Source organism: Periophthalmus magnuspinnatus, chromosome 19 (assembly GCF_009829125.3).
Source record: "Periophthalmus magnuspinnatus isolate fPerMag1 chromosome 19, fPerMag1.2.pri, whole genome shotgun sequence".
NCBI classification, from domain to species: domain Eukaryota; kingdom Metazoa; phylum Chordata; class Actinopteri; order Gobiiformes; family Gobiidae; genus Periophthalmus; species Periophthalmus magnuspinnatus.
Genome location: NC_047144.1, coordinates 12,954,198 through 13,530,913, shown reverse-complemented (window position 1 = coordinate 13,530,913; position 576,716 = coordinate 12,954,198). Strand labels below are relative to the sequence as shown.

At 38.7% G+C, this 576,716-nt stretch overlaps 13 protein-coding genes and 1 non-coding gene across 18 annotated transcripts; 5 read left to right on the top strand and 9 right to left on the bottom strand.

Annotated features, from left to right (window-relative positions):
* The first annotated feature begins 10,400 nt into the window (after nucleotides 1-10,400).
* On the top strand, nucleotides 10,401-70,912 carry LOC117387712 (heparan sulfate glucosamine 3-O-sulfotransferase 3A1-like). Its single transcript, XM_055229361.1, has 2 exons — nucleotides 10,401-10,937; nucleotides 70,268-70,912. Exons 1-2 carry the CDS (start codon nucleotides 10,456-10,458, stop codon nucleotides 70,887-70,889), a joined length of 1,104 nt encoding a protein of 367 aa, XP_055085336.1. The 5' UTR covers nucleotides 10,401-10,455; the 3' UTR covers nucleotides 70,890-70,912.
* Nucleotides 70,913-176,767: 105,855 nt separating this feature from the next.
* fbxw10 (F-box and WD repeat domain containing 10) lies at nucleotides 176,768-183,869 on the bottom strand. The gene is made up of 12 exons (XM_055229840.1): nucleotides 183,374-183,869; nucleotides 182,986-183,129; nucleotides 182,320-182,447; nucleotides 182,166-182,225; nucleotides 181,976-182,058; nucleotides 180,772-180,975; nucleotides 180,537-180,658; nucleotides 180,316-180,470; nucleotides 179,375-179,517; nucleotides 178,595-178,753; nucleotides 178,262-178,506; nucleotides 176,768-177,348 (listed from the first exon to the last, which is right to left on the bottom strand). Exons 1-12 carry the CDS (start codon nucleotides 183,867-183,869, stop codon nucleotides 176,768-176,770), a joined length of 2,520 nt encoding a protein of 839 aa, XP_055085815.1.
* Nucleotides 183,870-184,105: 236 nt separating this feature from the next.
* On the bottom strand, nucleotides 184,106-184,176 carry trnag-ccc (transfer RNA glycine (anticodon CCC)). Its single transcript has one exon. It is a non-coding gene; the product is annotated as a tRNA-Gly (tRNA).
* A 224-nt stretch (nucleotides 184,177-184,400) lies between these two features.
* On the top strand, nucleotides 184,401-189,803 carry LOC117387546 (histone-lysine N-methyltransferase PRDM9-like). The gene is made up of 7 exons (XM_055229426.1): nucleotides 184,401-184,507; nucleotides 184,825-184,942; nucleotides 185,048-185,128; nucleotides 185,204-185,481; nucleotides 186,429-186,496; nucleotides 186,568-186,758; nucleotides 186,854-189,803. Exons 2-7 carry the CDS (start codon nucleotides 184,834-184,836, stop codon nucleotides 188,947-188,949), a joined length of 2,823 nt encoding a protein of 940 aa, XP_055085401.1. The 5' UTR covers nucleotides 184,401-184,507; nucleotides 184,825-184,833; the 3' UTR covers nucleotides 188,950-189,803.
* On the bottom strand, nucleotides 189,799-247,847 carry ppp1r9bb (protein phosphatase 1, regulatory subunit 9Bb). The gene is made up of 11 exons (XM_033984907.2): nucleotides 247,784-247,847; nucleotides 246,110-247,536; nucleotides 223,842-223,974; nucleotides 220,453-220,573; nucleotides 219,837-219,941; nucleotides 216,624-216,756; nucleotides 214,618-214,770; nucleotides 214,466-214,519; nucleotides 192,921-193,150; nucleotides 192,757-192,853; nucleotides 189,799-191,152 (listed from the first exon to the last, which is right to left on the bottom strand). Exons 2-11 carry the CDS (start codon nucleotides 247,403-247,405, stop codon nucleotides 191,102-191,104), a joined length of 2,373 nt encoding a protein of 790 aa, XP_033840798.1. The 5' UTR covers nucleotides 247,406-247,536; nucleotides 247,784-247,847; the 3' UTR covers nucleotides 189,799-191,101.
* Nucleotides 247,848-251,513: 3,666 nt separating this feature from the next.
* On the top strand, nucleotides 251,514-257,844 carry sgca (sarcoglycan, alpha). Its single transcript, XM_033984929.2, has 10 exons — nucleotides 251,514-251,640; nucleotides 252,021-252,149; nucleotides 252,707-252,858; nucleotides 253,087-253,153; nucleotides 253,687-253,885; nucleotides 254,372-254,549; nucleotides 255,219-255,427; nucleotides 255,509-255,535; nucleotides 255,783-255,956; nucleotides 256,037-257,844. The coding sequence occupies exons 1-10, from the start codon at nucleotides 251,604-251,606 to the stop codon at nucleotides 256,065-256,067; spliced, it is 1,203 nt and encodes a 400-aa protein (XP_033840820.1). The 5' UTR covers nucleotides 251,514-251,603; the 3' UTR covers nucleotides 256,068-257,844.
* A 150-nt stretch (nucleotides 257,845-257,994) lies between these two features.
* col1a1b (collagen, type I, alpha 1b) lies at nucleotides 257,995-274,375 on the bottom strand. 2 transcript variants are annotated; one of them, XM_033985405.2, is made up of 50 exons: nucleotides 274,147-274,374; nucleotides 272,764-272,952; nucleotides 272,323-272,342; nucleotides 272,181-272,216; nucleotides 271,520-271,612; nucleotides 271,080-271,148; nucleotides 270,925-270,969; nucleotides 270,797-270,850; nucleotides 270,638-270,691; nucleotides 270,460-270,513; nucleotides 270,236-270,289; nucleotides 270,102-270,155; nucleotides 269,976-270,020; nucleotides 269,416-269,469; nucleotides 269,293-269,337; nucleotides 268,931-268,984; nucleotides 267,862-267,960; nucleotides 267,714-267,758; nucleotides 266,931-267,029; nucleotides 266,791-266,844; nucleotides 266,100-266,207; nucleotides 265,346-265,399; nucleotides 265,171-265,269; nucleotides 264,869-264,922; nucleotides 264,695-264,793; nucleotides 264,542-264,595; nucleotides 264,410-264,463; nucleotides 264,228-264,335; nucleotides 264,100-264,144; nucleotides 263,911-264,009; nucleotides 263,688-263,795; nucleotides 263,474-263,581; nucleotides 263,340-263,393; nucleotides 263,201-263,254; nucleotides 262,993-263,100; nucleotides 262,826-262,879; nucleotides 262,689-262,742; nucleotides 262,447-262,608; nucleotides 262,264-262,371; nucleotides 262,039-262,146; nucleotides 261,861-261,914; nucleotides 261,665-261,772; nucleotides 261,528-261,581; nucleotides 261,324-261,431; nucleotides 261,193-261,246; nucleotides 260,942-261,049; nucleotides 260,516-260,798; nucleotides 260,160-260,347; nucleotides 259,440-259,682; nucleotides 257,995-258,526 (listed from the first exon to the last, which is right to left on the bottom strand). In XM_033985405.2, the coding sequence occupies exons 1-50, from the start codon at nucleotides 274,226-274,228 to the stop codon at nucleotides 258,380-258,382; spliced, it is 4,338 nt and encodes a 1,445-aa protein (XP_033841296.1). In that variant the 5' UTR covers nucleotides 274,229-274,374; the 3' UTR covers nucleotides 257,995-258,379. The 2 variants fall into 2 exon arrangements, with proteins under 2 accessions (XP_033841296.1, XP_055085399.1); XM_055229424.1 differs by lacking the exons at nucleotides 261,324-261,431; nucleotides 261,528-261,581; nucleotides 261,665-261,772; ... (2 more) ...; nucleotides 262,264-262,371; nucleotides 262,447-262,608 and having other exon boundaries at nucleotides 261,193-261,243; nucleotides 262,713-262,742; nucleotides 274,147-274,375.
* Nucleotides 274,376-304,932: 30,557 nt separating this feature from the next.
* On the bottom strand, nucleotides 304,933-314,342 carry si:ch1073-13h15.3 (inactive all-trans-retinol 13,14-reductase). Its single transcript, XM_033985210.2, has 11 exons — nucleotides 314,169-314,342; nucleotides 312,563-312,745; nucleotides 311,167-311,408; nucleotides 310,229-310,424; nucleotides 309,539-309,736; nucleotides 309,341-309,460; nucleotides 307,872-308,010; nucleotides 306,859-306,968; nucleotides 306,570-306,736; nucleotides 305,786-305,945; nucleotides 304,933-305,146 (listed from the first exon to the last, which is right to left on the bottom strand). Exons 1-11 carry the CDS (start codon nucleotides 314,323-314,325, stop codon nucleotides 304,977-304,979), a joined length of 1,842 nt encoding a protein of 613 aa, XP_033841101.1. The 5' UTR covers nucleotides 314,326-314,342; the 3' UTR covers nucleotides 304,933-304,976.
* Nucleotides 314,343-318,272: 3,930 nt separating this feature from the next.
* On the bottom strand, nucleotides 318,273-319,173 carry gngt2b (guanine nucleotide binding protein (G protein), gamma transducing activity polypeptide 2b). The gene is made up of 3 exons (XM_033985212.2): nucleotides 319,090-319,173; nucleotides 318,890-318,978; nucleotides 318,273-318,494 (listed from the first exon to the last, which is right to left on the bottom strand). The coding sequence occupies exons 2-3, from the start codon at nucleotides 318,971-318,973 to the stop codon at nucleotides 318,366-318,368; spliced, it is 213 nt and encodes a 70-aa protein (XP_033841103.1). The 5' UTR covers nucleotides 318,974-318,978; nucleotides 319,090-319,173; the 3' UTR covers nucleotides 318,273-318,365.
* Nucleotides 319,174-323,504: 4,331 nt separating this feature from the next.
* On the top strand, nucleotides 323,505-326,905 carry tmem101 (transmembrane protein 101). Its single transcript, XM_033985211.2, has 4 exons — nucleotides 323,505-323,668; nucleotides 324,757-324,937; nucleotides 325,387-325,533; nucleotides 325,925-326,905. Exons 1-4 carry the CDS (start codon nucleotides 323,538-323,540, stop codon nucleotides 326,231-326,233), a joined length of 768 nt encoding a protein of 255 aa, XP_033841102.1. The 5' UTR covers nucleotides 323,505-323,537; the 3' UTR covers nucleotides 326,234-326,905.
* Nucleotides 326,906-328,336: 1,431 nt separating this feature from the next.
* LOC117387710 (slit homolog 2 protein) lies at nucleotides 328,337-332,583 on the bottom strand. Its single transcript, XM_033985250.2, has 2 exons — nucleotides 332,015-332,583; nucleotides 328,337-329,107 (listed from the first exon to the last, which is right to left on the bottom strand). The coding sequence occupies exons 1-2, from the start codon at nucleotides 332,375-332,377 to the stop codon at nucleotides 328,337-328,339; spliced, it is 1,134 nt and encodes a 377-aa protein (XP_033841141.2). The 5' UTR covers nucleotides 332,378-332,583.
* Nucleotides 332,584-333,191: 608 nt separating this feature from the next.
* lsm12b (LSM12 homolog b) lies at nucleotides 333,192-339,013 on the bottom strand. Its single transcript, XM_033984748.2, has 5 exons — nucleotides 338,834-339,013; nucleotides 337,059-337,192; nucleotides 336,052-336,161; nucleotides 334,901-335,027; nucleotides 333,192-333,793 (listed from the first exon to the last, which is right to left on the bottom strand). The coding sequence occupies exons 1-5, from the start codon at nucleotides 338,958-338,960 to the stop codon at nucleotides 333,701-333,703; spliced, it is 591 nt and encodes a 196-aa protein (XP_033840639.1). The 5' UTR covers nucleotides 338,961-339,013; the 3' UTR covers nucleotides 333,192-333,700.
* Nucleotides 339,014-339,925: 912 nt separating this feature from the next.
* Nucleotides 339,926-343,585, top strand: g6pc3 (glucose-6-phosphatase catalytic subunit 3). Its single transcript, XM_033984202.2, has 6 exons — nucleotides 339,926-340,248; nucleotides 340,960-341,054; nucleotides 341,139-341,229; nucleotides 341,746-341,864; nucleotides 342,204-342,345; nucleotides 342,739-343,585. Exons 1-6 carry the CDS (start codon nucleotides 340,031-340,033, stop codon nucleotides 343,079-343,081), a joined length of 1,008 nt encoding a protein of 335 aa, XP_033840093.1. The 5' UTR covers nucleotides 339,926-340,030; the 3' UTR covers nucleotides 343,082-343,585.
* A 16-nt stretch (nucleotides 343,586-343,601) lies between these two features.
* tanc2b (tetratricopeptide repeat, ankyrin repeat and coiled-coil containing 2b) lies at nucleotides 343,602-564,776 on the bottom strand. Of its 4 annotated transcripts, none has more exons than XM_033984198.2 (30): nucleotides 564,697-564,776; nucleotides 549,287-549,398; nucleotides 518,332-518,436; nucleotides 474,320-474,382; nucleotides 467,991-468,176; nucleotides 431,022-431,135; nucleotides 419,351-419,499; nucleotides 408,351-408,534; nucleotides 405,463-405,711; nucleotides 392,393-392,524; nucleotides 377,266-377,547; nucleotides 375,627-375,751; nucleotides 371,985-372,216; nucleotides 370,858-371,027; nucleotides 369,297-369,575; nucleotides 366,411-366,578; nucleotides 365,290-365,450; nucleotides 363,472-363,580; nucleotides 362,442-362,564; nucleotides 361,207-361,443; nucleotides 359,112-359,327; nucleotides 357,787-357,880; nucleotides 356,061-356,194; nucleotides 355,142-355,265; nucleotides 354,394-354,569; nucleotides 353,179-353,311; nucleotides 348,990-349,081; nucleotides 347,994-348,140; nucleotides 347,816-347,916; nucleotides 343,602-347,733 (listed from the first exon to the last, which is right to left on the bottom strand). In XM_033984198.2, exons 3-30 carry the CDS (start codon nucleotides 518,396-518,398, stop codon nucleotides 345,735-345,737), a joined length of 6,246 nt encoding a protein of 2,081 aa, XP_033840089.1. In that variant the 5' UTR covers nucleotides 518,399-518,436; nucleotides 549,287-549,398; nucleotides 564,697-564,776; the 3' UTR covers nucleotides 343,602-345,734. The 4 variants fall into 4 exon arrangements, with proteins under 4 accessions (XP_033840089.1, XP_033840090.1, XP_055085395.1 ...); XM_033984199.2 differs by lacking the exon at nucleotides 431,022-431,135 and adding an exon at nucleotides 378,975-379,013; XM_055229420.1 differs by lacking the exon at nucleotides 431,022-431,135.
* Nucleotides 564,777-576,716: the final 11,940 nt, after the last annotated feature.

Sequence of the window (576,716 nt, the reverse complement as noted above, 5' to 3'; positions counted from 1 at the left end):
AGCACTATTGCTTTACCGTTGCAAAACAGGACCAGTGCCTTAGCCGTGGTCAGTACAGTGTTAGTGTTACGTCTGGCCTGTGTGAGTCCATTCCACTGTCCCAAGTTCCACTGTTCCATGTTTCTTTAGTCACATTCAGGCTGGAGCAACACCTCATGGTTAAGGTCCCTCCACCACACCTGAGTGCCAGACTGTTGTTTCACAGTTTGATAAAGTTTAATTCAAGATCATCTGTCTCTGATTTTTTCCATGTGCTAATTTTTGCATTTATATTAAAGTAATCTGACCAGAACTGAAGAAGCGGCTTGGATGAGCAGCAAAATGTCTTCACTGCTACAACTTTTTGTCCAGATTGAATGAATGAATGAATGAATTTTATTTTGGTTGTTTGCATTTTCTTAATTAATTAGAACCAAAAAAGGATTGGGCTTGGTGTTTATGTAAGTCCATCCTGACAAACACATAACTCCACAATACAGTAACATAACACTATTTTTTTTTAACTTACATCCATCTTAAACACAGATGTCTTGGCTCATATAACCTACAGCAATGTATATGTATGAATGAATTAATGTTTTAAAGTTTTGTTTTTTTAATTTAGACAGAGTTTTAATTATCTTAAATGTATCGTTGAGATGATTCCAAAGTCTTATTTCTAAAACAGACACATTTTTGCCTCACATTAGTTCTTATTTTACTAGATTGAAACCGAACAAACCTCTTCAGTTATAGCGACTACTTCTTAATTTAAAGAATTGTGTGAATATCCTTGTTCACAACACAAAACAGAATTGTCAGAAGTTTTAACTTGACTATGTCTGTAAATTTTAATACATTCTATTCTATGTATAGTTCATTAGTCGGATCACAGAATCCTGCTTTATTAATTATTCTTATTGCCCTTTTCTATAGTTTAATTAAAGGATCTACATATGTTTTACAGACATTTCCCCAAATTTCTGAGCAATAAGATAAATAGGGAAGCACAAGTGATTAATATGATACATGCAGGTTTAGATTTAGATTTGTTTTTCTTTTATTATTATCTTACCTGGACGACTGAGGGATTACACAGACATATACTCACCTGATTTTGTAATAAAACTGCCTTTTTAGATCCATTCTTGTCCTAAGTTGAACAGTCAGCAGTGGCCAAAACAGTGAATATAGTTGTAGCTTCGTTAGATCATTTCACTATTTCAATACCCTCTTTGTTACTTGCATAATTTTCTCAAAACCTGTCAAAACTTTTAGCAGAGTACAAGTAGCCCATTTATTTGGACAAAAGCACCTTGCGTCACCCCTGGATTTACTTTCACTTGAACCATTCCAACTATACCATATTCAGTGACTACTATTTCTTTTGGAGCGCGTCGTCTTTCTCTCACTTGTCCATCACTTTCAACCCCTGCGTTAACTTACACCTCTGGCGCTTTGAGGTTAGCCAAGATTTTCTCACAGACAATAGTTCGGTTGTCAAAATCACTGTTATGCAATATGAGTCAAATGAAAAGGAAAGAGATATAGATTTTCTATACGGGTTTGATCACCATGATATTATCACAGAAGTTGGTTTTGGTTGCGTGCCTCTAAACCGCAGCATCCTATATTTGGACTTGTAGCTTGTATCATTTCCATATGTTCAGATTCTGTATGTGTGAGTTATTGGACAGGGAACATGGTCACTTGCCAAAATAAAGCTTCAGTGCATGTTTCATACAGGCTGCAGCTGAAAGACAAACGCAAAACCAGTAAGGAAACAGAGAAAGACAGGTTTAATAACATACTACGGGACATTCCAGGCAAGCCAATAACATTTCCATGGAGACAACAGGTGCATGCAATACAGTTCTTCTTAAATGGATGAACAAAATTGACAGCAAGACTATTTCTCATGATTTTTGTGAGTTCACGCTTGAGAATTCGTCTTGTTCAGCTGAAGTGTTTGATACGTCCTGAAACTGACCAATCAGAGGGCAGCATGGTGACGCCAACAGACGTACTTCGGCCTATTTGAGTAAAAAAACTGACTATTTTGATTTAGAAAAATGTGTAGCTGGAAGCGCTTGTGGATAGGTTAAGACGTTTGTGCTTTTCTCTCAGCTGGATTTAAGTAAAGTTGGATTTTTCAGCTTGTTCCGCTGTTGTGGCGATTCGACCAATCAACGTGAAGTATTTGTTTAAACGCTCTGATCATTGGTTCTGAACGTTTCAGTGAGAGCTATCCCAGTTTGATGAGGTGGTTATATAATATATCTGGACTGGGCCAAGGCAAATTTTGCTTAAGTACGTAGGAAAAATATTGGGTACATGCCTTTTAATGCAGAAACCCTTGTCAGTTTTTAGTTTTTTTTCAATTTTACTTTCATTTTTAAGCATGGGGCACATGTTTGTTTCCTGAAAGGCCTGATGAAAAGACATGACCAACAGATCAACGATTAAGTCCTACAGAAAACTGATCTTAGAACCCCAGTAATTCCCCAAATCTCTGTGTGGATTGTAGTTTTCCTGCAGTGGCTCAGACTGGAACAGATTCTGATCTACAGGAAATGGGACATCACACTTTCACATATTGCTTTTTAATGAACCCAGAGCTCCTTCTGTGGGACGCATCACGAGGGGGGTGGTCTTTTGGACATTAATATAAAGCCCAAATCACTTAGCAACATCTACAGCAGGGGGGTTAAGACGGACATATCCCGAGCTGGAGGGGTCAAAGGTCAAAATGAGGTATGTATGACCCAAGGTGAGGTCTGGTCATGTTATTTTGTCAAAAACACTCTCTTCCTCCATGTGTCTATCAGGGAAAGAATGGGATTAACAGTGACAACCCATGTATTTTTACCTTAAAATGGCATGCTAATACTGACAACAACTAAAAAGCATTTTGTCTCGCAAGTTACTTAAATCAAAGTATTCCGTTATTGCAAAAACTACTGCTACTGCTGAAAATGCTTAGGAAAATACAACTATGGGACAAAAGGATTAGTGGAAATTATTAAAAAGAAGAAAAAAACATTGCAAATTATCCTCAAATTATTTTTAGCCATCGCTCTTTGATAGTATAAGTCTAAAATTTAACTAAGTCGTGTATTTATTTTTTAATTTTTTACTTGTACTGATATATTATAAGCAGCTCTTAAGCTCAACCTCTAATTAGAATGCATTTTATTGTTCGGTCATCAGGGAGTGTGGCTTAGCATGCTAGTTGTTATTAGCTTTACCGTGACAGCAAACATCTCTAACTGTTGTGGAAAGTGCTTATAAACTCATCATGGTGAATAATTAGGATGCTCTCAATGCATAACGTGAGTGAGGAATAACTTTGGACCATTTTGAGCCATTTAAAATAAACTCTGTTCTGTTTTTCACGTTTTTAAGACAGTAAAAATCGGCGTGCATAGTCAGAAACACTTGTTGAGGTTTACTTTGGTGTCGTTTTGCCCTTTTTGTGTTCATATATCACATTTCAAACCATTTATTTGTGTTTGAAATGTGCACCAGACCAATCACGTTTTCCCCTTATAACGACCGTACCCTCTACATAAAAAAAAAAAAAAACTTCCTCTTTGGCCCATGGCGTAAATCCGTCCTCTGCGTCCGAATACACAGGGAAGTCGTCACTAATTAAATTCATCACTGCTGCGCTCTATTCAAAGGCTCATGTGTTTACATTTCCAGTCTATTTACAGGGAAAGCCACATCAAATGGGCATTAATCTGATTAGGACCAGGATTTATTTGGGTTTCCGTGGCAATAGGGAGCTTTCCCGACGAGCGTACGACGAGCCAGAGGAGCCCGAGATGAGGGAATGACCAACAGCTGTAGAAGACTGGAGAGAGGAGGGACGTTTTTTACTACCGAAAATAAAACACGACACGAGTTCTGTAAAAAAATATCATGCTATTGCGAGATAGGGCTTCCAGCTACACCCTGCTATTGGTTTGGATGAAAATATAGCGCTGTTTCCATAGCGATTGACAATTCAAAACAGCACTTGAATGATGAAAAGTACTCAAAATGGCGCCCGTGAACAGGAAGATGATGGAAAATTCATGGGTTTCAGGTTTCTGTTTTTAATTTAATAAAATTTAAAAATAAATAATTAAATTAATGAATGAATAAGTAAATAAATAAGTGAATAAATGAAAATAAAAATAATAATACAAATACAAATAAAAACAATTAAATAAATAAATAAATAAAGGCTATATATGTTTATTATAGATGTAAATCATAAATCAGCAATAACAACTCACTGAAACTATGGAACACAATGGCGCCAAAAAACTTAATTATCTGATTTAACATAATAATAACAAACAGTGTCATTACCAGTGGAAAAAAGGGCAAAATCACTGGGACCTGGTGATGTAAGTGATTGCACTAATGGAGCTGTTCTGATCCACATTTGGGACATTCCACGACCATGTTTAATGTTTTAGAGTCACGTACACAACTTCAGAAAATGCTTTTAGAGTGTAATTGTGCTTTCAGACATTTTACACAAAGCACAGGCCCCAGAGAAGCAGGTTTATAAAGACTTTCCTTTGAGTTATTTCAAATTACACCACTGACGCAGCATTTTTGGAGTTTTTAATTCAGTTTCAATTTGAGGGTGCATCATGTTTTTGAATGGACTTCACTTTTCACTTAAGTTTTTCTGGACTGATCTGTGCCATTTTGTTGTAACCATAGACTGTATATATAGATGGGAATAGGAAATGCTCATGGGTGCTCAGATACTCACGGTCAGAATTACAAATAAGGAACTCGGACCCTGTAACTGTTCGATGAGCTTCATTTGACTGGAGCCGAACGCTGTGGGTGATGTCACACTCACTTAGACCACCTCTTTATATGTAAAGAGCAGGATTGGAAGCGCCAACCTTCAGATCGGTGGACAACTGCTCTACCAACTGAGCTACTGCCACCCCACCAAATAAATGCTTTTATACATGTGTGAATCCTGCATTATAGATATGTAGTTCATTTCCAATACACACTGACGCAACATTTTTGGAGAGTTTTCATGTTCTTTGTGTCTGACTCAGGACTAACTATTGTTCTGGTACTACTTGGATGGGAAAAAAAAAACCATAATAAAACACTTACATATACGAACCATGCATTTCAAATCAAGTATGAGGATGGACTCATGCTAAAACAGTATTTCAGTGTGAACCGGGCCAAGTCCTGGTCTCAGCCCCGCACATAATCGTCAGACAGGTTTATAGACTGGGCTTTGGGATTTGTCAGTTTGAAGGAGACATCTTTACTGTCAACATTATACTACTCCCAAAAGCAGATGTAAATATAAATACTGCATTTTTGTTGCCTGGGATCCAGAATACACACTTCTTCAATACTTTACGAAAATGTGAGTCTGGTCATCGGTGAATCTGCCCATTTTCAGATGGGCGTGATTGACAGGTGGATCAGCCAATCAGGGACAAAAATGGTCCGGTTGTATCGTGAAAAATAAAAGAAAAAAATATCACAGCAGCTGAAAATTAATGTGGATTTCTGCAGAATTAAAGAGCGAAACAAATGTGATTTTATTTGTAAATCACAGGTGACCAATGGGCTCCTTTGTTTTCATGTGTCACTGAAAAGAACGAATCTGATTGGGTGATCACGTGTGGCCGGGTTTGAGACGCTTCGGAGGACGTGGGGACCAGACTCGTATCAATCTGTATAAAAAATGCAGAGAGATATCATTCTGGATTTGACAGGCAAGCATTTTTCTACACCATAGTTAAAATATTTATTAAGATGATTTCATATTATTAAATGAGCATAAATAGTGTGGGGTAAAACAGCCAAAAAATCCATATAAATACATAAAAACGATCCCTCTTTCTGCACCTTTCCTTCACATGTGGAGAAAGTATTTATTGTAGTACTCAAACTTCTACTACTTTCAAAAACTACAATGTGTCTGGGGGAGTGTCCGAAACAGATGCTGCTTGTAAAGGGAGATTTACACATGGAAATTGTACGGTTTTATAATTTATGGGCTGTCCTGTGTCTGAACTGCAAATTTCCACAAACCATCATTCTTGGCTCCCGAGGTTCGTCTATTAAAACGAGTCTAATTGAAATGCAGTGCTCACTAAGGAACAATTGGAAATGGCCTTTTGGTTCCTGCTAAATCCCACAACAGAAAATATTTCACTTTCACTGTTTGACTTACTTTATATGTCAGTCCTGTAACAACTGCCCATTGTTCTGTTTAGACGTAGAGTAATTGCAGTACAAACAGTATTTATATATTATGTATTATGTTTATTTTCATTCAACTGGTAATATATTTGTCCATTGATTAATTTAAGCAGTTTAGAAAATATATCTCAAATGAAACGTCCGGGTTTAGTGTTTGAACAATTTTGTAATGCTGCGCAAATGATTATATTTAAATAATTGCCTTGAAATTGGGAAAGCGCTGTATAAAAATGTGACTATGTTGTGGAAAAATTACAATTCTAGATGAAAAGTAATCATTTGTGAACACCGGTGAGTTCTGAAATACAAAAAAAAGGTTTATTGTTTGTTATAGCAGATACTGAGCTCTGAGTATTTATACCAGAATGACAAAGCTACATACATTTCAAAGTAGTGACAATGAACTTTTACACAGGGTCTGGCACGCTGACACAGATCAAATGCACTTAAAGACGTACGACAAGAATATTTTCATCACAACACGAATAAACTTAAATTTCCATCACGCAGACACTAGGGGGCGAGGTTGGTTAAGTGTCTTGCCCAAGGACACTACAACAGCATTCATCTGTGAGAACTGAAATCGCACCGCCAACCTGTGGGTCAGTGGATCCGACCAATTTACCAACAATGCTGATGTCGAGAGCGGGATTCGAACATCCAACCTTGAGACCAGTGGTAAACGCTCCCTACTGTCATTAGCGTTGAAATATTTGTACCAAAAGTTAGGTTACAGCAATGAAAATACATTATTAGTGCCTTGGAGTCCCACAGGAGGAGCTGGAGGAAGTGTCTGGGGTGTGGGAAGTCTGGAAGTCCCTGTTTAAACTGCTGTCTCCCCTGCTTCATTTTAATTCCTATCCATCTCACATCAACAGGTACTGAATACTGTATACTGAATTGAATATTTAAACGGTTTCTATACACGCAATATTTTAAGAGCCTAGCGAGTCACTCTTATATGAAAAAGACCCCAGTTTGGTCCACTTTCGCCCCACATATCTGAGCGTACGTGAAGTCATCCGATCCTGTGTTGGTATGCGCGAGCGGGGGTCCTCCCTGTATAGTTTTGGGGGCGGGGCCTGTCTCCTGTCTGCGATTGAGACAAAGACGAAGGGTGTGATTGGTTAAATGCGGGACACTCCTCACATTGTCCCAACAACATGGAGGACATCTGGCACCGCTGATACAAAACTGTGTAGCCTGGAACATCCTCTTTATAGTGCAGCGGACTGTGAGCCATTGAACCACTCGCTTCATATTCTCATGCTAATCCCACAAAGGCTGCAGCAGATGTGGGGCATGTGGGCTCGGCTTGTTCACTTGTAAAGAAATACTAAAGGCTGAGGTTATTATTTTACTTTCTCTTGTTGGTCTGTGTCATAAAAAATGGGTTCAGGACAAGGGGCAGCGTCTTTGGTGGTCGAAGGCTGAGTCGGAGCGGAGATTAATGAATAGTAAGGTTTCAAATTATGGTTTGCAGTTTTGCCATGATACTGGTAAAGTGGATAAAAATGGAGAGTGCAACAGGAAGTCAAAGGGGATCCAGCAATGAGACAGCGCTATAAACTGTATATATAAATGGACGTAGCTAACCTGCTAACCGCCGTGATCCGATTGGGAAGTGATCATGGGAAAGATTGATTGAAAGATTGAAAGATTGTCAATTCTCTCTGTGTAACTGCTGCTGTCAGATTCGTCATTTTGATCTTAAAATGTTCGTATTAACCCGCTCTACACGATCCTTGTATTTTTTATTTTCCTATTGTGTCCGTAATTCAAGATATGAACATTCCTTCCCTGAGGTCACTCCCGCTAGTGTTAGCAACAGGTTTGATTGACAGCGTTGCTAAGCCTCGCTCCGGATTGGCTCTTTGGTTGCTATGACACTCATGGTCAGATTACCAAATATGGAATTGGCTCCAAATTCGCCGCTATAACCACGAGCCTCGACGAGTTTTACTTGACTGGAGTCTCCTACTACTTTTTACCTATAAGTAGTCAAGAGTCGAAAGAATACACATAAATCTGAGCAATTTGAGCGAGAAAGTTGTATTGGTAATTTTAAAATGCTAGATTGAACACTAAAGTACAATGTCAGGAGTTTGAATAGAAGTAGAGAGTAGTAGTAGTAGTAGTAGTAGTAGTAGTATAAATCTATCTTGTGTAGTCAAAACACCAAAAACGTAACATTTATAGCCACATAACAATAACTTCCTTCATAGGCCTGTCACAGTGAATATATAGTCAAATGGAACAATCATTTTTGACTTTTTCTTAGTACTAGTCAGGAACTTTTTGTTATTTTTCTTGTTCTATGATTAGATTTGAGCTTAAGAGGGTTGAATAAATAACTCCTATGACTCATTATAGACGCAAACTAGTCTGTAACTGTTCACTTATGCCAAACTGTGCAATGAACACAATGAATAAATGAGCTTTAATGTTCTCCTTCTGTTGTACTTGGAATATTGTGCGTACTTGATTACTTCATTTGGGCTTAAAGATTTGAATTGAACGGTTGACTCAATTTAAAATAGTAAAATAACCTGCAGCGGAGCCTGGTTGAGTTCACGCAGGTTTAACGAGCATAAGGTTGTGCCAACTAATTATTCCTTTTTTACAAAACAACAGAAAAAATATTTGAAGTCCACAAGTGTCTTATTCTACATTCATTTAAAGAACTTGCATTATTTGTTTAACAGTGTTTCATTTTTCCATTTATTTATTATTGCAGTTTGTGTTTCTTAACCATATTTTACATTTTAAACAGTTTTGGGGATAATTCTACTTTAGGATTTTTGTGACAGTGACATAAATTAGCTTCAATATTATCGTTTATCGTCTATATGTTCTTATATATATATCGTACTTCAAAATTTGTTATCGTGACAAGCCTATTCCTTTGTCCTCGTAATTTTCGCCCTCACTTTGTTAAAGACAAGTAAAAGATTAGGTCATAAACTTCAACAAAAGATCAAATTATACATTAGCATAGGAATAATATTTCATTTCAAACGCTAAAAGTATTTTCCGTTGCTCCTGCATTAATTCTTGCCTCAACATGAACACGTCTCATAAAAAGGTCTTTGAGTGGAGTAAACCCAAGTCACCCAGGGCTGGAGAGCTACGGGCTGTTTTTGCTGAAACACAGCCTCAGTATATATTCCATAACAATTTGTCATGCAGCGTCAACAGAATCAGAGCAAAACTGGTGTCATTATGAAGAGCCGTGGCTGAATGGGATCTAAATAAGCGAACATATATTCAATTACAGGATGTGTTTAAGACTGAATTTTATGTCAGAGCAAATTTGAGAAGGAATCAAAGATCGTTGATGGCACAGCTACACACCAAGATCCTTCCGCTGGACTTAGAAACTTGGAGGTTTTCTCAAGACCCTGAAGAAGAAAGACTTTGTGGTTTATGGGAGTTGGAAGAAGTTGAAAGTGAAGCTCAATTTTTGGTGTATTGTCCATTTTATGATGAATTTAGACATCCTTTATTTGGTGAACCGTTATGTTGTGGTATTTTGTTTCATTCTAATGTCTAGAAGTTGGCATAATTTCTCTGTAAAGCCTGGAAGAAGCAGCAAATAAGTTTGTTTAAATGAGTCTATTGGTATTTTATTGTATTTTGTTAATGGTGTCTTATAAGCCCATTAAGGGGTTCTGCATTTTTTTTAATGGAAGACACAATAATAAAAAAATATATATATGTAAAAATTAAAATGCCAAAGTAATATATGACAAATTATTATAAAAACACAACAACTAATACGTCAAATATAGTTTTTCAAGGCCCAAGTTTAGCCTCTTCAGCTCGTGTTCCTGTCACTGTTGGTCCCTCCCACCTGACACTCCATTGGCTGCATTTTCCCAGCGTCCAAATCCCGCGCTCTGATTGGTCCATATAGCTGTCCATCATCCAACCTGCCGTGTCTGACAAGTTTACAACTCCAAACACGTGTAGAAGGTGCGTCTGCGCTGCTCTGGCATCCTTAAAACAAACGGGACGTGACAGCTTCGTTTTGGAACAGAAATACGCATTACGCATTTCCCAATAAGACCTTTTCGTTTGTTGGACGTAGATTGTTGGCGTTTTTTGCGTAGATTTGTTCATTTTAGCAACTTTATCATCATGTTCCACTGTGGATAAAGACTGGAGTTTTCTTCACGGGTTTATATAATGTGTTTTGGCTAGTATGGATGTGACCAGCGGGACTCTATGGCGACGCTGGACACCCCGACCCGAGGCATCTCCAGACGGGCTTCGGTCTTGCTTTTCTCCCTCCTCTCCTCCCTTCTCCTTCTTCACTGCCTTACGGACCGCGTCAGCACCATCACCCCGTTACCAGCCTCCCTGTCCCGGGCGCGCGCGGAACTTTCCTCGGAGTACAACGCGCAGAGGACGAAACGACTGGAACCAACTCATTCAGAGACAGGACGAGTTGAAAATGGTCTTGCGTTTTCAAATTCACCTGCAAAGGATTTTGTTTCACCCCGGAAAGTGTCACCCAGGTTCGCAGGTAAACTCAGCCCGCTCGGAGAAGGGAGCAAGAAGCTGCCTCAAGCGCTCATCATCGGGGTGAAGAAAGGAGGTACCCGGGCTTTGCTGGAGTTTCTGCGGGTGCATCCGGACATCAGAGCCGTGGGGTCGGAGCCGCACTTTTTTGATCGTAACTATAACAACGGGTTGGAGTGGTACAGGTGAGAGTCGTTGAACGGATTTGGCACTTTACGCACCATTACGCACCATTACGCACAGACTTTTCAGTGTTGTATTGGCTTAATTTTGTTTTTTGGATAGAGACGTGCGCATCTGATGAAAGTTGCGACTGCGTGCTGTGTCCAACGACAAAAAAAAATGTAGAAAGGAATGATCAAATCCGCAGTGCAGTTCTTTGGAGCTGCCATATTTTAAATTATTTCAATAGCACCTTCAGACATTTTTGTTCTTAATCTTGTATTAGGACACTATACATGTATCTGTTATTCCATATTAACTATATTATATTCATATTTTCTAGAAGATAGTGTTGTGTTGAATGCAGGTAGAGCTAAGTGAGTGAGTGAAAGTGTAATTTGAGCTCGGTGCTGAAGTGGGTAAGAATTTGTCCCAGGTGGATACTGTGATAGAAAATGGAGCCTAGTCTAATAGCAAAGTTGTAGTAATATAAGTCCTTGATTTAATGATACACTATGTAACTTTTCTGAGAAGGCGTGCTCCACCTGTATAAGACTTCATGTATACACCAACATCTCCAGTGAGATGTTGTTACTTTGCCTGGAATGTTCCACTGTATAGCATTATATGTATCTTATCTCCATGAGCAGGTGATGCTACCTGGACTGTCACAATAAAAAAATAAATAAACTGAAGTGTGATATATTGCTGTAAGTATAAAAGTAAATATAGACGATAAACGATAATTTTGAAACCAAACCATAAAGAATAATTATCCCTCAAAATATTCGAAACGCACAAAATTGTAAAAAAAAAAAAGAAAGAAAAAAAGAGCTGCAATTAATAAATAAATAACAAAATGCAGCGCTTAAGTCCTTGCTTTGTCTATAATGAGTCATATAAGTTCATAATTCAACCTTCCACAGCTCAAATCTCATCGTATTACGGAAAATTAACCAAATATGTCCTACTAGTACAAAGAAAAAGTCCCACGATAAATATTGACCCCCAAAAATTATTATTCCATCTGTTATGTGTCAAGTTCAGATCAGTGCTCAAGGTTAAAATGCATATTACAAAAAAAAAAGAAAAACATCTGTATTGTATGAATGAATATGATAGATTTGCAAGTTTAATACCATACTGTGGAACATTCCAGGCAAAGCAATAACATCTCCATGGAGACAAGCAGCTGTGAGAACCCCACCGGAGGAAGTAGAAGAAGCAAAATTGTCCAGTTCTAGCAATGAAAAATACCATAATGTTTTCTGTGTAAGTACGTTTTTTGCTGTAACAATCCCTTTTATTTATGCATGTGTGTTTTTCCTCATCGCCATTCGTCACCGCACTGCTCCTTTAACTGTCCTTGCCGTGATTGATAATGTTTGTCCTACTTTTATTTAGCCAGACACTTAATCACACACGAAGATAACTCTCAAATCTTGTTTCAACATCTGAGTTTTCATAGTGGGAGCTAATTACCATCGTTTTGGAGAAGGTCTGTTGATTTATGACTCTGCACCAGAACTGCTTTTGTTAGACCATATCTGACGCTCGTTTTAGGGTCGAGTGAAGCTGAAGTTGTTTTTGGTTGTAAGTAAAAATGAGGATTATGAAGAGATCGGATGGGGAAAAAGAAAGTACAGGGTGTCCATAAAGTCTCTTTACAAAGGTTACAATTGATAAAATATCTTAATGAAACTTGTTCTATTGTACTCAGTGGTTTCTAAAGTGTTTTACCTCATTTAATCCACTTCTATAAGAGCACCATTAGTTGGATTAAGCACATTAAGACAGGACTGGATTTTTTTTGCCATGTTCACTGTAGCAGAGCCCCATCGATGGTTGCAATCTCATCTTTTATCTTTTTCTTTAGTTCAGTAATGTCCCGTATCTTTGCTTCATACATAATATCTTTAACACAGCCCCATAGAAAGAAATCCAGAGGTGTGATCTAAATCATGATACACATTGTGGTTTCTCTTGAGGTGGAGCCATTTCTTAGGGGTTCATTCAAAAAGATGCCTCTTTAATCAACAGGATGGAAGAAAAACAAAACTGCAAAGTGATTAACAACTTTTACAACCACTGAGGACAACAGAAAAATCTAATTAATATAGTCTATCAACTGCCTTTATAATAACATTTTAAAATTGTAAATATTTCAGGTAGATTATAAATAATGACTTGATTGGTAAAGTTAATTTCGCTTGGTTAATATTGCCGGATATACAGCTTTGGTTTAGGCCAGCAAAGGCTAGAAGCTAAAGCCGCCATTTTGGAAAATAAATGAGTGAGCTCCAATGTGCCTCAAACCATTTCTTTGTAGCGTTGCAATTAAAGAGAGAGAAAAGTTTCCAGTTCAAACAATGGAAGTATCTGTAGTCTGTGGATTTCATATTGAAGCAGTCAACCAAAATGTATAACTTACAGAAATACTCATTATAATGTGCAGAACGACAGACACTTTGCAGCTCGTCTCGTATTTAGTTATGAAAGAATAAAAACACACTCAGATTTGATAAAGTTTGCAATTTTTTAAGCTAAAAATTCATTTGTTTCTCGATAACATCCTATCTGCTGAATCAATATATCTGCCGAATCGTGAACTCTTTTGATAGCAGTTTCCAAGTGACATATTTTGCATGTTTAATCATTACTAGTGATGGGACTTTCGGCTCTTTTACGGGATCCGAATCTTTTGGATCTGTTCATTTCAAAGAGCCGTTTAAAAGACTGGCACTTTTTATATTTATTTATAAGACAGAAGTGTGAGAAATGTGAGAACTCATTTGAACAACTCATTTTACTTAAGTACATTTTACAGTAGGTACTTTTTACTTTTACTTCACTACATTTTAGAGCAGTAGCTGTACTTTCTACTCCACTACATTTTTGAAAAGGACTGAAAAGTAAAAGTACTTTTCATATGACTTGAGGGGTTATTTTTACCATGTTCGTGGAAACATCCTGACTGAAGTTTTCGAGTTCAAGCGTCAGCGTTGAGCAAATAAAAATATACAAAATTAAGAACAATTAGGACATTGATTCATATTGTTACAGTTGACCAAAATATATATGTATACTTTTTAATCAATATCACTACATTTAACAAATTAACACTTTAACAAATGAACACTTGTGTCAAATACAGTACTTTTACTTTTTACTCTTAAAGGACATTTTTAAACGGGTACGTAAGTACTAAAGATTTTTTACTGTGATACTTTTACTTTTACTTGAGTAACCTTTTACCTCTGTATATGTACTTTTACTTAAGTAACAAAGTTGAGTACTTCACCCACTGATCCAACAAACTAATCGCAGAGATGGCCAAGCCTCAGATGTGTTTAAAATGGTTCAAAATGAGAGTGAGAGAGTGTTTACCCTTTTAGATTATGCATCATCTAAATATAACGTTGCACCACAATAATAATCATTTAAAAACTAACTGTTTTGATACCAGATATAGTTTTTTTTTGTGTGCATATAGCTCTCACTCGCGTCGCCTGCTCTGCTTCTGTGATGATTTTTGTTTCGGTTCAGCGTTAATCAGTATAAAAATGCAGACAAATTAGAAAGAAAAAGATTCAGCTCTTTTAAAAAATGAGATCCGGATCCAACGTTAAAGAGCCGACTCGTTCACGATTGTCACACTTTATACGACCAAATCCCCAATATAAAATGATGAACCATTACATTTAAAATCTCATCATACCTCAGAAAATATTCAAATTTATTCACATTTAAGCTGTTTAGTCAATCAAGTTTTGCACAAAACATAGATTTAAAAAAGTAACAAGTAATACCACAAGTGCTAGTTTTTCATGTGTACTTTTTACTTGTACTGAAGTAGAATTTTGGCAGTAGTTGTACTTATAATAGTACATTTTTGGCCATGTAACAGGATTTTTGCCAGTGAAAAATAGAAGTTATTTCAAAGTAACGTCTGAGTTTCCTCACGTAGTTCCAAAGTTCTGCTCTTTCTCCTATCTCAAAGTATCTCAAAGTACCGTTTGAGTTCGTTCACTCAGTTCCAAAGTTCTCTATCTCTGCCTCTCTCCTTATTTAAACTAAACCCTAAATGTGTTTGTGATCCTCCATAAACACCGGTCCCGTCTGTGGATGTCTTGATGTGCCTAAAGATGCTGCATTTCTTCGCTCAGGTCTCCTCATGATGGATTTGGTGAGTCAGACTAAGTGCTGGGCCCGTCCCGAGTGGGAATAATGACTGCGCCTCTCTCCGATCCTCTGGGTAATGGGCCATTGCCGACAGTCCCGCTCTCTTATGAAGAAGGATTGGGACTGTAATGAAAGGTTACCTGAGTGTTAGCAAAGATATAATTCAACTTTTGATTGAGCTAAAGTTTCGCCGGAGAACCACACGGGTAATTTAAAGGAGTGATTGAGAATAGTTTTTGCTGTAATGCGGTTATTTGGATGTACTTTCTGACAGGACTTAACCAGACATAAACAAATTGTAAAATTGATGGAACCCAGGAGCCCAGGACCGAACTAAATCTAAGCAATGTGTAACCAGGTCGAAACTGAAATAAGTTTATAAGGAAAGTTTATCCAGAACCAAAGCAATTCTAAACCCTGTATAAACCGATGCAAAACCAGAACCACCAGTGTTTTGTTGTGTAATTGTCAACCATTTGTATGTTATTCAGGCTTACGCTATTAAAGTGCCCATATTACGTTGTTTTTTGATCTGTTATAATGTTGTTTCCTCGTCACAAACACACCTCGAGTTGTGTTTGATGAGGTAACAGCACTAGAACATGACTTAAAGCTCATAAGAGTCAATTTTGTGTAATATAGGACCTTTAAGTCAAAGGTTAAGTCAGGTTCTGTATAGTTTAGCAGAAACGTACAGCTGTGTCTCTCCTTGCGCGAGCTCCTTGGCAAAATGGCAGTGTCTGTGTGGAGTTTGCATGTTCTCACCGTGTCTGGGTGGGTGGCCTCTAGGTGGGTGCTCCAGTTTATACTACCTCCGAAAACATGGAGGTCATCGTTCTTACTTACACTTCATAAAACATCGCAGACAAGGTTAACTCACGTGACTTGTGTGGCCATGTAAAACCCCACTACTATTTATAATTGAAGTAGTTACAAAGTAGATGGTAATAAAAGGTAGAAATAAAAATAATGATAAATCGTAATTCTTGCAAGGTAGTTATGGCAAAAAAGAGTTTCAATTTTCTCTGGCCCAAATGTACGTACTTGCAGAGTTCAGGCCGCACACACACTCTGAGGTTAATTAATAGTGTTCTCTTTTTCTCTCGAGACAAAATGTTTAACTCCCAGGTTGATGTGGAGGGCAAATAGACTCAGCGCAAACGTGAGGGTAGAAGTTACGTGAATGTGGACCTCAAAACCACAAGACGGAGATAAACCAAAATGAGCAAAATGAGAAAGATAATGTGGCCGATATGGAGATTGACAGTAGATACGACGCTACTGCCTGTGAATACGTAAAGCCCTGGATTACTCTGCCAATACAACTGAGCTACAACTTTTAATTTAAGGTGACTCCAGTTCTTTAAAGACATCAGCTTTTTTTTTTTTTTTAGCTTTTTACCATATTACAACCTTGTTCCCTCATCTAAAACATGCCTGAAGAGGTTTTATATGTCATCCATGCATGTTTGAGTAATTTAGTGATCTCTCCCGGGCCATATTCGAACTCTCCTGATTCTGTCTAAGGCTCCGCCCCCACAACACTAATGCTCTCAAGATATCGACTTATCGTTCAATATATTATAAATGGAACAGTGATTTTTAAGGTCAGTATTTATCGTGGGGAGTTTTTCTTTGTAGTAGCACGACGTTTTTGTTGTTTGTTTGTTTTTCTGCAATATGATACGATTTGAGCTGTAGAGAGTTGAACACAAACTACTTAAGTGTTGCGTTCTGATATTCATTTATACGACTCAACAATATTTAACACTTTTGTACATTTACAATACTTTTTTTCATAAATGAATCTGCTTTAGAGTTTGTTTTCAATATTATCGTTTATCATCTATATTGATTTCCGCAATATATCGCGCTTCGAAACTTGTTATCGTGACAGGCCAAGCTCCCACACGACAATTTTCCATAAAAATATCAAAGCATAATGCAAACCCATACACTACAACTTCACAAACCTGATACGATGTGCAGTAGTTTCATTAGACTGATTGTAATGGGATAGCGCTCTGAAGGGGGGTGACTTAGCGTGGAGAGCAAGACGAGGGTGGACTCAGAGCGGTAAAAATGAAAGCGAAATTTGTTAAACAGATTGATAGGTTGTTTTTGGCAGATATAGCATTTTCAAAACAATAAAAGGTAACATGGTGTGCGTTTGTGTGCGTTTGGGTGTGTTTGTGTGTGTTTGTGTGTGTTTGTGTGTGTTATGTGTTAGCAGTTAATATCCCGTAGAAGTAAAACACTCCGTCTTTAAGTACAGGGGCTTTGGTTGTGTTGTCCCGCTTCAGTCTTTCCAATTTCAACCAAATCCCTCGCAATTATGTCCGTATTTTACAAACACGTTATATACAGTTCCTTCTTAAGGCGTAGATCTTGAGTTGCTCCACCTCTGCCCTACTTGTGTGAACTTCTCTCTCTTCCCCATCACCTATTCATCTTTTGTGGAGGCTTTATATCCACGAGGGTCCCATCCATCCACACCAGCTGCCAAGATTCCCTGGAATTTGGACAGTGCTTCCAAAAAAACTTTAGTGCCGGTTTCCCTCTCCATTTAAAAACACAAGAGCCCGTTGAATAGAGTAGAGGAATAAATAAGTGTTAAAACAGCATGGCCCCTCGCTGCAGGAGCGCACCTCTTCAGGACAGGACAACACGGGCTTGTTGTTTGGTTGGAGACGAGAGAGAGAAACAGAGACGGGGGTGTTGTGGAGCGAACTTGTTAGGTAGATGGTCTCAGAGAGGTGTTTTTGTGTCTTAAAGGAGCGCTTGTTAAAACAGGAAGTCTAATTTGATCGTGAAAACTAAGAACTTTTCTAATGGTTTGGGGAAGCGAAATTTTAAGAGGAAACAGTTGTATTAATTTTACTTTGTGGAGGGATGCACCGGTCCAATAGTGGTATACTGTACTGACAAATTTGCTGGATATCGGATTTCAGATATCGGTTGAGACGATATCCTGGTTGGAAGTAAGACAGTTTACTGGCTGATGCTGAAACGAGTTGTTTAGAATACAGAGCAACCCATGGCCGATAAGCTCTGTCAATGTTTTGGGGCTGATATGTTGGGCCGATTTATATTATTTTCCCCAAATTATGTCATTTAAATTTACTACAAAACCTCTTTTTTTATCACAACCCTATAAGAGAGCTGTGAGGTCATGTTTTGTGCAGCTAACTCTTAATATGAAGTGTCGTGTGTATTTTCTAGGCTTCAAATCAACCAAAACAAAATATCAGCGTATGGAGATGTAAGCCCGATAGCCGATACGCTTAAAAAGTTCAATATATCGGTCTACCTCTACTATTTACTGGTCGTAGTTGGCCCAGAAAGTCGCAAAATGTTTGATCTTTTATTAACACAAAGCTGTTCCGTACTCACTTGAACGATAGATAACAGTTGCGTAACACATTTGGATTAGTTTTGTCATATTTTATTTTAGTTTTAAGGGAAAGAAATGCTGTTTTCAGTCTGCGCTGGTATCGGTTCATATCGGGTATCGTGCATCCCTAGTATCCTTGCACTGATTCTTCTAGGTTTGAGTTATTGGGGCAAAAATATATATATAAATCATTATGTAAATTTAAGTGAATGCCAAAACATTGTCTTAATGTCTATAGGACTGTCCTGGTTAAAAAAGTAAAATAAAATATGAAGAAAAAAAAATAATAATAATTTTTTTAAAATGTAATTAATTGGAAATAAGAAAATATAAATCTCTGTTTTTTTTAAATTGTTGAACAGGCTACAGTGTGTGTGTGTGCGTGTGTGTGTGTGTGTGTGTGTGCGTGTGTGTGTATGGCCTGAGTAACTGACCTTTCCCCCCATTGGAACATTCTTGAACACGTTTAGAGTTCTCACTGTTTTGTGTCGTTACAGCTTCAGCTTCAGCTTTTCCCACAATTAAACTTGTCTGGTTTGTTTTGGGAATTTCCATCAAGAACCACAGAGTCCACTTCACACCCAGAGCTGAGAGCTGCTGTCACAATGCGGCATTTCTCTGAGCGCAGCGCAGCTTATAAGTATGTGTTATGATCTTATTCTGGTCTAGAGTGAAAAACGATATATATTTAAATTAAAATTACAGCAGTGAAGAGTTTCAGACAGTATATGAGTGTTTCTCATTAACAGAGGAGACTGTCGTGGCCGCGCATAACCCAAACTGTGTAACTGGTATTAACAATCAGTGCTTTTTTATTAGTATAGATATATTTACTAAGTGCTTTACAGAATAAGAAAGGCATTAAAATCACAATACAAACAAATCAAAACATAAATAATCATCATAAAATTAAGATTAAAAGAGAAAAGTGCAGAAAAAAAAAACATTTCAGTCATATTCACAGTTAAACAGAACCGTTTGAAGCCTGGATTTAAACATTGTCAAAGTAGAGGCCTGTCTCACATCTTCAGAAAGATTGGTCCAGGTTTTAGCTGCAGAAAACTGAAAAGCAGATTCCCCATGTTTAGTCCTGGTTTAGTCCTGGTTTAGTCCTGGTTTAGTCCTGGTTTAGTCCTGGTTTAGTCCTGGTTTAGTCCTGGTTTAGTCCTGGTTTAATCCTGGTTTAGTCCTGGTTTAGTCCTGGTTTAGTCCTGGTTTAGTCCTGACTCTGGGCACCAACCAGGACTAAAACAGAACTGAACCAGAACTACATCAGGAAAAATCAGGAGGTCAGAGTGTGAGATGTTTCATATGGCTCTAACATGTCAGAAATGTAGGGATTACCTATGCCACCAAAATCTCTAGTCTAAAACTGTGAAATAATGGGAAATAAAACTATGGGAAACACTGGAATATAGATTCTTCTGTGTCTCTCTTGCTAAAAAGCTCAGTTATTTATGAAAATGCAATTAGGACAATTGTGTTCTTAAAAGTCTTGTTCAAGTTTATAAAATTTAAACGAAAAGCCTTAATATATATGTACTGATCCCACCTGTACTGTGTTTAAATCCTGTGTGAATCGAGCCAAATTAATGGTATTTCATAACATTTTTCATAACATAATACAATTTAATAGCTGTTACTCTTTAAAATGTACCTAATTCTTCTCCTTTGTTCCAGCGCGTAAACCAAACCTAATTCACTTGCTGCTTGAGGCTATATCGTTGCTGCAGTAGTTTGTCCCCTATTGTTAAACAGGAAAGCGGTCCTCAGCCCACATCCCCATTCACCAGTGTAACCTTTCACTCCCGATTTTTGCCTGTAATTGAATAATCGCTCTGAACCTTTTGTTGGTGAAACGGAGCTCGGCGTGAACACAGAGGTCAGGCCTAAACTGTGTTAAGTACAGAGCCGTATTATGTTTAAACGTGTCTATTGTTACCGCGGGACAAGCTTTCACCTGTTTAGACCGAAATACTGTTTAAAGTCTATGGTTTAAAGTTCCATTACATCCTCGTACAGGTTAATACGCTTCATAAAACATTAGAGACCAGTTTAACGAAGAGGAGATGTGTGGACCAAACTTAAAGGCCCTATATCGAGCACTTCCTGTATGACATCACAAGGTGGAACACAGTGTTTGAGAGACGAACTCAGCCTAAATAAGCAGGATTTGTGCGTTAAACAGAAGAAAACGCAACTCCAGGTATGTTTGCGATGAGGAAACAACATTATAACATAGGTCGAATATAAAATAGTGCAATATGGGCCTTTTAAGACAAAAAAATTGACAAATAAAAAGTCAAAATGTTAGCTTATCATTACTGTAAATAGTAAGTGAAACATGTGGATTTAGAGCTTATACTAAATATACCCAAGACTCATATACAGTAGTTGGATGAAGTGTTGATGTTTGGAAAATTCTGTTATATGAAAATCGTAGCGTACTTTGGTTTGGAAAATAATAACATAATGTGACGTCAATGGGAGAGGTCATATTTAATAGTGCAAATCTGGACCTTTAGAATGAGGGATTTATTAAACTAACCAATAAATTAATAGTATACTGTAGTGTTCTGGTGTAAGGAAACACGCCAAAGTTCTTCTGGTTGTTTATTTTCTGAACACAAAGGCTACTGTAGGCTGTCATCCATGCAAAAAAACAAGAGCAAAACAACTCAACTCACTAAAGCCAGTCTCCAAAACAGACCAGTAACCACAGACTGTATAAAGAAGCTAATGCTAGATCTCAGGGAAGGAAGGCGCCTGATTTTTCTGTTGTTAATGTTCATATCTTGATTTATGGACACAATAGCGAAATAAAAACACCAGGATCATGTAGAGCGGGTTAATACGAGCATTTTAAGGCCAAAATGACGAGCCTGACAGCAGCAGTTATGAGAGAGACGTGTAGGTTTTTCAATAGAAAGTGAATTGGAGCCAGAGTGATCACTTTGTATTTGGCACGCGGCGGCTAGCAGGTTAGCTATGTCCATCTATATATGCAGTCTATGTGAATAACTGACAAATACAACCTTCACGTCAACTCATCGCCATGGCAATCAAGTGGCACGTACAAAAGCCGTTATGTAAACAGTTACAAGAACAACAACTCTGTCAACTCTGAGATACACACTAAATATAAGATCATTACGATACATTCATCACACACACACACACACACTTTTTATGGTGAGGATGTAACGATATGACATTTTTGAATCAACTTTTTACAATGACCATGATTATTAAAAAAAAAAACAAAAAACTTAACTTTTTTAATTTTTTCACTAGATTTTCATATAACATTATGTGATCAGCTCTGCAAAATAAAACTGTGTAAAATAGCTGGTTTATTGACGCATGGTATAATTTTGTATATGACTTTGGAACAGGTATAAAATTTAGAAATGTATTTTAATTCTTGAACTGTAATATGAGGATCTGGCTGTAGTACCAGTTGAAGTACTTGTAGTAGTATTTTTGACCCACATGTCCATACTTGGCCGTGCGCTGATGGCAGGTGTATTAGCGGTGTCATCGGTGAGTGTGTTTATGGGGCGGTGTGTAAACCTCACAGACGTACGGCCTTGGCTCTTAACCTTGGGACAAACGTGGACACCAAACATGATTGACATGATCCAGTGTTTTAAATAGAGCCATAGCCCACCTGCTGCTGCGGACTGTGCCCCGCAGAACACACAAGGTGCAACTTTACTACAAGCAAAGTAAACCAGATTGTCTGTTTCAAGTAGTGGGTATGATATCGAAAAACTGATAGGCCGAATTTGAATATTGAGCATGTTATTAAAATACTAAAATGCAGTGGTGGAACATAACAAAGTAAAAGTACTGTTACTTACTGTACTTAATTAAAAATTTAGGTATCTCTACTTTACTTAAGTTAGCTTTAAAGTGGATACGTTGTACATTTACTACATTTGAGAGCAGTATCTGTACTTTCTACTCCACTAGAGTTTTGAACAGGACTGAAAAGTAAAAGTATTTTTTATTATTGTATGAGATCCGCTGAAAAGGCTGAGGGTTTATATTAACACGTTCATAATTTGAGCAAATAAAAATATACCAAAAAAAAAAGAAAAAATAATACTTGTGTCTGTTGCACAAAATTCATCTTAAATATATGTAAAAATCCAATCCAATCCACTTTATTTATATAGCACATTTCATAAACAAATTGTTTCCAAAGTGCTGCACAGAGACAAAGTGACATAAAATAAAAAGGAACAACAATCAAAAATAAATAGGTGCTCATTTAATTTGACTAATAACTAACTGTACATAAAATCAATAAAACACATTAAAAAAAACAAAAAAACAAAAAAAAACACAGAGGACCACACAACTCACGCGGTGTTAAAAGCCAGAGAATAAAAGTGGGTAAAAATCACTCTGAAGCTTTATAAGACCTCAAAATCTGCATGAAATACTTACACTTTTTATAATTTAAGTACAAAAATCTACTGAAGTAAATGTATTTAAGTACTAGTTTAAAAATTGGTATTTGAATATTTTTTCTTAAGTAGATTTTTTCATGTGATACTTTTACTTGAGTAATTTTTTTTTTTTTGCTCTGGTATTTGTACTTTTACTTAACTAGCAAAATTGTCCTTGTTCCACTTGGTCCACCACTCATAAAATTACCTCTGAAAGAAAGAGAAACATTTTGTGTAATCTGTGAAACAAAACACTTGTTTCAAGGGTTAACGTTACTGCAAATGGACTAAACTACATATTACACAAAATGTTTTACATAATTGTTTTGAAAATCCTAACTTTTTTTAATAGTAATAAAAAAATAAAATAAAAAAAAAAATACAAGAAAGTAAATTTTTAGACTTACCAAACCAAGCGCTAATCTAAACTTTTGGGGTGACAGTGACTCATCTGGCGGTTCGTCTCCTCTGAAAACACTGAAGTTGATTTGTTTCAACGCTCCCGATATTGTCCCCGTCACATTCATGATGAGGATTAAACAAGTGTAACCAAGGTCAAATATAAACCTCACCTCCATGTAAAGTAATAGTTTGTGTACGGCAGGTGGACCGGCGTGGCTCGGGGGTCAAAGGTCAGGACCAGAGGGCACATACACCGTGATGGGCTCAGACCTCCGGGACGCGAAAGTGATTATCGCCAACCCCCCACCTACAGCTCTGCGTGCCCCCGGACCCCCCGAGCCCCCACCCCGAGAGCCAAGACACAAGGGAAAAGGGGCTCATGTCTGTCCGCAGCTGCCCAAAGGCATCCTGGGAATCTAACCCGCGATGGGAGGGTGAGGACAGGCAGCAGGTGCAGAGAGCTCCCCAGACGCAGCACCTGGAGAGGAGGGGGGAGAGGGAGGGCACCTGACGCAACTAACACTATTCTATGAAACAATGGTGTGTGTAGGTATTTAAATGTGATACAGGTCAAATAAACATAAACATACACAGGACAATGGGTGAAACGCTGAGTGAACGTGGCCAATATTGTAGAATAACAGTGGTGGTTTTAGGGGTGGGTGATACACTTTCTTTATATTTGCTCAGATTTTCTTAGAGCCAGATCGCACAATTTCGATTTTTATCACGATTTACAGTATGTTTTCTTAGGATCTTTTATATAGTATAAGAGATAACTAAAAGCAGGTGCGTCAACAGAAATTTTGGGGCTCGGGGCAAGAAACCTCATATGGGGCCCCCCTCTAAAATAAATTAACTGTCGATTCCTCTGACTAAAAAGGCTGACCAGTAGGAAAATTGGGTGGTGGGAAAGTGTTTTTGAGCGTACACACACACACACAAAAAAAAAAAAAAAAAAAAAAAAATAGAGAGAATCAAGATCTGGGAATTTGACCCAAATCACAGATTGTCCCAGGAATCAGATCATGATTTGATTCGTATCATCTGAGTCTTGGTGGTTTGATAATGATTCCAGCCAGGGCATATTATTGTTGCACTGAAACATTTCACCACATATATTATAAAACACTATAAGACACCAAAAATACTATGTTCCACCTTGTGATGTCATTTGGCAATACAGCTCCACTGTGTTTTTAAACTCCATTCACTTTCACTAGAATCATTTGATAATTTCAGCTCTGGAATTGCCTATTTTAACTAAACAAAAGGCAGAAGGCAGCTGTTAACATGAAAACTACCACTACATGACATCACAAGGTGGAATTGAGCATTTTAAGATAAGATCTGCCTTTATTAGTCCCACAGTGGGGAAATTCCAGTATTGCACCGCACAGTTAAAGAACAGAAGGAAAATGGTACATGCAATAAAACAAGATAATAGATAAATAGCTTAAAATAAAAAAAAATAAAAAAAATAGACTTTAAAAAATAGACTAAAAATAGACTCTTTTTGAGCATGTGTGAATGGAACAAAACACAACTCCAGGTATGTTTTGAGGAGGTAACAACATTATAACACGGCTTAAAGTTCACAAGAATCTATTTTGCGTAATATAGGACCTTTAAACTTCTATGTCCAGACACCAGCAGGTAATACAATGAACCAGAGTAACATGTCATATCTGTGGAGAGGCTACCCCCGCACAGTAAGAATTCATATTTGTCCTGGCATCTTTGAGTAAAACCATCTGTAATTGAATAATGCAAGCTGGATTGTAAATAAATAAGACTACCATGGACACGAGTAGATGACGGACGCCCATCCTTAAAAGCGACATAATGCGCCGTTAACTGCACATTTTTATTTCTGTTTGTATTTGTCTCCTATTTCTTGATGAATTCTCCAAATGGTACAACCCACCCAGCTTCAGTGAACGCAACTCAACCATTTGAACTATGCGCTACAGTCCTTAGCGCCCACAGACCGCCTCACTCACCCCACACACTGCACTAAAACAGGGCTTTTCCATTTCAACATTGTTTCTCTTGTTTCTGGATTGGGTTGTTTGTTCACTTTTGTAACTATGTGTACTCTGCCCCTCAGTCACTTTAACCCCTCCAGGTCTTAAGTCCATTTGTCCAGAGCAGCTGTTGTGTTTTTACGAGGCATTATCCTTACATTATAAAGCATTTATTCTGGGATTCAGATTTCAAACAGGGCAGTGAGGTCACCTTTTATTGACTCTGGGCAAAAAACATAACACTGTTAAATCCGCTATAATCCCCTTTTGTCATTTTTTCCATTTTGACTGCTCAAATTCGGAAAAAGAAAATGTAATAGAATTTACTGACAAGCACCGTGATTGTGTTTGTATTTTGCTTAAAAAGTAGGATTCTGTTCAGAGCGCACATTGTAAACAACTCCTGGACCATTAAAGAGGAACTGTTGTGCGTTTGTCCGCTCTATAGTTATAATCTATCATCATTATATCATCATTTGCACATTTTAAATCGCAATATTCATCTAAAATGTCCGCCGAGTCTGCGATAGAAAACTGTAGCGCCCAACGGGAGCTGACGTCTCCGTAAATATCATCACAACTATTACGATAATTACAATATCGACTTATGGTGCAATATATCAAAGCTGGAACAATATATCTTAGAGCACAATATATAGTGAGTACTTTCTTTGCAATAGTGAGATGATTTTTTTCAATTTTTTCCATTATGTAATACAGTAAAATTTGCAGTTCAGGCTTTTTTAATGATACTGTCAATTTAAAAATGGGTTCAGTGGGATTATTCTGCTTTGTGTCAGTGGTATAAAGTAGTTTCAATATTATCGTTTATTGTAGTATTTCTCTGTGCTCCAACATGTGTTATTGTGACAGGCCTAATCACAACAAAGAGCTGTTTTATTGGTACCAAAATGACTGTGCAATGCTGACAAATCCTATATATATCACCGATTAAGAAGATAAAATTGGAGAGTAGTGGGCGTGTGCAAGTCGTGGTGAAAACGGGGGTTGATCTGCAATATGGCGTCTTGAAAATAAGTGATTAAAGTTTGCTCAGACATGCACAAATCAGTCCAAACACAATTTTGGGTGAGTAAATGTCGAGCAGAAACAACTATAACATGGTTAAAAGATCTGAAAAGTCGATTTTGCAGAATAGATCTGCTTCAACATTTGAGAAAGAGACTGAAAAATGAACTAAAACAAGAATTCTGTGCTTGGTTGTAAAGGTCTAAACTACAGGTACCGCAGCTCAAATCGCAATTTCGATTTGATTCACAGGTTTTGACAATGCGCATTTGAGAATTTTGACCCTCTATAGACAGATATTTCATTTTAATTTAACCTGGTTTAGTGGTTTGTAAGCCACTCCAGTGAATGCCAGGGATATTTATTTAGCCGGGACAAACTGGAGCAGAGCAGCGTAATGTTTTCTAAAATCACATTGGCGTTACCTTCAGGCCCTTTACAAGCCTCATGACCCAACAGCGAACAGAAAAATACATGTTTGCAATTTTCCTCTTGAGATGTGTATTCTCTGACATTTCGTTGTTTCTTTCGGCGGTTCAAGGTTGATGGAGGCTAAGTGTTATTCTTGCACAAAGAAAACAAGGACTCTACCACATCATGAAAGCAGACTGAACCTTTCACTAGTCCACTATGTTATAATGCTGTTCTTTTCTTTCTTTTCTTTTTGAACAGAGAGCCGCGCTTGTGTTTTGTTTCATTCACACATGTTTGAAGCAAGTTTTTTTAAGATCTACAGTTCTATGTTAAGATTTAGGGTCTGCCACCTGCTAATAATAGTAATAATAATAATAATGCCTTAGTCTTATATAGCGCTTTTCCAGACGCTCAAAAACACTTTACAATTTTGTGCTTTATTCACTCATTCTGTGCCAACTTGTAGCCACAGTTGCCTTGGGACAGACTGACAAAAACAAGGATAAAAGTCTGCGCTATCACCACTACGACCACCACTAACACTCACGCAAACACCGCTTTCATCGTAGGTAATGTGACACAACAGTTGTTTTTGCCGCGGTGATATTCCCAGTGGTCACGCATCCCAGGACCAGGCTTTGAGAAGGAGGTACGTGTTATTGCGTTGTTTTGCCATGAATATTTCACATTAAACTTACATCTCCTTAGGTAAGACAAGCAGGGGACACCACAAGGCGAAGTTACAGGACAGAGCTGTGGAGAAACAGTTTAGTTACAGTAAGAATGTGTTTTTCCAGTGTGTTTTCCATTAAAAACATCTACATTTGACTACATGCACGATAGATATGTTAAATGTCACGCTATGGAACATTCAGCCAGAGCAATAACTAAAATATCCCCATAGAGACAAGTAGGTAGTGGATGTCTCTCTGAAATTTTGCATAGTCCACCCTTATATCAAGCCAAGCATAAATAGTAAAAGCACATTTTTACATAGTGCTTTTCCACTTTCAAGACACTTAAAGCGATCAATTTAATACCAGATCAAATGACTGTATACCGCACCAAAACTGAGACAAAAAAGGTCTTTTCGCCGTTTTGCTTCACAAAAGTGGAATACACTCCAAGGAAAAGCAAAACTGGATACTTTGGTGACACATTCGCAATTTAATAATCTTGTAACAAAGTTTTATCCACCTGCAGGGCGCCCATGAAAAAGAGAGCCCAAGTGCTTTCATTGGGTTCTCCTGTATAAATAACGATAAATAAAAACGAACCACTCGCCCATTCACACACGCATGGAATACACCAGTGTACGTAGGCATTAGGGGGCGAGGTGGGTTAAGTGTCTTGCCCAAGGACACAACAACAGTGGGAGTCATCTGTGGGAGCTAGAATCGCAACGCCAACCAGTGGGTCAGTGGATCTTCCCGCTCAACCAGTGATGTTTATGTCAAGATTTGGGATTTGAACTGCCAGCCTTTTTATTATTATTTTTTATTTTTTTTTGTCTATTGCTGATACCTATGTACTTTTACTTCTTGTACTATTCTTGTGTGTGCATATACCAACATTTTAAATTGTAGCCACCAGAATTCTTCTTAAAATATGTGTACCCAAACCTTCGTGTCTGGACCAATGAGGAGGAGGGGGCTTGGTAAATGATCCATGTATAGTTCACATTTGTTACAGCCCTCGGAGGTGCAGACTGGCAAGAGTATAAGCCTGTGTCTCCGTGGTGATGGATCTCTCTTTCCCATCTCTACGGCAACTGCTTTATCACTGCACTGGGAACGCTTGGATTTTCCACACTGGGAGAACCAGACTGAAACAGAGGAGGTGGATGGGCGCACTGGGAGACATTGGGCAGTTTTACCTTGCAATGGTTGTTTAGTTTTCGTTCACATATTGCTTTTGTTCTAAAGTATTCGGGGACTTCAGAAATGCTAGCGTTTTGGTGCTACACAAAGGAACTGTTGTTGTAGTTTGACCATGTTTTTTGTTATGAGCAGTAAGTTCAAGTTTTGTTACCTCACTGGGCCAGTTACCATGGACTGTTTAAAGACGTGGACTAAGGAAGTGAGACGTCACCCATAGCGTTCGGCTCCGGTCAAATGAAGCTTATCGAGGAGTGCAGGATCATGTAGAGCAGGTTGATACGAACATTTTAAGACCAAAACGACGAGCCTGACAGGAGCAGCTAGCAGAGAGGGGCGACAGTTTTTCAATAGAAAGTAAATTGGAGCCGATGGAAGCTTTCAATGGAGAATTTGGGAAAAGTTTCAGCGCTAAAATATTACATAAAATAGGTTGGTTTGTGTCAAATGTTCAATGTTTATGTGCAACAACAAGTCAGTAATGCACCGATTCTCTGGGAACCTTTAAAACAGCTCTGTAGTCCCTATAGACCTTATTTACTGTCAAGATAGGCAGCTCCATGCAGAATAATACAACCCAAATGATGATGGTGGCGCCCGCGGCAACTCCCGGAATAAGGTGGATAGAGACTTACTAGACAGTGGTACTCAGTTCGATTTATGGACAGTTTGGATATACTACTTCTGTTTTGCTGTAAGTATTAAGTCATATACTGGTACAGAAACCACATCTCTCCCACAGTACTTTCCCTGTTGTGCGTCTCTCTCTCTCACCTCATGGACTTTGCCCCCTTGCCTCTGTGTGGTCTGCAGCTGTCCGGGTGGTGGTGGTGACAGCACAGCTCCACTGGCCCATTCTCCCGTCCTGCCTGCGCCGGGCATGGTTCCTGCGCCAGGGGCCTTGGCAGCTCGTGCCCAGCAGACAGCACCTCGGGCCCAAGCTCTGCCACCAGCCAACCTCTGCCTCACAGTCATACAGATGCAAACACCAACGTCCAAATGTGTGGTGTAGCTGGAGACAAATGTAGGGCAAGCATTTTTTTGGCATGATGTTGTTTACAATATTTGCACCGAACGCCATGACAGTAATTCTCGTAAAAAGTTTGACTGCTACAAAATGATCCGTTTCTTTTATAGGTTGGTTTCTTCTTCTGAGAATTTCATATTTAGACTTGCCGTTAAATATGTTAGAGTTGAAAAAATGTCAGATGCCCTCCCTGACAACACTCTAAACATATAGGACTGGCACAACAAAGTCCCATTGTCGCTAGATAAAGGTGATATAAAGGTGCACTATGGAACTTTTCTGCTCTTCTTGTCTCATTGTCACCATGGAGATGTTATTGCTTTGTCTGAAATGTTCCACAGTATACCTTTGCAATGATCTATTTAGCCTTTTTTTCCAGCCTTTAGCCTTTTTTTGCTGCTCAAAAATGTCTCATGGATTGTTACTGAACAGAATCGCCTGTCCACAGATCTGATCTGTAACTTGGCTTGGTGTTGTAACCTGCTTGTCTCCACAATGCTACACTGTGGAATATTTTAGACAAGCCAATAACATCTCCATGGACACAAGCAGGTAGCAGACCCCCCACGAGTAAAGCTACATACCTTTATCTAGTGTTAATGAGACTTTATTGTCAGTCCTAGCTAAGTGTTTTTTTAGGAAGGGCATCTGGCATTATTTCAAACCCAAATCATTAAACTGCAAGTCACAAGGCAGATAATTTGCACACTAGCTACATACTATTTTAGCCTGTTAGCATTCACCAACTTCCCCAACAACAAAGCTTGATTAAGGAGAGGAATGCGTGTGAACATTAGTTTGCCAAAGCGGGACAGGGCCGTTGATAGATGAGGCACAGCGCACATCTTTTTAGCCCGAGATGGAGGAGGGGATACCGGGCGGCCATGATGGATCTGCCCCACACAGGAGGGAAGGGAAGGAAGCCACCCAGTAATTCAATTAAAGCTAACCTGAACACTGGTAATTGTACAGTAACCGGGTCTGACTGTGTTAGGCTGAGTGGAGCATGTCTGAGTAATGAGACGACGAAGGACTAGTGTGCACTTTCCAATTATGGATATGGATTTGCATGTTAATGGGATAATAAGTAATGAACATGATGAAATGTCATTGGCAATACTGATGTCTTCGTTTAAAATGAATTGTTATAAATCCTTCGTGAGGTATAGGAAAAGTGTTTTTACAACATCGTCGATATGGTCCAGCTTAAAGAATACCTATTGTGCTTGTGTCTGCTGTATAATCTATGACAGCTGTGGATCATTATGTTCATTACATTTTAAATTGCAATATTCATCTAAAGAACTTAATACAAGAAACACGGCCGCTGACATCTGCGTTAGAAGACTGAGGTGCCCATTGCGAGCTGATGTCGCCGTGAACGTCATTGCCCCCTATGGATAACTGTAGATCAAGCTAGCGAATAGCAGATTTTTTTTTTTTCATTTGGACCAAAATTACTACAAGACACTGTGAAATCCTACTCGTATCAACAATTAAGAAAATAAAATTAGAAAACAGTAAGTACAGAGCAGTGGGTGTGTACTGGTGAAAGTGAAAACGAGGACTGATCTGCAAAATGGCGTCTTGAGAATAAGCATTTAAAGATTGGTCAAACATACGCGAATCACTCCAGAAACAATTTCAAGAGGGTAAACGAGAAGGTGAAGCAACTATAACATGGTTAAAATCTCTGCTTTAAAAATCTACACAGCTAGATTCATTGAATATAAGAAGAACTGTATTACGATTTGTTCCCCAAAGTTCAGCTGACTGTCCTTGCTCGCTTGTAGAGATCACACAAATAAAAGATTCTAATAATGTAGACCATGGCTACAATGTTATAATCATAGACTATATATATAAATGGACATAGCTAACCTGCTAGCTGCTGCGTTCCTAATAGAAAGTGATCATGGGCTGCGCTTCTGGCTCCATCGACATTAGAAAGTCGTTGACCCTCTGTCTGTAACTGCTGCTGTCAGACTCATGATTTTGCTCTTAAAATGTTCATATTAACCCGTTCTACATGATCCTGGTATTTTTATTTCACTATTGCGTCCGTAACTCAAGATATGAACATTAATAAGAGATAAATCAGCTGCTTTCTTTCCCTGAAGTCACTCCTGCTAAAGTTAACAACAGGTTTGATTGACAGTGTTTCTAAGCGCCCGACCCTTACTAAACCATCAGTGTCCAGATTGGCTCGTGGGTTGCTATGATACTTGCAGTCGGACTTCCAAATATGAAACTCAGCTCCAAATTGGCCTTGATGAGCTTCATTTGACTGGAGCTGAACGCTATACTCACTTAGTCCACTTCTTTATACAGTCTATGGTTATGAATGATTTACAGTACCTTTCAGTATCTTTACATTATTCATTTAACTTCAACGTTTTTATCCAAATCGTATCACATGCCCTTTTGACTTCAAACCTTCAAATCGCCGTGCTGTCCAATAACAGACAATACCCACTGTTACTGTTCATATGAATTACAATTGGCGGAGCGGCCGAACGAGTCCTTGGAGGGCAGGAAAAATGGATTTTACTGTAAACTTGATGCATTCTCTGTTCTGGAGGTGTCCACTTTCCGAAGGACGAATAAAAACGGGCTGTAAAAAGTCTGGTCTCGCGGGTCGACACCTCCGCGCTACCGCCGTTATCCTTGAGCAGACAATGGGATCAATATGTCAGGGTGTGTTCAAAGTATTTCTGACAAAACCAAAGAGAGTGTTAAATGGCTCCATGGGACAATAGATACAACAATGCTCAGAGGACAATGTGGATGTATTGTTGTTAATGAGTTGTATGAAGAGGTGGTGGGTTATAGGCAAATTATAGTTTTGTTCTTAGTCGAATTAGAAAACGGTATAAGAAGTGTTGACTCACATTATAAGACTGTGCCAAAGAACCATAGTGCATTATCCCTGAACATCTGGACGCTCAGTTGTTTACTTAAAATAATGTTTCATGCAGTATATTGGTTATAAAAGCTTAAAAAATAACTTTGGTTTTGGAATATATGGAACATGCTAAAATGATTAGGATTTTTTTTTAAAGTCAGATTACCATGGTTATGGAATATTACAAATCATAATCCATATTGCTTGTGACTTAAAGCAGCATATGCAAAATCTGTAAAATTATTAAACTAACTAAAAAAACAACAACTTTATTTTAATAGATTATTTTTCCAGACCAAGGTTGAGTTTGCTTTCAGCGCCATCTGCAGTCTGTGTCCATGCGACTATAATTCGAGACGAGGGGGCCTTTTTACTCTCACACACCCAAGATACTGTCGAACTGCAAATGGCGCTGTCGTCCTGCCTCCGCTGGAAGACAGCACTAAAACCTTTTTTAAATCACCTGACCGGACACGTCACAGCGACATCACATGACCACTCTGAGGAGGAGTGCTACTGAGCCAAACTGTCAGGTATGAAAACAAAATATATTATTACTGTGTGTGTGCTTGCCTCAGACTTGTAACCTGGCCTGCTGGCACTGTCTGCTTATCTCCATAGAGTTTGATAAGTTTAAAGCCATGCTGTGGAACATCTTGAAGGGGACAAGCAACTTTCCAGTACGTTCCACAGTATGGTATTAGTCAAGTCAAATTAATTAACAACCACAGCTGCCCAAAGTGCTGCACAAATGCAATACAGAGTGCAATTTTATAAAACAAAACATACAAAAACACAATCAAACAATACAATACAAATGTGTTAAAAGCCAGTGTATACAAATGAGTTTTCAACAGAGATTTAAAAATACTTCAAGATTAGACTGTTCCTGAGTCTGGGATCAGCTACAGCAAAAGCCCAGTCTCCTTTAGGACCTTGGAACATCCAACATGGACAGAAATAAACTCAGAGAGACAAGGAGGGGCCAACCCATGGAGACGACATTAAACATATCCATCTCCATAGAGATAAGCGAGTGATACCACCAGGCCAGGGTACAACTCAGATCTGTGGACAGGTGAGCAAACACAGTCAAGTGTTCCTCCTTCCTTGGTATCAAAATTGAGTTTGGCATTTTAGTTTTATAGAACCTTAATCTTTACTTGGCATGAAACCACAAAATTTAAAAAAACAGACTAATACAGTTATTGTTTTGGTTAGTTTTTACAAACTGGTCAGTGACTGTTTATAATAACTATACCTAATTACCCTTAGCATGAAGAAAGACTTAATCCATGATAAATACTTAATTAATACCATGATTTCTAACCTAAACGCTTAGTTAAGTCGTAGGGCGATAGTAGCTCAGTTGGTGTTTGTCCACTGATCCAAAGGTTGGCGGTGCCATTCTAGCTCCCACAGATGAATGGTGTTGTTGTGTCCTTGGACAAGACACTTCTCACCCATCTCACGCCCAGTGTCTGCGTTCACTGGTGTATGAATGTGTGTGTGTGTGAATAGATGAGTTCCTTGAAGGTGCTATAAAAATATGACCATTCACCATTAAGCTTGAATTATTCCTAATAAAGTATGGATAATTATGCATACCTATTATACAGCTGGACCAACACATAATCACCATTGTCTTACAGCTTGTAAAATACCTCGTAAAATGCACAAAGCCAAGCCCAACACAACACAAGTGCTGTTCCAATATTATCGATGGGGTCGTTTCAAAGCTGACATCACAGAGACAGTCTTCCTTAACCAGATCCTCAGCCGTCGTCTGCCTCTTCCTCAAACACATTAAATATTAAAAGTCCCAATTAGAAGAGCTGCATTATTCACCAGGAAGCTGTGATCACATCCATTACCCTGATACAGAGCCTCATTGTACCTGTCCCATGTGGCAGACTGAGTGTCCACTGCATTGGATACTACATATAGGCCCTGACCACCAAATGTAACTCAAGAATATTGTGGTTTGCTCAGATTCACTGTTGATATCCTGATCTTTTGTTCTTACTTTGGCCTTGCATTCATCAGCGTCTGTATCACGTACCAACACAAAATGCATTCATCATTGTGACCCATTTGAAAGTTTATGAATAGATTCCATTCACTCAGTCAGCTTCTTCCTATTAGGGCAGAGCGTTCTCCGGTGACTGTAGGACAGTTTCGATAATAGGTATTTATTTACAGTTAAAGCAGACCTATTCTGCAAAATTGACTTTTCATGTTATAGTTGTTTCTTTCTCATTTACCAAGTTCTTTGAAAGTTGTTTTTTGGAGTGATTTGTGCAGGTTTGAGCAATCTTTAATCGCTTATTTTCAAGACGCCATGTTGCAGACCAATCCAGTTTTCACCTCCCCTGACACACGCCCACTGCTCTGTACTTACTATGTTCTTCAGTTTTATTTACTTTTATCTGTGAGATGGATTCAGCTGCATCGTGTAGTCATTTTGGTATGAATAAAAAAAAATAATAACCTGCAGCTATCCATATCCATATCCAACAGCTACACGTGATAATATTTAAGGCGACGTCAGCTCCCATTGGGCACCGCAGTTTTCAAATTTTCTTTTATTAATTCATTTTGATGAATATTACGTTTCAAAATGTGCAAATTATAACATAATGATCCACGGGTGTCATAGATTACAGCACAGGCACAGTGGGTCTTCTTTAATATCTGGGGACAATGTCTTGCTCCTAGAGGTTAGAAGACAGATACACTCTGACATCTCAGCACAATACTACCGTTAAAGAAACTGTATATGAAATAAAATAAAGAAAAAAACACTGAACTGAATTGAGTTGGTGTGTCCAAACTGGTAGTGTTAGAACAAAGTGTGGTTGACAGTACAATCCAACACCTATAATATTAGAACAATCCATTATAAAACACCACACCAAAGGCTAAATTTTTCTTATTTTTAATCACAACTTGAGAACACACCTGGGTTAGCTGCACAATTATGAAACCTAAAACTGATTACGCCCTTTACCTCTTCACAGGAAGTCAGACCCTCTCCGTCCTCCCCCTCGCTCTCATAGCCCACATATAGACTCCTGGCTCTTATTGCTTGTCAGTGGGATTTATGAAACCTCGAATCTCCCCCACACAACAACTTCCTGTTTTCCTGTGTTCCCCGGACGGACACGGGCGGACAGCATTTGAAAACTCATGATTCATTTTCATTGCTTATCGGCCTAAATGACGTCCCTCGGGGGCCCCTGTCAACTGTGATTTCATTTAACAAACAATTTAGTGCAATTTGATTAACAGCCATGACGGATCAGGCCCTGGACATATTGTTTATATTTAGCCTTTGTTAGCATTGAGGTGAATGCTTGTTATGTTAGCGCAGTAAACAGTATAGAGGCAAACAAGGTGATTACATGAACTGGCTCAAATGGTTTGTTACAGTACACAATGGAGGTTACATCACTTTGGGTATAAAAAAGTCAAATGAAAAATGAAACTATGTGCTAGTATTAAAATACTACACACACAACTGCTATACTGCTGCTACTACTACTATTATTTAGCCCAGTGTAACCAAATGAGAAAATTAGTACTACTACTACCACTACTGCTATAACTACTAGTACTACTGCTACTAGTACTACTGTTACTATTGCTGCTACTATTGCTTCATATTGCAGTAATCACAATATTGAGTATTGATTCAGTTCACACACACGTACGCGCACATACACACACACACACCCACACACACTTCCATACCAAATTATTCACATACACAAACACTGAGTTTCAGATATGCAAATCCTCTTTCTTTCATACACATTCACTAATGAATTATGCAAATTTGCTTTGATATAAGCCATTTCTTTATCACCTGTGTAAACTTTTGAAAAGTTGTGCACGTTATAATCTCATTTGGCAAACTATTCCACTGACTCGTAGCAACAATCGAGAAAGCCGATTTAGCGAAAGAGGTCCTACGTTTTGGAATGTTGCACTCTCCTCTAGAGGGCGCCCTACTGACTCGAGGTGTTTTTTCTGAGCTCAGTGAGACAAACCTTCTTAGGGGAGGACTAGCAATACCATGAATAATTTTAAAAAGTAGACAGATTGCAGTAATCATCTAATTAGTCTACTACTACTACTACTACTACTACTACTACTACTACAACTACTATGGCCACAACAACAACTACTACTACTACAGCAAAATTTAGCAATTCTTTCCTAAATAAGTTCTACCACCACTACTGTACTAGCGACAATAGCATATACACCTGTTACTATACTTTTTACAACAACTACTACTACTACTACTACTACTACTACTGTTACTACTACTACTACTACTGTTACTACTATTACTATCACTACTACTACTATCACTATTGCTGCTGCTACTATTGCTTCATATTGCAGTAATCACCTAATTAGTATACTACTACAACTACTACTACTACTACTACGGCTTCAAGAACAACAACTACTAATACTACTAAATTTTGTAATGCTTTCCTAATTAAGGTCTACCACCACTACTGTATTAGCAATGGTAGCGTATACACCTGTTACTATACATTTCACTAGTACAACCAGGGGCCCCAGGGTCTTAGGGGCCCAGAATTGGACTCTCTTATTATTAATTCATATTAGAGGGGGGTCCATGAGAAACGTCTTGCACCTTGTCTCCTAAATTTCTGTCGACGGGCCTGACTACAACTTTTCATTTTACTACTACTGAACTATTGTGACTCCCCCAGCCTCTTTCACGATTAAAAGAACAGAGACCGGCAAATAAGAACAAAATATAATGAACTACTTACAACTGAAATGACTGTGTAATTTAAAATGTATTCACACCTTACTGAACTAGTTGAGTTTCAGTGTAGACTCACCGCTCTCATTAAAGCCATTGAGATGCAGTGGTATTGATCCAGTTGTTTGGGATTCAGGAAAAAGCATTGATTTATGACCCTTTGGAGACAACACTGTGTAATTAGGCTCATATTGTCCAGGGTTCAGCAGAATCACATCAGCTCTCATCGATGTCTTTCTGATAGTGATGTGAGAGTTAATGTGGAGGCTTAAATGCAACTCTATATAGGCCAAGTGTAACCAACGTAGAAGAAAATGCTTTGTGTATTTGGCATTTCTTCAGTTAAGTCGTGTTATTTTCTACACAGACATAGACTGTACATATAAATGGACATAGCTAACCTGCTAGCCGCCGCTGAGTGAGTAGTGAGCATGGGCGTATTTGCGGCTCTATTGTTTCTGGCTCCAATTCACTGAAAAACTATCACCCCTCTTTCTATAACTGCTGCTATCACGCTTGTCATGTTGGTCTTAAAATGTTCGTATTAACCCGCTTTATTTTTCTATAGTGTCCGTAAATCAAGATATGAACATTATCCGACTTGTTTCCACAAGGTTGCTCCCACTAGCATTAGCATCAGGTTTGATTGACAGCCTTGCTAAGCACATGTCCCTTGCTTAACCTGCCGTGCAGGTGGGAAGGGTGCGTTACCTTCAAAAGCCTCGCTCCGGATTGGCTCTTTGGTTGCTATGATACTCACGGTTGGAATTCTGCTCCAAATTCCACTCTATAACTGCATTGATGAGCTTCATGTGCCTGGAGATGAACGCTGTGGGTGACGTCATATTCCTCTTGTTTATGGTTTACGATACAGACAGGTAATGGCAAGATTAATTGCATTATACTTTTTATTCTCTTGAAGTAAGAAAAAAGCACTTGAATATTTAGGTTGGTTTATCTTGTTAAAAAGATTCACAATTTGGAGATTTTTGGAAAACTTTATTTAAGCGTTCTAAACTTATTTTGTAGAACATTTCTGTAAACACTTTTTATAAGCAGTGTAGGGTTCTAAGAAGTATTGAAAATGAGGTACTTATAAATACTGAAACTAGTATTGAAAGTAGATACTCATTTCAGCACATACCCATAATAAAGAAGTCACATTCAAAGGACAGAAATGAACCTTTCCTGAATAGCTTTAGAATGATCTTGAGCTGTATCAGAACAAGTATAAGACACATAGAGTAGTATATGCTCATGGACCACTATGGAACCTACTGGACGACTGAGGGATTACACAGATATAAGGCCACATGGGAATATAAAAGAAAGTACTGCCATTTAATGTTGAACATCACATTATATTGTCTAAATAGAAAGTGTTTTTTTCTTGTCATCGTGGTATTGGAATTAATATTGAGTACTGAGTCTTTTCCTTAGTATCGAAATCAAGTTTGACAACATTTTGCTACTCGTTTTAACTTTTTGTATCACCTTGGCATTTATTTATTGTTTAGTTAAATAGGGACAGATACAACCAACACAGATGCAAGGCTTACTCAAGACCGATGCTTTCTATATGTACAGTATTATACAAATATCTACCACTGACTGATGTTACAACTACCTCTACTACAATACACATACATTTCATTCATTGCATCATATTATTCTCAATACTCTCTGGCTCCTCTCTTTCAACTTCATGTTTTTACTGCTGTGTTACTATTTGGTTCTTGAAATCGTGTCTTACTTCTTAACAGACTCCGCGTTGGTTAGGCTCAGGTCCAGAAGCAGGGATTTCCCCCCTCGACCAGAAAAGTGGTGCCAAAGAGCGCCTCGCCTTCTCCACGCTCAGCTCTCAAATGCATTATAACATAAGCCCACTTTTGGAGGAGCTCTTTGAGGCACAGAAAGATTTGAAACAGACTTTTGAGTGTGGAAATGCGTAGGAAAAATGACTATAAAGTTCACCGTGCTGCATGTTATCAATTGCTCTGTCTGCTAGCTTTACCTGGAATGTTCCACAGTAAGGCTTTATCTAACTCCATTGAGTCAACCAAGTGATTAGCGTGAAGGCCGAGTTTCACCAGATCTGTTGAGAGGTGAACCCGTCAACACGAAAATACATGCTTTTCCATGTATTTTGATCATTAAAAGCATCTGTAATTGAATAAATGCAAGCGAGATAAGTTTAAAGCCATACTACAGAACATTCCAAGCAAAGCAATAAGATGAGAGAAACGTTTCACCTTTAAAATTATAAAAAAAAACATGTGTCTGGATTAAAATAAAAAATGCAGTGGGTTACTTAAAGGCTTTACTCTATAGGCTGTTTATATAAATGGACATAGCTAACCTGCTAGCCGCCGCGTTGCGAATAGGAAGTGAGCATGTGCACGCTTTTGGCTCCATTGACTCATAGTTACTGTCAGGCTCGTCATTTTGGTCATAAAATGTTCGTATTAATCCGCTCTACATGATCCTGATGTTTTTATTTTGCTGTTGTGTCCATAAATCAAGATATGAACATTAATGACAAACGAATCCAGTGCCTTCTGTTCCCAAGGTCGCTCCCGCTGGCGTTAGCAACAGGCTTGATTGACAGCGTTGCTAAGCGCCCACTCCCGATAAACCAGCAGTGTGGGCGGGAAGGGATGCTACTTCAACAGCGTCGCTCCGGATTGGCTCTTTGGTTGCTATGATACTTGCGGTCAGAATCCAAAAGGGAATTCAGCTCCAAATTAGCCGCTATAACTGCTAGCCTCGATGCGTTTTATTTGAATGGAGCTGAACGCTATGGGTGACGTCACACTCACTTAGTCCACTTCTTTATACGGTCTATGCCTCACACAGTCCAGTAGAACACTAAGATGAATGACAACTGCAATTTTAATTAAAAATATTATAGATTGTCCATGTCATTTTTGGAACATGTAGAATCTAAAAAAACACACATTATAACGGAATAAAAAACAGATTATAAACAGACTACAGAATATCATTACTGATTGTATCATGAACCCTGTCTAGCATAGTCTATTTACTCTCCTTTGGTGCCATTTCCACATAACACTGCATTATGGGCCCTAATGTAAATGCAAATGTGACTGAGTGTGCTCCATAATGGGCTCGGTTCAGCTGTCGTGGAAATGAATGGCATTAATAAAGGTGTGGTTTTGCTTTGCTACTTTTCCTCATAAACGTGTTGCTGTGATCCTTTGTCTTAACTCTATGATTTTTTTTATTTCCTTATAATTATATAAAGCCCCCTGTGTCTCATCCACGTCTGTCGTTCAGGGTCTGGTGGACTCGGACTCAATTTCAAAACCTTATGACTTCAGACATTGTGTTGTTCAGACATTATATTATTCGAATGTGAGATCTTTGTAATGTGCGTTCTTTGTGCTCACTTAAAGCAACATTACACTATTTTCAAACCGTGAGAGTAGGAAGTTGGTATTTAAAGATAGATTATACAAATATCTCAAAATAAGTCCACTGTGTACTGTCTGCACCTGATTATAAAGTGTTTTATTGTCAGAGAATCAGCCCCTTTCAGCCTTGGAACTAATGTCAGCCTTGGAACTAATGCCAATCTCTACTAACTACTTCATGACCTCACAAGGTGGAACAGAGCATTTTGAGCTTTGGAGATGTAGACGGACTAATAACAAAGTGTTACTCAAACGTGCAAATGAAACAAAACACAACTCCAGATATGTTTTTGAGGATTTAACTACATTATAACATGCCTTAAAGCTCACAAGAGTCAATTTTGCATAATATAAGACCTAAGTTACTAACCTGACTACTAATATTTCTAGTATTACTTTTTATTTCTATTACTCAAATGGTTACTGCTGCTGAATTACATATTTTTACTTTCAGAATTTATACCGTTTACAAGTAATACTATGCACACCCATTATTATTACTACCATAACTACCATACTACTAGTAGTACTGCTATTACCATTGCGATTCGTACTGCCACTACTACTTCATATGCAATACACTTACTGCACACGTCTAATATCCAGCCATTATCTCTCAGTAGAGTACTCCCTCAATGTTAATGTGTTTTGGGCTTTTTTTTGTCGATTATATCAGCTTGAAATATTGAAAAATAACCCTGTAACTGATTGCATGAATCATCAGGCGAGCACCCCTCCCCCTTTCAACACCTCATTTACCCATAAGACTCTCCCATGCAGTCACCTAAAGAGCTGTCAGGACGGTTTCTTTACAGCGACTTATAGCATTCTTTTAGCGTTTTGTTTTGTGTTTTTTTTAGCCTTTTTTTTCAGTTTAAAGGCCTTGTACATGACTTTTGAGCTAAATGTGTGTTGATAGGTCATAATATGTCCACCGTGTGCTGTTTGCATGTAGCTATAAAGTGTTTTGCGTGTTGTCAGATAACCAGGAAATGCAGGAAATGCCAGTTGTTGTTAGGATTACAGTGAAAGTTGCGAAATGCACTTATAAACTCATCACTGTGAATAATTAGGACCACTGCAAACTGTTTAAAATGACCTAGTTCTGCTTTTTCAAAATTTTGGTACACCCCTTTTAACTGATTTTGTAGTGGTTTGGGTTGCTTATTTTGGCCTTTTTTTTCTAAAGGCTTGGTTGCGGGTCATTCTCAATCTGGAAACCCTGATCAGCTACACTCACTGCCTCCATAGACATTATGTTACATTATAGGGCCCTGTCTCTGCAATCACACAAGATTCGAAAGGAATTAGAGCATGTGTTATCAGGACTGATTCTGGCAAACAGCTGTGTGGGACAAGACGAGGTAATGCAGTACATAAATACAGCCAGACGTGATCGTAAAAACACAGCAGAATCCCGTCACTCACACAGATAAGTGTTAATCTAAAAGCCCACATGCATAAGAAGTGGTTTTCAGTCGCACAGCTCAGATATGTATCGTAGAACAGGTTTAAGGCTGTTCGGAAGGTAGTGCAAATATATGATAGATTAGGAGATTAAAATGCATTCGTTTTTCCTCTTTTGTGGGGTATGTAATTTTTACTTATCTATTCAGGAAGTGCTCATCTAAAATACAAAGATTGCTAAAAACTATTTTGATGTTGCTTGGGATCCAGAGATGTGGGTCTGGATCTTTGTTTTCAAATGGGCGTGATTGACAGGTGGATTAGCCAATCAGAGACAGGGACATACAGGGCTAAAAAACATGTCAGATTTCTGTAGAATCAGTGGGCAGGGCATTAAACTGTGTTAATCTGAGGAGAGATAAAATTGATTTTATTTGTAAGTCATAGGGGACCAATGAGCTCCTTCGTTTCACACGTGTCTCTGAAAAAAAAATAGATCTGATTGCACAGTTCTGTTTGGTTCTGGCTCAAAATGCAACGTAGGATGGAGGGGACCAGAGTGATATTAATCTATATAAAAATACAGACAGAGGTCATTCATTGAAATGTTACTGTAGCTAATTTTATTCTGTGTTGAAAAGTACACAATCCATTCTTATTCACATATTGAGTCATTTTCTTAAAGGTCGTATATTACGCAAAATTGACTCGTGAGCTTTAAGCCATGCTAAAATGTTGCTAGTTCCTCAAAAACATGCCTGGAGTTGTGTTTTGTTTCATTCACACATTTGTAAACCTTTATTATTAGCTTGTCTAGATCTACAAAGCTCAAAACGATCCGTTCCACTTTGTGATGTCATCTAAAGTATAAGTGCAATACTCTGATTTTTTGAACACTTTAGAGTATCAAAGCGAGTTGTTTTAAACAGGAATCAGCTCATGCAAGATGCACTCACGACTTTTAGCTTGTGGTGTGTGGTCTCTTCGCTGCCATGTCTCACTGCATTCTGAGGTCATGAGGCAGTAGTTTTCAAGTTAACAGCGACCTTTTAGCTTTTGTTCAGTAGAGATCGGCAATTTCAGGGCTGAAATGATCTAAAATGATTCTAGTGAAGGTGCAGTGGAGCACTTCCTGTATTACCACATGACATCACAAGGTGGAACAGTGTTTTTAGTCTGAGAGAAGAACTCAGCCTAAATATGCAGGGTTTGGGTGTTAAATATGTGTGAATGAAACAAAACACAACTCTAGGTCTGTTTGTGATGAGGAAACAACATTATAACATAGATGAGAAAACAGTGTATTATGGGCCCTTTAATATTAAAATGTGAAGGAGTTTGAATGTACTACTGAAGAATAATTAAAGAGAAAATTAACACAGTCCAACGTGTGAAAATTTAATTCTTCCACATTGGATTGGGCATGGTGGTCTCGCCTATAACACACCGACAGGTTGACATGGAAATAAAAGGTGAAAAATTGTGTGGAATGTGCCTGCACCCAAAACAACAGGGAATGGCTGGAGCAGATCCCGCGGTTGCCCGGGGCAGAGCTGTGACCCAGAACACAGCGGACCCCCAGAGAGAGAGAGAGTGAGGGAAACAGAGACCCCGAGGCCCCAAAATGGCTGCCGTCAATTCTCCACACTCTAGCTTCCTCCCCGAACTGTTGAGCAGTGACCCCATCTGGGAAACTGGATGCAGGAAAATCAGGTGTAATAGAGAAGTGTGCGGTGTGAGGAGCCACTGACAACCTGCTAATGTTTTGACCTGTCAGCTCCCTGTGAGTAAAGACAGATGCGTTTTGGAATAGAAAATAGAAATATTACAGTATAGGGTGTTATTGCAGTGGAGAGAGTGGATTTGCTTCAGGTAGGCGCGATTTAGGATCCTCATTTGCAATTTTTTTTTGTGTGTGTCCGAGCGACTCTGAGCTGCTCTGTCATATCATAAATTCGTAACCACAAAACATCACCACGGCAACAGCCAATAAAATAGAGTGTCAGGGGCAGATGGATTAATCAAAACAGAAGCGCAAAATACAAACTCAGGAAGTGGCAAAAATAATGTAAAGACGATTATTACTCAGCCCCCGTAAAGTTGTTAATCTGCAGCATTCTCATCCATATTATCCATCCGAACAAAACAGTACTATTATCCAGTTTGAAGTGTTTAAAAAGTAAAAAGGTGAAAGTAGCTCCTCATATGTGTCTGTTTACATCCGCACAGTGAGGATCTGAGTGTAACGACAGTGACTCTACTTCCTGAGTCATTTATGTCCAGCCTTCTGTGCATTAAAAAGCATTTGTATGAACTACTGCACCAATAGAAGTGCAATACTCTGATCTTTTTTACACTTTAGAGTCTCAAAGCAAGTTGTTTTACTGTAGACAGGAAGCAGCTTATGTGAGGCGTGCTCAGTTTTTAGCTTGCGGTGTGTGGTCCCTTCACTTTCATAATCTCGCTACAACATTTTAAGTTTTACCCGATTCTCTTTGTGGTCTTGCTCTTTGTCACACATTTAAAAATCTGAAAACTCCTGTAGAGTGTGGCAGGCTTTAGGTATAGTCTATGAAAGGTTCAAGTTCAAATAATTACATTAAAGCCATAGCAAAGAACTTTTTAGCCTGTTTTTGCTTATGTTAATAGCACTGAAAACATGGGGAAAAGTCCTTACCAGACTCTTATTTGTCTTGTGTCTATGGAAATGTTGTTGTTATAATCTTCCACAGTATGGGATAAAATGTAAGAAAAAATGTATATATATGAAAATAAAACTGACTTTGACAAAAAACGCTAAAATAGTTTCAGTCGCAGAGCAGACGAGGTTCATCTGTCTGGCCCCATTTAGCTCAGTGTATGAAAACCTGTCCCGGCGACACATCACCTGTTCATTATGCACTGCTCTGCTGCCTCCACAAAACATCACCCCGGACGTTTATTTATTTCATGGATAATGCAAGGAACGCAAAATGGAAATCACGCATTCGACCGTATCTTTAACCTGCCGGCTCCCCCTGACTGCAGTCCCCTGTTACCGTTTTAATGATTCTCTCTGAGTTCTTCTAGCCGTACTCATTATGGGCACATTTGCTCTAGAATGTCAAATACAACTAATCCATTTTATTAAAGGTGTACTGCGTCTTCTCCACAGAAATGCTATTGTAGAGAATGTTCCACAGTATGGCAACCAGGCCAAGTTACAGGTCAGATCTGTGGAGAAGAGACCCTGCTCACAGCGAGAATGCGTTTTATTATTAAGCGTATACTGTGTAACTGCCAGCTGCTCTTCTCCACGGAAACGTTATTATAGAGAATGTTCCACAGTATGGCATTAAACCTCTTATCTCTATAGACACAAGTAGGTGACGCAACCAGGCCAAGTTACAGGTCATATCTGTGGAGAGGAGACCCTGCTTAAAGTGAGAATGCATGTTTTGCAAGGTATTTTTTAGCAATTGGACACCTGTAATTGATAAAATACAAGATAGATGAGTGAAAAATTCCAGGAAAATATAAGTAATATCTCCAAAAGAAACCACCTACCATAAAAGTTCCATAGTGAACATTTAATATTTAACATTGTGTAAATTAATAAATTACTACTACTATATTTTTGGAGTAAAATATTCAACCTTATATTTCTTTTTACTACAGTTACTACTACTGTATTTTACAAACTATAAGTCGCATTTTTTTTATAGTTTGGGCAGGGGTGCAACTTATACTCAGGTGCGATTTATATGTGAAATATATGTTTTTTTCTTCTTTATTATGCATTTTTTGGCTAGTGCGACTTATACTCTGGTACGACTTATACTCAGATGTGACTTATATGCGAAATATATGTTTTTTTTTCTTCATTATTATGAATTTTTTAGCTGGTGCAACTTGTACTCCGGAAAATACGGTACTACTATTGCATAGTAGTACCTACTATACTGCAACACTTCTACTGCTACTACTATTACTACTACTAGAACTACTGCCAAAATGTATCCCTGACAGACTGAGGGCCACATGGCAGCCATTCTGTGCCTATGGTTTCTTTGACAACCATCCATCGATTAATCTACACACTATCACACTAAAACAATTCATGCAGGGAAAATCCAAAGTGTTGCCCAATGGCACAGTATCAGTATATAGTACAGTGTTGGCATGGGAATCAAACCACTAACCTTACAGCTCAGTGGTTTGCCCTAACTTCTACCAGAGCTATCGTTTCACATTCCGTAACAGGGCAGTCCAGGAATATAACATAGCTGAGATAGCACTAGCATATTGGTAATGAGTTTATGTCAGAAGGAAAGATAAGCGCTAACATAGCACGCATGCTAATCTTTGACTGGCTGTGGCTCGGTTTGGCACATATTATAAAAGGGAAGCGATGAGATGGTGCCAGTGGATTTGTATGGGATCCTGGGACTGTTGGAGCAGATGGAATGTTTTTGGGGGGGAGGATAGAGGGATGGGAGAGATGGAGAGTGAGAAATGTAGGTATGGACAGCGGAGATGGGAGTGAGGGAAGACAGAGGAGGTGTGAGGACAGAGACGAACAACATGGCGGCTACGTAATCACACACTACACTCAGATATTCTCCTTATAGTTACACTGTCCATGTGTCTGTGTTATTACGTTGCATTAGAATATACTGCCATATTTTGAATTAATCTTAAAAATGTGAAAAACAGAACTGGTTCATTTTAAACGGTTCAGAGCATCCTAATTACTCACTGTGATGAGTTTATAAGCACTTTTCACAACTTGCAGAGTCAAGAGAGAAGTTTTGCTGTGACGGTAAAGCTAACAACAATTTGCATGCTAACTCTGCACTTCCTGATTATTGGATGAAAAACAGATTTATTTTGACAAAAAACTGATTTATTTTGAGGAAGAACTAATTTATTTTGACCTCAAATCAGGTACAGGCTTCAGGATTAGCTGACAGTTTTGAGCAATAGATTGTATCTCCATGAAGAATGTTCCGGAGTATGGTTTAATTTTCTGTTTCCATGGAATCGTGCTGGTGATGTGCCAACTCCAGAAAGTTACATATGTTGGTTTTAACTGGTAACAATACGTATATATCCATTGGTGCCATATGTTACCAAAACTGTGCTACAAAAGACGTATTGTGCTTATGTGTGCTCTATATCTATAATCTACAACACCCATGGATCATTGTGTTATAATTTGCATGTTTTAAATCACAATATTCATCTAGAACAACTTAATAAAAGACATACATCCATTTACTTCCACGTTAGAAAACTGCAGTGCCCAGTGGGAGCTGATGTCACCGTAAACGTCATCACAACAAAGAGTCGGCGCGTCTGATAAGATAGCTGCACATCACACTAGTGAGGAGTTTTTTTCTTCATTTGTACCAAAATGACTACACAATGCTGTTGAATCTTACGCACATCGTCGATTAAGAAAATAAAATTGAAGAAAGGAAAGTAAGGAAAAAAGGGAAGAAAGGACAAGGAAAAAATAAACAAAAGAGACTGGAGACACAACCCCAAAACTGAATGTCAAAACTAGTTTTAACTTAACTATAACTGTAACTATATTCACTCATTCATTCATTTTACATGCTTGATAATAAAACATTAGCTCATTGTAAGCCCCCAGTCCACTCCCTCAACCCACCCCCCCAAGCTCTGATCATTCTTTTATTTCTCTTTCTTGTCCTATGCTTTGTACCAGGTTTATCATTTTCTGGTCTGTTTCTTTGTCTCCTGTGCAAGTTTCTATCTCTTGTCAAGTCTTGTTATGTTTTGTAGTGTACAACCTTTTTTCCCTAAATAAATAAAAAAATAAAATAAAACAAAATAAAATGGAAGAACTAAATAAGTACAGAGCAGTGGGTTTATGCCGGTGGAGGTGAAAACGGGTTAAATGACAAAATGGCATCTTGAAAATAAGTGATTAAAGATGCATGAATCACTCCAAAAAACAAAAAACAAAAAAAAAAAACATCCATAGACCCTGTTTACCTCTAATGACCAAGTACACCACTAAAACTAGATGTAACTGACAGTGTTGGGCAGTAGCTGAATACATGTACCTAAAATACAAATTCTGAATACTAATTTTGAGTAACTGTATTCCATTACTGTTATGTTTTCATTTGCTAGATTTATTTCCTAAATTATAAGGCACTTCATCTGAAATTTTGGTTTTGAACTGCACAATATAAGTAAAAAAACAAAAACAACGAAACACAGCTCTTTCAGTGTGTGTCAAATTATATGTCACGTTCTTTACTCTATAATGGTCATGGTCACATTTTTATATAGCGCTTTTCCATTTTCAAGGCACTCAAAACGCTTTAGATCAAGGAACCGCACACATATTCATACACCAGGGTACGCACACACTAGGGGAGAGATGGGTTAAGTGTCTTGCCCAAGGACACAGCAACAGTATTTATCTGTGGGAGCTGGAATCGCACCTCCAACCTGTGGGTCGGTGGATGCAGAAAACAGTACTCTGAATGGCCCATGTAACTAAATGCATTACAAAATACATGTTAATTTGGTTACTAAATACATTTTCAAAGTATTCTCCCCATCTCTGGTAACTGATATGACTTCCGCGTGTAGGACCCCACCTCAGTGTACCCCTATAACATCCCAGGACAAAGTAAAACTACGCTCTGAAGTCATTATAACACAACCTGCCAACTTTAACTTTCTTTGCCCAGTATATTACATGACTAATTTTGGCTTCAGTTACGCATTTGAACGATACGTCTTTTAGGAGTTGGTCTATTTCGGTCGATCCCGGGTGATTTTGCAGTCAGAGCTGGAAGAAGAAAGGCTATCAGACTGGCACCAAAGCTTTCAGATTGTCATATTTTTGCATTAGGTTTGGAGAGGGCTGTATTGTTACCTTGACTGATTCAATTACCATAACAGTGGATATGAAGAGTGCTTTTAAACATCAAGACTTTAAATACTTTTAGTTCTTTTCTTCTTGCAGTGTCAGTGTTTGTGTGAAGCTAAAACTATGTGACACAGACTCATTTGTAACTAGAGCAGCACTGCAGGTATTTCAGCTGTTATGTAAAGTATATGTTTGTGTTTAATAGACTGACCATTGATCAGACACAACAGGGTTTGTGTAGTTATATTCACGGGAAGACAAAGAAATAAAGTAAAATTAATAACTTTAGTATTTTTCTACCACTGCACTAGTACTACTACCTGATACTACCACTACTACCATGTTTAGGGTTTTAGTAAACTTGTCCCCAGTAAGTTAAACTGCTATAAACTACTATCTACTACTACCACAACTATTATTACAACTACCGGTACTACCACTACAACCATTATTACGACTATCGCCACTACTACTGCTATTACCACTACTACACCTACTATTACTACAACTACTACCACAACTAGAACTATTACTACACCTACTCCCACTACAGCTACTCCCACAACTACTACTATCACTACTACTACAGCTACTTTTACTACCACTACTACCACTACTATAAGTACCACTACTACTGCTACTACCACTATTACCACTACATCAATTGCTACCACTATTACTATGACTACTACCACTATTACCACTACTATTATTACAACTACCGGTACTACCACTGGTATTACTACAACTACTGCATTACAACCACTATTACTACTACAACTATCACTACTACCACTATTATTACGACTACCGCCACTACTACTCCTATTACTACTACTACAACCCCTACTATTACCACTACTACAACTATTACTATTACCACATCTACTCCCACTACAGCTACTCCCACAACTACCACTAGCACTACTACTATTACTACTACTACAGCTACTTTTATTACCACTAGTACCACTATTATTAAAACTACTACCACTACTACTGCTACTACAACTACTACTGCCCTTACCATTACTACAACTGCTCTCACTACTATAAGTGCCACTAGCAAGAGACAAACCTTTAGACTTAAACTTCGTTTTTTGTTATGAATCAGACCTGGACGACTAAGGGTTTACACGGATATAAGTACCACTACTACTACTACTACTGCTTCTACCACTGCTAATACCACAACTACTACTACCACTACTACTTATGCTGCTGTTACACCTTTTAGACTTTTTTTTAGCTGTAAAACATCACGATCACAGCACTAAACCAATATGACATCCTTCTAATTTCCATTTGAACTTCTTTCCTTAAATGTGTCACACTTGATGCGTTTAGCTGAACAGATCATTATAAATACAATAGCATCGTTCATCTGGCTCCTGTCGTGTTTGTTTTTGCCCTTTGTTAATGTAAATGGTACACAGAGCTGTATTCTCCCTGTGGAAATCTGACGACATTAATCCATTGAGTGTTCAGACTCCTCCATCGCCTGAGCTCAGGAGACAGACGCTCCATCAGCTCTGTGTCTGATATAATGGAGAACAGATGCTGGCAAAAACTAAAGATACTCACATTAGAATTACTGACTGTACCAACGCCAGGACGTGAAACAAGAAGCTATTAATCACCTGGTTCACGGTGGTGGAGAGGTGCATTCTGGGATAGGTTAATATAGACGTGAGCTGTGTATTGTCATGGAAAGTTAGGAAAGCATAAACATAGATATAAAACTGACTTGAGTGTTTGCCCACTGGCCCACAGGTTGGCGGTGCGATTCCAGCTCCCACAGATGAATACTGTCGTCGTGTCCTTGGGCAAGACACTTAACCCACCTCGCCCCCAGTGTGTGCGTACACTGGTGTATGAATGTGTGTGTGAATGGGTATATGGGCTATATAAAAACATGACCATATACTTCCTAATTTTGTGGGTTTTTTTCTCAATACGGAATTATAATTTTCAGCTGCATATGAAGTTACTGTCTGTGCTATGCTGTTGTTGTGTCCATGGGCAAGACACTTAACCCACCTCGCCCCCAGTGTCTGAATGGGTGAGTGGTTCCTTGATGCTTGCGCTTTGAGTGTCTTGAAGGTGGAAAAGCGCTATATAAAAATGTGACTATTTACCATTTAATACAATTTTCTAAACAAGGTCATAATTAGGGATGCTGATCCAGGAGGTTTTGCTGGATCGGGTATGGGTCCCATGATATCAGTTCAGTTGATATCCTGGTTGGGCCTTTTACTTGATGTATTAAGTCTATTTACTGGCTGATGTTGGCCTAGAACGTCTCATAATATTCGAACTGTTCTTCATGCAAAGTAGTTCAGTAGTTTTTTGCAATTTAAATAACTGTTACATCCCACAACTGGATCCATTTTATAATAATTTAAGTGTGTTTTTTTTGGGGGGGAATGGCAATTTTCTGTCCCCACACCACACTGGTATTGGTTAATATTGGGTATTGGCAGATACTTAAAGATCGCATATTACACAAAATTTACTCTTGTGAGGTTTAAGCCATGTTACTTTATCAAAAAAGTTGTGTTTTGTTTCATTCACACATGTTTGAGTAACCGTTTATATCTCCAAAGCTCAAAATGCTCTGTTCCACCTTGTGATGTCATGAGTTAATAGCTACTTTTTACCTTAAGTTCTGAGTAATTCCAGTGCTGAAATGATCCAACTAATCTTGTGAAGGTGTTCGGAGTTTAAAAACACGATGGAGCACTTCCTGTTTTACCACATGACATCACGAGGTGGAACAGAGTGTTTTCTGTTTGAGAGAAGAACTCACTCGTCCTCCTGATAATCTATTGTATCTAAGAAGTAACAGTATAAACAGTAACATAATTTCAGTTTTTAGCAAATACTGTTGTTGTGCCCATGAGCAAAACTTCTACATTGCAGTCGTTTTATGTATTCATCTGGGAAATGATTCAACCACGTAAAGAAACAGTTCCAAAAATACTCGATGAAAGTGTTTATAAAGGAAGATTATAGTTAAAAGCTCGAGAAAGTCCGACGAGCCTTAAATTTGAGTTCTTAAACCACACGCACTAAGCACCACACCCCAAATCACTTAAGTGCACCAATAAAGTCTGCTTTTATGGAGTAGGACAGGGACGAGGGTTCACCCCAATAAAAGGAAAAAAAAGTCCGATGGGATGCGTGTTTGCGGTGAAATGAGTACGAGAGTGGCGTTTAGCTTTAGCCTCTGTTTCTTCCGCTCTGCAGACTCAGAAGGAGGATTGTCTTTGTGCCAGCGCATCACTTTGGTCCTGTGTTCATACAGCGTGGAGCTTTACTTATCACGCTGTACCCTCTATGTGGAAATACAACGGGCTTTTGTGTACTCTCTCACTGCAATATTTGGGTTACTTCTTCAATAGATGAGCTGCAGACGCCACCCAACTAGGTCAAAGTGTTAGAAGTCCTGTTGAAATTGGTATACAGCTGAAATCAATATACATTATAATCAAACTGGACATGAGTTGCCACTGCTTAAACCTGCATTACTTTTTCTCAGTATTGGACAGACCATACCTCATGTGAATCCTCAAAACCTATGAGCTGCATAGGCTGCACTAGCACTGATTAATGATTGGTTGCAGGTTCTGTTGTTTAAGTAGTGACCATTCAGATGTTTCTGATTGGATAATCTAATGCTCTTATTACTTGAACCATTACTTTTATGTCTATTCATTCGTTCATATTTTAGTTTTGTTTTTATGTATTACAATACCTATTTGTCATGTGAAAGGGACACCTCTCTCTGCTACTAATGCTACTACTACGTCTACTACTACTTTAAACAGCAAATCTATAAACATATTTCTACTATTACTACTACTACTCCTACTACTACTGCTACTACAACAACCAATACTACCAATACTACTACCACCACAACTTCAAACATACTACTACTATCAAGTCTATTAATTTATATCTTATTTATTACAATGCCCACTTTTCATTTGTAAGGAACACATCTTTCTGACTGGCCCTACTACTACTACTACTACTACGTCCATTGTACTGTTTCAAATATTGCTACTAACATCTAACACCTAATCCGTCTGCCTTCAGGACGGAGGTACAGGGCGATCAGGTGCAGGAGAGCACGGTTTGGTAGATAACAGATGGAAATTAGTATTTTTTGCTATAATCTGGCATATTTACGGTGTGTTTACAGATGTTCATTAATATGGCTGTCCCTATCAAATAAATAAATAAATAAATAATAAATAAATAGCCTGATCCCAGCAGTCATTACTTTCTTAAACAACAGGCCCCGCTTAGGCATAATGTCTGTTTTGTAATGTGTTTATGTGACTGTGATGTTTGGTGTTTATCTGTGTATATGTCAAACGAGCTCTGTGTATGTGGAAAAGAATCTCCCCTCGGAGACAATAAAGTAAAGTCTAAAGTCTAAAGTCTAAATGACTACACACAGTTATTTTTCATTACAGACTATAAGCCGTACCCTTCTCTCCTCTACATATTCATCCAAATACAAACAAAAAATACACTACTACTACTATTAGTACCACCACTACTTAAAACATTACATCTATAACCACATTACTACTACTACTACTACCAATACTGCTATCTACTACCACCACAACTTCAAATATCAATAGATACTACCACTAACAAGTCATTTATATCTTATTTTTGGTTTTATATTTTACAATGCACACTTTTCATTTGTAAGGAACACACTTTCTGAGTGGCCCTGCTACTACTACTACTACATCCATTGTACTATTTAAAATACTGTGTCTAACCATCTGCAATGACTACAAACAGTCACTTTTCATTCCAGACTATAAGCCGTCTCCTTCTCTCTACATATTAAACACCATAAGCTCTCTGCCCTGTGAACTTCTATAGATTCTTGGCCCTTGTTCCAGCAGATATCTCTTCAGTGTCGGGCTGTGGCATATTTCTGAAAACACTTTATATTGAATGTTTTTGCAGATTTAAATCCACTGCAGTAATGGGCCAAAAGACAAAAACCTCCATCTTTTGTTCTGGATAATTACAACGGAGCAGTCCTCACAAAGCCCTCCATTTGGCTCACAGTTCATTCAGCGTTTCATTTTCTCTCTCGTGCATTTGACACAGGCTTTTCCGTCTGATTCAAATGGAGTTTAATGTGGGATTTAGACCCATTCAGATTTCTGTGCACTGCGCTTCTCTCTCCTCAGTAACAGACGTTCTCCGCGTTGGCATCAGGAGAGCTTATGAAGAAGTGGCTTAGGTTTGCAGAGTACATGAATAACAACTACTACTATCAAAGTACGGCTGCTGTACTATGCTTCTACCGCTACTTTAAACAGCAAATAAAAAAAACAAACAAAAAAACCAAAACACATTACTACTTCTATGACGGGGCAAAGGGGTCTGTTGTCCCATGCCCCAGGGTTTTAGGGGCCCAGGATTGGATCTTCATCCGATTAATTTATATTAGAGGGGGGCCCATGTGAGGCTTCTTGCCCCACTCCCCCAAATTTCTGTCACCGGGTCTGCTACTACTGCTCCTACTACTACTACTACTACTTCTACCATACTAAACACACTGCTACTACAGCTACTTTAAACAGCAAATTTTAAAAAACACAATACTACTATTACTATTACAATTTTAAACATCAAGTCTATAAAAAAAACACTGCTACTACCACTACTTTAAACAGTAAATCTGGTCTCCTAGTAGTACTTGATTGTCAGACCAGTTCAGGTTAGGTTTAGGAACAGGGTTATGGTTAAGGGTCAACAGTCTCACTCTGGATTGGCTCTTTGGTTGCTATGATACTTGTGGGAATTCTAAATATGGAACTCAGCTTCAAATTCACTGCTATAACTGCTTTAGCCTCGATGAGCTTCATTTGACTGGAGCTGAACGCTATGGAGGACGTCACACTCACTTAGTCCACTTCTTTACACAGTCTATGGTCAGAGCCCTTCTTTAGATACTCTACCAGTCAAAAGTTTTGTACACACTCTCTCATTTTTCTTTATTTTAATACTTCCTACATTTTTGATACACACGGAGAACATCAAATATATGAAGCAAGATATATGGAATTGTAAAGAAAAAAAAGTTTAATAATTTATTAACAAAGCAAAGGGTGACTACTTTGAGGATTTTAATATAAAGAAAAAAGAAAAAAAAAGGTAGAGTTATATGCAGTGTTGGGAGTAACGGCGTTACTAACTATAACAGCGTTACTAACTGCATTACTTTTTCAGTAACGGAGTAATGTAACTAATTACATTTCCTAGCGTCCTAACGCTGTTACCGTTACTGACAATAAAATGTAGCGCGTTACTTTTAATTGAGTTCACTCTGCTCTTCATCAGAGTCTCTCAGCCGAGGAGCTGCAACACTGTTGTGTTTATTTGGTGAAAGAGGAGGCTGGGGTGTGATACAAAGCTTGTTTGAGATGAGGCGGGCGCAGATACGACGCCGTCAATTGGTGCGCGGTGAATGCCGGTTAGTTTTGTATCCAAGATGCCACCGACTTGCTCTGACGTAACCTGTGCGCCGGTAACGGGAAGTATTTGAGCGAGGCGAGTGCAGCAGCTCTCCACCGACTGCGGCCGCCTGCATGGACTACAAACGCGTAATGCATGATGGGAAATGATGTCCTGTCCACAGGTGCGTTCACAGCAGATTAGGTCCGAGTTGTGTTTTGATCAGAAACGTGACTGTGTTCTCTCCAAAGAGGAACAGGCTCAGATCAGAGGTGATTAATATTTGAATACTGGACAGAGAATTACAGTGTGTGGCCAGAGAAGGTTAAAGGTTTTGTATTATTTTACATGATTTACATTTGAATGCCTTAGTTTTGCAAAACATGGTAATGAATCTTTTCAGTATTATACTGAAAGCACTTTATTGTTACTGTTTATTTTAATGAAGAAAATACTTGAAGTTCAGTTGTCTGAAATTGTGTGACATGTTGATTTATTTGCACTTCAAATGAAATGTTTTATATTTTTTTAATTTTTGATACATTCTATAATTTACTTGGAAACATATGCAATATAATTGCAATCTGTTAAAGTGAAATAAATGTTAAAGGTTCACATCTGTTGTGTTTTTATTGTTTTAACATAAGTAACGTGGAGTAAAGTAACGCGGAGTAGTATGTCTTTCTTATTCTGTAAAACACTTTGAATTACTTTGTGTGCCAACTATGCTATACAAATAAACTCGCCTTGCCTTATTTAACTTTTTTTTCTTTGCTACATACTGTAATTCCATATATCTTACATCATACAAACTTTTGATTGGTCGTGTTTTGAACTTGTCTATTTCCAAATAACATCGTGCCCATGTGTCACTCCAAACACTCTCCTACTCTTCTCCGTTACTCTTCTGCCACAGTTAAAAATACTCAATAATTCACAAGCCGCTCGCTGTAAAGATAAAACGTATTTCTCCCCCCCTTACGCAACAAACCTGCTACTAATACTACACTACTCTGCGTTCAAAAACACTGCTGACATATTTATAAGAACATACATTGCTAAGCTAACTCTATCAATATTTTAGCCGTGTAAAGTATTCACTGTTACGGAAAGTACTTTTACTGGGACTCCTAGCAACGAGATTTATTTTTACAAGATTAGATAAAAATACAGCCTGGCGACGTTTTGTGATAAAATATATTATCATAACGACTTCATTCATAATGTTTTTTTTCTGCCGGTAACAAACGACACGCTGCTGATTATTTTGCTTTTGCCAGATCTTATTTATGAGTGTGTAATGTTTTAGTGAACATGGAAACGCTGAGGTTTTCCGAGGGTGGCCAAGCGGAGCGCGGAGATGGATGGCGGTGGCTGCGTGCCAAAATGACTCTGAGTTTTGAAACGCTGCGCTAACAACAAGGCCGTGGTTACACTGGCGTAGTACTGAATAATGAACTAAATCTGAAGTAGTGTTGTCACAGATTATTAACTAAACATCGGGAAAAAGGAGAAACGTAATACAGCAACAAATATCAGCAGAAAACTTCAAAGTTCCATGTTTTTGGGTCAGTTTATCTGGAGTTGGGACTGCAGGGGTAGCAGGTTACGGGACTCCCAGACTTCCCTCAACCCAGACACTTCCTCCAGCTCCTCCGGTGGGACCCCAAGGTGTTCCCAGGCTCCCAGGTTCCCAGACATAGTCCCTTTTTGGAACACCTTTCCAACAGATGCCTGAGCCACCACTGCTGCCTCCTCTCAACACAGAGGAACAGCGACTCTATTCCGAGCTCCTGATACGTGACTGGGCTCCTCACTCTATTGCTAAGGGAGCACCAAGCCTCTCTGCAGAAGAAACCAATTTTGACCGCTTGCATCCACGATCTTGTCTTTTCATCACAAGAAATATTGTTGTAATGACTGACAGGAGGGATATTTACAGATTTCCAAAGTGCAATATGACGGTAGATCAATCAGTGATTTGAGAGCGGGGTGTTTGCCGTGGTCCAGGGGTAGAACGGGAGTAGCAGAGTCTGAGATGAGATGAACAGTACCGGTAGAGAAGAGCAGGGTCGGAGATTGAAGAGCTGAGCGGGTCCAGGGAGCGGGATGTGGCGAGGACTAAAAGTATCCAATTCAAAAGGAGTCAAAAAGTGAAAAAAACATGAACTGAGCCAAGCAAAGCGTACCACAAAGATACACGGACGATCCTCTTATCCTCCCCAGGTGCAGCTGTTTGCGGATTAGCTCCAGGTGTGCACGGGAGGAGCCCAAATCTCCGCCCCAGCTCCAGGCTCAGACACAGAAGGGAGGAGAGAAGGTGCAAAAAATAAAAAATAAAAATGGCAGGGCTGACAGGGATCATGATATAAATGTAATATTTTATTCTATTGAAGAGAGTTTTACACATTTGTAGAGTAGGTTCCATGGATGTATACTAGTCTACGTGTCTTATACTTGTTCTCATACAGCTCAAGATCATTCTAAAGACATTCAGGAAACGTTCATTTCTGCCCTAGGATAAATTAGTCTCAGATTTTCGATGCTATTGACAGCCAGATACGGAACTTGAGGTTATGCAGTTTAAAATAGCCATCATCAGAAGTTGTTCCCATGCAGTTTACGTCTCTTTTCGCACCCCGATCACATCCTTCTGGTTTAATTTAGACCAGGCAGAGCACTAATCATCAATCACTCAATTAACTTCCTGTTTTGACTTTGTTATTGCGTTATCTCCTCTGCACTCTATCTTTCTTTCCTCTTTGTGTTCTTCTTTATCAAACTGTGACGTTCCCCATAGGACAAACTGCTCCCTGTGTCCCACGTTGTTATGAATAGATGCCTTTTCTTATCTCATCATTGTTCCAACTTCCAACTCTCACAAATACACCCCTGCACTTGTGTTGTGACTCGCAAAATCAGTTCATTTAAAGTTTTGGAATCTTTAACTTTTGATTTTGTAAGTTTATTAATTATTGTGTCCAACCAGAGAAACACTTTTTAACTGGTTGAAAACGTATTTGAATGGGCTGATCTGAACCGTTTTCTACTAAAATATTCCACTTATCTTAACTGGCATGGTGGCATAGTGGTTAGTCTTAATGCCCCTGAACGAAAAGGTTGTGGGTTTGACTCCTGAACTTGTAGATTAAATTTAAGTTGCATAAAACTGTTGGGTTTTATGGGGCCTCTACCAGATTTTTGCACCATGTATTAGAGCAAAATTGGCTCCAGTACAGATGTATAACTACCACTTCATGACATCACAGGTTGGAACAGAGCATTTTGAGCTTTAGAGATGCAGACAGACTAATAATAAAGGGTTACTCAAACAAAACTCCAGGTCTGTTTTTGAGCAGATAACAACATTATAACATGGCTTAAAGCTCATAAGGGTCAGATTTGCATATTATAGGACCTTTAAATTGAAATAGTTTTGTTGTATAAATCCTGTACAGCAACTTTGACCATTTTATAAAGAGTGATATAGAATGGAAATCTATACATTCTTCTGATTTTGCGATTGAAACCTGCATTCTTACATTTTGTCCATATAAAATTATTTCTCTGTTGCCCGTGGAGCTTTGTGGCAGGTTAACAGCTGTGTTTCTGCACTCGGTTGACAGAGCAATAACCTCCGAGCTCTCTCCATTTCTCTAAATCACTCCCCTCCTCTCTTTCACCACCCCTTCTCTCACTCGCTCTTCTTCTCCTTCGCTCCCTTGCTCTTTCCCTCTCTACTGCTGTTCCTCTCTCTCTTTCCTGCTCTCCCCTCCTCTATCCCTCTCTCTTACTGTTTATCTTCCCCTGTTTCTATTCTTCCCCTCTCTTCTCTACTTCTCTGCTTCCCCCCCTCGACCTCCGCCGGTGTCCATTGACCTGTAAACCCTTAGAACCGCCTTCTCCCGCTCCCTTTCTCTCTGTCCTTCCCTCCCTCTCTCTGTCTCTCTCCCTCCTACTCTCTTTCCCCTCTCCCTCTCACTCGTTCCCTCTCTATCAATCCCTCACCATCTCTCTTTCCCTACCTCTTCCATCTTTCTCCCTATCTCTCTCTATCCTCCGCTGCTGTCCATTGACCTGTAAAACCTCAGAGCCGCCTTCTCCTCCTCTCTCTTTTTCTGTCTCTCTCTCTCTCTTTTCCCCCTCCCTCTTTCCCTCTCTCCCCATCTCTCGCACTCCCTCTCCCCCTCACTCCCTCTCTCTTTCCCTCCTCCCTCCCACAACCTCTCTCAACCTCAACCTCTCTTTCCCCTCTTCCTCCTCTCTCTCTGTCTCCCTCCCTCTCTTTCCCCCTTTCTCCACCTCTCACTCGCTCCCTCTCTATCTATCTCCCTCTCTCTTTCCCCCTCTCCCTCCATCCCTCCCTCTCCCCCTCTCTCTCTCTGACCTCCGCTGCCGTCCTTTGACCTGTAAAACCTCGGAGCTGCCTTCTCCTCCTCCCTCTCTCTCTTTTTCTGTCTCTCTCACTCTCTCCCCCTCCCTCTTTCCCCCCTCCTCGCTCTCTCTCCCTCTCTCATTCCCCGTCTCCCTCTTCCCTCCTGCTCTCTCTCCCTCTCCCTCTATCTCCCTCTCTTTCCCTCCCTCCCTCTTCCCCCTCTCTCTGTCTCCCTTCCTCTTTCCTTCCCCCCCTCAGTCTTCCCTCGCTCTCTCTCTCTCCCTCTTTCTCCATCCCTCTTCCCTCCCTCCCTCCCCCCTCTCCCTCTCTTTCTCTCCCTCTTCCTTCCTTCCCTCCCTCCTCCCTCCTCCCTCTCCCTCTCTTTCTCTCCCTCTTCCTTCCCTCCCTCCTCCCTCCCCCTCTCTATCACTCCCTCTCTCTCTATCCACCTCTCACCCTCTCTCTCTTTCCCTCTTCCCTCACTCACCTTCATATTGGGACAAACTCTCTTTCCCCCTCCCTCTTCCCCCTCTCTCTCTCTGTCTCCCTCCCTCTTCCCTCACCCTCTCTCTCCCTCTTTTTCCTTCCCTCCTCCCTCTCTCTTTCCCCCTCTCCCTCTCTCACTCTCTCTCCCTCTCTCTTCCTCCATCCCTCTTCCCTCCCTCTCCCTCTCTCTCCCTCTCTCTCCCTCCCTCTCTCTTTCTCCATCCCTCTTCCCTCCCTCTCTTTCTCTCCCTCTTCCTTCCTTCCCTCCCTCCTCCCTCCCCCTCTCTCTCCCTCCCTCTCTCTTCCTCCATCCCTCTTCCCTCCCTCTCCCTCTCTCTTTCCCCCTCCCTATTTCTCCCTCTCCCTATCTCTCTATCTCTCTCTCTCCCTCCCTCTCTCTTCCTCCATCCCTCTTCCCTCCCTCTCTCTCTCTCTCCCTCCCTCTCTCTTTCTCCATCCCTCTTCCCTCCCTCCCCCCTCTCTCCCTCTCCCTCCCTCTCCCTGACCTCCTCTGTCGTCTGTGGACCTGTAAACCCTCTCCTCCGCCTCTCCTCCGCTCTCTCTCTCTCCAGCGTCCCACAGCAGAAATATTGAGCCAATTACAGGATTATGATGTGCAGGTAGAGCGGGGCCTGTGGGGGTGTGTTTATGTGGGGCTGGACTCTCCGCTGCAGGACGCCACATGAATCAAAGAACCGCACCGGGAGAAGAGGACAAGCCCCCGCTCCCTCCTGTCTGTGTGGGGCTTTACACTGCTCCCAGGACACAGGAGTCTGGCATTCACAGTTTAGCACTACTCTGTAACTTTTTGACCAATATGTCCCAATATGTCCCAATATGTGCTATGGGCCGTCACCGTATTATGTAACGTCAGAAAAATGTTAAAGCGGGAGTATTATGCAATTTTTTTTTTTTTTTTTTTTTTTTTTTAAGCTTTCTACCATGTTATAACGTTGCATTAAAAAAAAAAAAAAAAGCATGCCTGAAGAGGTTTTAGTTTGAGTAATTTAGTGATCTCTGTGGGGTGTGAGTCTCATTTTATTTCGTTATTTTGTCCGTAAAATCGATATATGAGAAATAATAATAGACAATTCAGGCACTTTCTTTCCCGGAGGTTGCTCCCACTAGCCTTAGCAACAGATTTGATCCCTGCTAAACCAGTGATGTGGGCAGAAATGAGCGTTACCTTCAACAGCCTGGCTCCTGATTGGCTCTTTAGTTGCTATGATACGCACGATGAGCTTCATTTGACTGGAGCTGAACGCTGTGACGTCACACTCACTTCTTTATACACTCTATGCTGCACAGAGACTCACATCCAGTCACTTGTCACAATGCTAACATTTCAAACTCATTGTTGATACTAAGGAAAAGGATTGAGTTAGATACAAAATTTGATACTGATTATAATAAAATGTAAAATGACAAAATGATCAACACAAAATATGATTACAGCGGTCCCTTGTTTATCACGGGGATTGCGTTCTAAAAAATAACCTGCAATAATCAAAATCCGTGAAATAGAAAGCTTTATTTTTACAATTATTCTAGATGTTTTGCAGCTGTAAAACCCCTCACCACACACTTTATACACATTTCTCTCTTGTTTAAACACTCTCAAAGTTCAAACCTTTGTAGATTTAAAAAAATAAGTACAGTATTATAGAAAGAAACCAAAGATCAAGACCTGTTTTCAGGCTCAAACATTTGTGTGAGAAATAAAAATATAAATGTTTTCCTGTACTGTAAATAAAAATGATAGCTGTAACAAATTTAATTTTATTGGTCAAACTATGAGGTTGAACACATAAGAAATTATTAATAGTGACTCACGAGTATTTCACATTTCCTCTGACCATGACTCTTCATCCTGGCGCGTATCAGCTGTAGTGTCGTTTTCCTCTAAAGGACTTGGTGCATGTGTCTTTTTCCAAGTGCAAACATACAGCACTTCAGAGTCACACTGCGATCGAACATTTATGTAAATATGGCTGAAAGGTGAGGCCGCGAAAGGTGAACCTCGTTACAGTGAGGGACAATTGTATTACCAGTTGCTCTTATTCTACTTCTGATAGAAATTAAGACCTAAAACTATTCCGAAAAAACATTTTTTTTTTTTTTTTTTTTTTGTAATGTTTATTATACATGTACAAATCTTTTTTTTTCTATACATTTTTTACAACCCTACTCTCAAGACTTGTTTTTAATGATATTGCTGCTTTAGATTTCAATAATTGTAGTTTCTTTAAAACTACCCTGTGGTCTTATAGTTCTGACGTAGCGCAGTCTCTTATTCCGGAAAGGTCACATTTTTATTACAAGTTTTAGTATCAATTAGAATCTGGGTATCGTTTTTATTTCTGCTTTACAACCCTCCGAGGAGAACATGCAAACCTCATTCAAAGACCCACACGGCCTCATATTTTGAAGCTTTTTGGTGTAAAGCCCAACTTAAAAATCAAACCAGCCTACTGTGCCTATGTCATCGTAACTTAAGCTCTTCCCCTGTGTCCTCGTCGTGTTTGGCACTGGCCCCTCGCAGCGCTACGGCCCGGGCAGCAGACGTGAGTCACACTGGACAGGGGAGATTGTAAAGCGGCGGTCGGTGAAGCGTCAGACCCCTCGCTCTGAAGTGGTGACTTTACACGTGTTTGTACAAAGAACACATTGAGCGGTATGGAGCTGTGGACATTGGAGCGGAGTTTGAAATGTGAAGAACAGCTTGAGTCATACCTGGCAACTTGTTTTGAGCTGTTAAAGTGCATTTGACAGGTTTTCGTGTTTTTAATGATTACGTGCCTTGGTGGGGTAGTAGCTGTGTTCAATATTTATCATCGTTTTACATCAGTTAAGTGAAAAAAGTGGAGAAGAAAAGTACAAAAATATGATATCTCTCCATATTTGTTGGGTCTCCATGTCCTCCATTGTGTCTCAAGCCCAAATCACCAACCTCAAGAGTCCCCTTCGGTTAGCGTTAGCAACAGGTTTGATTGACAGCGTTGCTATGTACACGCTAAACCAGCCATGTCAGCAGAAAAAGGGCTGCTAAGCTCTGCAGATATTTCTGAGCTGATACGTGAGGCCGATTTTGATCATTTCTTTAAATTCTATCATTTAATTTTTACTACAAACTCACCCACAGCCCTTTTTTCCCCATAAATCCTTAAGAGAGCGGTGTTGTCAGATTCACTGTTTTAGCTTTATGTGTATTCTTTAGGCTGCAAGTATCAGGTAGGCTAAAAAGTGCCAATATCGGCTTGATATATCGGTCAATCTCTAACCTCTACCTTTGTAATCAACACCAAAAACTTCTTCCAAAATACATGGACAGTTTACGCAGAAGGAAGACATTTCTCTGGCAGAGTAAAGCTGTTTTAGCCCTTGTTAGCATTATGGTAAAATGGTAAATGGTCATGTTTTTATATACGCAGACACTGGGGGCGAGGTGGGTTAAGTGTGGGAGCTGGATTTGCACCGCCAGCCTGTGGTTCAGGGGATCTGAAAAAACAACGTTTATGACGAGAGCAGGATTTGAACCTCCAACCTTCAGATCAGAGGACAAACGCTCTATGAAATGAGCTACTGTTGCCGTGCTACTATGGTTGCTAGGTGACAGTTATGGGACGTAAAATGATCAACTTTAACAAAATTTTAAGTTTTTTAGTAAAATCTTAAATAGAATTATGTTGACTATATGTAAAATGAGTAGTTCAAGTTGTCATACGCACTTTATGTTCAACTTAAAGACATTGGCAAATCTTTACATCATGTTCTGTCAGGTCCACAAGTGCATGTAGTTTTGAATAGTTTATTTGCATTCAGAGGCTTCTAAAGCAGAAGTTGGTGTATTTTAGCTCTTGCCCGGGGAGTGGATCTTTCGGCCTGTGTTTCGTGCTCCTCTGGGTTTTGGGAGTCTTATTTTAATGGAGCAAAGAAGACATCAAAGCGCGGAGTGGAACCGCCGTAAATTTGAAGTTTTTTGGAGAGTTGTCATGTGTTACATCACCTCCTCTGCCAGTAAAGTTTCATTAGAAGCTCAGCGTGGCCCGACTGCAGAATGGAAAGAAATAATGCTTTGTATTCCCCCTACAGTGAAACCGAACCAGCAGGTGAAATCTGTTTTCAAAATTTTTCAGTTTTTTGTTCTATTCACTTTATTTGTGGCTTTGTTAAAGGCACTGTATGACACAAAATGGATTCTTGTGAGTGTTCAGTCATGTTATAATGTTGTTACCTTATCAAAAACATACCTGAAGTTGTGTTTTGTTTCATTCACACGTTTGAGTAACACTTTATTATTAGTCTGTCTACATCTCCAAAGCTCAAAATGCTCCATTCCACCTTGTGATGTCATGTATTGGTAGTTTAACAGCTAGATTTTACATTTAGTTCAGTGGACATTGGCAATTCCAGGGCTGAAATGACCCAAATGATTCTAGTGAAGGTGTATGGAGTTTAAAAACACAGTGGAGTACTTCCTGTATCACCATATGACATCACAAGGTGGAACAGAGTGTTTTCTGTTTAAGAAAAGAACTCAGCGTAAATATGCAGGTTTTGTGTGTTAAACATGCGAATGAAACAAAACACAGACATCAGAAAATAGTGTAATAGTGGCATTATTTACTACCAAACATATGCAATTTGTAGTTATTACTGTCACAGTGCAGACATTTAAACTTGATTCCATTACAAAAGAAAAGACTTGATTCTCCAATACAGTTCCCACAATAAAAGCGCATTTTTTTTGACAGTGAAACCTAATTTTCTTGTGGTTTCTTACATAACACAAAAACTCTTCAGGAAAGTTCCAAATTTGCCCAATAAATGAGATTTAGTTTCTAGTTGCAATACCAGATTAAATAGCGATTAGTATCTGGCTATTTCATTTTTTGACAAAGTTAAATTATTATTATTATTATTATTATTATTATTATTATTATTATTATTATTATTATTATTATTGTTTGTTTATTTATTTATTTATTTGTATTTATTTTTTTATTTTTTTTATTTTAGGAAAGGTTTAATAGTAAAGACCTATATTGATTTTTTAAAAGCTATCATTACCACTTAAGTGAATTCACTAAATAATTCATAAACTACACAGTGTTATATATGTGGAGAAATCAAAAACATCTTGAGCTTAAACCTTGCCTAGGTTTGTCAACATTCAAAAGATATAGTGTTTCAACTTATTAATCACTATGGCGACGGTCTTAATTTTTATCATTCTGAAACTCATGGATAAGACACATGCCTCAAATTGACTTCACTCTAACCACTTTAACGGACCTGGTAACATGTTTGCAGGTTCATATAAAATTGACATCAGCCTGAATATCTGAGCAGTGCTTTGACTTTTAAACATGGCCAACTAGCCGTGTTAGTGCACATCCCTCATACCTCACTGACCCCCCCCCCCCCCCCCCAGAGAGGTGTTCCCGCCCCCTCTTTACTGCTGCGGCTGCATCCTCCACTAAACAAGGCCCACACGCACGATCAAATATGGATGATGGCATCTTCAGTGCAGCCTCATGTGTTTTTTATGACCAGGTGATGTTGGTTTTGCATCATTTGTTGTTGCGGCTTCTTCAAGATGGTTTCCCAAATCTGCGTGTTACCACCAGAAATCCACACTACTGTTATGACATACGGCCTTGGTCTACACAAAAGTACTTACCACTAGAGATGGGACAGTAATGAAATTTTATATGTCGATTATAATGGGTAAAATAATTGTGATTAACGATTATATCACGGTAATTATTAAGGTTGATGATATGTTTTAAATGTAATGGCCATGAATAATTTTAATTTAACATGTCATGTTTAAACAACTGTTATAGTATTGCACTTTGTTATCAGTGAAAAAAACTACAATTTAGCAGAAAATATTATGGATGAGCAGGGCTGTTGACTGAAATTTTGGGGCCTGGGGCAATAAGACTCACATGGGCCCCCCTCTAATACAAATTAATAAGAAGAGGGTCCCATTTAGGGCCCCAAATTTCCTGGGGCCCGGGACAACGGTCCTCTTTTTGTTTATTGTCACCTACTTGTTTATTGTCCTACTACTTCTTGGGATTGGGATTACGATTTTATTTGCAATAGAAAGAGAACGAGATGTTGAAAAACTTTTGGAAAATAAATGAGTTTTGCTTTTTGACATGTATCATCATTATGTAATTTTTTGTAATATCTACTAGCAAACATCTGATTTGTCTTTCATTTAGTAAAGTCTGATCCTAAAGTAAAAATATAAAATTACCAAATTAAATGAACAATATCAAAAATAATCTGTGCATCGTCATTTTTGCAACACAACTTCTTAATTAACAAAACAACACAATACTATTCCACATTTACTTTCCAATTTACTCTCTCATCAGTGTAAATTGCAAAACCAAACCAATGAACAAAGTGAGTTGTTGTGTCGTTTGTGTGTCGTTTGTGTGTCGTGCTGTCTGTTAGCGTCTTTAGCTAGGTCGATGGGGCAGAGCTAACGCAGGAGGAGAGATCCCTTGTTCACATTCACGTTTAAACCGCAGCAGAAGAGGCTGTGTCAGATTCAGGGTGAGGTGGGGGTCAGTGGAGTCTAAACACAACTTCACCTTTGTACATTTATCCACCGTTTCCTCGTCGCCCTGACCTCTCGCTCAGCATGTCCCGGGACGGCGGCTCTCGGGGGGAGGGGGGAACAGACGCGATACTTCCTGACACTGGCCTGGAGCTATCGACTGGTGGCTTTTAGATCCGTTTCACTTGCTACACTGAGCTAAACCGCATTCTAACCTTTGCGATGCTATTGTTACAAAAGTGTTCAAGCAAAAAAGGCAATGGCTGAAGATTTTAGATTTTTCTTTAACAAAATACCAATATTTTTTTTACAAGCTTCTGGATGGAAGTAAATTTTTCATTCATTCATTTTTCCCATTGACTTTTGTATGGGGTCTAAACAGGTTTCTGGTGAATACAGGATGAGTAAAAGAATACACTATACTTTTATTTGAAACTTTATTCAAACTTTAGCCACATTTGAGTGTTTTTTGACTGAAAATAACCACATTAGTAGATTAGTTGGCATATAACTGGCTCGGTACATGGTGTTTAAGGTTTTGTTATTTTAAATGGACGTAAATAATTATGTATTTTGAACAGGACACCCATGAAAAAGACAGCCTATGTGCTCTCATTGGGTATATATCTGTGTAAATAAAGATAAAAAATAAAATAAAAATTTAATAAACAAATAAAATAAAATAAAAATAAACAATTTTTTAAACCAACAAATTCAAATAAATCCCCAAATCATTTACAGTAATAATTAATGAAATAATTTAATCCTAAAATACTGTTAGTGAAACATGGATACACATGTGCCATAAATTAAACTGTAAAATGCAAATTCTATAAATATTTTCTAAAAGTTTACAATGGTTTATAATGGAGTCCATTAATCAAATATGTAAGTTTAAAAAATACATCTGTTCCATCGTGGTCTGATCCACGCTGACAGCTGCCGTCCCTCTCCACAGGCCACTCAATTGTGTGTCTGTTAAACCGAGCGTGATGTTTACAGGACTGAACGCACTGCAGCGCTAACAGCAGGAGGAGCTGGGCCTTTAGAAAGACAAACTGATGTTGCTAAAACACAAATCTATACTTTATGTTAACCTTATTTGTCTCTGTGGAGAATGTTCCGAAGTGTGGTTCAGAAAGTTACATTATATTGCTTTAATATTGTGTGTTAAATGGCATTCCTTTGTGTTTAGGTTATTCTGTACATGTCATTGAATCTTATTATGAAAAGCCATATAATTATTTGTTAATGAAAATTGAATATGTGATTTTTAATATGAGGAAATTCTGTTCATCTCCGTCCAATAAGCTAAAAATACTTAACTTTTGCCTTCTTTTATACATCACCAATTTTTTTTTAAAGACAATACTGTAGGAGATGTATTTATCTTGACGCTGCTGGTGACGTGTCATATATCAGCTATTGTTACTTCCTGTGGGCGTGGTCAGCTTGACAAACTTGGCTGGTCGCTCAAACTGACCGCACTTCCTGTCGCCAGGCGGTCTCTGGAGGGGTGTGTCCCAGGTGTGTGAAAGGAGGAACACTCCATCATCTCGGTTGATGGTGTTCGTGCCCTGTTTCCTGATTTCAGTCGTTCACCGTTTGAACTTGTGTTTTTCTGTTCCGTTCCATCATGCGCCCGGTCCGTCAGGTTGCTACTATAACTTTTCTTCGTGTTATTTAATTACCTACTCTCTGCATGTTAAAACATACTTCTAAAATATCAAAAGTTATTCCTTGGTTGAGGTCGGTAATCACCTTTTAGTTTTACATTTTTAACTTTTTTTCCTTTCATTTTCAGCCCCACATCACTTTGTCAGCGGCACTACTCTCTCTGAAGCAGAAGCAGAGTATGAATTATTGAATTGTGCATTCTGTACTTTGGTGAATTTGAAAGCGGTTTTCTGCAGAGTCTCTAAATGGCAGAGGGAGCAGTGTTAATGATTCATGGGATACTTTTACTGAGGTCGCTGTCCTGAAGTGAGTGCAAAGGGGTGACACTGGCCGAAAATATGCACTTGTTTATCGTCATGTTACTAGAGAGATTTGGAAGAATTTTGTTATTAAAATTTTTGCTTTTTCCTAATATGGAGTTTACAATTATAATAAAATCTACCACACATCTACATCTACCAAACAAGGAGCCATAGAGAAATTGTCCACAAAATTCAATTAAAAATACTTAAATACACGTCTATTCATTTTAATAATTCATGTTTTTGACTGATCAAGATTGGACTCTGGCTCCTCGTTTCCTTCCGTATCTGTCTTCCTCTGAATGGGAGTCCTTCACTGGGTCAAAAAGTGTGGGAAAAAACAGCATCCAGTAAAGCGCTCTTCAAGAATTAAAAGATTAAAATGTTACTCTTTGCACACAGTATAAGATCATAATTTTCACTGAACGCACCACTCGGGTACAGTCTATAAATATTTCATTAGAGCGCTCCGTTCATACACGTGTGGAGTGGGACATTTTTCTTTTGTGTCGTCTTTTGACAGAAGAATACCGTCTTTCAATTGGACCCTGGGGACTGTAGATTTCGTAAACCCAGGGGCGGTATTATGAAGCTATGCAGACAACAGCTGTTTAGAATGATGTAGATTTGAAACAGTACAAAGTCACAGCTCTCTGCAGTTAATGTCACTTTAAGAAACTGAGAATGAGACTGAAAAATAAATAACTATATGATCTTATACTTGCTGCATTTCAGACGGGAGATTTCTAGTTTATTGCAGTCAAATACCTTGTACATGTGGTTGGTTATAAAACTTTCAAATCAGGCTAGAAATCTAGGGGTAATAATGGACTCAGACTTGAACTTTAACAGCCGCATTAAATCAATAACATCTGCAGCTTTTTACCATCTAAAAAACATTGGAAAAATCAAAGGTAAACTGTAAAAAACAGACTTATCCATGCCTTTGTCTCCAGTATTTTACCGACTACTGTAATGGTCTGACTGGCCTCTCCAAATGGGCGTTAAGACAGCTGTAGTACATCCAGAACGCTAAAGAAAACAGAGGTGTGGGGCATAAAAATCGGAAAAAATGTAATCATAATCTGTAACTTATTTAACTGCACTTGATTAAAAAATGTTATCACAAAAAAACAAAAACAACATATTGCTGTTTCTTTTTTTTCCAGAGAGCTGATGCCCAAGACTCTAGAGGGCCAGATCACCATGGAGAAGACCCCCAGCTACTTCGTCACCAGAGAAGCTCCCGCCCGGATCTCCGCCATGTCCCGGGACACCAAACTCATCGTGGTGGTTCGGGACCCGGTGACCAGAGCCATCTCGGACTACACGCAGACTCTGTCCAAAAAGCCCGACATCCCGTCTTTCGAGAGCCTCACCTTCAAAAACAGGACTACGGGCCTGATCGATACCTCGTGGAGCGCCGTGCAGATAGGGATTTACGCCAAGCACCTGGACAACTGGCTGCAGCACTTCCCCATGGAGCAGCTGCTGTTCGTGAGCGGGGAGAGGCTGATCAGCGACCCGGCCGGAGAGCTGGGCCGCGTGCAGGACTTTCTGGGACTCAAACGCATCATAACAGACAAACACTTTTACTTTAACCAGACCAAGGGCTTCCCGTGTCTGAAGAAGGCCGAGGGCAGCAGCAAACCCCACTGCCTGGGCAAGACCAAAGGGCGCACCCACCCGAACATAGACCCCGAGGTGGTGCAGAGGCTACGGGACTTCTACAGACCCTTCAACCTCAAGTTCTATCAGATGACCGGACAGAACTTTGGGTGGGAATTGTGAATGTTGTGGTGGGTTTCAGCTTCCTGTTCTATGCAACATTATGAGGACTGTTTCGGAAGATATAATGTATTGTTTTAAATTGTAAATCGCTATGGCAACAGTCCTAATTTCACATCGTTATGAGCTCCATGGATATGACAGGACTATTATATGCAGTGTTGAATTGGGAAACAGGTTATTTAAGGTGCACCAAGCTACGCCGCATTTAAATTTCTGTTTATTTCTGTCAGTAAAATGGTTTAACACTTTGTCTCGAATTCAAGTTTAATTTGTGTGTTTTAAACCTGATCTTGGACTTTATGTTATGCAGTACTTGGAAGTGAAATCCTCCGTCAGTGGTAATTATTATATCAAGAAATGCAATTGGCTTTGTGCACAGCAGCGTCCGACATCCTCACTACTGTTAGCGTCACTACTTTCTGTCCAATTGTATCTCTGTGAGGTTTTTGAGACACAAAGAGCTAGCTAGCATGCTGCTGTGCTTTTATTATAGACATGTCAAACTAATGTTGCCTCAGATTCTATTATGTGCATAAGAGGTGTGGATTTTATATTGTATTTCTAGATAACATATGTTAACATAAAATAAATGTATTTTTGAAAAGTATTTCTGTGGGACAAAATATATGTGAATCATTTTACTATAACCCCCATGACATCTCTTGGTGTATGTATGTGGAGTCTTTTCACAACTTTTAATTAACTTCAGTATTGAAATTATCCATATCCAGCATCCATATGACCACTATGTTTGGCCCTGTCTCACCGGTTGAACAATCCTCTTCTAATTAAACACAAAAATAAAAAAATGGACAAGTGTAGAAAAATTTTGATAAGTTAATAGTTAATATAGATGAAAAGAATAGTGTAAACATTCAGATTCAGTCACTAATAAAAATGATCAGGGTCAATGATTGTGTATTCACCTTTTGGATATTTTAATAGAAAGTGCAATGTGTAGCATAACATAGACTTTATAGCCTATATAAATGGACATAGCTAACCCGCTAGCCGCCGTGTTCCAAATGGGAAGTGATCATGGGCGCAATTCTGGCTCCATCAACTCTGGCTCCAATTCACTTTACATTGGAAAACTGTGGCCCCTCTCTCTGTAACTGCTACTGTCAAACTCGTCATTTTGGTCTTAAAATGTTCGTATTAGCCCGCTCTGCACGATCCTGGTATTTTTTATTTTGCTATTGTGTCCTTAACTCAAGATATGAACATTAATAACAAACAAATCGGACGCCTTCTTTCCCCGAGGTCGCTCCCTCTAGCGTTAGCAACAGGTTTGATTGACAGTGCTGCTAAGCGGTGCAGGCAGGAAGTGATATTACCTTCAACAGCCTCGCTCCGGATTGGCCCTTTGGTTGCTATGATACGCGCAGTCAGAATTCCTAATACACAACTCGGCTCCAGATTCGACCGTATAACTGCTAGTCTCGATGAGCTTCATGTGACTGGAGCTGAACACTATAGGTGACGTCGCACTCACTTAGTCCACTTCTTTATACAGTCTGTGGAAGCTGAGGAAAAAATGTCTCTTGATCCCCAGCTGGGACCATGACATCATCACATTTTACAATCTGCAAACCTCCAATTACAATATTTATCCCCAACATGAACCTAATGAAGTTACAGGCAAAGACAGCATCCAGTGTTATTCAAACAGCAGTAACTCGGGTGGAGCAGGGAGTAAAATAATACCCCGTGATTTCCTGGTGTTGTCGCCTGTGAAGTGAATACACTGAAGTCATCGGCCGTGTTTAGCTCGAGGCGATACAAGTGTGGAGGCTGTTTAACCCAAAACAAAGAATGAGCTGTGTTCCTAATTATCTCTTTTATGTTACCTCGGTACCACTTATAAAGGCGTACTATGTCATTTTACTGAGGGGTCTGCCACCTGCTTGTCTCTATGGAGATGGCATTGCTCTTCCTACCAATGTTCCATGTGTATTTTTCTTTTAATTTTGTAGTTGCAGACAAGATTTTTTATGCTAATTTTCAACAAAACATCCCGGGAGTTTTCTAAGCAGTGATAAAATTTAACGATAAAGTTTTGATCTTTACACATTGCATCTGACTTGATTCCAATCTCTATCCGGAGTTTTTGTCTCACTTTGTAACTGTTCTGGTGAGCGTCTGGTCTGCCACCTGTTTATCTGTTTGTCTCCATGGAGATGTCAGTGCTTAGATTGAATGTTCCATAGTAGTGCATTAAACCTGTGTGTAGTTAATAGTGTTTTTACTGGGCAAAAATACCTTGAAAAACATGCATTCTTAAATAGATACTGTGGCTAAGCAATAAAATCTCCATGGAGACGAGTAATTAGCAGACCCTCAACCTGAAAAGTTACATAGTGCATCTTTAAATATCAATCCCATACAGTTTTAAGTTTCACATATAGTAATAAATACAATATAAGACATGTGCTTTGCAAAAACAGACTGCATTATTAGATTTGCAACCATGTTTTCCAGATATGAATACCACAGATCAATAGTTACTTCCAGTCACTCACACTCCAATGTATAAGGCTTCATTAAAGGTCCTATATTACACAAAATTGACTCTTCTGAGCTTTCAGCCCTGTATTAATGCTGTTACCTCATCAAAAACAGACCTGGAGCTGTGTTTTGTTTCATTCACACGTTTGCGTAACCCTTTATTATTAGTCTGTTCACATCTCCAAAGCTCAAAATGCTCCGTTCCACCTTGTGATGTCATGAAGCGGTAGTTTTCAAGTTAGCGTCTATGTTTTACCCTTAGTTCTGTAGAGTTTGGCAATTCCAGGGCTGAAATCATCCAAATGATTCTAGTGAAGGTGTATGGAGTTTAAAAAGACAGTGGAGCACTTCCTGTATCACCACATGACATCACAAGGTGGTAAATATGCAGGACTTGTGTGTGAAACAAAACACAACTCCAGGTCTGTTTGTGATGAGGAAACAACATTATAACATAGATCAGAAAATAGTGAAATATGGGCACTTTTTTTTTTTTTTTTTTACAGAATCCAACCGTTTCCCCCAAATACAATAAAAATCCTCTGTACCAGCTCATTTTTGGAATAATGGCTACTCCACTCAGGTATGTCATCTTGAATATTCTGTCTGTTTTGACAAATGCAGTCTTCAGTCCCTTGTTTCCGTTCTTTATTTTTCTTGGCTGTGGGAGTGTTCTATCTTTCCTGTCGTCTGCTGACTGATCTGAAAAATGACACTGACAGGAGAGGAACAGACGAAACAAAGAATAGAGGAGGAAGGTAAAAGTGGGTGGAATAGCTCAGATTTCTGACCATTTATCGTTCCCCATAGGATTGTACTTTGCATTTGACCCATCCATCAATGACAGTAATGGAAGATGTGGGTTACCATACTGTGCAGAATTTATAGGGACATATCTTCGCATCTTGAACTATCTTTTTGGGAATACCTATGAGGAGTAACCTGGTTTGTATGTTTTTAGACACATGGAAAAATGTAAATGGGACAATAGCTCGTTTGGTAGGGCGTTTCAACTGACCCGAAGGTTGGTGGTTCAAATCTCGCTCTCGACATAAATCTTGACAGTATTCATCTGGGAGCTAGAATCGCAATGCCATGTCCTTGAGCAAGACACTTAACGGGTGAGTGGTGTAAAATGCCCTTATAAGCCTCAAGAATCAAACCCGGCACCTTGTTGCTGTGATGAGAGCGACTAACCACTATGCCACTAAATAGAGCACACAATCAATGATAACTTAAGCACAACTTCAAACTCTCCTTACATAGTTTTCTCTTTAAAGTTTATTATTTTACTTCCTGGTTGGACACGAGCAGCAGATATGACATACGTAGAGGAACTTCGCTAACTGTTACCTAGCAACCATTATGTTAACAAGGGCCAAACCCTGTCTAAAACTGTCTGAGACTATTAAACATAAATGACAACAGGTTTAGTTTGTTTAATTAATGCTTAAACTGTCAGAAATATGTGGAACAATGCAGATTTTTCTGATAGTTCAAACATGAATTAAACATATGGAGACGTAGGCTGTGTCTGAATGTCTCCCCTCAACCCTAACCCCCCATTCACAACACAGATATGCAATTTTTAGTGAACTATATCATGCACTCATTCGGACTCTGGCGTCTGGGTGGAAAAAAAATCCCGTTAAACTCTAATAAAACTGGATTTCTTTCATAAATAATGATTAGATTCACCTGGCACATAGTAATTTATGATAACAAGAACATGCTTTTGTTAAGCTGGAGCTCACGTAAACGGACTGGATTCATCAGATTTTGTCTGAGATGTAGAAATTCAACAGCTCAAGCTAGGGGAAGCGGCTAATGCTAGAAACTTTTTACACAGAAACAGTTTATTTAAGAGTGTTTTAATCATAATCAAGAGTTAACAGTGCGAGAAAAACATCGCTTGTATCTGCTTTCATTCAGTCGTGTTGTGTCCAGTTAAAGACCTGTCGCCGCGCTGTTGTTTTTCCATCTCCTGCAATGCATTGTGGTTTATATTGATCTAGTGACCAGCGCTGGACACTACTTTTCATGGTGCATTGCGGAAAATCTTGAGTGCACTACTTTTTCACCATCTGGACGTTCGGACACTTCTGTTTTTGAGCTCACCACTAGTTCCTGTATTTTTTCTTCTCAACTTTTGTCTATAAAACAGTACGATTAATATTCCCCACAGGTACTAACCCACCAAACCAAGTCAGAATTAGAAAAACATGAAAACCTGTCACATGCACTTTAACTTCTCCTGTTATCTTAGCGTGGCTACTTTACATGCATTTTTTATGATCTCAAGGGAACAAAAGCCTTAGCCACATCTGCTGACGAACAGTGTGCCCTTATGAGCCTATATAATGTATCTATATGTCCCAGACCGGGGGATAAGGTGAAGTGTGTCCATTGAAAAACAGCTGTGGATTCAGAGGATCGGGAGGGGAAGGTCGGGGTGAGAGCTGTGGAGAGACAAGCATTTATGGAAGCCCGCATATGTCTTTGATCAGCTGTCATCACCACTCACTCTCCTAAAGACGCTACACAAGTCTGCATACACGCAAATATAAAAGTTACTCATCGGATTTGACCTCTAACTCCATTATTGCTTTATATCGTCGAGTGACAGGTCTATTGATGAGTGCAGAAGTTAGATATAATATGTCAGAGATCTGGTTTTATTGGATTTCATACGCAGCAAACTTAAAAGTCCATGTACAGTAACTGAAAAAAAGGGTTTTGCTCTAATACAGAGTCGGTAAAAACATTTTTATAAAGTGCTTTTCCACCTTCAAAGCACTCAAAGCACTGGGGCGAGGTGGATTAAGTGTCTTGCCCAAGGACACAACAACACCATTCATCTAATCGCTCAACCAGTGATGTTTAGGTCGAGAGCGGGATTCGAACCGACAACCTCCGGATCAGTGGACGACGCTATTGAGAAAGCAGCTGTTAGGGTCAAAATGAGACCGCCGTGTGCTGTCTGTATCTAATTATGAGCTAAAGGATTTTTATCATTCACGGACCAGGTAAGTAATTATTGTAAGTGTGCTGTTAGCATGCTAGTTGTTGTTAGCAGTGGCCTAAAGAATGAACTAGGTTTGGTTTCAATTTTTTAAGAGAGTAAAAAATAAAGAGAGTAAAAATTCAATAAACCAAGTTGGCTCAAACTGGTTAAACATTTATTAAGTTATGTCAAAATTCAGACTAATTTTTAAAGCTTTTCCTTACTTTCTAAAATTGGTTTCTGCTGCAAAACAAAATGCGTTGAAAGATTGTAGTTTAGAGTACAAAAGTTGGTCTTTTACCATTAAAAATACATTTTGAAGTAAAAAAAAAACTAAAAAAAACCTTTCTAACGTATTTAAAATTGGCATAAAAATGTTGGTTGATTTGATTGTTAACATAGGAAAACGCGCAAGGACTCTAGTAAAATAAAATATAATTACGAGTCAAAGTACCACCACAGCTACTATTGTGCAAATCAAACCTGTTGCTAACGCTAACGGGAGCGACCTCGGGGAAAGAAGGCGCCTGATTTGTACGTTATCTTGATTTATGGACACAAAAGCGAAATAAAAATGCCAAGTTCGTGTAGTGTGGGTTAATACGAACATTTTAAGACCAAAACAACGAGTCTGACAGCAGCAGTTACAGAGAGAGGGGCAACGTTTTTTCAATAGAAAGTGAATTGGAGCCAAAGTAGCTGAAGCCGGAAGCGCGCCCATGCTCACGTCCCATTCAGAACACGGCGGCTAGCAGGTTAGCTTATGTCCATTTATATATACAGCCTGTGGTGCCTAGTAAGTCCCAGAGCGTATTTTAAAGTGTTACCCAAGGACCTTTATCAAGTTTCAAAAACATACTTGACATACACTGAACGTTTTTCTTCCAACCGAACACATTAGAATCACCTGTCCCTCACCTGGGCCCAATTAGCCCAAACGTCCACCAAACAGAGAGAGAAAAACCACGCTCTTATCAGGCAACCCCCACCCACACGCTACACTGAAGGCGGGTGGGCCAAAGCATAACAAGCCGCAGCGCTCCACAAACACAGGGTAAAGTGGTGCGTGTGAAGTGGGCGTCTGAAGTATCACACGGGCCCATGTCAAATGATGAAAGGATCAGGGCGAACGCTTTGAAGCCGGAGGAGAAGAGGGAGGAAGCACAAATGTTTAGGGATCTTTTCTTAAAAACAGATTTAAAGAGATTTACTGAACTTTTTAAATGGAGATATAGACAGTTGGAATGCATTGTGATTTCCGATAAAACTAAAAAAAACCTGCACATGTGTTGTAAAGAAATAGACCTATATTTTTTGGACAATACAAAATACAGCATATTTTATGACGCCCGTGGATCATTAAGTTATAATTTGCACATTTTAAATCATAATATTCATCTAAAACGACTTGATAATAGAAACAAGTTCGCTGACTTCCATGTTAGAAAACCGCGGTGCCCAATGGGAGCTGACGTCGCCGTAAACATCATCAAAACAAAGAGCCGTGTAGCCGTCGGCCCCTCCTGTGGATAGCGGCATATCACATTAGTGAACAGCAGATTTTTTTCTTTTAGAACAAAATTACATCATCGATTAAGAAAATTAAATTGTAGAATGAAGAAAGTATTTCACAGTGGGTTTATATCTGTGTCGGTGAAAACGGACATGCACGAATCACTCCATTTTTTCCCCAGATTTTTTTTGAGGTGGTGGAACGTAACAATGTAAAAGTATTAAAGTACTAGGCTTAAGTACAAATTTTAGGTATCTGTACTTTAGTAATAAATTCTACACTGCGCACTTTTTACTTTTACTTCACTACATTTGAGAGCAGGTATCTGTACTTTCTACTCCACTATTTTTGAACAGGACTGAAAAGTAAAAGTATTTTTTATTATTTTTTATTATAGTTTGAGACCTGCTGAAAAGGCAGAGGGTTTATTTTTAACATGTTCATAATTTGAGCAAAAATATATAAATAAACGCAGCTGTAATAAATGATTGACAAAATTCAGCACAAATCTTTATCAAAATCACTATATTTGAAGCTTTATTATAGAACTCAAAATACTTTTACTTTTTACTCTTTAAGTACATTTTTAAGCAGGTACTTTAATTCTTTTACTTAAGTAGATTTTTTAATGTGATACTTTTACTTGAGTATTTCTTTGCTCTAGTTTTACTTCAGTAACAAAATTGAGTACTTCATCCACCATTGCTTTTGAATTGTTAATCACTATGGCAACGATCCTACTTTCTCATCATTCAGTATTACATGTATATTTATACATTTATCAAGCAATTATTCTCTCCACACACTTCCTTAATTTCTTTCTTTACCTTGTAAATTGGTCTAGTGAAGCGCTTTAACTTAAGTATCCAGTTTAAAAGTATATATAAATGTGGTTTGCGCCTCGTCTCGCTGACACAGTCGTTTACGTGCGTGCTCCTTTGGTGGGACTATCGTTTGGGACCCCGCCTTTGTTTTCCCTGGGTCTCACTGGAGAACAGTCCTTAATCCTGGGACTCCGGTCTGAGCGCAGGTCTGGGGCCGGCACGCTCCCTTCACCGCAAGAACCAAAAACAACCACGGGACCTCCGAGACCACTAAGACCACCGAGGTCCAGTATCAGCTTCATCTGAAACTCAAGCAGCATCTGAAGGAGAGGGGAAGAACTCATGTAATCTGTAATCTAATCTGCACGGCTCTGTAGAGACTGATTAGGACGACAGTTTGGATTTTATTTTTCAAAACTTTCTGGGGGAAAAAATCTGATCCAAAAGCAGGTAATTAAATTTGTGTGTCTTGGGGTTGTCTTGCTGAAATATCTAAATTTCTACATTAAAATGTTATGAGTTTGGAGTGCAAATATGGAGTCGAGTGCAGTTTTTGTCCTTTTTTTGTGGGTAAATAATGGATTGCTACACATTTTAATGTTTCTTCAGGAGGTTGCTTAAAGTTACACTATGGAACTTTTCTTGCATCAGGTTGTCTCCATGGCATTTTCTTGTTTGGCCAGGAATGCTCCACAGACTGCCATTAAATGTGTCTATTTCTATCGAGACAAGCAGTCCACAATAATATATAAATGCCTTTGAAATGTAATTTTTAGCAATAAAAACGTGTAATTGCACGAAATATGGCTAATGCTGTACTGTGTAACATTCAAGTAAATGCAATCCCTTATGTACTTTACGCACGACAGTAGCTCAGTAGAGTGTTTGTCCTCTGATCCGAAGGTTGTCGGTTCAAATCCCGCTCTTGACGCAAACATCGTTGGTTGAGCTGTCCAATCCACTGACCCACAGGTTGCCGGTGTGATTCCAGCTCCCACAGATGAATACTGTCGTTGTGTCCTTAGGCAAGACACTTAACCCACCTCGCCCCAGTGTCTGCGTACACTGGTGTATGAATGTGTGCGTGGATGGATGAACGGTTGCACTTTGATTGCCTACAAAGTGGAAAAGTGCTATATAAAAACATGACCATATACTTCCTCATTTTAGTTTTTTTCTCAACACTGAATTATAATTTTGAACAATATATGGAGTTACGGTCAGTGGTTTTCTGTAAGGTTTATTTTTCTATGTAAATTGGTCCATTGATTTTCCAGCCTGTGACGGGACAGAAGGACGGCGGCCTCTTACACAAACGTTTGCTCTGAAATACTTGGTTTTAAGTTTAAAGACATACTTTGCTAATGTGCTTGTTTATTTGTCAGAACATCCAAGTATTTCCCCTCTCCTTCGTGCAACTACAAGAAAAACCCTCTAAAACCATCTTTGAACTGTCACTGCTGCTGCGTGCACGCCTTATGAGTCTGAAATGAGTAAATTAAGATGGTCTGAGAGGAGCCGGCCTGTTTCCAATGGCGTGCGTTTTTGGATGGGAACTTTTCACGCATCTTCTTTCCAGTTCAGAGCAAACCTTTTTAGAGCGGCGGCCTCTCCAAGTCTCGTAATCGACCCTGACAGACACTTGAAGATGTTCATGCTTAAGTCAGATTTTCCTTTCGGGGGATGAGGAGCAGGCGACAGGAGTCTAAACAGAGCTGCTAAATGGCATCCAGGGAAAATGGCTGCAGTTTTGCTACTGGGTTTGAGAGCTCAGGCGCACACAGACTGGAAAGAAGTTCAAATTAGTAAAAGAAATAATGAACTTATCTATTACATTACCAGTTTCTATTATACTATGTTGTAGTGATTTAAAAGTACTTTAAACACATTTTACAAAACAGTTCATGAGGAATCAGAGCTTGTTGGTGTAGCTTTAAAAATAATAGAAATAAAATTAAAATAGGCCTAGGTAATACTTTTTTTTTTTTTTTTTTTTTTTCTGGTTCTCAATTTAATAATTCAGAACAGCTGAATGAATGAACTCGTTTTGGGTTGCCAGATTCTACAAAATGTAGGACCAAATGTTAGAGCAATTTACTCAAATTTACTCAAATTTTGCAGTGGATACCTTTTACTTTACTACATTTGAGAGCAGGTATCTGTACTTTCTACTCCACTACATTTTTGAACTGGACAAAAAGTTAAATATTTTTTATTATATCCTAATTTGAGCAAACAAAAATATAAAAATAAAAATAGCCAGGAAAACACACTCAATTAAATTATTTATTAGCACGAATCTGTATCAAAATCACTACATTTGAATCTTCATTAGACCTCAGAATTTGTGTGAAATACTTGTACTTTATACTCTTTAAGTACATTTTTAGATTAGATTTTCCAAAGTTTTTTTTTCACTCTGGTATCTGTACTTTTACTCAAGTTACAGAATTGCGTACTTCTTCCACAACTGCCTACTACTGTTTACTGTCACCATGGATACGCTATAGTCTTTAATTTACCATACTGTACATATACACTCACGTACTAATTCACTATTTCACAGTTGTTGCTTTAAGTACCCAACACCAGCGATACCAAGCCATCGTAAATACTGGAGCTTTTGTGCTAAAGCTGGCATAGTCAATTGCTTCAGCTAAAGTATCTCAATCAAAATACATAAAATAAAAATACCTGTTCAGGTTCAAAATCCACAAACTGAAATAAATTGACTTATGGACACAGGGTTGAACAGAAATATTAGCTTGCGAGACCTGATACGAAACCCTTAATAAATAAATCATAACTCGCTTATTTCCATTCACTGCCATTTCTGTTTGCCTTATGAATAAATGACTACCCCCCCTGTTTACCGCCAACTCATTACCAACAGCGCCCCCTCGAGGTCAAAGAGGACATCTCATCGAGAGCCATCGCTTACACAGGCCGAGTTTAGGCCGACATTACGACTCTTGGACAAAAAAAACCTGTTTGAAAAGTCAACTATGATACCACCAAACCCATAGAGTTGATGTTAGCTGCACAGTAAAATACACAGGAGGAGAGAGAGTACACAATGTGGCAAAAGTACACGTTTAATTATTAACTTGGTCAGAGTGCCGTGGTGCAAAGGAGAGGGACGGCGTGCAAACACAAGAAGAAAAAAAAAAAAAATCAAAAGCAATTATTTATAACGCAGAACTCAAGCTGAGGACGAAGGAGCAGAACATGCAGCTGGGTGTACGGTTATAAGAAGTATTACTATGTGTAGGTTTCAATATAACATGAAATAATTGTAGTAATTGTACTGTAGTGGTGTAGGCAGTGTAGTAGTTTCTGTGGTTGTAGTAGTAGCCGTAGGAGGAGGAGCTGTAAACTGCTTGTAACACGGGTAGGTGGAAGATAAGATAAGATAAAACAAGAGAGCCTATGTTTGTCCTGCAGGGAAATGAGGAAATTTCAATGTTGCAATGCAAAGTCCAACAGAAAAATAATTTAAATATGCACTAAAAAAATCTAAATGAATTTAAGTAATAATCAAATAAAAAAAATTAAATAAAATATGTCATAAAATATACTTAATTTTAATCATTAAACTAGAATATTTATTTATACTTTTAATAAAATGAAGATGGGTAAAAGACAAGACGTAACAGGTAAAAAACATATTCAAATATTTGATGTACCATTCCCTTCTGTCTTCCTCTTATGCCGGGCTGGGTCGCAGGGAGCAGAAGTCAAAGCAGGGACTCCCAGACTTCCCTCAGCCTAGACACTTCTTCCATGATCCTTCTGATTTTTGGGTTTTAAGCAGAAGGTGTCAGAAAAGTTACCACAGGGATAACTGGCTTGCGGCGGCCAAGCGTTCATAGCGACGTCGCTTTTTGATCTTTCGATGTCGGCTCTTCCTGTCATTTTGAAGCAGAATTCACCAAGCGTTGGATTGTTCACACACTAATAGGGAACGTGAGCTGGGTTTAGACCGTCGTGAGACAGGTTAGTTTTACCCTACTGATGATGTGTTGTTACAACAGTAATCCTGCTCAGTACGAGAGGAACCGCAGGTTCAGACATTTGGTGCATGTGCTTGTCTGAGGAGCAAATGGGGTGACACTTCCATCTGTGGGATTATGATTGAACGCTAAGTCAGAATCCCCCCTAAACGTGATGATACCGTAGCGCTGTGGATCTTCGAGTGGTCAAGGATAGCCGGGGGTTTCGGTGAGCAGAGCCGTTCTTGACAGGGCTGGGGCGCGGCCAACACGGGTCGCCCCTCTCCTATCTCGCACCTCATGTTTGTGGAGAACTGGTGCTAAATCTGGTGGGACCCCAAGGCGTTCCCAGGCCAGCCGAGAGACATAGTCCCTCCAGTGTGTCCTGGGTCTTCCCCGGGTCTGCCTTCTCCCTTCCGTCCTATCTCGTTGTCTTGTTCACGAGGGAGGGAAGGTTGGAGAGTGAGATTGACTTGTAGTTGATGTAAATATGATAATAACTTTGGTGATGTATTCTTACAAAATTTAAACTAAGGATGAATTCTGACATACTGCAAGTGTTGAGGTACTTTGTCATTGTGAAGTTAACATACAAACTATAATAATAATAATAATAATAATAATACTTTTTATTTATAGGGCACCTTTCTGGGCACTCAAGGTCACCTTACAATACAATATAACATACAATTTACAGACAGTTAAAATCAACATTTATGAACATACAGTTAAAAGCATTCAGATAAAAACATTGAAAAGGACAGAGCAGTTGTAAACTATAGGATGTATTCCCTGGGCCTGGTTTGAGTCCAGTTTAATTCTGATGTAGACTTGATTTGTGCAAGTTCTAGTCCTGGTTTAGTCTCAAATTTGACGCTCTCTTCTTGGTCCTGGTAAAATGGCCAATTCTTATTCAGTCACATGATCACTCAGGCACTTTTCAACCTGTTTTTGGAGCGGGGTCTGCCCTCTCCAACATGTCTGCCTCCAGTGACATATGACACTGTGTATGTTTACATTTGGTCAGTTTGTCAAAATGGCCGACCTCAGAGGTGTGTGCTCTCTCAGTTTGGTTAAGGTTTGCACTGCACTGACAAATGAGCGTATCACAGGGGTCATTCATAGTGTGAAGTATACCCCTCCTCCCCTACCCTCTTTCACACATATGACAAGTACTCTCTCTTGTACTCTGTGTAATTAAGACGCGGAGTAATTGCTGGAAACCAGGGATCATTTACAAGTACTGCCATACTTTCTGTTTGATATACTGCAAAATGTGTATAGTGGGCTTTTAAATGCACTCAAATACAGCGGTGGATGAAATACTATATGAATAATTTTGTTACTTAAGTAAAAGTGCAGGTACAGACGTAAACAGCTACTCAAGTAAAAGTAAAAGTAACACGTGAAAAAATTGACTTAAGTAAAAGCATTTAAGTACACGTGTAAAAATGTACTTTAAGAGTAAAAGGTAAAAGTGTCTCCCACAAGTGTTGTACATTTGTTAAAGTGTTAAATGTAGTGTAGTATTTATTTTTGTTTGCTAAAATCTGAATGGTATGGTAAAAATAACTCCTCAAATCATATGAAAAGTACTCAAAAATGTAGTGGAGTAGAAAGTACAGATACCCACTCTCAAATGTAGTTAAGTAAAAGTAAAAAGTATCAATTTTCAAATTTTCTTAAGTAAAGTACAGATACCTAAAATGCATACTTTAGTACGGTACTTTACTCCTTTTACTTCATTACGTTCCACCACTGCTTTTAAAACACATCATAAACATGGACTTTTTCAGGAATGGGGCTTTTTTGTGTATTTTAGTGCTTCATGGTCACATAGTTGTAAAATCATGAATGTAAAGTATGAGGAAATAAAAAGAGATCATTAAAATGTACTGAGGGAGCGTGTACTGCAGTAGTCGTAGTAGAAGCTGTACACACAATAGTAAAACGTATACTTCCTTGTGGTTGAGTGCTTCCCCAAACCGCCGCAGTGAGCAGTCTGTTCTGGATCATGGTGGAGCACATAGATTTAATAAACACAGGCACATACATTTTTCATTCTTTCTCAAATGGAAAAGTATATGTCCAGTTTAAATTACAGTGTTTACTATGAAATTCTCCAGCTACATTTCTTATACAAAGGCGCCTCATGGATAGCACAAACAAAAGAATTTTATGAACCTATTTCCTTATTATTTCATTATGGCTGACTATAAATAATGTGTGGTTTATAGATGCAAACAAGTGTAATTAGTGTAAATATACAGAGTGACTTAAAAATATGAGGTCATTTTCAGACCTCCACACTGCTCTGTATCAGGCACAATATGCAGATTATTCTCAATGGGTATTTCAATTGTTAGTATTTTATTGTATTGTATTGTATTTTTTATTTTTATTTTTGTATTTGTATTTTATTGTATTTATTTATTTAATTATTTATTTATTGCTAATAATATTTATATTTGATGATCAGGGTAACTTCTATCTATAATGTTATATTTCCAGCATCTAAAATTAAAATGCACATGGTCCCTGGAAAGTTTTTATTTATTTATTTATTTATTTATTTTTGTTAATAATGTGAATCATCTTAAAAAAAAAAAAAAAAAAAAAAAAAAAAAAGTACTTTACAAAATTCTGTATTTGAATCACATTTTCCACTAGAAAATAATCCAGACATTTGTAAAAAAAAAAACGGCTAAACAAAGTTGCTATAGAAATGCAAATATTTTTGGAATATTTTATATTTTTATTTCCACTTTGCTTAAAGGGCCCATATTACACTATTTTCTGATCCATGTTCTAATGTTGTTTGCTCATCACAAACACACCTGGAGTTGTGTTTTGTTTCATTCACACATGTTTAACACACAAACCCTCCATATTTAGGCTGAGTTCTTCTCTCAAACTGAAAACACCTTGTTCCACCTTGTGATGTCATGTGGCAATACAGGAAGTGCTCCACTGTGTTTTTAACCTCCTCACACTTTCACTAGAATCATTTTGATAATTTCAGCCCTGGAATTGCCAATCTCTACTGAACTAAAGCTAAAAGGAGCTGTTAACTACCACTACATGACATCACAAGGTAGAACAGAGCATTTTCAGCTTTGGAGATGTAGACAGACTAATAATAAAGGATTACTCATGTGTGAATGAAACAAAACAACTCTGGGTGTGTTTTTGATGAGGTAACAGCATTATAACTTGGCTTAAAGCTCGCAGCAATACTCAAACTTGCAGTAGTAGTCACATGTCTCTGGTTGTGTTTGGTCATTATGCGCAGGTAAGTGATCCAGGTGTAGGCTACAGGACGGGGGAGGAGGGAACGGGGCGAGGGGGTATCCCATTACAGGCGGCAGGTGGTGAGTGTCCCGACCCATAATGACCATAACCCCTCACCCCATCATCACCCTGCCCACTGCCCTGCTCTGGCTGTGCTCTGGTCTCATTCAGGTCACCCAATACCCCGTATACATGTACAATAGACCGCCTTTAATTATCATGGACGGATAAAATATTGGAGAGGAGGATTGTGGGCATTCAGCCGTGTACTCTTTGTAAAAGTGATAATGGGTTGTTGCTGTCGAAGCGTGTTCAGGACACAAAGGCCGGAGGGGAGTGTGAGACTGTTAGCCCTGATTAGCAAAGAGTTGTGTGTAGAGTAATGTTCACAATATGGTAGATGATGATGATAGTAAAAAGAGCTACAATAGAGATGAGTTTTGGATGAGGCAGTATGTGAAATTACAAGAGATATGGATTTAAACAAGAAAAAAATTATATATATATATATACAGCACATTTAAAACAACTTGAGCTGACCAAAGTGCTTCACAAAAAATATATGTACAGATAACATGATAGATATGAAAAGAACAATAAAACACCAAGATATCCTATCTAGTTAGTATTAAATGCCATAGAGAAGAGGTAGGTTTTCAGTCTAGTCTTAAGCTACATTAAAGACTGAGAGGATCTGACACATCCCTGAAACAGTCCTGCAGAGCTTTCATGGAGATGTGGCTGTTATTGGTGTCACTGGCAGATATATTTGAATGTCATCTGCAAAAAAAATGAAATGCGACATTGCGCTTTCTAAAAACATTAACAAGGGGAAGCATGTGCATAGTAAAAATGGCTGGCCCTAATGTTGAACCCTGGGGTACACCGTATTATAAGGGACACTCAGAGGAGAAGTACTGTTCTCAGTTCACAGAAAAACTCTCGTTTGACAGATGGGATTCAAACCAACAGAGTGCTGCACCCTTAATGATCATTAAACATAGGCACATAAATGGCATGTCTGTTTATTTGCTGATATATATATATATATACAATATGATGTAATTCAATCAGTTGGTTTCATAGGCTGTGAGCTTTATTTATGTCAAATGTAGTACAGTAGCCAATTGTTGTTGTTGTTTTGTTTGTTTCAGTAAACCTAATACTTTTGTCCATTTCTTATAACAGCGGTGTATTGAAAAACCCTTTGAGAGCATTAGAACTTTCTTTTCCATGTCGGCTAATGTGATTGGTCTTTCTGTTTAGCTTTCTCTTATTAAGATGACATGTTCTGACCTTGTAATAAGCAGGAGTGGATGTAATGCAGTAAGAGATGTAAAGTACTGTACTGTAAACATTTTAGATATCTGTACTTTAGTTAAGTCAGTTTTAAAGTGGATACTTTTTACTTTTACTTCACTACATTTGAGAGCAGGTACCTGTACTTTCTACTCCACTACATTTTTGAACAGGACTGAAAAGTAAAAGTATTTTTTATTATTGTCTGACACCGGCTGAAAAGACTGAGGATTTATTTTTAACACGTTGGTAATTTAAAGTAAAATATGCCCCAAAAAAGTTGAAGCAAAATACTTTTACTTAACTCTTTAAGTACATTTTTAAACAGGTATATATATATATATATATATATTTTTTTTTTTTTGCCCTGGTATCTGTACTTTTACTTAAATATCAAAACTGAGTACTTGGTATTGTTTGGTATGTAATTATAATGAGGTCACATTAAGTTTTCTGCCTTATAAATCCCTCTACGGTTTTAGCCCATAGAGCTCCACTACACTGAAATTAAACCAGCAAAATTAAAGTCCTGTATCTATCTGTTTTCCCCCTCATGTATTTCGGCAAAATGTGTTCACTGTGTGCTGTCTGCATCTAATTATAAAGCATTTTATTGTAAGATAATCAGGGAGTGTGTGAGTTGTTGTAACAGTGACACCAGAACTCGGCTCTGGTCTCTGAAAGTTGTGAAAAGTGCTTATAAACTCATCACGGTGAATAATTAGGATGCTCTGAATGCATAAGGTAAGTGAGGAATAACTTTGGACCACTGCAAACCGTTGAAAATGAACTAGTCGTTTATGACATAGTTAAAGTAAAATTAGGTACAGCTCTTTAAAACTAGCTTGTTTTGTTATGGACTTTACAACCATGGCCTCTCCAGCTCACCAAGGGAATTGAGTTAGCAACCAAAAAAATGCGCGTTCCTTCTCGTGCCCCCCTGACCAGGCGTGACAGACAGAGAGAGTTTTTCTTTGAAGGATAAACGGACCAAAGGCGAACCAGGACTGGGTCTGGAGCAGTGTTATGGAAGTACTGATCCTCCTCAAAAATGTGCCTACAAACCCCAGGAGCATTTAACCTTTCGCTGCTTTGAATAACAGCAGCGAGAAAGAGGCGAGAAGGAGGAGAGTTTTTTATCAACGCTGCACCGGTGTTATGAAAAAGCTTGGATGTGTCTGTGGATTACCTTACAAGTGTTTTTGTAAAGGTTTTGTGAGGTTATATTATTAAAAAAAAAATACTGAAACTAGAGATTTGATTTGTTCTGTTGTCCTCAGTGGTTATAAATGTTTGCATTGCACATTGCAGTTTTGTTTTTCTTCCATCCTGTTGATTAAAGAGGCATCTTTTTGAATGAACCCCTAAGAAATGGCTCCTCCTCAAAAGAAGTCACAATGTGTATCATGATTTAGATCACACCTCTGGATTTATTTCTATGGGGCTGTGTTAAAGATATTATGTATGAAGCAAAGATACGGGACACTACTGAACTAAAGCAAAAGATAAAAGATGAGATTGCAACCATCGATGGGGCTCTGCTACAGTGAACATGGCAAAAAAAATCCAGTCCCGTCTTAATGTGCTTAATCCAACTAATGGTGCTCTTATAGAAGTGGATTAAATGAGGTAAAACACTTTGGAAACCACTGAGTACAACAGAACAAGTGTGTTTAATATATCTTATCAATCGCCTTTGTAATAATTGTTGTTGTTTTTTTTTTTTATTATAAAGAGACTTTATGGACACCCTGTATAGTAACAAATAAGATAAGATTTCTTTTGCGTTTTTATAAGATCCTGAAAATGTATTATACTTCAGAGAATAATAGAACATAGCTAAGTTTAAAATTCTTGATCAATATGATTAATCGAGAACTGGATACATAATTTTAGAAAAAAAGTTACGCTTAATTCAAGGTAATAAACAGGAATGTGCTCTGAAAATGAAGCTTGTATAATTTTATAGCACAATAACACAAATGGTACGGTGTCCACTGATCCGAAAGTTGGCAGTTCAAATCCCGCTCTCGACATAAACGTCATTGGTCGAGCGGTCAAATGCACTGACCCACAGGTTGCCAATGCGATTCCAGCTCCCACAGATGAACGCTGTCGTTGTGTCCTTGGGCAAGACACTTAACCACCTCACCCCCAGTGTCTGCGTACACTGGTGTGTGAATGTGTGTGTGAGGGGTGAGCAGTTCCTTGATGTAAAGTGCTTTGAGTGGTTTGAAGGTGGAAATGTGACTATTTACCATTTTACCATTTACCAAATTGGGATCTGTGTTATGTTATGCATCAGTGACAAACATCAGAGACAAAGACAACCTCCAAACATGTTTATTTGATAAGATTACTCACGCTTCATTCTCCTCTTATTGTCAAAGGACGCTTTAGCAGATTAAAAACAAAAACAAGCAAGAACTGATTGCATTTTTATAGTTTGCCATATGTAAAATCCTTCTTCAGTGTTGAGTGTACAAAACTGTCAACCCATGGTGTAGATTTTTTTCTTCTTTTGCCCTAAATGAGTTTTCAAATGGCTGTAGCTTTTTGGACCATCCTTCCCTCAGTGTCACATAACATACTACAAAAAACAAAAACAAAAAAAAACCCAAGACATCTTAACTACATGTTTTATAGTGAGGGCAATTTGAGTACTTAAATGATCATGTTAAGGTTTGGACTGGATGACTGCTACTTAATGACATCAGCAAGTGGAACAGAGCATTTTGGGCTTTTGAGAAGGACTTGAAATACATGGGAATATTCAAATGTGTGAACCAAATACAAGATTCTCCAGCATAACATTGGCCCTTTGAATGTGACTCTGCATTATAGACTGATTATTCTAACTATACTTGCTTCCCTGCAGTGATATCGTCTTGTGTGGTTAGCCGTGGCTCCCTCCGCCTCAGCCATACCGTGTTGGCTCTGATCCCCGTCCCGAGCTCCTCAAACAGGCTTAAAGTCGGCCTAAGTCCCCCTGAGTCTCTGTGTGCTTAGTGCGCTCTGTGAAAGGTATCCATGTGAAACCCAAGCACTTCTGATCAAAGCCACTCTCCAAACTGTATATTTAAAGTGCGTATGACAAGTTAGACCATTCATTTCACTCAAACCGTACCGTCGTTTTGTATCGTATACCTAGACGTAACTGTTAGCTATAGCAACCATAATGTTAGCAAGGGCCCAAACCTGTCGAAATTACACAATAGTTACAATTTGACTAATTAAAAATACATTATAACACTTTTATTTTGTTAAATGAAGGTTATTGTTGCTACTTTTTGCATAAAATCTTTGGTGTTGGCTTTTTAACATTTGGTAATTCATTTTAAAACTTAAATAATGACCATATATCGATCTAGATATCGTTTCCCAGCTTGGGCGCACCCCATACTGTGATGTAGTGTAGGGCTCCATCTACTGGTTTCAGATGGAATTACTATGGGGAAAACAATTAAACTAGCTGATAATGTAAACATCAGCTAGTGAACGAACATATAATGAACGTGATTTGTGTGTTGAAATGTTCTGAATGAGTCTGGTGATGTTTACTGTACTTAAAACCGTTCTGGATTTCTGCCTCTGACACAACAATCTTGGAAAAATTCAAACCCTATTGGCTGAGGTTCAAAGGTAAAGGATGTTTTACAGAGGATTAGTGAAACCAGAATTCATTTTGCTTAATATATCCTTTAACTTAAGCTGTAATAAAAAATTAACACAGGTACGATCCCACCAAATCAAATAATAAATAGAAAAACTTAAAAACCTCTCATATGCACTTTAACTTTTGTTTTCTCCCATCCGTGTAAGGTTTTTTTCGGGGGGTATTTTCGAGACAAAAAATGGTTTGTCAGGGAGGAGTAGATTAAAACATCAAATCCACACTTTCAATCAAAATGGAGGTAATGGTGCATTTAAAAGTGTCTGTAAATTTAACCGTCTTTCTCAAGTGCCAGACACAATTTAACTGGAGTACTGCGTAAATGAGACATCAGCGGGAGGTCTTGTACTTTTTACAAAAAAGAGAAACCAGTCACAAGATAATGGGCAAAATAGTAACATAACGTTTATTACAAGCTAAAATTTATGAAATAGTTTTCTACATTTTATTTGACAAATTGTTAACAGAAAAAAGATCATTATTATAAGAGTTTAATTACATTTATAAATGTCACCCAATATTGGTAGATAAATTAACATGGGCATGGGTACGTAGATGAGATCTGGGTAAAAATGTACCAAAGTAATATATTTGTATACTTATTAAAATACTCAAGATATTTTGCCTCCAATTTAAGAGGTTTTTCACTTCAAACTTCAACTTCAGCTCTTCAAAATTAGTCCAGTTTACCTTTTTTAAGCCTTTTTTCTGTTGACCCCTCCTGGATGATTTAGAAATTACACCAACATCCTTGATCTATTTTTTTTTCCAGGTCCATCCCAGAGATTTGTGGCCTGCAACATTGTACGATTAATCCAATGTAACTATTCCACTTTCCTACTTCCCACTGGATTCCCAGACTTCTAGCCGAGAACCTAAACATGCCATCATAAAATAAAATGTACTGCAAAGCTCATAAGCAACATCTATAAAAACATGAATTCGCCTTCTATCCGCACTGTTTGAACTATTTGACCCAAAGTGAAGAAGAATTCAAGATGGTGGTCTCTCTGGAAATACCTGCGTGCATCTGGTCGACAGGTGGACCACGGACCGGACCATAAGTGCAAATCCAGCGCACAGGAAGAGTCCGAGCTGCTCTGTTTCCTTTGGGGATTAAGGCTCGCATGGTTCAACTGTTGTAGGCAACTTTAGAGAGTCTGGTTGAGGTTTAGGAACAACAGATGTTTTTGATGAATGAACCCCTTGTAGCTGATAAAAAATATAGATAAATAGGATACATAAATGAGGGAATGTCTGAAGTTTACCGTCCCACAAACTGAAATTGACTCAAAGTAAAGGGGGTCTAGGGAACTTTTCTGGTGGAAGTTTGACCACATGTTTGTCAGCGAAAAAAATCTTGAAAATGATGCATATTTTTACGATGAACGGTTATTGCTTCTTCAAAAATCTTACCTGCAACTTGGCCTAGTGGTGTCACCTGTTCCATGTCTTCGAGAAGCTTGATAAGTTTAATGCCATACTGTGGAACATTCGTGGCAAAGCAATACATCTTCATGGAGATTAGCAGGTGAATTGACTCAAGTTATAATTGTTCACTTACACTTGAACTTATCACAACTTAAACTAGGGGAAGTAAAAATGACCAAATTTTTAAAAAATCATGTTTTTTAAGTGTCCACCATTTTCAGTTTCGCCCTGAACAGCCCGATCCAACACACTCTGCATAACATTTGAAAGCATTTCTGGGCTTATGGCTCTTATTTGATCCTTGATGTTATGTTTTAAGTCGTTTATTGTCTGAGGTTTATTCACAAACACCTTTTCTTTAAGATCACCCCACAGGAAGAAATCGGGACTAGTCAGGTCTGTGGAGATCACATACTGCCCCCTAACTTTGAAAACGACTTATTATTCCTTTAATGGCGTTTACGCTCGGGGCTTCTCTGGTGTTAAAATGTCGAATGTAACACCACTGGGTTTGTGAATTTGACCCATGTGGCTCAAAGTACCACTGTACAATGAGGGTTTGTTCCTCGGTGCTGTATTTGCTCATATTAATGTCAGAAGGGTTGTTCTAAATACTGTGAAAAAATAAAAGAAACATTTTTAGAAACAAAAGAGTTATGATTTTTTTCCAACTGTCAGTGACTTGTGGGCATTTAGTAGATTTTTTTTTAATTTTTTTGTCTTTTCTTCTTTAACTTTTTTCACAAAATTTGCTAAGTTTAAAACTCTAATACAACAGTTGTTCAACAAAAGTTCAACATTTGGGAACTTCAAAGTCGCGGGCGGTCGTAGTCGCAGCACGGTGTGTTTGTGTTTGCATAAACTTGACCTTTGACCTCTCCCCACCAGCTCTTGACCTCTCTCAATGACCCGTCCAGGAACTAATTTGTCAACGATGACCTTTTCGGGTGTGCGTCAGTGGTCTGGACTTCATTGGCTCGAGTATCCCTAGTCCAGCAACCTTTAACTCACGATCAATAGTGGGACAAAAACAAGAGGCAGAGTCTGGTGTTATGCCGTCAATATTAATGAGGTCCACTTATCATTTTGGGCCCAAAGTTAATGTGCTGTTTAAGATAAAGTTGGTACCGTACGTCGCCCCTCGCACACTCAAAGTTTAGCTAAGTTTGAAAGTGAACGCAGGTTGAGTGCACCAAAAACAACTGAATCTGCAAAATACGATGAGTAATTACACTTTGCTTCTTTATACTTCGAAACTTTAAGGTTAATAGGATTTTTAGAGTATAGGTTCCATAACAGTAATGCACTAATGTACTAACTTTGCTTTATGTTTTGTGGCATTTTGTCAAGTTTTGTTTCTGTTGCAATTTTAGTTTCACATGGACTTGTTCTATAGTATGGCATTATATTGGACTTATTCGATTACGGGCGTTTCTATTGCCAAAACATATTTTACCCAGTGGTGTCACCTGTTTTATGTTATACTGTGGAATATTCCTGGGAAAGTAATCTAACCTTATCCATCTGCCCTATCTATGTCACACTGTCACATGGGGACGTGGAAGGAGGTGACGCTGGACTTGATTAGGAGCATGGAATTTGGAATATCGAGTCATAGATCTTAGGTTTTTATCAGATTTTTAAAAGAAATTATTATGTGTTGCATTGATAATGTGCCCTATGATTCAAGTAGAACAGAAATAACTTTGGGAGGGTGGAATTTGGTTGGGATTCCTATGGAGAAACCCGTGCTTTGAGGGTTGTTGTCTCTTGGTTGTGCCGTGCTTTTATTCACACCCAACATTGTGTCTGTTTTTGGACGTGACCTTGTAACTAAAAGCTCCAGCAGAGAGCGCATACTTTTCAAAACCATGTCTGTCATATTGCTTTGTTACAGTCACACGTGCCAAGACGTAACAGAGGGAGAGATGTATACACTACCTGGCCAAAAAAAAAGTTGTCACCAAAAAAACGGTCACACACTCTAATATTTTGTTGGACATATTCACTGTGGCATTGTTTCGATTTCGCTTCTGCAATGTCACAAGATTTATTTCCATCCAGTGTTGTATTAATTTTTGAAGATGTTGCATTGATGATGGTCGAGTCTGACGCTGCACAAAGCTTCTCCAGCACATCCCAAAGATTCTCAATGGGGTTAAGGTCTGGACTCTGTGGTGGACAATCCATGTGTGAAAATGATGTCTCATGCTCCTGAACCACTCTTTGACAATTTGAGCCCGATGAATACTGGCATTGTCATCTTGGAATATGCCCGTGCCATCAGGGAAGAAAAAATCCATTGATGGAATAACCTGGTCATTCAGTATATTCAGGTGTCAGCTGACCTCATTCTTTGACCACAGTCTGTTGCTGATCCTAGACCTGACCAACTGCAGGAGGCTCGTTCCTATTTGCTTAGTTAAATCCAGGTGGCGACTTTTTTTTTGGCCAGGCAGTGTATATACAAACCCTAGTAGGTCCTATCTTGGATTTGTAAAGAATAGACTCTGTCCAGACCTCACTTAAACCTGTTGGCTGAGTCGCAAAACACTCATACTTCAAAATTCAACAGATTTTTCTTCAGGCTAGTTTTATAATAGCAGTTGACTCACAGGGCTGCACGAATTATTTCTCTGATCAAACTGATAAACAGTCAAACAATGGAACAAAACGAAACATCACTTGCGAGTCCAGTTTGTAAGTTTGCTTTGTTTTATTTGATGGAATATTTGACCAGTGACTCATCACTCCTGAAAACTTCCCAACTAAAATTTTAATCTAAATTCCGTTACCATTTTTCATGCCTCACCAAAGCGTTTGCGCACACTACCCGGGCCAAAAAACACGACTGACGCATAACTCAGACGGCTCTACAGAACCCAGCGCCTGCAGTCAGTTTGGCACCTCCTCAAAGCCTTCGCAGCAGATGGAGGTCGCCGTATTACCGCTGATGGCACTCCGATCCTCCGAGGTCCCGTCCCTCTTTGCGTGTTCAAGCCCCCAAAACAAAAGCGGCATTTTAACATAACTGTCAACAGCGACGGAGCGTGCGGTGCGAGAATGCGATAAGACCGAAACAAGCGAGGGGCTACAAAGAGGAGAGGAGGTAGAGAGACAAAGTGGCATGTGCTTTTTTGGAGAGTTGTGATCATGAGGTGTGGCGGAGCAGAGGGTGCGCTGGGGATGAGGATAACATTATTAAGCTGTTGTTTGGGTTTAAACAATGTTATGCGTGCGGAGGAAGAGGCAATGGTGCGGACTGAAATGAAGTTTAGTGAAGGATGTGACCTTTACCTGGAGAGAGACGGAGAGGAGGTGAGGTCGGGTGGGACGCCAGACCTGTCACGATAACACACTTTGAAGTTTGATATATATTTTAAGTCAATATAGATGATAAACGACAGTAATAGAACTCATTTATGCCACTGAGAGCAGATTTAAACCACGAAAACTATTCAAAATCTACAATATCGTTTAAAAATCATGAGCTGCAATAAATAAACAGCAGAATGAAACACTTTAGTTCTCAGTTTGCGTCTGTAATGAGTCATAGAACTTATTAATTCAACTTTTTACGGGTCAAATCTTATTATATTGCCAAGTAGTGCAAAGAAAATGTACACAGCATAAATACTGACCCCAAAAAATATATTGGTATAGCTGTAGATTTACCCAGTTTGCACAATAAAGATAAACCAATTTAAAGTTCTCTTATAAAAAGCAACAAAATTATGTAAAAAAGATATATAACTGTACCATCTGTAATCATGATGAGTGTACTGAAACTTCATTCCTGACATATTGGATTTGTGTTTACTGCAGTGAAATGAGAACAATGTGTAAATCGCATCAAAATATATACGATTTGCTTGTTTTAAAGGTGCAGTATGCAGCTTTCTGGAGGTGGCATGTCAGCTGTACAATTCCATGGAAATAGAAACATCCTCCATGAAGATAGATACGTTTTATGCCATGCTGTGGAATATTGGAATTAGTGATTATTTTTGTCAGACTGAGTGTTTGTTTACCTGCTTTACGTGTTTTTTACCGCCTGTATCTTCCTCAAAAGTGTCACATGATGCTGTAATGATGGAGTAGTGACTTGTAGGCGGCTTTACTTGGTTTTGCCAGACAGTAGGAGAAGCTTACGCCCCCTACTGTCCATGTTCCAGTCCATGATTGTCGTATTGTCTGACAAAACTAAGTAAAGTAGCCGACGAGACACATCACTGGAAGCTGAGGAAGATACAGAAGTAGCTGAAACATATAAAGCAGGTAAACAAATGTGCCATCTAACAAAAAGAAGTTTAAAAAGACAAAATGAACCTTTACCATAGTGTGGAATATTAGAGTCAAAGAAACAACATTTGCATGGAAAGAGTCAGGAGGAGGCCACGTTCAAGGCCAAATAAGAGTCAGAGTTGTGGAGAGCATTTTTCAGCAAACACAACTGCATGAATGAATAAACATGTTTTTATTTTAGTCTGTTTTATGGCTAAAGAGTGACATACTGTGGCTTAAAGACAAGTTAACCCCGCAGCCCAAAGCATAATAATCTATACTAATCCTTCATTTGATAACAGCGTACCTCACATTTAACTTATATTTGAAGTATACGTAGATAGTAATACTAGGAGAAACTGTTTTTAAGTTTAATTTAGACAAGCACTTATTTATGTAATTAAGAACCTAACAGTATACATAAGTTGTTGAAAAGAATGTATGGATGAAGAGACCCAAAAAAGTTCCTTAATGGGCCGCAATCTCTACTAAACTGAAGGTAAAATATAGCTGTTAACTTGAAAACTAGTGCGTCATGACATCACAAGTTGGAACAGAGCATTTTGAGCTTTGGCGATGCAGACAGACTAATAACGCAGGATTACTGAAACATGTGTGAATGAAACAGAACACAACTACGGGTATGTTTTTGAGGAGTTAACAGCATTATAACATGGCGCAAAGTTCACAAGAGTCCATTATGTGTAATATAGGACCTTTAAAGTTCCACTGAGTAATGTTTCAAAGCAGTACAAACGCCAGTGAAGTCATCCAGAGAGCATATGGACACACGGGTCACGTAAAGAGAACGAGATCATTAAAACACTTTTGAGGTGTATTTCTGACCACGCAGCAGAGCGACCAGGCCGAAAGGAGGGCGCTGGCACCTTCCCGCAATCCATTTGTCCATGGCACGCGCGCTAATAGTCCGTTAGCTCCAGCCAAAGAACATAAGGGAGGGATTTAATCAAAATTCGCATGCATTACTTTCATCAAATTTAAGCTAATGTTTGGGAAGGGTGTGGACAGTTTACAGTGGTGGAGTGAGAAATATTGTGATGTGCCAATGTAAGTCAGGGCTATTGATTAGGTCTTGTTTAGGTAATCTTCAAGTCTGGTTCAGTCCTGGTGTAGATCTTAGGAAATATGGGGTTTATGGGGTTCTTCCACAGCTCTTTTGTTTACTTTGTACCTCTATGGACATTTCGCGCGTCTGTCAGCTAACACGTTTTGCCAATCGTTCCCGAGCTCTATCGTTTGGTTTCAGATTCTAGGATACATAGCATCTACATCACGCTGGGGTGTTCTGTCCAATGAAATAGAAATGTGGCCTTATAATGTCATCGGTTCTGCCTGTATGTCTATGGTAAAATGTTGCAGCAGTTGCCATGGTGACGCAATGCATACATTAGCAAACACCGCCAAAAAAACTCAAGAAAAACTACAAAATGGATTTAAACAACACATTTTCGGGAACCTGTGATCAATATAAGCGTCCCTGGTCAAGTTTAGATGTTTGATTTTCAACAGATAAATTGTTGGCTAATGCTAGCTAGCTTGTGAATGTTATTTGAGAGCGACTTGTTTAACAGCACAAATCATCTCTCCTGTTGTAGTTCCAGCTAAGCCAGTTCTTTCTGGTCTTATTGTGTTAAAATAAAGCTGAGATTAAAGTGTAACTTGAGTAACAACTTCAGACAGAGCAGTGCCTACAGTTAGCATCACACCCAATGTTGATGGCATCCGCTGCAAAGTATCATCAGAAACATGTCATATTTGGCTTCTTCTTCAATAAAAAGTCATTTTGCCATGAAGTGACACTTTTACAATAAACTCTTTGGTGGAAAACAATGAAATCTACTCATTTATAAAAAAATAAAAATAAAAAAAAGTTGGGTGCCCAGCTAAAAAATTGAAGAGTGAGTAAGAGAGCTTTTTTGATTTGTAGCTCCTGCTCTGCCAAAGTGCAATGCTGATCTAAGAGTGTTGAGGGTGGGCCTGCTTTTCTTTGGGGGAAACGACTTACGGCTGTGTGGTATCATATCCTCACATGCTATGGAGGTCTGAACACGGAGCCTGGATTAACGGTGTCAATGCCCCACAGTGTCTGATCCTGGCTGGGGTTAAACGCCAGGAAACCAGCCCCTTAGAGCACCACCACTTAATACTGCTTTGGTCTTAGCTGTTCAAAAACCTCCCCTTAGCCCGTTATAGTGGTGCATAACTTTGGAGGTCACATCAAGTGTTTTAATTAGAACACTAACTCAATCACAGTGAGACAATTAGGTTCTGCACTGGAGGTAGCAGCAATTAAGCTACGCTCAGGGCTGGAAAACCTGATTATTTTGTTTATTTCAAGAGTAATCTGAAGGTGGAAGTTCAAATATTATTTATTTAAAGAGGCATGTGCAAAATTAACTTGTATGAACTTCTAGTCATGTTATAACAGTGTTTCCTCATCATTAGTGTACTCATAGTTGTGTTTTGATCATGCTATTTGAGTGCTAAGAAAATCTGTCTTCACCTACCCCCTTTCCTTGCTTACTTCCCTAAGTAAAAAAAATTGTCTCATTACTATTTTCACCATTGTTAGATCTATTTTGCCGTTTACAATGAACAGCATGAAAAATTATCTATGTATTTATAACCATATAAGTATAATAACATTTGGAAGGTGAACCCAAAATGGTGTTGTATTGTTTAAAATGGAGAAAATAATTTTCTCTTTCGCATTACTTCATCAGATACTTTGCAGATATTTATTTTTCATTGTTGCTTTTTTCGCCAATTTATTTTTTAAATTCAGGTCATGGCTCTGCTACACACTACAAGCCCAAAGACGATATAAGGAGATACAAGGATGGCATTTTTTGTTTGCTATGTGGATAATTTAAGTTAAACTTTTTCAGCTTTTTCAGACCTTCCACTCAGCGAGTTCAAAATGTTCATGACATAAATAAAATTGTATTTTCTCTGTAGCATTTAATGAATTTCATAAGCAACACACTATAGTTGTTTATACAAAGTATAAAGGTAAAAAAAAACAAAAAACAACATATACAGTGTTATCTTCATTTTAGATGTCAAAAAGTATTTACCGCTCCTAGTCTTTTCTTTTGCATAGAAACTCTTTGGGGGTTAAAGGTTGCTGACCCCTGGTCTAGCTCCTCCCACCATGTGACATTAAAAACGAGCAATAGCTGCTAGAGCGGCGCTAGCACAGGCTCAGAGCGGGGCTAGGCTCTTACAAAGCTAACTTTTAAGTTCTTTGAGGATTTAACATTTTAAAAATTTCATGTTGGGAAAATAGAGAAGAATCCCTACAATTTGACTTTTGTGAAAATTGTGGATGCCCTGTTAGTCAAACATGGGCAGTCTGAATTCCCCAAAAATATATTGTGCTCTATGGGAGAATTATTTATTTTTGTTGTGATGGGGGTAGGCCTGAATCAGCTCTGTAACTCAGCGCACTTGTTTCTTTTAAGTTGTTTTAGATCAGTATTGAGATTTAATATCTCCAAATTAATACATAATGATCCACAGGTGTCATAGATAAACTATAGAACAGACAAAACACATGTCTTCTTTAAGCTATGGTTAGACAAAAAAAAAATTAGCAGGTGGGGCTGGACACTTGTGCCTTGGACAGACACACCCAGCTTAAACTGTAGACGTCATACACCCAAAGGTTATTTCCATTTTACAGGTCTTTTCCTCATGCAGCAGACAATAACGTTTTTAATGGTTTGCTAATTAATTGGCCATCAAACTGAACCACTACCACATCTGTGACAGCTTATCTCACTGAATCATGGTAGCTTCCTGGATTCAAAGCTCCGTCCAAATAAACAGGGGATTGTGGGTAATTTAGAGACGGGTGATTAAAGGTGAGTGGAGAGTTAGGCCCGGGGCAAAGTGGAACAAACGAGGATTTAGGACCCAGGAGTACACGGATCTAGTGGGAAAAAATGTTAATATGTGTGGCACTAGACATTTAACTTCGTCTTAACGTCTTATGTTATTCTCCAGAATGTTTCACAGTATGGCATTAAACTTATGTCCATAACATAGACTGTATATATAAATGGGCATAGCTGAAGAATTTAATTGTCACTCTTCTCTCTGTAACTGTTGCAGTGAACCTCGTCATTTTGGTCTTAAAATGTTCGTATTTACCCGCTCTACATGATCCTGGAGTTTTTATTTTGATATTTGTCCAAGAATCAATATAGGAACAGTAAAAACAGACAAATCATCCGCCTTCTTTTCCCCGTAAGTGGCTCCTGCTAGCGTTAGGAACAGGTTTGATTGACAGCGTTGCTAAGCACTCGCTCCCTGTATGGGCGGGAAGGGGCAGATTGGCTCTTTGGTTGGTATGATACTCACGATCGGAATTCCAAATGTGGAACTCAGATCGAAATTCATCCCTATAACTGCTAGCCTCGAGTCGAACGCTATGGGTGACGTCACACTCACTTAGTCCACTTCTTTACGCGTCTGTGATCCAAAGAGGAGAAAAAAGCAGTTGGTACAGGTAGTTAAAGTTCAGATCTGTGGAGAGACGAGCCCACGCATAGCAAGAACACATGTTTTTCACAGTCTTTTTTTGAACAAATACACCTGTGCTGGATAGACAAGCAGGGAGCAGAACTCACCACCTAAAAAGTTGCGCATTGCAGCTTTAAATTGACATCCATTTATCTATTTTCTTCCACTTTTCTGTGGCCAGACTGCAGGAGGCAACAGTCTAAGCAGGGACTCTCAGACTTCCCTTACCCCAGACACTTCCTTCAGTTTCTCCAGTGGGATCCCAAGGTGTTCCCAGGTCCCTCCAGCGTGTCCTGAGTCTTCCCTGGGGCCTTCTCTCGGTGGGACGTACCCGGAACACGAATAGAAATAATATCAGTTATATTCTACAGTTTGTTCAAAAAGCTCCTTAGTGCAACAAACTCACTAACAAAAAGATTGCTTTGGTATAGAAAGGCTTCATGTAATATATCTACAGCGCTGAACTTTCACATGAAGTCTGCAATGAACTGTTAAATGTTGAGGCACATTGTCACATAGTTTAGAATGAAAACTAAACAGACCATTATTATGTGTGTCATAACTTAAGAAATTAAAAAACACTCTCTGACAGTAATATTATGGGTCAGTTGTGTGAAGTTTTGGTTGGTTTCAGTTTGACATCATTTGTTTAATTGAAAAGGAAATTGCGCTCTACTTTTGATGAAGCGACACCTAATTTCAACTCGCACATAATAAAACATCATTGTAGTTCGACTTTTTAAGCCCAAACACATTACACATTATATGGATATTTCAAAGGGATTTCTTTTGTATTTTTTATGTTGGTGTTTTGTCATTATGTTAAAATGAATCTGGGTGTTATGGTTCAGTGGTCTGAGCCATTACAACACTGGAATATCTGTCCACCCATAATAGGGCAGTAGATTTGTGAAACTGCACATCTTTTTCCAGTTTGAATTACATATTTGGGTCATATTCAGTGGTGGATGAAGTGCTCAATTTTGTTCAGTAAAAGTACAGATACAGGGGTAAAAAGTTACTCAAGTAAAAGTATCATATGAAAAAGTCTACTTAAGTGTTTAAAGGTCCTATATTACACAAAACTGGCACTTGTTACTTTAAGCCGTGTTATAATGTTGTCACCTCATCAAAAACAGACCTGGAGTTGTGTTTTGTTTCATTCACACATGTTTGAGTAACACTTTATTATTAGTCTGTCTACATCTCCAGACCTCTGCTCCGTTCCACCTTGTGATGTCATAAAGTGGTAGTTTTCAAGTTAGAGATTGGTAATTCTAGGACTAAAATTATCTAAATGATTCTAGTGAATGTGTATTTTGGTTTTGTTTATATTTTGGTTAGCAATACGAATCAATTTCTTAATTTTTCTCATGAACTTTGTGCATTTATTTTTGTTTCGTTAAAGCTGAAACTTGAACTCAAAAACCTTAGTCAGGATATTACCGCAGATATGATAAAAAATAACCCCTCAAATCATGTGAAAAGTACTTTTTACTTTTCAGTGTCACGTCATCCATAGTATTCAGCTCCAGTCAAATGAAGCTCGTCGAGGCTAGTGGTTATAGGATACTGCGAGTATCATAGCAACCAAAGAGCCAATCCGGAGCGAGGGTGTTGAAGGTAACGCTACTTCACACAGCGCTGGTTTAGCAGAGAGTGGACGCTTAGCAACTAATTTTGTACCAGTTTTGTGTAATACATTTTTAAACAGACACTTAAATACTTAAGTTAATTATTTCATATGATACTTTTACTTGAGTAACTTTTTACCCCTGTATCTGTACTTTTACTGAACAAAATTGAGCACTTCATCCACCACTGAATATGACCCAAATATGTAATTCAAACTGGAAAAAGATGTGCAGTTTCACAAATCTACTGCCCTATTATGGGTGGACAGATATTCCAGTGTTGTAATGGCTCAGACCACTGAACCATAACACCCAGATTCATTTTAACATAATGACAAAACACCAACATAAAAAATATTTTTAAAAATCCCTTTGAAATATCCATATAATGTGTAATGTGTTTGGGCTTAAAAAGTCGAAGTACAATGATGTTTTATTATGTGCGAGTTGAAATTAGGTGTCGCTTCATCAAAAGTAGAGCGCAATTTCCTTTCCAATTAAATATTTAGAGTGAGTTAATACAAACATTTTAAGACCAAAATTATGAACCTGACAGCAGCAGTTACAGAGAGAGGGGCGACAGTTTTTCAATAGAAAGTGAACTGGAGCCAGAGTCAACGGAGCCGGAAGCCCCTGCTCACTTTCTGTTTGGAACGCTCAGCTAGCATGTTAGCTATGTCCATTTATATATACAGTGTATGTTTGGGAGGTACATTAGGGAGATTACTTATTTGTTATGTTAAAAGCACAGTTTCATCATGTACTTCACGAGCTTTTAATCTTGAAAATTGCAAGGGAGTTTTGGTAGAGGAGTGGAAGAAAGAGGTTCAGTACATCACAGGACGACAAATCCCCACGATATTTGTAAGTTCACAAAATCAGGAGAATCCATTTTGCTGTGAAGGTAAGAATGTTGTAACGTAAAACCAATTTAAAATGTGCCGTAAATATAAATATACTGCGCCTAAAGTGACTGTAACTCATTTTTCTCCATGTAGTTTTGCCCCAGTACGGATTGCAAAAGCAGCTCTTCAAAATAAGACCATCGCGTACTGTCTGCATCTGCAATAGTGTTTTTATTGTCCGCAAACCAGGAAGTGCGCTGTTACGTGAAAGTTGGCACGCTAATTATTGCTATACTGTAACTGTAACACTCCATTTTGGTCTCTGAATGTTGTGTAAAAGCATTTACAACTCAGGTAGCACAGCACGTTAATGATTAGGACACTAGGGACCTCTTCAGAAAGTGAGGAATACCTTTGGAACATTGCGAATCGGTGAAAATTATGTATTTTTAAGGCAGACCTGTGCTTGGGTCTGATATACAGTTATAATCTATGACATCCCTGGATTGTTGTGTCATATGTTATAATTTGGACATTTTAAATCACAATATTCATCTAAAACAACTTAATAAAACAACAAGTCCACTGATGTCCGTGTTAAATGTCCAATCGGAGCTGAGCAGTAAGTACAGAGCAGTGGACGATAAAAACGGGGGTTGATCAGTAAAATGGCATCTTGTAAATAACCGATTAAAGATTGCTCAAACATGCACAAATCACTCCAAAAACAACTTCAAGAGTGTAAAGGAGAAGAGGAAAGAACTATAACACGGCTTAAACTTTGCAAAGTAAATTTTTCTGAATAGGTTAGCTTTAAAACCGTAAAACTCAGGTACAGCGCCTTTGAAGAACTCCACAGAAACGGGAGCTTTAAATATATGTCCTCACTTCCTTTGCACAGTAGTATTCGCCTTTTAATGAAATTGTTCTGTTCAGTTAATGTTTTAAGGCTTTTACATAGTAGATTCCTTGTTAACACTTGGTTAATGGCGTAAACATGTTCACTGAGCTCATGATGTAGAGTTTTTGAGGTTAAAAGCCACTCCGTATGGAAACAACAGATCTAGTGACAAACATTCTTGTAACATTTCCCTTGTAAATCCAGCCCTCCGCTTCCCGCAGCGAGGGGTTAACGGCCGCGAGCTCGGGCTAGACTTGTTTTTCATCTGACTTCAGGAATTCCAATAAAACCCAAGCCATTTTCAGAGCGTGTGTGTGTGTGTAGAAAGTATATATATCCTACATTTGGAGAGAGGAGGACCCACTGAGATATCTTTTTCACTAACAGATGGGAACTTGCTGGTCCATTAGGCCTGGGAGCACGCTTCGGCAGCTTCAGTCACAGGAATGCTGTGAACTCTATTGATTCTCTGCGGAAAATGAAAATTACAATCCAGGCATCTAATTTTACAATTCTTAGGAGCTTAGCAGGATTTATGTGAGGTTTTTTTTTGCGTTTCCTCGATACGTTGTGCCAGAGGATGATAGATGGGCTATGCAAATGCCACCTGTGCTTCCATAAACAAAATGAACGCTGATTGTCGCCACATTTAGAGGACATCTTGAAGTACTTTGGTGGAACTTGATTCTACCTTTGCATGTTGTCAAAGATAAGTTTTTATAGTACCCGGATTCTGTTGCTTTCACTGCTGAGCTTTTAAATGGTAACTGGTCACATTTTTATATAACATTTTTCTAACTTTTCCGCTTTACATCAAGGAACCGCTCACCCATTCACACACACATTCATACACCAATGTACACAGACACTGGGGGCGCGGTGGGTTAAGTGTCTTGCTCAAGGACACAACGACAGCATTTATCTGTGGGAGCTGGAATCCGCTCAACCAGTCATTTTTACATCGAGAGCGGGACTCGAACCGCCAACCTTGAGATCAGTGGAGAAACACTCTATGAACTTTACCGTTTCACTGTTCCCTTGTTTTTAATGCATTTAATTTGTTGAATGGACAGTGCATATTAATTTAGCGCCTGGCAACCTCGCTGTTAGCACCACTACTTCCTGTCCAATTGTATCTCTATGGAGGTTTTTGCAGCTAAAATGAATACACATTTAAAGATCGGGCAGTGGACAGGGAGTTGCACTTCTGCATTTAGAAAGAGATGTTTGTGTCTTAATGCTAACGCTAATGAATCCTTGAGAGACCTCCCTCCAAGCAGGCAAAGAATTGAAAAAAAAAAAAAAAAGCCTAAACCAAATGCCCTTACAGGTGCAACCATTTCCATCCATTTGAGGGTTCATTAGAGTTCACTAATGAGCATTATTTATTAGCATCGTAAAAACAACCCGCTAGGAACTGTCAGTTTGAATTTCAACTAAATTGTGCTATCTAATTTACCTTTAGGGAAATATTCACCGTTTTTCAAAATAAAAGTCTTGAAAATAACTAGATCTAGACCTTCAAAATAAGGTATTAACCATATCAGAAAGTCAAGCACACTCTGTCCTGGAAAAAAAGAGTTAATATCTGTTGATAAATTACCAGGGAGCACACAAACATTGCATTACATCTTACACTTTTGGAACCAACCCTGTGGCCTGAGCTCCCCTGTGTCACTAGCTACAGGCCGGTGTAATGGAAGCTAATGGACCATAAACTCCAGTCTGTCAGCTTTGGAGGAGCAACAAGAGGCCCTGCTCTTGTAAACACGATTCTGCAGTGGCGCCACAGAGATACACGCGAAGAACCAGGTTTATACAATGCTTCCTCAACATTACTAAACACTGAAGATTAAACACAACTCCAGGTCTGTTTGATGAGGAAACGTTATAACATAGATCAGAAAATAGCGTAATATGAGCCGTTTAAACTCGCAGAGCTAAAGTTATGCAAATAAGGGATTAGTGCAAAGTGTGGTGCAGGTGTAAGACTCAAACTCGTGAAACCGGGAAAGTGTGCCGTCTGTCAGAGAACAAAAAGAGGATAAGACCACAGTGAGACGAGTTTAACACTTTTAACACCCATTGCTGCAATTTTCCAGTAACTTACCACAAAAATGCGTCTCTGTGGTTAGTTACTGCAGTTTGCAATGCATTATGGGGAATATTTACTTTATATTAATGACTGAGACGGTTTAATACTCAAGAACGCAAGTGTGTACTGCCCCTGTACTTGACCCATTGCTATTGTCACTGCGGAACATTGACAAGTGCAGCGCAAACCTGGCAACCCATCAATAATACATACAATACATGAACCTGGAACCTTCTTGATGTGAAGTATGAATACCAGCCACCAAAAAAAAAAAAAAACTGTTGAAGGTTTTTAGTCGGATGCGTTTCTACATTCAGTTTCCAAGCCTGTGAACAACCCGGGAAAGACTTGCAATCAGATTTGGCATTAGCAGCTCACTTGAAATAACTAGAAAAATACTTGGAAAGACAGAACATTCTCACGACACAATTTCCAACATTCTCACAACAAAGTAAATTCAGAAGTTGGAAATCCCCTGGTTCATTTGTTTTCTGGTCCATGCATAGTTTAATTATAGTTTCAGACGTATAAAAACTACAGAAATGTTTGAACCAGGGAGTTAGCTGTTCGCGACTGCAGCTGGACACTGGCTCGTTCTGCAGTGAATCCTATCGGCAGCTGTGGCTTCTGCTCTGTGACAGATAATGGGTTTGTCTCTGCTCCAGGAACGAGCCGACAGAGAAAGAGAAAGAGAAAGAGAAAAACAATGAGAGAGAATGTGTATGCGAGAGAAAGAGAGAGGGAATGTATGACCAAGGCAGAGAGAGAGAAAGAAAGTGAGAGATAAGGGAGAAAGTGAGAGGGACAGAGAGAGAAAGTGTGAGAGAGATAAAGAGAGAGAAAGAGAAGGAGTGAGATAGGGAAAGTATGAGCAAAGGAGAGGGAGGGAGAGAGGGAAAGAAAGCGAGAGAAAAAAAGAAAAAGTGAGAGAGAAATAGAGTGAAAGTGCGAGAGAGAGAACGGGAGAGAAAGAGTATGTGAGAGAGAAAGAGAGAAAGCGTGATAGAGAGAAAGGGAGAGAACGCGTATGTGTGAGAGAGAGAGGGAGTGAGGTAGGGAAAGTATAAGTAAAGGAGAGAGGGAAAGAAAGTGAAAGACAAAAGAGAAAGTAAGAGGGAGAAATAGAGCAAAAGTGAGAGAGAGAGAGAAAGAGAAAGTATATGTGAGAGAGAGAAAGAGAGGGAGTGAGATAGGGAAAGTATGAGTGAAGGAGAGAGAGGGAAAGTGAGAGATAAAAGAGAAAGTGAGAGGGAGAGGTAGAGAGCGAGAAAGCGGGAAAGAAACAGAAAAAGAGAGAGAGAAAGAGAAACAGAGCGAAAGTGTATGTGTGAGAGAGAAAGAGGCAGTGAGATTGGGAAAGGATGAGTGAAGGAGAGGGAGGGAGGTAGGGAGGGAGAAAGTGAGAGATAAAAGAGGAAGTGAGACATAGTGAGAGAGAGAGAGAGAGAGAGAGAGGACAGTGAGAGAGAGAGAGGACAGTGAGAGAGTGAGTAAGAGGGAGGGAAATGGGGAGAGAAAAGAGAGTTAGAGAGTGACAGTGATAAAGAGAAAGAGAGCGGATGAGAGGGAAAGAAATAGAGAGAATGGAGAGATGGATAGTGTAGCGGTAGTATGTGAGAGCGTGATAGAGAGACTGCGTGAGAGAGTTAGCCAGCCAGACAGAGAGATGGGAGAGTGAGAGAGAGATGAGAGGAGAGAGTGGCTTTGGGGAGGAGGGGCGGATGAGAAGATTGAAGAGCGGGTGCAGAGATTTTGGCTTTGGGCGTTGGGCGATGTCATAGAGTTGTGATTCATGTGCAGACGGGAGCGGGCCAGTTCTTCATGCTTTATTTTGTGGCAGCGAGGGTCCAAGTGGCTTTACCAGCGCAGACAGAGAGAGCACAATCTGGAGCTCAAGGTTAAAAAGGCTGTAAATACACCACAGCAGATTTGACTCAAAACTCACTTGTATTAACGCCACATGAAGCTAAAATTTCCAAAAGTCCTTAAAAGCATTTAGCAAATATCTGTATTTCTATATTACACTAGTCCTGAGATTATACATGAAAGCTTCACGGTTGAGGAATGGATAGGATTTCTTCTTTACTCTTCAATATTTCACAGATCTTAAGCGAACAGTTTGGCTTTAGTTTTGAGAAGACTGGTGTTGCATTGTCACATCTCAGAAAATGTAGTTAGCCTATTGTTAAACCGATGATTTTAAGATCCTAGCATTTTATTTTCATTTTAGCACGTAGTATCTTAAAATCATCGGTTGGTTTGGCATTGATTAAAATATTTTCTGACAGTATAATATAAAGAAATGTATTTACTAGTAGTTCTCCAGTAACTTGTTGAGTTGTTGTACGGCTTTTTCCATTACTTTTTAATATTGTTTTGGCTAATCTAGGCTGTTTACACTGATGTTTGCACATTTGGTAACATAATGTCATTGATATTCTGTCTCAAACTATGTTGTTTTGTGATTTCACGAAATCTCTATTGTAATCTGTAAAAAAAATTTCACTACTACTCCCACGAGAAACATTAGTTTGAATTTGAAATATAGACTATATATAAAAAGACATAGCTAAACTGCTAGCCGCCGCTTTCCAAACAGGAAGTGAGCATGGGCACGCTTCCAGCTCCGTCAACTCTGGCTCCAATTCACTTTACATTGAAAAACTGACACCTGTCTCTCTGTAACTGCTGCTGCCAGACTCGTCATTTTGGTCTTAAAATGTATTGTATTAAACTGCTCTACATGCTCCTGGTATTTTGATTTCACGATTGTGTCCGTACATCAACATTTGAACATAAATAACAGACAATTCAGGTGCCTTCTTTCTCCGAGGTCGCTCCCACAACAGGTTTGACTGACAGCGTTTCTAACCTTCTGTTCCCTGCTACAGGGGGGGAAGGGACATTACGTTCAACAGCCTTGCTCCTGATTGGCTCTTTGGTTGCTATGATACTCGCGGTCAGAATTTAAAATATGAAACTCAGCTGCAAATTCCTTCCCGCTAGCCTCGACGAGCTTCATTTGTCTGGAGCTGAACGCTGACGTCGCACTCACTTAGTCCACTTCTTTATACAGTCTATGATTTGAACACATTTCTACTTTTCAACTGCAGTGAATCATAACTGCCATTTTAGTTTGTTTTTTTTACATTTGAAAACACTTGTGTCAGTATATTTCGTTTTGGCGGGACCTGTATCGTTGCAATTTTTGCCCTTTATGAAATTGCAACGATCAATCAAAACCTTGACAAATATTCCATGTCTCAACATCCCGTTTCAACACTTGCCTGTCTGTCTGTTCGCAGTGTTAGTGAAGGGAGTGGTGTTCTGCCACCTACTCCACTCATTCCTATACATCATCAATGCTATTGCCATTTAATAACCTGTTATTAATTTGTCATCGCAGCCATTTTGTGAATACAGCGAGTACTTCAGAGGCTCGTGTTAGTCATGTTCTACCACTCTGACGCAGCTTGTGCTTTGACTGCGCAGAGGTGGAAGAAGTACTCAAAGTTTGTACTCAAGTAAAAATATTGTAGTTGCAAAAGTAGAGTATTTTTTCTACTTTTCTTCTACCGCCACTTGAAGACGTAGGTACAGCAACTATGCTCACCAATCAACATCATGAAAAATATTAGTAATACAAATTTGTAGTAAGAATCAAGTTACTTCCAGTGGTGATGTGGCGATTTTACAACATACCTGTGGCATTTCTTCTAACTTCTCAGGGTGGAGCTGCTACTCCCAAAAGCGGAGGTTAGACTTGATCAGTGTCCAAAGAAGTCGCTCACTCGCTGGCGTCGACTTCTGGATTTCTCGTACTACCATGTGGAAGTGTTTTGGTTTGAAAATGGGAACACAAAATGGTGGCAAATGGCATCTTTACAAAGGACATAACTCTTCATTGTGTCACAGTGAAGCGAACGGGAAGACACTGGATTATGATGAATGTAGTCAGGAGCTATCCAGACAATGTGCGTTCAGTTTTGTTTGAGAGATTCACAGCGGCCACATGTGAAATTACACTCGCTGCCAAATTAATTACATTTCCTGCTGGCACGGCACAGTCCTCGTGTTATTGTTGGAAAAAGTATCAAATGTGAATAATGTGTCATAGCTGGTTTGGAGGTTTAAACAGACGCTTTGCAAACTACTGGTGAAGTAGCTAAACGAGACAGCGTTTTTTTCTGCTTATAGCTGATGTCTCCTTGTGTTGTGTATTCCTCTTTGTCCAGGGGTCAAAAGCACATATATAGGATTTGACCTTTTATAATTGTCTTGGCCTATACCAGAACTAGTAGGACTGCATGGTAACAGCCAGTGGTGGTAGAAGTACTCAATTTTGTTGCTTAAGTAAAAGTAAAGATACTGGAGCAATAAAATACTGAAGGAAAAGTATTACATGAAAAACTTCAATAAACGTATTTAAGTAACCATTTAAAATGTACTTAAAGAGGAAAAAGTAAAACTATTTTGCGCATTTTTTGAAGTCTTATAAGGTTTAAAATGTATTGATTCTGAAAAAGATTTGAAGTTTGTTTAACAGAGACAATTGTTTTTTGTTTTTTTCTAGCTATTTTTATTTGTATATTTTTGTTTGCTCAAATTATAAATGTGCTAAAAATAAACCCTTCTGCCTTTTTAGCAGGTCTCAAATAGTAATGAAAAATACTTTTACTTTTCAGTCCAGTTAAAAAAAAATGTAGTGGAGTAAAAAGTACAGACACCTGCTCTCAAGTGTAGTGAAGTAAAAGTAAAAAGCATCTATTTTAAAATGTACTTAAGTAAAGTACAGATATCTAAAATGTGTGTTTAAGTAAAGTACTTTAATACTTTTACTTAATTACGTTCCACCACTGGTAATAGCCTGTTAAAGCAACTAGCAGTCTATTTATTATCATTGTATTGAAGTTTGTACTGTTTATCAATCCTTTTTCTTTAGTATTGAAATCAAGTTTAAAATTTTAATAATTCGACACTATAAGCAGCCATGTTGACTTAATGAAGACCTATTGTGCTTGTGTCTGTGCTAGAGTTATAATGTATGACACCTGTGGATCAATACATTATAACTTGCACATTTTAAATCACAATATTCATCTAAAATGACTTAATAAAAGAAACAAACTATAACGTGGTTAAAAGCTATAAAAAATCTATTTTGAACTTTAAGCTGTCTATGCACTGTTCTGGTTGGTTCATCCACCTGTCAATCACATCCATCTGACCTTTGGAACAAAAGACACAAAGACTACACATCTTTTATAGTTTAGAGAAAGCTTATAGTCTTGGGTGGCAAAGCAACAAGCTAGTAGTTTCTATGTTGGAGAAAATCCAGTCTCCCGTCAGAAAGGTTCTTGTTGGCCTGGGAATAGAACCTGGAACCTTCTTGCTGTGAGGCAGGACTGCTATACTGTATAACCAACCAAATTGTGTGCTGGTGTAAGAATACACTGCATTATGTGTTATTGTTTATAAGTCTGCAAATTAGACTTAGGAGGAAGCTTGAGGAAACTAAAATGGCCTCCAATAAGGCAGGTGGCCATAATATTACCCTCCTTTCAAAGGTTATCTATACTTCCACATAGATTTCCTTGATTACATGCTCCAGTGTTCTTTCTATATGATTTCCTGCAGACAGTTAGACAATCCGTTGTTAAAATACCCACCCATTCCTCAAGAGTTATCATCAAATCTATCCAGGCCGTCTCGGGGCCAATAATCTGTCTCCTAAGGGTGCAAAGATACCCATCATTTGGCCCTCAGCTGTCCCTGCCAGACCTGCTTTTACCTCATACTCTGCTCCTTTGGCCACAACACTTTGATTACATCGCAGCTGAAGCCTCTAATGGGCTCTTCCAAGACCAAACACAAGGTCAACCAGGGTGTCCCTGTAGGGAGAGGGAGAGACTCTTTTACACCTCTGTGTTGGGTGATCTGGTTATGTCTAAGGGTTTGTTCAAACATGTATACCACACTGAACCTCGACTAGACCATGGACTAGAACTGGACCAGTGTAACTCCAAAAGTGAAGTGAAGTGCTTTCCACAGGTTTTCATGTAGACTGTAGTGACACAAGCAATCCTTATTTGAATCATTTAATTTAAAGGGCTAGTATGTGATTTTAACTTCAGTTTGAAATAAATGGCTTTATATCATGCACTGGGTGGTAAATACAGTTGTCCCTCACTATAACACGCATTCACCTTTCGCAGACTTTCTGTTTCGCAGTTTTTTTGGGTGCAATTTTACATGCTTTTTTACGCCGTATAAACGTGCATTGTGTTCTGCGTCCTGATTGGCTGAGGGACTTTAGACCATTGTCCATCAGTCTCCTCTGTGCCGTGTCTCCTGTACAGGACAGGATGTGTTCAGCCAGAATTACATAAATGTTGGATCACAGTGTGACTCTGAAGTGCTGCATGTTGTTGTATGCAAGTTTTCTCCCCGACAAAACCCACAATGTCAATGAAACGTTCTGCACCGACGAAGGTTTGAACTTTGAAAGTGTTAATAATAATGTATAAAGTGCATGGTGAGGGGTTTTACAGCTGCAAAACATATAGAATAATTGTTAGAAATAAATCTGACTACTTCACAGATTTAGAACATAACCCCCATAAAAAACAAGGGAACACTGTACAGCTAATTGAAGAAAAAAAATCTGTAACCCATGGATTTTTAAAAGTATATTAATGTGTATTAAACTACACTCACAGCAATATCAAAGTGGCAGAAAAGCAAAGTGGGCGGGGTTACAGTTCACATTGAAACGTTTTCCTCACTCATGGTTTAAAGATCAGGTACAGGCTCTTTCAAACTATATTTGGACTAAACATGTCACTTATTGCATCTAATTATCAAAAACGACAAGTAAAATTTATACCAATTCATTGGGGCAAAATTTCACTAAAGGAGGCAACTATTACAGGTATGGGGCCAGTAATGATTTTGAATGAAATATCCAAGCACGAAATCGACAAATACTAAATTCTACCTAATTCGTTTTAGTCAGAGGTTGGGTCTACAAATTTCCCAATCTTTTGTACAAAATTCCCTTCAACTGACAACAGAAACTATTTGCGATTTAATAACCAACATGTTTTAGCCTTGATACGTTCATTGCATTGATAGTTAACAAAATAGTAAATAACTATACATATTTGGTGTGTACTGCCAGAGAAGACTGAAGTTTGTGACAGTTTTGGTTCCATGTGGATAAGACCGGAAATGACAGAAATATCAACCATAAACCAGCAGGGTTCCCACAATTTGCTTAAAGTAGTTTTCTAGGACTTTTCCAGGACATTTTTTAGGTGAACGGGGGTGTAGGTGTCCTCCCCCAAGAAATTTTGTAGAAGTTAGGTGTAATTTCCTGCATTTTGATTGTTTTTTAAAGATTTTTTAACAGTCTCCATTAGTTTTACATCCAATAATCCAGTAAAGCAAAGGCTGGAGAAATTTTTAAGTACAGAATATATATTTTCCGTGCTTTTTTCCTCATTTTCCAGGGTTTCCAGGTTTTCCAAGATGCGTGGGAACCTTGACCAGGACAAAATACCCTCTGTACATTTCTGAACTCAGCAGTTTAGGATGTAGTACTATGTGAACAAAAATATCACCTTGAATCAGAGTACCCATAGAGACTTTTCAGAATAATATAATAATCCCTACTAATATTATCACCATAAATTATGTATTTTACCTGTACGGTGTCCAGAGTGGTTCACTTTTACTACAGTGTAATATAACGGATGAAAGGCAGCACTGAAAGAGTAACAGCTTCAGTGTGATGACTTTGGAGCCCATCCAGATTACACCACCGCACTCAACTTCTTCCAGTGATTCACAGCAAATAATATAAAATGAGTATGGGAATCTCCACCACTTAACACATTTTATTTTTGTTTCCGTGAGATTTTGCGTCTTAATGAGGAATAAAATACAACTTTTAGAAGATTCTGGCCATATTAATATTTTAACAACTATCTTAGCCAATACCACTACCTTAAGTGGTTTGTACGTTATTCATTTCCCAGCATTTGAAAATATATTTGCTACTACTCATCATTTTACCATATCCAACTGTGGCTATATTTGTCTAGTCTCACTCCGTTATGTCGGACGGCTTCAAATTTTTAATCTACTTAATGAACAGACTGGCCAGCTACCAGTTTTTCTTGTTGCAGTATCTATATCAGCTATCACACAGTTGAGAAGTTCCCAGTGATCTATGAAACTACTACTTCTACTTCTACTACTACTACTACTACTACTGCATTAGGACTACTTGTTACGATTTAAAACAAATGGGGAGCAGTAACTCACTTGGTAGCGTGTTCTTGACATAAAAAAGGTTGGCGGTGCCCGCACAGATGAACACTGTTGTTGTGTCCTTGGGCAAGACACTTGACCCAACTCGCCCCCGTCGTCTTCAGTTTTCAATCTTCAGTACAGCCCACTACTAATCACTCGTTTGAACATTCACACAGGCAAAGCAGGTGAAGTGTCTTGCCTGAGGACGCAACGACAACCCTGAAATTGAACCTCGAACCTTCTTTCTTCTCGTCTTTAAAAATTCTGACTATGTTTTTTCCGATCGCTTTTTAATTTCATTTCCATTTGCCTAATGAACAAACTGGCCCGGCACCAGTCTGTATGTATTATGCATGTCGCCTGCAGTCGTGGTATCTAGTATCTGTCCACAGTCCAGAGGTTCTCAGTGGAGTGTGCAGCTGTAGACAAGATGGTTGCTGGTTAAATGCCTTGTTGTCTGACGCACTAACACTCCCCATGACTGCTGTCTCTGCCACTTTCCACTAGTGTCAGTTTATTTCTTGGGTCTGGGCCCAGTGAGCGGCTGCAATGTCTCTCTGTGGTACCAGACATCAGCTAAGCTCCAATTTGGGTGTGAGCTTGCGATGTTTACACTGTTAGCCATTAAAGGTGCTATATTACACAAAATTGATTCTTGTGAGATTGAAGCCATGTTATAATGTTGTTGCCTCATCATAGTGTTGTATTTCATTCACACATGTTTGAGAAACCCTGTATTATTAGTCTGTCTACATCTCCAAAGCTCACAATGCTCTGTTTCCATGTGTGATGTCTCGTAGTAGTAGTTTTCAAGTTAACAGCAACATTTTACTTTTTGCTCAGTAGAGATTGGCAATTCCAGGTCTGAAATCATCCAAATGATTCCAGTGAAGGTGTATGAAGTTTAAAAACACCAGTGGAGCACTTCCTGTATTACCACATGACATCACAAGGTCGAACAGAGTGTTTTCTATTTGAGAGAAGAACTCAGCGTAAATGTGCAGGATTTGTCTTAAACGTGTGTGAATGAAAAAAAAACAAAAAAACAACACAGCTCCAGATCTGTTTGTGATGAGGAAAACAACATTATAACATAGATCAGAAAATAGTGTAATATGGGCCCTTTAAAGTCTAAATAAGAGACCATGTCTAGTAGTACTACCATAGGAATAAGAGTACTGTTGCCATGACAGTCTACTACTACTGCTATTATGACTACAACCTGTAACTGGTCACATTTTTATACAGCAATTTTCCATCTTTAAGGCACGTATTTATTCAAGTTCAGTTCAAAATTAAACTCAAATTTTTGTGAGATACTTAGTGTGTAAATGTATTGGTGTAATTGTATGTTTTGGATTGACTGCCATAGGGATATACTGTAGGCAAAGCAGGTTTATTTGTATAGCACAGTTGGTACACAAAGTAATTCAAAGTGTTGTACAGAATAAGAAAGACATTAAAGTCACAATACAACACAACAAATAATCATAAATAATCATTGTGAAATTAACATTAAAAGAGAAAAGTGTAGAATAAAAACCTTTCAGTCATATGCACAGATAAACAGAACCATTTGGAGCCTGGATTTAAACATTGTCAAAGTAGAGGCCTGTCTCACATTTTCAGGAAGACTTTTCAAGGTTTTAGCTGCAGAAAACTGAAACACTGATTACTGATGTTTAGTCCTGGTTCAGTCCTGGTTTAGTCCTGGTTCAAAAATTCAACTGAAGTCTCAATAATCTGAAAAGCACAAGTTCGTTTTAAACTGTTTGCAGTGGCCCATTTCATAATGTATTCCTCGCATCCTCCTAACTATTCATCGAGTTTATAAGCACTTTCACAACTTTCAGAGATGGAGTTTTGTCGTCACCGTAATGCTAACAACAATTAGCATGCTAACAGCGCAGTAGCATTACTTCCTGGTTCGCAGAAGTAATGCTACTGCGAGCTGCTCTTATAATATATCCATACTGGGGCGAGACAAATCTTACTTAAGTACATGAAAATAATCGTGCGCAGCCGGTTTAAGTTTGACACAATGTACAAATCCCCACAGCCGATGATTTGCTTTATTTTAATCGTCAGGTCTTGTGTTTTGGCTCAGAGTTTCTTCTTCAAACTGTTCTGTGGTCTGGGGTTGGAGATGAGATAACCCAAAACCTCTGTCATATCCCACAACAGCAGTAATCAGCACTATTCCAGTAAATGGGGTGTTCTCATCCAATTATGTAATGGGTTTATAGTTTCAAGGATGCTTTCTGGAACAGCGGGAAATTATGGCCCTAAATACTTGTATTCACTTCTTACTATTTTACTTACAAGCACAATGAGATTTTTTGGGGTTAGTTTTGTAGAACATTGTGATCTGGTCAGTTAAATATAGACACACAAGAATGACAAGATATTACTACATTTACTTTTACTTAGAACTGGTCAAATTGAAACCGTAATCAAAATCAGATTACGCAGCGTTATGAAAGTTTCTAAAAATGCACCCAATATAATTAGGTTTGTGTTGTCCTAATATGGTCGTGCATGGGATCAATTCAAAACCATATTTAGTTTGCGTGTTCTCTCTGTATTTCTATTGGATTCCTTGTCTGAAAAAAACAAAAAAACAAACATAATTGCGGCAATAACACTGCACTATAAAAGATGCTTTAGTGTGTTTGTCGGTTCAAAGGTGGAAAAGCGCTATATAAAAATGTGACCAGTTACAGGTTGTAGTCATAATAGCAGTAGTAGTCATGGCAACAGCAGCACTAGTAGTACTTCGTAGTATTCGTACTAGTAGACGTGGTCTCTTATTTAGACTTGACCGTTTTCTGATCTGTTATGTTGTTTCCTCATCACAAACAGACCTGGAGTTGTGTTTTGTTTCATTCACACATGTTTAACACACAAACCCCGCATATTTAAGCTGCGTTCTAGTATTTGCAACGGTTCTACTACAAGTATTTGGCAGCGTATATTCGGATTATAACAACAACAGGAAGTTACATTACCCTGGAGTTTTCACTAATAAGAACACGATAAACGTTTGACGCCGCACCTGTTTGTAGAATGGAAAGTAAATAAAAAGCCTCCAGTGTTTTGCCTTCAATAGTATCTGTTAACGTTAGCACAGTTAGCTAGCTCACCTTTCAGTGGAGCAGTGCAGGTCGGGGCTGTGAGGCTGAGGGAGCAGATGTTGCATAGGCTCGTTCACGCAGACATCCTTGATCCTGGATGATTGGCCATAATTATAGGCTGAAAGCTGATAGTGGGGAATAGGCAGTCCATTGAGATGTCAGTCCTCCCTGTGTTTATGAGAGCATTCATACACTGTCACGGTCACAAACTAAACAGCTCTGTGGAGGAGAGGAGGAGGAGGAGGAGGAGGAAGAGGAGGTGGTAGAGAAGGGGGTGGATATCAGACAAGGAGGGAGATGAGGAGAAGGAACAGGAGAAGTGGAGGAGATGGAAAGGAGAGGAGGAGAAGGAAGAGGAGATGAAGAAAGAGCGAAAGGAGGAGGAGAAGAGGGGGAGAGAAGGAAGAGGAGGGCCGGGGGGTGGAAAGGAAAGAAGGAGGAGATGAGGAGAGGGAACAGGAGAGGTGGAAGAGATGGAAAGGAGAGGAGGAGAAGGAAGAGGAGAGGAGGAGGAAAGAAGAGGAGCAGAGGAGAAGGAAGAGAAGAGGAGGTGGAAAGGAGGAGAGGTGAGGAAGGGGGAGGAGGGGGAAAGGAGGAAAGGAGGAGGCAAAGAGGAGGAGAGAAGGAAGAGGAGGTGGACGAGAAGGGGGAGATGAGGAGCAGGAAGAGGAGAAGTGGAGGCGATGGAAAGGAGAGGAGAGAGGGAAGAGGAGAGGAGGAGGAAAGGAGGAGGTGAGAAGATGGGAGAAGAGGGGAAAGGAGGAAGAGGAGAAAGAGGAAAAAAGGAAGGGAAGGAGGAAAGGAGGAGGCAAAGAGGAGAAGAGGAGGTGGAAGAGAAGGGGGTGGATATCAGAGAAGGAGGGGATGAGGAGCAGAAAGAGGAGAAGTGGAGGAGATGGAAAGGAGAGGAGAGGAGGAGGAGATGTGAAGATGGGAGAAGAGGGGAAAGGAGGAAGAGGAGAAGGAGGAAAGAAGGAGGGGAAGGAGGAAAGGAGGAGAAGGCAAAGAGGAGGAGAGAAACAAGAGGAGAGGAGGAGGTGGAAGAGAAGGGGGTGGAAAGGAGAGAAGGAGGAGATGAGGAGAAGGAACAGGAGAGGTGGGGAGATGGAAAGGAGAGGAGGAGACGGAAGAGGAGAGGAGGAAAGGAGAGGAAGAGGAGGTAGAAAGAAAATGAGAAGAGAAGGAAAAAGAGAAGAGGTGGAAAGGAGGAGAGGAGAAGAAGGGTGAAGAGGAGGAGGAGGAGAGAGGGAGGAGGAGGAGGGGGTGGAAAGGAGAGGAGGAGAAGAGAAGCAGAGAGGGAAGAGGAGAGAAGGACAAGGTAGAAAGGAGGGGAGGCGAAGAGAAGGAAGAAGAGAGGAGACAGAAAAGGAAAAGGGGAGGAGGAAAGGAAGAGAGGAATGAGAGGAGTAGAATAGGAGGTTTTAGTGAGAACACCTGGAGAAGTGAAACTGTACCAGCGCTGGGGGTGTATTCAGGACAAAGGTAAAACCAGGCTGTCAACTTCATTGTGTAAATATAATGGGCCGAGTCAGTGTGTCCATGGCGACAGAGTACACACTATCTGAAGCCAATATCACGGAAATATTGACCTGGATCTTACTCCCATATTCCGTTCAGATTAAAATGTACAGGCTGGAATTACTTTTAAAAAACCTTTACATTTATCAGACTGAAATATGCGGAATAAAATATGTGCTTTTTATGAATCAGAGTTTGGATAGACTCAGACAGAGGATCAGTGGTTCAATCCCAGCCCTGACTTTGCAGTTTACATTTCTGTTGTGTCCTGGAGCAAGGCACTTCACCCTCCTTGACTTTGGTATGTGGTGAACGATACACTACACAACTCTTCTGACAAAAATCATGTCACGTTGTTGTTGTTCACCTGGAATATGGCATCTATAGGTGTGTTTACGCTTCAAAATACCTTACGAAACATGCATTCTAACTGTTTGCGGGTTCACTCCTGCACAGATCTGACCATTATTATATATTATATTTTTGCCTGACAAATCCAGACTGATATTTCTCTTTCAGTCTGGTCCTCCACATTTTAAAAGCCGTTCTGGGGACTGGGGATATAAACACTGTGATACCTGTGTCAGATTATTGAATTGTTAATCTGTATGTGTTGTATCCCTATTCAAATAAATAATAAAAACAAAAGAAAAACGTCCTCAAGCCTGGTTAAACGTGATCGTCCAATCAGATCCGATTTTTCCGTGACATGTGAAATGAAGGCGTGCATTGGTCACCTATGATCTACAAATAAAATCACATTTCTCTCCCCTCAGATTAATAAAGTTTAGTGCTTTACTCATAGATTCTGTAGGAATCCGCCATGTTTTTTAGCCCTGTGTGATATTTTTTAAATTTTTTTTCCAATACAGATGGACTATGTGTGTTCCCAATTGTCTAACCCACCTGTCAATCATGTCCATCTAAAAACAGAGAGATTCACCAGTGCCCAGACTCACATCTTCATAAAGTATTGAATTGAAGTGCATATTCTGGATCCCAGGCAAACACTGTGTGGTCATTTTAAACTTCGTGTTACATCGGTCATGAATGTCTTGTGCTTCTTTTCTCACTTTTCTCAACTTTAAACAAACAAATCTGACCAACTGCTTGTGTAACAGTGACAGATGCAGATGGAGACAGGGAGTGACCGTGAAGTCCAGCTGGAGCGTGGTCACATGTCGGGCTGATGGAGGCGGAGGAGGCTCCTAATTGTCTAGTGCAGCATGTAATGACAAGTTTAGTCCACATCAATCTTTCATTATTAAGAGCCATTTCAGTGGTGAGGCAGCAGCAGCAAACAGATGCATCCCGGGACATTACACCGGAGACACGGGTCTGTTTGTTAGAACGGGATGGGAGCAAATGAACAGGGAATAACCAGGGAATAACCAGGAATTGTGTCTGCTTCACTCAGGTCAAATATGATGCCGTTTCAGGACTGGGTTTCACAACGGTCTATAACACAGTGATCTAATGTTTAACACAGAAGGGGAGGAGCTTGAATAAAGAGTGTTCAAATGCAAATGTTTGTTGTAATATGGTGAGTTCTAGGGTCTAGTCAATGACAAAATGATCAGATTCGACATTCATGAATTTACCTTTTAGATGTTTCAGGTACTATGAGGTCACAGTCCCAAGAGCCAGAGTTTTCTTTTGGTTACATTGAACTTTGCCATGAAATATCCAAATGGTATTTTTGCACCTGCTGATCAGTGACTAGACCCAAGAACTCACTTTGTCACTGTGTCACAACAAAAATCTGCATTTTAACAATATTCATTTTATCTGTCCCCCGTCTGTATTAAATATTATTGGTCTATAGAAACCCAGCAACTGAACAAGGTTAAACAAGCCCATTTGGGAGTGTGGCATCATCACATTATAGAATCTGAACATGACCAGTTGTAAAGCAAATTGCAATGATATTCAGTTTATTTTAATCTAAGAATCACTGTGTCTATATACAAATCTAGTCATATATAAGTCATTAATGAGCCTTAATAAAGAGGAAAATACTGTACTATGTGTTCATTATGAAGTAAGCCCTTGTTCATGCCTTATTAAGTGTATTTTTCTAGTGTTACCAAATACTATACTAAATAACATGTATTCATTAAAAATGTAGTCCATGTTAACAATTTTTATTTTATTTTTTTTAAGTAAGAGCAAAGTTATGTGATCAAAACAGCGGTGAAGCATAAGTAAAAGTAAAGTACTTAAGAAAAAAAATTTAGGCATCTGTACTTTACTTAGGTACATTTTAAATTGGATACTTTTTACTTTTACTCCACTCCACATTTGAGACCTGAAAATCTGAGCGAAACACTTTTTACTCTTTAAGTACATTTTTAAACGGGTACTTTAATACTCAGGTGACTTGACTTGAGTGAACCTCTTCCAGTTTGTTGTGTTTCAGCCGTGACCCTTTGTGCCGCTTCAGCTTGTCAATACTGCCCCCTATCTGCCACAACAAAACTGCCTCCTGAGATCACGTAAATACAACTTGTACAGCTCAGTGACTAATGAGAGAAGGAAGAGCTCATGTCTTTAGCGAACATTTTAATTACATTTGTACGGGATGTGCCTCTGCCCGTTAGTTACATTAGTTACATATTTAGAGAAACTGAAGCCAGGGTGAGAATCTGTCTTCACTGATTGGCTGTTTTGGAAAGTTTTATTTAAGCATTATACCGGTACATTCATTAATTCATTTATTTATTTGTTTATTTTTATTTATGTATTTATTTATTATTTACTTATTTTTTATTATTTGTTTTATTCATTCATTTTTTATTTTTTTTTCATTTATTCCTTCATTTATTTATTTATTTATTCTTTCATTTCTTCATTTATTGTTACAAAATGGCAGTGAACGTTGCATATGAGCAAGTTTTTGTTTTTTTTGTTTTTGTTTTTTTGAGTCAAGCAATCAAAAATATGTCTTCAATAAACGTTTAAATGCACCCTTCTACACAGACCTGCCTCTCCGTCATCTCTCTAAATACTCAGAGTGTGATTATGATTAACACTGTATCGACGTTAAACTAAAATCAGCTCTCAGCCTCTCGCGGTCCTTCACTCCCGCTGATCCTCTTTGGGAGAGTTAAGCTCCGGTCTCTGCAGCCCTCCTCTGAAGTCCTGAGCAGATTAACCACTTTGAACTCACACAACTTTATTTAAACTTTTCAAATGACACACAAGTTTGGCTACAAGACGCGAGGGGCTTAGGAAAGTCATTACGCAACATCGAACAGAAAGGATTTGACAAAAGGGTGGAGTAGCGGTGGAGATAATTCGTCTTCAATTATGAATCAGTTGCTCATCAAAAACAGATGTTAGAGCCAAAACGATGTGTGAGGATGGCTGTTTTGGTAAGATTAATGGGTCGACCTTGATCACACAGTGGGATAACTTAATTTTTTATGTTAATTAATTGAAATAAAACACTAAATCCCACATGAAAGGAATGAACTGAGGTACGTCACCCACAGTGTTTGGCTCCAGTCGAATGAAGCTCATCGAGGCTAACAGTTATAGGGGTGAATTTGGAGCGTTTTGGAGAAGCTGTTGAAGGTAACGCCCCTTTTTTATCTGCATCGCTGGACAAAAACCTGTTGTGGACGCTAGCAGGAGCAATGTTAGGGAAAGAAGGCGCCTGATTGGTCTGTTATTAATTTTCATATCTGGATTTACTGACACAATAGTGAAATAAAAATACAAGGATATAGAGCGGGCAGTTACAGAGAAGATCCGGAAGTGCGCCCATGATCACTTCCTATTCGGAACGCGGCGGCTAGCAGGTTAGCTATGTCCATTTATATTTACAATTTACGGTACACAACAAGAAAACGAAAGCACAATATTAATTAAAGACAACAGAACGTTGAGCAAATAAGAGATGCTTTATAGTAAAATAAGCAAAAAAAGAAAGTTCCAAGACAAAACAGAAATCATCCAAACTTGTTGACTATCCCTGGGTTTCAGATTGATGGAAAATTAGGAACGTTGCCATAGCGATAAACTAAATATTATCTTTTGATTGGGAAAAGGTCCTCAGAATGTTTCACATAACAGGAAACTGAAACCCATGAATACACACAGTTACTTGAATTGAGATTGGTAGATTAAAGATGTACTATGTAACTTTTATGCAGAAGAATCTGACAATTAGGTGATCGCACTAGGCCAAAAGTTGACTGGTCACAGCAAGCATGGCCGTACTGTGGAACATTTCAGGCAAAGTAAGAACATCTCCATGGGGACAAGCAAGTGACGGACCCCCAACCGCAAAAGTTACATAGCGCACCTTTAGCTGCTGCTGTTCATCGCTCTCGTCTCGTCCTACATGCCTCCTTTATCCCAGCGCTTTGATGGAAGTCATTGTTGCCCTTAAGACTCTTGAGTGTTTGAGCAGCGTGTGTTTTTGCAGCTGTCTCTGGCGAGCTCGGCATAAGGGGCGACGGAGAGGTGACGAGACACATCCCCACGGATTATAGGATGTAGAAGAAGACATCCCGGTGCTGCACGGGACAGGGTTTAAGAAGTGTTTACTGATAATGAGGAAACTGTGAGGTCTATGTGGGACAGGAGAGGGAGGGAGGAAGAGGGGGGAAAGAGAGGGAAAGCGGGAGGAACAGAGGGAGGAAAGCAAACATAACCTCATCCTCCAGGCCTTTGAACTCTACAGACACCTGCTCACTACTGAAACAACATGTGTGATCTTTTATAGTTCGGATGAGCACCTCTTGAAGATTTGCCAAGATAAAGTAATGTGACATGTTTGGACTTTTTCCACTGCTGTTTTTGGACTCCTAAAGTTCCTACATACATGATCTAGATGCCACTTTGCCTTACAAACCATAGACTGTATATATAAATGGACATAGCTAACGTTCTAGCCACAGGAAGTGAGCATGGACGCGCTTCCGGCTCTAACACTGGCTACAATTTTCAAACGCAGAAATCAGCAAACTTTTTTAACTGTTTTAGTTGTGTATTGCGATTTAAAATGTGTAAATTAGAACAATGATCCATGTTTGCCGTAGATTATAGTCACCACATAGCAGGCTCAAGCACAATATGTCTTTAAAGTGAGTGGGGTTGACTCTCCACAGATCTGACCTGTAAATTGATAGCTCCAAACGAATAACATCTTCACGGAGACGAGCAGGTGGAGGACACTGGCAGTCAAAGTAAGCAAGAAAATCTGTTTGGATTTGCTCTATACAAGTTCGTTTTATATAATGCTGTTTTTCAAAAGTCTAGACATCTCAACCTGCTCCTTTTAAAATGTTTCTCTTGCTCCACAGGCTTCCTCAGGACAGCAGCCTCGTCACTGCAGGTGGAGGGTCCGCTGTGTAATGGGGCCTTTGTCATCCTCTGGTCCCATCTGCCTTACTTCTCTGACCCCTGCTACTCCTCCTTTGCCACCATCACCAACACTACAACAACACTATTCAAACACAATAGCCTGTCCGCGTGTAATGAACTCTAGGGGGCGACGCACTGATTTAAAGCACCATTATTGTCAAAGTGCAAAGAAAGTGCAGGAATGATGGTTAAGATGCTGTAAGGCTCTAATGCACAGATGGTGTTTTGACGTAACGGTCTCTTGGTAAATCCGCCATACAGGGTCACAAGTCAGTATATACACCAGTAATGTCAGATGGTTAAATAAATACACTTAAAAATCTATATCAACAAAAAAATAATAATATAGTAGTTAGCCAAAGTGCTATTTTTAAGAGACAAAGGTAAAAATGTGAACTGATTAATCTATATTCTATTCTAATTCTATATCCCACTGCTCTACACTCACTTTGTTCTCCAACTTTTATTGTGTTAATCGAAGGAACATGTAGGATTCGGGATCAGCACATATAGCTAATTTTGCACAAAAAAAATTAAAAATAACTTGATCTGCTAGCATGGTCCAACAGACTGATATTTTGTTGTGAAGACATTTGCGGTGACGTCAGATCCCGTTGTGCTTTGTAATTTTCCAGCACGGAAGTCAACGGACTCATTTTATATCACTACTGCGATTTAAAATGTCCAAAATACAACATAATGAGCCACAGGTGTCACAGATTAAAATTATAACTATATAGCAGACCAAACGCTATGGGTGACGTCACGCTCCCTTAGTCCACTTCTTTATTCAGTTTACATTACTGAGGCATCTTTCAATCATTGATGTTTCACCACTGTTGACCTATTACAAGAAAACTAATACCTAGAACAAGGGTGTCAAACTGATTTTCACTGAGGACAACATCAGCAAAATGGTTGCCCTCAAGGGATTGGATGTAACTGTAAGGCAGTATAAATGTAATCAAAAGTTATTTCAAATCAATTTAATTACTTTTTGCCTTGTTAATTAACCATTTCTGTATTTATTACTAATTAAGTTTACAAAAATTACATATGCATTTGCACAGATGTTAAAAATATGTCTGTATAACTGAGTCTTTCCTGACAAACTGATATTTGTCTGTATGTGGCTGGGGCACACATGTGAGCTAGAATATTCTACAGAGGCATTTTAAATCAATATTGCAATTTAAAATGTCAAAAAGATAAAATAATGATTCACAAGCGTCACATTATAACTGCATGGCAGACACAAGCACAATAAGGCTTCTTTAAAAATATCTCTTCAATTGACTTGATCAGACTGTACAAATATAGATATTCTGTTCACACGTTTCTATACGAGTTGAAATTTGGGGTGATTATGCGGAGATATGAGTCCAGTTTTTGCATGTGATACGCTTGGACGTTTCATACTGTTGGACAAAAACCTACGAGATCAGCACTGACATTTTCATAATCTTTTGTACACATGCACATTTAAGTGAAAAACAATTTCCCTAAAATCTGCTCTGAGTTACCTGCAAAAGCAAACGCGCTGTAATAATGTGCATCAGTGAAGTAGAAAATGAAAACATGTTTGTGATATTAATACATTATGTTGTTTCGTTTAAAATGCCACTCACAAAAGGACAAAAGTTTAGTTACAAAAGCACTACATGTTGTTCAAGTTGCTCTTTTTGTGAGTTTGAAAAGCCAGCACCCAGCGTGACTTCTCCGCCACTTTTTCCACCAGTGTCCTGTTGATCTTTTCATCTCCTCAGGCAGCCATTTTGGGCAGGTCGGAGGTGAAGGGCACAACAGTGGCAATGCATGCTGGGATACACAGACCCCGCGGTTATGGGATGTGTTGCTATGATACACAAGCAGCTGCTCAGTTAATGAACTCACGGAACATTAGCCACGGTTGGACCCCTGATGGAATTTATACAGCACCTGCATCTTTAACATCTGAATTAAAATAGAGGAATTTGGTCAAAGAAAAGTGTTGATAGATAATGACTAAACAACTTTAGTTTGGTTACGCTTTCCTTTGCCCATTGACCTGAAGGTTGGCAGTTCAAATCCTGCTCTCAACATAAACATCTTCGGTAGAGTGGTCAGATCTACTTTCTTTCTTTCTTTCTTTACTCTTTAATGAATTTGTACATGATTCCTGGCGAATAATCTTAGAAAAGAAAAGATGACTTGTGCCAGATTGAGCTACTGCTACTTTCCATCTGCAGGTGAACACACATTAAAATACACACTTCATTACATTTCCATTATAACACAATCAGTCCATAGTTAACATTAGCAGTTAAGTACAATAAAATGTCCCTATGTCCAATACGCACTGATCCACAGGTTGGCAGTGTGATTCCAGGTCAGACAGATGAGTGCTGCTGTTGTGTCCTTGGGCAAGACACTTAACCCGCCTAGCCTCCAGTGCCTGCGTACTTCGGTGTATGAATGTGTGAGTGGTTTGTTGATGTAAAGTGCTTCGAGTGCCTTGAAGGTGGAAAAGCGCTATATACTGTAAATATGTGACTATTTATCGTACTAGTTATTTAACGTTGAAATGGTAACACCAAACTAAAATAAAGGTAGCTTTTAAATGGGTTTGTAGACTCAGCCAACCAGCACTTCTGAAAGAAAGAAGAGGTAAGTCACAAAGTCCATGAACAATGAAATACAGAGGAGAGGTTTTATGTGGCTCTTCCCAACAAAGAGTGTGAGTATGAAACAAGAAAACTGAGAAAGAACATTTATGGCTGTTCAGATCAAAGGCACTGTACCTAGTTTTTACTTGAAAAACATAACTAGTTCATTTTAAATAATTTTCAGTAGTCCAAAGTTATTCCTCACTTAATGTAGGCATTCCAAGCATCCTAATCCACTGCAATGAGTTTTGTAGTGATGTGACATTCGTGAAAGACTCTGCTCTTTTGAACGGTTCCTTAACGTGAACGGCTGGAACCGGATCTCAGTTTTGAAAAAAGCCAAATCTTTTTCTTTAAAATTTTTATGTATTTCTATCCTGAACCAACACAAGAAGCACATGAGCAGAGCAGGAAACACGACAAAGATGTGTGCACTAAAAAACATATTTGGCATCATGACATTATTATTATTCGTAGTATTTGTATTATTTTAATGCAATGGTTATTCAGATTATTCATAATTTCTAAGCATGAACACACTGCCGCTTTCAGTTTGAATCATTTTTTAACAAAAGCCTTGGTCGTTCCTCTCTGTGATTAGTTTGTAGATAAAATGAGTTCTCACATTGGCTTCTGTCATATAAATAAATAGTAAAACAGTCTTTTGAGCAGCTGTTTGAAAGGAACGGATCCAAAACATTCGGATTCCATTGAAGAGCCAAAAGTCCCATTACTACAGTTTTATAAGGATGTTGTTTCAGAAGGATTTAATGAGTACGGTACAGGCAAAGTGAACAATGAAGCCTCGGACTCTACAGAAAAGATAGGATGAGATGTTTGTGTGAAGCAGAGTGTTATCTTCCTAACCTCCAACCTCCCATACAACAGCAGGGCTACAGGAACTCACAATTCTGTCCTTGAGCCTGAACAACAATATATTCTATTTTCTTTTTCCAGACCAAGGTTTAGTTTGTTTTCATACCTGACAGTTTGGACTGCTCACTAACGCTCTTCCTCAGAGTTGTCACGTGATGTTGGTGGGATGTGTCCGGTCAGGTGACTTAAACAGGTTTTGGCATCGTCTTCCTACCGGTGGAGCCAGGATGCAGCGCCATCTGCAGTCCGACTTCTTCAGGACATTATCCCGAGTGTGTGACAGTAAAAAGGCCCCTCGTCCCGGTTTTAAGTCCCTTGAGCATGTTTCCGTATTTCAATAGCCTCCTTAATCCAACGACGATGTTTGTTGTCCTCTGTCCTAATGATGTTTGCTCCGTCCCTGTCCATGATGTGGTTGTAACTTGATGTACTAATGTGTGTGTATTTTACTGGTACATGTTAATAATAGCATAAGAAACAAGTTTAAAGTACTGCGCATTTCTAGATGTAGGTAGTTTAGTGCTTTTCACAACTTTCAGAGAGTAAAACTAACAACAACTAGCATACTAACCTCACATTTCTTGCTTGGACAATAAAATGCCTCATAATTAGATCCAGACAGTATGCAGCAGACTTATTTTAACTTCAAGAGCTGCTTATACGATCTTGGGCAATACAGATTTTGCTCAAATACATGGGAAAAACTCAGGTGCCATCCACAAATCCTGTTGGCTCCCTGTTCTTTGCTGTTCTATTGTCTGATATGTTTCAATACTTTTTGCTAACTTATGACAGAAACCTGATTTAGCTCAACCAAGTCAGCAAATAATTATCTTGTCTTTGCACAACTGTTTGATTATCAAAAGCAAACCATCATGAACTTAACACCATATATTCCACTTGCCATTTTATTTTCAAATTGTATTTAAATTGCTTGGCTAAATCTTCTTGTGCGTTCTTGGAGAAATTAAACAAATATTCCCGAGAAAATAGACGTAAATCATCTTCAACTTCTTTCTCCCCTCAGTTTGATAGACAGGTGCCGTGTAGATTTCCAAACAAAAACAGTGAAGGCTTACACGGGCTGATCCCTTCACTTTTCCCTCAACCCTCAGTGACAAAAAACGTCTGGACCAAACATGTCTAACTTGGGCCTGGTTTTTCCCCAAAATGGCTGAAATAACTGCTGGGATTGATGGGATAGGTGTAACATTACAAACATGTGGTCTGCAATAGGCTACATGTCAAAACTGATTGGTCCATAAATATGAAAGTTTATGTTTAAATCTTGATTAGCCTGTCTAATTATAATGTTTAGCTTGCCCCGTGTTTAATTACATTGTTTTGCTTCTTGCTGATTAAATTTGTCGTTCTACTCAGAATGCTGCTAACCTGCCAACATTTCACGGTTTGCTCCGACGCCGCTGTCTCGCTGCACAGAAGCTTGCTGTAATCCTACGGCAGGAGATTGAAACTTTATACAGAACTATTGGACAAGTGTAGAGCTTGAGAAACACAAGTCCGTGCATATTCCAATGGCAATATTTAGGTAGAGGGAGGCAAACTGTGAAAATCTTGTGGAAAAGTAGTCAAGTGATTGAAATAGTAGTAGCAGTGGTAGTAGTAGTAAGTATAGTGTAGTATAGTGTCTATATACCATACAGCTCAAAATGCTTGTCTCATCCGATCAGGGTTGCCAGGTTTCAACAACCCAACCCGCACAAGAGAGTCTGAAAAACAGACCAAAACTCGCGGACCGTATGGCGCGGCTGGATGTTCCACTGCATTTATAAAAGTAGTGCTTCTCTGGTAATCCAGACCTGTCACTGAAATCCAGGTGTTTCAATAGAATTATTCTAAAATCAATACACTTTAAGTGGAAAATACCTCTGGCCAAACCTGTCAACAATATTTTTCAGTCGCGGCAGCTCTTAAAAAGCCACCCAGATCTGCAGGAAAACCGAGGACCTGGCAACTCGGCATCTGTACCGGTCTGCACATTGTAATACATAAAAGTACATTTGTGTTTATAAAGTAAATAATTTTACAATTTTAAAGTTGAAATTTCATCCACTGCAATGCTTTAGACATTGTTTTACCCTATGACAAAGTACTTCTTTCTTCAGTGAGCGCACAGATGCAGGCGTTGTGCCCTCTGCTGGCATACAAAACAAGTTATTCTTAGAAGAATACATGCAGAATAGTCTATTAGTTTTACTTCTGGAAATGCCAGAAAAAAATGTACATTTGTATGTAAAGTACTGGACTCTCAAATGTGCAGCTAGAATGCATTTTTTTTTGTCCAGTGAGTTGTTATTCCTTTGCCTGGAAAGCAGCAATAAACGTATCTATTGGGAATTTATTTAATTACAATATTTTACTCAATTACTCAATTACTCAAAAATAGATAAGTTTAACATTATGGGCAAAGCAATAATCTCTATGGATAAGGTTGTCAAAACTATCAAAAATCTGAAACTAATCGATACAAAAACCTATATCGAAAATAGATACTTAATTGAGCAAGTCTCGATGCTGCCAAAAATCACATTAACAAGACATAATTTGTGCTTTCCTAAACATTTTTAGTGCCATTTTGAGATATAGCAGAACAAATATAAGATTTCATAGTAACATAAAAAGTACTATTATTTTGTGCATGAAAACTACATCCTATTACCAAAATGAGAATGTATCTCCACTGTGGTATCATAATCGGTATCAAGTATTGAGTCAGTTCCTTAGCATCAAAATCAACTTTGAAATGTAAGTATTGTGAACACTATGGCACAAACAAACAGAATAAAGAATTTTATAAGAAGTGCTGTATTTTGACCCAACATTGTGTAAGACATATAGGACCTCTGCTGGTATGATGAGGCTGTGTTGATGGTATGGGGCGCATGCTTAAGTCTCCAGCCCCACAAGTGGCATCATTGTCATCACCTTGTTCTGATGTCATTTCATCTCTCGGCGCCACCGCTGTAGCCGATCTCACATTACAGGAGGCCCAGTGATTATTATTTTCCTGGGAACTCGAGGGCGCAGTGCAGAGACTAGGGAGATATTTATATGAATGTGTATAATGTTGTGGTCTCAGGACTGCGGGACGTTTAACGCCTGTCTCCAAATAGCTTCACAGGCTTTCAGCTCCACACGGTCGTTAATATGAGAAGGTTTATGTGTTTCTTATTGCGCCATACCAGCTGGGACCGCAGGCCGATGAGAGGGGTGCTGCAGTGCTACGTTTGAAAATTGCCGATTCAAAACATCATCCAGAGATGATCAGATGGGCTCTATAAGGGTTTAATAGTAGGAGCAAATTGTTTCTGCATATTCCATTATCATTAAGTTTGACTTATTTGCATAGACTGTATATATAAATGGACATAGCTAATCCGCCGCCACGTTCCAAATAGCGTTGGCGTGCTTCTGGCTCACCCATGCTCTATTGAAAAACTGTTGCTCTTCTTTGTAACTGCTCATTTTGGCCTTAAAATGTTTGTATTAACCTGCTCTACCTAGTCTTTTTATTTCGCTATTTTGCCTGTAAATCAAGACATGAACAATAACAGTCAAATCAGATCAAATTACTTTCTGACAGTGGTTCCATTAAAGCCTCAATATGTAAAAACGAGACTTAAATAAAAGCATGCTGTTATTTTTATTTTGGTTGAATTTATTGCACTGTGAAACATGTGTCCTTACTATAAACGAGCTTGCATCTTCACAAACCTGACTTGGAGGCAAGTCTCCTCCTGCTAGTTTCCATGGAAATGTTCCTTTCATATAATCTATTGTAATATGTCCATGGAGAATGCTCCGAAGTATGGTTTTAACTTTCTATTTCCATGGAATCATGCCACCTCTAGACAGTTACAGACTGTGCCTTAAAATTAAACACACTTTTATAATGAAAAATACTCGATGTGTTTCAACTTGTTTTTCTGTCGCAATACAAATACATTAGCTACATTTAATTCCCAGCATTCTTTGCTTTTCCCCAAAGAACGGAAATCCGAGTAGGTTCGTGGCTTTAGCTGACAGTACTGGACTGTCCATCACACCATCATGTTGTGGAGGAAGATAAGAAGCATTAAAGTCGTGTAAACATCTTGAACACTCAGCCCCCTAATCGGTCCTCAAGACGGGCCAAGACAAGTCATCTCTGGGGGGGTTCTAAATGTCCTCTAAGATCTGTCCTGCACCTGCTATGTCTTTTATGGGATGGCAAAGGAACCACTTCAATGAGTAGTGTCGAGTTGCTCTTCAGAAGAGTGCTACACATACACTGGGGCCAATCAAAGAGTGGCCTAGATTTAACCCTATCCCGCATCTCTCCAGAGTCCTCCATGAATGAAAGACCAGTGGAGGACTAGGATCTTGTTGCAGAGCTGATCTAGCCTCTGAACTGTGTGGATGGATGGATGGGTATCTCAACTCGTACCAAGACAGCTCCAGGGACAGTTCCAACGCAAGTGGGACACAGTTCAATTTCAATATTTATGTCTATGTTGTAGTTTAGGCAGTTGTTTATCCTGTGGGCTAGTTACAAAATGAGGTTCTAACTATTGGTTTAATTGGCAGAAGTAAACAAACTGATCAGTGTGTCAGTTTCTCTTAAACCAGGCATACCCAAAGTCCGGCCCAGGGGCCAATTGCAGCCCGTGTACAAATTTTCACTGGCCTCTGGAACAAAAATAATTATGTGTGGCCCGCAGCACTGTTGACCAACATAAAATACACATTTACAAGCAATATTATATTTCACCGAGGATGGCAGCAGATCCGGGCCGTGCTCCGAGGTCGCGCTCTTGCTGACTTTTAACGGCAATTGGATAAAGACAGGTTTAGAGAAAAGTTCAAACATTTGCTAAGAAAATGCTGAGTTTGTTTGGTTTTCGGTTATGAACTTTAACAAAAGCCGTGCGAGGACAAGACTGACTCACCTGCGTGATGTTTTGCGCATCCAAACCACCGTCTTTGAGCAGACCTCAGTTTCAGTCCAGTCCAATCTCAGGGAATTAACTTTATTGAGATAATCAAAACCACAGATTAAATGTTCACTTTTTCATATTTATAATTTGTGTATAATTCATTTTGTTTTTGAAAGGTGAAAGCCAGTTGCAATAAAAAGTAAAAAAATAATTAAATAGTTCATGTGCATTTAATATTAATGGTTCCAAGAATGATCAGGGTGAATGTTCAGCCCCCGCAGCTTTTCACCTCACCAAATCTGGCCCTCATTGCAAAAAGTTTGGACACCCCTGTCTTAAACGATATACCTTTAAAGAGTTTTGAACCAATGTATGCAACGGTAAACCATCTTTTAGAAATCAGTCGGTTGGTTTAAAATGTATTTTCAATGGGCTGAGTTAGCATTAGCTTCTATACATCACAAACTATGACAAACTAGGGCTGTTTGGGCGACTGACAACTACTTGATCAGATGTTATTAAATAGCACCGTTTTATTCATTTGGAACTAAAAGTTGCATAAAAGCTAATAACCATATTAATTGTGGCTGGGCACTTTTTATTTGATCAAACACCACAAATCCTGCTGAAATGAGTGAATTATAGAAAACTGAGCTGGAAGTTACGTTATTGACTCTCATATACAAAGATAAATAACACCCATTTGTTATGGGCTATTATTGTTATGCTGTCTTCAAACTACAAAATGTATGATTTGGCTGGTACACTACATTAAAATGAATGGAATGTTAATACTGACTTTGCAGTGACATCATGCTGGTTGTGCTCTACATGTATCTCTATGGTGGAATGTTCATCAGTTGCCATCGTGACACAATGCACATCTTTGCAAACCCTGTCGAAAAAGATTTCAATTTTGAGTCTGAAGACGCAATGAAAAACACAAAATGGATTTAAACAACACATTTTCAGGAGCCTGTTATTAATAAAGCGTTCATGGTCTTAGGTGTTTGATTTTCAACAAAAAGGTGAGAGTGACCAACTGAAGAATACTAATTAGCTTTTGACTGTAATTTTATGTGTGAGAGAGTTGTTTAACTGTTTAACCCATGGAATATTAATAACATCAGCTGCGAAGTATCAATAAGTACCAGGCTGTGTTCAACTGTTCTAAACATGTCACTCCTGGAAGGGACTATCAGCTTATGTAGGGCCATGACAAAAGAAATATATATTTTTGTTGCTTAACTGTCACTGATCGTTTTTCAAAATAAATCCTCTGCAAACTCATCATTTTACATAGATCCGCACGTCGCCTTCTTACAATGTGTGCACAATAAAATAAATGTGTATTGTTCCTTTGATTTCATGCAAGTTTAATCTAAAACAGAAGATTTGGAGTATTCATTCTACCATTGAAATTTAGTCATAATAAACAGAATAGAACTAATTGTTTTGTAAATGTTTTCAATCACATTTTGTCATATCTGTACAGCCATGGTGTGCTGACCAAGCCACACCTGAACCGCAACTGTGTTTTTGTAGCCGCTCCCGATGCCAAACTACACAAATATTTATTTTCTCACATTCCTCTAATTTGGCTCCAGATCTTGTCTTGGCAGCACATGGTCTGAGGAGAGTTAGCTCAAACTGCTTGCAAACTTCCATTTCAATTATGCATATGCCACAATCGCTTTAATAAATTAGCTAAACTGCTGTGTTTAATGGTGTGATTTGCTAAATGCATAGATCGTCCTTCCTTGTGCTGAGTCTTTGCTTGTCCGGGAAGGCGAGATGTAATTCATATCTCATTTACAGCCTGTCTCATAAGATCAAGATGGCTCACGATTTATGCAGGGACATTATTCTTATTAGGCTTGTAAAAGAAGGCATTAGTCCACACCAAGCCTAAGTAAAATTCACTTTACCTAACAAGGGCCAGGCGGAGGTTAGCGATGAGTTGCTCTTAATCAGAACTCCACAAGGTGATGGCCCGATGCCCACTGCTGCAATGATAAATATGAGTAATGGGTGAAGAAGTGTAGACAGAGGTGAAGTCAGCAAAAGGTGAACTTTAAGACTAGGCAAGGTTTGTTTGGTACTTTTAGGCATCTATGGAAACAACACGAAGAAAGACACTTTGTTTAGATAAACATCAGCTGTTAAGGGCCATGTAATTGATTTTTCAATTAACTTTACTGTCACAGCAAAACTCCGCTCTGGTCTCTGAGAGCTGTGAAAAGCACTTATAAACTCATCGTGGTAAATAACTAGGATGCTCAGAATCCATAAAGCAAGTGATGAATAACTTTAAACCACTGCAAACCATTTAAAATGGACTGAACTTTCATAACTGTGTAAATAAAGGCTTAGGGATTCTTGGGTTTGCTGCTTTAAAGTTGTGAATAAATGAATAAATGCAAGATAGATAGAGGTTAATCCCATATAGTGGAACATTCGAGGCAAAAGTCAGTGTAATTTCTTCAGGGGGGTCGAAGGTACCTTGTTCATTTCTACAGAAACAACATTTCCAAGCAGACAACAGACTCCAATATAAGAAAAGTTAGATAATTAAAATGCTAAAAGCACTGAACTAGTTCATTGTAAACAGTTTGCAGTGGCCTATTAATCCTGACTTACCTTACGCATTCTGAGCATCCTAATTATTCACTGTGATGAGTTTATAAGCACTTTTTTACTGTCATAGTAAAGCTAACAACAACTAGAATACTAATGCACACTTCCTGATTATTGGATAATTAAACACTAAATAATTAGATGCAGAAGACATATTTTGACATCTGTCTGTATCTGTAGTTGGAAAAAAAAATAAAATCAGTTTTTATTCCCAAAGGCACACTTAGTTTGGTGGTGTCCCCTGCTTGGAGACTGCTAAGTTTCATGTCATTCTGTGGAATATTCCAGGCAAAACAAGAGCATGTTCAAGGCCAATAAGCCCAAAAGGCCCATTTAAACTAACAATACTAGATTTTGCCTGTGCATCGTACCACTGCACAAAGCACAGATGTTGTCTTTGATGTCATTAGCCCATAGCCGTAACTCTATCCATTGTTTTATCCCAGACTCAGTGATGCGAGAGCAAAATAAAGTCAACACAACATGGAGGACCTTACTGCCTCCAGTGAGCGCCACACGAGGATCCGGATTTTGCACGGGAGCTTTTGGAAATCCATCTGTCCCAGGGTGTGTCAAATCGCACACAGAGGAGCCGCCGGGAGCACCACAGAGCTCCGTCTTGGGCCCCTTTGATTTGTGCTTCATGCAGACATAGTTCTCACATGACCAGATAACTGCACTGGTCTCAAGGCAGCTGGGATAGGACAGAACAGGGGACAGGTGGAGGAGGCTGGTAGGAGTTTGTCTGAGGGGTGTGAAACAGTCAGGACATGGGGTTAACAAGTGATCGTGTTGGCAGGATGAGGAAAACACGGAAGGTCAAAACCTCTGAGATCATGGAGAGGACTTTGGTTCATGCTCAGATTAAAGTAAGAGCTGTCTGGAATGGCCACACGGAGACTACGACTTTACCATATACATGCAAAGTGGATAATCCCCACCGTGTCCTCTTTACATGTGTGGAATAAACCATTAATCTTCCAGTTTGTGTATAAATTCTTTTTACAACTCAGACTTCTGTAAACTTGCTATGTATCAACTAGGAATATGTAGGTAGATAAAACCAGTAATACCAAACTCACTCACATGGCCCAGATAAAAAAAAAAAAGAAAAACACAACAAAAAACAAAACATCATGACCACAATCACCTATAATTTTATTTCAAATCTGTTTCTGAAACTTTATAAATCGCTAAGTTATTGACATATTTAGCCGAATCTTGCATTTTAAATGTTCTTTTTGGACAACCGTGTTATGGACATTAGTTAGTATGTAGCTGGTTAGCCTTTGCAATTCCTTTGAACTCAATGGTAATAAACTCTTAATATTTCAAGTTTTCGAAAAGGCTATGGGCAAAATTTATGGAAAATTTACTTTTGGAACCGGAGCAGGCAGTCACTGTTGAGCTCCATTGTGGAGGCTATAGCTGGTTTTACTGTTGACTCATCTATGATTTGTACGTGAGCCGTATATTTACGAGATTGAGTGTTACACATTTTCTCCAACACCCCTTTCACCCTCTCTCTCCCTCGCTCTCTCCCCCTATTTCTTTTGCTGTCTCTCTCATGTGATAGGGTTTAATAATAAATGTTCCAGGATGAAGCATTGCGTCTTGCTGCTGGAAAACACCATTTGTTTAGTGACAGATCAATGAAGAGATCCAGGGCATGGACTGTTGGAGATGATGGACGAACTAGCTCCAAGAAACTCATAAGAAACACACCATCACTGTGGGTTTACATTTATGTCACAAGCAAACAATTTAGGAACTGGAGCTAAGACCAGCAAGTAAGATGTGCCTGCAGAATAGAACAGAAAAACTAATAATGGTGAAGAAGGTAACTGCGCAATAGAAGGTTTGAGAAATGTATTAATGTTGTTTCCTCATCAAATTCAAACACAAAGATAATTGAAGTCATATTTTGTTTCATTCACTCTGTTTTGAGGAATCTTGAATATGTATGTCTGCTTCTCAAGATTTCATTCATTTATTTATTCATTTATTTCTAAAGGTAGCCCCTTAAGTGTGAAGTGGCTGGGATGAGAATCAACTCTTCCAAATCCGAGGCCATGGTTCTCAACCGGAAAAAGGTGGCTTGTCCTTTTCAGGAGGGCAGGGAGTCTCTGCCTCAAGTGGAGGAGTTCAAATATCTCAGGGTCTTGTTCACAAGTGAAGGAAGGATGGAGCGTGAGATTGACAGGCGGATCGGCGCTGCGTCTGCAGTGATGCGGTCATTGTGTCGGTCTGTTGTGGTGAAGAAGGAGCTGAGCTGAAAGCCAAAGCTCTTGATTTACCGGTCAGTCTACGTTCCTACCCTCACCTATGGTCATGAGCTCTGGGTAATGACCGAAAGGACAAGATTGCGGACACAAGCTGCCGAAATTGGTGTTTGGGTGCTCCCTTAGAGATAGGGTGAGAAGCTATGTCACAAGGGGGAGCTCGGAGTAGAGCCACTGCTCCTACATTGCGAGAGGAGCAGCTGAGGTGGCTCGGGCATCTGCTCAGGATGCCTCCTAGACGCCTCCCTAGGGAGGTGTTCTGGGCATGTCCCACCGGGAGGAGGCCCCAGGGAAGACCCAGGGCACGCTAGAGGGACTATGTCTCTCAGCTGGCCTGGGAACACCTTGGGGTCCTCCCAAAGGAGCTGGAGGATGTGTCTAGGGCACATGTGTCAAACTCAAGACTCGTGGGCCAAATGCGGCCCGCCACGTCATTTTATGTGGCCTGCGACAAAGTAAATTAAATGGTATGACTGTTTTAAAATGTCAGTTTATCATTAAATACACAGTTAAACAGCCATTTTTTTCATATCTATGCAAATCCATATGCAATATTTGTAAATTGAATAAGTAATAAATATAGAAACTGTTAATTAACAAGATTCAAAAGTAGTTGCATTTATTTTACATTACATTTGGTTACATTTAGTGACATTTATCTTACTGTTAGTTACATTGAGAGCGACCATTTTGTTGATGTGGCCCTTTGTGCAAATAAGTTTGACACGCCTGGTCGAGGGAGAGGGAGGTCTGGGAGTCCCTGTCCCAGTGACCAGGCCCTGGATAAGCGGAAGGATGGAAGGATAGATGGATGGATAGCCCCCTGAAATTATCCATCTTTTTTTCAAAGGGTCCCAAAATCCTAAGTAATTTAACTTGGTTCCAGTGTACAATGTAAGTGGTGATCTAGAAAGTGGGTCCCCATGTTTTTAAAGTCCATTCGTCTTCAACTCCTTTGACTTTGAGAATCTAGAAAAGCACTGTGTAAGACTGATGCATTATTATTAGTAGTAGTAGTAGTACTCGTAGTAGTACTCGTAGTAGTAGTAGTAGTCGTCACTTGGGCACCCACTTGGGCACCCACTAAATTCTATTAAATATGTGTATAGTAACTGAGAATTTATCTGACCTGAGATGACACTTGTTTTGGTCTATAAAAAAGATAATTTTGTTTTCTTGCTTTTACGATGAAATTAAATGTTTTACGTTTTGTAATTAGGCCGTATCCATTCAATTCAAGAGAGACAATAAACCAGGATGAGAGGGCATACATCCTGTCTCACACTCGGGATACAGTATGTACACAAAACAGCAGGGGGCATAAACGATTCCTGCTGTTTGACAAAACTAATTACATTTTGCCTTTTTACGACTTTCCCCTGGTGGACCCACACTCCAGACAACCACAAACTCAAACTGCTAATGTGGCAAAAAGTCAGGTCATAACATGCCATGAAATGGCCTGGTGTCTTCCTGGTTTATCGGAAAACAGTAGCAGGTTGGAGAGAAGTCAGTGTGTATCCTCATATTAAAACTAGACCACAGCAGACAGAAAGAGGGAGGAGAGGGAGGGCTCTGAGCTGCACTGCATGCGTCAGCCATACTGTGTAATTAAAAAGGCCTCCTACACCTCGTATGTAATTAACAGCTGAAGAGGTGTGTAGTAAGATGACCTCCTGCATGGTCAGCTGGACCCTGGAAGAGGACTGGTGTTGGGTGTTCTAATACCAGTATAGAGCTGCTTAACTTCAGTATCTGTAGTAAAGTAGATCTCATTCTGGCCAAGAAATTCCCATGTTATTCCAAGAACCTTTTGGTGCTTTTTCTGGCTTGCGACATCTGGGTTATCCTGCCCTCCACCATCTTAAAGAAGACCTATTGTGTTTGTTTCTGCTATATAGCTATAATCTATTACACCTCTGGCCCATTATGTTACAATTTGCACATTTTAAATCACAATATTCATCTAGAACGACTTAATAAAAGCAACAAGTCAGCTGGCTTCTACATTAGAAAACTCCAGTGCCCAACGTAATGTTGGTGTAAACATCATCACAACAAAGAGTTGGTCCCTCCGATGGATAGCTGTAGGTCATGCTAGCAAGCAGCGGATTTTTGTTCTCATTTGTACCAAAATGGCTATGCAGTGCCGCTGAATCCTATGCATATCACAGATTTTGAAAATATTGGAAAAATTTTAGAAAAATGTAAGTACAGAGCAGTGGGTGCATGGCAGGGGAGGTGAAAATGGGGATTGATCGACAACATGGCGTCTTGAAAATAAACCTTAAAGGTTGTGCAAACGTGCATAAATCTCTCCAAATATAACTTCGGGTGAGTAAATGTTGAGGGGAAACAGTTATAACATGGTTAAAATCTCTAAAAAGTTGATTTTGTAGAATAGGTCTGATTTAAACTAGCTAATTCCTGAATTCCCAAGGTCTGGCTCACAAAAACTGTTCAAAATATTTAGAAATCATTTTGATGTAGTTGAGATTTTGTTTCGGGTTCATACCAAATCTAGGCCCAATTTTGAAAAGGTGTTTGTGTAATTGTGATTGCATCCTAATGGTGGTTAGTATCTTGAAATTATAAGACACTCATTATACAAAAAAGACCTGTTGTTAAATCCATTTGATATATATTTGCATTAGACCCAACTGTAGCAGGTTCTTCTTACCCTTTATCTCAAGTCTATCCAGTCCGCTTAATGAGAGCATTTGTTTCTATTTATTTCTATGTGATGAGTGTGAACAACTGTTTTTAATCATGGCCCCTTCAGACAGGCCCAGACATGGGACTTAGAGACATACTCTGAGTGGTTTAAAGTGGTGCAGAAGATTTGATATCGCCTAATGCTCTTTGCACTGGCGACAGGTCAGCTCAGCAGTGAGAATGGTGCCATGGACTTAAAGAGAGTGTGAGCAGGATTTTTTGTTCCAATTAATCAATACTTTCTGCGTCCTCAGATATAAGGTGATGTTCAAATCAAATATCTCTTTTATTGATTACAAGTAAAAGCAAAATGAGCCTCACACAAGCATTTGGGTTGCCAGTTTGAATGCTGAAATGCAGTTGGTTTAAACCTAAAATGACTCTCTGAACTGAATCCTCATTACCTAAACCCCAGCACCTGCAGCCAGTGAGTGAGTGAATTCTGGAAATTCTGAGCTTTTACATGAGGTATGGCCTGTCCGTTTACTGAGAATGAGAAAAACGTGTCCCATATGAACGGTCAACCCATCAACCCATCAGTTGTGATTGTACCTTTTTTTTAAACTATATGCATGCACAGGCTACATATCCTATTGTGAGTTTAAACCTATTAATCCTGCACGTATCATCGATTAAGAAAATAAAATTGGAGAACGAAGGAAGTCAAGAGCAGTGGGTATGTGCCGGTGACGGTGAAAACGGGGATTGATCGGCGATATGGTGTCTTGAACATAAGCGATTGATTGCTCAAACATGCACCAATTACTCCAAATGCAACTTCAGGTGAGTAAATGGTGGAGGGAGACAACTATACAACTACAATGTGGTTAAAAGGTAAATACGTCGGCTTTAAAATTGCAATCACAAAAATTATTGTATTAGAAACTTGCCATGTTACTCACCCTGCAAGTATTTGTTGTTGTTCAGAAACTACATCCTTCCTCTACATTTACTCTCAAAATACAGTTAGATTATATTCTCACCCTGGTTGTAAAGATCTTGAGGAATGAAAAAAGAAGTGATGAGAGGTGAGACAGATGAGGCGTCGCTATAACATATTTGTGTCAATGTCCGACTTGCTCTGAAATCTATGGGAGCACTTAGACCTGGGACATGAGGCAGCATCCATCACCTGCCCTCTCCATCTGTGTTATGGCCGCACGGGACAGTGGAATTTCAATGGGGCTCCCGCACTATACATCACTGGGACGTCCCGCTGTGGAGCAAAGAGCTGACAGCTTTCACATTTTGGAGATACACCCATCCAGCCCCATCTATTCCGACGTGTCAGTGAAGATCGCAGTGAGGGTAGGAGGCTTAGGTTGGTGAAGAAAGGTTAATAGGTTTGTGCATGAGAAATACATGGTCATATATTAACAGTATTTTTGATCCGCAAAAAAAAACAACTTCAAAAAATACAATAGAAAACAATTCTTGACAAAAACTATGCACAAATAAAAAAAAATTGGCAAGCCACGTTGTAATGCTGTTACCTCATCAAAAACATACCCAGAGATGTGTTTTTTTCATTCACACATGTTTGAGTAGCTTATTATTACTCTGTCAATCTCCAAAGCTCAAAATGCTCTGTTCCACCTTGTGATGTCATGTAGTGCTAGTTTTCAAGTCAACAATTCAATTCATTTTACTTTTTTAACGCCCAAAATCATAACAACAGTTGTCTTGAAGGGCGTTCATGTTTTGGTTGATGGGGGAAACCGGAGTACCCAGAGGAAACCCATCCAGACACGGGGAGAAACATGCAAAACTCCACACAGAAAGGCCTGGGCGACCCGGGGATCGAACCAAACCTTCTTGCTGTGAGGCATGAGTGTTGCCGTGTTCTGTGCTGCCTACACACAAAAACAAACAGGAAAATCAAACAACAGGAAAAATCAGCAACAGCTACCTTTTACCTTTAGTTCAATAGAGATTTGCAATTCCAGGGCTGAAATCATCAAAATGATTCTAGTGAAGGTGCATGGACTTTAAAAACACAGTGGAGCACTTCCTGTATTGTCACATGACATCACAGGGTGGAACAGAGTGTTTTCTGTTTGAGAGAAGAAGTCAGTCTAAATATGGAGGGTTTGTGTGTTAAACATGTGTGAATGAAACAAAACACAACTCCAGGTCTGTTTGTGATGAGGAAACAACATAATAACAGATCAGATCATAGCGTGATATGGGCCCTTTAAGTAAATATCTATACAATACAAAAAGTGGGTGCAGATATTGCAGTAGGAATTGTTCTACCCCTTAGAAATGAGCTGAAACAATATTCATAGATTAATAATGTCTTCTTTGGACTATATCTATATAATAAAAAAGTTATTTCACAAAGAATCTCAAAACATTCCCAAATCCTAGCAAACATCTTCAAAAAAAACTGTACTTTTTCACCTCAAAATACAGACTGCTTGTGTCCCCATGCATGTCCCCATGTCCAGACTGACACAGCGTGGCACTAGACTAGACCGGACCTCCTGCCGCGCTGTGGTTAGCCCCATGTAACCACCTCGTTCATGTTCAAAACCACAAAAGAGGAAGCAGGAAGCCCTCACTGAGCCAGGACGTCTTTGTACAGGACAGAGGAACAGCGGGGAGGAGCCCAGAGACATGTTCCACTACCTCCCCTCCTCAGGAAGCTCCCACGTCCCTCTGTCCGGGTGTTTTAATCAGTCTGCACCAGTCCAAAGCGCTGAGTGTGTGACTATGGTGCCCTGCTAATTGACGGAGCTACTGTATTTGCTTTTATTCATTGTCTCAACACTTTAAGGATGCAGTATGTAACTTTTCTGATGAAGGATCTGTCACATAATGGTGCTGTGACCATATAACGAAGTGGACTAAGGGAGTGTGACGTCACCCGTAGTGTTCAGCTCCAGATAAATGAAGCTCAGACATGTCTTGTAGGCTGCTTCCATGGGCTTACCAGACAGTAGAGAGAAGCATTCACCCCCTATCTTCATTTTAGCAGATTTCACAAGCGCAATTAAGAGTATTGTTCTAATATCATGGAGTGATTTTGATAATAAGTGGATAACTGTATGCATGAAAGAGCAGTCGTGAAATCTCAGAGCTGAATAACAAGTATTAATTCTCACAGACAGGAGGCAGGTTGGTCCTTATCGTACCTATAAAACAAGTCTAGACTCATCTCAGGTTTGAATCTCAGACAAAACAAAGTCATAAAGATGTTAATGCGCAAATTACACGTGCACCTGTCCTGTCCACTGGGCTTATGGGCAGCAGAAGGCTAACACAGCAGCGGGATGGAAACAAGGTATTTACTATGAAATGCAGTTTTAGCACAATACTTATTTTTTTAAATGTGTGCAAAAAGAAAATAACTAGTTTTAAACAGTTTGCAGTGGTCCAAAGTTATTCTTCACTTACCTAACCCATTTTGAGCATACTAATTATTCCCACATTGAGTTTAGCACTTTTCACAACTCTCAGAAACAGTAAAGTCACATTCAAACTAACAACTAGCATGCTAACACCCACTTCCTGATTAGATGCAAGCAGTGCACCGTGGACATAATTTGATCTCAATATATCAGTACTGGGGCCAAACAAAGTAGTAACATATCCATAGAGCAAGCAGATTACAAGAATGAAAAGTTACATAGTGCACCTTTAAATACAAACAATAAAAGGAAGAATTCAAATCATTCAGAAAAGATGGATTGTCTTTGAACAATCCATCCATCTTTGAACAGGAATGAGGGGCTTAGACATAATTTATCTCCTATTTATAACTCAAACTTAAATCAAAACAAGGAAAACGATAGTGCTAGCCGGTATGCTAATAGATGTGAGCGATTATGCAAAATATGGCTCAACATCCAGATGACTTCCTGTGAAAATGGTTATAGTTTATTCCAAATGATCGATTGTTTCAACTGGTCTGTCACCACACATTTTACCCAATCGTTTAAGTTTCATTCAAACATGTTCCTTCCCTGTCACCAAGGCAACGCTTTAACAAAACATTTGTCATTTTGGTCACCTCTAGAGACAATTGTGGTTGGCACCGGCTCATAGCTCCCTGCATCTGTTTGTGGAAAAAACAGAGGATAGAAGAAAGGGAGAGACAGAAAGAGAGTGATTGGAGATTGAGAAGGATAAGAGAGATGGGGAAAGAGAGAGAAGGAGAGTGAGACAGAGAGGGGTATAAAGAGAGGGACAGAAAGAGAGAGAAAAAGAGAGAGACCGAGGGGGGTATAAAGAGAGGGACAGAAAGAGAGAGAAGGAGAGAGACCGAGGGGGGTATAAAGAGAGGGACAGAAAGAGAGAGAGAAGAAGAGAGAGACTGAGGAGGGCATAAAGAGAGGGACAAAAAGAGAGAGAGAAGAAGAGAGAGACTGAGGAGGGTATAAAGAGAGGGACAGAGAGAGAGAGAAGAAGAGAGAGACCGAGAGAGGTATAAAGAGAGGGACAGAAGAAAGTAAAGAGAGACTGAGGGAGGCATAAAGCAAGGGAAAGGTTTGAAAGGGTGAGAAGGAGAGTAGGAGAGGTGGAAAGAGAGAGCGCAAAGGCGAGAAAGAGAGAGAAAGAGGAAGAGGAGGAGATAAGGGGGAAGAATGAGTGAGGAGGAAAGAGATGCGGATGGAGAAATACAAAAAGAGTGAAAACAACACTAAGAAAAATAAAAGGAAAAAATGAGAGAGCAGGAAAGAGAGAAAGAGAGAGAGATGGGAGAGAGAGAGAGCGAAGCATTAAGAGAGGGAAAGAGAGAGAAGTGGGAAAGAGCAAGGAGAGAGATAGAGAGGCCAAGGGGGGGCAAAGAGAGAGGAGAAAGAGAGTAAGAGGTGGAATGAAAGAGAACAAAGGAGCAAAAGAGAAGAGGAAATTAGTGGAGAGAGTGAGCGAGGAGGAAAGAGGTGGGGGATGGAGAAATAGATAAAGCGAGAGAGTGAAAAAAAGACTAAGAAAATAGAAGGAAAAAAAGGAGAGAAGGGGGGAAGAAGAGAGAGATTCTGCAAAAGAGGGAGATGTAAAGCGAGAAATAGATAGAGAAGGAAGGAGAGAGAGAAAGAGAGTGAAAAACCACCTGCGTATCATTCTCAGAGGAGCTGCCAAGCCGAAGCCGACAGATGTGAGAGTGGACGTGCGGCAGACAACTCCATCACTCTCCCCCTCGCTCGTCTCTCTCACCTCCCTCTCTCTTCTCCCTCTGAATAAATCTGTGTCTATCTCTTCTGCTGCTGCTGCTGCTGTCCTTGGGATGTCATTAGTTTGAGTCTGACACAGAGAGCATTGAGAAGGACGTTTAGAGATGACGAAGTACAAGGACAAAACACAACATGGCTATTGGTGTTGTTAAATCCACCATTTGGTTGTTGGGATTCGTATCGGTTTGCAAGTTGGAAGTCCAAAATCTGTATAAACTTGAGCTTAAATGATCTGGCTGGGTAAACAGAGATTACTCCAGTTTAGTCACATTTGGGAAATTGTTTAAAAAGTTATTTTACTTCTACAATAACAATAGTTTCTTACCCTGTAGTCTTATAGTTGTTCGGATATAAAGACCATTTTAAAACTATTCTGGAACGTTTTGTCCTATTCATGAGATTTTTTTACATTCATCAATTTTTGGCAACCCCTGGAGGAACATTCTCTGCTAATTGTGTGCCATTTCACGTTGGGAGGGTGAAATGTGAGTTATTATTTTGTCAATGAGATGAAACAGTTAAACAAAAAGAACAGAAATAGTGAAGTTTATCAAATTAGAGTACAAAAGGTGCATTAAAGGTCCTATATTACACAAAACTGACTCCTTTGAGCTTTACGCCATGTTATAATACCGTTACCTCCTCAAAAACATGCCTGTATCTTTGTTATGTTTGTAATGAGGAAACAACATTATCGCATAGATCTGAAAATAGCCTAATATGGGCCCTTTAAACATGAGTATGTGAGTTACCGTGAGCCCAGTTCATATGGCTCAGGTTGCGGTCATTTGAAAGTCCTGCCCCTTGGTCTCCTCTCTGCTGGAGCATGAAAATAAAAACAACACTTTGACAGTTTTGACAAGAATGTGGGACTAATCAGGGCCAAAACCAACAGCTCTGAGCTTTATATTCTAAATGTAGATGTATGAGCATATGTAGCACACTTCAGCTAATGAGGATTTACGGACTGTGTTTTACAATAAAAGTTCAGTCTGAAGAATGACATTGTTTGATAGCAGCTGAACTGAGAAAGCATGTGACGCCAACTCAATTTTAGGTATTTTTATTGCATAGGAAACATATATTTTGTATTTTTTGCAATGGTATATCAGTTGGTAGTTTGTCCACTGATTCCAAGGGTGGCGGCTCGAATCCCACTCTCTCGATGCACCTTTAGCTTGGTCTAGCCTGGATATAGCTTGGAGTTTAGTCTCAGTGGTTTTTTCCATTTTTGATATGCTGTTTACAAGTAGGAACTCGCCCTAAAAATCTACATTGTTTACTCAGAACAAGTCTAGTAGATGTGTAGTCTCTTGCTTCATGAATAATACACTGGAGTCCATCTTAGCATGCTATTTGTAAGCCTAAGAAAGAGGTTTGTCTTTAGTCATCAAATGGTAAAAAGTGAAGTTGCACAAGTGCGAGGCAGTGATGTCGAAGTTGGGAGACTCTTAATTGAAGGCAAACTGCTCTCAGGAGAAGCTCTTTGTGCCAGATCCACTTGGCAGTAAAGAGGAGCCGTTAGAGCCTGTTTAACGGGCTCCATTCCATTACTGAGAGTCGTAAATGTCCAGAGAAAAACACACATCATCTCAAAGTGGGGCGAGGGATAGTCCAGTCTCATCTTGTGTCTGTGTGTGGTTTAATGGGGAATTTCTGCACTTTCTCTGCAAGTAAAGCCATGTTACAAGATGTTATTTAGCGGACATTTACACACGTTTGACAAGTGAATGTTTGGGGACATTACTAAGGAAATGCCACAGTGGCACAGGTCACCCCATGGTGCCATCCCAGAAGGAGGAGGCTAGAGTTTATATTGGGAGTAAGTAACCATTTTTGTGAAAAAAAAACAAAAAAAAAATCCATCACTAATCATAATTCTTTAGATATTTAGTCACAAAAATTATGAAATTGAGGTGTGAAATGTGCAAAATTCTTGCACTGGTGCCACCCTTGAGCCGCGCCAGTGAAAAAAGGACAAGGGACTGGACAGGCCCCTGAAGAGCAACTGTTTCAGTGGTGTGTCGAAATATCTGGTCACATTTTGGGACGCTTCAGCATTGGAACAGTGTCAAGTATGAAGACTGAGTTATCAATGGTGGTGAATTCAATAAAGAATAATGAACTATAAATTGTAATATCTGTGTAAACCCTCAGTCGTCCAGGTCTGATCCATAGCAAAAGACGAAGTTAAAATCTGTCAACTGGACAAATCGTTGTAAGAGTGAGGACATTTCGTTGCTCATCCAAGCCGCTTCTTCAGTTCTGGTCAGATTACTGGTGGACACTGCCTTATCAGTGATACATGTAGAATTCAGAACTGATGCTGAATTCTACATGTATCACTAATTTTAAAAATATATATATATATATATTTATGTATAAAATTGGAGAACAAAGAAAGCAAAGACCAGTGGATGTGTATAGTGGCAATACAAACGGGTTGATCAGAGCAATAACATCTTGAATACAGGAATTTTACTCAAACACACATCATTCTAAATACAACCTCAAGAGATGAGGAAACAACTATAATATAGTCAAAAGCTTCAAAAAGTCTAATCTGCATAATAGGTTGGCTTTACCATGTGTAATCTACATCTAAGGACTAAATATAATCCTAAACTATCAAAACGATTTAGTTGCATATTTATATTTTTAATTGAAGTCATTGTAAAAAATCTTGTACAGTCAAAGCACATTTTAGTCCCCCAAAGACCACCTCCTGCCCAATGCCCATTCATCAGTTTGTATATATCAATAATTTCCCATAATTACTGCGTGTTTGGTCTGGGCTCTGAGCTGCAGCCTGGCCTCTGGATCCTGGGGTAATATTTCTCCTCTTGGGGGGAGGAGGTGAGAAATGCCGACTTTGTGAGTTATGCCTTTTGCCGATGGCGTAACAAGAACAAGATTAATATTGGTTCACAAACACCACAGCTCTTTTTAGATTAATTTCACATTTATAATTTAGTAATTGCTGCGCTTGGACATTTGGAAACACAGCTGATGAGATTCACACTTTTGCTTGAGGTCTTGCTCCACGTCGGAGTCTGGAATGGGACTTGAATTCTATATATAACATAGGACTAGTTAAGTGGTTGGGAAGTTTCAGAATATGGTGGTATCAGATGGTGTTCTTGGTTTGTCTATCTTGTATTTTCAAAATAAACACCCAAAGGCAAAATTCATCATTTCAATATTCACAACTTTTCTGGTGGAGGCCACGCCAATTACTTGTCTCCATGGAGATTGTATTTCTTTGCTTTGAATGCTGAATGCTTCATAGTATAGCATTAATGATGTCCGTGAAGACAAGCAGGAGATGCCACCAGCCAATTTACAGCTCAGATCTGTGGAGAGATGACCTCAGTGTAAATGTAATTTTTTTTAAATGAGCAGCGAAACTTCTTCACTCCTACAACGATTTGTCCAGTTGACAGATTTAACTTTGCTGTTTGCTATGGATCAGACCTGGACGACTGAGGGTTTACACATACAGTTTTTAAAGCCATTTGTGAGCAAAAAAAAACAAACACCCATAATTGATCAAATGCATGCTAGACAACAGTATGTTTAATATCATACTGTGGAACATTCCAGGAAAAATACTAACATCTCCAGGGAGGCCGACTCTCCATGGAAAAGTTAAGCAGTACATCTTTAAGTGATTATTTACAGTCCATTTTATTGCTTTAATGATATCAAAACTATTTAGAATCCATTTTAAATTTAAACTTACCAAGTTATCATATTTAATGAAGTTATATTCACTTTTAGTATTGCGCATGTTTGATATATTTTGTGTTTATGTAACAATATAAATCTGAAATATGTTCAAAAGGCTATGCAGTGCCCTGTCTTAAATTTGCTTCATTTTCAGCCCCCAAAAACTGTAAATAAATAATATGGCCCATGTGCCCAAATCCAATTTCAATAATAAAGACATCTGGCCTTTCCAAATCGTGCTAATTCATAATACCATGAACAGCCGTCTTACAAAACCCCACCCCATTATAGTCCCAGTGATATATTCAAACCTGTATCCGATCCGTCACTCCGCGGGCACTGTCCCGTTGGAGACAGGGGCGGAGGCTGTGATTGGTGGGTGCTGCTCTCATTTGTCTGGGACGCCCTATGCTGCTGGTCATGAGCACGCCCATCCATCTACCTGTCACATCAGAGCTCAAAGTGACACTGAAGGAACACAGCTCTCTGCCAGGGATGTGTCAGTGTTACTGTATGTATGCTGCAAAAACACTAGGTTACATCACATTCATTTAAATTTCTTACTTTGTCCTTGTTAAGTTCTTTGTTTTTTTAGTTTGTAGTGTTGTAAGAAGGGGCATGAGACTGGACCCATTATAGCACGACCCGAAGAAGCTATCAACACACTGTGGTATTGTTCATTCAACCTGGCCATACTTCTGCTGTAGGGAGTATTATACCTCTGATGACGTAGGCTGCTATGGCGACAGTAGCTCAGTTGGTAGAGTGTTTGTCCACTGATCTGAAGGTTACTGATTCAAATTCCGCTCTCAATGTAAACATCATTGGTTGAGCGGTCAGATCCACTGACCCATAGGTTGGCAATTCTAGCTCCACAGATAAATGCAGCTGTGTCCTTGGGCTAGACACTTAACCCTCCTCACCCCAGTGTCTGCATACACTAGTGTATGAGGTGTGTGAATGGATGACTTGATGTTTGCTTTGAATACCTTGAAGGTGGAAAAGAGCTATATAAAAATGTGACTATTTACCAAGATAACAAGGGCTAAGCTGGGTGTGTTTGTGGGGCTAGCACAGTATATAAACATAATTTTTGTATCTTTTGTATCTTCTGTAATGTTGAAGGATTTGTTCATTGTGAGGACAAGGCATGTTATAGAACAAATACAATGCCGTAAACACACTGGATTGTAGCTACATTGGGCTACATTCAAGTCTTACAAACACACTCTCATTCATACTCCAGTGTACTTCAACACAGGAGGCAGGGTGGCTGAAGAGTCTTGCCCATAGACTGTATATATAAATGGACATCGCTAACTTGCAGCGTTCCAATAAAAAGTGCACATGTACGCGCTTTCGGCTTCATCGACTCCAGTTCACTTTACATTGGAAAACTGTCGCTGCTCTCTCTGTGACTGCTGCTGTCAGGCTCGTCATTTTGGTTTTAAAACGTTCACATTAACTCTATATTATGTTGGTGTTTTTATTTGCTATTGTGTCCATAAATCAAGAAAGGAACATTAATAACAGACAAATCAGATGCATTCTTTCTCCAAGGTCGCACCAACTAGTGTCAGCAACAGGTTTGATTGACAGCGTTGCAAAGTGCCGGTACCCTGCTAAACCAGCAGTGTGGGCAGGAAGGGGTGTTACCTTCAATAGCTTCACTACGGATTGGCTCTATGATACTTGAGGTAGGAAGTCCAAATTCAGCTCTACAACTGCTAGCCTCGATGAGCCTCATTGGCTGGAGCCAAGCGCTATGGGTGACGTCGCACTCCTTCAGTCCACTTCTTTATACAGTCTATGGTCTTGCCCAAGGACAGAAGAATGGTATGCTCTAGTCCAAGTGGAGGGAGAACCACAAACCATCACTCTACTTAATCAGCTGGGGACATCTGGAATCCTCATCCCAGTACTAACCAGGCTAAACCGTGCTTCCGAGAACTGACAAGATTGAGCATTCTCAAGGTGGTAGGTGGTAGGTGTGAACAAGACAGACTTTGTTTAAGGACCAATACTCAATAACTATATATAAGGCCTGCCAACCTATTGCCAATTATCACGTTCCATATTTAAATACTAGCGTATGTTCCAGGGAGGTCCAAAAGTCTTGACTCATACATCTATTTAATTATCTATTCAAACTCTCTTGCTGTCATTGTAGACAAACAAACAATGTCATTAAGTTTAGCAGACTATGATGAAGTGACAAGACAACAATTAAAGCCTTGACAAACAACGTTCAGAGCAAATAGCCATGGGATAAAAGGTTCACTAGATGTCTTCATTTGAGTGTAGACATTTACTGACAATAAAAATATGTTGCCAGGAATCCAGAACACAAATTTCTTCAAAACTTTACAACATGTGAGTCTAATCACTGCTGAATCTGAGTTCGAGTTCAGATGGGTTTGACTGACCAGTGGTTTGGCCAATCAGGGACATGCATGGTTCGCCGGATCAACACAAGTATGCCTGCTTATGAGGAAAAAAGGATGGAAAAAAATATTGCAGGGGACTGAACAACATCACAGATTTCTGCAGAATCAACAAGCGAAAAACTAAACTAAAACTGTTAATCTGAGGTGAGGGAAATTTCATTTTGTTTGTAAATGATAGATGGCCAATGAGCTTCTTCGTTTCACATGCGTCACTGGAAAAACCAAACAGGTTGCACGAACATGTTTGGTTCTGGCTCGAGACACGATGGAGGGAGAGGGGACCAGACTGATATCCCTCTATAAAAAAATACAGTGAGATATCATTCTGTATTTGGCAGGCAAACAAACACTCATTGAAATCAGTTGCTAACTTAATGTTGTTTCACCATCTCCTATTTATAACTCCATCCTCAGAAAAAATCAAAACAAGGAAAACAATAGTGATAGGCATCCATTAGGGGCCTGAAGGATGATGCAGAATATGACTCAGGCACAATTCACACAATTCTTAGTGTAGTTCAATAAGCTAACAAACAAACTGTATAACAAATAGGTCTGTTAGTTTCAGTGTAGTTAGCTCCTCCCTTCAGACAGATATAAGGCAGCGTCCACCAACTGAAGAAGCAGCTTGGATGAGCACGTATTCACTCTAAAACTTTCTTTTACTGTTATTTCATTAGCATACTTAGTATAAATATAATGTACTATGAGACCATTCTATAGCTGAACCACTGACCTCCTTACACCTTTCTTTGAGTTTCTGCCCGAAGCAATTTCCATTTTAATGACCAGCAACATTAATCAGTGTGATGCATAACTATACAGTATACACCCAATTTAAGAAAAATGCAGACTAGGACAAAGTAAAGCTAAACACCTTACTCTTCTAAAAAGGAAAACCCATGTATTATGCAATCCATTTTTCATCTTTTTTTACAATGTCGTTTAGGAGCTTTCCAAACACTAAAGCAGATTTTGGGAATAGACTCAACGCTATGGCCATCTGTTCATGTCTCTAGCCTGAATGTCAGAACTGTTGGAAAAATTCACCCAAAACTCATAGCTGGAGTTAAAGCAATTCCAGTTGGACAAAAGCATCCATTGAGTTGGATTGAAGTGACAGTCTAACATAAGGATCATAAACTCCAAATGAAAAATATATGGCTGTTTCGTCTATAACAGCTTGGCCAAAACAGTCAAATGAAACACTCAAAACTGCTCAAATAACATAATAGTCTATAGCCAGGCCAAGTTGGGAACCAGGCATGTTAAAATGGTGAGTAAATTTAAACGTCCTCTGTTAAACAAAATGGACTCTTACAAGCTTTTACTCACGTTATAACATTGTTTCCTCCTCAAAAACATACCTGGAGTTGTGTTTTGTTTCATTCATACATGTCTAAGTAACCCTTTATTATTAGTCTGTACATCTCCAAAGCTCAAAATGCTCTGTTCCACCTTGTGATGTCACAAAGTGGTAGTTTTCAAGTTAACAACTACATTTTGATTGATACAAATGATTCTAGTGAAGGTGTATGGCGTTTAAAAACACAGTGGAGCACTTCCTGTATTACTACATAATGACATCACAAGGTAGAACAGAGTGTTTTCTGTTTGAGAGAAGAACTCAGCCTAAATATGCAGGATTTGCTTCTTAAACATGTGTGAATGAGACAAAACACAACTCCAGGTCTGTTTGTGATGAGGAAACAACATTATAACATAGATTAAAAAATATGGGCTCTTTAAATTGAAATACAAAGTCTAAGATACGGTTGAGTCAATTCAATCTTATTTTTCCCCAAGGAGAAATAATAATAAATGTCTGAAACAAAAGTCTCAACAAATAACTGAGCAAAACATATACATATCCATGATGAGTTTCAGAATGATGAAAAAGTAGGACCATTGCTAGGGCGATTAACATTTTAACTCGTCACATTTTTATACAGTGTTTTTCCAGTGTTTTTTTTACCTTCAAGGCACTCAAAGGTCTTTACATAAAGGAACCGCTCACCTATTCACACACGCATAGTGTGTCTTGCCCAAGGACACAACAACAGCATCCTTCTCTGGGAGCTGGAATCGCACCGACAACCTGTGGATCAGTGGATCTCACCGCGCAACCAATGATGTTTATGTCGAGAGCGGGATTCGAACCACCAACCTTCAGATCAATGGGTCTGTCAATAATAATATAAAACAAAATATTATGTCTTTTGAAAGTAAAAAAGGCCTCAAAATGTTGCATATAACAGGAAGCTGAAACCCATGATTAAATGAAGTACATTTTGACCCAGAACTAGTATAATTATTTTTCAGTCTCAATGTACGAAAACAAAATCTACTCAATCTACTAAAAAAAAAGTACTTTGTAGCTACTCAACTTGAATACTCCATCAGCTTTATCGCATGTACTTCAAATATTCATGGACTGTCTCTCTCCACTCTCTCGGTGACTTGTGCCTAACTATTCCGAGGACACAGAGATTTGGAAAGAGCAGTTTGGAGTCCGCTCAGTCGGTCTGGATCTCTGCCACTGTGTGAGGAGTCTCAAACACTTTACACAGCAGAACACCACTTAGGCAAAATGTCATTCACACTTTTAATCGCCTCTTAAACTAAACTATCTTCCGCAAGCATTTTGTCAGTCTATCTCCTACTCTCTCCATTACTGGCTAGCGCTCCCGCCTCGCAGCAAGAAGGTTCTAGGTTCTATTCCCGTGTTGTTTTTTTTTCATGTGTCTGGGTTTGCTTCGAGTTTATTCATCAAACCAAAAAACGCACAATAAGTAAAATCCTCCAGATAAGGTAGTCCTGAACAAGCCTTGCTCAAGATTGGGAGATGGGTCCAGGCAACTGAAGTATACTTAAAATACTAAATACTAAATACTACGTTAAAATATTTATTAAAATGTAACCTTACAAATCAATCAAATCAAATACAACTGCAAAACCAGAAATAAAAATTTAAAAAAGTAAAATTATCCTATTCACATTTCCAACTTCAAGGCACTTAAAGATCTTTACATCAAGGAACCACTACCCCATTCACACACACATTCATACACCAATGTACACAGACACTGGGGGGCGGGGTGAGTTAAGTGTCTTGCCCAAGGACACAACAACAGTATTCATCTGTAGGAGCTGGAATAGCACCGCTAACCTCTGGATCAGTGGGTCTGACCTCCCAACCAGTGACGTTTATGTGAAGACGTTATTATGCTTCAGGCTTGCTCCAGAAATGAAAAGCTGTTCATAGTCAAATTTCTGTTTTGTTTCCATTGACTAAAAGTTCATAAATCTGTTTGCAATTTGATTTATGAAGCTTAAAAATCCATAACAGTGAACAGCCATGAAAACCATACAAACAAACCAACCCTGAGTGAATTACTTTTAAATGACTTCTCCATTAATCTCCGTAGCGTTCCCGTCCCATTGGCTTGAGCCTGTTGTCATCGCCCGCCCTGTGTGGACTATAGCGGGATGGGGAGGGCGGAGAGGGAAGGGAGGGTGGGGGTCTAATGTCGCCCCTCTGTGGAGCTGCTGAGGGCCTGGAATGATAAGTGGTGGGACAGAACTCTGCGGGGGAACCAAAGAAATCCCGGTCTATGGGCTGGGGGTCATATTTCAGAGCGACACAGGGTAGCTTGGTTTTGGTGATGAGTGGTACATGGAGTGGATATAATGGTAGTTTTTGGGGCGCACAGGTGGTAGGTTCCGTGTAAGAGCAGTCTGTCAGCACATAAAGGCTGTAGTGAGGGTAAACTAGGTGAAAGATAGATGAGTTTGAACCAGTGAGATTGTGAGTAACATGTTGAACAGGTTTGTTGTGTCTTATCAGAGCACTTTTTACTTTTACTTCACTATATGTGAGAGCAGCTATCTGTACATTATACTCCACTACATTTTTGAACTGGACTGAAAAGTAAAAGATTTTCTTTATTATTGTTGAAGACCTGCTGAAAAGCCTGAGGGTTTATTTTTAACACGTTTGCAGTTTGAGCAAACTAGAATGTATAAAACAGCTCTGTGGAAAAAATGTATTCAATTGTTTCTTCTGAGCAAAATTCAACACACATCAATCACTACATTTGAAGTTTTATTAGACCTCAAAATCTGTGTGAAATACTTTCAAATACTTTTTTACTCTTTAAGGGCATCTGTAAACAGGTACTTTAATACTTTTTTTTCATGTGATACTTTTGAGTATTTTGTTTGCTCTGGTATCTGTACTTTTACTTAAATAACAAAATTGAGTACTTCTTCCACCACTGCATAAATCACATATTTTGTTTTTTGTTTTTTTTTGCTTTTTATGTTAAAGGTGCACTATGTAACTTTTCTGGTGGGGGTGCTGATGTTATTACTTTGCCTGGAATATTCCACATTAAAACATCTTAAAATCTCTTCATGAGTTTCAGTTTCCTGTTAATTGGCTCCATTTTCTTTTGACTTAATAATTGGAACTTGTGCTATTTTTTTATCAAGTGAGATGTTTTTGATGGAAAAAAAATAGGGCATTCATATATGCAAGAAAATTTGTCTAATCAGATTTTGAATTTTAAAGGCCGCCGAATTTCACACTATGATTTTTTTTAACTCTGAAAAAATATGTTTGAATTATTTTCATTGTGAATTTCAAATGCTGAAGTTTTAAATATACATTTTCAGTGTGTTTAAAATTCTGACCTGTAACTTCACCTGGTGGCATCACCTGCTTGTCGTCATGGAGATAGCCATATTGTTGAACATTCTTGGCAAAGCAACAACTTGTCCATAGAGACGAGCAGGTGGTAGACCCTCCAATGAAAAAACACTTTAACATATTTGCCTTATCTTAAGTTAAAGGGACATAGTGGTTGCTTAAAGGTCTAAGCTCTTGTGAGCTTTAAGTCATGTTATATTATTACCTCCTCAAAAACAGACCTGGAGTTGTGTTTTGTTTCATTCACACATATTTGAGTAACTCTTTATTATTAGTCTTTTTACATCTCCAAAGCTCAAAATGCTCAGTTCCACTTCATGATGTCATGAAGTGGTAGTTTTCAAGTGAACATTTACCTTTTACATTTCGTTCAGTAGAGACTGGCGATTCCATAGATGAGAAAATAGTGTAATATGGGCTGTCGTGTAGTTGGAAGCACTAAAAAGCCTGTCTCCGTCCCCAAACTTTTAATTTTTGTAATAATACGATACAGAACCAAAGCAGGTCATTTCCAACCATTTCCTTCCTCTCTTGGATTAACTTAACAAACTTCCGACCAAAATGATCCTTCTTAAAATGCTCAATAGTTCTAACTGCCACCTTAAATTTCCATTAAACAAACTAAATTACATGCACAATAGGAAGCAGACACACCCAGACAAGAACTGGCCCATTTTCAAACCCCACTCTTTCTGTTTTTGGTTGTATTTGTTGAACTTAACTCTGTATATACCTGGTTTTATTTCTCATCTCCTGTGTAAGTATAACACAATGGAGCCAGTACGATCCGGTTTACATGGAAGGTATGGGGCGGACGCATTCCTCACAAGTAGAGTATGTAGGATGTTGATGTGATGGTTGAAGTTTTGGTTTATTTTAAGATGGGTCCGGGCCAACTTTGAGCACTGCAAAGATCACTGTACAAAAAGATGTATTAGTGTAGCATGTTCTAGCATTACATGAGTTCACATAGAGGGCTTTAACCTTACCCAACACGCTTCAGGGATAAAAATCTATATAGAGAAGCCAAAGCTGTACTCAAGTGAAATTATATTAAAGGGCCCATATTACGCTGTTTTCTGATCTATGTTATAATGTTGTTTTCTCATCAAAAACATACCTGGAGTTGCACAAACTAATAATAAAGGGTTACTCAAACGTGTGAATGAAACAAAACACAACTCTGGGTATGTTTTCAATGAGATAACAGCATTTTAACATGACTTAAAGCTCACAAAAGTAAACTGTGTAATATGGGACCTTTAAGGATAGAAAGTATTTGGAAAAGGTAATAAATACTATAACTATTACGTATTAGCATGTCATTTGTAGAACTTTTTTGGCAACAAATGACCAACACTTTTGCTCAAATACAAGTCAAAATCATGATATTGTAAGAAGTAGAATTTCATCAAAATGTAACTTAATTAAATGTAAATGTAACTCGATATAACTAATTACTTCCCTCCTCTGATTTAGGTTCATATCATTTGAGTAAGTGATTTTCCTTCTCTGAAAACAGTTTGCTGTAGGTCAGTGGTTTCAACTGGTGCCATCCAAAACCTTATAAACACACTGAGAATGACAGAAGAGGCGCTAACGTTTGTGCTAGCATGAAAAAATCTCAAGTAAAAACATTTGCAAAGTGTTTTCTTTCAGCATTTGAATACATCATACTGTGTAATGGCCTTAATAAGAGGTTAGAAGAAGGAAAATGAGATAATATGAGATAGTAGTTGTTATAGGAAGAAAGAAAGAATTATAACTGACTGGTTTGATAAAAGACACATCATATCCATTAGCTTATCAGTGGTTCAGATATATGTATCAGGAACATAGACTGTATAAAGAAGTGAACTAATGCAGTGCTACGTCATCCATAGCGTTCGGGTTCAGTCAACTGAAGCTCAACGAGGCTAAAATAGTTATAGGGGCCAATTTGGAGCCAAGTTCCATATTTGGAAATCTGACCACGAGTATCATAGCAACGAAAGAGCCAGTCCGGAGCGAAGCTTAGCAACGCTGTCAATCAAAACTGCTGCTAACGCCAGCGGGGAAAGAAGAATGTTCATATATTGATTTACAGACACAATAGCAAAATAAAAATACCGTGATTTGGGATACAGGGAAAGGACAAGCCTGACGCAGCAGTTACAGAGAGAGGGACAAGTTTTTCAATAGAAAGTGAATTGGAGCGAGAATCAATGGAGCAAGAAGCGCACCCATGCTCACATCCTATTTGGAACACTGCGGCTAACAGGTTAGCTATGTCCATTTACATATACAGTCTATGATCAGGAATTACATAATAAACTTCATACTCTCTGATAACTGTCTTTAGCAAAAAAATTTAAAATAAGCTTAGGCCATATGGTTATTACTACAAATTAACTTCAAAATAATTTATCAGTTTTTGCTGACTGTTGGGGAGTTCTCTACATTCACAACAGTAACTCAGCTGTGTTTGTCCACTGCTCTGAGGGCTGGTGGCTCAAATCCTGCTCTTGACATAAACATCATTGGTTAAGCGGTCAGATTCACTGATCCACAGGTTGACGGTGAGATTCCAGCTCCCGCAAATGAATGCTATTGTTGTGCCTTTGATCAAGATACTTTACCCACCTCACCCCCAGTGTCTGTGTACACTGGTGTATGAATGTGTGAGTGAATGGCTGAGTGGTTCCTTGATTTAAAGCGCTTTGACTGCCTATATAAAAATGTGACCTGTTACCATTTACATGATCTGACTAAAGTAATTCAAATATACTTCATTACAGTAGACAATACAAACTACACATTTTTACTTTCACTACAATACTGTCACACTCAAAAGACTATTTACGTACCTATTTTATCAAATTACTTACTGACCTATTATTTCTGGACAAGATCATTACAATTCTAAAAGCAAACCAACCTACAACTATGAAAACACTTTTGCATTACATCTTTTCAACTGATTTATTTCCCTGTTTCTGAGATACTCTGAACAGCTTTTTACATCACTTTTTTGACCAATGACACACTCAGAGTTACGTTCCCACTCTGCCCGTTCACATCTTTCAGATATGGAGGACCAGAATCATGAAACTGTGGCCTGAGGGTGAAACAATCACCAAACCCAAGCGTAAAATTAACTCTATAAAACAACTCTATCTATGTGGCCACAAAGAGCAGTGATAAAAGCAGAAGCAAACCCAATGTGGTCTTTGAGGAAAGACACAAACATAAACAACAGCATATAAGAGAGGAAATAGTATGCATACAAAATATATATCAAAATGAAGTTGCAGTTAAAGTAATAGTAACAGGACCAGGTATACAGGTAGTACTAGGGTTTTTGAAAATGATTGGATACCCACATATTAATCCTTGCTAAAGCTAATAATAAAAAAGTGAGTGCATAAAGCAGTGGACAAAGGGACTGTGACGTCACCCATAGTGTTCGGTCCCAATCAAATGACGCTCATCGAGGTTAGCAGTTATGAGGCAAATTTGGAGTCAAATTTCATATTAGGAATTCCTACCACGAGTATCATAGCAACCAAAGAGCCAATCTGGAGCGAGGCTGTTGAAGGTAACGTCCCTTCCCACTCGCACCGCGGGTTTGGCAGGGGGCGGGCACTTAGCAACGCTGTCAATCAAACCTGTTGTTAACGCTAGAAGGAGCGACCTCGGGGAAAGAAGGCAGCGGATTTGTCTGTTATTAATGTTCATATCTTGATTTACTAAGACAATACGCGCTTTTTTACAGTGTATGAACACGCATTGTGCTCTGCATCACGACCGGCCAAGAGACTGCAGACCACCGTCAATCGATCTCCTCTGTGCCCGTCTCCCGCACTGCACAGAATGCGTTCAGCTTGCCAAATTTGTATAAATGTTCGATCGACACTACAGTGGAGCGGCGTCAAGACGAAGAGGCACGGTCAGAGGAACTGTGAAACACGAGTGAGTCACTATTACTTAAACAGGAGAATGTGAGAAAATGTTATGCTTGACTATCAAACGTTGTAGTTTTGTGATAAAAGAAGTGCTATCAATCATGACAGTAAATGTAGTGGTAAAATGCAAATTGAAAAAAAATATATATATTTGAATTTGAAATATTCTGACCTTTTTCTTTGACATTTTGAGCCTTGCAGGTATATCTTCCATGTGGTAACACTGAAACCTTTCGCATATTTCAAAATTAAGTTGTTTTCTTCACCAAACTTAAACACTAAACCTGAGACAAACGTCGGTGCCAAAATCCTGTGTCACATTCTTCATGCCACTTTGAGGAGCCAGAGGTTTTTCTGTGTTTGAGGTAACATGGCCCCAGCTTACTCATGTGGATATCTTCATCATCTCCTCTTCACAGTCTCCAGATGTGGCTTTGTGCCGGATCCAGCCATGCACTCTCACGCCTGGGACACACACCACAGCTCTGCCCCTAAAGAACCACACACTTATGCTTCTACTGTTTATACATTTGGTGCCAGCTGGATTCATTATTGTAGACCGCTAGTGTATTTTAATTAGCCATGGAGAGGAGTTCCGAGCTTTTCAAAACACAAGTCTCCTCCATGTCCCGTTCTTGCACTTTGAGGCTGGTTTAATTTATAGCCTTATTGACCTTATTCAGCCCTGCCCACTTTTTCCATAAATGCAACTAAACTGCGCTTTCTTTGGGGTGACACTTCCGGTTATGTGGAAATCCCCTCTTTGGATGGAGACTTTGGGAAAAGTTTTGACACTAAACTATTACATACAGTAGGTTGCTTTGTGTCAAATCTTCAATGTTTATGTGCAACAACAAGTCAACACTGCACTGATTCTCTGGGAAGCTTTAAAATAGCTCTGTAGTCCTACAGAACTTATTTTCTGTCAAGATCAGCAGCTACAAACAAAATAATACAACCCAAATGACGATGGCGGCGCCCATGGCAACTTCCGGAATAAGGTGAATATAGAGTGTGAGTATATGGCTGCAGTATATAAAACAAATCAGTTTTGGTGATATGGGTTTGTTTATCTGTTTTAAATGCTAATGCTAGGTTAGGTTTAGTTAGTTAGAATTTTAATTACATTTTTGTCTAATTAGTCTTTTTTAAATTAACGGAACCAAAATTGACACACAAGTAAAAGTTCATCTGGCCTATTTTAAATGATTAAAATTGTTTTGCCTCCACAATAATTAAATGGTAAATGGGCGTGTTTTTATATAGCGCAGAACACTCATCAAGGTACCACTCATCCATTCACACATACATTCATACATCAGTGTACACAGATACTAGGTGTCTTGTCCAAGGACACAATGACAGCATTCATCTGTGGAAGCTGAAATCGCACCACAAATAAATACATTTTAATAGTATTTTGGTCTATTATGTTAAATGAACGTATTTATTTTAAGTAAATTAAAAACAAATAGTTGCTTTGGATTAACATAAAGTAATTAAAGCTGGTAACATAACATAACAGATTATATAATACTGACAAAAACAACAGAATCCTTCCATCATTTTTTCATATGCATCTGAAAAATGTACAGTAATATTAATACAACACTGCAAAGATAGCTTGAATTAACTCCACTTGATTCATGACGTCGAGTCTGAGGACCACGTTAAGGAATTTGTTTGATTCAAAACACATGTCCCTGTTTACAGACTTTGGAGAAACATCTTTGGCCACATCCAGACAGTCAGTACAGAGCTGCAGACACTGGGATGAAGTACATGGAGTGACATTTCCATGTTTCATCTGGTTCAGAGTGTCCTGTCAGTGTAGTGTTGTGGCTGGGTGTTTGTGTGGAGTTAAAACATTCTCTCTTAAACTGTGATCAGGCCAGAGATTGGAACTGATATTTACCTCTCTGTGAAGTCCTTTTTTTTATTAAATATATAAGACGAAATTGATGAGACCGAAGTCAATGTAGGACAATTACTATTAGTACTACTACTATAACTGCTACTACTACTAATAAGAATAATAATAATAATTCATTTATCATCAAATCTCAAAGTGCTATAGTAAAAGAAAAACAAAAAGGTTTCAGTTTTTTCTGCTGTTTCTGGGTTTGTAGTCAATAAAGTTACATTTCCCTTTTTCTTGTGGATATCATTCATAATTGTATAAAAATACCATATAACATGGATTTTCTTACAACAAGACAAAAAGGTATATAAAAGGTTTAAGCCGCAATATTTAATTCAAACTCTCCTCATTTGAACCCGAACCAGGAAGTCCATTTTAAGGTCCTGTTTTCACCCCGATGGGAGTCTTGGCTCATATACTTCACAGCTCAGTGGGTATCTCCCCCTGTTGATACAAGTGCTGCAAAACAAAACACGCTACGCTAGCTTCATGCCGTTAGTGTTTATCGTTGACTTATTTTATGTGGCGTTTTCAGATGGAGACTGGGGTTAAACTGACCCACATTAGCAGCAGATGTTTGGGGTTCATGGCATTTTTTTTAACCGATTGTGAAGGCGACAAGTCTGCCACCAGCGGGGTATGGCTGAAGCAGGAAGCACTCTCGAACAAGTATAAATATAATATGATGATAAGAGATTGGAGACAAAAGATTTAAAATAATGATAGTAACTGTATTAAGCTGACCTTTACATTGGCAGTGCATTGCATCAAGGGCATGTACAGTATATCGTATCAAATCAAATACGGCTGCTTACGTGGACAAAAAGAGAGGAAAATCATGCAAGGACTGAAAAACATTGTGGATTTAAGTAAAATCTGTTAGCAATGCCCAAATATCTCTTCGCATAGTCCAATGAGGTTCAACTGGTCTTCTCATAATTTAATTTGAATAGATTCTTTTTTTTTTTTTTAGACAAAAGTTTAGTTTGTTTTCATACCATCTACAGTTTTCTTCAAGTCAGCATTGCAAGAGTGTGAGAAGGACACAGCAAAGGCATTCACATTGGCAGCTAAATGCAAAGCAGAACAGGAGCAACTCAAATCAGCCATTTCTGACCACTGTAAAAGAGACAACCACATTTTGGACAGGGACAGAGGAGAACAAACATCATCATTAGATTTAGGAGGCAATCAAATACGGAAACATGACCATGGTACTTAAAACGAGACGAGATGCCTTTTCACTCTTACACACCTGGGATGCTGTTCTGAAGAAGTCTGACTGCAGATGGCACTGTTGTCCTGCCTCCACCAGTAGGAAGACCTATTTAAATCAGCTGACCCTAACCTTTAGGGGGCCCTAAGCTGAATTTGCCCTCAAGGGCCCTTGCCACTTCAGTGCTGCATATTCATATTCGACAACATTAAGACATCATCACAGCCACCTATAAAGAGACTGAAAATTCTAGAGGCTCACAACAGCAATGACCACAAGTATAACAGTATAAAAACATGTAAGGAACTGGGTCTGCCAGAGAAACTTTAAAATTCTGGACATTATTTTCTTGGTTTCTGGTGCATGTTAATGTGTTATAGTTGACTAAAATGGGTCATAAAATGCAGCCTTGGATAAAATAGCCAAATTATGTATTTAAGCAAGAGTACACTTCAAAATCATATCTCTCAAGAAGTATAAAGTAGTGATCCAAGTCAAGAGTTGCATAAGAGAAACAGCCTGGACAGAACACCAGATTTATAATCATCAGATCATTTGGACTGAACATAAGAGAGGATTTTAGGATCACATTATTGTATGTTTATTGTCAGGCTTTGTACGTAAATGCACGTAAATGCACATATTAATGAGTAGGATGCACAGATACTGATGCAGATACGTTGCTAAGTGCTGCATTGTAACTTATTATAATTGACAGAAACATTTAGCGACTGAGCAGAGCAAGTTCAGCGCTTTTAAAAGAGTACAGTATGTCCATATGCGTAAAAGTGTGGCCCTGGTAAAAGTAACACAACAGTCACTGATATGCTAACAGTGGTGCGTTAGCAGTTAGCTCGTTAGCAGTTAGCGCGTTAGCAGTTAGCACGGAGCGCAGTCTGCAAAGAAGGGGTAAATATTAAAGCCATGTGCTTATCTAATTAATTACCACAATTAACACAAAAGGACAAGCCACAACCAAAAACAGCCAGTGTAATAAACAGACTCACCTGCTGAGGTGTGTCCTCTGTCTCTCTGAGGTGTGTCCTGTCTGCAGAATTATACATGTCCAGCTTCACTGTTTTATCTGCAGGTCCACTGATGTAGAAATGGTGACATATTTCCAGTCTTCTCTGAAAAGTACCTCTTTCCCCAAAATGACCTTCCTCTGGGGCTTTTCATACATTGTCCGGAACTTGATATAAACGTAACTTCACAAACTTTTAGTCTTTTAGTTTGTAAAACTCTCATTCAAATGTCCCTCTGCTGCCTCAGTGCTCTCAGAGTGCTCCTCCAGTGGAGGGGTCCTTCACACCGTGTAGCTGTCCACACCACTGCCTGATTAAGAACATGTAGGCAGCACATATCTAGATACAGGAAATAAAACACATCTAATCGTTTAAGAAAGATATTTAGACTAGTATAAACACCCGAGTGACATTTATTTTTCAGAAAAAATACTTTCCAATTATTTTCAATATAAAGGTAAGGGCTCTTGGGGGCCCTCTGGTGGCTTGGGGGCCCTAAGCAGTGGCTTAGGCGGCTTATAGGCTGGGCCGGCCCTGAGCTGACCGGACACCTCACAGCACCATCACATGACCACTCTGAGGAAGACAGTCCAAACTGTCAGGTATGAAAACTAAACTAATGAAACTAAACTTTCATTGAAAAAAACAAAAAAAATGTATTAAAATGGCTCTTAGCACAGTGTAAGAGAAGTTGTACTATTTTTGTTCTAAATTATAGCTCACCAATGAGCTGCAACACAACAAACCTGAGTTTGAAGGAGAGGTTGCCCAGACTGATCTTCTATATAAAATAAACAAAGAGGACCAGTCTGGATCATATTCAGACACGTTTTTCACTATATCAAATTCTTCATTTTTTACTGCTGACTTGCTCTGGCTCTAGTATTTTAGAACTATATATTTTTACTGTTTGGGGAAAGCAATATTTAGAAACTGTTATTTTAGTAGAGAACCATAGTAAGTCACTTTGTCAAGGAAATCCTAAAACCTGGCACATTTTAATTTCATCTGCCCAATAGGCTGATGTGTTTGTGTCTGTATGAATTCAAACCCTTCATTTTAGACTTACCTGACTCTGAAAAGCTCCTATTTCTGCTCCTATATTCTGTGTGATGGGTCTGTCTCGCCCTGTCGCTCAAATCACAAGTCCTCTCTCTCCATCACTCCTTCCCTCTCTCTCTTTCTCTCTCTCCCTCTCTTCACAGCTGTTAAAACATGAACCATCTTATCCCTATAATTGTTTCAGCGTGTAGTCTGTTATTTCAATGTGCCACAAAACTATATCGGTATAAAAGAAGCATTTTGAAACTACTGACATTTTTGTATGGACCATTTTTACAATATTTTTCTATACATTATTCAGTTGCATTTCAAAGTTCAAACCTTCATATATTATATCCCTCTTCCTTGATGATCACTTTAAATGTGTTTTTCACGTGCCTCTGCTCCAGCGGTATCTGCAGAGGCGCCTCTCCGTTCAGGGAAACGTTTAAGTCCAAAGCATTTCTGAAATTTGCCGATGCAGAAAGTTTCATCGACACTGTGGGTTTTGTCGGGGAGAAAACGTGCAAACATACAGCAGGACGCATCAGGACGCACAACACAATGCACGTTCATACACTAAACAAAGCATGCAAAATTGTACAAAAAAATCTACGAAACAGCAAGACCGCGAAAGGTGAACTGTGATCTAGCGAAAGACCGCTGTATATAAATGGACATAGCCAATCTGCTAGCCGCTGTGTTCCAAATAGGAAGTGATCATGGGCGCACTTCCGGCTCCATCGACTCTGGCTCCAATTCACTTTACATTGGAAAGCTGTTGCCGCTCTCTCTGTAACTGCTGCTGTCAGACTCGTCATTTTGGTCCTAAAATGTTCGTATTAACCCGCTCTACATGATCCTGGTATTTTAATTTCACTATTGTGTCCATACGTCAAGATATGAGGCTCCAAATTCAACCTTATAACTGCTAGCCTCGATGAGTTTCATTTGACTGGAGCTGTACGCTGTGGGTGACGTACAGTCTATGGTCCAAAGTAAGTAGGTCTATTATAAAAAGCAATAATTTTATGAGGTAACGATTAATTTTGACAGGAGAATTACATTTGCAATATATCTGCATGATTCCAGTTTAAAAAATCCCAATGGAAAAGTACCACTATTGCGTTATAATAGTGCGCGTGTGGGTGGTAATCTAATCTGAACTACTTAAACATGCTTTTGCTGCTTCTGCTAATGACTAAACAAGTACCAGTAATTCCACAGTGAAGGTCCTGGCTGTTTTCACAAATGTGTCTGCCAGACTTTTGGGTTTGGCTGTGAATCCACTCACACTGGAGCTGTATTTAAGCTGTCCCTATAGACTCTTAACAATCACTGCATCCCTCAAAGAATGGACAGAAACTTAATCAAAGTGTGAAGGCAGATGTCAAAATGATTGAAACGTGGGACTGTCTTTGTTCAAGTGGTAACAAAATGTACTTTTACCTTTATTATACCAGTAGTGGAAGCTGCTTAAGTAGAGTTTTTACGTGTCTGTAACTACTAAATACTTCCATAAATATTATAGTGAATACTTTTTACTTTTACTTTCCTACATTTGAGAGCAGTATCTGTACTTTCTACTTTACTATTTTTTTTTTTAACTGGGCTGAAAAGTAAAAAGTACTTAATATGAAAATAAACAAAAACAATAAACAAAAATCATAAGACAAAAATAATAAACAGATTTGTATTGCTACTGTTGTCCAAAATGTGTATTATTTTTAGTATCTGTACATTTAACACTAGCAGCACTTGAAAATATGAAATACTTTTACTTTTTAAGCCATGTTAGAATGTTGTTGCCTCATCAAAAACATGTCTGAAATTCTATTTTGTTTTATTCACACATGTTTGAGTAACACTTTATTATTAGTCTGTCTACATCTCTAAAGCTCAAAAAGCCCTGTACCACCTTATGATGTAATGTAGTGGCGGTTTTCAAGTTAACAGCAAATTTTTACCTTTAGTTCAGTAGAGATTCAATGGCAATTCCAGGACTGAAATTATCCAAATGATTCTAGTGAAAGTGTATGGACTCAAGCACTTCCTGTATTACCACATGACATCACAAGGTGGAACAGAGTGTTTGCAGGGTTTGTGTGTTAAACATGTATGAGTGAAACAAAACACAACTCCAGGCGTGTTTTTGATGAGGAAACAACATTGTACCATAGATTAGACAACAGTGCACTATGGGCTCTTTAAGGTTTCTTGTTGCAGATCAAATCTCTCTGTACCATTCTTTCGTTTTCATTCTTTGTCGACCTGTTTTATAATTATTTTTCTTTTGGCCACAGCTCAGGAAGCAGGCTCGTATGTCTTTTGTCCTAACTTTCCTCTTTCATGAATCGCCACCTTGTCTCCACGTGTCAACCCCTCCAACCCAGACGCTCTGACCCCCAAACAGGGAAGTTTTATGCGGGCAACCTTTGACCCCTACGTCTCTGCATTTATGCCTGTGAAAATAGTGAAATTATGACACTTAGCTCTGTCGCCTGAAATGCGTCTGGGTTTGGGAGTAGAAGACACTGGGGGCATTGAGAACGGGGTGAGATCTTGACACCTCTCAATCTAGTTTAATGGAGGCCAGTTGTAACGCACTGACAGGCCGTGAAAATAAGGAATGAGATTTGTGATTGGTTAAGAAGGGCAAGAGTGATGGTTGAAAGGCGAGAAGGAGGAGACAGAAGTAGCAAGAAATGGTATACTTTTACTTTGAATAAACCAGCATCTGAGATTTCGATAGCAAAAAGTCAAATTTGTAATGTTTTGTTTGCCTTTTTCACAACTTTTGAGTTAATTTGTTTTAGTCAAAATATTTCTGATTGAGTTAGTAGCATAGACTGTATAACAAAGTGGACTGTGACTGTGATGTCATCCATCGGCTCCGGTCAAATGAAACTCAGTGGGGCTAGCAGTTATATGGGCGAATTTGGAGCCATATCTGGAATTTTACCGCAAGTATCATGGCAACCAAAGAGCCAACCTGGAGTGAAGCTGTGGAAAGTACCACCCGCACCGCTGGTTTAGCACGGGGTGGACACCTAGCAATACTGTCAATCAAACCTGTTGCTAATGCTAGCTGGAGCAACCTTGGGGAAAGAAGACTCCTGATTTGTCTCTTATCAATGTTCATATTTTGAGTTATAGACACAATAGTGAAATAAAAATAGCAGGATCACATAGAGTGGGTTAATACAAACATTTTAAGACCAAAATGAATTTATAGAGGTCTACAGTTTTCTAATGTAAAGTGAATTGGAGCCAGAGTCGATGGACCGAAAAGCGCACCAATGCTCGCCTCCTATTTGGAGCAGGTTAGCTCTGTCCATTTATATATACAGTCTATGGTTAATACACTTTCTTTTTTCAAGCTAAATATTCTGCCAAAGGAGTCAGAAAATAACTAGAGCCATTGCGTTAGAGTCAATTTGGAAATAAAACCAAATTAAACTTTTTAAATTATATTACGATAAGTTTAAAGTTGGACTAAACATATGCTCCGTCCACAAACATGTTTCAAATAGAGCTGCTAAACTGGGCTGTGGAGGAACAGTGTGATTGGTCTAACATATATCCACATTTCAAACTCCGCCCCTGCAGCCAGGTGTTTGTAATCAGAAACACTTGGTTGTAGTCAGAGCAGTCCTGTGTGATGTCACCAAGTACCAATGGAGGCAGCACATACTTAACGTTTTTCACCAGAAAGCTGCAAATTTATTGCCTGGCATCCAGGATACACACTTCTTCAATACTTTACAAAGATGTGAGTCACTGGTGCATCTCTTTTTAAATGGGCGTGATTGACAGGTGGATCAGCCAATCAGGGATAGGAATTCCTTTCACATGTGTCACTGCAAAAAAACAAATCTGGTTGGATGGTCACGTTTGACCAGGCTAGAGGTGCAACGGAGGACATGGGGACCAGACTGATATCAATCTGTATGAAAAACAAAGAGATATCATTATTATTTACCCAGTTTGTACTAAAATGATCAAAGGTTTCAAGGAACAGTAAATGATGCTACTAAAATACCATAATGGCCTAAGAAATTTCTAAGGGAAAAAGTGGATTTAGTGTTTAGTTCCACTTTCAAAAGAATCCTCCTAAAACATAAATCTACACAAGCTCTGTACAATAGCCCATAAGTCACTGTATGCAGCACTTGTGTTACAGAGTGTGGATAAAAGAGGCTTGTATCTGGAAGACCACTCAGCTTAAAAAACACATTGTCGTTTTGTTGTTGCTTCTAAAATAGAAAAACTGATTTTTCTTTTTTCTTCAAAGTTATGTTGAAGTTTTAAAACTATTATCGAATTGGTACATTTTAAGTAAGTAGTTATAACGCTCTCTTTTTTCTCTCCCTCCCTCTCTCACAGTGTAAACTATCTACCAGTGATTCAACTAATACTATTTCTACCCTGACTTTAAAAATACAAGTACTGCTACCTTCTAAATTGTCACATTTATACTGTTGAGGGGTGAAAGAAGTACTCCATTTGTTATTTAAGTAAAAGTACAGATACCAGAGCAAAAAATACTCAAGTAAAAGTATCACATGAAAAAATCGACTTAAGTAAACGTATTAAAGTACCTGTTTAAAAATGTACTTAAAGAGTAAAAAGTAAAAGTATTTCATGCACATTTTAAGGTCTTATAAATCTTCAAATGTAGTGATTTTGATAAAGACTTTGTTCAACAGAAACAATTAAATTGTTGTTTCCAAGCTGTTTTTATTTGTATATTTTTATTTGCTCAAACTATGAACTTGGTGAAAAAAAAACCCAATAATAAAAAATACTTTTACTTTTCAGTTCAGTTAAAAAAAGTAGTGAAGTAAAAAGTACAGATATCCTCTCTAAAATGTAAGTAAAAGGAAAAGTATCCCCTTAAGTAAAGTACGAATACCTAAGATTTATACGTAAGTACATCATTTTACTGCTTTTACTTTGCTATGTCCTATCTCTGATACTGTTCCACCTCCAAACATGTCCCTCACTTAACTGCCATTTTAACCTTGACTCCAAACATGCTTTTTTCTCAGTCAAAGTTCGCCCCCTATTGGCCTAGTCTTGCATTGCACTGGCCAGAATGACATTTCAGTGACTTTGCCCACAATGTGCCATACCCTCCAGCCTTAAGGCACCAGTAAGTGTAATAGTGTTTTTGTATGGGCCTTTTGTATTGAGCCGGGTTTAGACAGACGCAAAATAATCACTTTCTAATTATTCAAATAGATTCCAGATGCTGCTTTGTAATAACAGATGGTTTCATGGTATAATGAGTCAATGTATAAAAGTAGGAGAATAAGGGATTAGCTTAATGAAATAAACACAAACAAATCAGGAGTTGGAAAAGCGTGGAACTTTTGAGGCTACCTACACAAAGGCTCTTTATGTCAAATAAGAACATGGGGCCAGAATCAGTATCGGCATAAATGCATTACAATAGACAACAATATGGTTACTCAGATAGTCTAAGATGTCATAGTGTGTGTGTATTTATATATATATCGAAAGAAAAAATTACTAGTGATTACTTCGACCAGTACTGGTACATTTACTCTTATTATACATATTTTATTACCACTTATTCTTTACCATTGGTGAAAGAAATATGTAGTTGCGTTACTTATGTAAAAGTACAGATACCGAAGCAAAAAAAAAGAAAAGTAAAAGTATGACATGAAAAAATCTTAAGTAAAAGTGTTAAAGTATCTTTTTAAAAATGTACTTAAAGAGTAAATAGTAAATGTATTTTGCGTAGAGTTTGAAGTGTAATAAAGTTTCAAATGTAGTGATTTTGATACAGAGACAATTTAATAAAAAAATGATAATTCTAGATGTTTTTTATTTGTCAAACTATGAATGTGCTAAAAAGAAACTCTCAGACTTCTCAGCAGATCTCAAACAATAATAACAAATATTTTACTTTATATATATAATATACTTTTATATATAAATATACTTTTCAATCCAGTCCAAAATGTAGTGGAGTAGAAAGTACAGACACCTGCTCTCAAATGTAGTGAAGTATTTATTATTAGTATTATATTATTTAATTAGAAGTATTCAAATTCACTTTAGTACAGTACATTACTTCTTTCACTTTGTTACGTTTCACCACTGTTCATTCCTTACTCATTCCACTACACTTCACAACAAACTGAACTATCAGCATGACCATATTTTGAGTTAAAGTTGTAGTATGAAACTTTTCTGCTTGTTTCCATTTTGCTTTGACATTTTCCACAGTATAAACGTACCCGTATTTGAATAAACGCAAGTTATATCTGTTTTTGTCGCTAACAGCATATATTCTTACAGTACACAGGGTCACCTCTCCACAGATCTGACCTGTAACTTAGCCTGGTCACGTCACGAGATTGTCCCCATGACGATCTCGACCAACATTTGAACAGCACATTACAGCTATACTTAACATTCTTATCTGCTGCTTTCTTGTCCAAAAGTATACCTCATTTATCCAGTCACCATTATTTCTTGGCCCAATCAGGAGTGCGGGGCCAATCAGTGATCTCAAATGTTTTCTTATCAATTTGGCTGCTCCTACATATGTGCAACGCAATCCCATATCTCCATAATTGTGTTCTGGTTAATTGCTTTTTTGTGTTGTGGTTGGACCTCATAAGATCTTTATCTCCAAATGAGGTCAGAAAAGGCACACGGGGAGAGTTTGGTTTCAGACGTGGGACAGTTATAAAGGGGTGAGTTTAAAGATGTTGTATAGGATTAAAACCAAGTTTAGTCTGTATTTTGGCTCTGTTTAGACCTCAGTCCCGATTTTGATCTGGTTAAAGCTTTATTTTATTACAAGACTTTAGTTTTAAAAGTTATTCAAAGTACTTCATACAAACCTAACTGCTACTTAAGATCTCGTTCAGTCCTTTTTTAGAAGATTTTTTTTTTTTTCAATCTTGTTCTAGGTTGCATTCACACTTGGTCCTAGTTTTGCCCAGTTTAGATTAGTTTGGTCCTGGTTTTAGCACAGTTTAGATTAGTTTGGTCCTGGTTTTAGCCCAGTTTAGATTAGTTACTAGTTTTGCTCCTGTTTTTAGCCCAGCTTAGATTAGTTACTAGGTTTGGTCCTAGTTTTAGCCCAGTTTAGATTAGTTTGGCCTTGGTTTTAGCCCAGTTTAAATTAGTTACTAGCTTTGGTCCTGGTTTTAGCCCAGTTTAGATTAGTTTCGTCCTGGTTTTAGCCCAGTTTAGATTAGTTTCGTCCTGGTTTTAGCACAGTTTAGATTAGTTTGGTCCTGGTTTTAGCCCAGTTTAGATTAGTTACTAGGTTTGGTCCTGGTTTTAGCCCAGTTTAGATTAGTTACTAGGTTTGGTCCTAGTTTTAGCCCAGTTTAGATTAGTTTGGCCTTGGTTTTAGCCCAGTTTAAATTAGTTACTAGCTTTGGTCCTGGTTTTAGCCCAGTTTAGATTAGTTTCGTCCTGGTTTTAGCCCAGTTTAAATTAGTTTGGTCCTGGTTTTAGCCCAGTTTATATTAGTTACTAGCTTTGGTCCTGGTTTTAGCCCAGTTTAGATTAGTTTGGTCCAGGTTTTAGCCCAGTTTAGATTAGTTTGGTCCTGGTTTTAGCCCAGTTTATCTTAGTTACTAGCTTTGGTCCTGGTTTTAGCCCAGTTTAGATTAGTTTGGTCCTGGTTTTAGCCCAGTTTAGATTAGCTTGGTCCTGGTTTTAGCCCAGTTTAGATTAGCTTGGTCCTGGTTTTAGCCCAGTTTAGATAGTTACAAGGTTTGGTCCTGGTCTAGTCCTGGTTTAGAGCCGGGTTTAGTCCCATTTTAGTCCCAGTTTTTATATAGTTATAGTTACTCTGATACAATCCTACCCTGCTGTACTTCTGACCACAGGGGGCAACATTGTAACTTCATATCAAACTTGTATTTAAGAAGGACCTTGGATTAAAAAAAATCTTTTGAAGAGTGGTTCGTTAACAGGACAAAAGCCTCCTGTGACCTTCGACCCCTGCTTCTCGTGCATCCCCATCCCTGCGGGCGCAATTTGCATTATTTGTCAGATAAATTTTTCACTTTTTGTCATGCGTTGTCAGGAGCAGTGTAGAACGCTGTCTCCTCTCGGATATTCTTTCTAAAGCAGGTCACTGGAGGGCATCCTTGGTGATTTTCAGTGATATAGGATTTGCATGTCACTCAGACGGAGACTGACTTGCCCGGGAGCTGTGTCCAGATATGGCACCATTAGCAGGTTTAACAGGAGGCCCATCAGACGCAGTGGGCCCGATGAATATGCAAATCACCACATTTAGGACACAAATGGAATTGTGATAAGTGCTTTTCTGAGCAAAGGCAAAATGTCCATCAGGTCCCTGTTTAGATTGCATGTAGAGCAGTTTAAAAATGATTGATAGATGCTAGATTATATGGATTAAGAATGAAATATAATCCCATTTTGAATTATCGCAGTTAGCAAATCGAAAAAGATTGCAGCATTCCTACATTCCCCGTCAATATATTTAAATTCTGATCAGTATAATATGTTTTGAAATACATGTGATTCTCGTTTAGCAGTCTCCTCTGTTAAAGATTCACTATGTAACTTTTTTAGTGAAGGGTCCAATACCTGGTTGTCATTTTAATTGCTTGTGTTTTATTGCTAAAAAAAACCTCGAAAAATATGCTTTTTTACTGGGAGCCTCTTCACAGATCTCATGTGTAACGTAGCATCTCCATGGAGACAAAGAGGTGGCAGATTCTCTATCAGAAAACACGCGTAATGCCTCTTTAATGCTTCAGGATATATATAAATGTGCTATGTGAACGGAATCTTGATTGCCTGAGCGAAAATATGACTTAGGCACAGTTTACACTTAAACCTAGCCATTAAACAGATGTGTTAGTTTCAGCGTCAAGAGGATTTGAACTGCCAACTTTCAAAGGACAAACGTTCTACCAACTGAGGTATTACACAGCCAAACACAAACTGAATGACTTGCCAGAATAGTTTTAATTTCATTCACCCCCAACGATTCTTCTTCTTTACTTATAATTAGGATGGGAGATAACGCAAGGATCCACGCTATGTCATGTAGTACCAGCATTTTGCGTTTGCTGAGATATGTAACCTACTGCTTCTACGTTTTTCTTTACTGGGGTTGGTCGAAAACCTCTTGCCTTCTGTCTCCTACCATTACTAAGACCCGCACAAGAGAGCATAAGGTCGAAGAAAAGGGTCCCCAAGTCAGCTCTCACTTTTTGGGCTTAGATTTTACGCCTGTTCCCCCCCCATGGCTCTGAGCTCCGGGATAAGGGGACCCATACCTGCCCGAACAATAGACCGGCTCATAAAGCAAACTTAAGTCTATAGTGGTACAATAGGGACTGCTTTGTATTTTTAAGAATAGCAAGAAAAGACGTCGCAAAGCAAAGTCCAGGCACCAGACAAAATCAAATTAGCGGCATAGCGCCCTCAAAAGCTCGTCTCTGAAAGTCGGACGTCTTACTCTGTCAGCGTGTCCTTTGTTATTCAGGAGAGGATAGGCAAAAGCGTTGGGTTTGATCTTCAACCTCGCCTGGTCTAATGATTGCCCGTAGGCACAAGGGCAGCGGGGCAGGTGGTGGGGTCGGAGGTCTGCGCGGACGGGACAGACTTGAATCAATCTCAAAGGTTCATTCATTTTGTTTGAACTCTAAAATGCCAAAGAAAGGTCATTTTATACTAATGCTGCTAAAATTTCAGACTTGTTTTTGATACTAAACAAAGAAAAAAATATACATGATACTGAATTGAGTATAACAAAAACACTCCTTTTTTAATAGGTGGAATTTTCAGCACAAAATAATAGTAGTTTCTTTAAAGCAGAATGCAAAATCGACTTTTCAGAGCTTTTAACCATCTTATAATTGTTTCCCCTCACCATTTACTCACCAAAAGTTGTATTTAGGCATGTTTGAACGTACACAAACAGAAGCTCTAATTTCACATCAGCTATAATTCATGTTATTTACAACGGTAACCTGGCAACCTAGGACTAAATAATACACATGTGCTGTTTGTATTTTTCTTGATTACTTGCATCAATGTTGGAAACCACAGCACATTTCCATACAATCGTGTCTGCTTATTTTTGGATGTGGTGGTTTTGGTGTTTGGATTCCTCTGGTGATTGTTCATGGGATTTATAACTATAGACCCACAAACTTTCATTCACTTGGCATTCGTGGAAAATAGTGAATCAATGCTGTGGAACAACGCAAGATTCTAGGTAGCAGCAAAATTATACAATAGTGACCTCTTGTGGACTTTTAGTCAAACAACACTCACTTTAGATGGTAAAAAAAAGGACCAAAGGTTATTTGAGTGAAGATGTTTCGTTGCTTCGTTCTTCACAAAAACTTACTTCTTAGCTTTGAGATCCTTTTGACTTTTGGTGTGTTCTTCTAACTGTGTCAACGTCAGTAGTTTAAACTCCTGATCGTTGAAAGCGTCTACACTTTTTACATCTTTGGAGGATTTCAAAAAACTTTCCAAATCCGAAACCCATTTTGCCTTCAGATTTTTGGGCTGCTCCTTGCTCTCGATATTTTTCGCACTTGTGTTGACCAATCTTTGAGCCTTTACACTTTGGGATTGTGATTTCTCCGCTAAAGGGGGGTGGGGTCTGATGATACATCCTGGGGCAGTCGACACGTCCCTTTGTGGTCCATATTTTGAACGCAAAGTGCCAGTTTTGGAGATGGGTGTGCTGGTTGTTTTGGTTGGTGAGTCATTTGAGAGTATGGCGGAGTTCCAGTCGTCTCTTAGCTTAGCGTTGTGCTCCATATTAAGCCCCACTTCGTCCATAAGTTCAGCCTTTTGCGTTGCGTTTACCTTAAGAAGAATGTAGTCTCTGGTTGGGGGGTGGTGGGGACCTCTCTTCTGGATTCGAACAGATGCCGCATTCTCACTCTGAGACATTTTGACTGAAGCAATTTGTTCTAGAAAGAAAGCATAGAAAGATGGTTTTATTTTAATTAGCGTACAATTGTTACATTGTGTATACAGCATGAATCTTGTATCCCATTGAAATACAGTAAAGAAATGAGATGTGACATTCAAGCAACCTTTTCCTTCTGTACTGCATTATGGAAATATAATATACAGGCAGACTTCAACCTCTACTTTGAAACCTTTAGATCCACTCTTTCACTCAGCCCTTCGTTTCATAAGAGGTGATGATTTTCCCATTACTTTTCACTTTATGAAAAAGTAGTAGAAGAGAACAACACTGTATAAAATGTATTTATAAGGGACTACTTCATAAACTGTCTGAATATCTTACTTGTTTCTTGAACTTTGATGCAGAAACTTTGAATTAAAGATGTCATGATTGTCTAAGTCTAAGTCTAAGAACTGAAATGGGAAAAAAAAATGTAATATATTTCAAGGACATGCAAAACTGGATGGATTGGTGCCACTAATGCACTTTAACACTTTAATAATCTGGTGATAAACATTTATAATCACATCTGCTCCTGTTTTTAATGTTTTAAGTGGATCTATGTGCTTCTCATTTATTTGTCATAATGGAATCAGATTAATAGCGAGGATTTCATGAGCGGTTTTAGAGTCTCAAGCTACTCTCTTTTTGCAGCTTAATTACGATTTGGATTTTAGACACTGGAATGTTAACCAAAACAGTGCGCTATGCATGCAACACTTTTTTATACTGGTGTTTAGCATCTTAATATAGAGCTACATTAATACCATATATTCAATTAAAATATGTTGAGAGTGGGATTCGAACCACCAACCTTCAGATCAGTGGACAAACTACCAACTGAGCTACTGTTGCCTCCATTTTCTACCTTCAGCCCCACTCACAGCTTTCAGAGCACACCCAGGCATTACCTTGAGTTGACCATTTGGCTGAGGAGCTGGTCAGGTTTGGCAGAGACTTTCTTCTGTTGTGAGTTTTCCCATCAGGTGAAGACACTTTATTCACAGGGGCAGAGGCACGTGGCTCAGGTGTATCCGAAATCAAAACTTTTTCATTCTGGATGTGCTTTTTATCCTCGTCTGCCGCGTCTGCATAATCCCAGAAGACCTCTCCGAAATAGTAGCGCTTAACATGTGCAGTACTGTTCACGACAAAGCTTCAAGACAAAAAGATGGAGAAGACACATAAACGGATGCATTACCAATTCATGTGTTGTATGAATTTTATTTTATTTTTTATTTTACCTGTGCTCGTGAAAATAAATGGACAGGATGAGGTTGGACTTGGCCCCAGCGACAATCACCCTGAGACAGGCTCCAGTCAGAAAGTTAAATATTCTAATCTTTCCATCCGCACAGCCAGTGACCACACGCAGGTACGTGAGAGTAACGGATCTGACCTCTCTGAAAAGCAGACACGGCAGTAGTTTAAAGCCACACTGCGTAACATTTCCACCACCAAACAAAGTTACAGAAGTTACTGTGGAGAAGCAAGCTTGATGCATGTATTTAAAATGTTGTTTTTTTTTGTTTTTGTTCTTTCTTTTTTTTTTTTTTACAATAAAAAGCCCTGTAATGAATGTAAGTTTATTAAATGTCTGAAATGTTACACTGTGGGGCTTTAAAGTGGCTGTAAGCATTTTTTTCTGTGTAGATGAGCAAAATTTATTTTATCCCAGTATAAATATAATGTGTAAAAAAAATGAGACTGCTGTGTGCTGTCTGCTTTTAGGTATAAAGCCTTTTTATCGTCAGAGAATCAGGAAGTGCACTGTTAGCATGCTAGTTGTTGTTAGCATTACCGTGGCAGAAAAACTCCAATCTGACCTCTGAAAGTTGTGAAAAGCACTTATAAAGTCATCGTGGTGAGTTATTAGGATTATGGGAATGATTTAGGTAAGTGAGGAATAACTTTGGACCACTGCAAGATATTTAAAATGAACTTGTTCTGTTTTACACATTTTGAAGAGAGTAAAAATCAGGTACAGTGCCTCTAACGTGCAGTGCTGTAAATGTAATGCTCACTTTGGATGGGTGAATGTTTTGATACAGTCTTTGGCTTCACAGTGAGTGCTCCAGGCCATGACCGCTCCTTCAACGTCTCCGGTCAGAAGATGCCATTCATCGAAGAAAAGACAGCGCACAGAGCTTTGGTGGCCGTCAATCGCCTACAATGTACAGAAAATATTAATCAGACGCTCCGTTACTTAAGGTGGACTTATTAATAGAAACTATGGCGCCCCCAACAGTCTCCCACATGGTCTAAAATCACAGTTTTGCTTCTTGTTTCATTCAAAGTAACAAAATTATTTACATTAAAAGTGCATTATGTAACTTTTGGTTATTAAATTATTATAATTTATACTAAAGTAAATTTTACAGTGGATACATTTTACTTTTACTTCAATACATTTTAGAGAAGTTATCTGTACTTTCTACTTCACTACATTCTTGAACAGGACTGAAAAGTAAAAGTATTGTTGTAACATTTGAGCCCTGCTGAAAAGTCTGAGGGTTCATTTTTAACAAGTTCATAATTTGAGCAAAGAAAAATATACAAACAAGCTAAAAAATTACTAATTCTAATTTTTCTGTTGAACAAAATTCAGCTCAAATCTTATCAAAAGCACTACATTTGAAGCTTTATAAGACCTAAAAATATGTGTGAAATACTTTTACTTTTTACTCTTGAAGTACATTTTTAAATTAGTACTTTAATACTTTTACTTAAGTAGATTTTTTTCATGAGATACTTTTACTATCTCTACTTTTACTTAAGTAACAAAAGTGAGTACTTCTTCCACCACTGGGGATCTGCCGCGTGCCTGTGTTGCTCATGGAGATGTTATTACGTTGCCTGGAATGTTTCACAGTATGACATTAACATATCTATCTTACATCCAGTTATAGTACAGATGCTTCGATATTGTATTTACTTACTTTTAGATTAAAGACTATTAAATTACCTTGAGCACTGCTGCCTTCTCCAAGTCCCATATTTTGACCTTTCCTTTGTCGCAGCTGCTGTAGACCCTGGTTTGATGGATCTTCACACACTGGACAGAGCTGGGGTGCTTAAAGTTGAACTCCTCACAAACTTTCCCTTTCTGCAGATCCCAAACTGTAAGAAAATATGTTTGGTTACACATCTGTTCTTATTATTAATTTGCTACATGTAAATCCTTACCTTTCACAGTGTTGTCCTTGGCCCCTGAGACGAGTCTATCCCCCCACACATCCAGACTGTTCACTGCCCCCATGTGGCCAGACAGAGTCATTACACACGTTTTGCTTTTGAGATTCCAACATCTGCAAGAATGTGATATTTTTACTTTTACTTGAGTAACTTTTTACCTTTGTATCTGTAAATTTATTTGAGTACTTCATCCACCACTGGTACCTACTTTATAAATATTTCTTACCTGATTATTCCATCAGAACTTCCAGTGATGACCAGGTCCTTGTCCTCGCACAGCCGCACAGCCCTGACCTGAACCACGTTTCCCTTGAGCACAGAGACGACTTTAGCCTCCACAGACACATAAAGGATCTGCACCGTGCCGTCCTTGGAGCCCACCGCCATCATTGTGCTTCCCCTGTAGTCTATGACACGGTGAGGGTCATGTCTGGACAAAACAAAAATCACCAACATAAACACACCCAACATTTCATCAATTTGATCTAAGTACATCTTATTTTGACATTGTCGATAGATTATGGAATTAGGATTCAGTTCACAGTTCAAATCTTGAGCTGAATAAATGGATAACAATCATATGCATTTCAGAAAAAGTTTGAAAAGGTCGAAAATAACTACATGTTAGCAGGTTTAAATAACAAAATCTCATATACACTGAATTTACTTCTCTACAGAGGGCAGTATATTATCCATCCATGACTTTCAGAATGATGACAAATTTGGACTGTTGCCACGCCGATTATCAAGATAAAATATTATATCTATTGAATGGGGAAAAGTACTCAAAATATTGCCTTTAACAGAAATCTAAACCTCAAAATAGCAGCTTTTAAGATTTACTAATTGCAACCATTCAATGTGCAAACTGAATCTTACAATCGTTGTTCTGTCCAGCTATGCTCCTCCATCGAGTTTTGCTCCCCCTCTGTATTTCTTTCTTATGCAAATGATACATCCCTTCTTGAGAAGCGCTATTTTGAGTTAATATTTCAATTTCAAATAAAATGGACAACTAACGAACAACATTTTAGCTTAAGACTCATGATTATTAAAAATAGACCTATTTTAGTTTACATTATAAATCTTGAAACATCAGACGCCCATAAGGTAGTGTTGCTGTTGATCTGTTATAACATTAGTTTACTTTTCTGATTAGGCTTAACAAAAAAAAAAAAAAAAGTCAAATACGACTAGAAAATGTCAATGTCAAGATATAGAAATATGAATAGTTTCTTGGTCAAATTACAACATGACAATGTCAAGACAATATAATATAAAATATGAATCATTTTGTGGTAAAATTACGTAATTTGTGGTTTGAGTATAAGAAACAACACTTAACCGGGAGAGTTTCCTTTGCTTCAGTACTCAGTAGTGTGGGACGCAAATCTTGACAATGGGATCATATTAACAAAACAGTCACTTACTTATCAATGATCTCGGTAGTGACGAATCCACTGCAGTAAATATTACGCTCTTCCATTTGTACCAGTTTTATTTTCAGATGGCCCTGCAGAATTATTAAATTTAAAAAAATATTGTTTGAGATTTTACAATGTCCATTTAACAACAAAGAAATATATTAACCTCTTTATCACCAGATGTATCGTCACTGACAGGCACTTGGACTTGGACAACATTGGCATAAATTGGACTCACAAAGTTATTGTCCTTGCTCTAAAGACAAAATGTTTAGATGGCATAATGTTATGTATATAACAATCAGCAATTAATGTTAGTAATGTGGATTGTGTCTATATTAAGTACCAACCTTCACCATGTCCCATGTTTCATTAATGCTCTTTCTAAACTCAATCTCACTGAGAGTTTCTTTTGCAAGCGACTGCCACCGGCTTGACACTTTAATGCAAATTTTTAAACAAGACTGATCCAGTAAACCTTGAAATACAAAGACAGCATATGAACATATTTATTTACTACATTTTTATTTTACTTACTATACTTGGCATCAGTGGTGGAACGTAACCAAGTAAAGTAGTAATAGGAGGAGGTATCTATACTTTCTACTCCATTACATTTTTGTAACTGGACTGAAAAGTAAAAGTATTTTTCATTACTGTTTGAGACCGACTGAAAAGTCTGAGGGGTTTATTTTTAACACATTCATAATTTGAGCAAATAAAAATAAACTAATAAAAACAGCTAAACGCTGTTTCTGTTGAACAAAATTAAGCACAAATCTATATCAAAATCATTACATCAGAAGCCTTAAAAGATCTCGAAATATGTGCGAAATACTTTTACTTTTTACTCTATAAGCACAAGTTCTTTAATACTTTTTTTTTTTGTTGACACTTTTAATTGAGCTTTTTTTTCTCTGGTATGAATTGTTTAACAGAAGTGAGTACTGCTTAACATATAGTACAATTAATGTAGTAAAATATGTTTTAGTATTATTAACATTTTTTGCACTTACCTAAGATTCTTTTCGACAGATTAACAGGTAAACTGGATATAAAATCTTTGTATCGGCTGATCCCACTGTAGGACTTGGAGGAACCAGGCACTACCATAAGAGCAGGCTCATCTGATTCACCTGATTCACTATTAGTGTTGCAACCTGAAAGAGACAAAAAACAGGGATTTAAAATTGCTTAAAGTTCCGATTAGAGTTGTTTCTTTGATCCAACTTTTATCAGTGTTTCAAAATGATGAAAAATACTGTTGCCAAAGTGATTAACAATTTAAAATGATATCTTTAGAAAGGGGAGAAAGTCCTCAAAATGTTGGCTCTAACAGGAAGCAAAAATCCGTTAAGTATTAGAGGCACTTTACTGACCCCAAACAAAAACAAAAAAAACTACCTTCAAATGTCACTTGTCCACGCTTTTGTCTGATGAGTAACACGTCTGTTAAGTTAGCAAGAGCCCGTAATAATCCACTGTCACAGCGCAAAAGAAGACGACAAAGATAGTGAGATTTGATCCAGTCTGGGCGGCTGTCAAACCACTCTCTTATCTCGTGCCCATTGAATCCAAGCGGTTTTTCTTGAGGTTTCGTGCTGATGCTAGTGGTGGAGGAGGCTAGTTTCTCTGATATACCGTAAGAAAAAAATGACCACGATGTATGGGCTAACACACGATGCATTTTCTCCAGCACTTGAAGGCTTCTACATCTGCAAAGCAAATCCATAATGAACCTCCTATGAAACGAGTCCCCAACGGTCCATAAATGATCCGTAGAAATCGGCGGAGTTTTGGCAAAGGCACAAGAAGGACACATGCCACATAGGTGAACACAAGGCTTGTACTCCGTTAAATCAAGGTCCGGTGAATTTCTGCTATCTGTAATCTTGTCCATGGTAAATATTAGCTGTATTAAACGTTGTAACAAAACAGGTGACTGTCTACTACTGGGCGTTATGGCGTCGTTACCTAGCAACGACTCTAATCACCATGGTCTCAACTTTTTTTTCAGTTTGCTCATAAAATTAACGCCTTATAAATAAACTTTCTGAGTTAGAAGAAATGAAACGCCAAGTGTAGTTAATAAGATATTAATAAATAAATGTGTAAGAGATAAAAAAAAAAATCACGTGCGCCGCCCGGGAATCGAACCCGGGTCGCAAGAATGGGAATCTTGCATGATACCACTACACCAGCGGCGCCGTTGAGAGAGTTATGCGATTGGATCATGAATTATAGTATAGACAAAAATAGTGTTCCTGTATATTTTTTTAGGTTATTGAATTCATTAACAACCTAAACACATGGCATATATTGTATCTGTATCAATTATTTGAATATATGATAGAAAAGGAAAGAAACGCGCCCGCGCATATTTTTGGAACAGAAGGATGTAGATGCTCTTATTCTGAAAGAGTCGTATTTACTTCCGGGAATTACTTCTATCAACCGACGTTAGCATGAGCTAATATCTAACACATGTTTTTAGACTATTTTAAACTAGTCTAAAGCAGGCTGGCACTCGGTTTTCAGGTATAGTCATTTTAAAGTGCACGTAATTGCTAACTACTTACTTAGAAATAGTTTTTGCTCTTGTTACTACTCCTTTTTAAAAACTACATTCATTGCTATCAAAGTAAGCTAACGTTAGTTTGGAGTAGCAAACAAAGTTAATATTGTGTTGACTGTATTAATGCAACTTTTGGGGTTATGGTCATGCTTTGTGGACGATGCGGTTTGCTTATTTATCCGCGATATAAGTGCAGTTATAATGGTTAGCTGTTAGCGCTACTTTGCTATCAGGTTAGCTCAGTTTAGACAGAATAATTAGATTAATCGTTCTTACAGAGCGTGCAGAAATGACGGACAGAGGCGGTGGTGTGGAGTGGGTTGAAACTACAGAGGTCCTTATAATTCAGGAGTGCATTCCTCCTGATGCCACTAACTCTACAGACACTGTCACCTCAGGTATAGTTTGGATTTCAATGTGTTGATTCGTTTGTTGCATATAATGATCAGTCTCATAGATTGTGTATCTTCTCTTTACCTTCAATATTTACTTTTCTCATGTAGTAATGCCTATACTGGAGCCAGCTGAAGCTCCTATCCAGAAATTATTAGATACAGTGGTACCAGGAGAGAGTGCTGGCTTTTGTAAGTCTGAATTCTACATTTTTTATAGGTGATCTAAGTGGTACATATTTACTTGAACTGTCTTCCTTTGTTTAGGTTGTGAAGAGTGTCTGTCTCTATTTCAAGACCAAAATGACCCCGCTAATGTCAATGGACCATCCTTCATACTGGACTTTCCAACAGTTATGGGTGTGCCGCAGCGGGCGCTTCTCACACTACCCTTTGGACTCATGATTGGTAGATCCAGTATTCCTAATGCAGGTGTGGGTGTGATCAACCACGGCCCTACTCTGTCTCCTGGGATGCACTTTGGGCCATATGAGGGAGAAGTGGTTGCAAAGGAAGATGCATTGTCTAGCAATTTCTCATGGGAGGTAGGTTCAAAGTATTTACATTTTGGTCTAACAAGTTATTAAAATAGCAAAAGATAATAAAATTCTGTCAACTGAACAAAACAAAGATTTTTCAAGCTGGCCCTAGTTGTTTACAAGAAATATACTGTAGTGTTCTGGTGTAAGGAAGATGCCAAATTTCTTCTGGTTGTTTATTTTCTGAACAGAAGGGCTGCTGTAGGCCGTAACCCATGTCAGAACAAGAGCAAAACAACAGCAGTCTCAACTCACTAGAAACAGACCTGTAAGTGATGAATAGAACCTTCACATCAACATGTCAGCATAGCAACCAAGTAAGAAAAGTAATTACATTAACAACAACACATAAACTGTTAGAATAACAACAAAAGTGTCAACTCTTAGGTAACCACAAAATATTAGATCATTGCAATATGTTAGTTAAATAATAGTTCAATTGACTTTACTCATAACAGATAGTTCTTACTATAAACCAGTGGTTACCAACTTTTTTTGTCTTGAGTACATTAAGTGTTGTCTCACTGTTGCCCCTTATAAATGGTACTGGTATTTCTTTAGCAGTTATAAAACTGTTATGTTAACTTGTACATTGCCAATAATAACCCTTTATTTATTTATTCATATATATATATATATATATATATATATATATATATATATATATATAAATATATATATATAATTACTTTACTTTTAAGTGTGAAATCATTTGAAGTACCACTTGGCAAGTGCTCACATACCTCCAGGGGTCCCTGTACTATGGTGTATTATTTTCAGTGTAGTTAGCTCCAGATGGATATCAGATGGATCTATGGCAGCAACTTATTCACTCTTAAAAATGTTTGTTCAGTTGACACAATTTAATTTTCTTTGGCTATGGACATTACCTAGACAAATGAGGGATTACACAGACAAGTTAATAAAATGTAAAAAAATAATCTAATTTGCAGATAAACAAAGGACAAGAGGGATATGAGTACATAGACGGTGTCAAAGACACTCATTCAAACTGGATGAGGTAAAATGACATTGAAGTATTTTGTCATATTATTGAATATTTTGCATAGGGACTCATGTTGTCTTTCATAGGTATGTGAACAGCGCTCGTAACAAAGAAGAGGCAAATCTGATAGCAGTACAGTACAAAGGCAGCATTCTGTTTCATTGTTGTGGTACGGTCCATGCTGGGGATGAACTGATGGTGTGGCCTAGCAGCAAAATGCTTAGCCAGTTCAGTGAAGCTTGGACCCTGTTCTGGTTTTCTAAGTTGAATACAAGAGGTATGTGTTAAACATTTAATTGTAGTTGGTTACTTCATTGTCTGCTTGCTTATTATTATTATTATTATTATTATTATTTAATTTTATTTTTTTAGAAACCAACACAACCGCCTCCACCCAGATCTTCCTGTGCCCTCATTGTCAGTTATCCTTCACCACAGAGACTTACCTACAGCGACATATTGAAAACTTCCATTCGGACCCAAATATTGAAATTATTGAACTTCCCTCTCCTAATTTAGACACGGGTCATGATGGACAGTCAGTTGGAGACCTCCAAGAAAAAGCTTCCGATGACTCTAAAACTTGCTTGGACTGTGGCAAAAGTTTTAAGCAAATTGCACACCTTAATAGACATAAGCTTTGTGTCCATTCAAATGAACGACCATTTTGTTGCACACATTGTAAACGAACTTTTAGTCAAGCATCTGGTTTAATCAGGCATCAGCTTGTGCATAAAAAGCCAGGTTTGATATCACAAAAAGATCTAGAGTCCAATGAAAATCTCACATATGAAATTACAAATCCAGATGATGTTCAAGAGGAGATTGAAAACCAAAATTCTAAAGAAACTGAGGAATCAACTGTTACTGAAAATTTAAATTCAACAGAGGAACAACCCCAAGTTCAGCCTGAAGAACTTAAAAAGTGTCCAGACTGTGATAAGACGTTTAGTCTTGAGTCTAACCTAAAAAAACATGTAGCGCTTGTACACGCTAACATTCGCCCATACGTCTGCTCGTTCTGTCAGAGGGGCTTTAGGCAGTACAGTGACCTTTCCAGACATCTGAAATCACACAAAAAGTCAAAGAAAAAGCTGGTGGAAGATGTCAGTGATGATGATTCAATAGTGTTGATTAGCTGCCCTATATGCATGGTCACTGAACCCTCCGTAGATGAACTTAAGGAGCACATCAAAAAAGAGCACCCAGATGTTGTGTTTGTGGAGAGCCAAAAAGAAGACCAACCTGATGACCAACCTGAGGCCCAATCTGAGGACCACTCTGAGGATAGCAAGATAAAAGTTGATAGCCCCATACCACAACAAGAAGAATCTGATGTATCTTCTCCAGTATCTACTTATCAGAGACCACAGCGGCATGAAGCAAGATCTAAAATTTCAGCTCTGGCAAGACTCATAGCTCCAAAACGCAGAAAAGTCCAAAACCCAACAACACCAACCACCAAAATTGCATCTAGTGAGGAGAGCTGTCCCGAACCAGAGACGCCGACTAGCAACAGTGTAAAACCAACCAAAAAGTTCAAATGGTATGGCTGTAATCGCTGTAAACGTACATACCCCAATCCCAAACTGCTCAAAACTCACAAATGCCCTGCGAGGAAACTCAAATGTCTTCAATGTGGAGCCGTTTTTAGCAAATCTGGGTTTCTCAAAAGACATGAGCGGACAGCACATGGCGACACTGATTATAATCCCACACCTGCTTGTGATCTGTGTGGTAAGGTATTTTCAAGTGCTTCGAAACTTAAACACCATCAAAGAAACAAAAACTGTGATAAATACCTTTGCAAGTCCGAAGTTTTCCCTTGCCCTTTTTGTCAGTTTTCATTTAGCATCAAAAACTACTTACTCAAGCACATAAGGAGGCACCATCCTATTGATTATCTGTCTCACTGCGAATCTGAAACGCTTGAAGACCTTGGCGTGGAGGAAGAGGTTAGGGAAAAACGCTTCAAATGTACGCTATGCCAAAAGACATACGTGAGCGAAAAAACATTCAAAAACCACGCATGCTTTCAACAGGCCAAAATTCTTTACTTGTGTCCAGATTGTGGTAAAGGTTTTAGTAATAAATACGGTCTGAAACAACATCAACGAATTCATACCGGAGAGAAACCATTCAGTTGCCCCCATTGCCCCAAAAGCTTCACACACGTGGGGCAGCTCAACGTGCACCTCAGGACACACACAGGAGAGAAACCTTATCTTTGTACGCATTGTGGGGAGAGTTTTCGACAATCAGGGGACCTAAAAAGACACGAGAGAAAGCATACAGGAGTCAGGCCCCACACCTGTCCCGAATGTGGTAAAAGCTTCAGTCGGCCCCAGAGTCTCAAAGCTCATCAGATGCTCCACCTGGGTCAAAGGATCTTCAAATGTACCCAGTGTGGCAAGAGCTTTTCCAGAAACTACCATCTCAGGAGACATCACCAGAAGATGCACTCATAAATGGGATGAAGAGGAAGTAGATATGAAACAATAAATAGATAATTATGTCCATGGTTAATACATCCCCTTAGAATTAATTAAGTTATTCATATATACTTCTCCCTTCATCAAGAGTTAGTAGAGGTTGGTAATTTTATTTTTTTTTTGTTTATGAGCAAAAAATAACATCCTATGTCCATTGTGCTCTATGAATGGTCAGAACATTGAATCTTTCAGAACTACCAGAATAGTTAATTCTATATGGAAAATTATAGGCCAAGTGTATCTAGGCATGAGCTTTACATACTGATACTGCAAAGCTACTATAAATCATCATGGGATCGGTTTACAATAGTAACATTAGAGGCAGAGAAAGAGACTTGAGTTTAATATAAGGAAGTTCAAGTTTGATTTTGTAGAGAGAACTGAATCCATAGGCATTCATAATTATGTCTATGATTAGATAAAGATATTCAAAAAGAGTTTGGGTTGTAAACACTCAAGTCGATATATTTTGACTGCTGGTACAGATGCTTTGCCACTGCTTATTGAGAAAAAGGTAATTATTGTTTTCAACATATTTTGAAATATGAAATATGAAAGTTGTTTAAAAAACATCAACTGTATTTCACTTTCAGGATATTAATGAATTTAGGTTTAATGCCGTATGGCTTTGCTATTTATGCATTGCATTACATGTTTTTATTGGTTCCTTTGTACAGGGGCTGTTTTGTATATATCTTTTTTTGCTTAATCTGGCTTAAGTTAAAAGTATAATTAGTCACAATATTGTATTATAGAATAATGGAAGATGTCTATTTTGAAAACTAATGCTTATGTAATTTTCCTTTTTAATAAAAATGAGACATCTTGAATTTTCACTGTTGACCATTTATTCCACAAAACATACAATGCAAAGCAGGTGCACTGTACAAGCCTTAATATCATGAAAATACCCATAACCATGCCTATTATTTTAACCTATTTTTGTATTTGTCCAGATCTACTTTTTTTTACATGACATAGTATAACATTGTCTAGTGAACTTTGCTTTTGTCAGTTCTCGTCATGTTAGCTTTTAGTTCCAACTTGACTATCATATAAATATTAAGGAAAATTAAAATATTTTAGTCTTAACCTGAACTATACAAACATACTGGTATGACATGAGATACAAGTTACACTCAATTTCATTTTAAACTGTGCGTAATTCAAACAGGTAGAGAGACCTGGCAGTGTTTCCATGTGCTACACAGTGGTGGTGAGTGCAGCTGCTGGTTACATACGAGCTTTTGAAACCGTAATACATTTCTGCTGGCATCGGTCCAGTACTTCACATCAGTAGTCCTAACTAAAATCACAAGTCTTTGACAACATCCATTTTTGAGGGAAAAAGAGTTGTGGCACAGCAGTTGAGGAGGCTTGTTTTCGTGGTCCATTCTCGAAAAAGCGATGGGTTAAAATAAAAAAATTGTTCGTTCGGTTGAGGTGATGAGTAAAAAAATCACAAAATCACTTCTGTAAGGTAGGCAGCAGGTGGTTCTTAGGGTTAAGTGAATTGGCCCCTACAAAGGATGAGTTACTCTTTGTACAATATCAAAGACATTTCATTCTTCAATCCAGTATATTAAGTCCTTTTTAGTGCAAATCCCTCCAATGTACATCCTTCCTTACATATATTCTACAATGACTTCCTTTGTCATTTGTTTATATTATGTTAAATGTTATACACGTTAAAAATGTATACAAAACCAACTGATTGTAAAGTCACACGCCACATATGTACAAACTCAAAAATGTCACGAAACAGGGCGAGAAAGAAAATTGTAGGAACGTTTTTTGGCAATTGAAAGCAACAGCTGGGTATTCGCACATGACCACTAATTAAAGAATACTTAAGTGTGAAAACAAAGGAAGAGAACATCAAGAGCTTAACGAAAGAACAAGTCTGTCTGGTGCTAAAATCGTTCCTCCACATTCGCTGAACAGACCTTGGTAAATATGAGCAAGTGGATGAGTTACGAAGGCGGGGGGCACAAATAATGGCTTCTCTGCCCCATAAACAAAGTCATCAGAAATACCCTGCGGTTCATTGAAAGCACAATAACACTGTCCTCCTCTTCTTCTTGTGATGGAGAAATGCATTGTTAGAAACGTGGAACAAATAAAGGCTTTATAAGGGTTCGGATTTCAGCTCCTCCACTTGGCACTCCAGGTCCGCCACCTGAAAAGAAACAAAAGACAAGACAAAGATTAATACAGTGACTACAGTATTAGTTACAGATCTACAACCACTACTAAAAGCATCACTACAACGGGGGCGGTGCCAGACATTTTTGGTTGGAGGAGCTATGAGGGTGCTAAGTTCTTCAATGAGGGTGCCCACTTTTTAAATTTAGAGTCTTATATGGATGCGAGCGCACATCCTCCCTCTTCCATGTTTGCTTCACTGTTTTAAACTGAATGTTGTTTGAATGTAGTTCCCTGTAGTGATTTATGAAAACTAATATGGATTTTTAAAAATATAGTCTCATTTTGAACACTGTGGTTGCCATTTGAACATTTTTAGTCGAGATTGGATGTGTTATGAAAGCGGGGCAAAAATCTATGGTGGAGCTATGGGGGAGCACTGGCCATTCTAAGGAAGACTAGGCCCCCCTGAAACCCACCACCCCAAGCAGCCCCCAACGCCACCCCTGCACTGAAGTCATATTTAGTATACAGTACACAGTAAGTACGATGCTAGAAGCCAGGTAAGTCAGCAAATTGCCTTCAGTATTGGGTATATAAAAAGTTAGTTACAGAATACTGCAGTAAAATGTCAGTTTACTGTCAGTTTTGTAATGTACTTTGTTGTACATGGTCTAATCAGAGTAATGTATTCTGAATAATAGGATACTGTCAGTTTCACCTGCATCATTTTCTATATTAAAAACTGCTTGTTGTGTGTTGCACTGTTTGCTATGCATTTATTTATCACAGATTAGAGAAGGAAAAACTTTCTTCCCAACACCGATTGGGAAGAAAGTTTTCTCAGAATCTGTTCTCACTGAATTCTGTTATTATTCAAATTGTCAGATAACAGATAGCGGAGATTGACACATCCAGAGAAAAAGGCTGTGCTTAAACAATAAATATTGGTCAAATCCAATGTCCTGTGCATGTCATATCTCACACAGCCAGGCCACCCAGATGTCACTGGTGATGGGAGTTTTCTGATAAACAATTTCATTATAATTCATACATTTCATTAATTCCTATTTAGTGCACGTAAACATAAACTGTTTGAAGAAATGGATTAAGTGAATGTGACGTCCTCCATAGCATTCGGCTCCAGTCAAATGAAACTCATCGAGGCTAGCAGTTGTAAGGGTGAATTTGCAGCCGCGTTACATATTTGGAATTCTGACCACGAGTATCATAGCAACCAAAGAGCCAATCTGGAGCCAGGCTGTTGAAGGTCATGCCCCTTTTCATCCATACCGCTGGTTTGGCAGGGAGAGGGCACTGTCAATCAAACCAGTCGTCTGTTATTAATGTTCATATTTTGACTAAAGGGCGAAATAGCAAAATAAAAACACCAGGATCATGCAGGGTGGATTAATATGAACATTTAAGACCAAAATGACGAGGCTCACTGCAGCACTTACAGAGAGATGGGTGACAATTTTTCAATGTAAAGTGAATCGGAGCCGGAAGCGTGCCCATGATCACTTCCTATTTGGAACGCGGTGGCTAGCAGGTTAGGTTAAGCTATGTCCATTTATATATACAGTCTATGATGCACACTGGCCTTGGACGTAGCTTTTACTCTTTGGGCAGTTTTACCTGTTCTTGGAGTTGCCCAGACTCTTCTTTCAGGAGAATAGCTTCAGCCCCGACTTGTGCACAACGCTGAGTCTCCCTCTTTAGATACTCAATCTCCCTGTAAGAAAACAACAAAAATGACGCTATATATTTCCAACCACGATTTTTCTCATTTTCAGTCTTACTTCTGCTGGTACTCCTTGATGAGGCGTTTGGCTTTGCTGTACTTGCGCTCTAAGGCCTGGTACTGGGCCTGTGTCTCCTTTAGATGCTCGTCCACGGCTTGGCACAGACTCTGCGCCTCCATCCAGTATCCCTCCAGTTTCTCCATGCGCTCCTTGTTCTCCTGCAGGGTCTGCTCCAGCTGGGCCTTATCCATGCGCCACCTCTGCTTCTCCTGCTCCGCGTGGTGAAGCTGGGATACAGGTAAAAGTGTTGTCATGAGAAAACGCTTGATTTCGATACTAAGGAATAGACTCACAACTCAATACTGATTCCGATACCATAATGATAACAAAAAACACTCTTTCTTTAGACAATAGAATGTGATTTTCAACATTAAATTGTAGTATTTTCTTTTATATTATCATATATCTGAGTAATCCCTCAGTCATCCAGGTAGTTGCCATAGTGATCCATGTGTAAGCTAGTCTATGTGGTTTTATACGGATACAGCTCAAGATCGCTCTAAAACTATTCAGGAAAGGTTCATTTCTGTCCTGTAAATGTGACTTTTTTAGTACTGATACCTGTTCAAATGAGTATCTAGTTTTGATACTACTCTTAGGCAAGACAAGTTTATTTGTACAGCACAATTCGTATACAAGGTATTTCACAGTGCTTTAATATCGATTAGTATCAGATTTTCAATATTTTGACAATCCCAACAGGTAAACATTTTCAGGTTTTGCTTCTTTTTTTCTATTTATTGCTGCTTTCTAAGTTCTCTTATTTATGTATATCATATTAGTAACTGGCTTATCAGTGGATGTGGATGAGTTAAAGTTAAAGTAAAGAATATTTTTGAAAGTCTAATAATGATAGTCAGGTGGTATTTTGTTATTTATCAGGACTGTGCTAAAGTGTGCCTATTACTACTACTACTTCTACTACTACTAATACAAATACTATTACTGCTTTAAACTTTCTAAGCATGAATGTCATTTACAGGAATTTGGAGCATTTTGTTCAGATATAGTAATTTCTTCCAAACCTGTCTGGTTCCTCCGACTAAACAAACTCAAATGATTGCAGTGTCCCTTCAAAGTACTTATACTGATGATAGTGTGGTGATGGAGGGCTAAAAGACACAGTATTTCACCATGTGTAAACCCCAGTTGAAAGTATATCTGGACAAAATGTTCCAAATTCAACATAACACATAACGCACTGGTCACTCATTCACGCACAGCAGCTTATATTCTCATAAAATTATGACTTTATTCTCATAAAATTACGACTTTTTCAGGCTTTGACTTTATTCTCATAAAATTACGTCTTTAATGTCGAAATGCTACGTCTTTATTCTCGTAGCACCCGCATAATTTATTTTATTTTACTGACCCTTATACTCTGTCGTAGTCATATAAAAATGTTGGTGCAAAAAAAAAGTTTAAAAATTTAAAAAAGTAAACTGCAGCAGACATCAGTTTGTGACAATGCTGGTTAGTTCACATATTTACAAAGTTATTCACAATTTATAATTGCAAAAAAAACTCTGTACTGAGTGCACCAGGTGCTTTAAGCACAGCCACTAAACACTAATGTCTCTATCATTATTATTAAATGCACGAAAACTGTCATGTTGTACTATGTTTTATTATACATTTAGTTGTAGATTTACTCTTTTTAGGTGAACTGGGGGAGGGGGGCTGGATACTTGACCATTAGCACAAGCTAATCTTGCAGCTCTTGTTTTTACAGGCTTTAACTGGACGTGCTGGTGGTTTACTGTTTATGTCTGTGAAAGATGTGGCATCTCTCAGGTAAAACCTCTACCTGTCTGTTTGTTTTATTGTGAAATTTGTGCTGACTTACAAATGTCTTTTTGTATCTTAATACAGGCAAACCTGGACAACATTGTTACTAAAGTTCAAAGTTTCAGTTCACTCTTCTGGAAAACCTGTGGCAGAGGGTGAGGTCTGTTTTTGAACGACATGAGCCATTGTATAACATTGAGCATCTCTGGACTGAGGCACTTGAAGCATTTGACGACTTCCTAGATCCTTTTGTCGCCTTGTCCACAGCCGACATGCAACAACAAACTATCAGAGAACTTTTTGATCCAGTTGTTGTTCCAGAAGAGGTAGTAATATAACAAAGACTGTGTCGAGTTAAACGTGGTGGTTCAGAATCAGAATCGGAAGACTTTTATTGCCATCGTCTGTGAACACAGTTCACAAACTAGGAACTTACTGCGGTGATAAAGTGCAACATAAAAACACACTGAATAAATACAAATACAAATAAGGGTATGCACAAAGTTCAAGGGTATTTGAAGTTAGGAGAAGGCCAGGACATATTTTCATAAAAGTGTCCTCATGATTACTAATGGACTTAGTAGAAGGAGCAAACTTGTACATTTTTCTGCTTCTCATCTCATACAGCAAACCTTACAGGAGATAATGCACGTCATGCTTGAGGGTGTCGCGCTCTATGAGCTTAAATGTGTTGAAGCACCTTATTTTGTCTGGAGATATTCAATTGGACTCTATAAATTCAGGTAAACCAGGTTTCTCTTGTTCCCCTGTAGATCTAAGGCACAAGCCCCATCATTGTTCACACTTTATCCTCAAGTGATAACAAATGTGACCAGTTTTCTGGGCAGGTGCTGATATTTAAAAAATATTCCTCTTTATTGTGAAACTGTGATTTTACCTCATACCACTCTGATGTGCAACACTAAAACATATGCTTCAGGAAAATATGATCTCACCGATGTATTATTGTATGAAAATGTTTAAAGAGGTCTGCAATAAAGAGACTTAAGCTATTTGTATCTACTTTTTAAGTGTGTTTGTATAAATATTTGATTAATCCAGGTGCATAGAGTGTAGACATCTATTGGTCTGTTGACTACTTTGTATTTACAGATGAACAACCACTCAGGTAAAAAAAAGTCCCTTGGCATTAATGCTAATAGTATAAGCAATTATAGGGTTGTTGTGATCTTTTTGAGATGTTCACAGGTTAAATGACTTGATGATAAAATACCTTAAAACAACTACATTAGTTTCAAAACATTTAAAACCTCCGGCATGTGTGCATAACCTCAACAGTGTGGCTTGATTTAACATAAAATAAAAAATAAAATGTGCCTAGAGTAAGTTGTAATATCTAAATAAGATGGATCGCGATGGAATATCTTGAAACAAATAAAAAAATCTCATTGAGACAAGTAAAAAAATCTGAAAATTGATCTTTTAAGATTAATCTGCTTAATTTAAGTTAGTTGAACTATGCTAAATGATCCTTTTTGTGTAATTAGGTGTGTGTTCTGTTCACATCAGAGGTCAGTGGTGTTGCAAAAACGTGAGCAGTGCCATGAGTTTTTAAACGGTGCAATATTAGGCCTGCTGCCTTATGAATTAACAGTATGAAACTAAATATTTTGTCTTTTGAATGGTGAAAATGTCACATAAAACAAGGCGTTAAAACCCATGAGTCCAGTCAGTGTTTCCTGTTGGGGCTGTGTTTGACAAAAGCAGCAGCGAGTTATGTTCATTTGTGCATTGTTAATATTATTGTTAATTACTTTTTATATTATAATTGTTAATTATTTTTTCATGTAGAACATTGTCACATTGCCTCAAATTATTATTTTGTTCTGTAAAGCATTTTTATTTTTATCTGTGAAAAGTGACTTAAATAAAGTTGACTTACTTTGGTTTTTTACCCCTCAAACGAGCTCATTATTAGATTATGTATCTGGGTTAATCATAAATAACACTGTTTAGTGCAACTTTCAAAAGCATTTAAAGTATTTAGACATTTAGTCTGCAGAGAGCATAATATTAGCGAAATCAGATACGGAACTGGGGCCTTTACTCTTACGAATGTCCAGTCAAATACACATATTTTAATACAACAATTCATCCTGAAGCCAGGACTGTTGAGTTATTATTGCCTTGAATCCAGGACACACACTTCATCAATACTTTACAAAGATGTGAACCTCCCTGACTTCAGATGGGTGTGATTGACAGGTGGATGAGCCAATCAGAGACACTTATGATCCAACAATAACAACAAATATGGTTGTTTACAAGGAAAGACTTCTGCAGAATTAAACAAGAAGAAGAACTAAACTCTGTGATTTGAAATTGTGATTTATTCTTAAATATATTTGTTGTATGTGAAGGTTTTCAGGGTTTGGATTTATCAGCACATTAGAACAGAAACACGGAATCAGCGTGGAATTCCGTCTCCATGGCGACGGCATCGGTGTGCTGTGATGTCATCGATGTGATGCCACAGAATTGTAGTAGGTGAGAACTTTCCCGCACATTTCTCATTATTGACTTGGTCATCGTACAGTGAGCCACATTGCATTTCTCTCCTCGACTTTTCGCAAACAAACAGATTTAAGCAGACAAACGTTTAAATCGACTCATTTCTCTGAGTTCAATTGGTGAGTACGTGTTTGAAGCGCTGGTTTACACTCACACAAAACCCTCACAAAACACAAAACACAAAAGCCTGTTTCTGCAGAGTTCAGTTTAAGTCCTGTTTAACTGTTTCTGGTAATATTTTTTATTTAATTTACAACTATGAACAGTATATTCTAACACATTTTGGCACATAAATATGGATCATATTATGTAAAACTAGTGTAAGATGATTGTTTGGAGCTTGTGGAGACGAGAGTATGAAGTTTTTATGGAGTTAGATTGGGAAAAGGAGCAGTCAATAAATAATCCGCTTTGTTTTTACAGTTTTTATACATCTCAGCTATGGAGAACTGGAACATCTATCCAGAAGATGTCCTGAGCGGCTGGGAGGGCCTAGACGAGTTTGCAGACCCTGAATTCATCCGGGGGCTCTTCTCTGTGCCTCCCCCTCCTCCTGCTGCACCTGTGGGACCTACCACACCCCCACCACCTCAGGACGATCTACTCCAGAGCGAGTTGGACTTCATGGACATCCTCAGCACCATTGATGTTGAGACGATGGCTGATTTGTGTCCTGAGGCTTTTGAAGAGGACGTTCTATTTAACGCTCTAGATGATTTGGAGAACAGCTCAGAGACAATTGAACCTGGGGCACAAACGACCTCTGAGTGCTCCAGTCCGAAGAGGAGGAGACTGTCTGACAATCAGACAACTGACCCTTCGGACGTGCCAAGGTCTACAGTAAGTTAACATTCATAATCCAACGATGCACTTTTCCGTTCATATTTATCTATAAAAACAAATAAATACAATGAATTGTCTTTTTGTCATATCTCAATGAAAGTGATCTAATTGTTTGTTTGTTTTTTCAGCCAAACAATAGCCCTGGCCTCCACACACAGACGCCCTCGGGGACACTGTAAGTACTAAAGACACTTGTTTCCACACTACTTTTGTCCCATAGCAGTCTGTACTAATGAATGTCTTTCTATTCTTATCTGCAGCCAAGGACAAGAGTCACAGAGTGTTTGTAGCAGGAGGACGCAGGATGTGGACACGGAGAGCAGACCATATATCAAGAAGCCTCCAAATGCATTCATGCTGTACAGGGCGGAGCAGAGGCCCATCGTGGTGCAGGAGCTCGGCATCACCAACTGCGCCAAAGTAAACATGGTGCTGGGACAGAGGGTAAGTAGAACACGCCAAACAAACAGGAGCATTCAAGATACGGCTCACAAATGATGAAGAGCAGAAGGTAAAATCCCTGTTGTAACATGTGTTTTGTTGCAGTGGAAGATGCTGTCTGATGAGGAGCAGGCGCCATATTTTGACAGAGCTCGAAAAGAAAGAATAGCTCATGAGGCCAAGTATCCCGGATGGTCTCCAATGGACAACATTGTAAGTGCAACACACGTCTCACACACGTCTCACACATGTCTCACACACGTCTCACACACGTCTCACACACGTCTCACACACGTCTCACACACACTCATCTGGATCATTTCAGTGATTAAAATGTATTTTTACTAAAACCTTTATGTCATTTCAGGGTAAAAAGGCCCGAAAGCGAAACAACACGGGCCGTCTAGTCCTCACAGACCCACAGGGAGCTGCTCCTCCAGCTGCGCCTCCTCAGCCTGTGATGTCGACCAATATCACTCACCCAGTGATCACCCAGGCCCACAGCAACCAGGCCCCCAGCAACCAGGTCCTGTACAACCAGGCCGCCAACAACCAGGTCCTGTACAACCTGGCCCCCAACAACCAGGTCCTGTACAACCTGGCCCCCAACAACCAGGCTCACAGCAACCAGGTCCTGTACAACCAGGCCGCCAACAACCAGGTCCTGTACAACCTGGCCCCCAACAACCAGGTCCTGTACAACCTGGCCCCCAACACCCAGGTCCTGTCCAACCTGGCCCCCAACACCCAGGCTCACAACAACCAGGCCCACAGCAACAAGGCCAACAGCAACCAGGCCAAAAGCAACCAGGCCAACAGCAACCCGGCCAAAAGCAACGAGGCCGCCAACAACCAGGTCCTGTACAACCTGGCCCCCAACAACCACGTCCTGTACAACCTGGCCCCCAACAACCAGGCTCACAGCAACCAGGTCCTGTACAACCTGGCCCCCAACAACCAGGTCCTGTACAACCTGGCCCCCAACACCCAGGTCCTGTCCAACCTGGCCCCCAACACCCAGGCTCACAACAACCAGGCCCACAGCAACAAGGCCAACAGCAACCAGGCCAAAAGCAACCAGGCCAAAAGCAACCAGGCCAACAGCAACCAGGCCAACAGCAACCTGGCCAAAAGCAACCAGGCCAACAGCAACCAGGTCCTGTGCGACCTGGCCCCCATCAACCAGATCCTGTCCAACCTGGCCCCCAACAACGAGGTCCTGTTCAACTAGGCCAACAGCAACCAGGCCCACAGCAACCAGGCCCCCAGCAACCAGGTCCTGTACGACCTGGCCCCCAACACCCAGGCTCACAACAACCAGGCCCACAGCAACAAGGCCAACAGCAACCAGGCCAAAAGCAACCAGGCCAACAGCAACCAGGCCAACAGCAACCAGGCCAAAAGCAACCAGGCCAAAAGCAACCAGGCCAAAAGCAACCAGGCCAAAAGCAACCAGGCCAACAGCAACCAGGCCAACAGCAACCCGGCCAAAAGCAACCAGGCCAACAGCAACCAGGTCCTGTCCGACCTGGCCCCCGTCAACCAGATCCTGTCCAACCTGGCCCCCAACAACGAGGTCCTGTTCAACTAGGCCAACAGCAACCAGGCCCCCAGCAACCAGGCCCCCAGCAACCAGGTCCTGTACGACCTGGCCACCAACACCCAGGTCCTGTACAACCTGGCCCCCAACAACCAGGCCCACAGCAACCAGGTCCTGAATAACCTGGCCCCCAACAACCAGGTCCTGTACAACCTGGCCCCCAACAACCAGGTCCTGTACAACCTGGCCCCCAACAACCAGGTCCTGTACAACCAGGCCCACAGCAACCAGGTCCTGTACAACCTGGCCCCCAACAACCAGGTCCTGTACAACCTGGCCCCCAACAACCAGGTCCTGTACAACCTGGCCCCCAACACCCAGGTCCTGTCCAACCTGGCCCCGAACACCCAGGCTCACAACAACCAGGCCCACAGCAATGAATCCTCCTGAATCCGAGGTTCGACTATCGGTCGGATTCTCCTCTCCAGTACCCTGGAATAGACCTTACTGGGAAGGCTGAGGAGTGTGATTCCCCTGTAATTGGAACACACCCTCCGGTCCCCCTTCTTATACAGAGGGACCACCACCCCGGTCTGCCACTCCAGTGGTACTGTCCCCGACCGCCACGCGATGTTGCAGAGACGTGTCAGCCAAGACAGTCCCACAACATCCAGAGACTTGAGGTACTCGGGACGGATCTCGTCCACCCCAGAGCCTTGCCACCGAGGAGCTTGCTAACCGCCTCGGTGACTTCAGCCAGGGTGATGGACGAGTCCGCCTCCGAGTCCCCAGTCTCTGCTTCCTCCTCGGAAGACATGACGGCAACAGCAACCGGGTCCATTCTGTGTAGACCTTTAGACAGCTTTTTATGCACAATAAGCATTTAAATCCAAATTATTATTTTTTATAATTTATTTAGCTAATATTTTGTAATATTCAATCATTCTATTCATTCAATCATCATCAATTATTGTTTTAATATTACTTAATGAATTAAAAAAAAAATATTTAAATAAAATTTTTATATATTTAAATTATATTTTTTAAAATATATATATTTTTTTACATTTTTCTACTTTTACTTAATAAAGAATTTTCTATTGAAAATACGTGTCAGCTTTTGCTTTAATATGTGTGTGGTATTAAGTATGAATTGTATATCTGGGTAAAAGTAACTAACCAAGTTATTTATTTAATCCCTTATTGTTGAAGCAGTTTATATAAGAGACGGGTTCTGGTGCACCCAAATGAAAATCTTGGGTACACCCGTGTACCCAGCTCAGATCATGAGTCTGGAGCCTGTAGAGTGTGATCAGTTCATTTGTGCTGACTTACAAATGTCTTTTTGTATCTTAATACATGCAAACCTGGACAACATTGTTACTAAAGTTCAAAGTTTCAGTTCACTCTTCTGGAAAACCTGTGGCAGAGGGTGAGGTCTGTTTTTGAACGACATGAGCCATTGTACAACATTGAGCATCTCTGGACTGAGGCACTTGAAGCATTTGACGACTTCCTAGATCCTTTTGTCGCCTTGTCCACAGCCGACATGCAACAACAAACTATCAGAGAACTTTTTGATCCAGTTGTTGTTCCAGAAGAGGTAGTAATATAACAAAGACTGTGTCGAGTTAAACGTGGTGGTTCAGAATCAGAATCGGAAGACTTTTATTGCCATCGTCTGTGAACACAGTTCACAAACTAGGAACTTACTGCGGTGATAAAGTGCAACATAAAAACACACTGAATAAATACAAATACAAATAAGGGCATGCACAAAGTTCAAGGGTATTTGAAGTTAGGAGAAGGCCAGGACATATTTTCATAAAAGTGTCCTCATGATTACTAATGGACTTAGTAGAAGGAGCAAACTTGTACATTTTTCTGCTTCTCATCTCATACAGCAAACCTTACAGGAGATAATGCACGTCATGCTTGAGGGTGTCGCGCTCTATGAGCTTAAATGTGTTGAAGCACCTTATTTTGTCTGGAGATATTCAATTGGACTCTATAAATTCAGGTAAACCAGGTTTCTCTTGTTCCCCTGTAGATCTAAGGCACAAGCCCCATCATTGTTCACACTTTATCCTCAAGTGATAACAAATGTGACCAGTTTTCTGGGCAGGTGCTGATATTTAAAAAATATTCCTCTTTATTGTGAAACTGTGATTTTACCTCATACCACTCTGATGTGCAACACTAAAACATATGCTTCAGGAAAATATGATCTCACCGATGTATTATTGTATGAAAATGTTTAAAGAGGTCTGCAATAAAGAGACTTAAGCTATTTGTATCTACTTTTTAAGTGTGTTTGTATAAATATTTGATTAATCCAGGTGCATAGAGTGTAGACGTCTATTGGTCTGTTGACTACTTTGTATTTACAGATGAACAACCACTCAGGTAAAAAAAAGTCCCTTGGCATTAATGCTAATAGTATAAGCAATTATAGGGTTGTTGTGATCTTTTTGAGATGTTCACAGGTTAAATGACTTGATGATAAAATACCTTAAAACAACTACATTAGTTTCAAAACATTTAAAACCTCCGGCATGTGTGCATAACCTCAACAGTGTGGCTTGATTTAACATAAAATAAAAAATAAAATGTGCCTAGAGTAAGTTGTAATATCTAAATAAGATGGATCGCGATGGAATATCTTGAAACAAATAAAAAAATCTCATTGAGACAAGTAAAAAAATCTGAAAATTGATCTTTTAAGATTAATCTGCTTAATTTAAGTTAGTTGAACTATGCTAAATGATCCTTTTTGTGTAATTAGGTGTGTGTTCTGTTCACATCAGAGGTCAGTGGTGTTGCAAAAACGTGAGCAGTGCCATGAGTTTTTAAACGGTGCAATATTAGGCCTGCTGCCTTATGAATTAACAGTATGAAACTAAATATTTTGTCTTTTGAATGGTGAAAATGTCACATAAAACAAGGCGTTAAAACCCATGAGTCCAGTCAGTGTTTCCTGTTGGGGCTGTGTTTGACAAAAGCAGCAGCGAGTTATGTTCATTTGTGCATTGTTAATATTATTGTTAATTACTTTTTATATTATAATTGTTAATTATTTTTTCATGTAGAACATTGTCACATTGCCTCAAATTATTATTTTGTTCTGTAAAGCATTTTTATTTTTATCTGTGAAAAGTGATTTAAAAAAAGTTGACTTACTTTGGTTTTTTACCCCTCAAACGAGCTCATTATTAGATTATGTATCTGGGTTAATCATAAATAACACTGTTTAGTGCAACTTTCAAAAGCATTTAAAGTATTTAGACATTTAGTCTGCAGAGAGCATAATATTAGCGAAATCAGATACGGAACTGGAGCCTTTACTCTTATGAATGTCCAGTCAAATACACATATTTTAATACAACAATTCATCCTGAAGCCAGGACTGTTGAGTTATTATTGCCTTGAATCCAGGACACGCACTTCATCAATACTTTACAAAGATGTGAACCTCCCTGACTTCAGATGGGTGTGATTGACAGGTGGATGAGCCAATCAGAGACACTTATGATCCAACAATAACAACAAATATGGTTGTTTACAAGGAAAGACTTCTGCAGAATTAAACAAGAAGAAGAACTAAACTCTGTGATTTGAAATTGTGATTTATTCTTAAATATATTTGTTGTATGTGAAGGTTTTCAGGGTTTGGATTTACCAGCACATTAGAACAGAAACACGGAATCAGCGTGGAATTCCGTCTCCATGGCGACGGCATCGGTGTGCTGTGATGTCATCGATGTGATGCCACAGAATTGTAGTAGGTGAGAACTTTCCCGCACATTTCTCATTATTGACTTGGTCATCGTACAGTGAGCCACATTGCATTTCTCTCCTCGACTTTTCGCAAACAAACAGATTTAAGCAGACAAACGTTTAAATCGACTCATTTCTCTGAGTTCAACTGGTGAGTACGTGTTTGAAGCACTGGTTTACACTCACACAAAACCCTCACAAAACACAAAACACAAAAGCATGTTTCTGCAGAGTTCAGTTTAAGTCCTGTTTAACTGTTTCTGGTAATATTTTTTATTTAATTTACAACTATGAACAGTATATTCTAACACATTTTGGCACATAAATATGGATCATATTATGTAAAACTAGTGTAAGATGATTGTTTGGAGCTTGTGGAGACGAGAGTATGAAGTTTTTATGGAGTTAGATTGGGAAAAGGAGCAGTCAATAAATAATCCGCTTTGTTTTTACAGTTTTTATACATCTCAGCTATGGAGAACTGGAACATCTATCCAGAAGATGTCCTGAGCGGCTGGGAGGGCCTAGACGAGTTTGCAGACCCTGAATTCGTCCGGGGGCTCTTCTCTGTGCCTCCCCCTCCTCCTGCTGCACCTGTGGGACCTACCACACCCCCACCACCTCAGGATGATCTACTCCCGAGCGAGTTGGACTTCATGGACATCCTCAGCACCATTGATGTTGAGACGATGGCTGATTTGTGTCCTGAGGCTTTTGAAGAGGACGTTCTATTTAACGCTCTAGATGATTTGGAGAACAGCTCAGAGACAATTGAACCTGGGGCACAAACGACCTCTGAGTGCTCCAGTCCGAAGAGGAGGAGACTGTCTGACAATCAGACAACTGACCCTTCGGACGTGCCAAGGTCTACAGTAAGTTAACATTCATAATCCAACGATGCACTTTTCCGTTCATATTTATCTATAAAAACAAATAAATACAATGAATTGTCTTTTTGTCATATCTCAATGAAAGTGATCTAATTGTTTGTTTGTTTTTTCAGCCAAACAATAGCCCTGGCCTCCACACACAGACGCCCTCGGGGACATTGTAAGTACTAAAGACACTTGTTTCCACACTACTTTTGTCCCATAGCAGTCTGTACTAATGAATGTCTTTCTATTCTTATCTGCAGCCAAGGACAAGAGTCACAGAGTGTTTGTAGCAGGAGGACGCAGGATGTGCACACGGAGAGCAGACCATATATCAAGAAGCCTCCAAACGCATTCATGCTGTACAGGGCGGAGCAGAGGCCCATCGTGGTGCAGGAGCTCGGCATCACCAACTGCGCCAAAGTAAACATGGTGCTGGGACAGAGGGTAAGTAGAACACGCCAAACAAACAGGAGCATTCAAGATACGGCTCACAAATGATGAAGAGCAGAAGGTAAAATCCCTGTTGTAACATGTGTTTTGTTGCAGTGGAAGATGCTGTCTGATGAGGAGCAGGCGCCATATTTTGACAGAGCTCGAAAAGAAAGAATAGCTCATGAGGCCAAGTATCCCGGATGGTCTCCAATGGACAACATTGTAAGTGCAACACACGTCTCACACACGTCTCACACATGTCTCACACACGTCTCACACACGTCTCACACACGTCTCACACACGTCTCACACACACTCATCTGGATCATTTCAGTGATTAAAATGTATTTTTACTAAAACCTTTATGTCATTTCAGGGTAAAAAGGCCCGAAAGCGAAACAACACGGGCCGTCTAGTCCTCACAGACCCACAGGGAGCTGCTCCTCCAGCTGCGCCTCCTCAGCCTGTGATGTCGACCAATATCACTCACCCAGTGATCACCCAGGCCCACAGCAACCAGGCCCCCAGCAACCAGGTCCTGTACAACCAGGCCGCCAACAACCAGGTCCTGTACAACCTGGCCCCCAACAACCAGGTCCTGTACAACCTGGCCCCCAACAACCAGGCTCACAGCAACCAGGTCCTGTACAACCAGGCCGCCAACAACCAGGTCCTGTACAACCTGGCCCCCAACAACCAGGTCCTGTACAACCTGGCCCCCAACAACCAGGCTCACAGCAACCAGGTCCTGTACAACCAGGCCGCCAACAACCAGGTCCTGTACAACCTGGCCCCCAACAACCAGGTCCTGTACAACCTGGCCCCCAACACCCAGGTCCTGTCCAACCTGGCCCCCAACACCCAGGCTCACAACAACCAGGCCCACAGCAACAAGGCCAACAGCAACCAGGCCAAAAGCAACCAGGCCAACAGCAACCAGGCCAACAGCAACCCGGCCAAAAGCAACGAGGCCGCCAACAACCAGGTCCTGTACAACCTGGCCCCCAACAACCACGTCCTGTACAACCTGGCCCCCAACAACCAGGCTCACAGCAACCAGGTCCTGTACAACCTGGCCCCCAACAACCAGGTCCTGTACAACCTGGCCCCCAACACCCAGGTCCTGTCCAACCTGGCCCCCAACACCCAGGCTCACAACAACCAGGCCCACAGCAACAAGGCCAACAGCAACCAGGCCAAAAGCAACCAGGCCAAAAGCAACCAGGCCAACAGCAACCAGGCCAACAGCAACCTGGCCAAAAGCAACCAGGCCAACAGCAACCAGGTCCTGTGCGACCTGGCCCCCGTCAACCAGATCCTGTCCAACCTGGCCCCCAACAACCAGGTCCTGTTCAACTAGGCCAACAGCAACCAGGCCCACAGCAACCAGGCCCCCAGCAACCAGGTCCTGTACGACCTGGCCCCCAACACCCAGGCTCACAACAACCAGGCCCACAGCAACAAGGCCAACAGCAACCAGGCCAAAAGCAACCAGGCCAACAGCAACCAGGCCAACAGCAACCCGGCCAAAAGCAACGAGGCCGCCAACAACCAGGTCCTGTACAACCTGGCCCCCAACAACCACGTCCTGTACAACCTGGCCCCCAACAACCAGGCTCACAGCAACCAGGTCCTGTACAACCTGGCCCCCAACAACCAGGTCCTGTACAACCTGGCCCCCAACACCCAGGTCCTGTCCAACCTGGCCCCCAACACCCAGGCTCACAACAACCAGGCCCACAGCAACAAGGCCAACAGCAACCAGGCCAAAAGCAACCAGGCCAAAAGCAACCAGGCCAACAGCAACCAGGCCAACAGCAACCTGGCCAACAGCAACCTGGCCAAAAGCAACCAGGCCAACAGCAACCAGGTCCTGTGCGACCTGGCCCCCGTCAACCAGATCCTGTCCAACCTGGCCCCCAACAACCAGGTCCTGTTCAACTAGGCCAACAGCAACCAGGCCCACAGCAACCAGGCCCCCAGCAACCAGGTCCTGTACGACCTGGCCCCCAACACCCAGGCTCACAACAACCAGGCCCACAGCAACAAGGCCAACAGCAACCAGGCCAAAAGCAACCAGGCCAAAAGCAACCAGGCCAACAGCAACCAGGCCAAAAGCAACCAGGCCAACAGCAACCAGGCCAAAAGCAACCAGGCCAACAGCAACCAGGCCAACAGCAACCCGGCCAAAAGCAACCAGGCCAACAGCAACCAGGTCCTGTCCGACCTGGCCCCCGTCAACCAGATCCTGTCCAACCTGGCCCCCAACAACGAGGTCCTGTTCAACTAGGCCAACAGCAACCAGGCCCACAGCAACCAGGCCCCCAGCAACCAGGTCCTGTACGACCTGGCCACCAACACCCAGGTCCTGTACAACCTGGCCCCCAACAACCAGGCCCACAGCAACCAGGTCCTGAATAACCTGGCCCCCAACAACCAGGTCCTGTACAACCTGGCCCCCAACAACCAGGTCCTGTACAACCTGGCCCCCAACAACCAGGTCCTGTACAACCAGGCCCACAGCAACCAGGTCCTGTACAACCTGGCCCCCAACAACCAGGTCCTGTACAACCTGGCCCCCAACAACCAGGTCCTGTACAACCTGGCCCCCAACAACCAGGTCCTGTACAACCTGGCCCCCAACACCCAGGTCCTGTCCAACCTGGCCCCGAACACCCAGGCTCACAACAACCAGGCCCACAGCAATGAATCCTCCTGAATCCGAGGTTCGACTATCGGTCGGATTCTCCTCTCCAGTACCCTGGAATAGACCTTACCGGGAAGGCTGAGGAGTGTGATTCCCCTGTAATTGGAACACACCCTCCGGTCCCCCTTCTTATACAGAGGGACCACCACCCCGGTCTGCCACTCCAGTGGTACTGTCCCCGACCGCCACGCGATGTTGCAGAGACGTGTCAGCCAAGACAGTCCCACAACATCCAGAGACTTGAGGTACTCGGGACGGATCTCGTCCACCCCAGAGCCTTGCCACCGAGGAGCTTGCTAACCGCCTCGGTGACTTCAGCCAGGGTGATGGACGAGTCCGCCTCCGGGTCCCCAGTCTCTGCTTCCTCCTCAGAAGACATGACGGCAACAGCAACCAGGTCCATTCTGTGTAGACCTTTAGACAGCTTTTTATGGACAATAAGCATTTAAATCCAAATTATTATTTTTTATAATTTATTTAGCTAATATTTTGTAATATTCAATCATTCTATTCATTCAATCATCAATTATTGTTTTAATATTACTTAATGAAATTTTTTTTTATATATTTTTATTTAAATAAAAAATTTTAACATTTAAATTATATTTTTTTAAATATATATATATATTTTTACATTTTTCTACTTTTACTTAATAAAGAATTTTCTATTGAAAATACGTGTCAGCTTTTTCTTTAATATGTGTGTGGTATTAAGTATGAATTGTATATCTGGGTAAAAGTAACTAACCAAGTTATTTATTTAATCCCTTATTGTTGAAGCAGTTTATATAAGAGACGGGTTCTGGTGCACCCAAATGAAAATCTTGGGTACACCCGTGTACCCAGCTCAGATCATGAGTCTGGAGCCTGTAGAGTGTGATCAGTTCATCCTGTGGGGCCCTGTAGAGTGTGAACAGTTCATCCTGTGGGGCCCTGTAGAGTGTGAACAGTTCATCCTGTAGGGCCCTGTCACATGCTCTGTTCCTTTGTATTCCTTTTTGCCCAGATTTTAGGTTGTGCTTTTTAAAAAAGTTTAATAAATGAAAATGTGGCAGCATTCGATGTCTCCATAGGATTACATGACATATCACATCTGATACATGATTAATTCAAGATGGCAAATGTCTGTGAGACATGCACATTCAAATCGTCTATAACCCTCGGGCACTGACTGATGTGCATGGATGTGTTACAGAAATCTTTAACTTTACACCATGTAGTGTTTGTCACAGTCACATTTAGACTTTGTCACATGTGTTTTTCATGGTCACTTCATATGTGCTGTTTTTACACACAGTGATTAGAGCCTCTCAGGGTGTTTATCCCATGTCTTATGATACGTCCATAAAAGTCTTCATTTATTACTGCCGAACTATCCTTCACATGGCCCGTGAGGATGAGTTATAGGGGACAAAGGACCTGAAATCGGCCTCATTTTGACACTGCGTAATGTCAACATGAGTATCATAGCCTCAGAGTCATGTCTCACCACACAAACACTACTGTAGTTCCTTGTTTTACATATCACATAATTTCATGATAATATTGTATCCAGTTTTAACATGAAACTATCACATAATTTTGTGAAACCATCATTTTATTTTGACATAGTACCATGTCACAACGTGATACTGCTGTTTTTTTTTTTAGTTCAGACTTGGCAGTTGTGCGCTGATATTAAATTGTATGCCTTATACAGAGGGACCACCGTCCACCCCCAGAGCCTTGCCGCTGAGGCGCTTGCCAACCACCTTGGTGACTTCAGGCAGGGTGATGGATGATTCCGCCACTGGGTCCCCAGTCTCTGCTTCCTCCTCGGAAGACGTGACAGTGGGATTGAGGAGATCCTTAAAGCATTCCTTTGACCACCTGACAACATCCCAGTCGAGGTTAGCAGCTCTTCGCCCACACTGTAAACAGTGTGCTTCACCAACCTCCTGAGGCGTCAGACGGTTTGCCTTTGAGGCCGTCCGATAGTTCTCCATAGCCTCCCTGAACTTCTCCCAACCCCGATTTGTTTCCTCCGTGACTGCACGAGCCACAGCACGCTTGGCCCGGTACTCGTCAGCTGCCTCAGGAGTCCCATGAGCCAACAAGGCTCGATAGGACTCCTTCTTCAGCCTGATGGCATCCCTTACTTCCGGTGTCCACCACCGGGGTCGCGGGTAGCTGCTGTAACAAGCACCACAGACCTTATGACCACAGCTATGAGCAGCCGCATCGACAATAGAGGTGGAGAACATGGCCTACTCGGAGTCCATGCCCCCAGCCTCCCCCGGAATCAGGGAGAAGCTCTGCTGGAGGTGTGAGTTGAAGACCCCTCTGACAGAGGGCTCCGCCAGACGTTCTCAGCAGACCCTCATGATATGCTTGGGCCTGCCAGGTCTGTCCGGCTTCCTCCTCCACCAGTAGATCCAACTCATGACCCGGTGGTGATTGGTTGATAGCAACAAGTCGATCATCGGCCTCCGACTTAGGATGTCCTGTTGCCACGTGCACTGATGGACACCCTTGTACTCAACCACGATGTTCATTAGGGACAAACTGTGACTAGCACAGAAGTCCAATAACAGAACACCGCTCGGGTTCAGATCAGGGAGGCCGTTCTTCCTAATCACGCCCCTCTAAGTGTCACCTGGGGGACTTCAGGAGAACAACGGAGTCCCCGGTCAGTGCACTGTCTAGTGCCCCTCCCAGGGACTCCAAGAAGGCCGGGTACTCTGCACTGCTGTTAGACCCATAGGCCGACACAACAGTGAGAGACTTGCCCCCGACCTAAAGGCGCAGGGACACGACCCTTTCGTTCACCGGGGTGAACTCCAACATGTCGCAGCTGAGCTGTGGGGCAATGAGCAAGTCCACAACAAACATGCCGCTGCTCCCCACGGGCAACGCCAGAGAAATGGAGAGTCTAGCCCCTCTCAAGGAGTTGGGTGTGCTGTGCGTGGAGGTGAGGCCGACTATATCTAGCCGGTAACGCTCAACCTCCAGCACAAGATCAGGCTCCCTTCCCCCCAACGAGGTGACATTCCATGTCCCCAGAGCTAGTCTCCATGTCAGGGGTTTCCGGTCGTCAAGGCCCCCGCCTTCGACTGCCGCCCAGATCTCCATGCACTGGCCCCTTATGGATCCTCCTGCGGGTGGGGGGTCCACGTGAGGATTGAAGAGATTCTAAAATTACAAATTCTGCAATAAAGAATAAACTTACGTTTGGGCTGTCCATGACACATGCTCGCTCTGTCACATTTTCACATTTTCACCGCTCACTTTTAGTTACTGCACTCTCGATTTCTGTGCACCGTCCGTGTTCATATTGTCTAAGCCCCACAACTTAAAGAGAGACACATGACACCATAAGAGGCCTTTTCCAAATCACAAGTATGATGTTCCTCATGTCCTCCTGCGTTTGGCTCATTTAGCCAGGATGCACCTGGAGATCCTGGGTTGCCTTTGAGTGCTGCAAATTGCCCAGAATACACTGCAGTTTTCATGTTTTACTTTATTTAAGAAATAAATGTATCTTAATTAAATAATAGTCATTACACAATTATAAAAATATGATATTACACTAAATATTTCTCAGTTTAAGCCACATCAAACGATGCACAAGACACATCCTGACCAATCACAAAGAGCCAGCGCCAAAACGAACCAAATGAAACATGGCGGCACAGACAAACGTACCGGAGACTGTTTTAGCGCAAATCCAGACTGCTGCGTTTGTGCCGATCTTGCAGAGGGAAGTGCTTTGTGGAGCGAAAGATGATTTTTTTTCGTCTTGTTCTGTTGTTGTGATACTTCAACCAATCGACGTGAAGCATTCATTTGAACGCTCCAATCACTGGTTCCGAACACTTTCAGCAATGACAGCTAGGTGAGCAATTAGAGCTAAATGTTTTTACAAAGGAGACTGGGGATGAAATGATCTGATGATTACCTGAACTTCTTTATTTTTTCTTAATCATTTCTATTTTTCTTGTTTTAGCTTGGTGGTATCTACACAATAGTGAGATGAAAGAGGACCTCGGACAGCTAACAGGATCAACCACCAACTCGACAAATATAACAAGTGACATGCACCCTCCGGCTGGAGAGGATCGCAACAATACATGTATGAAACGGAGAGCACTGAAAAGGACACCAAGAGAAACAGTTTTAAAATCTACAGGAAAAAAAAATCACTATTGATTGTTTAGAAGGACAGGACTGTACGGCACAATTTGACATATGTGACTTTCTGACCTGCACGACTGACCCTTGTGAACTCTCAAATAGAAAAATTTCTATGGTATCAGACATGAAACCTGGATATTTGATTACAATTGCCTCAACTACTGACTGGACCCATAAATACAAGCCAGACTTTCCACGAAATCCTACTTTACCTAAACGTCTCACTATAAGAAGCCCCAAGCTCAATCCACACTGTAATGCAGTCATTTTAACACTGAAATCTCCTGCTCCTGACAATAGTACATTTATCCTATGGCTACTTAAGTCAGTAGGAGAACTTACAGCAAAGTTTTCATTATATGTACATTCACGCCCACCATCACGAAACGGCAGCATTGTTAAGTATTTTGAAGAACTATCCCAGGTAATCTCTCTAGAAACAAGTGCAGACATTGGAGCAAACCTATGGTTAAAATGGGTTCAATATACTACTAAAACTATGACTAACAAGAATTGCTTTGCATGTGCCTCAGCTAGGCCACAACTGACTACTGCACCTGCCCCTTATAACAATGATACAGACATGATATGTATGCTCAAATTGTTTACATACAAAACTTTCGATAGCACTGATGAGTGTTGTCATTTAGACAAAGTGTTTGTAGTTGTCACCTCTAAAGATGTGCCACTGAACTGGGCTGTTGGACACACAAAATACACCTGTTTTGAAAGCAGGACACATACAAACCCTGACAAACAATTTGGCGACTTTACTGACTTGCATTGTAACAAAACATTAATGTCTGAACCTTATGCTGACTTATTTCATCAGTCCCTGGCAAGAGCAGCTATCTGGTGTCTCTGTGCAGACCTACGCTTACATGCTATGCTACCCAAGATCTGGACTGGAAAATGCACCCTGGCAATGCTTATTATCTATTTACTCATATACCTGCTGATGCATTTCCCACTATTGATGACTTTAAACTACCTGATAATCCATATGATATTAAACTACACCAAATCCAGAAAAGATCTCTGTTATTCCCTTCCAAAGACAAACCCTTAGGCTCATTCAATAAAGACATTTATCTTAATGCTGTAAACACACCCTGTTGTGTCCCAGATGAATATAAGGCCCAGGATGAGATTTTGGCAGGTTTAGCCTCTATTTTGTTTTCATGGGTCACATCTAATAAAAATGTACCCTGGCTAAATTACTGATATTATAATCAACAAAGATTTTTGAACTTCACTGTTGAAGCTCTAGAAGGAATAACTTAACAACTGGGTCCCACATCTCTGATGGCCTGGCAGAACCGTATAGCTTTAGATGTGTTATTAGCCAAAGAAGGTGGTGTATGCTCTATGTTTGGTACTGAGCGTTGCACTTACATTCCCAGTAACTGCCCCAGATGGAAGTGTCACAAAAGCTCTGCTTAAACTCCAAAAATTTGTGTATGAATTATCTGAAAATTCAGGGATCCCCAACAATTCTTGGTCAGCCTGGTTCTACAGAATTGTTGGTCCCTGGACAGGAACCATTGCCTCTCTTTTCACTACTATCATGATCATCATTGCAGTACTTATTATAATTGAATGTTGTGTTGTCTCCTGCCTTTGTAATCTTATTGAACGACTTATCACTACTGCTATAGCTGAACAACGACCACACACTCAGCTTTTGCATTTGTCTGCCTCTGAACCCCTGATAACGAATGTTTCACCAGATGACTCTGACTTTAAAACTGACTCAGTTTAAATTTAATTTTATTCTTGGTGTTTCCTTCAGTAGCTGCTCTTTGTTTCATCCATGCTGTCCGAGTGTCATACACATTTTATTAATCTGAGAGTCACATATTTTATACAATATTTTATGGTTTGATGCTCTGCTAACATTTTCTGAAATTATCCACTTGATATTGATATTTTATATATATATCTTTATGTTTTAGCTAAGACTTATGATTTTCTGGGTGGTTTATTTTATTTTTGTTGAAAGGTAGTGACTGGCACCTTTCTTTTAGTGATCACATGTGTATGTGATCAAAAGGGGGAATTGTGAACAATATACAAATATATTACAGTGCTTATAAAATGTTCTGTTTCCCACAAAACAGTGTAATTTCTTGTTATCACAGAAAACTCAGACATAATGTTACATTTTGGCCAAGGTCACATTTCGCACTTCACAATAGCTTCTTTCATACAGGGTACGTAACACCCACTCTGGGATGATTTAAAACACTGGTGTAATCTGAAATTGTTGGACTCTGCATTTGACTCTGCATAGACTTTGCATTTGATTCTGCTTTGAATTTTGCTGTACGCTGCCTTTAACCCGACTGTACAATAAAAATCTACAGAACGATTCCCGAGCCTCTGCGCCTGTTCTTCATACAACAGAACAGAAACCGACACATCCTCTTACCTTCCTCTTGAGCTGTTGGATCTCAGCCTGCGTCACGGCATGTTTTATCTGGAGCTGTGAAAAAGTGACAAAGTTATTCTTAATGTTACCCACTTCTTAGATCGCTCTATGATGTAATTACACAAGACATTGAGTCCTTTATCTGTGCTCACCTCTTTGTACTTATGGGCCAGTTTCTCAGGGTCTGTCTCCAGAGGGGACATGTCCTCATTTTCAGCTAAGTCAAACACCTCGATTGCACTGGGATAGGACGGGCTTCCCTCTTCATCGTCATCCTCTTCTTCATCTGTGCCATATTCTCCACCCTGAAGATAAATTGTCAGAAAAAAACTATTCAAATTAAAAGAAATTACTTAGTTTAAAATATATCAGTAATTAACATTTACTCACAAAAAATCTATTACGAGAAGCACAAAGTGTATTTATGTGTTTATTGTGGTTCATTTTGTGATGTTGTTACTACCATTGACCACTAGATAGCGCTAAAGACCATACAATCCACACATCTAATGCCAGCTTCTCCAGACCATCTACATTTACCCCTGGATAAGCTAACTGCTAATATGGTATAAGCAGAATATTGTTGTTTTTTAAATAAATTGTTTATTTTACATAGATTATATCAATTATAAGTTATGTTACAATTGAGATAACATTTCTATAGACTAAAATATGTTCTTTCCAGTTTCTGTGTTTATGTTTATGTACAAGCTGGCTGGGAGTGGGAATTATCAAAAAAAAAGAAGAAAAAAAAGGAAATTTCATTTTGTGCTACTCAAAAAACCAAATGGCACTTGAGGAAAGAAAATATTCCATTTATAGTAGGCCACGTTTTCAAGCCAGACTTCAAATACTCCACATACTTAGATGTTTTTAATAGACTCACTTGGCGTAAATGCAACATCTTAAGATAGAAAGACTTCAGATAAATATTCTTATGAAATGGATAGTAACATGCTCTAGTTATGTGCTTTGAAAAATGTGAACTGCACAAAAATACAGCGCCACAAATTTAAAAACATTTGCAAAAATCAGGAAATCAAAATTACCACAAAGAGGTAAACAGAATATCAAACATGGTGCCTGTTATTGATTGTGATATATAAAGTATTGTATTAGGATTTAAAGGTATACTCTGTCACTTTTCTGGTCGGGGAGTTACACCACCTAACTGACTCTACAGAGAAGTTATTTATTTGCCTTGAATGGTCCACAGTATGGCTATTAACTTATCCATCTTGCATTTGTTCAATTACAGGTTTTATTGTTTTTATTGCTAAAATGACCATTAACCTCTCCACGTCTCCACAGATCTTACCTATAACTTGGCCTGGTAGCTTCACCTCCTTGTCTCCATGGGAATAGATAAGTTTAATGCCATGGTATGACATTCTAGGCAAAGCAATAACATCTATATGAAGCAGGCGGCTGACCTTCCACAAGAGAAGCTACATAGTGCAGCTTTAACCTTTGTCCTCATGGGTAAAATAGATAAGATAATGTAATTTGTAATATTCATAAAAAAAACAGCAGACAGTATCGTGGTAAAAAAAATATTGAAATTAGTTATAATTATATATTACTGACCTCTACAACTCAAATATGATCAAATAAATATTGTCCCTCCAAAAAATATTGAACAATAAGTCGATATAATAATTATCGTAACAGTGGTCATAATGTTTTATTGTCATATAGGATTTATTTATATGAGCTTTATTAAAGGCACAAGTGTGGACCATAGACTGTATAAAGTGGACTAAGCAAAATTACGACTATCGTAGCTAGCAATTATAGGGGCAAATTTGGACCCAAGTTCCATATCTTGATTTATGGACACAATAGCGAAATAAAAACCCCAGGATCATGTAGAGCGGGTTAATACAAACATTTTAAAACCAAAATGACGAGCGAGACAGCAGCAGTTATGAAGAGAGGGGTTGATAGTTTTTCAATAGAAAGTGAATTGGAGCCGATGGAGCCGGAAGCGTGCCCATGATCACTATTTGGATCGTGGTGGCTAACGGATTACCGGTAGCTATGTCCACTTATATATACAGTCTATGGTGTGGACACATGATCCATAGTTAAGGGAATAAAAAATAGTATGAATGCTGTAAACACAATTACAGTAAGTGTGGTGCAGTAAACCACAGACCTCTTGTTCGTCCATGTACTGATTATATCTCTGCTCCATCATCTCTCTCTGCCAGCGTTCCTGCTCCAGAGTCTGCTGGATCAGCTGGGCCACTTCGCTCTGCTCCCCCGGCTTCTCCCGACCAATCACAAACCTGGAAAGAGACAGTCAGCAATTTCAATATTACGAGGTATTTAAAGATTTTATAGTCTCAAATGGCAGTAAAATATGATCAAGTCATTAGTTTTATACACAGTTATGCTTGAGGTCTTAAAATGTGTGAGTGGGTTTTTATGGAGTGCTATGGATGTGGATGTAAGTAGGCTATACTAGAATATGTATAATTTTTAACTTATTCTTTACATACTTTCGTTCTTTCAACTTTATATTCATTATCTATTACACACGGGAAGATAAAGGGATATAACCTAATATCCTATGATTAACCTTTACAGTGTAATGTATTCCCATTAGTACCATGCACTATTTAACATTAATAATGCAATTTACAAATCTAATCTAATCAAATTTTTTATAACATGCAAACCGCCATCGGCAAAATTTTAATCCAGAAGTCTTTAATAATTAATCCCCTCAGTAATTAGTAAACATACAATTTAAAAAATCATATCTTAAATCCATGTATTAATGAATAAATGTGCTGGGTCCTTGAAGATAGACACAAAATGGCTGTTTCCTGTTTAGAGCTGAACAAAAGCCAGTCTCTATGGGCCATTTCCCTTCAAAGATTAAAAACAGCTCTAATCTCAAACCCATTGTAAGACCTTCATTCAACATCTTTAGCTTTTCTACTTCGCGGAACGGTCTAATTACTGGCAAGATATAAACAGTAAATGGGAAGAAGCTTCTGAAACTCATGCTTTAGCCATAGACTGTTATTAAGCTAACCACTGCAACCTTTCAATTTCTCTAGCAGCTCCACTGGCTAATTAAACGGCCGCTAACAGACTTCCTGCTTCGAGTGTCTGTCTATGTTGTCTGCCACACATTTTTATGAATAGGTCAACGCTCTTAAGCCATTCAAATCCACTGCAGCGGATTTATAATGCATGAGCTCAATGTGTGGAGAGCTGTGATCTTTGCTAGTCACACCACAGTAACTTTAACTGCAAGCGTGCTAAACATCATACCCTGAATTATGAATGAGTTTGAGAGAAAACAAAGGCGATGTGGCGTTCAAATACATCAAAATGTTTGAATGAAACTAATATTTAGGTACACCTAGTCATATTTTTACTGGTTTAATATTCATAAGACCTAAAAATTGCACTAAGGGTCAATGCTAATTAGCTGAATATAATTTTCTATGTGGAAGTTAGCATTAGCCACCATACACATAATAGCCTAGTGAAGAAATTGTAACATTAGTTAAAACTAAACAATAATAGGTGGTATCACGATGAAGAATAATATTGAAACGAGTCTATATTACTGACATAATAACCCTAAAATATGATAATCCCTGTGTTTTCAAAAAGTATACAGTAAAACTCTAAAGTACTTAGTTAGCATCTATAATCTACATATTTATTTGACTCTCTACAACTCAAAACTTATGGTACTACAAGAAATAAATATTGAAGTGTACATAAACCTATATTTATGTACACCAAGTCATAGTTTCACTGGTCTAATATTCATAAGACCTAAAAATTACACGAAGGTTTAGTGCTAATTAGCTAAATGTGGAAGTTAGCATCATCATTAGCCACCATACACATATCACAATAGCCTAATGAAGAATTGACAACACTAATGTAACTTTTCTGAAGGAGGGTCTGCCACCTGATTGTTCTGCAGTATGGCATTAAGTTGATCTATCTTGCGTTTTTTTCAGTCACGGGTGTTCTATTGTAACAAAAATATCCTGGGCATTCTTACAGTGAGTGGGGTTGCCCTTGGCCTACTGGCATCACCCGCTTGTCTACCTTGAATACTAGATTAGATAAGTTTAATGCCATACTGTGGAACATATCAGGCAAAGCAGATGGTGGATCCTATACCAGAAATGTTATATAGTGCACCTTTAAAAAAAAATAACAATACAAACATTGAGGAAAAATGTATAGGTTTGTACATTTGGTTCTGTTATGCTTAAAAAATATTATGTTTGATTACAAATTCTTACAGTTTACTTAAAATCTGGGCCTAAATATTTTTTTAAATAAAAATGTGGAAAAAAATGTGTTTTGTTTTCATAGGCACACAATTTGTCATGTCAAATGTTTCCCATGATCTGATGTACAGTTGGCAGGATGTGGTGGTGCTGACTTTGGCTCTACATCAAAAACACCAGTCTTGAGTGGGCGAAGACATATAAACACATGTTTTGGTCACAACCAAAGTGTATGGCAATGTCAAAGGAAGTGCAATTTTAAGACGAATCATCCCTCCTCTGACGTAATGCTAGTTTCAGAGAGTAGGATATCTTTGTCTTGGAAATTACTTATTACATTCATTTTTCCCATAAACTTGTCAAAAATATAAAGAGTTTAAAGGCAGGATAGAGGCTAATCAGTTATGTGGTAACTAGTACCCATTAAACAATAGTTTTCAGTTCTAAAAACACAATTCACACTTAAAATGATGCAAAATGTTTTATTAACTTAGTTTCAGCACCAGATTTTAAATACAAAAAATCTGATTAGCTCCCAGCAATCCTTAGAACTTAGACTTAGACGTGTTTTGGAAAAATGACTTGAAAATTTATTTCTGTGGTTTATCTTGTGGTGGGCGTTCACTGTTGACCTCCATATATGTAGTGAATTAGTTATGTAGTGGATTAGTTTGGAACCTTAAAACTAGTTCTAAAGCACTTCTGAAAAATATCTAATTGTATCTTTTTTAAACAATCTTTGAGAAGGGATTTTGGACTTACTGAAAACTGAAATATGAAGTGTTAAACAAATACCCCATGCATTTCAGAACATGTTTGTATGTCTACACTATAGGGTTAGCAGATTTGACATACAAGACCCCAAGGAGAAAGGATATTTTGTTGTTTGTGGACTTTATATTACTAAAATCACTGCATAGCTGCATAGATTTTGAATGAACACGCTTTTGTCACAGCTATAGCAAACCTAAAAGAAGTAATCCAGAGCAGCTTGAGCAAGTTGCAAGGTGTGATATTGTATACGTAAGTGTGAAAAGGTGTTGAAATCCAATGACATTCTGAGAATAATAAAGAAAGGTATTTTTAGCAGTTCTCACTTGACGGTTCCTGAGGTGTTCCTGAGTACGGAGGCTGCAAAGTTCTGAGTTACTCCCACCAGACTGGTCCCATCCACCTCCACAATCAGATCATTCACCTGGATCCTGGAGATAAGGAGAGAGGAGGAGGAGGAGGAAAGAGGAGGAGGAGAGAGGAGACGGTAAGCTATTGAAGAATGTTTTTTTTAGGCATTACTGGAGCTGTTCTGACTTATGTGAGCATACAGTATTGGAGGGGGATTATGACATAAGGCATTTCAAAGTTTGCTGAGATGAAAGAGGATTTTTAACATATTTATATTCAAATGGATACAAAGAGACATTTTGATATAATTTTATAAAGTGGACAAAAGGATCTTTTTTATTAGCGTTTGAAAACACAATATTGGTTTAGCTTATCTTATCACTACTGTTCAATTACTGGCCAATTTTATCTGACTTCAGTAAAAATTCAAGAGAAAAAAATACCACTACTACCCCTTTTACTTATACTACTAACAATATTTAGAATTTTCCTTTATTTTAACCCAAGTACAAGTTAGACAAATGGCTTGAGAAGAGGTCTCTAGTTTCTTTCCATTTTAATATGACTTAATTCACAGCTCTGAGGACTAACCTGCCGTCTCGGTGTGCAGCTCCTCCCTCTGTGACGGTCTTCACAAAGATGCCCAGTTTCTCCAACCCCATGTCTGCTCCCGCTCCCATCCCGATAATACTGATGCCGAGGCCATCGCTGTCTGAAAAGCAAGGAGGAAGTCGCTGTTTGTAAGTGCACAAGTACATTACACAGGCATTAGAAATTTCACTATAGATGAGCTGAATTGTTGATAAAAATATGATCAGTTTCACATTTTGTTTAAGGCAATTCTTCTTACATGTTTGTATCCAAAACATCTCATCATTTAACAGTGGTGGAAGAAGTACTCAATTTTGTTACTTAAGTAAAAGTACATATACAGAGGTAAGCAGTTATTCAAGTAAAAGTATCACATGAAATAATAAACTTAAGTAAAAGTATTAAAGTGATACAGATTTATACTGAACAAAACACTATAGTATAATGTCAAGACCTTCTAAATGTCATTAAAGCGATTACTGATGACATTTGAGAGTTTATTTCATGAGAGTATTTCCTTGTTTCTTCAAATTCCTCCTACTTCTTAGTTTAAAGTGTGTATCTGAATGGGCCCCTGGCTGCTAAAGAGAACTCGCCAAAAAGAAAAGTAATGGCTGAGGCAAAGGGCGAAGGGGTAGAATTGGGATTGGGCCAAAATGTGCTCAGTTTGTGTGTGGTTTTAAAATTTACAGTCATGGAGTATAACCACAAAATCAATTGAAACATCAAGTGGAGGCAAGTGGAGGAGCAGCAGTGTGCACATTAAGCCATTAAAATCGACTAGACTTTCTGTTCAAACCAGAACCACTGATTTATACTTTATGTGGACGGCTGTACACACTTTTATCAGAGCCTATCAATAAACTGGACAGGTAGTAAGTGATTCTTGCATTTTGTATGGGCTGATGTTTTGCTATTAGCTGTGTTCAATGAGAAAACCATGTCATGTGCAAAAGTCCAAGTAGGAATGGGCGATATTGATGTAGTGGAATATATATTATTTTGTTTACCTCAATAATAATGTTCAGACAATACTTATACAACAATGCATCAGGATTATGCTAACATTTGCCAGTAATTATTTTAGTTGAGGTTCAAGTCTAGCACAAAATGGGGATGGACCATAACATTAACCACTAAAGATTACACAAGACACAGCAAAAGAGAAATTTGATTCTTTCAACTGGACAAATGTTTTAGAGTGAAGATGTTAAGTTGCTCAACCAAGCCGCTTCTTCAGTTCTGGTCAGTTCTGGTGGACATTGCCTTATATTTGTCTAAACGGAGGAGCTGACTACACTGAAACACACTTACTTGTTTACAGTTTCTGTTTGCGTCACTAACTGTGAACTGTGCCTGTCTGTTGAACTTAGTGTAGTTCAATAGACTTAGCTAACAAACAAAAACTGTAAACAAATATGTGTGATAGTTTCAGTGTCGTTAGTTCCTCCCTGCATATAAATATAAGGCAGTGTTCACTAGTAATCTGACCAAAACTGAAGAAAAATTATGCTTTCACAAAATCACTAGCCTTTCCTCCAACGGTCATATATTTTCATAAACACAATAGCAAACTGTAGCTACTTGGCCTAAAATACACGATTTAACTATAGTGGAGGCTGTGCAATAAATCAAATTTTGATCCATGTGGAGATTCAGCCATTTCTAATCACAATTATATCAAGAGATCCCCATCCAATTTAGTCAATCAGTAAATGGGACTAAATTAAATCAGACTGAAAATGGGGATAGTTGAGTATGAGAAAAACAAACTTCATATAGGTCAGCTCTGTTCAAAAAGCATTAATTTTTACATATCACAGATCATGATTCTTTGCATTGTTTCAGAAGAACGAAGGACGAAGACACTGCTTCCTTTGTAATGTATGATAAAGTTATAGAATGTAGCATGAAGAACCATAACTCTATCTAAGCCCCTCTGTCCAGCATTCGCTCAGTCAAAAGTAAAGCTACGGTCCCAAAGGAGTAACATGGGTTATACACAGCACAGGGATAAAAATAGTATCGTAATAAATATATGATTGAATCTCCTGTTAAAGGGATACTTGCTAGAGATATGCATTACTACATTAAGATGGACAGAAAGCATAATTTATTTAGCAACTTACAGGACAGGAGTTAAAAAATAAGGGTTGCTGTTTTTAATTTTATTTTTAGGTTATAATGTGGCCAATTATCAACAATGACGTAAACTATAATGGTCTGTTCCACGTTGTGAGGTCATACAGTGGTAGTTTTCAATTTAACAGCTACATTTTACCATTGGTTCAGTAGAAATTTGGCAATTCCAGGGCTTAAAATATCCAAATGATTCTAGTGAAGGTGTATGGAGTTTAAAAACGCAGTGGAGCACTTCCTGTATTACCACATGACATCACAAGGTGGAACAGAGTGTTTTACTTTGAGTGTTTTTAGCCTAAATATGCAAGAATTGTCTGTTAAACATGAGCGAATGAAACAAAACTCAACTCCAGGTATGTTTGTGATGATGAAGCAAAATTATAGCATAGATCAAAAAATAAGTTCAAGCTTATGTCTGATAGACTTACTTAGGGAAATATTAAAACCTTTTTTAAAACTAAAATTAAAATTACAAATTCTAAATATATATTTCATTATAATGACTCAGAATATTCATAAAAACATAATAAGCCCTGTGCTGACCACCCACGTCGTTCTGCTGTAAGCAAAATAAACACTGGTAATTATTTGTGAGACAACAAGCCTCCGGACTTTGGAGAAAAGGCTTTGCAGGCAGAATTCTGACAGGTACAGATGAGCAGTGGGATTCACTATACTTTTTGCAGTCCAAAGGAAAAAAGGGAGACAGTATGGCAGATGTAGGTATGTGTATAGGTAGCTTGTAGAAGGGCCTGAGCACATATTTATATTATAGATCAGAATAGCTTATAATGCTGTTTCCTCATTGCAAACATACCTGGAGTTGTGTTTTTTTTTCATTCAAATGTCACACCAACCCTGCATATTTAGGCTGTGTTCTTCTCTCAAACTGAAAAAACTCTGTTCCACCTTGTGATGTCATCAGGTAATATAGGAAGTGCTCCGCTGTATTTTAAAACTCCATACAGCTTCACTAGATTCATTTGGATAATTTTAGCCCTGGAATTGCCAATCTTTACTGAATTAAAGGTAAAAGGTAGCTATTAACTTCAAAACTACTGCTTCACGACATCACAGAGCATTTTGAGCTTTGGAGATGTAGACAGACTAATAATAAAATATTGTTAGTGATATAATGAAACTGGTACAATGTGTCTGTAATAGAGATCAATCTATATGGGTTTATTCCTGGCTGATGCTTCGAATCCTGACAAATCGCTTTATCTCTAGTCTGTAAATCCTGGTACCTTTCTCGAGCTCCACGGGGAACAGGTCCAGCCTCTCCACCCTCTTCTCCAGCTCGTACTCCGCAGACGCCGCCATCGGGTCCACGTCCTCATTACGCCGGTCGTAGTCCTCGTTGGGATAGGTAGCAAACACCTGGAAAATAAACACACATGAAATAACCAAATCCCAGCTGCTTGGTCCATTAAAAACTCATTTAACATAAGACTTAGTGCATACACAGGAGAATATAACAAGGCAAGGTCGATAATGAAGAAGTGTAAACTTTAATTTGTTTTGCATTTTGAACTTAAAGGTGCAACTTTTCTGGTACAATGCCTGGTACCTAATTTTCTCCAAGGAGCTAGGCCAAGTCACAGTTCAGATCTGTGAAGAGGCAAACCTGCTCACAGCAAGAAGGCGTGTTTTTCAATGTATTTTTGAGCTATAACAACACCCGTGATTGAATAAATGCAAGATACAGAAGTTAAGGCCATGCTGTGGAAGCTTCCAGGTGAAACTATAAAGTCTCCATGGACATGAACAGGTGGGTGGAGAGTCCCTGTCTCAAGTGGAAGAGTTCAAGGATCTCGAGGTCTTGTTCATGAATGAAGGAAGGATGGAGCGTGAGATTGACAGGCGTCTGCAGTGATGCGGTCGCTGTATCGGACTCTCATGGTAAAGAAGGAGCTGAGTCAAAAGGCAAAGCTCTCAATTTACCGGTCAAGCTACGTTCCTACCCTCACCTATGGTCATGACCTTTGGGTAATGACATGGGAGGAGGCCCCAGGGAGGACTTAGGACATGCTGGAGGGACTATGTCTCTCGGTTGGCCTGGGAATGCCTTGGGGTCCCACTGGAGGAGCTGGAGGAAGAGTCTGGATTGAGGAAAGTCTGAGAGTCCTTGTTTAAACTGATGATCCGGGTAAGCAGAAGAAAATGGATGGATGGAGATGCAGGTACTACCAGGAAAGTTACATAGTGCACTTTTAAAAACAAATGCAATATAGCTTGACTTGTACAGTACATTGCAGTAACAGTAACAGTGAGTAATGGTGAATGGACGTAGCGTACCACGTGGCCACTCTACTGTTGCATTATATATGAGCACTACATTTACTTACAGTGTCAAACGATAGCGCTACTATAAAACTGCACAACATATTTCTTTCGTGGTTGGAATGCAAAGATCTGTAGTTAACAAGATGGCTACTACAATAAGTGGCATACATAAATATTGCAGCCATAATGTATCTCAAATGTATTGATCTTTTGACTGAAGGCTCCTCCTCAGATCCCACGGGCCGTATCACTCCACAGCTGTGTGTAGATCAAATACAGAGAAAAATCAATTAGGGCCACTAAAGATGCTCTGATATGGACAGGGAGAACTGCCCACAGTCAGTCTGGCACTCTGGCAGTTTGGATAAACACTAGCGGCATGCAAATTCTGAAAGTATGATAGGTATGTGGGAGGCATAGATAGGACGCCATTATCAATTAAAAGATATGCAGTGTGACTTTGGAGGGAAAAATGTGACTTTTTGTGTTATATGGTTAAAGGTGGATTGTTTATGTTAATGAAAATAATATTGAAATACTAAAAGAAAAATTCAAATCTGTCAACTGGACAAAAAGTTGTATCAGTGAAGATGTTTCTGCTCATCCAAGTACTTCAGTTCTGGTCAGATTACTAGTGGACACTGCTTTATATCATCACCAGTAACACCTGGATGACTGAGGATTACACAGGAAATATAGAAATCCGTTTTTATTAGATTTCAGTAAGACTAAATCAAATCTAATCGATATGAGGGAACTGTTTTTGTCATATCGTCCAGTCCTATTCTGTTATCAGTAGGTAGGGTTGTCAAAGAAATGTGCACCTATACTAAGTGATACTAAAACTACTATCAAAACTAGATACTCATTTGTGTAAGAGGTGATTGTGTTATATTGCATTCATTTATATGCTCAAAGAACACCCAGGACTTTCAATGTAGCATGTAGCCTGGTAGCATTACAGCCAGTGACAGTCGTCTAATATGGACAGTCACAGAGCCTACTTCCCACACTCTGGTCTCACACTATGGCAGTTTACATAAGCACCTCCAGCATGCTAATTCTGCAGCTGCTACTCACTCTCTTTCTCCCTCTACTCATTCTTTCTCCCTCTCTCTCTCTCTGTCTCCCCATGTCCCTCTCTCCCGCTCTCACTTTCTCTCTCGCTCCCTCTCTCCTTCAATCGCTCTCCTTCCCCCCTCTATCCCCCTTTTCTCTCTCCCTCTCTCCCCACTCTCTCTTTCTCCCCTCTCTGTCTCGCTCCCTTTCTCCTTCATTTCTCTCTCACCCTCTCTCTCACGTTCTTCTTTCTCTCACACTCTGTCTCTCTCTCTTCCTCTCTCTTCCCTCTCCTTCTTCATATCTGTCTCTCCATTTCTCTCATTCTCCCTCTACTTTTCTCTCTTCCTCTCTCTCACAATCCCCTCTCTCTCTCTCTCCCTCTCTGTCCCTCCCCCTCTTTCTCTTTAAAACCCCATTTAGTCTCTCCAGTGTGATTTTGCATGCACACCTAGTACTCTCGACCAGCCAAACTAATTCCACTCTTTTCTTCAGTCATTTGCCCACCATTTTCTCAACAACTTCAGCAGCAGCATTCAGCACAAGCGCATTTGAAACTGTAGTATAGTTAGCATTGGCCATATACAGTTTGGTAGTATAGACAGCTAGAGTATAGATACTCAGATAGTAATCAATAGCCTACTAAAACTTGACACTCCTTTGAACAAGTACAGTAGTAAAAAGTACACAAACAGGACAAAATCTGACCTTTCGTGAATAGTTTTACAACGGCCTTGATCTATATCAGAACTATTCAATTCAATATATTTTGCATAGCCCAAAAACACAACAGCAGCCGCCTCGAAGGGCTTAACAAAACTGCTGATTGAACGAACAGTAACTAGACAACTAAAAACACCACAAGGACATATTAAACATTGGCTAATACACTTCTACGGGGTGTTGATATCTAACACATAACATATTTAGATGACCATGTTAACTTTTATTGTTTTGGAAATGGTCTATTAGCCAAAGCAACATATAAAGATTTTGTGTAATTTGTTGCAGTTTCGCAGAGCGCCATCACAACACAAACAGCCTGCATTTCGCTAAAGAAACTGCTGTACATCTCATCAGGTTTGTGAAGTTGTACTTTATTGTTTTGTAGATTTATGAAAGGTGGTCGTGGGTGAGTGTGTGTGACGTAGGTTTGTGGGCTGAGAACTGTACAGACTCGTATTGCTAACCGTAACGAGGGTTCGAATAGGGCCCGGGAGAGATCACTAGATTACTCAAACATGCATGGATGACATTTAAAACAACTTGTTATCCAATTTACACACAAATGAATCTTGGCTTTAGACCTGGTTTAATTAGATCCTTATGTTTGTTTCTAGATCTAGCCTTGCTTAAATTGTAGAAGTATCTTGTAGTAACTCCCTTTGATCCATTATGATACCATTTGGAAATTCTTTTGGTTGTAACAAAGTGTGAAAAGTTGTATTTAGCCATCTCTTCTCACATCTTTTTTTTAATTTCACTCTTTACAACAGTGTCCATCTGTGTTATAAAGTCAGAGTACTTTCGCTCTGACGACACTAGGGCCTGTCGCCATGGCAACCCTCAGTATAAAAAATTAAATAAAAAACTTGTCTGTTTTGACAGCATCTTTTGAAACCGACCCAATCCCTGCGTTCACTAATGTATTCACACAATCGTTGTATTTTCAGGCACCGTTGAGGCTCACAAGCTTCTTATACAGTGCACTGTCACTCCTCCATACTGTGCAGGGAAGCCTTGAACGAAACACTTTTTATAATGCAGCACGATGCCTTTATTCTTACCTCTGAAACATTTTGTAAAGATTAGAGCTATAGCCTATATAGAGACAGTGTTTCTCATAGATTATAGTTGAACATATTACTTTTATTTGAATGATTCACTCTCATTCGGTTTGTGGAGTATTAATGTCACTTACTGCCCGTATTTAAACTTTTTTTTCAAGTTTCCTGATCTGAAGGTTGGTGGTTTGAATCCTGCTCGCGACATAAAGCATCTTGATTTTGCTATCATGCAAATAAAAAAATGGATCAAAGAGAAAAAAGTTGGACTAAACAAGAACTAGATCTAAAACAGAACAAACTAAGAACCAAGTCTAAAGCAGGAATATACAAATAAACTGACTAGCTAAGGTTCTAAACAACAATGAATTATCTTCCCTCAATACCATTTTATTTATGGCTCTAGACACGCACCAATACTATTTGATATCACCATATACATATTTCTTAAAGGTCCTATACAGTATTACACAAAATGGACTCGTGTGAGCTTTAAGCCATGCTAGAATATTGTTACCACATCAAAAACACAGCTGGAGTTGTGTTTTGTTTCATTCACACATGTTTTTGTAGTCCTGGGTCATAAGGCTATCTGCATCCCCAAAACTCAAGACGCTTTGTTCCACCTTGTGATGTCATGATGTGGTAGTTTTAAAGTTAACAGATACCTTTAACATTTAGTTCAGTCGAGATTCCAATCCTAGGACTGAAATGATCCAAATGATTCTAGTGAAGGTGTGTGGAGTTTAAAAACGCAGTGGAGCACGTCCTGCATTACCACATGACATTTAATTTGCATTTTACTGGAATTATGCAAAAATAATCATCTAAATTGCCGATTCACAGAGGACCTTCCTACAGATGATGACCACTCACTTGCGTCCACTCCAGCATGGCTTTTGATTTAGGTTACCTTTGTATTTAGAGGGATTAGCACAATGTGGATTATCGATGGACAAAATACAGTGGTTGCATGTTAAGTAACCCTGCATGGAGCATATACAGACAGCCCACCACAAACGTGCGTGCGCTGGGGGTAACTGCTCACGTGGCACTGCTCAAGTCTTGAGGAGGGCACAGCTGGTGAATCCATAGTGCCCTGGTTTTACGCCCGCAACCAGCCAATCCCTGATCAGCAAGCATATACACTGCAAAAAGTCATATGTACAGTTAAGATTGAAAAATGTATAAGATCTCGTCCTACAAGATCTCGCGAGAACATTGTGCAGAACAATTTTTACCCCTGAATTTACATCTGAAATGAATTTTTAAAAAGTTAAGAGCTCGTCTCCCTGGTATTTGGTTCAAGCTAAGCAGTAGGCATGTCACGATAATTACTATATCGACTTATCGTTCTATATATGGAAGTTGGAATAATATTTTTGGGGGGGTCAGTATCAATCATGTGAACATTTTCTTTGCACTACAGGGACATTTTTTGACCATATGATAAGATTTAAGCCATAGAAAGTTGAATTAATAATTTCTATGACTCATTACAGATGCAAGCAAAGTACTTAAGTGTTTCTTTCTGATGTTTATTTATTGTAGCTTTTCTTCTCTTTCTTCTCTGTTTCTTCTCTTAAAAATTGGGTCTCATCCCATCACTAACCGCAGTGTTTGTTTTGAGGTAACGCAAATCCATTCATAATAAAACTGATCAAAAAAGGTTGCAAAATGAATGTAATATATAATCTTAAAATAAGAACATATATAATAGAGTTCAACAGTTTTTGCATATATAGTCTCAACACTGATGTAGTTAGAATATCATCCTTATGATTATAAAAAACTTAAATGTTGTCAATATCGATGACCCATATGTCTATATTAATTCAAAACAGGAATCTTATTTGTGTCTCTGCGTTAATTTACCTGTTAAAATTTATTTCTGATTGGTTACTATATTTTTTTCTACTCTCAAAAGAAATATTAAGCATCAGTATTTGAATATTCAAAAAACAACAACACCAAGTTACTAATGTCTGTCTAAAATCACAAACATTTTTCTCTCTATTTCTTCTTTCAAGCAAATCTGACAGCAATCTGACAGTAAGAAAATGGCACCTAGAAACAAGATAAACCACAACAAATCCACAAAATTCAAATTCAATCAGTCAATACATTTTTACAGTGAATGCCTGTCTGTATGCATGCAGCCCCTAATCGGATGTATGTCATGACCCACGCCCTCTGGCAAGTTCACAAAGACTACCATGCAACTGATACTGGGATTTAATTAACACTTTCTCTTCCAAACAGTAGACTGCTAGCATGTCCACGTGGGTTCAGCCAGTGCAGCATACGTAAGCTAATAGGATTTATAGGTTAAGTTGGGTTCATGTGCTGCTACTACATTTGACAGGCCTATATAGTGCAAAAGAGATAGAGGTAAAACTTCTATGGGGGTATTTTGGGGTGGGTGGTAGGTGTTTGGTTAATATCTCTGCAAAGTAATTTAAAGGGCCCATGTTACACTATATTCTGATCTATCTTATAATGTTGTTTCCTCATCAAAAACAACGCTGAAGTTGCGTTTTGTTTCATTCACACATGTTTAACACACAAAATCTGCATATTTAGCTTGATTCTTTTCTCAAACAGAAAACACTCTGTTCCACCTTGTGATGTCATTCAGTAATACAGGAAGTGCTCTGCTGTGTTTTTAAATTCCATACACCTTCATGAGAATCATTTGGATAAGTTCAGCCCTGGAACTGCCCATCTCTATTGAAATAAAAGGAGCTGTTAACTTGAAAACTGCCACTTCCTGACATCACAAGGTGGAACAGAGCATTTTGAGCTTTGGAGATGTAGACAGACTAATAATAAAAAGTTCCAAGTATGTTTTTGAGGAGGTGACTTGATTATAACATGTCTTAAAGAGTCAATTCTGCGTAATATTGAACATTTAAACAAAAAAACAGACACATTTCAATGCCTTTTTTAGCAACAGAAATGACTTATGTAAATATTCTCTTTTTGACATGCTAATTTGTAATAATTAGTAACATAGGCTTAATTATAGGTGGACATTATGTATATTTACAGGTTTACATTTTTACAATATGACTTAATCTCTCCATTTTAGTTATTCTTAGTAACATGTGGCAATGTTTTTTTTTTTCCCAGTTCACATTGATCTCACAATTAATGCATCAAGTGAATGCTCCAAATAGAACAATGCAAACTAATTAGTATTCATAAATATTTGCCATAAATCAACAATACGTATATGTGAGGTCTATAGACGGTCTGTGAATGTGAGGTGGCAGTGCTTAGAAGAAGACAAACATTGGGATTATCGGGTGGAGGAAGGGGAGGAGGAGGGTGGGGGTGGCAGGGATGGGGAAGGACGCTGCTCCAGTTGTTGCAGATAGTAGGTCAGAGGAGTGAACAGATGGCCAGGAAACTCCCACCCTCCCTCTCTCTCCTCCCCTCCCCTCCCTCTCTCTCTCTTCTCCCTTCCTCTGTCTCTCTCTGCTCCCTCCTTCTCTCCCTCTCACTCCTCTCCTGCCTGCTTCACTCCCTTTCTCTCTCCTCCACCCTCTCTCTCCTCCTTCACTTCCTCCCCCCCTCTCTCTCTCCCTCCCTCTTTCTCTCCTCTCTGCCTCCCTCCATCGCTCTCTCCTCCCTGCCTCACTCCCTCCCTTGCTCTCCCGGGTCCCTAGCTCTCTCTGTTTCCTTCCCCTCTCTCTCCCCCTCCCTTCATCTCCATCTAACCTCCCTGCCTCACTCCCTCCCTCTTTCTCTCTCCTCCCTTGCCCCCCTCACCCCTTCCTCCAGTCGCTATGTCACTCCCTCACTCTCTCCTCCCTCCCTAGCTCTCTCTTTCTTCCCCCTCTCTCTCCCTCCATCTCTCTCTCCTCCCTCTGTCTTTCTCTCTTTCTCTTCTTCCTTGAGCTTTTCCTTTCTCTCCTGTCTCTCACCCTCTCTCTCCCTCTCTCTCCTCCCTCCTTCTCTCTCTCCCTCTCAGGGATGTCGTACTATGACTCAGTGGGTAGTGCCAGTTTACCATCCAAAGCACCCACTTGAGGCTATAAAAATGTACCTTTTAGAGACAAGTGTCTTCTAACAAAGCACCAAAATGCTGATGGAGAACGGCCAAAAAAATAGTTGTAGTAGCTGTAGGAGTGGGCGATATTGAAATAAAATCCACTGTTTCATTGATGCTCTTTGCTAAAACGTGCCTGTAAATGTCATATTTGATGTTGAAATATTGGTAATGGTGAATGGACTCAAGGCAGAAATACCCCTCTCTTACTGACAGACAGTTTGTTTTGGGTTTTTTGTCATGTCTACAGCCTTTTTTAAACAAATATACTTGCAATGTATTTTAGGGCTGTATGAATCTGATACTGGTATCGGATATTGGCATCGGTACTGATAAATTAGCTGAATCGATATTGGCTTCCAAATAAATATAGATGTTCTGGTTGGACATATAAATTGATGTAATATACTGTGCTGTTTTCTGGTTGTAGTTGGACAAGAAAGTCTCATAATGTTTGACCTTTTATTTAGACAAAGTTCTTCTGTCGTTAATTGAGAGATAACAGTTACACACACATATTTGGATCAGATTTGTCTTATTTTATTTTTGCTTAAAGGAAATGCTATTTTCAGTCTCTGCGCAGTATGGATTGACATCAGCAGATAAGTTATAAGAAGTTATAATATTGAAATCAGTATTGGAAATGAAACAGCTGGATTGGTGCATCTCTAATTTTGCATACACCTTGAAAAACATTGTGGTATTATACAATTTTAAATATATATCCAACATTTTACTCAAACATCCAGGTTACACACGGCCCTATTTAGCCCCTACACTTCATAGTCGGGTCATTTTGATGAACACATGTCGTAGTCCTGATTTATGCTATCATTCGGGCACAATTTAATCTTTGTTTGGTAGTACGATAATCTTAATTCCTTGGTTTAGTCTTGAAATAATCCTTAATGGCTCATTGTCATCTTTGTACAATTTCACTTTCTAGTTGCGCAACAATTCATGTGACAACAATTCATCCCAAACACTAACACTTGCCTTTGCTTTTCACCTTAAAATGATTGGATAATTTTGGACTGAAGTACCCTCTGCTATCCCACTCCACCATTTCAGCCCACAACAGCAGGTCAACAGATGTGTCTCTCCTCTCGGTTTGCTCTTAAATTTGGATGAGGCTCCTGGGACGTGTGGAGGTGCCAGTGTTTTTGATACAGAAATACCCTGTTGTTTACAAGTCACTTTGTCAGAGTAGCACCCAAATCTCCATCACTATAATGATTTCTTTTCAAATTACGTTTTCAGGGCCAGCAAGCGTACTCACTCCTTTTCTAATTTAACCAAATGTAATTAAGGTGATTGCAATGCATTATGGGTTATTCTTGTAAGCAGAGCACAATTGTTCAATGATGTAATCTGGAGGAGTAAACAAAAGACAGAAAGAAGATGCCAAAAATAGCCACAGTAATTCACTTTGAACTACACACATGGTAATTAGCTTCCCATTGGTAACAGATTAAAAGGCTCGTATTAGGCTATTTTCTGATCCGTGTTATAATGTTGTTTCCTCATAAAAAACATACCTGGGAGCTGTGTTTTGTGTTTTGTTTCATTCACAAATTTAACACACAACCCCTGCATCTGTAGGCTGAGTTCTTCTCTCCAACCGAAAACACTCTGTTCCACCTTGTGATGTCATGTGGTAATACAGGAAGTGCTCTACTGTGTTTTTAAACTCCGTACACCTTCACTTGAATCATCTGGATGATTTCAGCCCTGGAATTGCCAATCTCTATAGACGTAAAGGTAAAATGTAGCTGTTAACTTGAAAACTACCACTTCGTGACATCACAAGGTGGAACAGAGTGTTTTGAGCTTTGGAGATGTAGAAAGTCTAATAACGCAGGATTACTCAAACATGTGTGAATGAAACAAAACACAACTCCTGGTATGTTTTTGAGGAGGTACCAGCATTGTAACATGTCTAAAAGCTCATAAGTGTCAATTTTGTGAAATATAGGACCTTTAAACGAGTATATATAAATCCTACTAAAATGTGGGGTTGGTTTTAGTCTCGTTAATGAAGTCCTGTCTCGCAATTTCAAATACCCGTAATGGTTTAGTCTGGGTGTACTTAGGACGGGTGTTTATCAGGGCCACGAAATGAGTTGCAATCAAACTGAAATTGCGTTTTGAATGTTCACAATTAGCAAAATCCCAAAGGCTGCAATCATTTAATCAACGCAATTTCTTTTGAACCAGCTAAATATTTTGTCTATGTTATTTGAATGACTGGCTAACCTTGCTCTTACTTTGCACATCTAAAAACAGGTTCTGAAATCAGGGCTGAGCAGTCTGACCAAAAAGTCACGATCACGATTTTTTTCTGTCATATTTATCAATCTTGACTTTTAATGTGGCTTTTCTTATTGAAAAACAAGTTGCGTTTTTATATAGTGCTTTTCTACCTTCAAGACACTCAAAACGCTTTACATCAAAGAACCACTCACCCGTTAATACATCAGTGTACGCACACACTAGGGGTGAGGCGGGTTAAGTGTCTTGCCCAAAGCCACAACGACAGCATTCATCTGTGTTAGGTTAGCAGTTCATATTTCAGTTTTCTTTCAGCCTGTGTTGTCTGCTGTGAATTGAATCTGATTTAAAACATTAAGCACATAAAATCTCCCAGTCTTTTGCAGTTAAGAACATGGTTTAGTCCAACTTCCTGGTTCATACTTGGCTGAGCTCTGGCTTTTTTTAAATTCCTGATGCATTTCTTCTTTAGAAATGGATAATTTGTTGATGTTTATTTCTCATTTCTGGTTTAGTTTCACCAATTTCATCACACTAAACAGGTTAAACATGTACAGGGTCAAAGTGCCAGGTATTTGCTCTGTAAATCCCTCTAAAATTGGGGGTTAATCCATATCCCAGATGTGTGACACGCAGGCACAGAAAAGGGGGCGTGGCAACTGAGGCTGTTGCCCGGGACAACTCAGCCTCAGCCAATCACATGCGTGTATTAGATTTGTCATAGAAACAGTTGCATGGCACCGGGAACCGTGTAGTATTTTGGCAGGACAGTCCTGGTCAGCGGGCTTAGTCCTGACCCAGAGAGGCAGGCCAGTCAAAACAAGGTCACTCAGAAATGAACATTGTACTGCATGTAAGAAAGAATTGTAAACATTATAAAAATCTAACTTTCAGCAACTCCAACTCTAAGGGTTATAGTTTGACAGGAAAAGAAATGACAAGCGGAAAGGATTGTCATAAATTAGACATAAACCAAAAGTCAAATTTTAATATCTGTTCTCTTTTCAAACCCAAATCTGACTAAATTTTTCAATCCAATAAGGTCATTTGAAATCATGTGACTATTTAAGCAATCTAATGTAATCTGTTTTAATACTATGGTCGTTTCATTTCCTCTACTACTCTCTCAACTGTCCCTCTACTGCATACTCCCCTTGTGTCCTTGTGCAAGACATGTCACCTGCCTAGCCTGCGTTTAAAGATGCACTATGTGATTTTTCTGGCAAATGGTCCATCATCAGTTTGGCTTTAAACTCCATGGTAGTTAGCAGCTGTAGCCACCAATTCAAGCATTTTGAAACTGTACGAACACCTGTAATTGAATAAATGCATGATAGATATGTATAATGCCATTTTGTAAAACATTCCAGCAATAACATCTCCATGAAGACAAGCAGATGGCAGATCATCAACCAAAAAGTTAAAAAGTGCACCTTTAAAACTCGACTTTTCCGAGCTTTTAACCATGTTATAGTTGTTTCCCCTTCTCATTTACCCTCGTGAAGTTGTATGCGTAGTGATTTGTGCATGTCTGAGCAATCTGTAATCGCTTCTTTTCAAGACGCCATATTGCCAATCAGCCCCCGTTTTCACCTCCACCGGTACACGCCCACTGCTCTGTACTTACTTCCTTCTTCAATTTTATTTTTTAAATTAATGATACACATAGGTTTCTGCATTTTGGTACAAATGTAAAAAAAAAAAAATCTGCTACTCGCTAGTGTCCATCAGACGGGTTGCACGGCTCTTTGTTGTGTTGACGTTTACGCTGACGTCAGCTCCTATTGGGCACGCAGACGTCCGCGTACTTGCTATGTTATTAAGTTATTTCAGATGAATATAGCGATTTAAAATGTGCAAATTATAACATAACAATCGACAGATGTCACAGATTATAACTATATAGCAGACGCACGCACAATAGCTCTTCTTTAAGTGGGTAACGTTGATTAAGTTAAAATGCTTTGGGAATTAGAATAAATCCTCTTTTTGCAACACAATAAAACTAATATCCAAGCTGCTGATGTCACACTCAGGAAATCTATCATTACATTCAGTCCAGCTCAATACTTACAGTTACACAGCTCACTGTCTCAGAAGGTAACTACAGGACAAGGTCACAGTGCACAGGTGTACCAGTGCTACTGTCATAAGCTCCCTGTGTGCAGCCTTCTGACATAACGACATCCCAGACCAGACAAAATAGCACTCACACAATATGACGGATTACATAACGCTGTCGCAGTCACCTCAGCGAGTGGGCACCGCAAATGCTTAGATTTTCAACCCACCATCACAACCAGAACAACTGAAAGAAGTGGAACAGAGTGACCTTGGTGAGGATCTGTGCAGTTGAAACACAGCAACCCCCAGAGCTGAAGTAATAGACGATTTTGGGATGCGTTGACATATGGTGATGTATGGGCTCTGCGTGAGCTACGCCTCATCACCTGACCAGAGCAACAGGAACAATACTGTACTATAGGGTTTCAATATGGCTGTTAATATCAAGCCTCAACGTTGTGACCTTAAGCAAGAAGATCGTTTTATATCTGTATGAGCAGTAGTGTTGTCATGAGAATGTGATTTTCAACATAAAATAATATTACTTTCTTTTATATTACCATGTGGCCTTATTTCTGTGTAATCCCTCAGGTAGTTTTCTATAGTGGTCCATGGTTAAATAGTAGGCTAAGTGGTCTCAAGCAGGTCATCCTAACCTTGTTTTATCAGCACGATGCTTTACCTAGATTTAAAGCCACAGTATGTAACTTTATTTCATTTTGATTGTGTACCTTTGCCTATAATATAGCATAAAACAGTTATATGTCCATGGAGAATGTTCTGAAATATGGTTTTAACTGTCTTTTTCCACAGAATCGTGCAGATGACGTAACTTCTGGCCGTTGTTTATGTTACATTAAATAACTTTTGAAGAGCAGTCCTGCATTTTGGTTCCTCCTTCTGTGTAAAACGTGGCAGTGTACCTTTAAAAAGCACATCATTACATTTCCTGATATATAACCGTATTCACAAACTAGCCAGTGCTAATAAAGCTAGCATAAAAAAGCATGCATACAACACTAGCGGCCTCATATTTTGTAGCTTGCAGTTGCCTCCTACAGAATGCAATTATCGTCACCGCAGTTGATAACAATATGAGTCTATGTTTGTACTAATGATACAGGGCCAAAGAAAATCATAGATGTGATTCGAAGAGCCGGACAGGACGGCTCTTCTGTGGTGCGTGGGAAGCAGAAACCATCACTAAACACCCATGTCTGCAGCTCTCACAATAGGAGGAGGATATGAAGAGACAGAAGTGAAAAGTAAACAAGTTGACATAATGAAATCAGAGTAATGTTTATTAGTACAGATTCGCCGGGTTTGGCGTTAGATCTGGTTTGTTACATGTAAATTTGTAGTTTTTTCCCATTTTTAATGCCAATTTAGCTAGCAACAGTAACTAGCAATGGTAGCAATATATTTTTTCAGTCGATATTGATATTTACATCGCTGTTGCTGTGGCTGATAACCGATATTTGCCAGAAAATTGAAGTACAGTTGTAGTAAAGTTCATAATATACTGTCTTTTCATGATGACAATGTAAATAGCTACATCTTTCATTGCTCCTCCATTTCTATTATAATTCATTAATGTTTTTAAAGTGAGATCAAACTATCGGCACACAGAGATTAGAGCAGGTTAGAAATAAATATCTGTGCTCAATGTCAGGGAATTTTTTGATACTGGACTGTTACAATGAATAGGATACATAAAACACTTTTTTAAATAGATATATCACTGTTACTGATCTTACCAGTGGCATTTTTATTCAGTTTTGTTTATAACATAGCACAGCAGCTTTGGTTTGGGGCAGGGCTCTAGACTAAAGCTCACCAAACTATCTCGTATCTGACGCAAACTGCACTCACAAGACTACACCTGCAAGCAAGTTCAAGCAAAAACAACGATTTATGCAGAAAAAAGTACTACAAAGCACTCCTATTTATATAAAGACTTTTGAATCATGAGTTTAATCTGCCTTGTTGCATATAAATACCAAAAAATACCAAATCTTCAGCTAACTCACGCACTCACTTCTCCTTTCTGCTGTTGTCCCATATAAATCCTTATAATCTCAACCGATAAATCGACAAAACGACTACAGCCCTACTTTTGGGGTAAACATCATTTTTTCCCTGGTTTTGTCCTTCTGGTTCAGACTTTTTTGTTTTCTGAACTGGTTTAAAAAGCAAATTGAATAGACTAGAGACTTTCTATTTTGTACTACATCTGCCATTCAACTAAATAATAAAAGACGTACCATGCCAACAGGCTAACACGTTACTATTATTCATTGTTAAAAGGCAAAACAAACAAACCATATACATAAATAAGACATGAGAGAGCGCTTTCTGTTTTCGACTGGAACGGACCCTTCAAGCCAGCCTGTGACGTGAACAATGCCGCTATTGCTATTTTTACTAACAGTAGGAGACTTGTGACAAAGGAGGGAAAAAAGGAGCGAAGGAGATAGGATGAACAAACAAGGGGTCTAGTGTGAAGTCAACTCTGAGTGCAGTTGCTATTTTTGCCAGTTTTGACACAGCAACACATGGAGTGAAAGGGCTTCCAACTGCTACCATAGCTTTAATTATGGGCAAAAAACTGAGGAAAATATGTGCTAAAAATGGCACTTCCTGTTGGAGAGAGACCTCAACTGATAAATGGTACTTGACGATAGGAATGTAGTGTAATGCCAGAAATCATGATTTTTTTTTATTATTATTTATGATTATTCAACACTGAAATCCTTAATTAACTTGCATACACAGTGTCTCCTAATCACTGTTCTTATGAAATCAAACTTTCTGAATGATAAATTAATGTTTTTCAAAATGATGGCCACATTTTATACGCCGCTGTTTCGTCTTCAAGACACTCAAAGCGCTTTGCATCAAGGAACCACTCACCCATTCACACACACATTCATACACCAGTGTACACAGACGCTGGGGTGAGGTGGGTTAAGTGTTTTGCTTAAGGACACAACAACAGTAATCACCTGTGGGAGCTAGAATCGCACCGCCAACCTGTGGGTCAGTTGATCTCACCGCTCTACTGATCAAAAATGTTGTAATTCGAGAACAGGATTCAAAACGCCAACCTTCAGATCAATGGACAAACACTCTACCAACTAAGCTACAGATGAATAGGATGGTTGCCATAGTGATAAACAATTTTAAAATGAAATACGTCTTTGGAAAACATGACATGAGTGAACTGAAATTACTTATTTTTTGCTGAAAATTCTCCAGCAGTCATTGGTTTTCAGCTCTTACCAAAAGTTCCAAATATAATCTGACATCTTGACATCCTTACTCCAAAGCAATCATGTTTCACTTCGTCCAATCACTTTCAAGAACTCAAGAGGTCCATTATTTTTCCGGCTTAACGGCTGAACACAGATGGACTAGACTTCAGATTGGCCGGTTAGCCTTAGTCCTGGGGTTGTGTGGATGTTAGCTAAGCAGAATTGATTTGTTGACAGAGCTTCGTGTTCGTGTCACTCCTCTCGATTTACATTGAATTAATGACTAAATAGAATCAAGCTAAACCCAGTTAGCTCAATAGCATGAGAAAAAGACACTAGACATGGTTTAGAGATCAAGAGCCCAGTAAAGAACAGTTATGGAAATTAAACTAAATATCATCTAACCAGACTTGAAATACAAATATTCAACTTTCAACTCAAGTATAGGGCACCACCATAGACTGTGTAAAGACGTAGAGCGTGACATCACCCATAGCATTCGGCTCCAGTCAAATGAAGCTCATCAAGGCGAGCACTTATAACGACGAATTTGGAGCCGAGTTCCACTATTTGAATTCCAGCCGCGAGTATCATAGCAACCAAAGAGCCAATCAGGAGCGAGGTTGTTGAAGGTAACACCCCTCCCCGTCCGCACCACTGGTTTAGCAACACTGTCAATCAAACCTGTTGCTAACACTAGTGGGAGCGACCTTGGGCAAAGAAGGCGTCTGATTTGTTTGTTATTAATGTTCATATCTCGATTCACAGACAAAACAGACAAATCAAAACACCAGGATCATGTAGAGCAGGTTAATATGAACATTTTACGACCAAAATGACGAGCCTGACAGCAGCAGTTACAGAGCGAGTTTCAATAGAAAGTCAATGGCGTCCCCAGCTCCCGATGCTCACTTCCTGTCTGGAATGTGGCGGCTAGCAGGTTATCTAAGTCCATTTAAACATACAGTTTACGGTCAACACTGCAAATATGGTTGTATTTTTGCTACAGTTTAGAGTTTAGGTCAAATCTTGGCGAAAATGGCTTTGGCACATCATCGATAAAGACGCCATGTTGTCAAAAGCTGACACGGTTATAACATGGAGGATAGACGGCCCCCATGTTGTGCTTCTTGACAAGTTGTAATGTTGACATCTGTATTCCCACATCCTGTCTCCTTTAAGACTTGGGGATAATACAGTAGCGTGACATTTGAGCTGCATATTTTGACCCCGCCTATTTGACCTTGCCCGTCGTCCCTCCCTCTCTCTACTCCACACCCGCCCCTGCACCCATCTCCATAACAAAGACTACAGTGATAAGTGTGAAGAGCCCAGTGGGAGGGCCATTCTCTGACTATGGCCACACAAAATGCAACAGCAATGAATTATGGGATTTTTATCACACCAACGCTTCTTCCTGGTATCTGATCTCCCCGGGACCACGTCAGCCTTTGTTTTGCCTCCTTTTCTCACAATGCATGAAGTCAACAGTGAAAGTAGGCATTAATTAACAAAGAGCAATTTCAACAAGTCTGTCATAAGGTTATGGTTATGGCAGATTGTCAAAAAAGTGATATTATCGTGAAATTTTTTTTGAAGATATGTAAAATTTAAATATACAGAATACAGTTTATAATAAAAGTGCTGATTAAAAATTAAGGTATAAAGTGAATTTCTGTAGCTTTGTGGGCAATTTTACAGGTAAAAATCTAAGAAATATGAAGAAAAAAATATAAAAGTACAAGAATATTCACAATTTGTTCAGTTTTTTTTTTTTAAGATGGGAACATAAACATGATAGACATAATACATTATTTGCTGATAAAAGCAATAGGGCTTGATACATTTAATAAAACACCAACCTGTTGTAACTTACATTTTACACTTAATATTCTTTGATTAAATAAAGCTTTTTTATTATATGCATCGTTTCATCACAACTTACACTGCGAAATTACAACAGAATAAGTACGGTGTTCACCACGAGCTTGCTACCTCATAAAATGAAGTCCCCACCCCCTCATAACATTATTGACAAGTCATTAGTCAACCAGCTGGTGCCTGTGTTTTGTTTGTTTTTTATTTTGCGTTTTCGCCCTCATCTGTCCTCCGCTATTTCCCACTTACATAACATACAACATTAAAGAACCAAGGAATCGTTTAGTCTGAGCAAGCATCAGTCTCCAGTACCAGAGTTTGTGTCTAAATCAAATATTCAGCCTCTCCTTTTATTACAGTCAGAACTCTATTAATGCATGCTTATAGTGAAACATTAAAGTAACGCTATGTAACTTGTTTTATGCCATTCTAATGATGGTTATAAGACAGGAACGAGGTCTTTTAGCTGTTTTGCTTCACGAAAATGGAATACACTTTAAGGAAATGCAAAACTGGATACTTTGGAGACACAATCGCATTTTAATAATCTGGTAACAAACTTTTACACACACCTGCTCCTGTTTTTAATGTTTTATATCGAGTTGTATAGCTGTTTGTTTTGTTTTTCTGCTTGTATTGTATTTTAAACTGAGCAACCATGAAAAAGAGAGCCCAAGTGCTCTTAATAGGTTCCCCTGTATAAATAAAGACAAAGAAACAAAATAAAGAAAAAAGAAAAGAACAGCATTTCCGTGCCAACCTAATAAGAGTCAGTTTTGTGGAGATGAAAGCCCGCTCATGGTTACGCCGCATGTTTTTGTAAGTTTTTCAGTGCAATAAATGCAACCAAAAACAAAAAAACGCTTCTGTTTTTAGCTAAATAGTTATACACTGGGGCTTTTGGTATATGTGCAGCAGATGAAATAAAAACAGCCTTAAAAAAAATGATGTAAACGCTTCACTGATGACGCAGTTTGTTCCTCAGACACATTTTAATGTTTTTGTTATACCCAAAGAACTCAATACCTGATTAAAGTGTATTTTTGTATCTGAAATTAACAAATTATCTTCCTGTATAGCGCTTTTTGTCCTAATCACTTCAGCAGAATAAAGCTAGCACTATTCTCCTTGCCGTTGCCATGGACAGGAGAAATGTCATAATTAGCCGAGCCGTGACGCACATCGAAGTCTGGATATATGTGTGAATGAGGCTTGACAGGAATTAGTCTTATCAGCTGTCAATCATGTTCCCAATACACCCCTCCCCGAAGACCCCCCGCCATCTTGTTTTTTATCACAAGCGCACTACAGACTTATAAGAGGTCAAAGGTTACGTTTACTCCCAGGCCACTTAAACTTCAGCTTAATTATACTTCAAAAGACATGTGCTAATCCTGGGTTAGAATAAATAATAGAAAACAGGAAGTGGTGGTGACAGTGGGGTTTGGAGGTGAAAAGGCAAGTTTAGGCGCATTTGTTAAGCGGTAGCAGATTTCATTTCTACTTTAAATGTAAATACTTATATAGAAATAAGAGTCTGGATGGCATCAATGTAAAATGAAAATAGAAATAGAAAAATAACTGTATTAATCTTACAATAATCAGCATTTAAAGGCACTGTACCTGATTTTGTTTCATCTATTTTAGCTAAATTTGTCTTGCTCCAGTACAGATATATTCTATAAGTAGCTCTTGAGGTCAAAATAAGTTCACTTTGTGCCATTTGCATCTATTTAAAGTGTTTTATTGTGATTAGCATGTTAGTTGTTGTTAGATACCATCACGTCAAAACTCCACTCTGGTCTCTGAGTGTTGTGTGTTGTGTCACTTATAAACTCATTGTGGTGAATAATTAGAATACTCGGAATGAATAAGGTTAAGAAATAACTTTGGACCATTGCAAACCGTTTAAAAGGGAACTAGTTCTGTTTTTCACATTTTTAAGACAGCAGGAATCAGGTACAGGACCCTTAATAAGACAATTATAGATAATCAATTCTATAGATTAACTACTAACTAATAAAAATCCCAGAATTTAAAGCTATGGCAGGATTCAGACTTGCACACACATCACATATTAACCCAGAACTAGAACAGGACCAAACAACTAAATTAGAATGAAACCAGGACACGGTGTTAACACAAGCTTAGTAATTAAGTTATACAAAACCACTTTAAAAGTATCATATGAAGATATGCATAAAATATATCCATTCTTCCTCAGTTCTGATTAGGATTATTGTCATTGTGCAAAGAAACATCACGATTTAATCATTTTTGAGACCATGACAACATAACAACAGTGTAATCTTGAAAATTCCCGGTTATCCTTGGCATTCCTATAACTTTGTCCCAGGGATTTCACTGAAGTTCGCTCCAGTGAGAGCGCCAGTGTGGAGTTTGGTGTCATTCATCGGCTCGACTTCAGTGGAGCGGCTCAGATCGGACGCTGCTCTCCACATGATTACTCTCCCAGCATGCACTCCGACACTCTGTATCAACTCTGCCTTGTCCACAACCTCCTCTCCTCTTTTCACTGCCATAGACACTTAAATCACATATGCACAGTCCTCATACAGCCCCAACAGACCCTAAAATCACATTACTTACTTACTTACATATATTAACTTCTTACTTTTTAAATGCATATGCAGAAATGGCGTATGTCCATCCACTTATTTAGATTTTCTTGCTGGATCTATTATTCATTCACCTAAAATTGTCCTATTCAAATTTAATTTTACTAGTGTTTTTATGGGACTATAATGTGTAATAGGGCTACTTGGCAAGCTCATTTTTTCCTTTGGGTCATTATGGTGTATTAAAGTCTAAGGCTTCATTAAGGTTAGGGCCTGGTTTGAATCCTGATGTAGTCCACTTAGTCAACTCCTGACTGTTCTGTTATAGTCCAGGTTTAGTTCTGGGTTTATTCCAAATTTAGTCCCAATTTGGATATAGTCAGTGAGTTTCCAAGCATGTAGCCTAAATCTAAATGCTTTTGTGTACTTGCTATTGTATTAATAAAGATCAGTGGTGGAATGTAACAAAGTAAAAGTACTGTAGTGTACATACGTAAAACAATTTAGGCATCTGTACTTTACTTAAGTACATTTTAAAGTGGATAGTTTTTACTTTTCACTACATTTGAGAGCAGGTATGTGTACTTTCTACTCCACTACATTTTTTAACTGGACTGAAAAGTAAAGTAAGAAGTATTTTTCATTACTGTGTGAGACCTGCTGAAAAGTCTGAGGGGTTTACTTTTATCAACTTCAAAATTTGAGCAAACAAAACTGCAAATAAAACTAGCTAGAAAAAAAACATCTGATTCAATTGTTTCTAGTGAAAAAAAATGCAGCACAAATCTGTATCAAAATCACAACGTTTGAAGCTTCAGTATCGATCTCAAAATCAGCACAAAATACTTCAATACTTTAACTTAAGTAGATTTTTTCACGTGATACTTTTACTTGAGCACTTTCTTGCGCCAGTATCTGTACATTTCCTGTTTTTCTTCGACCGCTGATAGAGATAAAAGGACATCTAATTGTCTAGTCTCTGTCGTCATCAGTCTCCTAGCATTATTTACATTGCAGATTCCAGTGCATTATGGCTGGTGTACACAGATAGGGCCAGCTGCTTTGGCTGGAATGCGGAGCCATCCATTAGCAACTGGCTACTGTGAAGGGAGCGTGTTAGTGGTGTTGATACAGGGCAGAATCGAAATGTCAGCATCATCCTGACACTGGCAGAGGCACAGCGAGTTCATAAAAACAGCTGACAACAGAGAGACTATGCTACATCACAACAGATTAGCCCCCTAAGGATGCAGCAGAAATCCATCACAGTAGAGCAGAATTGTAGTTATTGCAAGATTAGCCAATGCAATATCTGTATTAAACACCATAGTCTTTCATTATGATATAGAGAGGGACCTTAAAATGAAAGTAAAATGTAGGCCTGTCACGTCCTATTTGGGGTCATTTTGTTGTAATGCGATAAGATTTGAGATGTGGTAGGGTGAATAAGTCCTTTGTATTGGTACATTCGGCTGTTTATTTGTTGCAGCTCAGCTTTTAATGAAACAGTCTATTTAAAAATGGTTTACTGGGATTATGTTGCATTATTTAAATCTTAATTAGTGGCATAAAGTGGTTTCAGTATTACCGTTTATCGCATTATATAGAGGTTCAAATGTTGTTATCATGACAGGTTTACAAATATGATATTCTTGTAACTAAAAGTGAGGAAAGGTTTGAAATTTAGGATAAGTTTTGACTAAAGGCATATTATTGTTTACATTTAAAGGTGGACTATGTAACTTTTCTGCTGGAGAGTCCACCATGTGCTTGGAGTCTCCATGAAGTTATTGCTGTGCCTGAAATGTTCCACAGTATTAAACTTAAATATCCACCCGTTTTCTTCTGTTTATCCCACATGTGTCAAACTCAAGACCTGGGGGCCAAATGTGGCCCTCCACATCATTTTATGTGGCCCTCGACATGGTAAATTAAAAGGTATGATGGTCTTACCATGTAATTTTGTCAAGAGATATATATGTGGAAGAGATGCCCTTCCACAAATCTTACCTGTAACCTGGACCCGCTTGTCTCCGTATAATGCCATACTATGGAATATTTCAGGTAAAGTGATAACACTTTCTCAAAGACAAGAAGGTGGCAAACCCTCAAGCAAAAAAGTTACTTAATGCAGCTTTAATTTTACTTGCATGAATATAATGTAGACAAAATAATGTTATTACAATACACAGCACTGCATATAATGTCTCTCTCTTCTCGTTTCAAGCAGCCTTCACACACACACCTATTATTGCACTGGTATTACTACATGGTTTCAGGACATACCTTGATGGGCTCAGTGCTGAAGCGGATTTTTCTGGATGGCGGTGGCTCTTCTTCTGCAGGTAGTCCAGTGATCTCTACACAGCTGGACTCTGGTTCGTACCGGTCATCCTCCTCATCCTCGTCCGCCTGACTCCCCCCAAAGTCCTCCCCCACGGCGCTGTATGTGCTGATATCCACTGATTCCTGTCCCGAAGGCTCATCTGGGACCCTCCTGTCCTCTCCCCCCTCCGTGTCCCTCCTGGTCTCAGCCTCCGGCCTGAGGATGTCACTGGCCTTTGGAGAGCTGTGCGAGTCGTCTCCATTCTCCGACAGATGGGTGAAATTTTGTGTTGTGCTTTTAGGTTCTTGTTGTTCCTCCTCGACTTTGGCCTCGACTCCTGCGTCTGACACAGTCTTTTGTTTGCGTGGCTCTACGGACAGTTCAGGAGCTGCACTCTCGCGTCCATTGACACTCTCATATGGAGGTAGCACCTTCCCTCTTGGGGCCCGGGATGGAGCCTCTTGGCCCTTGTTTGTCTCCTCCTCCCTGTTGCTGGATGCAAAGGTCGTAGCTCTCTTTGTGATTAATTTGGAGTTGAGGACCCCCACCTTGGCGCTGACTCCCCTGGAGGGCAGAGGAGGGGTGGAGGACAGGCGATGCAGGTTGTTTCTGAGTTCGGCCGCTCGCTCAAACACTGCACTGAGCTGGCTCACTGTGGGGGATACAGCCTCACTAGTGTCCAGACTGTCCAGAGACTCTGTGCTGCCATTGAAGCGGGACACGTCCAGGCGGCCGTCCTGGTACCCCGCGCCCTTGTCTGACTTCAGCAGGACCCTGGTTGTCACCAGCTTGTCCTGTTTCTCCTGCTGCTGCTGCTCAAAGATGCGCCTTGTCTCCTGCAGTTTGGAGTAGCTGGGTGAGGAGGCCCGCGCGTGCCCGTTCTCTGGTTTCACATCAAACTTATTGACTCGATCAGACACTGTGGACCCCAGCTTCAACAATGCGCTGTGGTCCACGTTCTCGTTGAGGCTCCCGGCTCTGGGCAAGGACACTCGCCCCGGCTTCTCGATGCTCTTATCCTCTCCTTCTGCCTCCGCCGCCGGGGAGGTGGTCTGCATCTGTTGGAACATGTTCTTTATACGGTGCACGTTGGAGCCGTACCTGCGCCCACGGGGGCCCTCCTGCACGTCCCCGTTGGATGCATTGTCTTTGACGGGTTTGAGGGCCTGCATCCCCGCTTCGTACGCGTTCCGGTGCGGGGATGGGCTCCTGAGCGTGGAGCCGGCGCTCTTGGAGGTGGACTCGGTCTTCATCATGGTCAGTCGTGCGTCACCGTCAACGGATGCTCAGCGACGGCATGTCTCCTTTGACGACTCCCGGTGTGGCGGTGCAGGTCTGCGGAGATGCACCGAGCGGCGGCAGAGAGGAGAGCGAGGAGGCGCCCAGACTAAACCGGCAGATGGAGAGAAACAAAAACAACAGATCGTATTATAGGCCGCCTGCACCCGCTGCAATCCTGGTCCAATGCAAGGGTGAAAGTGAGCACGATGCATCTGTCATTAGCCCGCAGTTACAATGATATAGGCTACATTACCAAGAGGCGCGGGCATTCACAGGGCTCATGAAATGTGTCGCACGGAAAGTAGAACAAAAACAAGCCGTGGATTTACCGCAGAGGACGACAGATTGCTTACGTTTAATCCCTTTTTACAGACAGCATCATTTTGATCTCTTGATTGTGGGAGCTGCAGATTTCTGGTCCTCCTCGCGGAGCGGCGGTTTGCTGCGGCTGCACCGAGGGGCGTCCGCGGGGTCCTAGCGCCGAGCCGGCCCCTCCCCCTTTACCCAACACTCACCAGGCCTGACTCCTGTGCAGTGAAAGCACCTCTTATTATCAATCAATAACAGGGACACATAAGCACACAGTCTCTTTGTTTAGTCCAGACCAGAAGGCAATAAAACAGACTATGCATCATGATATTAAACAGTATAAGTAATAGGACAAATGTGTTTATTTATCCAGGAAGGAAACTCGAAAAACATCTTTTAAGGATGATTTGACCTATTTCATTATTAACTGTGCTCAAAAATGTTTGTATTGATTTACATTAATACTTTACAACTGCTCAATAGCAACTATAGCAGGATGTCTAAAACCATCAGGTAACAGAGTGAGCCCAATCCACCAGTGCTGAATTAAAATAGGCGTAGAATAGGCCTATAGTTAGTCGTTTTATATATAGATCAAAATAGTCTCATATTTAAAAAGTGCAGTTATTGTTTTCAGCCTATAGCAAATCATTAGAGAAAGAGAAAGGCACTGTTAGTTCTATAAGCGTCCGTGTGTGTAACAGGTGGTAGAGTTCATTCAAAAGCCCGGGCAACACTGGATTAGAGTTATACAGATTATGGGGCACACAGCCAAAATTGTCTACAAACTGGACAGATTGTGCTTTTACTATCTCTAAAACTTACCACATTACTGAACCTCATATGTTTCTACCCAAAGCTAACGTCTTTTTTCCAGTTCACAGTAGATCAATGCACCTGCCTGTAACCTACCTCAACCCTTAAATGTAATATTGTGAGTCTTTTATTATTTTATTTTTCCATTAAAAGTCCTATGTTATGCAAAATTGACTCTTGTGAGCTTTTAGCCATGTTAAAATGTTGTTACCTGATCAAACACACCTGGGGTCGGGTTTTGTTTCATTCACACTTGTCTGAGTAATGTAACAATTAGTTTGTCTATATCTCCAAACCTCAAGATGCTCTGTTCCACCTTGTGATGTCATGAAGCGGTAGTTTTCAATTTAACAGCTACATTTTACCTTTTATTTAGTAGAGATTGCAGATTCCAGGGTTGAAATTATCCAAACGATTCTAGTGAGTTTTAAAACACCTTTGAGCACTTCCTGTATTTCCGGATGATTTCACAAGGTGGAACAGAGTATTTTCTGTTTGAGAGAGGAACTCAGCCTAAATATGCATGATCTGTGTGTTAAACATGTGTGAATGAAACAAAACACAACTTCAGGCATTGTTGTGATGAGGAAACAACATTATAATATAGATCAGAAAATAGAGAAATATGAGCCCTTTAAATAATCCACATATTTATTTAGTTGCATATTAGTTTTTATATTTTTGCCATTACAACACAAGCATACTCATATTAATAAATCAAGTGTTGCCCTCCACTGATTTTGGTGGCGTGTGTGAAAGAGGTAGGCGCTAGGACCGAGCAGACGTCACGTACGTCAAACCGATTTGACCAATGACATCCGTGTGTGCAGACTCAATGCTGCTTCCTGCACTCTGCATCTGGGCTTATAGATGCATTAAACATTAGCAAAACAGGTAGATCAACACCTTTTAAACCGTTTTCAATTGTAATTTTGATGTTTTGCGAAATCACATGCACTGGCAGGCCACATTTTTTAATTAATATGCCTATAATGTGGTTATGCAATTATAATTACTTTGTTGCAAACCATTGTAGAAGTAGTTTTGACAAAATGCTAAGTGCAGCAGTCACGTTCCCTGCAGTGGTTAAGAAGCTCATAGGGAATTAGCTTGACTTGAGTGTCAGAATAATTTTAAGTAGCTTCTTCCCTGAGTCTCAGGGGGACAGAGAGTGTGCACAAGTTCAAATAGATCTTCTGACACTGAGGCAAAATCAATGGCTTTTCAAGACTGTGAACAAATTATAAAAGCTCACATTAAAAAGTGCCATGTTGGTGCTATGCTTGAATCCAATAATGCAACACAATGTTTTTATCTTAAAATATTACATTTATAGAGAATTGTGTCTGTATTGTAAAAACAGAATTTTGTGATAAAAATATACTCTTCTGGGGGTTTAAAAATCAGGAACCCAAAGTTTAAACCCACAGTACGAGACTTTTTATACAAAAATAGAATCAAATTTTGGTTGCGTTCATTGTTCTTCAAAACACCTTACTCTGAGTGGACTTACATTTCACATATTGTTTCTAATCTTCCAGAGTATGGAATGAAACCTGTGAGGTGACATTGCACCTCCAAAAAAGTTATATACTGTTTCTTTATGTACATTACAACTGCATATGGGTATGTATGGACAAATACTAATACATAATTCAATAAACAAATAACAGTGTATTCCAGATGACACGTTCAACAGCCCTGTGAGACAGCCGTGTGAACTAGAGTCCAGCTTTGGGATATGAGCATGTTTAAGATGTGAAATCTTTGTGTTGGAAATTCCCCATAGCTCTCAGACGTCATTCAAGGTCAAAATCTCAGTGTTTTTGTTACAAACCCGACAAACCATGATTATCAGTTCAGTGATATGAAACTGATGTTTCTTCTGCTTTCTTAAAGCTCCACTCACTGCAGCTTTGTGGATTTTTTGTGTCATTATAGGCTATATCAATTATATCAATTATTATTAATGAATGTATTAATTATTAATTGCATTATTTATTGTTTTGTCTATCCTGTCATTAATTCAATGCATTTTATTTAAAACGTACTTCTTATTTCAGTACTCAAGTAGCTATTTCTCCAAATTTTGACTAATTTACCCATGGTAAATGGTCTCATTTTTATATAGCACTTGTCCACCACCTTCAAGGCACTCAAAGCACTTTACATCAAGGAATCACTCACCCATTCACACACACACACACACACACACACACACACACACACACCCCACACACCAACACACACACACACACACCCCCACACACACACACACACACACACACCCCACACCCCTACACACACCAACACACACACACACACACATACTCATACACAAGGGTGGGTTAAGTGTCTTGCCCATGGACACAATGACAGCATTCATCTGTGGGAGCTGGAATCACACTGCCAACCTGTGGGTCAGAGGATCTGCTCCTCTACCAATGATGTTTAAGTCGAGAGCAGTATTCAAACCGCCAGCCATCATGTCCATTTGTGTTCACATATATGTCTCAGTTAAATAATGGAAACATTTGGGCATTTCCTTAGAATATACACATAAACAAACTGTATTTTAGGGTATAAGGTGTAAGAGGTGAAAATGTTCTAATCATGTTTTAGTCAACTCTTACACCTTTCCTTTAAATATAAGATCGTCTCTTATAGACTTACCAATATTTTTACCCAAGCAAGAGTGCTGTTACTTTAAACAAAACAGAAGTAAAATGGTGGTTTACTGCAGTATAACTTCTTCTAAAAATACTTAAGTAAATACAACTCATTAAAAGTAACTGCTAACCTTTGATCAGTTTATTCATTTCTGGTCTCACCATTATACATGTCTTAATATAATTAAAGGAAATAACATACATTCTATTGACAGATGTTAGCCACATATAACTTTACCATGTTTTTTGAATGAATGCAGAGACCCCAGACAGTGTGCCGGATGTTATGAGGTGAGTTGGTCAAAAATAGCTGCGACGTGTCATTTGTGGAGACCAAGCCCCGCTCCTCTTGGCCCTGTCAATCACAGCACAAAACAAGATGGCAGAACGGAGGAGCTGGTTCTTCTTCTTCATAGGCAAGTTTATGTTCAAATTCCTTGTGCATAGTGAGAAAAAATGAGGTAAAATTGTTGACACTGAAAATTGCTTTGCTTACATTCTGCTTACATGTGCATAACAATAACTAAGGGTCTACAGCCTTCTCAAATGCTTTACTCTCCAGTACTAGGTCGTAAATATTTGACTCTCCACCCGTGATTGAAGGAAACCAGAACTAAACTTTAACTTAACCAGGGCTAACATTCAAAAACAAAATATAAATAGTTTTCACAAAGTTGTCTGAGTATTGCCAGAAGAAGCCTATGTAACTGCAGTCAATACACAATATAGAAAAAACTATCTTAACTTTTAATGTGACTGATGTGAATAATTCATCCAATGTTTATTTGTTTTCCAGCCTGTGCTGTCAGTGTTTGGGGGGCCAAAGCAGAGTTTAAGTTCACTGTCCCTGTGGGAAAGTTATTTACATATGAACTCATGAGAGAGACTTTCCAGAATGACTTTGAGCCTTTATCCAAACTTTACGGTAATCTATTCTTGTCCTCCCTCCTATTATGAAATTCCATTGTGCAGATTCATAACTACTGTCCCTTCTTCTTCTTCTGCTGCTGCTTTTGCCTTTTCTGCTTCTTCCTCCTCTTCTTCTGCTTCTTCTTCTTCTGCTTCTTTCTTTTCTTCGGCTTCTGCTTCTTCTGCTTTTGCTCTTCTTCTGCTTCTTCTCTTCTTCTGTTTCTTCTCTTCTTCTACTACTTCTTCTTCTCCTTCTTCTACTTCTGCTTCTTCTTCTTCTTCTTCTGCTTCTTTCTCTCCTTCGGCTTCTGCTTCTTCTTCTACTTTTGCTCTTCTTCTGCTTCTTCTCTTCTTCTGTTTCTTCTCTTCTCCTTCTTCTTCTCCTTCTTCTACTTCTGTTTCTTCTTCTTCTGCTTCTTTCTCTCCTTCGGCTTCTGCTTCTTCTTCTGCTTTTGCTACTTCTTCTTCTGCTGCTTTTGCTACTTCTTCTTCTGCTTCTTCTTTTTCACCTCCTCCTCCTCCTTCTTCTTCTTCTCCTCCTCCTCCTCTTCCTCCTCCTCCTCCTCCTCACAGCTGGTAACTTGTATGATGACCCCATAATATTTAAGTGCAAGTTGCAGAACTTTCCCGACCTCCCCGAGTGGATAAGGTTCACTCAGAGACATCCATATGATAATGGGTTTCTCTATGGTACACCCATGGTTCCTGGCAAAAGTATCATTGAGGTAAGTCTAGTCCAAAATGTGGATGGGATTTCCCTGTTGCTAAAATTTCACATTGACAAGAATAGAGGTAATTTGAGGTGCAGACTTAATTGCAGCGTTTAGTAACCACAACCGTTTTTGAGGCATGTGTTTCAATGCATTATGGGAAATGTAGGAAAACACAGTCTGTCTATAATATTAAAGGGAGGTAATGTTTCCCGAAGTATAAAATGCTGTTTGATTTGACAGGTTTGGGCTGTAAACAAAAGGAGCTATCAAACTACAAGGCAAATTGTTGTTATCAAAGCTGTGGAAGGTAAGAATAATTTCACTTTTTTGACTTAAAAAGATGGAAAATATAGAAATTGTCCAATAAGGATTTTAAAAATACAAACATCTGATATTTGTCTTGCTGCTGTTGTAGCCATTAATCAATATTAGCAGATATCAATACTTTGAAAATCCATAGCAAGGCCCACACGTCTATGTTAGACTGGGGTGGCTAAGAGATAATTATATTTTAACCAATTAACCAATTAATATCAGTTAAATGTCTATGAACCTCCAATATCACTGATACTTGTATTAGAGCCGATATATCACTCAACCTTACAAAATGTACTTTTAACAGTTCATCTTTCATCCTTTTTGCATGTTTTTGAGTTTTATTTTAAAATATAAATGATTTCACTTGAGAATACTGTACTATACTGTACACTACTTGTATGATCACAGATACTAATATTGGAGCCAATATCTCACCCAACTTTTAGAGGGTTTATTTTAAAATATAAATGGTTTGATTTGAGTGCACTGTTTGTCTGTCACCACTGATCATTTGTCCTTCAGAGAAGATCCTGCCTTATCAAGCAGAGTTCTTCATTAAGCTGCGGGAGATTGAGAAGGTGCTGCCCCCTGCTGTTCAGAGTGAGATAAAGGCTGACCTGCAGAGACTGTGGAACACTGAGGCTTTGGAGATCGTGAACATCACTAATGCCCTGGACAGAGGGGGCAGAGTGCCCCTCCCTCTGGCAGGACACTTTGAAGGGTAACTTAGTGACAGTACATCTGGGCCTTTATAATAATAAACTTAAAAATCTTACAGATAGTTGTTCAAAGATTATTTGAAACAGTTACTTATGTACTGTTAAACTTATAGATCTAGAACAGACTTTTAGGAGTTAGTTTAATGACAGAACGTTTTAAACAAATGTAAATTTTGCAAATGTAAATGTTGTAAATGTTAATATATATATATATATATATATATATATATATATATATATATATATATATATATATATATATATATATATATATATATATATATATATATATATATATATATATATATATATATATATATATATATATATAAATGTATTAACATTATCAGTTAACATTTACAAAGCTTTGTAGAGGCTATCTGCAAAATGAGGATCTATTGCATACATTTCCCAACCAATACCATTTATTATTTATTTATTAATTTTCCTTCACTGACTGTTATCTTGTGTATGTGTGTTGTTTTCAGCGTGTATGTGAAAGTGGGCTCGGAGCAGTACTTCTCAAACTGTCTCCTTAAGGTGCTGAATCCGGAGCACTCCAGACAGTGCAGTGGAGCCGACAAAGGGGCCAAAGTCAAAGTCCCAGGAGAATGTAACTTCTGCAGTATCCCTAGCAACTGCATCACCTGGTGCAAGACGCAGCTGGTAATGCCACATTTCGTGCAGGCTCCAAAGCAACAAACTGGGATTAAAGACTAATCAACTTTATTTCCTACTAAACTTTGTATACAAGTGTATGGTAAGATATTATCACAGCCAAAGCTGCACTGGGGCAGACTAACAGAAGCAAGGCTGCCAATCTGCGCCATCGGCCCCTCTGATCACCACCAACACTCATACACACACTGTGTTCATACTAGGCAATGTGGGTGAAGTGTCTTGCCTAAGGATGACAATTTTTGCCACTGGCACCCCACTGTGACACCTGGAATTCCCAGTGGTCTCCCATCCAACTACTAACCAGGCCCGGCTTTGCTTGGCTTCTGAAATTTTATGAGATCAAGCTTTGACAAGCCGGTACGGTCAGTTATAAAGAGCATCAAACATCTGTCCTAACTTGGGACGGTCCAAGCACAGCCACTAATTTGCAGCACATGTCTCTCAAACATGTGTCCTCTCATTTTCTGTATCATTCATGTTTGCTTTGGAATGAACAAACCACGCTTTTCTCTGAGTGGTTTGTCAGTCACGGCCATTGGAAATCATGAAAATTAAAGAAATGTAGAAATAAAGTTCACCTAAAGGTCAGGCTGAAATAAAGTTTTAGAACCCCTGCATTCAAGATACTATTCTCTCTGTTCTTTGTTCCTCTAGTTTGACCTGTCCAACCCGACGCCTGCCCCTCCCGCCCCCACCATGGGATCCGGGATCATGGAGGAGGGGGGAGACTTCGACCCCCCTGAGTCCCCCCCCAGCAGAGACTATTTCCCGGACTACATTGTGACTGTAATCGTGCCTCTTATCATTGCCATTGTGCTGTGTGTGCTGCTGGCGTATGTTATGTTCTGCAGACGGGAGGGAGTGTAAGTAATGCTATTTAAGTTAGACAATACATAGAAATACTAAACTAACATGTGACTAAATCTTTCTTTTAATATATTCAGGTCCAAAAGGAACGCAAAGACAAACCAGTAAGTCATTATTTTTATGTTTCTATGTAGTTACGTATCCAAGTAAAACAATGTAATCCTAACAGTAAATGAAAACTTCAGTTGTGCAGTTTAAATACTAGTGCATCTTTGTATCATATAGATCAAGTTTACACAAGGGAGGGCTGTGCATGCTGGGACAAGGGCCTTTTTTGCCGCTTGCAGATTTAATTGAAACTGTTTTACATTTTAATGCAAATACAATAATGTTTTTTTGTTTTTTTTCCAGATTTCAGCTGTACCATCACCACACCATTCACGATAACGCAGATGAGCTGAGAAACATGGCAGCAGATCGCAGTGGACCCCCGCCTCTGTCCACTCTGCCCATGTTTAACTACAGGACGGGCGAGAGAGCCCCCCCTTTACAGTCCGACAGCATCCCCCTCATCCTCGCCCAGCAGTGAGTACTCGCTTGGGGTCAGTAGCATTTATATATTTACTGATTCACATTTGGTTTAACTTTTGTTTTGTTTTTTTCAGAGAGCCCCACAGTGACCCACAGCCCAGATAAAGCTACATATATTGATTTTACTGTTTTAATTTGAGAAAGTAGTCAGTGGAAATAAACCTAAAGCAGCAATGACCCAATGTGCAATAATACGCTAATATTCTTATGTAATAATGTTGTGTATTTATGCGGAAATGATTTGCAGTGACAGCTATTATGAAAGCATTTTTGTGTTTTAAATCGTACATACTGGTAGTTATGGAGCTCAACAGTGATTTCCCATTCACTTTTCTCATAGACTTCTGGATAAAATGTATATTAAACGCTTAATAGTTTGCTCGGGGATAATCAGCTATATGGCAACTAACAACAACAAGACCTATAATTGTATTTAAGATTTGTTTTTGAAACTTTACAGCAAACTTCCTAAAACATTTCAGATAATCTTGCATTTTAAACTGCCTTTTTGAACTTAAAACAACCACGTTATGGATATTAGTGTGTAGCAGGTTAGTCTTTGAACTTGTTATATATGAATTTATGAATCTTTCAAAAAGTCTATGGGAAAAATTATTGGGTTCAATTTACTCTGCTGTAAATTCTGGTATTTTTATGGCATTAACTGAACAAAAGTAATTTATTGTACATGTAATTGTTTAAAAAATAATTATAGTTGGTGGTGAATAAAATGAATTTGTTTTTAAGACTTTGCCATATTTACATCATGATAGTAAAGGTCTCCACTTACTTCTCTCCTGGGATATTATCTGGAATGTTCCACAGTATGGCACTTAACTTAACTGAGCAGCTGACGCCACCATACCAGTTGCAAGTCAGATCTGTGGAGAGGCGGACCCGCAAACAGCAATAATGCGAGTTTGTCAAGATATTTTTGAGCAATAAAAACACATGCAGTTGTATAAAAGCAAAAGAAAATACATTTCTCGAATATTCCAAGAATGCTGAACACTCCACCATAAAAGTTATGTACCTGTCCTTTAAATATAAACATAATCTTACCTTATCCTTAATGTGCTGGTGCTGCAGAATACATCCACCAGGTGTCACTGTAGCGTCTGGAAACAAAACAGCACACATCTCTCCACTCATCCTCATATTCCAATATATAACCTTTTTGTGTGAATTTTTCCATAATTTAGCTTAATTAATATACTTAAATGTGTTTTTATAGCCTAGATTAATCTCTGGGCCTGTTTTCACTGCATATGGCAAATTTCAGGGCAACTATTGTGGAACGCATAGGTCTATATTGGGCCCCACTAATACAATATATAAATGTGTATGTGTCAAATGCGCTTAAGTCATAATGTTGTTGGGGTTTTTTTAAGTTTCACAACAGTTGCACACAGGACAGTGAAAACTTAGTAGACCACTTCACATGCTTTATTTCAGCACCCAAAATAATTAAAAACATCTCGATTTATTATACATGTACAAAATAAGTACAGAATCTCTCTTTAAAACCATGAAAGTGGGTCTGCTTCAAATTTCTTTTTTTCTAGAAACCCTTCGAGAAAAGACATCAAGAAACAAACATTAACAACATGGAGAGATGTGTGCAAGATATTTTAGTGAGAATTTCCACAGTGGTACAACAGACAAGATGCGGGTAAGAAAGTTAAAGAGTTTTAAACCAGGGATGAGTTGCTGTATCTACAAATATATACGATGCATGCTTTACACCTTTGCATAGGACCTCCATTATCAAACCAACACGTCAGAAGAGAAAATTGCACTGCATAGACAACAAAAAGTCAAATTTATAGCACCATGTTTTGCAGGCATTAGTGGAAATAGTAATAGAAACCCACTGTCAGATATAGGCTGGTCTGAGCACCTTAAGATGTTGCAAAGTGTGTGATTTTTGGGTGACTTCTTGCATTTGAGGTAGCCATCTACATATCTCCTTTGTCTTGCTGGTATCATTTTGGTGTTTTGGGTCATGAATTTAGAACAAGAAGACACTTCACACTTTTTACAATTTATTTAACACCAGAAAAATGGTACAATTCATTTGTTGTTTTTAATGTCCTTCCGCAGTGGTGGTCAAAAATGGCAAAGGTCATCTGTTTTTTCAAAATATCCGAAGGGAATTTTTTCATATACAAAACCATATATTATTTTCTTGTTGCCAGTGGAAATAAAGTTGTCATTTTAAAAAAGTGTCCGTGGGTTTTTGGTAGAAAAGTAGCAGTCCCCAAACTTCTCATGATGGAACACCGTCCTTTGTAGAGTGGTTTTGAAAGCATGTGGGCCGTAGGCAGCCGAATGAGTTTTGAATGCACAGAAAGGGGAGTTTTAGAGATGAACTGCTAGAAAAAAACAACAATTTCATGTCCATATTTCGTTCATTTTTACAAGAAGCAAACAGGGCCGACTTCAACGCCAAATTCCTGATCGGGAGCACCAACATCCATAGGAGCAATGTCAATGATGGGCAGGCGGGACGTCTTTGTTGTCTTGTAGTCCATGACTGTCTTGCCCCATGTGCCAGTGTGTGACTGCAGGGAGGGGACAAAGAGAGAGACATTAATATGAGTAAACAATTTCGCCTTTCAAGACACCCAAGCAGCTTAACATGATTCTTAAATAAATGCTTTTACTAAAACAGAAGAGAGAAGATGCGCAGATAGTCGTCTTTCCTCACTGTAGTTAGTTACACTTTACTTGTTAATATAAGTATTTGAAACAGTAGAGATATTATAAGATTTGTCTTCAGTATTTCATTAACATTACCTATCTGTGTCATCTGGTACGAGCTATACATTTTCACATAAACCATTGATTTGTACAATTTAATTATTTTAAGATATTTACATTCTGTGTTTTACATTCTGTGTTTTAGGATCTCAATCAACCAGCACAATAAGCCCCAATAAGTTAGTATAAACCCTAAAGGAGTCTCTAAGCTCTATGATATGTTCTCAGTATTAATATTTTCTTTTTTTTCCATGTTATTTGTGTCAATTGCTACGGCAACAGTACAAATGTTTCAACTTTCTGAAACCCTAATGTAGGATATGTATGACAGATGTGATTGTACTGACATTAAACCAGTAGAATCAGCCATTATGCTCCAAAATCTATGAAAGCTTCAACATTTTTTCATAAATGATTTCCCATATTCAATAACTAAAGAACATTCCCCAGTTAGTGTTGTTAAAATATAAAAAATTCAAAAAGGCCCAACACTCCAATACCAACTTTAATACCCCAAATAATTCTTAAAGGCTAGTAAATTAACAGCACACTGAATGTGGATTGATAAAACTGTTCAAGAACGGTCAAATTTTGTCCTGTTAATGTCATTTTTTACATCAATACTTGCTCAAATGAGTATCTAGTTACCAGTTTTATCATCTATTATTATCTGATTTTTGATTCTTCCGACCCCCCATCCCCCGTGGTGCGTACCGTGCAGCCATCCTCGCTGACACTGTAGGTGAAGCGGCTGTTGCCCTCGGCTCTGATCTCCACGTCGTTGGATCCCTGGAGCAGCAGGGCCTTCTTCCTGTTGCCCGTGGCGGCGTCTGTGTAGGCGATGCTGTTCTTGCAGTGGTAGGTGATGTTCTGAAGCGCCTCGTTGGACATCAGGCGCATGAAGGTCATCTGGATGTTGACATCTTCTGGGTCAGAGCCCTCACTGCCATACTGGAACTGCATGGGAGGTAGAACAAGAATTTGAGTTTGTAGTAGTTGTAGTAGTAGTAGTAGTAGTAGTAGTAGTAGTAGTAGTAGTAGTAGTTGTTGTAATGGTAGTAGTCCCTTTTTCCCTTTTTCATTCATTGAATCATATAAAATTACTATATTAAATTCCTACAGGTTGAGATGGTCACCCGAAGTATAGTTGTGGATTTAGAAGTAGGTGTTGTAGTTATAGTATTAGTATTAGCATCGCCAGTAATAATATCAGTACTAGTAGTAATTACAATAGTGATCTAATAGCAATGATTCCAGTAGTCGTGATAATGGTAGTAGTAGTCGTAGTTGCAGTGGTAGTTAAGAGTAGTACTAATGGTGGTATTATTATTAGTAGGTGTGGTAGTAGTAGTGGTGCTAGTAAGACCATAGGAAGAGTAATAGTAGATTTAGTAGTAATCTTGGTAATAGTAGAAGGTGATGTAGTTTTCTGACCTGGAATCCACCGGTCATGGACTCGCTGAACCAGATGTGCTTCTTCTCCCTGTTCTGGCTGATGTACCAGTTCTTCATGGGGATGCTGGACTGGCTGGGGTAGATGCAGGTCGCTCCAGTGTCCATGTTGCAGTGGACCTTGATGGCATCAAGAGGAGAGCCCTGGTTGGGGTCCACCCAGTATGATCCTGTGAAAAATACAAGTATTCATGAACTTTGGGTCATGGCTTTTGAGATAACTGAAGTCTAATAATTTAAGCATGTTCCATGGCTTTGTATACTGTTTTGGGCCTTTCCCCTACACAACTGTCTCTGTTGTCTATTTAATCAGAGCTGATGTATGTTTTGACACTCACCACTCTTCCACTCGGGGTGTGTCATCCTCAGGTCACGGCACATGCGGATGGGACTCTTCTGGGAGCCATCGGGGCTGCGGATCTTCTCAATCTTCTGGGTGAGGGTCTTGAGGGTGGTGTCCACCTCAGTGTCGCGGTCAGCGATGGCCTTGGGGTCGTCAGCACGGTAGTGTCCTCCACGGAGAGGGTCAGGGCCCTTCTCCTGGAGAGGCTGGCTCACAAAGTCGAATCCACCGCCGGGGGGTCCAGGGGGTCCAGGAGGTCCGGGAGGTCCAGGAGGTCCCTGTAAGGAGACACCAGTGTTTTACAATTAACATCAGACTTACAGACGCTTGTACTGCATCTGCTACATTCTATGGCCTAATGACACTGGTCTACACTTTTACTAATCATCTGATCACAAAGGTTAAACTACATCAAACTCACAGCAGGTCCCATCTCTCCATTGCGACCGCGAGGTCCAGGAGGTCCGAGAGGTCCGGGCATGCCGTTCACTCCATCTTTACCAGGGGAGCCGTTGGATCCAGCGGATCCCTGTTAGGACACAACAGCGAGGCAACTTTAGTCTAATTAAATGTCATGTCTTTACTCATACTCAACTGCATGTCTTTACTCATATTTTATGTACAGTTTTATAATCTTCATATATAATTACATTTCTGAATTTTAATACTCACTCTAGGTCCAGCAGGTCCAGAGGCACCAGCAGGTCCTCTCTCTCCAGAGGGACCCTATATATCCAAACATTTGGAGATTAGAATATGACAGTTACTCTGAGTAATGACTTAAAACACGTTTAGATACTTACAGCAGGTCCAGGCAGACCCTGCATTCCAGAGAATCCTCTGTGTCCCTTGTGACCTCTCTCTCCAGCCTCACCAGCCTCTCCTCTGTCTCCCTTAGCTCCAGCGGGACCCTAACCACAGATATATGCATTTATCAGAGTGCAATGCAGAGTAATATGTCATAGGTCATAGGTTTATACAGAAGATTGGTGCATGTATGAACTTACAGCAGGTCCACGAACGCCAGCAGGGCCAGCAGGACCAGAAACACCAGCGGGACCCTAAAAAAGAGCAGGGCAGTGTGATGTCAGATATCACATAGATCTGTTTTTAATCAGACAACATAAAACAAAAAGATGCTCACAGTCTCTCCACGGTCTCCAGATTTGCCAGAGGGGCCAACAGCTCCAGGGGCACCAGGAGCACCAGGAGCTCCAGGGGGTCCGGCCATGCCACTCTCTCCACGGTCTCCCTAATGAAGTATATACACATAGTACTTAAGCATTTTCTACAACCGCAGCACCATGGTAAAGACTGTATGAACAAAGAAAGAGGGTTACCTTGGGTCCAGGAGATCCGTCACGTCCAGGGGCACCATCGTGACCTTGGGATCCCTGAGGTCAGAAACAGTTTTAAAAAGGGGTTTGTCCAAAGTGCTGAATAGTTATATCTTATGTGATCGGTCTAATTATTGTATTAGAGCTTTTTCATTATTTTACACAGTTGAACCCTCTGTACCTCACGTCCAGCCTCTCCGGGGGCACCAGACAGTCCGGGGGGTCCAGCAGGTCCTGGGGGTCCACGCTCTCCCACAAGGCCAGCGGGTCCCTGCTTTCCAGGCTCACCCTGAACACAACAAGGAGAAGGTCAATTAGAGGAGTGTGAAATGGAGGAACACAGATTGTGATAAACTAAGTTCTCCATAACATGATGTGACAAATAGAACAAGCACTAAGCACTCACTCCAGGTCCGGGCAGACCAGGGAAACCTCTCTCTCCACGCTGTCCGGGCAGACCAACAATACCACGCTGTCCAGCGATACCCTGAGGTCCAGGCAGACCAGGGGCACCCTACAACAAAAAGATATCAGTCTTGAAGCAAAGGAAAAAAAGTGTTATTTAAACATCTTCACTCTCATCACTTACAGGAGAACCGTCAGAGCCAGGGGATCCCTTCTCTCCAGCCAGTCCAACGGCTCCAGCGGCGCCCACTTCTCCGGGACGTCCAGCAGGTCCAGTCTCACCACGGGGTCCTCGGGGTCCATCTTTGCCAATGCCTCCAACAGGTCCAGGGGGGCCAGCAGCACCCTGTACAAGTACATCAGTTATCATGAAAAGATCATACTAATGTAAGTTTAAATTATACAAGTTCATTATGGGACACTTACAGCAGGGCCAGGGGGTCCAACTCTGCCAGCAGGTCCAGGGAAACCAGTAGCACCCTAAAACATGAAACACTGAAGGGTGAATGCCCACTTCAATATTGGAATAAAATCTAAATATTACTGTGAAAAGGGAAACTTACAGGAGGTCCAGCACCACCACGAGCGCCCTTGGCTCCAGTGGGTCCAGCGGGTCCCTGTGTACGCAAACGTTTATGTCAGACACAAATTATGACACAATAACACTAAAATTATACATGACATATGTTGAACCAGAGCTGTCTTTTTCAGACACAGATTCATGACCCACCTGAGGACCAGCAGCTCCCACGGGTCCACCGGGACCAGGGGCTCCAGCGTCTCCCTTGGGTCCAGTGTCTCCAGTCTCTCCCTTGGCACCAGGCTGACCATCAATACCCTGAAATGAACAGAAAAGAGTGGGTGAGATTTACATTTCTTCAGCTTAAAATAAACAGAAAAACAATATTTTAAAAATGTAATGTATAAAAGATTCTTACAGGAGGTCCTGCAAATCCAGCAGGTCCAGCAGGGCCAGTCTCTCCACGCTCACCCTGAAATATGACAAAAAATGTATTATATTACTAGGATTACTTCTTTATTCAAAATGCCACTGAAAATGTTTTGTAGTGAACTTACGGGAGATCCACGGGGTCCAGTAGGTCCAGCAACACCAACAGCACCAGGCTCTCCCTAAAACAGAATCACGGATGAGGATGAAACAATATAATATGCAATAATACATTAAAATATAATGATTTCTCTGATCTTACCTTCTCACCCTGAGCACCAGGAGGTCCAGGCACTCCAATAGCACCAGTCATACCACGAGCACCATCTTTACCAGGGGCACCATCAGGTCCCTTGGGACCACCATCACCCTGACAAAAGAGACACATTATAACACTTGTCTCTCTGTGGAGTAAGAGATTATGCCTACTTATTTAGTTTTATAGCATTTAAATGTGTTGTTATGACAGCACTCACTCTCTCTCCCTTGGCTCCGGGGAGACCGCCAGCTCCTCTCTCTCCAGGCATACCCTGCATACCGGGGGCACCAGCAGCACCAGGGGCACCAGCAGCACCAGGCTCTCCCTACAGAACAACAGAAGATGTAAGGTTATTATTCATCATTATAAATACAGCTACAGCACACTGACTTTACAAAATATAGACTATAACTTTGTATCAAAATGTTCTTTAAACCCACCTTAGCACCATCGTTTCCAGCAGGACCAGGAGAGCCACGAGGTCCGGTGGGACCAGCAGGTCCATTACCTCCGCGCTCACCGGGGAAACCTCTGTCTCCCTACAGGACCACAACACACAGGGGTTATTTAAACATAGCAGGGTCACATATCATTGGACATATGGTTTGGTAAATATGGGCTGTACTCACTCTGGGTCCAGATGGGCCAGGGGGACCAACCTCACCAGGAACACCCTGATCAGGAAAAGTATGGATCATTATCACAGCACTAATGCACATTATTTGACTGAAGTCATCCACTTGTCTAGGTGTCGTACCTGCTCTCCGGGTTTGCCAGTCTCACCAGTTGCTCCTTGGGGTCCGGGGAGACCCTGGAATCCAGGGGGTCCAGCAGGTCCTGCCTCTCCCTTCTCACCAGCAGCTCCCTGGACACAGAGAAGATCTTAGCTTCACCTGGATTAAACAATAAGAGTGCATGAGACAAACAGTGTGGACTTACAGCGGGGCCAGAAGGTCCAGGAGCACCAGTATCTCCATCTTTGCCAGGGGCACCCTGTCATCACAAGACAACCATTAGCACCTATTAACTACATGGTTATTCTGACGATTATAAAGGTTTTTATAAACTTACAACAGCGCCAGAAGCACCAGCGGGGCCTCTCTCACCAGGTTTGCCAGGCTCACCCTGAGAAAATGGGGAATTATATCAGTAATATCTAAAGTGTGATTCATACTGTATTTAGTAGTTTCTCTCAAAACCACACTTGCCAGTTAATTCACTTACATTGGTTCCCTTGGGTCCAGGGAATCCCATGACTCCAGGCTGTCCTCTGGCTCCAGAAGGTCCAGGGGGTCCAGGGCGGCCATCTTGGCCAGGGGCACCCTAAAAGTAACAGTCCATAAAATCAATATTCTAGTAATAAAGAACTGATTAGTCAGGTATTTGGTCTGTACTTACAGAAGGTCCAACTTTGCCATCAGGGCCAGGTGTTCCAGGGCTACCAGTCACACCCTAAAGGACAAAATCACATTTCAAAGCACAGTATAAAAGTATAACATTCATTAAATAACATGTATATTTGAAAAACTAATGCAACCATTCTTCCATATAATATATAATAAGATATTTAGGAGTTTGTGTAGCTCGTACAATATGTTAAATAGTTTCAACTATTATAAAGGACTGAAGTCAAATTTAAATTCACATATAGAAAATTACTGTGTGGAAAATGTTATCTTTTATCTGTTCCCAAAATGTACCTTAGATCCGGGGGCACCAGGAGCTCCGGGGTTGCCAGATTCACCAGTGGCTCCCTGAGCACCCATGGGTCCAGGAGCACCACGCTCACCAGGGGCACCCTATCACACATGACCAGATCTGTTAATAATATGAAGGAGTGAATATTGACTTGAAATTTTCCTAAATGATACCGACCTTGCCTCCAGCAGCACCATCAGCACCAGGGAAACCACGAGCACCAGGGGCACCCTACATGATCGACAAAAACAACAAAGATGAGACCACATATTTCAAGTAATATTCATGTATGTTTTTATATACTCATTATTATATACTTATGAAGCTTGTTAGTGTCAGGGTATTTACATGTGAGTTACTTTAATTCAACATAGTGACCATCCATGTTTTATCTTATGTGTACATTTCTAGTATCTTTCCATTTTACATGGGTTTCAAATGTATCTTTTCTATAATAATCTCCTGAACTGGATAATAATATGTTTACAAACTGTTTTTCAGCAACTTCATGACTTGCACTAGTCTATGTCTATGGCAGAAGTCAATTAGGACTGGTCAATTAATCACATTTTAATCAAGATGGTGATTTAGTCCATGTCTAATCGTCAGTGGTATGATTGGGGTCTTTATCATAAGTCTACCGCCAATCCTCTACCAATAAAAGTGTGTGGTTTTGGAGCAGGGTTCAGAGTTTGGAGTAATAAATGTGTCTATTTTTGTGTTAAATGGCAATGATAAAAAGTCCCTCTAGTTTATGTTCATACAATCAAAGAAACCCCTTTTTACTTTGTTTTTGAAAAGAAAATCAAATTGAAAATCAAGTTGGATGAGCCTCAACGCCCAGCCAGTCTAATTAACAGCACTCTACAGTAATAACAAAATTGATATTGTCATGGCCTAAAGTTTTTAAGTTGCTATGAGCATCACTTACGCGCTCTCCGGGGGGTCCACGGGCTCCAGCACCACCAGGCTCTCCACGAGCTCCCCTCTTTCCCTCCTCACCGCTGGGTCCGGGCAGTCCCTGGATACCGGCTGGGCCCTGGATACAAAATACATCGTTACAATATAATCAAACACAAAGTACAACGCAATCCTACCAATAATCCATAGACACAACTATTTAGTACTTTTCTAGCTCTGTTGGACACATGAAGGAAGAATGCATATTTTTAACCCAGCCAGGAGCATTTAACATTTGAAACAAGATTGAAACAGAAACTAATACAAGAATTATATGCATTTGTAGATGTATAAACTACAGGTTAAGGTTAGAAGATTTTTTAACAATAAGAAAGGATAGTTTGCAGAAGACGTTACTGTTACTATAATATTATTAAAGTACTTTGTTTGAAATTTGTGACTATTCAAAATGGACTTTCAGTTTGTTTGGAATTAGTCATAATAATGTTTGTATTTGTGTCCCCTGATGCACAGATTAATGTTGGCTTTTCTCCTTTTTTTGGGGTAAATAACTTGATTGATTGATTGACTGATTATCCTGTACCAAGTTGGGTGTCTTGCTCATGAACACACCAACACAGGAAGCCAAGATGTCTACAGCCTTCAGTTTAGTTGGTGAACGCTTTACCAACTGATCTACTGCAAATATATTATCAACTTACAGGCTCTCCCTTGGCACCGGGCTCTCCCCTTGCACCAGGAAGACCAGGCTCACCCTGTGGACAGAAACAAAAACATTAATGTAACTCGATAATCGTAAAAAGTTTAAAATATAAAAGTAGGTCATGTTATTTTGTCTTACATTGTTACCCTTGGCACCAGCAGCACCGACAGCTCCCTGGCCTCCAGCGGGACCACGAGCTCCGGGGAAACCAGGGGCACCAGCGATACCAGCGGGACCCTAAAAGAAAAGAGATAGTCAGTGAGATATACAGTACAGGTGGGTATATGTAAACTTTTTTGCATTGTCTTGATAATAATAGTAAGTTCACATTTCGGGCATTCCATCATAAATGTGCTAAAACATGTCTGTAAATGTCCTGATTAAGGTTCAAGTACTGCAAAAAGTGAGTGCATGAAATATTGCTGGCATTCTGTACCTTGCCTTGGATAATAGCTAATATTAGCATGTTTACAAAAATGTTAGTTAATGTGCATTGTCTCTGTTCAAATAAACTAAAATACAATAAGTTTAGTGCAGAAAGATAGCCTAGTATACCCTTGTTTGGAAGATTGCACATTAACTGTAATTTTTCATATGTTCAAAGCATAAATTTTGATTATATCGTAGATGTATTTCTGATATTGGGAATACACTTTTGGCAATCCATCAGAAGCATGTAAAAAGTCAATAAATGCCCTGATGCAATGTACAAAAATGAATGTAGTGTAAAAATGAAAAAAGTGTAAAAAAAAACAATGTCATCACCTTATTTGGTAGATTACACAGATTACATGTTCTTTTTCTTTTTACCAGCCCTTACAGAAGATGAACTCATTATTCAAAATGTTCAGATCTACAAAACAGCAATTTTCACAAATTTGTCTACCTCTAGTGTAAAACAGAAACATAAAAAATACTCACGGGAGATCCCTTAGCACCAGGGGTACCATCAGATCCTGGGTTGCCCTATGGAAACAGAACAGTCGTCATTAGCCACATTAACACGTCAATAGTCTGTTTAAAGTTTCCTCAGATATAAGTTTATGTTATGGGTTTATATTATACTCACAGCAGCTCCAGCAGGTCCAGCGGGTCCAGGGTTACCGGCCTCTCCGCGAGCACCCTGAGGTCCCTCAGAACCACGACTTCCCTGAGGACCAGTCTCTCCCTAAACAAGAGAAAAAAGATTCATTATAGTGTGACTAGTGTGGGAATAAATTAATATCGTCCTTTATCAATCCAATCATAGTATGGAAACAAATGATTAACAATAGATAATCCTTCCTCTTTCATTTAGAACAGATGAACGAGTCACCTTAACCAGCTCCTCTTACTTCGAGCTCAGAGTGAGACTGAGCTTGTCATCCATGATAGACGATGACATTAGATTACACACATATGCTATTGGTACTATTACTATTATTTATTATATACTATTATACATAAGGCACTTTTGAAAACATATGCTAAAGATATATATTCTTATCATTACTAGACCATAGTCACATCAGCCAATGCAACTTTGTTAAAAATAAAGTTTCCATAGCAGTTATTTTGATTTGATTTTAGTCAACCAGAGGAGTTAAATAAGTACAAAAATTCAAAGGCCAGCAGACAAAAGTTCTTATGGATATTCTTGCTATACAATAAAGCTTTGGTAGATGTATTAGAATGAAATACAGAGCTAAAAGTCATTCAGTGATGGTATAAGTATGTGTCTACTGCTATAAGTCTACTATAAGCTTGTATTGGGTCTAAGCAAAAGACAGACCCTGTGTTTGTGCTACTTCATACATACTCACATATAGCATTAAAAACAATATTATCAGATCAGTAATTGAATTGAATCATATTTAGTTGGTCTATTTCTCCAGCAAAATACTCAAATTCAATCCTGCTTCTCTCATCCTCACAAGGATAACCAGAGCCAGGCCAGAGCAGAGCCAGATGTTGAACTAATGTTTACTCTTGGGTGAAGGGGGAGGGGAGAGGAGGGGCAGGGGGTACTAGAGGTGTGCTGGTGCCATCTGGTGGCTACAGGGTTCAATCAGAGTTCAGGGGACATGTAATAAGAATCATAATTTCTTGGATATTGGTGACAATGTACAATATCAATATTTTGGTCACTGAAAACATACCTTAGCTCCAGCACCACCAGGGAATCCAGGAGGACCAGCAGGGCCAGTGGGTCCCTGAAATAGACAAAGAAAGTTATAAACAATGACTAAAATGCAAGAGATTTTCAACAAAGATGTATAGATAAGACATAATGGGTTTCAGAGCAATTCAAAATGAGCACTGTTGCCATAGGAATTAACAATTAACACTCTTTTGAATGGGCAACAGAACAGGAAGTTTAAACCCACGAATATTTCATTGCCATATATGTTTTATATTGTAAATTATGATACTGGGTGAAATTGTGTTCTGTTTCACTCTTAGTAAACAGAAAATTGTACATATTTCAATAATAATGAGTAAAACGGCTCTGATTACTTACAGGAGGTCCAGCAGGGCCAGTGTTGCCATCGTTACCACGAGCACCCTGATCCGAAGAAAAGGACAGAATGAGACAAATCCTCAAAAATGAAGCTATAGATCAATTTGTTTGCTATTGTCTTACAGAGGGGCCAGGAGGTCCAGGGCGGCCTCTCTCACCAGGGAGACCACGAGCACCCTACACGTACAAAAACACATATGATTTAGATATTATCCAGAAAAAGAAACTGATATTTTCACATAGATTTAGAAAACATGTCAATAAACAAAGAGAGAATAACTAAAAGTGTTTCATGTGACTAGTGGCAGTTTTGTTTGGACTTGTCTGGGTATTACAGCTTAAGCTTCAAATATTTTTTTAATCTTTGTTGAAAACTCATTTGTTTGTCATTGTATTTCTTGTTCTATTGTATTTTTTCATGTTTAGTTTTATTAGATTGCACTTTATATTGTACCACACACTGGGCAGCGTTGGTTGTTTTAAAATGTGTTTAATAAATAAATTTGACTTGACTTGGCTTGACTACAACAGTTTAAATATTCTGTGTGCATTTACTTGGGTTAAATGTTATACCTCACTATTTTAATTTTGTTTTTGTACTGTTACGTTATTTTAACATTGAGAAAAGTTTAATAAATATTTGATTATATATAAAAAAAAGGAAATAAACAGTTGTAACTTACCATAGCACCGGGGATACCATTCTCACCAGCAGTACCAGGCTCTCCCTACAAAACAGCAGTAAAAATAATTAGCTTTAGCTCTCCGAATGAAATTACGATAAACCATAACAATGATTTAGGTGTTACCTTGGGTCCAGCAGGTCCAGAATCTCCCTTAGCTCCATCTAGACCAGAGAAACCCTAAACAAGACCAATGGGAACAGATATGGTAAGGAAATTCAAAGGGACATCCCATTTGAAGATAGACATTCAGTACTGACTCTGTGTCCCTTGATGCCAGGGAGTCCAGGAGTTCCAGGGAAACCACGGGCACCCTGAAAGAGAAAAAAAATATTTAAAAATTAAAAATGGATGTAGTAGTACCGGATATATGTATGCTATTTATGCAGCTATACATTTGAAGTCTTCTGAGGAGAGACTTAAAAACTATAGTTCCTGTTATCACAGTTTGACCTTGTGACCTTTGAACTTTGGGGTCACTCACCTGGGGGCCAGCAGGTCCACGCTCACCGGGGCGACCAGGTTTGCCAGGCTCACCCTAAATATACAAACAGCAGATTAGTGACATTATAACAAAGTGTCTATAGATGTATCCATATTTACATTTGACAAACAACAAAATGTCAGTGGAACTATTTTATGATGAAAAAACAAAAACCCACATCATCTCCGTTCTTTCCAGGAGGGCCAGCAGGGCCGCGTGATCCCATGGGACCCTAAAATACAAGAACAGATGTTTTCAACATAAAAGCACAAAACAGCTTTAACATGCTATCAGAGTTTGATGTTAGAACCATTCAAAAATATAAAATGTTACGTACAGCAGCACCGGGCTCACCAGGCTCACCAGGGGGGCCAGTGAAACCTTGGGGACCCTACAAGGCAATAAAATATTATTATAAATGTTATTTACACTTTTCTGATTTGATTTGAGGAAAGGGATACTTACAGAGTTTCCAGGAGATCCAGGGGGGCCACGGGGACCCATGGGACCCTGTTATTTGGGACAAAAAAAGAGCCTTTAGTTTGTGATAATAAGACTGATACTGTAAAGTCATGTCTGAAGGTTTAGTCGTGAGTGTCTGTGTGGGGCAGGTGCTTTACCATGGGACCAGGCTGAGGAGGGCCGCTGGATTTGGAGGGGTCACTATAGGACATTTGAGGAGAGTAGTTCTGCAACAACAAGAAAATTCCATGTGTTGGAGTTAGTCAGAGTCTCACGTGCTTCATGTAAAGTTGCTGCATCTAATTTAGACAAAAAAATCAACTGCACTATTTTTCCATTTAAAGTTGCACTGATACACAGTTAGTTTGTTAGTTTAAAGATAATATACATTTGCTTTCCAAAAATAACAAGACTTTAGAAGTTCACTGGATTTAACAAATAAAAATAAATCATTTTATTATCACTGGTTGATCTTAGCAGTTCACTTTGACACTTTTAGTGACCCAAACTCAAGGATGCCTTTCCTAACACAGACTGACCATAAACCACATGTTATAATGACATAATGACGATATAAAAGAGAGAATGGGACACTCACTCCGCCAAGGCCAGGGGGACCAGGGGGGCCGGGAGGTCCTGGGAGACCGGGCTGTCCGTCAAAACCATCATTTCCGGGAGGACCGGCAGGACCCTGGGCAAACACAGACACTGATGAGGGGATCAGGAAAAGAATGTCTTTTTTCTTTGAATAGTTAATAAAGCATAAAATCAAATCAAAAGAGATTCTTTATTGCTTATGATGTGAAGTGCAATGTTCTCAGGGGGATTTGTTTCATTATGCCTCATAACAAACACTGCACAAACAATGTCCTATGAACTTTTAATGACCTGCTGACCTTTTGACCTTTACATTACATCATAAGCTACTGTAGCATAGCTTAATTAGCACGTGCAAGCTTTAATCTTACTTTTTAATAGCAAATGTAGTAAATGTACTGGATTATGATCAGGTCTGTCAACAGAACTGTGAGGGTCCGGAACAAGAAGGCTCCCATGGGCCCCTCTTATAATATAAATGAATCGGAGAATATAGTCCCTGGGCCAGGGACAACATACCCCTTTAGCCCCGTTATCAACTGCCTAATTATAATCAAGATTTGCAAAGTACTCCAAGCTTATAAAACTAATATGTATAAGTATAAATAGGTTTATAAAAGAGAGGGGAAAAGTATGAATTAGTTATGTGAACATTAACCTACCGGGTCTCCTTTGGGTCCTGGAAGACCTGGGGTTGGCTACAGAAACAAAACAAAAAGAACTGTTAGGCTGTACTGGTTTAGACTGACTAATGTAATGTAATGTAAAGACAAAGACCAAAGAGAAGATGAAAAAGGAACTTACTGGAGATTCAGTAATGGGTCCTGGAAACCAAAATAAAAGAGCACAGTAAATATTTCAGTAAGAAACTCTTTGATCAGAAAAATAAGGACAGACACAGCACGTGGCATCTAAAGCCAGTTTCACAGTTTCAGGCCTAATAGTGTGTTTTTGACTCAGCTGAACTTGACATATGCAGGCAGTGTAGCTTCCAGTACTGTCATTACTGAGATTATTTTTATTATTGGCAAAGGTTTCAACAAAGCAGGTATATTCCAAAAACTGGACTTAAAAAGTTAAAAATGGTAATTCCAAAAGGTGGCTTTGGTGAATCCAAGGGAGGTCGAAACGCCAATCTGTTTTTGGCCAGGCAGACACGTGACTGCATAGGTCAGAGGTGAGCTGGGAACACTAGGTGGCGCCACTGCGCAGGTATGAGGTGCAGAGGAGAGCGTGGCACGGTACCATCGGGGCAGATGGGGCAGCACTCTCCGTCGGGGATGATTGGATCTTCGCAGTCGTAGCCTTCCTCGCAGATCACATCGTCGCACAAAACGCTTCCGCTGTCACACACGCAAATCTGGCAGGGCTCGGGTTTCCATACATCCTTATCGTTGTACAACTGTCCATCGGATGTGCAGCTGCCGGCTAAGCCTGAAAAGAGAGGAGGAGAAATGTAAGTATTCAGTGTAAACAGTTTTGCTGTGACAGCATGTAGAAATATGTCTCATATGATCAAAAATGTTGTTGTCCTAGTTCCTCTGATGCTGGAACATGCGTTAACACTAAAATTAAACACTTTATACACACTCTACTGTCATTTTTCACATGTAGGTACCTTTGAATGATCAGTTCGTGTCAACAGTAGGCTACATGTGGTTTGTACGCGATCTGGAATAATATAGCTGAAAGAAATCGTTTTAAAGATGTTTTTGTTTTATCTTTTGACGAGAGGGTATCAAAATACTTAATTTGGCTTTTGGTGCGACGTGACAGCGGAATATGGATAATGCGCTTGCTGTATAAACTTTGGCCACAAGGCGGCGCCGTTTACCCACAGTCAGAGCGCCTCCGCGCCCTTCTCTAGTGATTAATTGGTGTCTAGACAAATTTGTTGTCGACGTCAGACTTAAACTTTTTTCTTTTCCATTGTCTTAAAAAGTTTACTTTTGTGCAAATGACAAGTGCTTTGTTTTATCTAATATGTTGTGATTTACTGAAGTCAGGTCCCCGAACGGCCTAATGCATATCAAATTCTTAATTTAAAAGCGTCTTAACGAATATGGCTGTTGTTTAAATTTGATGAAAAGTCTAAAAAGAAAACTGAGAAGTCTAATTGTCCAGGCCTTGGCCTAACTCGGCCATGGTCGGAAAACATCTGTTAGACGCTGCATATCTTGGCACATGTGGGGGAAATGGGGTGGTTCGTTCAAAAGTTCGTTTTTGAGCTGACTTTCGCGCTGGAGGATGCAATGGATGTCTAAATATTAATCTGTCCCACTGTCTGTGTTTGATTTAGTTTTGGGTTTGCTTCATCTCTTTGTGAACCCAGTGTCCTGTGGTTACACATCAGAGGCAGCTGCTCCCCTCGGGTCTCCAGGACGCACACTGAGCAAGTACGTGCACGTTATTGAGAGCAGCACAATAAAAGAAATTCCGGTCTATACGGCCTCATTCGCCTTAAAAACTCCGAAAAAGTCGATGTGAAACACGTTGCCCCATCTCTGCCCACTGGAGTCAGGTATCCCGCAGAGCAGTCCCAGCATCCTCGTGCGTTATCCACATCCTTTAGGCGCCAGTGCCACAGTCCCAAATCTAGCCAAAGCAAAGTTTGAAAGTGGTACTTACTATCATCCTCGCCTTGTCCTCTTGCCAAAAGCACCGCTGCGCTGAGCAGCAGCGCTATCCGAATATCCACAAAGCTGAACATGTCTAAATATTAGACATGTAGATTCTTTGTGGTAGGGGAATCCTGTTTCTCCTCAGACTCCACTCATATACGGTAGGGTCCGGTCTGTACGTAACTCCAATCCAGACCCCTAGCAGAACCTCCCTACTGCCCAAACAAATGACTTAGCTAGGCTTTTATATGCCTGGACTTTTTTAGGGAGGTCCTGCGCTTAGGATAACTGGTACATGTTGGAGTCAGAGTCCCGCCTCCATCACACAGAGGCCGCCTTAAAACATGTCAAACAAGTTCACGTTGCTGATCCAACGTGGATAATGAACATAGACACCATTTACGCACCGGCACCGTGTCGAGACGCGTCTCCTCTTTTCCCAGGATTAATAGTTTTATCAACTCAACTATTTTCGTTCCAATAACGTATCTGTCGTTTTTGGTTTTTGCATCTGACATGATAAGGGAGATGTCAGAAGAACGTGTGTTTTGGACGTGATTGGAAGATGTCAGTGATGTTTGTAACATCTTGAAATATCCTTGTTTAGTTTAATCGTAGCCCAACCAGCCCAAGTGATGAACAACTGCTTTGTGCTGCACGTTGTATCCTGGTATGGTAAGAACTGGGCTTTGTGGAAGTTTCAAGCACTTTCTACATCTAACCAAAGGATATTGTCAGTGTTTGTTGCCAGAAACGAAAAGTTAGGCCTTTTGCAAAAAACATAACAAGAATCTGATTTGTGTAGACCTGCAACATAGAAATATACAGTTTAATGATGTGCATTAATTTGATTAGAATGCCTTTATCAAAGTCAACGTAATTCCAAACATCCAAACATCTCCATATTTATACTAATGTAAAATGCACTGTGCACTTTTACTTGAATGTTTGAGATAGCTTAAAATCATGGATGATCTTCAGAAGTCCCGCCCCCCCACCTCCAGCATCTCGCCCGTCCCACAGCGTCTGAGTGGAGAGGTTGAAATAGGAGAAGAAAATCTGGCTCATCCACAAAGCAGAGTCTGGATGTAATGTGGACACGTTGCAACTTCAACTACAGAGCAACCCAGTCTGACCTCTCATTTAGTCATACATGTCATTTCACCAACATAAGTTTGTAGAAATGTTTAACCCTGACACTAATCCTCATGCAGAATAAGAAAAATTAATACCCTTAGTATTATTTTAAAGATATTTAAGTTTAAACGGCCCATATTACTCTATTTTCTGATCTGTGTCATTATAATGTTGTTTCCTCATCACAAACACACCTGGAATTGTGTTTTGCTTCATTCACACATGTCTAATACATAAACCCTGCACAAACACTCTGTTCCACCTTGTGATGTCATGTGGTAATACAGGAAGTGCTCCACTGTGTTTTTAAACTCCATACACTTTCACTAGAATCATTTGGATCATTGCAGCCCTTGAATTGCCTTTCTCTACTGAACTACAGGGAAAAGGCAGCTAGTAACTTGAAAACTACCACTTCATGACATCACAAGGTGGAACAGAGCATTTTGAGCTATAGAGGTGCAGACAGACTAATAATATAGGACCTTTAAAGTTCTGACCACTCTTAACACAATGGGATGGGGACATGGATATTTGCTCATATAAACTTAAAGAAGGCACCAAGGAACAAATGGAACAATAATTTTTGGAGGTCAGTATTTATTGTGTGTACTTTTTCTTTGCACTAGTGGGGAAGTTTTATGTATTTTTCTTTACTATGATAAGATTTGAACTGTAGAGGGATGAATAAATAACTGCTATGAATCATTATATATACAAACTAACTACATTTTGCAATATATCGTACTTGAAAATCTGTTATTGTGACTTGCCTAACCAAACTATCGAATAAGATTATATGAATAACTTGATAAAAAATATTATTAAAACTCCTGATAGAACCCCCAACCCTGTAATTCTGAATTCTTATTTGTAGTTTTAAGTGCACAGAGATATGTTTTTGCATCTACTTCTTTAATGATATCTGGCTGGCTCTTGATACACTTGTTGGGGACAGTAGCTCAGTTGGTAGAGCGTTAGCAGCCTGCGTACACTGGTGTATGAATGTGTGTGTCAGTGGGTGAGTGGTTCCTTGATGTGAAGTCTTTTGAGTGTCTTTTGAGTGATTTGAAGGTGGAAAAGTGCTATTTAATTTACCCTGTTTACTCTGTTTAATCTGATTACTTGACTCAACTTAATTTCATTACATATCGCATGAGGACCTTGCCATTCATTTGTGGCACATATTGTTTTAAAATAACCACTATTTTACTTCTGAAGAATTTAATTGCTTATAGTCTGATGTATCTCACCTGCATCCAATAAGCAAAAGTGGCAACCATATAACATAGTAAAATGCATTTACTGCTATATCAGTTTGGCGCTACTGTATTGACCTTATTCCGGCCCGTCCACTTTTGCCGTAAATACGACTAGTTAAGTGGGAATCCCATTCATTTCTATGTAGAATTTGGGGAAAGTTTTGCCACTAAAACATGATTTAAAACAGCTCTGTAGTCCCTATTGAACTGAATTGAAAGTGTCTTGCCCAACGGTGTGGTTTGCTTTGTAGGAGTAAAACCAGCAACCCTGCAAACCTGAACCTTTTACCTCTGCTAACTTTAACCATGTAACTTGACATCCTATTTTCCAGGAAGTGGGGATTAGCTCCATAAGTCCATTCGATATAATTTTAACAACACTGCAATACATAGGTCTACATTTACCAACTGATATTCTCATTTTGGTACTAACTTTCAGAAGAGACTTGTGAGACTGGGAGAAGCTCTCAGCTCTGAGTAAAATAGAAGTTGTAATTTGGGTGTTTGCGTTGGACAGTCTGTGGAGTGTTTATGTGGCGACTCTCAGTTCAGACTGGTGGTTTGGGTGGATGCGAGCCCAAAGAAGAGGCTCTACTGCTTTTGTATTCAAATGCCAACCAATTTAATCACTTTCCATCTGTTATAACCAGCTTTTTATGTGAGGTTAATGCTTTGGTAACTTATATCTGAATAATGTTACAAGAAAAGTAAGGCTTGATGTTTGAATACTTCATAGATGGGATTTTTTTGGCGGGTGGGGGGTAAAGTCAAAAGTGCATTGGCAGGGCTGGGCTTTACAATACAAATCTGGAAACGTTGTCATATCAGGATTCTGTGCTTCTCTGGACCTTTTTCCTCCACCCTTTTTTTCTTATTGGTCAGCATTTGCATGATCTGAGTGTTGGCTTTAACCAATCACAGTGAAGTGTGATCGAGGCCTGTCACTTTAACAAATTATGAAGTGCAATAAATCATTAAAGTAAGTATAGATTATAAACGATAATATTGAAACCAAACCATAAAACAGAATTATAACTAGAACTATTCTTAATGTACAATACTGTTTAAAAATATGAACTGCAAGAAATATAGTTAGTTTGTGTGTATAATGAGTCACTGAAGTTCAAATTTTGACCTCAAATCTCATTATAGTGCAGAAAAATGACAAAATATTGCCCACTAGTACAAAAAAAAAAAGATCCATGATAAATACGTGAATGTGACCGTAATTATCCTAAAAGCATTGTAAAGATTCTATGTAAACATGAAAATTGCAGCTTAAGTAAAAAAAATGTTTATATTTTAAGCCATATCCTTGATCTAGTTTGGGTTAGAGATGTTGATTTTTATTTTTTTTTACCAATAGTGTTACAGTAACTACAGCTAACTCCTCTCTCTGAATCCTGCACATTCCCTGGCAGACTCAGAGCTGTCTCCGTCCTCAGTCCTTCTTCTGTCCACGTGTTTCTACTTGTATCTGAGTCTCTCGCTGAAGCTGCTCGTGCTCCTTTCTCCATTTTGACTCACTTTCTCTCTGCGCTAGAATAGACCTGTCATTATAACAAATATGATAATGAAACACATAAAGCCACCGCCTGTAATTAGATAAACCGACCCGCCCCTGTTGTATTCTCACTTATCGCCACTAGGTGCTATCTATGTTACTGCTGTCTAAAAGTGCACGGGGAGTTTTAAAGGATATATAGATGAGTTTAATGCCATACTTTTGAACATTCCAGCATGGAGGCAAGCATAGTGCACCTTTAAGTTCCATTTTTATGTACATTTTATGATGACTATTTGTGTTTTTATTTGTTGTAATGTGATTTTAATGTCCTTCTTATTCTGTAAAGCACTTTGGATTACTTTGTGTACAAATCGTTCTATACAAATAAACTTGCCTTGCCTGAAGTTAGTATAGATTTGTTCATTGTTTGGCATGTTTGGCTTCTTAGGATAGAATACAGTTAATTTGTCATTTATTGCTTGATAAGTTGAGTCCTAGTCTAGATCCTTAATATTTTATCTACTCTGCATTTATTTACTTAGGCATTTTATTGTTTCCATGATGATATTTGTTAATTACTTTCAATTGCAGGTTTGGGCATATTGTTTAGACAAAATCCCATGAAAACCGACCGACTTCAGACAAATGATGGGGTATTGGGAGAAAATTGTAATGTATTGAAATAAATCAGTCCTGGTGCAGTGTATGGTTAAAAGTAAAATGGTTATTGTACCTGTGTCAAGTGCACATTTAAAAAGACTGAAACTCCAAAATACAGAAAGTGGCTGAATTAAGTATAGCACTGCTAACAGGGGCTAGCCTCGTGAGAAGCCCCTCCTACTTTTTGGAATGCATGAGAGGTCGCTGCAGAACTCACAACAAATAATTCTGCTAAGTCACTATAATTCAAAGGCATTCTACATGGTTTTAGTGACGGGGGAAACTGGAGCATCTGGAGAAACCTACGCAGACACAGGCGCAGGGAGAACATGCAAACTCCACAGAGAAAGGCCCCGCACCGCCTCAGGATCAAACCCAGAACCTTCTTGCTGTGAGGCGAGAGCATTAAACCCTGCATCTGAAATGGCTTAATAAAATCCAGTGACTTCCTGTTCTAAATTGCAAAACTGAGAAAGTGGCATTTCACTGTTGTGAGCTAGAAGCCGTCTTTCTTTTACTTTATTTTGTTGTTGAAAAATGGCTACATGACACTTTTGAACCCCACATGTATGACACGGAGTGTCATACAAGTGCAAGTAGTAACAAGTAGGTACAGAGAAGTGGGCACACACATAACACAGGATTACTCAAATGTGCAAAACTAATGATGAAGGAACTCCATTATAACATTAAACGCTCCTACAACTTAAGCAAACAAAGTCCCAGATTGTGGATATATTCCTTGACTTTACTTGGCCACCTTACACTCAGATGCCGTATGGACTTAGGGATGCACAGACAGACAAATGGCCGGTGTGACAGTGGAGCGTCCTCTGTGAAAATAAACCCCGAGCTTCAAAAAGAGCCACTTCCACCAGTGTTATGGGCACAGCTCAATTACAGGGTCAGAACATCATCTTCAAATGCAGCTCACATGAACTACCATCATCTCATAGAAGAGTTTCTGCCACTCTCACCTACAGTAGTCATTAACAAAGGGCTGGGTTTGGAGATTGCCTCTTGTACAAAAGCTATCCTAATCTATAAGAGCTGTGGAATGAAACGAAATTGAATCCAGATTAGTCAGCTTTGGGTTTTTATAATGGAAAAGTCTCTTCAGCCAATTGTCTGTTAGTAAAGTTATGTGTTTTGGAGTTCAGACTTTTGAGGAACACATCAATACCCAGATACTAATCAATACTACAGTTGAAACTAACTCATTTTAAAAAGTACCAATACTGTCCTTGCTGGAATAGTTTGAGAATCGTCTGATCTATAAAAGAGTAATATTAATGAAACAAAGTATTGAAATTGGACAGTGAAACTTTGAAATTCAACACTAATTTCCTGTCACTTTTCTGCATGTCCAAACTGATTTGATATATGCAACCTCCCAAAGAAAACCTCCATATTTTAACCTTTTAATTACTTAGATCCTGCCTCTTCCACGCTCCACCCACACGGGACGTCCCATTGAGGCGTGAGAGAAAACATGGAGGGGTCTTCTGCATCACAATAGCCTCAGGTAGTACCAGTCTACTTCTATAAAGTTTTAGCATCATCACATGCAGTTAAAATACACATTGGCAGTGACTTTTTTAGCATCTGGTCATACAACAGTTGTTAACAGTTCCTATCGCTAACTCCATTTCCTCTTAGCTCTGGTGGCTTACAGAAACAAAAAAAGAGAAAAAACTACATTTTTCCTTTCTCCTCAGTCTGGTTTTCTTTCTGGTTTGCTCCTCTACCCCCTTCTCTCCTCCCTTTCTCCTGTTTCTCTCTCTCCGTTCACTCCCCCTCTGCAGCAGACAGACAGTGGATGGAAAGTATGACTCCTGGCTTCAGATAATATGCTACCACTAAAACAGCTCAGAGGAGAGACACTGTAGTAGTCTGACTTTTACCTGAACAATATATACTGTATGATGGATAAAATACAGTAACATTTTCACATTCTTGAGTGGCTTTGGTTCATTTTTTTGTGAGAATTGGTTCATTCATGAATTTCTGTCTGTCTGGACTTTGGGATTTATATAAAGAAAGCTGAAAAAGTGTTGTTTAAAGATGTCAAACTACTAGTGTGGTCACGATATTCAGTGCGAAGTAAAAGTAGTAAGGTACTGTACTTAAGTAGGATGTTTAGGTATCTGTACTTTACTTAAGTGCAGTTCACAGTGGATACTTTTTACTTTTACTTCACTACATTTCAGAGTAGATATCTGTACTTTCTATTCCACTACATTTTTAACTGGACAGGAAAGTAAAAAGTAAATAGTATTTTTCATATGATTTGAGGGGTTATTTTGACCATTTTTGTAGTAACATCCTGACTAAAGTTTCGAGTTTAAGCTTTGACTCTGAGGAAATAAAAAATAAATACACAAAATTCATAAGCAAAACTAGTAATAGATTTCTGTTGTTACTGTTTACCAAAATATGTCTCATTTTTGAATCAATATCACTACATTAACACAAAATTTTTACTCTTAAAGTACACTGTTAAACAGGTACTTTAATATTTTTATTTAAGTAGATTTTTTTCATGCGTTACTTTTACTTAAGTAACTTTTTAACTCTGTGTCTATACTTTTACTTAAGTAACAAAATTGGGTACTTCATCCACCACTGACAATACTAAAATTTCAAACTTGATTTCGATACTAAGGAAAAGACTCGCTACTCGATACTGAGATGATCATAAAAACACTCTTTCTTTAGACAATAGAATGTGATTTTCAACATTAAATAGTAGTACTTTCTTTTCTATTCCCATGTGTTCTTATGTCTGTGCAATCCCTCAGTGGTCGAGGTAGGTTCCATAGTGGTCCATGGGTGTATACTAGTCTATGGTCTTATACTTGTTCTGATACAGCTCAAGATCATTCTAAAACTATTCAAGAAACGTTAATTTCTGTCCTGTGAATGTGACTTTTTTAGTACCGATACCTGCTCAAATGTATTTTTTTTTTCAATTTGAGTTTTAGTATCAATTAGTATCTGATTTTTGATACTTTTGACAACCCTGCAACTTACTTATGTCAAAATATTGTTGTAAAAATAACATAAAAGTTCATAATCAATTAACAAGACAATTCAAACATACAGGAAGACACTTGTAGCCTTGAGAGACTTGACCACTTTAGTACACAACAAAAACAGCAACCACGAAAACATGCCCAACTTCTGGTATCTAATTTGATCATATCTTGACGTGGCTTGAACTTAAAAACAACTTATCAACGTCAGTTCACATCACAATAATGTCATTTGCTGTCATACTCCTAAGGTAGTCCTGCACAAGCCTAGCTGAAGATCTGTGGACCTGGTTACCCATTGCTCCCGGCAGGTTTTCTCGCAAGACTTGACCGATATTTTTTTATATAAATTCTAGCAGGCAACAACAACTATCAAAGATGTACTGTCCAATGTCTGGTGTCTAATTTGATAATACCTTGACATGGCTTGAACAGAAAAACAACATATCTAATAACTGATGACACAATAACGTCACATGAGCATGCTTTGAATTTTCAGAAACCAAAACGCTGATAATAATCTTGAGTCTTGTATTGTATATTCCACAGTTAACCAGGCTGGCACACATGATGATACTACCACTGCTTTGCCAGTCCTACTTAGGTGGATCCGCTTTGGTACATGCTTTTTAATAACGCCCTTTACTGACCTGATTGGTCTCTGCCACGCCACATAGAGCCATAATTAATTGTTGTTATTGTGAATGAAATAGAGGACATGCTGTATTTATTTTTTTATTTTCACTTTAGTTTACTGGAGTTGGTCTGCTGGCCCGGGATCAAGACTACACAGTTCTTGAATATTCTATGAAGATGTGAGTCTTGTCTCCATGGATATTTAATTGATTTGCTTGTAATGTACCACTGTTTGATATTGAACTTGTAGATCTTCATGGAAACAAGCAGGTGACTTCACCAGGCTCAATACAGTAAGTCAGATCTGTGGAGAACCGATCCTGCTCACTGTTTGAGAAATAAAAATACCTGTAATTTAATACATGCAAAAAATGTAACTTGTAATGCTGTATTGTGGCACTTTCAGGCAAAGCAATGACATCTCCATGGAGACAAGCAGGTGGCGGAACCTCCTCCAGAAAAGTTACATAGCACCTAATGCATTAATATAGACTGAAAACCCCCAAAAACTGTACTGCTAAAGAAGTCCTGTCCAAGTCCAGCTAAAGCCTGTGCTGCACTGGTCCTAACAGGTTCACCCAGCTGTATTGAAATATGGGTCAAATGCAGAGGACTAGCACATTAATATTCTAAAAATCCCAAATTTAGAGAAACAATATATGAACAAAAAGTATTCAGGGAGATTTTAATGAAAGGGAAAGTACTTATAATTTAAGGTGACTGCATCACTTTAAAATGGCCAGAGACTGAACAACAAAAGAAAAGCTTTTGTGTTTCAGTTTGTGGGGTCAGAATATGCAACTGTATGAGTGAAGAAAAAACAAAAACAAATATGAAATTGTTCAATCAGATATAAAGAAATGATTATAGCTATGAAGGAACTTAAGTAAATGTGTCATTATGTACACTAAAACATTTAGAAAACGCACGCAAGTTATTTTATGTGTGGAGTAAAGTGAGTTATTAAGTCTGTATTCATGACTGGAAATTTAAAACAAAGAAAAGAAAAGTGACTTCATGTATCTGTTGATTATCGTTTGTTTGACCCATAGATTGTATAGAGAAGTGGACTAAGTGAGTATGACGTCACCCACAGAGTTCAGCTCCAGTCAAATGAAGCTCATCGAAGCTAGCAGTTTTAGGGGCAAATTTGGAGCCAAGTTCCATATTTGGAATTCCGTCAGCGAGTGGCATAGCAACCAAGGAGCCAATCCGGAGCTAAGGCCCTTCACGCCTGCAACCCAGGGGGTGGGCGCTTAGCAATGCTGTTAATCAAACCTGTTGCTAATGCTAGTGGGAGTGACCTCGATGAAAGAGGACACCTGATTTGTCTGTTATTAATGTTCATATCTTGATTTATGGACACAATAGCTAAATAAAAATACCAGGCTCATGTAAAGCTGGTCAATACAAACATTTTAAGACCAAAATGACGAGCCTAACAGCACTAGTTACAGAGAGAGGGGCCACAGTTTTCTAATGTGAAGTGAATTGGAGCCAGAGTCAGTGGTGCACCCATAATCACTTCCTATTTGGAACGTGGTGGCTAGCAGGTTAGCTACGTCTATTTATACATACAGTCTGATTTGAAGTTAATGTCATTTATCATTAATCAAATATCCAAATGAACCTGTTATAATGTATTACTCTTCTATTTTACAAACAGAGTGGATGCGTAAAAGCATTTTGGGAAACCCTTCCATTGTTTACTCATCAGACTGCGTTGTTTTGTAGCATTAGCCAGAAGCCACAAGACAAAAACTTAGAGACCTAAAATAAATGGGTGTCAAATTTCTTACCACAAAACTGTTAGCAACTGTTCCATAATGAAGTAGAGGAGCAATACTCAAACGTTAGCCAGAATAATGCTCTGTTCATTTGTCTAAATTAGATCTACAGGAGTCAGTAGTTATTTTTAACCGACAAATGCTTTTATTGTTACTGTCACCACGGCTTAAGTATGTTCTAATGTGCGATTGAAGGGGCGTAGTTTGAGTGTTTTCTCACAGACCTCCTAAATGTGCTTTTTCTTTTGACCTGCGTGTGTTTGTGGGGCTGGTCTCTCTGCACATCTGGAACAAAACTTAAAATTTAACCCTCTCCTTGTCTACAAATGGTGAGGTTTCCCCCATTACACTGTCTGTACAAATGGAATACAAATAGCTTTAAATGCACAGCTTGGTTTGTTGGTAAGATATGGCTACAGTAAACACAAACTTAACGGTTCACTATGTAACTTTTTTGTGTGGGGCGCCAGGCATCTGCGTGTTTCTATGGAGATTTGATTTGTCTGGAGTGTTCCGCACTACGGCGTTAAGCTCGATATTTTTACAGGTGAATTCTTATTGTCAGCTGGGTCGGGTCTCCAAAGAATCAGATCTGACATGTACAGTAACTTTGCCTGGTGCTTGTCGCTATAGAGAAGTTTAATGCCATACTGTGGAACATTTCAGGTAAAGGAATGACATCTCCAAGCAAGTGACAGACGCTCCATCAGAAGTCAAACAACAAAATGTGAATAAACAAATAATAAGTGTGATATAGTTGGACTTACTACTACTACTACTAAGACCTCCCGATGTCAGCCTATTGTCATTGCCCTTGTACCATTGCGAGATAGGGCCAGTGTCTGTAGAACTTTTTCCTTTATACAAAAGAGGCTAGGCTAGCTTCTGTTTCAGGCAGAATTTGTGAGCAGCAGTGAGTGTGGAAAATGAGCTCACAGGTCCCGTCTGGAAAGGTCGTTACTGCATTTGTCTGTTCGCCTCCCCCAATGCGAGCCCTCCTCAATACCCCAAACCTACAGAGATGCTAACGCTGGGGCTAACGTGGAAGTAGGAAGCAAGATTATGGCAAGAATAACTTATACATATAATGAAAATAGAAGCGCCCTAGAAAGGAAATGCTGTAAAGTGTGTTCAGTTTCAGTATGTATCCTGCATAGTGTGATATAGGTTTCTTGAATGTGAATGTAAACAAGCAGGTAAAACAACAAGAAGCTTTAGAAGTAGAGCTTAGTGAGTGAAACAGTGCGTAAGGAAAAGTTTTGCCATCTGCAGATGACTCATTTTCTCCCCTCACTCAGAATGAAGTTTAGCTGCTGCTGGTCAAGACTAAGAAAGCTTCGGAGGTTTTGGGAAGTTGTGCGCTCACTAAATATAGTCTCTGGTTGAAATTAGTAAATTCTCTTTGCACTACTGGGGAACTTTTTGTTGTATACCTTTTATACCACACCAGATATGAGGAGCAGAGTGTTGAACAATCAAAGCACTGTACCGGATTTTTAATGGTTTGCAGTGGTCCAAAGTTATTCCTCACTTTCCTAATGCATTTTTAGTAGTATTCAAAACAAGTCTAGCTCAGTTAACATGGAAACACGTGTATTCCTACTGTGAGCAGGATCGCCTCTCCATAGATTTAACCTGTATCTCGGTCTACATGAATGCAAGTAGTTTACCCATCAACCCAAAAACATACACAATAGGTAAAATCCTCCAGCTAAGGTAGTCCTGACCAAGAAGCTCAAGATCTGGAGATGGATCTGGAGACGGTCTTACTGCTGACACTGAAGAATGGGTCAAATGCAATGAACAAATTACAATTAAGTGTATCCTAAAGCAGACCCATGATGCAGAATTGACTTTTACAGTTGTTTCCCCTTCTCATTTACCTTTTGAAGTTGTTTTTGGAGTGATTCGTGCATGTTTGAGCAACCTTTAATCACTTACTTTCAAGACACCATTTCAAGACACCATTTTACCAACTATACTGCCGACACACACCCACTGCTCGGTACTTTCTTCTTTCTCCAGTTGTATTATATTTTCTTAATTAGTGATACACATTGGATTCTGCACCATTGCATAGTCATTTTGGCAAAAAATAAAAAAAAATAATAAAAAAAATCTTGCTAACAACTTCACGGCTTGTTGCTGTGATGACGTAAACAGCAACGTCAGCTCCCATTGGGCACTGCAGTTTTTATATGAATATTGTGATTTAAAATGTGCAGATTATAACATAATGATCCACGGGTGTCATAGATTATAACTGTATAGCGGACACAAACACAGTAGTTCTGCTTTAGCCTAAATAATGCTGATTAAACAATATAATAATAAAATCGGTTGCTGTTTCAAATCATGTTCAATAAAAGTTGGATGAGGCTTTAATGTTTTAACTACACATCATGACCCAGTTGTGTGTTGGTGGCACTGTAAGAAAATAAACTTGGTCCCTCCCTTCTGAGCCTGACTTAATCATGATGCTGCTGATAACTCTATGTAAATGTGTTTCTGAGCATGTGCAGAAGGAGCTTGCATCCTGTTCGCTTCAGTTTACAGTCCAGTCCGAGGTTTGCTGAGCACTTCTAGAAGAGTTTAGGAGCAAGAGAAAAGTGACCTCAATCTGAAAGAATGTAGTATGTGGTCTGCTCTCCCTCCCCTCATCCACATCCAGGACCGGAGCCTAGACCGCTGCAGCTCGCTCCTCTCCTTCTCCTCACTCTCCTCTTTCCTTTCCTCTGTCCTCCTCCTCTTCTTATCCGCCTTTCTCCTCTTTCCTCCTCTTTTCTTCTCTCCCGCTCCCTCTTGTCTCCCTATCTTCTATCTCCTCTCTTTCTTTTCTCTCTTTCGCTCCTCTCTCTTGTTTATATGTCACTCTGTCTCACGTTTTCTTGTCTCTCTCTCCTTTTCTCCCCCACTTCTCTTCCGTCTCTGTCTCTCTCATTTCTCTTCCCTTATTTTCTCTGTCACGCATTTCTGTCTGACTTTTGCCTTTCCCTTCCTCTCACTCTCTCATCTCTCTCCCTTTTCTCCCTTTCTGCTCTGTAACTTTCTTCTCTCTCATTCTTTTCTCATTCTGCCCCTTAACTTTATGCCTCTCCCCTCTCCTCTATCCATCTCCTCTCTCCAATTGTCTCCCTCTCATCTCTTGTCTTTCTTTCTCCCTCCTCTTGCTCTTTCCTCCAAGTTTCTTTCCCTCCTATCTCTCTTTCTATCCCTCTCATTTTCTCTCTTCTCATCACCTCTTTCCCTCCTCTCTGTTTCTTCTCTCTCTTCTCTTTCTTGCTCCTCTAACCCCCCCCCCCCCCCCCCCCCCCCTCTCTCTCTCCTCTGATTGCACCTCTGCTTTTATGGAGGATTTCAGTATAGTTGCCACGTTAAAGACTTGCTCACTCATTCATTTCATTCACACTGCACCAATGCATCTACCAACACACTCTGTACATAAAGACTATATATAACACAACATATAAAGTCACCTTGTTTATCGTCCTGTGTTATGCATGTTCTATGGGTGCATGCTTAAGCTAATTGTTGCAGAGTGGTTAGCATTGATTTCAACACTGCCCTCTATCCCTGTGTTGCACATATAGGGGTATTGTATTAATTAGGTCAGGCCATATTGACAAAATGAATACCTCATTGATGTTGTATTTTAATTTCACATTTCGACTGCTTGTATCCACCATCTTGTACAAGCAGTCGAAATGAGAATGAGATTCCTCCGTAGGCGGCTTGAGCATCCCCTTAGAGAAAGGGCGAGGAGCTCAGTCACACGGGAGCAGCTCGGAGTAGAACTGCTGCTCCTCCGCGTTGAGAGGAGCAGCTGAGATGGCTCCTGGACGCCTCCCTGGGGCATGTCCCACCGGGTGGAGACCTTGGGGGAGACTCAGAGCAGGCTGGAGGGACTGACCTGGGCATGCCTTGAGGTCCCACTGCAGGAGCTGGAGGAAGTGTCTAGGGTGATTGAAGTCTGGGAGTCCCTGCTTAGACTGAGGATAAGCAGAAGAAAAATAGGATGAATACCTCATTGATGTTGTATTTTAAATTCTGTATATTTGTATTTTAAACCCACCTGTAAATATCTTTTTCAATCCTTTTTCCATTTTTATAATTTTTAAACAATATGTCATCCACCTTAACTTTGCTTAAGGCCCATAGTTGCTCTAGGATAATAAGCTCTATTGCGTCTGGTAGGGTCTAGATCCTTGATAAAAAGCTGCTGGAGTGAGTTGCATGAGCAGTCTGCAGTCTGGTGCCCTCCACATGTTGTGCAGGATTTATGTTGGTTTGTGTCACAGAAAATGCAGGGCTAACAGCTTTCAGATGTTTGTGGAGGACGTGTGGAGAGGTATAAAGATGGGAGCAGTCATTATTGTTCTACTTACACAAATAAATAAAGTCATGAGTCATGCGGTCAAACGTGGATCAGTGTAAAGAGTTGGCTTAAAACAAGTGCCATCTTATTACCTCCTGTGCAAAAGTCATCTGAAAAACACCACTTGGCAAAAGTCTATAAAAACTGAACATTTAATAAAGTCAAAATACAGTTGACTTCATGTTCATCACACTATTTTTTTCTCCATTAATAAAAAGAAGAATAATGATGGTAATGATAAAGCCCTACTCTTGTAGTGTGCTTTACAGGCTTTCAAAAGTCTCTCAAATCCCTGTACTTATTTTTCATTCACTCCACACTCGGTGGTTGTAGGCTCCTTCTGTAGCCACAGCTGCCCTGGGGGAGACTGATAAGAGGAAGGCTGCCAGTCTGGGACCTTCAACCACCATCAATCACACACACACACTCCACTGTCATATTAGGGAAGGGGGTGAAGTGTCTTGCCTAAGGAAACAGGACTTGAGTGAAAATTGGTCCTCCAACCTTCAGGTTTGGGCATCACTGTCACAACTGAGCAACTGTCATCAGCGTTTCTGAAATAAATCTGTTGAAAATCTAATACTACAGGAATCCCCTTAATCCATCAGATGTAGCTCCTGTTGTGGATTATTATTATTGAACCAACATTTCCAGCTCTCTTCATGTCTCTTTATGGACACCTGGATATGTCAAAAACCAGGTGAGCTGAGTAATGATGATTTTATTTTACAGTGCTGTGTGTGGAGCTTGCATTTAACTGCTTCTGTTAAAAAAAAAATCTTGTAAAGTTTGTGCACTCGCCCCCATGTTGTCCTTTTATAATGTTCCCAGGTACACCTCAATTCATTGACTAAACAAAACTTAATTACTTCATATGGTTTGTTTAGAGCACTAGTTTTAAAATAAACTGGACATTTTGAAAGATCTACTGTTTTTTAGGGAAAGACTGAATATCCCAGTGAGTCAAGGGCTGCTGTAGCTTTTGCTCAATAAACGTTGATCCAAAAATAAAAGTGAAATTAGAGGGTTCTGGAAAGGGCCACTGGGTTTGGTCTGGTCTTTGGCCCCACACACCCGGCCACACTCCGCTCTCCTTCGGTTGTTCCTGGTTCAGTCTGCAGGAAGAATAGACAAAATGCATTAAAGCTGTACTGTCTGGTGGAGGGTCTGTCACCTGCTATTCTCCATAGAGATATTACTACATAACAAAGAAAGTTCCTGGCAATATTCAGCCGTTATGAATAGTAAATGGTCACGTTTTTACATAGTGCTTTTCCACCTTCCAGGCACTCAAAATGCTTTACATCAAGGAACCACTCACCCATTCACACACACATTCATACACCAGTGTACGCAGACACTGGGGGCAAGATGGATTAAGTGTCTTGCCCAAGGATGCAATGGCAGCATTCATCTGTGGGACCTGGAATCGCATCACCAACCTGTGGGTCAATGGATCTGACCGCTGAACCAATGATGTTTATGTCAAGAACATGATTCGAACCGCCAACCTTCAGATCAGTGGACAAACAGTCAACAAATTGAGTTACTGTATATATTTCCTGAATGTTGCTCCCACTCTCCACCCCCTTTTCACGCTGAAATATATCCTGTTCATTTCCAAAAGTTCTTCTTTCTAGAAATGTAATTGTAGTCCTTCACTTCTTCTCCTGTTTTCAAGTCACCTCCGTGTTAGTACCTTGAACACCAGAAGAACCACATGTTTTTGAACACACCTGAATCACATCTTTTCCATCTCCATCCAATTCAACAGTTTAGGAAGACCCCGGCTTATTCAACAACAACAAAAGCGGACCTTCTGTGTTATATTGTAAGCTTTATGTCACTACGGTATACGGATAACGGTAATAACAGGGTTTAGAGACTGGACTTCCTAAACTTTAGTACACTGCAGCCACTGGGCATTAGGATGGATACTCACTGACTCACATGAGCTAGGATAATTCTACAGACCTGCTCCTCTCTTAACTGGTAGCACATGGGAAGAAGCGCTATAGCAACAAAGACTTTTAACGTGGCTCTGGTATAATAATCCTAGCTTTTCCGTGTAGCTATAAAACTTGACCTTTGCTTGGGGTCAAAGTTTAGAGGCTTGGGGTTCCAAAATACAGCTAAAGAAAGCCAGGATGCTAATGGTGTTAAGCTAACCATAAACAGATCTGGTAGGATATTCTTTTTCCCTCTCCACGTCAGATGTTTAACTACAATAGCAAAATGGGTGAGTTAGGAGTGTGGGTGGGACTAATTGACACTTTGGTTGTGATTGGCTGCAGCTGGATGCCCATATTTGGCTTAGCATCATGTCCCGCCCATCTGAGTTTAGGAATGGAAGATGTGTAGGACTCTCTCTCCAAAGCACATCATGGAAAGAAAAAAGGTTTTAACTGGCTCTCAAGCACTCCCTGTCGTTGGTTAGGCGCAAGTTGGTTTCTGTGTAGAACTTTGCAACTGTCTGTGGTTAAAAATATTGCCTTGAGGGACCATAACACATTGTATTTTATGTGCCAGTTCTCAGTCTATATGTGTAAATTTTAAGGAGTGTATCGGGAAGAACACCTGGTTTAAATTTAGGTTTAAGGCCATCTACTTAGTCCTGGTTAGACTTGGCTGCATTTTGAGTTGGTTTAGTCCTGGTTCAGATTTTGTCAATTTTTTAGACCTTATTTTTGCTTTATTTTAATGTTTTGCTACTACCCGGGTCGTAACAGTATGTAGAAGTTTAGACTTAGTTTTGGTACTGCTTTGGTCATGGTTTAGTCCTAGTTTAGTCCTGGTGTAGTCCTGGTATAGTCCTGGTGTAGTCCTGGTTTAGTCCTGGTTTAATCCTGGTTTAGTCCTGGTTTAGTCCTGGTTTAGTCCTAGTTTAGTCCTGGTGTAGGCCTGGTGTAGTCCTGGTGTGGTCCTGGTTTAGTCCTAGTTTAATCCTGGTTTAATCCTAGTTTAGTCCTGGTTTAGTCCTAGTTTAGTCCTGGTTTAGTCCTGGTTTAGTCCTAGTTTAGTCCTGGTGTAGTCCTGGTGTAGTCCTGGTTTAGTCCTAGGTTAGTTCTGGTGTAGTCCTGGTGTAGTCCTGGTTTGGTCCTAGTTTAATCCTGGTTTAGTCCTAGTTTTGTCCATTTTAGTCCTCAGATGATCTTAGTTAAGTTTTCTAGGATTTATACCTGGTTTCATTCTGGTTAAGTCTCCGTTTGAACTTCACAATGTGTGTCAACGTGTTACCTCCTGTAGTTATTTCTTTTCTTTTTTCAGCCCTGTCCACGTTTGCATGAGTTAGAAGACAGAGAGGAGGCGGCGCTCTCAATAATAGACTTCAGATTTAGCTTTTGTCTGACGTGAACCATCTCCTCTCCATTTCCCAGGCCTGCCACATCTACACAGGGAGTCGACTTGGCCCAAAGCTGCAGAGAGGAGGAACAGAGCAGAGAGCACACGGAAGAATTGACCAATAAGAAAGAATCAAAAGTGAGGTATACACAACAGGTTTCCAAATCTGTGGCCCAGGGGCAATTTGCGGCCCATTTCCACCTATTGTCTGGCCCAGAGCATCATAAAAAATACAGTTTTAGCAAGTAAAAAATCTGTCCATCAAGTGTTTGTTGAGTGTTTGTTCACGGATCAGAAGGTTGGTGGTTTCAATCCCATGCTCAACATAAAAAACATCATTGGTAGAGCGGTAAGATCCATTGACCAACAAGTTGGCGTGCAATTCCAGCTCCCACACATGAATGCTGTCGTTGTGTCTTTGGGCAAGATGCTTATTTCACTAGATGAAGTATTGGTTCCATAAGGTTCCATTACTTAAATGGCGTGAAAACCATTTGGATACGTTTAGAAGCATGTATTAAACTAGTGGGTTGCAGGACGTTTTGTGTAACTATGTAACTTTTCTAGTAGAGGATCTGCCACTTCTCGTCTCCATGGAGATGTTATTACTTTACCTGGGATGTTCCACCGTATTAAATTAAAGGTAACCATCTTGCATGATCAGAGAACCACTTTTATAAAATTAAGTGGTATTAACTGACATACACAAGCGTAAACACACACTGGGACCATGGTGGATTGAAACATGTGAATTATAAAAAGTTGCATTTCATTTACTGAAGATGTTCTGCAGCTCCAATGATGGTCATTGTCTCATAAAGTTGGCACCTCCCCTCCTCGTGTGTGAGTGGTGGTTAGACTAGACAGACTTCTCATTAACTTTAATGCTAGGCCAAACCTGATAATGACAGAAGCCACCCAGGTTTTCAGCTGCCTCCTGCCCCTTTAAGACGCGTGCCTTTAATGACGGCATTTAAACCCACTATAGGGCAATAGAAACCTTACGACTACTATGCTATGGGGCAGGTTAGCCATAATAGCCATACTGTTGCTATAAAATGCATATTGTGTTTATGCTTTATTTGGAGTCAATCCTGAATTCATGAAGTCAAGGGGTGTGTTTTGTCTTGGTCCCAAGCCTGGATAAATAAAGATGAAATAAGGAAATAAGGATATAAACTATAGCAAATTAATATGTAAAATACCTCATTACTATATAGATTACTATGAGAAAAGCAAAATAGATAATACGACAATAGATCCAATACATTTTCAGATGGTGTGGTTTCCAAATATACTTTAACAATGCCACCTGTCCTTAGACCCTCCAAACGCCCATAAAATGAGCTAAAAGGCATGCTACCTCCCAACATATACATTTGCAAGTTTTTGAAATTCAGACTTTGAATATGATTTTGATCTATTTTGCATATGATGATGACCTGATTTTTGTGAAAAACAGTCCAAAGTTATTTTTCACTTCCCTAGCCCCCTATCATTCTTAGCATCCTAATTATTCACTGCAATGAGCATTTTCTACCACTTTCAGAGTCCAGAACGGAGTTTTGTCATCACAGTAATGCTAACAACTAGCATGCTAACAGTGCACCAGCTTTACTTCCTGGTTCGTGGAGAATAAAACACTTTATAATTGGATGCAGACAGTACACAGTGGTCTGGTCTTGACCCTAAGACCTGCTTTTCACAATATATCTGTACTGGGACAAAACAAATTTTACTTTAAAAATCAGGTGCAGCCTCTTTAAATACAGGTATTCTCACTTGCAGCTCCATTAGTGTTATTATGGCCCACGTCTCTCCTCTGTGCTGTTTCACTGCGTCCTGTCTCTACCTGCCTCACACATTGCTGGAGTATTTTCTCTCTCCTCACACCCTCTCCTCCCTCCGCTTTTGCCTTTTAAAGTGTCCCGGAGGCAGGGGGTAGGGCATTGGGCGGGGCTGACCGTCCAGGGACATACCCAGGGTTCAGGGGGATAGAGAGGTGCAAAATGTGTGGTCATTATCAAGCTCCACCTCGCTCCACCCAACCTCTCCCTGACAACACCCAAATGTTTCCAATACGTCGACTTCCACTACTGTGATGAGTGTAAAAAGTGTAGGAATCCAGGAAGTACTTGTTTCAGCTCTTCTTACAACCTCTAAATTGTCACAACAAAACAAAAGCAGAAAATATAAGAGTAATCACGTTTGTCATTAGCTAAAAAAATGGTGGTTGGTCTATGGAAAATGTTACTCAGTATGGCATTAAACTTAACTATCTCTATGAACAGAAGGAGGTGAGATCTGCTCAAAGTAAGAATGCGTGTTCTTCAAGGCAACAAAAACACCAGCGATGAAATAAAAGTAAGATAGTTAAATATAAGGCCATAGTTGGGAACATTCCAGGTGACAGAACCCCCACAATGCAGCTTTAATAAGTGCAAGTAGTTGATTGCATCACCTCATAGCTACAATTTGATCGTCATTTCAGTAAGTGTGCAGTGTCAGAATGGTAGAAATGAGAAAAGGGGGTAACATCTTTTTGTTCTTGTGCACATGAGTCTAATTTGGCTACATCTGGATTCACTTAAAACTGTACTGCTGGCTGCTCTGTGTGACGAGAGCTTCGGAAACTCAACCTCAGCTTGGAAAAATGAGGGACAAGGCTATGGTTAGTCACTGCACCGATGTGTATTTTTCAACTTTTTGGGATAGTTTTAACATCAGAGTGATTTTTTTTATATAAGATGGCCTATAGTAACATTGAGTAGTCAGAAAAAGGTTTCAAATGCAATCTAAACTAAAACATTAACACTATTACATAACTCCCCACAGCTCCTAATCGTTAGGATCATGTCTTTACATTTTTGAATGAACTAGGTATACATTTTTACAGAAACCAGATTCATATAGTAGATGCAGATAGTAGTATTAGTAATGAAGTAGTATAGTAGTATATAATTGTATAGTAATTGTATTAGACATTTTTGGTTGGAGGAGCTGAGGGGGTGCTGGGGTCTTTAATGTGGGTGCATTTAGAGCTTTAATGGATGTGCCACACTCCCTCTACCATGTTTGCTTTGTGTAAATGTTGTTAGCCCCTGTAGTGATTTATCAAAACTACTATGGAGATTTTTATTTTTTTTTATTTTTTTTATTGTAGTCTCATTTTGAACACTCTGCGGTTTATTTGAACTTTTTTTTTTAGTTGAGATTGAATGTCCCTTGAAAATGGGGGAACAATCTTTGGGGGAGCTATGGGAGAGCATTGGCTGTTCTAGGGGAGGCTAGGGCCCCTTCAAGCCTCACCCCAGCACCGCCCCTGATTAGAAATGTATTAAATCGTTATTATAGCTCATTTAACATAATCATTCATTTCTCTTAATGGCCTGAATAAAGAAGTAGCCACTATCACATCATTTATAAAGTCGGGTCCATTTGCCTCCAGGTCCAAAATTGGTCCCAATATCAGACGAGATTGGTCATTCTCAAAGTGGTATGGCCATTTTAATCATTTGTTTCCACATAATCTATATACTATCTATTCAGTAAAAACAAGTATTTCTCCATTAGGTTTGGTAGTGTTAACAGCATTTCTTGAGCAATAATAGAGTTGAGGAGTATAATAACTGATCTATCTATTCAATCTAATATACCATCTGCTTGAACTAGACCACACATTTAGGTTATCACTCATAAACATTACATTATTCATGTAACTTGACAATGAGACACCTTCATATTTGGTTACATTGGTGTTGCATACAGCAGAAGACAAGCAGAGTAAGTGATTGGCACAGTGTTTATTGGCTCTCCTTCAGAGCGATACAAGCAGGAACAGGCAGCCTACCAGATTGTTGTCACCTGTGGCTACAAATATCCCTCCCATTAAAAACTGCTCCACGGCACAAGGATACCACCAACCAAGCACTCTGCCATTCTCACCTTCCAGCTACTAAAGTTTATGCAGAAGCCAAGCCTGGATACTTTTACTATGGCACAGGTTGGTAAAAAGGAAGGTGGTGGTACATATAGGTAATGTATACTTTGATGTTCCCATCTGTCCTCTGCATTTGACCCATCTTTCAGTGCCACTGGGTTAACCTGTCTCAAGTTGTGGGTGCTGGGTCCCATCTCCAGAAGCTTGGTCAGGAGGAGGATTACCTCAGCTGGAGGATTTTACATTCTGTGCATGTTTTCAGGTCTATTAGTTACAGCAAAACTATTACCAGCCAAAGTAATAGTAGTAGTAGCCTAATTGTAGCAGTAGTAGCAGTGTCGTAATAGTGATTGTAGTCGTAATATGGCTGGGATTCATGCTGGTGACTGTAACAGAATGAGGACTTTCTTTTATCAGTGTGATATTGTAGTACACAGATATATTTTGCAGTAACAGTTGTACGTTTACTTGCACTTCCTTCCTTTTATGTCTCCCTCGGTACACAACAACATAAAACTTGAAACTAAAACTGTAGTAGTTACATCACATTACATCAACATTTAAGAAAGTCACTTGAAACTAGGGCTGAGCGATAAGGCGGATTTAACCAGTAAAAGTGTTATATGGCCATTTAGTAAAAGCATATGACTTGATTTAACTCTATATGGATTTTAAAGAAGACCTATAATCTATGACACCCGTTGGTTATTACGTTATGTTATTATCATGTTATAATTTGCACATTTTAAATCACAATATTCATCTAAAACAAGTTAATAAAAGAAAGAACAAGTAAACAATATCACATGTCAGCCCCTCCTATGGATAGCTGCAGATCAGGCTAGCGAGCAGCAGATTTTTTTTCATTCATACCAAAATCACTATAACACTGGTAAATCCTACTCATATACGTAAGAAAAGAATTCTGCTGAACAAATTAAGTACAGAGCAGTGGACATATGCCGGTGGGAAATGATCAGCAATAGGGCAGCTTGAAAATAAGCGATTGAAGATTGTTCAAACAAACATGCACAAATCACTCCAAATACAACTTCAGGTGGTGGTGGTGAGTTGAAACAACTATAACAAGGTCAAAAAATCTGAAAAGTCGACTTTGCATAACAGGTTTGCTTTAATAAAGTTTTTTTTTTTTTTTTTTTTTTTAGCATATTATCCACCCACACTTGAAACTTTCGCCACCTTTCCTGAGATTAGCCTTAGTGCTGTTGTATAAACATGTATCTATGACCCCAGTGGGACCACATTTTGCCCCTCTCTGCTGCCCCTCCTCACCCTCTCAGCCCCCCCGTCTCCCTCTCTCGTCCCTCTCTCTGCCCTATGACAAGGCACGGGACCAGGGCCAGAACAAACACCCCCCTGATGGGACAGCGGAAAGACCAGAGTGAAGATCCAACAAGTGAGGAATTGGTGGCACTCTGCTGGAGGCTGAGCAGATCACAGCAGCAGTGGTCTGTCCTGTTGTTTGGCTGTTCTGTCAGATCAGGTTTAAACATGGATTGTGATTTACAACATAATCATTACAAAAATAACATGTCACCTTTATTACTGTATAAAATTGTCAAAAGGGGATACGAAGCTCTATGTAAGATGCTTTATGTACTTTAGTATTGGCCACATGTGGAATTGTGTGTCTCTGATTGGTTAATCCACAAGTCACAGCCATTTGAACTCTGGGAGTGTTAGAATAGGAAAAGAGAGTAGTCTTGGCTGGCGACCAGAGCAAAGGAAATCCAAACAAACACAAAGAAAGACTGGGAATGTGAATCAAACTCAGTTGACATTCTTGCTGTGAGACAATAGCACTTACCATGCTGCCACCATAGAGCTCTTCTATTCTGTATTCTCACTCAAACTTTGACAATTGAACGGGTTTTCCTGAGGCTAAGTCATAAACTGTATAAAGAAGTGGATTAAGTGAGTGTAATAGTGTTTGGCTCCAGTCAAATGATGCTCATCGAGGCTAGAAGTTATAGGGGCCAATTTGGAGCCGAGTTGCATATTAGGAATTCCGACAGCGAGTATTATAGCAACCAAAGAGCCAATCCGGAGCGAGGCTGTTGAAGGTAACGCCCTTTCCCACCCTCACCACTAGTTTAGCAGGGAGTGGGTGCTTAGCAACGCTGTCAGTCAAACCTGTTGCTAACTCTAGCGAAAGTGACCTCGAGGAAACAAGGCACTTGATTTGACTGTTATTAATGTTCATATGTTGAGTTACGAACAAAAAAGCTAAATAAAAACACCAGGATCATGTAGTGCAGGTCAATACAAACAAGACAAAAATGACGAGTCAGACAGCAGCAGTTACAGAGAGAGAGATGGCAGTTTGCCAATGTAAAGAGAATTGGAGTGAATGGAGCTGGAAATGTGCCCATAATCACCTATTAATTCCTATTTGGAACGCGCCGGCTAACAGGTTAGCTATGTCAATTTATATATACAGTCTATGGCCCAAATACTATCCATGACATTTTTTTATCTTCTAAGGGTGCATTCACACTTGTCCTTTTTTGGTCCTAGTTTTAGCCCAGATGTAAACAGATTTACTTTAGTCTGACATTTGATGTGGTGACTGTGTTAGTACCACCAGATCTGAACCAGATTAAAACCACATTAATTACAAGTCTATACAAACTCCAAACTGGGTCTAAGAAACCACGTTACTATAAATTAAACAACAACTATAACTACAGTGGGCGACAATTTGAGGATCAGTATGCCATAGATCTAGATATACTTTCTGATTCTACAAGCCGAAAACCCTGAGGAGGGAGAGAGTTTTTCACCACCTTCTGTCAAATGTTCCTCAGAGACGTGTGAAGTCCAAAGTCAAACTAAGGCACGTGTCTGCAAACTGTGCAACTTTTAGCAACAAGATATGAAAACTATCAGGATTGGTTGAAGTTTTTATTTCAGTTTCATGTTTTTGTATATGAAATTTAAAGAAGTAGGTAGAAGTGAAATGTTGTCAACTCTTGTTATCACTCAATGGACAAGACAAAGAGGACTACATTCTTTGGTCAGGAAGCTGCTTTTTATACATACAGACTTCACTACTAAAGCATTGCACTAAAGCATGGACACCACATGTGTTTAATGCATGTAGAAAATTACACAGCCCTCTCCTCATACTAGTGCGTAGTCTCCGGCCTTATAAACTCTACAGACTGAGAGAGCTTGTAAACAGTGACGAATGCGGATGTATTAATGTGATGGGGTTATACTTAAAAGAGAGAGGGAGCGAGAAAGAGCGGTGCAGTGGAAAAAACTGTGAAATGTGAGACTCAAGTTAGACACATGTGTTTGAAGGAGGAGCTGAGATGAGATGGCAAGAGATAACAAAGAGGCAAGAATAAGCCAACGATGATGCTTAAAACACTGGGCAACTGGGTGCAACTTGTGATATTTTAGACCAATAGGTTGGAAATAGTGTAAAGCAAAAACTGGATTGTGGGTGTTCCATTTGAATTACGAAAAGACTGACAGATATTTAGATAGTTTTGAAGAATTGGCAACAAAAATGTGTTGCAATTGATTCAGGGTCTATATATAAAAGTAAAGTATATGCAGCATTAGAAGATCTTATAGCACTTTGTCCTGTTCTATGTGTTCATTAAATAATTATGTCATCTTGAATAGTGCCTTCATTTTTTTAGTATCTGGTCTGGAACTAAAAAGACATTTTGTTTGGTTTTACGTAGATGGAAAGCTGGACAGAAAAGCCTTATATAAAACATAGGAGAGTTGTTATAGAGAACAAAATAAAACCTCAAAAGCAAATATCTAAACATAAAGTACTCAGACAGAGAAATATAGACCAAAACTATTCCTTTTCCTACAACAACTGCCACAACCTCGCCAACACCCCCCTCCATTATCGAACATATCAATAATCACTTTAGTTCCTTTCAGAGTTTTGAAGTAAACGTGCATTGTAATACACCTAAGTATGTGTCCTTTTGTCCTTTTACTTTTTACTTGATTCTTCCCTTTGCCTTGTGAGCCATGTTGAATTTTCAGATTGGTCGCAGCTGTGGATCTGCAGAGGCTGTGTGGGCGGAGCTTCCACATCTGGAAAAGAAAGAACGCTGGCTGCAGAAATACATAGGAGACATTGAAAGCCAAACACAATCACTACAGACTTCGCAATAAGATTTAGACAAGCCTTTACCAAATGTATTCTGAACTGTTTCACTATACGGTTAAAGAGTGGTACTCAGAGTGATCCAAGGGCTATGGGGGTATTTTGATGTGAGTAGATGCACGTTTTTGAAGGACCAGGCAGTGGAAAGAGCCGTCTGGAGCGGTTGGCTGGACCCCACGGGCCTCTCTGATGGTGGAGCGTGTCTAAACATGTGGAGGCCGTCTGTAAAAGTCATACAGGCGGAGGAGGGGGGAGAAGAAAGGGGGAGGAGAGGGGAGGAAGAGGCTGGGCTCCTCCTCGGGACGGTCAAGAAAACATTTAAGTCCCGTTCACGTGGTTTGTTGTTAGGGTTCGATGGGTTTCTGCTTCCTGATTGTAGATGACATTTTGAGGTCTTATCCCTAGCATTTTTTTTGATCCAAACAATGTAGCTGTAGCTGCTTTTTTCCTCAATGGAACCACAGAACAACTTTGTTTAAACTAAAAATTCAAACATCATGAGACTTATTATATTAATGTATAAACCTAACTAGGATATCGGCTGAATCAATATTTGGAAACCGATGTCTGATCCAGCAAATTGTTCAATATTGGTGCTGATATATCTGTTTTGTCTCGGTGCATCCCTACCTCAAACACAAAAATTGACTAACTGCAAAATCATAAACTAACCTTATGTCCAATGTTTGATTTTATTTGCAGGACATAGACCTAAATAAATTAATTTGGTAGGTTTTGTTTATACATTTTCACTTTTCTCCCCTATCATTTGGGGACCCCTCCCCATGGAGGTGTGGTTTTGATGATGTCTACTTCTCTGTGTAATAGTAATACTTAATAATAGTTTGTAATATAGTAACAATAGTTCGTAATAGTTTTAGCATGAAATCCTGATTATTTTAACAGCCTTTGCCAGTGCTATGGATGCCACGCCTCCTTTTAGTCAACTCATCATTGCACGGGCTATGTCTTTACTCACCTCAGATTAACAGCCACAACCAAGCCATACCAGGTAGAGATCTACCAACGTATTGGTTAGCCAATATATCAGGCCAATATTTGCACTTTTTAGAGTATCAGCTGTCAGCCTTAAAGAGCCCAGATTACACTATTTTCTGATGTGTGTTATAATGTTGTTTCCTCATTGCAAACAGACCTGGAGTTGTGTTTTGTTTCATTCAAACATTTTTAACACACAGATCCTGCATATTTAGCCTCAGTTCTTCTGTCAGACTCAAAACATTCTGTTCTAAGCAGATCTGCTTGTGTACAAGTCTCTCCATGGCCTACCACCAAAGTACATCTCCCACATGTTAGTGCCGTATGAACCATTTCACACTTCAGGGACTGACTTGCTGTTGGTGCCCAGAGTCAGGACTAAACATGGGGAATCAGCGTTTCAGTTTCATACAGCTAAAATCTGGAAGAAAAAAGTAAAGACAGGCCTCTATTTTGACAATGTTTAAATCCAGGCTCAAAACAGTTCTGTTTAGCTGTGCATATGACTGAAAGGTTTTTATTCTCCACTTTTCTTCTTTAATGTTTATTTTATGATGATCAAATGTGATTATTTATGTTTTAATTTGTTGTATTGTGACTTTAATGTCTTTTTTATTCTGTAAAGCACTTTAAATTACCTTATGTACGAATTGTGCTATACAAATAAACTTGCCTTTCCTTGCTTTGCCTTCTACCTTGTGATGTCATGTGGTAATACAGGAAGTGCTCCACTGTGTCTTTACTAGAATCAGTTGGATGATTTCAGCCCTGGAATTGCCAATTTTCACTCAACAAAATGTAAAAGGTAGCTGTTGAAAACTACTGCATCATGACAACACAAGGAGGAATAGAGCATTTTGAGCTTTGGAGATGTAGACAGACTAATAATAAAGGGTTATTCAAACGTGTGTGAATGAAACAAAACACATCTTCAGGTCTGCACACAGCTTAAAATTCACAAGAGTAAATTTTGAGTAATATAGAACCATCAACTCACCAGTGCTGGCCAATATTTTGTTTTGGCCGACCTACTGCCTAAGGAATATGTAGAAAACTTAATTTGAACACTTCAGTGCAAAAATATAACTGCACAAAAGATGACTTAAGTATTTGTTGTATTAAAAGGAATGTGGGCGCATTTTTAGTCTATTTGAATTACACAATTTGAGAAAATACTCAGAATCATCATCTCTACGTATTGGCCTAAAAATTTTATGCAGTTTATCGGTCATGAGTTGCTCTGAATTCTAAACAATCGGCTTCGGCCATGAAAAAACCCGTATCGGTCAATCTCAAATACCTCACTTACATACACACACAAAACTTACTTTTACAACTTTCCTTGCATTTTATATTGAATGCTTGTAATAGGGTACAAAAGTCTTACTCTTCTGTTTGTCCCCTCTAGGCACCCGTAGGGACAGCATGAGGTAATGAGCATGAAAGTATTGTTACAGAATATGAATTATTTAAGAAGACAGCTTCCATTTGACAATAAAACTTAAATTTGTACTTTGCCATTGCAGCCCATCACATACAGTAAATCTCCATATGGGACTACAGGTAAATACCATGTACTGTGACGCTGTATTGAAAGGTGAAATTCTTTAAATGCCTCGACACTGATCTAGACTTAATAAATCAGTCTTTGTGAGTCACTATATAGAAAAGTAAAAGTCTAAATTAAATGATTTTGGTGCAGTTGCCGTGCTGCTGTAATGACATGTTATGGTGCTCAAAGCCTCCAGCTAGGCACAATATAATTAGAGCTTCTGTGTACCATTTGAGTTTTTGATCTCTCCCACCTGCATGTGGCTTGTGTTTCAGCAGCTAGCAGAGGAAAGAGGCTCAGGTAACTGTATTTTGTAGGTAGATTTGCTTTGCAGCAGTTTTCAAGTTTGGTGTCAATGAACATTAAGACATTAAGACACACACATAATCAAGGGGAGAGGGGGTGATATTGGGGGCTGTACCTGCCTGGTGTACAGGGCCTCAAGATTCACCCAGGGCACACCAATCAGCCTGCACCATTTAATCAGCAGCATGCAGAGATGGAAGCTTTTGTGGCACCACATATAAAGTCGTTATAATGTACCACTCCCTGTGAGAAATACTGGAGAGGGTTAGCAGCATGTGAGGGACGGGCAGCCTAACCACACATTTGAAAGGTACAGATGCTTTGAAATTTCTAAATTATTATTAAAACCTTAATCATGATCAATCACAATTATAAAAAGTGTGCAAAAGAGCAGACAAATACTACAACTACAAGATGAAATTTGCCAAAAATCTCTTCAGCTGGGCCTGTAAACTATTCATGTATATTTTTAGACTGTGTATTTTCTATTGAGCAAGTAGTACTGGGAAGTTATTAAATACTTGGGGACTTGTAACTGCATTGTAATAGGTAATGACAGCAAGAGCAATGTGTAGTAGTAGAAGTATTAGCAGCAGTAGTAAAAATGGCAGTAGCAGTAATAATAGCAGTAGTAAAAGTGGTAGTAGCAGTAGTAATAGCAGTAGTAAAAGTGGTAGTAGCACTAGTAATAGCAGTAGTACTAGCAGTAGTAAAAGTAGTAGTAGTAGTAGCAGTAGCAGTAAACTTTAAGTAAAAAGTATTTGGCCAAAACATCTGCATGCATCATTTTATTCAGTGAGAAAAAAAAAAGTGTTTCTTTTAAGACAAGAAAATGAAAGACTCAAAATGTATTACAGTGATGAAAAATAGCACTGTTGTTATAGTAATTAACAGTCCAAACAAAACATTATACCTTTTCAATAGTAATCAAAATGGCCACTATAAACAGGAAGCTGCAATCATGAATACAGTAACACAGACACAACTTCACCCTATGTTCTGATCAATTTTTACTAGTGAAGTTATTTCAAATGTGCTCAGATTGAATGATCCATAGGCTGGGGATATGATGAAATGCTAGCAGCCCACCTGTACAGCAGTAGCAGCAGTAGCACTCAGTCTGGATCGAGGTACAGAGCGAGGCCTCTCTCATCCAGCAGTGGACAGGACAGAGGGGGCATTCTTCTCTGGGATCCCCCCGTAGACCACAGTTTGCCCGGGCAAATCTGTCCAACGTTTACTGAGGAAATGTTCACTTAGAGCAGGAAGTCTGAGGTTTCACCAAAATGTTTGATTCTAGCAGTTAGACAAACAACATGGGGTTATTACACAGGTCAGAACAACATAGGTGGGAACTGAGACACCCACGGGGACTTACAAGTGTAATCCAACAGGGAATCAGGTAAACTATTAGCTCTACAGGTAAATATACAGCTATTTTTATCATCCTACAGGCCCCAAGTGACAAATGAGACTGTTAAAAGGTTCATTTAAGTTAATAGATTAATTTAAGTACGAAAACTAATTAATCATTTGCTAATTTTGCATAAAAATGGGGTTATGATTTATGTAAACTTACCATATGTGTTTGATGCAACTACCCCAGAAATAAAAGTTCACAGAGATAAAAATAAATACAAAAAAAAATAAAATAAAATAAACATAATCTATCTGACCATGACTGTTTTCATAGCATTCAACTATTTCGAAGTCTTTTGAATGCAAAGTCCTCATAATGGTGCCTATAACAGGAACTGAAACCTATGAAAACTGTTACAAAGGCATCCATGATTGGTAACTTTAACATGGCATCAGTAAAAGACCAGAAATAAATGGCAGAATCTGTAATAGTTCTTCAAATTTATTAACATACATACAAACATATACACAAATAGGCATGAAAAGTTAACATCTGCTGTACAAGTAAAATTATTGATTAAGAAAAAAACATAACAACTGTACATATTTATTCACATTATATGATTAATGCTAAATTAATAAATATAAGTTGCTTCCTATGTATTTGAAGTACTAAGTTGTTCATACACATCACTTAATCTGTGTACTAATAATCACTACTGTCTGTCGGCCTAGTTGCAGTTCTGTCAGTGTCCTGTAGGGGCGTTGGGGATTCCTCTCACTGTATTTTCTTCCTCTCGAGCTGAGCTAACTCTTTGGCTTTTCTCCTCTTCAGTTTCTTCTTGAGGAGGAGCAAGTCAATGTACACAATGTGATCCAGAACTGTAGAGGCGCACAGCAAGCCTCCATGAAGAGCTCCGGCTATCCCACAACTGAACACGTCCTGACCTGGAGCAGACAAGAAGAAGAAGAAAAAAACAAACAAACTTAAGACCAAGTTAAAGTTAATTGAGATAAGAGTGGATTTAGAGGTGGGAGATATATCGAAAATTTGATCGTTGTTATTTTGGAGGTTGGAAAAAATGGAATATACAGCTTCTTATTATTAAAACTATAGGAAAAGGCTGCAAAAGAAACAGCTTAATTCTGTATTTGCCAAACTAAACTGTATTAACATATATTGTAGCACTGACAAACTGGAGATGTAGTGACTCAGTGGCTGGAGTGATCAAGAGTTGGTGGCTGGATACAACTTTGACCAGTACGTACTGTCATTTTCACTGTCCTTGGGCAAGGCACTTGACTCACCCATGCCCATATATGAATGTCAATATGTGAGTGACATTAGTGGTGGTGAGTGGGACATGTGGACCCACACTACCAGCCCTGCCTCCATCAGTTTACCTCACATTGATTAGATACAAAAATACACCAAATATATTCACCCCCCATACTCAGGGATATTAAGAAATTGTACTAATAACACCTATGCAGGACTAATACATATTTTTTATATAAATCAAAATCACACCAAAGTACACAGCAGTATTTGAAGCTAATCTTAAGTACAAACCCTGTACTCCTTACCTGAGATGTAGAGGTTCTTCACAGGTGTGTTGCACCTGTTGCGGGCCACAGCCTCAGAGTGGAATCGGTCCAGGTTGTGTTCGGCTGAGTACATGGCTCCTCTCTGAGCTCCGAGGTAGTGACAGTTTGTGAGGGGGGTCGCCACGTCCTGGAACACCAACTGAGGACGGAAAAGGTTTTAGTTAAAGATTATTACCGGAAAAGGTACTGAAAATACAGCAAGTCTTCATCTTTATACAACAATATCTACCTTTACTGAGCTATAAGTTAAAAGTCAAAAGTTCTACAGCTACTACTACTACTACTAATACTACTACCACTACTACAACTACTGTTATTACTCCTACTTCTGCTACTACTACTACTGCTATTACCAGTTTAACTGCTGCTAGTACTACAGCTACTGCTAGTACTAGTATTACTACTTCTGCTACTACTACTACTACTACTACTTCTGCTACTACTGTGACTGCTACTAATGCTACTACTGCTATTATTATTTCTACTGCTGCTGGTACTACTGCTGCTTCTAATATTACTGCTTCTTCTACTTCTGCAACTCCTTCTACGACTACTGTTACTACTACTTCTACTACAGCTAGTACTACTGCTTTACTACTACTACTACTACTACTACTACTACTACTACTACTACTACTACTACTACTACTACTACACTGCTTCTGCTCTCATTACTTATTACAATACAGTTACAAGTCCCCAAGTATTTAATAACTTCTCAGTGCTACTTGCTCAATAGAAAACACACAGTCTAAAAACATACCTTGTCTTTGATTTTGGGGAATAGTTTACAGGCCCAGTCAAAGAGGTTTTGGGCAAATCTCATTTTGTAGTTGTAGTATTCGTCCCCTCTTTTGCGCACCGCAGTATCTTTCCATTCCTCAAACCACTCATACTTCACCATGGTCAGGATAGTCATGCAGGATTTACCTAAAACAGGACAATAAATTCACTTATATAAACTATATGGCTAAAAAAAAAATCACTGTGGTACTGTCATGTATACTCTGATATGTATAAATACTGTGATTTTACTTAGTACACTGATATACCTGGGTGTCTTATTTTAGATTCGGGGTCTTTGGCAGATGGCATAGTTATAAACATCATGGGAATGTTGTCAGGAGCTTCCTCTTTACTCAATGCAAAAAAGTCCTCCATTCTAGAAAGAAGCAAGATGTTATAGACCAAGTACACACAAAGCTGGTAAAAAGTACTAACATCTGTAAGGTCATGCGCCACCTGGTGTCCAAATATGTCATAACAAATATAAGTGGGAAAAGTATTTGAGTAGAATAACTAATAAAAAAAAAAAACAATTGCAGTTTTCCTATCACGTTCTCAGCACATCTACAATTACTACAATGTGTGCAGATACAAATACTTCTGCCATAATAAAGCATCAACAAAGACTTAATTCATAATGAGTAAATTGTTTATTAAAGGGCCCATATTACGCTATTTTCTGATATATGTTATAATGTTGTTTCCTCATCACAAACAGACCTGGAGTTGTGTTTTGTTTCATTCTCACACGTTAAACACACAAACCCTGCACATTTAAGCTGAGTTTTTCTCTCAAACATAAAACACTATGTTCCACCTTGTGATGTCATGCGGCAAAACAGGAAGTGCTCCGCTGTGTTGTTAAACTTCGTACAGCTTCACTAGAATCATTCGGATGATTTCAATCCTGGAATTTTCCATCTCTACTGAACTAAAGGTAAAAGGTCACTGTTCATTTGAAAACTACCACTTCATGACATCACAAGGCAGAACAGAACATGAATGAATGAAACAAAACACAACTCCAGGTATGTTTTTGATGAGGTAACAACATTTTAACATGGCTATTATAAAGTAGTACCGATACTCCTATTACTACAATTACATTCTACTACTACTATTTTTTGTCTCTTAAATCTGAGACATATCTTTTCCCAGGTAACTATCCATCCATGGCTTTGTCACCTACATCCTAGAGTTCTTACCTATGCACTGCTTATACAATAGCGCCCCCTGGTGTAAACTCAAACCCACACACATTTATATTTTAGATACTCACGATTTGTCCATGTCGTTGTTTTTGAAGAGCCAGAAGTTTGTGGAGACCAAGCCCAGCTCCTCCTGAGTCCCGTCAAACCCAGAGAAGACCAAGAAGGACCCACGCCCGTGTCTCATCATGTTTAGTCTCTCCTGCATCTCTGTGTGAGGACAATGGTGGTAACAAGAGACAGAATATATGTTATTAATGGTCTGTAGTATTTAAGAATAAAGTGAATAACATGGAAGAAAATACTACTAAAGAGTCTACTAAATATGTGTTGATTGACTTGGTGGGGCTTAGCATTGGTACTAGTTGATATACAGTATACAACCTATATTTTTATGTCAGAGGTGCACTGTGGAACTGTTTTGGTGGAGGCTCTATCACCTTCTTGTCTCTATGGAGAAGTTATTGCTTTCCCTAGAATGCTCCACAATATGTCCTTAAACATACGCATCTCCATGAAGACGAGTAGGGGCTAAAGTTAAAGAACACATATTAAGTTTGAGCCTGCAGTATAGTTATAATCTATGACAGCCGTGGATCATTATGTTATAAATTGCACATTTGAAATCGCAATATTCATCTAAAATCAGTTATTATAACAAACAAGTTCACCGATTTCCGCGTTACAAAATTGCGGTGCCCAATGGGAGCTGATGTCACCATAAACATCATCACAACAAAGAGTCGTGTAGCTGTCGGCACTTCTGATGGACAGCAGTATTTCACGCTGTATTTTCAGCTGTATTTCACTGTATTTTACTTGTACAGGAGTAAGTACAAAGCAGTGGCCGTATGTCGGTGGCGCTGAAAACGAGGGTTGATCGGCATTATGGTGTCTTGAAAATAAGCGCTTAAAGATCGCTCAAACATGCACGAATCACTCCAGATACAACTTCAAGAGGATACATGAGAAGAGGAAACAACTATGGCTAAAAGCTCTGAAAAGTTGATTTTGCATAATAGATCTGCTTTAAGGTCAGATCTGTGGAGAGAAAAACCCACTCACAGTAATAATACATGCTTTTCAAGTATTTTTGAGAAATGTGTGCTTAATGTTGATGTGGATGCTTAATGTTGTTGTTGTTGTTTCTGCTGAATATTCCTGGGGAACCAATAACATCTTCATGGAGACAAACAGTTGGCGGAAATTAAAACATTTCAATCACAGTTTTATCTGTCTAAATATATGGTAGTATTTGAATTTACTTATAATTTCAGGATTCATATGTGGGTCCCTGTCTGAATAATTCTTTCTGTTAACTATAACCTTATTTCAGCTTATCGCACAGTTGTCCTGGGGCAGATTAATAGTGATGTGGCTGCCTATCAACACATATGGTCGATTTAACCTTCAAACACGCACTAACACATACATACAAGCAAGATGAGCCAAGTGTTTTGCCCAAGAGCATAAGGGAAAGATGAATTAACTGATTAAAGCAGGATTCAAACTGCCATCGTTAGCGTTAAAGTTTTTTCACCTTTCTGGATTGAGATTTCCCGAGGCAGAAGTTTTTGGAAAGTGGTGAAGATTCCACAGTTTGAGACGATAACAGGTGCTCGGATTTCAAACTCCTCTTGGCCTTTTCTCACTTTTACTCCTGTTAGATACACAGTCAAATATTGTTAATCATAATTTCCTACTTTTCTTTTAATATATTTTTGGTCATTCCTCTCACCATATGCTGTGTTCTCATCATTGACCAGAATCTGTGTGACTGGAGCACGGACCAGGCAGTTTCCTCCATATTTCTGAATTGTACGGATTATATGGAAGGGGATCTCACTAGCGCCCCCTTTGATGTAGTACGCTCCTCGTTTGTAGTGATGGACCAGGAGAGCGTTGATCAAAATACTGGAATCTTTCGGCGGTACACCTGCAAAAATGATTCAGTATTTGCATATTTTTAGTCAGAAGCGAGAGCCCAGAGCACTCGGTTACACATTGTGATGTCATTAGGTGGTTATCCAGGAAGTGCACCATCATGTTTTTAAAGATAATATACTAATTTATTCTGATCATTTATGTGCTCAAAATTTCTTCGCTAACATTGAAAACTCCTCAACTACTGTAACTTTTTCTTATAGAGAAATTATGTCTTTACTTGTTTCCTGTACATATAAATTATTTAATATTCAAATGCGGTTTAAGAAGTCTCCATAATGTATAATGCAAGTTTTAGTACTACAAGAACAAGGACTAACACACAGCTGAAACTTCTACTACTAGAACTGCCTGCAAAACCTTCTGTATTACTTGCATTTTTCTATTTATTTGCATATTGTAGACACTATACACTGAGAAATACCTGTTTTTGGTAACAGTATCTATCACCTGTGTTAATGTTATTTGAGTATTTCCCTCGTACCATAGAAGAGGTAAGAGAAGATAACATGGAGGTCCCTGTTGCTGGTTAAAGTGTTCACGAGATCTGTCGCACACGTCCCAGAAAGTTTGAAAACTGGAGAGACCAAATCTGCAAGGCCCGATTTCAACAAGAGCAGAGATACCCACTGAGGAATCAGCTTCAGGGTTGCCAGATAGTGGGTCTTTTTGGCACAAACCTGTAAAAATGCAAGGAAAAACAGTCATTTTTTTGGTTATTTCTTAAATGTGCACTTTGTAGGTTGTTTAATAGCGAGTTCATCACCTGCCTGTCTCATGAAAATGGTGTTACTTTGCTTGAAATGTTCCATGTTTTAAAATGTTTGTCTATCTTTCATCAGTTAGATGCAGTTTTATGTCCAAAATAGTTTATGTAAATAGTTTTAATGTTTGATTGTTACGTTTTATGCAATTCTGTAGAGCATTCTCCAGACCCTCCACCCAAAAACGTACTCCACTAGTCAAACGTTTGGACACACTCTCTCATTCAGTGTTCATTGATTGTTTTTCACTACTTTTAACATTTTATATACATACAGAAGAAATCAAATATATGACGTAATATATATGGAATTATGAAGTAAACAACTCAATTTTGTTTATGTATTTTATATTAAAATCCTCAAAGTAGTCACCATTTCAGTTCTGAAGAAGGGGCTTGGATGAGCAGCGAAATGTCTTCACTCCTACAAGATTTGTCCAGTTGACAGATTTAACTTTGTTGTTTGCCACCATTTGCTTTGTTGAAAAATGTATTTAACTTTTTTTCTTGTTACTTCATATATTTAACGTCTTCTATAGGTATATAAAACGTAGAAAGTAGTAAAAAAAAAAAAAAAAAAACGAGAAATGAGAGAATATGCTGAAACTTTTGACTGGTAGTGCCCCTTCAATAAAACATAAAATAATTTTATATCTCACTTTCATGATTTTGAAGAATGTTTCGATAGCTTCTTTGTCGTCGGGAAACTGCTTCATCAGGTGAGCTTTCATGGCTGTTTTGCCTGAGAAGATGGTGTACTCGCGTAGTTCCTGTCCCTCTCCAATCTGGATGGTGTCAAAATGTTGTTCGAGCTCCTGAAACTCCAGCTGCCCCTCGGAAATCTGGTCAAAGGCGATACGCAGCAGACTGTTCTCATGGACCTGGCCAATGTAGTGTAGACCTACGGGGAAAATATAGTATAGTGTGGTTATAACTGCTAGGGGGAAAGGTGTTGTGATATTTATAAAGAAGAAGACGAAAGGAGAGGAGGATGAGAAGGAGGATGAGGAGGAAGAGAAGGAGGGGGTAAGGGATGGAGGATGAGGAGGGGGAGGAGGAGGAGGAGGAGGAGGAGGAGAAGAATACAAGAACAAGTAGTGTAAGTACTGCATGTTCCACTGTATCAACCAAAGCACATACATATATACCTATGGTTTTGGTTTTATTAGTTTAGTATTTTTCATATATTTATTAGCTCTGTTGTGAAAATTGTATTTTACAGTGCACTATGTAGCTTTTCTGGTGGAAGGTCTCATACCTGCTTGTTTCTATGGAGAGGTTATATTGTTGTGCCTAAAATATTCCACAGTATGGCATTAACCTTAGCTATAATGCATGCATAGTTTTAATTTACAGGTCTTTTTTTCTGTTTTTTTTTCTTTTTGTTTTTTTGTTCAAGAAGCCTTTACAAAAATGTGAGTGAAGTCCCCTCTCCGTGGATCTGACCTGTACCTTTCCCTGGTGCCGTCATCTGCTTTTGGCTGTAGAGATAGAGTCAGGGCTAAGGCCATACATTTCAGGCAAAGTAATCACACCTCCATTAGAGATTGACTGATGTGTGTTTTGTTTTTTGTTTTTTTTCATGGCCGATGCCGATACCAATTGTTTAGAATACAGAAAAAAGATTGACTGATAAGCTCAGCCGATATTTCTGTGCCGATATTTCTGTGCCGATATGCTTGGCCGATTTTTATTATTTGTCATTTAAATTGACGATAAACTCCCCGCAAGCCATTTTAGTGTTTTGTGCCGCTATCTCTTTGTATAAAAGTGTTAAAATAAGGTAGTAGATTTAAGGCCAATAACTGATGTGCTAAGTCCAAATATCAGCCCAATATAACGGCCAACCAATATGTAGGTCTATATCTTATCTCCATGGAGACGAACAAAAAAAATCACAGTGCGCCTTCAATTTGTATGTGGCTAAAGTTGATAGGACAGAATAAACAATCCTTTACACATTTATTGTTACTTCACTTAGTCAAACAAATACTTACATTACTTCTCCTAATTGAAATATCATATCATATAATAATAACTTTGACCGACTCTTACCAACATCAAACTCAAATCCTTTCTCTATGTAGGTGTGACAGCAGCCTCCCGCCTGGTCGTGCTGCTCCAGAACCAGGACCTTCTTCCCTGCTTTGGCCAGAGTCGCCCCCGCTGTAAGACCCCCGATCCCACTGCCAATCACAATCACATCCAAGTCCTGGGGCACCCGGTCCACGCTGAAACCTACAAAGAAAGAATTTCATTAATTAAAGTATATTTTTGTATTCTAATAAGGCTTTTTATCGCCTTTTGTTGTACCACTGTATCATTACGGCAACTTAATTACCGTTAATAGAAAATGAACGAAGAAACATAATGAACATATAGTTTTTTAAAGGTCCTATATTATGCAAAATTGACTCTTGTAAACTTTAACCCATGTTAGGATGTTGTTACCTCCTCAAAAAACACATCTGGAGTTGTGTTTTGTTTAATTTACACACGTTTGAGTAACTCTGTGCTCTGATCCACCTTGTGATGTCATGAAGCGGTAGTTTTCAAGTTAACAGCTCCTTTTACCTTTTTGTTTAGTACAGATTGGCAATTCCAGGTCTGAAATCATCCAATTGATTCTAGTGAAGGTGTATGGAGTTTAAAAACACAGTGGAGCACTTCCTGTATTACCACATGATGTCACGAGGTGGAACAGAGTCTAAGTTTGCTGAGTTTGTGTGTTAAACATGTGAATGAAACAAATCACAACACCATGCCATAATATAGGCCCTTTGTAGTGTAGTTATTATAAAGTGTGACCCATTTTGTTTGTATAGTCCACACATATTTTGCTGAATCTTGAGGAATGAATGTACTGGCCTTGTTGTGTAATTGTGTTATATAAGGCAGTCTGAAGGTTGTCCTCCACTGAACTGTTTTCTGATGTATGCTTTCTCTGTAGGCCATAAAACGTAGATAAGGTGCTAAATGTAATCTAACAGGTAAAATTCTATTTAGATAATCCTGCAAAATCTCAATCAGTTAAGTCAAGGTGGTGTACTTGTGAGTCTAACTTGGACAAAATATCATAAGACCAATTAATTTAAGGCCGAAATCTGCAGCAAAGTAGTATCCTCCACCTATAAGCCTGTAGAAAATAACACATTTTTAAAGTGCGATATATTAGTGAAATAAATATAGATGATAAATGATAATATTAAACTAATTTTTTGCCACTGACACAGTAACCCAAGAGCAGATTTATACCACAAAAACTATTTTAAAAAATGAACTGCAATAAATAAATACGAGAATGAAACACTTTTGCATCTGTAATGAGTCATGGCAATTATTAATTTCAACTTTTACATCTTAAATCTTATTATATATCCAAAAACTAATCAAAAATTTCCCAGTAGTATAGAGAAAAAGTCCACATGTAAAATACTGACCCCCAAAAATACCGTTCTAGCTTTCACAGTTGTAATTATCGTGAGGCCTCTCGTTTAGCATGTTGGGGTTTACCACCAGTAGTTATTTCCAATACAAAGTTTTTCTGATAAAACTTTCTTGAATTATGTAGGCTTGGGACTGGCACATATGCAGGCCATCTTAAGCCAAGGGATATGAGGGATCAAACCAGAAACGTTATGGTCAGAGGGCAAATGCATACCTTGTTTGATGACTTTATCCCTTTTCCTCTGGTCAAACTCTCTTGGCGCAGGCGGCCTCACAGACTCCAGGGAGAACGGGCTTCTTTTTCCAAACAGATACCAGTAGGAGCCCCCCACCCAAAGGAGCACCCACACAAGGAAGACCACCAGCCACATCGCGGAGGAGAAGAGAGCAGTGGTAGAACAGACTGATGCAGAGACAGTGCTGTGAGTGCTAATAAAGCCCTCAGTGGGCAGTGCCAAAGTCTGAGAGGGGCATGTGTCTGGTAGGTGACGCTTTACAACTCTCTATAAAGATAAAGCATACGACCTATTTTTTCTCAAATGACTAGCCTCAGATTACAGAATATTTCAGCAAATAACGGTACGTTCAGAACAAACAATGACTCATATTTCACATTTTCATAACCGTGTTCGTCCACATGGCACATGAGGTAATCGACCTGAAGTATAGTCTATCTTACAGCCCACTCTCATGTAGCCTTGTCTCCCTTATCTCCAAATTAAAGCAAATTGGATACTTTTGCTCAACTTACTTTCTTTCTGAGAACTGTATCTAAAGACATTCCAGTGTTCGTATGTGTGAAGAATTTGCAACAGCGGCTGATAACCTCTGGTCTTTGGTCAATACACTGGTGAGATTGAGAAAACTACATTTTTACAGGAAATTAAAAAAATCATACACACATATTTTTAAATTAGTTTTTGGAAAATTAAAATTTTTTCAACAGTATTTCTTCTCAGTCCATTTGGACAGCACACCACTGTGCTGGACATAGGCTCTGTTTGGGACGGTGTAGTGGTAAAAATCTGAAATAAAACTAACAAGAGCAATAATCAGTTATATTTAATCAAATAAATCATTGTGATTCATTGCATAAGTTTGGCACTGGAACTATTGGCCACATATTTACACCTCACCCCCAAACCAAATTCATTAAGAAAACCATTCTGTACTGATCCATATCTACTTGTGCAATTTATATTTTACACTTGAATTCTAATGTGATTATTTTTAAGAATATGTGATTTTATTGCAATGAAATATCAAATGTAATGAATGTATATTTGTAATGATAAAATTAAGATTTTATCATTTATATTTCAATGAACCCAGGAAGACTAGCTGAGCACATTGATTTCAGCTAGATCTAAACAAATAAACATATAAAAATAATCATAATAATTTAATTAAAAGTGTATTTTATTACATTTTACTCTTGTGTAAGAATATATTCTCTTTTATTCCTTCATCTATTAACAAGTGTCAAACTCAAGGCCCGTGGGCCAAATGTGGCCCATGACAGGGTAAATTAAAAGGTTTGATTAAAATGTCATATTATCAGAAGATACGCAGTTACACAGACATATTTTTACATCTAGGCAAATCCATATAAGTAATAAATACAGAAACAGTTGATTAACAAGTTAAAACGTAGTTATATTTATTTTACATCTGGCCCTTTGAGAGCAGCTATTTTGCTGATGTGGCCCTTGGTGAAAATGTGTTTGACACCCCTGATCTATATAGTACCTTTACGTGAAAAGTTATGAATGTGGTCTGTTTATGACAACACGAGTCCAAGAGTCTTTCAGATCATGCCAAAGGTTGTCATATATTAAGTTTTTTTCTGATGCAAAAAGCTTATAAAGATTAGATTATCTCAATGTATATTTGCTCTTATCTGATAAGGCAATTTAGATAAAGCAGTAATTATGAGCCTGATACTGTAGACTTTACACAATGTGTCCACAACAACCGTGCATCTGAGGTAGAGCAATGAGCAGGTCTGATAAGGACAGCACCTACCCCAGGAGAGAGTGTACTTCATACTAGAACTTGTAATATGTGGTTTTGATTTGATGGTATGATGATTTTTCTATTGTTTATTTTCAGAATGTGAGAGTTTAGTTTAGAAGGAGGTGATTTTCTGTATAAATTAAATGACATTGCACTGCCCTATGTCCTTACTTACTACAGCCTACATAAAAACTACAATATTTGTTGTAAAGTAAGCACAGAAGCAAAGATGACAGTTTTTTAGAAGTATTTGTTAACTATTTCCCATGTATTCACAATTAGTCTGAGTTTGTTGTCTAAGTGTTTTTAGACAATATTTAACCATATAAAAAGGTTCACAAGTTTTAAACCTGTATTTTAGTGTTTAGGTCTATGATGTCATGTTACTGCACCAACATTCTGCACTTTAAAGATGCACTTTGTAAATCAGTTTTAAGCTGTTGGCAGGGAACCCAAGACAAATTTTAATAATAATTTAATAAAGTTCATTTTAATCTTAATCTTGATGATGGGGGATCAGCCACAGCTTTTCTATATTGAGGTGGGTTATTGCAATGCCTGGAATGTAAAACTCCACACACCTTCACTAGAATCATTTGGATAACCAGGTCTGGAATTGCCAGTATCTACTGAACAAAAAGGTAAAAGGTAGCTGTAAATTTGAAAATTTCTGTTTCATGACATCACAAGGTGGAACAGAACATTTTGAGCTTTGGAGATGTAAACAGACTAATAACAAAGTGTTACTCAAACATGTGTGAATGAAACAAAACACAACTCCAGGTCTGTTTTTGATGAGGTAACAACATTATAACATGACTAAAAGCTCACAGGAGTATATTTTGTGGAATATAGGACCTTTAAGTTTAATGTCATCCAGTGGAATATTTCAGGCAAATTTTTATATATATATATATCACCTTAGAGACAAGCAGACCAGACCCTCTTTTACATTTTTAGTAGGCTCTGACTTTTTACAGTTACCATTCAACACATTCAACACATAAATTCTATTCTATTCATTCTACTTGAATAATACTACATTTACTCCAAAATACTGCTGTTTTCTATGTCCTGTGTAAAAAGTATATCTGTTTAGAAATAGTGCCCTGCCCCAGATCAGACCTCTCGTAAACACCATTGTGGCTTAAGGTGGTCAGGTGACATGTCACTGTCCTTAGTCCTAGTGACCCGTGTGGTAATCAAAAGCAAATCCTATATAAACTTGTTCAACCATCTAACTGACACGAGTTTATCCCAGATGCCCTCAACATTTTTGTCCCATTTTGTATTGGCATTTCTGTATGATCATTTCTATCTGTTAACACTGTATGAAATATATTTATAAGGGACTACTGGTACTTCATACACTTGCCTGAATACCTCACTTGTTAATCACTGATACAGGAACATTTAATACAAGGGCACATGACTGTAAAAGTGTAATTAGCAGCAGCACCAGAACTGAGATTGAATAAGGGATTTTGGCTGTTTTACTTCACAAAAATGGAAAAATTGGATTTTAAAAAAAAACAATTGGATATTTTAGTGCCACAATCGCAATTTAATAATCCGATGACAATCTTATATTCACACCTGCACCAGTTTTTAAAGTTTTAAATGGACCTATATACTTGTTTTGTTTTTTGTATATTTTGTACTGTATTTGAACAGGAAAAAGAGAGTCTAAGTGCTTTCATTGGATCCCTCTGTATAAATAAAGATTAAAAAACATACACACAACAAAACATATAATGGCCACTCCTCCCAGAACAGTGCAATTTTCCCACCTCAGCCATTTCATTTATCCAGGTTTGGGAGCAGTACAAAGTGTAAACTGGCTCTTACGATATGAACTCAACTCATGTCCTATTTTTCAAAAAGGCTAAACTTTTACAATTAATGTTGACACTAGAACTGATAATAAAATGTGTAATTGGTTTAAAAGCTCACGACGGGGGCTGAAGATGAAGCCTTCGGAACGAGATTATAGACTTTGATACAGGAAGCAGTCTTCTACGACCTGCTACGCTACAGCTACCAAATCCTATTACAGGTAAGCACATGCACAAGTCAAGTGACAAGCACAAGTCAAATGACATTGTGCTGCCCTATATCTCCTTATTTACTTCTACCTACATAAAAACTACAATATTTGTGGTAAAGTGTAAAGTAAGCACAGAGACAAAGACGCCAGTTTTGAATCACTTTTTGATTATTAGCTATTTGCATTTAATAACAAACTTTTTACACTTTTGGTACAATTATCTTTAATAAAATACATTTAGAGGTATTTGTTGACTATTACCCATGCATTCACAGTTAGTCTAAGTTTGTATCCAGGTGTCATAAAAAATATCATGATGTTTTTTTGCCTGTTGGATATATACATTTGTTATGTTACTACACAGCCTCCCTTGTCTCCCTTGTACGGGTTCTTGTCGTCTGGGACTCCCTTGATCAGCATGTCATTGGGAGCCAGGTTCTCCACAAAAGCAATGGTTTCGGCGCAGTTTGCAAGCACCTATGAGAGGAAAGGTGAGTTATATTTACAAAAGGCAGCGTTATTATAATTGTATGTATTGAGGATTTTTTTTAGGTCAACTAGGATAGCACTACAAAAATAAGGTTGTAAAGAGAAATATATTTGATCTAGGTCCATGTGATTTCAATGTAAGCTGTTTTGATGAATACATTTTGACATTAAAATCATATATATCATCTTATAGCATTACATATAAGCTGTTGCATAAAACTAAGTTGAAATTTTGGTCAACACACAAGACATACAGAGGAGTCTAAATGCATGTCTCTATCATCTTATAACATTATTGTGCATTGAATAAAAACATGTATGTTAAAAGTAAAGCGATTTCACTGTTAAAATGTAATATATCCCATAATAATATAATAACTTACAGGTGTACGGGCTGTGCTGACTTCCTTCTTCAATTGGTCCAACTCCATTTTCAGGATTTCTTTATCTGACATATCCCGAGCCATCCTGACTGCAAAGGAGAAACAACTTGATTAAAGTTCAAATCCAACTCACAATTCTCAAAAAAATAGACAAAACATTATACAAATGTGACAGTTAATTGTTAATGATTGTCCCCTACCTGTTGAATGGCGGGGTCCTCACACACAAGAAAAGTTTCCGCTCCTAAGAGCTCGTTTACGATGTCCCTTGTTCTGGTTTGGTTTCTCTCCAGACAGACTGAGTACAGCCGCTCCACTGCTCCTCCTCATCCCAGCTGATCCTCGCCGTGAGCCTGATGTCACCAATCCCCCGGTAAAAGGATTAAACAATCAACAGCCATTTACCCCTTGAACAGGAAGGAAGGAAGAAGAGCAGAGATCCTTCTAGATGCATAGACAACACAAAGTGATTGGTCGTTTTCAGGTTCGAGAATGTGATGATGTCATATAGTCTAAGACGGTTGGGGACAAGAGCCAGTTTTTCTTATCGAATACATTGAGCATTGCCGTGAAATATCTGGAAGGTAAATGCATAAATGTTGGCCCTGTTAATTTCTATTCTTGATTAGACCCAACAACTCACTGTATTACAACAAAAATCAGCATTTTAACAAGCTTCATTCGGTATAAAAGGTCATATATTACGCAAAACTGACTTGGGAGGTTTAAGCCATGTTATAATGATGTCACCTCCTCAAAAACATACCTGGAGTTGTGTTTTGTTTCATTCACACGTGTTTGAGTTATGTTGTATTAATAGTCTGTCTACATCTCCAAAGCTCAAAATGCTCTGTTCCACCTTGTGATGTCATGAAGTGGTAATTTTCAAGTCAACAGCTAGCTTTTACCTTTTGTTCAGTAGAGTTTGGCAATTCCAGGGCTGAAATTATCCATATGATTCGAGTGAAGGTGTCTGAAGTTAAAAACACAGTGGAGCACTTCCTGTACCACCACATGACATCACAAGGTGGAACAATGTTTTCAGCTTGAGAGAAGAACTCAGCCTAAATATGCAAGGATTGTGTGTTAAACATGTGTGAATGAAACAAAACACAACTCCAGGTCTGTCTGTGATGAGGAAACGTAATTATGACATAGATCAGAAAATAGCATGATATGGGCCCTTTAAATAATATTGGCCTATAGAATGTTGTGATTTCATCTTAAACACACTCGTATTTAGAGATCAGTAGGTTGTCTAAAATGAATATAGTTTAATCTGAGCTGGAGGTGAGGTCAGAATTCTGAGGTGTAATTTTCTCTTTTAACTGTCAGATTGCAGATGTTTTGATCTCATTTATGGTTAATAATATCTTTCTAGCTACTGGAACATTTTAAATTATTGAAAACTGGCACAAAGTTCAACATTGTCTCTGTCAGAACAAATGCACAAAAGTTACAATATTTTTTCACAGTGGCTTTCGAGACTCTAGTGCCATTACTCAACACCAAAGACGTGATTTGTGTTTGCCGAAAGTATGTCTGTGCAATCCCTCAATCATCCAGGTCTGATCCATCGTAAAAGCCAAAAAGCAAATCTGTCAACTGGACAAAAAGTTGTAGGAGTGAAGACGTTTTGCTGCTCATCCAAGCCGAACTGAAGAAGCAGCTTGGATGAGCAGTGAAACATCTTCACTCCTACAACTTTTTGTCCAGTTGACAGATTTACTTTTGTTTTTTACTATTAGCCAAAAGGACCTAAAGCTATAAGACTAGTATGGCAAGTTTGTGGAGCTCGTCCCTAACAACAAAAGACTGGGTTCAACATTTGTGAATCATAAGTTTAAAGGGCCCATATGACACTATCTTCTGATCTCTGTTCTAATGTTTCCTCATCACAAACATACCTGGAGTTTTGTTTCACACACACTCACAGATGTTTAACACACAAACCCTGCATATTTAGGTGTTTAGAGTTCTTTCTCTCAAACTGAAAACACTCTGTTCCACCTTGTGATGTCATGTGATAATGCAAGAAGCACACCACTGTGTTTTTAAACGCCACACACCTTCACTAGAATCATTTTGATGATTTCCACCTTAGAATTATCGATCTCTGAACTATGAAAAATACCACTTCATGACATCACAAGCTGGAAGAGAGCATTTTGAGCTTTGGAGATGTAGACAGACTGAAAATAAAGGGTTACTCAAACATCTGTGAATGAAACAAAACACAACTCCAGGTGTGTTTTTGAGGAGGTGACAACATTTTAACATGGTTTAAAGCTCACAAGAATCAATTTTGTGTAATATAGGACCTAGTACAATAGTGCAATACAAATCAATCATTAAAATCACTAATTATACAAAAAATCAGCAACAAGAATTGTAATCAAATAAATAAGTAGTAAAATAGTCCCATTGTTCCAGCATTGCCTTATCTTTAAAGCATATTTGGGGAAATTTCTTTTTATAGCTTCACTGGTGTTGGCATTTTATCTTGAAGGACATCTTTGGTTTGGGTCGTTGTGACATTTTTATTGATCTGATTATAAATTGTGCAGTGATTTGCTATCATAGTTCATATTTGCACTTCCTGTCATTAGCAAGATAGAAGATAGTGAATCCATAGTTCTAAATAAGTCATATTTATACTATAGCAAACATGCGGCATTGGATGTCAAAGTGGTAAGCCAAGTACTTGTCATGCATTCTTTCATGCATTTCGTTTTTTGGTTGTGTATTTCTGCTCAGTCAGCAAAATTCTGCAGCTATAAATACTCAATGTGGCCACAGGACAGCCCTGCATCTCTTAATGTTTAACTGCAATTATGTAATCTTAAATGTTGAATTATGCCTCCCCAGCAACAGGTTTATACCAGTGTGTGCACAGTTACAGTGTGTTATATTACAATGGCTTTGTTCAGTGCTCCAGTCTTCACTTAAGTAACTTTTTCCCACTTGATTTTGCATTGACTGCCACAATTAATTTGAGTTTTTTTCCTTAACTATGTTGATTTTTTCTCTCTCCACATCTCCAAAGCTCAAAATGCTTTGTTGTGATGTCATGAAGTTGTAATTTTCTTTTACCATTTATTCAGTAGAGAGTGGTAATTCCAGGGCTAAAATTGTCCAAATAATTCTAGTGTAGGTGTATGGAGTTTAAAAAGACTTTCTGTATTACCACACGACATCACAAGGTGGAAGAATGTTTTCAGTTTGAGAGAAGGATTCCACCTAAATATGCAAGGTTCATGTGTTAAACATGTGTGAAAGAAACAAAACACAACTCCAGGTATGTTTGTGGTGAGGAAACATAATTAACATAAATCATGTTAGAACAACAGACTGCACTGCAATTTCCAAAGTGTGTATCTACATATCTATCTATTTAAGTCTGTACAAATGAATGTCAATGAATGTGACCATTTAAAAATATAGATAGGAGTGATTTCATTGGTTGCATAGACCCAAGAACACCTTAATTTGTGGCCAATTTGTAGATGAAAATAGGGGGAATTGCGACAGTCTTGAAAAAAATATGAATTATTGATCGAGTGTGAGTGACTTTTCATGTGAACTGTGAGACATGCGGTTGATCTTTAGTTAAACCTCGGCAGGACTGGCCTCATAAGCCATTTTCAGGATCTGGGTTAGTCTCATCGGCTGCAGATTAACCTGGGATGTCATGGTGGATTAGAGGCACTTTGGACACATTTTCAGAGGGTCCACTGAGTAAAAACACAACTTTCTCGTTCATAAGAGGAATGTATATCAGTGCAAATTCAAACATGGCATTGTACTACATAGCCTAGTTTAATTTTGTTTTAAGAGACTAGAATTTTGTTTTAATTTAATTTGTAATCTTTCTACAAGTAGTTCCATGACATATCTTCTGGAAATGGCGTTTTATATATATATATATATATATATATATATATAGAGAGAGAGAGAGAGAGAGAGAGAGAGAGAGAGAGAGAGACAGAGAGAGAGAGAGAGAGAGAGAGAGAGAGAGAGAGAGAGAGAGAGAGAGAGAGAGAGAGAGAGAGAGAGAGAGACAGAGAGAGACAGAGAGAGACAGAGAGAGACAGAGGGAGACAGAGGCCAATAGTGCAGTAACAGAAGAATGACAAATGACCTGACCTTTGGATATCTGTTATGCTCTATTTTCACCTCTAGAGAGCAGCATTTGTCCTTTTTACTGTTCTAAATCCCAGTTGCATAGAGGCTATAGCATGTTTTTGTACATAACGCTTCATCTCCAAGGAAACAAGCAGATGACCCTACAAGGCCAAGTTAAAGGTCAGCGTTATAGAGAGATATCACTTACAGTAAAAATTGAGGTTTTTCGTGGTATTTTTGTGTAATATAAACGTGTAATTGAATAAATGCAAAAAAAATAGATAGACAAAGCAACCACTCCATGGAAAAAAGAAGATTGTGGATTCCCCATGGAATTTAAATTTTAACCATTTTACTTCTGTAACAATTTATTTATTTATAGATTAAAGCTCACAAGAATCCATTTTGTGTAATATAGGACCTTAAAGAAGAAACGTGACGTCGTTTATACGTAATTGTACTTCCGGTGCACGTCGCCTCCGCATCCTTCGCGCTGCTGCAGTTGGATGAATGAACTGCGACCATGGCAGCTCCGAGCAGGAAACAACTTTTTAGGTTTCTGAGCCAAGTGGGAGCCTTTATTTTGACCCGATTTGGGTTTTGGAACTGCTTCAGTATGTTGATGTTGTTTGCTGAACGAGCAGACTCCAAAAGGTAAAAGAAACGAGTGATTTTAGCACTTGGGCTAACATGCTAACAACTGCTATGGCCTGTCTAAACCTGTCAGATATTTGCATACTGACTTTATTAGCTTAACACTATTAGCAGTAAGGCAAATATGAGCTGGCATTTGATATAAAAAAGGTTTAGGTTGATTTTTTTATTTATGCAAAAAGGGAAATCTGCAGTCACTGTTTTAGAATGGGAACTACTACTCTGTAATTTAAAATGGGCTCACTAGTCTGTGCTATATAATTATCATTATGCTTTATCCTTACTTTGTGGTAGGATGGGCATCTTGCTTAAACAACCCCACCCACTCAAGTATGCGCTTAAGTTATACAAATTTTGTCATGTTACTCAAATTCACCTAAAAAAGGATTGCATTTTCTAGATGTTTTAATAACACAGTTTACATATTTGTAGCTACGGCTCTTATTTCCAGTTGTATACATTGCTTTTTCAGGGAAGAACGTCCAAAATATAAGTAACTGTAATGTGTTTCTTTATACATTTAGTACACAGATTGTTTTATTAACATTATGGCTTACATTTTGAGAAACCTCTATTGAAACGAATCATTAAAAATATTGTAGCCTTTATGTGAAACTACTGAAATGTACTTAGTATCATTACTATAACACATTTTGAAGTATGAGATATTGCTGAAGTACATATAGACAATAAACAATAATATTGCAACTAAACTATGCCACTGACACAATAACCCAAGAGTAGATTTAATCCACAAAAATTATTCTAAATCTGCAATATTATTTAAAGTCATGAGTTGTAATACATAAACAATAGAATGAAACAGTTAGTTTACTACTTAGTTTATTACTTAGTTTGTGTCTGTCATGAGGCATAGAAGTTATTAATTTAACATTTTACAGCCTAAGTCTTATAGACAAAAGTAACAAAAAATTTCCCAATAGTGCGAAGAAAAAGTACACATGATAAAAGTTGACCCCCAAAATATACTGCTCCAGCTTTCATCTACTGAACGATATGTTGATATTGTAAGTATCGTGACAGACCTATTAGTAATTTATATTATTGAATTATTTTGTGTTCCTCAGAAAACCGGACATCTCAGTGCCATACCTGTACATAGACATGGGGGCTGCAGTGCTGTGTGCCAGTTTCATGTCGTTTGGGGTGAAGAGACGGTGGTTTGCGATGGCCGCCGCGATTCAACTGGCCATCAGCACCTATGCATCGTACGTGGGGGAGCAGGTGCACTACAGCGAGTGGCTCAAGGTGGGTGATGTTGCAAATTCAAGTTAAGTGAGCTCCACAGTGGGTGGGGTTAGCCTTTATTATGCTTTTTAAACTCACCGGAAATGGAACAAATTAATGAGAATTTCACTTCCATTACCAGAAGTGAAATTGTTCATGTTCAGAGTTGTAGATGTATCTTTTTCCTGTTTCTTTTGTTCGTGCCAATAATAATAAGGCACATAAATATTTTTTACTCTTAAATTTGATGTCAACAAAATGAAATGGTATGGGAAATAAATAAATAAAAATGAATGAATGAATGTATCTAACCCGACATTCCATAAAGAAGGCACTGATTTAGACATATTTTGTTCCCTTTGTATTTCAGGAACTATTAAACTGAACTTCAGCTCTACACATAACAATGCATCGACTTATTAACTTGATTCACTTTTTTTTCTTTTTTTTTAACTTTGTCATGTTTGCAGGTGAGGATGTACTCCAGAGCTCTGGCCATCATCGGAGGCTTTCTGGTTTTGGCCAGTGGAGCAGGAGAGGTGTATCGACAGAAACCTCGCACGAGATCCTTACAGTCGACGGGACAGGTCTTCTTTGGCATCTACCTAATCTGCATAGTAAGGGCATTTCTCAAACGATCATAAGTAAAAGTGTTTCTTATAGATTTTGTGGCACAAGCATCCTTCTATAATTGAATTTTCTAACTGAATGCAATATTTGGATGGGGAAAAACTTTAACCTTTATTAAAATTTTAAGCAAGCTCTTTATAAACGGTGCTTTTATATGTTTTTGATAAACATGAAGCAATAAAAAAAATTCAAAATCAACTGAGATTTGGAGTGAGGAAAAAAGGTGAGGATGAGATTACCCAAACTGCAAAAAGACTCACATGAGAGGACATTTACTTATTATTATTAATTGACACTGAACTACAATTTATTTTAAACTTTAATAACCAAAATATGTGACAACAGCCCAATGATGCAGTTCCTTTTTCCCTCCACTAGGTGTACTCCCTGCAGCACAGTAAAGAGGACAGGCTGGCGTACCTGAACCACATCGTTGGAGGAGAGCTCACCCTTATGCTTCTGGAGGTGTTGTTTGGCGTGCTAGCGTTGGCATTCCTCTCCGGCTGGTACATTCGTTTAGCGGCTCAGATTTTGGCCACTGTTCTTCCTCTGGTCATCCTCCTCATCGATGGTAACCTTGGATACTGGCATCACACTCGTAAGGTGGAGTTTTGGAACCAGATGAAACTAATTGGACATAACGTTGGCATTTTTGGGGCAGTTCTCATCCTGGCGACAGATGGGTGAAAATGGAATACCGCCTTAACTGAACTTTGCACTTGAGATTTGTTGCTTCTCAGGAAAACTGTAATAGCTGAGATAATTTGGTGCCTGTGTTCTCAATGGGAAATTAAAAACACACACTCCCAAGAATCATTTGATGGTTCCAATAATTTATTTGAAAAGTCATGTTTACATTTGTCTGTTATGCTCTGATATGACATTAAGTACTCACACTGTTAAGTATCTGAAAAAGGTCTTAATGCTAGATTTATAGGGCTTTTATTTTGATAAGGTTATTTGATTTGTTTATGTTTAAGGCATCCATCAAAAGTTGAAATGGACATTATATTGCATTCAGAAAGGGAAAGTTACAGATAGCTTAATATGGTTTGCATTATTGAATGTAAATTATCAATGAAAGTCTTACACATAACTTTTTTACTGTATACACTCATGCTTGCGTTTGCATTTATAGCGCGTTAAAGTAGGTTAAGGCAGTGCAGTCATATTTCTAGCTCGTATGCAAGTTAGCAATATACGATTTACCTTGTTTGACTGTTTTAGCATTAAGTAAGCTCTAAAAGTTAAATTATTGCATGAAATTTAAACCAATAATGTTTTTTTTTGTATTTTTTATAATTCCAAAGGTCCAGATTGTTACAGTTTGTACTTAAAGTTAATAAAGTATTTGCCCAGATGCCTGTTTCGAGACTCCAAATCCCAACTTTTAAATGTTGTTGCACAATGCTAATCCTCATGTCTTAGGCAACAATTTTCATATATAATCCTTTTGCCAATAGTGGAGGCTAAAATTTGATTTGGAACAAAATGCTTCACTTGATAAAATGGGATGGCACCTCTCCAGCCACTATATATGTAAATTAAGTCAGATAGCAATATTCAAATCTCAGAGTTTAATATAAACAAGGTATTTACTGAGTGTACTATAATACTGTATATAATTAGAAATGCATACCATTATTACAAAAAAAGTTTTGGGATGCACATAAATCCCACAAAAACACAACAAAATATCTGTGTAGGTCCCCATGCTTGTGTGAAGTTGCGAAATGCAGTTACTTCATTAAATAAATTGAGTTCTTTTTTTAAATTCATACATGTTTGAGTGACCCATTACTTTTAGTCTGTTTACATCTTCAAAGCTCAAAATGCTCTGTTCCACCTTGTGACGTCATGAAGCAGTAGTTTAAGTTAACAGCTACCTTTTACGTTTTTTACCTAGTTCAGTAGAGAGTGGCAATTTCAGTGCTGAAATTATCCAAATGATTCTAGTGAAGGTTTATGGAGTTTAACACAGTGGAGCACTTCCTGTATTACCACATGACATCACAAGGTGGAACAAATAACTAAATATGCAGGGTTTGTGTGTTGTTTGAATGTTTGAATGAAACAAAACATAACAGATCAGAAAATGGTGTAATATGGGCCCTTTAAGGTTATGCTTACAGTGCATTTAGGCATAAGAACTTAAAATTCAAGCATTTTAACATCCCATTATTGAAAGAATTAGGACACTGCACAATAATCAACTGTGTATATTTGTTAAAGGTGCAGTATGTAACTTTTCTGGTGAAGGATCTGTCGCCTACTGTTCTCCATGAAGATGTTATTGCTTTTCTGAGAATATTTTGCAGTATGGAAAACCACTATATCTTGCATTTTTTTCCTATTTCATGTTTTATTATTGCTCAAAAATACCCTAAAAACATGCAGTATCACTGTGAGCGCCTCTCCACAGATTTGACCTGTAACCTAGCCTGGTGAGGGGTGACAGCACTTTTGTCTTCTTGGAGATAGATAAGTTTAGACCCAATTTGTTGAAAATTACAGGAAAAAACACATCTCCACGAAGACAGGCATGTTAGACCCTCCACTTGAAAAGTTACATAATGAACCTTTAAGGGTTTAATCTATATAAATTGCTGGGTAAAGCAGGGCATTTAGTCCTTGCAGTGGATTTAATTACTTCACTTGATACACAGAGTTATACCCAAAGGCTTCCTCAAGTAACAGATCACAGCAACATGATATTTAGCGGGTTCCCTTTTTTACGTCACCTCCCAATCCTGGACCATCTTTCCGTTAATACAAACCAATAATTTATCATCACTTATTATGTTTATCTTCGTCTGCTTCATTCTGGCTTTGCTTGTTCTTCTGATTGCGTTCAGCTTTCACCAGTGCGCCAATAACAGCCAGGAGGACTGTAATAGTAATAACCAAAACGGACACAGTTTCTGCCATGCACAATTGGCTGTCCATAGAGGCTAGTAAACTCCCTGCCAACTGAGGGGGCGCGCGGCAGATTATGTCTTTATAATCTACAACGTGCAAATGCTTCACGTGCTGGATCTTGCCAAAAACTCTCTGCAGCTCACAATCGCACGTCCAGGGATTTGAGGCCAGTTGTAAGTGCGTGTTAGTAGTTTGCAGCTCTAAAAATGTCTTAAAACGAATGTGAACTAGTTGGTTGCCATGTAAACTAAGCAAGGTTAGACTTCTCAATGGGGTAAATGCTTGATTCTCTATTACTGTTATGTTATTGTGGCCAAGATGTAGGATTTGGAGGTTCTGCTGGCGACTCAACAAATCATCTATAAGAGTGTTAAGTTTATTTCCTTCCAAGCTGAGATAGTTGAGATGGGATAGGCTGTGGAACAATTGGACATCCAAAGATATAATCTGGTTGTAACTCAGGTCCAGTTTGCGTAGGTTTTCCAGGTCTTGCAGAGAGGTGGGGTCCAGGAGGCGCAGGAAGTTGTGGTCAAGACGGAGTTCTTTGAGCGAAAGTAGTTTGTGAGAAAAGTCTGGAGGAAGTCTTTTGAGACGGTTGTAACTCAAGTCTAACCGCTCCAGGAACTCCAGAGATGACAGGGACTGCAAACATATGACAGACAGTGGAGTTTTGTTACTTAAGTAAAAGTACAGAGCAAAAAAAAATACTCAAGAAAACGTATCACATGAAAAATCTACTTAAGTTCAAGTATTAAAGTACCTATTTAAAAATGTACTTAAAGAGTAAAAAGAAACATGTAATTTAGTCAATTGTGGGTTATTTTCTAGCTGTTTTTATTTGTAGACCTATATTTTGGTTCGCTCAAACTAAAACTATAAACATGTTTAAAAAAAAAAAAAAAAATGTAGTGGAGATACCTGCTCTCAAATGTAGCGAAGTATCCACCCAAAAATAACTATAAATGCCTAAAATTTGTACTTAAATACAGTACTTTGCTACTTTTACATTGTTTGTTCCAGCCATTTGCTACTAATAAGAGAGACTACTTACTCATCAGTAGTTTCATTTATCTCCTTAATTAAAGGTCACTATCTTATTTTTAGACAATGTTTGTGAAACAAAGTAGTAACCACAGTACAACTGTTCAGAGTAAAGTACTATTGTGTCCACATATGACCTACAACAGAAATGAAAATAAAAAACAAATTACCTGTGACACCCATCTCAGCAGACGTCTATGAGAAACACTGGATTTCATTTTATTATATGAAAAAAGATTCTTTGGGAAAGGTTCATATTGTTATGGCCTAATTATTATACAATGGAAATTCTTAAATATTTCATTTGTAATGGACCAGTGTGGTTGCCTGGTAAATCCAGAATAGTATTTCTCTGTATTTCTTTATACACATTGATATCAGTCTGGTCCCCATGTCCTCTGTTGCCTCTCAAATCCGGTCAAACGTGATCGTCCAATCAGATCCATTCTTTTCTGTGACACATGTGAGACAGAGGAGCATGATTTACAAATAAAATAACATTTCTCTCACCTCAGATTAACAGAGTTTAATGCTTCGCTCATTAATTCTGCAGAAATCTCAATGTTTTTCAGCCCCACTTTCTGAGACGGATGGACCGTGCCTGTCCCTGATTGTCTAATCCACCTGTCAATCACCCCTATTTGAAAAGGAGGAGATTCACCAGTGACCAGACTCACATCTGCGTAAATTATTGAAGTGTGTATTCTGTATTCTCCCAGGCAACCAGTATGGAACAAAGATTGAAATGCTAATCCTGTTGTTTGTGGGACGTTATTGGCGCCCAAAGTGCACACAACACACAATTTAATACAACTTTTGAATGGTCTGAATGTATACACACTGGAGCACTTCCTGTATTACCACATGACATCACAAGGTGGAACAGAGTGTTTTCAGAAGAACTTTACCTAAAATATGCAGGGTTTGTGTGTTAAACATGTGTGAATGAAACAAAGTCCAACTCTGGGGATGTTTGTGATGAGGAAACGACATTATAACACAGATCAGAGAATAGTGTAACATGGGCCCTTTAATAATGTGTCCTACAGAAGAGACCAGTGTTTCTCAAACCAAAGCCGGTGGTACACAACCTCCTTAAGATGGTACACAGATTCAAATATTCACCAAATTTACAGTAAATTTATTCCATAATTCAAACTTCAACTTCTGGTAAAGTCCAAAATCACAACAGCAGTCACCTCTTATGCCTGAACGAGGTCATTGAAGTTAGAAAATCCAACAGTGAAACAGACAAATTGACCAACACTCATAAAAAAACAAGCACATGGATAACTGTCCCCGAGCACCCGCTGTCCTTACACCCTCCAACTCGGCAAGAAAAGACTAAAACAAAAAAACAGTGGGGAAAAAGATTAACTTTGAGGAGAAGCACAGCGAAGGAGAGGTGCACTCCCATGGACGGGCAGGGTGCAGGTCTGTCCTCCTTTGGGATAGTCCTGGTTCAGTACTAGTATACTAATTGTATGTTCATATTTTAGACCTGGCTTAGCCTTAGTTTAGACTTGGACAATGGTGGAAGACGTATCATACTCAGTTTTGCTACTTAAATAAAAGTAAAACTACTGGAGCAAAAAGTAGTAAAAGTATCGCATGAAAAAATGACTTAAGTATTTAAGTACCTGTTTAAAAATGTAAAAGTATTTTGCAGGTTTTGAGATCTAATGAAGCTTCAAATGTAATGTAATGTATGATTTGTGCTGAATTTTGTTCAACATAAACACCAGATTTTTATTTTTTTTTCCCCATCTGTTTTTATTTGTATATTTTTGTTGGCTTAAAAATAAACCCCTCGGCCTTTTCAGCAGGTCTCAAACAATAAATACTTTTACTCCACTACATTTTTAACTGGTCTAAAAAGCAACAGTCAATATTTTCTCAAATGTAGTGAAGTAAAAGTAAAAAGTATCCACGTTAAAATGTACTTGAGTTAAAATTTTAGGGATCTGTACTTTACTTAAAGACAATACTTTACTACTTTTACTTAATTCCGCTCCATCATTGGACCTGGAATAGTCCCATTGAGACCTGGTTCATCTGGTGGTACTTGGAAATCCAAATATTTTCTTAGAACCACAGAAATAAACCATCAACCTGGTTCAGTGTGAAGTGCTTTTTCGATCACGATACAGAACATTAGCCCCTGCGTCCCATCTGACAGGGACATCATCGCATTATATAATCATCTGAAAGTAACCGTGACACCACAACTGTTTCAGATGTACTGCTACCTCTATAAAACACCTCATTTAGCCTGAATAAAGCACAAACTTTATTCATAATTGACAAAAGATTGGTTCAAATCAGGGTTAGTAATGTTTTTTTAAGAGGCTAGGAGTTACTAAGCCTGAAATATGATAAACCATTTGTTCATTATGAATTAACTTTGCCCATTCTTTATAAAGGCAAGTGTAGAGTCGTCATTATAGTGTTATCAAAGTAGCAGTAGTAGTAGTAGTATTAAGTACACAGATTAATTTACAGTCATACCTGTGGTTGTAGACTGTGGATGCTGTTATTAGAAATGAGCAGGATTTTGAGCGACCACAGTCCTCTGAAGGAGCGGTTGCGCACTTGGGTCATCTTGTTCCCGCTCAGATCCAGGAGCCATGTCCCGTGCGGTATTCCAGGAGGGACAATGGTCAGCCCCCGCGACTTACAATCCACCAAATCCGACAACTCGTAACACAGACAATGGCTGGGACACAATTTAAACCCCATTGTGGAGTCTCCCAGGATGACCAGCAGCAGTAGCACACCATTCATTTTGTAGAAATTGATAAGACTGTTCCCTGCAACTGCAAAGACCAACAAGCCAGTGATTTCAGTACATTTCATATGAGCTGTGGACATTGAATATTTCTGATTAGAGACGGATTATGAGCTTAAAAATGGCCAACCCCGAGACATGACCTTATCAGTGGAAATGGACCTCGGTTTGGACCCAATCCCAAAACAAGGATTTATGTTCACTGCAGTGTATATGAATCTGCAAAACAGTTTTAAATCTGGGGATTGCAGTTATGACATATTATGTAAGCATCAATGGATTTTGCAAAGTCAACATAAGTCCAAATAATATAATTGAGGATTTCTTTTGTGGGAAAAGTGAAATTATTTTGAGTAAAGTAATATGGCTGTGATCAATTGAATACCAAAACCAGCAGCACAAGTTACAAATATACAAAAAATATATATCTTAAAATCAAAATTTCCTACCTGAGATAAGTCCCATTAGTCTAAAATCCTTTCAAAACAAAGTTCTAATCTCACATTTTGCAAAGTAAACATATCCACATACAGGATAGTACTACTCATAGGATCCCAAAACTTTGAAATAAAAGTCACCATCCACACAGCTTTAGAGAAACCAGAGGCTTAAATCGTTTAAATAATTAATGTGAGAAGGTGACAGGCAGAGTGACCTGTAATTACAAGGATGCATCACAATGAAGCTGCCGTACAATCCCTCCATTAAGAAACTAGAGCACCAAGTTACACAAGAACGCGCCATACACTTCAGGACAACAAAAATATCAACTTTTAGAGGAAAAAAAAAACACAAACTCAGTTGTCAATCTTCATTCAAAATACAAAATGAGGTTTGAAATAAAAACGTCTGCAAAACTTATAAAGAGCCCTTCAAGAACTGGTTGAAATTATAGCATTACAGTCAGAATTTTTGTTACTTTTATTTTAGAAAATGTCCTTTAAAGTGTGGCGTTTCAAGTCACATTTTGTTTTAAAATACAGAAAATACAGACAGTAGAACATGGATACAGCAAAAAAAGGAAACGATGACAGAATATAAAGCTAACAAGCCTTTCTGACTGCTCTAGTTTTCTCTTTTTGAAATGGACCTGAAGGCAAAGGAAGGAGGGCGGAAAACAAAAGGCGTCAGGGGGAGAGGGAGGAGTGGGGCAGATGAGACAAGTTAGTCAAGGAAACTATGGTGGCTTTATGGTTCATGTTTAAATTATTCTTTATAAAGTCTAATTTAAGATTTTAATCCTCTTTCTTTTTTGTCTTTTTCATTTATTGGTATTTTTGATCTTCAGGATCCAGGGCCCTCAGTGCTCCCCCTTGTGGTCTCAGACTGAGGACAAGGAATGCCGACTTGGTCTGGCAGTGGGAACAGAACGCCTCGTCGCCTCCCGGCCGAGCCGCACTGCCGACTCAAGAAGATAAAGTGGAGTCCTTCTGTGTTTGCTGTGCTTGTGAACGTTGCATGGACTTCTGACTTTCCAAGTCTCTAAAATGTTTCTCAACCTGTGGACAGAGAGCATGAGGGGTTAAAGGTCACTCTGATACAAAATATAAAGAGATAACAGTGTTTGCAAAGGTCAGAAACTCAAAAACAGTAGATAGTCACAAATAAATATTTTCATCGAATCTTATACATTGGCACAGAGCTAAACAAACATAGTAGTGAGTGAGATGACATACTAGGACGTGGGACAAGTCTCTTTATAGTGTATATATTTAAATACTTGTACAGAAATAGAAAGTTGGAACGCATCTGAGAGAAACTTTACGCAATGAGCCTGTCACGATAATGACTATATCGACTTACTCTTCAAGACCAGACAGATGTAACAATCATTTTTGAGGGTCAATATTTATCATGAGTATTTCTTTGTGCTAGAGGGGAACATTTTAAGTTTGAGCTGTAGAGGGAGGAATAAATAACTTGTATGACTCATTATAGATACAAATTTACTATTAAAGTGTTTCATTCTGCTAACAATATTTATACTGTTGTGATAATCCAACATTAGGGTTATTGCGCAAGTGTCATAAATTAGTTTCAAAATTATTGTTTGTCGTCTACATTTTCTTCAGCGATATATTGTACTTCAAAATGTGTTATCGTGACAGCAATGAGCTTGGTTTTCTGACTTATAAAGCAGCTTTGGTCAAAAAACACATTAATTAAGTGTCCGCTGTTCAAGTGTCCAGCTGTGCTCTTAATCTTTATGTTTGGGGTTTAGGGAAAGAGGACAACTTGGGACAATACCTAGCTTAGTGTGGCATCATTATTGATATACCACACTAAACATTGCAAAGTTATCTCCAAGTTATATTCTACACTATTTCTGCTAGTTACGTGTATGAATGTAGTTTAATGCCTTGCACATTGACCACAAATTCTAAACAACTGTGCAACTAAAGTACAGATGGAGGTACGCAAATGGTATTGTAACGTCTGCCAATTTTGGGTTGTTCTGACTGCTCTTGTACAAATTACATTCATATTCACTTCTATTTTTTCCATATGTTCAAACCATGAAAACTGACTCCTGTCCTCATCTGAGACCAGAGATAAGTTCATCGCTGCATGAGAACTACTAATCCATAGTAACGTGGTGTACTTACTATTTTGCGTACATGACTTAAAGCGCTTCCCTCTTTGCCCTTGCAGTTCTCGACCTGGTAAGGCGGTGAGATTACGACGTCGTCCATCACAATAATGTTCTTCTCCTGCCATTTACAGTCTTTGATGCTGTTAAGAAAAGGAAAACTCAGATTACCTCAAGTAACATGCGCTCAAAGATATACAATGAGGGTGTAGCCGTCTAACAAAACTGACAAGATACTTTTAACTCGAATTACAAAACTCTAGGGTCAGTTTAAGATCAAATTTAAGGAATTGAGGAAAGTGAAACAGACACCCATAGAGCCTAGAAGAGACTTTAAAGCAGTGGTTGTTCAGTGGTCAAATATGTCAGCATGGATAACCAAATGCCACTTTTATATTGAGGGGTTGTTGGTTTAACTTTTCACTAACTTCAAATGGACTGTTCTATAATTGTATGTACAGAGAGTGTTGTGTGCATAGTGAGTGTGCTGGTGTGCTTTTGTGTTATTGTTGCTGTTCTTTTCCCTGTTCTGTAGACTGTTTAACATCAACCTGCCGAGGGACTGAAGATGGAAATTTGCAACGCTGGCTATAATCTTTAGGTTCATTAATATGTGCTGTCCCTTTACAATTTTTTTTTTTTTTTTTTTAATTAACTGAAATCATAGACTTTGTTGAATGGTCAAATAGAAAAGGCTGTCATTCTTTAGATAATAGAATGTGCAATAGAAAGAACAAAATATCCAGTTTGTGTTTTTAGCACATGTTCTGAAGTGGTTTTCTTGTATTAGTTTATCAGCTCATATTTCAGTCTTTCCTAAAATGTTAATTCTCCTGGAGTTGTTTACAATGTGAACTCTGAACACTATACTATGTTTTAAACAAATTGGGATTCTGATTAGATTTGCAAATTCGTACAGCCCTAGCTAAGACAAACCAGTCAATATACACCAAGCAGATATATATATATATATATAAATAATTTAAAACGTAGTTAAACACATCCAGCTATAAATCACCTGTCTTATCTTAAAGGGGAAAAGAATGGGGGAAAATACAAAGGACGACTATTTTGAAGAAAAAGGTTTGTCTATGTTGATAATTGAGAGTCACATGTCAAAGTGTACTCTACATGTCCAGGCCAATCATTTGAATGATAAAGACTCACGTTTTGTGAATAGTCTGGAATAGTTGTTGGCCCTCCGCAGAAACCCCAGCACTGATTGCATAGGCTTGGGACAGCTTGTCCTCCTTTTCCGTCCGTGCTCGATTGGCAAGCTGCGAAAGGGAACAGCAAACAAATGTTGAGCATAAATTATCTGTCAAACAGGCAAAAAAGGCTAAAGGATTTATACATATTGAATCAGCAATATGGATAAATATATAAGGTTATGAATTAAATACTATGCAACGTATTTTGAGGGAGATTTAATTTACATTTTCTTTAAGGAACATTATTGATAAATTATGCCAAAAGTTGACATTTTTATATTCATTTGATTTTCAGAAGCACTTTGCTTATTAAAATTCTGTGCCCAGCAGCAAGTAAAACGAAGGCCTTGTCCAACCTTCTGGTCATGTAAATGCATGAGACAGACTTGAAACTGGGGGTGTAATTTTTAGTCAATTAATCTGTTGATGTCGTCTTAGTTGACCAATTTTTGTACTGGTCGACTAATTATCTTATTTTATTTGTATTTGGATCTATAGGCACAACAGCAGAAAGGAAAATACATGGAGTGAGTTAGCTGGAGTTTAGGGAGTGACGACACACTTAAATCTGCCTTTTTTCTAATATGAAGATGCTGTATGTTTACTAGTACTTCTCTGTATACATAGTTGTTTTTGGAAAGATTCTATTAATTTTGAGAGCTGTTGTCTTTTAGTTTAATTAATCAATGCACAGGACAGGTGACTAAGAATTTCTATAATAAACTTCAGCCCCATATGACACACTGAGCTGTGAATGAGTTTGAGTTGATTCATCAGGACAGGAAATGACCAACTCAGTTCATATGTACTCAGTTTCATTATTACTTTGTGCACTTGTTATACCTTAAGTGTGATCTACTACACTATAAGAAAATGATCTTAACATTTACAGGCAATTTGTCAACTGAGCCACAAATCCATATACGCTGGGATAAGGAAGTAGGAGTATTGATATCCACTTACCTTGCTAACATTCAGAGATGCTAGAGGAGGAGGGGTCTCAGTGCGGTCATTTATTATGTCCACATCAGAAACATAGGCTAAGTTGATCAGGATGACGTCGTTGAGGTTTGGCTTACCGCTGGAGGAAGCACATTCTTTGGGAAAATAGGGTCAAGGTGCAACAAGTACAAAATATGACACTAAAACTGGACTAAAGTGGGATTTCAAAGCTTACACAGAGCAGAAGAAATTGTGGTGAATTGTGTCAGGGCAGTAACAGTTACAGCAGTGGATAAGAATGAGAAATGCTGCCACGAAGGGATGAATGAAGCCTCTATGGATGGCAATGAGGGGTAGGCGGGTAAAGTTTGTATAATATTGTGAAGCCATTTTGAAACAAGCAAAAAATGAATGAATTTATAATTTATAATAAACATTTTGTCTGATCCTTAAACTCAACTAAAATATTTAAAAACTGTTTGAAGTTTAAAAGAAAAAAAAAAAAGTCAGATTAACTTAACATCTCTATTAATAATGTAACTGAGACACCACAAAAACTAGATTTTTTGGTCAATTACCCACAGCTAATCACAATACAGTATTTAGATAAAATACTAGTTTTGTCAGCCATTATACACCATTATAAATATTCAACCAAAAGCAAACTGGGCATTAAAAGTGGTTTACACAAAGATGATGGTATGATGTGTGCCAATATTATAGGCAGCACATCCAGTCAAACTTGCTGTATGACTTTAGTACTTAGACATCACTGCACCACAAAATATTAACTCATATCAAGTCCCAATTCTGATGCAAACTCTATAGTCCATATTCACTCCGTTTTACTCAATATAACCAGTTTTTACATCTGAGTGTACAACCACATTACAGATTTATCAAAGTTGGAAATAGCCTGAGGTTTAGTTGTCATAACAAATCTAAATTTAGCCTTACGGGGTACAACACGAGTAAACAGCATGCTTCCTTGATATCATATTCATTCAACACACCCACGTTCATTCATTCACTGGAGTAGGCATTTCTGACCATCAGGCTAACGATGGGTGGAACACAGCGAGGGATGCTCATGATCTCTTGCACAGAAGCCTATCTAGTAGCTATTAAATACATGTAAATATAAAACACATCTATAAATACATTGTGGTTGTACGTTTCCAACTCGTAAACACAAATACAGTCCGGGTTTGGGGCGGTGGGGAGATGCCTGACCACTGAAGCTACCGAAACTTAGCACATTAGCCGCTAGCATCAACTTGGTAGTAGTGTGCACGGCTAATCGGTGTTCATTCATCTTTAGCCTGTAGCCAAAATAGCTAGCATTCCGTGAAGTTCTTACCCAAAGGCTATGTGACATTGGAAGATATGCGGTTAAAACGACAAGATGGTGAAATGTCAGGAAGGTCGTCAGCTAGCAGCGATTTGTGCCTGTTGAGAACACCCAGCCATGATGCCTTACTGGGATCCGTTGCCAGATAGTGATCCATGTTGAGATCTGGCAATACAATGAGCTGATTCAAAACACATGCACTCCCTAGCACATTAGGTGAACCCGTGAAATGACCCCGCGACCACCCCAAAGCAGACACAAGCAGTGCAAACACAATCAACACTTGTTTTAAGGTGAATACTCTAAAAAGGACAAAGATATCCAACTCTGCTGCCAGCAATTACGCCTGCGCGGACCACTATTTGACACACACTCGGTTACCCTACAGGCCCTTGCAGCCAGGCAGGCCAGCGAGCCATCCGCAGCGCAAACAAACAAAGGATACTCAGAGTTAACATCTTGGACTGGTAATCAAACGCGACCACTTCTCCATTAAGTCGTTGGCCCAAGCAGGTGAGGCAAGAGACATGGCTCCCGACGCTGAAATACTCCCCCGGTCCAGGAGCCGCCATCTTCTCCGCCAGGAAACCGGAGCGCCTGCCTCACGTAAAGCGACGCGATGGCGTATTCAACCGAAGCTGGGCGTGTCGTCGCAATACAGTATAACTAAACTAGAGAGGTCATCGCCATAGTAACCAACGCAGTGGTTACCAACGTTTTTGTCCCAGGTACGTTTTGTCATTTAGTAGGCAAATAAATCTATTTTACTATAGTATATTGTGAATTACTACTTATAGTTTGTTGTTTTATGATATTAATGTCCAAAACATTCTAAAGGATGTAAAAAAATAATAATAATACTTCAAGGAGCATGTATTATTCAAAGACTATTCAATTTCACGCAATTAATCGTTAATTACTATGGCAACTAGACTATTTTTTTTTTCATCATTCTGAATACCATAAATAGGGAGATAGCTTTTTATAGTAATTTTCAAATGTCCATGTTCAGCCATAATAATGGGAACAAAACCTATAAATACATAAATTCAAATACATACATACATAAGTTTACTACAAATAATAATCTTTAGTCAATATTTGTTTAAGTATCAGTAGTTGCGTCCAGTTTATTACTGACATGCACAGATATTAACTCTGTAATAGTATTCATTTTCATAGTTCAACGAAATCAATTCCTGACAGACTAAAATTCCTTGCATTTTGCTCCTCTTACAGTCACAAGATGGCCGCCACAAATGGTACGGCAACAGTATCCGTTGTATCTCTAAACTGTATTTATGCCACACTGCTGTCGTCGAACGTTGTTTTACCCCAGGGTTACCTCAAATGTTCCCTTTTTATTCATTTATTTTTAATTACATGCTGACAATTTTTACCATTTAAAGATGAGAATGTAATGTTTTCATAAGGTTTAAGAAAACCACAGTTATTTTCACAAATTTGTACCATTTTAATATTTGACCGCAGTTTAACCGTTAGAATAGCTCCCTCTACTGGACACAGTACAGCATGACACACCGGTTTTCTCAGGACATCATCATCCACCTCCTCTTAACCTGAGGAGCTGAATATCTGATGTTCCCACGTTTGTCAACTTTAATGTGACTCTTCTTTAGAAATGGAGATTCTTCATACCTACGGCGTTTGGATGGCAGAAAGGCTTCAACTGGGGACGAAGAGTTATGAAAACCTCTGGCTTGTAGTGACACATCTTGGAGATCCAAAAGCTGCATTTCTACTTGTCTTTCCTTTCACGTATTTCATCAGCAAACGAGCAGGCATCGCAGTGCTTTGGGTGGCAGCTATTTCTGAGTGGCTCAACGTGGTATTAAAATGGTAAGGAGATGCTTATATTGTTTGTTATTTATTATTTTATCATCATTTACTTTGAATATGCTAGCTTGTTATCAACGTTTAGTTTGTTCATCTGCTGCAGAGGCATTTTAGCATCTCTGCAGCAAAATGCATGTCTTTATTTGTTGTATTTTTCATATTTTATGCTCAAAAAGAGCTAAGAAGTTTTTGTAAACGTTACCACTTCCGGGAGATGCCTTTCTTTTCGGATCCGTGTGAAACAGAGGCGATGCGGAACCATTGTTTTTAAAGCTAAACCCAAACTTTTGATATGAACTTACAGCCTGGTTAATTTTTCTTTTTAATCTCTAATAATATCTCTCTTTTTTTAGCTATTTTCCAAAATATAGCAATCTAATTTTAAAGGTGCAGTGTGTAACTTTTTGATGTATGGTCTGCCACCTCCATGAAGATGCTATTAATCAAGTTTCAGTCAAATTGTCTGTTCATTCACTGACCTTGAAACAAATGCATTCTTACTCTGAGCGGGGTTGCCTCTCCATAGAGCTGACCTGTAACTTGGTCGGCTTCTTGTCTCCATGGAGATAGATATATTGAATTTCATACAGTGGAACATCCAGACAAAGCAGTACCATCTACATGTAGATAAGCAGCTGGTCCTTCACCGAAAAAGTTACATTCAAGTTAATTACCACTTTTACCTTTTGACTGTATGTGTGACGTCTTACTCAGGATGCTGTTTGGAGAACGGCCATTTTGGTGGATTGGTGAAAATAATCTCTTACCCAAAGTGCACCAGTTTCCCTCCACCTGTGAGACCGGACCAGGTAAAAAGAAAACACATTACTGTTACTGTACAATAATATTAGCCACTATACGGTCAGTTCATAATACTATTTAATGCTCCACAGGTAGTCCATCAGGTCATGCAATGGTCACAGCTGCAGTCTGGTGGGTCGTGATTACTGCAGTGGCACGAGTGATTTACGCTAGGACCAACAGGTATTTCTCAAATATTATTAATAATGTAATACCAACAGTGGTGGAAGGTAAAGTACTGTACTTCAGTTCAGTTTTTAGATATCTGTACTTTTTACTCCACTATATTTTTTAACTAGACTGAAAAGTAAAAAGTAACTTTCATATGATTTGAGGGGTTATTTTTATTTTATTTTTTTATGTTCGGCATCCACACAAAGTTCACACAAAAAATTAAGACATGGATTTGTTTCGCTACTGTTGACCAAAATATACCATTTTTTACCACATTTAAACCTTTAACAAATTAACAATACTTGTGTGAAATACTTTTTTTTTTTTTTACTTCTAGAATTACATTTTTAAACAAGTCCTTTAATATTTTTATTCTAGTCATTTTTTTTCATGTAATACTTTTACTCAAGTAACTTTTACCTCTGTATCTGTGCTTTTACTTAAGTAACAAAAATGACTACTTCATCCACTACTGAATAACACTGAGTTATCACCTTAATTTAAAATTCCTCTGTTTGTTTTCAGTGTCCTGCTCACAGCTGTCCCTTACCTGCTCTATGCCGCATTGCTTGTTGTAGTCGGACTCTCCAGGATTTACATTCTGGCTCATTTTCCTCATCAGGTTTTTGCTGGAGCCATTACAGGTCAGAAAACAAACAACATCTTACTAAAGATCTTACTAAAAATCTTGCATCATTTTTTTCAAAAATGTATAATTTGACCTATGGCAAACATAGAGGTAACCATAATGTTAGCAAGGGCCAAAACTGTTCTAATTTACATAATAGCTATGATGAGACTAATAAAAAAAACAAAAAACAAACTGCTTTATTTTGTTAAATAGAAGTTCATACTATCAGAAAAAATGTGTTCCAGACCAATAATAATAAGAAAAAATATGAAAATCTTTCATATGTACTTTAAGTTCTTATATTTGTAGTGTACAATAGAAACTATACTCATAAGTGGGTGTTTTTGTTCAGGTTTGATCCTTGGAGTTGTTCTGGGCCAAAGAGTTCCTGAAGGTCGCCCCCTGCTGTTTTTCTTCAAAATCAGCTTTGGTCTTCTGCTAAGTGCTGTCCTGATTCATTTTGTACTGAAGGAGATAGGAATTAACCTCTCCTGGTGAGTGTTTAAAATCGACTTCTATGATCTTTTAGCCATGTTATAACAGTGTTCCCTCACTTTTAGTTTGGTCAAAGTAGTTTTTTGATTGATTCATGCATGTTTGAGAAATGCTGTATCATCCTGCATTTGAGGCTTGAGTGCTCAGAAAGTTCTTTCTTTCACCTACTCCCTATCCCTGCCTATTTTTATGTAACTAATTGAAATTATAAAAAAATAAGCGACAATCTGCAGTATTGTTACAATGAAATGCCACAATGAAGGGGTGAGGTTTGACAGTTGCAAATGCAAAATTTTATAGTTTACAATACTAAACACCCAAACATACATAATACATTCTTTTAATGGAAAAGTCACACATAGAATTATTTATTTAATTCCTCTTTCCCACAGGTCTATTGCTCTGGCTAAGAAGTGGTGCAGCCGCACTGAGTGGATCAGACTGGACACTGCCCCGTTCTCCTCTGTGACCCGGGACTGTGGGGCTCTGCTGGGTTTCGGACTGGCCCAAAGCTGGAGGCCGGGGGGTTGGTCTCTGCCTTTAGCCCCCCGAGCGTTGTCCTTGGCCTTCTCGTCTATGGGGCTGTACCATGTTAACCGCCTGCCGCTGCCAGTCAAACCACATCTCCTGTTCTATTGCCTTTTCTTTGTTAAGTTTGTGATGGTGCCTCTGCTGGTCATGGTTATAGTCCCGGGAGCAATCCACTTTTTCACAAACAAAAGGAAGAGAGATTAGATGCAAAAAAAAAAGCATTAAATGGTTCTTATCAGTTCAAGTTGTTTAAGTTGATGCAGTTTTAATACTACAATTGTCTGTGTTTACATTGATTTTCAGGCAGTGGGTCTGTTCAGTTTCATTTCACTCCATGTGCTGCATCGTTCAGTCAGGCCCAATACTGTCAGATGTTTACTTTCCTCAATGAATGTCATTTGTTTTAAAAACTATTTTTGCACTACCCAATGTCTTTAGATACAGTTTGCACTGTAAAATGAGTTGCTTTTCCAAGTAGTGACGTTACTGCGAAAACAGCGCCATCTATTGTTTGTCAACCGACAGTTCAACGGCTGCACTTAATACAAAACACTGTAACGCATTCCATGATTTAAGTCGTCTTTTTGAAGATTAATGCTGGACAAGTGGTCTTAATATGTGTTGGAAATCTTATTTTACCAAATGTGTTCGACCAAAATAATTCTAAAATATAAATCTGTATTTTGTTATTTAATAAATTAATAACACGCACATGCACTGTGTGTTTCAGTTGGTAACCATTTATAAATGTTATTTTTCCAATACATATGTTTGACTGTACAGATTACAATCAGTTATCATGAGATAAAAACACATTCTTTTTATTGTTTTTAATTAAACTTTTAGTCACAGCGATCTGAAAGCTCACATTTACAGACAAGAGAACTCTGCTCAGCAAGCAAACACATGAAAATAAAATAGAACCTTTCGCATTTGTTTGGTGCTAAAATGAAGAGGACAGGTCAGGATAGCAGACTCCTTATTGAGATCCCATTCGTTTACATTGTGTCCTTCAGTCTGGACACGGAGCTCATGGAAACAATAGAACATGCACCGGACTATTTACAGCAACTAATGTACACAGACAGCGCAAAACCACACACCCTCAAATATCCTCAGAGAAGTCTCATTTAAAACAAATATGGTACATTTTAAACCTTCATTTCCTAAAGATATATTGTCTATATCTTTCTTTGTAGCAGGTAAATCAGATTATTATTCAGAGAAGGCAATTACAATAAGAACCACCTCTTTTAGATACTCTATCAGACAACCAAAATATACAGTTACAGACACACGGTCTATAACTTTATCCACATTTACAAATATCTTTTACATTATAGTGCTGCTTGTTCTAACACCCAGACTCCAATATACATATGGTTAAACTCAGTAATATCATTTTGCAGTAGATGCGCGTAAAACCAGTGGATTTGACGACTGATTTGACAATATTTCAGATGTGGGATACTATGCTTCTCTTTACATACCCGGACCATAGCCACTATATACAACTTGTGCTATACATCGTCACCTGAAAAAAACATTGCTCTTTGTGTTGTCATTCATCACTGCTGCTTAAATCATATAGTGTATGATAGTCGCACTGGCCAGGTTAAACTGACCAATCACACGTTTCCAACAATCGAACAATAAAATAAGTAAAATACATAAAGTGCACCCTTAGTTAAGAACTTAACAGGCTTTATAGTGCAGAAGTGAAGGACATTTTTATCGGTACAAATTAAAAAATAATGTAGGAGGAAGGGAGGTTAACAGTGGTAGTGTATGCATTTGCTTGCTATTCTCTGAGCACTGTCCTTGATACCATCTCTATATTATACTGTATATCTGATATTTAAAAATACAGTGCCTCTATGTGCAGGGGAGGGACAAAGGCAAACTTTGAGAGAAATGTGGCGTATCACTCAACTGTTCTTATTCTAAAAGATACTTATTCTGAAAACGCAGATATTGCACTTCCCTCTCATTCTTTGTCTAAACAGACCACAGTAGTGTTGATCATTTAAATAGCTCAAGATGACTGCCACCTCTTGTTCACACTAAGGCATGAGGCTTGTAATGAAAGGATAATACAGCAGATCACTTAAAATCAAATACATAAAAGAAAGTAACTGTAACCAAATGATGAAATTTAAAACTACACGGTCAGACCAGTATATTATTACGAGTTCAAACTCTATAATAACTCGTTATGTAAAAATATTTCCAAACACACAAAACAAAAGCTTCGTCACTCAATGGAGGTAATAATGTCATATCAAAGTTGGTCGTTGTCCCTCTTTCTTTGACATTGCTTCAGTTTCACTTTCTCTTATGACGAACCGTGGGACGTCAAGGCTGGGTTAACAGTATACATTTCAAATGCAAACTATGTTTGTTCTATGTTTATGTACAGTATATAACTTAATTATAAATATGAGCATCTTCTCTAAGTACTGAGTTGTTGATCCATTTGTATTTTCGGAGCAATGTACACTATTGAACATAGAATATTGTATTACATTGAATAGGGCCAACCTTGTTTAAGAGCACACTTTGAAAGAAGAGTAGATGGAGAGTCCACAAGCAGAGTCGATTGATTAATACTTTCTCAGTCCCATTTTCTGTATCGATGTAGTGGTTTGTGAAAGAACATTAAATGACCCTTTTGTATTTGTACCTTTAGAACCTGATAATGAAGTAATCACGTCTGTTTCTTGTGTTGTTCTTGTAAGTCCCAGTGTGCGCCCGCTGCAAGGTTAACTGTGTCATATTAGTGTTTGTTCATTCGTGTCTCATACTGTTTCACACGTGTCCTCTCACTCGGGCCCAGTCAAACCATTCATCCACAGCGTCACACATTGGACTCCACAAACGGTCTCTTTGGTTTGATGGGGGAGGGGGGGCCTTGGGAGCGGGAGTCGCGGGACAGTTGGCGGTACATGTTGTCCTGGTAGGCCTGTGCCACGGGCAGAGTCCTGGCCATTTTCACGTCGGGGTAGGTGGGCACCTGGCTGACCCGCTCCAGGATGTCCCCTCCTCCGCGGGAGCCGTTGGCCAGCTTCCCCAGGGAGGGGGGCTGCGTCTGGTAGTAGTCCTCCTCCAGCAGGTGTCCGTTCTGGGCGTTGTTGGTCTTGTTGTAGTAGGCGATGTTGCCCAGAGAAGCAGGGGGGCTATAGGTGGAGCCCTGCGACACCAGCTGCCCCGGGGAGGTGGGGCTGATGGCAGAGTCCATGGAGGTCATGGGCCGTGTCCTGGAGGGCTGGTGCAGGTACTGCTGAGTCCGCGCCGTCTTGTCTATGATGCCCATAAAAGGAGTGTTTCTGGAGCGGGTGGTTTCGCCCGGGTACAGCCCCCCGCCCTGAGAGGGGGAGATGGGAGAGATGTCATCACAGGAGCGCTCGTACGACGCTTGCAGAGGGATCTCCATCTGCTGGATGGAGGATGAGGGCCTGAAGCCGGGGGCCAGATTGGAGGTGGAGCCTGTGATGTTGTTGGTGGAGGGGGAGAAGCGCAGTCCTACGCTCTGGGAGTGGATGAGGGGTCTGGGAGTGGGCATCTTCATCTCGGTGGTGTTCGCACTGACGGGCCGCCGCACCATGTGGGGGATCTCAGGGGAGCCCAGCTGACAGGGGGGCATGGCATTGGCCCGCTCCAGCACGTGCTCAGACACAGGGTAGTAGGCGGCCGACTGGCTGCGGCTGATCTGAGGAGTCTGGCTGTAGCGGATGCCGCCCGGACCCCCGCTGCTGGCGCGGTAGGCAGAGGAGGGGCGTTGGGGCAGCTCGTCCTTCAAGAGGCTTGGCTCCATAACCCCTCCTCGGCCCCCGTGCTGACAGAGGGCCCCTGAGCTGAGGCTAGCCTGGACCTGTGGCATGGAGCGCCCATCCAGAGAGGGCTGGTACACGAGGTCCACAGACGCCTGGTACCGGGCGCTCAGGGGGTGGCCCCCGTAGCTGCTGTTGCCCATGACGCTGGGCTGGTTGGTGCGGACAATCTGTGCGATGGACGGCTGCAGGCGCAAGCCCTGAGCCTGGTGGGACGATAGCGAGGGCTGCGAGGTGAGCTGGAACGAGCGCTGACTGCTCATTTTGGCCAGAGGAGACTTGGGTCGCCCCGGGAGCTGCTCCGTCTGGAAGCGCACAGGGGAGCCTGACTGAGAGCGGTACATGCACACACTCTCCAGAGGGGGGCTGGCTCTGTACTGAGCGGCCCGCCGCAGGGGTGACGGAGGGGGGCTTTGGTCCATGCCTCCAGGAGGAGGACTGTAGCGATAGGACGCCTGGTGCACAGGCGAGGTCTGGGGCGGGCTGTGTCTGTAGTGGTTCTGATGAGTGGGGGACAGGGAGGGGGAGGTGGGCTGGTATGAGCCTCTTGTTGGAGAGGACATGGAAGAGGAAGTGGGGTGGTACTCATAGGGCTGGCCCATAGGCGAGCCCCCACTCAGATAGATTTGGTCTGGGTGTGTGGGGGACAGTGGGGGGCTCTGGATGATGGGCAGACTGGAAGCATTAGTGAGAGCGTCTGGAGGAGGCAGCCCCAGAGACATGGCTTCTAGCTCCTGCTCCAGATAGTCCTCGTCCTCAAACAGGTCCTGCACGGGCTCCATGTCATCGAGGCGCGGCTCAGGGGGCAGAGGGAGGGGCACGGAGAGGGACAGGGACTCCTCATCATCAGGGGGAGGTGTGGGAGGGGGCGAGGGGGGAGGCTCTAGGTCCAGGTCCTGCGGCTGGTCGCCTTGCGTCAACTGCCTGAACTCCTCCTCCACTCTCTGCAGCAGCCTCTGGATCTCACGGTTGTTTGGGCACAGCTTTATGGCTTCATTCAGGTCCTCCATTGCTTCAGGAAATTGTCTGTGAAATTAAATGTATGCAACTATTAGCTACGAAAAGTAAATACTAAATTATTTATCATAGTATTAGAACAAAAGGTTACCTGCTGCTACGCTTGGCACGTGCCCTGGCGTAGTAGGCTTCATAGGATTTTGGTTTTAGTTCAAGTGCCTTAGTAGCAAATTCCTCAGCCATCCCAAAGTCCTGTAAAAGCAAAATGATTAGGACTAGTGGAAAAACACAATACAGGTTTAGTCTTATTTACGGATCATCTGTCTTACGTTCATTTTCCTCCGACATCGAGACAAGTTGAGAAAAAGTGACACTTTGAGTTCCCTGAAAGTCTTGAGGTCCTCGCTGAAACCTTCGCGTGGAAACTTTTTGAGAGCATACTGATAACGCTGAGCTGCCTCCTTCACCTTCCCCTTCTGTCAGACAAATAAAAAAAAAAAACTTTAAGAATACTTAACTTTCTTACAGTACATTTAGGAAATATACTGTAAATGCTCCAAAAGTTCTACTTATTTCTGGAAAGGTACTAGTATAATACTAGTAAGTATTTAAACACTTTTATGTGGACACAATGTTAAGCTTATAGTCTTATACCACACTGCTACTTATTTAGCTGCAAAGTTTGTCACAAACTTTAATCTAATTCATAACTTTCTGAATAAATCACTATTAGTTCTACCTTTCTTTTGAAAGATTGTTTTTGTAATGATCTTAGTCTACTGCTATTGGCCGAGATCCAGAATACACACTGAATCTCCCTTTTTAAATGGGCGTGATTGACAGGTGGATTAGCCAATTGGGGATGGTTCATCCATATCGGAAATAATAAGGGAAACTAATATCACAGGGGGCTGATTTCTGCAGAATCAATGAGAGGAGCACTAAGTTCTCTTACTAAACTGAGGTGAGATAATGTTTTTTTTTTATTTTAAGATGACCAATAAACTCAGAAAACAGATCTGATTGGACGATCGTGTTTAACCAGGTTTGAGACGCAACGGAGGATGTGGGAACCAAACTGATCAATCTGTATAAAAAATACAGAGAGGTATCATTCTGGATTTGCCAGGCAACTACTACTGTAAAAGAGAGGAAAATTTGTTCTATGAATTTAATCAAACTCTTCTATCCTAAAAAACTGCTTCAAGTAATTGTCTTGATTTCAATGGCAAAACATCTATCTAACCTTTCTTCAAATGTGTATTGTCCCTTCATTCTTATTACTAACATCTTACTCCAAACATGTAAATATTCGTTTCCTGTACCTTGTAGTAGCTGTCCCCCTCCTCTATGAGTTTGCTGAGCAGTATGATCATGATGTCGGGTTTGGAGGTTGCCATGGCCCATGTGGCGGGACCTGGTGACACAGGGGGAGGGGAGGAGACGAGGAAGAGATTTAAAACATTTAAAAATACAAAACTATAAGGAAAGAGCGGGAATACACAAAACAACAGTAAATACAGGGACGAGGAGATGGGGGATGGAGGGTTCAACAGGCAACCCACTGTAAAGAAATATGTTATACAATATTATGAGTCTTCTCTGACACCTGGAAACACAATGGGGTTGCTATGGAAAAATCAAACTTGGGCTAGAAAGTACATGCCAGTATATCCAACTTTTACATTTGCTATTTTTATATAACAAAAGAGATTAAAAATATATATATTACTGAGTTTGCAAATACTTTTTAGCCCATGTGTAATCAGTCTTGAGGTATAAAATCTTTGGAATAACGTAGTCAAGTAGTGCAGATGTAATGTCATGAATGGAAAAATACAAATAAAAATACAAAAAGATAGTTTAGTGTTTTATATACCATTGGGTACTTATAGATAGTTAATGAATCATACAAGTATTTTTAGCTATTTTTCCAGATTTTTTCGTTTTGTTTTTGTGGTTGTGACTTATGATTGTTACTTGTTGTTGCTTTTAACAAATTTCGTTCAAATATAGATAGTAATATAGATGCTTCATAGTTTTTTTTCCCCCAATTGTTTTCCAGTTAATTTAACCTGCCCCATTAGCAAATAACTTGAAATAACAGTAATGTCATTTCTAATTGTCTATTGATATGCTTGTTTGTTGTTTTTTTCTTTTAAATTGCAATGATTCTCAGGAAATGAATATTAAGAGCCATTTTAATATGTTTGTAAGAATAACTAAAATCAAATTGAAGAGATCGACCAATATGAGAAAATATAGTGATTAATGTTTTTGATCTGCTTCTTCAAACAAACATTTGATACTGTATAATTACACCAACTATCCATAAATACCTCATATAACCAAACTTAAAAAAATGCCCCTTTTAAAGAAAAATACAAGATCACCAAGTATAAAGATTAATGAAGTCACTCTGGACACGTACACGTTTACAATACACACACAATACACATTTATATACACAAATACTGCACAAAAATGAAAACTGGCACAAGAAGACATATAAAAACAAAAAGAAGCAAGCAAGGGAGGTTAGCAGCTCAGAAATGCTCTTGTAGTTGAGAGAAAGATGCTGCTGACTGGGCTACGGCTGACATCCAGAAAATGTCTTAAAGATGAACAATGCAGTCTGCGATGACAAAGTTACAAACGCATGCAATTTCCGCCGGATCACTATGACAACGCAAAAAAGAGGCGTTTCTGAAGACTTCCCATCATGCAACTGGGGCGGCAAATTTCCATTCACGGCCTAAGCATGGAGGCCTAGCATGCTATTAAAACTCTTATACCTCTAGGGCAATCCCGCCTTTGTCAGTGCTACTACCTCGTATGATTTTGTATAAATGATTTGGCATTTTTGCAGTCGGGATTTGGGGGTAGCTAAGCTGGTTGGCTGACACTTTGGACAACACACAGACAACACAAAGAGATAGGAGATAGATTTGTCAAAATGCCTGGTGGGGTGAGTAGTCGACAGCCTTGGGTTTACCTCGGGATCGACTGGGCAGCGTCTGGCATCCTGAAGCCGGACAGGAGGGGGCGAAAGAGGGTAGAGCAAGGAGTTTATGAGCATAAGGAACAGGAAAGAGGTGTTCCAAGAAGAAGTGGGCATGAATAGTGGTGGCCATATTGGTAAGGTTGTAGGAGTGTGCGTAGGAGATAAAAGGAAGAATGAGAAGAAAGAGTTGTTCAAGAAAAAGTGGGCATGAGCAGTAGCAGCCATATTGGTAAGGTTATGGGAGTGTGCATAGGAGAAGAAATGAAGGATGGAAGGAAATAGGTGTTTTGAAAGAAGAAGTGAAGTGGGCATGGGCAGTAGCGGCCATATTGGTAAGATTGTAGGAGTGTGCGTAGAAGAAGAATGGAGGGATGAGAGAAAAAAGGTGGTCAAGAAGAAGAAGTGAGAATGCGCAGTGGTGGCCATATTGGTAAGGTTGTTGGAATGTGTGTAGAAGAAAGGAAGGATGAGAGAAAAAAAGTGGGAAAGGGATGTTCAAAAAGAAGTGGACATGAGTGGTAGCGGCCATATTGGTAAGATTATGGGAGCGTGTGTAGGAGCAGAAAGGAAGAATGAGAGGAAAAAGATGTTCAAGAAGTGAGGTGGGCATGGAAAGTGGCAGCCATATTGTTAAGGTTGTTGGAGTGTGCGTAGGAGCAGAAAGGAAGGATGAGAAGAAAAAGTTGTTCAAGAAAAAGAAGAATAAGAAGAATGGGCATGAGCAGTGGCAGCCATGTCGGTAAGGTTAAAGAGTCCACGTTGAAGAAGAAAGCAAGAATGGAGTGGGAGAAAGGTGTTTTAGAAGAAGTGGGAATGAACAGTTGTAGCCATATTGGTAAGGTTGTAGGAGTGTGCGTGGGAGAAAAACGGAAGGATGAGGAGAAAAAGATGTGATGTTTTGTGGTGGTGGTGGTGGTGGTGGTGGTGGAGGAGAGGAGTGAGAGAAAGGAAAACAAAAAAAGCAGCAGTGAGAAGCGCAAGAGACAAGTGCCAGTGCGCAGAAAATAAATTAATTAAAAATAACGCCAAAAGCTGTTAATAACAACCTGTCTCTGAGCAACGGGAAGAAAAGGATGTGAGAGCTCCGACAGAGGAGAGAAAGAAAGAACACAAAAGCAACAGTAGTAGAATAAAAACATTGAGCCAGAAATAGCGGAAGGGAAGCATTGCAGCAGTGGGGGCGGATGACATACAGTAAGCTACATGGAGACACAAGCCTGAATCCATGGCTTTTTGCAGAGAAATGCTCCATACATTTCACTGCTCTTGGACTCAAACCTTATTGTATAGTATATAATATATTTTTATGCCTTCCATTTGTACTGGTGTGACTATTTTGGCAATAAGTTTGTACAAGTGTAAGGAGTAAATAGTTTTGAGTTTAAAAAAAGCATATAAACACACTGCAAAAAGGAATGTTATAATGTTTCATCATCAAAAACAAACCCAGAGTTGTGTTTTATTTCATTCACACATGTTTAACACACAAACCCTGCATATTTAGTCTGAGTTCCTCCCTCGAACTGAAAACACTGTTTCACCTTGTGATGTCATATATGGCAATACAGGAAGTGCTCCACTGCATTTTTAAACTCCATACACCTTCATGGGAATCATTTTGAGCATTTCAGTGCTGGAATTGCCAATCTGTGCTGAACAAATGGTAAAATGTAGCTGTCAACTTGAAAACTACCACTACATGACATCACAAGGTGGAACAGAGCCTTTTAAGCTTTGGAGATCTAGACCGATTAATAGTAAAGGGATATTCAAACATGTGTGAATGAAAAAAATATAACAAAAACCTTGACAGATATTTTACTTGACAAAAGCTACTCAAATCCAGATCTAGCATTTATACCTACATAAATGAAAAATATAAAGTTTGCCTATCATTTCTTTTTTTCTAATATTGCTACCGTAAATCTTCAAAACTGCATATTGTGACTTGCATTTTTTTTTTTTTTTTTTGCATTTCTAAATTAGGGCCAAGTAAATTACTAATGAAAATACTGAATAAAATATAAGAGGTCAGATGCCCTCCCAAATGCGAGTTTTACATTTATGAAGTCTTTGGACTGACAGAAACAAGTGCACTCTATTGTAGCTAGAGATACATGTGTCACCAAACTCATTACACAAAAACAGTCAAAGTTATCCATAATGTGTCTGTGTAAACCCTCAGTACTCCAGGTATGATTTTTTTTCTTTTATCATCCATAATGAGAATATACGAGGTTACTGGACTGACAGCTGAGAGAAATATCTTCCTCTTGGCATATTTAATCTAAAAAGGCGATTTCACCATCAGTGTCTCATTCATGTCTCATTGTCTTCCATGCTTCAAATCCCAGTGCTTGACCTTTCCATCCACACAGCACAATCCCATTTCCATGATCGCTCAATACTCAAGAGCCAAATAACCTTTCATTGTGAGAGGAGAGGTTTGGAAGAATTGGGACCTTAATGGGGGGCTTATGTTTGGAAGGTGTCTGGCGGTCTCCTCTTACCTATCTTGGCTCCTTTCTTGAGCAGCGCGACCACCACAGACGTGTTCCTGCAGCCCACCGCCCGGTCCAGCGGTCTCATCCCACTGTAGTCCACATGCTCTATCATAGCGCCGTGGTCCACCAAGAACTGAACCTAGAGAAGACAATGAGAAGAAATATGATGGAAATGTATGAAATTTGAGTATTACATTTTCAGGAACCAAAACGTTGATTTATCTAAAAAGAAGAAATGAAGTGGGCAAGGGCAGTGCCGGACATATTGGTAAAGTTGAAGGAGTATGCGTAGGAGAAGAAAGGAAGGATGAGAAAAAAAAGTTGAATGGGCATGTGCAGTGGTAGCCATATTGGTAAGGTTGAAAGGTGTCCATGTAGAGGAAGAAAGGAAGAATGATAGGAAAGAGAGGGAGACAAGTGTTTGAAAAGAAGTGAAAAAGCAGTGGCGGCCATATTGGAAAGGTCATAGGAGTGTGCAGAGAAAATAAAAGAAAGGATGAGAGGAAAAAGACGTTCAAGAAGAAGAAATGGGAATGCTCAGTGGTGGCCATATTGGTAAGGTTGTTGTAATGTTTGTAGAAGAAATGAAGAATGAGAGAAAAAAGGCATGAAATTTGAGTACTGTTAAATAAAAAGTCTGGTTATATTATATTTTCAGGAACCTAGACACTGATTTATCTAATGCCGTGAGTGAAATCAAATAAAATACAGCTGAACCTGAAGGAGCAACAATCCCTCACAGAGAGCACAAGTGTGATAAAAATATATGAAATTAAAGTACTGGTATATAAAAAAAAGTCTTATTTATTTTAAGGAAGGCTTTACCAAAATGTTGATTTATGTAATGTCCAGTAATAAAAGAAAATACAGGAGAACAGAAGGAGCAGTAATTTGTCACAAGTACAGTGCAATATTTTGGACACACAACTAAAAAGGGGTATTACAAAAATGTTTTTCCATAAGTGCGTTCACAATTGTACACACCTCACATAAAACATAACCCTCCCCCATTTATCCAATTGACAGACTTCAAATTTCTTTTTGCTAGAGATATAAAAAACTAAAACTACAAATGTGTCTTTTTAGTAATAAGTGAAATAATTATCTGTCTCAAAAGAAAAAAAAAAAACACTTTTAGATCTCAACAATGAACATAATAATTTAATAAATATTTACAACTCCTCAAAAACATCGTCCATCAGAAATGTGTTTGTTTCTTACCACTTCCGAGTCTCCGTAGAAGGCGGCTAAGTCCAGCGGCGTGCGTCCGTTCTTGTCTGCATGGTCAGTGGGGGAGCCACTCTCCACCAAACACCTCACTACAGGTAAATGTCCCTTTAAACAGGCCCAGCTCAGAGCCGTCAGACCCTCCTTATCCATCAGAGACAATGACGCTCCTATAGACAAAACCAACATGACACGCATACATTATATATATAGTAATATTTTGACATATCATTTACATGCTTGAGAAATGAAGAGAAAAATAAGTAAAAATAAGAATAAGAAGAATAAGAATAAGAATTTTACTTTACTGGTATTTGTTCTTTACTTAAATACATTTTTTACAGTGGATACTTCTTACTTCAGTACATTTGAGAGCAGTATCTGTACTTTCTACGCCACTACATTTTTGAACTGGACTGAAAAGTAAAAAGTACTTTTCATTTTGATTTGAGGGAGTATTTTTATCATGTTCATGGCAACATCCTGACTAAAGTTTTTGAATTCAAGCTTTGGCTTTGAGCAAAACAAAACTACAAAAAATTAAGAAGAGAAATTAACAAATTGATACGTATTGTTACTGTTGACCAAAATATGTATAATTTTTGAATCAATATCACTACATTTAACATTTAAAGAGTAAAAAAGTAGATGCATCCAGTAACTAACTAAAGTTCGTTTGATTCTAGCAGCAGACTACACAGGGAGCAATGCAAAATACATATCTATTTTTATCCAGCTTTACCTTGTGCTAATAGAAATTCCACAGTGCCCAGATGTCCCTCAGAGGCCGCCATCATTAGTGGAGTGCGACCCTGTTTATCCGACTGGTTCACATCCGCTCCATGTGTCAGTAACAAGTCCACAATCTAACACACACAGACATTTCACACCAATTATATAACATTTCATTCTATGGCAATGCACAGTTTAAAAATTTTTTGAAAATATTTGCATTATTTTCATGGGAGTAAACACAGAAAAAACAAACCTCCAAAAAATAAAAAATAAAGTTTAAAAGAGAGCTGGTTGTATATCGTATAGTATAGTAAGTAGTGTAGTGGTGCTAAATATTGTTTTGTTTGAATCGCACTGATGTAAACCTGATGTTTTCATTGTAATTTACATTTTATTAGGCTGCTTTTTGCACTATGGTTCAAATTGTAACCCTGTGTGATACTCCATTTTGACTCTATTATCTCTGAATAACTAACTATGGTATATAGATATAACTATTATTTAAGCAGACAATGAGACAAGTTTATACTACTGTAAAAATGCCTTTATACATTATCACTTTGACAATTTAAATCCAGGCTCAAAACGGTTCTGTTTAGCTGTGCATGTGACTGAAAGGTTTTTATTCTGCACTGTTCTTTTAATCTTAATTTTACCGATGATTATTTATGTTTTGATTTGTTGTATTGTGATTTGAATGTCTTCCTTATTCTGTAAAGCACTTTGAATTACTTTGTGTACGAATTGTTCTATACAAATAAATGTGTCTTGCCAGTGTAAAAGTAAGACTATGAGAATATGAGCATCACTAGAGAAAAACAATATAATTATAATACATGGACATGCTTAAAACAAACACACACATAAATAAAACAAACAAACCATCTAAACAGACGTATTAAACAATAACTCAAAAGTCCCCTGACCTGCCAGTGTCCCTGTCGCACTGCACTGAACAGGGGGACAATGCCTCTTCTGTTTGGTTGGGCCACAGCTGCTCCCTGCTCCAATAAAAGTCTGCAGACGTCCAGCTTCCCTCGGCCAGACGCTGCTGTTAGAGCTAAACACACACAGAAAGCAAAGATTATTATTATTGTTAGGTTTATAGAAGATGTACAAGTCGACATATTTCTGTATAGGAAAGGTAGGTTAAAGTGTCTTGCTCAAGGACATAACCACATGCATCGGTTGTAGTTGGGATCTAAGCACTAACTTTTGCGTTATTTACAGCCTGCCCCTCAGTTTGCGTGTGATCTCTGACCTATCCCTGTTTAAGTCCATTTTACAGACCGTTTTATTCCATCATTGTTTCAAAAAATGTTATAGTTCAGTGTTTTATTGTTTTTCGATGTTCTTTAAAAGCACTTTGGTCTTCACTGTGTTGCTGTAAAGTGCTCTATAAATAAATGTATAAATGTAAATTACTGTGTAGCATAATGGGGACTGTTGGGAAGGGCTTTGTAATATTTAAGTGAATTTAAAGGTGAGCTATGTATACGCTTAATACCATTCAGCGGAACATTCCAGGTCAAGCAATGGCATCTCCATGGAGACAAAAAGATAGCAGACCATGCATCAGAAAAGTACACAGTGCACCTTTAAATAGACTCCTTCTGAAACGCATTAGCCTTAATAGGAATAACTGAATATGTTTTACAAGAGCTGTAGCAAGTCCCATAAGAATGACTGCACGTTCTGACTATTCATTGTAAGGAAATGGTCTTGATATGCCAGGTCTGTTCTTACAGATGTAAAATGACCTCCCTGTGGATGCTCTGAAGCGTAATATATTTTCACTTGACCTGTCTAGTAATACTGGGGCCTAAAATCATCTCACGAAGCGCTCTCCTTCAAAACAATAAGCTACAGATGACTGGACACAAGTGCCTTCTTTCATTCACAACTAGATGTGGGAATAAGTTTTGCAATGAGATACCATGACCATAAGAAGCAAATATGTTTCACTGCAGCAAAGTATATGTGGACAGAAAATATCTATACATCTGTACTTGAAGTCAGAATTTTAATCGTGATTTGAGTCATTTTGAGATTTATTTCATTCATAACGTAGATTTGGTAATTTGTGTAAAGGTATTTCTGACTGGGTTCAATAAATGTATTTTTATGTCAGTGTAATCCTTCATTCATCCAGGTATGATCCATAATAAAAGAAAAATTAAAATCTGATTACTGGAAAAAAAAAAAAAAAAAAGTTGTTTATTGTTTCACTTCCATCTCTTTTTGTCCAGTTGACAGATTAAATTTTTTCTTGGACTATGTTAATGATGTTACCTTGCACAGCACTTTCTCTATTTGAGTTTGTGCTTTTCTCTCAATTGAATCTAACCAATCTTCTCTAACTAATCTGCTTCTTCTGCTGTTGTGATGTTACGACCAATCTGACATCTGCCTAAATAAATCCCCCAGTCAAAACAACTCAAAACAAAATTTATATTCTAAATTCAAGCCAAGCTATTCTGATCAAACATCAGAAACATTTGTACTGATTTTCTAAAGAGGAATTGAAATTCACACAGCTTGAGTCCAGGGAGGAGAGAGATTTTCACATCAATATGAACAATTACACATTTAAAGTGTGTGTTCATTGTTTAAAGAGGTTTATTGAGCCTAAAGCTTTGGCCAAATCCTCACCAGTCTCTCCCCACAGAGTGTCGAAGTTATTGATCTGAGCGCGCTCCACCTCCTCCTCGTCTTTCTCAGGCAGATCGAGCAGGTACGACACAATCTGCAGCAAAAGGAAACATGCACCTTAATATTTTAGTTTGATTCTAACACAAAACTTTCAGACAAAAACATAACCAGTGCAATTTTGGTCAAACTTGAAAATGTTAGCATCAAACAGCCACAGCATACAAGTAAACCCCCACAATTCAACAGAAGCATGTAATGAGGCACAGAAAATCCCCTAAACTATTGGGAAGTAAACTTTAATTCCAATAATATAGGGATTTAGGGACAAAGCAAATTTATGTTCTAATGGAAGACAGGGGTGGGATTTAATAAGTGTTCTTCTTCCGATTTATTTTTGAGCTTAAATAAGAAGAATATGTGTATGTGTACTGGAAACATGAATTCATTAATCTGCTCGAAATAAATAAATGAATAAAAATTGTTATAATTCTTGGACAGGGTAAGTAGATGCTTTTATTGTTTGGTACACAATTGAATACTGATGCTGAACTTGTAGGAAAATCATTTAGAATCTATTTAAAAGTATATTGTATGCCCTCAATATTTCAAAAGCAAGTTCAGATCAGTCCACTTTTAAAATGAGTAATTATTTCAAGAAAAAATCTTCATAGTGAAATATCTATATATCTGATACCATATGATGAAATTTGAGACTTGAAATTTGAGACAGAAGCACCTATTGTGCTTCTGTCTGCTATATAGTTATAATCTATGACACCCGTGGATCATTATGTTATAATTTGCACATTTTAAATCACACTTCACTTAATAAATGAAACAAATTCACTGACTTCCACGTTAGAAAACTATGGTGCCCAATGGGAGCTGACGTTGAGGTAAATATCATCACAACAAAGAGCCGTGGAGCTGTCGGCCGCTCTGATGGACAGCTGCAGATCACACTAATGCACCAAGGATTTTTTTTCATTTGTACCAAAATGACTACGCAACCTTGCCAAATCCTACGTGCATCATTGATTATAAAAAATAAAATTGACGAATGAAGTAAGTACAAAGCAGTGGGCCTGTACCGGTGGAAGTGAAAACAAACGTTGAACGACAATATGGCCCCTTGAAAATAAGCTTGCTCAAACATGCTGAATCACTCCAAAAACAACTTCAAGAGGCTGAATAAGAAGGGAAACAACTATAGCATGGTTAGAATAATAGGTCTGCTTTAAGATGACAAGTATGCTGCCAAATGCTTACACAAGCAGAGCAGCCCAGCCAAAAATACATTACGCGTTACATTAATTCTCCCATACCTCGGTGTAGCCCATACTGGCCGCTGCGATCAGAGCCTGCTGCACTGCATGGCTCTTGGTGAAGCTGTTTTGTTGTGGTTGGGTTTGGGGGGACTGCTGCTGCTGCTGAGACCCCATGCTCCAGTCGCTCTGAATCAGGTACTTCACCACCTCCATGTGTCCTCTCAGCGCCGCATGGACCAAAGCACACTGGCCATTTTTGTCCAAGTGGTCCACCTGTTCAACACAAGTGCAAGCCTTAGTTATTCATGCAGTTATTTTTATAGTCCCCTCTTTTCCAGTACATTCCGGGATATTATTGGTGAGTGCTGAAAACTGTTTTGCTGTGCTTTAAAAAGGTTTTAAAATGTCTGTTTCTGAACAACAGCGCTTTTCCATATGGCACTTGTTATTAAAGTTGATGTGTAAACTTGATGTATTTTATCTCTCATGAGCTACACATAGGGATTCTGCACTGTTTTATTAGAGCTTTATGCATTTTATACGGCGGTTACGACATTTTCAGCCCCCCGAGGGTTTTTGGTAACCTTCATTCATATTCTATTGCATAAAGCAGCCATTCCCAAAGTCTGCTGTTACACTACGTATAAAAGAATATGCAATGTTTTCTCCTTATGTTTATAATTAAAACAACAACTTCCCATGGGCTTAATACCAATATAAAACCAAATATCTTTTGTAATGTTGATTTAATACTCAATTTCCTTTCTTGCTTGTTGCTTGGACCACTCTCTGCAAGGCTTCTGAGGACCCCCAGGGGTCCTCACGTTGGGAACCATTAGTATAAAGTACTTTAGTCTGTATTTTTTACCACGTGAAAATAAAAACTAAACTATGGTAGTCTGATTGTGGAATCTAATGTTATCCTTACTTATTTGTTGTATTTACAGAATGAACGCTAATGTACATGTAGCCTTTTATACAAGATATTAACTTATTCAATTCACTTCAGTACAGCTTTATCGTCAAAAAGGCCCCTGTATACTCACACATGACACATTTTATTATAAAAATACTCATTCCTTTCTTTGAGTCTTATAAATGAGGGACATATACATACTTATATAACAATCAAAACATCAACTATCACAATACTATGGTGGTTATATCAAATACTTTAACATTACTAGCTCATTTGGCTAAATGTTTTGTTTTATTGTAGCAGTTTAAAAACTATAAAAGTAGAGGAAACTACATAGACCATGATGCTTTGCTCCGTTTCCTTGCAGTCAACATGCATAGACTACTGATATTAAGCCCTTTTTGAAATATGAATGATTTGGGATATGGCATTAGTTATTGCACTGCAGTTTTCATTAAATAAGATTATCATTTATATATTACCATTACATCTCTCCGATATGTGATTTGGTGTTTCTATTTAATTCATTATAAGCAATGCAATACAGACTTTAGGCAGTAGAAAGAAGATGGAATGAAATGATATACAGATTCTTGTTACTGGCGTTATTGGAGAGGAAAAAAATTGAAACTATAACTTCATTGTGTAGAGACAGTACCACTAACTCACACATTTATACATGGAATTTTACCAATATATTACGTTTTTAACTGCTTTCTTAAGACAGCAACGGCCAATTCATTTTTATATGTATAGTCTTATTTCCAGTGGTGGAAGGTAATAAAGTAAGAGTAGTTAAGTACAGTATTTAAGTCAAATTTTTAGCTATCTGTACTTTACTGAAGTACATTTTACTGTGGATATTTTAGTTTTACTTTACTTAAGAAAATGATTCGTATTGTTTCTGTTGTATCATTTTTGAGTCAACATCACTACATTTAACACTTGAACACATTAACAACACTTGTGAAATACTTCTACTTTTTACTCTTAAAGTACATTTAAACACGCACTTTAAAAAACTTAAATACTTTTTCTTAAGATTTTTTCATGTGATACTTTCACTTTTACTTGAGTAACCTTTTACCTCTGTATCTGTACTTTTAATTAACAAAATTGAGTACTTCATCCAACACTTTTGCATTCATTTTGGAGATCTTAACGGAAACAATTATGCTCTAAAAACTGTCCAACATTCACTAACAAAATACAAGAATCCATGTTTGGCGTTACCTTTGCCCTCTTGCGACACAGAGCGGTGACTATGGCCATGTGACCTCCTGCAGCGGCGTAGCTCAGAGGGGTCAGTCCACTCTCCGAGGGGGCATCCACAGAGGCCCCAAACTCCAGCAGCAGGTTGACCATCTCCATGTAGCCCAGGTGAGCGTGTACACACAACACTGGGGCGTTATTCAGCACCTCTGTACGGTAGTTCACATTCGCGCCGCCAATCATCAGCAACCGACTGACCTGCACAAAATCATAAAGAACATTTAGCATGATAAAAATGTTTTACTTTGGCTGAAATTTAGTCTAATCACAATAAAATATATAAATCTAGACAAAAACACAAACAGTTCAATGAAATACTACTAAAAACAAAATAAGGTATCTTAAAAGGATAAAATAATAAAATAAAATGAATCAGTGTATCCTAGAAAATGGTTTAAGGCCTAGGGTGATCTGACGGAGAACGATGTCAGGCACTGAAGATGTATTATCTGAATTTGTCTTAAAAAATAAATTTAAAATGAATTATAGCATTCGTTTAGTGAAGATAATTTTACTGAAATGTTCAAAATGATGGTTGAATTGGTATGTCCTTGTAAGTCCTATCACCACTTGTTACCGCTGTATATGACTGGTTACTTTGTTTGTCTTGCTTAAAAAAATAAATAATTAAAAATGGTCAACTATAAGTAACATCATCAAAAACATTGTGCACAATTTCTCAACTTTTTATTGTGCTTGCTTGCCTGCTGGCTAAATAATGTTCACTTTATGTACTGCAGTATTGAAAATGTACAAATAATAATAGTAATGGATCTGGAGCTGTATTTGGTCTCCCTGATATCAGAGGGCGTGACTGACAGACGCATGGTCCGTTCAGTCAAAAACAAGCCTGGCTGCTTACACGTAAAAAAGGAAAAAAAAAAAATCTCAGGTACAGTTAGTTATATATTCTTCTGAATGCTATGACAGTTTTTGAGAGGATATATTTTCTGCATTTGAGAAACAAATTGGCGATTGTGGCTGGACCGTCTCAAGTTAGGACAAAGGATTTTCAACCTCTATTGTCAGACCCTTCTGGATTCAATCAGAATGTAGTAGGGACTGTGTGATCAGGCAAGACTGACTGAGTAACTCTGATTACTAACTATGATTACTCGCCTAAACGCAAATCTTATGTCTGATGTTACCTGTGGCAAACTAAGAATAGATTTGTTGGCTCTTTCTGCGTCAGTTACCTTGATGTTTGGAGTGTACAGGTTGCGTAGTGAGGAGAGGGCAGCTGAGAGTCCTTCTGTGCTGTACGACACCCACAGCCCCTGCAAGATGGACGAGGAAACCCCAACTTTCTTGCTGAGACCCTTGAACACACAAGTAAATATTCATTACTTTGGAGTGGCGGAGGTTAGTGCTTTTGAAGTGCAGGACAGTGGAGGGCAGTAAAAGAACTGTCTGGATTGTAGCTTTAAGTTTAACTAGAGTAATGCCATGTAGTGTAATATTTATTTAACTGACAGTGTAGAAATTCACTTGTTAAAGATGCAATTTTGGCTTGTCTCCATGGTGATGTTATTGCTTTGCCTGGAATGTTCCACAATTTGGCATTTAACTTATCTAAAAAAACACCTTTAAAAACACATCACATTTGTACTTTAAGAGTTCTTCCCTTTTCACAGAAGTCACACTGTTAAACATACATGGCAAAGCAATAACATTGTCATGGAGACAAGCAGGTGACTAATCCTCTCCTAGAAAGGTCACACAGGTTGCATTTAAGATGGCTCTTAATACACAATCGGGATCCAAGGAACAGCAATTTTAACAAAGTGAAAGATATTGATCTGTGGCCATGGCGGTTTGTCAAAGCCTGATCTCGTCACATCTCTGCAGCTGAGCAGGTCCGGACCGGGTTAGTACTTGGATGTGAAACCGCTGGGAAAACCAGGTGCCAGAGTGGGGCACCAGTGGCAAAAACTGTTGTTGTGTCTTTAGGAAAATCACACTAGTATAAAAGTGGTGTGTGCGTGAGTGCATTGGTAGTGGTTGGAGAAGCAGATGGCACAGATTGGCAGCCTCGCTTCTATCAGTCTGCCCCAGGGCATCTGTGGCTACAATAACAGCTTACTGCCACTGAGTGTGGAGTGAATGAATAATTTCACCTTGAGTAATGATATTATGCACATTTTAGCTGGCTCTACCCATATCTAGCACAGACAAACAGACGTAGACAAACTTTAATGAACCATAAGCGAAATGACTTGGACACACCTTGAAGATATGTGCTTTGAGGATGTGATGGCCCAGTTCGATGGTCTGTTGTCGGTTGAGTTTGGTCTCCAGTCGTGAAAACCAGAAGGCCAGGAGGGTGTGTCCGCTCCTGCAGAAAGAGTGTAGAGCCTGAGTCACCAAACACGGCTTTGTGTGAGAGCCAGAGCTGCTGCAGAGGTTTTCAATAGATTAAAGAAAGAGCAACACCGTGACGCTCTCTGCTCAACAAATACAGCAGGGGTTTCACACTTTTCACACGAGTACCTACAGCAGCAAAACTAAATCTGGACTAAAACAGACCCAAAATCAGGGCTAAAAATGACTGATTCATACATGTAGTTGAATCTTACTTACTGTAGTCAATACAATTTTCAAATGATGTGATTACTGTGAGAAGAAACAAGATTGTTTTTCTTTTTGTTACCATCTCCTAGATATTAGCAATGACAATAATGTGCAATGGATTTTATCAAAAAAGGGATGAAATTATAGTTCAATAGCATTAAAGTATTAAACTACAAGCCTCTGATGACTTTTTCCAAATGGTACTTATCCGTTTTTAGCTAATTAACTCTTCAAATATTCACGATTATTGACACTATGACCAAATAACAGTGAAATTCTTCATTTTCTATCATTCCTGATGTGTGCTAGAGTACCATTTCTCTAGTGTTGACCAGCTTTATACACATTGTCTATATAGAACTGAAGTGACATAATTGTGCCTGTAAAATGGTTAGGACTATATATTTTTTTGTTATAATTATATTGTGACCTGAACAATCATGATTTATCCAAATAGTCTTGATATCCATAATGCCAAATATCTAGTAAGAAAGAACATATGTAATAAAAGTCTATTAAGGAAATGACATGTAGGGAGCAGGAAGAAGAGGAGCTTATTTGATCCTTCCTCTATTGTCCATTACATAAAATATTGAGTTACATACTGTACTTTTGTCAACTATAATAATTATTTAAGCAGCAAACACAATCCATAGTCTAGTACATCTTCGACATGTTAGTGCCATATGAACCACCTTGCACTCAGGGGACCTCAGGGGACTAAACCAGGAGGCCAGTCCGCCTCCTGGTTTAGTCCCCGTTTAGTCCTGGCCTCCTTCAGGACCAAACATGGGGAATCATTGTTTCAATTTTATGCAGCTAAAACTTGGAACTTCCTGATGATGTGAGACAGGCCTCTACTTTGACAATATTTAAATCCAGGCTCAAAACAGTTCAGTTTAGCTGTGCATACAACTGAAAGGTTTTTATTCGGCTTTTAATGTTAATTTTATGATGATTATTTATGTTTTGATTTGTTGTATTGTGATTTTAATGTCTTTCTTATCCTGTAAACCACTTTGAATTACTTTGTGTACCAATTGTGCTACACAAATAAACTTACTTATTACTGCCTAGTAATTCTTCAACACCACATTATGCACAACACAATTTAATTCAAGGGGTTCTTTCAGGTTATCACAAGCCAACAGCAATCAAATATATTGTCCATTGTACTTTTGGAAAATTACTTGCTTGCGTTTGAGGTCTAAACCAAGACTAAATCTAGACTCAAATAAACAATCCAACTCTCAACAAGATCAAGAATAATGAATAATGCTGTAAAATGACATCACTGGTACAAAGTTTGCTCTCATCTATTTGTGCACTGGTTCAAAGAAAACATGATCTTGTATGTTACAAGGCCGGAACGTAATTAAACCAATATTTTGAGATCTGCAGTGCGAACGTGCAAAGGGATTTTTTTTATATTTTAATGTTTTTAGTATTTTTTGGTGTCTCTCTCTCTCTTACCTTGGGTCACAGAGGAACTTGGTCTTCTCTCCCTCCTCTCTCCAGATGAGCCACTCCCTGAAGGACGGGTGAACAAACATCCTGGTACCGTCTCTCCTTTTCACCAGGAATACAGACAGATTATCCACGCGCTGTTGGAAGTCCTCCCAGTCCAAAGTACCCTGGAAACACGAATATTATTAAGACCTTTTGTGTCAAACTAAAAGAATGGTCTACAATTAATGCCTCATTATTTTTTACTTTAATTGACATAAACTTTTCCCAAAATATTCTAGTTTACTGATGCAAAAGCTCAATAGTATAGTATGGAGCTTTTCTGTTGGGAGTCTGCCATCTGTGTGTCTCTGTAGAGCCTGGAATATTCTACAGTATGGCATTAAACACACCTTTTTTATGTAGTTAATTACACATTTTTACTGCTCAAATACACCTTAAAAAACAAGCTAAGTGTGGGAAAACAAGCTAAGTGTGGGAATGGTCGCCTTGCCATAGATCTGACCTGTAACTTGCTCTGGCAGTTCCACTTGCTTGCGTTTATGGTAACAGATAAGTTTAATGTCACTGTAAGTAAAGCAATAGCATATCTGTGGAGACAAACAGGTAACGGCCGTCCTTAGCGTACCTTTAAGTTACTTCTTCAACACAATATGAAGCTACTAAATGTGCATGAATCTTAGGGATGGGCCAAACCGATACTGGTATCAGATATCTGTGTCGATACTGAGAAACTTGCTGGATCCGATATCAGCTTCCAAATTGGTTCAGCCGTTATTCTAGTTTCGCACATAAATTGTTGTAAAAAAAACAATTTTCTGTCAGTCATAATTGGCTCAGAAATCCTCTTAATGATTGTTCTGTGGTTAATTGAGAGTTTTGTCTTATTTTATTTTATTTTAAGTAAATAAATGCTGTTTTCAATCTCTGCTCTGGTCTATTGGTTGATATCGGGAATCGGCAGATACTTAAAGCCACAGTATCGGAATCGGAACTGAAAAATCTCGAATGAATCATGGTGAAACTTAAATTATGACCTAGACTCATATTGTCCCCCAGTACATCACTGTACTATATACACTGTAAATAGAACACACTGTATATATATATTTTTTCGGTGTTCTTACCTCTAGCTGTCCGGCGTTGATGGCTTGGTAGATCTGCTCGTCGGTCAGTGGGTGTAGAGAGGCCACAGCCACATTGAGCAGAGGCAGCGCTCGCTCAAAAGACGACTGCGTGGGGAAGCGCATGTTGCACTGCAGCAGGTAAACCTCTGCCAAATTCACCGGGACCACCTGAGGACCACAACCCACACGGAACAGCATTAGCGCTTTTCAGATTCTAAAATGTGAAAATGCGATGTCATAGTCGCAGATGGGGTGCAAGAGACAGATTTTCACACTAAAGTCACATATGCTGAAGCTGATCATTTATATAGCGACTGAACCCAAGAACTCACTAGATTACAACCAACATTAGCATTTTAACAACATTATTATTAGCTGCCTCATCTGTATTAAATGTTACTGGCTTATAGAAAGTTGTGATGTCACCAAAAACGCAGCCAAATACAGATTTTATAGTTGTTTTTTTTATTTATTTACATTTATATGGTTAAAATTTACAATAAACATAACAAGCAAGTATCAAAGACCCAACAAACCCAACAGCTCAGTAAGCTCAGCTCAGTTTTAATACATTAAAAAACTACATAAAAGGGTGGGGTTGATTTTCAAAGCACAAAAAACAAAACTGTAAAGGAGTAGAGGGATTAGGCCCACAAACAAAGCAATATTAATCTCATGGCTTATGCGCCTTTCAACTGACAACAATCACACCTTTAGAGTTAAATAATGGTAACACTTTCTGAGGCTATTGTGACTTCACTTTTTTCACTGTTCACTTTTGTTTATTCTTACAGCGAATGTGTTGAACTTTGTGCCAGTTTTTGTTTCATATTACGCAAAATTGACTCTTGTGAGTTTTAAGCCATGTTATAATGTTTTTACCTCCTCAAAAACATACCTGGAGTTGTGTTTTGTTTCATTCACACATGACTGAGTAACATTTTATTATTAGTCTGTCTACATCTCCAAAGCTCAAAATGCTCTGTTCCACCTTGTGATGTCAGAAGTAGTAGTAGTAGTTATTAAGTGAACAGACACTTTTTACATTTAGTTTAGTAGAGATTGGCAATTCTAGGACTGAAATCATTCAAATTATTCTAGTGAAGGTGTATGGAGTTTAAAAACACAGTGGAGCACTTCCTGTAGTACCACATGACATCACAAAGTGGAACAGAGTGTTTTCTGTTTGAGAGAAGAACTCAGCGTAAATATGCAGGGTTTGTGTGTTAAACGTGTGTGAATGAAACAAAACACAACTCCAGGTTTGTTTTTGATGAGGAAACAACATTATAACATAGATCAAAAAACAGTGTAATATCTGCCCTTTAAACAGCAGCCATAGGATTCTGACCTGTCCTTCAGCTCCATTTTAAACTATAGGGAATCTAAAAATTTGGATTTCACGTGAACTTAAAACTTTTGAAACACCGTGAATAGTAAATTACAGATTTGAGCTAGAATCAACTCCCCCAATATGAATTATGCATCTCGTTTCCACAGTATCCACTTTTCCGCCTGGTTATGCGCAGAATGGAGAATTTATCAATTGTCATTTTTTTTATAGACTCTCTGGAAGCACTCCTGAATACATGAAATTATATGAACCTGGGGGAGCGAGATAAAATATTGCATTGTAAAACCTGCACTATAACCAGTCAATTGAATTATTTATCACAAATAGTGTTGAGTCCCAAGTATGGTAAAGCCAACATCGTGTGAATAAATCATGCTATTTAATTTAAGTGGTTGTTGAAACATCCACATATCACTGTATACTGCAGAGGACTATAGAAATAAAGGACATTTATATGGTTTTATTTACTTGTGTGACTTCAATACATCATGATTAAGAGTTAGGTTTTATCACAACATACTTTTTTATATCTACTTAAAGGACCCCCGCTTTACACTATTGTCTGATCTATGTTATAATGCTGTTTTCTTGTCAAAATCATAACCAGAGTTGTGTTTTGTTTAGCAGAAAACACTCTGTTCCACCTTGTGATGTCATGTTATACAGAAAGTGCTCCACTGTGTTTTTAAACTCCATACACCTTCACTTGAATAATTTGGATCATTTCAGTCCTAAAAAAGTCTCTACTGAATCAAATGTAGCGGTTAACTTGAAAACTACCACTTCATGACATCACAAGGTGGAACGGAACATTTTGAACTTGAGATGTAGACAGGCTATTAATAAAGTGTTAATCAAACATGTGTGAATGAAACAAAACACAACTCCAGGTCTGTTTTTGATGAGGTAACAACATTCTAATATGACTAAAAGCTCACAAGAGTCAATTTGGTGTAATAGGGGACCTTTAACTATTATTAAATCAATGTATTACAAATAAAAACACTTTTGGCTACTCTAGACAACTCTATTCATGTGTTTGAACTTCCTGTTAAGGGCGACATTTTGAGGACTTTTCCCCATTCAAATGATATAATGTTTGGTATTAAATTGTCTATTGCTATGACAACAGTCCTAATGTTCCATCATGCTGAAACCCATGGGTGTTACCTACATGATACAGTCTAGTCTTGGGCTAGGGCTCGCTTATTAGTTCTGGTTTCATGACTTAGACCTGCTTAAGTTTGCAATTAGTGTTATTCAGCCCTTATTTAGTCCAGGTTTTATACAAGTCTAGATTGGTCCAGGTTTACTTCAGGTTCCGGCTTGTTATGCTAATGTAAAAATCTACCTTTATATTAATATTGCCTCATTCTTCTTACGTCAACGATGTAGATGTTGTAAATAATTAAATATGATTAAATAAAATAAGAAAAATCTAAATTAAAGAAAAAATAATTCTGGCTAATTCACCCTCCATTTGTACACAAAGCTTAAAAGTAGCAGTGCAATGAAAAAGTTAGAGTCCATACCTTGTAGCTGGAGCTCTTGAGGACGAGATAGCCCTTCTCGATGAGGTCAAAGGTCAGCTTGAGGTACAGATAGGAGCCCTGACTCAGAGCCTTGAGGTGCGTACTGAGTTTTCCGAATGTTGTGTTGTCCATTTTTCCGTTGAGGGAGATGTTGTTTTGGATTTCGGGGCTGCTGTGGATCCGGTGCAGTATGTATCCCTGCAGGTCCTGGTCTATGGCATCGTTCTCCTCGAAACTGTCCAGGGAAATCCGGTGGAACGGCAGAGGGTTTGTAATCTCCTAAAACCACAAGGAAGACATGTTAATACTTCTCCCTGGCATTTAACGTTAGCTAGGATATCTTGGTGTTTTACTGTTTTATTGTTCTTTGCCTGTGGCTCATATTATCTCTATATTTATTCTTAAAGTAGACTTTTTATAGGAAGCACTTTGGGCACCTGAAATTGTATTTAAATGTGCTGTATAAGTAAAAATGAATTAAACTGAATACAAGTTTACTACTAACTGATCACACATACTATTCCTGGCTTTCCACTTTCAGTTATATGGAACATTTTAAGGACTTTTTCCTATTCAAATTCATTAATCGCTATGACAACAGTCCTATTTTTTTCATCATTCTGACACCCATGGATAGACTGATGAGATTATCCCTCATCTGCTGCAAATACTGACCTGTGCAACTACTGAATCAAGATCGATTTTCAGTCATTTCTAATCGTTAATTAAATGCTTGGGTCTTTTTTAATGAGGGGCTCCAGTCGATCCTTTGTCACTAAAGGCAGGTGGTTTTGAGTTCAGACTTTGGAGAAAATGTTTTACTGTTTGTATTGTTTATGTTCAAGGAATTAATACAGAAAGCAATTTATATTTGTTTTTAAGGCAAAATCTAATCAAATATTGTTGGGTATGCCTGCCTTAAGACCTAGAATAGTCCTGGTTTGGTCCTAGTTTTGTCATTTTTAAGGTTTGTTGAGTTTTTGTCCATAAGATAATAATGGTAATTTTAGTATATGACTGAATGTGTTTTATTCCATACTCCTCTTTTTTAATGTAAATTTTATGATAATTATTTCTGTTTTGATTTGTTTGTATTTTGATTTGAATGTCTTTCTTATTCTGTAAAGCACTTAATTGATTTGTGTGTGAATTGTGCTATACAAATAAACTTGCTTTGTCTTGCCTTAGTATTAATATGAATAGAATGATGCAGGTCAGCGGAAAACATACAGATTATTCACTATATGGACATACAGTGTTTGTGTCTCTGTGTGTGTTTCTGTCTGTGTGTGTGTTTCTGTATGTCTGTCTGTGTGTTTCTGTGTTTCTGCTTATCGTGACGTTTTGTTGTTTTTTTGTTGTTGTTTTTTTTTTTTTTTTCAATCTTCATTCTGACTTTTACGGTTGCGTCTTCCTCTTTACTACAACCCTCTGTCTTGTATCTCATATTTCCCTCATTTTTGTATGTCCACTTAATGTTCCTTCTCACTTGTACATATTCACTCTATGTTGTAAATATTCAAGTTTGCAAAATAAAATAATAAAATAATAATGCATTTACCTGTAGCGTAGTTCGGACAGTAACCACCAGTTTGAGCCAGTGTGGAAACTTGTTGATAGTTTTGGTGAGAAAGGACACGATGGTATCTCCATAGTCAGGTTTATGAAACTCTGCTTCGTTTAAACCGTCTATTAGAATAATGAGGTCTTCATCTGAGTTGATCTTTCTCTCTGCAACACAAAATATTCAACTGTTAAATTCAGTCATTAGCAATTATGGGTATTTACTCCAAAAAGTGTTTAGTCAAGCCAAAGATGATTGATACATTTTAATTATAACACTTTTGAGCAGCTCAATTATGGAAAAAACAAATAATGTTTATCAGTTAATTCATAATTGAGTTAAAAATATTCAAATAATGATTCAACTGCTGGCAGAAGTGTTAGTGCTGATAAGAGAGTAATAATCATAATGAACCGCAATACTTACAGAGCCTTATGATCAATATCTTATTCTAAGTTTGTCAGCATGTTAATAAGATAAGTGTACATTAATTTGTTTCACAGTGGAGAAATCAAATAAAATACAACGCTGCGCAAGAAGAGTATAACTATAAATATGGACAGAATAAACATATAGTGACTTGGCTGAATTGTACCAGCAATGATTCATATTATGTCTCTGTTTATTTGTTTATTTATTATTGGAAACCGCATTAGCTTCTACCATGGTAGTTGCCAATCTTCCTGGTGTTCTGCTTAAAGGTTTAACGTACAGATTAATACAGTGCCATCGTATACTTAATGAATAGTTCACGTTGTGGTAATTGATCACATTTTTATAAAGTGCTGTTCCACCTTCAAGGCACTCAAAGCACTTTACAACATTTATGTGGAGAGCGGGTTTTGAACCACCAACCTTCGGATCTGTGGACTCTACCAACTGAGCTAGCGTCGCCCATGGATAACACTACAGATTTTCCTATTAATAACACTGTACTTTCCGTTAAAATATCTAAAAAGTAAAAAAAATAAAAAACAGTTTAGCCTGCCTCAAATGTATGAAATATTATTGGCCTGTAGAATGTTGAGGTGTCATCTGAAACCTATCTATATATGCATAGTATGTTGTTGTCTTTCTTATTGTGTACCTTGCTATGACTGTACGGAATCGCTGTGTCTACTCACCCTTATAAAGTGCATCCAGGGGCTCGAGAATGCCCCTCCTGAACGAGGACAGAGGGTCTTGGACACAGGACCTCAGGCTAAGCACGCTCTGCAGATGGGGCTCCCTCAGTAGCGCCTCCCTATAGGCCACGAGGTGCGGAGAGCGACAGAGCAGAGCCGCAATGTTGTGGACAAATTCAGGCACCAGACAAGTGTAAGCATTATCCGCCTGGCAGTAATGGTACGCCACCACCTGGGGGAGACAGAGAGTGGGGAAAAGAGGAAACGATCAGATTAGATCAGTGTTGGTCACTTGAGAAACGTGAAGGTAAGTGATAAGATTTGAGTGGGGGGAACGTTTGTTAAGATAAGAGTACTGGGTGTTATAAAAAGCAGTGGTTCTCAAATTGTGGTTGGGATGACACTAGAGGTAGGGGGGCTTTTCAGGGGGTAACATTTTAATTAGTTCTATTAAGTAGTTACTCCTGCTGAGACCCAAGTTAGCGCTAAATTTGAGCTAGAAGATTTGGCTTAGTGAAGGTTAAATCATTAATTAGTTCTGCTCCTTGTGTAGTCCTAGAACAGTTTATGTGAGCCCCCAAACGTTGTCTCTGTTCACTCTGGTTTTAGTTATAATTTAAGTTCTTGCTTAGATTTGGATGATTGATGATTGAGCTACTGCCACTTCAAACACTTATCATCACCTGACTGGTGTAAATATATATAAAGTATAAATATATGTAAAGTATATACAGCCTTTTACTACAGTGTTGATAATAATACATTACTCTTGTGAGCTTTAATCCATGTTATAATGTTGTTACCTCCTCAAAAACATACCTGGAGTTGTTTTGTTTCATTCACACATGTTTGAATAACCCTTTATTATTAATCTCTCTATATCTTCAAAGCTCAAAATGCTCTGTTCCACCTTGTGATGTCATGAATTGGTAGTTTTCAAGTTAATAGCTACCTTTTACCTTTAACTCAGTAGAAATAGACAAAACAAAACTCCAAGTATGTTTGTGATGAGGAAACAACATTATAACATGCATCACAAAACATCGTAATATGGGTCCTTTAAACTAAAATTTTTACTCTGAGCATTAATTTAAACTATTATTAATAAAATGACAGTAATATTTATTATTTCAACACTACGTAAATTAACTTCTACACTGTCAGATGTCACCTGTGTTTCATTTTGGTAGATCGTGTTCAAATAACCTACTACTTATTCCCGTGAAAATATTCCCACACACATCTCCTCAGTGTCTAGTCTTGGTAGAAATCACCTGGGATCTCTAGTCCTCCTCATGGTGTATAATTACGTTATAGTGGGGAATAACAGTTCTTGCTCCGCTGTACGGTTTTTGCTATTAATAATTCATTCCTCGCCGTGAGTTGGAGTTCACTCATGCATGTGTGAGATGACTGTGACACGAAGGAGTGAAGTGTTAAGCTGTTAGATTTCACACCCGTGTACTTGAAACATCCAAATGAATGAGATGGGTGCAACACTGCGCTTGTCTGGACAAACTGGGGACTCTAGAAATCGAAGGGCAGATTTTGACAAGGACAAGGCGATAGAATAAGTTATGACAATATATTAGAATATTGCGAAAAAGTTAAAAAAATGTCTTGCATCTTGGTGTGCTTTGGTTATTTTTCTCCCCAGAATTTTAAAAATAAATATAAACATTTGAAATTTTTGTTGTTTTTTTTTAAATAGATTTTTTTCTTAGTGTTTTATTTAAGCAATTAGGTATTTATTTTCTATTTTCTTATATTAAACAAAATATCAACTGACTTTTATTAACTGATATAAAAATTCAAATTGTGCTCTTGTGCTCAATTGTGCCTTGTATCAATTTGGAGGGAGCGTTTTGCCTTGATTTTCCGCTCACTCTTATTGATCAGCCTTTATCATACTGTGAGTGAATGACAGGTGAAATTAACCAATCACAGTGAAGTATGATCTCTCAGAGGAGGAAGAAAGCTTTATATTGGGTAATAATGGAGAAAGTTATTAAGACCACAAGTCTTAACCCTGACTGAAAGAAATTGCCATATCTTTAGATTTTTTTGTCCTACACGTGTCATTTATCATTTGTATTTAAAGCCTTTTTCTGTTTCTGCAGTCTTTTTCATTGCATACAGTGAAATTATTCCTACATTATGAGAAAGATGGACTAGTGAGGGTCATGTTGTGTTTTAGTTTTTTCCTCAAGTAGAAAGCAGAAAAGAGGGAGCCACCATTTGTGTGAATAGTAATGTATGTCTGGGTTTTTCATGCATACTAATTGCCAATCTCTATTGAACTAAAGTAAAAGTAGCTGTTAACTTGAAAAATACCGCTTCATGACATCCCAAGGTGGAACAGAACATTTTGAGCTTTGGAGATATAGACAGACTAAAAGATTACTCAAAAACACAAGTCCAAGTATGTTTTTGAGGACGTAACAATATTGTAACATCGTTTAACATGGAGTCAATTTCGCGTAATATAGGACCTTTAAAGAGGGAAACATTAAAGAGTGAATTTTCCGAGGCACTAGCAGACACAGAGGGCATTGACAAAGACGGGATGAAAGGATAAAAAAATGAAAGTCTGATCAGAACGAAATGGTAATTTTTCAGTCACAGATGAACACAGCAGATTTAAGACAAAGGGGGGAAAACGGGAGTCGAGTTCCATTATTAATGCTCAGAGTTAACACGATCTAATAGCCTGACTGGGAAATGGCGTTCTGCAGGTTTAAATATTTCATAAGGCTCACTGGCAAAGTTGTTTTTTCTTTTTTAAACACATCTGCATAATGCATTAGACCGGGGCTGGGGATGCAGATGGCTGAGCGGCAGGGGAGGGGCATCAGGGTGTGACAAAAAACAGTTTTTTTTAAAATAAAAATCATCAACATTTCACAACTGTCGTAGGTTTAAACGTTTCAAAGTTAAAGACCAGTTAAAAATCCACGTGTATCTTGGTGTGTTTTGAAGTTTACTCCCAGTGGAGCGAGGTCTGTGGAGTGGAGTGATAACAGAGGGAGGGAGAGAACCTTGGCTTTCTGTTAAAAGGTTTACGCGTCAGAACACCTGGACTGTGAGGGGACAGTGAGGGGATTTCTAATGTTCGAAATGATAATGATGAAAGGGAGTTTAGAGATGGTCCAGAGAAACCAAACGAATAAACTTTAAATTTAAAAACGCGCTATGTAACTTTCCTAGTAGAGGGTCTGCCGCCTCTTGTCTCCATGGAGATTTGTTTGCTGTAGGATGATCAGCAGTATGGCGTTAATCTGCATGGAGACAAGCTGGTGATGCCGCAAGGCCAAGTTACAGGTCAAATCTGTGGAGAGGCGACCCCACTCACAATAAGAATGCTTGTATGCCTTGGTTAAGTTGAAGTATCGCTCAAACATATATGATCTAAAGATTAAAAGTCATGATAACGCATTTTGAAGTGTGATATATATTTTTTGTAATCTAGTTTTGCATAGCCCCAACATAACAATTGCAATATTACACATTTTCAGTTCTTTCTCCCACTTCTACTTGTCACTAATGTTTTGTTTTATAATTACGTACCGGTAATGTTTTGTTGGATTGGCACGTGCCCATTCTGGAGAGTATATGCTAAAACCGAGCGTAATTGAACTGTACCTGAGATGCCAGCCTCCTCATGGCCTCCTCCTGGCGCCTCCTCATCTCGGGGGTCCCGGGACAGCTGCCTCCCCCCAGGGTCCCGTGTGAGGGCTGGGGCTGAGTGAGCGGGAGGCCCTCTCCATCTGGAAACACACACCACATGCTACAGAGCGCTGCCAACATGTTTCACAAGACTCAAGAAAACAGTTAGTGCCAATGGGTATTTCCTCATGTTATTCGTTTTCAAGCTATTCATTTTTCTAATTATGATATTGTGAAAAGTGATGTATATTTTTATTAAAGGGCCCATATTACGGTACACTGATCTATGATATAATGTTGTTTCCTCATCACAAACAAACCTGGAGTTGGGTTTTGTTTCATTCACACATGTTTAACAAACAAACCCTAGGAGTTCTTCTCCTAAATGTGAGACACTCTACTCCACCTTGTGATGTCATGTGGTAAAACAGGAAGTGCTCCACCGTGTTTTTAAACTCCATACACCTTCACTACAATCATTTGGATAATTTCAGCCCTGGAATTGCCAGTCTCTACTGAACTAAAGATAAAAAGGAGCTGTTCACTTGAAAACTACCACTACATGACATCACAAGGTGGAACAGAGCATTTTGAGCTTTGGAGATGTAGACAGATTTATAATAAATTGTTACTCAAGCATGTGTGAATGAAACAAAACACAACTCCATTTATGTTTTTGATGAGGTAACAACATTCTAACACGGCTTACAGCTCACATAAGTCAATTCTGCATAGTATCGGACCTTTAAATACAATTATACTTAAAGGATATTATTTGGCACACACACATGTGAAAGTTTAATGAAACCCCTTTCTCGTTGGGTGATGAAAAAATTTGAACTGGTGTCAGAGTTGAAAAGTCCTAAAAATTGCATCTACAGCAGCAAAAGGTCAAGTGATATAAAAGCCATGACTTCAATCTTTAATCTCTCATTTTTAATATAAATACACACTTTTATGGTAGAATTGCTCTTTGTATCCATAGTTTCCTGCATATTGTTTTAGTTCCCATGGTTACATGCACAAGTCTCTCCATGGCCTGGCTCTGACATGTTAGTCTCATATGAACAGGCCACTTCAGTGTTCAAATTTAGGCTCAAAATGGCTCTGTTTAGCTGTGCATATGGCTGAAAGAATTTATGAACACTTACTTATTTCTTTAACAACTTATTTATTTGTGTTATAATTTTAAAGAGCTATTGTGCTTGTGTCTGCTATATAATTAATCTAGAATCTATGACATCCGTGGATCAGTATGTTAGAATTTTCATATTTTAAATCAGAATATTCAACCAAAACAACATAATAAAAGAAACAAGTTCACTGACTTCCTCATTAGAAAACTGCAGTGCCCAACAGAAGCTGACATCGCTGCACAGATCACTCCAAATACAACTTTGAGTGAGTAAATGGTGAGGGGAAACAACTATAATGTGGTTAAAAGCTCTGAAAAGTCAATTTTGCAAAATAGGTCTGCTTTAACACATCCTTCTTGTTTTCTAAAGCACTCTGAATAACTGTGTACAAACTGAGCTCTATGAATATACTTGCCCCGCCTTACATGTACTATTGTATCCATATAGACCTTGTACATTATATATATCTTTGTGCTTACGTTTGGGTGAGGCTTGGGGACTGTCCGATGCGATCTGCCTCATCCGTGTCCCGTGACAGCTCAGAGCCACCAGTCTGGACATGATGGCGGTCTTTCCGAAGCCGATGTTTCCCACGATGATGACACCGGGGTTGGATCCGCTGTTGTTATGGTTGAGGTACGCGTCTATTTCCTGGAAAAGCCACTCCCGTCCCGTGAAGACCGAGTCCATGGTGATACTGGGCACCTCGAACAGCAGGGGCTTTAGGGCGATGTCATTGGGCCGATAGGGGGCAAATCGTACTGTTGGGAAGGACAGAGAATAGAAAGTATTACCAAGCTCACTACTCCTATGTTAGCAACTACTACTACATATTGTTTTATATCTTTTTATCATTTAAAAATAACTTTATTTTAGTTTTTTTTTAAATAACAGTTTAGTTCAATAGAAGTGTTAGAAATGTTAATGATCTATATTCCTATCCACAAATTAAAACAACAAAAAGAGTACTACCATCACCACTACTACTACTACTGTTTATTTATATGCATCTTAACATAATATCTTGGACTACTACAACAATTACAATAATCACAATTAAACAGTAGGAAGACACAAAAGCACAAAAGTTTATTGGGTAAATAATAAGAGACTTGTATTTTATATCTATTTTTTCCACATTTCACTTCAATATAAGTATATAATTTATTTCATGATTTTAAAATAAATAAAACATTTGAAATAAATCTATAGTTTTAAACAATCAATGCCAATTCATATATATATATCAATCAAGAATTTAAAAAATGAGCCAGAGGTCTGCAGCATATTGAAGTACTGATATTTGTTAGTTAATGCTTTGAAATACGTGGTATAAATTGCATCTTAAATTGTGATTTTGAACAAACAAACCATCTAGACGATGATGACCTCTGTATGTGAAGAGGCTGCGTATGTCGCAACTTGAATTAAAATCGCTTTGAGCCAATTCAGCAGCAGTGTCCTCCTTCATTAACTGAGCCATGTTTATTTCAGTCACTAGAGGGAGTCGTTAATCCAAATCCTCCAGAGGTTGGGCTCCTCTCAGCCCTGGACATATGGACTATTAAAAACTAATGAGGATCAAATTAATCTAGTATTAACTTCTGAAGCGGTGTGATCGATTCTGTTTTAGGATTTAGTCAGCCGCTTTAGTTTGGTGTCTCCCAGGCTGCAATTTTAAAACTACATTTGGGATTAAGATGAAAAAATAGAAAAGCTGTTCTATGTTTGGAATTTTAGTTGGCTAAATTATGAATCAGGATTAATTGGGACTGCAAGATCTGTGTGGGTTTTCATTTTCTTGTGTTACCAGAATAGGGATATTGTTGTGCATTGTAATATGTGCTTTGTTTTAATTTTTTGGTGGAGGGTACACCACCTGCTTGTCTCCACGGAAAGGTTATTCACAGTATGGTAATATCTATTTCAATGTAGACAAGCAGGAGGGGCTAAAAGGGGATAAAAGCCTGGAAAGTGGGTAGCTTTGAGAATATAGAACACGTTTTTTCATTCTTTTTCCTTCTTAATTCACAATTGTTTTCATCTATTTCAACACCTGATAGATAGCTGAAGGTCTGATGTAAAATAATAATCATGTTTAGTGGAATTTGCGGACAATTGCACCAGCCAAAAGCAGCAGGGGGCAGCTGTGAAAAGTGAAATAAAAGAATAAAACAGTAGAACTTACGTGATTGGGATTGCCAGGCGTGGGCGTTATTAGCGGAAGCTGCGACAAAGGCAAAGCAAAGCAGAGGCACAACATCAATGGAGGAACTAGCATCAAATGTCTAACAGCCACAACAGGCAAAAAGCTGCACTATATAGCAATATTTTCTGATCTATGTTATAATGTTTTGTTTCATTCACACATGTTTAACACACAAACCCTGCATATTAAGGCTGTGTTTTTCTCTCAAACAGAAAAACAGTCAGTTCGACCTTGTAACTCAACTGGCATAACAATATCTAAACTGTAATATGGCTTTGTAATAAATTTATAATTTTATAATATAATCCTACTGCCATCAGGCCTTTCATTATAACACATTTTGAAGCACAATATATTGTTACAGAGAAATATCACGATAAACGATAATATTGAAATTACTTTACTGCCAAAAGTCTTGAAAACTCCTTTTGCCATGTTTCTGCATATGTCAAATTGAAATTGATATCATTCAGGGGTACAAAGGTGGATTAAGTAGAACAAAACCAGTTGTAAAAGTTGTAAAGGTAAACTAATAAAAAAAAATTGTAAAAAATCTGAATCTAAAAACATTTATAAGCAATAGAGTAGGTAGGTTAATAGCTGCTGAAAATACAAAACTATACAGATAAAAAGACAACAATATGTTTTAATTGTAGTAAACTGCCATAGACACAAACAGCAGCACGATGTCAAAGGTTGATCAGTATAATGTAGGAAATATAGTGTTAGGAAGTGGAGCTAGGAGCATTTCTCTAAAATGTGTGGGACACATTTTAGAGAATCTAATTGGGCCCACTGCAACGCACAAAATCAATCTATAATTCAATCAGTAATTTAATCCGGATTCGATCGCAATCTGAGTTTATGGTGACAGACACAGACGCGGGATTATTGTTGCCGCTTATGTTCATTACGGCTCGTTTATAATTCATGAGTTTGGATTGGAGTAATTCAATAATATTTAAGAGCATATTGTGTGTGCCATGAAGCAGATGTGTTAATAAAGGGTCATGCATACTTCATGAGAGTCTTATTGATGCTCAGAGATTGAACCATAGATTTTCTGTATTTCATAGCAGGAGTTTGGATCAGATGGGTTTTTATAGTTCAGAGGACCAACAGCTATATTAGCCATTTATCATAAAAAATTATAGTTATTCATTTTTTTTATACGACTGACTTGCCATGGTTTTACATCAGATGCCAAGGAGAACATAAGGGCACATAAAAAACAAATAAAACAAAACACACCAATATGCATGTTGTATCTCAATTTAAAGGTGGTCTGTGTAACTTTTCTGGAGTAAGGGTCTGCCACCTGCTCTTCTCCATGGAGACTGTAATGCTTTTGCCTGTATGTTTGACAATATGGCATTATAGCTTATCTATCTCCGTGGAGACAAACAGGTGAGTCAACAACACTATTTATTTATTGCAATAATGTAATGTAATAAAAACACAACAGATTAAGTATTCCACAGCCATACTGTGGAATACGATAACATCTCCATTGAGACAAGCAAATGCTGGAAACTCCACCAGAACAGTTATATAGTACATCTTTAAACTACAAATACTGTCAATTAGTTGCATACACATTTGACTTTCAAAGGGCCCATATTATGATGTTTTCTGATCTATGTTATAATGTTGTTTCCTCATCAAAAATATACCTGGAGTTGTGTTTTTTTCATCCACGTGTTCAACACACAAACCCTACATATTTACGGTTCGAGTTCTTCTCTCAAGCAGAAATACTCTGTTCCACCTTGTGATGTCATGTGGTAATACAGGACATGCTCCACTGTGTTTTTAAACTCCATAAACCTTCATTAGGTGTATGGAGGCTGAGGGCCACCATACACCTAACCTGTTGATGTGGCCCTTTCACAGAGGGCCACATCAACAAAATGGTTGCTCTCAAAGGGCCAGATGTAACTTTAAGACAGTATAAATGTAATTAAATGTAACCAAATGTAATGTAAAATAAATGCAACTACTTTTTATTCTTGTTAATTAACCATTTCTATATTTATTATTTATTCAAGTTACAAATATTGCATAAGGATTTGCATAGATATGATATGATGATAACTGTATCTCCCGATAAACTGATATTTTAAGACCTTTTAATTTACCTTGTCATGGGCCACATAAAACGATGTGGTGCACCACATTTTGCCCATGGGCCTTGAGTTTGACACATGTGATTTAGATTATTTCAGCCTTGGACTTGCCAATCTTTACTGAACAAAAGGTAAAAGGAGCTGATAACTTGAAAACTACCACTACATGACATCACAAGGCGGAACAGAGTATTTTGATTTATTTGGAAATGTAAACAGACTAATTATAAAGGGTTACTTATTTTGTGCTTACTGTTGTTTTATGACTGAAATCAAAACTTTAGGCATCTCTATACGGCAGTCTCTTTCCAATTAACAGTATGCTTGACTATTAGAGCAAAGCATTGTGGGTAAATGACTCCAGTGTGCTTATATAGTCCTCTGCTTTGTTATATAATGATCTGATAGGTCCTCTTAATGTATTCTAACACCACATAGCTCTCCAAAGTGCTGCTGCAAGTGTTTCAAGTCTACCAGCCAAATGAAAATCACAATGGTTATGCTGAGAATATTACACCTTATGCAATCAGACACAAACAGATAAACCAGGAAGTGGGTGAGAGGGAGAAGCACAGAGCCAGTGCTGTATTTTACTGCATCGAGCTTTGCGCCAAAACCAGCTCAATGTAATAAAGACGATCCATATTCCCAGGTCCATGGATAATGTTATGCTGATTCAGAAGAACACATCAGCAGAGAGAGAGAGTAAGAGAGTAGGGTAAAATGAGAAACAAGTAATAAGAATTGAATAGAGAGATAAAGGTTATTTAGGGGCCACTGAAGACTATGATAAATAGGTTGCAGGGACATAGTTTGCAGGGACATAGTTTGCAAAATCAACTTGTGTGAGCTTTTAGCCATGTTACAATTGTGCTCCCGCATAATTTGCTTACTCAGAGTTTTATTTAAAGGTCCTATATTACACAAACTTGACTCTTGTGAGCTTTTAGACAAATTATAATGTTGTATGTTGTATTTCCTCAAAAACATACCCAGAGTTGTGCTGTTTCATTCACACATGTTTCCTTTTGTCTTTAGTTCAGTAGAGACTGGCAATTCCAGGACTGAAAATTATCCAAATGATTGTAATGAAGGTGTATGGAGTTTAAAAACACAGTGGAGCACTTCCTGTATTACCACATGACATCACAAGGTGGAACAGAGTGTTTTCGGTTTAAAAGAAGTACTCAGCCTAATTTATGCAGGGTTTGTGTGTGAAGCAAAACACAACTCCAGGTCTGTTTGTGATGAGGAAACTTTATAACAGAGATCAGAAAACTGCGTAATATCGGCCCTTTAAAATATTTAAATTATTAGCAATCATGTATTGTTCTGCATTTGAGGCTTTAGTGCTAAGATACAATAAATAAATAAAACAAATCTGCTGCTTGCTACAGGGAAATGAAGAGGAAGGTTCTATCGGTTCTGCAGTTTTAAACAGGAAGTTGATGAAGAATGTAAATCCAAACAAGTTAAAACTTCTAAACACAATTTATTTATTCTGAATTCAAAAAGGATATTTCTTTTCTAGTACAATAACGGTTACATCGTAAATATACATACAAATATATTCTGTATTCGTATACCTTGACCCACAAAGCACAAATAACAAACATTCAGTTTCTGTTGTGCCTGTGACGTTCCCAAGACCTTAAAACCCGTTGACTCATGAGCATCTGTGATACAGGCTTTGAGTACTACAACATGAACAGAAGGCAAAACAACACAGAGCCTATTCCGTTTTAAGTGGCACTAGTCCAATTATCTGGAGGCTTCATCCATGTGGGATCACTAAACTCTGACTTGCTCTCAGTCATAATGACATAAGCTGCTAGACCAGGGGTGTCCAAACTTTTCTCATTAAGGGCCACATATAAAAATAGACAAAGCTAAGGACCGATTGAGGGCCACAGACGGTCGTGAATACAGTGAATACTTCAAATCTGCGTTATTATTACAAGTTAGACTGAACCAATAGACCTTTATTCACGCTTACATCCTCACTGGGGACAAATTAAATATTTGATATGGGCTTGTTAAAGTAGATTTTCAGAAATGTGCAGTAAAAAGTACTGTTTAAAGTAATACGGGCCAATTCACCTGGAAGCTTGAGGGCCAAGAAAAATTGGCCTGAGGGCTGCATTTGGCCCCTGGGCCACAGTTTGGGCTTGCCTGTCCTAGACGCAGATCACTGCTCTGTGGCATCAGGTAGTCCAGGAAAAGATGGCGGCCATGTTTGAACTGGGACTAGGACTAACACATGAATGCAGTGATCACCCATTACATTATAACTACTACCCATAGAAGTTTAGAAGGTCAGCTCAAGATGGCGTCGCATTGTTGCTGTGAAAATAAAGACGAATCCCTGTAAAATCCGACCTTTGTGAAAGCTGTGGACGCACTGTCAGCTGAACATGGGCAGTTTGAATTCCCAATAAATGCATTGCTCTTTCTGGGCCTCAGCTCCTGGAACCTGCGGTACCTGGAGCGACCCCTAGTCGATCTCGCCCTGGGACAGAGGGGGTCTCATGTCTTATCCAGTTCTTATTATAGATCCATGCTACTAGCGAGGCAATATCTGTTCATATTCACTTTCTTTATCAAACTGTTACCTAGCTTGATGTCACTGTACAATAATACTCATTACTCAAAAAAGTACTTAAAAATAAAATAAATACTAAATACTAAATTACGTAGTATTTTAGGAAACAATATTTTCCCACTTTAATCTGTTAGCTCCCTTTTCACTTCTAAACGGCAATTAGTTTTATGTATATATTTTGTGTAGAGGCAAGCCTGCTCATATTATAACGGCATTTTAGCAAGAAAATCACCCCGTAATTAATTAACACCTCCATGGATACAAGCAGGTGGCAGACCCCCGCCAGAAAATTGACACAGTGCAACTTTATTTCACTTTTAATTATGCCTGAGAAGTAGTTTTAACCCTCTCTCTTTCTCTTTCTCCCTTCTTCTCCTGCCTGACTCCATCCCTCTCTCTTTGCATTTCTTTCTCTCTCTTGAAGTACGGTGTCGCTTGCCCCCTCCTGGCGTTCCCATATAAGCCGCCTATAGTCCAGACGGAGGGGGACGTTTTAATTATTCACCAGGTGAGACAGATGACTCACGGCGGCTGTGGAGTCTGAGGAGAGAGGGGCGGAGACTATGGGACCGATAGGAGTAAACGGGGCGGGTCAGAGGGGCTGCTGGCAGAGGGAGGAAGAGAGGTTCAGGGAATGGTGCTTTGGGTTATTCAAGGTCCCTCAACCCAGACAGACATAAGACGGATTAAAATTCAAACAGTTTCTTCAATAATAGATGTGAAGTTATGGCTGGCATACAAAATATATAGCGAGGCTTGCGTAATTGGAGATGCTCTCAAGACCTAAGTGTTAATTTTGAATAAAAACATAATAACATGCAATTATCTAACTATAGACGGAATTTATCAAGAACCCAGATGGCATTTTTTATTTATTATGAAAATGCATCAGGAAGGTCTGTGTAGAAGCAGCAGATTGGAGGCTGTATACAAAAGGACAGGTCTGATAATGTTTATGTTTTTCTTTTAAAGGTCTTATATTACGCAAAACTAACTCTTGTGAGCTTTAAGTCGTGTTAGAATGTTGTTAATTTCTCAAAAACATACCTGGAGTTGTGTTTTGTTTCATTCACACATGTTTGAGTAACGCTTTATTATTAGTCTGTCTACATCTCCAAAGCTCAAAATGCTCCGTTCCACTTTGTGATGTCATGAAGAAGCCACTTGGATGAGCAGATGGATCATTAAAGGACGACTGAGGGATTACACAGACTTCAGCAGTGTTGAATGTGTCTGATTTATGTATGCTTTGCAATAGAATTCAAATTTAATTCATTTTTATATTTGTTTTCCGTATAAATTTACTACAAATACCCTTACCAAAATGTGGCCCTTAGTAGTGTAAAAATGGGTGAGGTACAAACTCAAAACACAGCATCACCACACCATATTACATTATTTTCTGAAGTTATGATGTTGTTTCCTCATCACAAACAGACCTGGAGTTGTGTTTTGTTTCATTCACACATGTCTAACACACAAACTCTGCATATTTACGCTTTTCTTCTCTCAAATGGAAAACACTTGGTTCCACCCTGTGATGTCATGTGGTGATACAGTTTTGTTGTAAAACTTTTTAACATTTCAACAAATTCAGCCCTGAAATTGCTAATCTCTTCTGAACAAAAGGTAAAAGGTAGCTGTTAACTTGAAAATGACAGCATGGAACAGAGTATTTTGAGCTTTGGCGATGTGACAGACTAACAAAAAGGGATTATTCAAACATGTGTGAATGAAACAAAACACAACTCCAGGCATGTTTTTGATGACGTTAACAACATTCTAACATGGTTTAAAGCTCACAAGAGTCCATTTTGCGTAATATGGGACCTTTAAAAGTCCTTTATTACACATATATTGAACTGGCGAAGCGCTCTGACTCTCTCTCATAATCTCCCTTAATCTAAAATATACTTCCTTATTTGTGTTCAATGTCCATAACTTACAAAGATCTAAAAACGCTGTGAAATATAAGTGGACAAAGCCTTCATACCAAAAGCAGGAGCAGCCATTGTTCTTACCGGTTTGGTCAGATGCTGATAAACTAATTTAACGCACCGTCATCAAATCCAGTGTTGTTGAAATAGAAGAACTGTTTGCTGTAAATACAACTTCAGCCCCGGCTTTAAAAAGTCACTCAAGCAGCAAACACCACTTTAAATGTTGAACGACATAATGTTATATTGTTACGTCTGTTGGGAGTGTTTTGAGCGGCTTTGGGGAGAGAGATGGGGCCAGAGACGGGCCAAAGCAAAATGGTTGTGTTGAGATAAATGATGTGTTTAAGTGTGTACAGTTATGTGAGAGTTTGCAGTGGATAGAGAGATATATTGTGGGTGGTAAATCTCGGAGGTAGGCAGGCAGGAGCACAAGAAGGCCCATTACTGTCTGACTCACTCGCCTTAAAACAGCAGCAGCAGCCTGAAATCTACCATCAAGAACAGAGGGAGAAAGAGAGAGGGATGGATGGATGGAGAGAGAGAGAGGGAGAGGGAGGGGGGAGGAGGGAGAGAAGAGAGAGAGATATGGATGGGTAGACAGAATAGAGCGAGGTAGAGAAAATGTGTTGAGAGTGAGAGAGGGAGAGATATAGGGATTTAGAGAAAGGGGGGTGAAAGGAGGGGGAGAGAAAGACGGGAGGGAGGGAAAGAGAGACGGGGAAGGAAGGAGGAGATGGAAGGAGAGAAGGAGATGGATAGAGAAAGAGATGGAGGGATGGAGAGAGGAGTAGGAGAGAGGAAGAGAGAGAGATATGGATGGGTAGACAAAGAAGAGAGTTAGAGAAAATGTGTGAGTGAGGCAGAGAGATGGAGGGATTTGGAGAAAGAGGGGGGAAAGGAAGGGGGAGAAAGACAAGAGGGAAAGTGAGTGAGAGAGAGAGATGGGGAAGGAGGGATGGTAGGAGAAAAGGAGATGGATAGAGAGAGAAAGAGATGGAGGGATGGAGACAAGGGGAGAAGGAAAGGGGAAGAGAGAGATATGGATGGGTAGGCAAAATAGAGAGAGGTAGAGAAAATGTGTGAGAGTGAGGGAGAGAAGGATTTAGAGAAAGAGGGGGGAAAGGAGGGGGAGAGAAAGATGGGAGGGAAAGTGAGAGAGAGATGGATAGGTGGATAGAGGGGAGAGAGCGAGTGAGAGGGAGGGAGAGAGAGAGACATAGGGAAGGAGGGATGGAAGGAGCAGAGGAGATGGATAGAGAGAGAAAGAGATGGAGGGATGAGAGAGAGGGAGAAGGAGAGAGGGAGGGAGAGATATGGATGGGTAGACAGAATAGAGAGTGGTAGAGAAAATGTTTTTACAAAAAGACGGAGGGAAAGGATGAGAGAGAGGGAGGGAGAGAAACAGGAGAGGAAAGTGAAAGGGAGAAAGATGGATAGATAGAGAGGTGAGAGCGAGAGACAGATGGGGAAGGAGGGATAGAAAAGAGAGATGGATTGGCAGACAGAATAGAGAGATGGAGAGAGAGAGAGAGAGAGATGTGTATAAAGGGGAAAAGATGGGGGAAGGACGGGGAGAGAGAGGGAAAGAAAAAGGCAAGAAAAGTAAGAGCTAGAGAGAAATGGATGGATAGAGAGAGAGGTGGAGCGAGAGAGGGAAAGAGAAGGGGGAGGGGGGATGGGGGAGAGAAGCAGATGGATAGAGAGAACGAAATGGAGGGATGAGAGAGAGAAGGAGGGAGAGAAGAAAGAGATGGGTGGGTGGACAGAATAGAGAAAGGGAGGGAGAGAGAGAGAGAGGAGAGAGATATGTATATGTGTGTAGAATTTACAGAAAGACGGGGCAAGGAGGGGAAGAGAGAAAGGGAGAGAAAGAGGGAAGGAAAGTGAGAGAAAGAGATGGATGATAGAGTGAAGAAAGGTAGAAATAGAGACCAAGAGAGAGAGGGAGAGAAAAAGAGATAAATGTACACAGAGGGATTGACAGAGACAGGGAAAAGAGGGGGAAAGTGAGAAGGAGAGAAAGAGGGAGGGAAAGTGAGAGAGATAGAGAAAGATGGATGAATAGAGGAAAGTGGGAGGAAGAGACAGATGGGGAAGGAGGGATGGAAGGAAAAAAGGAATGGATAGATAGAGAAAAAGAGATGATGGATGGAGATAGAGCGAGGGAGGAAGAGGAAAGAAGAGAAAGAGATGGATGGGCACACAGAACAGAGAGGTAGAAACAGAGATCAATAGAGATAGATGTATGCAGAGGGCTTGACAGAAAAACGGGGCAAGAAGGGGGAAAGACAGGGAGGGAAGGTGTGAAAGAGAGAGAGAGAGATGGATGGATAGAGAGGAGAGAGATAGACTGATAAAAAGAGAGAACTGCATCTATCAACGGGCTCACACCTGACTCACACATAGACAGTCCACACTTGAGCTTGTCCAAGATCTAGATCACAAAGCCAATATGGAAAAGAACAAGAGCAACATGATGAAGATGTGGTTTGCTTCATCACATAACGAGGAGTGGGCTATATACAGAAAGACTCAATGCTAGTTACAGGTGTGTCAAACAGGTGTGAGAGAAAGGTGTGGCTCGTATTTAGAGGTATAAAGAGATTTTCAAGTTGCAATAGCTAACTCGATAAAAGCAAGAGAGTGGGTCAGTCTACTTCTTTAAACAGCACTATGGTACAATAGAGTTAGATGTCTGGCTCACATGACTCTATATAAGGAAAACACAATCAGATTTTAAATACCTTACCCGATTTTGTATTTAAACCTGCATAGGGTTTGCACGGGGTACCAAGTAGAATTACTGGCACCTCATTTGGGATCATATTGTCAATTAGTCACTGATAATTTCTTATACTATGCAGTATATTAGATTGCATAGGTTTTATGTCAGATGCCCTTTCTACTTTATTTGCAGGCCATGCACCAAGGTTACATTGGTTCGTGAATCCATTTGGCTGCATAAAACAATTTCTGCAAGATATTTCCCAGAGTTTTAGATTTAGATTTGGATGATTTCAACTCTGGAATTGCCAATCTATTGAACTAAAGGTAAAAGGAGCTGTTAACTTGAAGACTACCACTACATGACATCACAAGGTGGAACAGAGCATTTTGAGCTTTGGAGATGTGACAGGCAAATAATAAAGAGTTACTCAAACATGCGTGAATGAAAGAAAACACAACTCCAGGTATGTTTATGAGGAGGTAACAACTTTATAACATGGCTTAAAGCTCCCAAGAGTCAATTTTGTGTATTATAGGAGGTTTAAAATCTAGTTGCAGTGACATAATCCTGTTACTGTAGTTACTAAACACCTCTTCTCTTATGCAATGGCTGTAGTGATCTTGAGGGATAACCCACTTGGTCGGGAGTCATTTTGTGCCTCTTCCTGTCCGCTTGTGTGCTACTTTGTGTCTCTCTGGTGCAGTGGGGGCAGTGGAGCGCTCTGACACTGATCTGGAGAGGCACGCCGCATGCTAGGACGCACTCGGCTAGCTTGTAAACACAGTCGACTGCCCTCAGAGGAGAAGGCTAAATCAAGTGGTTCTGACAGAAACAGGGATGCTTTGAGAGGATTTCCTGAGCACTTAAGACAACAGACTCGAGTGTTTACAATTGTCAATTTGATTCTAAGCGTGCGTGTGTTTGTATAGTCATTCAAATGAACAAGCGGTCCGATCTGGATAATCTTTTCTCGCTTTGCATTAGGGCTGGGCGCAGTTATAAAGTACCTCTGCAGTATCCAAAAAGGTCAAATGAAATGATGGTGATCGGAGGGGCCAATGGCACAGTTTGGTGTCAGTCCACCCCAGGGCAGCTGTGGCTACAACAATAGTAGCTTACCACCACCGGTTGAAAAACAAAATATAAAATTGCCCTAGTACTGATATTCCAAATCCCATATTACACTATATTAATGATGTTTGGGGTGGAACAGAGCATTTTGAGCTTTGGAGATGTAGACAGACCAATAATAAATGGTTATTCAATATGTGTGAATGAAACAAAACAACTCCAGGTATGTTTTTGAGGAGGTACAACATTATAACATGACTTAAAGCTCACCCAAGTCCATTTTGTGTGATATAGGAAAAAGAAGAACAGTACCCAGACCTATTTTGCAATGTATTTGATGGCTGTGGTAGTAGCTTTAATGTTTGTAAACATAAAGTGACTACCGCAAGCCAGTATTATAAGAAAAAGTGAATAAAAAAAATTAAAAAAAATTATATTTTAAAAGGAATATAGTGAAAACAACAGCTAATATTTAAATGAACCTATGGAAATTGTGGCACAAAAATCCTTATCCAGTTTCAAATATATCTCGTCCCCAAATAAAATACAGCAATAAAGCTTTCTGATACTAATGCAAACACTAATGCTGACTTGTGTGAAAATACCTATCTCAAAACCAACCATTACTTTAACATGTAACTATCATATTCCTTTTTATTTTGCTGCCTGCTCCAAGAATCTCTCAGGCTGGGAAACTACACCACAGTTCAACGCTTTTGGCTAAGTGGGAACTTAACAGGTGTTTAAAACGCACAGGGACGAATATCTGCGTCCGCCCGGATGGCAGAAGGCGGCCATTACGGCTCTCATTACCAGATAAGTGACAGAGAATGAAGGGCAAGGGGGACGCGTAATGTTGTGACATAAGGACGTTTGGTTTGGAGTCTGAGGAGGTTGGCTATGTTACTGAATAAATCCGCTTCGTGTGTGTCCTGGCCAAGGATGACTGCTGAGAGCTAATGCTAATGCTAATATGTACAGTGTATTGACAAATGTCCTGTTAACTAAGAATGCTTTAATAAATATACAATGTGATATTCGAATCACTAAAACGAAAGGTCAGTAATGGGTTATGGGCAAAATTAAAATGTTTTAATAAGTGATTTTTATAAATAATCAAATTTCACTCTACAGTATTTACAAGATATTTGAGTTAAGTTCAGATATGAGCCATTAAAGCTGCACTATGTAACTTTTTTGTTAAAGTGCTTATCTTATCTGTTATTGCTTGGAATATTTGACTGTACAGCATTAAGATCTGTGGAGAGGCAATGGGGCTCAAATAATGCTTTTTTTGTCTGCACCTGTAATCTAAAAAAAAAAAAGCAAGATACAATTTAAATGTTATACTGTGGAACATTCCCAACAAAGCAATAACATCTTCACGGAGAAAAGCAGGTGGCTGATGCTCCACCAGAAATTACATCCCCCAGTATGTTCATATGTGGGATAATTATGTTGATTTAGCTTATTACATCTTTTTGCACAGTGATATGGTGTAAGTAGCACAACAGCCCCACACAACCTTTACCTTTGTAGCTTTGTGCAAATCAACTGTCACCATCTTTCATCCTGAATTTAAAAATACCACACTTGTGTTGGCAGTGTTTACTTTGAGCTGTGGAGAAGCTTTACGGATACAAAATAGAACAGTGACCTATTGTTTGGTTCCTCAAAAGGGAGAGGCTTCTGGCAGCAGTAAATCACAGATAAACGCTTTAATTTGCAGTTTGTGAATCTCGACAACAGCCCTCCGCTCAGTCCTGTCTGTAGTCTGAGATGCATTCAAGGCCCGCAGTGACTGTGCAAAATCTGAGCATCAAACTAGTCATTGGATTTTCGTAGCAGAATCTGGTTAGAAAGTATTAGTATTAAGGGATCATATCACGTTGTATATAGCTGTTTTTCAATGTGACAAGTAGTATAAATGTAGTGTATAGTACAGTTTCTGCATTTCTGAAAGCTATTTGACTCTATAAATATATTTTAAACACTGCCTATCTTTTCTACACATCTATTCTATTTATCTATGTATCTTTCTAGGTTACTATTTATTAATTTATTTATCAAATTAAACAATTTAGAACAAAAATAAAGTAAGGAAAAGGAACAGCCATTTTTTTCAAATTTAAAAGAAAATCTTGTGTTTCTGTTTTTTAGTTTTGCCTTTTTGTTATGAATCTATGTCACCATTAGCACAGTGCCATTTCAGTATGTACAACTCTATTGTTTCCAATTAATTAGGCAATAAGTGACATTTATATTCCAAAATGGTATTAAATAAAATAATTCAAATATGGATCGCTTTTGTGCCGTCATAGTCTCATTAGAAACCTGTGGGAAACACTACATCTCCATCTAATAACGGCCCGAATTAGCTAGAAAACATCTGGCCATGCACACAAATACACACACACACACACACACACACCTTTACAGCAGCTGACGTCCTTTTATCTTTATCTGCATTTTAAAAGTACAGTAGAATTAATTGTTTGGCTATTTAACTAACTGAAAAAAAATAATTCTCAATCAGTTAAAAACTAAAATAATCATTAGTTGGAGCCCTACATTTGACTATTTCTATCCAATTCTACCCATATAGTTTCTCATAATCTGTTTTTCAATTAGAAAAAAAAGTAAAAAAAAAATAAACAGCCATCCTTCAATTTTAAATTAAATTCGTGACAATTCATCTTTTGAGTGGCTACTTCTATAATAAAGTGTCACCATTAGCACAGTGCAATTTCATACCTACAAATCCATCTAAGAGCAGCTATCTTACATGGAAACATCTGCACACACACACACACACACCCCCACACACAAAAATACACACACACCCGTGCCCTTTACAGCACTTGACGGCCTCACTGAGCACACATGGAAACAGGAGCTGGTGTTTTGTTTTTCGCGCCTCGTTGCCTCACCTCTCAGGTCCTGCCCGGAGCGTCCCGGCCCACAGGTGGTGCTCTGACGGGGCATGCGCAGTGACGTGCGTAATGGAGTGTGCCTCTGCTCATCCAGGTACGCCAAGTCCTCCAGGTGAGCCGAACTGGTGGCTAGCAAGAGGAAATGGGGGAAAAAAAACAAAGTTAGCTTATACACTCTCATTACTTAAACCATAGACTGTATAAAGAAGTGGACTGGGTGAGTGTAATTTCACCCATAAGCTCATCTCAGTTATAGGGGCAAATTTAGAGTCGAGTTTCATATTTGGAATTCCGACCGCGAGTATCATAGCAACCAAAAGTCAATCCGGTGCCAGGCCGTTGAAGGTAACGCCCCTTCTAGCCTGCACCGCTGGTTTAACTGTCTGTATATGTATATATTGTATTGTAAGGTGACCTTGAGTGCCCAGAAAGGCGCCCTATAAATAAAATGTATTATTATTATTATTAGCAGGGAGTGGGCGCTTAGCAACACTGTCAATCAAACCTGTTGCTAACACTAGCGGGAGGGACCTCGGGGAAAGAAGGCCCCGGATTTGTGTGTTATTAATGCTCATATCTTAATTTATGGACAAAATAGTGAAATAAAACGGCAGCAGTTACAGAGAGAGAGGCAACAGTTTTTCAATAGAAAGTGAAATGGAGCCAGAGTCGATGGAGCCGGAAGCGTGCCCATGATCACTTCCTATTTGGAACACGCCGGCTAGTAAGTTAGCTACGTCAATATATATACAATGGAAAACACACTGGGACCACTTTACCAAGCAAGAGGAAAGAAAGCAAGAGGAAGAAGACACATAATTTAAGTTATCTTATACTGACAAAGGCAGTGGCCAACAGCATTCTGACCAGAACTGAAGAAGCGGCTTGGATGAGCAGCGAAACGTCTTCACTCCTACAAGATTTGTCCAGTTGACAGATTTAACTTCGTTGTTTGCTATGGATCAGACCTGGACAACTGAGGGTCTACACAGATATCTTATACTGACAAGACAGTGTAATCCCTCATTTGTCCAGGAAGCTATTTTCAATTTGGTGGTACTGGTTTCAGACACTGGGATTTATAATACTACTTATACTCACAGTAAGTAGGTGTACTGGTACCACGCCAACCTGTTATTGTCTTTTAAAAGAACCAATATTGTGCATATACAGAAAGAAGACAAATTAATGTTTTTGGATCCACTTATTCTGCCTGATTTTATTTTGTGAATAATCAAAAACATCCAAATTTACAGTCAAATTAACCACAAGTTTAGAAAACCCTCTTTTTTAACTCTTAAAGATTACATTTTCTTATTATAAAAGAAACACTCACAATTCCAATTTTGCATACCTTCAAAACAACCATTGGATATTATCTTGTAGATGAAATATCGCTCACCTGCCCTCGCACAGCCCTACACTAGAGTCCAGGGACAGTGGTCAGGCTCCACTTGTTTAGCTTTATATCCCTCCACCCTGAATGTGCTCGTCTCCAAAGTCCTGCCCCCCCACCCATCCCCACCCTCGCTCCCTCTCTCCCTCCTCTCTCTCTGTGGTTGTCACGAGGCTCACAGACAGATGCCATCCGCACCCTCTCAGGATTAATTAGCTCACCACACAAATGTCTTATTCATGGAGTGATCGCTGTCTGACGCTGCCTGTTGATTGTTCACACTGCTCTCTGTGTTCGGGCTCAGAACCAGCACATAGTAAATGATGGGGCTGCAAGATTAATCTCAATCAAAATCACAATTTGAATGAACGCAGTTAGCTAATAGCAAAGGATGAGATGTTTGAAGCGGCTTCATTTCCTCCACAAACAACAAACTATTATTCTGCATTAAACAGCACTGGTGGAATGTAACAAAGTAAAAGCAGTAAAGTGCAATACTTAAGTGCAAATTTTGTTAGGTATCTATACTTTACTTGCAGTGAGTACTTTTTGCTTTTACTTCACTACACTTGAGAGCAGGTGTCTGTACTTTCTACTCCACTACATATTTGAACAGGACTGAAAAGTACAAGTATTTTGTTTAATTATAGTTTGAGACTCGGTGAAAAGCCTAAGGGGTTTATTTTTAACACGTTCAAATAAAATCTCACAAATATTTATCAAAATCACTACATTTGAAGCTTTATTAGGTCTCAAAATCTGCGTGAAATTCTTTTACATTTTACTCTTTAATGAGATTTTTTAAACAGGTACTTTAATACTTTTACTTACGCAGATTGTTGTGATGTGGAAATGTTATGTGGTACTTTGACTTGAGTATTTTTCTTTGCTCTTGTATCTGCAGCAAACATGTTCTGAAATGTGATTCTTGTATTTATTTGCCCGTTCATATATCAGTCTTTTTGTCAATTCTTCAGGATAGGTTTAAAATGTGAACTTTGAACAGAATCCTACTATTAAAACATAAACCACAAATTGAATAACGATCATGAAGCAGCCCTAGTAAATGAGATCGGACAGAGGCAGAGAGGGGAGTGGGCAGGGGTCTCCTCTGCACCTGTGCCATGTGTTTTAAGTGCAAAGAAGTTACAATCCAAAGGTTATTTATGACGACTATTTCTGGAGGTGATGGGGGACTATTAGAGCAAGCAGGCGATGAGAGGGGGATTGAGGATAATTTGTGTTTTGGTTTGATGTCAGATCACTTACTGGCGTGTGACCCTTTAACAGCTGGGTGCCCAAAATATACTGTTCTGTTGCTTGGATTCTACATTTTATAAACTTTACAAATGAATTTCAAGTTATTTGTGCCAAATTTCAGTTGGATCATTTCTTATTTAAAGGGCCCATATTACACTATTTTTTGATCTATGTTATGTTTCCTCTTCACAAACATACCTGGAGTTGTGTTTTGTTTCATTCACACAAAACCCTACATATTTAGCCTGTGTTCTTCTCTCAAACTGAAAATGACTTGTTCCACCTTGTGATGTCATGTGGTAATACAGGAAGTGCTCCAGTGTGTTTTAAACTCCATACACCTTCAATAGAATCAGCCCTGGAACTGCCAATCTCTACTGAGCTAAAGGTAAAAGTTAGTTATTAACTTGAAAACTACCACTTCATGACATCACAAGGTAGAACAGAGCATTTTGAACTTTGGAGATGTAGACAGACTAATATGTGTGCTGTATTGTTAAATCATTACACATTTGGTTGGTACAGTTACTACTTTTCACACACATTTGATATGTTCTATCAAATTGGGAAATTATTGATTTTAATGTGCACCACGTAACCAACTCGTCTCCATGGAGATGTTACTGCTTCACCTGGAATGTTCTGCAGTATAGAATTCAATTTATATGGTAAATGGTCATTTTTATATATATATTTTTTCTTTTTAATTAAAATTACCATTTATATAACACTCAAAGCGCTTTACATCAAGGAACCACTCACCCATTCACACATTCATGCACCAGTGCACGCAGACGGTCCAGGTGTTTGGCGGATTCTCACAAAGAAACGTACATAGGCCGACACTGATTTGAAGCATAATAACATATTAAAGTGTTTCCTTTCTTAACAATGTAACTTCACTTACTCTGGGGTCCAAACAGCCAATATAAAGTTTCTCTCACTACACACAATTGGCCCCAGTCTCTCGTCAGTCTTTCCAAAAGCGCTTTAATCCGGCAAAACATGTCACAGCACCTCACCATTGATTCCCCATGGTAACCGAATCAAAGTATTTTTCTTTTTTCAGCTAATGCTCATATCCAGTGAAGCAATGACCGATTGGCTGCGTGCTCCCCCGAGTGCGTTTTCCTGACTGACGGCCCTGACAAGGCCCCAAAAACAAGTCACACAAGTTTCTAAGAACAGAGGCAAAATGGCAGCTGTGAATGCTACAGGCTGGGCCCTAGTGAGACTGGGAGCCTGGTTTAAATGAATGCGCTCCAAGTGGAGGGAGAATGAGTGAATACTACACAAAGGAGAATGACTCAGGGCAATGCTAGTGGCTAATTAACTTTTAACAATTTTATTCTTTTCAGTCCTGTAAAATTTTTAATAATATTTCCTGTCTATTTAAGATGCATTCAAGGTCTGCAATGACTGTGCAAAATTTGAGCGTCCAACAAGTCCTTGGGTTTTAACACCATAGTGGAGTAGTAGAGCTGTTTTTAAATGTAATTAATATAAACGTAAGAAGCTAGATATCTTATGTTTATGGGTTTCTATGTGTTTCTGTTTGAACTTCTAAATATACTTGAAGCATATCCTATATTTTGTCAATCAATTTTCAACCAAGGATTTTTAAACAAGACCTATTGTGTCTGCTCTATAGCTATAATCTATGACATCCGTTGATCATTATGTTATAATTTGCACATTTCTAAATGCAATATTCATCTAAAAACGACTTAATAAAAGAAAGTCCCTTCACTTCTGCGTTAGAAAGCTGTAGTGTCCAGTGAGAGCTGACGTCACCGTAAACGCCATCACAACAAAGCGTCAGCACCTGGGTAGCTGCAGATCACGCTAACGAGCAGCAGATTTTTTAAATTTTTTACCGAAATGACTAGGAAACTCTGCCAAATCCTACGCGTATCACTGATTAAGAAATTAAAATTGGAAATTGGGGCTGATCTGCAATATGGTGTCTGGAAAATAAGCAATTACAGAGTGCTCAAACATGCACAAATCACTAAGTACAACTTCGGGTGAGTAAATGGTGAGGGGAAACAACTACAACATGGTGAAAAGCTCTAAAAAGTTGATTTTGCAGAATAGGTCTGCTTGCAACAACAAAATGGGAAATGGACAACCACCCTTGCTTGGAGATCATTTCTAAAATCTGAAATAGAATAGAAATAGAAACAGATAAGACAGTGTAAAATAACATGTATTTAGCTTAAACAAATGGATCTGTTATGGTAAAAAATGCTACGAAACTCTGAAGCTTTTATTGGTGTTAGAGTTGTCATGTAAAATTAGTCTGCTGTCTTATTCATCAGGAGCTGCCACAACAAACCAGCAGTCACACTCGAATAAGTAGTTTTTACGACTCGGCTGGAGTTGCCTCAGTAACACAGAGAAGGATACAATAACAAAAAGTTACGATCAAATAAGCACAACACAATATTCACGGGGTTCTGATTTGAAGGATTTTGTGAGGATTTTTCCCCATTCAAAAGATAGACTATTTTGATTTGAATTGTGTTATTGCTATGACAACAGAGGATTGTTGCTGTGCCAAATCTGTCAAACCAGGAAGAAATCTGTATGCCTGGAACCTATGAATACCCAATTTTCTTTAGAGGATTTAACAATAAGAACACACAGCTTACACATACAGCTTACGTCGTTGTACAATTTTATTTTTTTACTCGCTGATACACGTTTACGGCGACATCGGATCTCGTCTTGGAAGCTCAGCGGACTTGTTTCTTATCAAGTTGTTTGAAATCAATATTTAAAATGTCCAAATATCATAAAATATATCAATAATATTAAAACAATGATCGACGGTAGGCATGGGGCGATATTGAAATTTGTTATCACGATTATTACAGCCAATTAATGATCACTGATTATATCGCGATAATTATTAATGTTGCTGACAGTTTAAACATTTTCTAGATATGAATAATTATAACAATTGTAAATATGGAACTTCTGCATAACATTTAAGTTAAATTTGCTATGAGCGAACGACTAACTGTCCCACAAACTTTTTATCACGATGAACAATATATTTTTTTATTACCTCATCTCTAATCCACAGGTGTCATAGATTATAACTATATAACAGACACAAGAACAATACGTCTCCTTTAAATACTGCTATACACTGTTGGCTTGGTGTGAGATCTGTGAACGACTATACTAACTAAAGAGATGTGACTTTGCACTAAGCTAATTATGTTCGTTTACACTTACTTTGTCCTGTGGGTACAAAGTTTTAGCATTTGAAACAGCCAATTTGAGTATGTGTGTGTGGCGCACTCAAATCTGGTCAGCTGGTTCATCCGAATGGGCCAAAAGAGGAGAGAGGGAGCAACAATCCACAAAGGACAATGACTCAGGCCTGTGTGAGTGACTAATGGACCGCTGAAGCCCAGAGTTTGTATTGTTTAACTGTATTTGAATCTGAACACTGGCATCTCTGGCTCATCGTCTCTATCTGCAATGCACCAGGCTGCTGGGGGATCACTTTCACTGTTTCTGTGCCAATGCGCTAAGGCTGCATCATGTTGGAATAAAAAGGGGAAAACGGTAGAAGTCAGAATGGAGTGAGAAAAATGGTGTAAACAAAAGCTAACTGCAGCAGAGAAGGTGGCAGCACGGTTTTCCAGAGCAGGGGAAATGACAAATGATGAACTGATGGAAGGAAGTAGTGAGGGAGGAGGAGTGAGCGGCCTGTCGGACAAACTGTGACATAAAATACAAATTGTTAAGACCCAAGTAAGATGTTTATTTTCAAATTTAAAACTGGCTGCTTTCATATTTTCTTGACCAGACCTTAATTTGTAAATCAATAAACACCAGTGAAATATGTTTAAGGTGTAGTCCAAGGTACACTATGTAACTTTCCATGGAAATAGAAAGTTAAATGTACTTAAACATACTCCATAGAGATTGATACGTTTTATACGATACTGTGGAACATTATCACCAAAGGAACAATATTTCCATGGTAACAAGAAGGAGGAGCACCACCGACCTCCTCCAGGTCTAAAACGAGTCCGGTTTGTAGAGATGTAAGCCCACTCAGAGTAAAGACGCATGTTATTCTCGGTGAGTAACATGCTTTGATTTCAGTCTAATTTTTTAGGCGAAAAAGTTACACACTGTGGCTTTAACTGAGTAACCATTTACACGTTTTGCTATTAGGTCTTAAGTATTAGGTCTGCATTACTGTTCAGTAGATCTTCTGTTTTCTTCACAAATGACCCCAAAAGCATTACTTGCACCTGGCCATAGTCTGGGCCCTGGCTTCAGTCCAAAGCAAGTTAAAAAATAAGGAGAGTAAGTGAAAAATCAATAAGTCTTGTCCTCCGTGAAAATTGAAAAAATCTGAGGCCGCCTCTTATCTTAATTTACAGAATATCTTGTGGTTTGGATTACTTTAAAATAAGTAAGAGTTTAACAATTAGTCATCACTTATTTTATGTGTTCTGAACATCCTTCCTAGACATGCTACTGTCGCGCTAACAAAATTTCATGCACGATGTATTGCAACACAGAAATATCATGATAAACGATAATATTGAAACCACTTTATGCCACTAATTAAGATCAAAATAATGCAAGATATGCAGTACACCTTTTTAAATAGACTGTTTCATTAAAAGACATGAGCTGCAACAAATAAACAGCAGAATGTACCAATAATTAACCATAAAAGGGACTTATTCAACCCCCCACAGTTCAAATCTTATCATATTACAACAAAAATACCCCAAAATCTCCCCACGGTTGCAAAAAAAAAGTATGTTGATAAGCCTAATCCTTACTATTCACCATGATGAGTTTATAAGAGCTTATAACAACTTTCCGAGACCAGTCTGGGGTTTTTGCTGTCACGTTAAAGCTAACAACAAGCAGGCTAACTGTGCACTTCCTGTTTCTCAGACAATACAATGCAGACAGTACACAGCAGACATATTTTGACCTCAACAGCTGCTTATACAAGATATCTGTACTGTGAGTCGCAATGAGGCAACACTTAATATTAGTTACTCAATTAGACCTTTTAAAACCAGCTCAGGTATTTACGATTTCTTATGTTTATATTTTATTCAGTGTTGCCTAACAAGCAGGTTTGGTGGGTAGCAGTAGTCCTAGCTTCCTCCTCCTGTGGTGCTATGCCTCATTAGGGAGAAGTGGTGGTGCCTTCATGTGCGGTTGGAAATTGTTATTCTAGTTGGGTAATGCGTGTGAACTTTTATTAGAGTTAATATGGGTCATCCAGATATTAAAAGGGTTATGCATGTGTCTAAACAACATTTGTGGGTAGGCCTTTCTTACAGTTAGAGTAGGAGTTGTGGTAGTACAGTGTATTTATTTTATTTATTGAAGGTTTGGGTTTACCATTTTCCCATATACTTCCAATAAGAGCATATATTTTACATTGAAACTACAGTAATGCTCAACGGTTCAACTTAATGACAGACTGACAGACTGAACATGACTTAATAATATAAATTGCATACAAAGTGAACCACTCCCTTTACAACTCCTGAAACCACTGAACGCATCATCACACTTCATTTCCTCCACATCGTTTTTCCCTGGTCACCCTCTGCTCTGCATTCCCTCATCTATCTCTCCCTCCCTCTTTTTCTCCAGTGTTCTCTTCCACACCCTCTCTTTTTCCCCATCTCCATCTAGCTCTCCCTTTCTCCTCACACTCTTTCTCCATTTTCTCTTTTCATTTCTCTCCCTTTTTTCCTCTTCTCCTGTCTCTCACTATCTTTCTATCTCCTTCCTCTTTCTCTCTCTTTCTTGCATGCCCTCTATCTTTTCCTCTTTCTTCTTCTCCCCTCTATCTTTCTCTCTTCCTCTCTCTACCGTTCTTTCCCCATCTCTCTCTCACACCCGTTCTCTTTCCCCCTTATCGCTATTCATCTCTCCCCTCTCCATATCATTCTCCATCACTATCTCTCTTCCTCTTTCTATCCCACCTTCTGCTCCTCTCCTCCCGCTATCATTTTCTTTCCCTGTCTTTCTCCCTCTCTACCTTTCACTGTTCCTCTCTCAATCCATCCATCTCACTCTTTCTTGCTTCCTTCATTGCTCTCACCCACTTCCACTCGCTCTTCGTCCTTATATATTTTCCCTTCCCTCTTCTCTCCCTCTCTTTCTCACCCCACATCCCCGTCTACTCCCTCTCTTTCCCTCCTTCTTCCTCTCCCTACATCTCCCCTCCTTCAGCCTTCTCTTCCTCTCTCTACCCCTCCCTGTCTCTCTTTCCCTCTTTTTTTCTCCTGATCATTTTCTCTCCCTGTCTGTCTCCCTTTCTACCTTTCACTTTTCCATCTCCCTTCATTGCTCTCACCCACCTCCATCTCGCTCTTCCTCCTTATATCTTTTCCCTTCCCTCTTCTCTCTCTCACCCCACATCCCCGTCCACCCCCTCTCTTTCCCTCCCTCTTCTCTTCCTACATATCTCTCTCCCTCACCCCACATCTCCCCTCCTTCAGCTTCCTTCCTTCCTCTCTGTACCCCTCCCTCTCTCTCTCCTCCTCTCTTTTTTTTCACTTCAAAGCTGCTCTCTCCGTCACTCTGGGGGGATAGAAACGGTTAATGCCTGGGGCTTTGATGTTCCACTGCTGCTGCGAAAACCAGCCAATCCCGATCCCCATCCCTGCACCATCTAACAGCTCTGTGTGGAGAGGGAGAGGCAGAGATTAGAGAAGTCCTACACGTTTTATCAATATGGGAGCGCGGTTGCTAACAAATACAACGAAAAATCCAAAATCGGGCTTTTTTCCCCCATTCTCTCAAGCTTAAAGAATAGCTCAGAGTCTTTTAAGGTGTACATTTTCGAAGGAGAGCGGAGTCTAGGGTGGGTTGCCAGACTGGAGTGTAAAACAGATGGACATGACTAGAATAAAGACGAGGTCCTAACTGTCTCTAGTCGGGCTGGAGGTTTTGGAAAAATCTATTTGCGATTTAAAAGGGCCCATATTACACTATTTTCTGATCTATGTTGTATACCTGGAGTTGCGTTTTGGTTCATTCACACATGTTTAACGCACAAACCCTGCATATTTAACCTGAGTTCTTCTCTCAAACAGAAAAACACCCTGTTCCACCTTGTGATGTCATGCAGTAATACAGGAAGTGCTCCACTGTGTTTTTAAACTCCATACTCCTTCACTAGAATCATTTGGATGATTTCAGTCCTGGAATTACCTTTTGTTCAGCAGAGATTGGCAAAAAGTGGCTGTTGAAAACTGCCTCTTCATGACATCACAAGGTGGAGCAGAGCATTTTGAGCTTTGGAGACGTAGACAGGCTAATGATAAAGGGTTACGCAATCATGTGTGAATGAAACAAAACACAACTCCAGGTATGTTTTTGAGGACGTGACAACATTATAACATGGTTTAAAACTCACAATAGTCAGTTTTACATAATATAGTATCTTTAAAGAATTGTGATTATTGATTCAGTATGTTGTTGCTATAGACTGTATATATAAATAAACATAGCTAACGAGCTAGCCTGCACATTCCACATGGGTGAGCATGGGTGCGCTTCCGGCTCCATCGACTCTGGCTCCAATTCATTTTACATTGAGAAATTGTCGTTCCTCTCTCTGTAACTGCTGCAGTGAGTCTCGTCATTTTGGTCTTAAAATGTTTGTAATGACCTGCTCTACATGATCCTGACATTTTTATTTCGCTATTGTGTCTGGAAATCAAGATAAGAACAATAATAACAGACAAATCCGGAGTATTCTTTCCTTGAGGTCGCTCTTAGTAGCGTTAGCAACAGGATTGATAGACAGCGTTGCTAAGCGCCCGCTCCTTCACACCACTTCTTTATACAGTCTATGGTCGTTGGCGATGGTTTAGTTCAGAGTGAATATTTTAGGCATGTCTGGGTATTAACTAATATGTGATGAATAATATGTAGAGGTCTGATTACAGGGTTAGCAGGTTGTATTTATGATAAGACACCATAGAAAATATGTTTTATATTGTATAGACTTTGTACAGGTTTTGCCATTTATTTCACGATTCTGATCATTTCAATTGGGATTTTCAATCAATGGTGATTCATACTGCAATAAAAATAAGATTAAGATTATTATTGGCTAGAATGAGGAATGGGAGCATAACCATGACAATATATAGAATAAACAAGGACAAATTTAGGACTAATGCAGGACTGTACATGAACAAAAACAGGACTAGGACATGTTGAACTTAAAACAGTACGAACTCAAGCCAAATCTATAATTAACATGTCAAATAGGATGAAACCAGGTAGCCAGGCCAAAAACAACATCCCTTCAACCAAACCCAAAACCCGAACTAATCTCAAGGCGAGATAGGACTCACCTTAACTGAACTAAGACTTAATGAGTTTTAAAAGGCCTGTCACAATAAATACTGCATCAACCTATCGTTCAAAACATGAGAGTCAGAACAATAATTTACAGAGGTTAAAGAGCCTATATTTTGCTATTTTTAAATCTATGTTATAATGTTGTTTCCTCATCACAAACATCTGGCATTTTGTTTTGTTTCATTCACACATGTTCAACACACAAACCCTGCAGATTTAGGCTGAGTTCTTGTGTCAAACTGAAAACACTCTATTCTACCTTGTGATGTCATGTGGTGATACAGGAAGTGCTCCACTGTGTTTTTAAACTTTTAAACACACACCGTTTCTAGAATCATGTGGATCATTTCTATCACGCTCTTAAACTCTACTAAACTAAAGATAAACGGAGCTGATAACTTGAAAACTGGCTCTTCATGACATCACAAGGTGGAACAGAGCATTTTGAGCTTTGCAGATGTAGATAAACTAACAATAAAGTGTTACTCAAACATGTGTGAATGAAACAAAACACGACTCCAGGTATGTTTTTGAGGAGGTAATGACGTTATAACACAGCTTAAAGCTCATAAGAATCCATTTTGTGTAATATAGGACCTTTAAACAACGGCTAAAATAAATCTAAAACACAGATAACCCCACACATTAGCAGGACTAGAATAAAATCAACAAAATATGCAGAGAAAATCGTTCCCGTTGGCGAACCGCTGGTCTGGAGTGTCAGACAGATGACCAATATAACGATCTGTGAAGCGACAAAACCCTGTCTGGCATATTACAGGATTTAGTGAGAAATGCATTGCGGTCTATATATACAGCTTGTGAGTAGGAGTGGGACAAGTGGATAATAGGGCTCACTGCGGTCTGGTGATGAACAATAACACAATCAAAGCTATTAGCCCGCCACAGCGTTACGTAACTGCCATTTTTTGAATATATTTACACTTACTTTGGGGAATCTTTTATTTTTACACAACCAAAACAATGCTTTTTTTTTCAGCTAAACAAAATGTCAGATTTTTCCAATTGTTCCTGCTCTTCCAGACTGTTTTGTTTAGTCTCAAGCCGTAGCAGATGGAGAGCAAGAGTTTCACTAAATGCTTGGTAAATATACACAACCTGACGATGCAAGCCTGTTTCCCTAAATGAGAACTTTATTTAAACTTTAGTTATTGCGGAGTTCTTCCTCTCATTCTTCAAAATTAATTTATTCCTAATTTAAAGTAGGAGGGTTTTTTTTAAGGTAATTTGACAGAAAGAGCTATGGGTGTAATTTTCCCAGTTTTCACTATAATCAGTGACATTTAAGAGCTGTGTTATAATTACACTTTTAAAATGATTAAGTGACATCCAGTGTACAGCGGAAATAGTGGTTCGAAATTTGGAAGGAGACAGAAGTAAAAGTAATGTGAAACTGCCTACATTACTATGATCAGCGCATACAGGTGAACAGATTATCGAAATATTCATAATATCATGAAAGTACTGCAAAATTTGAGTATTGAGTATATCGTTTATAATAAATACTAAATCAAACATATGGCATTCAAGTTTTGTAGATATTATTCAAATCAATACTGAAATCCATTTTTATTTACGTTTTTGAAAAGACAAAATAAAACTAAATTGAATGAGATTTTTTGCCATATCGCACAGGTACAGGGCCATCAAACCCTGTATTTCATTTAATGTCTGTTTTATTTGTTGAAAATACAAAATAAAATCTAATTGAAAACTGAAATAAGATTTTTTTGCCACATCACTCAGCCCTAGCACAGATACAGGGCCATCAAAGTCTTTCATTTAAGGTTGATTTTATTTCAGGAAATGAATAACGAAAGACATTTTTATTTTGATTTTGAAAAGACAAAATCAAAGTGAAAATCGAGACAACATAAAAAAGTTGCTTATTTCTGGCCATATCGCCCAGCCCTAACATCGGTACAGCGCCATTAAAGTTCATCAAATGTGTTATCATGTGCAACGAAGGAAGAGAAAGGCAAAGAGAAAGGAGGGGACTCACCGGCCACAGAGTTGGGGCGGGGCATAAGGTACAGGGGGATGGAGTGGGCGGAGTGGGAGGACATGCTCTCTAGGTTTCGTTCGGGGATTTTGTTGAGGCTGTAGGTGGAGGCGGTCATATTCTCGTCCACTCGGTACAAATACGAGTCCATGCCTGATTTCTGCGACTGCCAAAGTTTCAGATTCCCCCTTGAGCCCTCGCCGTACTTCCCTCCGCGCTCCATGTTCTCCGAGTAGCTGGTCAAAGTAGCTGTAAGACGAGATAATGAAAGTTAAAGTTAAAATACATCAACATTTCAAAATATGGCAATTGAACAATGAGTATGAGTGTATTTTTTTATATTTTGTGTCTGGACCAGTGCAATGTAACAAAGTAAAAGTAGTAATGTATCTACTATATTATACCTACTACTATACCTATGTACAAATTTGTGGTATCTGTACTTTACTTGAGTAGATTTTTCAGTGGATACTTTTTACTTTTACTTCACTTCATTTTTGCAGGTATTTCTACTTTCTACCCCACAACATTTTTTAACTGGACTGAAAAGTAAAAGTATTTTTTTATGATTGCTCGAGACCTGCTGAAAAGGCTGAGGGTTCAATTTAACATAATTTGAGCAATAAAAATGTACAAATAAAAACAGCTACAAAAAATTGCTGATTCAGTGGTTTCTGTTAAAATAACTTCAGCATAAATCACTACATTTGAAGCCTTATAAGACCTCAAAACCTGCAAAAAACCTTTTACTCTTTAAGTACATTTTTAAACAGGTACTTTAATATTTTTTTCTTAAGTTGATTTTTTTCATGTGAGACTTTTACTTTAGTTTTTTTTTTTTGTTCCTGTACTTTTACTTAATGAAATTGAGTACTTCCACCACTGGTCTGGACTAATCAAACCTACTACCATCTGAAACTGCTACAATTATTACTGCCTCAAATACGCACGATTATTATTTGAATTATGTCCCTAACAACTACAAGTACGGTCTTACGATTCCTTGAAATAAGTGTGAAGAAAATTTGACAAATTGAATACTTTCTGGGTTCCAAATAAATACTACATAAATGTAAATATATATACTATTACAATGAAATTGTTTGCACTTCAACGATATTAGATAATTTGAATACTACTACTACTACTACAAAAATCTAAAACACCTTTTCTATTATATTCTAGTCATATGTACAGTAGTTCTAGGAAGTGGATATTATAGATATACATTTACTTTTGAGCATTTATTGTTCCTCTGAAAATGACTCTAAATGTGCCCCAGTGTAAAAGACTGTGGGTTGGGGTAGTAGAATTCTTGGTAGCACATACAATTTTTAACCAGATTTCTACTTTAAAGGTCCTATACATTACGCAGAATTGACTCTTGTGAGCATCAAGCCATGTTAGAATGTTGTTACCTCCTCAAAAAAAAATACCCGGAGTTGTGTTTTGTTTCGTTCAAACGTTTGGGTAACCTTGAGGTAGTTTTCAAGTTAGCAGCTACCTTTTAACTTTACTTTAGTAGAGACTGCCACTCACAGTGGAGCACTTCTTGTATGACCACATGACATCACAAGGTGGAACCAAGAGTTTTCTGGTTAAGAGAAAAACTCCACCTAAACATGCAGGGTTGTGTATTAATCATGCGTAAATGAAACAAAACACAATTCCAGGTCTGTTTGTGATGAGGAAACAACATGATAACATAGATAATAACATCAGATAATAGCGTAATATGAGCCCTTTAAACTCTGCTTTCAACTTTCAATTTGAACAAATAACAGACATATAATGGGCATGGTATTCCAAGCCAAAGTAATAACTATAATATAAACTGTATTAGAGTGGCAGAGCATAGGGTTTTATACAGGGCACAACAGAACCGCAGGCGTGTTCCCTATCGATGTCAGAAGCTTTAAATGTCAGGCCTCTTGCATTTCAGATCTACCTGCCTGAGCAGCCCAAACATCCAAAACCTTTTCTTCAAAATTAATGACGAAAATGACTTTGACATGTTTATTTGTATTTAGTTACAACTATTTTTGTACTTGATTAACTTCTGACCTTTGCAATTACAAATTATGATTAGAAAATTAACTGTGGGCTTTGTGGGACTTAAATTTGCATATTTGGCAAACAAACAAGCATCATAGCAAATTGTAACTCCCTGTGAAGGTATTTTCACCTCAACTGCCCCCAGTACAGGAGTGTTGTAGGACACTGAATCTGAGGATGCAGGAAAATGTCCTTATCTGGCAACCCACAGGAAAGACGTCACAGTCATTTTTACATGAAAGGTCAGAACTATAGCACTATATACTACAAAAGTCACTTCCTTTAGGGTAAATTTACAACTCAGATCAATGTTAGCACTTCAACTTTCAGCCAAATCATAATAGGTGATATTTTGGAGTGTTAGAGAAATGAACACCTCAGAAATACATTTTGTTCACAGTATCTTGATATTTGTTCTTGGTCGACATCCTGGTCTTAAACAGGCAATAAGAAATATAATAATCCAGTGTTTGATGGTCATTTCCCTAAGTTATGCATACTAAAATGTAATTGTCACACATTCTCAATATATGGACAGGCCACACCACATGTGAAAGTTCAGAACCTCTAGATTCAGATCAGAGAAAGAACTTTTAGGTTTAAACAGCAACTGGCAAATGAAATGAGAGACTTACATGAGACTTTCTGATGGAATAATAACCTTGAGAATCAAAATTTCAAATTATAACATTACAACAACAAGTCCAGTAAGAGCTATTTGATTTGAACACGTTAACCTTGCATCTGGGACACAGGTCAGGTTTATGGAATTAAAAGTTAAACTATTTCCCAACCTCTTCAGGACGTTGTTTATGATATAATAACAGACATACCGATGATGCCGCTGTCTCTACTTTCTAAAGTGGAGGTGGGGCTGGTGACTCCTCCATAGGCGCAGTCCCTGGTGCCCGCCTGGCCCGGCATGGTGGGCGGCAGGGTGGAGCAGGGGCTGCCTGCGGGGGGCGACGCTGTGCTGCTGGTTAGGGTGGAGCACGGGCTGATCCTCTGGTTCTGGCCCTGAAGAAGACAAAAATATCATTACAACGGTGAGGTCATTAAAAGCATCATCTATAAAGCAAGAACATCATATTTATACAGCTGCTTAGTAAATACAGTTAGTAATTACAGCACATGGGATGAAGGAGTGGGGAGAGAGCGCATTCATATAAACATCTTCAGAGGTAATTAGTTGGAAGTCCAAGGTAGAAGGCTGTGATTGATTGACAAGAGACACACAGGGACAGGAAGTAGGAATAATGCAGGAAATAGTCTTCCTGCTTAAATTCCCAACCTAATTTGTGTCATTTCTAGCTGATGCTTTTGAACTTTTAAATTTAATCAACAGACTATTATGTCAACTTCAATATTTTTGTTTTTAGCCTCCTGCAGATTTGCCCACATATTGTCAGCCCTCCTTGAGTGCTTTTCAGAATAATTTTGGAACATTTTTTCCAAAACAACAAACTCCGAAAAATGGAAGAAAGAAAAGTATGCAGTATATAGAGCTTTGTGGGTAGATGGATAGATGGATAGAAGAGTAGATGGGTAGATGGATAGATGGACAGATAGGTAGATGGATGGGTAGATGGATAGATAGGTAGATGGGTAGATGGAGGATGGATAGATGGGTAGATGCAAGGATGGTAGAGTTGTAGATGGGTAGATGGATGGATAGATGGATAGATGGAAGGATGGATAGATTGATAGATAGGTAGATGGGTAGAGTTGTAGATGGTTAGATGGGTAGATGGATAGACAGATATATGGATAGATAGGTAGATGGGTAGACGGATGGATGGATGGATATATGGATAGATGATAGATAGGTAGATGGGTAGATGGATAGACAGATAGATGGTAGAGTTGTAGATGGGTAGATGGTAGAGTTGTAGATGGGTAGATGGATAGATGGATAGCTGGATAGATAGGTAGATTGATAGATGGATAGATGGATAGATAGGTAGATTGATAGATGGATAGATGGATAGCTGGATAGATAGGTAGATTGATAGATGGATAGATGGATAGATAGGTAGATTGATAGATGGATAGCTGGATAGATAGGTAGATTGATAGATGATAGATGGATAGATAGGTAAATGGATAGATGGATAGATCTGTAGATGGGTAGAGTTGTAGATGGGTAGATAGGTAAATGTTTAGATAGGTAGATGGATAGATGGATAGATGATAGATGGACAGATAGGTAGATACGTAGGTAGATAGATGGATAGTTGGGTAGATGGATAGATGAATGGATGGGTAGATGGCTAGATAGAGTGATAGATAGACCGATAGATAGATACAGCGATAGATAGAGCAATAGATAGATAGACCGATAGAGCGATAGATAGATATAAAACAGCATTTTGACTACTGACTCATTGTGTAACAGAGGGTTATACGAGGACATTGCATTGAATATAATAGAAAAACTGCTGACTGAAAACAACAGGAGGGGCTATTTACATTGAGAACCAGGCAATTATGCTTTTCAATAGCCACAATATGCCATTTAGCTTACACTCAAGGCTAATTTCGAAAGCTGTAATTGTGAAAAACTGCCACCCGCCTAAAATCCAATTGGGCATTTTGAACACATATATTCTACTTGTGGTGGCATTGTTTTGGCATCCAACAGTGCAGCACTTCAGTGTCAGTTTGGGTTAGAAGCCAAGGGACCACAGGGAGCAAATATAAACACTATGTCTCAAATAATCCACCACTGTGAACTCTCCCAAAGCAAATGCACGAACAAGAGGGGGGCGATGAAGTAAAACACAGTAAGTGCACCATCCTTTGGCTAACGTCAGTACTTTTGTATTGGGTGAGGTATGAACAAGGGGAAGTTAAATATGATAACACCACTGACTTAATTATTGATAAATAATAATAGCTGACATTCTGGTCAAATTTTGTTTTAATATCTAGCTCTATCAGGGTATTCCAGGGCTCCACACTAATTTCCCATCTCTACTAAATCAAAGGTAAAAGGAGCTGTTAACTTGAAAACTACCACTATATAACATCACAAGGTGGAACAGAGCATTTTGAGCTTTGGGGACAGATTAAAAATATAAGATTACTCAAACATGTGTGAATGAAACATAACACAACTCCAGGTCTGTTTTTGATGAGAAAACATTATAACATGGCTTAAAGTTCACAAGAGTCCATTTTGTGTAATATGGGACCTTTAAGCCTTCATAATATATTGGTCTTAATATAAGTCAACAATATTGGCTAAATAAATAACTTTTACCTGGACATACAATACATACTCGATACTACTTGTTTATTATTTTATCAAGTAACATTAAGAATTGACCTTTTCTTTAAGTTAAAACAGAATTAGTTTGCAGCCTATAAGTTGAATGAATAAAATGCTATTAAATAAATACTGGCTGCAAAAGGTAGTCAGAGTGAGAGGTCTGTGCTTTTAAGGAGCTTTACAGTTCACTATAACACAGGCAGAGTGAGACCTCTTATTTTCAATTTAGTTGATCTTTGACATCTTTTGCATCTACTTTTATTTCTTTCTCACCTGGGGCAACAGCAGCTTCATTTAAATAACTAAACGCTCTATCTACAGGTTTGATGCTGCTCTTTAAAAGGTAAATACTGTGTCTCATTCACAAATAGATGGAAAAAGTAAAACTTACGGGCTTTGCCGTGCGCTTAGCTCTGTGAACCAGAACATGACCTGAATGCATCAGCCTCAGCTCTGACTGGCTTTATCAATCTGATCAGAGGTAAAGGAGAGTGATTTAGTGCCTTTTTCTGTTTGGTTGTCAATTAAAACAATCATTTAAATATGAGCCATTTTGCACTTTGAGGACCTCAGGGACCGGCCTCCTGTTAGTGTCCAGAGTCAGGACTAAAGCAGGACTAAAGCAGGACTAAAGCAGGACTAAAGCAGGACTAAAGCAGGACTAAAGCAGGACTAAAGCAGGACTAAAGCAGGACTAAAGCAGAACTAAAACAGGACTAAAACAGGACTAAAACAGGACTAAAGCAGGACTAAAGCAGGACTAAAACAGGACTAAAACAGGACTAAAGCAGGACTAAAGCAGGACTAAAGCAGGACTAAAGCAGGACTAAAGCAGGACTAAAACAGGACTAAAACAGGACTAAAACAGGACTAAAACAGGTCTAAAGCAGGACTAAAGCAGGACTAAAGCAGGACTAAAGCAGGACTAAAGCAGGACTAAAGCAGGACTAAAGCAGGACTAAAGCAGGACTACACCAACAAAGTTTCAATCCAGGCTCCAAACGGTTCTGTTTAGCTGTGCATATGACTGAAAGATTTTTATTCTGCACTCTTCTCTTTTAATGATAATTTCATGATGATTATTTCTATTTTGATTTGTTTGTATTGTGATTTTAATGTCTTTCTTATTCTGTAAAGCACTTTGAATTCATTTCTGTACAAATTGCTATAAATTTGCTTTGTCAATCCATGTTTATAATGAGGAGAGAGGACACAGGAGGATGTGATGAGGCTCTGGCAGGTGCACAGGCGCATGTCAAAGAAACAGTACAGCATTATAGTTATCACATTGGCATGGTCTGTAAGTCTGAAAGAATGGACCACTCAACCAGCCATTTCTAGGATGTAATCTAAGTTAGACACTTAATAACTGTAAAATTCTTGATATTACTACTACAATGGGCACATGGGCCAGTGAAAATCAGATCGAACAATCAGTTACAGAGCCATCGTCCTGGAGCTGCTGGGGGTTAGTCTAGAGGACCTGTTTGACCTGTGGAGCCTCATTTACAGAGACGTGAAGCCGAAGAACTTTCTGGTGTGATGACTGGGGTAGACGTGGCACGATAACAAATTTTGAAGGGCGATATGTTGCTGAAGTAAATGATAATAATGAAAACAAACCATAAAGGAGAAATATAACTCCAAAACTATCCTAAATGTACAAATTCGTTCAAAAATGCAATAAATAAATAACAGAATAAAACACTTAGGTAGTTAGTTTATGTGCTACAATGCATCGTAGAAGTTCATCATTTCATCTCTGACAGTTCAAATCACATAGTAATGCAGAAAATTTACAAAATATTTCCTACTAGTACAAAGAAAAAGTAGGAAGTAGGATAAGTCGATATAGTATCAATCGTGACAGGCCTAGACCAGGAAACACGAGCCAACACACGATCCACATCATCCACTTTGGTTAACTCAAAACAATCTATAATTAGATCAGATTATTGCCGTGTGAAAAAAAACAAAACAAAAAAACACCTTGTATACATTAAATATAAAAAATAATTCTTTCAATTTTTTTGTTTTTGCCACATTAGTTAGCCCTTTTTTGGCACACTTTCCTTTGTAAACCTGCACAGGTGGTGACAATCAGAAAGAAATCAGATTTGCACCTGGACTGCACCTGTTTTCAATGTTTTATATGGACTTGTGTTTTTTAGTTGTTGTTTTTGGTTTGTATTGTATTTTGAACTGAGCACCCATGGAAAACACAGTCTGAGTGTTCTCCTTGGCTCCACCTATATAAATAAAGATAAATAAAACAAATCTAAATGTTTACATGTAATTTAAATTATCTGAAAACTCCAGAACTCAGATCACGGTCAGATCTTTGGTGTGCATTAACATGGTCACACACACAACACAAAAAGCATAACTGGCATTCATAAAGTCATTTCCATATTTTTAGGCACTGACTGGAACATGTAGGTCTGAAGTCAACCATTAATATTATACCCAACGAGACCATTTTGACATTACAATCGCATCACGACCTTCAGTTTCTCACAGTCCTGCTGACTCTCCATCGCTGTCTGTCGCGCTCACCTAACGAGCCGTGTCATGTGACGTTGTGACCTTAAACGCGGATCTGTGATTGGTCGAAACTCGCAAGCGGTGTGTCTGAGGAGAGCAGGAGCGCGAGTACGAAGCAATTAGCTGCAATCTGTGAGAGCTGAGGTCACCTTGTTCCCTCTGCTGCGCAGAAAGACAGACAGTGACACAAATTAGGCATGTGAAATGTCCCAGGGTGGATAAGCCACGATCTCTACAAAGGTTATCCAAAATCCTGACACTTGGGTTAGGGTTTTTTTTATCATGAATTATTACTGCATTTGAGGACTGAAACACGGGAAACATTAAAACAGTTGCTAAAGCTTGGAAGTTTTTTTGCTTTTTAAACATAAAATTTAGGTATTTGGTAACTCCCCCAACTGGTGGTTTTCAGAATATTATTGGCCTATAGAATGTTGTGATGTTTTCTGAAACCCAGCAAATGCTATTCTTTCCTATTAATGACATAACATTCTCATAAGAAATACGCAAAAAGAAAATCTAATATTGAACCAGATCATTTATATAAGTGACTAGACCCCTGTGGCAGCGCCCAGACTATGGAACAGCGCCCTCTGCCTGTCAGATCCTCTCAGTCTTTAACAGTTTAAGACTAGACTGAAAACCCACCTCTTCTCCCTGGCATTTAATACAAGCCAGGATATCTTTGTGTATATGTTTTTGTTGACTTTTATGTGAAGCACTTTGGCCAGTTGAAGTTGTTTTTAAATGTGCTAGCCCGCAAAACTGGCTATAGAACAAAAAAACAAGTATTTCAACAACAGAAATGGTATCTGCCCGGAGCTGTACAAACATACTATTGACCTATAGAATGTTGTGAGGTCATCTGAAACCCAGCAGCAGTTCTGGTGGGATCTACTGCCCAAAAGGGTTATTCAACTGAGCTATGTCTGTAGAGGTGAGGACATCTGACACCAAAACAACTGCCCTCACTGTGTTTTAAGTCTTGTGTATTTTTATTTATTTTATCTATTTATTGCTATTTTGTTGTTTAATGATTCCGCATTTGATTTCATACTGGTTTTATTGTTTTGGGACTGGTATAATCACATTTTTAGCAATTCTACCTTATGCCTCTGTTTACAAACACAGTGGAGCACTTCCTGTATTACCACATGACATCACAAGGTAGAACAGAGTGTTTTCTGTTTAAGAGTCTAAATATGCAGGGCTTTATGTCTGTTAAACATGTGTGAATCAAACAAAACACAACTCCAGGTCTGTTTTTGATAAGGAAACAACATTATAGCCTAATATGGGCCCTTCAACCTATTTCAAATGTAGGTCACTTATTAAGGAAAGCAAAAAAAATATGAAATTAAACAAATATAAAGCGTAGTTAAAACATCTCCCTGGAGACGAGCAGATGGTAGACCCTTAGTGCACATTTAAAACTATAATCAGACTAAATATCTCTGTTTTTATACATTTTACATCAGATGCTCTTCCGTTTCAGCCACTGCTGTTCAACTGCGTACTGTAAATGACACGCAAGTAAAGTAGCTGTATTTGTTGCTATAGCGTTTGTATTGGCGTTCACTCGAGTGCGGTGTGGAGAAGCGATTAGCCTGATGGACTGGCTGTGCGTGATGTTGATGTTGCTAGCTCTGTAACAGTGGGGGTGTATCAAATTGAAAGAGGTTTATTCAAGCTCTTCTTTTTAGAGACGTTGTGAGTCATGCTAGCTCCCCGCTGCACTGCAACGCAAACTACAATTTATTATTGTAAAGCTCTGCCCCAAATACTGGATTCTGTTTGAAACGTTCCCCTCAAAGATTGACACTAAAAGCCTCCAGACGCCATTTATTAGCTAGTACAAGAGAGTTTTATGAGAGTTTAAGAAAGGGAATGAATGATGCAATAGTTTAAAATGGTGGCACAGAAAACAACTTGAAAGCATTAATATTTCGTTGTATAACTGTCTGCGTTTTGAAATGATGATTTGACTTTCTACTTAAAGCAGACCTATTCTGCTAAATCGACTTTTCAAAGCTTTTAACCATGTCATAGTTGTTTCCCTTTCTTAGTTACCCTCTCTAAATTGTTTTTGCAGTGATTTGTGCAATCTTTAATCGCTTATTTTCAAGCCGCCATATTGTTATTAAGTTGTTTAGATGAATATTGCCATTTAAAATGTGTAAATTATAACATTATGATCCAGGGGTGTCAGAGATTATAACTATATAGCAGACACAAGCACAACAGGTCTACAGCTGGATACAAATACAAAGCATTTTATATGGAGGGACTAGCATCAGCCAGCAACTGTTAGTACTCACAACTGACAACCAAGTAACTACATGTTTTAGTAACAATAAGACATGTGTAACTGAATACACGCAAGCTAGGTTTAATTTTATACCGTGGAGCATTGCAGGTAAAGCAATGGCATCTCCATGGAGATAAACAGGTGTCAGGAACTCAACCAGAAAAGTCACATGTACAGCTTTGACAAATGAATGATGTAATTCTAAACAACACAAGTACAAGTGCACAAGTATATGCAAGTAGTTTATGCCTTAATAACTTCTAAATGAGAGAGCATTTTCACAAAAGTCATACCTGTCAGATCAGGTTAAGGGAGAAAGACCAGGGTGTATCTGCTGCCAAGCCTAAAAGAAAAGACCCACTGTGCCAAGAGCCGGTTTGTGCCAAGTTCTCAAACAGAAGAGCAATGGCGAAAGAGCAAAATAATATGAAGCTGAAACAATACTGCACAGAAGCTATGGTGAGGAGGGAAACATGTCATTAAGTCATAGTAATAATAACAGTTACGTTTTAATTCGCTCAACAATGGGAACAGTTCACTTTTGAATATTTGCTCAGGTGCAGGATGTTTTTTTAAGTGTGATATTAAAGACAATACAAACAATAAAACAGACATTTTGACTTGAGGGAATAGGGAGTGTATACATCCAGGTTTGAAGGGGGTGATGAGACATAAGAATGGCATCTGTTCTTCCCATCTTATATGGGAGTGTGTGTGTGTGTGTGTGTGTGTGTGTGTGTGTGTGTGTGGGTGTGTGTGTGTGTGTGTGGGTGTGGGTGGGGGTGTGTGTGTGTGTGTGTGTGTGTGTGTGTGTGTGTGGGTGTGTGTGTGGGTGTGTGTGTGAGCGTGCACATGGGTAGGTAGTTAAGTGATAAAACAGAAAAAGCAAACTAAAAAAATAAGAGGAAAAAGGTGGACAATTTAGAAAGGGGGGAAAAAATACTGAATAATTTAGAGAGCTTCCAATTTTATTTTTTTGTCTCCATGGAGATACTGTTATTTTGCCTGGAATGTTCCACGTTACAGTACATTGATCCATCTTCATGTAGAAAAGCAGATGGTGCTACCAAGTTAGAAGTCAGATCTGTGGAAAGGCTGCTGTTTATTTATTGCAGATCATGGCCTTTTAACAATATTGTGCATTTAGATTTTTTTTTTGTGGTTTTAATCTGCTCTTAGGTTATTTTATCAGTGGCATAAATTAGTTTCAATATTATATTTTTTTTTTTCTATATTTACTTCAGCGATATATCGAACTTCAAAATTAGTCTCAGGCATATTTAAGCAATAAAAAAATGCAAGATAGCTCAAAGCTCAATAGAAGCAGATGGCAAAAACCACAAGTAAAGTTACATAGTGTAGCTTTATCTACGGAACTATTATAGACTTGTTATTGAATAGAAATCTACATTGGTTGGGAGCCATGGGTAATAAATAATTTAGAGAGTTGTCTTATAAAATCTAATTAGACAAAGAGACAGCTTTATAGATGTAATGATAAAATCGAAATCCAAAAGCAATTTACCCAGAGGCCTTTTGATCGGGCCATGTCTCTGTCAAAGCCAAATGTAAACAAGATAATGAGGGGAGAATGTCAGGAGAGGCTTTTCAACATCTCAATGCCACAAATGAGAAAAGACAACAATATTAATGTAAAAACAGACAGAACTAAATCATTAAAGATCTGAAAATAACTTGTTTTAGAGACAATAACTGGTTTGTAATTTATACCAAAGCCAAGAAAATCTCCAAAATGTCTCCAAATAAATGACTTCATACGGAGACATGTGTGGGATCAAAGTGGATCATAGACAAAACATTGTGACTCAGTTGACAGCGTTTCATTTGTCTTCTTTCAAAAAGTAGCAATAAAGTCGCGTGAGCACCAAGAGCCATACAAAAATATTTAATGAATAAATAATGAGTTTAAGTCTGAGTGAAACCGGAAGACGCAAACGTACACAGCAAAAATACGTTTCAGTAATGGAGGTCAGAAGTATCGAAAATCAAACACTAATCAATTCTAAAAATAGTATTGAAACTACTCATTGGAGCAGGACAGAAATGAACCTTTCCTGAATAGCTTTAGAATGATATTGAGCTGGATCAGAACAAGTATAAGACACATAGACTAATGTATGCTCATGGACCACTATGGAATCTACTGGACGACTGAGGGATTACACAGATATAAGGCCACATGGGAATATAAAGAAACTACAACAATTTTATGTTGAAAATCACATTCTATTGTCTAAATAGTGTTTTTTTTATTTTTTATTATTATTATTATCGTGGTGTTGGAATCTGTATTGAGTGTTGAGTCTATTCTTCAGTATCAAAATAGAGTTTGAAATTTTTGTATTGTGACAAAACTAGCTTCAAAGAATAACTGAATTAACACTTAAGAAAACTAAACCATAGACTTAACCCAGGGTTGTCCAAACTATGACCCGGGGGCCAAATGCAGCCCTCCACCACCCCCAGCCCACCCCCAGTTTTTATTGGTCCTCAGGCCTCCTGCTGAACCGGCCCAACTGATCATAAGCTGTACTTTTAACAGCAAATTAAACTATTTCTACCACTATAACCTTAATCATATTGCATTGTGATACAGACGTGAAATGAATGTGTTTTAAGCCTTATTAATAAACAGCGGCTCTGTCAAAGCTGTGTATAAAGCACCGCGCTGCATTGGTCATCAGTCTGTCCTCCGCGTCGAATGTTTTGAGATGTGGCCCTCAATAAAAAAAAAAGTTTGGGCACCTCTGACTTAACCAGATCATGTTATCACAATAATACAATTTTAAACTCAATTTTTATATTCATGAATTATATTTTAAAAAAAGTAAATGTAATTTTAAACACAAAACAATAGTTGTTTCTTTAACATTACCTTGTGGTCATATACTAGTTCTGATGTGGATTATGATCAGATGATACAACTATTCAGGAAAGGTCCAATTTAGTTCTATTTATGAGATATTTTTCAGCATTGATACATGTGCAAATGAGGATCTACTTTCCAAACTCAAGTATCGACTGGGTATAAATATTTTGACAACCCTATAATGTCTAAATGACCAAATCAGTTAAATCTGAGCAGAACCAGATCAAACAAGAACTAAACAAGCACTAAACCAGGTTAAAAGGAGATACAAAAGAACTGCAACATAAACAAAACAGTTTTAAACCAAGACTAAGAAGGCCAGAAGTAATGCCTGACCTAACTAGGACTATGGACTACACAAGCTTGGGCTGCACAAAGATAATGTAAAAATCATCAGAATTGCAATACTAAAATCTAATAAAGCCATATTTTAGTCATGATTTCCAATTTTGAACTGAACAGTCACTGAGCAGAACATATACTTTCTGTTTTTCCACTACTGTGCAATGCTACTACAAATGTACTTTAAGGTATGACACAAAACTGACTCATACGAGCTCTTAGCCATGTTATAATGTTATTACCTCCTCAAAAACATACCTGGAGTTGTGCTTTGTTTCATTCACACAAACGTTATAACATGGTAGAAAGCTCAAAAAAGTAGATTTAGCTTAATACCACAGGAGTCAAACGACAGTGCTGGGCCAATCAACATAAAAAATCTAAAAATTACTGAGAGCTATCACAATAAGGTCACCTCCCTGCTGCTATAAACAGCTATAGATCATTTCAATTGACTCATTTCCTTGTTTGTTTTTACCTGTCTTGCCTCGGGATCCTCCATGCTGTAGTGGGTACCGGCTGGCCCCTCGCTCACTTTGTCTCCCAGTAGGAAACCCAAGCGCGTCATCAATGTGTTGGCTGCCTCATCCACCGACGGAGGGGGGCCCAGCTCTTGGTTTGACTCCCCTGAAAAAGGCAAAAAGAGGAGGAGAGAGAAAGAGAGAGAAAGAGGGGTTGGGAGATTTGTTAGCCGCAGTAAGATGGGTACAGAAAAAGTTCCTGAAATGTCAACCATGATTTAGAACGCCTGTGTCAAAGCAATGGACGAGGACGTACGCGCATCACTGCAACCTTAACAACTCAAAATTTCTATTTTTCTAGTTATATTTATGTAAATGTTTAGCTGGAATAATTAATTGTTCAAACTGTCTAAATTTAAAGGTGCTATAATATACAAAATGGACTCTTCTGAGCTTTAAGCCATGTTATAATGGTGTTTTCTCATCAAAAACATACCTGGAGTTGTGTTTTGTATGAGTAATGCTTTTTTATTTATCTTGCTTACATCTCCAAACCTCAAAATGCTCTGTTCCACCTTGTGATGTCATGTAGTGGTAGTTTTCAAGTTAACAGCTACCTTTACCTTTTTGTTCAGTAGAGCTTGGCAGGAGGTGCATGAAGTTTATAAACACAGTGGAGAACTTCCTGTATTACCACATGACATCACAAGGTGGAACAGTGTGTTTTCTGTTTAAACTCAGCGTGAATTTGCAGGGATTTGTGCGTTAAACATGAAGCAAAACACAACTCCATGTCTGTTTTTGATGAGGAAACATTATAACAGAGATCAGAAAAAAGTGTAATAAATTGCATGAATTATTTTACCAGCTATGCAGTTCTGACTTAAAAAACAAAATTAAAACACATGACCTACTATGCCAGATAAGGATAATCTGTGAAGTACAGCAGTGATTCTCATTCTCCCTTATCACAACAAAGAAAGCACCTTTGAAAATATTTTGACTCCAAACGTGTACTATCAAGGTTAAGTAAAAGCACAAATATGAGTAGTACAGAGACTGAAACTGGACTACACCTGCAGTGTTCATTTTGTCAACTAAAATAGTGTTTCTGCTGACTAAACACAATGAATAAAAAGTAATCATCACAAAAAGTAAATATTCGTTGACTGCGGTACTGATATTTTCGAGGAATAAAAAAACGAAACACAAATGAATTTATATAACAAGTGCAGACTAGATCCAAGTTCCACTTTTTAATCTCAGATCTCCAAACCAGACCATTAAGAAACGCAACATCCAAAAACATGTTTGTACACGTCCCATGAAGCAATGACATCATAGTAAAACATAATGAAACACGTTAAAAATATGGTCAAATTTAACTCCATAAACCAGGACTTTTTCAGGTTTGAATTCCTGATTAAAGGTTTAACTAACTGAAAACTAAACTAAACCAACAGGCAACCAGGACAAAACCAGACAAGAATAAGGTCCAAAAAACAGGTCTAAAGTACATAGGAGTATCAGCCCATGTACGATTATTGGCACCAGTTTGACAACCACACTGAACACGGTGAATGGCATTTCAGTGAGTAAACCCATTCATGCTTAGCCTACCTGAGTTCCCCTTTAAGTCTCCACTACTCCGCATTACCAACACAACATCCTCCTGTCCTCAAACACACGATCCAACTTCAGTCCCATCAAATGATTCCCAACCGCTCTCCAGTGATCAAACGGTGTCCTCATGCCTCCTTCCTCGCTCCTTCCTTAGCTCCTTATTCGTTTCCTTCCTTGCTTTCTTTCTTTGTCATCCCTGGCGCACACAGCACTCAGCTCAAGTGACGTAACCAGATACGCCCTTCACCTGTCGACTGCTCTGTGTGACTTTACAAGGCGAAGTGGGCGTGCATCTACAGCTCTATCCTGCTAACACAAAGACAACATAAACACACTACTTAGCTTAGCCAGAGTGGAGATGAGATAATCAAACACACGCCTGTTTAACAAGGGTTGGAGATGTGTATCAGGGTTGTATGATTGTGGGAAAACATATCAAATTTACAGTGCATGTGGCAGGTTTATGAGGGTTTTTTCTATTATTAGTTTGTTTGGTGGGGTTGTATCTGTGCTAAATATTTATAATAGTTTTACACCAGTCAACAAAAAGTTGAAAATTACAGTAAGTTTTTGTAAAGTAAGTTCAAACAAACAATCTATCTATACCATCAGTAGACAACTTTTCATCCATGTTGCTGTTGTTGTGTCTTTGGGCAAGACACTAAACCCATCTCACCCCCAGTGTCTGCGTACTCTGGTGTATGTTTGTGTGAATGGGTGAGTGGTTCCTTCATATAAAGCGTTTTGAGTGCCTTGAAGGTGAAAAAGTGCTAAATAAAAACTATGCAAAAAGCTCTTATAGACATTCTATAAATATCTCACTTATGTTTTATTGAAATGACTAGTCTTATCTGTCCTATGCGCTTTAAAGTTAGATAAGGTTTGTGATTTATGTTTTAAAAAATGAGAATTCAGGACGCAGCGTACATTTTAAACATATCCAGGAACAATAACTCTTGAGGGAAGACTGAAATATGAACTGTTGAACTTGTACAAGAATTCCATGCATTTCAGAATAGGCTGGTATGCCCAAACTATTATTATTACTACACTACATTTATATATAGGTTACATAATGTTTTTTTTTTTTTCTATTTTTGTAATTTTTGATTCAATTGCATTTAATCTAACAACCCCAAAGGATATGTTGTACAGTATAAGTCCGAAATCCTCGACGTGCGGATTGGTTGCTATTGGTTACCTTCATCCGCATAACAAACGCTCATCGGAGGTATCATGTTTGTCGGCAGCACCTGGCCATCCTGCCTCGGAGCTAAAGACTAGGTCCGTTTCCTATCGCACAGCTCTCACTAATTACTCAAACAAGCAGTGATAAAGAATGCAAACAGCTGCACTTTACTGTATAAACGCCTCAGTAGTGCTCAAGCGTTAGCCGCAAAAAGTAAACAGTGGAACACATTTAACAAGCTGCGAAAGAAATCTGAATATCACTTTAAATTTGAGTAGTTTTGACCCATTTAGATTCATGAACTTATATTATTTTGACCTAATTCCATGTCCCTGTGACAATATATCGCTTCTTATTAGGTTATTTTGTTAAAACGTTTTTTTTTTTAAGTACAATTTGATTCACTTATTTCAATGCTAAATTATCGTTGGTGATCAAATATTGCACTAAAGTTATATTTGTTTTGTCTATTCACTCTTTTTACTCTTTTCTTACAATTATCCAAGCAGAAGATAATATATAGATATGCCATAAAAAGTAAAAAAATAAAAATAAATTCATCAAAAAACACTAAAATTAAGATTCATATTTTAAATTCAAGTTTTTGGTTGCAGTTACACGCTCACCAAAATCTGATTTCTAGACCTTAAAAATGACTAAAAGAACATGCAAACTGTACAATTTGATGTGAGTAATCCAGAGGTGGAACGTAACGAAGTAAAAGTAGTCAAGTAACACACTTAAGTAAATATTTTATGTATCTGCACTTTACTTAAGTATATTTTAAGGGGATACTTTTTACTTTTAGTTCACTACATTTGAGAGCAGATATGTGTATGTTCTGCTCCATTACAAGTATTTTTCATTATTTCTGAGACCTACTGAAAAGGCTGAGGGGTTTATTTTTAGCAAGTTCATACTTTGAGCAAACAAAAATATATAAATAAAAACAGCTAGGATCAAAATATCGATTCAGTTATTTCTGCTGAACAAAATGCAGCACAAATCTTTATCAAAATCGATACATTTGAAGCTTCATTAGATTTGAAAACTCTTTAAGCACATTTTTAATACGTGATTGTGATTGATACTTTTACTTTTTTTTTTGCGCTCCTGTATCTGTACTTTTACTTAAGTAACAAAATTGAGTACTTCTTCCACCACTGGAGTCATCAGAGGGACAATGATCAGAAAGAAACTAGATGATTTTGATGCTTACATTTTATTTTAATAATCATATTTTGAGTGTGGATGGAACCGCAGCCAGTGTGTAAATGACTTAAATACTGGTATCACAAACTCACACTTTGTCAATGCACTGAAATGAAAATGTAGCTACACTTACCTAAAAAAAACTGATATGAATACTCACACAAACACAAAATTATAAAACAGTTTAATGTACTTTTGTGCCACTATTGTTTTAGCACACAGAGAACACTACGCAGATTTTCTATTTCCTTCCTCGTGGCTTTCTGGCGGGGCAGGTTGGACCAGACCGGCAGGAGCAGCACTTTTCAGACTTGACTGACGGCCTGCAGACAGAGCCGCCTCCGGAGCAGCTGCCCGAAGCCTGTGGCCTCTCACTCACTCTGTATAAGACCCTGAGACGGACAGGTAATCTTAATCCCTCCCCATCAGGGCAGACGGGCGGGGGGATCAGGACGTTTAAACACAGCAGCTAAAGAAGAGAGAACTTGTGCAAAAGCAATGATTTGGAAGTTATATGCTGCTGTCTGATCTATGTTATCATGTCGTTTCCTCGTCAAAAAAATACCTGTAGTTTTGTTTTGCTTCATTCGCACATGTTTAACACACAAACCCTGCATGACCTCAATTGGAAAATACTCTATTTCACCTTGTCATGTCATCTGGTAATACAGGAAGTGCTCCATTGTATCTCTAAAGTCCATCACTAGATAATTTTAGCCCTGGAATTACCCAACTCTACTGAAATTTAAAAGCAACAATAAAACATGGCTTAAAACTCACAAGAATCAATTTTGTGTAATATAGGACCTTTAATCAATAATCATGAGAAGTCTTAAGGGATTAAAAAACTCCAAAGAAATATAAACTAAACACAAATCACTGTCTTTTTCAGTCAGATTATCGCTGACGTCGTCTCAAAAAGATTACTACTTACTACTACTTCAGTCATGCGTTCATACACTTGGTTCAAAGGCTTAAAAGACTGATTTCGACAACAGCTGGCAGTTGGATTCCAGCTTCAGCCAATGCATACTGTTGTTGCGTTCATGAGCAAGACATTTCACAAAAACAACCACAAGCCTACACATTCTTAGACACAGGTGAGAGCACAATCCTCTGTCACCTATGTCTCTAAAAAGTTCATCAAAACAATTAGAGGAATATAAACATGTACAGTATGTAAATGTGGTTTTGCATTTTGTTGTGAAATTGTGTCGTGTGTTTCTAAAGCACTGCACACGCTGATGAGAGGCGCAAACCCACAGCTGCTCTATAATGCAGTTTTATTTATTCCCCTGTGGTCGTCAAAGTCATTGGAGGCTCCCTGAAGAATCAGAGGTGAACAGAGGCGATGAATGGATCGAATTACACTTTACACTTTTACCTCCTTAGGCTCAAGTCATATGGGGCTCTTAGTCAGTAATTAAAAAAAAAAAAAAAAAAAACTTAATATTTTAAATTTGACATCATTTTGACATCATTTTGGATTGACTTTTCTCAATAAAAGAGCTAATTAAATGGTAAATGTTAAGTAGTCACATTTTTATATAGCGCTATTCCACTTTCAAGATACTCAAACCACTTTACATCAAGGAACCACTCAAGCATTCACACACATTCATACACCAGTGTACGCAGCAATGTGGGTGAAGTGTCTTGCCCAAGGACACAACGGCAATATTCATCTGTGGGAACGGCTCTACCAAATTATTATTTTAGCAGATTCATTATCCCTCAAAGAAAGTGTAGATTGACGAATGTAAAGAACAGAGAGGAATTTAAAAGACAGATATAAAGACACGCCTAACGTCTAATTAAGTTACAGGTCAGATCTCTGTAGAGGCAAGCCCGTTAAGAGTAAGAATGTCTTTCAAGGTGTTTTGGAACAACAAAAACACCTGTAATTAAATAAATAGATGACATACCGTGGAACATTCCAGGCAAAACAGCAATATATCCATAGAGACAAGCGTATTCTAAGCTACACATAAAGTTACATAGTACACGTTTTACCAAAAATGTTATCTTATTATTGTATTTTAGCAATGTGAGACAGGATCATTAGCTAGGTCTGTACTCTGTTTTCATATTTGTGTAGCTTTGTATATAACTTGTTTTGTGCTAAACGGTGAATTGCATGGAAGCCCACTATCCCAGTTTGTTTCTGTGTTGCCAGATTGTGCATGTTGCCAGGTTTTTCCTTGTGTCTGGACATGAGGGCAGCGGGCACGTCCAGCTGACAGACCGGCCGTAGTAAGCAGTGAATGCATTAGCGCTGATTAGTCAACTCTACTGCAATCGGGATCACAAACCACTGGTGTTTATCTGCATTCCTTTCACTGGTTCCTCCTTATCTCACTACCAGCGTCTATCTTTGAACATCAGATTGTTTCCACAGCTCAAAGCACCGTGTCTGGGTGGTTTTGTTTGTTGTTTTTCACTCGTGCGGTTGGACAAGTCAAATAGTTTGTCAGGATTCCATTGATGTGGTATTTCTAATCTGACGAATCTACCACAGTCGCTGCCTTGAGTCAAAAATATGCAATCGAACTTTTACTTTCTAAAGGTCGTGTATTATGCATTATTCTGGCTTTTCGCTACTTTGGATGTCTTGGTCTTCCTGTAGTAGTGAGTCAAAGCTACGTTAGCATCAAATACATACAAAATCCCACCAGAGGGCACTAGGACTGCTTATGTAGTAGTATAAATGGTATAAAAATAGTCCAGCAACCAGCAACCTTCAGATCAGTTGACAAACATTCAACTAGCTGACCTACTGTTGCCTTAAAACTAGATATACTGTCATGCTAGAAACAAAAGAAGGTAGCAGTATACATGTTTGTAGCAATACATGCACTGAAATAACCAGAACATGTCAGGTGAAGGTGCATGTACTTTAAAAACATGGAGGAGCCTTATGGATTACATTGTGCTGCTAACATAGAGAAGAGAGTGTGAAAATGCAGAAATACCACCCCCAGATTGTTTTTATTAATGATCAACTCTTTTCGCAATCCTTTTTTATTCTAAATTTGCATATCTCCAAACAGAGCCGGATATAACCTTCAGGGGGCCCTAAGCAAAACCTGATATGGGGGCCCTCGACCACTCTGTGCTACTTAGCAAACTAGGGCCCCGTTTTGTTGTAACTATAAGCAGATTGACAGACAAACAAGAGTAATCAAACTATCAGGACTTGGGGCCCTTCGCAGTTTGCCTAGTCTGTGTATAAGAAACTCCAGCTCTGTCTCCAAAACTTATTAGTTATTTTCAATTTTTCTCATTTTAGTGTGAATCAACAATCACGTTTTCCACTGAATCTTCTCCCCCAGAGTGGTATAACCGGAGATATTTGCTAACACTAATGACAGCTTGAAGATTAAATCAATGCTATAAGCTACAAATTACTCCCAATGAAGATGTTCCACTATAGGTCGAAAAAAATATACAGAAAACACACTATAATACTTCAACTTCAATCAGGCATTCACCAAACACGATTTTCCACAGCGATGCATTAGTTTGACACATGTAGGCATATCCATTTCATTCCCGAGCTCCCACCTTAAATACAGATTATGTATAACTTATAGTGCCTCTTATAGAAGCCACTCGAGCGTCGCATCTCACCAGCTTGAAGTCTACAGGCGACAGTCCCGTGCACGCCTTTGCATATACCACAAGTGGGACTTCACATAACACCATACACCATGTAATGATCCCATTTGAATATGAATAAAATCATATTACGAAACGCATCAAGTCCTCACCAATGGATCGCTGAGCCGAAGGAGCAGCAGACTGACGGTTACTATGGCAACTATCGCTATTTGGTAGGAATGCGTTTGGGCGCTCGCTGCATCTGGCCCCATGTGAAGGGAGAGGAAGAGAGAAGAGAGGGCAAAGCATGTGCAGAGAGCAGGTAGGGGGTAACGGGACAGGACTAGACCAGGTGGGATGGGAGAGGGGGGGTGTGTGTAGGTATTATTAGAGCCGAAGGACACAGGCGAGACAAGAGTACAGAGTGAACACCTGTACTGGGGTTACGAAAGAACACACCAGCTATTTTGGAGAGTTTTAATAACAAATATGTTGAGGTTATATATATGTGCAGAGAAAACTGTTAGGGGTTTAACATTTGTAAGAAAATTTTTTAATAATCGTCATAAATTACAGCAGCATTCAAGAACAGGGCTGAGTGATATGATAACCTCGTCCTCGTCTTGATTAATCCAACATTTTTATTCATGTTTATTTTGTCTTATTAAAAACAAATAAGACTGGCTTTCAATATTAATTTTTTGACCTTTTTAATAATTACCATCTAACACAACAATCTCAATTTTTAAAGTTCTTCCTCCAAAGTCAAAGCCAAATCCAAGCTTTTGCTGACAAGAGGATCATCTGTGGACCTGTGAAAAACTGTTCGTTCCAAAGTTATATTTTAAACTCACGCTGTATGACTAATATCTTTCCACTGATTTTTGAAGTACATATTTTTATTGTCTAACCAGGGCTGCTGCAGACTCTCATAAAAGTACATGTAAAAGTCAAAGCTACTAGCCAACACATAAACAACATGGCACTTCTCAGATTAAAAGTATTGCAATACATCACATTGCTTCCAGTTACAGTCTGGACGGATCAATATTGCTGATGCAGATTGAAAAATACAACAATAATAGTGGTTGGAGTTAGCCGAGTTCTACAATACAGCTTTGAACACATATGTGGCTTTTGGCAATAAATGAAACAATCTTATATATGGGTTTCAGCTTACTAGAAGAGCAGACATTTTGAGGACTTGAACATGTTTTGTTTCTAGTTGCCAACTGCTATGCAAACCTATGGATATATTCTGTAAAGCCAGTCCAGGCCCTGCAGCTTGTGATCACACGTTTAAGCCAGTCCCCTGCTGTGACCAGTGAACTTCAGTTTAAGAGTTCTCAATCTGTCGACCTGCTGTAAGGACCCAGCCTGCTCCAAAAAACTGATATCTTCAATGCTTCATCTATAGTAATGGAGCTAACGTAAATTCACTCTGGAGCGAGTGTAAATTCACTCCGCAATCTTCATCACCTCACTCCGATTACTACTATCCCTGCTTCTTGCTTGTACCTCCTCTTCGTCCAATCAGCGCCCAGTCTGCCCAATTTAAGCTCCTCGGATTCCCATCATCTCATCGTCCTCTTCGCTCACCTCAGCCTCACCTCTTCTACCTCCATTGTCTAGGCCTCGGGAACAAGATATCTTACTAAAATTTTTCTTTTGTGTCTGTCTGGGTCGTTCCAGGTTGAAATTGTTATTGCAGCAGACCATCTAGTTTCTAATCAACTACATCCAGCCTCTACAGCGGTGGAGATTACAGCTTCAAACCTGAATTGTTGGCAGCGTAAAAAATGCTTATCAGCTCATTCTCACTGATAGTGTAACGCCTAGTTCACCAAAACATGACAACGGTAATGGGGCAGATATCTAAGAAATCGAATATATATAAAAAAGTAAACATAGGCTTATATTCTTGCTAGTTTGGTGTGGAGGAAAAAGGGCAAAAATGAACTGTCTGAATGATTACATAATCAATTTAAAATGGTTTTATGCTCTACAAAAATATCTAAATATATTATAAAGAAATATATTTATTTCCATGTCTTAATAAAGTTTTTTTTTCCAATTTTTTCCACACAAGATTGCAAAAATTTTTTCAGTTCCATTACAATTCACATCCACGTCGGTTTGTGCTAAGCTAAATCTCTGTTACTTCATATATATTTATTTATTTGGGACAGTTTAGAAGACAACAATTTCAAACTTTTTCTGCTCAATAGCTGATATCAATTCGATATCACAATACTAATATATTATTTAATTTATTTTATTTTATTTAACCTTTATTTAACCAGGAAAGTCTCACTGAGATTAAAAACCTCTTTTTCAAGGGAGTCCTGGCCAAGCGGCAGCAGCAAATAAAAAATACAGTTACATAATTAAAAAGAGACAAGATATCAGGAAAAGACAAACAGATTATGAAAAACAAGTGCATGTTGTGGAGTCAGCCTCGAGACCTCTCAGTTTAGATTTAAAAGCATTTAAGGAAATCAACTCTGTCAAGTTCTGGTCTTTCTGCAATATATTTCATGCATAAGGTGCAGAGTGGACAAAAACCAAAAAAACTATATCCACTTTTAGATTTAAAAAGCAAATTTTATAGCAAAAAGGTATTGTCATGTATGTTATAGTAGTTATTTAGGAAAGGTTCAGTTTTGTCAGATATAAGGTTCTACACAATTTGGTCCAAAACGTAGCCAAAAGCAGAACTAAAAATTATATTGAATACCTCTAACTCCCACAGTACACAGTCCAGGCAGAAGAGGGTGGCATATGGGGACATCCTGCAAAACTTCAGCCATTTTCTTTCTAATGGCTTAAGTCCAAAATGCCACTCTCTCCGTGGGCCGACATCCCCGGAGTTTTAAAGCACCTCGCACTCCTCCGCACAGTTTTGCCCAGCGGAGCAAACAACAGGTCAGGAAGCTAAACAGTCCATTTCCCAGTGACCAGCGGGAAAGGTGCGGCAAGATTAGAGAGACGATACCAAATGTGAGCAGCGCTATCTGTCCTGGGACGACCCACGCTCCGAAGGGAAGGATATTGGCGGAGGGCACAGGGTTAGGCAGATCTGCAGTGCGCGGGATTACACTGCGAGTGAGAAGTCAACAGTGAAGTGCGCAAGGGGCTAAACAAGCACAAGCAGGAGAGGATTAAAAGACAGGAAGGAAAAGAAAGGGAAGAGGGGTGAGAGAATGGAGGGGGAGAGGAGGTGAGAGAGGGGAGAGAGAAAGAGGAATGGAGAGAGGAGGCAGGAGAGAAAAGGGAGGAGAGAAGGAGCAGAAGGGGAAAAAGAGGGATTGAGAGAGGAGGGAGGACAGAAGAAAAGGGAGAAGAACGAGAGAGTAAGGAGAAGGGGAAATAGAAGAGAGTAAGGGGAAAAAGAAGGGGGTGGAGAGGAGGGTGAAGAAAGGTAGAGAGAGTATGGAGTGGGGGAAAGAAGATACGAAAGAGGAGAGAGACGAGAGAGAGCAGGCTAGAGAGGGCAGAGAGAGAAAGGTGAGAAAAGAGACAGAGAAGCGAGAAGTAGAGACAAGGGAGAGGAGAGAGCAAATGAAAGTGGAAATTAAGGAGACAGAGAAAGAGGGAGATGAGAAGAGGAGGGAGAGAGGCAGGGAGAGAGCGAGCTCTTTCATAGAAACTAAAAGCTAAAGTTCTACTGAGTCTACTTCAAGTATAGGCTACTATGTTTTTTTTCTTTCTTTTAATATAAAAACACCCCTAGATATTAAATACGGCTGCAAAAAATATATTCCACAGTTAACAGTTAATGCAACGTCAGTATTATTGTTCAGCTTTAGTCACAAACAAACCCTATGAACCTGACATGGGAATTCCTAATCATATTCTTCACCATGGTGCTGTTCCTCCACCATACGAGGGATTACACAGACTCATTTCATTTGCGTTTTTATTACTAACAACTTTCCTCCTAACCTTTGCACAAGTGTAATTTGACTCCACCGCTGTTAGCTTACACGTACTATGGCATATGTTGACACCAGTGTGCACAGAGAGACAGAGCAGTGATCTGCGTTTGGCCGAAGCAGACTTACCTGTGCAGTAGACCAAGTGCAGGTTTGGGCTGTGGCTGTAGGGGTGAGGAGGGGAGTCGGGCTCAGAGGGGGGGATTCGGGGGCTCTCCACAAACTTAGCCTTTCGCTGAGGGGCTGGCGGCGCGAGCAGACAGCACATCCACATGCACAGGTACAGAGACAAGGACGATGGAGGAGAGAGAGAGAGAAAGGGACAGACAAAGGGAGGGAGAGAGGCACAGGACAGAAGAAAGAGAATGAGCTCAAAGCAGCACACTGATAAAATGCAGACATACTCAAATGGACTAAACGTGTAACCAGGCTCGTCGACAGACATTTGGGGGCCCGGGTTCCCTCTTATATAAATTAATAGGAAGAGGGTGCAATTCAGGGCATCTAAAACCATCGGGCCCAGGACAACTGACCCCATTGTCCCCCCATCGACTCCGACCTGTGAAAATTGAACAGTAACTTTCCATGGATTTGGAAAGTTCTTGTTTATTGTGACGTGTTGATTGAAAATGAAAAAAAAAAAATTAAGGTGTTTTTGATAAGTTGACATTTTATTTGCTAGGTTTCAAAGACACGTTATAGTATTTTTTACTTTGCCTCTTTCAGGGACAAATTCAATATAATTTTGAACAGAGTAGAGCACAGCCTTCAGACATGCACCTGTTACCAGTACGATTATGAATAAAAGAAACGTGAGGTTGTTTTCACTGCGGCATTGGTGAGTTCTTTAATGTGAACATCTTTTAAACAGGACAAATACATGGAATTGATAAACATGATGCAGGCTCTTGCTGTTGTTTACTTACAATAATGAGTGAAAATGAATGAATGAATGAAAAGCCTATGGCAACACAAAAAATACTGTATCATGTCGATATGTAGCTTAATAAAATATCTTGTTTTGAAAGCTGTATTATAACTTAATGGGGCAACACAATTTTATGGAGAAAAAAAACTGAATAGTGATTTTTCTGACAATTGTTGTGATTCAATTTTGTATATTTATAAGAGAACACTGAAATATGAACTAATAAATACGAGAATCTAAAACAAAAACAACAGGTACTGCAATAATTTCCATCAAAAGACAGGGCATTTTGTTCTTTGCAGAGGACATTTCATTATCTCTCATTACAGAGTGTCCAGAATGAGACACTCTGTGCTGTGGAACCTGCAACTCCCTATTTCACATCAGGTGCAACTCAAAATGTTAGTTCTTGTGTTTAAATGTCTGCACTCTATGGGTCCTCTCTATTTGAGGGAGTTACTGCAGCCCTGTACTCCACCCAGTCTTTAAAACAGTTCAAGACTAGACTGAAAACCAACCCTTCTCCCCAGCATTTAATGTTAGACAGGATATCATTGTGTTTTATTGTTCTTTTCCTTTGTTAACTGAATATTTGTTGGGTTATTTTTTAATGGTTGACTTTTATGTGAAGCACTTTGGTCAGCTGAAGTCCTATTACTTACAAGTATCTATTGTTTAAAAAGAGCTTAGTGAAAAAGTATAACATATATAAAGATAACCCATGTCCTAACCCAGTGCACATTCATCAAAAATGACCCTAAAATGTCACATAAGCCACACTACTGTCTATAATTGGCAATTCTGCAACTGCCAAGCACCTGCCTTCTCCTTACTGCATAATACTGTCTTATCAAATTGTAACTCCTGTGTGCAACTCCTCCATCTTAATAATCCGGTCACGATGCCTCTGTACCCATGATGCAACAGTGGAATGATCCGCGTTGGGACCCTCCTCTCGCTTGAGTCACAGACAGTTGAGGAAGCTGATAAAAACTGGGGGCGCAGGTTGTGGCACGATTTCTCTCTCTCTCTCTCTCACACACATTTCGAGGTCACAACACGAGAATTAAATAATGTTACAAGGAAAAGAAATACTAATATGTTAAAAGGTGAAAAGCACAGCAGGGATCGGCTATATTGAAGGACTTCCTACTCTGAGAGTACTAGCTCTCAGAGGAAATTATGCCGAAATAATCAAGGTTGAAATTATGAGTTGAATCAAGGCCTTTTCTGCAGTTATAACTTAATCCAGAGAGCAGAGTGGTTTAGTGATACATTCATTTTACTTTATTACAAGTGCTGGAATAATTTTACATCTCAAAGTATTCCTCATAATATAGTTTAAAGAGTCCGTATTACACTGTTTTCTGATCTATGTTATAATGTTTCCTCATCAAAAACAGACCTGGAGTTGTGTTTTGATTCATTCACACATGTTTAACACACAAACTATCAATATTTAGGCTGAGTTCTTCTCTCAAACTGAAAATACTCTGTTCCACCTTGTGATGTCATGTGGTAATACAGGAAGTGCTCCACTCTAGTTTAGTGTTTTAGGAACTTAACATTTTTGATTACACATTACTTGTTAAAGTTGCCAAGAGAGGGAGTGACTCACAACATTTAACAAGAACAAGTCCCAAAGTTCGATCTCACTTCAGACCAGTGCGTACCGTCGTGTCATTGAGCAAGACACTTTGCTCCGCACCAATGTGGGCTGTTTACAAGAATGCTAATACCATAATACAAATGGGACTACCGCCTTTAAAATTGAACTATGTAACTTTCTGGTGGAGTGGCCGCTACCTGCTTGTCTTTATGGAGATGTTGTTGCTTTACTTTGAATGTTCCACAGTATGGCATTAAACATATTCAAATTGAGATATACAGGTGTCTCATTAGACCATGTTACAGGTCAGATCTGTGGAGATAAAACCACTCTCACGGTAAGAATGAATGATAAAATTACGATTAGAAAAGTTGCATACATCTTTAAAAACAAATGTGAGTATTCATGTCTAGTCTTGACCACATTTAAACCATCTTGTGTGCTAAAATCTATTATTCACTGAGAACCTGGGTTTCTTTGTCTTGCGGGAATAGCCATAATCTGCTGTAATTGTTTCTAAATACGTAATCCCAATCCTAAAATAGAATATGTAAAGCATGATGCAACAGCTATATTCCGACTGGCTGCACACGTCTGAAACGATCTGGTGGAACTGCGTAGCCACGAGTCTGGAGTCTGAAACATGTGTTAGGAAACCGGGGATTTCATGTCACTCAGTTGTTCGTCTTCGCTCGGATCATGTGGAGTTCCAGCAGATATTTCAAACGTGTGCAATTGTGTGGAGAGTGGAGAAGTGTAATCCCATTATCCATAAATGTCCACTGGAGGAGATAAGACGCATACTCCAGCATAATGTTTAATCTGTGCAAAATCTTGTTCTTATTAAGAAGACAATGCAGGCTCTAAGTAGCTTCAAATCATCAGCTTCTATGGTATTTTGTTGGCAAGAATCTGGTGGTATCAAACTTTGTAATACACCCTAATGAGCAAAAGGCAAGAGACATGGAAAGTTGCCCTGTCCTGTGTTAAAAGTCGTCTAATTTAGTTTATGGTTAAAGGACCCATATTACACTATTTTCTGATCTATGTTATAATGATGTTTCCTCATCAGTAACATACTTTGTTTCATATTTAGGCTGAGTTCTTCTCTCAAACATTTGGATCAGTTCAGACCTCTCTCTCCTAAACAGATGGTAAAATGTAGCTGTTGAACTTGAAAACTACTGTTTCCTGACATCACAAGGTGGAACAGAGCATTTTGTGTTTAGGAGATATAGAGAGACTAATAATAAAGTGTTACTCAAACATGTGTGAATGAAACAAAACACAACTCCAGGTGTGTTTTTGAGGAGGTAACAGCATTATAACATGGCTTAAAGCTCACAAGAGTCAATTTTGCGTAATATAGGATGTGTAAATGAGTTATACTTAATAAAATACCAGTACAGAATTCTTAGAAGGGGCAACATTTCTACAGGGTACCCCACCTGCTTATCTCCACGAAGTTATTGACTGCCTGGAAGTATTACAGTATTAAATTAAAATCTCCATGGAGGCGAGCATTCAATGACAACAGGTCAAGTTATAGCACTGTTTTTACCAAGATGTATTAAATGCAATGTTGATCGGATTAACTACATACTTTTGTCAAACAGGCAAAGGAATAACATTTTGGAGCCAAGGATGGTTAACCCCCCACCAGAAAAGTTACAAAGTGCAACTTTAAAACAGAATCCTACAATATTTTGACAAAATTTTAAAGTATTAACTTGAATTTACCAAAGCACCACGTAAGAGTCTACAGTGTTCCCTTGCTATAACGTGGTTCAACTTTCGAGGCCTTGCTGTTTCACGGATTTCTTTTTTGTGCAATTTTGCATGCTTTTTTTTTTTTTTTTTTACAGTGTATGAATGTGCATTGTGTTCTGCGTCCTGATTGGCTAAGAGACTGTAGACCATTGTCAATAAATCTCCTCTGTGCTGTATCTACTGTACAGCACAGAATGTGTTCATCCAAATTTATGTAACCTTTGATTTATTTGATGTATATTATTTTATGTATTAACATTTATTTCGGCCATTATTAGTATTTTGTTTATTACTTTGTACTTATTTTATTAACAATGAATATTATTTATTATATTATGTTGGATACAATATTTACTTTTTTCATAATAATATCGGTTCCTACTTATTGTTGCAGTACAGCCCATTTGAGGAGCGCACTGATAAAAATGTAACAAGAGTGAACGCGCACAGAGCATGAGATGAGATGAGATAAGTTAAGTTTTCGAATAAAGACGAGCTGTACACTGTCCTGCTATGTTGGTCTATTTAAGCAAAGAAGACAGCAAGAAAATACATCATATTAAATCTAACTCTAACTCGCCAAACCACAGCCTCAATAGACTGAAGAGAACAATATATTAGGGTTACATTTACATAAATATTCGATCACTAGCAGAGTGCTGTATGTTTTCTCCCCAACAAAACCCACAATGTCGATTAAATATTCTGCACCGACAAATTTCAGAAACGCTTTGGACTTAAGTGTTTCTCTGCACGGAGAGGCGCCTCTGCAGATACTGCTGGAGCAGAGACACGTGAACAACAAATTTAAAGTGATACTCGAGGAAGAGGGATAATCTTCGAAGGTTTGAACTTTGAGAGTGTTTATACACTTTTCTCACATTTCTCTCTTGTTTAAAGTGTGTGGTGAGGGGTTTTACAGCCTTAAAACATATATTATAATAATAAAAAATAAAGCTGATTACTTTGCAGATTTTGTCTATTGTGGGTTAATGTTAAAACATAACCCCGGCGATAAATAAGGGACCACTGTATATTTTACTGGTTACAGCTTCCATATCTTAAAAGCAAAACAAAATTGGTACGTTTTTTATGTTTCTATTAAGAAGTGGAAATCCTTGTAATGCAAAGGGACTGAGTTGATAAATACTTTTTTTAATAATGAAGTGCTAATTTATGCACTGTCTTTACATGGTGATAAATCCAAATAAAACTCAACACCTTGACTGATGCCAGCTCCACTGCATCACACAACAATTTCAACAACTTTGAGCCAAAAGATAAGCCTGGAAAATATGATCTGCTATAAAAAAATGTACAATGCTACACCTCAAGTCATTACACAGCAAAATACAGTACTATTGACCCAGCAGGAGACAGACAGTGCACCAGTGTAAAAGGAAAACAGATGTGAGAATAGGGCGTAATCACAATTCACCAAATACATCTTATAGTGATGGCGATGTCAATAACTGTGGTTTTATAGTAAATTCTACTCAATCAACAACATAAAAACGAATAACCTACAATTTACAAAATGTTTAAAGGTCCTATATTATGCAAAATGGACTCTTGTGATCTGTAAGACATAAAAACAGACCTGGAGTTGTGTTTCGTTTATTCACACATGTTTGAGTAACCCTGTGTTATTAGTCTGTTCAATGCTGATACTCGTTGCAATCAAGGGAAAAAAATCAATATAAACATGTATCAAGATTATCGCAGAGATAATGTGTAGCGATGTTATAATATAGATATCATGTCTGCTATAGAACCTGTAGACGTCAACTGTGAATTAAACCTCCAAATCCGTCTCGCTCATGTATAAATTATTATTATTACAAAAGTGCAAGTGTAACGTAATATTGGAAATGGATCACTTGCTGCAATTTATAATAATACCCTCATTCATTTACCAGGAATAGGCCAAGATCTACATTATTCATCATTTGCCAATTAACTGGTTAAAGGTTGAGCAAAATTATGAAATCCTTGGCTGAATTAATAGGTCACACCCCGCATAATCCGCAATTAACATTGTCTCCTTGGAGATAGGTACGTTTAATGCTGTAATGTGGAATGTTCCAGGCAAGACAACCCCCATTCAGTCAGGCAGGTGTCGGAACTTCCATCTGAAAAGTTACACAGTAAGCCTTTAATGGCTGTGCACGTCTGAAAAGTTTTATGTAATTAACTTGGTTGTACTTACTGACAGTACATTTGAGTGTGAAAAGATGAGTTGCTGGTTTGAAAGGCACACAGCACTGGCCACATTTAAAGGTCGTTCTCTCAGTCTATGATTTGTCACACGGAAACGGACAGAACAAGCCTCAAAATGGCAGTAATAGTCAGATATTTTAACTACAGCTGCTGCGTAGTGTAGATGAAAGCTGTAAAGATGATCAATATGACACTGTTAATGACTGAAAACGATTTTAAACAGAGATATGTTTGGTCTGTCTATGTAATCGTGCGACAGTGGCTCAGTTGGTAGAGTGCTGTCCCCTCTAATCCTACTCTCAGCATAAACATCATTGGTTGATCTACGGTCCCGCAGGTTGGCAGTGCAATTCCAGCTCCCACAGATGAATGCTGTCGCTGCGTCCTTGGCTAAGACACTTAACGCACCTCGCCCTCAGTGTCTGCGTACATCGACGTGTGAATGCGTGTGAGATGTAAATTACTTTGAGTGCCTAGGGGGTGGAAAAGTGCTATATAAAAATGTAACCACAATGTTAATAACCTGATTTATGATCGTATTGATTTGGGAGGTAAGATTCAAACTAAATGCTTGAAGGAAGGGCAAAAAGGCAGATTGATAAACAAAAATAAAAATAGAATATAGTTTGTCTGCGTTTAAGACTTTTTCCCTGTATTATTAATAAATGAAGAATGGCTAGAACTGACTATCCGGAGTGCTATTTGCAACAAGTCTGAACACACGGAGTAAGCATTTAACTTAGAAACCCAAAACATGCACAATATGGCCTAAAGGTAAAACCCAAGATTAGACTAAGATCTGGAGATGGTCCCTGGGTGCTACATCAGGGTCGCCCACTACCCCTGACAGGTTTGAAGGATGGATTAAATGCAGAGAGCTAATTTTTCTTACCGAGACCTATTGGGCTTGTGTCTGCTGCATATTTATAATCTGTGACACCGGTGGATCATTGTGCTATAATCTACACATTTTAAATCACAATATTCATCTAAAACACCTTAATAACATCACAACAAAGTGCCGCGTAGCTGTCGGGCCCTCCTATCGGTAGCTGTCATTTATACCAAAATGACTGCTGAACCCTACACATATCATCGGTTAAGAAAATAAAATTGGAGAATGAAGTAGGTACAGCGCAGCGGGCGTATGCCAGTGGCGGTGAAACCAGGGATTGATCGGCATAATTCAAATAATTGATTAAAGATTGCTCAAAAATGCACAAATCACTCCAAACACAACTTCAAGAGGGTAAATGAGACAGGAAACAGCAATAACTTTGGTTAAAAGCTCTGAAAAGTCAATTTTGCATAATAGGTCTGATTTAAAACTTACCAAAGAAACTAATACACAAAATACTGCACACAAGAGGGTGGCTATTTCCCATTACAACTCCAGAAGGGTTAGAAAAGGGATGACAGATGAACATGAAGAGACCAATCAAAATAATCTTATCAGTTATCGACAATTTCCAATTCACTTTTAATACAGACTGGACAGCTTTAATTACTCGCGATTATGATTCTGCAAATCCACTGGTCTAACATAATCTTATATCAACCAACGTCTGAGTGATGCCGATGTCTTTTGTTCCCGCCTCCTGGTTTCACATAGGTAAAGCGAGAGAGAGAAACTGCCGATGTGAAGTAAATCCTTTCTCGATCCTAAATCCCGGTGAGTCCAGTGTGCCAGGCGGAGGATGGCACCAGGAGATGGATCACACGCAGCAAATCCACTTCTAATGAGCTTATGAATAAATAGATCCTCTGGTGTGAGGAGGCACGTGAGCGGAGGAGAGGGCTGGCGCAATGGTCTGGAGGTCTCAAATGTTAGAGTTTGTATGATTTTTGTGAGATGATTATTGACGTCATGATCAAACAACAATAAAATCTTTAATTTTAAACACTGCTGCGTAGTCTAGTCTGTACAGATGAATAATATGAAACTGTTTAGAACTGACAACTATTTTAAACTGAGATGTGTTTGGTCTATGCTCTGTGTAATTGGGCCACGGTGGCTCAGTTGGTAGAGTGATCCAAAATGATTATAACCTGATTTATGATAGGATTAAGTTAGGAGGCAAGATTCAAACTAAATGCCTGAAGGAAGGCCAAAAAGGCAGATCAATAAACAAAAATAAATGTAGAAAAAAATCAGTAACTACTAGTACAAACTATATTCAATGTGTAAGACTTTTCCCCACATTATTAATCAATGACGGGTGGTTAGAAGCTTAAACTCAAAAACTTTAGTCAGGATGTTACAAAAAACATAGTAAAAATAACCACTCAAATCTTACGAAAAGTACTTTTCAGTCCAGTTCACAAATGTACACAGATACAGATACACAGATACCTGCTCTCAAATGTATTGTAAGTAAAAGTAAAATGCACCCACTGTAAAATTTACTTTAAGTACAAATACCTAAAAATTCTATAACTACTACTAACTACTAATACTAATACTAACTAACTATACAGGATTTGCATTAGCTTACAAGTCCCCATGTTTATTTGATGACACTTTTCGGTCAAGTTAATTCAAAATGGAGCCAGGAATGTCCACTATACAGTCGCATTTTGTAAAAACAAGATATTTTTTTACAACCTTATTTCTTCATATTTCCAGTAGTGCCATTTTTGTTGGGAGTCAGTGCATGTCCATTGTTTCAGCTCTGTTACACACAGCACTAAGCCTCAATACTACCTTTACAAACAGCCACAAGAATACAGCGCCTGAGGTATTACTTTACATTGACCAGCTGTCTGGAAAACCAAGACGAGACCAGGACCGACCACGAGGACCTGGTTTCTATGGCAACTGCTCAGAGAAATCTCAAGCTGAGGTAATAACACAGAGGAGGATTTCAGTGGTGATGAAAGCTCACCAAGTTCAAAACGCATCTGCTTAGTAATCATATAACCTTTTGTACGAGCTTTACAGAAGAAATAGGCAATTCTTTACCTTTCAAAAGAGCTGTGAACTATGTGCTGAGGCAATGTCGAGATCAAATAATGTATTGTTATAGCTGGCAGGGTTTAGGGGTACAATGATGTATGGAGGAACAGGATCCAGCCAGGTCAGGAACTATAGGGATGAAGAACAGAGTAACATATGGCAAATAGGTTCAACGTCACAATATAAAACAGTATACGGTACTGTATTGTAGACTTTGCTAGTTCACATGTGTCTTGATAAGCTTGTAAGGTTACTACAAGGGCCTTTGGTTTCAATACTTTTACAAAACAACTGCAAAGCCTTATGTACAGTACATGAAAAGGGAAAATGGATTTTTACATGTAAAGACAAAGCGCTCTATGCATTATTCATTCAGTCCATAGTACTCTATGGTAGTGAGATCCTACTTTAGCTACAGCTGCCCTTTGGTAGACTGACGGAAACGAGGATGCTAATCTGTGCCACCTGCCTCCCCGAACAACACCAACACTCACATACTACACTCATACTGAAACGTGGGTGAAGTGCCTTGCTTAAAGACAAATTTTAGAAGGCAGGTAGAGATAGATCGATATTTGAACTTTTTTTGCGTATCCAGCTTAAATCTCTTGCCTAGGCCAACATTTGGTTTGGGCTCACGAACTACTGCATAAAGCTTTATTTGAACACTTTAGTGCGATGATGGCATTCAAAAAGTGACATTACACTGCTCCATTATGGGTTAGTAGTAAAAAAAAGGCTGTGAATGTCTAAAAATAATTTCAGTTGAGATTATATTTACTCAATATAGTTAAATTATGCAGGCCAGTAAAAGTACAGTGGATATTTATGTTAGCGTTAATGACAAATCATATATTTAAGGAGGAAGGATCAAAATCATCCCAAAAATATCGGCAGATCTTATTGGCTATCGGTTTCTCTGGATTCTAAACAATTGATGTCAGACGTGGAAAAACCCCATATTGGTCTCTGCTACTTGGGTGTGTAGGGATTGTGCAAAATTGTGCACCCAAAAACTGCAAAATATCCTGCTACCCTGCTTAGAGTTTGGGCATTCAAGGCGGTATGGCTGGTATATACGACTGCAGTATTGATCCTGCCACATGAGAATGAATAGCAGTGTACCCATTTCAAAGGCTGTATAAAAGATCAAATAAGATTACGGTGGACTTTAATGTGCTAAGAGAAATTTGCGCTCTGATTTGACCCATTCTTCATTACTACTGGGGGATCCTGTCAGTAGCAGATTCCCCCCCGATTTCGAGTTAAGTTTAATTTACAAACCACAGCAATGAATTCAAATTTGCAAAACTTTAAAGCCAATTTGGGAAAAAGAACAACCCAATACTATCATTACCTAGCTGGACTTTTAGCATTACCTCCAGGATAGAGTTGTTTGGTGGGAACAGAGAAACCCGCAGTGTGCTATTATTAGCCATGATAATGATTTGCTTACAAAACAGAGCAGTGGGTTACATGCCACCTCAGTGCTTTCGAGTGGTGGAGAGCTGAGCAAACACTTCCCGCTAAAAAACAACCACAAAAACACACACAAAATGTCTCTTAAAGGCCTGTAAATATGAAGTTAAATCCGGTTTGCTCATTCCAGTCCATTTTGAACAACGTGTATCGGGATGTGGATTTTCTTTGCTACCGCTGGGATTACATAAAACAACAGTTACAGTTAGAAAAGTAGGTTTAGTTTAGCATAGCCGTTTAATTTGTGCCTGCAGGATTACATAGAAACACTGACATTAAATACTCAAATATGTCCCCATAAAGGTAACAACTTGGGACAGTTTTTATGCCTTATACGTTAAAATAATAATCAATGTGTAATATTTCTGGTAAGGGGTCCACCAATTACTTGTCTCCATGGAGATGTTATTGCTTTACCTGAAATATTCCACAATATAGTGTTAAATCTATCTAGCCTTATTTAATTACAGGCGTTTCTATTGCTCAAAAATACCTCGCCTCTCTGCAGATCTGACCTGTAACTTAACTAGGTGGTGTCATCCATTTCTCTCCAAAGAGACAGTTTAATGCCATACTGATGAACATTCCTGGCAAAATGACCTCCATGGAGACAAGCTGGTGGCAGAATGTCAAACCTCTTCTTACCCAGTTATTTTTTTTTATTATATTTTTCAGATGTTAACAGACACTTAAAATTATTAGTATTTTTTCAATAATCTGTAGTTTTATCCAAGTCAACTGTGCAGTCTTGTCTTATATATTGAATATTCTATTTACATGAATTAAAAGTAGTGTACTCAGCTCTTAATTACATTTATTAACGAGATCACAACTCACTGTAATATCTCCATCAGTGTCTTTCATTGGTTATAAATATCCACAGTGAACTCCTGCTGCGACTCAGGTCAAGGCTAATGCTATTATTATCTCACTGTATCAAAGGTGTCCTTGACTGTTTAGTGCCACTCTCCGTTTTCTTAAAGCTGCAATATTGACATCTGCAGATCTGTGCTATGTCCCTTCACTACATTATATATATATATATATATATATATAAATAAATAAGGTTACTACAAGGGCCTTTGGTTTCAAAAAATAAATATATAAATAATCTATTGTACTGTAGAGTTGGAAAAGATCTCAACAGTATTTAGAGTCAGCTGACCTTCAGAAATCAACAAAGGTGTTAATTATGTCATAACTGAGTGTCCAGTAGAATAGATGATTGTGTCAACGTACCTACTTACAATGCTTGTGTTTGCTGTATAGCTCTAATCCAGGGGTGCTCAGACTTTTTCAGTATGTGAGCTACTTTTAAAATGATCGTGTCTGAAAGATCTACCACCTAATACAAAAATGTTAAACATATATTTATTGGTAAATGTATTATGAATTCTTACATGTACAGTGCATTTTGATGTACCTTGCACAACGTCATGAGATAATACTGCACAACACAATTGAACTTCTTACATGTTCATTCATTCATTACTTGAATAATGATTACTGCACTGAATGGAATCAGTGAGGGATTCATAGTTCGGGCAGTAGCTTCTGACAGTCAGCCAGGAGTAAAATTGCATTTTTCGTTTGAAAGCGATAACAGAGCTAATCATGTTGATTACGGTTTTGATTTTTTTTATTTGGCATAAAAATCATGTTAAACGAAGTATCAGAATTTACTGCATTTTTTCACACAACTACTTCTATTTTATACATCCATCCGTATTTTTTCTTTTACGCATCGAATAAATGACTGGGAAAATCCCCGCAGCCCCGCGCTCTCATTCGTCACCTTCGAGGGACAACAGAGGCAGATTACCGTAATGAGGGTAAAATATTGAGATAGCCCCATGTCTCCGCTTTGAGACCCCGTTTGAATTTACATGAGAGCACGACTGGGCGCGGAGTTACGCTGCTGGAAAGTCCGCAACCGCGCTCTATCGGCGACGATAGGATCCGACGCTATAGGGTTAAGTTAACTCGCGCTTGTTTATGCGTGTGCAGCGCCCATGATGTGACCTAGAGTCAGGTGTAATCTGACTGGTTGTCCTGTATATTAGTCATGTGACTGGATGGATGACGGGACGTGATTTACCCAAAATGCCTTCGCGATCGACTGGTAGATCGTGATCGACATAATGAACACCCCTGCTCTAATCTATGACAACTGTGGATCACTATGTTCAAGTTGAACATTTACTATTCATCTAAAAGAAACAAGCCTATTAACTTCTGCGAAAACTGTGCTGCCTAATGAGAGGCGACATCACCGTAAACGTCATCACAACAAAGAGCTGTGACTTGGCTCCTCTGATGGATGGCTGCACGTCACACTAGTCAGAAGAAGATTTTTTTTTTTTTTTTTCATTTGTACCAACATGATGCTACAAATCCAAACATATCATCAATTAAGAAAATAAAGTTGGAGAATGAACTAAGTAGAGAGCAGAAAACAGGGGCTGATCTGCAATATGGCGTCTTGAAAATAAGCGATTAAAGATTGCTCAAACATACACGAATCAGTCAAAAAACAACTTTGAGAGAGTAAATGGTGAAGGGAAACAATTATGACATGGTTAAAAGCTCTAAAAAGTAAATTTGCATTGTAAGTCTGCTTTATATCACACCAATGGAGATTAAATTAAATACAAAACGGAGCATCATTCAAAAGTACTCTGACACCATAGTATCATAAATGTATGTAACCAGCAGCTTGTCAAATTGTTCCACATCTCTTTTGTACGAACAGCTAAACTAAAACAAGAACCCCACGCTATCCAGAATATGGTCATAAATGTCTAAACTACAGCATATATTGATAAATCTTTCAACCCCATAAATTCTCTTTTTAATTTAAAAAGAGGTTTTGATTAAATTGTCTGCTGTGTCTTGGAACAGTTTGGACTATAAGTAATGGTGATGTATAATGCCCACTCTTGTAATGAAGGAAAAAGCACATGTCCGTCACAGCGACCTGCACATCATCTGCACAACTCAATGTACCAAGGACGTTCAGTTCAGCCATTGTTGAGGTTTCCTTGTGGTTAATCAACTTGGATCTTGGAATTAAAGGTCCAATATTAAGCAAAATTGACTTTTGTGAGCTTTGAGCCACGTTCAACATAAAAACATATCCCAAGTTGTTTTGTTCCATCCTGCATGATTAGTCTGTCTGCAACTCCGAAGCTCAAAATGCTGTGTTCCACCTTGTGATGTCATGTAGTTGTATTTTTCATGTTAACAGCTACCTTTTACCTTTAGTTCAGTAGAGATGAGCAATTCGTGGGCTGAAATTATAGTGAAGGTGTATGGAGTTTAAAAACACAGTGGAGCACTTCCTGTAGCACCACATGACATCACAAAGTGGAACAGAGTGTTTTCTGTTTGAGAGAAGAACTTGGACACTGGCTAAACATGTAGGGTTTGTGTGTTAAACGTGTGAATGAAACAAAACACAACTCCAGGAATGTTTGTGATGAAGAAACAACATTATAACAGATTAGAAAAAAGTGTAATATGGGCGCTTTAAGTTTCCTGTAAACATTAAAACTAATAATCAATACATGAATAAATTGTATTGTTTGTAGGCAATTGATCAGTGGTGGAAATGGTCTCCTCAGTTTGGGATGTTCCTTTTCCCATAAAGTAAGATGATATGTTATTTCATGCTTATCCACAACCATAGACAAAAAAATATAGAGTGGAGTAGGTGTTTTTGGCCTAAGCGTATTATCATGATTATGTAACAGAAATTTCTACAATTGTGTATTTCAATAATTTCCCAACAAACACCACTAAGAGCTCAAATCAGCAGGTGCATTCAGAGTGCATTTTGGAGTAACTCTAAAATCAAGAACCAAATCAAAAGGCTATATAAAAAAAAGCACGATCCGTTTCGTAACTTTAAAAAAAAGGCTAATTCTGGGAAGTGAACAGAGAAAATAACAACTGTTGTAAAACTAACTTTGTGTAAAATGAACTGAAGCGGTTTGGGATTTGTCAGCCTTGAGCGCTCAAGCAGCAGTCCTCCCCCGTGCACTTGGCTCTGATGGGAAAACTCCATATCATGTTTGGTCAGTGTGGGTCATGGTCAAATGAACTGTGAGGATTGTGCTGGTAAAGTAAAAATGGACTTAAAAACTTTAAAAAATCAATATAATGATTCAGTATTACAGGTGCACATTCATGATATGGTATTAGTACATGTGAGTATTTATTTTATTTTCATGGCAACAGAATTTCGTGAAAAAGTTTTTGTTTCAGTTACTTTTTATTCAATTGTTTGGCTTGGCATCAGCTGTAAATCATCATTACAAATTCAACAGCTCACTATACGCAAGTTTCACTCTGATAACTGCAAAAGTGTAAGATGTACGTGCAGCCATACCCTATGTCTGACCTTATTCCTTTTCAATAACCAGATGGTTTTTGGTCTAATCCAAGCACAAAAAGGTTACACAAAACCCATGTATTAACTCTAGGTCTGTGCTAATGAGCGCTCATAGATAAACAGCTCTTCCTCTGATTCTATTCAAAGGTCCTATATTATGCAAAATTGATTCTTGTGAGGTTTGAGCAATGTTATAATACTGTGACCTCCTTAAAACATACCTGGAGTTGTATTTTCTTTCATTCACATTTTTTAGTTTGACCCTTTATTATTAGTCTGTCTACATCTCCAAAGCTCAAAATGCTCTGTTCCACCTTGTGATGTCATAAAGTGGTAGTTTTCAAGTTAACAGCTACGTTTTACTTTTTGTTCAGAACAGAAAGGCAATGCCATGGCTGAAATTATCGAAATGATTCTAGTGAAGGTGTATGGAGTTTAAAAACACAGTGGAGCACTTTCTGTATTACCACATGACATCACAAGGTGTAACAGAGTGTTTTCAGTTTGAGAGAACTCAGCCTAAATATGCAGAGTTACATATGTAGTAAAGAAAAGTTAAATAACTCTACTAAATATTTGAACATAAAGTAAAAGAGCCATTTACCTTTTTTTCTTTGCTACATAATTTCATATATCTTACTTCATATAATATTCATATCATATTCATCTAAAATGTAGTAGTACAAATAGACTGATAATATATGCACATATCTGAGCCAAATGTGTGGTATTCCTGTTTAAATCTTCTTAGGATTTGCTTAATCAAATTAAAAATACAAATACATTGCAAGGACTTTTTAAGTGTAAACTTGTATGTACCACATTACTATAGCATTTAAAAGACATTTAATCACATAACAATAGAGATAACATTTCAAAGCTGTTGTTTTATCTAATCTTAATTTACCTAATAACAACAAATCATGGTTGGACTAAAGATGACCTAAGACTGGGATTTTCTCCATCTCACTGAGCCAATTATGTGTACAAAGGCCCGTACCCCATTTGCATGATTACTACGACACAGCTGAAGGAGAGGCTTGAGTAAACATGAAAATAGTACATCAAATACTGGTAACAATCAAAGGCCATGTACTCTTACTTATATAGTACATCTAAACTGTGTTTTTCCCTTAATAGTATACATACAAAGTAGAGATAACTGAGATACAACTGTGAAATACATACTTAAACTTGACCTGTTTGCAGTCTGAAAAGTTTGGGGTCCAATCCTATGAGTTAGCAGCCATGTACTGGGTTTTATGTCCATCCATCTATCCATCTATCTAAATAATAATAATAATAATGGCTTACACTTGTAATGCGCTTTTTCAAAGCCTCTCAAAGCGCTACACTATAGTCATTATTCATTCATTTCATCTAATGGGTATAGCTGTGTTTTGGAAAGAAAGTATTTCCCCTGTTCTCCCACAAAATACTTGTTAATTTGTGTTTTCAAGAAATGGCAGTTTTCCAAGAAGGTACGATAGTGGGTGTGTCTAATATGGTTTGTTATGGAAAGCTTTCAGGAAGATTGCTAATTGGTGGTAGGTACCAAACCTCGTCTCGAAAAGCCGCTTTAGAGTGCTCGTCTGGAAGCAGATCAAGAGGATGACGTCATCTCACTAATGGGAACACAATTTTAATCTGACAATCACTTGGAGAGGTCTGTGGGCAAGCAAGATGTTCAAGATTTGAAACTACAATGCACAGACACATCAGAACTTTTGACTATTTCATACAACACATTTAAAATGACTCTTTATAGTTTGTTAGCGTGTTATGGTGGGGTCAAGAAATCAAGATTTTGGTATTGGTGGTTTTCAGATTGTAAATTGTGTTATACTTTTCTATTGATTACATTGTATTTTGCCATGAAACATCTAAAAGGTAAATTCACAAATCTTGAACCTGTTTGTTACATTTTTATATAGCACTTTTCCACCTTCAAGACACTCAAAGCGCTTTACATCAATGAACCACTCACCCATTCATACCAATGTACGCAGACACTGGGGGCAAGGTGGGTTAAGTGTCTTGCCCAAGGACACAACAACAGTATTCATCTGTGGGAGCTCAAATCGCACTGCCAACACGTGGGTCAGTGGTCAGCCAATGATGTTTTATGTCGAGAGTGGGATTTGAACCACCAACCATCGGATCAGTGGAGAAAAACTCTACCAACTGAGCTACTGTCACCCCATCATTTCTCACCATCTTATGAAAAGTACCTACATTTGAACAATTAGCTACCCCAATTTTTATTAAATATCATTGTCTTACTGAATGCTGTGATGTCATCAGAAACCCAGCAATACAGGAGCAGCATTAGTGAGAAAACAATTATGAATAATCAAGATGCTTTGGCAACTGACAACATGAGCCAACAAGAAATTTCCTTATCACAACCAAATTAGAGAAAGATAAATGTCTAGTTTTCAAAATACAGCATAAAAAATTTTCAACAATTGCTCCACAAATTGAACTCAAAACCTTCCAGTTGTGAGGCGGGAGGACAGCAGGCAAGCTAGACCATTCAATCTGATCCTATTGGTCCAGATGTTTGCTAGCCTCTTATCACAGTAGCATTACCGTAACCTTAATTAACTAGCATACAAGTTAATGGCTTTCGTGATTGAGTTTAGCTAATTATGCTATTGGTCTAATTGGATGAACACATTAGTCTGGAGCTGTTAGCAATCCTGTACAATCAAAAATGTAGAAAGTGGAACTGTTATGAATACACTTTTAAGGGGAAATAAACATTGTCAAGTATTGCACTCATGCCTGGGTAATTTAGTTTTAGATGAGCCAAGATATTACATTAAACAAATCTGACTAAGTACCGCTTTTATGCCAAAATAATCGTCAATTTTATGTCCTTATTTATGCAAAAATGAAGTGAACAATTTAATAGACAAGGGACACTGTCAGTGCTTGATTTATGAACCAAGGAACAGACTGTGCCCTCTTGACAAAAGCCACTTGGTTGGACACTTTAGTAATCAGAAGCTCAAAACGAAAGTGCTAAGTTAATATGCATTTAAATATCTATGCAGACTCTGAATATATTACGCTACTTCAAGGTCCAGGTTAAAAGACGACAAAAAAAAATCAATCAGTGCATTTTCGACAGGAGGTTGTGCTGTCAAATCCTCTGTAGATCAGAAGTGTCTCACAAGCATTTTGTCTGACACTCAGTGAAGGGGCTGCAACGGAGGGAAATTGAGCAATTATAAAAATCGATGAGGGCCAGACTATGATGTTTTATTTGTGTGGCTTTCAGACTGGCTCCCGTCAGAGGAAGAGGTCAAATTTAAGAGTCTTGTCAAATGAATAGAGTTTTAAAAGTAGACAGATGTTTTTTGAATACTTTAGCACATTCTTTTGAGATTGGTGAGTAAATAATTCATGGCATATTTTTGCTTTGATATGTCCTCTTGGTAAGGTAAGAGGGAAGTGATATTATGAATGGTAATGTTAGTCATGGTTTGATATCTTTGTATTTTTTATATGTCCACACATCCTCTGTTGCATCTCAAACCTAGTCAAATGTGGTCGTCCAATCAGATTTGTTCTTTTCACTGACACATGAGCTCATTGGTCACCTATGATTTCCAAATAAAATATAATCTATCTCATCTCGGATTAACAGAGTTTAAAGCTTCACCCATTGATTCTCTACAAATCCACGATATTTGTCAGTCCCCTGTCATAGTTTTTCCTTAAATCTTTTTCGGATACAGACGGACCACAGTCATCCGTGATTGGCTAATCCACCTGAAGGTAATGCTAAATCAGCAGTGTGGGCGCCTAGCAACGCTGTCAATCAAACCTGTTGCTAACGCTAGCAGGAGCGACCTTCGGGAAAGAATGTACCTGATTTGTCTGATATTAATGTTCATATCTTGAGTTACGGACACAATAGCGAAAATAAAAACACCAGGAGCGGGTTAGTACAAACATTTTAAGACCAAAATGATGAGTCTGACAGCAGCAGTTACAGAAAGAGGGGTGAGGGTTTTTCATTAGAAAGTGAATTGGACCCAGAGTCGATGGAGCTGGAAGCAGTATTACAAGATGATATTTTAGTTCTGCTACTTGTACAAACTAATTAAAAAGTATTTTGATCCAGCAGTAAATATTGGGTACTCATTTCACTGTTGAATGTTCCTCTCTGTACATACATTGCATTTGTCACTTCCTGTCAGATATCTTTGGATCATCTATGAATAACGCCTAATGAATCACTGCTTGGCAAACTTGAGCAGAAAACCACAGGAGGTTCTTAGCATCAACATCAACATTGCCATAGGAACTGAAATCCTGCTGCTTCATCAGGTAATCATCAAAAACAGACGCTACATGGATACTTCGAATTGATTTGATTGAGTACAGGAGCTGGGAGAAATGAATATAATGGGAGGTTTTGCTGTTATGTGGCGTTGGATGGACAAATGGTTGAATCACTGAAGAAGTAGGCTAGTGGTGGGTGTACAGCAATGGACACAGCGTTCAGGAAGAATACAGTCATTTTTGTAAACAGAACAGACGCATTTATATTGTAATTTTCTGCTAATCCAATGACATTCATTCACAGCTGAGTCTCAAAAGATGCATACAACAGCGCACACAGTTACTGAAGAAACAAAAGGTTAACTGTCTTGCATAAAGTATGTAATATTGATAAAAGTTTTGCGTTTTGAACCTCTAGCCTGCATACGGTTAATTTAGCCCATAACAGTTCTCAATGCGAAGACTCCAAATTAATCTGTAAAAATAAAAATAAAAATGTAATTGTAAAAATAAAAAAGAGAGACAGAAAAATTTGAAATAATAATTTGACCAGTTCACCAATTTAACAAAAATCACAGACTCCTTGACAACTACAATAATCATAATCCCACAGTTTAACACGTTTAAGACTAGACTGAAAACCCACTTCTTCCCCCCTGGCATTTAATACTAGCTAGAGAGGATATCTTGGTGTTTTATTGTTCTTTTCCTATGTTTTGTGTTATCTGCTGATTTGTATTTGTTGACTTTTATGTACAGCATTGAGCAACATTTGAATATTGAGTAGAATAAAATTGCGGAGAAAAAGGATATTAAAATAATAATGGAAAAAAAAGTGTGTTCAACTGTCATTTTACAATTGTCTTGATACTTTAACCTCAACTAACACATTTAAAGACATGTTTTAATCATTTTTTTCTGAAGTGAGATAACACTGAAATCAAAATTTTTGCCAGTATAATATTTTGAATCTTGAAACTTGATAATCCTTCAAATCCATCAGTTTCTTTCACTTAAAATAGACAGTACTGCGCATCTTGTTCTACCAGTTCTCTCCGAAAGTGAAGTCATTAGATGTCCGTCATTGTCCATTGCCTCCCTGAGTGACAGCTGACGAAGTAAGCACATCAAGCCCTCTCCAGGTGGTGATACAGAGGAACAGTTTGGGACCAATCACCTGAGACCGACTACAACAGCAGCAGATGTTTATGAGTTCAAAGTATAGCCATGTTTTTCCATCCAGACATTGTTATTGAGACATTTTGTTCCGTTAACGCTCTAGCTATAGCAATCCCTGGGGAAGGAGCAGCCTGCAGCAGAGGAGCTGGAGGGAGGGAACCACCTCTCAACCACATGACAAGGTGATTCTGGTGCAGCGACAACAAGCTGCAGCTAAAGCTAAAAATGTTCACGCTAACCATTCAGGGAAACATACGCTAGCTAACTATGATGTTTCACAATCACAATGACAACGAGACGTGATGTTAGCTAGCCTGCGTTGTGTTCTTCAATGCAAAACAACTGCTACAAAAAGGCAAAGATTTGAGACATATTTAGACTTAATATAACAACTCCTGACTCCATCTAGTGGCTTAAAACAGGTATAAGAGACATTTCAAGTCTATATGAGCTCTTACAGCAATTACAAGATATGTCACAAAACTGAAAGCTACGTGAGAAACATTCAGAAAAATACTGGTTGCTCTTCACACCATCTAGTGGTAAAGATGAGGTATGACACAGTGATTCCCAACCTTTTAGTCTCAAGTACCCTCTGAGCTTTGTCTCTTGTCTGAGTACCCCCTAAATGGTGTAATGCTAAATCCTGATCTGTTTATTCAAGTATTACTATTTGGTTTTCTTGTACTGATGTTAATTCTTGAACGTACAAATGCAATTCAACCTCACCTTCCTAGAAAATCAGAAATAAGTCAAAGCACCCCCTGGTTGGGAAACACTGGTATAACAGACAGGTATAACACAATATGTCCTGCCATTGGTTATCAGTATATGAAATACAAAACAACAGAAGTCCAAGGAATACCAATGGGCTATGTAGCTATCCCGGCTATCGTAAGTTTGCATATTCTAGAAGTTCTGGTTTTAGGTGGGGTACATGATGGTTAGTCATGGGACTGGCACTCCAAAGCATCCTCCCACAAACTGTGCTTTCAAATTCACTGACGCATCAAATACAATTTCACTATAATTTACAACTCCCCGTGCCTATGTTACCTTTTAAATTCCTTGGGAAGAAATCAGGTGCTTGCCCTCCACAATAAGCCAGACACAAACATCACTCAAAAGTCAATCAAAACTGAGTTAGAGCAAGTCTTGAAAGAGCAGCAGGTGTAGAGAGAGGGGATGCAAAGAGGGTGTGGCAAAAGCTCACCATTTTCAAACCAGATCTCGCATTCCTCCAGCCTGGGGTATCGCAACTGTCCTTGTCTCTCCAGCGGTACAAGCACTCCTTCCTCTCCTCTGAGCGAAGACCAGTTCATCAAAAAATAACAAAATAATATGAAAAATTGAAAAAATAAATAATAAACAACCTCTGATGGACTAGCAGGGTTGGTGAATCCTTGGGGCTAGTAGCCGGTGTTGCCAGTTCAGTCCAGTCGCAGTAAATGATACGGAGCCAGGCGGATATGGCTGTGACAGGAAAAGAGTGGGTAAGGGAGGGAGGAGGTAGGACGTAGGAGAGGAAACAAGGAAGCAAACGAGAAAACCAAAACGCAGAAAGTCACTGTGTCACAGGGGAACAGAGGTGCCACTTTGGAGTTGTGATGATGCCCAAACAGGTGACCGGAATAGCTAAATAAATGAACAAAAATCCAGGAAAATTCCTAAATAAACTTGTAACGTCTCCCTATGGCGCTTACGTCCGTGACTGCATCAGCATGTTATGTATAGATGTGCGAGAGAACAGGAGGAGGCTCAGGTCTGCTCTCCCTCTCTCTCTATCTCTCTTCCTCCGATCGGATGAATGGTGCAGTGCTGCTGTTGTCATGACGACGGCAGAGCGAGGGATAGGAGGGGGAGGAAAGAGGAGGAGGCAAAGGGTGGGTATTGAAGGAAAGAAAATAGCATAAAACAGAAAGAAAGACATGGAGGGAGGGAGGCTATTATTAAAGGGGCTCTGTTTTTTATTTCATTTTTTATTTCGTAAGACGTTGCTTTGGGATTGGCGAGCTAGAGCGGGTTTTTAATAACAGCTACTAGATGCTTCTCTTGGGCATCTTTCCTACTGTCCTTGTTTTACCCTTGAAAAAGCATAAGGACATTCAGAGTCTTGTTTTTGTAACTGGTATTTAGGGGCTCAAAACCCCCCAAAAGACAACAGTTTATTGTGTTGTCTCTTTGTTTTTGTCAGAGTTCATATCCGTTTGAAGTGGTTTTCATTAATCTCCTCCAGTCACACTTATTTCCCCCGAGTGGCGTCCCAAGCTACCATTCGGAGCAGGTTGCCAACAAGCTTCAATGGGATTATGTACTTTTGACATCTTAGAGAGCAGTTCCATTTAGCAACAACAGGTGGCAGTATCACGTATGTTATATAAAGTACCAATAGGGTGTAAACCAAAACTCACAATTACGACAGTGTCAAGACGAAATAAAATGAAGAAAGGACAAACTTAAATAGTCCAGTTTCTGATTCACTATTAGTAGCTCATGAATCCATCTAGTGGCAGTAAAGAGGTATGACAGCTAGTCCCAAACCGGAAAGAGTACTCCATCAGCACCTACACTTGAAGACTTTGTAATAGTAAAGCAACTACAGGCGTGGAGCAGGCAAACAGGTAGACAGGGCGGATTTTAGAATGTGACGATATACACCCAAATGGAGAGCATGATCCAGGATTCACTATTGACATAATGAACTGAATAATGTACTTTGCCATGAAATATTCAAAAAGTTAATTCACAAATGTTCTTTTTTATAAGTGACAGTGGTGGAAGGTAACGAGGTACAAGTAGTAAAGTACTGTACTGAGTTTAAGCTTTAACTTTGAGCAAACAAAAATAAGTGTACAATATTCATTAGAAAAAATATGACGTTGATTTGTATTGCTACTGTTTTACCTGAACCAAGAACTCACTGCATGCATTTTAACAACAAAAATTCGAGCTGCCCCCATCGGTTTTAAATATTATTGACTGATAGAATGTTAGCGATGACATCTGAAACCAGTAATATAGATTTTTTCTTGTTACTGGAAAGGTATTGAAAAGTCCAAAATCAATTATTATGGTAAAAAAGTGATGTTTTTACTTCTTGACTCATATTAATGACTTATAAGGAACTACGTTTTACTCTAATCTGTATTGGGTAATGGCAGCCCCTTTAATATAAGATCTGATATCTCATATAAGTAAAGCTTCAATGCATTTTATACAACATATTGGCTTTGTTATCGACTGATATGACAATACCGTCCCTGATATTACTCATCATCCATAGACTGTAGATATAAATGGACATAGCTAACCTGCTAGTCACATGTTCGACATAAGAAGTGATCATGGGCGCACTTCCGGCTCCATCGACTTTGGCTCATCATTCTGACCTTAAAATGTTCGCATTGATCCGCTCTACATGATCCTGGTATTTTTATATCACGATTGTGTCCGTCAATCAAGATATGAACATTAATAGCAGACAAATCAGGCGCCTTCTTTCCCGTGTCGCTCCGGATTGGCTCTTTGATTGCTATGGTACTCGAGCTCGGAATTCCTTATGTGGAACTTGGCTCCAAATTCGCCCTTATAACTGCTATATATACCCGGAATACTCATTTTGGGAAGCTGCTCTCTATATTTCAATTACAATGGTTTAAAATTTAATACCAATATTCCCAAGTCAAAAATCCAAACTATTACTGTCTCTCAACCAAAGATTTGAACTTAAACCACCTAACCTCTCCTATGAGTATAAAGAAACAGCTTGAGGCCAATTCATGCTTGAAAATGTGTGATATGTAAAATAGTGTTAGTGCAGTGAAGCCGAGCAGTGTCTTGTCAACAACATGTAGGATAATCCCATGAAAATGACACGAGGGGGTGGCAGCTCACATCCCTGGCTTTGACTGTAAAACACCATTGTCATTATAATGAACAGAGATAGGTGGTTGCATAAGTCAGCGTGCAGCCAGATGCATTAATAGCACTTTTGTATGGATATTGAGCCTCAGGTGTAAGGATTTAACACTGAGAGGAGGAGGAGGAACTGAAAAAGCCATCTGGAACGTGTCGGTGACTTAATGATACTGTAAATGGACCAGATACGCTCTTAAATTGTGTAATAAGTAAGTTTATGGGTTTTAAGCTATCCATTTCTGAAAGGGCTGTAGACTGTTTTTAAATGCAAGATTATGTAATTGTAATTGTAATTGTAGAGAGCTGTTTTGGGTTAGCCGGTTTTAGTCACAGGATATGGCAGCCCAAAAAGAGGCTAGGAAAATTAGGTTAAAAATATGAATATGTATGAATATTTTTTTTAACTGTAGTATAAGATCATATGATAATATTACAGAAAGTAGTATTATAGTAGTAGTAGTAGTAGTAGTATTTTGTGTTGTCCGACCACCACCAGCACTCACATTTATACCACTGTAGTAATAGATTTTTTTTCCAGACCAAGGTTTTTGACAGTTTAAACCGAGACGAGGGGGGCTTTTCACTCTCACACACCTGGGATACTGTCCTGAAGAAGTCGGACAGCAGATGGCGCTGTCGTCCTGCCTCCATCGATAGGAAGACAGCGCCAAAACGTATTTATTTTACCAGATGAACCTCATTAGACTATTACACTCAAGTCATGGGCAACAAGGTCTCAAGGAATGCCAGAACTTAGAACAACTGAAATTAAAAAGGGCACGTTTCCATAACCGTCTCAGATTCAATATGCGTTGCCGGGACAAGGGAATTATACCATCCAGCCTGGACCTAAAGAATCCCATCCCCACCCAGAATGCAACTGACCGGATACGTCACAGCAACATCACGGGACCACTCTGAGGAAGCCCACTAGTGAGCAGTTCAAACTGTCAGGTACGAACACAAACTAAACATTGGTCTGAAAAAAGAAGACCAGATGAACCTCACTGAACTCATACTAGTGTAATTGTGAATCAGTATAAGAAGGAAAAGTCTCAAGACTCAATACTCTGACTTTCAATACTGAGTTTGAAATTTTAGAATCTGACTAAGAAAGACTAAAAATACTGTAACAACTTATTTATTCAAACCATTTTAGTTGACATTTTCATATTTCTATAACGCGTAATGCATAGTGGTGTATATAAGCCGCCATCTTCATAGACAATTCATGTGACCAAACAAAAGGCTGGAGACAAAGCACTCAAAATAATGCATTATCTAACAGGAAGTCAGACTCTCCACAGACGAAGATAATCTGTGGATGGAGCTTTCATCACTAATAATTATGGGAGTTAGTCTGAGCTGGGTAGAAGTCTTAGCTTCATCTTCTTTTCTTGTTAAACTAATACAATTGGCTTATTTAATTAGCCATATGCATCAATAGTGCTTTTTCCTACGGTCGAACGAGCTCATAGAATCTCTGAACGAAGGAAAATGAATGCATTTGAAAATATATTTTAATACACTTTTCTATATTTCTGGAAAGTTTAGATTAAATAATGTACTGTGAGCTGTGCTTGCAATGAACCACAGAAGAACATGAGGCTATATATGAACTATTTCAGAGAACAAGCAGAATATTACAATTTAAGGATTGAAAGAGCGAAACATGTAACAAATTTTGAAACTACAGCCTTTGCGAGTCATTTCTAAAAATATAAGTTCATCTTAAACTTCAAATGAAAAATGGATTCTTCCCTTACCTTATGCACGTGATGAGAGATTTTCACAACATTCATGCTATATGATAGCATGCTATCACCGCACTTACTGTTATATTTTCCAACCATTTATTTCATATTTTTTACAAGGGAAGTACAAGTTCATGCTATTGTATTGGTCCATTTATATCTATAGAATTAGAATATAGACATTTCTTCTGTAGTCTGGTACAAGTTAGTTTTAAATCTAATGCCAAGTTTTATCATTTACATAATATTGACAATAGGCAGGGTCATTTACCTAACACAAGTTTAGCTACATCAACAATACTAAAATTCCAATACTCAATGCCACTCCTAAGACCATAAGACCTGCATTACCTTTCCTTATACGTAACCCAAGTCTGTATTTTTACCCCAAACTGTGAGGCAAATGTAGTTATATCTAATAATTTGTTTTGGATTGACAGGTAATGACAATAATCAAGGAACAGTTTGGTGAAGGTGCAGCTCAGAGTGGGGAGGCGTGGAGATGTAGACGTCCTAAATGTCATTTTGAATAATTCACACGGGGCGATGGAGGGCGGAGACGGGAGCGAGATGGAAATGTCCCAAACAGACAGTGAGCAAAGCAGACCGGAGAGCTAATGTTGTGTTGTATAGAATGGTCAATGTAAGAACAGAATAAGAGACTACTGGAGAAAACTCAATTTTGATACAAAGCAAAAGGCTCAAAACGATAAAATTCAATCTGATCACAAAAAACACTTCTTTTCAAAGGCAAAATAATAACAGGATTTTTTAAATTCTTTTTTCAGGAAATCCAAATTTTAATGAGAATCTGCTTTTGATAGCAGTTTTAGCTTTGAATAATAATAGTTTTTGTAGGTTTTTGGGTTGTTGTTTTTTTAACTATCATTTATCCAAAACAACCTATCCATCCATCCATTTTCTTCCGCTTATCCGAGGCTGGGTCGTGGGGGCAGCAGTCTAAGCAGGGACTCCCAGACTTCCCTCACCCCAAACACGTGAAACCAAAACAACATTAAAAGTAAATGAAAGCACGGTAGAACAACCCAACAAACTGCTGGCTCACTACTGCTAAATACATTTATCAAAGCACCACTGCATATAGTATTTAGTATTTTAAAATCCCCATTGGTTTAACATGAACTGAAAATTCTGAGCTGTGACAACACTATCCTGAGCTCTGGATTAAGAATTTTAACATATCAACTTAATTTTGTTAAAAAAAATACTGCACTGAAATTCTATTAAATTAGCTACGCAATATGGAAAATGGTCACTTTTTTATACAGTGCTTTTCCACCTTCAACTCAAACTGCTTTACATCAAGGAACCGCTCAGCCCACACATCCAGAACATTTATACACTAGCGAACGCAGACACTGGGAGCGAGGTGTGTTAAGTGTCTCACCCAAGGACACAACAACAACATTCATCTTTGGGAGCCAAGATCGCACCGCCAACCAGGGGGTCAAGTTGATCTGACCGCTCAACCAACTGACCTACTGTCGCCCCAATATGGCAGTATTAGTAATAGAACCTACCAGTTGTGTGTACATCATATGCCACATGTCTATTCCCTTGCCACATTAAAACAGAACAAGCAGAAATCCAACCTCCAGCAAAAGCAGAATCCAAATCTGTGTTTAAACGGATCCTTTAAGACCACCCACACAACACGCTGACGAGGCACTTCTGCTACTATTTACTTAGCTAATCCCGCCATCCTGCAATATCTGTCTACAGCGTCACGTGACCACTTACTACATTGGCACACTCAAAATCATTACGGGAAAAACAATAGATTTGTGATACACTCATATTACTGTAATTAATATGCAGAGGAGTGGGAGAACGTAGCGAGGGCAGAGGTAATTGTATTGATCGGTACCATTAATTAGGAGAAAAGCTGTGTAATCTGGGTAGAGATGTAGGTATAATATCGCTAAACGCTTCAAAGTGGAGCAGCGGTGATCAATCAACAGAGGGCGATATCTCTGTGCAGATCTAAACTTGAGAAAAGGGATTATTAGAGAACAAATAAGCAATCAGTGGTTACAGTTCATAGCAATCAGACAATGGTATATGTAAGAAGGACCAATCACAGGCACTTTTGACAAGAGACAGATTAAAAGAGAAAAATGTGAGATAGAGATGTGAAAGAATGAATTCACATATAAAAGATTACAAAAGTTGAAGTAATTTCCTCCTCATATTGGTATAAAAAGTTACAGCAGCTCAACAGACAGTCTAATCTGTCTAGCATAAACAGGGATTAAAAGATAGAGATTTCAAAAAGTAATTCTTGGATTTAAATGAATTTGATGTCTTTGAGCCACTCTTTTATCCATAATAATCTAACTCAAATGGCGTATCTGATTGAAAGCTGGTAAGATGTAAGTCTATACAAAGCGCATGCTATAAAAATGCAACTGGATACCTCCGCCAAGGCCTTAACTCCATCTCGCAATCATAAATATATAATGCTGTGACACGGGATAGAACCTTTAGAATTTTAATGACATTTCATAAAATAACTAACGCCATGCAAGCCAATTTAATATAAGCCAGTAGACAGTAGCTCAGCTGGTAGTGCGTTTGAAGGTTTAAGGTTTGAATCCCGCACTTGACATTAACATCAGTGGTAGAGCGGTCAAATCCACTGCATGTGTGAATGAGTGGTTCCTTGATGTAAAATACCTTGGAGGTGGAAAAGCGAAATATAAAAACGTGACTATTTACACAAAAATTCTCCAAAAAATGTAAAACAACGCAGAACTCTAGTGCCTTATTTGGTGTGTTAGTAGCATCATATTTTACCATTACCATCAAAATAGTCCAAAATACACAAAAAATAATGTATGTATGTTCAAACATCAACCTTAAACCTTTTACTCTATACAAACACAAACTCATTTCACAGTTACCATGACTCCTAACTGCCTTTTCGAGACAGTTGATGTGGTTTGAGTGCACGTTAGTGGCATCCTTTGTGCTGTGCTGCCGCCTACACTGACCCCCGTAGCATGAGCGCCCCCTAGAGAGCCTCCAGCAGACAGTGGGTATTGAATCAGAAACCCAATGATTCGCTAAAAAGGTCAAGTCTTTCATAGCGTCTTCTCTCAATCACAGCCCTGAGGTCGGGGAACAAAAAAAACAAGTCGTTGACAGTGCCACGTCTACCGGTTTCCTCGAGGCTCAGAGGGGCACCAGCAGGGGGCAGGGAGGAGAAGAGGAGTGAATTGGTACAAGCCTGGGTAGAAGAGGTCTGAAGTGGTGTTTTAAATAATGCACCAGATTTTTTCCCATGTTTATGAGCAAAATTTGTCTTGCTCCAGAACAGATACCTTGTATAAGCAGCTCTAGAGGTCACAATATGTTCACTGTGTTCTGTCTGCATCTAATTAAAACGTTTTATTGTCTGATAATAGTTATTAGCTCGAGGGTTGTGAAAAGCACTTATAAACTCCCCGTGAATAACTAGGTGCTCGGAATGCATAAGGTAAGTGAGGAATTGCATTGGACCACTGCAAACAATATAAAATGACCTAGTTCCAGTTTTTATGTTTTTAAGACAGTAAAAATCGAATCAAAATCTGAATAGTAACTAAGAAATGTTGGACGTAGCATGTATTAGTTGCATATATACAGAAGGTAGTCCGTTCCTCTGAACCTCAAACAAGACCTTTACAGGTACATATTAACACATTTTCACTTTTAGGAGCAACAGTGGCACAGTCATTAAGTGCCCACCCTCAGACGAAAGGTTCATTCTAAAATGTTGTCAAGATTAATTAAAACATTCAGCGCATTTGTCATATACGTCGCAGTTGTTTTGTAAGGGAACCATGACCTCTGCATCCATAGGTTTCTCTGACAACCACACAGCAAGAGTGAAGGATTCACGGAGATGGTTGACGTGTCTTGCCCAGCGAAACAACAGTGGCGTTTGAACCAGGTAACAGAGACAATTTTTCAAAATATAGGGCCATATTGCTTCATCATTTCTCTCTGTGTCACCCTATACTTGTATAAAAACAGTGTAACCTGCGCTGTACCCTCATACGCCCTTTGTCATCTATACCTCACGAAGAGCTTTTGAGCGGAGCAGATTGTCTCATCCCAGCGTTAGCACCCTTTAATTAATTCAGTCCAATCACCACTTCCTGCACAGCTTGACACAGGGCTGCGCTGGTGTGTGGTATGTGACATCACAGGACACTGCCCACTCCGTACAGATAAGGATGCATTTTCACGTAGCTGCATCATCATTAAGGTCTTTCATGGTCTATAGTTTCAATGCTGGGTTTTAGATGACAACACAATCTTCTATGGTTCTTAATGTGTAGCTCGGTAATGTGATTTGGTGTGGTTGGGTAATGGGAGCCTGGTGTCCTCTGTGGTCGGGATTTTGCAATACGGCAGGAGTGCCAGATTTTCATAAAGTAAACGATTGGCGCTTGGATAGATATCGTTACAAGGCTTTTTTTTGTTTAAATGATTTGGGCTTGTGGTTTTGTTTTTTATTTTTATTTTAATAGATTATATTTTCAGATCAAGGTTTAGTTTGTTTTCATACCTGACAGTTTCGACTGCTCACTAGTGTTTTTTTTCTCAAAGTGGTCATGTAATGTTGCTGTGACAGGACTTAAAACCGGGACGAGGGGGCCTTTTTACTCTCACACACCTGGGATACTGTCCTGAAGAAGTCAGACTGCAGATGCCGCTATTTTTCTACCGGTGGAGGCAGGACGACAGCGCCACCTGCACCAAAAACCTGTATAAATCAGCTGATCGTCACAGTAACATCACGTGTCCACTCTGAGGTATGAAAACAAACTAAACCCTGGTCTACAAAAAGAGTCTATTAAAATAAATTGACAGAAGACCGTCCCTCATTCGATGATTTGGATTTCTAGTAAAGAAGTGCACAATTATGATGCAATCAAGCAGTACAAGCCTATTTTCTGTGTAGCACACAATGAAAATTCCCAACAGATAATAATTTTGGTTGGTTGAGGTACATAAGGGAACATGTTACAAACTGTTAGTCTTGGTTTAGTTCTGGTTAGGACCTAGTTATGTCCTAGTTGTGTCCAAGTTAGGTCCTAGTGATGTCACTGTTAGGTCCTGATTAGGTCCTGGTCTAATCCCTGGTCAGGTCCTGTTAGATCCCGGTTTAGTCCTGGTTAGTTTAAGTTCAGTGATGACATTAGAGAGGTTGTGGGTTCTATGATTCTGGATTAATCCAACCTAACTTTGAAAACAGATTGCATTAAATATCGTTTTATCCTGATATGTGTATTTGTAAGACACTACTGTAGACAGCTGCAGTCATACACACAAACTCATACAAGGCAAACTGGGTTACGTGTCTTGCCAAAGGACACAACAACAGCATGGAACTGAGCCACTGTCAACCCACTGCAGCCTATGGTTTTTTCAATGTTCTCCTAATCCCACATTACATGAGATTTCGTTGCATATTTGGGCATTTGTATTTAATTCTAATGAAAGGACTGTATATTTGTTTTTCATAAGGATAACAACAAAGGCCTGTGAAAAAAAGCTCACCATTGTGGTTCAAACCTCAACCCTGAAATATCCTCATGTCAATACTTTTAGAACATGTTGAGTATATCTAGTTATCAAGGCAAAAAATAATCCAAGTGACAGACATCTTCAAGGAATAAGTGTGAAAATGCTTCTTACATTACATGGATGTCAAAAGAGCATTTCACAACCACAAGATGTACAAAAACAAGGTTGTACAGCACAGACAGGATTTTGTGCTTGAGCTGAGCCAGAACGACAGGTGTGAAACATCTAACAGACTATAAACCAGCGCCCGCTTCATTTCCACAGCAAAAACACATTTAAAATCAGCATCAGAGCAACTAAAGAATGCACAATTATAAAGGATCTGCATGAGGAACCAGGGTAATGGTGCGTGTTAATGGCATAATAATGTTGGTATGAGGCCGGCACTGAAAATAAAGAGCCACTAAAACCACTAAACTGAACAGGTCAAGAAAAACAGAAGCAGCTTTGGGCGTCCCAGACCGTGTGCCCAATGTTCTACTTAACGTGAATTATGACAAGACTAAAAGTGTAATGGCTAAAGATATGAAGGAACGTGCATGAAAAAATGTTCTTGCAAATCTTTGTTAGAGAGCAAATATATTCTTCTTAAATGTGTAAAAACATGTAATATTATTTGTTGGGAATCAAGTAAATAAAACAGAACAATTAATGTAATGTAATGTAATGCAGCCATATACAGAAAACTGACTCAAAATGTGGCAACAACTGGCGTATAAAATTGAATCGCTACTTTTTGTATTTAGTCCTGCTTTAGTCCAGGTCGAGTCCCGGTCAGCTCCCAGTCGGGTCCCAGTCTGGTCCCATTTTGGTCCCAGTTTAGTCTTGGTCCAGTCCTGGTTTGGTCCTGGTTTAACCCTGGTCTAGTCCTGGTCTTGTCCTGATCTAATCCTGGTCTGGCCCTGGTCTGGTCCAGGTCTGGTCCAGGTTTAGTCCTGGTTTAGTCTTGGTTTGGCCCTGGTTTGGCCTTGGTTTTAGCATTGGTCTTGTCCTGGTTTAATCCTGTTCTGGTCCAGGTTTGGTCTTGGTTTTGTCCTGGTTTAGCCCTGGTGTAGCCTTAGTTTAGTCCTGGTTTAGCCCTGGTTTAGCCCTAGTTTAGCCCTAGTTTAGTCCTGGTCTAGCCCTGGTTTAGCCCTAGTTTAGTCCTGGTCTAGCCCTCGTTTAGTCCTGGTTTAGCCCTGGTTTAGCCCTAGTTTAGTCCTGGTTTAGCCCTAGTTTAATCCTGGTTTAGCCCTGGTTTAGTCCTGGTTTAGCCCTGGTTTGGCCCTGGTATAGCCCTGGTTTAGCCCTGGTTTAGTCTTGGTTTAGCCCTGGTTTAGTCTTGGTTTTTCCCTAGTTTAATCCTGTTGGAATGAATCAATTTATCTGAATAAAATTTGTCTATCATTAAGAAAATAAATGTCTGGTTTATAATATGATATTTTCTTTGTTGCCCAAAATAAAACCTTCTTGCTGAGAGATAAATCAGCTCTTCACTCTGCCACTATTCACCCACCAATACACCACAATACCGCAAGTACGACATTATGCAAGGGCTGTCAAATATGTGCTCTTCCTAGTCCGTATTTTAACTCACCAGCATAAAACCTATAAAGAGGAAGAACCAGGAACAAAAATGTGCAAGAAAAATTGTATAAAATTCGATTGCCTCAGACTTACCCTCTCGTCCCACTACTACACTGACTTGCCAGCATACCCACATGGGATACTTAGGGTGTTTTTCAGTTAAATCTACACTTTGGAAAGACAGGAGAGGAGCATAAATGATTCTGTCTGAAGTGAAAACCACAGGCCCAGGAGCAAAATCAGAAGAGGTTAATGATGTGTGCAGACTGTGAGGTTGGTGCGCCCTAGTGGTGAGTATTAAATCACGCTTCTAAAAGGCCTGTACCCACCCACTCAGCTGCTGTGTGGAGGCTGCACAGATACTAGAGAGAGCTACACTGTACATATTTCACTCCTGAGTCGGAATATGCACTCAAAATATCAAAAAACTACTGCCCTGCGCAACAGCAAGTCAAAAATGGCGAAGTGTGTAGTCCTGGTTTAGTCCTGGTTTAGTCCTGGTTTAGTCCTGGTTTAGTCCCGGTTTAGTCCCGGTTTAGTCCCGGTTTAGTCCCGGTTTAGTCCCGGTTTAGTCCCGGTTTAGTCCTGGTTGGTTAAGGTACACTGGTTTAGTTCTAAATCTATATCAGTTTTGTCCTAATCATAGTTTAAACGTTTACAGGTTGCATTGTGTCATTCCTGGTTTAGCTGTGGTTCAGTCCTGGTTTAATCCTGGTTTAATCCTAGTTTAGTCCTGGTTTAGTCCTGGTTTAGTCCTGGTTTAGTCCTGGTTTAGTCCTGGTTTAGGCCTGGATTAGGCCTGGATTAGGCCTGGATTAGGCCTGGTTTAATCCTGGTTAAATCCCGGTTAAGTCCCAGTTAAATCCTGGTTAAGACCTGGATATGTCCTAGTTTAGTTTTAAGTCTAGACCAGTTTTGTTTTTCATTCTGGTTTCATCCCAGTGTCATGCCAGTTTAGTCCTGGTTTAGTCCTGGTTAATTTAAGTTAAGTCATGACTTTAGAGATTTAGGTTTATGATCCTGATTTAATATAGGCTTAGTTCTGGTTAACTTTAGTTACAGATTATCATTATTATTATTTCGTTCTGAATTAGTTCTGGCTTAGTCTTGGTTTAAACCTGGTTTAGTCATGGTGAGTTAATGTGTCACTGTAAAAGGCTACACAGTTAGGGAGTTAAGTTCTGGTAAGACTTGATTTAGTTCTCCTGACACAGACTTTTTGTAGCTCTGTTTTATGAGTGACGAAAGAAAACAAGCTTGCATCTACTAAGAGGCAAATAAAGCAACACATTAACAATAAGGAACATCTGTTATTGGTTATTATAAACAACTAGAGTGTTTAAGGTCCAATATAGTTAGCCAGTTCACTAGAACCCTGTCAGAACTGAAGAAGCTACTCACTCAAAAATCTGTTGACTGAATTCAATTTCTTTTGCTATGGATCCTATCTACAACTGAGATATATTACACAGTAGGGCTGTGTATTTCAAGTATCCAGATCCAGGGTCCACGATCTGATACATATCGTGATACTACAATGTCCTTAATATGAATGTCACCTTTTCACCTCAGCAGATTCAAGTACAGTGGTCAGTCAGTAGTTAAGTGTATAACTCATCAATTTATAACTAATTCAGGTTGTTTAAAAGAATCACGATGCACATCTCTGTATCGATACACATATTTTCAAGATGTCCATACCAATGTATCTATAGAGATTTTGAATACAGGCATATTACGCAGACAAATGCTCTATTGTTATAAAAATCACAATCTTACTCAATTTTTTCCACCCCCACTGTGTAGCGAAGAAGTCACAGCCCCACATTACAGTAAAGGGCACTGGAAAAGTGTTTAAGGAAACGATTAGCCCTGCAAGATTACGGGATAAGGAGCTAGCAGAGAGGCCAGGGTTGACCACAAGCATGAAACTCATCAGCTGTTGTGGAGTCAATTAGCGATGCCTTCAGTGTTTATTAGACAAATTGGAAATTACAGCGTTTTCCTGCAAGTGCATCATCACCATCAGGACGAGTGGGTAAGAGACTGTAAGTGATTGTGGCTCTTATAAACCATAATGTGGGAATTATGAGCTGACATCTGTTTCCTGACATCTCTGCATCACTATAGGCTAAACAACAAGTGCTTGCATGCATCCACGTGTCTATATACAGGTGGGTAATGCTTAGAAAATGTAGTTTATTTAATATGGGCAGAACCTATTTGATAGAAAAAGTAGACCTGGCACAAATGACTAGAAAAGATTGTGGTAGGATGATTCTTCACTATAATCTGGCATATTTACACTGTAATTACAAATAACCATTAATATGCACGGTCAAAATATTTAACTAAAACAATAATCTACTACTACTACTACTAAAACAATAATCTACTACTACTACTGCTACTACTACTAAAACAATAATCTACTACTACTACTGCTACTAAAACAATAATCTACTACTGCTAAAACAATAATCTACTACTACTACTGCTACTAAAACAATAATCTACTACTACTACTGCTACTACTACTAAAACAATAATCTACTACTACTACTGCTACTACTACTACAACAATAATCTACTACTACTACTACAACAATAATCTACTACTACTACTACAACAATAATCTACTACTACTACTACAACAATAATCTACTACTACTACTACAACAATAATCTACTACTACTACTACAACAATAATCTACTACTACTACTACTACAATCTACTACTACTACTACTACTACTACTACTACTACTACTACTACTACTACTACTACTACTACTACTACTACTAACAATAATAGTAATAATTTGAAACATGATTTGATTCAAAATAGCTGTATCACTGTTTAGAATGCTGTTTTAATCTTAAATTTTGATATAGAGGCTTTATGGCCCCTATAGGATCATCACAAAGTGGATTTTATATTCCATATTCTATATGCGTACTCTCCCACTCATACAACTTAATGCCTAAATGAATTGCTTTTCAAAAATACAAATGATTCTCTAATTCCCTATAATGCAATGTGCCAGAAAGCTTATGGAAAACACAGTAGTCACATAGACGCTAAATGAATGCAGTAACTCACATGCATAGATCCAAGACTAAGAAGCTCTAGTCTAGACCAGTGCTTCTCAAACTTTGCATAAAAAGTACCACCTAAAAAAAGAGTTGGCACCAGACCTAAACCATGTCTATAGCAGGTCTATTACACGTTTTGATTAGGGCTGAAACTAGGTAAAAAATGGTAGTTCTAACCAAGACTCTAAGGAGGACAAAAATGTAGATAACAAACTCCCGCAGAGAACTCCACCTACCACCACAAGAAGCCCACGTCCCACATTTGAAGAAGCACTGGGCTACACCATTACACGTATCTTATTATTATTATTATTATTTCTATGTAATATCCTTACCTGTGAGTTTCTTGCAGGACTGCAGCCTCACCCCGAGGGACTGGTGGGTGAGGAGGGGGGAGGAGGGCAGTGAACGGGACACGCCCTCCATGATGCGAATGTGCTGCATGCCCTCGGTCATGGGGAGAGGAGGGGGGGGCACGGCGTAGTCTCCTTCAAAGGCACAGTCGCTGTCTATACTGCCACCTGCAGAGAGGGAGTGGAGATGCTTTGAAGCGATTGATTGAAATGGTAATAAAAACAACACTTTGAGGACCCATTGCCAGAGCTTTGGTTAGTTCCTTCACACAGATTAAGATAATACACAGCAAAGATAATACATTGTTGTTCACGTCTCATAACATGCATATATACCATTATGAGATGGGGCCACTTGGGATCGTTATTCAAAATTAATATATATTTTTTTACCCCATACAACATAACGTAACATAACAAGGGAATTGGAAACAAGATTTGGCTGCTGTGTGCTGTCTGCCTTACATTATGAAAATAGTAAACCAGAAAATATGTGCAGGGAATTGTTGGTGTTTTCTAAAAATTCTAAAGTATTTCATGCACGTAAAGAATTTGTATGTGCGGATGGGTTTGTGAGAGCAGCAGCTAACCGTTTCTCGTCTTTTGTTTGAGAACAGGAGAAATTGGGTAGGGCAGGAATGACTTCATTATTGTAATTACGGACTGTGGTGCCGGTACTAGGGCCTGTCTGTGCTCATGCTCTGTGGAGTCAGTGCATTATTGAGCGAATGACCCAGACCAGAGAACAGCCCCTGCAGGCGACACGTGCTGTTTACATCCCCACATCCCCCTGACCCCATGACCCCGGCAACACATCTCATATTTACAGCGTGGAGGAGGAAGAGCAAAGGAAATAACCAAGAATTCATACAAGGATCTTCAACTTAAAAAGAGACCAAAACACCATCAGCAGTGATTACAGGGAAACAAGCTGGGGTTGTGACAATACTGCAAAATGTGTCATTATAATGCAATATACAGATAATGGACAGTCTGTCATACAATATAATGAGAAAACATGTTACGATTATGTTTATATTGGAAAAGACTATTGAAAAATCTGTCCTGTTAATGTGATTTCTAAAAATATTTTTGCATCAATATACTTGCTCAAATGATTAGTATTAGATTTTCAATACTTATTAAATTCACTTTTTTTTTTTTACTTTAAAATAGTCTTTGGTGCTATTATTAAAGATGACATGCACTGCACTGAAAGAGGAAAAACTACCATTATCCCTTATTAATGTTCATATCTTGAAATAGCGCGGGGAAAAAAAAACAACCCACAAGGATCACGCAGAGAGAGTTAAAACGAACTTTTTTTTAAAACAAGTCTGACAGCAGCAGTTACAGAGAGAAGGGTGACAGTTTTTCAATAGAAAGTGAATTGGAGCCAGAGTCAATGGAGCCAGAGCTCATTTCCTATTTGGAACATGGTGGCTACCGGGTTAGCTATGTCGATTTATATATACAGTCTATGGTTACAAAACAATATATTAGTGCTATTATTATTAGAGCCATATTATTTAGCAGTGGTTTTATCTTTTAGCTATTTTTACAATCATAATCTCATCAAAACTATACAGTCAACTACTGAATAGACAAGTAAACAGGGAGGTTTGTCCCCCATTTTAGGCCCATCTAGACAACAAATCTAAAATGCTTCTGTTCTTTCACCATCACCATTTCACCCATTCTGTTACATTGTCACAGTCCGGACTTGTCATCTCCCCATAGAGAGAGAGAGAGCTGTGTGGTGCCACCGCAGAGCCCTGGTCCATTATTGGGCTGCGGTCCCTGTGGATGTATGTGCTAGATGCATGTGTCACATTATGGAGAGAGGCAAATCATGCAGACATAAAACTGTGACGGGCCAACACACGTGAGAAATACACTGCAAGCACACAACGCAGCAGTTTATCTGTGGCCTGGGGAATAGCACTGTAATTATAGTCAATGTAGAAAGAGGAAATAAGCAGACTGAGCTATGGACTTGGACTTAAATGACCAAATAGACTGTGTGCACAATAGGGCACAATAGGGTGACTTCAATGTTAGCGTCTCCACTTCGTGTCTAGTTTGAATTAATAAATATTTAAAGATAAGGCAGTGGACAGGGAGCGTTTACAAAGAGAGATGTCTTTGTTTCAATGCAAACACGAATGCTAATGTTAATTTTAATTATCAAAACAAACTGACATATTCTACCTATAAAAGCAATTGGGTAGTGTTTTTAATTAACTATGCTTTTCATTTTATATTTTCAGATTTTAATAGCGTGTTGCTGTTGCATATTAGGGCAACAACATTAATCGTAAATCGGGCTGCAGTTTTACAATCAAAATCACAAGTTGGTCCAATTATCAAATCACAAAGGTTGACATTTCTTAGCTAATAGAGCATCCTCCGCAAAGAACAAAATATCCCAGCCTTTTTATGGAGAAAACTTGTTGTACCAGTAGCTTAGATTCTTGTATTAGTTTTGCCGTTCCCATTTCTATCTTCTTTTAAATGCTAATGCTCCTGGAGTTGTTTACAATGTGAACATAATCCTACTTTTAAATATAAATTGCAACCCTAATCCCATTCGCAATACAAACAAAATGGTAGCAATTAGCAAATCTCAAACACTGTAATTCTTTAGCTTTCCTCTGCAAACAACAAAATATTCATAGTCCTGTGGTTTGGACGTTCTACATACATGTTCAAAAATGCATGGGATTCTTGTATTAGTTTAGCAGTTCATATTTTAGTCTTCTCTCAACTGTTAATGCTGGACATGTTTTATAAATTTTGCACGAAATAAATTTTAAATTGAATAGAAATTGCAACGCTTGTCAGAAAAGCTTGTACTCAAGTTAACACCTCAGCACCTTCTTAGACTGTGTAAGCCTTGTCTTGAATTCTCAAAACTAACAAAAAAACACTGAAATAAGCAATCCAAATGGCTCTAAAAATGCTTTAAGGTGTCCTCAAGATTATTATGTAAAATTGAGTTCATTGTTTCTTTGTTTTTAAGTTGTCCCTTGCACACTGCTGCAACAAAACAATGAAAATTAGAGCTTACTTTGTTGATATATTATAGGACTTGCTTGAATTTGGAATCGTAGAGTCGGTCCTCTGATTCGATGGCTGTTGGTTCAAAAACCTGCTCTCGACATAAACATCCTCGGTAGAGCGGTCCAGCTCCCATAGATGAGTACTGTCGTTGTGTCACTGGGCAAGGCACTTAACTCACCTCGCCCCCAGTGTCTGTGGACACTGGTGTAAGAATGTAATTATGTGGGTGTGAATGGGTGAGTGGTTCCTTAATGTAAAGCCGTGACTCGCTAGCCGCTGAGTCCCAAATAGGAAGTGAGTATGGGCGCGCTTCCGGCTCCATTATTTCTGGCTCCAATTCACTTTCTAGTGAAAAACTGTGGTCCTCCTCTCTGTAGCCTGTCATTTTGGTCTTAAAATGTTCATCTTGATATTCTACTGGACTTGGTATTTTTTATTTCGCTATTGTGTCCGTAAATCAAGATGTGAACTTTAATAACAGACAAATCAGGCGCCTTCTTTCTCCGAGGTTGCTCCCACTAGCGTTAGCAACAGGTTTGCAACAGGCTAAGCGCTCAGTCCATGCTAAACCAGTGGTGCAGGCAGGAAGGGGCGTTACCTTCAACAGCCTCGCTCTGGATTGGCTCTTTGGTTGCTATGATACTCGCACTCAGAATTCCACACTCACTTAGTCCACTTCTTTATTCCGTCTATGTGTAAAGTCCTTTGAGTGGCTTGAAGGTGGAAAAGTGCGATATAAAAATGTTACCATGACCATTGTCCAAAAGTTTTAATGTAGGTCTGCAAAACAGCTTGAAGGCAAAGTAGGTTGAATCGTATTTAGAAGCCAATACTCTACTTTTATGTACAAGTCAATATTATAACATTCATTTTCAATATATCATTGTGATTAGTTATGGTGAAATATCTATAATTTATTCTTCTTGAAAACAGCAATTTTGTAGCCCGTTTAAAAGTCCAAATAAATCTTTGTGAGTTGTACTTTTAGGGAATATGGTGAATAAAACAGAAAAAGAAATAGCAGGTTGCTTTTGCGTCAGTGATGAGACGTGCCTCGAAGTCTTAAAAATAAACACCCTCCTACTCATTGAGGTACTTTGCTCAAATTAAAATGAAAAAGCCAATGTTAAATATGAATCTCCCCCCAAACATCTCAAAAACTGCAACTCATATGTCTCCTGTTGATTTTTCACCGCTTTTTGACGCACAGGATTAAATTCAACTTCAGTTACACAGATTTACAGACACAATTACAAGATATAAACTCATTCAGCTGCCTCCCAATAAAAACAGTGAGTCATTTCAGTTAAGCACAAAGTTTTGAGCTGTGAAGTCACATATAAAATACAGCTAGGGCCTTGGACAACCCCTGCGGAGAGAAATATTATGAGTCGAAATAGAGTTGGGAAAACGGCTGTCAGAGGAGAGATACTTCAGGTAAAAGTGTGAAAGGAAAAGTATTATGTTCCTTATCAAGCTGCATTCACTCATGTGAGGGACAGTCAGGCCTGAAGGTACAGAGATAATAGACTTTTAGGTTTGTCTGCGTCATCATGGGACATTAAATACTGCATAGGAGAGACCATTTTACCCTTTATGTTCCATGCAAAAGTTCAAATTTGATAATAAAATAATCAAAGCATCTAATAGGACAAGCTAGCAACTGAAATGTGTCAAGGCAGCTTAAACTTGTGACTATTTTGATATAAAGGTTTAAAATATATATATATCACTAGAAATAGACTGATATATTGCTTGGTCGATATTTGCACTTTTAAGGTATTTGTTACCGGCCTTAAATCTCCAGCCCAGGCCGATATTTTGTTTGGGCCAACCAGATGCCTAAACAATCCACATAAAGCTTTATTTCAACACTTTAAAGTGAAGAGACACTGCACAAAACATGACTACACAGTTTTCTTATCCACTTTGTAGTAAAACAGGGCTGTGAATCTGCAGTACATATCGGACCCAAAATATCGGCAGAACTTATCACCATTGGTTTCTCTGAATTGTAAATAATTGGTATTGGCACGGCCACAAAAAAACCTGTATCGATTGATCTCCATATATCACCTGTTTATGTGGGAACTTTGTGTGATGTGTAATGTCTAAGATATCTTAGTAACAAATACAATGTAGCTACCTGCCATCGCTAGGCAATATTAAAGCATTAATGAACCTGTAATCAACAATACATTAACAGATAAGCAGGTGGAGAGTTAGACACCTGCTTGACTCCATGGAGAAGTCATTGCTTTACCAGGAATGTTCCACAGCACGGCATTAAACGTATCTATTATTTATTTATAAAATTAGCAGTTTTATCATAATACAATACCATAAACAAGTATTCTTTCTATGAGCAGGGCGGCTTCTTCACAAAATACCTGCAACTGGAAGTGATGGTGACACCTGATTATCTCCATGCAGACGAGTTTAACGTCATAATGTGGGACACTGTAGGAAAAGTGATGACATCTCTATGGAAACAAGCAGGTGGACTCCACAAGAAAAGTTTTGGTATTTTACTTCTATGGGGTATTCACTAGGTTACCTTTTATTGTTTCAAAAATGCTATGTTCAATGAAAACAAGGCATTAACATGCTTTATAAGTTTAACTTTTGTTTTTGACACTCCTGAGTCTCCCCTCAGTTTACTCCCTGTGCAAAGTCACTCCCCCTTCAGAGCTCTATCACAACAGTCAGTGTGCATCCTGCTAATGCTAACTACTGCACACTAACTACTGCACTACACATCAGGTTTGTCAAGTTACTGTGTACAGTTTTGTATCATGTTTTTTGGATATTTATGAAGAATTATCATGTGGGTGGAGCATTGGACAAACTCGCTAATCATAAGAAGGAGAGATCACTAAATTATTCAAACTTGCATGGAGGACATCTAAAATTACTTCAGGCATTTTTTTTCCGAAGAGGAGACAACATTAAAACATAGAAGAAACAAAAAAAAAAACAGTTGTGCGTATTACCCCTCTTTAAATTTGTGTTAATTACATGTTCATTAATGTGTTATACAAGCCATCATAACTACAACAGAACGCATTACATAACACACAAGTTCCCAATAACTTTTTAATAAGTTGATACAGAATTTATATTAATGCTCGTAAATTTTGAACAAATTTAGGAAGAAAAAAAATTATTATTCAGAGGTGTTACTGAACGTTACCTCTTCAAGCTTGAAAACCATGACCACTTGTTGAACTCTAAATGTTGGTCCTTACCTTGGCACAGATGGGGGTCTAGACCGGGTGAGCGGGGGTCTCCGTAATCCTCACTCCCTCCATCTGCAGACGAAGAGGAGACAGAGAAAGACAAGGAATGAGCCCGGAAATGATGGCCGGAATATGGCTTTGTAGAACTCGCCAAGAATAAAGCCACATCCTCCTCTCCTACAATCCAAATATGGGACCTCAAGACTCCCAGAAGACTGCTCACGCACAGCCCCTCCACGCCCTTCCTCCTGGGACCCATACGCCCCCTAATGGTGGCGAAGTGCGATCGCGCCGCCATGCTCCATGTTTTCTTTCGCCCCATGTTTAGACTGAGTTGTTATCTAAAGGGACTTGCCCAAACATGAGTAGTTTGTTGTACATTTGCAGCAGCTCTGAGGAGGGAGGGTAGCGCGTAGCATATGGGCTCTGTGCATGAGCGAGCAACGGGCTAAAACAAGTGGGCGTATCCCCCAAAGATAGATCTGTTTTAATGATATGAGAATCAATTACGCCCAAGGGAGCCAACAGGCGAATTAGATACAGTGGGTAGAGATGGAGCGAAAGAGGGGGAGAGGAAGAGAGATGGTGAGGCGGGGGGGGGGGGGGGGGGGGGGGGACAAAGAGAAAGAGGGAGAGAGAAATAATTAGTAAGAGCTAGTAGAGAAATGGGGAGAAACAGGGAGAAAGAGGGAGAGACAAAGGTAGAGAAATATGTGAATTAGCTAGTGTTGGTAGGGATGGAGAGAAAGGGAGGGAGAGAGGGAGAGAAAAAGAGATGGCGAGAGAGGAGGAGAGAGAGTGAGAAAGAAAGAGAAAGAGGGTGATAGATAAGGAAAAAGAGAGAGGGCAGGAGATAATGGGAGAGAAGGAGAGAGAGGGAGAGAGAGACAGAGGGACAGAGAAAGAGAGAGAAATAGGTAAATTAGCTAGAGTTGGTAGAGAGAGTGCGGGAGAAAGAGGGAGAAACAAAGGTAGAGAAAGCGATAAATTAGCTAGCGTTAGTAGAGCTGAGAGAAAGAGAGGAAGAAAGATGGGGACAGAGAGAGAGATGTGAATTAGCTGGAGTTGGTAGCGATGGAGAGAAAGAGGAAGAGAGGGAGAGAAAGAGATGGCGAGAGAGAGGGGTGAGAGGGAAAAGGGAGAGAGAGAGCAGGAGAGAATGGGAGAGAATGAGAGAGGGAGAGCGACAGAGAGAGAGAGAGGGAGAGCGATGGAGAGAGAGGGACAGAGAGAGAAATAGGTAAATTAGCTAGTGTTGGTAGAAATGGAGAGAAAGGGAGGGAGAAAGATGGGGAGAGAGAGATGTAAATTAGCTGGAGTTGGTAGAGATGGAGAGTAAGAGAGAGAAAAAGAGAAGGAGTAAAAACCAGAGGATGTTGTATAGGGAGAGGAGAAAGAGGGGAGAAAGAGCGATATAAAGGCAGACAGAGGGAGAGGGAGAAGCGTCCAAGAAACAGAGAGGGGGGATAGATGGAGGAAGAGGGCAATAGAGAAATATAGAGATGGAGAAAGAAAGGAGGTAGACAAAGAGGAAAAAAGAGAGGTGATGGGGGAAAGAAGGAGAGAAAGACAGGGCTAGGGAAGGGAGAGAAAGAGATAGCGAAAAATGAAGAGGTAAGGAGAGAGATTAGAGAGAAGGAGGGAGAAGAGAAAGAGAGTGACGTTGAAGAGTGAGTGGGAGGGAGGCAAAGAGGAGAGAGATAGAAAAACTGAGCAAGACAGCTAGAGGGAATAAGAAAAAGAGTGGAGGGAGGTAGAGAGATGAAGGGAAGACAGAGAGAGAGATACTGAAAGAAAGAGAAAGGGAGAAAGAGACAAAGGGAGTTAGGGCACAGCGACTTTAGTGCCACCAAGGAATAGTTTTATAATCCAGTTCAAATGCACATGGATCTAGTAACGTAGCGCTAACAGAAACACCAGGGGGAGGCCCGGGACTATGATTTATACTGGTGATATTACAATTAATTACAGCGACACAGGCCTAATAAAGGGCTTGTATGGAAAGTCCTCTAAGCCGATCATTTTAAACATGCACATAGATCAAAGTGTTGCTTCAAGTCAGAGCAGAACAATACGGTGAAAAAGTTCTATCTTGTTATAATTGAAAATACCAATTAAAGTGCTTCAATTAATTATTTTCCTTTCAATTATGGACCAAATCAGCCAATCCCAGACACTGAAAAATGGCTGAAAAAGTAATAACTCTTTTAGATTTTAACTTTCAGGCAACAATTGATATGCTATGGGAATAGTTGTAGTCTAGCTTGATGGAGCCAGTCTTGTTAAGCAGAGTCCTTAGGCAGGTTATATTGAATAGTATTAGCTGCGGGGGTTACTATGCCAGCACGATGAGAATTATATGGGAAATGCAATGTAAATGGTTGCAAATAGTGAATCACAGTGGATGGAGTCATTTGGTTTATATAATAGCTTTTGCAGAAAAACGAAATCTTTTCCATTATGTTTTCTCTGTATAAACCTGCTAACCCTCATTTAAACCTCTAAATCATGCTCTGAAATGAATGTGGTTCTTATAATGTTTTGCAGTTAATATTTCAATCTTCCATCAATTGCTTATATTGTGATCAATATCGTCATGGAAACTATCATTTAGTTACTCGCTCCTACTACAACTACAGATTCACTTAAACATGCAGAATATCTTCAATAACCAATTACTACACTGGCACTTTAAGAAAAAAATAAATAAATATATATATATATATATATATATATATATATATCCTCAACATATTGCAGAAACACATTTAATATTATCTAACAACTGTTATCAACTTTGGCCAAAGCCTTAAGCCTCTAATCATAGATCTGAACAGTAAACCCAAGGAAGCTCTCCAGTTTTATCAATCCATCTCTGTCTCACACAGCGCCCTCTAGCCTGACAGCAGGGCGGAGCGGCTTCGCTGGTGGAAAGAGCAGGGTCATCGATGCACTGATAGAAGGAGCCCGAGGGCAGGAGACTGTGTGAGAACTGGGCCATGATTCACAACAAGTGCACACAACAAGTGCACACAACACACAGGCTGCTGCATGGGTAGAGTGAACATGTACAAATTAAAGATATAACACTGTAATACAGAAGTTATTTATGTAAAGTAATGGAATTAGACATAACTTTGTGCTATTGTGACAACCTTTAATCATTAATTTCTTCATTTATTTTAAACATTACAGAGGAAAGTTACATTGTTTTCAGGGTTGTCACGGTAGAATTCATAGGCGAAATAGACAGCACTTTTAAAAAATACTCTATTTAAAATTATTTTACATGTGTTATTAGTCAAACTACAGCTAAGTGAAAAAAGAGGAACTGCATTATATTTTTGCTTTAAAATAGATTTGCCCGCTGAAAAGACTTGCACTTACAGCTTTTTCAAATAAGCTTTTAATCTTCTATTGTGCTGTGGATTATTCATTAGCTTGGTATATGTTTGTGCACCTGATGCCCTTCCTGATGCTACCTTTTCCACTTAAAGCTGACCTATTATGCAAATCGACTTTTTAGAGCTTTTAACCATGTTATAGTTGTTTCCTGACTCATTTACCCTCTCGAAGGTGTTTTTTGAATGATTAGTGCACATTTGAGCAATTTTAAATTGCTTATTTTCAAGACACCATATTGCCAATCAACCTCTGCTCTGTACGTTCTCCAATTTTATTTTCTTAATCAATGATATGCGTAGAAATCTGCAGTGTCACGTAGTCATTTTGGTATAGATGACTAAACAGTGGCACATTCAAATATAATCTGATACTCCATCTAATCTTATAATTTTGTGACTTCAATGATATTTCTCTTGTGAAATTATTACCAACGTATCTACAGATACTGCCATCCTTATTCATTCTCCCAAATATTTAATTTATGTTTTTACTACAGACAATACTCATTTGTATTTCTCCCACCTTCGCCTCAACCTTTAACTGTCTAAACTTTAACTCTCTCACTTTATATGCTCTGTGAACTTTATCGAGTAGTGAGACCGATGTTGTGAAAAACAGAACGGGGCTCGGAGAACACGTAGAAGACTAGAAACATGACTTAATGCAAATGAAGACTGAAATAGATTTTACACACCAGCCCCCACACCGCATATGATTAACATACTGGGTGATGATTAAAGCAGCGATATTCAAAACGTCATAACAGAATAATTATGAACTAAATATGGTGGTGTGTGAGTTTCAGACAGGGGCTTTTGGGATAAATTGTGGTCATCGTACTAACTGGAAGCCCTGCATATTTAGAATGAGTTCTTCTCTCAAACAGAAAACACTCTGTTTCACCTTGTGATGTCATGTGGTAATACAGGAAGTGCTCCACTGTGTTTTTAAACTCCATACACCTTCACTAGAATCAGTTTAACAATTTGAGCTGGAATTGCCAATCTCTACTGAACAAAAGGTAATAAAGTACCCATTTACTTGAAAACTACCACTTCGTGACATCACAAGGTGGAACAGAACATTTTGAGCTTTGGAGATATAGACAGACTAATAATAAAGGGTTACTCAAACATGTGTGAATGAAACAAAACATAACTCCGGGTATGTTTTTGAGGAGGAAATTAAGTTCTAACATGGCTGAAAGCTCACAAGAGTCAATTTTGTGTTATGTACGATTTGTAAGGAAACTGTAATCAAATCAGGATCTAACTGTTTCAAATCGTCAATGAACGGCGTTTAAAGCATATGGTTTGGAGCAGACTTCAGACTTTGGAAGAATAAATTTGACTAGTTTTTTGTCTTAAATGTTCTTTTTATGTTCATGAAATTAAGATTGAAAAAGAAAATTGTTTATTGTGATCGATCAAAACAAGAGGAAAAAACTGATGCTGTTTTCGTGAGATTGCCATTCAGATTAAGCTCATTGATCAATCTTGATTTTTGATTAGATGTTATTCTTTCTTTACAAAACACAAATAAAAATGTCTTTCAGTATTGATTTCATGAACACACGCAATGCAAAGTTTGAATCATCGCCTTTTAATACAAAAAAATAGCCCAATTTATTCCTCCAAAGTCTGATCTCTGCTCCATAACACTAATGGGAATAGATCTTGTCTTGTCTCAGCTCAACAAAGTCTTTTTCAGTCCATCCTTTCTATCGCTCACCAAACATCTGTCAAGTTGTCACGGCAACCACTTAACAGCAACAACAACTGGACCGGTCTCACAAACTAGTTCAAAGACAATCTGAACTTTATAACGGCGAGTGTTTGAGACTGGTTGTAGAAAGTAGAAAGGGATAAAAAGCTGCTTCTATTTCTTAAAAGCAAGAAATAATGCTCTGTAAAGCCACGGTGCAGTGTTGTGGAAGTCAAAGGGTCAGGCCAATTTTGTCTGACGCCTAATAGTAATGCCATAGTCTGCTCAATGAGTCTACTGTGAACTTTGACCTCTCCAAAGGGAACTGGGGGCTGTCGTGGAGCGATTACTTCAAAATTGTGGTCTTTGTGTGAATTCTGAAGACACAAAAAAGAGCTTCGAGAGGCTATTTTGAAACTAGGTCAATGCATAATACTGCAAAACAATAGAACAGTTCAATTTCATGAAAAGACTGTATTGAACATAAATAAGAAAACAATATTTGAACTTTGAATTGTTTTGAATGAAAATTGGGAAATTGTTTATGTATTGATACTGGTATCGGATATCAGCGCTTATACTGGATAATTTGTCGGATCGGATATCAGCTTCCAAATATCGATTCAGCCGATATCCTGAATGGACATATTAATTGATATAATTATTTACAGGTCATAATTGTCCCAGATAGTATCATGTGTGAGTTTTTTTTATACAATGTTGTTTAAAAAAACATAACAGCTACATAACACATTTACATCAGTTTTGTCTTATTTAATTTTTTGTTTAAAGGAAATAAATGCTGTTTTCAGTCTCTGCACTGGTATCAATTGATATCGACAGATACTTAAAGCCACAGTACCGAAAATAATAAACTGGAACGAGGGGGCTTTTATAGTCTCACACACCTGAAGAAGTCGAGCTGCAGATGGCGCTGTTGTCCTACCTCTGCCAGTAGGAAGACAGCGCCAAAACCTGTTTAAATCAGCTGGCCTGACACGTCACAGCAACATCACATGACCAATCTGAGGAAGAGCACTAGTGAGCAGCCCAAACTGTCAGATATGAAAACAAACAAAACTTAGGTCTGCAAAAAAAAAACAACTATTAAAATACAATTACAACATCTACTGCATAAAAAAGCAGTCAGACAAACACTACATCCTTAAAGTGAGCAGAGTATGTGACAAGACGAGCTATTTATCTCAATGATTTTTCACATTAAACACAGTAAAAAATCAATGTACACTCAACCAGAAAAAGCCATTGATCCCTGTCTTTCACATGAGGGACTTCACCGGCTAAGGCCGGGGAGTGGAAGTGAGGGCTGAGATAGAGCGCACACACTCCGGATATGAGCCTTCTGGTGAATTGGATCTTTCAGTTCAGTGACTAACAGACAGACAGACAAAGACGCACTAGTTTAGGTCCCTGTATGCCTTTCATTAAGTCCTGTCGAAATGGGCAGCTGGTATTGTCGTACTTACAGCCGTCATGTTAGATTGGTGAGCACAAATGGAAAAGTGGACCCTTGTATCGGAGCACCTGTGTTATTACAGCTGATGAAGTCATTGTGCAGTGCATCGCTGCCGCTCCATTGGGTTACAGATGATGTGGAAGCCAGGCAGGTTCACATCAAGTCAATTGGACAGGAAGGGAAGAAAGAGCAAGGCTTAGAGTGCATATGACAGCTTAGGCAACACATTTCACCAAAAAGTAGTTAAAGGCCCTATACCCCATTTTTCCCATGTATGTGAACAAAATATGTCTTTCCCCAGCACGGATACACTCTCTTCACCTTATTCAGGATCAGGATGTTGTCATGGGCGCCGCCATCGGCATTCAAGTTGTACGACTTTGCATGGAGCTGCCGACCTTGACAGTAAGTAAGTTCTATAGGGACCATTAAGCCATTTTAAAACCTCCCAGAGACTTCCTGGCGCACATGAACACTGAACACTTTACACAAATGAACCTACTTTATGTCAGATTTTAGGTGCAAAACTTTTCCTAAATTCTCCTCTGAAATGAATGTGATTCTCAATTAACGGGAGTTGCCACCACAAAGTGCAGTTTAGTCACATTTATGGAAAAAGTGGACGGGACAAAATAAGGTCAATATATATTAAAATCAATGTTTTTCAAGTTTGACATTTTGGTGTAGTTTATAGTTTTACAGATGTGACATACTTATATATAGTAAGCATTAAAAAGAGGTAATAGTTTAAGTACAGCATCACACTGTCTCATTCATTCTTAAAAGTCTCTTGAACATTGTCAACAGCCAAACCTGAGTAATAGTATTCAAGGTCCATATTGTTTACATTTTATAAAAGTTATACTACACCAACATATGACCTTGAGTCACAAAGATAAATGTTCTAGATATAAACAGGAATAAACTGCACCAATAAGGTCACAAAAGGTCACCATCAGAAGTTATTGGAAAATAGTGGATGACGCAACACAACAATATAGAGTTTAACCAAAAGGACAGTTTTAAGCAAAAGGAAAAAAAAAGTATCTAATAAAGTATAAAAGTATCTAATAATCTTTGTGTAGTGTTTTCATGAAATGTGATTTTTTTTATTTTTTTTGTTGTTAATATGTGAAGATTTGGTAATGCTTTGTGTTGGTCAGCAAACTCCAATTAGCTGTTAGTATTCAGTATTCAAATGTGTATGTGTGTATTACAGTAATTTAGGCACATAAAAACGTGTGGTTTTTGAGAACTAGAAATTAGGCCTGTCACGATTGTTAGAGAGACATACTGTGATAAACCATGATATTGAAACTTCTTTATGCCACTGATACAATAACAATAATTAAAGAAAATCCCAGTAAACACATTTTTAAATAGGCAGTATCATTAAAAGACATGAGCTGCAACAAATAAATAACAGAATAAACCAGAGACTGTATAAAGAAGTGGACTAAAAAGAGTCTGACATCTCCTATAGCGTTTGGCTCCAGTCAAATGAAGCTCATGAAGGCCAGCAGTTATGGGGTGATTTTGGAGTTCCACAAGCAACCATAGCAACCAAAGAGCCAATCCGGAGCAAGGCTGTTGAAGGTAATGCCCCTTCCTAGCCATGCCACTGATTTATCAAGGATCCAACGCTATTAGGTGCAACCTCGGGGAAAGAAGGCACCTGATTTTTCTGTTATTAATAATGACATTTGATTCACGAGCACAAGCTATGCCCATTTATACATACAGTCTATGGAATGAACCAATAATTAGCCATTGAAGTTATTTATTCAGCCTTTTACAGCTCAAATCATACCATATTACAACTAAAATACCCCAAATCTCCAAATTTTTTATAAAAAAACTGCACATACAATCAATATTAAGCTCCAAAATATATTGTCCCATGGTAGGTATCATGAGTCCTACTAGAAATAAGTGTTTAAGTTCATAATCTTCCCTCTGCTGCTATTTGGGAATGGAAGAAACTGCCACACCTTTGCGCTAACTTATGTCACATTTAGTATTTTTCCACAACAATAATGAATCCTTTATCTTCTCCAAAACACGGGACCTTGAAGACACTCCAAGCGAGAGTGTATATAATTCATGATATAAAAGCTCTACAAACTATTTAGATGAATCTTTGTTGCTCATTTGTAAAACTGGAGTGTAGTCAGTGCATTTGACGCCCGGAGCGAAAAGAGCTGCATATTTAACAAGCTGAATACAAGCAAATAAATAAATAAGCCAGACTAAAAAGAATAGCTGATCCAAGCCATGCCAATAGCAGTGCGGGGGAATAAAAGTTTGTCCCGATTTTGTTGCATAACCATGGACGTCTGGGGCGACGATAAACCCCCAAAGCTAGTCTTTATATAGAACATGTCCCACTACACCTGTTTCCCCTGATACACTGTGACCTGCATTACAAGTGTGTGCTTATACTTCAGGGAACAAGATAGCAGAGAGTAAATTTGCTCATAATACCTATACATTTTGGTTAAGAGGGATTTAAAAGTGCACTATGGAACTTTTCTGTTGAGAAGTCCCCCACCCGCTCGTCTCCAGGGTGATTATTCAATGATCAAATGATTCAGTGATTATTCATTATTCACTTCAAGGTGTACAAATAACTTTCGTGGGTGACGCCAGCTGCTTGTCTCCATGGAGATAGATTAGTTTAATGTCATACTGCGGAATATTCTAGGCAAAGAAATAACATCTCCACAGCTTTAATGTAATGTGGACAAGGCATAAACCAATCTGTGAATCAAGTAAAAGTATTTGAAGTAGACTTTGAGATCGAATAAAACTTCAAATGTAGTGATTTTGATAAAGATTTGTACTTACGTTTGTTCAATGACTGAATTATTTGTATATTTTTGCTTGCTCAAATTATGAACTTGATCAAAATAAATCCCCCAGCCTTTTCAGTAGATCTCAAACAGTAATAAAAAAAAAAAAAACTTTCATTCATCAGTCCAGGTAAAAAAATGCAATGGAGTAAAAAGCACAGATACCTGCCCTAGTAAAAGTAAAAAGGATCCACTTCAAAATGTACTTAAGTGTTGATATCAAAAATGTATCCTTAAGTGCAGTACTTTAGTGTTTATGAGGACATATCTGTACTACATTTGACCTATATTTGACCATTGCCAACCTCCAGAGCTATTGTTCCTATACCTCACTTACAAATAACAGGAAAATCCCCATTGACTGCAGTGACCCTGTCTGTCCAAGCATAATAACAACCAAAGGACAGGGTCAGCATGGTGGAGGCTCAGGGCCAGAGAGGTGACGCATATGTGAGGGCAGGAGTGCGTCAGGCCCAGCAGTGTCCTGGACAGACGGAGGTGTGATGGAACAGGAAGGAAAGAATCATTCAGAAAAAAAAAAGAGTAAAGAAATAGAGTGATAGCTTTGACTCCTACACAGCCATCAGAAAGCAGAGAAAAGCAGTGTCACGGATCTAAGTGGGGGAGTTCTTCTAAAAATATATTAATAAAAGACGTGAAGGGGGAAAGGGAGCCTGGGTGGATGGATGGATGGAGGGGTTGAAAGGTGCTCCTGCTTTCAGTCTGACACACAGCAGGAGGTACAGCACAAAGAAGTGAAAGGTGTGAAAATAACTGGACTGACATGGGAACACACAATTCTATACATCTTACTTCATATGTTTGACGTCTGGTGTTGTTTATACATAAACTACAAGTCAAAAGTTTAGACACATTCTCTTATTTATGTTTTTTCCTCTTTATTTTTACTACTTTCTACATTTTATACATAGAGAAGACATCAAATATGAAGTGAGATATATGGAATTATGTAGTAAAGAAAAAGTAAAAAAACTGCTGAATATTTTTCAACTACTTTAAGGATTTGAAAATAAAATATTTAAAAAAGTTACATAATTTGTTATATCTTACTTCATATATTTGATGTCTTCTGTATGTATATAAAATGTAAAAAGTAGTAAAAAAAAATAAATTTAAAACACATTGAATGAGAGGGCGTGTCCAAACTTTTGACTAGTAGCGTTTAGGTTTTTTTTTTTTTAATGTTTACTACCAAAATGTGACCAAACTAGGTTATTAGAAGCCAGATATTACACGTAAAGCAAATTATACATACAACGCAGAGCCGTGCGATGTATTTTTCCTCATATTGATCTAGCAAGGATCAGTCTAATCTATCACCTATCAATTTCCATCCATCCATCTATCCATTTTCTTTCACTCTGGGTCGTCAGGTCCTAGGGGCAGGCAATCCCATGATTTCCCTCACCCTTGACACTTCTTCGAGCTCTTCCAGTAGGATCTCAAGGCGTTCCCAGGCCAGCCGACAGATACAATCCCTCCAGCGTGAGACTATCAATCTCATTCAATGCAAATAAAATCAATATTACTTAATCGCTGCCTTTATATCACACAAAACTGTTTCCTTCCAAAGTCTGAAATCTAAAACGAACGCTTTTACTGCAAGATTTGACCGCAGACCTCTTGATTATGAAGACCTAAGCTGACAATTAGAAATGACTGAATCTCAATCTTCATTAAAATTTAGTTAATTGCACAGCCCTAACGCAACAATATGAACAGGAATTATCTGGCCACTGTGAGACAATTAGGGGGTTGTAAAAAGAGAATAGAAATGATTGAACATCTCGTTTGTCCAAAAACAAACTACCCCAACGTCTTTGTGTTTTCTACGAGCAAAACAAACAAAGCCAGTAGTCATTAAGTCATTATTTTAGCCATTTGTGAAATAAATGCTGCTGTGTACCATCAACAGCCCCATCCTTTTCAGCATAACAATTTAATATTTTTCAGTAAGAGGACACACATAGTAACAAAGGTTTAAAAGTAATCATTTGGATTGGTCTTGACAATACATTCTGCCTCTCATCCAGAAGCTTTGTGCATGTACGTAGCTAACCTGTTAGCGGCCGCAACTGCGTATTAACCCACTTGACACGATCCTGATATTTTTATGTCGCTATCGTGTCGTACATCAACATATACATATTAATAACAGGGAAATCAGGTGCCTTTCTCCCTTTCGCCCATATAAGCGTCCCTTCTTTATACAGTTTATGATAAAACCTCAGGAACACTATGGAACACTCCTGGATGGCTGAGGGATTACTGATAGATGATAACATAGATGCTAAATAAATCCATTGGAAACGCAATGGAAATTCTTGCATATTGATTCCATACCTTACTTTGTTGTCTTTCTACCTAATTTATGTTAATTAATTGTACCCACAAGCCTAGATGCAACTATTACTTGAAGTCATTTAAGTCTTATTGTTGTTTTGTCCTGTTCTCCGTGGAGTATTTTGGTCTTGATTACCTCACTCAATAGTCATTAAGAACGAAACAGCTCAAGGACTCAAGTGGCAACATCGTTCGTCTTTCCGGTTTGCGCAGAGACTGTGGTCGTTTCATGTCATGAGTCCGCACTGAGAGCTTCACCTCAGCTGACCTTTGACCTGTGGCGGTGCGCACAGCCAGTTCTGGGGTCCCGCAGAGGGCGCAGCTGCCTCCGTCAGAACTGATGGATTCTGTTTAATGAACGAGCAGAGGAGAGCTGTAGCAGAGAGGAAAGGAAAACAAAAATACAGTGCTTGAATGCTACTAGAAGAGACTGATGTGGGTATTTGACCAAAGCAGTGCAGTTTCACATGGTTTCACACGATGACAGATGTCTAATGACAGTCAGTGTACACCCAGCGTAACTCATATTTTTGCAGGCTTTTCACTTTTTGGATTTAATTATACTTGTTAATACTTCTTAATGCTTCTAATGTTGCAATATATGGTCACATTTTTATATAGCGCTTCCACCTTCAAGGCACTCAAAGCACTTTACGTGAAACATCCACTCACACACACATTCATGCACCAGTGTACACAGACATTGTCTTGCCCAAGGACACAACAGCTGCATTCTTTTGTGGGAGCTGGAATCACACCGACAAACCCGTGGGTCAGTGGATTTGATCGCTCCACCAGTGATGTTTATGTCGAGAGCGAGATTCGAACCACCAACCTTCGGATCAGTGGTGAAATTACCAACTAAGCTACAGTCGCCCCAAAACAAGTTTGATATTGTCAAACAGGGATACTGAAGATGACGGTACCTTTGTGTAACAGTGGGTTATTTGGTATTATTTCAGATCAGATGATATTTTTGCATTTGATAGGTGCAAAAATTGTCCGGAAAGGGTTCCAGTATTTCTACGCTGTAAAATTCACCACCGTAGAAAATAAATATCAGTTATATCCTTATTAAGGTAATATAGCAACTATATTTCGCTTGTAATAATTTTCTTACTGTAGAGCATCGGTTCCTAAAGGGTACAACTTCGAGAGGTTAAATGAGAATGAGGTTCAAAGATCTGAAAAGTCGATTTTGCAGAATAGGTTTGCTTTAAAATGTTTTAAATTATAACATTGTATAAGATATATTTATACAGTATATTTTTGTGAAATTGGATCATTTGAAACAATAAATGACAATTACATTTACATTCTGTATCATTTGCTGCTTAATTTATAACAAGCCTTGATTTGATAAACAGTGCGTGTCCCAAGTGGGTTGCGTGGTATTTTGGGCGTCCTGATCTGAAAAGTTTGGCTACCCCGAAGGACAAGATACTTACTATTATAATTTAGCACTTTTAAAAAGACAACATTGATATTATGTTGTCCACCATCTGCTTCTACTGCAGTCTTACTACTTGTCTGCATTTAGGAAACTCAGGAAAGTGTAAACCACCATATATTCAAAAGTAATGTTACAGCGCAGTCTTTCACATTTCAGGAACACCTCATCTGTTTTCTGTCTATCAAATAAATACAAATCAAATAAAGAAAATGTCACTTGTATAATATTAGGTTTTATCGATGCCAGTGGGGATATAACATACTTTGTTTCTTTCACTATTCACAAAGCTGAAAATGAGATTTTAACAGCATGACGCCTTGGGCAGCACCAAGCCACACTTCATATAAAAATATAATGTGTCAGAATGAAAGCACATGGGACAAAGTTTGCATTTTCAAAGTTGGAGTAAAACTAAAACACTTTCCATTCACTATATTAAATCATATGCTGTATTGTGTGGTGATTAGACAGATTTTTAGTGTTATTACTTTGGCTGACAGAGCGTTTGTCCTCTGATCTTAAGGTTGGCAGTTCGAGTCCCATAAACAGCATTGGTTAAACGATTAGATCCGCTGACCCACAGGTTGACGGTGCAATTACAGCTCCCCCAGATGAATGCTGTTGTTGTGTCCTTGGGCAAGACACTTAACCCACCTCACCCCCAGTTTCTGCGTACACTGGTGCATCAATGTGTGTGTGTAACCATTTACCATGAAGCTAGTTATGAGGTTAGCGTAGTGATTAGCCTTTAGCGATTGAGTAGCCACTGCATTATTAAAGTGTAAAGTGTGTCTCAAATAAATTAATGTAGTTTTATTTTGTTATAGGGCATTTTATTTCATTTTTATACCCCGCTAATGTGCAGTATGGTGTTATGCACGATTATTTTTATCGTACATTTTAAACCAGATGCCCTTCCTTCCAAAGCTACCAATGCTTCATGCGATCTACTCAGCAATACCAACGAGGTGTGCATGAAAAATGAATGTTAGTTGTTGAGGTACCGGAGTAAATATATGTAAATAGATGCAGGACGCGGTGCACAAGGGCAGTGGAGGTTCATGGTCAAAGACAGAGCCTGAGGGAGTAGATTAGCGCGTGGAGACAGGTTTGTTAGATTACCTCACCCTGGTTCATACAACAGATATATTCAACATTACCTTAAGGCTACTATCACAACACTCACAAAAAGAAAGAGGCAGAGAGAGAGAGACCCCATTATTTAACAGTGGAACCACAAATAAATAAAAGTACTAGGGCAGAGTGAACCAGCGAGCAAGGTGAATTTTGTAAATAAGTTGCTTTGGCTTTATAACTGCAAAGACTCTACTAGCTTGAAGTAGTATTATCAGACTGTGGAAGTATATAATATATGCGGTAAGTGTTGATGCTAAATTTCACTACAACCGTCAGAGTAGGTGCCAATTATTTTCGCACAAAACAACTTGGGGAATCAGAGTTTCAGTTTTATGCAGCTAAAACCTGGAACAGTCTTCCTGAAGATGTGAGACAGGCCTCTACTTTGACAATGTTTAAATCCAGACTCAAAACGCTTCTGTTTCGCTGTGACTTTGTATTGTGATTTTAAAGCAGATCTATTATGAAAATTCAAATTTTCAGAGCTTTTAGCCATGTTATAATCGTTTCCCCTTCTCAGAGTTGTTTGTTGGAGTGATTTGTGCATGTTTGTGCATGATTTAACCGTTTCTTTTCTAGATGCCATATTGCAGATCAATCCCTGTTTTCACCGCAAACGGCATATGGCCACTGCTCTGTTCTTACTTCATTCTCCAATTTTATTTTCTTAATCAATGATATGCGTAGGATTGGCAGTGTTGTGTAGTCATTTTGGTACAAATGGAAAAAAAAAAAAAATCTATCAGAGGGGCCGACAACTTCACGGCTCTTGATGATGTGATGATGTTTACGGCTCCCATTGGGCGCTGCAGTTTTCTAATGCAGAAATCAGCGGACTTGTGTCGTTTACTAAGTCGTTTTAGATGAATATTGCAATTTAAAATGTGCAAATTATAACAAAATGATCTACGGGTGTCAGAGATTATAACTATAGAGCACACAAAAGCTCAATAGGTCTGCTTTAATGTCTTTCTTATTCCGTAAAGCACTTTGATTTAGTTTGTGTGCAAATTGTGCCATACAAATAAACTTGCCTTGCTTTGAAGTAAAAACAAAATATCAAAAAATCATTAGAATGTCTTATAATACCATTCAAATTATTAGTCCATTAATAAAAATATATATAGATCCCTTAATTCCTGTGCAATAAGTTATTAGTTTATACAATTTTAATATGTACAATGTATGTTTTTTTTGGGGGGGGTTTTCTATTTGCGCAGTTTTTCTTCGCGATGAATAAAGTTTTAACTTGTCTCTCTTTTGTATGAGTCAGACACTTCCCTATAATTTCAGAATTTAAGCCTTAAATTCAAAAACATCTAAATTACAGGCACTGTTTCTGAGCACGTTTTATACACACAACAGGAGACAAGCTTTTACCCGAGACAACAACATCACAACGCTGGATTTAAGACTTGTGAAAGCTTTCTCAAATCAGTCACGCTACAATCTCCTCGCTATTTATATCCCCATTTTCGCCTTTTTCTACCCTTTTATTACTACTTCGAAATGCCAAACCAACAACAACAGTGAGAAAACCTTAGCATGCTGTATCTCCAAAATAGCTATGTGCGCAAAACATGAGCAGAAAGGGTGCGTTTGATGTTCGGATGGGGAAAGGCCAGATGGGTGGGGAGTCATTTTGTTTTTTTGACATACTCCCATGTGAGTGCGAAGTTTTTCAACCTGTGATGGTGCCAATTAGGAGGAAAACACAGATCTGAGCGAAAGTGTGCTGTGGCCATAGAAACGAACGAGACAAGAAACCCTTCTCTCTCTCTCCTGATGCACTCAATGTTATTCTTATCCCTCGCTCGCCCAAAGCAGTGTAATATTTCTTTCTGTATCCGATGTCACTGTGAAAAACTACCTGCACTGTTACAGTAGTGATTGGCACGTTTATATCAGATGCCCTTCCCAATCCAACTCTAATTATATACAGGGTCAGAAAGGGCATCATGTGTAAATTTGGTCATCCTTAAACGTGTATTATGTATATATATATTTTTGGTGGATGATCTGCTAACTGCTCGTTTCCATGGAGATGTTTTATGTTTTGCCAGGAATGTTCCAAAGGATGGCATTAAACTTATTTGCATTGAGGAAAAGCAGGTCAAGCTACATGTTCGATCTATGGAGCGGCAAGGCAACTCACGGTCAGATTTACGTGTGGAATTGAATGAATGCTGCACTGAGGAACTTTCCAGGCAATGCGCGTAAGCTATAACATCTCCATGGGGTCAAACACGGTAAGAACATGTTGAAAGTAATGCAGAGATAAAACCAAGTAAACTGATTTCTTACTGTCATCACAGGTAATTTTCTCTTCTTCCTGTTTCTTCCATTATGTCACAACCAATCAGATAATCACTGTATGTGTAGAATAAACTCCTTATAAGTACACTTTTGTTTGTTTATTTATACTACTTTCTACATTTTATACATATACAAGACATCAAATATATGAAGCAAGATATATAGAATTATGTAGTAAAGAAGAAAGTTAAATAACTCTACAAAATATTTTATAACAAAGCAAAAACCACAGCAAAAACCTACCTCTTCTCCCTGGCATTTAATACAAGCTAAACAGGACATCTTGTTTAGTTGTTTTATTTTATTTTTCTTTGCCCATGTGTCGTTTTTTATGTATATGTTTTTGTTGAGTTTGTGTGAAGCACTTAAGTTGTATTTTAAATGTGGCGTATAAACAAAAATATAATAGTAATAGGATATAATAAAATAAATAATAATAAAACAAAAATAGTAGGGTTATTTACATTTTTTCTTCGCTACATAATTCCATATATCTTACTTCATATATTTTCTGTATGTATATAAAACGTAAAAAGTAGTACAAAATAAAGAAAAAACACATTGAATAAAATAAAAAATTTTAATAAAAAAAATAGTAGGGTTATTTACATTTTTTCTTTGCTACATAATTCCATATATCTTACTTCAAATATTTTCTGTATGTATATAAAATGTGAAAATAATTAAAAAATAAAGGAAAAATACATTGAATGGTAGTGTATATAGTAGTAAAATATTGTGCATTTAAAACGTAAGTGCATAAAGGAGCTGTCGCCATTATCGACGCAACTGAATACAAATCTGCTCTATCAGAAAAAAAAACTGCTGCAAATACGCCAGTTTAAATAATGAAAAACACATTAAATATAAAACAGAGAGGGGAGTTGTAGCCTACAGTGGCACCGGAGCAGACACTAACACCTGGTAATGCATGATGGGAAAAAAAGTAGGCTATGACTGTGGTTGGGTGTCCTTTATCATCGTCATGACAGCGGCTCCATGTGAGCCCTATATTTAGAAGGATACACGGTGAAAAGGATGTCCTAACCTGAATGGGGTGTTAGAACATGAATACTATAGGGTTACAATAATCCATTAATAAAACACGGCATTAGAGTGAACTGTGTAACTGTTATCTAAGGTACTTTTATATTTAGTACATCTCACTCCACGGCTGAAAATAGTTGGTTTTGCTGCATCCCAATCTGCTCCTCCATGTCCATCCTGCATTTTTTCTGTATTTTTTAAAATTTCATGTACGTTCACAGTTCAGTACACAGCCTTTAGCAGCTGTCGTTTTTAGCGTGATTTTAACAGCTTCATTCCTCAGTACTATGAAATTTGTACTAAACTGTAAGCGAGTCTGTAGTACAACAACAGAGAGTGATTGTATGAGTATCTGTGGTGAAAGTACTGCAGAAAATAAAACCAAGCAACAATAAAATGGTTTCTACAAAGTAAAAGTAGTAAAGTATTGCACTTACTGTAAGTAAAGTTTAAAGTGGATACTTACATTTACTTCACTACATCTGAGAGCTGGTATCTTTACTTTCTACTCCACTACATTTTGGAACAGGACTGAAAAGTAAAAGTATTCATATTGTTTGAGGGGTTCATTTTTAACACATTCATAGTCTGAGTAAGTAGAAGTAAAAAGTAATAGTGAGTAGTAAGTAATAGTAAGTAGCGGTAAGTAGTAGTAGTAACTAAAAATAGTAAGTAGTGGTAAGTAGTAGTAGTAGTAACTAATAATATTAGTAGTAAGTAGTAGTAGTATGTATTAAGTAGTAGTAAGTAGTAAGTTCTAATTGTGAGTATTAGTGAGTAGCAGTAGTAAGTAGTAAGTAGTAGTAAGCAATAAGTAGTAGTAAGTTCTAAGAAGTAGTAGTAGTAGTAGGTAGTAAGTAGTGAGTAGTAGTAGGAAGTAGGAAGTTATAGTAGGTTCTAAGTAGTAGTAGTAATAGTAAGTAGTAGTAGGAAGTAGGAAGTAGTAAGTAGTAGTAAGTTCTAAGTAGTAGTAGTAAGTAAGTAGTAAGTCACAGAAGTAGTAAGTAATAGTAGTAGTAGTAGCAGCAGTAGCAGTAGTAGTAAGTATTAGTAAGTAGGAAGTAGTAATAAGTAGTGGTAAGTAGTATGAAGTAGTAGTAGTAAGAATTAGTAGTAGTAGTAGTAAGAAGTAGTAATAGTAGTAGCAGTAGTACTTTACTAACAACAAAAACGTTCGAACACACAAAGGATAACAAAAAGTGAAAATGAGAGCGTCTGACTAAACCCCAACACTCAGAGAGAACCACCTGTCTGTGCATCTTCCTTCAAAACTATTTAAATTACACAGCTTTAATTCTGACAATATGTTCTTCCAGACAACACTTTATCCTTTCACTAAAACATAAAAGACCCAGACGGTCTCCTTAACAACAATTTGTAAACAAACATCTTACTGAGGTCTATTTCTTTGGAGTATTTTTGGAGCATTTTAAAGAAACAATGGAAGGCTGTCAGTCTGGCTGTTGATAGACAAAGACATTTAACAGATACAATTTATTATAAGCAGATGATGATGTAGAATTTGGAGAAGGAGGAAGAACCAGGAGCCAACGCCGGATCTTGATGACGGGATTCGGAATAAGGATCTGAAAGAAAACGCTAATGATGTTTTGGAGTCGACATTTCCAAGATGGAGCTTTATTTACATGTACAGGGTAGACTGTATAAATAGGGGTTAATGTGAGAGCTGTTTGATGTAGTGTTGAAAGGTGCTGTACCAGATTTTTCCCATCTTAAAAATGTGAAAAACAGTTGTCCAAAAGTATTTCTCACTTACCTTATGCATTCAGAGCATCCTAATTATTCACTGGGTTAGTTTACAGTAGCTTTTCACAACTCTCAGAGACCAGAGTTTTGCAGTGACTGTAAACAAACTGATTACTGGACAGTAAAATGGTTTCTAATTAAATGGAGACAGTACACAGCGAACATACTCTGACCTCAAGACCTGCTCATACAATATGTGTTCAGGGGCAAGAAAAAAAATGTGTATAGCGTGGTACCCGGCATCCATGATCTTAATCGGGACTACCAAAATGGAGGTTTGGCCTATACGTGTTTTACGTTGACGGAGGAAACCAGAAACACCAGACAGATATCCGCCCAGAAACAAGGATAACACGCAAACTCCACAGAGAAAGGACCTGGGACCTTCTTGTTGTGAGGCGAAAGTACTTATTTATCTTTATTTATACAGAGAGAGCACTCAGACTCTGCTTTTCATGGGTGAATGGGTACATAAGCCCATTTAAAACATTAAAAACAGGTGCAGGCATGAGTATAAATGTTTATCACCAGCTTATTTAACTGCATTTGTGGCACCAAAGTATCCATTTTTGCTTATCCTTGAAATATATTTAATTTTTGTGATGCGAAACAGTCAAAAGCTCTTTTTTCCATCTCAGTTCTGGTGCGGCCAGTCCTTAAACTTAGACAATCATCTGATCTTGTGCTAAAGTTCCTGTATCAGTGATTAAAAAGCAAGTTTGTGAAGTATGAATACATTTTATACAGTGTTAGATAGAAGTAGTTTGTGATCAATCAAACGGTGAGAGCTTATGCCGACCTGTGGAGTCTGCTATCACCAAACCAGCCTTTCCTTATCCTTATGCAATGCTTTTAACATGCATAGTAACACAGTGCACCCGGTATGCTACGCTAGGCTAGCACGGGCACATCCTCCATTCACACAGACACACAGCACTGATCAGCCATAATGAGCCCATCCACATCAAGAGCCACAGTCAAAGCCCAGTATCTCAGAATCTGGCAAAAACACAACAGGACACTGGTACTACAGAGGGGGGCTGATGGGTCCCGCATGGCATCAAACACTGAAATGGGCTGGCATCATGTTATTTCAGATTTGACACAGGCTAATGCACAATGGTGAAAGCGCTTTTGTTAGCGGGGGACGGAGGCCTGATTTGTACAAGGCCAATGTGAAGAGAATGTGATGGAAAAAATAAAATGCAAATCTTGTTCAGGGGCAAAACTAAACGTAATGAAATCATGCTCACTTGTATCTTTCGCTGCATGATAAAATATGACTTTCAAAATGTATTCAAAATGACTTTTAATACATATTTTTTACACATTTTCCTTACAACAGTGTCAAGTAAATATAGTGCTTTTGTAAGTAAAGTTGCGATTTTTGTATGGAAGGATAGAAATGACCTGATCCTTGGTGTTGTTATGCAGTTTGAATATGATTTTGGCCCTGCTCATTGTTAAAAAGTTACATTTATTGAGGCTTGAGACTGGCACAATGAGTCATTTAAAAGAAACGCCACTCGGTTCGCATTACGCTCTTACCTGCTGACAAAGGCTAGCAAAAATACTGAAAGTGAGTTGTGTATTTGGACGGAAATATCCAAATAGGCATGAGTGTGAAGATGAAATGCGTCTTTGAGTGACTAGCACCTCCGATAATGAGTATAAATGGATTTCGAAATAGGCGTCTTGACCAAAAATATGCTCAAACACTGTCTGCGAATGGAAGCTGGAGGTGTGGAGACGCATTGATGACTTCCTTTGTGGACCCGATATAAAAGATGAAAGACCAAGGGAGCCAAATGAAGCCTATTATTTCAAAGGTGGGAGATCTGGAGAGCGCAGAGGTGGACAAGTTTGGTTATAAGATTATATGGATAAATGGAAGACAGCAGGGCTAGAGACGAAGGCGTTAGATGGGAGGAGAGAAAGAGAAACAGAGAGAGAGAGTGGGGATTATGAAGACTCATTAGCCTACGCAGGGCTGCTACATTGAGCTTTTATCTCTCCACCATTTTTCCCTCTCTCTTTTCTCTCTCTCTCTCATCTCGGGCCTTTTGTTCTCCAGAAATATCCGAGTGGGCGGCGGAGACAGTACAGTAAGTGAGGAGAAGTAAGTGACAGAGGAAGTTAGCGAGCACAGCGTCAATAAAGATACACAAACAGCCATAATGGATCAGGAAGTGCTTACATAATTGAGATGAGTTCTGCGTGTTCAAGGCTGATGATGACAAATAGTTTTAAAATCAAATGAAAAGGTGTGAGTAAAGACACGGGGATGACGCGCAAAAAGCGTGAATAGCTACTAGCTTGAGGAAATGACATAAAAACTAATCTTGTGTTAGCATGGCATCAATTAGCGGTTTTATTTTGTAAGAGAACATTCAGGAAAAGGCTTATCTCACAATAAAGTCAAAAATTATTGTAGCTTCAGTGTCTCTTGATTTACTGCTTTCCTTGTGGCTGGAGGGGCTGCCGTCTTGGTTATTTTTTCCACAAGAAGCTAACAAACTAACAAAATAGTGCTTGGATATAAAAGGTGCAGTGTGTAACTTTTCTGGTGGAGAACATACCACCTGCTTTGGAGATGGAGATATTAATTGTTTTGCCTGGAATTGGGATTAAATGTATATCTTCACAGAGAAAATCTTGTGACAGTACAAGTACAACGTCAAATTACAGGTGAGATCTATGGAGAGATGACTGCAATTGACTGATTCTTGCAATAAACTAGTCAAAGAAGAGGATGGACTACCAACCAGAAAATTTAAATTGTGATAAATGGTAAACGGTCACTTTTTATACACCGCTTTTCCACATTTTAGACACTCAAAGTGCTTTACATCAACGAACCACTCACCCATTCGCTCGCCAGCCTACGCAGACACTGGGGGCAAGGTGGGTTAAGTGTCTTGCCCAAGGACACAACGACCGTATTCATCTGTAGGACCTCGGCATACGCCAGTGATGTTTATGTCAAGAGCAAAACTCAAACCGCCAACCTTCAGATCAGTGGACGAACACTTACAACTTACCTACTGTCGCCTTTAACTTTCAATATAACAAATCGGTCATGAATACTACAGAAGCAAAAACTCGCAAAAGGCCGAATAAAGTAAAATAAAAAGCTTTTACAAAAAAACAAACCTATTAAATATACTGTACACCATTTTCCCCCATTACAGTGGATTATTCACACAATTACAAACGTTTCCGCCGGCGTTCGTAACACTTTCTGATCCGTGTCTTTATCATTCATATCTACGGAGTGTCGTAACACCGAGACGCTAGATGTTGTAAATCGCTTCTACACCAGGGTCAAGGTGAGACGAGCAACCAGCCACAACAAACACATCAAGACTACTACATCCATCCGGTCCAGAAATCAGCAGTGCACCAGTCCAAACATAGACACGATATGGATAACCCTTTTTAAACTCTCAACCTTTCACCTTTCAAACTACACATCCAACGCCTACACGATACACGAGGCTGCTTATATAGACTTGTAGCAAAAGCCATTTAGCCTTGTACAAACAATTAGCATCTTGATTAATAGCTCCAGACTCCCTTGTCAATGTAATTCAATTGCTGTGTTCATTTCAAAAGATCCCTATACCCATCTCGCCACCCACTCACTTCACTCACCTTTGTCAGTCCATCGCCCCGCAAAAATCAGGCAATAAAATCCTGCCGCATATTATGAAAGATCCTACACAAAAGGAGATAACAGGAAGGAAAGAACTATATACACTGCGGGCTAAGGGTGGAGGTTAGTGCAAGGTGTCAGAACGCATAGACTGAAAGAGACTAAAGAGACCAAATGCTCACGCAAAGAGGAAAAAATAAATAAAAATCGGCAGACAGGCAACTCTCTCTCTCTCTCTCTCCTCCTCCTCTCGCTCTTCTTCATAGGCTCTGGCAGCAATAACTCTCCCCTCCGCGCCTCCTCCCTCTCTCCTCTCTCTTCTCTTTCAGCAAAGGCACAAAATTCCTTAACTCTTTCAAAGCCGGTGACCAAAAAGCACTTCAAAGCCAGTGAACCGTGAACAGGTGTTACGAGGGGAGAGAAAGATATGATAGAAGAGGTAATACCAGGTGCTTCTATTATCTGTGATAGTGAAGTTATGGGTTAAAATGCGTGCTTTTGTGGGAAAGTGTCTAATTTGAAATGTATCTTGACAGTTCTTAGTCAATTTTTCCAACGCAACACCATCCAAATTTGTTTTCTGTCAATGATCCAACGCAGAGTACCTTATGAGTTAAACATGAAAGTACCGTAAATTTCGGATTATAAGCCGCTACTTTTTTTCCACGCTTTGAACCCTGCGGCTTTTACAGCAGTGCGGCTTATATATGGAATTTTACTGGATAACGGACCCTGGGGGGCGCTCTCTAGCTGTAAACGTAAAAGTGAGACAGACGTGGGGAAAGATTCTGCTCTGAAGAATTCACTAGTTTTGATTTTGAACGATCATTTTGCGCATCATGAAATGGATATGATGCAGTTTTTAAGATAAAGAAACAGAAAGGAAACAGAGCAGGGGTCGGCCTTTAACACGCAAAGAGCCATTTGGACCCACTTTCCACATAAAATAAAACACTGGGAGCCGCAAATACTTTTTGACATCTAAAATGAAGATAACACTGTATAATAACAATAATGTAACGGAATAATGTAGGTTTTACTTTCACGGACAAGCCTTCTACACGTGGCAGATAAATATGGCAAAAACAACTTAAGTGCATTAAAAAAATACAACTCACCAAACCGCTGCATCATGCATCGCGCTGATTATATGTCTACTCCGCAGTTTCTTTAAAAAACAACAACAAAAAAACTCGTAGCGTATCGTTTAATCCCAGGTGCTTATTCTCCATGTGCCAAAGCAGTTTTGAAGGTTTCATTGCCTTATTTGCTTTTCCCGTATGTTACGCAGAGCGGACTCTGTGCGTGTGAGTCACCTGTAGCGACAAACCCAGATTTTAAGTAGGCATTGTCTGTTAAATTTATCTTTCTTTTTCTTGGAGGTCGTAGTCTCCTCTTCTGGCTCCTCAGTTGTCCTTTTCCCCTTTGTTAAAAAGATCTCCAAAGACTTTTGTTTTGGCTCATTTTCACTCGCTTGTGGCTCTACTTTTGTGCGTCGTGTCTGATGTGTTATACGTGATACGTCACCGCGGATACAAGAGCAGATAATATACTTGCTACTACATCAAATAGATTTCTGTGGCGATTTCCAGCAGGATTTTCATGATACATCTACGGACGAGCTTATTAGTGTGTCATTAGGGACGGGCCAAAGTTGCTCCTGACCCCTGTGCGCACAACGTCTGAAAATCAGGGCTCTTTACGCAGGACTGTGAGCTGTGTCTGTCAGTTCCCAAGCCACGCAGAGCCGCAGTATGAGGCGGAAAGAGGCGCATGCGGCTCCGGAGCCGCGAGTTGCCGACCCCTGAAATAGAGCCACTGCACGTAAGCTCGACATCAATGAATCCAACTTGGTCAATGTAAAAAGACGACAAAAGTTTTCAGAGGAAATAAAAGCAGATTTTCCGTGTTGGTGCAGCTTTATTTTCTAAACCTGCAGATGTGTTCATCCCGTGTTGTTGTCGTGTTGGTGCCAATTTTCAGGCACAGTTTAAAAAAAAGCGTGTCAGTGCACCGTCTTTCTGTGTAAATATCTCATGTTACAATATGAAAACCTGCGGCTTTTATTCAGGTGCGGCTTATATATGTACAAAATTGATTTTCTCTTCAAATTTAGCTGGTGCGGCTTATATCAAGGTGCGCTCTGTAGTCCGAAATTTACGGTAATCATTTTGCCCATTTGAATTAGATTTTACAAAGATTTTAAAGGTTCGCCTCCTCCTTGTCTCCATGGAGATGCTATGGCTTTGCCTGAAATGTTCCACAGTATGGCATAAAACCTCTATCTCCATGCAGCCAAGCAGCCAAGTTCCCAAGCCAAGTTAAAGGTCAGATATGTGATAGCGTTCAATAAGAATGCATGTTTTTTTAAAGTATCAATAAAATTGCTTTGCTTTTGCTAAGTAACAAATAATTAATTTTGAATTGTGATGTATTGTTGAAGTAAATATAGACGATAAATAATAATATTGAAACCAAATCATAGAGTAGAATTATCCCCAAAAAGACTAGTAAAAGTACAATATAAAAAGAAAAAGAAAAATCCAAAATTTTATAATATTGCAAAAAATACTATTGCAAAGAAAAAGTCCCCATGATAAATAATGACCCCCCCAAAAAATATAGTTCACATTTTCATATACTGAACGATAAGTTGATATAGTAATTATCGTGGCAGGCCTAAAAATAATAACAATAAAGTTGTGGTGACAGTAGTGTTTGAATGTGTGTGTGAATGAGTGAATGGTTTCTTGATGTAAAGCTCTTTGACTGCCTTGAAGGTGGAAAAGTGCTATATAAAAATGTGACCATTTACCATTTAACAATGTTTATTTTCTTAAGCTGAACAATACTCCAGGCTACTGAAGTTTATTTTGTTTAGTATAAGCATCCCCATTAGCTGAGCTTAACAGCCAGCGACAGAAGTAATAAAAACCCACTGCGAAATATAGAGTACTTTTGTTTTTATGGTCCAGAGGAGATGGCGGTCTCTTTCATATTCTTATTTTGAAGTCATTTATGCTCAAAACTTACTCAATTGTACCAACATGATGTGAAGGCAGAGGTGTTGCTGAAGTGGTGGTTTCTGCCCAGTGGGGTCACATATAATACTCCCTACTCAGGCTCTGCACTGAAAGAACATCTCCGTATAATAGACTGTCATTTGTACAGCGCCATATACACCAGTCCCCTGAAACCTCGCTCAATACATCTCGTCTCTCATTGCCCTCTTTGCTGCTATTTTGAGTCCGACAGAGAAGACGTGTCAATATCTTCCACGCTACATCTTTATGCTCCGTCTATGTCCTTCTGTCAGTCAGGAAATGATACAGAGGCACTAGAGAATTGAGAAAAGGCTCGCGTCATCAAAATGCGATTCATTCACTTTCATTTGCGTAAGATACAGAAGCCACAATTATCATGAATGCACTTTATGTACGCAGATGATTCAAGTGTAGACTCTCATGAACAGATAGAGGAAATGAAAAAACACATAGGTTGACTCAATATTTTATACAGATGTAAAGGATTAAATTATCAGTCAATGCAGTATTAATACACATGACTGAAAGATGAAATATTGATCTGGAAAACTCACATTTTGAAATAACTCCCATTTAGATACACACTCTCACAAGGGGCGAGTTTCTTTTTAGGGCTTTTCTTGTCAAAAGCCTTGACAGGTTCCCACATGTTCCTTAAAATAATTTTCCAGGATTTATCCAGGGCATTTTTAGTTATGTAATCACAACATCTATAAAAAGATCACTCAATTTTTATACAGTTGTAATGGGAAAATGTTGTATTATTTTGGATTACCCTTTTAAATATCACAATATTCATAGGTTTCAGCTTCCTGTTATATGTGACATTAAGGACTTTAATGATATGATTTGGTGTTAAATTATTAAATGCTATGGCAACAGTCCTATTTTTTCATCATTCCGAAACCCATGTATGCAAAGATACAGGAAGGCTCTTTAGTTCTACACTTTTTCTTCGAAAACTACTTCAGAAGTAGAACAAGACAATTTTTTTTTTTTTTTTGTATATTAATACATCACAATCGCTAACAATCCAGAACATGCAAAAGGCCTGTCGACAAAAAATTGGGTGCCTGAGGCAAGAAGGCTCATATGGGCCCCCTTCTAATATTAATTAATAGGCAGAGATTCTACTTCTGGGCCCCTAAGACCCTGGGGCCCGGGACAACAGACCCCTGACCCCCCCACCTTCTATAGTTCAAGATCTGGAGATGGGTCCCCTGTGGCGGTCACTGCTTTAGACAGGTTTCCCCAGCAGAATTGAGGGATGGTCAAAAGTAGAGGACACATTTTCATACAAGGACAATAAAGGCTTAAGCAGTGCCGTACATCTCTTAAGGCAGTGTGACTCTATACGTCAAAAGTGACATTTGGTTCTACAGCCTAAAGTGAAATATCTATGAGCTGTATACAGAATAATACCCAGCACAAAATGTCCATAAAAGCCTATAGGACACAGAGTTCCCTTTCTGCACTGATGCTGCTGATGCTTTACCCACGCAGCCTCCTGCCCACTGCCTATGCCTCCACTCAGATCAGACACACATCCACACACGCCTATACAAAGCTCTATTTTAAATGTCACTGTACTTCAACACAGCAAGAAAAATCACTCACACAACAGCAAAGTTGACATTACTCAGTTATGGCTCGAACGGTGATGCCCTGTTTTTCACATTTTTTTCTGATCCAAATATAGAGATCCATCAAAACCCTGGTTATAGTGGCTCACCAACTAGTAACACATGATTCATAGTGCCATCATACAAAGTACTATTAGACTATTATGGGGAAAAGGCCATAAGAGGGTTCGATCAGAAGTGATGATTTCAGATGGAGAAGCAGAAAGTACAATATATAGCTGAGTGGCAATACAGCAGTAAGTACAGCCTATCACGTTGAATAGCGTCCTTCACTGTTCCGGGCTATTTATTTAGTGGTAGTCGTCAAGTGTTCCCTGTAACTGTACTTAAACTTAAAAATAAATATGCGGATTCTGGAGAAATTCGAACAAAATAAAGAGTCGGCAAGACTTGAAATGCAATTCATAACTCAGTATTATATTGTCAAGTAAAATATTAGTATCCAAGTTTTTCCTATCACCTCATAAATACATAGGGAGTGTGAACTACTATTCCAACAACTACTACTACTGCAACTACTACTACTCCTCCAAATGGAACTATTACTACTACAACCACTGAAACTACAAATACTGAAACTACAACTACTACACAACTACTGAAACTACAACTACTACACAACTACTGAAACTACAACTACTACAACAATTGAAACTACAACTACTACAACAATTGAAACTACAACTACTACAACAATTGAAACTACAACAACTACAACAATTGAAACTACAACTACTACACAACTACTGAAACTACAACTACTACAACTACTGGAACTACAACTACTACTACAACAACTACTACAGCAACTACAACAACTACTATTACAAGAACTACTACCACAAAACAGATACATTACGATGTTAAAACATGTTCAATAACATGTAGTGAAATGCCAAATTAGCGAGGCAAATTTAAGTACAACTACTACTATAACTACTACAGCTACTACTACCACTACCACTACAACTACTATGATTATTTGAAAGGCAAGGTTGTATTAGTGTAATATGTTTAAATAAATGTTATCTAGCTGTATTCAGTCTGGCGATGTCCGCGTTTAGGAGGTCAGTGACTGTGTGGGCTCGTAGGTATATTGTGTCTGCATAAAGCACCGCTCCTCCACAAACTATAGAGAAGTGCCGCCCACACGCCATCACACTCAAGTGGCAGTGCCTTCAGCTGCTCATCCAAACCGTCTGAATTGTGTTTGACCTTACACGGACTTGTTTTTTTCCTTTCACTTTGTTGCCACGGTGACTGGGTTGAAAGGTTGCAGGTGCCCACTGACGGGGTTGGCAGGTAAGAGACAAAAGAGCAACTCGTGGTGGTCATCGAATGTTATTTAAGGAGTGATGAGACACAGGAAGTGATGAGGGCAAACTGGTGTGGCCAAGTGTTGTCACGATGATTTAAGGTCAGCATTCAACTTTAAAGTTTGTCGTTTTTCTAAATATAACCCATAGTTAAGTTAATGTTAAATTAGGGTTGCACGATTTTGGAAAAAACATATTTTTGCTATATATGTTCAAGGTAAATCGATTCTATTTTCAGATCAAGGTTTGGTTTGTTTTCCTCTCTGACAGTTTGGACTGCTCCGTCTTCTTCAGAGTGGTCACATGACATCCCTGTGACGTGTCCGGTTAGTTTTTTTAAACAGGTTTTGGTTCTGTCTTCCGGTGGAGGCAGGACAACAGCACCATAGGCAGTCTGACTTATTAAGAACAGTATTTTAGGTGTGTGAGAGTAAAAAGGCCCCCCTCGTCCCGGTTTATAGTCCTCTAGGTACGTTTCTGTATTTTGCTGTCTGTCGCCATGATGTTTGCGCTATTCAACTTCATAATGTGGTTCTCACTTTTACAATGGTCAAAAATGGCTGACCTGAGTTGCTCCTATTCTGCTTTGCTTTTTGAACCTCTTTGGACTACTAATTGTGATATTTTGTGCAGCCCTATGTCAAATCTCTTCAGCCCACTTACAATTTTTTTTTTTTTTTTTTAGATTTACTGATATTTGATCCATTTTACAAAGTGCAGACTTAGATTTAGATAAGGGAAATGAGAGGATTAGGGATTACCATAATGTTCGTAGATATCTGATCTAAATACCACAGACACATGTTGCATAATTTGACAGTCATATCATAATGTGTGCAAAAGAGACAACAAAACTAAGGAAAATAAACAAAAAAGTGTAAGAGGTAACACACCAGAATGCATTTGTGCCAGTTTGGATCTTAGAAAAAGGGAGAACACAAAGGGAAGGGCATCTGGCTTCAAACTGCACGCTCAGAGACGGACAATTTGATGAAGATTTCTAGTAGTCGACAAGTTGAAATCTTTGGAATATGATTTGTTGTTCACCCATAACAAGGCAGCAAACCATGAAAACTTGAGTCAAATCTTCGAGGAGTGAAAATCTTGTGAAAAGCTCTCGACAGAATGGAGCACGTACAAGTTAAATGTCAACAGCTGAGCAGAGTCCAAGCGCTCGCAGAATGAGACGAGTCCAGACTGTGTCCTGAGGAGGCAGAGGTCAATGTGGTTCTACACAGATGCTCCATATTGATCCACTCACTCACCGCCCCGACCATCGCTGCTGCTTAAAGACTGCACTTGGAAAGGTAATTAAGACCACAAGAGATTAATGAGGATTATAAATGGGATTAGATCTGAGATAAACAAAGGTAGTTCTTGAAAAGTTGCTGCAATAATAATGTTTAGTGTGTGACGTGTACAGTTGTGTGTCTGCATGTTTTCCTGTAAGTGCCTCTTGGCTGGGTTATGTTTTTAAATAAAAGTTGGTTCTTGAACATATTACTTGTTAATTAAAGGCTGAATGAATAAGTAAAAGGTTTAATCGGAAAACAATATACGTGCAATTAATCTGATAATGAGCCATATTCACAGACTGTATAAAGAAGTGGACTAAGTGAGTGTGATGTCAACCACAGCGTTTTCCTCCAGTCAAATGAAGCTCATCGAGGCTAGTGGTTACAGGGGTGAATTTGGAGCCGATTTCCATATTTGGAATTTTGACCACAAGTATCATAGCAACCAAAGAGCCAGTCCGGAGCGAGGCTGATGAAGGTTACACAATTTCCTGCCCATACCGCTGGTTTACGAGGGAGCGGGAGCTTAGAAACGCTGTGAATCAAACTTGTTGCTAATGCTAGCGGGAGCAATCTCGAGGAAAGGAGGTGCCTGATTTGTCTGTTATTAATGTTCACATCTTGATTTACTGACAAAATACCAAAATAAAAAAAACAGACCATGTAGAGCGGGTTAATACGAACATGTTACGACCAAAATGATGAGCTTCACTGCAGCAGTTACAGACAGAGGGGTGACAATTTTTCAATGTAAAGTGAATTGGAGCCAGAACAGAGCCGGAAGCATGCACATGATCATTTCCTATTTGGAACGCAGCGGCTAGCAGGTTAGCTAGTTCCATTTATATACACAGTCTATGGGCACATTTTAAAGAAAACTGACAACAACAAAAATAGTGATCTAAATAATTGTTACAGTACGGAATGCAGTTTTTTGAGGGAAAAATAGAATACCTATATGTCTACTTAAAACTATGTATATGATGTAAATGGTCATATTTTTATACAGTGCTTTTCCACCTTCAAAGCGCTTTACATCAAGGAACCACTCACCCATTCACACACACATTCATACACCAGTGTACAGAGACACTGGGGGTGAGAAGGGTTAAGTGTCTTGCCCAAGGACACAACGGCAGTATTCATCTGTGGGAGCTGGAATTGCACTGCCAACCTGTGGGTCAGTGTCAAGTTGCCAGTTGTGGGTCAGTGTCAAGTTGCCAGTTGTCAGGAGCAAAAGACTGGGAAAAAAGTTAGCAGGTGACAGTATATAGTTAAGAAGTCAACCCAATATGTTATTTACTAACTGTTATTGTTCTATTAAGTTTTGTAGATATCCGGCTGCACAAATTATTAAAAGAAAAAACAAACAAAGATGATCTACCAGATTTGACAACAGGCTGACTTAGAATGATCTTGAACTGTATCAGAAGTATAAGACCACATAGACAAGTATATGCCCATGGACCACTATGAAACCTACCTGGATTTCACAGCTATAAGGCCACATGGTAATATAAAAGATAGTACTATTATTATTAACTGTTGAAAATAAGAATGGATGTGTTTTATATTTTCATTGTGGTATTGAAATTGGTAGAGTATCGAGTCTAATACTTACTACCACCACTATTACCATTATAACTACTAACGACTACTACTACTACTACTACTCCAAAATTACCTGTAAAAATACTATTACCTCAACTAGTATTACTAAAGTCAAGGGCGTTTGAATAGCTTTGCTTAAACCTGGTGAAAGGGCAGAGGCAGCAGGAGCGGTGGCAGCGGCTCTATGGCTCTAGTTTGGTCCTCTTCGTTCATTCATGTTTCCAGCTCTCATTAAAACAGGAAGGAAGAGCACAGTCTGTGGAGCCATGGGGGCCAATCTGTCACTAGGTGGATACGGGCCAGAGCCAGGGTTTAGCCTCCTCCGATATCTGAGGTGCAAGAATCATTTACATGCAGTTCACTTGATATTCAATGTATAAGTAGCAATATATATGTAAATGTGATGCCCTCAACTGTTTTTATTACATTTCAAAATAGTAAGAAAACCCACACATGCATTTCAGACTAAAGATCCTTCAAAATTGCTTATACATATATATGGACATAAATTATTAAGGGAAGAAATGTGAATAGTGCTTGGAGCAGAATCTGTTATACATATATGTTTGTGTTTGTGGTGATTATGCAGAAGGATGCCAAATGTAACTGTGCGTGGAATTTTAATATTTTTATCAACTGAAATGTATAATTCTATAATGTGAAACATCTAGTGGGGGGGCTGCCACCTGCTGGTTGTCAAGGAGATGTTATTATTGCCTTGCCAGGAATTTCCCACAGTATGGCCTTAAATGTATCTATTATTAGTTTAAAGGTGTTGTTATGACTGCATTGAAAAACATGTTTTGTGAATGTGGTCGCCTCTTCACAGATCTGAACTGTAGCGTTGCAGGTCTGTTTCCGTGACGATAGATATATTGGTGGACATTACTGCACAATGGGAGGCTAATAATGCATAATGATAACAAAAAGGTGTGTTGGGTGTACTTGGGGATGGGTATCGTTAAAGGTCCTGCAAAATGGACTCGTTAGCTTTAAGTCATGTTATAATGTTGTTACCTCATCAAAAAAGTGGAGTTGTGATTTATTTCATTCACACATGTTTGAGTAAGACTTTATTACTGGTCTGTCTACATCTCCAAAGCTCAAAATGCTCTGTTCCAACTTGTGATGTCACAGAGTGGTAGTTTTCAAGTTAACAGCATTATAACATGGACCAGAAAACAGCATAATAGGGGCCCTTTAAGAATTTATTGATGCCACTACTCTTATCGATATCACTCTTAAATCTGCTCTGTTAACAGCTTATCTGTATTTTTACAGCAAAAGTTGTTTTGTTTTTTTAACCTGCAATTCATACATTTCTACAATTAGATTTGAGCTGTGGAGGGTTGCATTAATAACTTACTCTGTGGATGCAAATGAACTACTTACGCATTTCATTCTGCTATTTAAGCTTATTTATTGCGGTTTGCGTATATAATCACCACACATTTAGAGTATTTTTGGACGATAATTCTACTTTAAGGTTTTTGCGTCAGTCGTATCAGTTGGTTTTGATATTATCGTTTATTGGCTATATTGAAACGATCTGATATTTTATGTTTAGTTCAGAGTTGACACTTTTTGTTGTTCTTGTACAGTTTATGTGTTGTTAACTGTTTTTGCATGTGACACTCTGGTTGCTATGCCGACAAGGTTCTATTGGTCAGTTCCTGATTTGGTTTTGGAGAGTTGAGACTGCTGTTGTTTTGCTGTTGTTTTGCTGTTGTTTTGGCGTGGGTTCTGGCCTACAGTAGCCCTTGCATTCAGAAAATAAACAACTAAAAGAAATTTGTTGTGTGTCTCCAGAAATGTGCTAGCATAATAGACGTAGTTGTTGCAGTAGTGGACATTTTAGCACTCAGAATACATCTTAGCATTTCGCACACAAAGTTCTTAAGCGCTTCAATCATCATTCGTTCACTGCTGAGTATAAAACATTATTGCATTCCCAGAAGTGATCAATTAAAGTGGCTTTTCCTGGTGCCCATAATCACATTGACACTGCATTAGGCCCACAGTGGCAGTAGTGACACAGCTCCTGCCTCTAGACTGCTCTGCGGATCCATTGGTGTCTAATTCAATTTCTGCAACACTGGAAAATGAGCCTTCAATTAGACGACACTGATTAGAGAGAGCCAGTTGATTCCTGTCATGCACCTGCTGCCTTAGCCCTGCGGGGCCAGTACAGATATTTTTAGATTTAAATGAATGAAAAATAGAAATAAAAATGCTACTGCTGCTACTGCAAACTACATCATTACAGCTGGCATTATACTTCAATGCACAGATTATAGTTGAAAAGCAAACAGCACTGTGAATGTAGGATTATATTAGTGTCATCATCTTACTACTACTTAAGACTACGGTTATGACTACTACTACTAATACTACACTACTGACTACTACCAACTATTACCGACTACTACAAACTATAACTACTACCGATTACTTCTACTATCACCATCTACCTACTACTACCACTACTGACTACTACCGACTACTACCAACTATTACTAGTACCAACGACTTCTACTATCAACTACTTCTACTACTAACATCTAACTACCACTACCACTGCTACTACAACTGCCACCACTACCGCTACTACTTCTTCCAACTACTACAGACTATTACTGACTACTACTACTCCCTACTACTACTACTACTTCTTCCAACTACTACTACTAATGACTACTACTATTGAAAAAACTACATGATATAAATGTAGAATTAGTTTACACTTTGATCACAACATTAGACAACATGTGTTATAGTAAATATTGCAATAATAATTTAATTTTGCAAATACAACTCCTGCTCCTTTTCTTCATGAATTTGATAGAAGTTCACAGCTTCCAATCAGCACTATAATTTAACTTGTACAATCAGAATAACCACTTCCACAGTACTATAACTGCTTCTTACTATTCAATTTGGTATTTTTAGCTTTAAATCCATTTTACAGCACCACAATTATATAGTTATAGCTACAACTAACAGGACTGGTGATTACAACTACTACCACTACAACGGCCAGCCGCTTTTCAAATACATCAATCCACACAGTGATTGCCTTGAAATTTTCTTTCAGTTCAACAGTTTATTTGTTCGTAACATGTCATTACAGACTTCATCTTGAGTCTTGTTCAGTACCAGGCAAAAGTCTTGGTCTTCAGTCACTTAAGGTCCCGTTAAACCAGCAAATCAATGAATAATTATCACAGCTGAACTAAAAAAAGACACAACTTGAGTCTATTACTGACATGTTTGATGGATCCTGTGGAGCTAGCATGTGTTTCAGATGTTGATGACGTCTGCTAACCCTAGTCAAGTCAATCTCTCCGGGAGCTAATTAGTCATGCAGCAGCCTCCTGTCCAGGCAAAACGACCCTTCAACTCAATTTCTCATTTTCCAATCAACGGCTGCCACAGAGTGTAATCTCACTGTCATAGAGCCACTTTACTATTATCTACTAAATCCAAACTGTGCCATAGAGAATAAAAGAGATCATCTTTCATCACATATCTCCAAAACTGTGGTCAAAATAAGCAAAAAAAAAAATACATTTCATTTTTTTCTAGACCTGCTAAATTCAAATTTAGTTTTAGACTAAGTAAAGTCGCTCACTCAGACCTGATGGAGACAGACCAATAAGAGGAGTAGGTGGAGGAAAGCAGATGTCTGGGTTGAGCATCGAGCTGCAACTTGAATCACAACATAGCAGTTTGCTTTATGCATCATATTTCTTAAACCCTGGGTCGACATTTACAAGCATCCTTAAAAGTAGGGCTGGGCGAGTTTGCCTGAAAATAAAACTGTGCACATTTTCTCAAACAAATTCAACTTTCAAATTGATTTTCTTTTTTTTTTTTTTTTTTTTTTGCTCCTCTCCACTAAACATGTTCTGCAAACTATAAAAAAAAAAGAAAAATGGTCCAAACTCAAAAGACTGTATTCAGTGATTATATTAAACACATTGGCCATTGGGGAAATCTTTCACAAATGCGATAAAACAAATAATTGCATTAAACCCACCCCCAGACCTACATAAAAATAACTACTGTTTGTCTGCTGGATGCAACTATAAGCACTGAAGATGTTGATGATATTTCTATTTAAATCATAGACTGTATATATAAATGGACATAGCTAACCTGCTAGTCGCCACGTTCCAAACAGGAAGTGATCATGGGCAGACTTCTGGCTCCATCGACTGGCTGAAATTCACTTTACATTGGAAAACTGTGCTCCTCTCTCTGTAACTGTGGCTGTCAGGCTCGCCATTTTGGTCTTAAAATGTTCGTATTGACCAGCTCTACATTATCCTGGTATTTTTATTTTGCTATTGTGTCTCTAAATCAAGATATGAACATTAATAACAGGCAAATCAGGTGCCTTCTTTCCCCAAGGTCGCTCCTGCCAACATTAGCAACAGGTTTGATTGACAGTATTTCTATGCACCTGCTCTGGATTGACTCTTTGGTTGCTATGATACTCACGGTAGAAATACCAAATACGGAACATGGCTCCATATTCGCTCCTGTAGCTGCTCACCTCGATGAGCTTCATTTGACTGGACCTGACCACTGTGGGTGATGTCACACTCATTTAGTCCACTTCTTTATACAAAACCTTAGTATATTGCAGTTTATAGCCTTAAACATGACAAAAAATCTGTTGATAAAAACAAAACTACATAATTATTGCGAAAAAAAAATAACAATTAAAATTTATTCTACTCCAAAAAAGTAAACCAAAGGTAAAGTTTTTTTGTTTTTTTTATGTGGTTTAACTTTAGTTTATCATTCAGTTTGAGTTTATAAAGCTGGTGGTCACATATTAGGTCAATGAAATGAGGTCAATGAGTAATGTTCGATTACTGTCATTATGAGTAAAAGTAAATGCTCTCTGCTCTTCTTCTGTCAGACAGCAGTAACATAGACGTCATCTAGTGGTGATATGTGAGAATACAACAGGGCAGGATCAGCCAGATGGAAGGATGCTTTAAGGCCATGGTGCCATACAGTCCTAATATAGTTGTGCTTAGAGAGGGCAATACTGTCTATAACAATATCTAAAAATGCTGCTTTGAAAGTATGCAAAATTAGGATTTGAAAAAGCTACAAAAAGATTGTATAAAAATAATAGCAACACTTGTGACATCTTTACTACCAACAAAATACAAAAGGTGTTATGTGTTGTAGTCTTCTTCACTGACACTACTTATGCTTATTTATTTTAAACATTATGATGACACATAGCATAGCACATAGCACCTCCGGCTGTGATATGTGCCATCATTAGACTGTTTGAGAATGCAGGACAGGCCCGTCTCTCGAGGCTGTGGTCAGTGACAGTAGCAGAGGGCTGACGAGCTGAGATTTGTGTAAACAACCTGTGCCGCTCCGCTCTGCATCTTAATGAAACGTTCAGAGGATAATTGATCCCCAAACACATAGGCAGAGTTATACAGGCAAGACATATGACCTTTAGATGAAACAGCCTCAAACCTGCATCATGAGAATCTCACCAATGGGATTTAAAATGCCAATCGCTTAATAAACAGTGTTGTCTTGAATGTTGACAGTATTTACTTGTGTTGCATTTTTATTTGCACTTCTAGTCACAAGAGGGTATGTAAGCTCGGACCATGCCACCATTACACGAACTGAAAGATCGAATATTTAAGATATGTTAATACTGAACACATCAAATAAAATAAAACATGTAAAAATTGAAAGAGAAGATAAAGATAAAAAATAAACTTGTAAGCAGTGGAAAATTTTTTGCACTTTTATAGATAAGTTTACAGTCAATTAATATTTGAGGTAACCTTGAACCATGACTAACACAGTTAGTCGCATCAATTTCTGTTGAATTTCTAAAATATTACCTCATCATAACACTGGGAACAACACCAAAAAATTTACATTTTCCTATTTGTCAAAAACGCCCACTGCTACTTGCTGTACATAATTACCAAAGACAATATGCCAACATTTGCAGAAAAAATATCACAGTAAAGAACATGCAAAAATGTTTTACTATCTCACAATCCATGTGCATCATTACTCAGTGTCAACTTGTAAACAAATGGCATCCATCTTTGATTGCGTGGGCTTTATCGGAGTTTGGTCAGTGGCTGAATACCTGTCTGAAGCAATGCACCATGACACAAAGGGACAAGAGTGTGAACCACGATGATAGCGTCCTGGCACAAAACAGCCCATGTAGTGTCCCGCCAGATAACACCCAATTTCCTGTGTTGCATCAAGATCTGTTCAGTTCACTTCAGTCGGACTGGGCTTATCTGTGTTATTCAATTTTGAAAATGCCATTCAAAAGCGCAGCAACTTGGGACCTGCACTCAGCCAGTGCGGATCAAGGCTCGTCTGAAGCCTGCAGATTACAGCTCCCATTCCCATCACTGATCAGAATATGTGGCCATGTTGTGATATCAATGAACAAATCAGACAGCATGGAGGGTGCAAAGTGCCAAATAGAATAATTAAATTATACTCAACTTCGTCAAATGTGCACTGCGTAAGTGGAGAGTGTCACCTGCCTGTTGTATGAAAATGTTTGTTACTAATTACTTTGCCTAGAACAATCCACAGTATTCATGTGTTTCAGAATGATAAAAAATAGGATTGTTGCCATAGCAATTAAGAATGTAAAACTAAATATTATATCTAATTTAAAATGTGAATAGTCATCAAAAACTCACCTTTAATGGGAAGCTGAAACCCCAAAATAATATAAGCTTATCTTATCTATCTCTCATTGATTCAAGTACTAGTGTTTTTATTGTCCTAAATGACTTTGTTTTGGTGTTTGGAGTCACCTGCTTGTCTCCATGGAGATTTTTATTATATTTTGTGTCACTATCCACCTGTAAACCTCAATTGGGTATATCTTATCTTAGCCCCATCTGTGTTTAGTATGGTACAGACTATTAAATAATAAACAAGACTATATGTCCTGATTTGATTTAGGTTAGATCCCAGTGTTTGTGCAAGTGTGAACAATTCCTCAAAATGTTTAATATTAAGAAATTAGTTTTTGAATGAATAACAACCAAATGTGTTTATCTGTTGTATTTTATTCATTTAGTCACTTCTGTCCCTCATACATCACAAAACATCCCCTGGATTCATTTTACTCACATATTTAAACCAAGAACATTTAGGTTTTGAGTCCACCTATCAATCATGTGGCTCCTTCTTCTGTCTGCTATGAGCTGATAAAACACTGCTGCTGCTAGTCCTTCCCTTGCCCTTGGATCTAACGCAGCCGGACGTCTTTGTATATCCATCTTCTTCAAACAAATGCCTAATAAGCGTAGATAAAGTGGTTTGCATGTGTCCTACAGCTCAGAGCAGATCCACATGTCTCATAGGACTGGACAGAAGTACGGCTCTGTTCTTTGGAGAGTATAAGGCTTTCTGCCAAATGACATTAACAGAAAAACACCAGAGGCTTGGCAAGTAGAACACAGCTTGGACAAGTCTCTACATACACATACAGAAGTGAAGTTCAAGGCTTACTTCAAGTACATTCACGGTGTAGTTTAGTGTTTGCCAGTACCTAAAAATAAAATAGCCTATTGCAGACTCGCGGGCCAGTTTTATGTACAACAGCAAGCAAATTCATCTTGCACTTATTAAATTTCAGGTGTGTTAATTGACAAAAAATACCTGGCCCTGCAGCAAAGCATGACTTAAGAGTTTAATGTCATACTGTGGAACATTCTAGGCAAAGCAATAACACCTCCATGGACCTTCTACTAGAAAGGTTACATATAGTGCATCTTTAATACATGGTGAAGACCTTAAATACAGTAGCTTCAATATTTGATTTCTAAGTAGGAATGTGCCGATCCGATTCTGAAACATTTGCTGGATCGGATATCGACTTCCAAATATCATTTCAGCCGATATCCTGGTTAAACATGAAAAATGTAATAAGACCATTTAGTGGATGTAGTTGGCCCAGAAAGTCTCAGAATGTTTGAATATTAATTTTTATTTATACAAAGGTGTTCTGTAGTTCTGTAGCTTCATAACACATTTGGATGTTTTAAGGAAATAAATCAGTTAAATATCGGATATCGGTGGAACTGAAAAATCTGGATCGATGCATTTCCAAGTACCACCAAATCCAAACCAGGTGTAAGAGGACTAAACTAGGCCCACACTAGGGTTAAATCAGATTTACAGGTTCTTTTAACTCAAAGGAGGAAAAAAAACCAACATAACCATAAAGAATACATGTACACTACAAATGAAACGTGAGCCACTAAGCAGCCTATGCGTGGGTTTCAGAATGATGAGAAATTAGAACTATTGTCATAGCGATAAACCATTTAAAGTAAAATATCCTCCGAATGGGAAAAATGTCTCAAATGTCCTCAAAATATTGCACAAAAACAGGAATCCTGAATTGTCCTATTGCACAAATCATGGCATTGCTTATGAACTATAGAACAAAACTACAGCTACTACTAGCCTATTATTAACCTCACCTCTTTTATACACTTTATACATGGAAAAATTTAGTTATGTTTATCAGAGCAAAGCTGGCACTCTAGATTGCAATTCTGAAATAAATAATAATAAAAAAGTAGTTAAACCAACATCTGAAAGACATGCCCTTGTTTAGTAATAAGATTTAACTTAAGCTTAACTGCAATTCTCAAAGTGAAATAAAAGTTGCTTATTTACCGAGTCTGCCACCTTAGAGCTGCTAAAGCAACAAAAGTGCAGAATGTATCTTGCTTCACACAACAGCATTACTTTTCATCCAAACTCATTCCAAAAACAACAAAAAAAGTCTACTAATTATAATGCCGTCTGCTTCAATGAGGTCCATGGAGGTTAGACTTTCCAGTTACCCAAAAGCAGCCTCGCTAAAATTTAATCTACTTACATTAAATACAAGAAAAACCTTTAGAAGTGCCATTTTTACACATAATTAAGACCAGTTGCAAAGAGTGTGGAGTTCATTATACTGCCCTCAGAATAACCCTAAAACTTATTACATTTTAATACAAGTTGCAGATGCTCATAGCTGGGATTAGCTTCACCACAAAAATACCCAACTCCCTTCAACAATTCATGAAGGTTTTATTGACAGCAAAACAGTACAGGGCAGGATAGATAAATATAATATTGATACTCTACGTAAAGTTTGTAGTAGTAGTAGTTTCTACGACTAACAGTCAATGGTAAGGCTGGGTATTATTAAGAAATTGCTCATACGACACATACCTCGATACATAGTCCATGATACAGTATGTATCTCGATACAGTGCACTGTTGATTCAGTACAATTCACTGAAAAATAAAGGCTTTCGGGACACTTATGATCAACCCCATTTTCACAAATATATATATATATATATATATATATATATACACATATATATATTTTTATATATATATTTAGCTTCCATTTAACTCAAGATGAATGAACATAACAGTGCATTTTTTGTGCATTTTACCAACTAGAAAAACACATCAGATGTTACATTGGTCAGTATTACTCATCCACAGTTTATATGAGCTCCATATTTACACGTACAGAGACATGTGCAATTTAACAGGTCTGAACGACCACAGCATATTTACTAAATCACATCTGTGATATTAAAAGTCTTTGTTAAACCAAAGTTAATATGAAATAAACCTATTTTAATCATCAAAACAGTGAATAAAATGTCAAATGTTCTGCACGACTTTCTTTCCTCTAAACAAGCCACACAAATGAAGCGCTGTGACAGAATAATTTGGTAAAATATACGAAGCCCACGATATCGATACTGTATCATTAAATGAAACAACACAATATATTGATATTTTGATATTTTTGCAGACCCCTAGTCAATGGTGTCTTATTCATCTAATGTTTTTTATGATATTTTAAAGGATTTGTATGGACTGCAGTTGAAATAAGTGCACATGAAGTCTGAGAGTGATTTAAGAGTAAACTGAACTGCCTTTTATGTACAAATATTTTATGCAGTTACTCAACTCAATCAGTGTGTCACACCAAAATTATGGGTTTAGGGTTTATATCAAGATCAATAGCACTCGGCAATCTCAGTGTTGGCGTCACTTCTTCCAGTCCGATTTTATCTCTATGAGGTGTTTGCCGAGTCACACTAAAATGAATAAATATTTTAAAATAAAGCAGTGGGCAGCGAGCACTGACAACATGTGAAAAAACACATGTTTTTGTCTCAATGCTAACGCTAATGCTAATTTTAAGGCATAATAAATATTAAAACAACACCACAAACTATTTTACATATAAAAATAATTAGGTAGTCTTTATTTTTCATTCATTTGAATTTTAATAGGTTGTTTATTTTATGTTTTCATATGTTAATAAAAGTTTCTGTTAGCTTTGAGACACAGTGAGCTAGCTAGCAGAGCCTATTCATTTATCTATTGAACTAGCATAAAGAGTACACTGCAGCAACAACTACTGCAATTTACTTCATTAATCGCTCAGTCGAGACAGATGATTTTCAAACAGAATATCCAAAAATCTTAAAAAGATAACCTGGGCCAAGTAAAATGATCTCTAGTTCAAATTACTGTATGAAGTTGTTGTGTGATTATAAGACAGTAAAACTAAGCTAATCACCACAGCAACCGCCATGCTCCAGAGCATTTACGGTGCCCCATCTGTGAACGTGTAATGAAACAATAAGTACAGTATGTCATAGCCGGAGCATGACCAAAGATAATCAGCGAGACAAAACTGACAGCTTTTCTCAGCAGGAGGCACAACCAACCAAGAAATACAAATCATCAGTCACAGTAGATTTCATGCCATGTCTGAAATGTGTCCTTGATTTCTTATGAGAGCATTTAGCCATTCATTTATTTTTCAATTTAGGTGAGAAGGTCGCAGATGGCAGATTGTATTATATTTAAGCCCTGTTACTATAAACAAGATGGAGGCTACACAGACTTGGGCTTACATCAGAAATTTGCACTTTTAAAACTGGGCTTGGTACTTTATAATTTTCTTTTTCTACATGAACAACGCTTTTTTTAATCAGTTGTTGTATTAATCATCATACAGAAGGACAAAAAACTACAATATCTATAAATCTAATTACGGTATATAATATTTCCTAAAAATGTCCTTTCTATAGAGCTGTCCCATCAGCAATCAAAACTTGTTATTAAAAAAAAAAAAAAAAAAAAAAAAAATGGTACCACTTACTGTACCAACTAAGTCTAAATATACTGGGAGACTTAACAAGCTGATACAAAATCTGTGGCACTATTTAGGGGTCACGTCAGTGTTAGTGCTGTCCGAATGTTCAGTTGGTGAAAAAGTAGTGCACTCAAAATTCCCCACAATGCACCTTGAAAAGAAGTGGGCATCAGTGGTTACTAGACTGGTCAATGTAGCCCACAATGCTTTGCAGAGATCGAAAAACAACAGTGTGGCAACAGGTCTTTAACTGGACACAACACGACTGAATGAAAGAAGATAGAAGCGCTGGTTTATCGCACTGTTGATCCTGATTATGAATAAAACACTTAAATAAACCGTTGCTGTGTAAAGTTGCTAGCATTAGCCGCTTACCTTAGCTTGAGCTGTTTAAAGAGCAATAGTTTCCATATCTCATATAAAAAATAATAATCCAATCTGTTTAAGTGAGATCCAGCTTGACAGAAACTTGTATAGTTATTAGTAGTCCATAAATATTTGTGTGCCAGCCGAATCTGATCATTATTTATGACAGAAATCAGGTTTTATTGGAGTTAATGTAAGTAAATGTAAAGTCATTTCTTATACCCGTTTCTTCATTCTCCTGAAAAGGTTAAAGTCTGCAGCAGTACCCTCTAATCATGCAGGTTTTGCATAAACACTTTGTGCCAATAGAAAGTTTGTTTTTTGCCAACTCACCGCTGCTGCGACTCTTGCGGTTGGCCTTCCCTCCAGTCAACAGCATCTTCAAACTGTTCCTAAACATGACTGCAGAAGATGCCCCGGACTACACTACAGAGAAACCTGCAAGAAAGACAAAGAAAATATCATCAGGATTTGCTATATTACGCAAAATGGAATCTTGTGAACTTTACGTCATGTTTACAATGCTGTTACCTCCTCAAAAATATACCTGGAGTTGTGTTTTGTATAATTCTCACGTGTTTGGCTAATCCTTTATTATTAGTCTGTACATCTCCAAAGCTCAAATGCTGTTTCCCCTTGTGATGTCATCAAGCGATAGTATTCACGTTAACAGCTCCTTTTACCTTTTGTACAGTAGAGTTTGGAAATTCCAGGGTTGAGATCATCCCAATGATTCTAGTGAAGGTGTATGGAGTTTAAAAACACAGTGGAGCACTTCCTGTATTAACACATGACATCACAAGGTGGAACAGTGTTTTCTGTTTTAGAGAAGAACTCAACCTAAACATGCAGGGTTTGTGTGTTAAACATGTGTGAATGAAACAAAACACAACTCCAGGTCTGTTTGTGATGAGGAAACAACATTACAACACAGAAAATAGCTTAATATGGACCCTTTGAATATATTTCTAGACTTAGGAGGATATAGTCTTGTAGTTACTGTAAATTTTGCCTGTTGAAGAGAATATACGTTTTACAGAACAACTAAGAACTGCTAAGCCAACTCCCAGTTTGGATTTTAGCAGAACTGACTGCAAAATTGGCCTATTAATTCATTCAAGTTCATTCATTCTATTTTATTTATTTATTTGTTCAGATTTTACAAAGCAATTTTATGGGTCAATTGACAACTTCTGTTTCTTAGCAGAGTGACTTTATATCACAGACTGGATAAAGAAGTGGACTAAGTGAGTGTGACGTCACCCATAGCATTCTTTCATAATTTTGTCCTTGTAAAATTAATCCTTTCCACTCTGTCAAACAAGTACAGTACATAGCAAAACCACAATAGATGCAGGTAATGGGACAGGGGTTTGGTAAAGGAGCCCACTTCTAAATTGGCCCCCCTCCCTTCCCTAAACAGTTGGTTCTCAGATGGCAGCAGCAGATGTTGTCCATTAGACCAGAGTGAATCAGCAGAGCCACATAGACGGACTCCAGCTGAGAAAAGCCCAGACAATAAAACAAGGACCCCCCTCACGCCACCGCGGCTTAGCTAAGTTTTAATATAATGATTTTAATAGGAGCCCCTGACCCCTTGCGATGCGATTTGGGGGTATTTGAGGATAACAGTACGAGCTATAGGGCAAACAAGCAACAAAAAGCAACATGGTTTAAATGAGTTAAAGGTTCTATATTACACAACATCGACTCTTGTGAGTTTTATACCATGTTACAATGCTGTTATTCCATCAAAAATATATCTGGAGTTGTGTTTTGTTTTATTTACACATATTTGAGTAATGCTTCAAAACGCTCTATTCCACCTTGTGATGTCATGTAGGGGTAGTTTTAAAGTTAACAGCGACCTTTTACCTTTTGTTTAGCAGAGTTTGGCAATTTCAGAGCTGAAATTGTTAAAATGATTCTAGTGATGGTGTATGGAGTTTAAAAACACAGTGGGGCACTTCCTGTATTACCACATGACATCACAAGGTGGAGCAGAGTTTTCAGTTTGAGAGAAGAACTCAGTCTAAATATGCAGGATTTGTGTGTTAAAAATATGTGAATGAAACAAAACACAACTCCAGGCATGTTTGTGATGTAACATAAATCAGAAAATAGGATAATATTGGTGCTTTTCAGCCCTCTACTAACTAAAAGTCTATTGGAGCCATTTTGTTTTAAACATCAAATTAACTTACATGGATGTCAAATAGATAATTACTACATTTTACAAAACAAGTAGTGTATGGATGGTTTCAGTATAAGCCAATAGCAATTATTCAGTATAGATTTTAAAAGCTCAACATTGTTATCGACAAATACGAGCCAGCAGAAGGCCACGCATCTGATATCGGCTCAAAAACTCCATATCAGCCCATCACTAATAAGTTGGACAAATCCAGACTAATTTATCCAAGAGCAGCAGTGTCCAAACTCTCCGAGAACTGAATGCGAAAACTTACAAAGCACTGACTGGGCAGGTTTGTCCGGTCATAAATATGGTTGACCTTATCTGCAGGAGCACCCTGGACAGTGGCAGACTGCTCTAAATTATAAATGAGGTCAAATGGGGCTCGACAAAGTGAATCGGCCTCATTTCTCTTTGAGCCTCTTCGTATTCGGCAGTGGACAGTGTTTATAACTGTATTCACTCCAGATCAGAGGGATAGGGACAGAGCGCAGTTTAACATCAGTATCACAGGCAAATGTAAAAGGTGACTGCAAACCTATACCAACAGATTATGCAAATAGTTAATGTAATCAAATGGCATTAAACAAAGTATTATAGAAGAAATATAAAACTTTTTTGCACAAATCTTATCCTTAAAGGTCCTATATTACACAAAATTGACTCTAGTGCACTTTAGGTCATGTTATAATGCTGTTACCTCCTCAAAAACAACCCTGGAGTTGTGTTTTGTTTCATTCACACATGTTTGAGTAACACTTTATTATTAGTCTGTTTAAATCTCCAAAGCTCAAAATGCTCTGTTCCACTTTGTGATGTCATGAAGCTGTAGTTTTAAAGTTAACAGCTACTTTTTACCTTTAGTTCTGTAAAGACTCGCAACTCCAGGGCTAAAATTATTCAAATGGAGTATGGAGTTTAAAAACACAGTGGAGCACTTCCTGTATTACCACATGACATCACAAGGTGGGACAGAGTATTTTCTGTTTAAGAGAGGCACTCAGCCTAAATATGCAGTGTTTATGTGTTAAACATGTGTGCCTGAAACAAAACACAACTCCAGGTCTGTTTGTGATGAGGAAACAATATTATAACATAGATCACAAAATACAGTAATATGGGCCTCCAACAATTGTGGGCCATAGTTGAGGTACACTTTAATTATTGCTGGTGTTGAAACTGAAACCTGCTTCTTCATCATAATTTGTACGACAGACTACTACCACGAAGGTCTAAACCGAAACAAAATCTGGACTAAATCATGTCTAAAATGTCTACACTGACTAAATTATGACTTCATGCAATGTTACATAAGAGGAAATTTAATAATCAGTAATTCATATTATTGGAACAGATTATTCAATAAAGAGAATTCACATTAAGCCTGAGGTGAGATACATGTAGACAGCCAATCAAACCGACAACCTAAGTTCCAGCAGTACTAACCCCTTCACCACCCCAAACCCACTATAATGTAAAGACTTTTTGTTCCTTCTGATCTACCATTTGAGAATCACAAGCTTATGAAAGCCCTACTAACTTTAAATATAATGTATTTTTCTGACAGTTTTCTGACAGTTTTCTCCATTAAATGTTAAATGTAATCTTGGCTCCAAAGTCAGCCTCAAATAGCCCTTTTAGCTGCATTTTCGAGTTACTTAAAAGCTTAATGACAGCAATCAGAGCAACTGGGGGATGATCGGCCTGACACAGGTGAACTCTGTACCTGACGAGAGAACAGATAAAACACATTCATCCGAAATAATGACAGAAAAGTGTGTCATGTTGACCATTTTATTGACTTTGGGCTCAGATGTGACAGAGTTGAGGTTTATATGGTTTGGTGAACATAGTTAAAGACATAAAGCGTTAAAGTGTTAAAGAGTTAAAGAGGTATGACCCGTTATGAGGTTATTGAACTATTACCTTTTAATCTTTTAAAATGTCATCTTCACCGAAAACATATTAAAATGTTAAATTGGTTTCCTTTTCATCCCCCGCTCCCAAGCTCTCCGTGCTAAGTCACCCCACGTTCAGAGTGCTATCACAACACAATCGGCCTGCATTCTGCTGATGAAACTTCTATGTTTTGTATCCTGTTTTTGTATATTTATGAAAAATAGTTGTGCGGGAGTAGGGATGGGACGATATTCAAATTTAGACTCACGATTATTGTAAACAAAATCATCGTGATTAACGATATTATCACGGTAATTATTAACCAAGGCAATATAATGTCCTCATATGTGGACACCAGGACCTTGTAGAGAGAAAAAATGTATCCGGTTCCATCGACTCCATGGCTCCAGTTCACTTAGTACTGAAAATCTCTTGCCCCTCTCTCTGTAACTGCTGCTGTCAGGCTTGTCCTTTTGGTCTTAAAATGTTTGTATCAATCCGCTCTGCATGATCTTGGTATTTTTATTTCGCTATTTGTCTTGACAGCATTGCTAAGCACCCACTCCCTGCTAAACCAGCGGTGCAGGCGAGAAGGGGCATTACTTTCAACAGGTTTGCTCTGAATTGACTCTAGTTGCTATGATACTTCCGGACATAATGCCAAATATGGAACTTGGCTTCAAATTCGCCCCTGTAACTTCTAGCCTTGATGAGCTTCATTTGACTGAAGCTGAACGCTATAGATGACGTCACACTCCGTTAATCCATATCTTTATAAAGTCTATGGTTTGAACAGGGCCTGGGAGAGATTTCAAAATTACTCAAACATGCATGGATGGCACATAAAACCTCTTCAGGCATGTATTTGATGAGGGAATATCATTATAACATGATAGAAAACTCCAAAAATTCAATTGTACCCAATACCCCCTTTTTCAATTAATTGATGTGGTTGAACTTTGTGTTTATAGACAAGATTTTGAGGTTATTTGGCCATTCAAAAAGATATAACCTAATAATAATGAAGTGAGGGTGTGTGGTCACAATTTCTCACCAAAAAAACAAGTCCTGGATTAAATTCTCCAACCAGGTATATCTCCCTATAAACTAAAAAGTACAGCTAGGTACCCTTAAACAAGTTCAACTCAGTGTCTTAGATTGTACATAAATTAATTTTTTTGTCTCTGTCGATCCTGAGTCTATCCAGTTCGAAAATACTGCATATTCTCTACGTACAAAAATACCCAAATAGCACCGAAATGACTCAAAAGTTTTCCCTCATTGGTTAAACCCGTTGCACTTTTGCTGCACTCAGAATAGCTACATCTTTGTCTGGATTAAAATGTAATGTTCTCTAGGTTTTACCTCATTTTAAGGTTCATCGGTATAAAATTCATCACAGCCGGAGAATGGGGTGATATTTAGGGCCATCCAGGTTCAAGCCCAGAGAGTAAGTAAGGAGAGAGAGAAGAGGGAGGAGAGAGTTATCTTGTCTGAGCACAACTTACTTCAATGAAAAAGATGAGAGGTGGCCATTTTATCTGCTGAGGTTAGCCAACGGGCCAGAAGGCATTTTGTGATTGCAATACTAAACCTACCATTTAAATGCAGTACTGGCACAGAGATATACACCTGTGTAAGTCAAGGTAAAGGTCCTATATTATGTGTTATTCAACCTCAATAAACTACTTCAAATGCATTAGCCTTATATGCACTGTAGTATAAATTACCAGGATGTACAAAGAAAATGTCACTAGACCTTAATAGACATGAAATTTATATTAATAGACATTGCTAGCAGTGTTAGCATCAGACCTGTACTGGGCTGGCACAGTGAAGAAGGAAGCAGCTAACAAACAGATCAGTGAGTACTTTTTCTTTGAGATAATGGGGAATCTTAATATTTTTCGATGAGATTTGAGCTGTGCTGATGAGGACTGAATACTGAACTTCCATGAATCATTACAGATACAAACTAAATACAAGTTTTTCATTCAGCTATTTATATGTTGCAGCGCATGTTTTTTAAATGATACTGTAAATTTAGAATTGTTTTTAGTTATTGTGACAAGCCTACAAACAAGTATTCTGGTAATCAGTAAATCTGGTGATGATTACAAAAGATCTGTGAGAATTGTGATATTTACTACATTTGACCCAGATGAAGCTTAAATGGAGCCGCATGAGGATGTCTGATCTATGTTATAATGTAGATTCCTCATCACAAACAGACCTGGAGTTGTGTTTTGTTTCATTCACACATGTTTAACCCACAAACCTGCATATTTAGGCTCAGTTCTTCTCTGTTCCACCTTATGATGTCATGTGGTAATACAGGAAGTGCTCCACTGTGTTTTTAAACTCCATACACCTTCACTAGAATCACTTGGATTATTTCAGACCTGCTGAAAACTAGCGCTCCATGACATCACAAGGTGGAACAGAGCATTTTGATTTTTGCAGATGTAGACTAATAATAAAGGGTTACTCAAACGTGTGAATGAAACAAAACAACTCCATGTATGTTTTTGAGGAGGTAACAACATTATAACATGGCTTAAAGCTCACAATAGTCCATTTTGTGTAATATAGGACCTTTAAGTCATATAGCTGAACCGTATACAATATATATTTTTGTTTATGTATTGGTTTCATATTTCCTGACAGCTGAAGACGCATGAACTTTACAAACACAAAAGGCCATCCTGGATTACAACTTGCTGACATAGAGCTGTAAGGGGCTGGCATTTTGAGGTATAGAGAGGTAGGCAGAGTAAATGTGCAACGTTATAAAACCTGGGAAGATGATAAAAGCACCATAATATTTAAAACGTAGCCTTTTAAATACACCTTCATCAGGCAGTAAGTACATGATGCTTGCCTGGCTCTAGCATGTGAGGGTGGAGGAGAGTACACATCTCATTCCCACTCTCCTGACCCTGTGTACCGGCCTTTGTGAAGCCAAGCCAAGAAGCAGCAGGCTCCCTGTGATAATGTGCGTAAGCGGATGCACAGCTCTCCATCTCCTCCACACAGCTCAGGCTAATGCTCCTTCTCTCTTCAAAACCACTCACAAACACATTCACTCCACAGCCGCGAGATTGGGCTTTTTACCGTCTATACGCTACAAGCTACAGTGCTATTGGTCAGGTTCAAAAATATGCTAGGATAATGAAAAGTGAGATTTCTTTTCAGTGGGTTATTCAGATGATATCGTTCTTAAAATAGATCAGGGTCCATTAGGCAGGTGTCTCTTGGAAAACATGAAGCAAAGTTTTGGTGAGATGTGAAAATCAAATTGGCATAGTTAGAGAAAGAAATATATATTTAATTAGATTACATCTCCAATATGTTCGTGCCATATGAACCATCTCACACTGAGGACTTCAGGGACCGGCCTCCTGCTGGTGCCCAGGGTCAGGACTAAACATGAAGAATCAGCATTTCAGATTTATGCAGCTAAAACCTGGACCAATCTGAAGATAGACAGGCCTCTACTTTGACAATGTTTAAATCCAGGCTCAAAACAGTTCTGTTTAGCTGTGCATATGACAGAAAGGTTTTTATTCTGCACTATTTTCTTTTCATGTTAATTTTATGATGATTATTTATGTTTTGATTTGTTGTATTGTGATTTTAATGTCTTTCTTATTCTGTAAAGCACTTTGAATTACTTTGCAACTGTTAATATCTTACGTTAACATACCAGACATGTATTCAATTCATTGTCAGTGCTTCAGGTAGCTGAATAAATATAAATGTTGCGTTAGTGTATTATTATAACTTGCCTTTAAAAAATGAAATGTCTGTTCTTGGTCTTGGATTTTGCAAAATAAATGTCCCAAAAAAATGCGCCCTCTTAGGCCTCTTCATTATTATGTATTTCTTGGCTGGTGCGACTTATACTCCGGAGCAACTTATAGTCCAGAAAATATGGACTATATTTTTATTTTATTTTAACTGCAATTATTTATTTTTATTTTTTTTGCAGTTAGTTTTGGACATCAACGTGCCCCAACCTCAGCTGAATTTGAGGATATGGGCCAAACTGGGCTCTGCTGCATCTGATACGGCAGGTTTTGGTCCTCTTGTCTGTGGTGTGTGTGAGCGTGAGCCTGCGTTTACCTCACCGTCCTTGTTGTAAAAGCGCTGCTAAGCCCCGCCTTCCCGTGTCACGTTGCGATGCTAAAATGTCGGAGCGCGTTTGCAAGCACGGTCTGTCCTCCCATGTCGTTGAAACTATCATAAACAAAAGCCGATAAATTGTAGACGTTCCACTGTTTATGATGTCAAAGCTTCAGTAGTATAACCATCGCCTCAGTGGCTCTTACACAATAAAAGTCTTGCTGTGTTATTGTGAAAGAGTCAGACAGACACAGAGCACATTACTTTGGACAGTGGAGCCACAGCAGTATTAAAATGAATGGATGCTGACGATAATGAATAAGACATATATTACTGTATATTAGATATTTCCAAAACACATCTGTAAATAGTGTTTATGGTTGCATTAGTAAAGTAAGCAATAAGAAAAAGAGACAAATGCAGAATATGTAATTAAAAAGCTATTGTGTTATTAAACCATACTTAGTAAATTGATTGACACCGCTACGTTTTATTAATAATTGTAGTCATAGTAAGCCAATTATTCTGTATAGACTAGTACATTGGTCTGATCATTGGTCTGACCTTGGATCATAGTTGTAACTCATTGTAATCACATTTTTATTGCATTTGAACTCACTGCTCCATGCAAATATACACATTTTAGCTCAAAGCGCATGTCTCTTCACTAGTTCTCTGTAAATTAGAAAACATTATTTGCAATCAAGAGTTCCTTTAATGGAGTACTCATAGTAAGGCCTCAATTCCAGCAGGATTAATCTCCATTTACCCGTGGCCTAATTTAATATTACACAGATGAGAGGAGAGACAAATACATGTTAGTTTTGATAGTTAGTTATTTGCTAGAATTCACAAGAACACAGACTTCCCAAGAGTGCTGCGGTCTGACAATCATTTGTGTCAATGTTAGAAACTGGGGAGATTTGTAGATGGATGGGTACATTGGAAATGGCAAAAAGACAATAAAAAATACTCAAATAAGTGCTACTTGTGCATATTAGAGTTGTCGAAAGTACTGATACCTCGATACTAATCAATACTAAACCTACACGGTGTAATCCTTCATTTGTCCAGAAGGGGTTCAAGTAAAACAACCAATACACAAAAGGGCATAATGACTCATAATGATCATAGTAAGTATCTAGGAAACGAAGGGAGAGCAGTTTCACTCTAAACTCTTCCCTTTGGGGCTGGATTTAGTCAATTCAGGTTGTTTGAAGCCAGTACCCTCAAATGTAAAATGGCCGAAACGTCTTGATCGCAAAAACAATATCCAGATGACCAATGTTGAAACTGTCTCTACAATAGCAAAACTAGTATCAAAACTCTGTACTGCTTTGAACAAGTATCGATGCTTTGTTTGCTTTGTTGTTAATTGCAGTTGATGATGCACTGATCTATTTGTATCTCTTCAGTCAAACTAAGAAACTTCAGATTCTGATGAAGACACAGACATGCGCTATTGGACCTATTTTGCCTTCAAAGAGTGATTCTAAAAGCAGCCGAGGTGAATATTCATAGACAAACATAAAAAGCCCAGACTTGGAGGTAGAGTTAAGACCCTGCTCCTTCATCCTAGACATCCCTGCAGCATCAGACACAGATAAATCATGGTCACATCCACAGTACGAGGAGGGCCCGGAAGCACAAATCCATAAATCAGAGTGATATCAATAAAAGGAAGTGTCAGGGCGGCATCAGGAGGTGGAGCGGCCCAGGTCCATGCGGAAAACACCCAAAATGACACTAACAAAGTCTCATTTTGGCTGCGAGGGGGTTGTTTATTCATCTAGATCACGGTTCAAACAAATCTGAGGCCAGGACCCTCAAAATAACAACGCAACCAACTTAGGACCCCCTTAGCAAAATAAAATGATGTTGGTAATAACTGTAAATCAGATTAAATAGTGTTTATTTGAACAGCTCATAGTGATTTTGGACCTAATTTGCCCAAATTATATGCTTTTCTTCTAAATAATTTACAAAGCAAGGAGTATGGACCAAAACTGTGTCTTTTGAGATTTAACCCATGAGGGGGTGCATTTCATTAAAGCTCTGAAAACTGTTAAAGCTCCTACGTTACACAACTGACTCTTGTGAGCTTTTGGCCATGTTATAATGTTATTACCTTCTCAAAAACATACACGGAGTTATGTTTCATTCACACATGCTTGAGTAACCATTAGTCCGACTACATCTCCAAAGCTCAAAATGGTCTGTTCCAGCTTGTAGTTTTCAAGTATAGATTGGAAATTCCAGGGCTAAAATTATCAAAATGATTCTAGTGAAGGTATGTGGAGTTTAAAAACACAGTGGAGCACTTCCTGTATTACCACATGACATCACAAGGTGGAACAGAGTGTTTTCAGTTTGAGAGAAGAACTCTGCAGTGTTTGTGTGTTAAATATGTGAATGAAACAAAACACAGCTCCAGGTATGTTTTTTTATTAAGATAACACTATAACAAAGATCAGAAAATAGTGTAATATAGGCCCTTCAAGTTCTGCAGTGAAATTTGACTCTAGTCTTCTTTGTAAGATTTCTTGCTGATCACTGATGATTACTGAATTTAACCCTTTGTCTGCTGCTTACTTTGGCCCTCAATGGACAAAAACATTGCAACAAGTATGCTCCCGCAAGTATCGGTTTATAATGTTATGGTCTCGTGTGTCAGAATGAACCATATAAAGCTGTTCTGGATGGCTGTCTACAACATAAGAGTCAATAAACTATAATGTTTCACAGCCATTTTGGTTGACCTTATAACGAGACAGAAATACACAGCTTACACAGAAACACACTGCAGCAAAAGTCAGACGCACAACCAAATGAAGAATGTTGAACCAGAAGCGCTCCACACATTTCAATGTAATAAATTCTGAACAAAAAAGTTAAAATGCAACTCAGAACCAAAGCAGAATAAGCATAAAAGCCATACCAATCATGAGAAAATGTACATTATGGTAACAGAAAGGAATATGCCAATATGGTAATTATATGTCATAGGAACAAATTTTGAAGTTCGATACATCGCTGAACTAAAATAAAGATGATAAATAACAATAAAACAAATGTATGCCACAGACAGATTTAAACCAGAAATAAATATATTCTAATTCTACAATATGTTAAAAAAAATCATGAGCTGTAATAAATAAACAGCAGTTCTTAGCTTGCATCTGTAGTGAGTCATTGAAGTTATTAGTTCAACCTTTTTAACGGCGCAAATCTTATCATATTGTCAAAAAAATAACAAAAAAAAAATAAAACAATAGTGCAAAGAAAAACCACGCATGATAATATTGACCCCAAAAATACTGTTCCAGCTTTCATATGTTGAACAATAAGTCAATACAGTAATTATTGTGACAGGCCTATACATGGTACTTCATTGTAATTTTAAACAAAGATGGAGACTGTAAATTAGCTGGGAATGTGGTTTAAATTTTTTGGGTAAATACCACTGAAAAACGGCTAGGAAAATATGGTATAGGAACAGTTCTTCAAGCAGGCAAGACAGGTTTATTTGTATTGCACAATTGGTACACAAAGTAATTCAAAGTGCTTTACAGAATAAGAAAGACATTAAAATCACAATACAACAAATCAAAAGATAAACAATCACAGATAATCATCATAAAATTAAAAGAAGAGTGCAGAATAAAAACCTTCAATTATATGAGCAGCTAAATAGAACTGTTCTGAGCCTGGATTTAAACATTGTCAAAGTAGAGGCCTGTCTCACATCTTCAGGAAGCTGCTTGAAACTGAAATGCTAATTCCCCATGTTTAGTCCTGGTTTAGTCCTGGTTTAGTCCTGGTTTAGTCCTGGTTTAGTCCTGGTTTAGTCCTGGTTTAGTCCTGGTTTAGTCCTGGTTTAGTCCTGGTTTAGTCCTGGTTTAGTCCTGGTTTAGTCCTGGTTTAGTCCTGGTTCCGTCCTGGTTCCGTCCTGGTTCCGTCCATGTTTAGTCCATGTTTAGTCCATGTTTAGTCCATGTTTAGTCCATGCCAGGGGGCCAGTCCTCAGAGTGTCTGTGCTAGGTCATGGAGAGATTTGTACACGCAGAGCTGCTTGTCTCTTCTCTGAGCCACAGGAGCCAGTGCAAAAACCTGAGCACAGGACTTATTTGCTCGTACTTCCTGGTTCTAGTCAGGATCTGGATGTACTGCAGCTGTCTTAACGCTCATTTGGAGAGGCCAGTGAGCAGGCCTCCTGGAGACAAATGCATGGATAAATCTCTCTGGTTTTGACAGTATACCTTTCACTTTTGCTGTTTTTTTTTATCGGAAATACAGGGACAGGGAAACTTTTTTTTTTGTCAGTAAAAAAAAGCTGGTCATCTTCATCCGGTTGTCTGAGTCATTGTTTGGCAGCTCCATTGTTTGATGTCGTATTCATTGTTGATTTCAAACCAGTGCTGTTTTATGAAGCCCTGTGAGGTGACAGCTATCATTTTGAGCTATACAAAAATAAACTGAACTGAAATGACTAAGATCTGACCCCGCAACAAGAAGAGTTATAAACCCGGAGTCCAAATCACTTCCTGTACATCATACCTGTTGAAAAGTATATGGACTTTTTACACAGCCCTCAAAGCCTGTGTTTCTGCAGCCCACATACATAGAGTGATTTAGCTGTATCATCTCCCAACGGGAAAACAGAAGTCCGCCCACACAGGAAACTGGCCTGAAGTTTCATTACCAAATCAGAGCGCAGTTTAAACTACCTGAGACCGCTCTGACGCTAGCATCTATTCAAAGAGATGACGGGAAAAGCCTGTCACCTTCGTTTTAGCCAAATAAACATAATAACGTATGATTCAGTGCATTTTATTTCCTTATTTGTTTTAGAGGACACTCAAGACCAAAATAATGGGATGAAATACAGAGCGCCCTGGAGGGAGGTGGATGTAACTTGATTTGAAAGGAACATACAAAAAATTATGTTTGTGTGAGAATTGTGTTACATTCAAGGCTTATGTTTCTCCAGGGACTTATGAGAAAGAATGGAAGGTAAAAAGGCCTATTTACTTTCATAATAAATGCATTGGTCAGTTTAAACGAACTTGCAGTATGAAAGAAAATTAAGTGTTTTAAGCTGCAATTTGTTTCAAGTGTTGCTCTTAAAAAGGTGGACTGTGCAACTTTTCTGGTGGCCATTAATTAAATACTGCAAAAGATAGGTTTAATGCCAAATTAAGCATAACCATAACCATAGTCTGTATATATAAATGGACATAGCTAACCCGCTAGCCGCCTCTTTCCAAACAGAAAGTGAGCATGAGCACGCTTCTGGCTCCATCTACTCTGGCTCGTCATTTTGCTCTACATAATCCTGATGTTTTTATTTCAGTTTTGTCCGTAAATCAAGATATGAACATTAATAACGGACAAACTCACTCCAGATTGGTTCTTTGGTTGCCATAATTCTTACGGCCGGAATTCCAAATAAGGAACTCGGCTCCAATTTTTCCCCTGTTGTAGGGGGAATTTGGAGCCAAGTTCCATATTTGTGAGTGATGAGCTTCATTTGGCTCGAGCTGAACTATGGGTGACGTCACACTCATTTATATCAGCAACCAGTCTATGACCAACAGAGCTAACATTACTGCAACAAGAAAATTATCAGAAGTTGTCATTTTAGCATCTGTTCATTAATGAATCAAAATAAGTACAATTTTTATGTAGCCTATATTTAAATTATGGACACAAAACATGCTAAAATTTAAGTAAAGTTTGTTTTAAATAGCACTTTACAAACAGCTGCATTGTTGTGGCTGGTTTTAGTGAAAGAAAAACCAGGAAGAACAAAAGTCTAGACACAGGAGTTGACATTGTACTAAAACAGAGCCAGCACAATCCACAGTCTGTACACTTGCACACATCATCCTCTCCTCTTCCTCCCCTCCGCATGTTCATAAGAGACCTCACTGCTACCCCTGCTGGCCACCCGCACAACTGCACCCTCCCTCCTTGTACTCACAAACAGCCAATATGCCACAATAAAACTACAAATTTGGCCGCTAATCCAAATAACTGCTCCTCATCTGTAAACTGACAAACAGTATTGAAACGTCCATCATCTTTTCGCTGCATTGCACACAAAACCTAGCCTGGATTAATGACTGGGATAGGCCTATTTGGTATGCAGCTCAATTCACACAAACAGATGAGAGGGAGAGAGTGATGTTTGACAGGCGGCTTAAAGGGGCGAATACGTCGTGACATGAAGAGTGGAAGGTCACTGGGAGGAAGACAGCCAAAGGTAGGTAATCAACATTGGCAGAGCATTGCATTAGCATGGAGACAGAGGTATTACAAAACCAGGCAGTGAGGCTCCGGTCAGGGCACGGGCTGAAATTAAAAACTCCCTTTCGCTCATTTAATTCATGTGACTACTTGGACCTTTGGATACGTGATAAATGTGGAAGTGGGGGTTCATAATTGCTTCAGTACATTATTTGAATGTTTAATAATGTCCATACATGTCAGTCATATCAGCTCAAAACTGTCCATAATGGGATGCATCAATCACATCATAATTACTTTCCTTTTACCTTGAGGGGTTTCTATAGGACACATTATCGGCCAAAAAAATGAAATTATTGGGAAATTAATTAACTATGATAATTATGCTTTACCCCAGATGCCCTACCTCATCATCTTTTAAAGCTCTGGGAGTAGCAAAATTGGTATACTGGGCTGGTGGACCTCGAGACAGATGTTGCTGTTTGTGAGCTCATTTTGAGAGATTATGTATATTTCTGCTTTAAGTGGCTATTGGAAGATAAGATTAGAAGTGAAACAAAACTCAATTTCTTTAAAAATGTCTTATATTAAGCAAAATTCACTTTTTTGAAATATAAATTGTGTTATAATCTTGTTACCTCATCAAAAACATACCTGGAGTTGTGTTTTGTTCAACACACAAACCCTGCATATTTAGGCTGAGTTCTTCTCCGAAACTGAAAACACTCTGTTCCACCTTGTGATGTCATATGGCAAGACAGGAAGTGCTCTACTGTGTTTTTAAACTCCATACACCTTCACTGGAATCATTTTGATAATTTCAGCCCTGGAATTGCCAAACTGTACTGAACAAAAGGACTGAAACTGGACTATTTTTGTGTTCTGTTGCGAAGATGTAAAAGGTCTGCATTGTGTATGTTCAAGCATCAATACCAAAATACAATCTTATTTGTTTTTAGTGAGACAAAATAAAAAAATGTGATGACCAATGGGAGGAACCCATTGCCCCAGCCTGAAATGAATTAAAATGTGCCATTCACGAAATCAACAGACACTTTTAGGCCCATTTTGTGGCCTTATTACAAAAAAAAAAAAATCAATTGCAATTCATGACACATGTTGACTTTCTTTGCGTGTAAAACTAAACCCACACCTAAGGCAGGTTTAATACAATCTATGTGCTGTGAGCTCTGTCCATCTAACATAAGTACTCCTCAGACACTAGACAAATGGGTTGATTTAGCCACTTAAGGGATGCACTGAAGGACCACTGAATGAAGCCCCTAGCCCCCTGTGTGTGAGTGCATGTGGGTTTAACGGATGTATTCAAATTCTGGACCAGACCAGACCGTGTATCTGGAAGCAGAAGAGACAGATAGAACAGCAGACGTCTTCGCCTCGGGCAACTCTGAAGACAGGCTGAAATGTTTCCAAGTAAAAGTGAAGGAAAGACCAAGGACATCACATGCATGTTTTCTATTAGGATCAGTTATAATTCTTTGTTTTATAAACCAGTTAAAATGGTAATAATGTTAAAATTGACCAATGTCATAGTAGCAATTGCAATCCTCCAAAATTACTGATGATTTTTCGATTATTTAACAGGCTGTAGTTTAAAAGGCTTATGATGGCCTTGGATTGATTAAAATAACTGGATAGGGTATTGCTGCTTAGAGCTGGCTCGAGTTGGATTAGTGGCCACTCATTGGTACTGCAACGAAAAAATCCCTCCTGCCCAGAAAGGATTTTTCTCAAAGAGCGCAATGTAATCACAAACTGCTCATGTTCAGTTGACAGAGTACCTACAGTTTTCACAAAAGGTCCAATTTTGTGGCAATTTTTACCCATTTTCAAAACAAACTTTTTCTCAACTCAAAATCCGTCTGTTGTCTTTAAAAAACACCTTTTAGTTTTGGCTACGCTCTTTTTTTTGCTCTAGCTAAGCTCAAGTGCTGATTGGTTAGAGCTGTTACGTGGTGCGATATGAACAAGCATGTGAGCGATGTGAACGAGCCAAACTGTCATGAATGAGCCGCAGGTTTAGAACATGGCTCAGAAGTGCCTTGGAAGCATAAACATTATTATTTATTTATCATTTCCTTGCCTCCTTTGCATCCGCTCGGTCTCGTTGCACAAAGTCTTATGAGGGGTAGCTCAACTGGGCAGGGCAGGACAGGATGTATCTTACTGCTAAAGGCTAAACTAGCGGCATGTGCCATTGAACACGACCCATTGACTTCAATGGGAGGCCATGTTTAGGCTTGACAACAGGGCTGGGCATCCTCAGTACTTCCTGCCGAAGTTTTATCATGCTAAAATTAATAAATATTTAAAGATCAGGCTAAACAAATAAAATGAATATTTCACCGGAGGACTCTTCTGTGTTTGGAAAGAGAGATATTTGTGTCTCAATGCTAATGCTAATTTTGAGGCATAATAAATATTCAAACAACGCCACAAACTGAAGTACTCTTCATATAAAAATAATTGGGTAGTCTTTATTTTAATTAATTTGAATTTTAATAGGTTGTTTATTTTACGGTGAGCTACCTAGTGTGCATATTTTTGTTGGTAACTCAAAGTATCTCATTTCTGCCAGACCATCTTGACCATAAGTATACAGTTAAGTGTGTATATGAGTAACAGTTACATTACTCATAATGTATGCTTCATAATCATAAATTCAACGGCTTTCGCCAGCAAAGTTAAAACAAAAGTGAGCAGTCCAGTATCTATATGTTGCATACATGGGTTGTCTTGACTTGCAATGATCACTCAACACTCACCCATATGTGCTTGATCGTGGCATTTCCAATAATTACAGCTAAAAATAGTGGCAGAGACATACACAAATCCCACTAGAAGTCCCCCGCGGACAGCACTGGTATGGAGGAGTCATCAGACATTCAGGGGCTGGCTACAGTTTCAAAACCACAAGAGCAGAACGGATCAATGAACTTACGTGTACCACCAGAGACCAGGACGAACAAGACAAACCAGCTGTAGGTATGTTAAAAGGGTAGTCATAATTACTAGTGCCTAATCAAATTGAATCACGGAATGGAAAATGAGATAAAATAAGGCCCAATAGTAATAGTAGGTTATGCGTGCCAGATGTGTACATAAACATAAAAGTATTTAGTTAGTGTAGATTTATACTGGACTTTTATAATGAGCTAAAACTTTGCTTTTAGGCAATCAATGTCCTGTTATTTCACTCTTTGGAGGCACTGTGGCTAGGCATGGGGCAGTATTGACGTTCTGTGTCACGATTATCATGGCCAAACTAATAATGATATAATCGTTAATCACAATTAAAGTTGAACAGTTAAAAAATTTTCTATATATGAATAAATATGGGACCTTCTTTATGATGTTAAGATTATAATTATACAGTTGTATTATGTATAAAACTATAGAACTGTAGTTTGTTATAAGTGAAAACAACAATGATCTAGAAGCATCTTGGAGAAGCTTTCTGCACATTCTGGTATAATGGAAATGATCTTTGTCCAATAATTTCCACCCTTTTTATCACAATAAAGGATATTATTGTTTATTGTTCTATTCCTAACTGTCTCTGGGGTGTTATCACTCTCACTCGATTTCCAGACAGAGCCTTTCCATGTTGAGTTTGCATGTTGGGCAGGTTTCCTGGATGGGTTACCCTCAGACACTCCAGTTTCCCCAAGCCATTTTAAACATGTGCAATAAGAAAAATCCTCCAGCTCCAGTCCTGACCAGCTGCACTGCTCCTGACAGGTTGCACTGAATGTGTCAAATGCAAAGTACTAATTTCTCTTAAGGAATCAATAAAGTGTACCTTAAAGGGCCCATATTACGCTGTTTTTTGATATATGTTATATGTTGTTTCCTCATCACAAACATATCCTAAGTTGTATTTTGTTTCATTCACACATTTAACACAAAAACCCTGCATATTTAGGCAAAGTTCTTCTCTCAAACAGAAAACACCTTGTGATGTCATGTGGTAATACAGGAAGTGCTCCACAGTGTTTTTAAACTCCATACACTTTCTCTACAATAATTTAGATCATTTCAGCCTGGAATTGAATATCTCTATTGAACTTAATGTAAAATGTAGCTCGCAAATTAAAAACTACCACATCATGACATAACAAGGTGGAATAGAGCATTATGAGCTTGGGAGATGTAGACAGACTAATAATAAAGAGTTACTTAAACATGTGCGAGTGAAACAAAACACAACTCCAGGTAGGTTTTTGAGAAGATAACAACATTCTAACATGGCTTAAAGTTCACAAGAATCTATTCTGCGTGATATAGGACCTTTAATAGAATGCATCTTTGCACCGTCTTCGTCTATACCCTATACAATTCTTGAACTGTTCACTGTGACAGTTCTACCCAAGTTTCATTGAAGTGACTATGGCAAATGTAAATACTGCATATTTAATCCTCCAACACTCCAATGATGGAAAATCTTTGTCCATAGTGAATTAGCTATGTCTCACTAATCTTTCATCTACTGCACTGTGTAGACACCATCGGAAGCTCAAACGCCTTTAGCATGCAAATGACTTACTATAACGCTATTCAAATACATGTTTTGTTCAGGCTTGGCGTTTGAAAACTCATATTTAACCGTTACAGGAAGACGATATGCCTTTTAATCTTTATTTAGCATCGCTCATTGTCTTCTGCTATCTTTAACAATGAAAAGACCACATTAGAAGAGGTTCAAAGGAGCAATGATACCTCCAGGCTTGCTATTTACAGCTATACCCATCGGATTGTTGGAAGAAAATCCAAAGCTTGCATGGGACGTGGGTGGAAAGAAAGACAGAAAAAAATATCTTAAATTACTTGCCTTTTTCTGATCCAGCCCACTACCAGATTGCTGTCAACATAGAGGCATTGGTTGATTGAAAGAGCAGACAAGACGACCCCAGGAAGCACAGAGCCAATTATCGTACTAGCAACCCGCGGACTTGTAACGGTCGTTCAGTCGGTGACCACAAATCCAGCGACTATCACACCAGAAAACGCCAATTTACGCTTGAAACTTTCAAATTGTAAAGCGGAAAATCCAACACAATCAATTATCAACAAAAACAAAATTTTGGTTCAGCTGAAATTGGTTTTCTGTGGTTTAAAACGTGATTAATTTTTTTTATGTCATTACAATTGAAATAATCTGCCTTGTGTTGTTGGGACTAAAGCAGAAGTCTAATCGCAGCTTCTGTTGAGAAAATTAACGAGGATTACTCTGCGCACACATATTTATTCAGTCTGTGTTTACGTCTCTCCAACAAAAACAATGCATTTTTAATAGGATTGCTGCAGATCGTTGTGTGCCAAACCCAACACTGTGCTCAACATATAAATACATTAATTTATTACAGTTTAAAAAGTAATTTGACATTTAAGGGGCATCAGGCCAGACAGTTTCAAAATTAACAATGTTTTTACCCCTCTGCTTATGTCAATCCGTATAAAATTATGCAAAAAATATACTTGCATCTGGGCATGACTATGATCGCCAATAAAATGTGATGAAATAAGTGCACAGAAAAAAATAATAATAATAAGACACACAACAAACTTATTTACACCAATAATAATTACAGCTTTCTTGGAACCAAAATTTAGATGTTATCACAATTAAAATTTACATATTAGCACTAGCATATAGCACTGCTGTTTATAATTGTGAAAGTCAACTAGGTTTTTCCAAGTGTTTTCAAATCTACAACTAATTACTACTAACTAGGACTGCACAATTTTGGAAAAAAAACAAAATAAAAAAATTGGGGATTCTGTTCCAAGTCTAAATTGTAAACAGCTCCAGAAGCATCAACATTTGAGAAATTGCTAAAGATGAAATAAACTAATCCATGAATCTAATGAATTTCAGAACAAGGATATTTTGTTTTTACAGACAACATAGTATTATCTAAATAACTGCCTATTTGACTAACTACCTATTTGATAATTGCGACAATTCAAATTACAACTTTGCTTTGATTTTGTGCAGCCGTACTTGTCTGGCAAATCCAGAATAATATCTTTCTGTTTTTTCATACTATGGTCACAACGTTTCGAGCCAGAACCAAACATCTTCATGTTACCATAAGTTTTTTTTTTTTGTTTTTTTTTCAGTAATGGTCACCTATCATTTACAAAAAATTAATCAAATTTAATCTAATCTACAGAAATCTGTGATGTTTTTCAGTTGCCTGTGATATTTTTTTTCCCCTTTCTTTTTCCTCGCAAGTAGTCATCTTTGTTTTGCTGCGGATGGACTGTGCATGTCCCTGATTGGCTAATCCACCCTTCAATCACACCCCTCTGAAAACGGGATTTCACTGGCAACTCACAGACTCGCATCTTCATAAGTGCTGAATTTCTGGATCTCAGGCAACAGCCCTAACTACTAACTACATCCAACGTCTGCCTTCATGCAAAACCCACACTGACCCCCGTGCCCCCTCCGCCGTCCGCTCACGTATTTTCAGTGATAAATACTGTCCATCCGGCTGTGTCACTAAGCACTGCAGGAGCCAGGGCCAGGTGTGTTTAGGTGTAGGTTTTTCTCCATTCGAAGGTCACGGCATTAACACCCTCCTCTACACCGAGCTCGCATCAGCAAAACACAAAGGCGAAACTCTGGAGATGGAATATATCAGCTTAACACACACTGGCTACTGTGAACGTAAACTACGCATAAAAGGAGAGAGGATCAAGGGAGCTAGACTAAAACATGAGGGGAAAAGAAACAAAGATATCTAAAACAACATTATTTATTCATATTTCTATAGCTGTATGTGGAATAGGGTTGTCAAAATGTCGAAATTGATACAAAAACTAGTATTGAAAATAGATTTAAGCAGGTATAGATACTAAGTTACATTCACAGTACAGACATGAACCTTTCCTGAGTAGCTTTAGAATGATCTTGAGCGATATCAGAACAAATATAAAACCATATAGACTGGTATACACCCATGGACTACTGTGGAACCCACCTGGACTACACAGATATATGGCCACATGGTTACAAAAGAAAGTACTACCATTTAATGTATCATATCTACTCCTTAGTATCAAAATCAAGCTTGAAATTTTAATATCGTGACAACACTAGTATACACTGGTCATGTAACTGAACCACAAATATTCTGGTTTGTGGCAATAACTAACCACTAACGCATTGCTGCCTGTGATACTTACTTGGATATACAGTCAAAGCTGAATTAATTGTAGGTGCAGTGCTGGCTCCATCACCATACATCAATGCCATTTACTTTGAAGCTCTGTTGGAGCATGAATTGATTTAAGGTTATGGCCCACAATTATACACTAAAGGAAGATTGCCTGTTAACAATATTGCAATACAAGTGCTTACATTGCTATTGATGAAGGGAACGACCATTACAATGCATTGGGGGAAACAATAGAAACATTTATCTTATTACTAAGATAAAGATAGCTTTTATAGTTTTGGCTGCACTGTTTTAATGCCTTCAATCAAATCAACAGCCACAAGTCACATAAATTATTAGTACATTGATGTTGCATTGGTTTGCACTTCCTAATGCAATGCTGATTTACGGATTAAGGGCCAGATTTACTTAAAGATCCTATATTACGCAAAATTTACTGTTGCGAGCAAATCAACACAAATTCACGTACAGAAAACAGATTTTTTACATACTTTTGAGGCTACCTACTTTTACTACAATAACTGCTGTGACCAAGTGCTTTGTTGATCAAAAGAGATAGTTGGTTTACGTTTTTAGTTTTGGGGATATAACGATGTTCCACTCTTTGCTCTCCAAGTAATAAAAAATGGAAGTCATACTAACATTGATTGGAAACAAGTCAGTTGCCCATCGTCACACAATATTTTTTTGTATCCAGGTTTGCGGCTGGACGAAAAAGTACACTGTTTGTCATCCTTTGTACTGGACAATCATCAAACTATAAAAACCTGTTGATGATTACATAAAATAGGCCAAGAAATACTTAGCGTCATCCTAGCAGGCTCACTCACAGGTTATTTTCATTGTAAACGCACTGACTGGGGGAGGGCCTTGCAGCTGTTCTGGGCCCAGCTGTCGATGGGATGGTGGAGAGATGAGGGGAGGAGCTCAGTTTGAACAAACCTGTGCGTACACAGTCCCAATAGAAAACTCTTGAAAGATTCCACTTAAACAGCCTGGATCAGAACTGGACCACTTTGTAAACGCAGCATATGATGTTAGAAAGGATGTTATGGGAGTGCTAATAAAATGGTCTATATTAATTCAGTCATTGGCAGTGATGGAATTGTTCAAATCAAGTGGGGGATATTTTTTCTCTCCAGATACAATAAATGAGAGCTTATAAAGACCATAGACTGTATATATAAATGGGCATAGCTAACCCACTAGTGGCTATTTTGTCCATAAATTAAGATATATATTAATAACAGACAAATTAGGTGCCTTCTTTCCCCGAGCTCACTTCCGCAACAGGTTTCATTGACCGTGTTGTTAAGTGCCCTCTCACTGCTAACCAGTGGTGTGGGTGGGAAAGGGAGTTACTTTCAACAGCTTGGCTCCAGATTGGCTCTTTGGTTGCTAGGATACTCATAGTCGGAATTCCAAATATGGAACTTGGCTCAAATTCACCGCTTTAAACCGCTAGTTTTGATTAGCTTCATTTGACTGAACGCTATCGGTGACGTGACTTCTTTATACAGTCTATGATCCAGACTGACACAAAGAATACACCCCTATTACAATATTTATTTCACAATTTTGAATGCAACAACTACAACAACAGCTGGGTCCCTATACATTTAGATACCATAATACTTTTTTTCAGTCTGCCCACTCATGAATTATTCGCCAACTAGAAAACTTTCAATAGCCAGGCATCAAAACATCTTATTGATGCTTTTATTATCTTTCATTTAATTTTTTGGTAGTACCGGTTTTCAATACCATAGCATTTACTGGCAATACCCCCATCTTTTTTTTTCTATGTTTTTTTGCGCAATAAAAACATACATAATGAATTACATGCTTTTATTTTTGTCTGTCTGTGAACTGGAACCTAATCCCTTAGCTCATATCTACAATATACCGTCTACTGATTTGTGGAGCAAAAAAAAAAAAGTTTCCCAAAATGACTCAAATACAATATTAAAGCAAGTTACTTCATTTAATACATTATGCCTTTTGTTATGAACATGACGAGGTAACTGAAAACCATATCGGATCATATCCAGCCCTCGTGATTCACATGCAAAATAACTCCTCTAGCACGGAATCCATCTAAGCCTACATGCTGTACTCATAATACATACTACAGCCACTATAAAAAAAACACACAACATATCTGCATGAATAGATCTTATGTAACCAAATCACTGCTCTTTATGTGGCGCCCCTGTGAAGTGTTCCCATCAGCTCCTCGTCAGCATCTTTACTCAGGGTTTTTCTATGTTGGTTTTGACACAGCAGCAGTCGATCAGGGCAAAAGTGAACCCTCCCACACACACATACGCGCACACACACACACACACACACATTCATTTTGCATTTCTGTGCTTCTTGAGGACATATCAACGTGCATTCATTTCCTGGAGACTGATCCTGCCCAACCTTATCCTAACCCATAACCTTAAGCCTATTTTAACTCATATCTGAATTTTAACGGGGACCACATTTTTGTATTTTTTGTATAAGCGAAGCAAGCACCCATGACGCCGAGTGTGTGCGTTGATTTCAGTCCCCGCAATGTGATAGATACCCACCCCATGCGCATGCACACACATATATGCTCTGGGGAGTACTGTCTCCTTCAGATCGTCTCCAACAGCTTGACAAGCCTGATCACCGCCATCATCACCACTTCTAACATGTGACGGGTCAAAGCTGGAAAATCTCCAGGGGAAGAAAAGAGAGACTATAGAAATGTAGTAGACGTGTAAAGTAAGGATGAAATGAGACATGGAGAGAAAGGCAGAGGTTTATGTAATGAGATGAATGATTAAGAAACAAGACGATACCACTTCAAAACATATGAGACACATGCAAGAATTGTAATGCTAATTGGCTAATAAAACATCGGACTGGACTATAGTAAACTGTATAATGTTATGCAGTGGTGGAAAGTAACGCATTAGAAATAATTAGGTAGTGAGTGGCAGATTGTGGTTTAAAAAAACAAAGTATTGTAACTAGTGCCATGAGGAGGTCTTTTCATGTGTACTTTCTGACGTTTTTGCCAGCTGAAATTCAAGTTGATTTTAATGATGCACCTGTCTGTCAATTGTAGCGAATTCATTTTAAAAAGATGGGTCCGGATATGCTAGATAGACAAAAAAGCAAATTTTTTCTTGGTCAGTAACAGACACTTTAAATTGGACTATTTAATTTGGATTTCTTGATAAATGACAAATGAAAAAACTGTATCAATTATATAGTAGCAAAAATGATAATAGGTTCTGTGCACAATAGCGAACGACAATCTCACTGTTAGTGTCACTACTTTCTGTCCAATTTTTATCTCAAAATGAATAACAACAACCACAAACTGAAGTCTTCTAAATATAAAATAATTGTGTAGTGTTTATTTTAGTTCATCTGAATCTGAGTCTATGTTGAATGGAAAGTTCAGAGTATCCATACATCCATCCATCCAGGGCAGGTCACACGGGCAGCAGTCTAAGCAGGTACTCACAGACGTCACTCACCCCAGACACTTCCTCTAGCTCCGCCGATGGGACCTGAAGGCGCTCCCCAAAGCTGAGAGTACGCTGAAGCCAATCCCCATATAGCATAACCTTTCTAGCCAGGTCTTGGCCATCTCCAAGTCTATTTACACATGAATGGTGTCTATAAAAACACAAAAGCATCCCTGTGGAAACCATTTTCAAAAGTTAGCCATGCTGTTCCTCAGTCCACTGCTTTTTACAGTCAATGGCACTGAACCAAGAAATAGACAAAATGTAAAATAAATTGTCCCAGCCAAGAATATCTATAGTAAGCTGAAAACCACTATTTCCAGAGGTTAGCTGCACATCACATTTAATAACATGCACAATGGAGGAGTTTTTTGTGCCTGGAGAAATGTCATGTTTCTACATCTTTGTGCTAGTGGCTAACACACAAGCCACAGTGTGTCAATCACCAACTGACAGATCCACACCGCAGGGCAAAAGGAAGCTAGTCTGCTGTGTGGGACACTTCTGCATGAAAGAATAACCCTGCATACAATAAAAATACACTTGGCTAATCCTCCAGTTCTGACTAAAGCTATAGTTCAAGATCTGGAGATGGGTCTTAAGGCGCTGCACTGAGGTTGTCCACTGCTTCTGACAGTTAAGTCCCAGAAGTATTGAAGATGGGTGAACTGCAGAGGACAAATTTACTTATAAAAATTAACCTTAGAATGGAAATCGTAGAAGCATGCATGATTAATCGGCGTATTATATCCATTTGAGGATTGAAGAGTAATCAACCAGAACCAGAATTCAAATTAGCAGCTTGTCAAAGGGGTCATATCACAATTACATTTTTTTTATTTTATAGCTCCACCCTAATGTACAGAACAAAAAATCTTGTGTAAATATGCAATTAATACATTTGAAATTAACAATACAATTTAAAGTCTTCCAAGCGCACATTCTCCATTTTTCCAGGCTTGGGACTGACCAAAACTACAGTGACTTACAACCCATTGTTCCTGAATTCCATGACAATTGCACAATTAACATTCAAAACGACCTCCCCTCCAGACATGCGCCTCAGTTTTACACCTCCATTATAATTCCTTTCACCTCCCAGCAGCCGGCGGAGTGTATGTCTTTTGTGCTGCTGAAGCTTTACGGCCGGTGAACCTCAGAGGAAGAAAAGCCCTGGTGTCGAGCGGTCAGGAGTCATTTGAGTGGGACAAAAATTTGTGTCAGCAGTTTGTTGGCAGCAGAGCAGGACCGGCGTACACAGCTCTTAGCCTCTTTTCTCACAGGGTTTAATGGGAGCACTCTTTCACTCCATTTGCCAAACTGCAGCTAACAGTCAGGCCACAGCTGCAGCCAGGCACTGTCACTGTTCTCCCTGCACCAGTTCAGAATTAGTTAATCTCTGGGTATTCTTTGCAGTAAAATTACACAATGTCATATCTAAAGTAATAGAAATGGTTTATTCTGTGAACGATATTAGGTTATAACTGTGTATTAATAGGAAAGACTACAGCGGTCCACCATAGTCTTACTTTTGGCACCATAGCAAAAATATTTTGAATTAGAGGCAATAAGACACATATTTAGTCAAAAAAATGTATTGTATTGTATAAAATTATTCAAAATATGATAGCCCAAGTCAATGTTGCCAGTTTTGCCGTATGTGGTATGAGGTTTTCCAGCAGAATTGACAAGAACATGGTGCCCTGACGTTGGCACAAATGCAACAGCTTTTAGTTCTAAGGTAAATCCTATTTCTAAATAATCTCTTGTGGTTAATGGGTTAAGCATGACAAACTATTCACGTCAGCTTGCTAGCCTCTTGTGTGGATGTTAGCTCATGTGCTAGTTTTGTTATGTTATTAGCTACCATAGACTGTATATAGAAGTGGACTAACCCATGGCGTTCGGCTCCAGTCAAATGAAGCTCATCGAGATTAGCGGTTACAGGGGCGAATTTAGAAGTTCCGACCGTAAGTATCAACCAAAGAGCCAATCCAGAGTCAAACACCTGAGTTGTCTGTTATTAATGTTTCTATCTTGATTTATGGACAAAATGGCGAAATAATAACATCAGAATCACGTAGAGTGGGTCAACATGAACATTTTAATACCAAAATGACGAGACTCACTGCAGTTGTTACAGAGAAAGAGGTGACAGTTTCTCAATGTAAAGTGAATTGGAGCCAGAGTCGGAAGCGCGCCCATGATCACTTCCTATTTGGAATGCCCCAGCTAGCACGGTAGCTATGTCCATTTATATATACAGTCTATGTTAGCTACAAACCTCCATACTAGCTCTTTCTGACTTTGATATATGCTACTTGACAGGTTGGCGGTTGCAAAAATGTTCCTTTTGCTAATTTCACCTCCTCCATCCATCACAAAAGCATTATGGTCTGCTTCTCTTTTAGCATCTTTCTGAACACGATAAGGCTCTATACTGTGCTGCTAAAAACACCACGCCTCGATAGCAGAGTAATAGAGAATCCGTGAAGTGTTTTATTGGCCTATTTTCCTCCACCGCTCATATTCATTGTGATTATGGCAGCACCAAGAAGGCTTCACAGTGAAAGAAAGATCTCTCAAAATGGTATTGGATCTATTTCGGAGCCAAACAACAATTTCATGGCTGACCAGTCGCAAAGTAATTACATATGGCCCCAAGACGACACATTGATCAAGACACAGTTCTGTTCTGAAATAAGACTTTTTACAGCACAAAACTCAGAAATCTTGGAGTAAAAATGCAATGACTTAGCAGAGATTGGTCTAAATGTAATACTGAAAAGAACAGAGTGTGAGGACAAGTTTCGTGAGAAGATTTGTCAGTTACAAGTAGGCTATTATTAAACTAAATCACCTTTGGTCATTATCTGGGAGCAGATGCCTTCTATTTTTATTTAACCAAATGGGAAATCCAACTTCTCCAGGTCTTAAAAAAGGATATAATAATAACTTCCATAATGATAGTTTCTAATAGTTGGACATCAAAAGTATTGTGAAAACCAATAAATATGATCATTATTTTGTTTTATTTATACTTTTTTTTTTATCGGAAAGAACAAATATCATACAGACACATTCCTTCCAGTTCAAATATAATCTCTTTACCTTTTACACATGGGCTTTTCCATTTCTGCAGATGCATGAAACAAGCATTATATTCTCAAAGTCCCTTAAAAGTGAAGTGTTTTTCATCACTATACCATATTCCATGGTCCCATCCCATTTTGGTATATTTAAAAAAAAACTAAACTATTTACAAGAACAGGGGAGCTTACAGGAAGCTTACATGGAGTGCACGATTTAATTATTGTTATGAATTATTCTTATTTTAATATCTTACTTGTTTGTTGAAACAGGGACATTTAATACAAGCTCGTATGATTGTATAAGTCTATGGACTGGCCGCACCTGAGCTGAGATTGGAAAAATTGCTTTTGGCTGTTTTCATTTGCAAAAATGGAATATATTTCAAGAACAAGCAAAATTGGATACTTTTGTACCACAACTATAATTTAATAATCTTGTGCAAAACATTTATACTCACACCTGCACCTGTTTTTAATGTTTTAAATTGATTTATGTACTGATTTGCTTTGTTTGTTTTTTATTTGTATTTTTCTGTATTTGAACCGTAGACCATATAAACCTGCTAGTGGCCACATTCCAAATAAAAAGTGGGAGCGCTTCTGGCTCCATCAACTCGGGCTCCAATTCACTTGACATTAGAAAACTGTCGCCCCTCTCTCTGTAACTGCTGCAGTGAGCCTCCTCATTTTGGTCTTTAAATGTTTGTGTTGACCTGCTCTACATGATATTGGTATTTTTATTTCGCTATTGTGTCTGTAAATCAAGATATGAACATTAATAAAAGAGAAATCAGCTGCCTTCTTCCCCCAAGGTCGCTCCCGCTAGCGCAGGGGTCAGCAACCTTGAACACTCATTTGGGCTTGGTTTCCTCGGGAAAAGAAAACACAGGGAGCCACAAATACTTTTTGACATCTAAAATGAAGAGTACACTATACATATTGTTTGTTTTTTTACCTTTACGTTTTGTATAAACAACTATAGTTTGTTCCTTATGAAAACCATGAAGTGCTACAGAGAAAATTAAATTTATTTTATGTAAGGAATATATTTTGAACATTTTGAACTCTAAAAAAATAATAACAGAAAAAAGTTGTTAGGTCTCTTTCAAATGAAACAATGACAAAGATGAAAAAGCCAAACTTAAATTATCCATGTAGCAAACAAAAAATGCCATGAGCCGTCCTCCTTATAACTCCTTATATCATCTTCGTCGATATCGTCGGGGAAAAAAAAGCACTATCTCACTAAATAAAAATAAATATTTGCAAAGTATCTGCATAAATATTTATTTTACCTGGTTAATGGGACTTCTGCTCCTGAACCTCTGCACAGTGTCTGCACATCAGGGGTTTTGAGCGATGAAAAATAATAAAATACCGTTTTATTTTTATTTTTCAATATCACAAACCTACAACTTTAAAAAATAACTAACATAAATAAAATACACGTCAATTAAATACTTAATTTACATAATTTATTTTACCAAATCACGCAGAGCTGCAGTATAAGGATGAAAGAGCCGTGAGTTGCCGACCCCTGCGCTAGCGTTAGCAACAGGTTTGACAGACAGCGTTACTAAGTACTGCTCCCTGCCAAACCAGCTTCGTTCCAGATTGTCTCTTTCGTTGCTACGATACTCGCGGTACTAATTCCAAATATGTAACTCGGCTCTAAATTTGCTCCTATGACTCCTAGACTCGATGACCTGAACTCTATGGGTGACGTCACACTCACTTATTCCACTTCTTTATACAGTCTATGATTTGAACAGGGGGCCCATGCGGCGTTTGAGTGCTGTCATTGGGCGCTCTCTGTATAAATAAAGACAAATTAACCAAATTAAACACTTACTATAAACAAAATAGCAGCAGCAGATCTCAACTCCCTCAGAAACATATTAATATTGGCATATGTTTGTATGTTATATGTGTTACTATTAAATGCAGGAAAAACACAGTATAAAATGTCATAAAATGTACAAATAATAATACACATAGAGCACTTTGGATCACCATGTTATAACTGAAGCGCCTCTAGCTCCTTTTTTGGGTTAACCTCAATACCAGTAATATAAAAAGCAGTCGTGTGGGAGCTGCATGATGTAATTGTTTACATAAGTGATTCGCTTCTTATGTGTGCACCACAATAACAACACAGGGGTCGCTACCAAACTCATAACAGATTATATATACAAAACAGAATCAGTAAAGTGTAACTGAATTAACATGGTCACTGCCAGTACTTGTAATCTTGTTAGTAGTAGAGTTGTACACAAAAATGAAATAAAAATTGATACCCAGATACTCATTTGACCAAGTATCAATATTAAAAAGGAAAATCACATTAACGGGACAATGTGTATTGGAATGGTCTTGGTTTCTGTCAGAATTACGTTTGGACAGTGGTAGAAGTACTCAGTTTTGTTATAAATTAATTCAAAGTACAAATATCGGAGCAGAAAATACTCAAGTAAAAGTGTCACATGAAAAAATCTACAGGTATTAAATGTACTTCAAAAGTACTTTTATTTATTTAGTATTTTTGAACAGATTTTGAGATCTAATGAAGCTTCAAATGTAGTGATTTTGATCCAGATTTGTGTTGAGTTTTGTTCAATAGAAATAATCTTTTTTTTTCTGTCTGTTTTTATTTGTATATTTTTGTTTGCTGAAATTATGAATGTGTTAAAAATAAACCCTCCGCCTTTTCAGCAGGTCTCAAACAATCATAAAAAATACTTTTACTTTTCTGTCAACATCAAAAATGTAGTGGAGTAGAAAGTACAGATACTTAAGCACAGTACTTTACTACTTTTACTTTGTTATGTTCCACAGTGCTATTGGACTGCATACTATTACACAAACTACTTTTATTTTGTGTTGAAAATTACTCTAATCTATTGTATAAACAAGTTTTTATTATCTTTGCTACGTTATGACATATCAATTGTAAATCCAACTTGAAGTCAAAGCAGTTAAAAATGGTAAAAATAAAACGGTAAATCTTACCATGAGTAGAAAGCAGAATGTCTCCAAATCTGGCTTTGAGGGCAGAGGAGAGGCTACATGTTGTATTGATCCAAAGTCCTTACCAAGTCCAATAGCAACTGACAGCCAAAATCTACAAGCACAAAACAAGAAAATCATGTAGAATATTATAATGTTTATCAAAATACCATCTAGTAAATAAACATCGACGAAAATGCACTCGCTAATGCACACAAGCTGACAGAAAGAGCAAGTTTAACTGAACAGTCGGCCATTTGTCTCATTTAAAAAGGCCTAGACTTCACACAGAGCTCTGCATTCATTGTAGGTTATGACACAAGACCATTTACTCCCACTTAAAAATGCAATTGTGAATTTAATTAGCAAGAATACAATACAGTGCTTTGTTAATGCCACATAAAAATATGCTTTTGAAATGTGGTTGGGACATAAATACAAGAAGCACTTTAGTATTTTCGAAAGAATAAACAACAGAAAGGGGACCAAACTGTTTATCTTAGTAGTTCTTGTCAAGTTTCCTTTCTTGAAATGATAGAAACTCAAATCAAGTCAAAATGTTGCATATTGATTTAGTTTTATGTCAGATGTCCTCCCTGAATCAGTCATCTTCATTTGACTTTACATGGTACTTCCATAGAATAACTTATGTTCTGTAGATGTAGCATAGTTTAAAGCTGCATCATATGGAGAGTCAGCTATTTTTATGCTGGAAAGACACCTTTAATTGAATAAATGCAAGATAAATACGTCTAATGCCTGTGGAACAACCCAAGAAAAGCACCTTTAATATGTAATCACGTTAATTCTGCCAACCTCTGTACATTATAATATATGACATCAATTTGCACAGGTCGCTTCTTGTCCTTTTTTTCTTTATGGATTTGACCACCGCACCATCTGAGGCACAGGCTAATGGATTGGGGTTAAGTAAAAATGGCAGAGGGCACAAAGACATTTAAGACGGGCCGGTCCAGATGTCTGCTGAAGTTACGGGGGTCGCCATATGTCCCCACAGCTCATGACCAGTACACAACACAACATCAACCTTTGCCGCTAGTTCATTCCATTCAGTGCGTTTTAGCTCATTTTGGATGGATTGCTAAAATATCGTTTGAATGTTGTCACTGGGATAAAAAAAAAATATAGAGGAATTTGTGAGACCGTGACAAATAATAGTATGCTAATGAGGGATGCATTATATGAAAGAATACTGCATTTCTTTATTTCTGTCCTTGGCTTTTTTCAGTCCATCTATCTATGTAGGCCTACACCTCTTTCAAAGGCATACAAATAGCTTTCACCGTATTGTATCAGCCAAAAATAATCAACATTTCATCTTTAGAAGACGCCAAAAATAACATCAAAGCCAATTATGAGACCAACAACTGTAAGCTGTTTGCACTGATAACGGTGCTATTTCAGATTCTACTTCACAGGACGCCAGGATAAGCTTTCAAGTAATAAAGCTGTCCCTGTGTCGGACCTAGTTTCACTTCTTCAGCACCTGGAAATTTACAGGTCCCATGTTTCGGAAAATTGACTCTTGTGAGCTTTACACCATGTTAGAATGCTATTATTTTATCAGAAACATACCTGGAGTTGTGTTTTGTTCCATTGACACATGTTTGAGGAACTCTTTATTATTACTTTGTCTATATCTTCAAAGCTTAAAATGCTCAGTTCCACCTTGTGATGTCACGAAGCAGTAATTTTCAAGTTTACAGGTACCTTTTATCTTTTGTTTAGTAGAAATTGGCAATTCCAGGGCTGAAAATAACCAAATGATTCTAGTGAAGGTGTATGGAGTTTACAAATACAGTGGAGCACTTCCTGTATTACCACATGACATCACAAGGTGGAACAGAGTGTTTTGTCTGTTTGAGAGAAGAACTCAGCCTATGCAGGATTGATGTTATGCGTGTGTGAATGATCCATATTGTTAACATGTTTGTTTTCATAATCCTATATTGTTGTATCTAATGCTTTTGGAATCAAATCAAAAGCACAGCTGACATCACGTAACATGCTTGGGTACACATTTCTTTAATAGTATACATTTGAAGTGCAGACGTGGTTCATACTGTATATAAATTGCACAAGTATATTTTAGGTCTATGCAGTATATAAATAACAAGACATAAACCAGAACCAATGACCCAAGGCAATTAAAGCGTGCACTAAAAAAAAAAAAAAAAAAAAATCACAATGAATTCCTGCTTGCCTATTCATGTCTTTTCCTGAACATTTTGAGCAAATAACAAGATATTAAGTTCTCATGGCTACGAACTATTCATGGCATCAACAAACCAGCCCCGTAGAAGAAACATTTTGTTGCACTTTATTCCCATAAAAGGACTCCATCTTCTCGGAAAATCAGAATCTATTATTACAACATGGAAATTACACAGCAATTAGGATAGCATCTAAATGTGCTGGTTTCCTCTTAAAGCAGACCTGTATTGACTTTTCAGAGCTTTTAACCATGTTACAGTTGTTTCTCCTTACCATTTATTCACCCAAAGTTGTGAGTGATTTGTGTATGTTTGAGTAATCTTTAAACATTTATTTTCAAGATGTCATATTGCCGATCAATCCGTTTTCACTGCCACCAGTACATGCCCACTGCTCCGTATTTACTTTGTTCTCCAGGTGTATTTTCTTAATCCAATGGTCCACGGGTATCATAGTTTAGAGCTTTAAAGCAGACACAAGCACAATAGGTCTTCTTTAACATGTAACTGTTCACTGCACAGAACTGACCTACTTGCACCCTAAAGCACATTCCCCAACATAGTAACCAGGACTTAAGAAGACCAAATAACCCTAAATACCAGTGTCGCATCCTAGCAGTACCCCCCTCCACCTTTTAAGTTAGTGCCTTATAATGCCAGCGTTAGCCTATTCGTCTATGTCAGGGGAAAGTGGATTAATAAAGATCGACTTTAAACAATGCTTCCTCCAGGATCACTCACCATCTGCCAGTCTACACTGCACAGCGTGACTAAAAAGACCCAAATCCCTTTTACGGCTATGCTATTTCTGGAGCTAGCTTGATGTTATTCACTGTTGATCAAGTTGAATGAAATACAGACAGGCGCAGAGCAGAGCTGGCAGGGGCATGGACTTAAAAAACACTAAAAAGCCTGAAGAATATAGAAAGAGGTACAAAGCTTTGCCCTGGATTAACCCATATCCCAAATTCTTCCTCATTATAACAGTTACATCATATGGAAGAGTGGGAACTGATAAAAAGCATTACAGGGGTCTTAGCAAACAGAGCTCCAGGCAAAATACAAAGGATAAATCAGCTGGGGTTTGAGCTGCAAGTAGAAAATGCTAAAGCCAAATTATATTACAGAAACAAACTAGAGTCTTAAAGGCGATGCAGCATTGAACAATGCCAGGAAGCTCTTAAGGCTATTCACATTGTTGGAATATGCTTTGTTTTATAATTTCACTATTTGTATCTTGGTTGGGATAATGTATAAACACATAATGATTGTGAGTTGATTTCCACATTTGCCCTGTACTGTATTTCTGCTCTTTCCTAGATTTAATAATAACACAATATAAAACTGAAAGATTATTTTAAAGGTCCTATAATACACAAAATGGATTCTTGTGAGCTATAAGCCATGTTAGAATGTGATTACCTCATCAAACACAGAGACGGGCAACCAGGGCTGAAATTATCCATATGGCCCACTAGAATCATACGGATAATTAATTCTGAGTTTACTGTGGAGCACTTCCTGTCTTACCATATGACATCACAAGGTCAAACGAGTGTTTTCTGTTTGAGAGAAGATTTGAGATTTGTGTGCTAAAAATCCTTGAATGAAACAAAACAACTCCAGATATGTTTTTATAACACAGAACAGAAAATAGCACAATATGGGCCCTTTAAGATAGGACACGATGGTGCTAAATTGACCAGCTAACATTATAAGTCTACTCTACCTGTCTAACTGTCTGTACAACTCAGCTAGCACATCTCATTTAAGTGCTTACTCAAGACAAGCGCTGTCAAACCAATTAGTGCTCTGTATGTCATTATCTCAGTGGTTAAAAATGTATGCCCGGGGCCCTCCTGTGTACTGCTGACTGCATCAAGTGGAGATAGGGTAGATTCCATAGACTTGCATTGGTCCTCCAGTACTTTCTGCTGTATATCAATTAGAGACTCATTAGGCATTAGCAGGTCATGGTCCCACCAGTTTCCTGTCTCCCTCTGTGAGCCTGGTTGACCCTAGACTTAAGGGAAAACTAGCTGCTGTTTTATTAGCTGTGAAAGTGACTGTTAAGAAACGCTATTAAACAAAGATGTGAGATCTTACAGGAGGTGAAAATAGTCAGAAGAGGTCGAGTTTGTAATTACAATGGAACCAAAATTAGAATTCAAAATGACGTAATTAGCACATTGTAAAGGCTGCAATATTTTTTTTTTTATTAAGTACTATAATTTTCTCTACAAACAACAAAATATTTGGTCGTATTCTGCATAAAAACTGCTAACCCTGTAGTTTAGATCTGTACAAACATATTTTGGGTTGTTTTCACACTGCCACTAGTTAGATTGAAGAAAAAGGACATTCGCTCAGTTTGGATCAGGAAGTGGGCATGCCTCCGTCTGCGCAGGTGAGCATGCCTCCGTCTGCGCAGGTGAGCATGCCTCCGTCTGCGCAGGTGAGCATGCCTCCGTCTGCGCAGGTGAGCATGCCTCCGTCTGCGCAGGTGAGCATGCCTCCGTCTGCGCAGGTGAGCATGCCTCCGTCTGCGCAGGTGAGCATGCCTCCGTCTGCGCAGGTGAGCATGCCTCCGTCTGCGCAGGTGAGCATGCCTCCGTCTGCGCAGGTGAGCATGCCTCCGTCTGCGCAGGTGAGCCAGTCTGTCACTGTCTGTGTGTCATTCAAAAAGTCACCACCACACATAGTCCTCACGGTGTTTAGCCACAGATAAAAGTAAAGAACACCGCATTAGCACCAGGGAAGTGAACATCTGCGTGCATATTCACGGGGGTCTGTCCACTCAAAGCGCGTTGTCATGGAAATAAGTTTGCCAATTACCTGATGGACTCTCGGGTGGCTCATGGTGTGTGTTTGGGGTGAATGGTGCGAGGTGAATGTGAACAAGGCCAACCCAAAAGTATCCTAAACTGAACTAAATCTAGTGCGCACTGGGATAAGTCCACAGAGCACATTAATATGTGTGAAAACAACCTTAGTCTTCTTGTTGCTTTGTCTGGGCATGTTTAAATGTGAACTTAAAAAAACCCTATTATTAAAAGAAAATCTAATCTGCAATGCTTGTCAAAGAAATTGCAATTAGATGGGCTATTTTCCCAAATGGTTTAGCCCTAGTTGGTATCCTGAAGAATTATTGTACAATCATTAACCACATTAAAAGTATTTCTATTGAACTTTTAATAGTAAAAGGAGAGGAGTAAGGCTACTGTAATCATTCACTATTACTACTACACTATAACAAAACTACATACATGAAGTAATGCTACTACAACTTGGACTGCTTATAATTACTGCTACTCTATAGATATTAAGATACTGGTATTGGCATTTTATGTATATAAAGGGACATAGCTAACCTGCTCGACGCCACATTCCTAACAGGAAGTGAGCACGGGCACACTTCCGGCCCGAATTCACTTTAAACTCATAAACTGTCACCCCTCTCCATGTAACTGCTGCAGTTAGCCTCGCCATTTTGGTCTTTAAATGTTCAGATTGCCACGCTCTACGTGATCCTGGTATTACGCCATTTTGTCTGTAAATCAAGATATGAACATTAGCAACAGACAAATCAAGTTCCTTCTTTCCCCGACATCGTCCCCACTAGCATTAGCAGGTTTGATTGACAGTGTTGCTTAGCGCCCGCACCGCTGGTTTAACAGGCAGCGGGCAGAAGGCCGCATTACTGTCAACAGCCTGGCTTCGGATTGGCTCTTTGACTCGCGGCTGGAACTCAGCTCCAAATTCACCACCATAACTGCTCTGGCCTCAATGAGCTTCATTTGACTGGAGCCAAACGCTGTGGGTGACGTCACACTCACTTATTCCAATTCTTTATACAGTCTATGGGTATCACTTAGCTTCCAATGTTCAACCTAGTTTATGTGTTTACCTTTGCACTTGTGTTTAAGTCATATTTTTTCTTAAAATACAGGAAAATGTTATAAAATAAAACTTTACAGTTAATGGTTCACTGTCACTCATCTCCATGGAGATGTTATTGCTTTGACTGGAATGTTTCACAGTAAAGCATTAGGATCATCCAGCTCCATGGTGACAAGCAGATGATACCACCAACCTAAGTTACAGGTCAGATCTGTGGAGAGGTAATCCCACTGACCCCAATCAAATATGAATACATATTTTTCAAGGTATTTTTTTTGCAATAAACCACCTATAATTGAATAAATGCAAGATATATACATTTAAGAGCATTTAAGGGGACTAGCAGGTCTCCCACCAAGTGTAAAAGAAAAAAAATCTGTTTACACGATTAAAGATTTTATTGCTAAGCTACCACAAAATACTTGATTCATTCGTTTTTCGTGTTGAGGCAGCCATATTGACTTACTGACTCATATATTTACATATGTATCCTTTTTATCCCTGCTCCTTGGTGTGTACTTTAGGGCAGAGGTGAGTATTTTTAGACAGCCTCCCTCAAAGCAGTTGTGTGAGCAGACTGCTAACACAATGGGCCCTCATGCCTGAACAAGGACGGAGTTTGGAGAGTGGAAGCCAAACAGTTTACCTCTCCTCTGAGGTTTTCTTAAACACTAGTTTGTATTGAACACAAAGAAAGCAACAAGCTATTTTGAAGGTTAAGGGCAATCTTACTGGGGCACTTTACATTGACAACAAAAATGGTGAGTTGTTACATATGACAGGGATAAGTGTTGTTCTGGAAAATTATAAAAGTCACATCAGGGAGGGCATCTGGCATAAAATCTGTCTGGTATAATTGAACAAAAGAGCCCACTGTTATTTGTGTCAATTCCAAGTACTTATAAAGGTCGAGCTGAACACTATTGGTTATACATTACAGAATACATTTGATATACTTTCTGACAGAATAGGCAAGTTATAATCTAGAGTATTGTAGTGTTCTGGTGTAAGGAAACATGCCAAAGTTCTCCTGGTTGTTTATTTTCTGAACACAAGGGCTACTGCAAGCCATAACCCACGCCAAAACAAGAGCAAAACAATAGCAGTCTCAACTCACTAGAGCCAGTCTCTCAAAACAGACCAGTAACTGACAAATACAACCTTCACGTTAACTTGTCGGGACAGCAACCAAGTAACACAAGCAGTTACGTTAACAACAATACACAGTTACAACAAAAGGAGTCAACTCTGAGCTAAACACAAAATATCGGATCATTACAATGTTAAAATTAAAATGTGCACACCTCAATTTACTTGTCAGACTCAAAGTAAAAACATAACCTTATATATACATACCTTCATATATACCTTAAAAACAGTAGATTTCTCTCTGATATTGCCACACACACATTGCTACATGATAACACAACGATTTTCTATTAATTATTGGGTGAGGCAATATTGTGATATAGATACTTTTGAGATAAATTGTGCATTTCTATATAGAGGTCTGTGATGATTCCAGAAGGAAATGGAAAGTGTTTGGTAAATTGGCAGAAAGGCTTGGCTTCATTCATGGTATGCAATAATAACAGTTTTGCCTGGTCCAAGGTTATATGTAAATATGTGAGTGGCTGTGTGTGTCTACAGTAAGTCTTAAAATAGCCGCCATATGTAACCGAGTTCCAGTGTGACAGGAGGCAGAGCAGAGAGCATTTCAATTCAATTTTCTTCATTACGAGAATGAGAGAGTAAAGAGAATGTTGAGAGATAGCAGATAACAGATTTATTTTTGGCCTAGTTTTGGCCTACATGAGAATAGCTGAATATTAGAACTACTATGTTGCAGTGACTCACAGGACAGGCCATAGTAAACGGCGGCGAGTAGTAGTTTTATTGCACAAAGAACATCATTGATAAGAGTTCAGCACAGATTAAACAGAACTATTTCTCTTTTCTCCACACTCCCACTCTCTTAGTCACACCCGACTATCACACAAAGCCAGTGTAGGCTTCACAACATGTCCACTGTGTCCACTGTGTCCACTGCACACAAAGTCCAAACAAAGATAATGATGCGAGGCCATTACAGCTCTTACATGACGGGCCATCTCCCACTGCTGTCTGAACGCTGCACATTCGGACACTGGATCTTTTCAGATATGACAGAAGCCCAGTGTTTCTCCATGTTCACGCCTGCACCCAGATCACATTATAAAGCCCACAGCAGTGTCACTGTGAAAGCATTAGGCCTGACACTGTGCTAACCCTATTTGTCTGGAGCTGAATCTATTACACCACAGTTAAAATGCACTGCTCATGATTGATGGCAAAGTCTTTGCTAATCTGCTAATAGTGACAACAGATGCCGTGGCAGCAGAAAAGGGAGAAGGCTCCACACATGTGAGCGTTCTATTACAGCGGCTCTGATGTACTGTATCACTGCAGAGGCACAACTCAGTCCTGAAGTTTGTTGTTGTGACTAATTTATCCAAAGTCAGGAGGCTTCAAGGCTGACTCTGCCATTCATCTCCAACAGCAGCTGGGATGGGCCGCAGCAGCTGCCTAATGGGCTAACGGAGATCTGCAGTTTCCCAGGACGACACTTTACCTCAAAGTGAAGGAAACACAAGCACAGCCAATCTGTGTCACAGCCTGAGAGCAGCCTACAGGTGAAGTCCTGTAACACAAGACAAGCCACAGAAAAGAAACTAAACCCTTACAGTGTGCTCTTTGTAATGTGCAAATATCAGGTGAGACTCAAGTGCTCAAACGTGGCCCTGAAAGATGGTTTTCTGTTGCTTACATGTTGCAGTCTCCTCAGACAGTTTTGTAATGAGAAAACACTCTTGGGCTGCAGGCTCTGCTCCATTTCCACCAAGAGCTTTCTCTACGTTTTAAAGCTTTCAGACTAAGCACCGTGAACAGAGAGTGCCAGCAAATCAATTACAATTAGATTAATAATAATCATTAGGCTGCCACAGCCAATACAGGATCAATGCAGTATTCTTGTGTTATCTTGTGTGAGTGGCAGACATTGTGTCAACATAATGGTCTTGTGTATTGATGTGGTGCCTATATTTTTGTCATAGTACAAAGCGGGCTCAGCCTACATCTAATAACACCCCCTTGTCTACAGCCGCAAACAGGGCTTTGATCCATCTCTATGTTTCTGTGTGATTTGTATCCGACTCTTAAATTCAGACAGGCAACAACATGTAGAATTACAAAACCACTGCAGTGCCATCTTTTGTCTGTTTTGATTAGGTTTCCAAAATATCATAGATTTTCTCTGCAAACAGCAAACGTGTAAAAAGAATGTGATTGTTATTGTTGAAGGCTGTGACAAAGAGGCAGATGGTAACACGCTGAGCCTTCACTAAACCCAGAAGCACTCCACACAAAGTCGATCCTAACCAACAGACGGAGCTACCATGTCGTATACAGTCAAAATAATCCAGATTTAGAGAAAGTCCCCACTCCTGGAGCAGCCTGACGAGACCAAAGTCTAACCACAGCTCACCACTATTCCTCCTGACAGCAGCACAGAAAGGCCCACATGAAACGCCTGGCTTACCTCAGAGTCGCTTCACTAACAAGGAAGAATGGACCGCTAAAAAGCAGCCTATTCGCCATCATTATTACATAATCAAAGGGTCACACAAGATTCAGGGACATGCCTTGGGAGAGCTCATTATAGAGTTTGGGGTAGACTTCCTTTTCTTCTAAATCTGCTAAAGTTATTATAAGACACTGCACTGAACAAGCATAACATTATGACCAGTAAAAGCAAATAATGAAGACTCTTTGAAAGATAACTAGGTAGATGATATACAGTACAGTAAGTAACTCGAAAATAGGCAAAAGGATTTTAGTTTAGTTACATTACAGATTCTACTACCGAGACAACAAGAGGCAGAATAATGAGAATTGGATTTGCATAATGCCTTTCAAGACACTCAAAGCACTTTACAAATAACATTCCATTATTCATTCACTCCATACTCGATTGTGGTAAATGACTACTGCAGCCACAGCTGCCCTGGCGTAGACTAATGGAAGCTTGGCCGCCAGTCTGACCCATCGGCCCCTCCCCTTCGGCCACCACCAATCACTCATTCACACCAGATTCATGCAAGTCTCACTCTTAAGGGCACAGCTGCTGCCCCACTGTGGCACCTAGGCCTGTCACGATAATTTATATAATAGATTAATTGTTCAATATATGAAATTTGGAACAATTTTCTTTGCACTACTGGGAAATTTTGTGCTATTTTTTGGCTATAGGGTTAGATTTAAAGGTTGAATAAATAAGTACTTAGTTTGCATGTGTCATGAATCATAGAAGTTAAGTTTCAATCTGTTGTTTACTTTTTGCACCTCATGTTTTTTTTAACAATATTATACATTTAGAATAGTTTTTGTGGTTTAAATCTGTTTTTGTGGTATAAATTTATTTCAATAATATAGTATATTGTCTATATTTACAGGTCTAGTGTCACCTGGTATTCCCAGCAGTCTCCCATCCAAGTACTAAATAGGCCCAACCCTGCTTAGCTGCCAAGATCTCACAAAATCAGGAATTTGCAAGGTGAACAAGAACATATTTCTAGCTTGTCCAACACAGGAGAATCAGGGCCAGCCAAATGCATGTTTTCTTCGTGCCTGGATGGATCAGCTAATCCTCCAGATCGCTTCTGACCAAACCTAGCTCAACATCCCGAGAGGAGTCTCCGAGCGTAGCGCTGCAGTTATATACCGCTTCTGACAGGGCTCTACAGTGGTAAAGACCCATACTTCTTACCCGGGCAAAAAATATATACCTTTGCTATAATCAATTAGTTCCAGAAGGGTTCACGGGGATTCCAAACACGATGCAGTTGATCGTGTGTTGGTTCTTATTATGTTTATTTGCTAACATACAGAAAATCCCAGGCTTGCAGTATGTGCCGAAGCTGCAGTTATTCCTCCAAAGTGGATTAATTTCTATTGACGTTAAACACACTAATAACGCCAAGATTCTACTTGCGTTGCATTTCTCACATTGCAGTCTTTCTTCTACTTGGACTGTCTAGTGGCCAACATGGAATATACAAGTAGATAGAATATCAATTGTAATTCCCTTAAGGCAGAATTGTATTAATCTAATGACCAGGCATTTCAAGCTGCACTATATAAACATTACTGCATGGGACTGTTCAAATGGGCTTTCCCTGGTCCCCGTGTGCCAGATTTAAATTAAACTATATTGAGTGTCCTTATTTTACTGTGTAGAAGAATAATTTACGGTTTCCCCTAGGATGACACCTTTACTTCACCTACTGGAAACAATCACACATTTTTCAAGAGCTGTGAGGATATAGAAAGTGTTGGGGCTGTTTGCTTTGAAAGTGTATATAAATAGCATCCAAGTATAGCACACTTTTTGTTAGCTCTGCCAAGAAACCTTTCATGCCATAGATTGGTTAGTTATAGTTATTAGCATATTAGGACTGTAGTTGAATTTTGATGAAATATTTATGAAAGGTCAGAAAAGGGACAAAAGTGAAAACATAGATGTATTTGCACCAACAAAGGCTTCATTGTACAACCATACCACCTTGAGAATGACCGACTCATCTGACCTCTGGTTAGTACTGTGATGGAAGACCGCAGGGAATACCAGGTGTCGCAGTGAGGCAGCACTGGCTCAGAGTGTTGTTGGGTCCTTAGGCAAGACACCTCAACCACTGCACCTAACATAGTATGAATGTGGTGTGTGTGTGTGTGTGTGTGCGTGTGTGTGTGTGTGTGGGGGGGCAACTTTGAGTATCTAAGAAGCCGTATTATTATTTGATAAATTAAACATATGTCTGATGTTATATTTTAGGATTTTACTTAAACCTGGACTTTATGCTACAGTAAAACTAACTGCTATTTCATACATAAAAGGGAGCTTGTGGTGTATTTGTAAAAGTATTGAGCCATGTTAAACTGCAAAATATTATAACCTTAGTATATTTCTGGGTAACTTAAAGGGCTCATATTACGCATTTTCTGATCTATGTCAAAATGTCGTTTCCTCATCAAAAACGTACATGGCATGTTTTTTGTTGGTTGGTTAATTTATGGATGTTTAACCCTGCACATTTAGGTGGAAACAGAAAACACTTGTTCCACCTTGTGATGTCATGTGGTAATACAGGAAGTGCTCCACTGTTTCTTTAAACTCCATACACCTTCAATAGAATCATTTGGACGATTTCAGCCCTGGAACTGCCAATCTCGCCTGAACAAAAGGTAAAAGGTAGTGGTTAACTTGAAAACTAAAGCTTCATGACGTCACAAGGTGGAACAGAGCATTTTGAACTTTGGAGATGTAAACAAACTAATAATAAAGGATTACTCAAACATGTGTGAATGGAACAAAACACAACTCCCGTTATGTTTTTGATGAGGTAACAACATTATAACATGGCTTAAAGCTCACAAGAGTCAATTTTGCAGGACCTTTAAAAGACAGTGAATTTGCTTTTAACAAAAATCTAGATACTTCTATTTATACTTCCCTCTTGGCACCTGGTGTTATGAAACCAGGGCATGAATTATTCACAGACTATATTTTGTGCTTAAAAGTTCTTAGTCTGAATATCTTAAGCACGTTTTAGCTGAATTTCATTTACCCTTTGACCCGTTTGTGAGCGCGGCAGGAGGGACTGTGCTGGCTCAGGCTGTGGAAAACCTTGTCACTACTCCCAGATAACACTGCGTGACCAAACGTACAGAGATGGCCGACTATAGCAAAATATAGGTCGTAATGGAAAAAGTAGGACAGACACAGTCATATGTCTCAAATAAGCCAAGCCACATGTGTCAATGATATGAATAGAAAGACTTTGAGGAAGACAGGCTTTTATCTCCACTGACTTGAGCTGACAACCAAGAATTTAAATTTGCAAGACGGGAGTCATCTGGGTCCAAAAAACAAAAAGTCAAAATCTTCTAAATCTAAACCATCTAGAGTCAGTTGTCAAATGCTGTGTCATGGAATTTGACTGCAACTTCAAAACAGCAAGTATGTTTCATATGTAATACAAGTATTTATCATTTATGAAGAATGTTGAAAGAAATTTGCTTTGACATTTGCAGTGTAAACTCAGAACATGACACTAAAATGGATTCAGTGTCATAAAATCAGATTACTAAAAGTCATAAGTATTTAAAAAAAAAGTTAAAAAAATACAACAAGCAATACATCTCACAAAGGAAGGGGACTGGATATACGTTTAATATCATACTGTGGAGGATACTAGGCAAACCAATAGCATCTCCATAGATACAAGCACCTTTAAAGCAGACCTATTATGCAAAATCGACTTCTTAGAGCTATTAACCATGTTGTAGTTGTTTCCCCTTCTCATTTACCCTCTCAAAGTTGTTTTTGGAGTGATTCATGCATTTTTGAGCAATCTTTAGTCGCTTATTTCCCAAAACGGCATATTGCTAATCAATCCCTGTATTCACCGCCACCAGCATACACCCACTGCTCTGTACTTACTTCGTAGTTTAGTTTTATTTTCTTAATCAATGATACCTGTAGGGTTCGGCAGTGTTACAAGTGGGAAAAAAAATATTGTACTTGCTATTGTGATGTTCAGCTATCAATAGAAGCTACAACTACATCTCTTTGTTGTTATGACGTTTACGCTGACGTCAGCTCCCATTGGGCACCGCAGTTTTCTAACCAACTGTAATAAGTCGTTTTAGATGAACATTGTGATTTAAAATGTGCAAATTATAACATAATGATGCACGGGTGTCGTAGATTATAACTACAGAGCAGACACAAGCACAGTAGATCTCCTTTAAACCAAAGCCGCATATATAAAGTGAGTTTCTGTCAGTGTATACCTCTGGCTGTCCTAATTTAAGACCAGAAAATGTATTTATTATTGTCTAAACTTTGAGAGACGGTTTAAACATTTTATTTTAGCTGTATTCTACTTATTCCAGGTTAAGGTGTTGAAGTGTGATCATAGGGAAATAAGTGTTTTCTCCTTCCCAACAGCAGCCATTACTCAGATTAAAAGCCGTTGTTGAAACATACTATTAGCAAAGAAGTCGCTGTAGAAAAAGACCAGATGTCAGATAATAGGCTGTACACAGTGAGGTAGGTTCTGGCCCCGAGCCACTGAACAAGTGCGAACAGATACTTTGAATAAACCTTTTCACTTTATGGACATGAGGTTGTCTATAGGCTGCCAGCTCCTGTGTGATGAATGTAGACAAGGGGGGCTATAATCAAAAAATGACTTGGCAAAATATTTATATAAGACGACAGTTGATATTTGGCCATTTATCACTACAGTGCAAGAGTAAAGACTAGCAATAAGATATGTGACTACAAACCTACTATGATGTCAAAAATTGTGATAAAAATAACACTGGATCAGATTGGAAAACCATATTTAATCAAATTTCATGGGACCTTCCCTGTAATACTAGCTCAGTTGGACAGAAAAACAGCTCATGAAAACATATTACATTATTACAGGATACAATGTCTGGGTATCTTATGGTAATATTAGTATCTTGCAATGAAAATTAATTTGCTACAAGACTACTTTCATACTTATTATAGGGTGACCAGATTTTCAAAATTCAAAACTGGGACACACCCAAGTTGGGATGGTTGGTATAAATAAAACTGTAAAAATGTGCATTCTTAACTCACTTGTGGGTCAGTATATAATCTAAGGGACATCTGTCGGTGCATTTTTTTTTTTACCTTATGGTCATTTTCAAGTATGTTTTTCTGTATTTTAGCTAAACAAACGACAATATATTCCTCTCTTTATGGTTGGCAGCTATCAAATTGGTCAAAAACAGGAACGCTTGGGACATTTCTTGTATAAAACTGAGACAAATCAATGGTTTTGGATAAATCTACTGGAACAGGGGATTCAGGGTTTAAAACTAGGACTGTCCTGGGTAAATAGGGACATCTGCAACACATATTAAGAACCAATTTCTATTATTTTTTCTGGTACAAAAGCCGTATTCACTGGTAATTCTCAAGTATCTAATATAACACTGCTGGAGGGTTTTATTGGCTTGGCTCCTTCCTTCCCATTGCTTATATTACATAGCTACTGGCTGCTGGCACTAGATTGTGACTGCAGGGCGCGTGGTATGACAACTTTACTCACGTTTTGTCACGGCTATAATCAAGACAAACTTTGGTCTGCATTATCAGCGCAGTAAAAGCAGAACATCAAAAGCATTGTGCATGATTATTACCTTCTACACTTGAACCTTGTCTTGTCGGATGAGCTCGTGCATCACATCCACGTCTCTCACTGCTGCTGCTGCTGCTGCTGTTGCTGCTTTCGCTCCTCTCTGCGACAACTCCAACCCCTGAACCAACTGGACAGCACGTTTCCAAAAGGTTCCCCAAATGCCTTTACTGAAAATAACTGCAGCGATCACGGCGACACGGGTCCCTGGAGGCGAAAACACATAAGCGTCAGTCAGACAGCCGTAGTGGGGGTTTACGAGGTTTATTGGCGCCGTGTTGGCCGCCTCTTCTCGCCCAATGTGCTCAACCTACAATGTGCTGCTACGAAAGTCATGTGCGTGGATCAGGCTGGTGCCCACCACTGCCACGCAGCGCTGCAACATGGGGCAAATCTGCGACATAAAGTGTACAGGAACATAACAGCAGCGCGCTTCCGGTAGATTTCAAAATAAAAGCATAACGTTCGCGTGGAAACCGGTGGCAACACGTTTAACTTTACTACAAAACTTCTAACTTGACGAGATGGTTAATTTCTATGTTGGACAGGTCACCGTTTAATTTATGACAATGTGGGACAGTAATTTGCAGTTAAAAGTGTTTAAAAGCTCTGGAAATCAACAAAACAGACAGATTTACTCGTTGGCTCTCTTATTTAGGCGAGCCAACAACCAGAAGTGGAAGAAGTGCAGTACTACATTGTGTTACTTAAGTAAAAGTATAGATACAGGAACTGAACAATACTCAAGAAAAAGTAAAAGTATCACATGAAAAAATCTACTTAAATAAAAGTATTAAAGTTCCTTTCTAAAAATGTACTTCATCAGTAAAAGTAAAAGTATTTCGCACATATTTTGAGATCTAATGAAGCGTCAAATGTAGTGATTTTGATAAACATTTGTGCTGAATTTTGTTCAACAGAAACAATTGAATCAATAGTTTTTCTCGGGCTGTTTTTATTTGTATATTTTTGTTTGCTCAAACTGCAAATGTTTTAAAAATAAACCCCTCGGACTTTTCAGCAGGTCTCAAACAGTAATGAAAAATACTTTTACTTTTCAGTCCTGTTCAAAATTGTAGTGGAGTAGAAAGTACAGATACTGCTCTCAAATGTAGTGAAGTAAAAGTAGAATGTATCCACCGCAAAATGGACTTAAGTTAAGTACAGATATCTAAACAGTCCAGTACTTTATTATTTTTACTTTGCTATGTTCCACCACTGCCAACAATTTGAGTAAAATGAGAAATTAGACCAGTACTATAATAAGTACCTGCTCAGTACTACCTGGGTGGTTGTAGGTTTATGGATAATTTTACTATTCAAAACAAATACAGCTTTTGAACACTTATTGTTATATGTACATTTGTTTTTGAAGTAAACAATTGACACTTATTCTTACACTTACAGTGGCGCTGATACAATTAATAATGTAAGATAGAAGGAGGCACTAATCGTCTAAAACTAAATAATTCAAACTTATTCAAAGGAAACAAGGTCGATGCCAATCAAACTTCATCTCTATGGTCCCCGACACAGAAGCGTAGACGTGTCCCAAACATTATCTTGACCCCGGACAGCAATAATTCAATAAAGTCAGAGGCCCCAGACAGAAATACGATCAGGCCTCGCATGGGAGCACCTCACCAGCCCCGAAAATGAAACTGCCTTTTAAAATGTGCATTAATTACACTACATAATTGATTGTGATGTTGTGTCAAGACTGTAACCGCTGCTGCATGTTACAATGATCAGCCATAATATTGCAAATTACAAACTATAGGCATGCATTGTGTTTCCTGGCTCACAATCTATACAAATACACACTGGTCACATTTTTATATAGCACTTTTCCACCTTCTAGACACTCACAGCGCTTTACAACAAGGAACCACTCACCCATTCGCACACACATTTATATACCAGACACTGGGGGCGAGGTGGGTTAAGTGTCTTGCCCAAGGACACAACAACAGCATTCATCCGTAGGAGCTGGAATCGCACCACCAACCTGTGAGTCTGTGGATCTAACCGCTCAGCCGATGATGTTTTGTTTATTTATGTGTTCTAGACTTAAATGTTTTTCATTGGGAAAACTACTTCTTCTTGGAAAGGTTATCTATCGTAATGACAAATATTTTTGGTAGCCCTTGGAGACAGGCTGCTGGCTGCTTTGTCTTGGAGCCAACATGGTCACCAGTGCCCTCCCACTTAAAGGTCAAACCAACATATTTTGTCCGTTCAGCATTGTACTTACTTCAGTGTTGTTACAAATGAGTTTTTAAACACATTAGCCATGTACTGAATCATTAGTGACAGTCCCAGGTCTGGATAAATGGAAAGGGGTTTGTTTCATAAAAGAGAAACTGGTAAAAAACATCATTATGTCATGTAATTACTAAAAGGCCCTCTTACACTATTTTCTGATCTATGCTATAATGTTGTTTCCTCATTAAAAAAAAAAAAAAAAAAAAAAAAAAATACCTGTGGAGTTGAGTTCTTCTCTCAAACAGAAAACACTCTGTTCCACCTTGTGATGTCATGTGGTAATACAGGAAGTGCTCCACTGTGTTTTTAAAATCCATACACCTTCACTAGAATCATTTGGATGATTTCAGCCCTGGAATTGCCAAAATCTACTAAACCAAAGGTAAAATATAGCTGTTAACTTGAAAATGACTACTTCATGACATCAGAATGTGGAACAGAGCATTTTGAGTTTTGGAGATGTAACAGACTAATAAAAAAGTGTTACTCAGTCATGTGTGAATGAAACAAAACACAACTCCAAGTATGTTTTTGAGGAGGTAACAACATTATAACATGGCTTAAACCTCACAAAGTTAATTTTGTGTAATAGAGACCCTTTAAATATACAAGACAATGGCTCATTTTCATTTTGGGATTAATGAAGTTGAGGTTTCATAAATAAGGACTCAAAATATATAACCAATATTATCTTTAAAACACTAATTCCAGTGTAATCTTGATGATTTATGGAGCTTATTTAGGTCAACTTTGTTTTTGTTTTGCTCATTAAAAAAGTTTAGATTAACCCAACTTTCTCTGTGTCTTTAATGTCGTGTTTGTGTTGACAGATGAGCTGCTTCTCTGCAGGTGTAAGGTGATGAGGGAGAGATTAAACGGGGACAGGAGGCTAACACCAGATTGTGAGCAGCTCTGTAAAAAGCTGTTTGGGTGGAACTCGGTGAAGCCTGGCATCGTGTCTTCAGAAAATCTACTTAGGTTTAGTTTGTTCTGTGCCAAATCTTAAACTTTGAGATGCAAATATGAGATGAAGAGGCTGATCTATTATGTATGCAGTCGTAAAGAATTGTTTGCTTTTTAAGAAAGAGGATCGGGGTAAACTTAAAGCTTTGGTCCAATAACTATTTTAATGAGAAAAGTTTGTAGGATGTTTTTAGTTTGATATCACTATAGGTCATATTTATTCTACTTGGGACGCTATAACAGTAGATGCATAAAATATATGTGAGGTTTATCAAAGTTTATTTTCATTTTTTTGTTTTGTTTTTTTGCAGGATTAACTAAGACATTGGTTTCATTTCTGTTACTACAATAAAAACTGACCTAAGACACAGGCTACAGATGATCAAAGTAAGTGAACAAACTCAAATCATTTTATGAGGTTTAATTTTTTTTTACAATATATACTCCCTAGTAAAAAAATGATCATCACTTGTAAGTACATGGGGTATGGCAGTAGGAGGACTTTGTACCTGATGCCCTGCCTGTTACCAAATGCCTATTAAGATCTGCATTTTCTGTATTGTTCACTGTGGTTCTGTCCTGTACTGGTCCATTATTGTATTAAGGAGTAACAGCCTAAGTACTGTATTTAAATGTGTACATCACAAAGTAGATAATCCTGTGGTAATCGTGTGGAATTCCTCTCTCCACAGGCATAAGTCTTCACACTGTCCCTGTACCTGTGTGATCTTATTCTGTGTGTTTGATTCATTTAGGGTCTGCTTATTTTGCTGTAAAATCTTTTAAGGACACTTCATTTTTCATGTAGTCCTAGATGTAATTTAAATTAAATAAGAAAAAACACCATAAGGAGGTTAATTTTCATGATTAGGTAACATGATAAATATGTGCATTCGGCATTTTATCAACATGAAAAAGTTATGTCTGTGATGTAGAGGGTAAGTTTCAAAGCCTAAACATCTTTCCATATGATTTTTTATGCAAATGCAGGGACTTTTTTCTTTCAGCGTACAGTACTCCATTAAAAGAGTATTTACCTATTGCTTAAATTCAAACATATTAACTTGCTTTAACCTCTCACACACACTATGTTTTTGTCATGAGATCCATTTCCATCCAGCTCTGAATCTAAAATCAAATATCTGGATGCTGAATCATTTCTCCATAAAACATGTACTGTGGTTTGCTTATGAAACAAAAAATTCCAGACTATTTTGAAACACTAGTTTTTAAGAATAACACTTCAAACCAGAACTATGTGACAAAATAACAATAGTTTTACCCCTACCGCAGAAAAGGTAGCAACCGAGCATAGCAACAGTGAGTAGGATGAGAGGCACATCCCCAAAGAGTACATTTGGATCCTAACCTGTCAACCACATAAAAGACAATCCCCGAGGACTTCATTTCCCAGAATATCAATAAGATACAAAGACCGTATCGGTAGGCAAATCTCATATTCATGACTACAGTGAGCCACTGTTGTGCCAATATGTAAATGTGTTCAATTGTTACTTGCGGTTTAAGCTCATCTCCATAGAAACGTGTTGTGGTTAGTAATCCATTGGCAGATTTTTGTTTTGTTTACAAGCAATGTCATATTTTATTTACATCCTGTGGTGAGCCCCCACACTGCTGTAATGTAAGATAATATAGGGCACAAACAGTGAACCAGATAAATCAAAAGGAGCTTTGGTAGCAAGCGTAATATGAGTTTGTTTAATCGTTATGTCTGCGTATATCCCACACGTTGGGAAAAATACTTTGAAAATGTAGCTACAGACTACAACTATCTGTTTGTCTATCTGCGGCAGCGTCTAGAACAGCCTCCCTCTGCCTGTCAGCTCCTCTCAGTCTGTAAAAGTCCTATATTACGCAAAACTGACTCTTGTGAGCTTAAAGCCATAGATAACATCGTTCCATTCTCAAAAACATACCTGGAGTTGTGTTTTGTTTCATTTACACATGTTTGAGAAACCCTTTATTATTAGTCTGTCTGCATCTCCAAAGCTCAAAAAGCTCTGTTCCACCTTGTGATGTCCTGTACTGATAGTTTTAAAGTTCACATCTACCTTTTAACTTTACTCTAGTAGAAACTGGCAATTCCTGAAATCCTCCAAAGGATTCTAGTGAAATGTCTGTGGAGTTTAAACACACAGTGGAGCACTTCCTTTATTATCACATGACATCACGATGTGACGACTCCATAACAAGGAGTGTTTTCTGTTTGAGAGAATAGCTCAGCCTAAATATGCAGGGTTTGTGTGTTAAACGTATGTGCAATTTTTGAGCAATGTGCAAATGAAACATGGGGATTTTTTGATGAAGAAACAATATTATTACATAGATCAGAACATAGCGTAATACGAGCCCTTTAACACAGTTTAAAACTAGACTGAACTTCCCAACGCTGCCATGTGTATTATTATTCATGTCAGGGTTAGCACGTAATGAATGAGCTGTTGTCCAGCATATGAAATTCTGAACATCTTTCAGGATAAGAATTTGTAGCTTCTCCTTTTGTATTTTAATAAATGATCTTGTCAATATTGTCAGTTTTAAAACAAAATTGTCTCATTAATTATTTCTGGACAAATTTCTGTCTCTACTCTGCAAACACTGTTCATTGATGTGTCATTGACTATGTTAGTTTTTCATATTTTTTTGACTTGTATGTATGCTATATGCATGTATGCTAGGTGATATGACAAAAGTAATTATAAGTATATTTTCTATTAAAACAAACTAAATATGAATTTCCTGAAGATAAATAATATAGACTTTTAATCGTAGCTGTTTAACACACAAACATTGGAATGGCTTTGGACCTCTTGATTAAGAATGCTTAAGAATGCATTGAAAATTAGATTCATTACACAGCCCTGCTATATGGTATGAATTAATGACAGTAGATATTAATATTTCAGAGTCCCTTTGAAGTAAAAAAATCTATATCTTTCAAAAGAATATCTGGACTCCCTGCTGCCTTAGCTCATCTGGAATAGACTGCCAGGCATCAGTGTACAAAGCACTTAAAATCAAACTTCAACTGGATTACAAGTACCTCAAAAATCACGCATACACAAAATATTTACACTCTTTCATCGCACAGCTCTATTCATAACATAAACAGTTTCATTTCCGCACCACTTATCCATTATAAATCCGAAATTCAACATCTCTCAAAGTGTTATGTTTTAAGTCTCAAGGATGCCACCTGCAGTAAAGCCCCTGCCACTCAGAGAAACCGGTTTCATCTGAACCACACTGCTACAAAGACCCCTGTGCTATGCCTCGCGGTAACATCTCTAAAGGATCCCAAAGCGGTAGTGGAGAACTGGCACCAACCTCAAAGATACCACACTGTGAACATTCCCGCTGCCCCCAACTGGCATCCTTGTGCAACTTTTAACTAAACAAATGTTGGAGAAATTGAAGACAGCTCTTTTCAGACTGGTATTTCAAGTATCCCTGGCCCACTCTTTGCACAGAATATTGAGTTATGTGATATCTTTCTATGTTATTAGAGGAACTGGATCGGTTTGACTGGGTTCATCTCTTAAGGCTAAAAGTATAGGACTACACCCCGCTGCTATATCTCAACAACCACACACTGAAGGAAGCTTATTAGATGAAATTGGAGCCGGAAAAACAGAAAGCACCAGGAGATCTTCAATGAAACTACTGTAATAACATTAGGGGAAATGCAAAGAAATAGACTTAAGAAAATAGTGCTTCAGGCCTTTTCATAATAGGTACCACTTTATAATAACTACACCTTAATTAACCTCAATAAAGTATGAACAAGGACTTAACTACTCAATTAAGGGGTCAGGGATAGGGATTATCATATTAAGTTGTTACTAAGCCTGAAACCTTCTGAATAAACACTTTTTTCATTATGAATTCAGTTTTTGTTCATGCTAATCAAATGGTAAAACACTGTATGTTTTACTTAAGTGCATTTTGCAGTGGATATTTTTCTACTTTTACTTCACTACATTTGAGAGCAGGTATTTGCAATTTTACTCCACTGCATTTTTGAACAGGACTGAAAAGTAAAAGTATTTTTTATTATTGTTTGAGACCTGCTCAAAAGGCTGAGGGGTTTAGTTTTAACATTTCAATTATTTCTGCTGAACAAAATTCAGCAAAATTTATCAAAATCACTACATTTGAAGACATAAAAGATGTCAAAATTTGTGCGAAATACTTTTACTTTTCTCTCTTACTTACTCTTAGTACATTTTTAAATAAGTATTTTAATACTTTTACTTTTGTTTTTTTGTGCCAGTATCTGTACTTTAACTTAACAAAACTGAGTACTTCTTCCACAACCTGTGTCACTAAACCTACAAATCAGTCACACACCAGTCATAGGCGAGGTGGGTGAAGGTTTCTATTAAGTCCTCTACATGAGGCCATGAGAAACAGGTGACACATAATCTCCAAATGTGTGAGAAAAGTGTTTGATTTACCTGTTTTCACACAGACAGATGCTGCTCCAAACTCAGCGCCATGAGCTCGATCATGAAACGTGTCAGAGTCCCCATTTTTCAGCATTATGCAAAAGTCAAAGATCTGATGATGTGGCTCAAACAAACCCACCATGAGGAGAAGATTCTGTCCATGTGTTTCAAGTTCCTGTTCAAGGCGACAAAAACAAAAGATTGTTAGGTTTGTATTGAAATGTTACTATGTCCATGATTTTGTGGAAAATTTGCAGTTGCCAAACAAAAAAATGACTAGTTTAAATTCTTAATAAAATAACAAGCAAACTCAAACAATGTTTTAAAATATGGCACCAAAACGACTTTAATCTGAACCTGTCGTAACGAGTGATGGGGGACCAAAAGTTTAACAATGTTTATTAACAATTTTAAATGTGCAAATGAAGGTAGATCGATCAGGAAGTTGAGAGGGGGGTGTTTGCCGTGGTCCAGGTGTTGAGTGTGAGCAGCGGGGTCTGAGACGAGGTGAGCAGTACCGGTGGAGGTGAGCTGACTCCGAAGAGATGAGATTTGTACCGGTTGTGGTAAGCAGGGTCGGAGACAGAGGAGCTGAGCTGATCCAGGGATCTGACGAGGAGCAAAAATATCCAACTTAAAAGGAGTCACAAAGAGGAAAAACATGAAACCGAGCCAAGCAGAGTTGTACCACAATGGATATGCGGATGATCTGGCGCTAAGTGTCTGGTCTTGGCTCCCTTTATCCCCCCCAGGTGCAGCTGGATTGCAGGTGTGCACAGGAGGAGCCCAAATCTCTGCCCAGCTCCAGGCTCAGATACAGAAGAGGGGGGGACCATGCAAAAAAGGCAGGACAGATTGGGATCATGGCAGAACCAGAGTTTTCAAAGGGTGCAGAAAAACTTAAAGTACGCTTAAAGTACGCTTAAAGTACGCTTAAAGTACGCTTAAAGTATGCTTAAAGTATGCTTAAAGTATGCTTAAAGTATGCTTTAAGTACGCTTTAAGTACACTTAAAGTACAGTACACTTAAAATACAGTACGCTTAAAGTACAGTACACTTAAAATACAGTACGCTTAAAGTATAATTAAAGTATGTGTAAAGTATGCTTAAACTATGCTTAAAGTATGCTTAAAGTACGCTTAAAGTACAGTTGAAGAACAGTTAAAGTACACTTAATGTACACATAAAGTAGCAAAAGATGAAGTTTAAATCTGTCAACTGGACAAATCGTTGTAGGAGTGAAAACATTTCGCTGCTCATCCATGCATCATCCACTTTTTCAGTTCTGATCAGATTGTGGTGGACACTGCCTTATGTCTATCTGAAGGGAGGGGCTAACAACACTGAAACTGTAAACAGCTATTGTCTCGTTTCAGCCTTAATGACCCTATTCAACCATTAATGGCCCTCCTATTGTTCTTTTTGTTTCCTTTAGGTCTAAGGATGGAATCATAGATATGTGAGAGATTATGTCTCAGGCCCCCATTCCTGTTCAAGGAAGAATCATCTTTCCTGACAAAAATATTTGAAAATTAACTCCTCTCTCAAACCATTTCTTTTCTCTGGCTAAAAACGTCACTATCTGAACCTCACTATCTTCAGAGGAGTGGTTAATGTCTTTGAGATGGAAATGTACGGTAGATTGGGGCCCAGAAAAGCTCTCTCGATGGCGTTGGTACATTCTCTTATGAAGTGGCACTTTAGTTTCTCCAGTGTAACTCTCACTGAACTCTTCACTACACTGAATGGAGTAGACTACATTAGTTTGTTAATGGCTCATGGTTTTGTTCTTTGGGTGAACTGATTTCTGTCTTGTGTTTGTAGGTTTGAAATACCCTGGAATCTCATACAGACAGATATATGGCAGTGTCCACCAGCAATCTGACCAGAACTGAAGAAGCGGCTTGGATGAGCAGCCAAACGTTTTCACTCCTATAAGGCTTTGTCTAGTTGACAAATTTAAACTCCGTCTTTTGCAGCTGTGTAGTGATGTTATACTGATGGTGCAGTGATGGTGTCTTGACGTGTTTTCTTAGCTGCTTTACTTGTTTTTGCCAGACAGTAGGGGAAACTTATGCCCCCTACTTTCTGACACCAACAAACAAGAGAAATAAAAAACAAGCAGAGCAGGAAAATCTGAAATCAACCAAACGACCACTGGAAAAGACAAAAGCGCGTCCTGGACTGGAACAAGGTCAGGATCATCTGTGCTGAAGGGAACAAACACCAGCCCTGGATCAGAGAGGCCATCGAGGTCCACAAACCAGGTCCATGGAACATGAACTGGGATGACGGAGCACACACCTTATCACACACATGGGATACAGTCCTGGAGAAAACATCAAACACTAGGGGACGTAAGCTTCCCCTACTGTCTTTACTTGTCACATTCTTAAGATTTAGTGAAATATGTGAAAATCAGAACCAAACATTTATATTTTTTATGTATTTAAACTTTACTTACGCAGGATTTAAAAGCATCCTGGCCACTCAACATGATGGTCTTTTGTGCGTTTTATCGATTGGTCTGAAGAGGTTTTAAACAAGCTGGATTTTTACTACCCTAAAGACAGTGACTCCTCCTGATGTCTCCAAGCTGGTACCTGTGCATTTGTCTCTGATCGCAATCTCACTTGAAAAACAAACAAAACAAAAAGATATAGAAGTTTTAGGTCAAAAACTGTGTGCACATTTGATTTGGTTTCGGTGAAGGTGCAGATACATAAAGAACCTGTAGTTCTACCAGAGCAGTGCTGTGGATATCTACTAAATGGCATAATCAAAATAAAAATAAAAAATAAGAACAATAATATTGTTGATAGAATATGTATTATTAATAATGGGAAAGTAGCTCAGTTGGTAGAGTATTTGTCCACTGTTCCAAAGGTTGGCAGTGTGATTCCAGCTCCCACAGATGAATTCTATCATTTGGTCCTTGGGCAAGACCTCGCCCTTGGTGTCTGTGTACACTGGTGTATGAATGAATGTGTGAATGGGTGAGTGGTTCCTTGATATAAAGTGCTTTGAATGTGGAAAAGTGCTATATAAAAATGTGACCATTTACCATAATATGTTTTAAATGTGCACTATGTAAATCTTGTGTTGGAGAAAAGTAACTTGGCCAGATGGTGTCTCCATGGAGGTAGATCAGCTTAATGCCATACTCTGGAACAACAAATAAAGCAAAATAATTTCCCAGGAGACAAGCAGGCGGCAGACCCTCCACCACAAAAGTTACATACCGCGCCTCTAACTATATAATTTGAAAATAGCAAAACTTGTCTTTGTACTTCTAATCATCAATACTGTGGAAGAATGCATATCGATAACCATTGCTGTAGAAATAGCAGCCAACCAGGCGCCTCTCCATTGTGTTGAACAGCTTTTCAATGCAAATAGTAACTCAAATCTCGAGTGGCTTCATACCTGTGTTATTTGACTTATTCTGTGCAGTCAGACTATTCCCACGGGCATTAAATGAATTTCAATAGACAATCCTGGAAGCAGCCGGCTCTATGTGGCGGGGAGGAAAAGATAGTCAATCAGAAAAATACATCAATACCACAGTCTCCAGCAGCGGTCTCCTATATAATGATGCATCAGGTGTCTAGGGGCGACGGCTAAAGCTAATCAAAGGCTTCTGTGAGCCCTAATCACACTGAGAGGAGACAAGAGTGATTTGAGAGCTTCACACAGCCTGCAGCCTGAGTCTATGCGGCCTGGTGGAGAGGTGGTTCAAGGTAAGGATCATATAAAGACAAAGAGCTGAACTAAATAAGGGTTTAATGCATCTCTTTGGAGTCTCATTAACACCTCTTTTATGTAATGCTAATATTTAAAGTGAGAAAATTTCACCTTTATACAATACAACAATAAATAGCACAATTAAAGACAATGTACTGCTAGTATCTACTACTATGAGTCACAGATATGTTAAAGGTGCACTGTGTGTTCCACCTTTTTGTCTAAATGGTGATGTTGTGGGTTGCCTGTAATGTTCCACAGTGGAGTTACACTTAGTATAGAGAAACTTACGCTCCCCTCTTTCCCTAACTGCTAGTGTCAGCTTTATCATTTTGATCTTAAAATGTTCGTATTAACCCACTCTACACTTATTTAGCTTTTTTTGTCCCTAACTCAAGACATGAACATTAATAACAGGCAAATCAGGTGCCTTCTTTCCCCAAGCTCTCTCCTGCTAACGTTAACAACAGGTTTGACTGACAGCGTTGCTAAGCGCTCGCTCCCTGCTAAACAGGAGGTGTGGGCGGAAAGAGGCGTTACCTTCAATTCTATTCTTTAAACATATATCTCCATACAGACAAG

Bases quoted from the DNA above. Each gene is read 5' to 3' on its own strand.
- LOC117387712 (XM_055229361.1), top strand. From the start codon at position 10,456: ATGGCGACGCTGGACACCCCGACCCGAGGCATCTCCAGACGGGCTTCG. The intron at 10,938-70,267 runs GTGAGAGTCGTT...TTTTTTTTCCAG, and splicing joins AACGGGTTGGAGTGGTACAG to AGAGCTGATGCCCAAGACTC.
- fbxw10 (XM_055229840.1), bottom strand. From the start codon at position 183,869: ATGGACAAGATTACAGATAGCAGAAATTCACCGGACCTTGATTTAACG. The intron at 182,226-182,319 runs GTTGGTACTTAA...TTTTGTCTTTAG, and splicing joins AAACATGGGACATGGTGAAG to AGCAAGGACAATAACTTTGT. The intron at 180,976-181,975 runs GTAAGTGACTGT...TGTTTTGTCCAG, and splicing joins ACTACCGAGATCATTGATAA to ACATGACCCTCACCGTGTCA.
- LOC117387546 (XM_055229426.1), top strand. From the start codon at position 184,834: ATGACGGACAGAGGCGGTGGTGTGGAGTGGGTTGAAACTACAGAGGTC. The intron at 185,129-185,203 runs GTAAGTCTGAAT...TCCTTTGTTTAG, and splicing joins AGGAGAGAGTGCTGGCTTTT to GTTGTGAAGAGTGTCTGTCT. The intron at 186,497-186,567 runs GTAAAATGACAT...TGTCTTTCATAG, and splicing joins ACTCATTCAAACTGGATGAG to GTATGTGAACAGCGCTCGTA.
- ppp1r9bb (XM_033984907.2), bottom strand. From the start codon at position 247,405: ATGATGAAGACCGAGTCCACCTCCAAGAGCGCCGGCTCCACGCTCAGG. The intron at 220,574-223,841 runs GTACCAGGATTT...CTTGCTTTTCAG, and splicing joins CCCCGTGGAGCTCGAGAAAG to ACAGCGATGGCCTCGGCATC. The intron at 191,153-192,756 runs GTAAAACTGCCC...GTTTCTTTTCAG, and splicing joins CTGGGCAACTCCAAGAACAG to GTGGCGGACCTGGAGTGCCA.
- sgca (XM_033984929.2), top strand. From the start codon at position 251,604: ATGGCAGAACGGAGGAGCTGGTTCTTCTTCTTCATAG. The intron at 252,859-253,086 runs GTAAGTCTAGTC...TTGATTTGACAG, and splicing joins CTGGCAAAAGTATCATTGAG to GTTTGGGCTGTAAACAAAAG. The intron at 254,550-255,218 runs GTAATGCCACAT...TTGTTCCTCTAG, and splicing joins CCTGGTGCAAGACGCAGCTG to TTTGACCTGTCCAACCCGAC.
- col1a1b (XM_033985405.2), bottom strand. From the start codon at position 274,228: ATGTTCAGCTTTGTGGATATTCGGATAGCGCTGCTGCTCAGCGCAGCG. The intron at 270,290-270,459 runs GTGAGTGACCCC...TTTCTCTTTCAG, and splicing joins GTGGACCTGCTGGCCCCCAG to GGTGCCCGTGGTTTCCCTGG. The intron at 260,799-260,941 runs GTGAGTTTGATG...GTCTCCTTACAG, and splicing joins ATGGAGAGATGGGACCTGCT to GGACCTCCTGGACCTCCCGG.
- si:ch1073-13h15.3 (XM_033985210.2), bottom strand. From the start codon at position 314,325: ATGTGGCTGGTGGTCTTCCTTGTGTGGGTGCTCCTTTGGGTGGGGGGC. The intron at 310,425-311,166 runs GTGAGATATAAA...GCATTTTTACAG, and splicing joins CATTCTTCAAAATCATGAAA to GTTTGTGCCAAAAAGACCCA. The intron at 305,147-305,785 runs GTAAGGAGTACA...TGTCTGCTCCAG, and splicing joins GAAGAACCTCTACATCTCAG to GTCAGGACGTGTTCAGTTGT.
- gngt2b (XM_033985212.2), bottom strand. From the start codon at position 318,973: ATGGCTCGGGATATGTCAGATAAAGAAATCCTGAAAATGGAGTTGGAC. The intron at 318,495-318,889 runs GTAAGTTATTAT...TTCCTCTCATAG, and splicing joins TCAGCACAGCCCGTACACCT to GTGCTTGCAAACTGCGCCGA.
- tmem101 (XM_033985211.2), top strand. From the start codon at position 323,538: ATGGCAGCTCCGAGCAGGAAACAACTTTTTAGGTTTCTGAGCCAAGTG. The intron at 323,669-324,756 runs GTAAAAGAAACG...TGTGTTCCTCAG, and splicing joins GAACGAGCAGACTCCAAAAG to AAAACCGGACATCTCAGTGC. The intron at 324,938-325,386 runs GTGGGTGATGTT...TCATGTTTGCAG, and splicing joins ACTACAGCGAGTGGCTCAAG to GTGAGGATGTACTCCAGAGC.
- LOC117387710 (XM_033985250.2), bottom strand. From the start codon at position 332,377: ATGTCCACAGCTCATATGAAATGTACTGAAATCACTGGCTTGTTGGTC. The intron at 329,108-332,014 runs GTATGACTGTAA...ATATGTTTGCAG, and splicing joins TCCACAGTCTACAACCACAG to TCCCTGTCATCTCTGGAGTT.
- lsm12b (XM_033984748.2), bottom strand. From the start codon at position 338,960: ATGGCGGCTCCTGGACCGGGGGAGTATTTCAGCGTCGGGAGCCATGTC. The intron at 337,193-338,833 runs GTATCCTTTGTT...ATTTTCCCAAAG, and splicing joins GTCCAAGATGTTAACTCTGA to AATGTGCTTCCTCCAGCGGT. The intron at 335,028-336,051 runs GTGAGTCTTTAT...TTTTCTTAACAG, and splicing joins TTCCAGACTATTCACAAAAC to CATCAAAGACTGTAAATGGC.
- g6pc3 (XM_033984202.2), top strand. From the start codon at position 340,031: ATGGAGATTCTTCATACCTACGGCGTTTGGATGGCAGAAAGGCTTCAA. The intron at 340,249-340,959 runs GTAAGGAGATGC...CGTCTTACTCAG, and splicing joins CTCAACGTGGTATTAAAATG to GATGCTGTTTGGAGAACGGC. The intron at 341,865-342,203 runs GTCAGAAAACAA...GTTTTTGTTCAG, and splicing joins TTTTGCTGGAGCCATTACAG to GTTTGATCCTTGGAGTTGTT.
- tanc2b (XM_033984198.2), bottom strand. From the start codon at position 518,398: ATGTTTAGGAACAGTTTGAAGATGCTGTTGACTGGAGGGAAGGCCAAC. The intron at 377,548-392,392 runs GTGAGGCAACGA...CCTTCCCAACAG, and splicing joins CTCCGGGCAGGACCTGAGAG to TACGATTTGCCCCCTATCGG. The intron at 347,917-347,993 runs GTAAGACAGATG...TTGCTTTTACAG, and splicing joins GATGTCGGAGGAAAATGAAC to GACTTTGGGATGGCTGAGGA.